Source organism: Triturus cristatus, chromosome 3_1, assembly GCF_964204655.1.
Source record: "Triturus cristatus chromosome 3_1, aTriCri1.1, whole genome shotgun sequence".
In the NCBI taxonomy this organism is placed as follows: Eukaryota; Metazoa; Chordata; class Amphibia; order Caudata; family Salamandridae; genus Triturus; species Triturus cristatus.
In genome coordinates, this window is record NC_140583.1 from 392,890,687 (window position 1) to 393,467,402 (window position 576,716).

General features: G+C 46.2%; 1 protein-coding gene across 1 annotated transcript; it reads left to right on the plus strand.

Moving 5' to 3' along the window:
- The first annotated feature begins 36,514 nt into the window (after window positions 1-36,514).
- GNB5 (G protein subunit beta 5) lies at window positions 36,515-359,324 on the plus strand. The gene is made up of 13 exons (XM_085644176.1): window positions 36,515-36,616; window positions 41,389-41,532; window positions 96,136-96,247; window positions 156,276-156,412; window positions 161,415-161,456; window positions 163,572-163,648; window positions 181,733-181,865; window positions 202,481-202,624; window positions 207,750-207,841; window positions 208,156-208,204; window positions 289,911-290,007; window positions 315,918-316,084; window positions 358,756-359,324. Exons 2-13 carry the CDS (start codon window positions 41,407-41,409, stop codon window positions 358,765-358,767), a joined length of 1,188 nt encoding a protein of 395 aa, XP_085500302.1. The 5' UTR covers window positions 36,515-36,616; window positions 41,389-41,406; the 3' UTR covers window positions 358,768-359,324.
- The last annotated feature ends 217,392 nt before the right edge of the window (window positions 359,325-576,716 follow it).

Sequence of the window (576,716 nt, forward strand, 5' to 3'; positions counted from 1 at the left end):
TGGATGACATCAATCTCCTTGATCCCCATCAATCGGGCTTTAGAAAAGGCTGCAGTACCGAATCCGCAATCCTCAATTACATAGACGATCTACTCAAATCCCTTGATTCGGATCAATGCTGCCTTCTCATCCTCCTAGATCTATCGGCCGCATTTGACACAGTTGACCACAAACTGCTTATCAAGGCTCTTCAAGAAAGAGCCGGTCTTCAGGAGACGGTCCTCCACTGGTTCACTTCCTTTCTCCACAACCGCTCACAAAGAATTAAAATTAAAAAACTTCGAGTCTGACCTCCACCCTGTCATCAGGGGAGTTCCTCAGGGGTCAGTGCTCTCCCCACAGCTTTTCAACATTCACATTGAACCCCTCACCACTCTACTCAGGAAATGCAACATCCCCTTTCACTTATATGCAGACGACACGCAGCTTTATCTGGAAACCACTTCAATTGACGAAATCCAAAGACTTAACACAACGCTCATGGAGGTTCAACACTGGCTCACAAGTAATCACCTGAAACTCAATCAAGAGAAAACGGAAATACTCCTCATCTCCAACAAAGACGAAAACCCCCAAATCGAAGATAGGCTCAAAGCAATTGACGCCCTCAATGGTAACCTCACCTTAGCGGATTCAGTAAAATCCCTTGGGATCACCCTTGACCGAAAGTGGACATGAAGAGACGCATTTCAAGAACCGCTAAAAGTGCCTTTCTCAACCTGAAACTAATATATAAAATAAAACTCTTCCTCCCACCCAAGGACCTTCAACAAGCCACACAAGCACTAGTGCTCTTCAGAATAGACTATGGGATTGCGACCCTGACAGGGACAGCAAAATCTCTCCTCACCCCCAAGGACAACCTTCAATGCAGCTGCCAGAATGGTCACGGGTACTAAGAAATTCGAACACATCTCTCCCGCTCTCCAAGAATTTAAATGGCTCCCAGTTGAGTTGCGAGCCAGCTTTAGAACAGCCTGCATCACGCACAAAGCGCTACACACAGGCAAACCGGAATACCTGGCCGCCAAACTTAAAATTGCCGGCCAGGCCAGAAACCTCAGGAGCTCCAACTCCTTACTACTCATCCCGCCAAAAACTCACAAGCAGAAAACCGCAACCAAATCATTTGCTGGAAACGCACCTAAAATCTGGAACTCCACCCCCCCCCCACATCAGAACAACCCCCTTTTTTCCAAAATTCAAGTCACTACTCAAAGCCCTCTTCCTTGACCGCTCTCGAACGAACCGATAGAGCATAGGATGTTCCTCAGCCAACTCCCCACCCTACCTTAATGTGGGACCGATGTCACTGTCAAGGATCATGAAAACTTTCTTTGTACGTACCAATTGAACAATGAATACGCTATGATGATCGTCTGGTTTATATTGCATCCCCCTCCCCTTTGCTTATGTACCTGTTCCCCACCCTGCGCATTCCCTCTTGCTCTACCTATTACCTGTACCATCTATTCGCTCGTTAGTGTATATGCTGTAAAGCGCTCTGATACCCCCGGGTCCAGCCAGCGCTATATAAAACTCCTAAATAATAAATAATAATAATAATCACCCCAAAACTTTCCATGCGTAAACTAGTCAAAAAGTAACACCTTTTTTGCCATGTTTCATGGAGATTTGTCGAACGGGGCCAAAGTTATTAGCAACACAAAAAATGCTTTTCCTATGGAACAGCTGACCTAACTATAACCACCCAGTGGTGACCACCACAGGGTAATATTTATATATATCTATATAGGTTTTACTCTCCTTTCATACACCGACACACTCAGATTGTTGTCTCCCTCTCATCTCAGGAAAATCGTAGTGGAGAGGCCCTGATTAGCTGCCTTACACAATTATCTTCCTGGATAAATGCTAATTCCCTTAAACTGAAAGGCAACAAGACAGAGGTTACCGTTGTGGGCAACCTCCCCTACCTTTGGTGCTCCTCATCTTTATTAAATGATATAGCAACCGCAGATCCGCTCGTAAACACGCCCCGATAACAACGATCTCATCCTAACTAACAAGCTTGATATCATTATCCTCACGGAATCCTGGCTAAATTGCTCTTCCACTCCTATCCTTGATCTACTAGTCCTGCCTAGCCATGACATAATTCAACTGGACAGAACTATGAAACAGGGTGGAGGAATAACATGTATACATCGAAATAAACTCACAGTATCTCAATCAGAAACCTTCACCTTGCCCTCCAGTGAATAGCTCTGCATCAACATCTCAAGCAATAACTTCTCTGTCTGCAAACTACATACATTCTACCACCCACCCCCGGCAACAATCTGTCCTTCATTGAATAGTTAATGGAAATCATCTCTTTCAAAGTGACCCTCTAGTGACCCAAATCTTCCGTGGAGCTTCAACCTCCACTGGTCTAACCAAAATGATAACTCAGTGAACTGTCTAAAAACCTTCCTATCAGATCATAATCTGACCCAATTCAGCAACAATCCAACTCACAAGGGTGAAACATTGGACCTCATCATATCTAAAAGAAACACCATCACACTGGATTCCATTATCTCATGTGACTCGTTTGACCACTACAGCATCCTCTCCTTTATTAACAGGGAGGTGTCCCCAAACAGAGACCAACCCAAGAAAACAAAGCAATGGAAAAGGAACCTCAGAAAGATAAATACTGAAAAACTGCAACCAAATGTAACACTGCCTTGACTACCCAAGCAAGCATGAATGATGGTCATGTCCTCACAGACTTCTATAATTCCTTTATCTCTGGTATCCGGATTCAATGGCCCCTTTACAACAAAAAAATGCTTCCACCAAAATCTCTAAACCTTGGGTCAACGAAAACCTCAACTCTGTACGCCTCAATCTAAGGGCAGCGGAAAGATCTTGAAGATCCACACCCTCCACCGAACATCTAAAACACCTTACAGATCTGTTAGGAACTCTTACAACAGACAAATCAAGGTTGCAAAGGCCGACTTCTTTATAACTCAACTTAACCAAGCCAAAAACCGCCCCAGAAAACTTTTTGAAATCATTAAGCAACAATCGGTCAGCGCATCCAACCATCCAGACTTTTGTTGACAGCAGTCCAACATGCAGCGAATTGGCCGTATTAATCGTGGAGAAAACGGAAAGCATCGATAGAATCAAAGGTGGCTCTTCTTCCAATTTCAGGGATCGCTTCTCCACTCGCTCCCCTGGAGCGGTTCGGTCCCCATAGTGATGTCCCCAAGAACAATGCCTCCTGGCACACCTTCACTACCCCCAGCAAAAGTGACATCTACAACTTTCAAGTAACAAGTAAAAGCTGCATTCTCCCCTTATTGTCAAAGATTGTTAACACCTCACTATTGCAAGGCATTATCCCCGACTGCCTAAAAGCAGTGCAAGTTACCCGCATTCTAAAAAAAACCTAATGCAGACAGCTCTGATCGTAATACCTTTCGCCCTATCTCCAACATCCCCACTCTGTCGAAACTTCTAGAAAAGTGCGTGCAAACTCAACCCTGCTTACTCATTGAGAAATTCCAACTCTTGGATCAACATCAATCTGATTTTCGACAAGGTAACAGCAATGAATCTGCACTCATTCACATCATGGGTGACATTTTAAAAATGCTAGACCAAACTAAAACATGTATCCTGATTCTTCTTGACCTATCCTCTGCCTTCGACACTGTTAAACACGACAGATTACTGTCTATTCTAGAACAGAGGATAGGCCTTTCAGGGCCAGTATTGCAATGGTTTACTTCTTTCCTCCACAACAGATCCCAAAGAGTCAAGGTGAATCAATCCCTCTCTCAGCCCTCCACAGTCAATATGAGGGTTCCTCAGGGGCCTGCTCTTTCACCCATACTCTTCAACCTATTCTTGGAACCACTTACAAATGCACTGAACTCCGCAAACATTCTTTATCATATGTATGCTAATGACACTTACCTATATTTGAAAATCTCCTACCCAGAAGACTTCATTTCACTGAATTCTTCCTTGATGACCACTCAAAACTGGCTCACCGATAACCACCTCATGCTTAACACCTCCAAAACAGATTTGCTCCTCATCGCTCCCCGTAATCACATTCCCAAAATCTACCTCTGGATGAAGCATCTAACAGCCTTCAACTGTTCTCCCTACATTTATCAGTCCGCTAAATCCCTTGGAATTACACTAGACAAGCACTTGAACATGCAGAATCATATGAACAATGCAACCAAGGGAGCTAAATACCAGATGGGTATTCTAAGCAAACTCAAACCATTACTTCTACAGGGTGACTTTAAGCTGGCGGTCCAAGCCCTTGTATTGCCGAGGTTAGACTATGGAAGCTCCACGCTTAGTGGTTTTCCCAAACATAGCTTGCCCCCCAAGGGCGTCCATTGATGCCGCGGCCAGAATAATTACTGGTACAAAAGAAACGATCACATATCGCCAGCCCTAAAAACCCTAAACTGAATGCCGTACAAAGCAATGAATACAGCTAAAGATTGCGTGCATGACTCAAAAAGCCCTACATTTCAAGACCCCTATATATCTGGCACAAAAGCTAGAATTATCAGGGGGTTGCAGACCTTCACGAAGTGCAAGTTCACTGCTTCTGAAACCACTGATTTTCTACAAAAAGAGAATGAGTTACAGAGCCTTCTCGGGCATTGCCCCGAAGATTTTGGAACTCTCTTCCACCGGAAATCCGTAGAATCTCATCTAGCACTTCATTCAAAAAGGAAGTGAAAACGATCCTAATTAACAGGTTTTTGCCCTAAAAGACCTTCGCTCCATTGTCTACATACCTGCCCGCTATTCTGATGCCTGATTGATTACTACATGTTTGTTCATATGTGAAATCCAGCTTTACTATGCTTTTCACAGATATGTAACAAATGTTATTTTCCTACAAATGTATCCTACCTACCATATAAATGAAGTGCTCTGATACCCTCTAGGGTCATGTTCGCGCTATACAAAACTTGATATAAATAAACAAAATCACTAAGGTGGCTTGCACTTGTTTTGGTATTTTAAGATTGCTCAAAAAAATTCTGTTTCTCCTTGTTGTCTCTGGCCAAAGATCGTTATCCAAGCCTTGGCCATTTCCAGATTGGATTTGGAAACATTCTTTACCTAGGTGGCTCTGATATCTACCAGCAGATATGTTTCTCCCGTAGCCCCTCTCCCTTGGTGTCCCAGTGGTATTTCCCCCTGCCAACCCCTCTTAGGTAATGATGCTGCATTTTGGAATGTTCGCCCTCTGAGAGTTCTAACCTGAGCTTCAAGGGTTCCAGCTCTATGAGGAAGGAGTGACAACATCTGTGGCTGAGGTGTATGTGTGATACCTAATAAAGCTCTTGGCATACTCTATTTAGCGCGCTCACTGTGTCTTCTTAAAGGTTGCACTATAGAAATGCAACACTGGGGACAGAGGATGAGATGCCTTGCATGCTGGTAGAGACACACCTCAACATGCGCAGATGAGCTAGAGTGAAGGGGACCAAGGTGTTGAGTCTGTTTGTCCTGACAGTGACGTGGAAGTGAGGCACCACTTAATTGGAGGGAAACTGTATGAGCATGCAAGCTTCCTCCTAGGTTGCCGGTACGCTTAGCCAAGCCGTTCCTCAGATTCCATCTCTGTGGCCTTGTCAGTAGACCAGTCAATATAGTGTGGGTGGGAGAGCAGTTCAAAATGCTCCTTGCAGGCATGCAAATTCGCTGATGGCAGGGGAAAAATTTGCCGCGTACCAATGTTTCACTACAGACCGCTCCCTGCGTGGAGGCCTACGAGTCCTCTCGTAAGGGTGACTATGTTGTAAGCCGAGGGAAGCCTTGCAGGGTGTAAGTGAATGACTCACAACTCTTCCAATGGCTACTTATCGCTGCTGACAAAACAGCCGAATAACACAAAATGCTTCCTTTGACACACTGCGTCTAGCAAGCAGAGCGGCCGCTTCAATAACTTCTATACTCGGCCCCACACAGCAAAACGTTTCTGAAGAGAACTATTTCTACCATGCCACACACATGCCAGGGCGTATTGCACTTCTTATCACCATGCGTTGATTAACATGCAGGTCGTACGGGTTCTAACAGAACCGTAGAGTCACACTCGTACCTGAAGACTCACAGATTGTAGGACCCATCAAGAAAACTTCAGAGTTGTCCTTTGGGAACTTTCTGTGAAATTAGCCTAAATGGCTTTATCAGCGCCATCAACCTTATTTCAATCACAAAGGATCATAAAAGTCCACAGCACATAATTGATACCTTAAGAATAATTTAATAGACATGCTCAGATAAGATCATCACCATAAATAATAAATATAAAACCACAAGGGTTTATAAACTATGTACATCATTAAGTGCATTTGGTGCACTTAATCCAAAGTGCATGTCAATTTTTAAACAGATTGAAGATCATCACCATACAAATAGATTTAGAATCACAAAGATTTTAAAAATTAGGTGCGTCATAAAGTTCATTTAGTGCGCTTAATCCACAGTGCGTGCCAATATCTAGACAGGCCAAAGACCACAACTCGGAATGTGTCAGTCCTTAGAGTTCTTAACACCTCAAGGTAGTGGCCTGGGCCAGAGGCGTAGCAAGAGCTTGTGGCGCCCGGGGCTATCCCTCGGATTGCCGCCCCTGGGGGGAGGGGTGCTGGGGAAAAAGGACGGCAAGCACTTGAAAGAGGTCCGAGAGACGCGTAGTAATCGCTGCTAATAGTTACCTCGATCATGCAAGTTACATGCACATACATGACACAGTCCAAAGCTACACAGTTGAAAACACCAGTGACCGGCAGTACAAAGGAGAACACACACACTGCTTGATTTATCTGGGGACTCAGAAAAGCTACATGCGACATCCATCAGAGAGCTGCGTGAACAATTACAACACAAAAGGACTGCATACCCCATATCACCTCTACATGAAGTTAGAATTTTTAAAATCCTGTTTTATGCTGCTAAAGTTTTGAGAAATTTCAATTTTATGCTGTCTGAAAAATTTTCCAAGGTAAGTTTGTCTTTACCTTCCTTACGAGTTTTCATTAAATTCTGCTATGTGCGGAAACTCCTGGAACCACACTTATTGGACTTATGAGTTTTGGAATGAGAATCATGTTCCCTTGATAAATGCTTTCAGGCCAAATCTACTGATATCTATCAGGAGAAAAGCAGAAGATGGCATTTAGGTGCAGTAAGCAGCAAGATCTGAATGTTAGTCCTTATTACTGGGGGAATAGCCACTCGTAATGAAGGGTATAGCAACAACAAAACAACAAAAAATTCAAAATCCTTCCCTTCTATCCCTCCACTACACTTTTTCAATCCAAATAACAGACTAACATGTCCACTACTCAAATAAATGTCCTATTTCACTATACTAATTCGCCACTAATCCTTTATGGGTTTCGGAGTAGCGTGCTACTCGCCGAAAAAGCACATTAACACCTCAACAGGGGTAGCAAGCGCTATATAAATGCAAACCTTTTTACCTCTTCTACCCCTTCGGTATCCTTCTTAATCCAAATAATTGACTAACATACCTACCACTCAAATTATTAAAAATGACTTGCATATTTCACTATACTACTTCACCACTAACACTGTACGGGTTCCAGAGTAGTGTGCTACTCGCCGAAAAACGCTTCAACCCCCCCATCAGAGGTAGCAAGTTCTAGATAAATCCAAACCTTTTTTCCCTTCTCCATATCTCCACTATCCTTCTCAATCCACATAATCTGACTAACATATCCACCACTCAAATTACTTTCAAATTTTCACTATACTAATTCACCACTAATCATTTATGGGTTCCGGAGTAGCGTGCCACTCGCTGAAAAAGCGCTTCGATGCCTCCTTATGGGTAGTGAGTGCTATATAAATGCAATTACAATTCAATACAAAAAATAATTGCAAAAGTGCCATCAACACCCTCAAGCAATCAGGCAAAGGGAAACTATGCAACCAAATTTAAACCCATTCTTCCAAACTCCCGACCTCCACAAAGAACGTTGGTCCATATCAGTGTGTCAAAGGCAATATTGAAGCTACATGAAATCAACCACATCTGGCCCAAATTCTGGGTTAAGCTAGACTTTAGGTTAAAGTTGTTAGATATATGAGGTGCTGCACCTCGGCCTCCTCTTAGATATGTTGCAGCTTTGTTCCAAACCACAGAGAGCAAATGCTGATTATGCCAGAAAACAGAAGCCAAGGGGTTCACAGGAGGAGCCCGAAAAAATTGAAAGGATACTAGCAAATAAAAGCAAAAATCCTCATGTGTGCATGGGAAGCAGTTAGAAACACACGGGAAAATGACTTAAACCCCATTATTAATCACAGAACAATATGGACCTCACAGACCTCCCCAGTGCCCAGTTGGCAATGTCCTTCTGTGTTGTAGTGTGACGTATCTCAGGCTGAGGCGGGCTAGACTAAGGTAAGAAGCCATGGCAGGAGTAGAGTTTTGGCTTCTCGTGGGGGCTGGGCTTCTCAGTAAGACTGGGTGGGGGCCCAATTCGGTTAAAACTGAGTAGAGACCAATGCCCCTATGCCCAGACCTAGGCTAAACCTTTTTTTCCTTGAATTGTTCTTGAAATCACTGCAGAGATGCAGGCTTCAAAACCGGTGACGGATCATACTACTTACTAGTGGTACAGTTTAAGAGCAACAAAGCATTATGGGGAAGGAGGGACGCAGTACTTCACATCTTCAAGTGACCCTTTGACATCAGTGACACCTTCATCAAGTCCTGCTTTTGTGACAAACAGAACTTTGCTTTCTGCTGTTCTAGGATCCACAGAAGCAAAATGGTCTTGGCTAAAAAGCCAAGAATGGATGAAGGTGTCACTTATGACAATGGGCGGTTAACACGCTTACTACTTTCATAGGATTAGCAAGATAGGGTACCATCTTACAGATTCTTCCACTGATAGCAGGCACCTGATCACATAAAAAGATCCCGAGACGGAAGCACCGTTTCTGCTCCACTGCACCACTTCCCACAGACTTAATTAAGATCATTGCGAATTCATGATGTGATTGTGAACCCAGACCAAAGGGTACCCCCCCCCCCACCCAAGCGCTCTTCAAACGGAATACAACTGCATGGGCAAGTTCTCTGGCTGGGATTTGTAACTTTTTTTAATCTTGAAATACGCCATTGGCTTTTCTAACTGGGATATTTTTTTAGCCTAAAATGCAATGTCATTCTTGCACAGCTTTTTAAATTTTGTAAATATGTTAGATGCGCGCTTTTTACATGTTTATGCTTTTAATTAACTAATAAACTATTACTAGTCACTTGAACTGTTCATAGATATGACTGGATAACATGGATGCGCTGTCCTTGGGCTCTGGAAAAAAACACACATATACACACACGCACACCACACATACACACAGACACACACACACCACACAGACAGCACACACACACCACACACACATAGACACACACCACACACAGACACGCACAAAACAGACACACACACACATACACACAAACACACACCGAGGTTAGTAGCCCTATTGTGCAGGGTTTCTAATAACATTGCACTGAACTAATGTTATACATGAGTAAGACATCTTAGAAAGATGATTTCGCGTTTCCTGCTGCAATCATTTGAAGGGAGGAGACAGCACAATGCTACACCATCCAGAACGACAGTAGACATCACCCCCGAAGCAAAATGTCACACAACAAACATGCACAGAAATATTCTTGCCACACATTAACACCTCCAGAATCATGCTTTCGTGATACAGTGGAAAAAGTCTTTGCATCAAGAATTGCTTTAAGTTCCCCCAAGGACATACGGCCAGTCAAAAATGTTCTGTGATGCAACCCCTGGGGCCTTGTCACTTGAAGGGAGCTCTAGGACTGGATCAGTAAACATTATTATCTGGCATTATTCGTGTGCCCGGTGGTAAGTTAATGCAGTGCTTAATATGAGCAACTGTTTTCATCGTAATATCTATGAAAGTGGATTTGTGGCGGAGCCTAGGTGATGATTCCACCCCTCTGAAAACGTTCAGCTAGCTCCTGCTGCTCTCCTCTTTCTTACCTCACTCACTTCAGGGTCTCACACTATGGCAGGCAGGGATTGGTTCGAACTTCTTTCACTTCTGCTGCACTGCAGCAGCCAGCAAAGCAAAATCGCCCAGCAGCAGCACTGCCACTGCCCCAGGCCAGAATTGACTCCTCACGAGAGCGCGTAGTGGTGAAGCGTGTGACGTGTCACTGCTACGTTCTCATAGCAAGGGCTGGCCAAAATGTAGCCCAGGGCCCTCATTGGTAGCGCTCGCGCACTACCAATGACGGCCCTGGGACGGACCAACAGTCAAGCAAGTTTTCGCACAAACAACGCGGGACGTCGCGGCGGCAATTTTGGCAACACTGCAGGCGCACTGACTGACTGGCGCAGCAGTTACAACAAAAGCAAGCAGGTCAGGACAGGTGCGCGCTGCTTGCACTTTCAAACTTTAACAGCCTGGGCCGTGCGCGCGGCACTGGTGGTCCGTCGCGGCTGCCTTTAAAATTTATTTGGGGACACTGACGCTACAATGACTGATAGTAGTGTCAGTGAGTAGTGTCAGTGAGTGTCCCCAAATAAAGTATAAAGGCCGCCGCAACAGGCCACCTATGCCGCGCGTCTGCCCCCAAAATAGTGCCGCCTGGGGCGGACCGCCCCCCCCCCCTAGCTACGCCACTGACAATATACCCAACATCTCCTATGGAGGCCGAACGGCAACCTACACCCTTCAACCATGCTGTCTGAAAGGGCCCCAGGAAGTCGATGTGAACTAAAGATCTTCACAGCCTCATCGGCGATATAAAGCGCTATATTCATTCATCAATGCAGTACAATACAGTACCAACATACCCTTCCTAAAACTATCCCCTGAAATGTGCTCGCATTCCCTGCTCTAAGGTGCTGAATCACTAAGAATCTTGCCAAAAAAAGCATCTCTGTGCCCTCTTTCCTCTCCCCCCACCCACTGACGGTTTATTATATTCAATATTTCGATTTTTATATCCTTCAATATGTGAAGGGTACTGCACTGCCTCAGCAACTGGCATGAAGTGTAAAATGAACTATATATTCAAGCACCAGGGATAGAGAGAACCTGTTGTTTATTTGAAAAAAAACATTCCACTCGCAAGTTAGAAAGTTCTAGAGGAATCAATAGTAGATAGTGTTATGAGCTATTTCTCATTATGCTTTGTCTGGGAATGGAAAGTTCCATGCCAGCTTAGTGTGAAAACGCCCACCAAAAACGCTGTCCGCGATTAGCTGCGGTCTGTGATACATTGAGGGATGTCAGAGCCCTCTTTTTCAGACCCCACCTGCTCTAGGTCCACATACAATAGTCATATTTAAACATACAGATAATCTCAAAGAATTAATATAGTCGGACACACGCAAGCACCTGATTCTTCATATAACATAGCACACGCTGACTGGAAATGTTTGTAGGGCAATACAAAACAGAAACTACGTTTGATTTACTAAAAATACAGATTGGTAGCGAAAAGGCCACCTATGACACTTCTCTGTCCGGAAGTACCCCTCGTTGCACCAATTAATGGGTACGTACATCTTGTAATGACTATGCTTAAGTGACAAACGTGTATTCAGTGGAAAACCAATAACAATTATTCAACTAAATAAAGAAAATTATTTTTTTTAATCACCCGAAACTAATTCCTTTTCAATGGCACACTGTTTCATTGTCTACCACAACAGGCACATTTCAGTTTCCGGTATAGTCACGACCAGGCGCGCAACACCCATTGGACTCACAGGGCTTCAGCCCCCCCCCCCCCCGTCGTGTGTGGCAGCCCCGGATGAGACACCTTCCCGGGCAAAAAAGCAGCCGGACCCGAGCACTTCACAGGTCTTTAAAAGACCATTTGCATGTTAATGAGCCCTCGCTGTTGTGTCACCCCTTCTAAGAGCCCCTGCAGCTCCACTCTGCCTATTGCTTAAAGTTCAGCCCCCCCCCCCCGACATTTTTGCTCAGCCCCCCCCGAAATTTGGCTCTAGTTGCGCCTCTGGTCAGGACTCACCTGAAGTATTCTGAATCAAAAATCATCCTGATGGCTGCACCAATATCCCTGTGCTGCCTGTGCCGGAAAAGAGGCGAGCGCGTGGTGGTGGAGCGTGTGACGTCACTGCCGCGCTACTTTTTTTTACCGCAACGCAAGGGTTGACTAAACATTATGCCCAGGGCCGTCATTGGTAGCGCTTTCGCGCGCTACCAGATTGACGGCCCTGGGATGGGACCCACCACATATAAGGTACGTCACGCACGCATGCTGCACTGCAGGCAGCACAATTTAAAATCAGGTGTGCTTGCTCTTCCGCGCGAGGGCCCCAGTGGCGGCGACCTTTATAATTTATTTGGGGACACTGACACTACTGTGAGTGTCCCCAAATAAATTATAAAGGCCGCCGCCCCCAAAATAGTGCCGCCTGGGGCGGACCGCCCCCACCGCCCCCCCCTAGCTACGCCAGTGGCCTGGGCCAACTAATTCACAGAGTGGTATTATCCATCTTTTCCTTAACAATTTGTAGTAAGGACAAAAAAATAACAAGAGCACAATAGATTCAGGACTAACATTACAAGCAGGACAAAGGGCATCAATAAAAACATAATTACACCACTTTTTGCTAAACAGTTTCATAGGTATGGTCTTATAGCGAAACTGGAAAAATAATTTAAAAGCCAACGGGGGGACAATTTCATCTATTGTATCCTCAAAACAGGGGACAGATTTAAAGTTTAAAAATTCAGCAGTCAAGAGGACTTCTGTTTTTACCAAGGCTTGTTACTTTCCAAAAACTTTCTTTCAAACTCGATCTCGATATAGTGGCCAGGCTATCTGGATCAGACCAAAACCCCTCCATCCCAGCCTCCCCAGTAGCTCACTTAATGTTCTAAACCAGGGGATCGAGGTTATGTGCTAGCTGACTTTGCACAAGATCTAGGCATAGGGGCACCAACGGGGTACTAGCTGGTAGATATAGCAAGGTTCTAAGAAAATGATTCTCAGTTGTGGACAAACAATTTATCATTCCAGTGCCCCACAATTCGGCTCCACAAAGGGCCCTACCTAATATCTTTGTGTTATAATTTTCCAGAGCGGTGCAAGCTGTCTTAACAATGTATTCCTATGTATTTTGGTAATATGGTCAGTCTGATGTATAAGTTGCATTTTGACTTTTTTAATGTGTGCTGTGCAATTAATTGATGGTGTCAGGCGAATTCTTAAGTAATCAAAAGCGTCAACTCGCTCCAGTCTAGTGTTGCCAACAAACACAGGTCTTTTGGTGGGATTAGCCGCTCCTTTTCTAAAAATCATATATTTGGTTTTGGATTAATTTAGCACCAACCCTCGCTCGTCACAGAACTTAATAAAATTATTTAAAAGCTGCTGTAATCCATTCGGCAATTTTGAAATTAAAAGTGTATCGTCCGCAAAAAGAAGAGAGGGCACTCTTTTTTAACCAATTTATGGGGCATCACACCCATCTCTGTCTAAAAACTCGACAACGCCATTAATAAAAAAGGGGGCTAGAACACATCTCTGCCTCACTCCACACTGGACTGAGAAGGGATCTGTAACTTGGTTGTTCTCCCACCACCTCACCTGTGTTTGATGAGTGTAATACAATTAAAATATCTAAGAGATTCATTGGTATACCGTGCTCCTTTAAAACCCTCCAAAGACTTGCACGCGGAACTAGGTCAAAGGCAGACCGTAAATCAACAAAGGCCACGTAAAGCTTTCCTCCCTTAACATGGACTTCCTTCCAGTAGATACACAATAGATGGAAGGTTTGGTCCAAGGTGCATGTTTTCGCTTTAAACCCTGCTTGGAGATCACTCAGGACACTGGACGGCAGGATCCAGTCCTGTATCCGACCTAGTATTTCCTTGCAAATGATCTTCTGCAGGGAATTAATAAGGCTAATGGGCCTATGGTTGACTGGCTTTGCTCTGTTCCCTTTTTTATAAATGGGGACAACCTCTGAGCTTTTCCACGAGGGAGGGATGGGGGTGCCTCTTAGAATTGAGTTGGTCAAAAGGTTTATATAGGATTCCCAGAGTACTGTGTCCTCTTTGTATAAGTCAAAGATATATATTTTCCTCAGACTGTGTTTTTCTTATGTCAGTGTTTAAACACAGGAATTGCAGAGGGCATAACTTTCATTGGTACAGAGTGCTATTTGTTGAAAGTAATATTGTTCTCTAACCCATTGTTTCCTTTTCAGGTATTTTGGGGACTATGCTCACACAGGGTACACTGTACACTTTTGTGAGTGAGGGTATTAACTTCACTATTCTTCTGCCTTTAAGATTTAGTAGCCATAGTAGAAATACAGAGTGTAACGCAGCCACGTTTTTTTAATGTTGGTACCAGGAGACCCACCACTAAAATGGAACAAATGGAAGAAAGTATTTCACAACTGTGCAGTGGTATGTGGCCCCAATTTAGGATTAGAAAGAAATGTAGCATTACTAAGGTAAAGAAATATTGGAACATCTTCCAGATCTCAGCATTAATGATTCCAGAGGGCCTTAATGAGTATGAGATTAGCGTTGCGAAGCTAGATAATATGTTTTTTACCAAAAGTCAGTAGCATAATGGAGTGCTACCATTTTGTAAAAAGAGGTCAAAAAGATGGTGAAATGGTTGAGGAACTTATATAAGTACTATAAGTACTAAGAAAACTAGCTGCAACCTGAAAGTTTGGAGCAACCTGTGAGGAACGGATAAGAGATTAGCATGAAAAATAGAGATAATACGTGAGGAGCGGTGGTTAAAAGATGATCCTCCATTAGCGGAAGTCTTAATTGGAGCCAAACAAATTGAACTTATGATGCAATGTGTAAAATAACTTAAACAAGATAGCAGTGGCGGCTGGTGACATTTGAAAGTGGTGAGGTGTAAAAGTATTGGCATACTGCACCGCAGCGAGCGAGCGGAGCGAGCGAGCCCGAACAACCTGAGGAGGGTTCGGGGGGATTACCCCCCCCCCCCCCCCCGAGAAAATTTTGAAAAATGAGTGGACAAATGGTGCATTTTCAAGCAAATTTGAGAAAGCAGGAAGGTTAATAAAGCAATTGTGAAAGTGCAGTTATTACATTAATAAAGAGATGTCAAATAACATAGGTAGCTGCTTATTCAAGCTTTCTTTCACCCCATAGTCCAGCAGGGTCTTGATACAAGACAGATAAGATAAAAAGCAGTGTGGTCCTCGACCAGGAAGACACTCATATTTCGGTGGTAAGAAGTAAAAAGATTTGTCAAATTGAAAACCTGAACTGCAATACGCAATCCAACAATTATTTTCAAGTACATCTCATCTATGTTCAACAAGCCATGTTTTACCCATGATTGGAATTGTGAATCACCAAATAAACTGAGCCACTGCAATCAAAATCAACCAAAACTGTGGCTCAATATGTAGGCAGAAACAGTATAAAACAGAAACACAGTCTAAATAACTATGAAAGTGACACACAAATATTGACCATGCAACTCAAACTCAGAAATTCCAGATCCAATTCACTGCCAAAGCAGGCCTCCCATGTGTCATTTCATGTGTGTTAAGTGCAGTCTACAATGCATGACTTGCCAAAGCAAATTAACATTCTCTCATATTTAAAAATTCCTGTAGCAGACAAAATTTTAAGTTACCCCAAAGCGGGACAAGATTTTACATTCCAACATTCAATGGTCTGTTTCAGTGTCTGATTATAGTAGAGATAACTGTGTACGTATGCTCATACCTATATCTGTCTTACTTCCTATGTCCCTCTTTTTCTCTCTCTAGCTCAACATATCCGTTATGCCCCTCTCTCTTTCTGCCACACTCTCTCATTCTGGCTCTGCTTAGCTCCATCTCTCTCTGTTCCTCTCTTTGTAAAAAGTGCAAAATAAAGTGACAAAGGTAAAGCAAAGCCATTGTGATCAGGAAGTCAAGCTTTGGCCCCACACAGAAGGTAATAGAAAGTAGAGTAGCCAGCAACTCACTCCCCCTTGCACAACCGCCATATTAACAAATAAAGCGCGTGTGACACTAGAACTAAAGTAAAACATCGCGCACAGGACATTTTCCATATCTAGTGCCCACAAAACAAGAATGAACGTTAAACATCAAGCGTTGCGAAAGGTGCGGCCGCCATAATTACAGTTAAAAAGCCACATGGCGCACAGGACATTTTTCATATCCAGTGCAGATAAAAGGAACACTAACTTGGTGAAACCCCCACGATTATAAACTATGCCAAGCAGAAATGTATGGTTAATAGAATGCAATCGACCCAAGGCAACGTAAAACAAACTCCAAGACAGAAAACCTTTGGGTATACAGAGCACGTGCCAACAAACCCCCTTCCCCTGAGCCCCCTGCCTCCTCAGCGCATCCCAAGAATGTTTCTGTAATGGAAACGATGCAGCCCCCTGCTCCTCGGCCCGGGGACCCCATTAGTGCAGATCAGCCCTGCTCTGGCTGATTCCGAGTCTTGGGGCCCCTCCTGAAACTAAGGTGCTGCACCCCACCTGCTAAAGCAGAGCGGAAAGGAAGCAAGAAACCCTTGCATGAAAACAGGCTGCTGCCCAAAAGCAGCCCTGAGAGGTAACAACCTGTCAAACTGTATGTGGAGTGGGTGGAGGGTCCTTCTGTTGCAATAAGAGGGCCCTTATTATGGAACATGGAGTAGCACAGCTGTCTCTCTTCAGGGTGAGACTCAACTTCATTAAGTAAGGCTCAGAGTGAGGAAGGCCTGGACTCGGAGTAAAGAAGGTTACAGGTAAATAACGCTGCCACTCGCTGGTCTTAATTCGCGAAGTATTCAAGTGTGGACCATATTAAAATACAACTTCTTCTTCCACTATAAGGAAGGGCTAAAGAACGCCTGTTCCAGAGGAGCCGCAACACAATTTAAAGTTCCTCTCCTCGCTGTTTTTTGTTTGGCGTGCGCATGCGCGCTCCCATGGAAACTGTAAGACAAAATGTACATTTCCTGTACATGAACAACAACACAAGAGGTGTGTCACATTTCACAGAAAGTGCAGGGCACCAATCCGAATACCTGAAAAGGACCCCTTCCAATCCTCCCTGGTGACATCACTTTAGTGCGAATGCTAACAGACTGCACATCAATAAAACCAACACAGCTTCATGCTTTCAGAGAGTACTTGTGCATCATGACTTTGAATTACATGTTCTTTTTTCATTTGACTTTGCCAGTCTTTCATCCATTTCGTGCACCGACCTTTATTGCAATTCTTTTACCGATTGAAAGCGATATTTTGTATGCACTTTTAGCAATATTTCATAGAAAAAAAAGTGGGCGGACTAAATAAGTTGTATTTCTCAAGTTACCCTTGTCATACAGAGCAACATCCATGCATGCCCAGGAAGGTAGATTCCAAACAGTACACAAGAGATTCACTTGCAAACGCTTCCAAAACATGACTTAGTTAGCATTAACAATGCAGCAGTAACACCTGTGAGAGCTTACTATTACCGATCCAACCTAATTACTATAGTTGGATTGTTTACGTCTGAATCTGGGGCGTAAGTACCAGTGTTGCAGCAGGAGCAGTGGCACCGGGGCCCAGAGCCCTGAGGGCCTATTGCATTCTGATAAATGTTGTATTTTGCAGTCAAAGTGGCTTGCGCCAGTGCCCATGCCATCCTTGCTATGCTACTGATTTGGATGCATACGTGCTTCACCACATAATTCATCTACCTGCATGTTCGTATTTCTCTTATATAATCGCTTAGCATCGCGTCTGAAACTTCTCGCTTGCAAATAGCAGCAGCTTGGCCTCAAACGTCTACAGTCCGAACATTCTAACACATATGATGTTCGTCCGAGGTGTCGCGCGGGGGAGGGGGCCGGGAGTTTTAAAATAAAATCAATCCGATTCCTACCTTACCAGGTCCGCGCCGCCGGCCTCGGGTCCGCTCCGTTCTGGCGCCAACAGCCGCATCACTGCTGGGAAGTACTAGCAAACCCCTCTCAGCCAATCCTGGCGCTGTAGAGCAGGCCAGGGCAGTGTCACGCTTTGCCCGCCTGCCCATTAGGAGACCGAGGTTCGCTCTCCTAATGGGCATGCGCCAGCCTGAGCAGGCACCAGTGCGCATGACTGGGCACGGTGCAAAAATTGCCTACCATCCCCACTCATGCGCACTTGTGCTTGTGCTTGTGCTGCTGCCTGCCCCGACAATCATGACTGTCATTCAACATGACGCCAGACCGCCCACCCCCTTCAGACTCTGAAGGGGGTGGGCGGTCCGACGTCATGCTGACTGACAGTCATGATTGTCAGTTCTCCCTCGGAGCCGCTGCGGCTGAACTCAACTTAAATAAACCAAGAGTTTACGGTGCGGGCGCGGGCGGGGGTGGGGGGGCAACGCCCCAACGCCCCCAGTGGACGCACCGCCACTGCAAGATAGTGATGATAAAAAAAAGGTAAATGTGGTAACAGAAGATGAAAATGATGTATTGTTGATTAAAGGGACAAAAGAATAGACTAGAGAAACAAGAAATGTGGTGACATTCAAGGGCACTTGTTATAGAAGCGGAAAAACAGTACATATGGCCAACAGAAAAGAGTGCCCTGCATTAAAATATAAATATCTTTTTTGTTTGATCTGTATATTGACATTTTTTATTTATACATACCATACTCGTGTAGTACAACAGTGATGTTTACCATATACATTGTCCAATTAGTCACAATGTAATTGGTTACATCCTTGTTACATATCATAGCCTACTGGTTAGTACTTCAGCAACCATAAAATATTTAGCATTAAGTAGTAAAAGACTATTTCACTAGTTCCACCCTATTAGGGCAACATTACCATGCCCTCAGTTATTCTTTTTCCTTTTACATTTTACCATACTGTCATTACATTTCTTCAAATATAACTCGTAATGTTAATGTTAATGTTGATAAAGATTTATAGAGCGCACATACGCCGGTTGGCTTTATGGCGCTAAGGCTCGGAAAGCTGTCAGAAGAGACATAGAAGCTAACCCTGTGCAAATAGCCACGTTTTCAGTGATTTCCTGAATTGCAGAAGGTCTGTGCACAACCGTATTTCTAGCGGAAAGGAGTTCCACAATTTAGGAGCAAGGGTGGCAAATCTGCGGCCTCCTTGACGTACCCGTTTGAACCCCGGGATAGAGAGGAGTGAGAGATGGGCAGACCTTAAGTTGCAAGTGGGGGTATGCCCAAGTATCATACTGTTAATAAACTCAGGACTGATGCCGTGCAAGGATTTAAAAATGAGGCACCCCGTTTTAAAGGCACAGCGCTGAGAAATGGGGAGCCAATGTAGTTTCTTCAACAGAGGGGTTGCTGATTGCCATTTAGGTTGTCGATGAACCAGTCGGGCTGCGTGGTTCTGGACCATCTATAGACGTTTAAGCAGGTAATGTGGCATGCCTAAATACACAGAGTGAGTGAGAAGGCGATGTATTTTCCTGATTTTGCACATTTGAAAAAAATACTTGGACACGACCGCTCCAACCTGAGTTTTCAGGGTGAGATCGCTGTCAAGTGAGACTCCTAAGGTTTTGGCCGATGTGGAAGGGAGGGTTGGAGAACCAAGCTCAGGTGGCCAATAATGAGGGCCCCAGTACTTATGGCTATCCCCGTTGAGAACTATCTCTGTCTTACCAGGGTTTAATTTGAGATGGTTGTGATCCATCCAGATTTGGATGTATAACATGGTGGCCTGGAAGTCAGTGACTGAGTTGTGCGAGCTGTCGACTCTGAGAATAAGCTGCAGATCATCTGCATAGTTGAAGACCACCACATTCCTGTCTTTAAGAGACTGGATCAGGGGCGCCATATAAAGATTAAACAGATGAGGAGAGAGGGCCGAGCCCTGTGGGAGTCTGTAGTGAAGGATGATAATTGAATCCAGGTAATTGATCAAGTATATTTATTTTAAGTAGATGGTACAGGATAAGAGTACATAAATTAAGTTTAAAGTAAAGGAAATAATAAACCCCACCAGGAGCAGGATGGTACCAGCTCAGCCCTTACTCTCAACTGACAACTAGAGCTCTCAGCATTCCATTGCATCATCATGATGTCAACATTCTTCAAGGCTAGGCAAGAGACTATGGGGAAAATATGTGAAGTACCATTACTACAGAGTCCACAGGTGGTATTGCGTGGAGGTGCTAGGAACTGTCCCTGCCGAACAGCCTGGGAGCGGTCCTCCAAAAAACACCTGCCTGTCTGACACGGTCAGCCAGGATAGTATGGTCAATCGTGTCAAAGGCTGCAGAGAGATCCAGCATGACTAGAGCCTGGGGGAGCTTCTATCAGCGTTGTCCCGGAGGGTGTCCATGACCGCTAGGATCATGGATTCGGTAGAATGGGCTGGCCGCAAACCAGCCTGATAAGGGTCCAAATATTTCGATGCTCCTAAAAAATTAGATAGGCATTTAGCTACATGGCCCTCTAGAACCTTAGCCAGGAAAGGTAGCAGGGAGATCGGGCGATAGTTGGATAGGAGTGCGGGGTCAACACCAGATGAAATAGATTCATTCAATAAGGCAAGTGCAGGGCCATAATGGATTGCGAGGCAGTCTTTCAGTATATGAGGGGGGCAGCAGTCAGACGGGGCGCCTGATTTGATTTTCACTAGCAGGTCTTGAAAAATCTCATTACTGATAATGGGAAAGCAGCTAAGGGTGCTGTTGTTTTGATGTACCACAGAGGAGTCGGGTGAAGAAAGGTGGTCAGGGATGCTGGCCTTTATAGTGATAATTTTATCAATTAAATATTCATTTAGTGAGTTACATAATGCTTGGGAAGGCATAGCCTTCAAAAGAATTCGCTCAGGATTGGATAGTTCGTCAATTATGGCAAAGATTTCTTTCGAATTTTTATTAGATTTAAGAATACGTGTAGAGAAATGAGCAGCTTTGGCGACGAGGATGCTTTTCTTGTAGTCTTACCGGGCAGAAGTATATAATAGTTTTTTTTTCCGGGGAGTACTTCAGACGCCACTGCCTCCCTAATTCGCGTAAGGCCAGTTTCAGGATCTTGAGGTCATTGGAAAACCATCTTTGTGCATCCGCGCGACGTGCTAATTTAACTTTTTTTAATGGTGCATGCTTATTACTAGCATCCAATAACCATTTGGATACGTTCCTTTCCATGGTATTAACATCATTACCAGGAGGTGGGACTGTATTAGATAGTGTATCAATAAAGTCTTCTTTATTGATGGAGTTCCATCTCCTGGCGGGACCTCCTTCAGCCACATTGATTTTCCTGATGGATAGTCGTTCCAGAGTAGATCAGCATATTAGTTTAAACAAAAACTAGAACTTTCACAGATTACATCAATATTCAAAGGCATCCCCATATATACCCAGTATGAGTACACAAAAGAAAATACACATTATTTCTCACTGGTTATAGCCTTATTACATATCAATGATTACAATCATATATAATAAATGTGGAACAAAAGGCTATTATAGGACTCACTGAAGGAGTAGTTTCATGCCCAGAAAATCTCCACAAAGTGGGATGTCCCAAGTTTGTGAGGAAATTGTATTGCAAGTTTCGGATGTTGGTTCTAATAACCCAAAAGATATTATCCAGATTGAAGACCAAGAGGTAGAAGCCATGTTTGACTCCTGTTCTAAATTAACGATCATTTCTGAACGGATGTTTTGAAAAGATGTTTGGAGGGAAAAAGAAACTATGCAAAATGAAAATCAGTCTGGGTGGATATGGTGGCCAGCCATTACAGATGGGGAGGTGTTGCATACAAAGATAGATACACTGTTAGTAAGGTATATGTCTCACACAAACAAGGAAACATTTTTAGGAGGTTGTATGACTAAACAACTACCTTCGAAATCACGAGTGCCTGAACCACGAAGGCTTGACAATGACCAAAGCCAAACCACTTACTATTTTACCACAAGCTTCACAATCAACCACTACATTCAGATCAACCTCACCCCACCCCCTACAAATGACCCTTTAATTCTACCCCTTAAACCTACACCAAATTCCCCTACTCCCTAAAAACTACCCTGAACCCCCACCCCCTGAAAACTAACTCGAACCTCTCCCATCCCCTAAATACTAACCCGCATCCCCCAACCCCTAAAAATGAGCTCAAACTCCTCCCACCCCCTAAAAACTTACACAAACCCTCCCACCCCCTTAAAACTTACACAAACCCTCCCAGCCCCAAAAAACTAACTCAAACCCCCCCACTCCCTAAAAACTAACCCAAACCCTCCCACCCCCTAAAAACGAACTTGATCCCCTCCCACCCCCAAAAACGAACACAGCCCCTCCACCCCCTTAAAACTAACCCACACCCCCACCCCCTTAAAACTAACCTGAATCCCCCTCCACCCACGAACCCCTCTTACCTTTTCCTGTACGACGCTTCTCTGAACTCCACCCTGTACGAACACTAGACCGTCTTAGCCTGTACCACGCACATGCGTGGGTCAGGCTAAGTCGTTGTTCGTGCAAGTCGTTGTTCGGCTTGCATGACTCCAGAACTTGTTGTTCCGGAGTCATTGTTGAGGATGTTTCCCATTTTAGGATGGTCGGCTCAAAAAGTTCTTGGTGTGTATCTTAATCTCAACAAGGAACCACATATATTAATTCAAAATGTCTCTAAAACAGTGAATAAATCATCTGACTTGAAAGAAGAGGGCCCTGAGGTTTTCACTAGTTATCTAGGGTGTCTAAAATGTTATGTTCATAGAATAAAGCTAAAGGAAAATGTTCAACCAGTGTCAGCTAGAGTAAGAAGTCTCCTATTGTCAGGGCATGAAGCAGTGAGGGAAGAGTTAGATAGACTCTGCAGTCTGGGAGTGATAGAGCCGGTGGAAGCCACATAATGAATTGACCCCATTGTGGTTGCTAAGAAGACAGATGGCTCGATAAGACTATGCATCGACCAGAGAGCCCTGAATAACGAGGTAGTTGTAGATAAGTACCCCCTGCCCAATATCACAGAAATGATGATCAAAATTGCTGGAGCTAATGTATTGTCTCCCCTAGACCTTACTTCCGCATACTATCAGGTTAGACTACATCTGGAATTACAGGAGCTCACAGCATTTATCACAACTATGGGGGTGTACAAATTCAAACGCATGCCGTTTGGACTTGTATCTGTGGCTGCAGTTTTTCAAAGATTAATAACAATCATGTTACAAGGAATCCCTGGTGTATTTTGTTACCAAGCCGATGTCTTGACCTTCGGGGTATCCCAAGACCAACATGGTGAAGAATCAAACAGGTGCTGCAGAGGTTCAAGGAACAGGGACCTGCAGTCAAAGGAGAAAAATGTAAAACAGGATGTTGCGGGATAAACTACCTAGGACATAGGAAAACTGCTGAAGAGATACTACCAATATCTCACCTAAAAGATCCCATAATGCAATTGGCCTCGCCAAAACGTAAAGATGAAGTCAAGTTATTTCTGGGAATGTTGGAGCTCTACAGTAAGTTTGTCAACAATTTTGCTGGTAGAACATCAAACCTTCGCGAATTGTTGATGAGTGGGGTACAATTGTTTGTGGAACGAGAAATGTCAAACAAAATTCGAAGATACTAAAACAGCGTTAGCTACCGCTCCTGATCTAAAAGCTTGCATACCAGGAAGGAAGACCATTATAACGACTAATGTGAGTTCGAAGGGCTTAGGTGCTTTCATGGTAAAAGAGGGTGGAAAGGGTGAAGAGACTATTTTGTTTGTATCTTGATTGTTAAGACAAGCTGAAAATAACTATTCAGTTGTCAAAAAGTAGGTTCTAGCTGTGCATTGGGCACTCAACAAGTTCAGAAACGTCATCTGGGGAAAAAGGTCCACTCTAAGGACAGGCCAAAAAAAGAGGGTATGCAGTTCCTTAAATGTGTATAGAGAGAAGTAAGAGAGAAACAGACTAAGGTGTTGTCGCTAAACGCCATCAAAGGATTTGTAGGAGAGGAATTACTCCTGTCAGAACTAAAACCCTCACATACCTAACCCATTAGGTGTCATGCTTCATCATATGGGTCTGCTCCTTGACGGGTCGGCGCTGCAATACCCGACGGGCACCCATAGAGGGGCTCTTTAACGGAGATCTTTTGTTCCTTGCCGTTAGGTGAAGTGTAGGTGAGGGGCCTAAGGAAGTATAGATGCGATGTAGTAAAAAATAGGTTAAAACAGGTTGGGGAGTCCAAGAAGTAACTTTAATCAAGATGGCTTTATGGCGACTATCTGTAGTAATGATACAAGATAAAAGCACTCTACTCTGAATGGGTCAACATGTTTCTTGCCGTGTTAGTCAGGGGGATTTGTGGCAATTCATCAGGACCTTGTGAAAAACTATCTACACAGCGTGGAAGGTGAAGAACCTACCTACAACTGGTTAAACTGTGGGTTGACTACCTACAGCTGTCGAGGATGACCTAAGTGTTTATAGGAGTAATGCCTCAGCAGTAGCCGGCAGGCATTGGGGACAATCAGAAAGTAATGTCCATGGATCCAACGTTGTAGGCGGAATGACCTACCCTCTCTGCCGGGACCGAATGGACAAACCATAAGCTACTCACAGAGGTTTTGGTGAAAAAATGGGTAGACTCCAACTCCAGCAGATTCAGCTAGTGGGTGGTTCATCTGTAGGCTTTCACTTTTCATATGGAATACATTCCTGGGGTGAGAAATTACACAGCAGATTGCCTCCCTCGGTTAGTTGATGACGCTAAGGAAGAAAAGGAGGATGATATAGAACAGGAGAAAGAGGAAGTGGAAATACAAAATGAAAAAGTATGTGTCATAACACAAGGGACTGTGGAGGAAACTTAATGGAAAGAGGAATTGAAATCTAACACACTCTTGCAAATGGTATGTACAATGATTATGGGTGGTTTGATGGGGCAAGAGAAACATGATTAATGTCTATAGCCATTCTGGATGATTTGTGAGGAGTTGTCCATAGTCGATGATTGTCTCTTTAGAGGCACCAAATCAATTCCTCTGTATTTATAAGAGACATACTCAATGACTTGGCAAATGAGGGCCATCTCAGGATCACAAAAACTAAGTAGAGGTTACACCTTGACTTCTGGTTGCCTAATTTGGGCTTGTGTATAGAGAGGAAAATACATGAGTGCATGCCATTTTCATTTAGTGATAAAGTTATGAAGTTATGCACTCCACCCCTACACTGTAGAACACTTCCAGAGGACCAATGGGTGGACAAAGCACTGTGCCTAGTGGATCTCTTGACTGGTGAAAGACAGACACCTTACAAACTTGTACTTAGGGACTTTTACTTCAGGTGGCCAGAAATACAGTTTGTTTCTGAGATCAACACAAAAACCATAATACATTTTCGAGTAGAAATATTCCTTAGAGAGGGATTGCCCAACACTATATAACTGATAATGGGGTCTAACTTTGCTCCCAAGAGATAAAGGAATTCCTTCATATTAATAGTATAAGACACAAACTGTGTGCCTTGCACCATCCAGAAACAGACAGGATGGTAGAGAGATTCAATAGGACCATCAAGGAGGGCATTCAACTATCAGATGTGAGTGGATTATGCTGGAGTGAAGAAATAACAAAATGCTTGGAAGCATACCATCTAACACCCCACCAAATCACTAGTTAAACCCTATTCAAGAAAGCCCAATTTGAGTTTAGTACCCGGGTGAAGTGGCACAAGGGATGGATAAACAACTCAGAAAGCACTCACTAGAGGCAAGGAGAATGTAAGTCCCAAACTAATCGAAAAGCAAGGCATGACAGGATAAATGGAGACAAAACACAAGACTTTAAAGTCGGTGATCTAGTGAAGGTTGAAGCTCCCACAGGGAGGGTGAAATGGTTCAAATTCATGGGGTCAATGAAGGTTATGAAGCTATTCAAAAATGCAGTAAAAACCCAAGATGGGAAAATTTGGAACATGAGAGGAGTGAAGTGCATGATCTCCAGTACAGATTCAAACAGCAAAGCAAGTAACAAAGGAGACTCTCCCGATGAGACTAACACTTCTCCTGAACCCAACAAGAAGGAGGTCAGCATCCCTTTTAGGTCTAGTGGGAGGAAGGTGATCCTCCCTAACTTCCTAAAAGATTATGTGGTTACTATTATGTGAAACATTATGAGGTTATTACTATGGTTATGCTTCATGTGTATTTTGACGAAATTGTGGCATTAATAGATTCCGTGCAAATCTCTCAATCTATGTTTTCCCGCCTTTAGTCTTCCCTTCTGTTTTCACCGTCTATGACTGCAATAACATGCAGATGGTCTTTCATTGGAAAGGAGGGGGATTTGTGGTATCTTCCAACAAATATGTTCCTCCCGTAGCCCCCCTACCTTTGGTATCCCAAACCCTCTTAGGTAATGATGCTGTATACTGGAATGTTTGCCCTCTGAGAGTTCTAACATGAGCTTCTAGGATAACAGCTCTATGAGGAAGGAGCAACGACAGCTGTGGCTGTGCTGTATATGTGATACCTAATAAAGCTCTTGGCTTACTCTACTCAGCAGCGCTCACTGTGTCTTCCTAAAGGTTGCACTACATCAATACAACAGTGTCACAAAGGGCCTGCTCAAATGGCTTAGGAGTGCAAAACGCTGCTGCAAGACTCCTACTTCACCCCCACACCTTGTTTTCCATCACTACCAGCCTGCTTCATGAACTCCACTGACTGCCAATTGAAAGTAGTTTTGAATTTAATGCATTATGCATTGTTATAAATGTCTATCTAATTCTGTCGAAACTAAAGGGAATGATGGACGGAGTGTTGAACATTGCAAGCACTCACCCCCAGTCAACTGATCTGGGTTTAATCCATCACCGTTCTTTAGCCCACTCTGCCACCCCTTTGGTTTTTGCTTTATCTAATTCTGTCCCCATCTATCTCAGATCTCAGGTGTTACCATATATACCTAGCTGGTCTTTGCGATCAAGCAATCTTGATCTTGCTGTAATTCCCAGAATTAGGAAAACCCATCAAGGAGGTGCAGCCTTTTTCTTCTTAGGCCCGAAGCTGTGGAATTCCTTACCCCCTAATTTGAGAGTATGTCGCTCTCTCTCTGTCTTCTGCAAGAAGCTAAAAACTGGTTGTTTTAACACTATTTTAATTACGTTGCTAGGAAAGGCCTGTTTTGCGGTTTCGGGTACCTTACTGTAGCATAGCGCTGATAAAGGTGCGTTATATATATATTACAGCACATATATATGTTTGTGTGTTTATAGAAGTATATATTTATCTATAGTATTAAATATTAGTGGAATATATTTAATATACATTATATTAAATGGATATATATACTGTATGTAACATGTACTACTTTAAACTGTATTTATATTTCAAAAACCAATACTTTTGTCTTTATTTGGTTGATATTAGTTTCAACAATATTTTTTTCCTGATATTCTTGCACTTACCATTATAAGTATAGGAGCACAATATGTTTGACACAATATTTTTGTCATCGATATTGTTTACCACAATATTGTTTCAGCGATCTGTAGTCCTGGGTTCATGTGAAGAAGCAGGGATCAAGCAATAGGACAGGCGTCTGAGAGTTCAAGGCAGGCTTCTGGCAGCAAAGCAGTCCTTCCAGGTGCAGAAAAGCAAAGGTGTGGAGTACATAGCAGACCATTGCAGCAGAAAGTCCTCTGAAAGTCCGTCCACAGGTCAGAACGTGAACTGAAGAGTGGGTATAAGGGCCTATTTGTATACATGGTGCCTTTTTTGAAGTAGGAGAAGTTTCTAGAGGTTTCGCTGTGAAGTGCTTGAAATGTCCTGACTCCCCTGCCCTGGTTTCATGCTGGCTGCAGGGACAATGCAGTGGTGACACGCCCTATGTGTATAAGAGTAGCACAGCCTATTCAGATACAAGTAGGGCTGTACCCAGATCCACAGCCCCATACTACCAGCAGATGGTCCATTCAGGCACACCTAATCTCTCTATTGTGTCACTGTATGGGAGGAAATCATAAAGTGTAACTGCCAACTACATCCAGCCATGTGACCTAGGACAGGCTGCAGGCACCAAATGGCAACTATCTAAAAGTGTTGTTTTTAAAATTGTAATTTAAAATAAGACTTTATAATTGGAGAGGATTTTTCATTACAATTTCGTAGATAAACATGAACTGCTTACCTGGTCTCAATTAAAAGTTAGCACTTAATAAATAAATGTAATAAGGCAACCCAATGTTATCCTATAGGACAGGTAGGTCTCACAGTAGTGAAAAACGAATTTAGGAGTTATTCACTACCAGGACATGTTAAACTTAAAAGTACATGTACAACCTTTTAATTACAATGCACCCTGCTCTATGGGCTTCCTAGAGCCTACCTTAGGGTGACATATATACAATAAAAGGGGAGTTTAAGTCTTGGCAAGAGGGTACTTCCAAGTCAAATTGGCAGGGTAAAGCTCCTTTAGGATTAAATGGCAGGTCTGGGGCACATTGTAAGGGGCTACTTAAGAAGGTGGCACAATAAGGGCTGTGGCCCACTAGTAGCATTTAATTTATAGGGCCTGGGTATATGGTATACTACTCTACAAGGGATTTATAAGGAAATTAATTATGCCAATCAGGTGTAAGCCAATTTGACAATTTTTAGGGAAGTGAGCACAAACACTTTAGCACTTTAGACCACTCTAAGGCAGACAGGTCTAACACGGATCAATTCATTTGCTTCAATATCACTGTCTAAAGTTAGAATAGGTGGGCCTTTAGTTTTGCTATTAAAATCCATGCTTGGTTCCTCTAATCAATCTCCACATCTGTGACTGTGTGCCAGCATAAGCCATGGCACTCCTCAGGTGTTTAATCAGCTCACTGTGATTACCTCCCCATCCCTTCAACAATCCTAATTGCCTATTTTAGTGACCGTAATTTGGTAAATTGCACTCACCCTCCCACAGCTCCAAACCCTTAGTGGGAAAAGTTACCTTATTCGAATGTCCTGCACAGTCGCAAATATTCCTAACTAAGCGTGCACTATCATGCATTCCAGTAAAAACTTGCAGCCGCTCACCAATGGTGTAGACAGTATGAGAGCCAGTTCTTGGTGTTTATTGATGGTGTGTTCTTTCCAAAGAGAGGTGAGGGCATCCCCCTTTCTGGCATCCTTTTTATCAGATGTATATTCATACCTATTTGTCTTAATTAAGAATGATACATTACTTTGATTTAAATCAACATTAAACATTCTATTGTGGCCACTGTTTACCTCCTAATAATGCTGAAATGGAAGACACCTTGTCAGTCCTTGCTTACTATTTGCAGAGAAGTTATTGCTTCTTTGAGGTTCTCACAATTGCAGATTGCTTCTTTGAAGTTATCACAATTGTAGGCTGCCTACAAATCCATAGTTTTACCATGGAAATCAAATTTTATTTCATATTTCTTTCACATAAACGTTTCTAAACATCATTAAACCCCTTTCTGGCCTTCCTTAGCCTCAGAGAAGAAGCAAGGTTAAATTATGTGTGCATAACTTTCGCAACATATTTACTTTGTATCAGAACGTCACCGTCTATGGCCTCATTCGACTGGGCTTCTGGTGGCCTGCCCTGGCCTTTCGATCTATGAACAATATTAACTATTCCTTCAATCATCTTCATACTGTTGGGAATATCATTTTAAGCAGGTTTCCTCTCTGATTTCATGAGTCAAGATTGCTACATATCGAAGGGGAGGAGCCTAGCGCGCATCCAAGATGGTCGCGTGAGCACAGGGCTCCCCGGACCCTCTCTGCTCCTCGGAATTTATCCTGAGAATATCCTGACGTGGCTTATGGAATCTGGGAGATAAAGACCAGCTGAGCGTATATCTCTTTTCAAAACTCAAATCGGACCTGGGAATCCTGAGTTGTCGTCGTCGGAACTTTTGGGACCCACCCGACGGAGGTGACCGGGGTGAAGGTGACCCGAGGGACCGGGCTGCAATTGAACAACAGCGGCTTCAGCGCGGTGCCAACTGCCGATCCACCACTTTCGGTTTCGGTTTTGCACTTCAGGAGACCGGCAGGGAGGTGCGCTCGGGGTGGAGAGGTGCTTCCTGGGCCTCTGCATGAGGTTTTCTTTCATCTGCCACTAGAGCGCCTATCGCCTCGGACCCCCTATACCGACATTTTGTGGTCTTCTTGCTGGTGCCTTACACCTCTTGATTGGAGGTCCCCTCGGGTGACCGTGTTCATATGGGGGGCAAAGGGGGTCCCGAGGGCCGCAAGACCAAGGCTTCCCTCCGCGGGGGGGCAGTCCAGAGCAATAACATGGACCGCTACACCCAGGGCAGGGGGCCCTCTGGCGCTGCTGGCCTCCCCTCGGATACTGCGGAAGGAGGCGCGACCGCCACTACGGAACTATCCTTGCAGGACATTATGGGCGCCATTGATGGCATCAGGGAAACCATCGCGACGCAATATGAGGCCCTGGCCCGTAAGATTGACACTGTCGCGATCGATGTCACCCTGATCCGGGCCGACCTCTCCAAAACTAACGAGAAGGTCCAGGCTCTCGACGCACGGACCTCCACCCTCGGTGCGGATGTGTCGGATCTGCGGGCCGCGCTTGGAGACATCAGGGTGGTTAACGACCATATGGCCCGGCGGCTTGAGGACTTCGAGGGACGGGCCCGACGCAACAACATCCGCGTCATAGGTGTACCGGAGTCCTCTGACGGCCGCCCGGTTGACCTCGTGGTCGAGGAACTTATCCTGAAACAGTTGTCCTCGGCTGGCCTAAGTAAGTTCTTTGCCGTGGAGCGGGCCCATCGAGTTCCGGGCGGTCGGCCACGGCCGGGGGCCCCCCCGAGGCCTATCGTGGCCAAACTGTTCTACTACAGGGACCGCGACGCTATTCTGCAGGCCTCACGGACCCACGGCCCGGTTCGTCATGAGAACTCGACCATTAATTTTTACCCGGATTTCACGCAACTGGTCCAGAAACAACGGATGGGATTCCAAGGGGTGAAGCGTCGTCTCCGTGAGCTGGGCCTAAAGTATTCGATGCTCTACCCGGCAAAACTCCGAGTGGAACATGGGGATCGGACAGCCTTTTTTGACTCTCCTGTAGCTGCAAGTGACTGGCTGGACTCTCTGCCGGACGGAGGTGGCCGTCCCGGACCCTCTGCGGGCACCGCAGGTGATGGGTCCCCTTTAGAATGACTTTTGGTCCTTGATTTTGCCTTTTTGCACTGTACAGTCGGGTCTTATTTCATTTGCATATTGTGTTTTACCAGGACCAGTGAGGGGGGCGGGCGGGGACGGGTCCCTTACCTCCTCTGGGTTCTTTTCGTAGAATGGGGTTAGTGGGGCGACAGGCACACTGCAAGTTGGGGGGGTTTTTTGGCCCGCAGGGGTGCAGGGTGGGGGGAGTTGGTTCTGGGGTGGGGTTGGGGGGGAGGAGGGTTTGTTTTGCTGTGTGTTTTTTGTTTACAGGGCGAGGTACTGATTTTTGTCCACATTTGGGAACTGTGCTGCAGGCTGGGGGACCCTTGATCTATTGGGGGGGATGGGGGGGGACGGGTTGAGGCTTATGTCATGGAACGTCAATGGGTTGGGGGACCGTATCAAGCGGGGTGTAGTACTGCAATATTTGCGTCGTTTGACTCCTGATGTGGTGTTTCTCCAGGAGACGCATCTGGTTGGCAATGTTTGTCATGCAATGAACAGGGGGGGATACCGCCTCGTGGCCCATTCTGGTTTCACAACTGGTTCCAGGGGGGTGGGCATTCTGCTGCGAACCTCACTTCCGGTGGAGATCACTAAGATAGTCTCGGATGACAGAGGGCGCTATGTGTGTTTGATTGGGAGGTGGGAGGGGCAGCCCCTTGCCCTGGTTTCAGTTTACGTCCCCCCGGGCCTCCAGAACTCCACCTTCACCGACTTGGGTCGAATGCTGCTTGACCTTCCGGACAGCCTCCTGCTCATGGGCGGGGACTTTAATTCTGTGGTTTCGGGTGAACTGGATCGTCACCCACCAAGGACCCTCCCCGCTGCCCAGGCATGGCTGGGTGGGATGCTGGAGACCTTCGGCCTGGTGGATAGTTGGAGATTAATGCATCCGACCCAATGTCAATTCACCTTTCACTCGGGGGCGCATGGGAGTCTCTCTAGGTTAGACTACTTCCTTATGCCCGCGGCGCAGACTGGTCGGATTCGAGAGGTCAGGCACCTGGCGCGGGGTATCTCCGACCATTCTCCGCTGTGGCTTGTTTTTGATACCGGGCCGCGGTCTGCAGGGCGGATCGCTCCCATTAACCCATGGTACCTGCGAGACCCTACGACTCGTGACAGCCTGGTTAAGGCTATGGACCAATACTTCCTGGATAACGAGGGGTCGGTGTCTTCTGCAATGTCCCTGTGGGAAGCCTTTAAAACCGTGATCCGCGGACACGCCCTTTCCCAGATAGTGGTGGCTAAGAGGGTCAAGAGTGAGGCAGTGGTGAGGCTGGAGACTGACATCTTGGGGCTGGAGTCGGCCTTGGAGGCGAATGTTACTCCGGACGGGCTCCATGCCCTCAGCCTGAAACAGTTTGAATATAGGTCCCTGGTCACTGACGCGGCCAAAACTATGTATAGGGAGCAGCAGGGTCGACTGTACGATGCCGGGGACAAGGCGGGAAAGTTGATCGCGTGGCTGGACAGGAAGGAGAGAGTGAATCGTGTGGTCCCGGAGTTGCGTGCTGCGGATGGTGTGTGTGTGACGGAGCCTGACGAGATTGTGGAATGTTTTGCCGACCACCTCCGGGCTGTGTACTCCCCAGTGACTGACAGGGATGAGGACGACTCTCGCCTTCTACTGAGGGATATCGCCTTGCCCTGCCTGTCCGTTGAGGACCGTGAGCGGTTGGACGCCCCCTTGTCGGTGGATGAAATAGCGACCGCGATCCGCTCCCTTCGCTCGGGCAAGGCTATGGGTCCCAACGGTCTGCCCATTGAGCTATATAAATTGCGCCCTGACAAGCTTGCGCCCTTCCTCAGTCGCATGTTCCGTGAGTCTCTGGCGGCGGGTTCCCTCCCGGCCGATCAGCGTTTGGCCACGATAGTCGTTATCCCCAAGGAGGACAAGCCGCGAGATCGCTGTACTTCTTACCGGCCTATTTCACTGCTAAATGCGGAGCCTAAGATCCTGGCGAAAGTCCTTGCCAATCGTCTGTTGAGCGTCGTGTGCGATCTGATTCATCCGGACCAATGCGGATTCATCCCGCATCGTAACACCGCTCTTAACTTGCGGCGTCTTCATGGCGCCCTTGCCAGGGCGGAGCTCCTCTCCGAACCGGCCGTGCTGGTTTCTTTGGATGCCACGATGGCTTTTGACACCATCGAGTGGCCATTCCTCTGGGCTGTCTTGGCTAAATTTGGCTTTGGGGAAGGATTTATTGGCTGGGTGAAGCTTCTGTACACGGGACCCATGGCTCAGGTGGTGGTGAACGGGCGGGTCTCTCGGCCCTTTGCCCTCGGCAGGGGCACGAGGCAGGGATGCCCGTTGTCCCCTTTGCTCTTCGCTCTCGCCCTGGAGCCACTCGCGGCTTGGCTCCGCTGGGAGCCCTCGCTTCGAGGGATCCGGTGGGCCCCGGGCTTTGAAGATCGGGTTTCGCTGTATGCGGACGATATTCTCCTATATCTCACCTCACCGCGGCAGTCGCTCAACGTCCTCTTTGACGTTCTGACTTCCTTTGGGAATAATTCGGGTCTCACGATCAATTGGTCTAAATCCTGCGTCTATCCGATCTCCGGTGGTCCTCCACTCCTACCGCCTCGGCTTCCGATCCAGGTATCACTGAGCGGCTTTAAGTACCTGGGGATATACGTTTCGCTGGACCCGGTGGCTCGCTATGAGCTGAATCTCCTGCGTCCGCTTCGGCGATTGCGAGAGGATACGGCCCGGTGGTGCAGGCTGCCCCTGTCCCCGCTGGGTCGGGCCGCGCTGTTCAAAATGATGTCCCTTCCCAGGTTCCTCTATGCACTCCAGAATTCCTTCGACGTCATCCCAGTGGCCTACTTTCGGGAGGTAGAGAGCCTGCAGAGGAGACTGGTGTGGGACGGGCGGGCGCGTATTGCTCTTGCTAAGCTTACTCTCCCCTGGTATGACGGGGGCATCGCGCTTCCCGACATTCGCAGGTATTATTGGGCCGCGCAGCTTTCGGCCATCAACCATGCCACGTATGCGCCTGGCCTGAACCCGGCGTATGAGATGGACAAGTTCCTGCTTCCCGGCGGGGACTATAACAGGGCGCTGTACTCCCGCTCGGCTGGCCGGACCCTTACGGGTCCTACTAAGATTGCTGTGCGGATCTGGAGGGCCGCCACTGCGGCCACGGGCTGGGGTGAGCGACTGACATGTGCTACTCCTTTGTTTGCCTCCGATCGCCTGGGGAGCCTCTGGACTACGAAGGGGTTTGACCAGTGGGACACGATTGGTATCAGCAAAGTGGGAGACCTGTGGCATAAGGGCGCGGTTAAGACTTTCGCGGCTCTTCAGGCCGAATATGAGCTTACGGACAGGGAGTTCTTCCGCTATGCCCAGGTTCGACACGCCCTGCTCTCGGTCTTTGGAGAGGGGACCACGATCCCGGTTTCCTCGCCCCTCGAGGACCGCATTCTTGACGGACATGTCCCGGACAGCACTATTTCTTTAATCTATAAGAAACTGATTAATCATCGGGCTGACCTCTTGGTGCGCCTTCGGGAGGCTTGGACGGGGGATGGGGTGGAATTGGACGACGAGGACTGGCAGTCTGCACTGTCGTCTCCCAAAGAGGTCGCCATTCCAGCCCGTCTCCGGTTGGTACAGCTTAAGATTCTTCACCGGGTGTATGTGACGGGTCCTCGCTTGGTCTCGATGGGATATTCCGACGATGGGCTCTGTAAGCGGGGTTGTGGGCTCAGTGCCACCTTTCTCCATATCCTGTGGGAGTGCCGCGAGGTGGCGGACTACTGGCGCCGGGTACATACGGTTATGGGTCAGGTCACTGGGGTTGTGCTGCTGCCGGAGGTGCGTCGCTGTGTCCTGAATGTGTGGGAGCCCAATGATTATAGTGCGGCTCAGACTCGGTGGGCGGCCCTGGGGAACATGATTGCCAAGAGAGATATAGCGCAGCTTTGGGGTGCCCAGCGGCCGCCCACCGTGTCAGTATGGAAGGAGAATATGGACTGGTGTATGTTCAGGGAGAAGACTGTGTATGTTGCCCGTGGTAAGCCGGGGGCATGGGGCAGAATCTGGGGGCAATGGAATGCTTATCGCGGGGGTATCTGTACGCCCCCCCTGGTGGACACCGATATCGCCATGTCCCCCTGACCCTTGACGGATCCGGGCACCTTTTGGAATGACTACATATGGACGTTCAGTTCCCTTGGCCCCCCCCCCCGCCCCCAGCCTCCCGGTACTCCTGCCTTTCGTGTGCTGCTTAATGGTCTGACCTGGAGTTCCCCGGAGGAAGCCTGACCTGCTCCGTTTGTCTTTATGCCTCGCCTTTTGTTTTTCTTTTAGTTTTCTGTGTTTGTTTGATCTAAGTCTCCTGAGCCTCTAGAACTATCCGGACTCACTACGGGGCCGACCCCCGGGAACCGACTGCAGCTTTGATAAATGTATATTTCATTCTGTACTTAGCGGCCGGCCCTGGTGGTTGTAGGCCCGTGCTTGTAATCGAATTATTGTTCAATAAAAACTTTTAAAACAAAAAAAAAAAAAAAAAAAAAAAAAAGATTGCTACATATCTGCAAAGACCTTCTGAGATCCAATAAATGCAAATGTCAGCACCTCGATCTATCTTCTGGGCTAGAGGCGCTGTATATCCACCCTCCCCTGGCAATGTGCCAGCATGCTGCCGTCGTCGCTGTTTGCAAACGAAAGGGGCACTTTATATGTATAGAAATGCCTTTTCGTTTATATCGTATACAGACATTAGCTGCATACTACTATTTAGTTGATCAATTGTCTTTACAGCACTGAAAATCACATGGTTTACTTTCTGAATGAGCAGTGCCTTGTATAATGTGTCAGGACTTAGGCACATTTATTGACAGTGATTCCTATTTCGACTAAAAAGCCCCTTTACTTTTTAGAAATTTATTATGTTGCTATTTTCCTTCTACATGCAGATGGAATAATTATTCTCTATTTTCCAGATGCACTGAGGTGCACTCCTGTACCCATCCCCATAGGAGAGTTGCCACTCTGTCTCTGGGCATCGTAAGCATGAACCTAAAAATAATAGCAGGTGTAGTGGAAGGAAATTATGGGGGGTTCCCGGGACTCCCACTCAATTTTGTTTGTTCAAATGGTTGGCTGTGTTGTTTTGATAACCAATTTAAAATGCATAATGGTATACACACGAGCTCTTTCGGTGCATAGCCGTGGATGAGCACGTCCCGCCCTTTGTTGTGTTGTATTTGTAACCCACAAGCTTCGGCACTCGCCTCCTCGCTTAGCAAGTGCCATTCTTGGCTCTAATGCCCAGCTAAGCTGATTATCAGCGCTCTGCCCTGGATGCCTATTTACACATTGATTAGTCACTGAAGCTCCACTTAATCAGCACCGAGTCTTCTGCCGCCGAGGTATGTACCATATAACATTGCCCGAACAATTTAACAATGCTTATTTTGCTTTAGTGTTTAAGTGTAAATTCACTAATGGTAAATTCTCATGTTATGTGCTAACCGTAGAGGCTGCAGTTTAAAATATGTTTGATACTATCCCGTGTCACTGCCTTGCTCCACCTTGGTTCACAGTGTTATCAAGAGTGTAAAAGGCAAAACATGGTCTAAAAAATAAATATTTTTGCCGCATGTTGTAAAACGTTATTTCCTGTAGAGGGTTTAATACGCAGCCCGGCGGCTGTTAACATGCCAAGCGTCTACGGAGGCCGCAGAGGTCATCTCTTCGGGGATCCCCCGGAGTCTGCCGAGGTTCATCTCTTCGGGGAGCCCCGGGAGTCTGCAGAGGTCATCTCTTCGGGGAGCCCCCGGAGTCTGCAGAGGTTCATCTCTTCGGGGATCCCCCAGCAGCAAGGGCTGCAGGTCATGTTTTCAGCTCTGCGTGCTTGACTCAGCTGAGCTCTGTGCCCCAAAATGCCCGGATCTGTCTGGAGCCTCGGCAGACTGGTTCACGTATAATTTAATACCTGCGCGCGCGAGGGCGCGTTTTGATTGACTGTTGTACCTCTTTGCCTGTGTATTGCTCATAGAGTTGCGTCAACTCACAATTGTATGCCAATCTACATTAATTAAGTTCAAAGAGCCCTTCTCACAAGCCACTTGAACATGATGTCACAGAAGGGGCCTGCCCATCCCTTCCCTTTTCTTGTCTTTCTTAGCTCCGGTTGCATCTACTTTCAATTTCCTCAAATACCATTATGGGAACAGCTACACTGACGCGCGCTGCTATGAGGACTGCATTCAAGGTTGTTAGGGACTCACCCTCACTTATGCTGTAGAATCCTCCATTTTGAGATTCTTCTGCTTCAAAAGATACAATCCCTTTTTTGGTTTCAAAACTAAAGGTGTCCTATTTTTCATGAACCTCGTTCAATCCAAATAATGTGAGACTATTTTTTAGGTTTCGCCTACCTGACTGTGCAAGCTGCCTGGTGGTGAGAAGACCTCATGTTAGATTACAGTGGCCTGAGAGCCCTGCCTTCGCTTCCCGTTGGCTGGCTTTACTGTCACTCTGATTTGCTTGCTTTTCATTTGCTTTGATTTGATTTCTAGGTTTTGCAGAGGGCTCTTATGCCCAGGGGCCTCTTGGTGCTAGCCTGTGAAGCAGAGCACAATAATTTACAATAAAGCCATGCTTTTACATTTTCCTGAAGGCAAGAGGCGGATTTTATATCATGGGCAGATCGTTCCATTGTATTTAAAAAATATGTATTTTATTAAAAAGCTCAGAAGAAAAACACAATCATTATATCCGCAGTACATATTCAGAGTATTACATCGTTATTGATAATATATCCACAGCCATCATCCTTTCACCGGTTCCATATTGCACTCTCAGAATGTTCTAATCTAATCTGGAACGTGCCCCCCTTTCCCCTGAGTCTTCCTGATATCCCCGATATTTCTGCCATTCGCCCCAAATGTTATCCCATTTACGTGGACAACCTCTGGCTTTGTAAATCACTTTCTCTGACCTAGAGCACCAGTCCATGTCCGATTTCCAGGCTCCCAGTTCCGGCACTTGTCTAGCCCCCCCATTTTTGGGCTATATTTCATTTAGCCACCATCACAGCCACTTTCAGCCAAGTAGTTGTGTATTTCGCCCATTTGTCTTCCCCTGTAACACAGAATCATCCAGCGTGATTCCACTGGAATTGTTATTCCTGTGACTTTTGATATACCTTTTGTCACTCCCTTCCAGTATTTATGAATGTATTTAGACTCCCACAAAATATGAAAAAATGTGCCTATTTCACCACATTCCCTAACACAGAATTCGGACAATCCATATACCAGGGTTTGTAATAATGATCTGGAGGCATAGGATTTATGTAATATGCGCAACTGTACCAGAGGGAACCTGGCTCGAATTGCCACTTTTTTGGGACTTTGTACCGCCTCTTCCCAGTTGTCATCCTCCAGTAGCCCCAAGTCCGTCTCCCATGTCGCCCGGAGAGGATCTATTGGGTTTGGAGAGTTATAGAGTAACTTTTTGCATGTCAAGCAGGTGGCCTTAGTCACCATCGGGTCCATCAACAATCTATCCTCCAGAGGGGAATAATCTGAAAGGGTGTCTCCCTCCCTTATGTGCTGGTATAATGCGTGTCCTAATTGTAAACATTTATACTGTTCCGTTCCCGCCAAGTCATACTCCCCTTGGAGCTCTGTGAATGTGAGCAGTTTCTGGCCCCTCCATATATCTTCTAGTTTCTCAATCCCAAAAATCTTCCATTTCTTTTAAGTCTCCCTAAGGGCCCTCAACTCCTTCAACTGGTCACAGTCCCAGAGTGGCGTTCTCCCAGTTAACTTGCCCTTCCACCCTATATGTTTTGTCACCTCTTCCCAGGCTCGTACAACGGATCACGTATGCATGGGCAAGTGCTTATCTGTGCATCTGCTGTACCGGGCCAGATCGTTCCATTGTGAAGCAGTGTCTCCGAAACAAAACTTCTACCCTCCCAAGAGACCAACTTATTGGGGGATGCAACTACACTTCTGGCATTACTGGATCAAAGGGAAATACATAGGGTATGCCACCTGAAATTATTTTTCAAATAGTCAAGATGTATTCCAGTTAGACCTTTGAATGCTGTGCATGGTTACATTTGTTAGTTTATGTGGGCTTACTCATTTGTTTGTCCCTACCCTGCAGCATGGCCTCATTACTTGTGTCCTTCCACTGCTTGCTTTTTAAGCACTACTTTTTTTTTTGGAATAAATACTCCATAAGAGTGCCTACATTTTCCAGTTGTCTCCCTCATGTATTTTTATCTCCTGGTCATGCTCTGTGTTGGTGCTCGTTGCCCATGTGCTGCTCCACGCCTCCTCAATGTTATACTTACCCTTATTACTTCCGCTGTGTTGCTTTCTTCTCCATGTGCTTCTCCCACACCCGCTCCATATTACCCTCTGTCGCATATTGCTTCTCCCCCAGACCCCAGCCCTCTGTGTTGTTTACATCCCCCGCCATCGCTATTGCTACCCCCACCCACAGCCTCTGCGTTGCTTCCCACGTCCTTTGAGCTGCTTCCCACACCTGTGCCCTCTTTGTTGCTCTTCCCCACCCACTCCCCATACTTTAAAGAAAAACAAAACGGTGCTATGATGCGGCGGCCACATCATTTTATAGGGGAGGCGCAACACGCATGAACACACCTACAAAATGGCATGAGGGTTTTTACTGAGTTGCATTGGTAAATTAAACAAAACAAATAGCATAAAATAATGTTTTTGAAGTGTGGGGTGTGGGTGAGAAAGAGCAACAAAGAGGGCACAGGTGTGGGAAGCATCTCAAATGACATGGGAAGGAACGCAGAGGCTGCAGGCAGGGGGAATCAATAGGGAGGGCAGCACAGCCTGTGGGGTTAATGTACAGCATGGCTAAAAACCGCTGGATAAGCCATTAAGTCCCAATGGAGATACCTTGGGGCTTATTTACAAGCCCATTGCGCCGCCAGTGCATCACTTTTATTAACGCACCGGCAGTACAATGGGCATCCCCATATTTACAAGGCCATATAACGTCACCCTGCGTGACTTTCATGGCCTGGTAAATATGTTTCCCTTTCACGCATATCTCTGTGTGAAAGGAGCATTCCATGGGTGTTGCTGTGGGTGCTCCCAACCAACATCCATGGAACTTGATGCAGTCCCAGATTTACATTTCGTAAACCTTGTAATGCGTCAGAATCCTACCCGTCCCCATGGGAGACGTAAGGAGGCGCAACCAGGAGAAATACTTTTGTTTCTCCTCGTTTTTTGCTCTTTCTATGGGTGTTGCATTCTGCAGCACACATAGAAAACGGAAAATGCCTTTAATGATTGTTTTTGTGCAGGGTGGGAAATGAAAAATGTCTCTTTCTGCACAAAAACAATCATCCCCTCAGCGCAGGCACCCTTGCAAAATGACGCAAGGGTGTCTGCACTGGCGCAGGGCTGCTGTTTGTGCGCCGGCGCAGGGGAGAAGGGCAGGAATGCGCATCCCTGCCCTTTTCTTTTAAGGTACCGCAGGGCAGCAGGAAGGCTTGCTGCGCTACCATGCATCCAACTAATGTAAATGGGGCCCCTAGTGGCTATGCCAATGCTTGTTTGCTCGGTCAAAAAACTGGCCAAAGCAATTGAATATCTCTTATGACATTAGACGTCATGCCCTATTTTTGCACCTTGCAAGATGGATTGGAGAGCTTTCATGTCCTCGTCTCGTTGTGCTCTGAAGTACAGGTCTGTGAAGTCAATGGATTAAAAGGACGGCGTGTTTACCAATCAGAAGTCTAGCAACAAAAGGCCCGTCTAGCTCCAATCTGCGCGTGGGCATGAGGTTTCAACACTCACGTGATGTCGTTAGAGCCACAATGTGCGTTAGTTTAACAGTACATGGAAAGGCGCCAAGCGATAATAATAGAGAGTGTTCAGTGATGGGAGCATGTGAACAGGGCATGCGCAAGAGGCACGAGTCGGTCGGGGTTTGTGTGTCTGCGATTCATCAATGCAGGACTCCTGTGGCAGGGACTGTGCTCCGTGCAGCGCCTGCTTATCGGGTTTAGAGATTACACACTGCCAGTGCCAGCTTACCCAGCCGCAGCTGTCTCTTTATGATCGAATCCATTCGCTGCTCTGGCGATGGAGGAGGCCCGGGATCTAATGCTCTCTTGTGTTCTCTCCCCCTCTCTCAGGGCCGTATATAAAGGAAGATGTGCGACCAGACGTTTCTAGTTGCTGTCTTCGGACCTTGCGCAAAATGTCGCAAAGAAAAGCCTCTGAGGACAGTCTACGAACGGTCTCAGCCTATCACCGTCTGCTGGCTGTGCGTGGAAATGGTATGAAGGCATTCACTGCGCATTATGCACACAAGACTGCGACGCAGTGCACATGTGAACAACAACAGAGCAGCTCAAATATGCTTCACCGCACATCTTATGTCCATATCACAAAAGGAATAAGGCCTTCTTTATCACTAGTGCTGAGTGTGCGGGGCTATTACCAGAGATGTTTTAAGGCATGGGCAAAGTGGGTAATTGCCCAGGGCCCCCACCTTGCAAGGTTCACTTCTGTGTATTTTTGTATCTTAACATTTAATGTATAATTCAATATTGTTAGAAAACATAGCGCTTGAATTCGAAAAATGGGTAATAAAATTCGAAGTTGTTTCAAATAGGGCACCACCCAAAATATTTCTTGCACAAGGCCCCCCCACATCCTTAGATGACACTGGCCATTGCCATGTGGGTCATGATGCCCCTTCCTTACATATTCGACATTACGCTTAGTTTATCTGAATTTTTTTATGCAATGTTGTATTTCATGTGCAGGAACTTTAAGCAAAGGTAAGTATCAAGAGTGAAAGGGCCTAAATCTGAACAGTGAGCTAAAATCGCATTAAATGGGGCTTGCACCCATATGCTTGTTGTTCTTCGCTGTGTAGCAATTGCTGCACGGGGTCTGCGAGGCATTAAGCAAGCCTTGTGTTACAAAGACTAGACTGTGGTAATAACTTTCTATTCGATTTTTGACTTAGTAGTAGTAAGTGCTCAAATGTATATTTTATAGTATAGTAGTTTGCAATAACATATTTATTCGGGTACAGACACAGCTATTGGTATTGTAAAAACATCAGCAGTTTCTAATCAAATCCATGACCATGGATGTCATCCCATGAAAATTTTCGTATTTTCCATAAGTCGTGAAAAAAGTATAGACTTTTCACATTTTATGGAATTTATCCAATGGAATCCCAGAGACGTCTTCTACATGTATGTAAAACAGATAATGGTTGTAATACATTGGGTTACTGGTTTGTGGGGTGAAACCCTACCTCAAGTAGCAACCACTAGCCTTGTCAGGATGAGGAACAAGCAAACAACACATTAACCTGTGCTCAACCCTCTGGTTGCTTGGCACGGAGCAGTTAGGCTTAACTTAGAGGTAATGTTAAAAGTATTTATCCAACACTTCAAACAGTAATAAAGTTAAAACACAACAAAAGAAAAAATCCAAACCAATTTAAAACAATAGAGTACATTTTAATAAAGAAATCAAGACCAAAACGACAATAATCCAATCAGTAGAAATGGAGAAATGCAAGTTTAAAGATTAAAGATTTCAGTGAAAATAGCACCAAAAAGTACAAAACACCAACTCTGGGTATTTGGTCGTCCTAGACCGGGACAAAATTCACAAGTTCAGCACTATCGCAATGGAGCGTACTGCAAGACTGCAATGTGCGAACCTCCATAGTCATTGAGGCTGCCATTTGTGGTGCGAGGGCCTGAGTCAGGGAGGCATTGTGGAGTGGCAGTTCCAATGCAAGGTCAATGCGGAGTCTTGCACTGGGAGAATCCTCACAGCAGAGACAATGCGTCAGAGCTGCTTGGTGTTGTGCCACTCAGCAGAGGAGGTGCATTGTTTCTGCTGGATCCACAGAAGGGCTGGTAGAGCATCTTCAGGCCCAGTTCCAAGGGTCCAGGACTGGGATGGCACCACTTCGCAGGGTAGTACTCACAGACAGCAGATTCCAGGTGCTGGGTTCAAGGTTGTTGAAGCCTTCTGTCCCCGAGGCTCTAGACAGGAGGGCATTCAACTAGCCGTAAGAGTCACTCTTTGGTCCTGTGTTCAACAGATGCAGGTCCAGTCCTCACCCCCGTAAGCGCGTAGCAGGTCAGCACAGCAGGTCAGTAGTACTACAAAGCAGCAGTCCAGCAGAGTGGCAGTCCTTTCAGCAGCACAGCAGTCCTCCTTCCTGGCACAGTCTCCACATGTCCAAAAGTGTACTGAAGAGTTGGTGTCTGAGGTCCAATATTTATACCCAATGCCTCCTTTGAAGTGGGAGAAGCTTCAGAGGTTTACCTTTGAAGTGCACAGGCTTCCTGCCTCCTCTACTCCAGACTACCTACAGAGGTTATGCAGCACCTTGTGTGGAGGCAGGACACAGGCTATTCAAGTGTAAGTAGGGCTGGGCCCAGCTCTGCCCTCCCATCCTGCCAGTGATGGCACATACATGCACACCAAAGCTCTTTATTGTCTGTGGCTCTCTTGGAGTAATACACAAATTCCCACCCAGTCATGTGACCCAGTAACAGGCTGCAGGCACTAAATGGCTGAGGCACGAAAATGCCATCTTTTTAAGAGTGGCATTGTCAAACCATGTAATTTAAAATCTGACTTTATCATCAGAGAAGATTTTTCATGACAATCCCAATGACACCAAATAAGAACAAATTACCTATTTTCATTTGGAAGTTACAGCTTAATAATTGAAATAAGGTAAATTCAATGTTATCCTAAGGGAGAGGTAGGCCTTGTCGTAGTGAAAGATGAATGTAAGAGTTTTTCACTACCAGGACATGCACAACTAGAAACATACATGTACAACTTTTTATTAGCTATGCACCCAGCCTCACGGGCTGTTTAGGACCTACCCTAGGGGTGACTAACATGTATTTAATAGGAAACTTTGGGCCTGATAAAAGGTTTACTTTGATAGGTCGAATATGGCAGTTTAAAATTGGATGCACAGGCTGCAATGATATACCTAAGACATGTTTAAAGGACTAGTCAAGTGGGAGGCACAATCAGTGCTGCAGGCCCACTAGTAGCATTTAATTTACAGACCCTGGGCACAGGTAGTACCCCTTTACAAGGGACGTACAAGTAAACTAAATATGGCAATTGGTTCTAAGCAAATTCTATCATGTTCAAGGACAGAGTCCAAGCACTGTAGCACTGGATAGTAGCGCTAAAGAGCGCAGACTCCTAAAAAGTCAACAAAAATAGGTCAGATAACAGGAGGATGAAGGCATAAAGTTTGGGGATGACCCTGCAGAAAGCACCAATCCCAACAATAATTAATGACTTTGAAAAATCTTTATCATACCATCCCTTTGTGGGCCCTGTACCTCTTCACATACACCAGCCCTTGCCCTCCACCCAAGTAGAGCCATAATGAACTTTTATGTCATGACTACCCTTTCAGACTACCCTTTCAGAGCCGGTGGCCTTTTAGCAGAAAAGTGCTGTAAAATGCACTATTTTACACACCTTTTCCAACATTTCCTCAGGGGGGAATCCCCAAGCTCTCCATTGAAAAATGCTTTGTTCGCTTGCTGCACTTTGATGTTGGACATTGAACATGGAGTTAGTGGGTGGAGCCAATATTGGAAGAAGATAAAGCCAATGAGAGAGCGGGTGATGCCAGTGGTGGAAGTGAGTGACAGCATCTTTTGAGGAATTTGGACACCTGTACTTAATTTGTTTTACAACTACAGCAGTTCTCCCCAAAGCTGTTAGCAGTGCATGTGTAGTTACTCTTCAATTAATATAAAGTGAGCATTACTAGGTGGCTCAGTCAAACAACACCACAGACAGATAAAGTGATGTGAAGGTTAAGAGTTTAAATCACAGTGAAGCCAACTGGCTTCCATCTTTCTGTATTTGATAATTTCAGTACCATCACTAAGGTATGAGTTTTAATTTCATAGACATCTTGTTCACTTTTCCCTAGGAGTGTAAAATATTTGTCAGATTATTGCTGTCATATCAGTATTTCATTATGTTAAATATATGCTAAAGGGTACTTGTAATATATCTTTTGAAGTGATTACAGTGTTTTATAATACCCCAGCTTGGTCTGGCCTCTGAAAGTCTTAGCTGTCTTGCAAGACTATTGTATAAAAAAAATAGAATAATGTATAATATGCTTACACATGGTGGCTTTTGGACAGCCTTCTTTCTCCATTGGTCAGTTCAGTTGTCATTCACGCCTCGCTTTTGCTCACCACAGCATACAGCATTGAGCAGTGACCCCACCCACTTGAGCCATTGGCTGCTTTCTGCGTGAGTGACAGCATTTTGCTACTGCATATTGTGCACATCCACCATAAAAGTAGTCTCCTTCAATGTTAAGGGTGGTTGGTAAATGTAGTTTGTTTTGAAACATACTTTTGAAGCCAAGTGACTGACTCTGTCAGCCATGGCACATGTGTGAGGAGCAAATCTAGAAGAGCTTCCATATGCTGAGAACGACGAAGAATGTGTTTTCTTCACACAGTATGGTTTCCACCCTGTGAAATATGTTTTTTTCTGGGCAGTATTTCATTATTTTTTTTAATTTATGCACATCATTCATGCCTTGCCTCATATTTCGTTATTAAACAAACAAAATGCCTTCGTTTTGTACTACTTTTCGGTTGGTGAATTGTTGATATGGATACTTGTAGTGCTTTATTTGTGTGGGCATGCTGTGGCATCAAATTACTTTTAGTTAATTTGGGAAATGCAAACATACATACCGTAAGACACAAGTCCATGATGGGTGCTGTCTTAATAGTCAGGCTTGACCTGAAATGCGTTCTCTTAATGGGTGGCTCGTTTCGTGCATGCTTATTGCAGTTTTTGATACCTGTTGTACTTTACGTGTTTATGAGTATTGTAGGAGCAAATCTTTTGGTCCTCTATTATATGGCTGTCAAACTATATTGTACTCATTCAGTACTTAATATACTGGGCAGAAATTCCGGCCTTCATCATCAAGATTGCAATGTATTATGATTGTTGTAGTCTAATCTCAATACATTTCAGTAGTACCATTAGAGTTGTTAGCCTGTAGGGCAGCACATACATGGATCAATGTGTGTTAGAAAGTGGATAATTGGTTAGGGTGGATAGTAGCCCACTTGTAAGGTCCAGTAAAGGTTTCAGTAGATTAAACTTAAACTCAACCCCTGGTAGCTATGGCACAGAGCAGATAGGCTTAACTTAAAAAATGTGTAAAGCATTTAGAATTACTAAAACCGAATACAAAATAAAAAATATAACTGAATATGAATCCCATTCCAATTTATGAAAAATAAGGTGTATTTTAATTAACAAGTTCACACCAGCATAACAAACTTCAAATAAGAACAGGAGAAGTGAATTTGTTAAGTTTTGAATAAAAATAGCAGCAAAAACCACAAAGCGTTAGCCGCATGCAACTGTTCTCGCTAGACTGTGTCATAGGCAAGGGTTGAACCCCAAAGCGATGGAGCACTGGTCAGATATGAGACCCTGATTGGTCCCAGTTGGAAAGTTACCTTCATACTTAGACAATTTTCAAGACAGTAAAGTCGTCAGTGGGGCAAGGCTGCATGCTGGATCTGAAGGCAGGCTCATCAAAGACAGATTAAGGAAGGATGAGGTCTCAGTGAAGCCGTCAATGAAGATTGGAAAATCTCCAAGGGTGAAAAGTCTGGAGTTTACTGCCAGGAATTCATCTACGTTTATCAAATGTTACTCAGAGTGTTGCCCGGTGAAGATTTCCATCTTCAGACTTAGACTCTTTTCTGGAACACTGATTCATTCAGAGGGACAAGGCTGCTGGCTCTAGCTGAAGAGGGTTCAACATCGTTGGAAGCCAGATGGCTTAGGCCAGCTGAATCAGATTTTCTGTTGTGGAGAAGATCGTAGTGAGAGCTATGGCAAAGTCACCCTCGGCGGATTGGCTGGCAGGTTGGTGCCGGTCTCTCAATGGTCAGTGGCGGCTCCTCCACTAAGGCGGCATATTACAATCAGAACTTTTTCAAGTGATTCTTTACATTACTAGGCCTTGACTGATGCATTTGCCTTGCCTTTCTTAAAATTCATGATTTAGATTGCTTATAACTACTTAATTATTTTATCTCTTTCGGTAAAAAATAACCTCTATCAACATCTATGGTCCTGAGGGTGGTTTCATGACTTATGACTTCAAAATGTCGACACTCTGGCTGTTTCTGCTCACTAAGGATTATTTATCAAATCCAGGAACTTAAAGAGCCTGAAAATTAGAACATCCTGATGTTTTTAGCATGTGCTCAGGGCCGTAACAAACACCCCCGCCGCCCTGCGGTGTGGGTGGGCCCCCAGTCTTCCGTATGTAAAGAGCTGTGAGAGGCTTGCTCTAAAGCAGCTGCAGTGTGAAGCCTACCCTGAGCTCCTCACGCTGACCCAGGACTGAAGAGAAACAAAGTAACAACTTACATTGTTTCTCTTCAGTCAGAGCCATGCCCGGAAAAAGGATGGGGGTGAGGGCCCTCAGAGAGAGCATTATCCACAGGGCACTGCTCCTCTGAGAAGGGAGGAGGCAGCACAGAGCTGACAGGGGCAGGAGAAGGTTTGCAGCTCCAGGAACAGGATCTGCTGGGACGCATTGGAAGGTAAACAAGCAATTGCAATGCAATTGGTCTCACATTTGTGAGAGTTAGAGCTATTGACGTGGTAAAGGGCAATGTATTTTACCTATGCGTTTTCTGTTTGGAGTCGAGTAAATGTGTGTGGTGTCAAGTGGACATATATGGTTTGGATTGCAATTGTTAGTTGTGGAATTGTGTTGTGTGGATTGGATCTGTGTAGTGAAATTATGTGGCATGGTGTGCAGTGTAATTATGTGGATAGTAATTGTGTGGTATTGAGTGTACTGGAATTATGTGTAGTGGGATTGTGTGTCATGGAGTGGGATTGGGTGTTTTGGTGTGATATTATCTCGAATGGTATTTTGTGTTGTGGAGTGGTATGTAGAGGAGTTTGCTTATGTGGTATGCCGTTAAATATTGTAGCATGATGTGGAATTTTGTGGTGTAGATTGGAAGTATGTGGTGTGTTGTGTAATTGTGATGTTGGTTTGAATTATGTAGTTTGTTGTTGAATTATGTGGTGTGGAATGGAAATGTGTAGAGTTGAATTTGTGTGACGTGGAAGTATGCGCTGTTGAGTGAAAATTGTGTTGAGTGGTATTACGAGGCATGGTGTGAAGTGTAGTTATGTGAAATGTTGCTACGTGGCATAGACTGGATTTATGTGGTGTGTATTTATGAAATATGAAGTAGAGCATAATTATGTGGAGGTAAATTATGTGGTGCTGAGTGGTATTATGTGGAGTGTAATTATGTTGTGTGATGAATTGTGTGGGGATTAATTGTGGAATTGTGTGACGTGTGGAATTATGTGGCATGGTGTGGTGTATATTTGTGCGGAGTGGAATTATGCAGCATGTTGCAGAGTTGTATTTTGTGGAGGGTAATTATGTGTTTTGGTGTTGAGTGTAAATATGTTGTGTGAAGTATAACTATATAGGTTGAAGTGGTATTAAGTTGTGTGGAATGCTATTATGTGGGATTATGTGGTATGGAGCGAAGTGGAAATATGTGTTTTTTAATTTTTAGGATTGGAATTATGTGGTATGGAATGTTGTAGGGTTAAATTTATTTATATAGTTGAATTGTGTGGCATGGAACTATGAGATGTTCAAATGTGCTGCGTGTGGTAGAATTAGCATAGCTGCCAAGGTTTCAGATTGATATGTGTGACATTTTCATAATTTCAGTGTAATTATGAGTGACATTTCAACGACTATGAGTGACACTCTCTCGTGAGCAAAATCAAGCAATGAAGAGGAGAGAAACGTATAAATATCAGAAATTACACCCATTTGAGCAACTAGAAATTGTAAGGAAGTCACTGAAGTAAAGTGCACTAACAGCAGGCTACTGAAAACTGAGCAGAGTCAGACTGCGTGAATGTCACCCATGATTACAGTTAAATTATGAAAATGTCACACTTACCAATCTGAAACCTTGGCCTCTATGAGTGAATCAGTGTGAAAATGTGCTCTAATTGAGGTGTATTCCGCTGCTCCCTCATGGTGACCAGCCTGTCAGGAGTCTTTGCAAATGTGCACGTGGCTGGCAGTTTTCCATCAGATACATGTTAATATAACTCTACAAAATAAATACCAAGAATGTTCTCTGCAGAAATCAGAGGTTTGCCTGCACAGGTTACTCTTACTCCAGCACTTTAAAAGTGGCAGTTCATTCAAGGTCCACTCAGGCCTCCCTTAATGTCTGGTTACTCTGCGTAGAAATGCTGCAAAAAAATTTTTAAATGCTAATCTGTGGTCAGATTAAACCTTCCAAAAAGAGCTGCTTTCATCTATGAGTAATAAATCCATTCTGGGATGCTAAAATCACAGTAAGACCCAATGGCCTACCCTCTAGTGCCTCCTCAATGATCTTCTGTCTGAGGTAGGGTGCAACTGGGATCTAACATGTTTTAGAACTATGTGGTCTAGACTACCCTGGGCTGAAGTGTTTTGTCCATTTAGCCAGGAGTGTGGGAGGAGGGGAGATCCGGGCCTGAAGCAGTATGTGCAGTGGTGCCTCAGATGCTCCCAGACTAGAGTTAGGCCACAGCTCCCTGCGCCACAGTAGGCACCTAGACCCTCGGCGCAATCAGCTCGTCTGCGGAGCAAGGTCTGTAGGTGCATTAATACAACACCTGCTGGACAGAGGGGGACCTGAGGCCTCTTCTGTGTGTGTATAAATTGGGCTTCACAGGCCTACGACCAGCAGGCAGAGGCCCTAACTTGAGTAACTTGAGGATGAGGCAATATAGTAGACTGTTAGAGCAGGCCTCTTGATGGACTCTAGCCAAAAGAGGAGCATTGAGGACCGCGGGAAGGTCAACAGGCGTTGGATGGCTGCGAGGTGACTGACATAGTAACAGGTGGAACTAAGAGAGATGACTGGAGACGCTAACCCTCTGAGGAGCAATAATTCATGGCAGTAAGGGTAGGGGAGGTTATGTCTATGCACTCTGAGAGTGTATTGTGTGGTATCAATACAATGTCACCTGGGTACAGTATCACTTTCGGAAACCATTGTTACGCATTTAGCAATTACTCAATGTAACACCCCTAATCAGTCCAGCCATATATCTTATCTATCTTGCATCTGAAGAAGTCAACGCTCTGACACATGTAAGAGTTACCAATACACCTAGGTCACAGGAGTTACGGGACATTCACAACTAACGTTTTTATTTTTCATTCTGGTATGTCTGCTGCTGAAAGTAGCTATTACCGCCATGTGAAAGTTTCGAAGAAAACAAATAGGAATCAGCCTGGAAACAGACTCCTGCATGTTATTCCTTTAATACTTACTCATCGTGATTTCCGTCCCCCCAACAACAAAAAAGCAATGAAATTGGCCACTTCAGCACTGTGGTGTCATCGTGTTGAAATCTTAGATTCTGGCTTCTCAATGCAGAGTGGCCATTTTTTCACATCGCTCCCCGCAGGGAGGTGGAGGTTATCCCGGGACACAACATCATCCACTCCAGAGCGCCGGTGCCCTTCACAAGCCCCTAGATCACGCCAGGAACCAGTTCTTCAAGATGTCACACTTGAAGCGGCTAACATCGTAGGGCTGCCGGTGCATGGAGCGCGCGCGCCTACAACAAATCCTCGCGAGACCTATCTTTATGGACACACTACGGAAATATGGCAAAATGTTGTGAGAATAGAAAAGGAACATTCATTACAGGACTACCACACAGGCAGCTGTATGGCATAACGAAATTTACTGCATCACGTTTAGGAGACAGGGGAAGCACCAGAAAACGGACGGCGGCCACATGGAAATTATACTACATCAGCATTGATTAGCAGCACTGGTACCCGAGGAGGCGTGATGTCTGCTAGTCTAACGCCAGATGCGTGGTACTTGGCAGGGCTGAATTAGGTGGCGTGGATTTGGACAAGCTGTGCACGCTAGGGCTTTTATGTCATGGGGTATAAAGTGGACGTTTGTCTATTTTACTTTGTAAAAATAATATGGGCTGTTTCTTTACCTTCCGGTACATTTCTGAACAATTTTTAAGCTAAATTGTATTGTTGCATTGTGTGTGCATCCAGGGAAGAACGAGTGTCAGATATGCAAAAAATCATCCTACGTCTCAGTTTTAACTTCCACACTTCTAAGTAGTAATTCCAATCCTAGAATGAGTTACCTGTTTGCTTTACAACAACAGTTAGTAAGACAAGTAAGTGTATAAGTAGCAAAGGTTTTAAAGGGACTTGTTTTCGTGCAAGAGATTGCTTTTCCCAGTTCACGGGAGGGATAAAAAACATCTCCAGATAATAATAGGGTTGACAGGATGGTGCGATTGCAGAATATTGATACATGTGGATCTGGTGAGGACTGCGGGCAGCAAGTGCTTGATACGCTATTTGCATAAGAAAATACTATATATTTTTTTCGTTATCCTCCATTAGTTATTAGTAAGGAAGGGGGAAGAAAAGCGTTCACTGACAGCATTCGGTTAGTCTTAGGGAGACAAAGAATGCTCTGGTCTGTGGTAGATGCCGCCTAGAAGTCATGGGTATATTTATCAGGAGATGCCATTGAAAGGAAGTAGAAATGTGCTTTAGATGTTGCCAGTATTGATGGCTACTGTGCCGTTGCAGATTTCTCTGGGCTGACAGTGGGTGATGAAATGCTACGTTGTCACAGGTTTATTTACATGAATCGCGCATTCTCTCCGGTGTTTGCCCTTGGGGTACTTGGTGACTGGTGCTACACATGGGATCAAGTTTGCCTTTGACAGGATGTATGGTTTAGTGGGGTACGTAGTTTAAATTAATGTTGGCGTGAGGAAACAAAAATCTGACCCTTTGGACATTTAATATTATTGTGTGCATCATTCAGAGGATGAAAAGTAGCAGGAACGGCTTTGATACGGTAGAGGCTAGCAGGAAGAACTGTTTTTGGGTGGTCAGTTGAAGAGATTGTTTAACATGTTTTAAACTACTACAGTGCATTGGGGAGGGCAGCAGCTGAAAGGCTCTGACTTTACTGGTAGGCAGTGGTTAGATGGGGACCCGCCATCAGTCTTTCTGTCTGTGGTGGATAGGGGAGCAGTGGGCGGCGGTTACAGGTTCACAGTGACATCTGAGGGGTGGTTTTAAAAGGCAGGCGGAAAAGCATAACTTCAGGTCTCGTAGGTGTGAGAGTAGAGTTAATGGATGCGTTAGTAGCAGGCACGAAGGCAGTGGTCTGTGTTTGGAGGTTTATCAACTGAGCTGGCTTCGCTTGAAGGTGGGTCATCAAGTAGGAGGATGTGTTTGGTGGGCCGGCTGGAGGCAGTATTATGTAACTTTGCTGGTGGGCGCAGCAGCAGTATTTATTGATGTATGTAAATTGCCGATAAAAGCGCGGATGTAACCAATGGAGGAACCAGAATCCTTTTTTTATGGCTGGGGTGAACCCCTGCAGTATGGCGGGTCACTGGCCTTAGAGCTCTTGACTGTTGCGGACAATGGGGGGCCTCCTCCATGTACTTTGCAGGGGGTGTCCCCTCAAATTTCGTTACTCCACTGCATGTGCTATTTGTCCGGTGTGATATTTATGGCATAGCACACATTTGCCACCCATTTAGCCTTTAATACATGCCGTGATTACTGGTTCCACGGTACACAGTAACTAATAATCAGTGTTTTTTAACACACATATTATATAGCGAACTCTGCAGAATCGGTATTTACCCATGTGAAAGATTTGTGGTTTTTATAAGTTTGATGGTGATCAAGGTCCTCAAGTTTTGCATTTGCTTACTGCTTAATTAGGGAGCCATCAAGTCACCTGGAAACATCCAATTGATTAGTTTTCTTTGAAGGGCTTAGGTCCTATCAATAGAGTTTGCTTTGTTACTATCAAGGCTCAGCTGTTTGTGAGACTTACGCTGACATATGGTTGATTTGTGACTGTTGTGAGTGTCAGAAAGTGTTTTCTAAAAAAAATGTGTTCCATTTATGTATGTTCTAGAAGATGATGGCGATCAAGAAGGGGCTTTCATTCATGCAGAAAGGTGAAAGGTAAAGTTCCATATCTTAAAAAACTGTAAAATTAGAGGTTGTGTTTAGTGAGTTCAGTTCCCATGTGATGAATACACTGTGTCTGTTTGCTAGGAAGAGGATGAGATGCATTTTTAATTCTGGCCAGCAGGGTCTGGAAACTGATGCAACTGAAAGCAGAATATAGATTGTGATTGATAGTTAAAGGATTTTCCCAGTGAATATGAATTATTGCCCAGTTGTTTGTGCCCACTAGTGATCTTTCAGAAGGGGTGTGTCCAAAGCCTGTTTTACAAAAGAAGGCTGCATTCTGCAAAGAGTTGGATTAATATCATTGGTTATATTTGGTTAGAGCAGTGATCAAAGAGGCCACCTAAGTAATTAAAATGGTCACTGCAACCGATGGTCAGTATTTTTTCTTTTATGTTATACTCAGTAATCTACACATAGATATTCGATCATGTATTAATCTTAACCCGAAAAGATATCTCGGGGTGCATTTTTCGAATTTAGTCTCCGACTTGTACCATCTGAATTATGTGCCATTAATTCGGAAAACTCAGGCTCTGCTGTCGCGCTGGAGCTCTCTTCCCATTTCTATCTTAGGGAGAGTTGCACTTATTAAAATGTCAGTCTTACCTCTTTTTAATTTCTTATTTTCCACTATTCCATGCACTTTATCAAGTTTGTTTTTTACTAAAATAGAGTCAATGTTTACCACCTTTCTATGGGCAAAGAAATCTTCATGCATTGCACTAAGCACTTTATACGAGAAGGAGGAACAGGGAGGACTAGCGCTTCCAAATCTCAGGGATTACTATTAAGCATATTTTGCACAGTATTTATCAAGGTTTAAGCCCCCTCCACAAGTACATTTTTTTATCAATAGTTTTATGGATCTAATGCTCAAAGAAAATCAGATCCAATCACCGCTTGCAATCTTTAAATCCCCTAAACTGGTTAGGTATAAGTGCCTTCATTGGGTATTTAAAAAACGACAAGCATTGTTTAAGAGATATTCTATCCCTGTCATTAATTCAGGTATTCTTCTGGCTGGGATATTCCCTTTAGTAGGGATTGTATCCTCTATTGAACTTACGCTAAAATGGACTATGATAGGATTCCGCAAAGTAGGTGATTTTTTGCAAAATGGTCAATGGTTATCTAAGCAGGAAATGTCACAACGAGCTTCGAATGATTTTATTCTATTGAGATCTTATAATATTTTATACAAATTCTTTTCAAATTTAGACATTTCCCAATTGAATAGGTCAAGCCAGTTAGTTAATGATTTACTATTAGTAGCATCCGACAGGAAACCTGGTGAATGGAAACAATGCTTAACCTCGGTTAAAAGTTTGGATCTTGCACAGAAAGTAATCAAAAAATGGTTTGATCAGGAGGATGTGGAAATTTCTATGAATACTTGGATGACGATTAATAGACAAAATTTTAACACACCTAGAGGTGCAAATTGGTGCAGGATGCTTTTTTTCAGTAAATGGCTAGTATATCGTACACCTTCTGTTTTACAGAGGATGTACCCTAATTATTTAGCTCATTGTTTCAGATGTAAAAGTCACCCGCTGGCTAACTGGACTCATACTATGTTACAGTGCTCAAAAATTCAAACATTTTGGGAAGATGTCTTCTGTTTTCTTGCAATTGAATGTGATTTACAATGCTCAAGATATGATAAATTGATCCTTATTGGTTATGACCCAGACCTTCTACTTCCAGACCAGATGGTCAAACTTGTATACATCGCAATGGCAGTAGCTAGATCCCTTTTACTACAGAAATGGCGAACAGATTTAGTTCCCTTACAAATGGAATGGGTCAATAAGATGCGGGCGGTTAAGCGAAGTGAACGCATATACGCTATGAGAATAGGGGGTCTCAAAAAAATTACAAAAATATGGTCTTCCTATTTTGACAAAAAAAGTTTGGGATCCATCATTATTATTAGCCTTATAAAATTGGTGACTCAAGGACCAGTGAGTTTGGAGGTAGGATTGGATCTAGTTTTAGGGACATGGTCATATATATAAGGGGGATTTTATTGGTGGCTGAGCCCTGTATCGGATGTTTAGGTAATTTGCTTTTGGACTTAATAAAAAAAAAAAAAATGTTATACTCGGTGAAGAAGAATTATTTTATAGAGATGCTTGGTGAGTTTGAAGCATTTTAGGGTTACGTAGAGTCTACAGTGCATGAGATTTCCTGGGCAGGGAATGGTTTGCAATACTTAATCCGATATCCAGTATGTTTTTTAGGGAGGTTGTGAATTGTGGTGTAGCAAACTGAGGGAGTGAAGGCATTCTTGGAGGAAATTGTACATCTTTGAAAAGCTTAAGTTATTTTGTAAATATTTCGTTTGTTTAGAATTGCTTTTTTTTGTTTGCAGAATTGCTACACCATGTTGTTTGTGCCGGCTCTTAAGGAAGAGTCTGTCTTAGTGTGTTTATGATTTTGCCCTGTGCTTTCTAGCTTTCTGAGTTGACATACTTCAATGTCAGGAGTGAACCATTTTTTGCTGTAGGCTGCAGCTCTTTTTTCTGGAAGTGATTGAGAGTTTGAAAGGTGGCAAGGTACTGGTAACAGGTGAGAGGGTGCTGTTACAGACTTATGTGAAATCGTCTGTACCAAATGATTCATTCTAAGAATAGATGAGGCTTGCGTCCTTAGGACTACCCTTGAGACCATGCTGTCCATATGCATCCTCTTGAACCTAGTGACAATTGTAGTCGCATACAGAGATGTATTATGTCTGGTCAGGTTGGGGATGAGAATTTTGAAATGTATTAGATGGTAATGGACAGATAACAGATAGATAGATTCTTTATTGTGCGCGTAATGAAAACCATTGCAATAGTAGAACACATTCTCAAAGCCTCCATATAAAAAACGTATCAGTCTATAATCCGTACATACATATATGTTAAAAAGGCTTATTAAAAAATGTTTATCCTTGTGCAAGCAGGTCCCAATGTCATTAAAATGCAATGCATGACGTATTGCGGTGTAATACGCGGACCTTCTATGGCAGACCAATAAAGTGCTGCATGCATCCACACTGGCCTGCTTTGAAGGGTTCAATCTGTAAGGTAATTAAGGGGCTATATTTGGCCTCTAGCCACGTGTATTAGAAAGTCTATCTATGTAAGTCCGATAAATTGATGAATGTATAACAAGGTAATAGGAAAAACATTACCCATTTCTATACTATAAGTAAGGCCTGTCTAATGCAGCATCATTATTTGTCATCCTATGGAGTTCTGGTCGTTTGTAGAAGTGATAATGTAAATTTTACAGGATTGTATGGCGTCATGGCAAGACCAGATATTTAATACTAAAGTGATGGACGCAACCAGAAATTTCTATGCAAAATTAGCAATTCACCGATTCAGAGAATGTGAGACAAGGATTCAAGTCCCTGGCGCAGAGTGTGCATTGCCTGTCAGCACTGTGCTCCTTCGGGCCGAACCAATAAGCTTTTGAGGGAATCAGTCCATAGCTTGATTTCATCAGATGTTCTTTCAGCTCCTTGCCAAGCTGACAACAAAGATAGACCTGGTTAATGAAGCATCACCGCCCCGATGTCACGTGCCTTTTCCTTCAGTACCGCACATCCCACTCCATGGATATTAGTTTGCCTGTTTTAACAGTAGCTTCGATCTCATGCTATTTATCCACATCCAGAATTTCCTCTGGTCTTTTTACTTAATTATCTCGTGGGCTTGAATCCTCTTATGTGCTTCCTCATCCTTTTTTCTAGCACACAGAGCTTTCTTATAACTTGATCTTATGCAGGAGAAGCTGTTCCTTAGCCATGAATTTCCATCGTTGTCCCGGCTTTGAGCTATGAGTGCTTAGTTTAATTTTAATTTTAATCTGGATATTTACCCCTTCCTGCCTGATTCATCCTGGCGCCATCCTTCTCCAATAAAACAGAAATTAGAGACCCCCATAGATCTATATTCAATTTTTTTGCGGCGGTTGTTCTGAGAAGTTCTTCTAAGATCTGCTCTGCTCGTGCTCCAAGCCCTGCTTCAACGTCCGTGTTCCATTGTATTATTTTGATGGGTCCAAAGAACCCCTGCCTCCCAATGTTATTTACCTTGTTTCAGCGAGTTCTCAGGGTCAGAACTTCGCATATTTACATGGCATGGTCACTTGTCAGGGTTGGAAGTACTTCGAATTTGCTTATATACTGGAAATGGACTAGAGAAACCAGATGTAGTCAAGGGTAGCCATCCTGAAGCTCGAGAAGTCGGTGTAGGCCGGCTGGTCTTTCCGTTTTGAACCTGCCTGTAATATGGAAATCCGACACAACTCTACTCAAGGTGAGGCATAAACCCTTTTTTATTAGCTTTTAGGGAGTCTCAGCTATTAGGTTTCAATAGTGGTACCAGCCAAAACAAAATTATAACACCATTGGGAGAAGGTTAAAATAATAAAAGAATGGTCCAGAGTTATATGTTCAACTTGTTGTGAACGCATCCCATCACCGTCACCAAAGTGAACATAACGACGCTGTGCCTTATCATGTAAAGTTGTGCTTTCACCCTCCAGTGGCCCAACAACAACAATAATTAGCATAGAAAATGGGAGAAGTGCCTACAGACTACCCACGCTGGGGACACCGACTTCCCAACTTCTCCCAGTCCTCTACCAACCCGTAAGGCGTACAAGTATAGGCGAGGTCAGTACTAGCCGCAAGCCACGGCTCTGAGGACTAGCCGCAGCTGCAAGGACATTACCACTCTTTACCCGGGTGGTTATTGCGTCTCCGTGGTGGTCTCCTCCCAGGATGTATGTAACTCTTTCGCACCGCCACATGCCTTTAACCTTCCACTTGCTTTGGCTCTTGCTCCTGCTAACGTGCGGGCTCGTGCTACTTCTTAGCTTAAGCACATTTAGGGTTTGATCAAGCTCCCCCATTCCAGTGGGATGTTAGCTTTCATACCCGCCCCAGAGTTGATTCTGCCCATGCTCTTTAATTTATTTTGCACTTATCACTTTTTTACTTTCAGTTCCGGGTTTAAAGATAGAAGTTGGAAGACTTATTGATCCCAATAAGGTGACCATTCACTGGTGCCGGGACCGCTTAGTGCAGACGCTCCCTGGTCGCCTAAATTACTATATAAGATCTAGGGGATGGGGATGCTGTTTGTATCCCCACTGCATGTTTTCTTTCTCTTTTTAGGTCGAGCATTCGAGACCTCTTGTATATACTTTAGTATATACTTATATGTTTTAGTATATACTTATATATTTTAGAATATACTTATATGTGCATGCACTTTGTGGGCTCTGGAGATCAGCCTTAGGACTTGTCGGCTTCCGCTTAGGGACTTTTTTTTCTGTTCAACTGCCTCTATTTAACTGGCTTGATAGAAAACGACCAGCAGAGGGCAGTAAAATACCAGAATTGCTTTCAGCTGAGGGACTTTTTATTTTTATTTTTCTGGCAACTGTCTCTATTTAACTTTCTTGATAGAAAACGACCAGCAGAGGTCAGCAAAATACCAGAGTGACTTTAGCATTCTCTAGATTCCAGTCCATAGAAAATTGTCTTCCACGAGCACCCGAAGACAATAATATTTTTTTCAAATCTTGTATTTTCAGTGATATGAGCACCAAAGGCCCTGATTTTATATTAAAAACAGCGCTTGGACTATACCATTTGCTGCTGAAAGGCAATATTTCTCTCCATGTGTTCCCATACCAAGCGTGTCACACAATTTGGTGCTTACTTTCCCTCCATGTTAAAGAACAGTAGATGTTTCAGCACCCAGGCTAACGTGCTGCATAGCTAAATATATATAAGGTCCCAAAGGCGAGACTGATAGCATTGCAAATGCTTGTTATATTTATGTTTCCTCCTAAACATTCAGTCAGTACAAACGTTTTCTTTTCGGGGGAAGTTCAGGGCCTTTCTCAATGCCTCTATTATGATCTCCATTTAAGACCAGGCTTTCACCTTCGGTGGGAAGAGCATATGCTCTTCGATGGATTGTATTAATAGTCTTTCGGGGGCTCTGCTGTGTTAGTCTGCTTTTATTCCATTTTTTAAGTCGCTTTCCATTTTCCCTAAAAAGGGATACCCCGGTGCCTCAATTGCACAGACATCCCCTTTACATGGGAGGTTTCAAATTATCCTTGTGACGAACACTGCTATCAAGTGTTGCAGATTGCCCCTCTGGATACATGCCTCCCAAATGAAGAGAGTGAGACAAGCCATTGAAGAAGTGGTGGCAACAACCACTGATTTGCATAGTCAATCTGAAACGCAGGACATAGGTTCAGAGGGAGTTCATAGGCAAGAGTCTCAAGGTCAAGTTGTGACAAGAGCGCAGCCTGTAGTGAATGAGCCGAGAACAACTACAACAGTAAATCAAGCAGCTGAGAACGAGAGTTTGCACCACGAACTGGGAGAAAGTACAAGCACTTCGACGGTAGACTGCATAGAGCAGAGAAATGGCCGAAAAGTGGTGAGAGACTGAAAAATGTTGTATCAGAAGAACGAATTCCATAAATGATCATGGTCAACTAAAGTTAATTGAACAGAGTGCTATTGACAGTGACCATGCAGACGTCATAAGAGCAATGAGACAAAGAGTGCCAAACCAAAGATATTCAGCTCCTCAGTGGACCTACTTCCCTAGATGAGATCCTGATCGGAGAGCTTAGGAAACTGAGATTCATCAAAGTGTTTTTGAAATAACCCCCTGAACTATACTACCACAGCTAAAGATTGAGCAACGGATTCAAGTGACACATGTTTAGATGTTGAAAATTAATATTTTGATCCTTAGGTGTCCAGACAGAGATATTAGGTTCCCATAGGTAGCTAGCTGAGGAGTAGAATTGTCTTTTAGGCATCAAGTCGAAGATTTAGATTCCTTAATCATAACGTCTAACATAAATTGACCTTTTACATTACTAAAATTGCTTCCTAAAGGCTCTCAGGCCTCACATTGAGCTGTCCCAAAGAATCGAGACTTAACTATTTGTGAGATTTTATTTAAACTTGACTGCTATTATTGTGGCATGTGTTCTGGATTAAACTAGAAAATGCTTTTAATCGTTTGGTAATACGAGATTGCATGTCCATAGATCATGCCCAACTTATCGCATGGCTGGTATATATTGCCTCTCCTGTAAGAATCTGGCAAATCCTGAATTCTACAGTGACCCTAAATCATTGATATAGGGTCCTAAAAAAGTAATTTACCAATTATGTATTCAGATGGTTGAAGATAGGAGCTTGAGGTAGGAATCATCTAGGGCAACTGTAGTGGCACATTCCTCACTTCTATAGAGGGCATGTAGTCATAACACTTTTTAATTATGTTAAATGTTGTTTGAAGCCCAAGTCACTCAAGGCCCTCCAAATAATACCCATATTAGACTTTTTTTGTATAGATTGTGGAGAAAAACGTAACACTCAAGTGAGGGTTGGCCCAACAACACCTCTAATTAATTCAAAATGTCAACCAAGATGACAAAGACCTTTTTTCGAAAAAAAGAATCACTCAAAAGGTTCTCTAATTTCCAGAGGACGCACTCATCTTGGTTGACACTTTTCAATTATGAACTTGAATCACAGATATCTTTTGATCCATGTTGTTTAAATCTCATTCATTTTCAAGTTGTTTTTCCCAAGATGGTCAAATGTGTCAAAATGGTGTCCCCCTGCCCTTGTGCCAGCTTAGCACCTCAAAGCATATTGCACTTTTGTTCTTTTTTGTAATTTTGTAATTTTCAAGCAGTCTAGATCTATGTGGCTTGTTCCACTTATAAGGAGAAATGCTTTCGGAACTTGTAAACCAGCCATTTCTTTTTGCAGAAGTTGCCGGAGATTTCACCTTGCTCAAGTAGGATCGCCTTTTTTTAAATTTCACTGAGACCGAGAAAATGTGTCTTTTTTTAAGTGACTTATACATCAGCTTTTTTATGGGTTGGGATTTTAAACCTACAGGTTGTATCGAATATATTTCAGTTTATAATGGAATGTTATGTATTCAACTTTGTGTCTTCTTCTTGTCGTTATGTATCTTTTATTGTTGCAAAAACCTAATAAGAAAGATTGAATAATTGACTGTTTACACTGAAAATAACTGAAGGTTTTGCTGACTTGAGCAGTATTGTTGACAAGTAGTGTTTTTTTAATAGGACTGGAGAGAAACCTTGTCGCTCAGCTCACAGAAAGGTTGTACAATTATTTTCATAATCGTGGTATTAGCCATGGGTGTATTAACGATTTGCTTATAGAGGGTCTTAACCCTTCTGCCGACTATGCTTCAACAAATATTAGATCTAACAAGGCCTATTTAGATGAGCAATGTAGATGATTCTACAGGAAATTTTCAGGCAATGTTAGAATGTTAAATGAGCATTCTAAAGTCAGAGGTGGCCACAACTGCTATATTTGGATGCATTTCTCTATTTCCATGGCAGTTGGTGTAACCTATCACAATTTTCCTCTTACTTTTCACTTACCTGAAGTATAATCATTCATTTGTTTTATCGTCGAGATCGTTTTGAGTATTATTTTTATGATTTTGATATGCCATCAGGTGCTTTGCCCATGTTTAAGCCTTTTTTTTTTTAAGTTTGAGTTTATTGAAGAAATAAAGAAGGGAAGGAGAAGGGAGGGGAATGGGGTATAGTCATCATGATAAACATATACAAAAAATAAGCAATTCAATGGAAACTCTCATTGAAAGCAAATATAACAGCATGAAGCTTACATAACAGAGCCTACGTATAGGAATAAAAAATATCATATAGTATAGTAGAACGTAATATCATAAAAATAAAAAAAAAAGGCATTAAAGAAACAAGAAAATCATGGTGGTTTACGCACCTCAACTGTGTTAGGGTCTGGAGAGGCGTGTGCTGGAGCAAAGGAGGAGAGATAGGATACCAAAGGGAGCCAAATCAGGTCCCGTTTAATTTCTAGGGAAACGGGAGATACGTAGTTAGTATCTAAGCGATGATGGAAGGAAACTGCATTCCACCAAGTTTGGTAGGAGACATTTGCAGCCTGCTTCCAATTAGAAGTAATGGTATGGAAAGCCACAGCAACTAGAAGGTCAAGTAATAGATCATGGGAAGGAGATTGCGGGAGTGTCGGTGATAGGGAACCTAGAAAAACTTGCGAAGGGGAAAAAGGAATTTGAAGTTAGAATATCTTTTGTATTTGCGTCCAAACTAGGTGCCAGAACTTGGAGATAGGAGGGCATTCAAAAAACATGTGTTTGAGATCTGCAATGGGACAGGAACAGGACCAACAAATAGGGGATGTGTCAGGTGAAAAACGGGATAAAGCATGTGGAGTACATAAAGTTCTGTTATAAATGAAATATAAGGTTTGGGTAGTATTAGCAGCTCTAGAGGCTTTATGAAGCTTAGCCCATATTTTGTCTCAAAAAGGTATTGGCCAATCCTGAGAAAGATCCAATTCCCATGCAATCTCGATTTTAGATTTGAGTCTGTCAGTGGAGTACCGGAAAAAGTTATAAACAGCAGAGGCTGAGGGAGACGTCTCCAATAATAAAGAAGTAGCTTTGCGGTCCAAAGGAATATCGGTAGATGGCGCCAAATAGCGATGATATAAGATCAGGACCGGGAGAAGGGCATTGTATTGCGATCGAGCAGAAGAGGGCAGTGAGAAAGAGGATTGAAGTTCCTGGAATGAGAGAGGGGTATCTTGGGAAATTAACTGAGAGATCCAACACAAACCTCGAGAATGCCATGTCCTCCAAAAGATCGTGCGGTTACGAATTTTGAAAAGAGAGTTGTGCCATATCGGTTGTTCGTGAATGGAAAGGAAGGAAGGGTAAGATGATATTATGTAAGGGAGAAGGAGAGCACGGGAATGAGAAATAACAGGCGTACGAAAGCGAACTAAAGAAGACGTGAAGGATAAGAACTCGCGAAAGGTAAAGGGGGATAGAAAGGAAGATTCCATACTTAACCAGACGGGCGGATAGTGCGGGTCGATTGTTTCAAAGAGAAAGCTCGATGATATTCTCTGAAATCCAGAAAGCGCACACCAGACTGAGCCTTATCCTTGCGCAATGAAGCTAAAGCTATCCGAGACCGCTTGCCATTCCATAAGAATTTCAGCAACAAGGAATCAATCCGTTTAAAGAAGGAAACTGGAATGTGTACTGGAAGCATGGAAATGGTATAAAGAAGAAGAGGGGATAACATCATTTTTATAGAATTGAGCCGGCCCCACCAAGACAGAAAGAGCGGGTTCCAACGTTGAATAGCCGTGTCCATTTTCTTGAAGACATAATCAAAATTAAATTTGAGCGTGTCAGACAAGAGAGGAGCGAACCAAACACCCAGATATTTGATCTTAGATGATTGTCAGGAGAAACCCGTTTGAGAAAAAAGATGCTTTTGACAAATAGGGTTTAAAGGTAGAATCTCGCACTTATCAGCATTTAGGCGATAACCAGAGACCGCGGAGAAAGAAGACACCTGTTGGAGAAAAGAGGGAATAGAGGAAACAGGATCAGAGCAATAAAAAAGAATATCATCAGCATAGACCGAGAGTTTAACCTGACGCGAACCAAATTTAAAACCAGAAATACTGTTGTCCAGACGAATTTTGGTAAGAAAGGGTTCCAAGGCTAAAACAAAAAGTAGGGGGGATAGAGGACAGCCCTGTCGCACTCCCCTGTGTAACGAGAAATAATCCGAGGTCATCCCGTTGACAAAAATGGAAGCCTGGGGATTAGAATAGAGTAAAGAAATAATAGAAATGAATTTGGAAGAAAAGCCGATCCAGCGCAAGGCCTGAAACATAAAATCCCATCCAATCCTGTCATAGGCCTTCTCCGCATCTAAAGAAATAGCCGCGAGGGGCAGTGACAAAGAGGAAGCCTTACTAAGTATATTAAGAAATACACGGGAATTGTCAGAGGAGAGACAGCCCTTGACAAAGCCGGATTGTTCAGGACCAATGAGATCGGGTAAAAGGGGATCCATGCGCAATGCCAAAATTTTAGCCAGAATTTTATAATCCGTATTGACCAGGGAAATTGGTCTATAATTTTTGCATAACGAGTGGTCCTTATCTTCTTTGGGAATTAAACAGATTAAAGCCTGTTGGAAGGAGCCGCTGGAAGAACCCGCTGCAAGGAAGGATTGGAATAATAGTAATAGTTTAGTGAGAAGTAGAGAGGCGAAGTGGCTCTAAAATTCAATAGTGAAACCATCAGGGCCTGGAGACTTACCGTGCCGCAATTTAGAAACAGCATGGGAGATTTCAGAAAGCGAAATGTCCCGATCTAGGGCAGTAAAATCAACGTGAGAAGCCGGGGGGGAGGGAAGCGAAAGAAAATATGAAAGAAGATCCGTAGTCTCCGGGATGTGTTCGGGGGTATAAAGATTGTCATAAAATTTAACAAACTCAGAAAGAATGTCTTTATCTTTAAAGCAAGAGTTCCCAGTGGAAGTCTTAATGGATTCAATCTTTGTACGCTCCTTTCTTATCTTTAAGTAATTGGCCAAAAGTTTTCCCATTTTGTTCTTACCCCCATAATACCTGGAATTACATTTTAGCAAAAGGTTAGAGGCAGCATCAGTTGTAACCCTATTGAAGGAAATTTTCGCATCAATAAGCTTTTTAAGAGAAATCTCAGATTTAGAAGCATGATAATCAAGCTCTAAAGTCTTAATATTAGCTAAAATGCGTTCAGATTTGGCTTCTCGAAGTTTCTTTCGTCGGGCTACAAAATTAATGATAAAACCCCTAGAGGCTGCTTTAAAAGAATTCCAAACAATAACAAAAGAGGAATCAGGGGTATGATTGAGAAGGAAAAATTCAGTGGCAAAGGCAGTAAATTCGGAACAAAAAGTATGTTCCAAAAGCAAAGCATTGTTGAAACGCCATCTGCCAGAGTGAGAGGAAAAAGGAAGTAGGTCAAGGTCCACATGAACCGGAGCATGGTCCGAGATTAGGATGGAACCAATGTCAGAGCGTATAGCGTGCTGGGATAGAGATTTACTAAGGAAGATATGGTCAATGCGGGATTGTGATTGATGTGGAGGGGAGTAAAAACTGTATTCTCTAAGATCAGGATTACACAATCTCCAGATATCCACCAAGGCATTAGTTTGAAAGGTGTTAACGAATTGAGAGTGCATCCTAGAGGGGACAAATTTAACATTGGAATGACGATCGAGGAAGGGATCAACAACTTGGTTACAATCTCCCCCGAGAAGTATGTAATCTCCAGAAAGGGAGGACAACTTAGTTGAAATAGAGGGCCAAAATAATTTGTCAATCCCAGTTGGGGCATACACATTAAAAAGAGTAATAGGAATATTATCTATAAGCAGTGTAACATCAACCCATCGACCATCAACATCACATTCGTGAGAAATTGAGGAATCATTTAACTTTTTATGTAATAAAATCACAACACCATTTTTCTTGGAAACTGAGGGGGAGCAAAAAACATGACCCACCCAACAACGCTTGAGTTTCAGAGCCTCCGTTTCAGGGAGATGGGTCTCCTGAAGGAGAGCAACATCAGACTTAAGTCTCGCTAATTGTGATAAAACCCTTTGCCTTTTAATGGGATTGTTTAAACCCTTAACGTTCCACGATGTAACACGGAATGGAACAGCAAAGAAAAATAGCTAACAGCAACATGCTTATTACTGCAGAAAAAATAACTTGAGAAAACTGAGAGAATTGTAACGATTGATGAAGGAGAGAGGGCAGAAGGAGAGAAAGCAAAGAAAAAGGAAAGGAAAAGAAAGAAGGAACCACTATGAATATAATACTGAATCCAAGGAAAGGAAGGAGCAAGAAGGGGAGAAAGGAGGTGAAAGAAAGTGAAAAGAGAGAGGAAAGAGCAAAAGGTAAGAGATCAAGTGTAGAAAAAAGGACAGAAACAAAAACCAACAAGAAGACAGTACACGTTCGAAACGAACGACTGAAAAACATACTTACGGAACGAAAAACTCAAGAACGAGGATGGGGCGGTGGCGCCGGGAGACAACGACGACGACAACATCCAGAGCAGATATCAAACCTCAACTAACATGGATCCAGAAACGCAGCAGATAGAAAGTAGCATATCACATCAGGGTAGGAGGGAGGAAAGAGATGTCTGTAGAAACAAGAGAGATATACAATTGAAGGGAAAGACGTGTCACAGGGGAACAGGAAAAAACAAACTACAATTGAACTACATAGGGGACACATGAGAAGGAAACAGCCATCAGAAGAAGAGACAGTAGGGGATTCACAACATCAGCGATAATGGAGAGACAACAGAATCATAACACAACGAGTTCCAAGAAGAAGTAACAGGTCTTGTCAACCAGGTCTGGATACATCCATAACATCTGGGCCTTGCCGCTGAAGTAACGCCTGCAAGGCTGCAGGGTCTTCATATGTGGTTGTTCTATCTTTATATGTGACCTTGAAGAGACAAGGATGTAGTAGACCATATCTAGCATTCAGGGCCTGTAGTTGAGGTCGCATGTCCAAGAACTTCTTCCTTCGATCTGCAGTGGCCTTGGAGACATCTTGTGAAAGATAGAGGCGATGACCTTCCCACATAATTTGCTTCTTGAGCTTGGCAGCTGAAAGGACCTGTAGAAAGTCAGTGAATTGCAGGAATAACATAATGACACCTCTAAGCTTACTAGCAACCTTCGGTCCCAGGCGATGAGCCCTTTGGATGTTAACGGAAGTTAAGGCCGGAGCATCTAAGATCTTGGCAAGAAAGGATTGGAATAAGACGGTGGGGTTTGACCCCTCTGTAAGTTCTGGAAGGCCATATAGGCGTAGATTGTTCCTACGGTTCCTGTTTTCCAAATCCTCCGTCTGACGTTTAAGTAGAAGTATCTCCGCCTCCATTGACGGAATATGGGACAAGAGGATTGGAAAGAGTCTGTGGACGTCTCCAAAGTTTGAACACGGGACTCCAGAGACGACCATTTTTCCTGCATAGCCTGCATGTTCTTTGTGGTAGCTTCCATAAAGGGTTTGAACGCACGAAGTTCTTCCAAAATGAGATCCATGGAAGAGGATGAGGAATTACTCTCTGGGGATGGTGGATCCTTCTTCAGGTAATTAGAGGAAGCCAGAGAGGATGCCAGCTTTCCTTTGTTGCGCGCTTTTGGGATGGCTCCTCGTATTAAATCTGATTTTGGTGCCGTGGCGTCTTCCATGTCCTGAGGAGGAGACTCCGAATCTGAGTCCACAGGTAATTGAGAAGAAGTAGCCAGCTTTAAATTCCGGAGTTTTCCCATGAGGAGTCTAAGAGTCAGTTGAGCGAAAGCAATAGGTCAATGATGAAAATACAGGAAACCTGAGTCCAAGGAAGACAGGTAAACACGAAAGACAGGCTGAGTTCATCACAAGGCGAAGCAATGCTGAGCCGAAGCGAAAGCAAGCATGGTCGTACAGAAGTAGAATGAAATAACAAAATGTGTGAGAGGAAATATCCACCTGATGTGCGTAGTACTGTGAATAAAGAATGAGCAGCCAGGTATGATGATGTATCCTGTGAGAACTATCAAGCAGTCATTATCTTAACGGAAAAAATCACTGCAACCACTGTTGTACATGTAATATACTCCGTCAGAGCAACTGAATCTTTTTTCTTCTTTAAACTGCTTCATAAGAGCCAACATTTAGAGCCAATGAATGAAGAAATCGAAAATAAGCAGCAATTGAAATTGTGGCATAGATGAAAAAATTAGAAATGAGTTGAGTTGCTGGTTACTCGAGTGCTGAAAAGATCATTGCGCATGGGTTATGAGAGGAAAAATCAAAATGGCTGACAAATCAAAATCCCCTTAACAGCTGCGAAATTTTGAAGCAATATGAGACGGCTTCACCATTGCCGGCCATGCCAATGCTTGTTTTTAATTGCCAACAGAGTAATTCTCATATTAACATCCCAAAAATAGCTGAATTTGGTAAAATGAGGAGAGACCCCCAAGATCTCATCCAAGAAACAGTGTCATATGACAGCCCAGCCGCATAACCATCAACAGTTCATGTGAGGAAAGCGCAGAGTGGAAGATATTTATACTGTCAGCCTTCAAAGCCTGTGCTCCAAAGAATGTTTCAAACAAAAAAAAAAAACATTGCCATTAATCACTTGCTTAATAGATTAGAGGTTGTCCCCTCGTTGTGACATAATTTCCTCAAGGTGACAGGTAAACCTCCCCCGGCGAGGAAATATCCGAAGCGCTCCTCAAAAACAACATAGGTATCCATAAAATTGTTTCTGCACATAAAACAATTAGGCACAAACAGTTTTGACGTTTAAATGGAAACCATAACCAAATTTAGAAGGTGAAGACAGCTGGCAGCGCACTGAGGTGAAATACTCCGTGAATCGCGTATTTAAGATGGCGGGCATTCTGGTTGCGGAACCGCTCCATAGGAAAGATAAATCAAAATGCTGCTTACATGCCCACAAACATTTCAAAAAGCAGCTCTTCGAGCACCGGCTCGTCAGAGGAAGTCAGGCCATCATCCCGAGGCTCCTGCAAGCGGTGAGTGCCACATTAGGCTCGCCGTCATCGCCGCTGCCGCGGAGAGTCAAGGATTAGCCGCCATTACCCTCGGGCGCTGGCCACGCCCCCCCCCCCATGTTTAAGCCTTTAAATCCAAATGAAAGAGCAAACTCGTTGGAGAACATGTTTCACTATATGGGCCTTCTCACACAAATTAATGTTACTAACCCAATTAATTGTATGGTTTCATGTAAGCTGAATAGGGCTTTGAAAGACTATATGGAAGTTTTGAGTGAAAAATTAATGAAGACTGCAAAAGAGTTGAAAAAAGCCTTTGACTGATTTTTTTTATCTGTAAAACAGTAACCAATTACTTATGGACAACGGCTGGCCACTCACACTGCCTACATTTGGCTTTTATGTCATTTGTGCCTTCCCCCTGCTGATTACTGGCTCGCTTCCCTTGCTGTTACCTGTCACTCAGACAATGGGAAAATCCACAACTTTAAAACAGAAGCTGACCATTATATATTCAATTAATACATTTAAAAAAATAAGAGATCAAAAATCACACCTTGGCAGGTGTCAGCTCAAGAAGCGCATCTAGAAGTCAGGTAAACGTCGATGGGAGGGAGGGGTAATGTTACTTCTACAAGTAGATTTTGTAAATTTCTAAGGGATGTAAACTAGCTACATGTTTTCTACTGTTTTGTCATGTTGATACATTTTGTTTGCAGTGTTCGTTTTTATGTCTCTTTAGATACATGAACCAAAATAGGTGAGGTGCTTGGGCTGGAAGTCTTGAAGCTTGTTCATGCGCCAAGGAGGGTACATTTTGATGCAGCTGATGATCTAAGGGTAGGATGCTGTGGTGCTGGTACGGTTCCTGGGAAGAAATGACCATTGCCTGCTAATGTGCCTGAGATGGGATTGGATGGTCTGTGGATGGAGAGAGCCTTGGATTTTACACTTTGACGTAGATGATGGGCCTGGGATGTGATACTGTGAGGCATATTAGATGCTTTGGATGGGCTGCAATGCAGTGGCGTAACGTAAAATGATGGAGCCCCCCTGCAGAACACGAAGATGGGCCCCTGAGTCTAGTATATCACAGATAGATATTCCTGGGCGGAATGGAGACCCCTTTGAAGGGCTTGGGGCCCCATGTGCTACTAGGACTGCAGGGGCCTGCGTTACACCCCTGGCTGTGAACAAGTACTGCTTCAGAAGGGAGGTGTGGACCAGTGCTTCATTTGAGATGTGGTTTCCAGTGCTCAGCACCAGCACTTAATAGTCAACATCGGCCCTTCTGAGTCTGCCACATGGTGGTGTTGTCTGTCTAATTCAGAGATGAGTACAAGAGCAAGTCCTTTGTAATTCAGTATATTAATAGCCATTCTTATAGCTTTGGGGTCCTAGAATTGTCTGATTGTCTCACTTGTTGGAGTGTGGTGGTTAGCAGTTGTGTTGGTACTTTCATTGGCAGTGCTGGCGGGGGCAATGACTGGTGCAATCTGCAGTGGCTACCAGAGTAGGGCCCTGCACTTTTTTTTTTTACTTTTTACAAATTAACCACTGGTGTGGACAGACTGTTGTTACATCCCAGCTTCTTGCAGCTGCTTCCGGGATGCTCAGCACCATCTTTTTGTATACCAGGCCTTGTTTAGGCTCTCAGGGTACCCTAGTAAAATGGACTAATAACACAAAGGTAATTTCCACTGCCGAAGGGTTTGGTCTCCCAGGTGCAGTGTTACCGCCTCACTGCAGGTTCTACAAGTCGAAACAAAGGATAACACTCAAAGAATAAATGCTGTTTGGGACTGCGCTCTGCTGTATGGAGACTTGTAAGCAAGCATTGCAAATTAGACAGGATACTTCCGACTCTGTGCGCACTGGCCTGCTGTTAAAAATCTATGCCTGCTTGTGTTCGACCAGTGGCATGGCTTCCATTTGTGTAGCAGGTGCAGTATCACCGGGCCGATAGGCCCACTAAACCCTGATTATTTCTGTATTTCAGAGTTCAAATATCAGCCAGGGTTCTTTTATCTTCCTTGCTCTGAGGCCCATGATAAACTGGCTACGCCACATTGTTCGACTGGGTTTCCTGGCAACACCTTAGCTTGGTTGAAAGTTGTCTTTTGACTACAAAGCTGCCAATTCTCTGTAGAGGTTCAAGCAGAGCGGTGCAGCTGCTTATGTTTGTGTCTGGCTTCTCCAGCTAGCAGATTTCACCAGCAGCATTTTACTCTGATGCTAGCATTTGTCAGTCTGAAAGTCAGTTGTCACTTCCGTTAATGCTTTGTGTCTAATGTCAGGACCTGACTCTATTTGGCAGAACAGAACTGCAGCAATTTTTAGAATCGACCCCATGTGTTGAGCAGCATGTGTTACCGCATGCGTTGTCACTTGCGAGACACCATTGCTTACAAAAAGGTCTTGGCGCGCGCCCATTGCTTACCATTTTTTAGCTTTAGTGTCACTCTTCTGTGCTGCCTCCTAATTGGATAGTGTAGGTCAGGCGTTACACCCTGTTTCTTCATGGTGCATAGATCAAGCACAGATTGATTCTTTGTCATTCATGGCATTCTCGATATGGCTCTTACATTGGCACTGCACAATTATTAAAGAGCAAATTCTGGCTACTGGTTTCAACCCACTAAAATCAAAAAACATAGCGTCAGCGAGGCCCTGGTTTGTCAGGGGCTGGAAGTGCTGACCCATGTACCTTTGGGATGGGGAAGGGGTTGTTCACTTCATAATAAGGATCTCGACACGAGATGTGCAGGTGTCGAATGAATGCCAAAGTGCCCCCTTGGGCTGCCAAGGCACAGACAGCGCATTTTGCTGACTGCACTGTATGGAAATCACCCACCCTTGCATGTTCTGGGAGTCCGGTCCAGGGGTCCCCTGCAGCTCGAGGGCCCCCCGCACTGCGGGGGCTGCGGGGACCTGTGTTACGCCACTGCTGCAATGGAAAGCTGCGGTCCAAGGGATGAGATGTTTTAGACTGGTGAGAGACCTGAGTGCAATCTGTTAGGCAGGTGATGTGCCTGGAAAGTTTTGCAATCATGCTGCTGAAGAGATTTTATTGGGATACTCTGAGATTGTTATGCATGCGGTATGCATGCAGACGTTCTAGGATAGGATACTTTGGAGGTGGACCGCTGCTTGGGATCGGATTTTGAAGTTTATGACATATCTTGGATGGGATTAGATACTTTGAGGCAGGGTGGGCCCTGGAATGTGATACCTTGAGAGAGTTAAAATGCTGGGAAGGTCTTGACCTTGTGCCCCATGGGAACAGTCCAGCCCGAACTGCCAGTCTAGGTCCTCCCTGGACTGGAAACAAGCATCCTAGGACCGGTTTCGGGGGTCCTAGGATGCTTGTTTCCGGTCCAGGGAGGACCTGGCTTGGCAGTTCGGGCTGGACTGTTCCCATGAGGCACAGGGTCAAGACTGATTTGCATATGGCTGGGTCCAAACTGTAATGGCATGGTGAGTAAAAAACGATGGATTTAGGCCCAGATCTCTGTACTGGGGTGAATGTATGACATTGTTCTGCATTCTGTCCATCAATTGTTCTTATTGCATTTGTCACCCGAGTGAGACGGGTATGCTCAGACGTGAGTTCCGTGCTCTCCATGCCACTGGAATCAAGCTATCCTGGCTGAAGAGGGGTGAAACCCGGAAACCGGTCCTAGGATGCTTGTTTCCAGTCCAGGGAGGACCTAGCCTGGCAGTTCGGGCTGGACTGTTCCCATTAGGCACAGGGTCAAGACTGATTTGCATATGGCTGGGTCCAAACTGGAATGGCATGGTGAGGAAAAAATGATGGATTTAGGCCCAGATCTCTTTACTGGGGTGAATGTATGACATTGTTCTGCATTCTGTCCATCAGTTGTTCTTTTTGCTGTTGTAGGCGGTATGTCTTTATCGTAGAAGTTTGAGGGTGGCAGGAGATGAAGTATGTCTCCATTTTCTTTCTGCAAGCCTTAGGTATCGGCGTTCTTCGATAAGATCACAATTGAACCGAGGGATAGATATTTTGGACAGGATTCTTTTTAGTTGTTTGGGGGCAAGGGAGTCCATGATATTTGCCATGGAATTGATGGAGTGCTCGGTGAGGTCATGAACGTCATACATGAAGGAGAATGGGGGAGTCATGGATCCAAGGTTTGGTTTTCACAGGTTGGCCTTTAGCTTTCCTTTCTGAAATGAGGAAGGGGATGCAGTGGTGGTCAGTCCAGTCGCAAGGATGGATAGATTCAATGTGTATGACGTATTCTTTTACAAGGATTAAATCTAAGGTGGTCCCTTTGTTATGGGTCGTGTTGTTGCAGGCTTGGGTAAGGTTGAGATCCTTAAGGAAGGATTTAAAGCTGTTCATGAGAGGGTGACTGGAACTGTTCCAGTGAATGTTGAAGTCGAGAAGAAAGATCAAGGCATTATGTTTCCCATTAATAGTGGAGATAATCTCCATGAACTGTTCAATGAATGCGTGGTTATTTCCTGGAGAGTGGTAAAACTTGTGACGAGAGCAGGTTGAGCTGTTATTGGTGATGATGTTGATCCTAAGGTATTCGCAGGAAGGGAGTGAAAGTGACTGTATTTGTTTCTGGGATAGTGTGGACTGATATATACAAGCTAGGCCACCCCTGAGTGTCCTGAACGGTCTAATCTGATGCAATTGTGTCTGCGGGGGGACTAGTATGTCAAAGATTGGTGATGAGGATTCATTCAGCCAAGGTTTAATGAGTATAAGAATGTCAAGTTCACAGCTAAGTATAAGATTGGCTATGTCTGCTGCGTGTTTCACAGCTGAACGACAGTTGAGTAATCAGGATTTAAGAGATGAACTGGAGGTGTTTGTGGGCGTATGTGAGATGGGTACTTGTTTGAGGTTCACTTTATTTTTTTACCTAGTGCAGCGGAGGGAGTTTCTGAGACGGTGAGTGATAATAGTCTCAATTGATTTTTGTGGTAGGTATAGGGTGGTCGGTGGGATCATGGTTGTAAGTATCTAGTAAGAAAGTATATTGCTATTCGATAACTGTCTAACTAGCTTATTGGATCGGGAGGAGTGGTTATGATTCAGTATAGATCCCCAGCAAGGATGTGTGATCCAGGTGTAGGCAGGAATAAGAGCAAAGTGGCATTTGGGGGTTAGTGTATTGTTAATCTGGGGTGAGTCATATGTGAGGACCACTTGTGTTCAAGGTTTGAGGCAATATGGACTAATTTAAGGATATCAGCCCAAATCATCTGCAGTTTAGATTTTATAGTATCAAGGGTAGAGTAGGTGAAGTGACTTCTAGAGGGCATCTAGCTGGGAGAAGCACTATAATGTCGAGAAATAGCCGAATCCTAGCTGTCCAGGGGGTAATGTTGGTAGGGTCAGCGATCGGAGCAGTGGAAATGCTTGCTTGCGAGGGGGCCATACAATGAATGGGATTCTCTGAGATTGGTGAAGCAATTGGGATCTAATGTTGTTCGGCAATTTTGTGCTTAGTAAAGTAGCTAGGATGGAATGTTGTGTGGTTTGTGTGGTGATTGGAATGGAATGTTTGGAGGCTTTTCAGATACCTAGGGATGAGGTGCAATGGTACATTTGAGGTAATTTAATATGATGGGCTGGTGTTTGTAAGATACTGAGACAGTATGCTCTGAAGTTAGTGAAATACATGGTTTACTTATAAGAAGATGGGATAGTGACAGTATCCTACTGTGATGCTGTGAAACGCAAAAATTGCTATGTCAGATGAAGTGTCTGGTATAGAATGCTCGGTTGATGGTGAGATGCGTTGCATTAGTAGTGTACCTGTTAAGGGATCCTTTAAGATTGGTGGTGTAGCTGTGATGGGTTGTCCAAAGATAGATGTGGTACTGGGAGTGCAATCAATGGGGTATTGGGGTGTTTGCTAGGCTCTGAGAATGAAGGATTAATTGACAGGACACTGGGATTTAATACAATACTCTGAGAATGCTCATTTGCTTAGGAAGCACCGTGGACTGGTAAAGTGGTGAGGTGGGATGGACTTATGCTGTTGAGATGCTTATGATGTGAAACACCAAGACTGGTTAATGAGTAGGTTATAGGAATTCCTGGGGATAGTGAGGTGCAAAGCATGCAAATCGTTTTGAGGTGCCTGGAAGGCTTTGAATCTGGTGCCATGCCTGGAATGCCTAGGTGTTTAGTAATGTATTTGCAATCCCAGGGGTAACTGAGGTCTCCAGGATGTTCTGGAGGCTCAAGGGGTGCATGGGATGCAGGGTGTGAACTTGGGCAGGTAGCATGTCATAAATGTTGTTTGATGAGGGATGCTCTGAGGCTTTCAATATGTCTAGTATGTTCTGGAATTGGTATTGTGCCTCGGATAGGATGCTTTGAAGCAAGTCAACAATTTGGGATGCGCTGATTTTGAATTGTTGAGGTGCTGGTGGAGGGGTGTTTTGAGGTTGTTGAGGTGCCAGGGGTGTTCTCCGGTGTGTGAATGGTAAAACTCCAGTCAATAGATCTGGAGATGGGCAATTTCAAAGTCTTAAGTAAAAGTTGTGCCAAAAAGCATTAAGCACCAACTGTGGTCATCTGGTATTGCCAGAAAGGGACAAAGTCACAGGTTTTGGCTGACCCTGATGGAGTGTGAGCTGGGTATAAGGCTGAGTTCAGCCTGCTGGATAGTGTACCTGATTGAGGTCATGCATTATGCTGCATTGAGTTGCATCGGTTACCATGGGGTTACTGATCAGGAGCTGTGAGGTGCTGCATCAAGATTCGTTACTCTGCATCGGTCCTGATGAGGCTTCCAATCAGGAACTGCGAGGTGCTGCATCGAATTTCATTGCTCTGCGTTGGTTCTGATGAAACCATTGATCAGGAGCTGTAAGGTGCTGCAATTCGAGGTCCTGCATCGAGTTGCATAGCGCTGCATTGGTTTCTGGGGAACCCTCAGTTGGGCAAAGTGGGGTACACTCTGATGCCAGCTAAGGGTCCAGGACCTAAGGGACACCTCTTGGGGATCATGACTCACTCCAACGAAGGCCAGCAGCAGGGCACAAGCAGGGACAGTTGGGTCTGGTCAGCTGGGCAGGTGCAGGACATGTCTCAGAAGCTTGTGATGTCCCTCTATCTCAAACAGGAGGTCAGTCAGCCAACCCATGCAGTCACTGTGGTGCTCCTGGGTTTAAGGAGCAGGTCCAGTCTTCCTTCCTCAGCAGGGCAGCAGGACAGTCCTTCCGGCAGCAGGGCAGCAGAAAAGTATTTCTTCTGAGTCTTGCACAGGTCCAGAAGTGATCTGATCAGTGGCTCAGGCAGTCCAATACTTATATCTGGTGCCAGCCTTAGAAGTGGGGGTAGATACACCCTATACTAACCCCTCCTCTGGTTCTGGAAAGTTCTTCCTTTCCCTTGTCAAGGTTTTAAAAAGTCTAGGGTGACAAAAGACTAATGTCACGTTCCTTTGTGCATGTGCTGGAGCCAGCCCTTTGAAATGTAATTGGGGCAGGGAACGGCTTTGCCCCAACCATCCAGGCAGTATGGCCATCCTGACAACATCTAGTCCCCCTTTGTCTCACTCTCTGGGAGGAATACACAAAGGCCAATAGCTAAAATGAACCCAGTCATGTGACTCATGATACTGACAGAAGACACCAATGGTTATGACAAGAAAATGCCAACTTTCTAAAAGTGGTATTTTTAGAAATATGACATAAAAGAGGATTTTAAATTACAATTAATTTGAGAATAAACATAATTTTGCTATTTGCTCCCAAACTTCAGTTATCACTTTTTAAGTGTGATAAGGTAATCCACAGTTATCCTATGGGAGAAGTAGGCCTTGCAATAGCGAAAAAGACTTTAGGAGTTTTTCACTACCAAGATATGTAAAAACTTAAACCCACATGTCCTTCTTTTTAAATACAATGCACCCTGCCCTATATGCCTTTAGAGCCTACATTAGGGGTGACTTATATGTATTAAAAATGAAGGTTGGGGGTGTGGCCACTACCGCCACCAAGATGGCCTCACTCTTGTGAGGCTCCGGCAGCTCTCCTTCGACGGTAACTGCTGCAAAAACACCTACAGATAACAATATGAAGCTAGTGGTAATTGTGGGGGACATGGTGGACCTGGGGACCCATCGAGCAGTGAGGTAGGAGCTCTCCCACGGGAGAGTGAGGGTGACGAGCCTGTGCGACTGACTCAGCCTCAAAGGCCCCGCAGTGACATGGACCGCGGCAAGCCTGAGGCCGGGATCGCCTGATCCCGACAGTCAGGATCCCCTCTTAACTCACACAACACCAGAGCAGAGGTGTGGCCCCTTCAAGGGAGCGACCTGCTTGCTGACCCCCTAGGCATGAGCAATGGATGGCCACCAATATTTTGAGAGGCCTGTGGGCTGGGAGCTGCTGATGCCCAGCCTGGGCCTGGACATTGCCACATGTCTGCCCGTGCTGCGGCTTTAATGGGGGCCGTCTCATCAGCGCCGGGCTTGCACTTGGAAGAGGCGTGACCACAACTACAGGTCCATCACTAGACTAGGGCTGAGGCAGTGAGTGTTGCCCCCCCATTTGAGTCCCTAGCACTGGGCCTCCGCTTCACATACCTATCTGCCCTGCGCCGTTGGGAGTGGGGCGTATCCGTCGCCTGCTGTGGCCTCCTCAACATCAGAGGGCTGTTGTAGCCAAGCGAGTGACCTGCTGGACCGCTGGGAGACACCTCTTGGAGGTTCCCTCACCTCTGAACTGCCATGCGGCGCCATACATTGCACAGCCTGCACCTACTATAATTGTGCAACATACCCCTCCTCCCCTGGGGTCTGTGAGTTCTGGTACACTGGCCGGTGGATCTGTTATTCCAGCTGCGGTGTGCCACTGGGCTATCAGACTTTAGGAGTGCTATAGTTTGACCGGTCCTAACCTTTCCATGTATGCCAGCATGTGGTAAGCCCCAGGATAGGACACCGACGCCTCTGCTGCTGAGCCCTCGACCCCCTGAGACTGTGACCTGGGCAGCTCTGACCCTAAGCAATGAAGGCTCACGTTTGACCGTGCCAACCCAGCAAGGGGCTGTGGCCCCCATTTAGATACATAGAAGCTTGCAGGCCACGTCCTTGACAAGGCCGCTTCTTGTAGTGCTTCAACCATAATGGCTGAGCTCAAGGCGGGCTTTGGCCCTAGGGAGGCACAGTTCGACACCATTGCATGCCACATAGACAAACTGGGGGAGCGGCTGGACCGACACAGGACCAGGATTGAAAGTGCAGAGGAAAGGATCTCTGGACTAGAAGACACCACTACTACAATGCAGAACTGGAGCATATGCTAAAAAAGGTAGTCATTAAGAACAAGGACCTCAAGGCACTTTCCCGCAGGAATAACATCCGCATTTCTGGAATTGCGGAGACCACCAACATTGGCCCGCCCAAGGTCTTTGTGGAGCAACTTCTGACAGATCCCTTTAAATGCTCCAGCTTCTCTGTCACCTTCGCGGTGGAGTGAGCACATCGCTCTCTAGGTCAGCGTCCTCCAGTGGAAGTTCGACTGCGATATCTCATAGCCCGCATCCTCAACTATAGGGACAGAGATGTCGCTCTCCGCTTGGCCCGCAGTAAAGGTCCCCTGCAGCACCAAAGTGCAAATATCTCAATGTTCCCGGACTTTACTGCAAATTCAAAGATGTTAAAAATGCCCTCCGCAGCTGGGAATTTGCGATGCCATGTTCTATGTAGGAGAGGTGTGGCTCACTAGTTAGAGGCGGCAGACCCGTAAGCAGAGAATTGGCCAGGGACCAGGGTTCAATTCCCGACGCGGTAGGGTCGTGGACCAGGGTCAAAACGGACTTGATAATTCTCGCCTCGGTACCTACTCTAACCAGGAACACACTCGGCAACTCTGGGCATAAAGCTTGCCTCATCTCTACAACGGCCCCCTACAGACGCCGGGGATGCCTGGTTTCACCTTGGAGATACCCAGAAAGGGACCATCTCACAGGGATAGCCAGGACGGGTTCCCCAGCGGTCTACAGCGCCGGGACGCCCCGTTGCTGGGGTAGCTGTGCGCTTTACAAGTCTACAACATTTACATTTACATTTATTCAGCTCACTTGTGGGTGGAACACAACAGCACATGCTAAGAGCTTGGATAACTCTGCAGACTTGGAAACCTTTAGTAAAAGCGTTTTTGCAGGATGCTCTCCATCTAGTCACTCCTCACCCACTCACCATGGGCCAGGGGATCCTAGGGGTCACCCGCGATAAGTCCATGTGAAGATGCCTGCTTCGATACTGGTGGGCCCTGCGTTGATGGGACCAAGCCCCCTTCTGTTGGACACTGATATTCACAGTATCACATTTAGTCTATGTCACTGTTTAGGTCTCGCTGAGCCCAGCGCATGCGCTGGCTCGAAGAGACATTTTGTATGTGGGCTCCAAAAAGTGCTACCAGGCCAGCCTAAAGCTACAGTGCATGTGCGCGGGCACGCGCGCCGCGCTTACTTTCACTTTCGCGGCCGCACCGCCGCTTTGATCGCGATCACTTTCAATTTTGCGCAGACCCAGCCTCCTCTGCCGGCACACCCACAACTGGCAACATTACTAGCGCTTGTTTTTATTGCCACAAAACGAAGTCTGGGATATTGGAGGGAGTGTCATCTAAAGTTACACTGTGCATCAAGGACTACAGTAACACCCCAACACGCTGCTGTCACTACTAACCACGAGGCACAGGCACAGGCAAATAAATATCTTCCTATCCAAGTGCAAGACGAACACAGACACCCGCAGGAAGCGACACTCTAACCCACGCAAGTTGGCTATCCGAGGCTCCCACTCACATTCATTATGTTGGTTTCATTTTCTAACTCCGTTTCATTGTGTTCATTGCTGAGTTAGAATTAAGCCCTATAGCCCCTTAACCGACAAGTCGTCGGGGATACACTCACCAAAAGCAGCAGAAAGCGCGAAGTCCAGAAGGTTGCGTTTCTCATGATGCCAGTGTAACCGGGTCCTGTACTCTGCAAGGGATGGGAGACCTGCAGTAGTCCCAACTACCCGGCCTCCAGGAAGCGGGTGAGAGAGTCAGAGACATAGAAACAAGACTAGTTCCGTAGGTGTCGTCTCGCCTGGCAACCATTTTGGGATGGGAACATTTCACTTTCACTACAACTGACACTTAAAGAAGACCCCCTCTCCACTGAAAGCGAGTGTCCCTTAAGCAACACAGTTAGATTTACAGAAGCCATTTATCAAATAATACATTTTTTATGTATAACAAAACCTGCAACGTGATGTGTGCTACGGCTCATCTTGCTACAGTGTTAAATTAATCATACACCAATATCGCCTTTCATTTTTTCTCCGATTTATTTTTACTCAAAATGTCTACGTGTCTTTTTCAAGACTGCTTCTCCACTGCCTTAGGAGTCAGGACTGTTACGTTGATAGTTTTCTCCTTTCCCTTCGAATTACATGGGGTGGGTGAGTGGATTGTGTATTTCTTCCGAGGTGCTTGAGTTTATCACACTGGTCTCTCTAGAAGCTGCAAATTCTTTGGCTTTATTCTACTGCTTTTGTGGCCTACACTCGTACGTCAAACGAAAATGCTGCAGTATCGATCACCGGCGTTTCTATGCCAGCTGTAATCAGTTCGTCCTTGCTTTTTTTTGCAATATTTTTCTTGTAGTTATTGTTCTTCCCTGAAAATTGTCTGTCTTTCTTCAAAAATAACAAGCATTGGTAAATGTATTCGGTTTTGCCTATGTGGTTAGAAATTTTTGTTGTAATTCGTGGTTTTGTGAGTAGTTGTGCAATATAAGTTACTGAAACTCTGATACAAGTGTTATGACTTCTTTATTGACCAAGACAATATATTGCGCTGTATGTTCTCAAGGCAAGTCTCAAACTCTCCACTGGGCTCCGTATACACAAGATCACACACTGTGTCAACTTCATTATGAGATTGTTTTATTGGTGGCTGTGCACGTGTAACTTTTGGTGCTAATCCTTTCTTTTAAGACACCAATTTAAGACACCAATAAGGCCTTGACCTATGTTAATCTTAATGTTACTTATTGAGCGCACGAATACCCGGAGTTGTCTTGGCGCTAAAGAACTAAAGTAAGCCCAAAAGATCATGCATTAATTCTGGAATAACAAAGTACTAAGACTCTTTCTAAATTAGACTAATGAACTTGCAGACTTGATATGCATTGGAAGAATTTTATTCTCACTATACACAAATGGAGTTGAGTCAGCAGTGAGTTCTGAGGTGATTGATGTACCTATGGTAAAAGAGAACAAGCATTGGCATAGCCAATAGGTCTCGCTTTTGGGACCTTCTAAGTATTTAGTTTTGCAGCACAATATTCTTGGTGCAACAACAACTGTTGCATGGCTAAACACTTAAAAGGTCCCAAAGGCGAGACCTATTGGCTATGCCAATGCTTGTTTTATGGTAGCGGTTATATCTTACCAGCTCCTCATAATTGTTCTTCTGCTGGGCTGCCGAATTGTTGTCATGCCCTCATATTGATCTCACACCTTCACATATTGGGGGTGTTTTCTTGCCCTACTTGTTTACTTGGGACTCGCTGGATGTCTTCTAATATGGTGTGGGGAGGGGGTCTAGCGGGGTTGTTTTTTCTTGTAGATGGATTGTCTCTAGTGGGTGTATGCCACACTACACTTCATCATGTGCAGGTCACCACATATCGCTTGTGTTCTAGTATTGAAATGAAATTCAATGAAAAATAGACTTATATAGCGCAAAACATTCACCCAAAGGTATCATGGCACCAGTGACGTAACACAGGCCCCCGCAGTGCGGGGGCCCTCGAGCCGCAGGGGGCCCCCTGAATGGACTCCCAGAACATGCAAGGGTGGGTGATTTCCATACAGTGCAGTCAGCAAAATGCGCTGTCTGTGCCTTGGCAGCCCAAGGGGGCACTTTGGCATTCATTCGACACCTGCACATCTCGCGTCGAGATCCCTATTATGAAGCGAACAACCCCTCCCCATCCCAAAGGTACCTGGGTCAGCACTTCCAGCCCCTGACAAACCAGGGCCTCACTAACGCTATGTTTTTTGATTTTAGTGGGTTGAAACCAGTAGCCAGAATTTGCTCTTTAATAATTGTGCAGCGCCAATGTAAGAGCCATATTGAGAATGACATTTCTGCTGAGGTAACATTCTAGAACGCTCCCTCGATGAACACTTACAATTTATATCGCAAAATACACCCAATGGTTTTAAAGTCATGGGTATGCTAGAGCTGAGAAGGTATTTGGTATGACGTCTTTTCCTTTAGCACCAGAGTACTTTTTATATACTACTGGACCTGCCTTTTGCCCTAATAGTTTTAGGATCTTTTTTTTGCACCGTCATTCATCCATCATTTAATTATAGCGTTGGGAAATACAGTAAGGGCGGGCGCTGAGTTCATGTAATAAATTTGCTCTTCTGTAAGAACCTCTATGTTAGCTAAGTGAAAACCTGAAACTTCCTTGCGGATGTCGGACCTGTCAACAGGTATTCATTCAGAAACCTAACTGAGAGCCAATATCGAAGTTAGACAGTTAGAGACACTGACAGACACACACACACACACACAAAACACACACACTTACTTTACCAGCCCATTAATAAGTCCAATCCAAACAGCACTACTTTCAAACACAGGCATCTCACTGTATCCTTTTACTGTGTGAAGTGTGGCTTCAGTCTTTTTCATGTTACAAATTTTGGGGGAAGCAGCTGTCTGAGCCATAGAGTACAGGTGGTGGAAAGCACAAGGATAATACTCACCAAATCAGGCAGGTGTTACCAATCAGGGACAGAAGATATCACAAGCAAAGACGGTGGGGAGGGGTGAGGGGCATGGGAGGCAGCAACACAGAGAAGTGGTGGGTGGGAGGGGAAAGAAGCAACACGGCAAAAAAGTTTTGAAAGTACCTCAATCACAGCACAAGCAGCAGAGAGACAGTAAATAAGAAGAATCAATCTGTGCTTGATCTATGCACCAGGAAGAAACAGGGTGTAACGCCTGACCTACGCTATCCAATTAGGAGGCAGCACAGAAGAGTGACACTAAAGCTAACAAATGGTAAGCAATGGGTGAGCTCCAAGACCTTTTTGTAAGCAATGGTGTCTCGCAAGTGACAGCGCATGCGGTAACACATGCTGCTCACCACATGGGGTCAATTCTAAAAATGTCTGCAGTTCTGCTCTGCCAAATAGAGTCGGGTCCTGACATCAGACACAAGGCATTAACGATGACTAACTTTCAGACTGACAAATGCTAGCATCAGAGTAAGACACTGCTGGTGAAATCTGCTAGCTGGAGAAGCCAGACACAAACATAAGCAGCTGCACCATTCTGCTTAAACCTCTACAGAGAATTGGCAGCTTTGTAGTCAAAAGATAACTTTCAACCAAGCTAAGGTGTTGCCAGGAAACCCTGGGGAACAATGTGGCTTAGCCAGTTTATCATGGGCCTCAGAGCAAGGAAGGAAATAGGACCCCGGCTGATGTTTGAACTGTGAAATACAGTAATAATCAGGTTTCAGTGGGCCTATCGGCCCCGGTGATACTGCACCTGCTACACAAATGGAAGCCATGCCACTGGTCGAACACAAGCAGGCATACATTTTTAACAGCAGGCCAGTGTGCACAGAGTCAGAAGTATCCTGTCTAATTTGCAATACTTGCTTACAAGTCTCCATTCAGCAGAGCGCAGTCCCAAACTGCCTTTATTCTTTGAGTGTTATCCTTTGTTTCGACTTGTAGAACCTGCAGTGAGGCGGTAACACTGCACCTGGGAGACCAAACCCTTCGGCAGTGGAAATTACCTTTGTGTTATTAGTCCATTTTACTAGGGTACCCTGAGAGCCTAAACAAGGCCTGGTATATAAAGCAAGAAGCTGGGGTGTAACAACAGTCTGTCCACACCAGTGCTTAATTTGTAAAAAGTAAAAAAAAAAAGTGACGGACCCTACTCAGTAGCCACTGCAGCTTGCACCAGTCATTGCCCCCGCCAGCACTGCCAATGAAAGTACCAACACAACTGCTAACCACTACACTCCAACAAGTGAGACAATCAGACAATTCCAGGACCCCAAAGCTATAAGAATGGCTAATAATTATTTTTTATGTATTCTGAATTACAAAGGATATGCTGTTGTACTCATCTCTGAATTAGACAGACAACACCACCATGTGGCAGACTCACAACGGCCGGTGTTGACTATTAAGTGCTGGTGCTGAGCACCGAAAATCACATCTCAAATGAAGCACTGGTCCACACCTCCCTTCTGAAGCAGTACTTGTTCACAGCCAGAGGTGTAACGAAGGCCCCTGCAGCCCTTGTAGCACATGGGGCCCCCAAGCCCTTCAGAGGGGTCTCCATTCCACCCAGGAATATCTATCTGTGATATACTAGACTCAGGAGCCCCTCTTCGCATTCTGCAGGGGGGCCCCATCATTTTACGTTACGTCACTGCATGGCGCTAGCTCTGCACAAAAGAGATAAGAGCGATGGAGACAGCTCAAAGATTAAAAAGCCACGTCTTTAAAGCCTTCCTAAATGGCAACAGGTGATTTTCTTTCTTAATCTGTAACGGAAGTGTGTTCCAAGGTCGGGTCGTACTGACCAGAAAGCTCCTTCCCCCCAAAGCACACTTTTTAAACCTAGGAACTACCAGGTTGTGAGAGTGTGCTGAACGGAGCTGGAGGGCAGAAACATAAGGCTGTAAATTCTTTTTTAAAAATACTGTCCCGCATCGTGAGTAGCCTTAAACCCAATGCCGAGAGCCTTAAATTCTATCCGCCTTTTCACTGGCAACCAGTGCAGCTCTTTGAGCGCCATAGAGATTGATTTATATTTTGGGATGTTTAGCAATAGACGCGCTGCGGCGTTTTGCACAATCTGCAACTTGTTGAGGCAGTTTTTGCGGAGGTTCATAAAAAGCCCATTACAATAATCTGCTCTGGACAATACAAGCGCCGAAACCACTAGTTTCCTCAAGTCAACTGGAATGAATGGAAGAATCCTTCTTAATATTTTCAAGGTATAGAAGGAGACGGAAGTGACCTGAGTGACATGACCTTCAAAGGAGAGCATAGAGTCAAATGTCACCCCCAAGTTTTTACCTTATCTTTTGGATTGGGAAGTGGGCCAAATTCAGGGGGCCAGAGCGCGGGTGCCCAAAAGTTGGTGTTTTTGCCAAAAAGTAAGACCTCAGTCTTACTAGCATTTAGCTTCAGACAGTTAGTGGACATCCAGTCCCCCACCTGGCGAAGACATGTATGGAACTGAACCGCTGTTTCATCAGGAGAGCCAGTCACTAAAACCACAATCTGGGTATCATCTGCGTATGAAATAGCAGAGATACCTAAAGATCTAATTAGCCTTGCCAGTGTGGCAACATGGACGTTAAAAAGGGTAGGGCTCAACGACGAGCCCTGTGGTACCCCACATGGCAGCGTGAAATTCAGCGACTTGTGCTCAGCAAGAGCCTCAAACTGTTCTCGACCTGACAGGAATGATTTTAAGAGAGCAAGCGCTTTTCCTCTGATATCAATACCCTCCAAAACCTTCAATAATTGCTGATGGTTAACCGTATCAAATGCTGCAGAGAGGTCAAGCAGCACAAGTGCTGCATTGCCTCCTGCATCAACGGTCTGCATAATCATTTCAGAAGCAGAAATCAGCGCGTGTTCCGTACTGTGTTGCTTTCTAAATCCAAACTGGGAAATGTCTAGGCAGGCATGCTTTTCCAGATTTTCCGAGATAACCATATTCATAGCTTTCTACATCATCTTTGCGGGCAATGGGAGCCTGGAAATTGGTCGATAATTATTATGTTCAGCTCCATCCAGATTAGCTTTCTTTAGGAGGGGGAGAACGGATGCCAATTTCCAATTTGTCGGAAATATCCCGTAAAGAAAGATTTGATTAAAAATGAGCGTCAATTGTGGGGCAAGAACCTCTGGCAGCAGATGAAAAATTTTGGGTGGACAGGGATCAAGGGGGGACCCGGATTTGGTGGACATCATGAGATTAATGACTTCCTCCATGGTTAATAGGGGAAAGAAAAGAAGTTCATGCGGATCAATCCTATCCGCGGATACCGACGAGGTTTCCATTTCCACCATAACGGTACCAGGAGTCCCTATAAGTAACGACTTCCCTGGGGCAGCACTCTGCAAGAACCCACTATAGACCACTTTCACTTTGTCTTGGCTAGGGAGCTACAGGATGTTTCGTTAAATGGTAAAATGGTCTCCTCTGGCATTTACCTAGCTTTTTCACTGTGGAAAAAAGTTCCTTCGATGAATATTTTGCAGTTAGTATGGCTTTGGTAAGGTAAGAAGCTTTCTCCTTATGTACTAAATTTTTATAGTCAAGTAAGGCTTGTTTATAGACCAACTTGATGTTAGTGTCGTTGGACAGTCTCCACTTCCTTTTCAAACAGCGACACTTTTGGCTTTCCAGTCTAAGTTGTTCTGAAAACCATGGTTCAGAGTGCCTTGATCTGTGACAGATGGAGGATTTGACCGGAAGCACCTGATCTATGGCGCTCTTTAGCCAGATTTCAAAAGTGGCAGCTGCCTCACACGGATTCTCAGAGAAAACCGGGGGGTTCTGTGCCAGAGAGCTCTTGAGATCCTCAGTAGCAAGCCTGTTTCAGGGTCAAACCCTTTTCAGCTGTTTGTGTTTACCAATCCCTGACCGAGGGTTTGGAACAAGAAGTGCGAACATTACTGCCTTGTGACCTTCACAACCAACAGTTGTCACTATGGCTAGAGTAGTTGATCTAGCTGTCATCTTGTGGAATATACGCAGCATTAACAACCCGCGGAAAGGAAAGCAGGCACTGTCTTACCTAAATAGGCATTCCATCAAGTTTGCTTTACTGCAGGAGACACACCTACCCCTGTGCACTGACTATAGTTTCACCAAGAGCTTGGGCCAGCACGGTTATTTTCGTTCTATAGCTTGTACTCTTGTGGCACTTGTATCCTTATTGATAGAGCTGTCCCATTTCTTTGTTGTTCATGTCACTTGGACCCAGACAGCTGGTATCTGCTCTTACATGGCACCCACATGGGCACAAATGTCCTGCTAGTGAACATATACGCCTCAAACGTAGTTGACCCTGACTTTTTCTGCGACCTATATTCTTGCCTGGACGGCTTCAAAGCGGACCACCTAATACTGGGTGGCGATCTTAATCTGCTGCATTGCTTGCAACTAGATTCCAGTAACATGCAGCCTGCTGATAAACCCCGTGCTCGGGAAATATTTTGCCACATCACTGACACATATTCACTGCTCGATGTGTCGCGGACTCACCATCTGTCCGCTCCTGGCTTTACCTTCTATTCGGTGTCCCACTCTGTCTGGATGCAGCTGGAGTACTGCTTTCTTTCAGCCACAGTCCACTTGTGGACCCCGGAACTTGCTGTTCTCCCCCAGACACTCTCGGACCATAGTCCAGTCCTATTGAAACTGCAGATTCCGTATGGCTGCGGCTTTGAACGTAGCTGGTGATTTCACAGTGATGAGCCAAGTATTTCGTAGCGAACTACACGGCTCCATTATCGAGTATTTCACATTAAATACAGGAACAGTCTCTACGCAGGCCCCCCTGTGGAAGGCCTTCAAGGCATACATCTGGGGGGTGTGCATCTCCATGCATGTGGGCATCCATCGCAACATCCGTACCCAACGACAGCGAGCCGAGAGTGAACTGCAGGATTTGGAGCAGGCAGTGCAGGTGGATGGAGATGCCAGATTACATCGGCGATCTGTACTATTGGCGGAATCTCGGGAACTCATGGAAGGGAGATTGCCTATATGGGTAAACACACAAAGGCACGCCACTGTGGAGAGGGAGAGTGACCGGGCCACGCCCTTGCACGCTTATTGCACTCAAACAGGTTGTACAATAATGTGGCTGAACTCCAAACATACTGGAGTGACTGTTACAGAAGGGGAGCGCATCCTGGACAAATTTCTGAACTAAAACCAGGGGCTTTATGCCTCTCATGTTTCTGATGCCCCTTGTATCATATCCTCGTATCTTGAAGACATTGCAGTGGCATGGCTTACCGATGGCCAGCAATGGTTTCTGAGAGAATCGTTAACCTTGGAGGAGGTAACACAAGCCATTAACGCCCGGGACAAAGCTAATTCGCCAGGTCTGGATAGATTAACCATCTCGCCCGCATCTCCTGGCACTGTATAATGAATCAATGACTACACTGTGTGAAGCGGTTCTGCAGTGGCGGCTGCGCTAAGGCGGAAGAGCGTCGCCACACTGCTCTGTGAGCAGTGTAAAAAGGCAAACTAAAATGATAATAACTAATGTTGTTATCGTCTCCTTTCCCTTCCCGCTCGGTTGTGGGGCAACTTTTTAGTTGCAAGTTACTAGTATTTTTGTGAATAGATATGAAACCCATGTAATTAGAGCCTTTGTGATACCTGTATTATTATGATAAATTGTTTTAAATTATTTTATTAAACTGATATGTACAAAGTCTTTTACCATATTTGCGTATTGGCACACTATTTTTGAGTTGATGATCATACTCCCTCTTCTGTGTTTGTTGTGCATTGAGTGGCATGTTAGATGAATGTAAGCAGTAAACAATACACGGTTTGCCAAAGGATGAACTGTTTTCTTTGATTTGACAACAGAACCCTATTCCTTTGGTGTGGAAAGGGGTCCCAAAGGGGTCCCTCTCATCTTTTTCATAGAGCAAACCTAGCAAAACCCCAAATCTACAGTTAACAATTTACAGTTAACAAATGATTACAGAGGAAGCTGGGTTCTGGCAGCAGATGTGAACTGTTCTTATGCCGTGTTCAGTTTCTCTTTAAACAAGTACAGCTTCAGCTCTTTTCTAATTTGAATCAGGGTTGGGTGGCCTTGATGGATACTGGGATACATAGATGGAGAAGGGCTGCTTTTTTTTTTCTTTTACACTTTTTGCCCTAGTCTCCCTGGCACTGAATGTACTGAGAGCCACTGTATGTAGTTGAGATGCATGTGGTTAGATGCTTTAAGGGCTGTGTGGTCTTTGGAAAGCTCTAATGCTCTAGGATAGACAAGGTGCCTGGAATGGGTCGCCTTGCAGTAGTCTGAATGCTTTAGATGAGATGCTCTGTGTTTGGTAGTATGCCTGGTGTGGGATGATTTGAGGCTGATTCCATTGATGCAATGCAATACTTTGTGGTTTGTCAGGTGACTAGAATAGCACAATTTCGGAGCAAGCAGCCCAGGGGTGCGCATGCGTGATCCGTGATCCCGGTGCTGAGTTCCTGAACGCGGCGGTCGGGCGGTCACGGGAGCCTTTACGATCCTCGAGAGTGCTGAGCGATAAACTGACTTGGCACCCCGACCCGTCCTGCAGCACGCCCTGGTCTACACGTCCTCTGGAGGGGGTAAGGAAGAATCTGCTCCCCGCTCCTGATTTGAGAGGCAGGAACTACCCAGTGCGCTGTATGCGATCTCCCTGAGGCACGTCTGCGGGAGTGTGGATCGGGAAGCCCCCCCGTGACTCGCTGTGCCTGCAACAGCTACTATTCACGCATGGATCCTTGGCCCGGCGGGCGGGACCGGGATTGCTTCTCCCCATCTGGGTGCCTTTTCCATTGTGCAACTGACTGTGCACTTTTAAGGATCCCCCTCCCCTCCCCCCCGGAGCGGCGAATATCTTCCTACGCTGTGCGGGGCTGCCAGTAACTGCCACATGGGGTCTGTAGTGTGAGGGCTGTACATTCAAGGCGCAGAGCGGAACGGAGGGAGACGGAAGCTAAGGCAGGAATTGCGCAGCTGAGAATCTGCACCTTTCCCCTCTACTCTGTGCCTACTCCTGCGCCAGTGGGCCTCATATTAGTTACATTGACTGGGCTACCTTTCCTTTTGACCTCCCATCATTTTCATGAACTTAGAGAGGATGAATTTGCGTGAGGGCAAGGGAAGATCTGCACAGCCCTCTGGCAGCATGGTGGGGACTTTGGATCAGTTTTTAATTAGAGCCAGTTCTGTCCTTGCTCACGAGATAGCACTGACAGAGCGTCGTGTCTCTCTTGATTTACAAACAGCTAAACGATCGTCTCTGGGTGCCCTGGCTTGTGCTCGTACTCCTGATCACTCATTGATTGCAGTTCCTGATTCTCCCGTTATAGAAAGTGACTCTGGTTTGTCTCAAAATGAACCATCGGAAAAACAAGACGGACAGGGAACACATAATACTACGCCATCTGCTGAACTGGTTGAACTGGTTGAGACGGTTATCGTACATACCCAGAGCAGTCCACCCCCACGTATTGCCACAAGATCTGGACCTCATGGTAAAACCAACTCCTCTGCCATACCCCCAGATTCTTCACAAAAGAGGAAGAGGGGAGGAGGCTTACAGAGACAGAAACCGGCAAAAATTAAAAAGATGAATAAAAATGGAGAAACTGTAGCATCGCCATCTTTAATAAAGGTGTCTTCACAGCCAAGTTTGCCCCGGGACCCGTTTCTAGATTTTCTGGGTGATTCCTCTGACAAAGTTAATGATGTTTTGTGGTCCAAATTGGGTAATTTAATTGCATCATCTCTGTCTCCAATAATGCATAGGTTGTCTAAAATTGAGGAAAGACTAACCGATTTTGAACTGAAGGTCATGAATAATCTTTCCAACCTAGAGGGTCTTTTAGCCTTCAGAAATAGGTTAATGGTTAGTACATCTAATGAGCAGAGCAACGTGGTAATTGGAAAGTCCATTCCTCCTAAATCCCTCGTAGTGAGGGAAACACCATCAACATCGTTGGAACCTGGGAGAAATGTGGATGTAGCGGACAATCATGATGTTGGTTTAGTGCATGTGGGTTTTAAAAGGGCTGAGCAAGGGTTTAACCCCAGTGGTCACATTCAGGCTATTTTTGTAGCCAAGGAGGGGAGGAAAGTGGCCCGCATGTTGGGACTGTGGGTGGCGAAGCACCAAGCTTGATACCGGGGCCTCAGCGCCGAAAACCGCAAACGACGTTTAAAAGGGTGTGGATAATAGTCTAGCCTTGGAGGGCTCTCAGGTCTTGCATCTTCCCCCAGCCGCTGCCCCGTTGGTAGTGATTCTGCAGAATGTCCCGGTTTTACAGGAAGGACAGGTAGAAACTACCGATCAGTTGATGGCCAAAACTATGTCCTGGCTTACAACTAAATTGAAGGATGTTGGGGTTTAGGATCAGGACATCTGTAATCAGATGATCATCTCTAGACGTTCTGCTTGGATAGGACATTCTAGGAAGGACGTGAGAGGGGACTGCATAGTTGCTAACTTCTATAATGAGCAGGTTGTGAGATTTCTGCTGGATCGTATAGGGAGTACTAATTTAGAGGATCATTCCAGTAAAATCTGTCTTATGCCATTAGGGTTCTTTTATAGGCCCCATTTTATTTGGAAAGGGTGGTCAACACCTCGCGTTTTAAATTACTGGAGAGCACCGCAGGGTCCTACTCAGAGACCACCCTATCTAAATTTAGTTAACAGATTTGCCCCATTGTCTGGTTTAGATGGTTGTGACTGACTACAACCTTTGAGTCCCCCACTGTTGGAGAATATCATCGTTCGGTCTTCCCCTTCTCCTGAGATTAACTTGCATACCAAGCTTGATACATTAATCTATGCAGGGAGGAGTATGAGCCAATTAACTAATGCCAGGGAGGCTAGTACTGTCAGATGCAAGAAAGGATCTGCTATGGTAGCTGAAACGGATCCTTCTAGCTATCCTCAGTACGAATGCCTTCATTTAATGACATGGAATGTTGCTGGGGTTAGGTATAAACTGCAGGATGTAAATTGGCTTACAAGAATCCAACCCTGTGACGTGGTTTTATTACAAGAGACTTGGCTCACAGATAATTTCTTCGTAAACGGGTTGAAGACAATTTCTACAAACGCTATCCCCTTAAAGGCAGGTAGGGCTAGTGGGGGTTTAGTAGCACTTATATCTTTGTCTTCTAGGCTGACTTTAAAAAAATCTTACACAAAGGCGCTAAATTTCCAATTTTTGTTTTTTACAGCAGGTGGATTACAGGACATTATAGTGATGAATGTTTATAATAATATATTTAATGCTTCGAGACATGAGGTCAACATATCTTTGGATAAGGAGCTGACGGACTTCATGAAGATTGTAGGTCCGGATTGTTCCCTAATTTGGGCGGGAGACTTTAACATAGAACCATGTAATCTTTTAGCGGGGATTCAATGTGGCTATGAAGAGGAATCAGGCAGTGTCTCTGCACACTTTCCACATAACAATTATGGCGAAAATATTAACCTTGTTATGTCCAAGTATTACCTGGAAATGACAGAGAAGGTCATAAAAGGGAGTGGACGTGAGGATAGCGGTAATATTTACACCTTTGAAGGAGTAAGATCATCCTCATGTATTGATCATTTCATTACTTCAATAAGTCTTAGGTCCCTAATAGCTGAATGCTCTGTCTCCCCAATTTTATTGAGTGATCATCATCCTGTGCTGATAACTTTATGATCTCCCCTTTTAAAACTTTCGGAAGTAAGTACCCGCGTTATGGATATAAAAACACAGGGTGAGAATGGGATCTCAATTAAATGGGTTGGCGTTGACCCAGAAGCTTTTACAAACTGGATCCTATTACAAATTAATGATCATGTTATAACCTGCCTTGATAATTCCTCAAATAGCTTGGACATAGTTAAGGCTCTTTAAAGTATTTCTACGGCAATTTCTGATGATTTGCGAAAGAACCCTAAATCAAATGTTTCGCATTCCCCAAGATGGTTTGATAATCAATGCTCTAGTTTAAATAGAGATTTAAAGTCTGCACTAAAAACCATCCCGCGCAATAGGGAGGAGGTCAGCATTCTACAGAAGTCATATAAAGAAGCTCTTATCCGTAGAAAATCTGAAATTAGGGATAATGCGTGGGAGAATCTGATCAAAGCTGCCGATCTTAGAGATTCAGCCCTTTTTTGGAAAACATTGGACCAACCTTTCTTTAAAGATGTCCAATCAGTAAAAATTGACACGGTAGTGACCCCAGTGGAATGATTAAACCACTTTGAAGCAATTTTTAATGAAACGGAACTGGGTTTTTTAAATAAAGAGGATAAGTCTGTTATAATATTAGAAAACACCAAAATAAGGAGTATCAGTCAAGACGAAATTAGAACAGTCCTTAAGAATAGGGCTAGTGGCAAAGCGGCTGGCCCCGATGGAGTCCCAATTGATATATTTAAATACAATATTGGTTTTTGGGTACCCGTTTTGTACAAATTTTTTAATGCAACAATTGAGGGGGTGGTACTTGCCACTTTATCAGAGAGTCTGATAGTCCCCCTCTTTAAAAAGGGGGATAGGAGTAGTGCCAATTGCTATCCCCCAATATCTTTGCTTGACTCTACTTCTAACGTCATGGGCAGAATGCTGTTGGCCAGGCTAGAGCAATGGGTAGAATTAAAAAATATCTTATCAGTAGCTCAGTATGGCTTCAGACGAGGTGTTGGGACGGTTGAACAGTGTCTGAATTTAGAACTAATAATAGGAAAATACACCTTCGCTAGGGAAGGATCCTTGCACCTTTGCTTTGTAGATTTGTCAAGTGCTTTTGACTTGGTGAATCATTCAAAGTTATGGGAGATGTTGGGAAGGATGGGAGCCCCGGAGGATATTATTAGTTTCTTATCCCAAATCTATGCTCGTCTGTCCGCAAAGGTATGCTATGGTATACATGGGGAATGCACGAAGCACTTTAATATTACTCGTGGAATAAGACAGGGCTGTACTCTGGCACCTCTTCTGTTTTCACTTTATATAAATGGTGTTGACATTCTACTACAGAATTTGGGGGTAGACGTCCCAAAGATTGGTAAGCGGGCAACACCTCTATTATTGTACGCCGATGATGCTGTCCTAATTTCAAGGACAGCGAACGGCTTACAGACCCTGATGGATAATTTTACTAGTTTTATGACGGAAAAACATCTAAAAATCAACCTGAGTAAGACTCTGGTTATGTCCTGTGGTTAAAGGAAATTTAAAACAAAATCACATTATATTAACGGGACATTATTAGAGAGAACGTTTACATTTTCTTACTTAGGGATTCTTTTTAACAGCAAGGGTACTTGGAATACACATATAACTCTCGGCAAGTTGAAATTTACGAAATTGGTGGAGGCTATTTTTAGATTCTCCCAAAAAATTGGTAAAAAACCTGTACGGGAGATTTTCAAGCTATACGGAGCAAAGTGCATCACCGGGAGTTGTTACGGGGGAACACTATGGGGCCAGACAGATACCTCGCCATTATAAATTCTTGAAAACAATTTTTTAAGACGTTTGTTAGCCGTATCGGCCTCTACCCCTTCCATTATTGTGCATAGAGAAACAGGAACACCATATATACACGATGTGATTAGCATGGACGCTTTAAATCTATGGCACCGTATCTGGACTAGGGAAGAAACTCATTTTACGAGGGATATCATTTTAGACTGTTTGTCCCAAGACCGGTGCAAGAAAATACCTTGGTTAAGTTATATTAGTGGTCTCTTAGATGAATGCAATTTGCCCCTGAACGGAAATTAACCTGAAGACATACAACATACTAGTAAGGTTGATTTGAAAAGGAGACTCCTGAATGTTAGGACAGCCTTAAGAGATAAGGTTTCCGGTTCTAAGAAAATCGCTATAACTTATCTTAAGGGACCAAACGCCATGGGTTTGCAGCCATACTTCATTTTTATTACTAATGTACAGCATAGATTCCACCTAGCCAGACTACAAATGAACACATTACACCATCTTTTTGCCTTTCCTAAAAGGGGCAAGTGGTGTGCTAATCTTCCAAACTGCCCGTGTGATGGTAGATCCAAACAAAGTACCCTTCACTTTTTACTTTTATGCAATTTTTATATTGAAATTAGAAAAATGTATCTCCGTCCAATTTTTAAAGATAATTGCCTGTACTCCTATAAAACTGCTTTTAATTATTTACGGAACTTGGAAAGAATACTAGTCTGCAATGCAATAATTTGTTATATAATGTCAGCAATAAAACAAAGGAATGACCTCGTTCACGTAGAAAAATTGAACTATGAATTACTATAGGTTTATATGTACAATGACTGTGCCTATTTTTAAGATGTTGTCCTTTTGGATATTTTTTGGGTTATAAATGGATTTTACTGTATTTTATAGAATGCTTTTATGGACATTTTGTATGATCCGAATAAAGCTTGATTTGATTTGATTTGATTTGATTTGATTGACTAGAATAGAATGCTGCTTTGGGGCACTAGGGTGCCTGGGATGACAAGGCATCTACAGCACTGTGATATCTGGGATGGGCCTTTCAGACAGTTGACGGGCCGCCTTTAAGTCAGGTGACGTGCTAGCGATTTGATGCTTTTTGAATGTTGACATGCTTAGGAAGGAATACTTTGTGAATGGTGGGATGTCTGGAGTGGTCTACACTGGGACATGCCATGTGTCTCTGATGTTCTTAGGCTAATGACACACCTTGGACATGGTTGACTGCTGGCTTTCATGAAGCAGGTGAAGTGCTTCAGATGGTATGCCATGCATTTGCATTGAGGCTGGTGAGGTACCGGGCTTGAGATGGACGGAGTACTTTGTGTATGATGAAGGCTAAGATCGGCTCTTGTGACAGGGTAAGTGCACTATATGGATCATTTAAAGCAGGTGAGAATCTTGAAATGAGATACATTCAGCTTATAGGAGTACCCGGAATTACTTGAGATGTGGCACTTTGATGCTTGCAATTTACATATGATTGAATGCTGTCGGGCAATTCCTGTGCATCTTTGAGGCGAGTGATGTGCTTGGACTGCTCTGAGGCACGTGAGATAGCTGTGATGTTCTAGGGGCGGATTCCGCTTGTGCAGTTGTTACAGAAATTGCTTGCAGCGCTTACAAAGAACGCGCATCTTGTGGCACACTTTGGGATTGCTGTAATGTCCCCTAGTTGGTGAATTTCCATGGATGCTCTTAGAGATGCTCCTCTGTGCCCTGCAGCTGCACGCCGCCTGTCATTCTCTGCCCATGACGTCACCCAGGGGCGGGCGGGAGGAGCCGTCACTCCCATCCTTCAGCCGAGTTGGGGTGGCTGCATCACCATCCCCGGTAAAGCGCGGCGGCGCTGCACTGCTCCCCCGGAGTCCTGTTCACCCCTTCTCTCTCCATCTCTCTCTCCTTCTCTGCAAAGATGGCGACCGAGGGGCTGCACGAGAACGAGACCCTGGCCTCGCTGAAGACCGAGGCCGACAGCCTGAAGGGCAAGCTGGAGGAGGAGAGGGCCAAGCTGCATGACGTGGAGCGTGAGTACACGGGGAAGGGGCTGGAGGGGGAATGGCAGAGCTGCATACAGCAGCAAGGGGGAGGGGGGGCTGAAGAGTGCGTGCCCTCCCTGTGTCACCTGTGACAAGCAGCGGTCGGGGTGTGTTGGGGATGTAGTAGGAAAAGCTGGACCAAAGAGGGGCGGGGTATGGAAAATGCAGGAGGGACCACAATCCAGTAATGATTGAGATGCCCAGAAACTGACAGAAGGGAGACGAGAGGCCAGGGGTTTAGCAGACAGAACGGAGGGGTGTGACCGCTGCCAGGGGCCAGGATGCAGCAGCAATGGGGAATGGGGTACGGACAGGTTGGGAACAGCTTTGGGGTCTATTCAAGTGACGGCGAGGCAGGAGAAAAACAAATGCATCGCTGTGGTTGATGCAGTTACTACTGCAGTTCAAATACTTTGAAGGAGCACAGAAGCATGGCCAGGAAAAACAACCAACAGTGTTCATGCACCTACGTCTGCAAGAAACGACTGCTCGTTTTCTGTATCACGCCTCCCACCCAGCAAAGAATAATTTTCCCTTCCACAACTTTGGTAAACCTGAAAGACAGAGACCTAAAACGCAGGTGACAAAGACTCCCTAATCAGAGTGTATGATTTTAGACCAACTTCCAAGATACCCGAGAACACAATCGGTGTGCTTCGTGATAATGGTAGTTGCATTGGGGTCACTGAGCCCAGACCATTGAAGCAGTCCGGCTGGTTGACCCTGCCCAGTGATGCCTGTGGTCAGCCGCAGAGGGATGTGCATCAGTTTCCGATGTTGGGGCATCACCTGCCGAAATACATTTTTCAAGTCAAGTCGAGTTTATTCAAATGTTCGGTCTTTTAAAACCATTACACCGTATAATTTCATTTAAATTACTTAAAGCGTCCGATGAAAAACGTTAGTAACAAGTATAAAAATCTTTGTTCATTGTTCTACACTTAATAAAATCAAGACCAGATTATATTGTCCATAAAGTGCTGCAACCCAAACAATCATCCTCATCATAAAATCCATCTTCGTCATAAAAACTGTGTATTAGATTATTTGATTTTCTTCTGGAACTTGACCAAATTCCTGGGCATACTTACTTCTTATACATCTTACCCCCCTGCAGATCAATGGAATCAAATAGCCACCTAACCACGTGGTTACAGCTTCTCTGCATGTTTGTATGTTCACATTAATGAATATTTCTGTCTAAAGTATCTTTCTTTCTTTTAATAACTTCGGACATGCACAGAGAGTATGTGACAGGGATTCGTGTTTGTAGTTGCACAATCTGCAGTCTTGAGTTTGGTGCTGGTCTTCCCAGGAAGGGGTCAGATCCTTTGTTTCCCACATACCAAAGTGTAAATTCATGAATCGATTTTTTAAAATGGTTGAGAAATTAAGTGATTAATAGTCCTGAGGTTTCCTGGTACCATATGACTTAATCACCGTCCAGGCATATTACGTCTTTGTAATAAGCTCTTTTCATCTGTTATGTTAGCCAGGAGTTTTGTTGACAGGTTAAATGTTTTGTTGAGGGCCAGCTTCCCCATGCCTGAGTTACACATTTCTTGAGTGGAAAGATCCTCTATAACCTGTGCTAAACAGCAGCCCCATGAACTTTGTATTTGATTCTCTCTTTGAGCTTCTATTTCTTTCCAGCAATGGTGCTCGATGGAGTCGGTTGTGGATGCTCTGAGCCTCCCACATAGTTTAATAAAAGCACTTTTACTCTGGAATATTTGATTGGTCAAACCAAACTCGAGTCGGTCTTGAGCCGGAGGTGCTGAAATACATTGAATTATTGGTTCCTCTTCTGTGGGTCTTTGTAAATCGCAACTTTCCCTTTGTTGTGATGTATGTGCTCCAGTTCGACCTCTGTGTCCGCCTTGTTGCACGTGCAAGCCTTGTCATTAGGGTTCAAGCTCTAATAAGTTCATGTTTAAGCAGTAAAGTGATTGGAATAGCTACTGGAAATTGAATATAAAGGCAAGGAGAGTTTACAAGCAGATGGAGCTCTCATTTCAATTAAAAAATATGCACCCATGAGTACTTTGGCACAGAGATAAGCAACGATGTGTGAAACATTTTCACGCACTGTTCTATTGCAATGTGTGCAGCTAGTCATTCGCTCTGTCACTGAGTTGACATGCTTCTCATCCTGTTCTATTAAATAGCTGCTGGCAGTACTATAGTTTACCACCGGATAAAATATACCACCAATTTCTTTGGAAATGTAACGGAATTAGCAGCAAATTTCAGTTTTGAAAATCAATGAATCAATGGGGTAGGTCCGGGTGATGTCAGCCTGAAACTCTCTAAGATGATGCATCAATGTAGAGTATGCATCAGCATCCGTGCACCTTGTCTGCGAAGGACAGATGCACCTGTACACGAGAGGGCACAGTCAATCCCACCATTCAGCTATACATGTCATACCCTGAGGGTACCCCCATAGGCTCAGTGTTTTAGAGTTCAGCTGCAAACATCATGTGGTTTAGTCAATTGCAAATTAAATGCTACGGTAATGTTGAGGAACTCAGGAAAATACATCAGTGTTGGAATATTTTATGATCAATATGTTAAGCACTTTCAGTAAGTATTTCCCATCCTTTCCTCTTATGGCCAGGCCCTTTGTCTGACATTAGGTCAAGGTGCTGAGGTAGGGTGTTGCATCTATTACAAGTGCCCTGTCCCAATTACCTTGTATAGAATTTAAATGACCTTAGTTTGTTCTATGTTGAGTCCTTTTAGACATTGTACTCTTAGTGTTTAAAGCTTTTAGTATTTATATGAAGACCAGAGCATTAGCTCTGCTATTTTGTTTTGGAAAAACTGGCCACCCCTTAAAAGTACAATGCAATGTCCACATGTGAGCAGTAAACGAGATCAGCCATATAATGCCTGCATCGATATACCTATCTATGTCTTAGAAGACATGTTTTGAAAACCACTGGGCGCATGCACACACTCCTATTCATAGGAAATTGTTCACGTAGAAGAGTTCTATTTTACAGGCATTATACACTTTTTCTCCGGTTTGGGATATATAGGCATGTCCCTATCAGCACACATTATGAACGCAGAGTTCTTTCTAGACCGTGTTCGATGTCCTCATGCCATCAGTTCCTCAGAAAATTACAAGAAGATGTACAGAAAGAGTCTGCACTGTTTTAGTCCCTTTCAGTCATTGACTTTCATGTGCTTTTCGTGGTTTGCCATTGCTTGGATGTGCTACCTATCAATGCCATGGCAAATTCCAAAGATTCTCTAATGTCTTCCCCTTAAATAGATGTGAACTTTCCAGAATAGTTGTTATTGCTACTCTCTTGGGCCTATGGAGTTTACAATGCCGCACATTTTGGGTGATATGGAGTATGCATCACAATGCACTAACCTTATGTGCAGCACTCTGACTCGTCCCTTCTGTTGGTCAAGGATGTCTGCAGGGTGTAATTGTAAATCTATTACACAAAGAGAAATCTTACGTAACTTGTCATTAAGGTATTTATATTTAACAGTAATAGTGAATTGATATACTTTAGCAATTCCTGAAATTTAAATATATGAAGAATGAATACCTCAATATATACATAAATACACAAGCATATATCCTTATGATTTAGATAACTACCTCAAGATTCGTCACTAAACACTCTCGGGTAGAAGATGATGTATTGTTTCTACTTGGCTTCACCCCCCCCCCCCGCACTCTCTCATTCTCTCTCTCCCCTACCTCACCTTTCTCTCACTACCCCACCACTTTTCAGTCTTAGCTTTGTAAAAAGCACTGGCAAAGGGAATAGAGGCTGCCTACTGTCTTAAAAGTGTATGTTTTACACATTCAAGATGGCAACCCCATTGCATGAAGCAATGTGATGCAATAAGCCATGACTTAAAGTGGTGGCCTCTACATTACATTACTTTGATGCTTGAACATGAATTACTGTGAAAAAACAAGAGACAAGAGGCATTTGGCAAAACAGGAACAGTTCATTTAATTAAACAATGCAGCCGTGTGCACAGTCACAGGCATAATGTCTTAGGAACTGTCTCAATTTACAATCTGTCTAAAAAAAACGTTTATACAGGTCATTGAATGGAATCAAATAGTTCAGGCAATCCTTTTTTGGTAGGGAATGTGAACCTCTGTCTGTGGAGCCAAAATTATGGTATTGGATGAGGAATCCAGGTGGGCCTCAACCTAGCGTGTACACAAGGCGGCCAGTGGGTAACGTGTCCAGATGTCTGGCATGGGGAGCACATGATCACTACATGTACTGTTTGTGCTGTGTCCTGATTGGCTATGTGTTCCTAACTTCATGTGGCATCTGACCTTATGATGTTTTGGGAACACGCGCACCCCTCTGGCCATGTGTGCTTTATTGGTGCCAATTTCCATGGACTATTTTTGTGTCGCTATGCCTATCTGTGGGATTGATCTGGAATTGCCTGTTTGCACATTTGTCTGCTGCTACATGCCACTCCACCTGTGATCTGTCAATCAGTGACCTCGGGCCTGGGTCTCAGGGCCTGCCTGATTATGTATTTCTGAGATGGGGTTCACAATGGGCAAATTCGTCAATAAAGATGCGATTTTGGTTTTATACATGAATGCATCATTATTCATATTGACATCGACTTATTTAATATTAACATTTCCCCCTCTAGTTGAATTTTTTAACTACACAATCTGACCCATACTTCATGACAGTTACTTTAATGGGGACTGCTGTTCTTCAGTTTTGACAGTTACTACTTTCCTAGTTACTTGCATTCTTCTGAATTTGAGGACTGCGTTTTTACAGCAGGAAATTCCCTAATGCATGGCGCCACACACACACACACAAGAACATGATGAAAACCGGCAACAATGACATGCACAATCCAGAAAGCCACCAGGGGAGCCAGAAGAACCATTTCGAGAACCACTCCTGCTTAGGGACACCTTCTGCCTCATGCATGTCTCTATGTAAACAGTGCAGTGCTTGGATGGCAAGAGTCCCATTATCCAGGTAATTCCCTGGGATAAAAGTGCAGCAGGACGCACTAATTGTGGCACACACCTCTCCCTCCCATAACGGTCATCAAGTCTAACACATACCGATGCTGCATTACCATGAGGCGGATTGCTCTCAGTTCTCCCTTGATTGAATAAGGCCGAGCTAAGTGCTGTCCTCGATTTTCAGCATTGCCCATCTGGTGATTTAGAGCCACCGGGCATTAGCTTTTGTATATACGGTGATGAAGGGTATGGACACTCCCACTGTTAATTGTGAGTCCGAGAGCAGTCTAAATTCTTCTGAAATGTCCTTGTACTGAACCCAGCCACAATAATCTGCAGTTCTTTATTCACAAGTCTGATACAGCAAGGTTGTCTTCTTCCTTAGCGGGTGCTGTTACAAGACCAATAGTTCTTTTTGGGAAAGACCCAGGTAGGGGTGCATATGGCTACCACAGAACCGAGTCCGCATCATCCAGGGATGAGCAGAGTGTAAGCAAACTTGCCACACTGCCAGTATATATCGATCAGAGTGAAGGTGCCCCATTGCAAATCTGGAATGTGCAGGATTATGCCACAGTTTTCATTTGTGCCCAGTGGAAGCGTTCCTTTACCTCTGAAACAAAAGAATACAGTGTAAGTTTCCATACTATTAGGGGTTGCCCCTTCCCTACTAGCCAAGTGTAACCACCCACCTCTTGACATGGGGTGTCTATGCTTTCACTCAACCCTCCCCTACTAGAACCATTTACCTTCGTATCATTGAGCTGAATGGCCCAACACAGGAACTCCATGTCGGAAGTCCACCTGCTGTTAAAGAAGCCTGACCCAGATACGCTAAGGGCCACTTTTAGACCACAAATGAAGTTAGGAGCGAATGTGTTTGTGCATTGAGTTAGGGGTTTTGTGACCTCCAAACAGTATCCTTCCCTATGGTGCACTTGCTGCGGATCCTGTCTAGCTCAGTTTGAATATCGCTAGTCTCGGTGAAAAGGGATAGAGCAGTTTGGTTAGTCTTGTAATGGGTCAGATTCACAACTACTCTGTCGGGTTCTACTTTGTTGAGTTGGAATTTGGCCCTAATCCTGCATAGGTATAAGTGGAGAAGGCACTTTGCTTTTTCAGGGGTTACCTCTTGGGACAGTAAAGTTTATCTGCGCCCACTGCATGCAGTATAAGTGAACAGACGTAACACGACCTGGCTGATGTCTAAGAGCTCACGGTCGTCATGTGCTGATACCATGTGTCGTGCAAAAGGGTGCTGTGTAGTACATGTGGAATGCTAGTGTTTGGGTTGGTGTAATTTTAAGTGACAAGGGGGAGATCCCTACGCAAGCACTGTGATTGCTTCTGTACAGACTCCATTTGACCAGGTGGTTCTTTAGCAGTGAATAGGTGCGGCAGCACCCAAACTAGACAGAGGGTACATAGAAGTTCAAAAATACATAACTTGTAATTCAACATTGCAGGTCTTTGATATGGATCCAGGGGAGATGTCTGTGGTCCTCTGTTTATCAGGTATTTCTGTTCAACAGTTTGATCAAAAAGTTCACAGTGCAGATTGTAAATTTGATTCACACACTTGGCAGCTGAAAACATGGAGGTTCGATTGTAGACCTTTTAGATAAGACCATGGTTCATCTGTTAATTCAGAAAAACATTGCATGTGTGCCATTGCTAATGATCTTTTCTTCGAGGTTCCTGTATTTCCCTCAGGGGTGTGGTCTCCACACTCCATTTAAGCAATTTTTGGTGAGGCACTGGAAGGTGGCCCCGATTGTGGTATCCTTTTTAATGGTTAAAGCTTAAAGGTGGCTTATGGGTAATCAGGCAAATTAATCTATTTTATGAGTCTTCGTACTTAGCTGGGTGCTTGGATTAGTGTTTTATGGAGTGTTATTGTGATCATAGGGAGGCCTCATATCAGTTTTTATCTAGGATTTTATGGGCGCTGCTAGTTTTACAATACACTGTTTCTCCTGTTGTGTGTATGGGGGCGCCATTGGATGCTTTTAACTGACACGTGAGCAGGACTGTTAAGAGGAGGGGGCTTGTCACTTTTAAGTGTTGGTGGTTGCAACATGCGTTGAGATCACATGTGTCTTGGGATGTGGCATGCAACATGCCTCTCCCTTGTGGCACCAGATATCTTGGTTCTACCCTTTCTCTATAGACTTCTTTTTAGGCTACTTTTGTTGTTTTTGGGTGTTTCCCTAGATCTGCTATTTCAATTATCATGAGGCGTAGAGGGTTAGACGGTTGTGACGTCTTGTGGTGTCCAAGGTCGGGGTTTACTGCTTTCTCTGGATGGTGTATGTGTGGCCTGGTACATTGGTTAATTGCTAATCCTGATACAGGGTTGAGCACATTCCGCGTTCTACTCTCACCTGGAGCTGTGATGGACTTTGCGGCCTCCCCTCTCCCAGGCACGCTCCACCCCCTCAGACCAGGTCTTCTCAGTTGTGTTTAGATCAATGGTTTCTGGCTTGTGACTTTGGACTTCTAACTAGCGGGCATGCTCCTGTCGCTATTTTGAAGGGGTATAGCATGTTGACCAAACTTATGAGATTTGAAAAACCTGAAGAAAAGAAAAGAAAACATCGGCAAGATCATAGGAATGTGGGGAGCCCAGGGCCAAGGCCAAGAACCCATGCCAAACTATGCCTAGGGATGGACTGGGACTGCCCCGCAACTCCAGGACATCTGGCTAACCTGACAAACCTCTCGATCCAACTTGGCACCATGCAACTTATTGGCTCTTGTGTATGTGCTGTGAAGGTTATGGAATCATCACTATCCCGGGCGTACTGGAATCCTGGATTCCGTCACTTGAGGAAAGCTTTGTTTTAGAACTGAAAGGGGGCCTCCCTTTGATCAGAGTCTTCTAGTGTTTGTGGGCACTGTTGGAACTTCACGGCATGAAGGAAACCTTGGTCCTGGCCCAAATGGCCAAAAATGGGGACCTTTTGATTTGGTAATTGGAACCCAACCCTATTGATTTTGGATGCGGAAACCTGGGGGCCTGCTTTTAAGTGCTTGGTCTGGAAACCACCTGCCTCCTCATCAGATTGCCCTCCCCCTGGGGTGTGGCCATCCAGCCCGCCCTGGCAGATTAGCAGCAAAGTGGGGCCTTGGCTCCCGCAGGCAACCTTAATGGCGAACACATATACCAGCCCTGAAACCCCAGATGCGAGTAAAAGTTTGTATTCCCAATGTTGTCTCATTGGTCCTTCTTTTGACTTTGGTACACTTCATTTTGGTACGTGGGCGAATGGGTGGTATTTTACTCTGGGGTTTTATCTTACTGCGCATTTTGACTCTGTGTTTGTGTGAAGGCATTATCTCCCCAGACAGTTACCCCTCCCTGCCCAGCCTGTGAGTCTAGCCTCTGTTGGGCTGGGTTCCCTGTCTGTGGTTGCTGTTGCCATGTGTTTGTCCAACTACCTGATCCCTGTTGTGGGGGTGCGACGGTGACTGGCCTCCTTGCGGCTGAATGTAAGGTGTCTTCGGGTTTCCCTGGGCTTGGTTCTGTTGATGAGGACTTTGTGGTGGCTGACCCTAGTCCATTGATCTCTGTTCGTGGTTTGCTTTTAACTGGCATCTGTCTTCCATGTGGCCCATCCTGTGGCAATAGTAGCATTCCCCAGGGTCTATTTGGTGGCAACCTCCCTGGCCTCTGCGGCTATAGCTAGGTTGAAACCCTCTGGGGTTTTGCGGTGGAGCCCCCTTTAAGATTGGTGCCATTTGCATGGTCACGGCCAGCTGGGCCCCCTCGTGGGCAGTTTTTTTCAATTTGTGTTGGACCAATTTAGCAGTTTCATCCTGAGCTTGCTCCTGTTTTTCTCTATCCTTCTCTTGCTTCTTTTTGTGGTAATGCAATATATGGGTTTCTTTCTCCTGCCAGGGCTTGGTATCTAACACAACCACACTACCTTGGTTTCTTACTGCCCGGTCAGCCTCTCTTCTCCGTTGAAAATTTGTTGAGGCTCGGGTCCCAACCAGAAACCTCTCATCTAGCTCTAACTCCAACTCTTCCCCAATCAGTGCCTAGCCCTGTTCTCCTCATGTGTGGGGGGGGTGCGCTGCTCTCTTTTCTTGCTGTGCTTCCTGGGTGCGAGATCTTTCTCTTTCCCTCTTTCCCTCCTTATCTCTTGCCATTCTTCCACATCCTGTCTAGGCTGCCTCCTTCACTCTGAGCTAGGTGCTGTTCTTTTCGGTCAGGCTTTGCCCTCAAATTCACTCTCCGTTGTTTCATCGGCTACATGAGCAAGTCCTGTAGCTCCACCCTCGTCATCGGATCCCGGGAGACTGGGGGCCCCTTCCTCATTCCCACTAGCTCTATCACTGTCTAGAACCACCACAAATCTCCCTGTCACTCGTGTGTGTCCACTGAAATCAGTGAGGGTGCGTGTTCTCCGCGCCACTGGGGTTCTTTGTGTTGGGTGCAAAAGATAGGGGGTGAACTTCTGGGAGCCCTTGCACCGGACTGGGGTTGCTCTGTGACTGGGCCTGCTGCGCCTGTCGGTCTATCATGTATCTGCCTAACCACTTGCTGTTCGGTGGGGGGCCCGCTGACTTCTTCAACTGACAAACTCGAGTATCCTAGTGTAGGGAGAGTGGACAAGAGCACCTCCATACCTGCATATGGTGGGGGAGGTGCTGACGCCTTGTTTACCATCTGTAGTGCAGGACTGTCGATCTGGACTTCCTTGAAGATGGCCCATAGTTCTAATAATGCCTCTCATTTATCTTTCTTTTGACCTGTGGATTTGGTTTGTATGTCTGTTCTCATGTGTTCAAGTATGTTGGTGTGGAAAGTTCCCTCCTTTGGCCAGGTAAATGTAGGTGCCTTTGTGTGTGTGTGCTATTCTGGGCAGACCTTCTTAAGTTTTTATTCTTGTGTGGGGAACTTGGCTTGCATGTGATTTAATTGTGTCTCCATGATAAGTTTGGTAGTTTTAGAGGATAAGATACTTTAGCTTCTGGGTTTTTTGGGACTCTGGGTTCGATCTAAATTGTGGGGAAAATATACACAGGGTATTACTGCTTCTAATGACATAACTACAAGATCAGCGCTATGTACAGAAGCAACAACAATTGAGCATGAACATTTCATAAACACAAATAACAATGCATATGAAGGGTTGCAACATAGAAAAAGTGCAATTTGTCAGTATAAACAGTATCTGAACGATATTGATTCCTGGCATCAAATACGGTTTGTGAAAAATAGCAGCATCTTCATGTGAAACATTTGGTCATCGGCAAAAACACAATACTTAAGATGAAACATTGTAGCAGTTAACAGCACCATAACATCACACATATATACCTTAATCAATAATTGCACTCTCCATCAAACCCAGGGGCCAAGAGTACCATCTGTGTCACGCCCAGCGGTCTAAGCGACCAACACCAAAAAAGTGACTCTCTCAAAAATCCCTTAGTCTGTTCCTAGCGCGTGCTATCCTGTGACCAGGAGAAGGTCTGCGTGATAAACGGGACTAAGTGAGCTTGATAATCTGACAATTTTGGCTCCAGGGCAAAGATAATAACAATAGTTCACTGAAAAAAGAGAATAACTCGAGAACCACAAGCCTCTCTTGCCCAATACAAGTTACACCTAATCTCCCAGGTCCAAATCTTTTTTCCTAAATGTCCGAATCACACCCTGTATCACACCCAGGGGCCAAGCGTACCATCCGTGTCATGCCTAGCGGTCCAAGCACACCGGTTGTGTCACGCCCAGCGGAAAAAGCGTATCATCTGTGTTACGCCCAGCGGTCCAAGCGACCAACACCTCTTACTTCTTTCAGATATCAACGGCATTGAGAAACCTGTGGCACTGAGAAACCCTTTTAGATTAAAATAAGAGATTGAGGTGTCAACATTGACTATAAATACAATAAATATTCACCTTTCCTAGTGTGCTGACTATCGAAAAAAGGTGACTTCCACTGAATCACCTCTGAGATCCCCTTGCGACTAATCAGCTAGGACATAAAAAAAGGGAAATATGTCAGATTTCTGTCTGTGGCAGGGTGCTCAGGTTATGTTTTTATGCTTCCCCTTAGTTTGCCATACGCCACATTCTTTACTATGGTTCTGATGTAGTCTCATACCTCCGCCCCGTGGATTCAGCAGAACTTTCTATCAATTGCGGTGTCTGCTCACCTTCCTTTTTGCGCAAATGTGATATGTCCTCGTAGGTTCCCCTTCCTTTGGCTGCAGTCGGGTTTGAGATACCAATCAGCTCCCATGGTGGCTGGCCAAAATGTTGCTTTAATATGAAATACCTTGAACAAACAAGAGACAGGAGGCATTTGGCAAAACAGGAACAGTTCATTTAATTAAACAATGTGGCCAGGAGCACAGTCACAGGCATCAGGTCTGATGATTGTCCCAATTTATAATCTGTCTAACAGAGACCTTTTTACAGTTCATTGATTGCAATTAAATAATTCAGGTGATCCTTTTTTGGTAAGGAATGTGAACCTCTGTCTTTGGAGCCATAAATTAATGTATTAGATGAGGAATCCAGGCGGGCCTCTACCTTTCGTGGACACAATGCGACCAGCGGGTAATATGTCCAGATGTCCGGCATGAGGAGCCCATGATCACTGCGTGTACTATGTGTGCTGTGTCCTGATTGGCTAAGTGTTCCTGACTTCATATGGCATCTGACTTTACACGTGCACCCCTCTGGCCATGTGCACTTTATTGGACCACTTTCCCTGGACCTTTACGGTGTCGCTGCGCCTACCTGTGGGATTGATCTGGGATTACCTGTTCACATGTTTGTCTGCTGGCTGTGTGCCACCCCACCTGTAATCTATCAATCAGCGACCTCGAGCCTGGGTCTCTGGTCCTGCCTAACTACGTATTTCTGAGCCGGGGTTGACGTGAAGTTCACAACAAGCAAATTCGTCAACAAAAGATTTGATTTGTTTTTTTTAAATTAATTTATCGTTATTCATAGTGACATCAACGTTTTCAATATTAACAATTTGACCTGGCATGATTCAATGCCGTAACCAACACGGAAGTTCACTTTTTTATACTTCCAAGTTGGCCACCATGTTGTGAGATGCAATGTGGTGATAGAAGTAGCTGGTTATTAGATTGTTACTGCTATTTGGTGTAGTGTTTTTTTTTAAAGAGCTTTATTATCAGTTTATTGTTTTATCAGTGATTTTCTACATTGGAGCAGTGTTGGGGTAGTCCTTATGAGTATGGCAATGTTGTTCCAGATCCTAAGTGCATAGATGGAAAAGACCTGCTACCTTGTTTTTATTTTTTACACTTCTTTCTCTTGTTGGTCTTCCTCTGGGTGTGCCGAGAACCATCAGAGTTCATGAGTTTGTCCGCAAGATAAGCAGTAGTGGCTAGCATGATGGCTTTGTAAGACTTTTGAAGATGGTGCGGGCCGGCTGATATGAGAGTTTGAGAGCATGAACACCAGTTTTTAAGTTGCTTTCTGGAAGAAATTGGTTCACTATCTTTAGAACAGAGAGCTGGTACTAGACCATCTTTGTGTTTTTTAGCAATGTGTTTCTTGAGGGTGAGATTGGTGTCCAAGGTGAATCCATGTTAGTTGTCATTTTATGAAAGGGATGAAAAACATTGTAGCCATATTGGAAGTATAAGAAATACACTTTCTGGAGGACCACCAATTTGTGTCACATTACGTTGTGTCATGGAATGTGGAAGCCATCTTGGAAGTTTAAAACATATGCTTCCAAGATGACTGAAATGCCACTATTGACTTTGCCAATGCTGGCTCAATTAAAAAACCATTAGCAAAGCGAGACTGTTTGGCTTTGCCAATGCTTGTTTCATTTTGGATGAATAAGCTGGAAGAAAAAACTGAAAATGATTCTCAGACAATGATTGGCAGGCTATGGTTCAAAACAACCTAATAGCAACTGAATAACTGGGAGTTTTTTACAGGCAAGAACACCCCAGTCAAGCCAACCTATCGGTTTATTTCAGTTTAGAATCTTTATTGGAAGGTAAGAAACTAAAGGAATAAAGCAATCATTGGCAAAGCCAGCGGGTCAGGCTCTTAATTACGGGAGTGTTTGTTAAAACATAGGTGGCTTTGTATATATTGTGTACATTGCTCCCGAGCTGTTAAGAAGAGTGTTACGAAAATACTTAGTAAATAGTGAATGTAAAACCCTTGCACAGCAAAATATTGCATAGTAGATAGTTTTGGTTTAACTGTTTTAACTTAAGTGTGGTCTTTACACATACGTTTGACAAATGGCAGCATTTTTTATTGCCGCTTTCGGAAAGTCTACTTGTGAACATGTAGTTTTTAATATAAAAGGCACACGTTTCATGTTATAATGACAGCAAAATAAAACAAATGAACACGCTAGGTTATTCGTGAATAGCACTGTGTCTTTATGACCAGGCTAAATTCATCAAAGCTCAAAATGTTCCCACAGGCGAAGTTCAGTGCTATCGTAGCCATTGTTCACCAACATTTCTTTCGCTGCATCTATTAATAGTAACTTTTGAAATAATCATAAACATGATTTAAACATAGATTAATACTGTTCACGAAAAAGACATATCTTTAGAAATATATATGTTCTGCTTTTTGCAAACACTTAATCTAACAAAATGTATCATGTTTCCTCACCAAAACTGAAATATCACTTCACACTCATAGAATCCAGTCTGACAATTTCTAATAATTACAAGAAGCAAAATATTTAAATTCTACTATTTTTAATTGCTTTTAAAGGCAATACTTAAAAGGTTGTCTTGAATTTCGACAAATATTTTCTAAAGGTTCAGAAATATTTTGAATGCTAATTTTTGCAATTATTTTAATTTCAGACCTCTAATAAATAGATCTCTGATGGCACGTTTTGTTCCCTGACAGTGATTCACAAGCCTTTTTAAGATAATGATCCAAGGACTGAAGGTGGTACTTCAAACTAAAAGTGTTTTAGTTGCTATACTCTAAACAGTGATTTGCTGTTTCAAACTGAAATGAACTCGGCACAGCGCCTGCACTGAAGTAGTCGAAATGACTGCACATAGTGGACAGCCGCGGTCGGTAGTAGGAGTAACTGCAGGGCGGGGCGGTGACGTGGGGAGGGGGAGGGGCAAGGTGGGGGGTAGTAAACTATGGATTACGGAGGTTTACAGGTAAATTATCATATAAATTAATAAAAACAAATTTGTTGCGTGCACTGCATCCCCAAATGCGATGCAGTGCGCGCAACAAAATTCGTTGTATTAATTTATATGATAACTTACCTGTAAACCTCCGTAATCCATAGTTTACTACCCCCCACCCTGCCCCGCCCCCTCCCCACGTCACCGCCCTGCAGTTACTCCTACTACCGACCACGGCTGATAGTGGAGTGCTTCAGTATTCTTCAATGGTTAACTTTCTTCCCATTGTCTTCCAACAATAGTACATTTCCCTACCCACAGGTGTCTTGTGTTTCACACTTCAGCGTCACTATGCATTCTGTACAGCTATCATCTTTGTCAAACACTGTCTTTCCTTGTTACCTTTCCTTGTCCACCCATTTGGTATCTCGTTCCTTGGTGCAACATGCATTTGACACCGTTGTTAGAACACAGTGAATTTTCTTGCAGTGAAAGGGAAGGTGCATCACTCTGATTTACCTCTCTGAACTTTCCAGTTCTGTTCTAACAGTGACAAAGAATGCTCAACTAAATCTTCCTGACCTGTGAAGAAGATGGTGAAATTAACTAGAAGCTATCATCCTTTTCCAGACACTAAAGAGGAAAATATTTTCAATTTATATCAGAGTATCAGTTGGGCTTCATGTCAAAATAATACAGCATTGCCTTATTTATCTAAACTGGCCAATTCTGTTTTAAGCCAGGAACTCCTACGGGTTCAAATTGGGTAAACCATATGTATCAAGGGGCGGGATGGCTAAGAGACTAAAGACAAATGTGACTGTGGAATATGAAATCTAACAATGGACATTTGCTATTGGACTGAATGTTTTTTAGAAGGGAGCATAGGACATTTTTAAAACCAGTTTTAAGTAAATATGGAATATCCAACTGATGGGAAACTCCAAAAGGTCTTTTACATATGGTATTTTTAGATGTACTTGTGAAATTCTGGTTTTTTTACTAGCAAGTAGGAAGGTATGGGAAGCCTTTTAATGGGTTGAAGGGATTTATAGATAGTGGGAACATTGTGTATGATACAAGCGCTATCAGGAGTTCTATGATGATTAATAGTTATTGTAATCCATTTTAATCTGTTCCTTTTAATGGGTATTATTTGAGAATTTATGTAATATTTTATGTCATTAATGCTAATGCATTTTATGATGGATTTTAAGTGCAGAGTGTGTTATGAATTATGTTTTAAGGACCATGAACTAAAATAAACATATTTATGACAATGAGTATTATAATTGAAGTTGGTTTCAGTCAAACTCCTGATGCTCATTTATGGATTCAGAGCACCATGGACCTGGTGTGCTGTTCCCATTCACAATCCAGGAGTGTGCAATTAGCACACCGTCGGAAAATGGGCTATTAGTAAGGCAGGTTGTGAATTTTTTCCAGGTAATAAATGAAACCTCTTTGTTGTATTCCGCTTTAGGTGTCCGTATATAGGTTTTTCTGATACATGTCCCTATATAGGCACAATTCGCATTGCCCTTATATAGCCATAGGATCCCAGTCCTTATTTAGGCATTGGCCATGCTATCCAAATACAGGCATGGTCACCTACATCTGTCCACCCCAACCTCACTACGAGTTCTTAAAAAACAGATCATTAAGCTGTTGGGAGTTTCCCTAGCCCAGGATTATTGATTTCTCCAAGAACTCATTTTTATGAATGAACCGCTATACCCTAAGGGTTCATTCATGACGTCTTCCTCTGCCCGACTTTACGTCAATGCAAACATTCCTAAACATCTTCCAGGTATAAATATACCTTCCCGTACCATGGCAAGCCAGGGCTTGGCTGCAAGACTTGATACTGCTCGCAACGGCAGCAAGCAAGGAAAAGACCTCGATTTAGAGGAGCCTGTGTCCCGGCCTGACGCACTGACAAGACGCTGTCATCCCTGCTCGCAGAGAATCCAGCTTCCAGTGTTCTGACTCCGCGGGGTGTTAGAGTTTGAGAACCGGATAGCGATTCCAACCTCTCTCATTCTTAAGGTATGGAGCTGACTAGAACCTAGAGGGATTCTTGGCATACAAACTTGGCATACAAACTATAGCATACCATACAATAGAATACAGCACCTACTTCTTACCTTGTCCTACACATAAGTACACTGGGGTAGAGCTAGTTAGAGAATGCATCATATGAGTACTCGCATTTTTAGCCTATGTTATATGTATATATGAATATATGTGTCATAGCTAAAAGATAATGCTAGCGCAGTATTATTTCTTTCTACTGTTTACGCTGTACATAATATATCTTGCATACTGTCTTATGATTGTAACAGCACATATCTCTTACACGAGACATAAGACTGTTCAATAAATTCATTTATTGAAACGCCCATCTACTCTTTCTGTGTAAACTCTGCAGAAGCTAAGCATGCACAGTTAGCTGAGTGAAACTGTTATCTATTGTTTCCACGATTCTGAGAGAGTTCCGATTCTAAAGGGAAACAAAGTCGTCATGTTTATGCGGTTGCCAGAAACTACTCCCTTCTTGTTTCACAAGGAGTTTCTAGTGGCCTCTAAGTTAGCTGGCACACATAGTGATTAAGTTTAATATACTCGATAGGGGCATACTGACCTCAGTCCTATGCCAAAACTATAGTGTATATTATTCCAATGCGTAGAGGCTATTAGGGAACTAGGAACTACACTTCATCTTGTCACATCCAACACACAAGTCTATAAAAAAAGCCAGGCCAACAACCTCTTGTAAATGTGGTACAGAGCAGGTGGGCTTGACTTAAGGAAAAATACATAAAGTGTTTAGAAGTACAATTTAATTAAAAAGTCAAAATACAATAAAAGTTTACACAACCAACTTCTATAAAAAGAGAAATATTTATTAAGGAAAATGACACCAGAATTACTAAAATCCAATAAGGGGAGTTGATGATATCAATTTTTAAACTTGTAGGGAAAAATGTGCGTAGAAAAAGTAAAGCAGCAATCAGAATTCACAGTTTGTGGATGACCAGGCCCTAGGCACAATTTCAGGTACACAGCAAGAGAGCAGAGTCAGATACACCACTCAAGATTTTATTTCCTGACTCGGTCTCTGAAATGGAAGTTGAATTCTTCCAAAAGGGCAAAGTTGCTGTATCAAATGTAGTCCTTTCTAACTTGGTAGAAATTTGCTGAGGTCCCACAGAAGCTATTCATTCTGGCTTGAAAAGCTCACAGTAGGAAAAATTCACATTTTGTACCCAGCAAAGTCCTCTCGTTAGTCGGATAATTTTCATGCCTGCACCTGGTCAAGATTTCTGCCTTTGGGCGTATCTTTTTTTTGGAGCTCAAAATCTTCCAGTTGGTCCAGTTTGAAATATATATCCTATTCACTTGTTTCGAAGTCAGATACCTTTGCCATGAGGTCCTTCTGAAGCTTTGGAGGCCTTTGGAGGCCTTTGAAACCCAAAATGTTTACAGTTTCTAAACACAAAACGCTTCTACTTTTCTGTAGCAGTTCTTCCTGATCTCTTCTGAGGCTTCCATGGCACAGAAGCAGCCCTTAGAGGCCACAACTCATTCCAGAATGGGCAACCAACAGGCTCAGTCCAGGTCCAATTGCTACTGGTCTTCTGGTCCCTCCAGGAAAAAGGCCTCTTGCAGCTGCTTGTATGCCTGTAGCCATACAGGAGATCAGTCAACTGACCCTTGAGTACACTGTTCAGTCCCAGGTACAAGTGGGAGCAGGTTCAGTCTCTCAGGTCTCCACACAGGTCACACCCAACTAGTCAAGTATTCTTCTGTTCTACCACGGGTCCAGGTGTGTACTGCTGACCTAGGGGTGAGGTGTCACTTTTGTAGGATTTGCTAGCCAGTGGGTGAACATTATTCCTGGATACTCCCTCACCAATTAAAAAAAAAGTTCCCAAGCACAAACCTTTCTACTTTTGCAGCACATCCTTACTGCCATACTTCAAACTATCTATCCCACAATGCACTAATCTGAGTGGAGATCAATATGACAGAACCCGTCTTCCATTGAAGGTGACTAGTGTCCGGCAGAGAGCAGCGTTGGAGCGACAGCCTCTCCAGCTCCCCAACACATCTGGCTGCCAACCCTGTCAGGTGAGGTGAGCTGACGTTGGGCGACGCCTTGGCGAGGACAGGGTTGGAGCGTGGTGTGTGGGCTCTGCTAGATAGAGTACGACTCCGAGGGTGTGGACGGAAACATTATGCCCGCTGTCTCAGGAGGAGGATCATAATGAGCACTGCCTGTTTGCTCTGAATCCCCCACCACTCTAAATTATGCTCTGGCTTATGGGCTTGCCCTGAGGCCTTGCCTACTCACAGGAAGCTATCCAATGTCATCCATACCTGAAAACAGGATTGGGAAGGCAAGCCCTACAGAATGTACTGAGGACCAGGCTCCTAACATTACCAATACAGGATTACAGGGCACAGTGGAAAAACACACCATCAAGAAGCAGTGGATGTCGTTTGTGCCAATATCATACAGAATCTTCAGAGCACGTTATCTGCTGCTGTCCAGTTTTGTTAAACCCAAGGCACCTATATCTAAGAACTATGCTCATCCAAAATGGCGTAAGATCCTGCAAAGAGGCTCTAATGTTCATCTACTCCACCACAGTGCCGATGAAGCTCGCACAAATTTGGAAGTTCTATGCGGTAGCTGGAATGACTCTGCGATCAACGCAAGAACAGAAGATGACAGCAAAATAATATACGAGCCACATATCACCAGCTGTGGCAGCAACCTAGGCATCATGACTCTGTACCTTGCCCATTTGCAGTATTACTCATCATTTAACACTGTACAGTTCGCTTTGGGAGGTGCACTGTCCCTCAATTTATCCCACATGCCTACGCATATAAAAATCACATGCATGCTAATATAATACTCTTCAGCATGCTCACGCTCTTTTGCCTTTCGGCCCTATTCGGTGACGTCGCTCCGTCTTCTGTCACGTCCTTTCATTGTGCTCTTATGGCTCACATATGGTCCATACCATCCTCTTGCCTGGGCATAATAATAACACTTATGCCTGCATGACATAGCATTGCACGTTTGCACACCTACGCTCCCATGCCTTTCAGTCTCGCTCCTCTTTCATGCTGTATCTTTTCTTCCTTTTTCGATGTTCTTATAATTTTTTAGACCTTTTAACCAAACCGGTGTGGTGAGCTGACGTTGGCCGATGCCTGGGGGAGGGCAGGGTTGGAGCTGCAGCCCACCGGGCCGCCTTTCCCCTTCCCCCCTTTACCCTTGCCCAGCGATGTAGACTTGTATTGTAGTTCTGCACAGCCATGCAGGAGGCCTGCTAGTCACCGGATCAACATGGTGTGTGGGCTCTGCTAGAGACGAATGACAGAGTACATCTCCGAGGGTGTGGACGGGAACATTATGCCCGCTGCCTCGGGAGGAGGATGTTTGGAGATCATAATGAGCACTGCCTGTTTGCTCTGAATCCCGCACCACTCTAAATTATGCTCTGGCTTATGGGCTCGCCCCCTCTCATTCACATTCATGCCAGGCAACGGAGTGCACAGAAGGGTGAGGCAAAGTATGGAACGAACTGCATGATTATGGGCTGTGCTTGGCCCGATCACTGTTATTGATTCTCTGTAGAGGGGTGCGGAGGATTCACATTGCAGGACTTCCTGTAGGCCCATTATTCTAGCTCCAACAGCCCACCCGGTGACAGGGTAGCTGTCCCACCAGATTGCTCTACATAGAAAAATGACTACTGTCGATGCCCAAGAAAGTCACTAAAATTAAAGGAGGGCTGTGGCCCATCTGAATTTTCGTGAAAGAAAGGTAGGACTTTAGCCCAAGGAAGTCATAGAGGTCAAAGGAGGACGCTGAGCCATTTGACGTGCATGAAGGTAAAGTAGGACTTAGGTCCAGCTGTGTTTGGGAGTGGCCATCTTAGAAGTGTGTCTCTATAATTCTTAGCCGGACTTATTCAGATCTCACTTCACACTTTCCTTTCGCGCTCGTGTTCACTTATCACCATTTATTCACTTCTAATTTTACCTACTATTTGTCATTATAAATTCAAGGGTTGGTGCCAAGCTGGCTACAGTTGACCCAGGAAACAAAGGCTTCTCTTCTCCAGGTCTCCTGTTACACTTAATTTTGAATGGGTAAGCCTTACCCTAGTTCGTTTCCAATTAACTAAGTTACTGAACCCTCCCCAGTTACCATTCCTGAGCTGCAAGGAGTCATATACCTCAAACCTAGGTCTTTCTTCCAAAAGGTCTAAGCCTTTGTTTCTGTTCGGGCAGCAGTTTTTAGATTTCATTCAGGGGAAGCGCCGAGAGAGATCAGCTGCTGGCTGACTAATGCTAATTAGCCTGCTGGAGCTTCAGGCAGGCAAAGTCTAACTCTTTAAAAGTTACATTTCCTGAATATTAATCAACATTCAACATCTAAATTGAATTGGAGTTTTAATAAATATGAAAAATATTGGTTGAATCATCTCAGTAGCTTATACCAAAGCAGAGTTAGCAAAAATAATATTTTAATTGCTCATTCATTTTCATGAAAGGATCAGCTACAGTTGCGACAATGAAAATAGCTAGGGGTAGGAAGCTGCCAACACTAAATTCTTGCATGTATACCACTTTTAAGAACTAGGCACCCTACCTTGTGAGCTACAAGGCCTATGTAGGGGTGGTGTATTTAATAGTAGGGTTTTTTTCCGGTTAAATGGGGTTATAGTGACAGTCTCACCTGGAGGTTGAAAAGCTGCAGCAGGCAGGCTATACAGGTAGGCCTGAAGCCATGTTTTCCTTGTGAGCCTAGTGAACGGCTCAACATGTGCTACAGTCTGCAGGTAACATTTAGTTTTTTATGCCATTGTTGGAATTTTCTGTTTCATATACTATGGCCTTGCAGGAAAGTTAAATATGCCAATTAGGAGTTAGTTCATTCTGTCAGGCTTTAGGGGTCAGAGTGCATACACTGGGCAATGAGCACAAAATGGGGATGGCCACGCAAATAGAGGCACTTTCTAACACATGCTGACTGGTGTGCGAATGGAAATGCATTTTGTGATGCGACCTAATAAGCTCCATCATAAATTTCCATTCCGAGGGTGTCACAAAATGACATGCCTAAGGAATGTTAATCACACAATTTGCATGAACATGCCTGACCCTTTTGTTGTCCTGCTCACATTTCAAGGCAGAATTTCATTTCACAAGCTATTGATACCATATACTTCATTAAACCTCTTCCTCAACCTTTCAGTGCAATTTAGTAAATTGTTTGATGAGGGGTATTACCTGTAACCACGAATACCACTGGGGAATAAACCTCTTCAGCACAGCCATGGAGACTGTTAAATATCCTGAGATAATTATTTAGCATATTTAATTAAATCAGTATACTACCCACTTTACCAGTGACTCTATGGATAGACCCTTGCAAAAATTAATCTTTGTTCTTGTGCCACAAAGATGAATCTATTTTGAACCCAATCTGCATTGCTCTTTTCTTATTTCATATCTACTCCCTTGATTCATATTACAGAGGACTAGGCAGCTTATACTCGTATTTTCCTGCATCAGCAACTGCAGTTCTAAGACCCATTCACAGTTCACCGTGTAACACTCATATATGCACTAGATAACTTACTCCTTAGCTTGTTTCTTATGGATCATTTCAGACCACACATTTGCCATTCTTAAAGCATTGTATAAAACAGATGTTACTATTACCAAATGTATTCATTGTCATACACTCTTATCAGACTACTCGCTGATTCATTCACCTTTTACTTAATACCAATTGCTCTGATGTAGTCAGTGCTGATGCTGCGTCATTGGTAGGTCATTCTGGCCCATTCACGAGTCACTCTGTCACACGTCAAATATGATTTTGCACCTCAACCTGATTGTTTTTACTCTGAAATACAGTTTGTGGTCGAAAATGTGTTTCCACCGATGTTGCTCCGATGTCAGTTTTGCAATTGCAGGTGTTTTGTGTGGTTTTCCTCCAAACTGTGATGCCACTGTCCTCTTTAATATGCATAAGGTGGAGATTTGCACCCAAAAGCGCTTTTGCATTTAAATATGATCTTGTTATGTTATGTTATGTTATGTTAACTGGGATTTGTAGAGTTCATAATCACCGGCAGGTCTCTTTGCGCTTTGAGAGAGTGGCCAAAACCCAACAGCAGTCACAGATACAACACTTGGAGGGGCTTTATGCTGTGTCCAGAGCCTCCCTAAACAGAATAGTCATGAGTCGTTTCCTGATGGGAGGAGTGCGGGTTCCTTGCGTTAATGCTCGGACAGTCAATTCCATAATTGAGGAATTAAAACTGAGAATGTTCTGCTGCCTTTAGATGTAGTTTTGAACCGTGAATAGGCCAAAAGGCCTGCCTCGGACGACCGAAGTGTACGTCCCGGCACATAGTTCCCTAGGCGCTCCTTGATATAAACTGGGGCCTGGCCGTAGACGGCTTAATGGGCCATGCAGAGTCCTTTGAACTTTGCTCTCTGTTTAATGGGGAGCCAGTGCAGCTGCTGCAACAGGGGGGTAGCGTGACCACATCTGGGAAGCTGAAGATCAGCCTAGCTGCATCGTTCATGGTCATCTGCAGCTTACTGATAAGTTTCTTGGGGATACTAATATATAAGGCATTACCATAATCTAGTCTAGACACGATCATAGCTGACACGACCATCTGTAGTGTAGCAGATGATAGGAGAGGGGCAAGTCTCCGCAGCTGTCTCATTAAGCCCACACAGGTTCTGACCACGGCAGAGACTTGATTTGTCATGGAGAGATTGGTGTCGATCTTGATGCCTAAGCTTTTTACAACCAGAACTGGCGTTGGGGTACTGCCAAGCTCTTGTGGCCAGAAAAGGTCATTCATGGGATTGTTTTTAGAGGAAATGACGAGGACCTCAGTTTTATCGGGGTTGATTTTTAGCTTTCATCCAGTTGACCGTGTGTCTAAGTATGTTTTGCATGCGGGCATGGGCTTGAGAAAAGTTATCAATCAGGAGGATTAATTCAGTGTCGTCCGCGTAGTTAAATACTTGGCAATCCATGCGGACCAGTGTGGCCACTAGTGGCTGGAGGTAGATGTTGGAAAGGAGAGGGGACAGAGCTGATCCCTGGGGGACACCACAGGTGAGTGCGCCAATGTTCGACACCTGCAGTTGGACCCTTTGGGACCGACCTGACAGGAAGGACTCAAGCCATTGGTGTGCCAACCCACGGATGCCCAAGTCGGAGATCCGGGCCAGGAGCTGTGCGTGATTGACTGTATCGAATGCCACTGACAGATCTAACAGGACCAGAGCGCTCAGCTTTCTGTTGTCAGCCATGAGCCTAAGTTCGTCCAGCACTGACAACATCACCAGTTCTGTGCTGTGGTAGGCCCTAAAGCCCGCCTGTTGCACCTGGAGTAGCTGTTATTCCTCAATAAATAGCTAAAGTATTTTGAGAACATGTTGTTCCACTACTTTCGCCAGGAAAGGGAGCTGGGAGATGGGCCTATAGTTCTTGAGATTAGCTACATCTGTCCCTGGTTTTTTCAGTAGGGGTATGACCCTGGCTTCCTTCAGGCTGGCGGGCATACAGCCAGATTCTAGAGAGTGGTTAAGTAGATCCAGGATCTCCCTCTCTTTCACGGTAAGGGCCATTCGAAATACCATTGGATGACAGGGGTCCGCTGGTAAGCCTGATTTGACACGGTTCATCAGGAGTGACAGGGAGGCTAGGTCTAAACTATTGATAGAAGTGAGTTGCTTGCCGGGGAAGCGGGGGCTAGATCCTGCTCTAGGGGGAACAGGTTAGTCCTAGAATGTCCCTGACTTTATGAAGGAAGAAGGCCTGAAACTTGTACCGTCTGCCGGCTTGGGTGTAGATTTCTGCTCTGATTTCTGGCAGAGTTCTTTCAGGATTCTGAAAGTTTCTTTTTGTTTATTTGCAGCGTCTGTAATTCTTGCCTCATAGTATTCAGCCTTCCTGGTCACAATGGCTTTATTCTATGTGGCTAGCATGGTTTTGTATTTTGCGAGCGCAGCTGGGTCGTATGATTTGCACCAAAGCCTCTCACATTGGCGGAGGGTTTGCTTCCTTCCCCTCAGGTCCTCATTAAACTAGGGGGCCCCTTGGCCCTTGTTCCTAACTCTTTCCCTCCGGGCAGGTGCCACCTGATCTATAGCCTCTCTCAAGATGTCGGTAAGAGCCTCACTCTCCTGGTAGAGGTTTCCTTCCAAGTAGTTTTTAGGGGGGATACTAAGCAAAGTACCCACTAGTTTGCCTGCCTCGATTTTATTCCAGCCTCGCACCACTCTCCACTCCGGGGGTGGGTGCGCCGGTTGACTGGCCAGCGAAACCCAGCAGTTGATTAGTGAGTGGTCTAACGAGGGGCATGGGCTAATGTCTGTTAAGCTGGCCAATGGCTGAGTGGTCCAAATGAGGTCATAGATGTGTCCCTTGACGTGGGTTGGGGAGTCAACCAGCTGATGGAGACCCATCAAGCTTGTGGCTTCCTCAAATTGACTGGCAAACAACTCTCTCTGTGCTTTGTCCCAGTGGTAATTAAAGTCTCCCACTACCAGGAGTCATTGGTACCGTGAGCAGAGATCACTGGCAATTTCCAGTAATAGCTCATTGAACCTGTGGGTTGATCGTGGGGGGGGGGGGGCGATACGCCACCAGGAGTGTCAAGCAGGAAGATTTGGACACGATTTTTACCCCCAAAATGTCTGCACTTTCAAGGCTCTCTGCCACTATCTTATCTACAGCTAGCCGTTTATAATAAAATATATCTACTCCCCCCTCCTCTAGTCTTTTCTTGTCTGTTGTGCCATAGGACATCTAAATCTCTGGAATAGAGGTGTCCCCAAGCCAAGTTTCAGTAACCGCCAGGATGTCTGTAGCCCCATCCTGGAAGAGCGAGAAGATTTCAAGGCTGTTCTTCTGCAGTGAACATGTATTTAGAACTGCCACCTTAAGACCCAGCGGATTACCAAGCTCTGTATTTTTGTGGGGAGGTGATCATGGGATCGTGCACCCGCCACCCCCTTTGTTTCCCAGTATGTTCTCTGACCTCAGTATGTCTTCTACCCTTTTGTCCATAGCGTTGATACCGAAGGCTAACGCCCGTAGGTCTTCCGCTGAGTAGGTCAGCAACTGACCAGGGGTCCTGGACCCGGTCGGTCACGAACGGGTGCAGACGGGCTCGCCTTTGGCATGCCAGTGGCGCTCCAGCGGCTAGCCCGCTGCGGGCGTCCGCTCCAGCGCGGCAGTTATGGCATTCCCTTCCGCCCACCCACCCACTAATCAGTCCTGCTGTGCAGCAGCTGACCTCCCCCTTGAGCACTAGACAGCGTTTGCAAAGCGGAAGTGCCAGTGCTGGTGACCTGGGAGTGTGCAATCAGGTAGGAGAGGCTGTGAAGTGGTGTAAGCCGATTAAATGAAAAGTGCTACAGGGAACAAACCAGATTCAGTTTTAACATTTTAAAACCAGATACATAAATAAGATATGTCTTCCTAAACATTCACACACTCATGTTGATGTTGCATCTAGGGGGATTGTTGCTCTTAAGTGTTTTTGCACACGTGTTTCCATACTCCTTCTGATGTTGCTCCTAAATTTAATTTGGTACCGAAATGTGATTGTTAAACCTGAAAGTAATGGTGCACCTGAATGTGTTTTGTATTTTTGCTACTACAACTATTTTCACATTCTTGCACTAGCATAAATTTTGCTCTTTAATGTAATTTGTGCTCCTGACATTTTTTCCACAATCCTGCTGATTTTGCCTCAAGGGTGATCCTGCACCTAAATTATATTTGGCATCTAAGTTTGATTTTCGCACCTGAATCTTTTTTCCACATAAATGTGATATAAGCTTCGAAATGTTTTCCACGCCCATGGGTGATTTAGCAGCCCAGCGCACTGTTAGCCAATTGTTATGTCACACAGAAGCACTCATTTGCACCTAAAGTGATGTCTTACTACCAAAGTTTCTGTCTGTAGTGATCGATACCTCATGGCTCCATACTGTGGCTGACCCACACAGAATCTGCTTCTCAACATCACTAGCCTACACATTTTTGTATTAATTTATTATAGCCACCTAACCTAAAACCAACATAGCTTTATAACAGATGCAGGTAACAACACCGCTGAAATTGTATTGATCCCTGACCTGTCCAAAACTGCCTTGAAACAACCAATCCAAAATAATTATTCAGTGACGAATTTCTTAAACTCAAACTCGGTTTCATTAAAACTGACCTACCCTCTTTTACAAAGCACATGCCCTTCTGGAGGACCACACTCAATGTAATCTTAGTATCAAGGAAACACAAAATCTCTTGCTCGAAAAAAAACAGCCTCAGCAACATATGAATTAAATTGTTTGTAAATGGGAAGGTTATGATTCCGTCTTCAGATATCGTTCCCTATTTTTTTAATACATAGCTTGCTACCATTAAAACGTTAAAAGCATCTACCACAAGCAGGACTATCATCTCTCCTACCTACGAAACCTGTAGCCCACTCTCCTTCACTCCACAGTCTTTACATTTTAACTTAAACGTCATCAGGAATGAAAACAGACAGCATATTGTTAGCATAATTGGAAATTGTCTTGAACAACCCTAGCATAAAACTACTCCTCAATGAACACAAACTGAAGTGCTGCTAAGGACCAAACCCATATCCCTCTAGGTAGCCACCATCATACCATACAATCTCCAACAATACAATCTCCCTCTAGCCCTCTATTAGACAACCTCTCATACCGCTGCAGCTGTCACAGAACAACAGCAAACAAACTGATTCTCCACAGAAGGACTTAATCACACATAGGCATCATTCACATGAAAGATGTGAGTAGTGCCGTAAGCGTCATCACAGCCTCTCATGACTGAACAGAGCACAGACCTTTTATCCGCTTCCCAAAACGAATTGCTTGACATTAGATTGAAGCTGGATCACTTGCATGAGATAATACAAAGGTTGATGACCACACTTGATCACTTTATCCACAGGCATTCACTCTCCTCAGGGCCTTGTGTGCTGCTGCCCGCTTATACGGCGCACCTACTCTTGGAGAGCTCAACAGCAAATTCAGCAGTTCAGACCATCCATGCATATGCATTGCTTCAATGACACGTCATTCACTTAAATAATCTGTGATTTCAGAACCAATACCGCATACTATTCCCACAATCTCCAGAGCTAGACGTCCTAAACACAATCAAAGCTTAATTTACCTAACCAATCTCAAAAGAACCATCTCCTCTTAAGCCAGTGACCCATCTCCCTAGAAATCAAATTGAAGCTACCATACTGAATTGTAAGTCTGCATTCCCTAATGTAACTTCCATATCTGCTTTTGCCCAACACAGTGAACTGTATGCTGTGGCACTCACACAAACCGGGTTCTGCTTAACTACAATATTACAATTTTATATTCTGCTGCCATTAGGATACAGCTACAACCTCAACAGAGGAGAAAACACTTGTGGGGTAATGACTGCCTCAATCCACAAAGAATTCCCTAATTGCATACTGATCAACTCACTAAAGTGCTCCTCAAATGCTTCAACATGGAGACTACAAACAGAACACCTAAGACACTAAGCCAGCCAACAGGATTGTATTGATGGCATCTCTGACCATAACACTGATCAACTTGGCTCAACTTGTGATTAGGTTTTCTTGGGAGATTTTGACCTCTACTGGAAAAAAGAAAAATATACCCATATATATATCCTTCTTATTGGACAAGGTCCACCTTCCTATCTACATAAAAGGATCTACCCTGATTTTTACAAAGACACAGCACAAAAATGTATAACTGTTTTAAAATGGATTGTTAAGACAACTTCTTGATTCATTCTAAAATATTCACCCACCTCGAGCTAAACGGGAGTCACAAACGGTAAAATCTAGAAACCTCACACATACTGACAATAGCGGCCCTAGACTCCTTGATCTGTTCTAGAATACTACAAAGTCAAGTAATGTTAATTAATTCAAACAGACAGACTAGCTCCTACCATCCAAACTGAAACGATCAAATTGGTTCAATGATGACATAACATTACATGTATTTGTTAAAGCGCACATTCACCCAAGGGTCTCTTGGTGCTGAATAACAGGTGTTTATTGTTACCCAACTCAATAGTACTCATTTAATCGACCTCAGAAGGCTGAAAGGCTAAGCGACTAAGCCACCAGACCCGGCTTTAACATGACATAAACAAGATGTGAAAAAAATGTATGATCTCCTGAGTTGTGTTGGTGAAAATCTACCAGATTTGCTCACCTCCTTACACTCAAAGTTTCCAGAAAATCATACAAGCAAATACTTTGGCTTTAGATCATAGAAAAAAAAAGATTCACCCTCACCTGTCCTCACTGTATCCATACATAACAACTTAGCCTCCAACCAATCATGGCTGGCAGAGAAGATGTAGCCAAACTCACATCCGTTGCTGAATACAGAAATGAGCAATTTCCCAAATAAAAAACCATCAGTATCTTGGAGTGCCTTCACCTCCAACAGCTTCAATACATTAAAGAAAGTGATTGCTAAAACTAAGGACCATATTTAGAGTTTGGATGATGCAGATGCCAAAAAGGGACAGATATCCCATCCACAGTATTGAGAGCATCATTGACATTATCGGAAAGCACTAACCCTGCAGACTGAATCCAACGGAAGTGATCTATGTTTCCACACCTCCCTGAATCCACTGCCAACCATATACAGATTAATCAGTTGGTTTAGAAGCAGACCCGGGGAAAGGGCAATGGGATGAGAGAGAGAACAAGGTCACTAGATAACACCACTCTGATTTGTCATTTTCCTGGGCACTGTCTTCCACTCGAGGAGTGTTGATATGTAAAGATAAAAAGGGCCTTTAGTGACGTATCAGTCTTGCTGCAGCCTCTCGTTTCTAATATTTGCATATGGTATGCCTTCAAAAATTCTCGGTGTTTCCGATTCCCTTTGTTCGGTGAAACTCTAGGTCTTCCTAGAGCTGGAACACAATTGTCATCTTTGTAAAGGATTTCACAAGTATTCAGAAATAATATTCTTTTCACACCACAGGCAACTAGCTTCTTTGTTATCAGAATAAAATATGTGATTTCAAATTATGTTAAAAGTGGAATGTTCATAAACTGCAAAATAGTAAATATGTATTTAGATTATAAAGTTCACTAGACAACGATCACTGCCTTAACCTATATCAATACTATAATACAGTATGAGTTTCAGGAAATAAAAATTAGTCTGTGAAGTCAAGTGAAGACTTACTCATCGTGTTGCAACGCTTTGAGTACCCCAGTGCTGCTATTTTTCCAGTTTTGGGTGTTTTTCTGTCCAGATTTTCTCCCTGTTTTTGTCTGAATCCTGGGTCACCTGTTTACTCCCCAGCGGTTCCTGCAGTCTCCTTCTCCAGCAGTTTTGGCCTCTCTCTTCATCCTGACTGAGTCCATGTCATAAAGGAGGCTTTTTGCCATAGGGCTTTTTTTTCTCCTACCTCTGGGGGCCTTTTCTGGAAGGCACTTTCCACTTAGGCGCTATCCGGTGTCAGCAGCAATGTGACTACTGGCAAACAAGAACTGTGAAGACTTGGAAGTTTGTATCCAGAAATACTCGGAAACTGCAGCTAGGCATCAAGATGGTGATAGTGACATGGAGATCTCCACACACATAGGTATAAGTTGTGGTAGTAAATATGGGAGGGACCTTGGGGAATGGCAAATACTCATTCTTAAATGGGTGGTTGTTAGAAATGGGGTCTCTTGTTGCAGAGGTAGGTACGTTTGACCAAGTAGGGACCCTTCTTCCTAGTCAGGGTAAGGGAGATATACTTATAAAATAACCTCTGCTCACCCCCTTGGTAGCTTGGCACGAGCAGACAGGCTTAGCTCAGAGGCAGTGTGTAAAGCTTTTGTGAACACATGCAGTAATACAGTGAAAACACCAGTTTAGAAAAATAAGCAAAACTTTATCTAAACTAAACAAGACCAAAAACGACAAAAATCCCACATGCAATACTGTGCAAAATAACATTTAAATTGCAGAAATAAAGTGAAAACACAGTTCCTCTGACTCGGTAGCTCCTTTGGAGGCTACTGTGATACTGAACACAACAGAGTCTAACAAATCCAGCCAACCGCGTTGGTACGGGTTAGCTAAAGCGTAGATAGACTCCGAGACAGTACCTTTCTTGTTGCAGCCGACACAATAGTATGAGCCGGTCAGGGGCAACCGTCGCAGTTGCGATGTGAAATGGAAGTGCTGCATTGCGGTGTCCTCGCAGGTCGGTGCAGGCAGCGGTTTGATGACTGAGTCAGTGAGACTAAGTCTTTGCCTTGCAGGGTGAGGTGGTGCTCGATGCGGTGCTGGCAGGGTACAGTGCGGCGACGGAGCTAGTTCTTTTCTTGAGCCGGGCAGCAACGGAGTCGCTGACATGTGTGCAGCGTGTAGCAAAGTGGTGCGGAGTGCGGTGCGCACAGGACGCGGTGCAAGCAACGGATCGTTGATGGAGTCGGTGAGACCAGGGTTACGCTGCGAAGCGAGGCAGTGCTCTCTGCGGTGCCTTGAGGAGACAAAGTCTGCAAAAGACTCGGTGATGGAGTCGGTTGCCCTTTTCTTCTGTGGCGACTGGAAACAGCGGAACCAGAGACGGTGCCCAGAAGGATGGTGAGGTCTTTGCTGTTCCTGAGACCGCCTGAACAGGGGGTAAGCTCCACTTCAAGCCCTTGGAGATACTTTCACAAGCAGGATACACACACAGTTCCTCTCTTTGGCAGAAACAGCCACTGCAGGCCAACCCAGACACCACACAGCAAAGGGGCAGTACTCCTCCTCCAGTTTTCTCCTTGGCAGAGGTTCCTCTTAAAGTCCCAAAATTATCTAAAGTTCTGGGGTCTGGGCCCCAATATTTATACAGCAAAATCCTTTGTTCTCTGGTGGCAGAAATACCCTGTGTTCAGTCAAAACCACTCCTGTCCTCTTTGGCGCAGCTTCCTGGCAGGGGGTGGAGACAGTATTGTGCAAGGCAGATCAGGCCAATTCAGGTGAAAAGAAATCTTCTCCTTCTACTCTAAATGTAGCCCAGGTCTATTCAGCCCAGCCCTGACTCATCCAGACTCTCTGGATCCACTGCCCATCCCCAGCCCCTGTCACACCAAAGCCAGACAGTCAATACAAATCCTAGCAGAGGCACACTGGATGGCTAAGCAAGACAATACCTACTTTCTAAGTGGTATTTTTCAAACACAGAATGTAAAATTCACTCATACTAAACTTTATTTTCCTACCTTGTTCCCAGGGGTAGTTATGATCATAAGTTGTTATGAGCAAACTCCCCATTCTATCCTATTGTAATAGGTAGCCTTTCAATAGTATTTCACTATCAGGACATGTCACAAACACCAGGGCATGTCCTACCTTTTACATACACTGCACCCTGTCCATAGGGATACCTTGGGCCTACCTTAGGTGTGACTAACATGTAAGAAAAGGGACGTTTAGGGCCTGGCAAGTGGGTGCACTTGCGAGGTCGACATGGCAGTACCAGACTGCACACAGGCTCTGCAATAGCAGGCCTGAGTTACATTTACAGGCTGCTTATGTGGGTGGCACACATCAGAGCTGAAGCTCACTAGCAGCATTTGATTTCCAGGCCCTGGGCACACACAGTGCACTGTACTAGGCACTGACTAGTAAATCAAATGTGCCAATCATGGAATCGCCAATCCATAGCAATAATTTACAAAGGGTGCACTTGCACTTTTGCACTGAACAGCAATGTTAAAGTGTCCAAAGCATCTAGGTTAGGAAGGGTTTAGAAAGGAACATTTCAATACAATCACCTACCACAAAAGAATAATCCCATTGCCATAAATTACATTTCTAAAGTGACTACAATCAAAAACGTCCAGCAGAGTGGTTATTGTACTCCAGCTCAGCCTTGCAGTAAGCAAAGCACCACAGATGGCTAATCAGTGATATAGCAACTCACTCTTATAGACAATAACGAAGTCAGGGAATTAATATAACATCCCATGAGAAATAATATAACATTATTTTGACTTTTAAATTAAATATACGTCTAGATGAAATAAAAAAATATATTTGATCATTTAAAAAGATTTATAATTAACTTATTTAAAAAAACAAAATCACATTAATAAAAAAACTTAAACTAATAATAGCATGCAAAAACATGAATAAAATATTAAAATCCTGGTGACTGTGTTTTTTAAATTTTTATTTAAAAACAATATATATGAACTAAAGTAATATATTTTGATTATTTAATAGACATTCAATTTGACGAGGTGATGTGTGGTTAGTTCTAGGTTAATAAAACATTTTAAAATTAATTTACAAGTTCGTTTTCCATTGAAAATGTCTTATTATTATTAAAGAATGCGCTATCCTCTATACTGGATGAATCCGTATCTGAACCGGTAAAATGTTTTCACTCATCCCTTTATCAGGGATTTTAGCCAGGTAGGGAAAGACCCTTTCGTTACTCAGAGCATCTAAGTAGTTCATGATGCTTATCCTCAGGGCTAGATACCTTCTATCCTGCCTAAACTTGGTGCGCAAACTCCATTGCTTACTATCCTCTTTAAAATGGCCATGGAGAGGTTTTCTTCCAATACATTAATTCCAATGCCAAGCAAGGGATATAGCATAAAATTATGAATAGGGGTTAACTATAGCCTAAACAGTCTTCCATTTCTTGCAACAACTAGGTTGAAGGTTTATTGCTGCAGGGTGCCCTTCTGAGGGAGAATAGGAAGCGTTTGGCACATGAATGAGCTATAAAGTCCCAAGAATATAAACCCATTTTGATTCTTAGTGCCTATATCATAGAATTAATGGGGACATTGAATTCTGCTTTAAGACCATGCTCTTGAGCTTCAACCACCACATCCTACTGTCCATAGATAGCAGTATGGCTCCATTTAGTGCCTGAGGGATTAATTTACCCTGCACTGCCTTCTTTAAAGGTTCAATAGATAAAACCCGAAATCATGAGTCAAACCTTTTAAGTGCCTTGGTTGTGGCCATTAGGAAGGTTTATAAAATCTCTACATTTTCATCTCATTTTAAGTTATCGGCAAAATATAATCCTAAATATTTATAGAGGCAGTAATTTTAAGCTTTGGTTTGAAACCCTTTAGTGTATAGTCCATTAGGACTAAATCATATGCATACATTAAGAAACAGCGTGGCTTTGAAGCCAGGCATGGTGGACGCATCTTTGTAGAGCTCCGCTAGCCTGCGCCTCTCGGAGCCCTAATCCTGCTGTGATCCTGACCCTAACTGCTGCTGCAGCTGCTGACCTCTACCTGCGGAGCATGCCGTGACCCCCTGGGTGCAGTCTGGTGCTGGTGGCGTGCTGGTGGGGCTCAGATCCGGTGTCGAAATGGCTGTGGCTGAGTGAGGAGGCCGCGCAGGGCCGCTTTGTGTGGACTGGGCCGCTGCCGTTGATTGCTGCAGGCTGATTGCAGGGACCTCGCTGCAGCGGCTGCCCCCGCCCCGTGGGGCCACAGATTGGTGCCAGAGACCAGAGCTTGGGGGCCTGCCGCCGTGAGACCTTGGCCATTGCTGCGATGCCCTTGCTGCAAGCCCATTCCCCCGCTCCCTGGGCAGCGACGAGTGAAGTGCGGAGACCCCGGCAGCCGGCGCAGCTCCTGGCGCGTCCCGGGCTGTGTGGACGCCACATCGTTCTGGCCTGCTAAGCTGCGGGGGATCGGGCCGCCCTACCTCTGACATCGGCATCTCCGTGGACTGGGTCGAGTGGAGGAAGTGCTGAGCGGCCTGCGCTGTGACGGTGGTGGGCAGCAGACTGTTGGCGGGACCGCCCCAATCCTCCGTGAGGTCTGAGGCGGAGAAGGTGGTGGCCTGTGGCAGGTGGGTTTGCTGGCCCATATACTCTGCCGGAGACCTGATTTTTCGGCCTGGTGACTCCGCTGTGGACCCTCTCGCCAGGCTTCCGGGGGGTGCGGTGTGGAGACCCCGCAGGCTTGTGGTCCTTCTGCCAGCTACACTTGGACCTCGTCACTCCTGTGACTGCCCCGTGGAGGCCGGGATTGCCGGCTGGTGCCCTGGGCTCTGTGATTGTCCACAAATTGTGAACACAGCAGATACGCTGGATGGGCCGGGTTGGTACATCCGGGGTCAATTGTGATGTTGCCAGGGCTTGCACTTGGTGAGTCGTGGTCGCCCATACTTCCAGACGGGGACCCCTTCTGTGGTGGCCGCTGATGCCCGAGAGACCGCCCCTTCCTGAATTGCCTGGCACCGCTGTGAAATACATCCTGCGCCTCTGCCTTAGATCGGCGGCTTTCCTGGTGGTACCTGGTGCAAGTAGTCGGCGTTGTCCTTAGTGGTGCATTGTGGAGTGTGGGTGCCTGGCCTGGTTACGGCCCAGACCACGCTGAGTCTATCTGGGGGCAGAGGGTGCCCTCCAGAGCCAGATCTGGTGCTGTGTGGCATTCCATCATCTGCCTAACTTCGTCCTCATCACTTGGAGGCCCACTCTTCCACGCTTACCTGCGGTGGCTGTGGACCGGGGGCGGGCCCCTCGGTTAGCAATTCCGTTCCACAATGGGCAAGGATAAACACGGTGCGGCGGCCCCAAAGCAGCCTACCATGGATCAATATACCACCGCTCTGGTGGGGAAGGAGGTCACTGAGGGCCTGTCCTCAGACACTGCGATGCTGCTAGCGGCGATCAATCAATCCAGGACTGCACTCGAGGCCCAGATCGGGGCTGTTGGTTTCTTAGGTGTCATTTCTCCGTCAAGACTTTTGGAAGGCGGTGGACCGGATCACTGAGGCGGAGACCAGGGTCTATACGGTGGAGGACACCATATCCACCCTCCAGAAGAAGGTGGACAAACTTACCACGGTCTCAAGGGTGGCGTCGCGGGTCGAGGATGCAGAGGAGAGGGCTTGGCGCAACAATATCGGCCTGGTGGGCTTTTCGGAGGGCTGCAGAGAGTGCCCGAGGCCTGTGATCGCCCAGCTCCTCAACTACGCCGACTGTGATGCGATCCTCCGCTAAGCCCGGCTCCACAAGGACCAAATGTCTTTTGAGTCCCATCCTATCATGGTCTTCCCGGACTACACCAGGCTGGTGCAGCAGCAGCGTCAGTCATTTGCGGCAGCCAAGCAACGCCTTCGGGAGCTGAACTTATCCTACGCGCTGCTGTTCCCTGCCAGGATGAAGGTGATATATAATGCCAAGACTTTATTCTTTGATCCCCGAGGAGGTTTTGGCTTGGACTGATGAGAAACGTACTCTTAAGCCACACTCGCCGCCGCCGCTAGACTCAGACTCTTCCCAGGGATCCCATCGAATCGGTCGGCAAGACAGAGACACTATGGCACGGCGCCACAGATCCCGCTCTAATTGGCACTCCCAGGGTCAATCAGGGAATGCAGACTGAGACCGCCCTGACTGAGGGCATATTCTAGCCTTCCTCATCTACAGAGCACTGTATAGAAGCTGCGGTTCCTCGATGGGTAGCGTCAGATCCTAGTGTGCTGGGGTCATCTTCACCTACTCTGGGAGGCGCCGGTCAATGACTGCCCTGGACGTTTTGGGTAATGTTGGGTGATGTTGGATGGGGGGGAGATCCATTGGGGGACTTGCCTGGGTCATCATGTTGGGGGCCTGGGACAGGATTCCACCGCGACAGATACTCCTTGTTTTTGGATGTATGGGGGGAGGGGAGCGGAGGGGCCATGTTGGGTTTCAGGTTTTTTTTCTTGTTTTGCGCACCAGACACATGTCTCCAAACCACGTCATTAATGCACCCTAGGTCATTACACACTTTAGAGAGTAGGGGTGACTCAGGCCGCACGTAAATCTCTGCTGCGAGAACTCAATATTTTGGCATGGAATGTTCGGGGACTGTTAGACAAGGTTAAACGTGGGGCTGTGCTTCACTTAGCAAAGTGCTACTTAGCTGACATCCTACTATTGCAGGAGACTCACCTCTTGGGCAATAAAGCCCCCTGTCTATCCCGATATGGGTTCACTACAGTGTACCACTCTGGCTTTACAAGGGGACCACGCGGCACGGCGATACTCATCCACCGCCGAGTACCGCTTCAGGTTACACAACACTGGCTAGATCCCCAGGAGCATTTCACTATTATCTCTGGCACCATAGCCAGTGAACAGATTACACTTGGGAGTATATATGCCCCTCCACCGTTAGGTCAGACGTTCATAGATACACTTACACAGCTCTGGGGGGATCTCCCCTGTGACTTGACGATTCTGGGTGGGGATTGGAATTACAACATGGGTCCCCTCGACAGATGGCGGGCTCGTCCGCCAGATACAACCCCCCCCAGGTCCAAACTGCACGTATTGGCACATACACTGGGCTGGACAGATTCTTGGCAGGTGCTTCATCCCTCTGAGGCAGGGTTCACATATGCATCCTCGGTTCATCCCACCCTCTCACGCCTGGATTACATATTCCTCCCACATAGCTACTTATACAGAGTGGCACACGCATCCATCATGCCGAGGGGCCTCTCCGACCACTCGCCCATTCAACTCAAGCTCCGCCTGCAGACTAATCGAGCCCCATATCGGTGGTGCATGCCCCCATGGCTTCTTCGCGATGCTGACTATCAAGAGATGCTGCACAGTGCTATTGTGGAATATCTCAGCCTCAACGTGGCAATTCCTCATCCCTGGTCATTCTCTGGGAGGCCCTTAAAGCTACGATTAGAGTGGCGGACATCAGTTATCGGTCCGGGGATAAACGGCGACATTTGGTGCAGGGGCAGGAGCTGGAGGACTGCCAGGTACTCTTACAGTCCCAACTGGTGGAGAGCGCTGACTCCGTCGGAACCTCTTACACGTTCAGCAGCGGCTCCATCAGTTGCATACGGACAGTGATAAAGAGGCGTGGTTGGCGACCCAATACCGGATCTATCAGTGGGGTGACAAGTCGAGTCAGATGCTCCATAGGTTATGTCAGATTCGGACATCCCCGACTCAGGTCCCCCTCCTGAGGTCTCCAGACAGCACTCTCCCGAGGCGGTGGTCCAGGCGTTTGCCAGCTTCTACGCAACCCTGTATGAGGAGCGTGAGGTAATTGCTGAGTCCCTCATTGATGACTTTTTCTCCGATATCGCTCCCTGCCGTTTGCCCGATGATATATGAGACGAAGTAGATAAGCCAATCACTCTGGACGAATTGCAGATGGCACTGTCCAATACACACCCAGGCCGTGCACCGGGCCCGAACGGGTTCCCACATATGGCGACCCTGGGGCCTCACATGCTTGGGGCATTGAACGACGCATTGGAGCAGCGTATTCTGCCTCTGGACTGGCGGTATGCCGAAATTGTGTTTTTTCTTAAACCCGGTCGCCCTCTTGAAGATCAGGGTTCGTACCGCCCCATCTCCCTGCTGAATTTTGAGCATAAACTGTTGGGGAAGGTCCTAGCCGACCACCTCCGCACCTGCATTCAAGACCTGGTACATCCGGATCAGTCAGGCTTTATGCTGCAGCGCTCCACAAGGCATAATATTAGGCGGGTTCACAACGCCGTCGCGGAGGCCCCTCGTTTGGCCACCCCGCAGTGATCTTGCTGGCAGACATCAACAAGGCATTCAACTCTCCGAGTTGGACCTACCACTTTAACCTCCTGGAAGCCGTAATCCTAGGACCAAGGTTCCTGGCATATGTGAAACTACTGTATACGGACCTCACCGCCTAGGTTCGTGCAGCCGGTTGCTTCCCCCCTTCCCGATCCACAGGGTTACGCGGCAGGGGTGCCCCCTATCCCCGCTTTTATTTGCCTTAGCGATCGAGCCCATATCTGTGTGGGTGCACCTTGCTGTGTCCAAAATAATTATTCCAAGGGCCACACTTACCATTGGCCCGCAATATTAGGTAAGAAGGAGCAGTTGGCAACGTGGAAGGTTCAAACGTTTATTAGCCACCACAGAACTCTATATAGAGGAGCCTCGTCGATCCTCACCCATCAGGTGCGCCGAGGAAGACTGCTGGCTCCTTGACAGTAACACACTTTTATACATTATCAGTACAGCATACAAAACCATATATGTGGAAAAGTACCAGTTAGTCCTGGCGCCCCTAATGAGCTCATGCCCATTTCTAGTTTCGGTTACACATACAAAGGGTTACTATCTTTACAGAGAAGGTCGAAAGGGTGACTCCCTTCTCGTCCCAGGCCTAGAGGAATTTGCCTGATACTCCCTTTTAGCAGATGTGACCTTGCTTCTCAGCAACTCAGCCTGTCTCCTAATTAAATGCAAGGAAAGGGGAAAGCAGAGGGTGTGCGGAAAAGACCACGTGACTCCCAAGTGAGAGAGAGAGCCGCAATCCAAGATGGAGGCGGTTCGGTTTCTCGGCCCTTTTTGTCGTACTAAACATAATCGGGGATCTCGAGCCGTTTAATACACCATAACGAGGTAAACTATCATTAGATATACTGCGCTAATCATATCGTAATATCTTGAATACCTCAGAACGGCCCTTTTAGCGCAGCATAGCTAATAACGGGGTCAGTCTTCGAAAATACCCTCATCAATCTGCATTAAGTCGTGCGTCTCCTTCTGAGCCCGCTGAGTATCTATTCTGGTTTGGACGGGCTCGGGCCTAGGGATGAATCGGCGAACTTGAGCAGCACAATATGCACAGCAAGCAGGCCCGCACTGTAGACAAAGGCAGCAGGTGAAAATGAACCCCACTATTCCTAAAAGAATCATAAATAACTTCCATCCCCAGGTGGTCACCAAATCCCAAAACCACCCGGACAAGGACCAAGTACCAGTCTCGGTGTGAATTTCTGAAGCTAGCCGATGTAGTTTCTGAATGGCTAAATGGACAGAAGGGGCGGAGTCAGGTATATATACACAACAGGAGCTGCCGATGACTCTACAAGCTCCTCCGCGATCAGCTAGGATAACATCTAAAACAAGACGATTTTGGAGGGTCACAAGCCGGGTCGCCTGGAGCGCCACTGTAATATTAGTTAATATTCCTGCAGTAGTATTGACCACCCCTTCCACTACTCTAGATAGCCTCCTAACTTCTTTACTGTTGAGGATGGGTCCCCATATGGGCAACGCCCCTTTTATGATATCAACGAAGTGTTGGGCTGGAGTGTCAGTCTGGTCAGTGGCATCATTACTGGCGGCTTCAGCTTTTAGGCTCCGCCGATTTAAGGAATGAGATTTGTGATAATCGGAAGGAGCTATGTAGACCGGTGGGTAAAGAAAAGATAAGTAACATCGGCCCGCCCATCCCCTGGGTAGCCAAGTGTATGCATTTTCACCGCACACGAAATAAACATTGGGAGGGGTGAGTGTTGGGGGACTACTGAAAGTCTGTAGTTTATAAGTGTAATTACATCTACTATAACCTACGGATAGATGTCCAGTACCCTGCACACAGAAGGAGGAGGACGTATTCAATACCGGGACCGGAATTATTTTCTCATCTGAGACATTTCGCTCCTGGAAATACTTGAAATACTCAGTAAAATTAAAGGTCATGAAATCCAACACTTCATCCCTCAACCAGGTATCATTCTCATGATCAGTGTATACGTTCATACAGGCGGTAGGATCAAGGGTACCATCCGTCCCCTCAGCATTAGGAGTAAAACCTTGGTGTGTCTCTATATAGGCTAAAATCAAGGCGTAATCCTTCTCTGAGAATCGACGTTCATCTATAGCGTAGTGTTCATATAGCATGGATAACATTTTAAACCAGGCTTCGCAACTACCTAAATAAGACAAGGGCATTGATATGAACAAATCTTGCTTATGCATCACTGACGGGAGAAGACCACAGACCCAACAATCAGTAACATTTGTGGAACTATGAGTCTGGTGCAGCATCTCAATGAAAGCATTATGTACATATGTCTGTCGGTGTCTCTCCTTATGGGGGGCAAAAGTCTGGAAATGATGTTCCTTAGGAGCAGGGGTAGACACTATCAAGGTGTGCACAGGATGGCGAAACTCCAGATATATAAACAGACCTAAGCATAGCACAAAGGATACAACCAATATAGAAATGAAAACAATTTTAACACGCAAACTCCATGAGGAGAACATTGGCAAATGCGGGGGAATGGTACGGGGTACTATGGGCCGCCCTTCTTCAGGGACAAAACGAGCAAAAGGGTACATTTTCTCACTAGAAGTCCAATATAATCTCGGGAAAAAGGGCTACGAGCAGTCCGACCTGCCGGAGGGTGCTTCTTTCCTTTGTCCGTATAGAGCCTCACAGGCAGACTCCTATTGTTCAGAAAAAGAAAAAAGAAAAACTTCTCGCGTTGGGGTCGCACTTGACGCAACCCTTGTTGAAAGGAAACTCCACCTGGGCCCCCACCAGTCCAACCAATGTCTCTACCTTCGTTCTGAACAGAGCTTTACTGAAAGTTCCATGCTCTCAACGAGTTCAGTCCAGTGTTCTACCAATCCTCAGGTCTTTGCCGAGGCTTCCAACTTCACTTGCCAAGGCTAGACCTGGGATTCCCTATTTCCGGGGCCGCAGGTGATATCGATCCCGACCAGGGGTGTCAGGATTCACAAACAAAGCAGGCACAATGGGATCAGACGAGGAGCTGGGCTCCTGACCAGACGCCTCACTCGGAGCAATTGAGTGGTCGCAAAAAGGGTCTTGCAGGCTCACAGCACTCTCCCCTCGCCCGTCAACTTCTCTGCGGGTGTCCAGGGAAAGTCGTTTCCTAGTGCTGGGTTTGCCCTGGTTTGGCAGGCCTTCCTCCTGGTCAAGCTGCTCCCTTGGCAATGGGAGAGGAACTCGCTTAAGATGGGAGATATGGATCCAGCGCTGCTTACCCTCAACTTTCACCGCCGTTCGCGTTGCCAGGAGCACCTGGTACGGTCGGGACCAGCGCGGATCCAAACTCGATTTTCGTTGATAGTTCCGAACCAAGACCCACTATCCAGGTTCCACGCTGTGTCCGGGTCCCTCCGGCAGGGGCTGCAGTAGGGCAGATATCTGTTGATGAATAGAATGGAGATCTTTAGTCAAAGTATACAAATAATCAGTCAACATAGGATGGTCGATGTCCCTGAAGGATTTGGGCCGAGGTACTCCCCACACGTTGGCAGGTCTGCCAAAGATTACCTCATAAGGGGAGATACCGCTCCGGGAATGAGGAGTAGTTCTTACGGACAACAGGGCCAGGGGCAGGAGATCAGGCCATTTTAATCCTGTCGTGTCCTGAAGTTTAGCCAGTTTCAATTTCAGAATCCCATTATATTTCTCAACTAGGCCCGCTGATTGAGGATGTCGAGCTGCGTGAAACTTCTGCTGAATGGACAGACCCTTGTATACATGCCTAACTAAGTCAGCATTAAAATGTGTCCCGTTGTCACTCCAAATCACCCGTGGCAACCCATATCGAGGGAAAAACTCCTTTACCAGAGCTTTCGCGGTTGCCAGGGCAGTATTTTCCTTTGTGGGATACGCCTCCACCCATTTACTAAAAGTACAGATCACCACCAGCACGTATTTCAGATTGTTAACTCGTTCTAGCTGTATGTAATCCATTTGAAGTACTTCAAAAGGCAGGGTGGGCGGCGCAAAACTACCCTCCAAGACGGGAATGCTAACCCCAGGATTATGCTGGAGACAGATCATGCAATGCTGAACCAGGTTCCTAGCTGTCTTATGAATATTAACATTGTACCAGACAGGATCCAATGTGGCACAGATGCCCTGGACCCCTACATGTGAAGGTCCATGTGCCATAGCTACTACTGCATTTACAAATGCGTTTGGCAGTAACCATCTACACCTCTCTGACAAGTCAGTCCAACATCCATTCTCATCAAGCCTCCCCACCTGTTCTTGCCAGTATGTCAGTTCTTCTGGGGTCACCTCCTTTTGTAGCTCTTTCACACTGTCTATGGTGTTGTTAAAAACCCCTGCCTCTATAATTTTTGTCACTACAAACATGGAAGTGGTGTCAGACTGGGCTGTTTCCTTGGCGATCCTATCCGCAAAGGAATTTCCCCTCCCCACATCATCCACTACAACCTTGTGTGCGCTACATTTCACTATGGCCAGGGTTTTAGGCAACGTTAATGCAGCCAGCAATCGGTCAACTAATGGCCCATTCTTTATCTTTTCGCCATGAGATGTCAAGAATCCTCTTTCCGCCCATAACCTCCCGAAGCTATGCGCTACACCGAACGCATATTGGCTATCGGTGTAGACATTTAGCTTCAAGCCTTTCCCCAACTCGCAGGCCCTGAATAATGCAACCAATTCGGCTGCCTGGGCCGACCGGTATGGTATCTTGGCTGCCTCGACTACCGTTTGCAGGGTAGTAATCGCATAAGCCGCAGCTGTCGTACCATCCGGTAATCTAAAGCAGGACCCATCAACATACAATTCTCCTTGGGCATCAGATAGTGGTGTGTCAGTTAGATCTATCCGGCCCTTGGTTTCTTCTTCAGTTCGAAAAATACAATCATGTATGTCTTATCCACCATCCCCTGAAGGGAGGGGCAACAGCGTGGCAGGGTTCAAGTTAACACATCGTTTGATCGTTATATGAGGTGCAAACAGGGTCAATTCGTACCCTGTAAGACGCGCACTAGTTAAGTGCTGCGTCTGTGTCCTGTTTAATAATACGTCCACAGCATGAGGCACCATTACTGTCAGATCCGTATTCAGGACTAGCCCTTCCGATTGTCTGATCGCTACAGCCACTGCCGCTGCAGCCCTCAGACAACTGGGAAGTGCTCTGGCGACGTTATCCAAAACCGCAGAGAAATATGCACAAGGCCTTTGCTTACCACCAAAGTCCTGTGTCAACACTGAAAGAGAACAACCGTCCACCTCATGCACATAGAGCACAAAAGGTTTCCGGTAGTCAGGGGTGCCAAGCACAGGAGCAGAGCAAAGAGCAGTTTTCAGAGCAGAAAAGGCAGTCTGGCATTCATCAGTCCAAGGTAAGGGTTCATGCACATCCTTCGTAGTTAGATACAAGAAAGGTTTAGTCAAGAGAGAATAGTTAGCAATCCATTGGCGACAGTAGGAGGTTATACCAAGCAAAGCGCGGACATCACGTTGCGTGCGAGGAACAGGCATGTTAGTTATGGTTGCGATGCGCTCAGAAGTCAACCGTCTTCCCTCCTTCGACAGGAGATGACCGATATAGGTCACCTCCGGTCGACAATATTGAAATTTAGAGAGCGACACCTTGTTACCATGAGTGGCCAAGTGCCGTAGCAGGGTAACCGTAGCATTGCGGCAACCCTGTTCTGTATCAGAGGCCACAAGGAGGTCGTCAACATACTGCAATAGGACATTACCTGGCGGCAATTGTAAGGAATCCAATACTCTTTTTAGGGCTTGGCTGTAGATACTAGGGCTTTCGGTATACCCCTGGGGGGCGCGACAGAATCTAAAGCTGCGGCCCTCCAATGAGAAACCGAACAAATGTCTGCTATCCGGATGTATGGGAATGCTAAAGAAGGCATTCTTCAAATCAATCACCGAGAAAAATGTGGCAGTGGGAGGAATCATGGTCAAAATGGAATTAATGTCTGGTACCACCGGATATTGGGGTACCACAATCTTGTTAATTTCTCGCAAATCAATCACAAATCGGTAGGTATCAGCATAATCAGGGGATTGGGGTACGGGGGCTCGTTTAAGAATCGGAAGAATGGGACTGTTACAGACGTTAGAAGCCGTTTCCTCCACCACCCCTGTTCTAATCAAGTCATAAATAATGGCCAATAAAGCGCGTTCCCCTGCGGGGGCTATTTTATACTGTGGGATCCTCGGCAATTTGGCATTCTGTTTCAGGGTGATGGACACCGGGGGAATTTGGAGGAATCCTACGTCAGTGTCCCCCAGGGCCCAGAGATCCTTCGGGAGTTGTGCAAGCTCAGGAGGTAGTGAGTCCGTTTTCGAAAAACATTGAACGGAGGGGATAGAGGTATTCCGAATGGTCAGATAAACTCCATCGGGGGAGCAATAGATGTGGGCATGCAATCTTTTTAAAATATACATACCCAGGAGATTCTCCCCACACTGGGAGGTGAGGAGGAAAGGTGATTCTATCGTAACCGGTCCCAGAGTGAGGGAAAGTGGCTTAGAAATGGGGCTCACCACCGGAGTTCCAGAGAACCCCACGGACACGTTAGTCTGGCCAGACAGAGCGGCCCCCGGGACCAGGGCACGTGAAACAGAACTGTTCATAGCCCCTGTGTCAACCAAAAACTTACCTGATGCATCCAACAATCGTGCATGGACATAAGGTCCAGCTTGATCTATCGGAATTGACACATGCCCCTTACTCTGCCCTTGGCTGTCCTATGCTTGAGTATACCCGGTGACTTCGTCCGTTACACGTCCATCATTATAGTACTGTTTACCCTGGTTTTGGTCGAAATAATTCTGACTGTTCTCACCTCGGGCTGCCTGTTCTTGTCTCGTGTGTCCACCACGATGCCCACTCATCCTTCCCCGTCCGCGACCCCTTGAAGCCGTATTCTGTTCATATAGTAACGGACACTGCGCTCTCAAATGCCCCTCCTCTTTACAGAAAGCACATTGATTTATGCCCAAATCTGTTCGCCCAGCTGTTTGCGTCGGTCCCGCCCCTCTTGGAGCGAAATTCTGCAACCCTCGTCCTCTTCCTCTACCCCTCTCCACTTGCTGTAGTAACACTCGTGTTTTCAATTCTTTCGACTTTCTTTCTGTCTTATCCTTGCTCTCATTCTCCCGATGCTCATAATACTGAGCCATGCTCAGTATCGTGGAGGGCGTGGTGGTCGTCCAGGTACTCTCGGCTGCCTGTAACCGAGCCGATACCTCGGGTAGCAAATTTGTTACAAATCTATTAACAAATAAACGTACACCCCCTTCCGTTGCCAAGTCCTGTCCGCTGAAGTCAATGAACACTCCCTCAAACCTCGTGAAAAAATTAGAGACACTCTCGTCCTTCTTTTGCTTACAGGCCGTCAGCTTGTCCCAATCTACTTTCCTGGGTGGGATCAGCGAATGCATATAAGTTATTATTCTCTCAGGCAAGGCCAGTATCTCAGGTCGGGGCTTGTTCCCTGGTTTACGATCTCTATCCCAGTTTCTCAGTTGATCCCATGTCCCACCAAATTCCGTAACATGGTCCTCGTCATGTACCTGGCGCCAAATGTCCACCGGTACTAATAAGGCAAAGAATAATTCAATATCTGCCAACGTCATTACCGCTGACGAGGCGGCCTCGGTCAGTTCCTTGTAATATGCGGTGGGGTTCTTTCTAGGATCTGGCAACTGGCTTTTTAGGGATAGTACCTCACTCCGCTTCCAGGGGGTATAGACCCATTGTTCCTGGAACCGGGCGTCTACCCCGGGACGGGTAACGACGCCGTGGGCATCTACTACTGCGGCAACTTCTGGATGGAAGATAGGGTGCACTTCCCGCATAGGGAACTGGGAGAATCCGGCAGGAGTGGTAGACTGCAAACGGGCTCTATAAGAGACCAAAGTCTGTACCTTCCCATACACCTCTTCCGGTGTCAACTGAGATTTATGGACCTGATCAAGAATATCATATAGTATAGCCGGAGCCTTCCCTTCCTGATGTACCTGTTCCCACACAGAAATAAGACGGTTGGCCATATGCTCCAGAGCATGCTGTTGCATCACCGGTTCATAGTCTCTCATAGTACTCCAAATATCAGCAAGCGTATAAATGGGATGTCGCATCCACTGGGATGCTTGTGTAGCTATAGTTTCCCTTTCTTCCGTTCCCAAGGCCGAACGAGTGAACAACTTCCTACCTTCAGTGAGACTGGCCGGACGTAGTGGAGTAGTTGCAGCTGTTACCGGCGTGGTACTGGCGGAGGAGGAGGGTAGAACAGGAGGGGAAGGCATTGACCCCAGCGACAGCTGAGGGTTCCCGGCTGCAGCTGTCGTCAATAAATTAGGCAGTATGGCCATAACTTCAGACACAGATGTCGGTAACCGGGAGAGGTTCGGCAGGGAGGGAGGGGTAGTGGTGGCCGGGGGAGCCGAAGCCGAGGCCCCCCAGGGACATATTTGGAGCCGGGGCCGAGGCCCCTGATACCTCCGGATATATCCTCTGTGGCACATAAGGGGGTGGTGGTCTGGTGTCCAGTAAATCCTCTATCTCATCTTCTGCTTTTGGGCGGGTCACATAGCTCTTATCCACCTTTAGTCGAAATTCACGATTCATGCAATCCAATCCCCTTTCTACTCTGTCTCGGTCATAGGCCATAGCTTTCTGAGTAACATTCTGTCCTGCCTTGGCTCTGGCTATTTTCTCTTCCCTTATTCGCCGTTGTTTGGCCTCCTTCTGCCATGCAATTAGAGCATCAAACATGGCCTGCCTACTTCGCCTAGAAAACAGCTGTTCCTGTAGGAACGCAATTTTCTTCTCATCAAACGAACCCGTTTTGGGCCATCGTAACTCCTCATTGCCCTTGGTATACTTATGCCACAGAGTGCAGAACAACAACGGAGAGATCCCATGTTTGACATACATAAAATGGCTAGGACTACCCTCCGGCGGGGCGGGTTGGCTCTCCGCTAGTCTAGAGTCACTTGTTCGACAGCAGCAGCCAAAACAATTCAATTTACTAAAACAGGACATTTTGGTTAGTTTTCAGACATGTATACACAAACAACAATCAACACGAATCATACACAACGTACAATCAGTATCAGAGAACCAAGCCCGTCGACTCTGGTTCACAGTCCAAACACCAAACTACACGCGGGATTCCGGCCACCCTCCTGGCTCACCACTAAGACCAGCCCCCAACGAGGACTTGCCCCGTCAGGAGTATGCCCTGTGGCTACCCAGTCTAGGTCGCGGGTCCTTCCACGTGCAGTCCGTTTGTAATCCTTCGGCGCGCCGTTTTTACTCAAATCAAATACAACCTGTACGTACTTCGAGTCAAACCACGGTAATGCTAACCTCGATCAAGCAAGACACCACCCTCCGGTGCGTGTCTTCAAATCAATGCACCGCTGTCCAGCGCGAGCTTCAAACAAATGCAATCCGTGTTCAAAATCAAAAACGCATCGTTCTCAACGAATGCTCTCAAATCAATCAAATAGCACACCGTCTTCAACGCGTGCCTTAACCAATAATGCACCGTTTACAACGCGTGCGTCAAAATCAAATCAATACTCACCGGGTGCACCCAGATACGAATGTTCGTTCTCCGCTGCCAACTCCTCCCGACCAAATCGATCCAGTTTCTGGGTTAAGCCCGTAGGACCCCGGTGAAGGGTAACTAGCAGCAGGGGACGTACCGAAAAGTCGTGCAGGGTGGGAGAAATCCTCAGGCTCCTCTCCCGCCAACCGGTCAGGACGCCCCCAACCCCACCACCCGAATACGGGGGGGGGAAGACCCTTTCACGGGGTCCCTTCGTGGTCGCCAACTGTTGTGTCCAAAATAATTATTCCAAGGGCCACACTTACCATTGGCCCGCAATATTAGGTAAGAAGGAGCAGTTGGCAACGTGGAAGGTTCAAACGTTTATTAGCCACCACAGAACTCTATATAGAGGAGCCTCGTCGATCCTCACCCATCAGGTGCGCCGAGGAAGACTGCTGGCTCCTTGACAGTAACACACTTTTATACATTACAGCATACAAAACCATATATGTGGAAAAGTACCAGTTAGTCCTGGCGCCCCTAATGAGCTCATGCCCATTTCTAGTTTCGGTTACACATACAAAGGGTTACTATCTTTACAGAGAAGGTCGAAAGGGTGACTCCCTTCTCGTCCCAGGCCTAGAGGAATTTGCCTGATACTCCCTTTTAGCAGATGTGACCTTGCTTCTCAGCAACTCAGCCTGTCTCCTAATTAAATGCAAGGAAAGGGGAAAGCGGAGGGTGTGCGGAAAAGACCACGTGACTCCCAAGTGAGAGAGAGAGCCGCAATCCAAGATGGAGGCGGTTCGGTTTCTCGGCCCTTTTTGTCGTACTAAACATAATCGGGGATCTCGAGCCGTTTAATACACCATAACGAGGTAAACTATCATTAGATATACTGCGCTAATCATATCGTAATATCTTGAATACCTCAACCTGGACTCTGTCCTTAGGGGACTAGACTGGACACCAGAGTACTAAGACAGGATCGTGCTTTACGCCAACGACGTTCTGTTCTTCATGTTGGCCCCTTGGGCCTCCGGGCCTCGTATCCTCCCAATCCTTCGAGTCTTCGGGGAGACCCCCGGCCTCTGCGCCAATCCGTCCAAATCTACGCTGTTCCCTATTTTTGGTGAACAACTAATTCAGGCCTGGACGTCATCACTGATCATTGCGGGTGAGGGCCTGAAGTACCTAGGGGTCTATATAACGCGGACACCCGGCGACGCCTGGGCACACAACATAGCACCGCTGCTTCCCGCCGTCCTGGATGAGATGACGATCTGGTCTCAGCTGCTTCTATCTTTATACGGCAGGACTGCAGTCTTTAAGATGGTGACTTTGCCTCACCTTTTATACATGCTCCAGAACTACCCCCCGTCGTGGTTCCGTCAACTTAACGCACTCCTCAATAGATTCCTATGGCAGGGGGGCGCGATTCGTGTCGCTCTTGCGACATGCACTCAGTCCACATACTGTGATGGAATTGTGGCAGCAGATGTCCGAGCATACTATTGGGCTTCGCACCTCCTGGTGATCAATGAGTGGTGGTATGGCTCTCAGATGGACCTGGCCTATGCCGTGGAGCGGTCGTCCATGGCAGATACCCCATTGCTCTGTCTCCTGTACAGTAACTCCCCCCTGAAGGTGCTTCCCCCGGCTTGCCGGGTAGGTATTCAGGCATAGAGACAGGTGGTCAGGTCCACGGGTTAGTGGGGTAGGTTTACGCACGCCACTCCCCTCTGGCAGGGAACGTATCTTCAACCTGTCTCGTCGCTGGTGCGTTTTCTAGATGGGATGATATCGGCATATCCACACTCAGAGATATCATGCAGGGGAGCATCCTCAAATCCTTTCAAAGGCGGCAGGCGGATTTTGACCTTCATAAATCACAGTTCCATCGCTATCTGCAGCTCTGTCACGCACTGACCCCCCTGGTTCGGCGACTAGAGTCGCTACCGGAGTTCCACCTACTAGAAGGTCGCTTACTGATGGGAGACTTGGAAGCCCACAAGATTCGACAAATTTACCAAACCCTCACTACACACTCCCAAGACAACTATTCACTGTACCCGGATGGCTTGGGAGGCTGACCTGCCAGCTCTGATGGACGATGACTGAGCGGAGGTGCTGGCTAGCCCTCAGTATGCGGCCGTTTCCACCAGATACAGACTAATTCAATTTAAGTCCTACTATTGCAGGAGACTCACCTCTTGGGTGAGTCTCCTGCAATACTCATCCACCGCCGAGTACCGCTTCAGGTTACACAACACTGGCTAGATCCTCAGGGGCATTTCACTATTATCTCTGGCACCATAGCCAGTGAACAGATTACACTTGGGAGTATATATGCCCCTCCACCGTTAGGTCAGACGTTCATAGATAAACTTACACAGCTCTGGGGGGATCTCCCCTGTGACTTGACGATTCTGGGTGGGGATTGGAATTACATCATGGGTCCCCTCGACAGATGGCGGGCTCGGCCGCCAGATACAAGCCCCCCAGGTCCAAACTGCACGTATTGGCACATACACTGGGCTGGACAGATTCTTGGCAGGTGCTTCATCCCTCTGAGGCAGGGTTCACATATGCATCCTCGGTTCATCCCACCCTCTCACGCCTGGACTACATATTCCTCCCACATAGCTACTTATACAGAGTGGCACACGCCTCCATCATGCCGAGGGGCCTCTCCGACCACTCGCCCATTCAACTCAAGCTCCGCCTGCAGACTGATCTAGCCCCATATCGGTGGTGCATGCCCCCATGGCTTCTTCGCGATGCTGACTATCAAGAGATGCTGCACAGTGCTATTGTGGAATATCTCAGCCTCAACGTGGCAATTCCTCATCCCTGGTCATTCTCTGGGAGGCCCTTAAGGCTACGATTAGAGTGGCGGACATCAGTTATCGGTCCGGTGAAAAACTGCGACATTTGGCGCAGGGGCAGGAGTTGGAGGACCGCCAGGTACTCTTACAGTCCCAACTGGTGGAGAGCGCTGACTCCGTCGGAACCTCTTACACGTTCAGCAGCGGCTCCATCAGTTGCATACGGACAGTGATAAAGAGGCGTGGTTGGCGACCCAATACCGGATCTATCAGTGGGGTGACAAGTCGAGTCAGATGCTCCATAGGTTATGTCAGATTCGGACATCCCCGACTCAGGTCCCCCTCCTGAGGTCTCCAGACAGCACTCTCCCAAGGCGGTGGTCCAGGCGTTTGCCAGCTTCTACGCAACCCTGTATGAGGAGCGTGAGGTAATTGCTGAGTCCCACATTGACGACTTTTTCTCCGATATCGCTCCCTGACGTTTGCCCGATGATATATGAGACGAAGTAGATAAGCCGATCACTCTGGACGAATTGCAGATGGCACTGTCCAATACACACCCAGGCTGTGCACCGGGCCCGAACGGGTTTCCCGGTGAGTTTTTGCACCCAGATATGGCGACCCTGGGGCCTCACATGCTTGGGGCATTGAACGACGCATTGGAGCAGCGTATTCTGCCTCTGGACTGGCGGTATGCCGAAATTGTGTTTTTTCTTAAACCCGGTCGCCCTCTGGAAGATCAGGGTTCGTACCGCCCCATCTCCCTGCTGAATTTTGAGCCTAGACTGTTGGGGAAGGTCCTAGCCGACCACCTCTGCACCTGCATTCAAGACCTGGTACATCCGGATCAGTCAGGCTTTATGCTGCAGCGCTCCACAAGGCATAATATTAGGCGGGTTCACAACGCCGTCGCGGAGACCCCTCGTTTGGCCACCCCGCAGTGATCTTGCTGGCAGACATCAACAAGGCGTTCAACTCTCCGAGTTGGACCTACCTCTTTAACCTCCTGGAAGCCGTAATCCTAGGACCAAGGTTCCTGGCATATGTGAACCTACTGTATACGGACCTCACCGCCTCGGTTCGTGCAGCCGGTTGCTTCCTCCCTTCCCGATCCACAGGGTTACGCGGCAGGGGTGCCCCCTATCCCCGCTTTTATTTGCCTTAGCGATCGAGCCCTTATCTGTGTGGGTGCACCTGGACTCTGTCCTTAGGGGACTAGACTGGACACCAGAGTACTGAGACAGGATCGTGCTTTACGCCAACGACGTTCTGTTCTTCATGTTGGCCCCTTGGGCCTCCGGGCCTCGTATCCTCCCAATCCTTCGAGTCTTCGGGGAGACCCCCGGCCTCTGCGCCAATCCGTCCAAATCTACGCTGTTCCCTATTTTTGGTGAACAACGAATTCAGGCCTGGACGTCATCACTGATCATTGCGGGTGAGGGCCTGAAGTACCTAGGGGTCTACATAACGCGGACACCCGGCGACGCCTGGGCACACAACATAGCACCGCTGCTTCCCGCCGTCCTGGATGAGACGACGATCTGGTCTCAGCTGCTTCTATCGTTATACGGCAGGACTGCAGTCTTTAAGATGGTGACTTTGCCTCACCTTTTATACATGCTCCAGAACTACCCCCCGTCGTGGTTCCGTCAACTTAACGCACTCCTCAATAGATTTCTATGGCAGGGGGGCGCGATTCGTGTCGCTCTTGCGACATGCACTCAGTCCACATACTGTGATGGAATTGTGGCAGCAGATGTCCGAGCATACTATTGGGCTTCGCACCTCCTGGTGATCAATGAGTGGTGGTATGGCTCTCAGATGGACCCGGCCTATGCCGTGGAGCGGTCGGCCATGGCAGATACCCCATTGCTCTGTCTCCTGTACAGTAACTCCCCCCTGAAGGTGCTTCCCCCGGCTTGCCGGGTAGGTATTCAGGCATGGAGACAGGTTGTCAGGTCCACGGGTTAGTGGGGTAGGTTTACGCACGCCACTCCCCTCTGGCAGGGAACGTATCTTCGACCTGTCTCGTCGCTGGTGGGTTTTCTAGATGGGATGATATCGGCATATCCACGCTCAGAGATATCATGCAGGGGAGCATCCTCAAATCCTTTCAAAGGCAGCAGGCGGATTTTGACTTTCATAAATCACAGTTCCATCGCTATCTGCAGCTCTGTCACGCACTGACCCCCCTGGTTCGGCGACTAGAGTCGCTACCGGAGTTCCACCTACTAGAAGGTCGCTTACTGATGGGAGACTTGGGGATCCACAAGATTCGACAAATTTACCAAACCCTCACTACACACTCCCAAGACAACTATTCACTGTACCCGGATGGCTTGAGAGGCTGACCTGCCAGCTCTGATGGACGATGACTGAGCAGAGGTGCTGGCTAGCCCTCAGTATGCGGCCGTTTCCACCAGATACAGCCTAATTCAATTTAAGTACCTTCACAGGGTATATTACACGCGTCTTCGCCTTTGGAAAATGGGGGCAATTCCATCCCCTACTTGTCTCCGATGTGGCGCTGACAAGGGGTTGTTCCTGCACACGGTGTGGAGCTGCGGGCACTGAAGCACTTTTGGTCCGGTGTGTTTTCTTGCATGGGGCGGGTACATGCGTGGGATTTCCCGACATACCCTAGATTGGCGCTCCTACACAGTACAGAAAATATCAGGGGGAACAGGTATAAATGACACCTATTGTTTTCGGGGCTCACTCTGGCTAAACGGGACATAGCACAACACTGGAAGGATTCGTCCCTGCCCTGTATAACCAATTGGAAAAATGCCCTGGATAGGTGCATGTCAGCGGAGGTTGCTGTGTTCCAGGCGAGGGGGTGTCCCCAGAAGCATGGGAAGATATGGTCTAGAGGTATTGATTTGTCCTTAATGTCTCCGACAGTTGCCAGGGACCCTATTGAACGACTCATGGTGAATAACTTACCTGTGTAAAGTTTCGGTACTAAGAAGACGTGGACGATGGGAATTCCTTAGGTTTTTGTATACAATGGGAGGCGGGTGTGTGTGTGTGTGTGTGTGCATGTGTGTGTGTGTGTGCGTGTGTAAAAAAAATATATATAACCACAAAATCCTTCCCTGTCAAAGGAAAAGACTGCACTCTGGGATAGAAGGAATTCACAACCGTTTATTCCATTGGTTCACCTCGGGTAAGACGTGTTTCGGCTGTGCAACAGACTTTATCACCTGGTGAGCGCCATTTTAAAATCCTTATTTACACACTTGTTTTTGCCATAAACATAGACAAAAGACTTCCCGACTCGTCGCAATCAACCACATTGCGGGTTTCAAGCTTGCATAGCAAACTCCCAATATGCATAAAAATGCCATTAATTATCCTGAGGACAGAAGATTGAACCAATTTCTTTCATACTTTTACTGCACAAACTTAAATTTAAAATAGCATTACACAGCCCAAGCCAATATCGTGAAAGCACACTCAGAAAAATAAAGCCACAAAGGCAAAAATGCTTCTTAGTGAATCATGAACGACTCCCAATCACAAAAACATTTCAGTGCTCTTACTTTTTGGCTACGTTATCCAACAATCATAAACTCTAATAGTAAAAGCTAAAAGAATCATGCAGTTTGTGGTAGAAATGAAATGAAACTTAAAACGGCAAAGCCAGTCATTTTCAGTCCATTATTTCTGCACAAGTCTGAGATTGTAATTACTGTTCATGATAACATGACGGCTTCAATAAACAATAAATGCGACTTTAGCACTTTTCCTAGCGGGATCTTCTTATTTGTAACCAAAGTCATTCACGTTTCACGATTCGTTTTTACCTCCGTGGTGGCGGCACGAGTCGTCCTGAATACAATGCAATACAATACAATATTGTGAATAATTACCAAGACAAAATCCCTTTCTTTCCTCCAATGTTATTAGGCTGCATGCTCATTCGCTCTTCATTTCCGATGTGTCCAATCTCCCAAAACATGTATTTTGAAGTCATATCCCTCCCCGATTGGCAGATGCCGCGGTGAAGAGCGAACGAGCATGCAGCCTGATAACATTGGAGGAAAGAAAGAGATTTCGTCTTGGTAACCATTAACAATATTCAGGACTACTCATGCCACCACCATGGAGGTAACAAGCATTTCCAATGCATTAGGACTTGCATTTATGCAAGACCTATTGCATTGCATCACGGACAACGGGAGGGGGGAGCACGGACAATGGGAGTGCGGGCGGGGGAGGGGGGAGAAGGGGCGAGAAGGCACAGACAAAGTAGTGCTCACAGTCTAAATAACACGTGCCATACCGTATAACACTTGCAGTAAAGGGGCCAGTTGCCATGGGTGGAAACAAATGACGACATGGCCTTAATAAGGAAAGACTAACAAGCCTCATAATCAAACAGAAGGCAGCATTTACGAAAGACAATGACAAGAGCCAATTAAAAACATGGACGGAGAGTGGGCGGACCTTCCACTCCATACTCCATTACTGCATGCCTCGCAGAGCGAGCAGCGCATGCGGGCTGCCGCTATAGGCTCAACCTAAAAAGCATATTTGCTCACCAGAGAGGATTTGCCTTAAACAACACTGCCGATAATCCATCTGGCCACGTATCCCGGGACTTTTTCAGGTTACCTATGACTTCAGCAATTAGACCAGGTTTCAGTGGTACTTCTAACTTGGAAGTCTCTTCTGGACATGTGTTCCCTACTAGTGTAATACTCTGTGGGGGACAACGGTATAGTTCCAAAATAAAATGAGCCCATTGAGCCTTGCTCATCTGGGCTTCAAGGTGATCCGGAGAGATAATTAACTCCGAATTCACCAAGTGTCAGAATTTCTGCAAGTGGCCATCACTGATGGCATCATACATTTCAACCCAAATTAATTCAAAATATTCTCTTTTTTTATGTTGCATCAGTTAGACTTTGAATTCTATTTAATTTATGGCAAATCTAATTTATAAACCTTACTGTTCCACAATTAGCATTGAACCAACCGGACCCGCTCAGCGCTTTAACTTGTACATTTGAAGGTCTGGGATTGAGCGGTAATTTAAAAACCTTTACCACTGATTTTTATCAAAAGAGCATACCACTTTAAATGACACAAACCCGTCATGCTTGGCAGGAGCTCTTCCATTCTTATCCTAAATAGTGCTTTAAGATTCTCATCATAAAACGCGACTCTGTTGTATTGTTACCCACATTATGCACTTTAGACAACGATTTCTTAACTTGTGCCAGAGTATTAAAGATTAATACCAAAGCCAAATGGTCACTTGGTCACAAGTCCGCCACAGCTTTAGAATGCTCAGGAAGGCAAAGGGATATTCAAGTGCAGGTTGAGGAGTGCGCAATCTGAAGTTGTCGCTAGCAGGACTGTCATGAGATATCCAGCCAGGCTGACGAAATTATGTTGCCATAGGTAAAATAGAACATGTGCAGCTTTCCCAAAGCTTTTCCCTAGCTAATACAGCTACTGGAATGTCATGTAAAGTTAATATTTCTGAATACTCGCTATCTGACTGCGAAAACAGCATTTTCAAATTAAAATCCCCTCCTTCAATAAATAATGCATCGGCAAAGGACAGAAGGAGCTTACACCAATCTTTGTCAACATTCTTTAACTCTTGGGTAAAAGATGTGACTCTAGGTAGAATAAATACATTAATAGAAATCAAAGACTTTAAAAATCTGTCATGGAGTCATGGTACAATATGACAAGCTAAGACACCCAGCTTCATGTCATTACTAAAATATCTCCCTTCCTAGCACGTAGAAAATCAATTGACCCCCTGCAAAATGACCATGCTTTTTTAGTAAAGCATTTTTGGTGCAAGTCACAAACCTCTCGCAAGATGAGCCATCCCACAACCATGTTTCCTGCAGAAGTAAATTAGCAAATTTCGCCACATTTGATTATACGGTACTCTTGACAGGTTCTTATAACCATGGATATTTCAGATCACTACTTTTTGTGGTGTAGGTTGCCCAATAACGTATGGGCGCAATTACCTTGTGCCTTCTGTCTCAGTGATATCAAAGGGCAAGGAGGGTGACGTTGGGGTGTGATGTGGTAATTCCAGTTGTCATACAGTTCATTTGAGATTGACACTGGTATTATTCGGTATTGGTCATGGAAGACCTCGTGGTTGCCATTATTGTCCCTCCAAGACATGGGACGAGCCAGATGAGGAAGTTCAACTTGAGTTGCCGCCAGCCCTCTGTGCCTTGTTAGGCATGGCGACCAAGAGTAGACATCATTGGCCCCTTCTATGTGCTTGTAAATTTCAGTACTGTGGTTCTTTAGCTCAGCAGACGCTTTTTGAATTATTGAGGCGGCTAGCTTAGACTAAAGTTTTACCCGAGTGACTACTACCCCGGTAATCTCAACAATGCTCACCAAGGCCATATCGGAGGTGTCAAGCTCTTATAAAGACAGGACACCGGAAAAAAATTGCTAAATGTTGGCCTCGGATTAGAGGCTGTATTTTCGAATTCCCCTAGTTTTCTAGCTGGTTCTCTGCACTCTGTCACTCTACCAGGTACTTTTGCACTTAGCTGTGTGTTTGTACGATGTACTAAGTCCTTTGGTGTAAAATGACACTTGGAAACGTTGAATAGCGAAAAAGCGGTATATTTACATTTAAGAGCAAGAGTACATATAAATGTGATTAAATATACATGCGTAAATTGAGATTTGTGAATAAGGATCATAATTTTTGTTAAAAATAAATGTAATATTAAAAAACCGAGTCACTGCAGTCTATTATTTATATCTTTCGTGGTCAAGACGTAAAAGTGTAGATGACCATGTAATAGGGAGCAAAGATGTAAAGACAGAGGCGAAGGTAAGTAGGTAAAAAGGGGTAGGAGGTTGGTGTGGGGGAGCGTGGCTTGCGTGGGGGTCGCTTGGAACGTGAACCGCGGGTATACAGTAGATGGGGAAGGAAGAACTGGGCAGGAGGAGATCAAAGGGGTCCTCTGTAAAAATAGAAGCAAACAGAGGGTAAAAAAAGGAGGGCAAGAATGAGAGGTCAGGGGTATGAGGGATTACCCCCTAAAACAAGACAGAGGAGAACGGGTTAGTTAAAGTGGAGGCAAATACAAAAAAATTAAAAAAACAATTCCAAACTGAATATTAAAGTTTTTACTCAAGAAGGGCATTCACAAATACTGCAATTTAGAGAACTGAGAAAGGAATATCAACTCGCTCAGGGAGAGGTATTTCGCTATCTCCAGATTCGTCATGCTCTCACAACAGCTCTCCAGCGAGCCGAGGAACTGCCAGAGTCATCTCCCCTCGAGTATCATCTCCTCTCTGAACCACTGCCAAAAAAGGGGTGTCGCTCACATACCGACATACCGGAAGCTCTGTAATAATCTGCCAGACCCGTTTCAATCCCTCAGAGGTAAATGGCAAGCAGATCTTGGACAACTCGAGGATGACGACTGGCAAACAGCGCTGATGTCCCCTAGGGAAGCGGCTATCACTCTCAGGCTCCGACTTGTCCAACTAAAAGTCCTACTTAGAACATACCTCACAGGTATCACCCTTGTAAAGATCGGGAGCCGACAAGACTCTCTGTGTCTCCGTCGTTGCAATGGGGAGGCAACCTTCTATCACATCATATGGGAGTGTTCACCTATACAGGCCCTATGGGAGAGAGCCACACAGCACATGCAATGAGCACTACAGACAGACATTACACTGACACCACAGTTGGGGCTCCTCAACATTTGGGAGGCGACAGATCTCAGTGAGGTGGAGCAGCAGTGGGTCGCCCTGGGACACACATTGGTAAAACTGAACATAGCAACAAAGTGGGGAGCAGCTGACACTCCATCTTCCGGAAACTGGGCAAGAGACCTAGATAAATGTATGGTCGCAGAAAAAGAGGTTTTCAAGTCTAGAGGCTGCCCCAAGAAGTGGGATAGGAAATGGGGAAAGTGGAATGTTTACAGGGGGGACCTATGAGTCTCGCCGACCATGGAAATGGACATGATGGAGCGCTGTTGGGACAGAATAAGTGCGGAGGGCTGAGTGAAACCAAGATTCTGAGTGGTAAAGTTTATAGACAATATATGTTGGATTATGTATTGATCACTGCTATTTATGTGACTGGTATTACTTTAATTCCAATAAAAAAAACTGTTAAAAACAAACAGAAATGCATTCACTAGATTGGTTTTGTCATCCTGGTGAAACTCATTTCCTGAAGAAAAATTTGTCAAAATAGGATTGATATAAAAACAAGAAAAATGTCAGAACCACTTTTTTCGGGTTGTTTTTTCATCAAATACTAATAGAACCATATGGGTAGTCAGGCAATGGTGACCATATGTGCAATCAGGCAACATATATCCCTTAATTAGGTAGGCTAACTTCTGTTAGTCCAGAACTGGTAACAAAGACCTTTATTTGAGTGGTAGCTTACGGAGGGAGAGGTAACTGGCTTGTTGTGATCTGTGGCTGAGCTCACACAGAAACCAAATAAGCTGATCCAAAAAAGTAGGCTGGTTTCTTTAAGGATTCCCTTGCTCACGCTTGGCAGTCTGGCTCATGTAGCAAAGACTTCCATGGGAATATATAAAAAAACTACTCAAACATACATAACTAATAAACTGAAAAACTCTAAATTAAGTTGATTAATATACAAAATGTAATAGCATAAATGGCACAAAAATGAATGGAAGTGGATTTGGGATCTAAAGATATATATAGAAATGAAAACCGCCACTAAGAAAAGGTTTGTTAATGGTTATTCAGTGTTGTACACAGGGTAACTAAAGGGTGGGGAAATATGCAAAGTATCTTCCATGCAGTTGATTGGGACCTAGCTACCCTGTGTAGCCAGCTGCTGAGGAGTGTACATGGTCATAGGGAAGTTGCTGGGTGGTCCTTTATACTTACCGTCTTTTCTGGAGATGTTTTGAGGGCACAGCTCCCTTGTGCAAAAGTTCTTTAATCTCCAGGACCGGTTATTCACTCATCAATCTACTTTCCAAGTTGCTTGAGAGTTTCTACAACCTGGCTTTACCCTGTTCCAAATGGTCCATTGTAAATGTTCAATGCAGGTAATGAATCCCTGTATCCCTGCGCCTTCTTTACCTGCAACCCTGAGGAAAGTTCCCGGAGGCAACCCGGATTCAGGGCCATCCCTCTGCCACCCGCTTCCCTACGACCGCCCCCCCCCCCTCCTTTACCTGGTAAATGATCATTGGCCTTAAAATGACCCCATGTTTCATGCACCGGAATCCCGGAATGGTGACTTACTGCTCAGCTGTTTCTATCCATGTACAGTATGAAGAGGTCCTGTTAACTTTGTCAAGAGTGTCTGCTGGGTTTCTCAGGGATTCGAAAAATACTAGCGTTTTTTAGACTGCCCTAAGCCTGTGACAGTGCTGACGGGGTCTGTAGGACGGGGGTAAGTGCTGAAATCGGTGGAAATAGCATTCACAGACATCTAAGCACTTGTTCCCATTGGAGGCTGAGTATCAGATATGCTTGACAGACTTATTGAACAGGCAGATGCAACCAGCTTCCAGCCGGGCAATGCAGTGCGCAAGGGGCAGTGACAGATGAAATGTGTGCAAAACGGTTTGTCCAGGCTATAACCCCTGTGCGTATTGTCAATGTAAAAACCAGGTGCACGAGCCCACCCAGTGCCTCATGTGTCATTGTATTTGCTCGATGGCTTTTCCACCTGTTTTTGTCATTGTGCCTAAATGACGCCGCTAAATAACAGAGAAAAGTGCGCCTCTGGACTGAGTCCCTTCTGTACCTTGGATCCGGTGTATTGATCTTGTGATGGTGTTTGTTGTTATTGTGTTTCAGTTCATCAGGTGGCAGACCGAGTGGAGTCTCTGGGCCAGTTTGTGATGAAGACAAGAAGAACGCTGAAAGGGCATGGCAATAAGGTTCTCTGCATGGACTGGTGTAAAGATAAAAGAAGAATCGTCAGCTCCTCCCAGGTGAAGGGTTTACTTTATAATTCTATGTCCTGTTCACACTTCTTCGTGCATTTTAAAAGAAAAGAAAGTTTATTTTTCATTGATCACTTTTACCTGTCCCTAGCAAACCAATATTAATAGTGAGAAAATTACAGTCGGATTATCTCTTATCTTTGATTGACCTAAAAAGAAGATGAGGTTTACTGCGGCCCATATTATATATGGTGCAGGTCTGTGTTATCACTGCTAACCTGTAATTTACACCCCCAGCTTCCCATCTCAGCAGTGATTACACCACAGCTTTCTTTGGGTCGATTGAAAGAGCAGCCTAGAGCGGTTGCAAATAGCCCTATGTGAGGTGTGGACCTGTTCCTTAAGTGGAAGCAAGAGCAGATTTCCATGAGCCGGACACCACATTGTCTACACTGCAGCTGCAGTCAGTAAGAATTGATCAGCACCATGGGAGAATAGGCCACAGGGCCTGTTTTTCTGTGGTGGAGGGAGTGGAATGGAGGAGATTCCTGCTGTGATCCATATCCACCCTTTCTAGTTTTATTAATTCTGGTTTGTTTTGCTTTCCAATATAAAACCTTACAATTCTCAAAATATACATACATGATGAAAATACTTGGTGTTCCAGAGTGTAAAGGGCCAATTCTGGATCTCACCTGATAAAAGATTTAACCCATTTCTGTGCAATTTTGATTGATGATGCCACTGAGGCACACAAACTGAAAATGGTTTGTCCATAACAACAAAACCTGAAGAAATATAGAAGGCTGGGCTAGAACTCACAATTCCTCCTAACACAGTAAGACAACTGGGGAAACTAGAACACGAGTTACCAAGTCCTTTCAGTTGCCTTTGATCTTTAATTGAAACTTTGCATTTATCTTGAGTGCTCCTGTGAACAATATTTTAATTGGAGCCAAAGCCTTAGGGGACGAGTAAAAATAAAATGATTCCATTCAGCATCCCTATGCCTGTTCTGTGCGGTGCCCTTGAGGCCTGGCATCTTTTTATACACTTATTTTGAGTGATTTAGAATTTTACCAGCAATTACATTAGTTATTGGGCTTCTGAAGTAAATCCATTTGTATTTGATAACGAATGTAATAGTTTTTTGTATCTTTAAAAAGTTGTGTTTAACAGAAGCAAATGATAAATCCAGTTGAGTTTCCAGAGCATTATTCAAGAAAGTGGATTGTTAGTTGGGTTGGATGGGATTCCACTACAACTAGTAAGGTCACAAACCTGTTAAGGTCAAAACACAACAAAATAAAGATCCCACAACCAAATTGCAAACCAAGAGAAAAATGCACTGATTAACGTTTCACCAAATCGTTAAGAATCCAATAAAGGGAACCAGAGATATGTATTCCTAAAATGTAAGGCAAAGAGCGCCCTGAAAATATATAGCGCTAATTAGGAGTCCCTTTTCGAGGTTGACCACGACCTAGGCACTTTTTTAGGCCAACGGCGATTGAGTGCGGGTTAAATACACCAAGTGGTTCATCAAGTTAAAACTTTTACCTTCTGACTTAGGGCCTAATTTAGAGTTTGCCAGATGAGTACTGTCACAAACATGACGCATGTCTTGTCCACCTTACTACAAGTGGCAAAGCATATAATACACTTAGGCGCACAGATTAGCCATCCAATTTGTGACAGAGTAACCCATTTGCAAAAGTGTATACCAATCTTTAGTCTCTGAAATGGATGTCGAAATCCTTCAGCTGGGCAAGGTTGCAGGTTGTATCTGCTTGGACCCAGATGCCACTGGACGAGGTCCTGCTGAAGCTGTCGATTTTGCTGAGGAAAATCCATGAGTGGGAGAAATCAAAATTTTTCAGTTGACGAAGTCCTCACTTTGGATTGATACTTTTTGACCTTTCACCCTGTCAATGTTTCTGCTTTCTGACTTGGGTCCCGATTTGGAACTTGGCAGACAGAAATAAGTCCATCGGGATGGCAGCGAACTTCACCCTGGCCACCCTTAGAGACCCCTACCTGCCACATTTTTAGTTGCCCGCCAGTCAACTCTGCACATTGATAGGAACTGTCATCATGAAACATGATGGCCGACTGTCAAAGTTTTCTTACATTTTTTATTTTTCAAAAACAAACTTCCACAGCGGGAGTTTATTTTTGAAAAATAAAAAACGGCCACACCATAGAAGTATTCTCCCACCGTGTGGGTATCCGTTTTTATTTTCAACTGTCTTTCACCACCAGGATATTCCTAGCGGTGATGGATAGTTAAAAGAAAAGCCCACTCTAAATAGGATGGACGGTCAAATGACATACCTCTGACGGCCTTTCCTCCCTCTGGTCATCAAAGGAATGTTTACGCCATCAGAGTAAATTTTACTTCATTGGCGCAAACCTTGCAGGTGCAACAGGGTAGGAGGGCAGAGAGTTTGTAGGGCAGGGCACTACATCCCTGTTATGACAGTATAACCTGTCCGCCAAGCTCTAAAATGGGGCCATAGTCTTTTTTTATGGAGCTCAAAATCCTTTAGAGGGCCAAGCCTGAAGCTGTATCTTCGAAATTAGATTGAAATTGCACACTTTTACAACGAGTCCCCACTGACGCTTTGGAGGTCTAGGACATTTTGTAAGTCCCAACTTTCAGTGTTTCTAGAGTAGCTTCTCTTTGGTTGCTTCTAAGGCTCCCACATCCCTTAGGGTCCAGGACTCACTCAAGCAAGGCCCAGTCCAGTTCCAGTTGCTACTGTTCATCTGGTCCTTCATGAAATAGGGCTCTTGTAGCTTGTTGTGTTCCCGTAGCCACAAAGGAGGTTACACAGCAGGCACTTGGTGTCTACATCTTATTTCTGGGTACAGGTGGGAGCAGGTCCAGCCCTTCAGGTCCCCACACAGGTCTCAACAGCAAGTCCAGTCCACGTATGTTCTTCCTCAGGTCCAGCTAGTGTTGTGATGAGCTGTGGGTGAGGTGCTTGCGTTTTAGGTTTTATTAACCAATGAGAAAAAAGTTTCCAGGGGCAACCCATCCCGCTGTCCCACCACCTCCGGTTTGCCTTACTGCACACTATTCCACAGTGCACTATTCTGAAGAAAATTCAACATGACATAATCTTTCCACCCCTGAAGGGAGCTTGTGTGCCAGCCAGTGGTGTGTGTAGGGAAATTAGCAGTCCCCTCCTCTTCAGCTACACAAAAATGGTTTTACGATCAGCTACTTCTCAAACTGGGCTGGTTCCAAACTGGCTTCCAAGTGCCTACAGATAAAAAGGTTTCCTTTAAACTTAACTATGAATGAACAGGCATCACCTTTGTTCCTTTTAAGTTATTGAAGTTCCTGGACCCTCCCCAGCTGTCCTTTCTGAGTTGATATATTTTACGAAAACTCCTTAGCCATTTTTCCTGGTCCAGATTCAAGTTTCACACATCATTAAAGGGAAACACTGGTAGAGCCACCTCACAGCAGGTTAATACTAATTAGCCCAGTAGACCCAGGCAGGTAAAATATAACTTTGACAATTCGATATATAGTGATTGGAATTGTTTTATATACTTACACTGTTATGAGCTGTGATTCGTATTTTTTAAGTTTGTATGTATCTATAATGTTTTTACACTGTGCACTTTTCTGGTTCGTTGATGATGAAGACTTCCTAAAAGTTACTTTTTTAAACATTTATTAAAAATCTGAATTTGCCATAAAATAGGATTTTAAATAAACATGTAAAATAGTGTTTGAATTATTCTGCTAGCATGTCACTAACTGAAGACCTCAGGGTTATGATTTGTTTGCGAACTCCCTTTTTTCTCATAGGACAGCAACAGCCCTTTCCTTTGAAAATAGGTTTTGGGAGTTAGTCACCGTAGACATGCCAACATTAAATTCTTGCATGTGCCACATTAAACACTAACCCCCCTGCCTTGTGAGTAACAAAGCCAACTTACAGGTGACTTATTTAATATTCAAAAGTTGTGTTATTTCATGTAAAAAGGGTTTATTTTGACAGGGTTGCTTGCAAGTTTATAAGCTGCAAGTGCCATGCTACACATGTAGGCCTTAAGCCGTGTTTATCTTGTTTGCATTATGGATGACACGATGTGTGCTACAGTCCTCTGATGACATTTAACTGTCCCATGCCATTGTGTATTTCCTGCAATTTGGGCTTAGTCAATTTTACCATGCTGTGGGGTTCAGAGCACATATACTGGAGACTGGTGTACAGAGTTAAAAACACACAGCAGTATCTGTCCAAATAAATGGGGGTGACAAAGCAAAAAGGGACACTTTGTCACACCTTACGTTGGCAAGAATAGATTTACAGAACGCCATTGTAATCATTTACCGGATGTAGGCAAAAGCTGAGCACAAGCACATTTTATATGTATTAATTATCTTGGGAGTATAATTGTTTTTCGTTTTTTAGGCTGCTTCTGTATTTTAGGTGAAGATTTTAAATACTGAATAGTAATATATTCCAATGGAAACTATATTTTATGAACACTTTGATGTGGAGATGCATATGAAGGATCTAGCTGTGAAACTTATGTTACATTAACTTTTGATGCTTACTCCAGGATTAGATGTGAGTTACACCTGTATTTCAGGAATGATTCTGGAAGTAGTTTCATGAGGAGTTGTGTCTTGCCTCAGGATTAGGTGTGACTTCATTTATTTGTAGGGGTAACATTTGTTTACTCATAACTAATCAATTGTTTTCTGTGAGTAAACATGTGTTACTTCTTATAACTCATGAATACGACTCACCTGTTTCTGGGGTAGGGAAATATAAACTTGGATTAACACATTCACTATCAAAGAAAATGCGTCGTGAGTCAGGTGTGGCTATTCGATAGTCATTTCCTGGATCAAGTCTACTCTGATCAGTAGGCACATTTTTAATCATTAGGACAAAAAAAATGACAATTATAAAAATCAGTTGATAGTAGCGTGGTGTTTGTACAGTATTCATTTGGTGTCCTACATGGTAAATACAAGTTCTAAATTCAATATTTTGCATTTGTTTCTTTTGATATTCAGGATGGAAAGGTGATTGTGTGGGATGCCTTTACTACCAACAAGGTATGTGAATCTTGTTCTTTTTAACTTGACGTAGAAGGCACACGAATAGCAGTTTAAAATGTGCAAATATGAGAAAAGGAAAATAATTTGACGAAAGAGACACAGACAATATATCCAGAATTCATTAAAAAGATAGGAGCGAGGAAGCCAAATTATGATACTGATTAATACATGTTAAGGGTCCTTGTGGTTAATTAGAGTGAAAATGAAGTCGCATGATGGAATCAATTTTAAAACCTAATTAAAATAAAACATATTATCTCAGGAATGCTATGTCTATCGCTTTTAATGGGAAATGAGCAGTGGCAGCCTTAATTCTGACACACTAAGATGGCTGCTGCGGGGTCTGGGGTGTCTCCTCAGAGCTTCAGTGACTGAATTTCAGTCTGATGGCTTGTGCCACTGTCCACCGCCCCCAAAACCAGAGGATCGCAAATGTCAAGGTTGCTTGTAGAGCGCGAAGATGCATGCTATGCAGCTGAATAGGCAAAAGGCAGCCTTTGAAACACTTCCTTCCAATCCCAACAGCTGACCATAGCTCCTTCACCAGTGTGCCACAGGCATACAGTAATCCCTGTAGGTTTATGCTGCATCCCTGGTGATGTAACAGGGTGCTCAACGACTGAGCTGGAAGCAGGCCACCATGAATTCATGATAACCAGGAGGGCCACCATGTCATATTCATGAGGCAGTTAGTATCTAGACCAACCACTCTGCAAATGATGATTAGTATATTCAGATTTCGAGGTAACTGTAGGGAATAGAGCAACACTCTGCTAGCAGTTTACAATGTGAATTTAAACTTGCATGCAATCCATACATCTTTTTAACCATAGTTGTAAGCAAACACAAGGAGATGATGGACCGAGTGCTTAAACTTTTCAGACACTCACCCCCAGTCACAGTTCTGGATTTAATCTATCATCGTTCTTCTTCTCACCAAGCCACCCTAGTTCAGACCCAGCCATATGTAAATCAGTCTTGACCCTGTTCCTCATGAGAACAGTCCAGCCTGGACTGCCAAGCTAGGTCTTCCTTGGTCCGGTAACAAGCATCCTGGGACCGTTTTTAGGGTTTCATCCCTCATCAGCCAGGCTAGCTTGAATCCAGTGGCAAAGTAAGCAAAGCCAACATATCTTTAGTATGGAGATTTTGTACGTAGTGAATCTCGTTAATTGACCAATACAATGAATATAACTATGTATTAACTTTCAGGACCACATATGGTGTTTCCCTCTTCCGGTGTTAAATGTGAAGAAGGAACCTGCTTAATGCAGGATGTCTACATAGTACCTGTTCTGTCACCAATCCCAGGTCTCACAATATATCAAATATTTTTTGGCATTACACCATGACAGACAACCTATTTTATAATGGTAGTAGGGTATTCTTTGTGTCTGAACGTTGTCCATTAATCTTTACATTTCTAGGATAAATTATTCATGTCATCGTATAAGTCAATACCTAATCAATGAAACTGGATCACTCTTTATGGGAAATTGGAGATAACGCAGTATTACAAATAATTTATTCCAGACCGCTCTGCTATTCCTTTATTTGTGGGCAGATCAATTTCTGAAATTTATTCAAGATTTCATAGTGTGTCCTAATTCACATACTTACTGCACGTTTATGCGCCCCTCAGGAGACAGCTGTTAATAAATATATTCATTCAAAAACAATACTCTTACATAATTCTAGTTTTTATATTTGAACTGTCTCAAATGTGGAAGGCCAGACAATGTAGAGTGGTAGGGAAACTATCCCATACACTTTCCTATCAACCCTTTCGCATTAATACCCTCAGTTTACATAAGGAAAAAGGGATGAACTATAGTGCTTCGTATATTTAATTATTTCCTCCACCTTCATGCAATTAAGTGTGACATTTTATAAAGAGTAAGTAAGATCTCTGTAATGATCTTTGAGGGTATTAAAGAACAACCCACAGTTTGGTAGGTATTTACCACTGCTTTAACAACAAGCCATTATGATGAGCTATAAAAAGAAGGCCCGTCATTTTTTTATATTTAGCAATTTTCCATAGCCACATAAATGTTCTGGTTTTGAAGTAAACCCCATTGCATGTGATATAAAGAGAATGTTTCATTGCAGGAACACGCAGTTACTATGCCCTGCACGTGGGTGATGGCATGTGCATATGCACCGTCTGGATGCGCCATTGCATGTGGGTAAGTATTGACTGAAGGTATGAAAAACAATGTTGAAATATTATTTTTGTTCTCCTGGAAAGTAACATGGATTATTGAGCACAGTTGTAGTAATGAAGGTCCACCCAGGTAGGATGTAGATTTATTGAGGTCGGTTACAGGTAGATAAGTTCTTGTGAAGCAGCCCCACCAGGAGCAGCCTGCCTCCTGCTCAGCCCATTCCCAACTGTTCGCTTCACCTCACAGGCACCCAACATTCCAATACGCATCATCACTTCAACATTCCATGCAGCACACAGCACATTCACACTGGCTGAGTCGGTGGTGATATAATGGCTGGATATTAACATGAACAGGATACTACAACAGTGGGCTACAATTGAGTCCAGAGTCTTCCAGATCTATGTACATTTTAAATCTCATTTGTACAGCGTGATCCTAACTAGGGAGCAGTAGAGCACTGTGCATTCAAGTGGGGATAACATATTTTATTTACACAATTACATATCAAATATTAACACTTTTAGGTACAGAAAGATTACATGATTTGCTGAAAATGTCACAATTTTCAGTCAAGTGCAGAAGCAGTAATTAGTTACCAGGTTCCTAAGTAGAAAAATTGGCAGCTCAGTCACTAGACCCCATTTCAGTTGGCCTGTGAAGCATAGATCATTTGGACACCTAAGATAAAATGCATAGTAAGAGAGACTGAGTGGCAAATTTATGGAATAATGGCACAGTGCAGCGCAGCAAGTCACCATGCTGTGCTACACTGCCTTACTAGGAAAGGGCAGGACTGTGCCGTATTTAAGCCACACAGCGCATTCCTGACTTTTCCCCCTGCTGTGGCACCCTTTAAGCAGCCAAGCACCAATGCAGGCACTCTTGAACTGTGGTGTCAGGATGCCTGCGTTGCATGCAGGATTGTTTTTGTGCAGGAAGGAACACCTTCCTGCACAAAAACAAACCTGAGAGGCATTTTCCATTTTCTATGTGTGTAGCAGAATGCAGCACTCATAGAAAGAGGCTGTAATGAGGAGAAATTAAGATATTTCTTCTCGTTACACCTCTCCTGGGAGGCATATCTTTTTTGCACATACCCAGGTTTACAAGGTCTTGGAAATCTGGGAATGCGTTAAAAACCATGGAAGTTGCATGGGAACACCCACGCAACGCCCATGGAATGCCTACCCAGCGCAGAGTAATTATATGCAGCAATTTGCGCTTCGTTGCATTACTCCTGATTTTTGGAGGCACGCTAAGTCACGCAAAGAGGCTATGCATGGCTTTAAAAATTAAACTTAAGGTTTGCGTCGCTCTTGCACCACATTGTGTGGTACAGGAGCGACACAAACTGGGTCATAAATATGGCACTGAGTAACTGAAGAAAATTGGGTTTTTATTTGTGTGGCCTGCCAAGTAATACGTCCACAATCCCCTTACTGGAGAGTACACTACCCAGTACCCTCACTCATCTGAGTCACACAAGCCCCTTTAACGTCCTGCTGACCCTCACCCACAGTAGTTACTCTGGGGTCTACGCTGCCAACCCACCTTCTCGGGATGACTGTGTCTCCTAAGGGGTCCCCAGCCCAATCAGGGAGTGCTCCTGGATAAGAGTTACTCCCAGGTGGTTCCCACCACAAGAGCCCCTCATCTGTGGGCTCCCTGCAGCCCCACTGGCTCAACAGAAGCGCTGCAGGACACTGAGTTGGACATGCCTGACTCAGGCCCTGCTGAAGCCACTTCCCAACCTACATTCCACAATCATTAGACCCAAACAGAGACCATAAAGATCCCCCAGTGAGAGGTTTAACAGGTCACCTTGAAGTCCACACCGCCTCCTTTCACCACACTCAGTAGAGAGCTTGATCCTCCTACTGAGTCCTTGCCTGGGGAACCATGACTTTCAAGGGGTCTAGGGCAGCACCCTAGACTGGCACACCTGACGTGCACCAAGCTGGAGTCTGCTGGATTCAGTCCTCGACAGCTGGCTGTTGAGCTGAAAAGCAACCTTCCTGACAGAAATGGCTAACATAATCCCAGCCGCAAGCACAGGGTTCCCTCCCTTGGGACAGGGCCCACCTAGCCACCTGGTACTACCATTGCAGGCACACCTACCTTCCGCACATATTCACCAGGAGCATCCACCCTCCAGTACACCCTAAAGTGTGGCCACTAGAAGTCTGCCAGCCAAAGTCCTCTACAGACTGCCTCACTGGTAACTCACAGTAACAGTCCTAGACAGAAGTGACTACACAAACCCAGCCTGAACCACAGGGTCCCTTTACTTAAGATAGGCCTCACCTGGCCTCCTGGTTGGGTCACTGTGGGCAGAACATCCTTTTGCAACTTGTTTGGATCTGCACCCACCAGCTAAGTCAACGCCTGGCAATCAAGGACTGCAGGGCCTCAGGCCCAGCAATGCACCAGGGAGGGTTCTGCTTAGGACAGCTCCTCCTGCACACCCTCACAGCATGCTGGGGCCACACCTATACGCTACAGAGCCTCCATTTTCAGTCCTGGGATCTGACCCCACAGGACCTACCCAATTGGACAACGAACTGGACATCACCCCAGCTGCCACCTCCGGTACAGAGAAAAAAACAGACCTAGGATGCCATCCTACACTGTTCTCAGGCAGTCAACTATCCAACCCTGACATCTCAGGACCCACCACTAACCCATCTATCTAGGCAGTCCTACCCCCCCTCTCTTATTTTCTCTGGGCCAGCTACTACACCTTTTACATTGGGGGTCATCCCTCCTCCTGGGACACCTTGGGCTAGTTCCACTCCCCAGCAGGTAACCAATGGGGATCATGGGAACCACAACTTTCTTGCACCCCCATCGTTAGAACATTTCTTGGGAACCTCCCACCCTTCTGGCCAAAATCCCTAGGAGGTGTCAACTACTCCTTGGTACCCTCCCGCCCCACCCTTCCAGTGGTTTCTGGCCTGTGCCAATGGCGGGAAAAACTATAAAAAGAATGGCTCATAGTGCGCTTCCTCACAGGAAATCTGCACTGCCCATAGCAAGCGTGAGAATTTCCTAGAGCCTCCAATCACCTCCTACACCCCAAGAAGCACGGCTTACCCCTACACCCAGATCTATGGTGTGGGTACCTGTTGTGGCACCTAAGCCCATAGGAAAAAACTGTCCTCATACAGGCCTAATGTGTAGTGCTGGGGTTCAATGGACACTCTAGGCTGGAACACTTTAATGAGAACACTGTGCATGTGATAGCCCACACCTCCATCACATCATTTAAAAAAAAATGCAAACTGGTTGTAACAAATATAGTACATACATTAACCAACAATCAGTGGATTCACATGACAAGTGTGCGGAGGCTTTCCCTCCCTTTTCAGAGTATACCCAAACAAACCTTCGAACCCCTCTCAGAGCCTTGTGCTCTGATATGTGTGCATTAATGCATAGCTAATGTGTGGCAAAACCGAACTCATCAACTGTCAACAGTACGTACCGTAACTGGATCCTATTATCCCAGTGCTGAGCACCAATGCAGGAAAGTGGGTTATTAGTTGTGTGGCCTGCACAAGTAACTAACTGGGAACCAAGCGCCCCATTGTAGCTCTTGACTCTCTCAGGGTAGCGATGCATAGCATGCCAAGGCCTACTCAGGAGTGTTAGTGTGGGCTAGTAATCACCATTCACTGGCACGCATTAATAACACTCAAAAAATGATTGTCCAGTCAGTACTTGTTCTTTAGAAAAATTAGAAGTATATTTATAAAACACACACTACTAAATACTATACAATAATTTACAAATATGTAAATTGACAGATGGAAAATACAATATATGACATTGTATAAGCACCTTTGACCCCCAAAAGGTATCACACAAACATATCAAGTGAGCCTATTGGTTTTGTCAAGGTTCAAGAGCAGCCAACCACGTTAGTACCATCAGCTTGTATAAAACTGCAACTATCAAAAATAATAATGCTGCATGAGTGCACTTATTAAAGCTCATAATATATATATATATATATATATATATATATATATATATATTCACTGAAAAAACCATAGGTTTCAGGGGTGTTATAGTTAGCTGGACTTTTCACTTGTACAAAACCATTGAAATTCCCCCGTTATAGTTAGTTCAGCTAACTATAACTCGCGCGCCCGCAATGCACTGCTGATGACGTCACATATTACATCACTCATGACATGGTCAGTGACATCACTCATGACATCACTGATGACATCTCAAATGACATCACTGATGACATCACTGATGACATCATCCAGTGAATGTGTGTTATTCTGAAAATTAAATATGTTTTATATATGTATATCTCATGGTCGATGGAAGAATAAATGGGTATATAAGTGTCTAAATGGATGATTTGTTTTTGAAAAATTGATTGTGTAACTGACTGATTAAGTGTATCATAGTGAATACATGGCTTAGTGAGTAATGTTTAAATATGTAAATATCTGTATCAGTCTCTCACTTTGTGTATAAGTGGCTGCATGGGTTGGTGAGTAGCTACATGGGTGTCTATATAGGTTATTAGTTGGTTTTTTGAGTATCAGTCTGAGTGTCTGCATGGTTCGGTGGGGGTATTACGTAGTGCATAGGTGCATGAATGAGTGACTCACTGTTTGTATGTGTTGAACACAGTATGTGTGCAGGACTGTATGGGTGGATGAGTGTGTGTATGGGTGTGTTAGTGAGTGAATGACTGTCTCAATAGTGTCTTTATGAGTAACTACATATGTTTTAAACTAGTATATGTGACTATTGGTGTATATATGTGAGTATATGTGAGAGTGAGAGATTGAAAGAGTTCCTGTATGAATAAGTATGTGTTTCTATAAGTGATTGTTTAAAAGACTAAGTATGTGTAAGTTTCCGTAGAAGTAAGTGTGGTGGTGTGTGTATAACTGTATATGCAAGTAAATGTATGTTTGATTCTTTATTAGCATGAGTGACTATGTGTGTGAGTAACTCTATGGATGAGTGGCATTGTGTAACAGGATGTATAGGTGTATGAGTACATATGATGAGTGAGTACATGTATGAGTGACTGTATTGGACTGTTGGTGAATGAGTGGATGTGTATGTGGATCTTAGAATTACTGAAGAGGTTGTTGTAACTGGTATTGGTATGTCCATTGTTTTGAAAATTTTAGTCTCTATTTTTGAATGTGTGTATCAAAGGTTATATTAGGGTGAGAGGAGGTCTGCCACTCTATCACAAGGATGATGTCATCAGTGATGTCATCAGTGATGTCATTTGAGATGTCATCAGTGATGTCATGAGTGATGTCACTGACCATGTCATGAGTGATGTAATATGTGACGTCATCAGCAGTGCATTGCGGGCGCGCGAGTTATAGTTAGCTGAACTAACTATAACGGGGGAATTTCAATGGTTTTGTACAAGTGAAAAGTCCAGCTAACTATAACACCCCTGAAACCTATGGTTTTTTCAGTTAATTTCTGAGGTTTTTTAAATGCTAATTCCTAACTATAACGTGCCTGAAACCTATGGTTTTTTCTGTTAATTTCAAAGGTTTTTTAAATGCTAATTTCTAACTATGCCTACAGAGATAGGACATGTGAAGAAAGAAGAAAAAATGCACAGAAAGAAACAAAAGAAGTGCAGAAAGAAGCAACAGAAGTCCTCAAATACGAAGATAAGTGCAGGAAGAAGGATAACGTGCAGAAAGAACAAAAAGAAGAGCAGAAAGAAGCCTTGTTGCAAAATCATCCTGTACCCTCAACTTTTTCAGACCGATACTGGTGGTAACTGAGTCTGACTAACCAGTCCTAGAGCCAGTGCTATGTTAAAAGACACTTAGAATACAGTGAAAACACCTACATACACTAGGGAACATTATGCGTTGGGGTCCCCCTGTGATTAGCCTTACCTCCTCTATAAGCCCCTAGTATATAATAGGGCATGGGGATTAAAACTACCTCTTAAAACAGGCCACAGGGCGTTTTTGCACACGTTAACTCAGGCCCCGTCCCCTCCTTTCACCATTGTGTAAACACGCCCTGTGTCCGTTTTTAGTTGGGAGATTAAGTTCATTTGAGTCCTGAGGGTCCCTAGGGTCCAACTAGCCCACTAGGTACCTCCAGTAAGTGCCACAGAGCTGCGTTGCAGAGAGGTGTAAAAAGTGGCACGGCCTGGACCACCTCTCTGCAATGCAGCTCAGTGGCGCTTACTGGAAGCACTTGGTGGGCTAGTTAGCCCCCAGGGGCCCTCAGTATTGAAGGGAAATTATATCCCCAATTTAAAACGTGCCATGGTGCGTGTTTGCACACGTCACCTCAGGCCCCGTCCCCTCCCTTCACCACTGTGTAAACGCGCCCTGTGGCTGTTCTAAGTTGAGAGATTAAGTCCCCTTGAATCCTAAGGGTCCCTAGGGTCACACTAGACCACTAGGTACCTCCAGTAAGCGCCACAGAGCTGCGTTGCAGAGAGGTGTAAAAAGGGGCTTGGCCTCAGAACACCTGTCTGCAGCGCAGCTCCCTGGCGCATACTGGAGATGCCTGTTGGGGGCGTGTTTGCAGAGTGCTGCATGGAGGGGGCATGGCCTCCGGCACGATGCCAGTCTTTTATTTATTTTATTTTTTTAAGAAGGGGGGCTGTGTGGTTCCCCTTCTTATTCTAATTTATTGGCCCTGATGACCCCATCCCCCAGGGCCTGTCTCCTAATTATATTTTTTTGACCCCAATCCCCAGGGCCGGCCACTGTTTTTTATTATTTTTAAAAAATATATATTTATAGACACACCTAGGACATGCTGGACAAACCGTACGTACCTATCACCATGACGATTTGCGTGATATTCATTAAAAGGCGACTATGCATGCAATTAATCCACGTGGAATGTATTTACACCACTAGTGAAGCTCTGACATGTCTGATGCTCTACCGTGCCTAATCCCGGTAGACACCCTTGTCGTTTATTTATACAAACATGGGTAGCTATTGACGGGCACATTTAATACACATGCACACCAAGCCATTCAAAGGGGATTCGACAAAAATTCGACCAAAACTATGCAAGAAACCCCCCTCACAGTTAATAAAACACACATCCACTGCCGGATGTGTAATACTTTTTATTTTACTCTCTGGAAAGGGGACGAACATCACTTGCGAGTCACAGCGCGCTCCTGACAGAGCCCAATGCTGTGTTACACCCACCATTGCCTGCCGAGTGCCACACACCTCTGTATTGTATTCCACTAGCTAGTGCATATGCTATGACACTCTCTAGCCCATGTGCACTGTAACACCACCCCGTGAAAATGTCATGCCACACTTGTCTTCGCACGGGTTATATTGCCCCATCTAACGTGCCTTCCTCGATGCCTATGTTATAACGCACAGTGCTATGCCATACATATTACAATTTGGGATCCATATCTTTGTCACAGTGCATATGCAACGTTAAACTCCCCAGCACATATTTTATATTACAACTTTAGAGACTAGTTAGGTTACACAACACTGCCCTGTGCATATTACACTCCAAGGCGCATATCGCATAGCACGCGCTAGTGCCTGTGCTATCTCGCGCTCTCCAATGAATCTGTCATTGCGCACAATGTATTGCATATTATATTTCACGCCTGGTTCATCTTATATCACACTTTTTGGTGCATAGTTTATACCATACACTATATCTAGTTTTCATTTTCAATCGTGCTCTCAGGACTATGTTCTATATAACACTGTGTTCACCTACCCTTTTCACGGGCATTACATTTTGCGATAGGGGGTGGAGGGTCAGGGGGTGTTTTTGCCAAGTGAGCCCGGAGTCACAGTCACTAACGTCTTCTTCTTCCTGAATAAAAGTGAGATTATGCTGCATACTTGTTCATATTTTAAGTAGTTTGCACAGACAAAATGTTTTAAAAACAATAAAGTTTCTAATACCCGCCTTCTCTGAACAGTTAGCTTGCTGCCCCATCCCCCTCCTCCCTATCCTCTGTTGTGTGAATCCATGGACTAGCCTCCTCCCTCCTGCCATGCATGGTCTGATGTGCTGCCACTGCCCTCAATTTAGTATGATGTACCAGTCCACTCCTCCTGCCCTCCATTGCCCAATTCTATGCCCCATCATTGACCTCCTGCTTAAACTCTGTGCTTAGCTTGCTGCCCCTATTCTCCTTCCCCCTGCCCTCCGATGTCTTTGTGCATGCCCCTGCTCCATCCTTTTTTCCCACCATGTCCCATGGACCTGCCACTCCTATCTACTCTGAGTGTTCTGTTGAGCTGCCACTCCCCTCCCACCTGCCTAGCATTGTCAGATGACTGTAACCTGTCCCTGCCACCTCCACCCTGCCTGTCCACATGCCATGCCTCTATCCTCTTCCTCCTGTCCTACATGGTCCATTGTACTGCCACACCCTTCTGCCCTCCCTGGTCTGTTGTGCTGCAACTGCTCCTCCTGCCTGCCCCGTGTGGTCTGTTGTGAGGCCCCTTCCCCTGAACTTTCTTGTCTGTGCACAGGTCCTGACCCTCCCTTCTATCCTCCATCGTCCTTTGTGCATGCCCCTGCACCCTCCTTCTTGCCCATCATAGCCATTGTGCTGCCACTAACCCTCCCACTTGCCATGCATGGTCTTCTGTGCTGCCATGGCCCCTCCCACCTTCCCTGTGTGGTCAGTTAGCTGCCCCTGACCCCCTCCCACCTTCCCTCCATGGTCTGTGTGTATGCCATCACAGTCTCACTGTTGCTCTTCATGTTGTGTCTTGCTTCTAGTGCCCATCCTGCCTGACCTCCATGGCTATCTTGCTGCTCCTGCCCTGCCCCCTTGCCCCCAGCCCTCTGTTTACATGTGCAGACCCCTACTCCCTCCCTCCTGGCTTGTCTGTTCCATTGTAATGCCCCTGATCCGTCCCTCCTGCCCTTTATGGTCTGTTATGCTGCAGCCTTCTCTCCTGTCTGTCCATTATGGTCAGCTAGCTACCATTGCCTCTTGCCCCTCTGTTCTCTGTTGTCCATGTGCATGGTCCTGTCCCCTCCCTCTTGCTTTCTATGGATTGTTGTGCTGCACTCCCGTCCTGCATGCCCTGTGTGGTGTATTGTGCTGCTGCAAACCCTGATGCCTGCCCTGCAGGGTCAGTTTGGTGCACCTCTCCATGTCTCTCCTGTCCTCTGTTATCCAAGTCCATGTCCCTATCCCATTTCCTTCCATGATCCAATGTACCATACTTGCGAACATTTTGAACTTGGTAAGAGGGAGATTTTGAAAAAAAACTGGGGTATTGATTTTCCCCTTTGAGTTACATTGAAAAAGAGGATATTGTAGACAGGAGACAGATCAAATAAAGCCCATTTGAGCTTAAAAACATTGGACGTTTCCTGGCTGAATCGGGTCTGTTGGCATGTATGGTTGTACTACCATTGCCTCTTCCTTCTGCCCACAATGGTCTATTACATTGCCACAGCCTTGAAGGAGGGTAGATTTTGTATCACAGGGGGCCCCTGGCCCGTTCTGTCCACACCTGAAGTATGAGACCCTTGTCCTTGCCCTGCCAGCCGCATTTGTAGGCCGTATTAAATTGACCAGCGGGTCCTGTGTTGCTATATAATTCTCCTGAGACATCCTTACCGCTCAGCCAGCATAAAACCCCTGTGTAGGCCCTTCTGTTCAATATGTAGGCCTCTTTGTTAAATTGACCATAGCTCTGCAATGTTAGTGTATAGCAGTCTGAAGGCAGGTCTGCGAGGCCTTCTGCTCCAAACTAGTAGCCCCCACCCTACCCGAGTGCTCCGTGCTCGGTATCAAAGTTCAACATCCCCCTGAAGCTGTCGACATACAGTAGGCTGCATCCTGGACTGGTACTTGCTTCCTGGGCAGATTTCCCGCTTTTAAGGAAGTGGCAACCGCAGAGCGTCAAGTTAGGAGAACTGAGGAGATTTTATACATGAATATATTGAATTCCTGTACAATACCCATTATTTTCTGCTTGCTCTATGGAACTTACGATAAGCGATTGGCCTGAGAGACTGACCTTTTCACCCAGTCAATTGTCAGCATTAAGTGGGTAAATGACGAAATGTCTGGTAAAATCTGCAGACGAAGCTTTTGGGTAGCATACGTAGGTAGATGTAGCGTGCAAAGGAGCCCACAAAATGATATAAAAAGGGAGCACCCACAGATATCGACGGACAACCTCGCCGTCTGTATGTAGGTTAACAGGCTGTGCAGGTTTTCCCCAAGAACTGGGAGCTCTTGTCTTCCTTTGCTTAAAATGTCTTGCTCTGCTTTGCTTGAAGTATCTTATTCTATTTTACCTATATGAAATGTCATGTTATGTTTAACCATTGTTCTCTTTACTTTTGCATTTAAAAGATGTTGTATTGTAATTGCAGGAATGCTTGCTCTAAGAGTAAATGTGAGTGTCCCTAGGTAACATTTTCCTTGGTGTAACTTGTTTCTCATGATGCATTTATAGATGTGTTTTCTCTCTCTCTCTGTCAGTCCATTAATTGAGATACAGAGAATATCATGACAGCTGTATGATTATCTGGATTCTGTATTTTGTACTTTGTCTCTATTCTGCGGTTTCTTTGAAGTTGCATCTTCTCATTAAACTGCCATTGTATTCTGCCTCCAATTCCATGTCTCATATGTCTGTTTTCTTCATTTTTGGAGCAAGCGTTCCTAGGCACCCCGGCTCAAATTAAGGTGCCCCTTTTGTCCCTGACTCACTCTCCTGCTCAGTTCTGTGGTGGCTCCCGGGGCTCTGGGGACCGCCCCTAGCTTCCTTGACCCGTAATAGATCTTCCCTCCAACAGCCTCTCTTGCAAGTCCTGTATTGTTGGTTTGTTGCCCCTGCCCCCCTTTCCACTGCCCTCCATAGTCTGTTGTGCTTCCACGGCCCTTCCTGCCTGCTCAGTGTGGTTAAATTGTTGCCTTTGCACCCTCCTACCTGCCTTCAATTTTCAGAGTCCGTGCCCCTGGCCTCTGCCTCTCAACAGTATCCTAATGAACAACTAGATTGCTAACATTCTATATTTATTACAAAAGTGTGGAACGCCTGACATCATCTTGATGTAATCAAAACTGTAATACCTAGAGCATTCCTTTAGAAATTACATATATGAGAGGGTCTTATTGGCATCAAAATTATGGTTAGTGCTCTAAAAGACTAAAATAAGGACATATTTTCTGAGTTTTCAAATAGCGACAAAGCACATTTAAATTATTTGTTATCTTTATGTTTTTTTATCTAGTTGACAACTTGATTAAATGTTGCACTTAGGGGAGAGGATGTGGTGTTACTTCCAGAACTGCAGACTTTGCAACTGGGGAACCAGGTTGAAGTTTCTGCTTCAGCTCGACATTCTGTGATTCTGGTCAAATCACTTAGTCTCCCCATGTCTACAACCAAAATGAATTTGTTCTTGTGTGATGTAACCAATGCTCATGTAAAGCACTCCAATACCTGACAAGTCTGCACTATATAACACTGCAAAAACACAAAATAATAAGTGTTTTCCACACTTCTGTCATTGGGCTATATTTGGGCTATATCTGGGTGATTTTGGGCTACATTTGGGCTCTTTTGTCTCCGGTGGCCATCTTGGGAGATTTATTTGTTATGAAGTTTCCTAATTTCCTCATGTACTGCAGTCTCCTCAGTCGGAAATGCTTTCAGTTTTTTACTTTGATTCCATCATGAAGGTATTCAGATATGTCACACATTTGCCATGAATTCTGAATGTTAGCACTCTAGTTGCTCATTAGATCACTGTAGTAAAACTACTGTTCACCATGGAAGTCTGCTCCTGGTATTAAAAGTGCATGTTTCAGTCTGCATGTCAGAATTTTTTAATGAAATAGAAGAGGATTTGAGAAGTCACTCAAAATGTGCCCTCATTTTCTTTCTTCAGCATTAATCATAATTTCTATGGCAAAATGAACCCCCTCATTGTGTTCCTTTTTAAATTAAATGTTTTAAGTGTTACCAGTTTATTCCAATCAAGATGGCTTCAGGTGTGCCATACTTTTGTCATAATGAAGACAGTAAGTGCTCTAGTTGTTTTTAAGAACATTCTTGGACATTCTGTCATTGGGCTATACTTGGGCTACATCTGGGTGATATTTGGGCTACATTTGGGCTCTTTTGTCTCTGGTGGCCATCTTGGGAGACTTATTTGTTATGAAGTTTCCTAATTTCCTCATTTACTGCAGTCTCCTCAGTAGGAAATACTTTCAGTTTTTTACTTTGATTCCATCAAGAAGGCATTCAAATGTGTCACACATTTGCCATAAAATCAGAATGTTAGCACTCTTTTTGCTCATTAGATCACTGTAGTAAAGCTACTGCTCACCAGGGAAAACTGCTGCTGGTATTGAAAGTGCATGTTTCAGTCTGCATGTCAGGATTTGAGAAGTCACTCAAAATGTGCCCTAATTTTTCTTTCTGCAGCACTAATCATACTTTTTATGGAAAAATGAACCCCCTCATTTTGTTCCTTTTTAAATTAAATGTTTTAAGAGTTACCACTTTAATCCAAGCAAGATGGCTTCAGGTGTGCCATACATTTATCATAAGTAGGACGGTTAGCGCTCTAGTAGTTCTTTGGAACACTCTGGAAAGCTGCAGTAGAACACAAAGGAATCAACTGACAGTCTCTGCCCTTGTTGGATGTACATGTTTTACTGAGAATGTCAGACTTCATTCTCACATGACTGAGAAAGATAATGTGAATTTACAGAAAATAAGCTCTCAGTTTAGCTTATAGATCACCTTCCAAACCTCTGTGGTAAAAGCATGAGAAAATATTTTTCTCTCAATCATGATATCCCAGCAGAAGGCTTTTTCACATGGTGAAATCACCTTAGAACATACCACAATTCCTAAAATGAGTATGGTACCATCAACAAATGATTTATAATGTAACTAAAGTCTTAAAATCTTCTATTAACTGCAATGCTTTTTAATGAGGTGCTATCATGTATATTGGTCCCAAGATGGCTGCCAACACTTCTTGGATGAAGTGCTGACAGCCAATCAGATCTCAGGATGAGATGTGTGGTTAGGCTCCGCCCACATATATATATTGATTTAAATGCTATTTTCTCAGGAACTACTGAACAGATTTACACCAGACCTACAAAAGGCACTTCCTTGACCTGAGGACTACCTCTCTGCCAAATTTCAAGTAACTCTGTTCAGCCGTTCGGGCTGTAGCTGTGTCTAAAGGTCCTATGGAAAAATGCATGGGAAAAACGCGTTTTGGGACCCCCCTTTTTTCTCAGCCCCCGCTTGACGAATCCCCCCGAGACTTTCAGGGTAGGAGCGGAGCGTAGCGCCCCACCTATTTTGAAAATTTCGCGAGGATTCATCGACCGGCGCCAAAGTTATTCCAAATAGAATGTTGCGGATTTCCTATGGAAACAGGGTCCTAACTATAACTATCTACTGGCGACCGCCAGTAGATAATATATATATATATATATATATATATATATATATATATGTTGTGAGCAGTAATCATTTTTATCCTTATGGGGAACCAATCAAGCATCTCTAATGAGAAAACCTGTGTTTTTGTATTTTAATACATTTTCAACTATCAAGCAGCAAATATAAAAGCAGGCCCTAGAGGGCATCATATTGTAATGACATTGCATTGCAACCATACACGTGGCCCCTAGAGAGCTCTTCATAGCATATATTTTCTTTAACCACATTCAGGCCATATTGACTTTAACCATATATATAACCTCTAGAGGGTATATCACTCCCAGCTGTAGAGCAAACTATATATTGGAAATCATGGGGAGGTTAGTGGTTCTGAGGCCCACCCAACTTATGGTGGGGACTTCTCAAGTTTAATTTGGGGTAAGGCAGTGCACTTCCTAAGTTGGTTTGTGGTGTCCCCGCCATCCTGGGGCCACCACAATGGAAGAAACATCTAAATTAGTGCTAAAACAGTGTACAGTGATCGGGCCCAGCAGGGCATTATGAGGTGCTCCTTCGGAAGCAGTGAATATTTTAGCAGTGACTCTCGCTGAGCTTCGTAGCTTTTCTTTTGTCTTTGCTTCTTTTTTGGGGAGTGCCTGGTCCCACTTGGGCACCCCTATGTCTCCATTTCATTGGGGGCAGCTCAAGAAGCTCAGCCCTGGCTGCACCACTGGCTCCCACACAGCCCACACTTCCTTGTGCGGCCGCTGGAGTAGACAGGGCAGGATGCTGCCTCCTGCGGTGAGCCGGGGTGAGGCCACTGCCATGGGGCGGGGGGGTGATGGCACTCCCCCATCCGCTCTTGCTTTGGAGGGCCCGGGTGGGGTCCCGGCCCCCATTTTTAGTAAAAACAGCCTATGAGATGGGGTCCCCGCACACTTTCCCCCAGAGGATTAAACCTTGCGCCTACCTCATGCCCTAGCCCACCCCAGGGATAAAGTTAAAGGCGGCAGAAGAGCTGCATGCACTTTGTTGCTGATAAAAGGTCAGTGGACACCAGACTTAAAAAATACCCTAAATCTGACTCCGTTGGTTCCTGCTCTGTAAATATGTAATATATACATGTCTACGCCTAATCGCTGTTAAAATGTAATCCTGAGTGAATTTGCTATTTGTATTTATATATAACTCTAACCACTAGTATATGTAGTAGACCTTTGTTCTTACTACCATTCCTATGTGATTTTAGAGTTTATCTGTTTGTATCTCTTCCTTGAGTGACTTTACAACTTGTACATTTGCAATTTTTCCCTCCTTTCACTCCACTTGTATATATAACTCTAACCACTAGTATATGTAGTAGGCCTTTGTACTTACTACCTCTCCTACGTGATTTTAGAGGTTATCTGTTTGTATCTCTTCCTTGAGTGACTTTACAACTTGTACATTTGCAATTTTTCCCTCCTTTCACTCCACTTGTATATTTGCAATTTGTTTTCTGTTTGTATCTCTTATGTAACTTATGTTATCCAAAGTCCTTATGTAACGCAACTGGCTCTTTTGTATAGTGCTCTGACACCTTTGGGTAATGTTCGCGGGCCAGCAGAGCAGCAACCCTCCTCACCTCCACAACGGTACAGTTCTCACGGAACTGGTTCTCCTGGCTTCTCCCACCAGCTGTCCATCTGATTTTGGTTTTTGGGCGCAAAAGTCCAGGGCTTTCCCCCAACTGGTCCTCAGGGGATGTAAGGTTACCAGCCTCACTGGCCTTTGGGGAGATCCACTGGTCCTTGGGCAGAGTCCTCAGTCCTTTGTGGGAGATCGGGGGTTCTTCCTTCCAGTTCTCCTAGGGCGGTCCCAGGATCCAGAAGTGAAGTGATGAAAAATACAAAGGCAAGATAGAGGCTCTCCCAAGAGTTTTTATAGGGGAGGAGGAAAGTTCTAGAAGTCAGGCACCCCTGGCCAATCCTAGGGTGCTACTTCACCTCTCCACCCAATTCCAACCCTCCTGCACAGCATGCTGGGACAGTCAAAAATGGCATCATACAGGAGTCACTTGTCACAACTTCTCCTGGGGTCTCAGTTCTGCCCGCTCGCTGACGTCACTGCCAGGGCCAGCACAGCAAAAGTGCTTTCCATATTAGTGCAACACTAACATTATAAGGCCTATCTCAGGTGAATATCTAATCCTGCAGAGTCCCCATTGTGCCAGGTTACACGTGCGCAGTTACCAGGCTGCGCACAACAGGAGTCTCCCACGCGTAGCTCACATACATGTGCACAGGCATGTGAACATGGGTTCATGTGTAACCAGCCAGGTGTCCCTTACCCTTGCTGTGCCGCAGTGGCCCCATCATAAAAATGCAGACAATGGTGGTAAACATGCGCAGTCTGTTTGCTATATGATTACTGTGGGTGAGACACATGTAGTGGGACTCACAGTAAATAGTCCATAATAGGGTGATCGAAAAGTAAAAAATCCAGGTGCACTAAATGGGCAGAGCCCCATTGCAACGGTAACAATAGCATAGCCTACAAAAATTGTTGAAGAATGTTCAAAACTCATGAAAGTAGCATTGGACATTACATAATGAGTAACTGATTGTAAACAAGCAGCAATAAGTCCCTCGGTTTGACAACTCTATTAGCAGAGTTACGCTGTACTCTCAAAGAACAGTGTTATGAAAAGGTGTCCTAAGGAGAAGCTTTATTGTAAGTGCAGAACTTAAAAGCCATGATTAAATTAATACTTTTGGCAAAGAGACAGTATTTTCATTACTTCTTCAAGAAAGCTGGTGTCTATGCACACCTGTGGTTTGTGAACAAAAAAGATGCAAATACAATAGCATGTTCTCATAACATCACAATGAAACAATAGAATGCACAAGGGTGATCTTTGCATAGGACTGTATCTATACAATAGGTTAAAAGCATCCAGACTGCATGCACTTCCTAAATAAAAAACACAAACATAAATAAGCAATTGAAATATTGTTGCAGCAGTAAAGTAAATTCATCAAAGAACACACTTTGGGTCTCACTTACCAACTACATGTCACAATTTCAATCTAACAAAAGGACTACTTGAGGTCCCATCACCAAACCCAAATGGGAACATGTAACCATCCTCGAAATACCATGGCCTTGATGGACTTCCCATCTAGGTGGTGACAAACCTGACAAACCACACAAAAACATTAAATCAAATTAATTGAAGCGGGACCACCCAAAGTCCAACCTCTCACTCGATGAGCTACCATAGTACTTTTTTGAAGAATTGATAACATGCAGTCTTACAATAAGCTATGGTTGTCCGTAGCCAAACTCAAAAGTGAGCGACATTCCCAGAAGTATTTTTTTTATTTCTGTGCACCACATGGAGTGTTGTTAAAAAGAAAATGGCTATTGCCAAAGGGGAAATTTTCATTAAGATAATGTCTCCCATATAGAACAAACATAGGCAGACAGGAGAAACAGTAATCTCTACACTAAAGGGAAAGATCTGGCATTGGGGACCAGGATAGCTAAATTGCATCAGATACCAGCCAAAAGTGGGGCTGACCATGTCAAAAAGGGGCACTTTTCTACAAGTCCTATATTGTCATCACCAGAAACAAAATAGGAAGTAATGGTCCTGAGCATTTTCTCGCCAAGGGAATCACCGAGATTCCCCATTTGCTAGGGGTGTCGGTACATCCTGGTGAAGGGAGTTCTTGGAATTAGCTGAGTGCCTCTGAAGCCCCTCGGTTCTGGACAATCCACTGTGATTCCCTTGCCTATACCAAGGGCATGTTCAGTTCATGCTTGGAAGCCCCTATGTATTCTCCAGGATCATGATGCCTCCCTGAGGCACTATTGTGGCCTAGCAGGGCATGCAGATGTGTCAGTATGAACAGAGACATCAGTGTGATGTTAGTTTCACCACCATGGTGTAGTGTGCCCTTCCTCCCCTGTGCCATCCTTTGCCATGGCACGACCAGCTGTGTATTATTTAGCAAATAATGATGTCACACATTGGGGTGAGAAAATTGTGGGGTGGTGGCAGTATGAAGGCCTGGATGTAGCATGGTACCTCTGCCTTTGTTTTACAAAGGGCAGTAATTTCCAGGACATGGACTTTCCAAAGGGCACTAACTGGAAATAGAAGTGTGTTAATGTTGGACTCCACTAAAGGAAATATATACCAAGTGCACCAATCGCTACTAGAGGTAATAATCTGCAGCAGTAGCTTGGGCACATGAAGATGCACATTGACATTGCTCCATCATACCCTTTTTGTAAAAGTGCCCTGCCCTGACTGTTAAGTTTTTGTTCGTTTTTCACTTTTCTTTTCTCCTTGCATTACACGTATTGCATTTGCTTTTTTGCCTTAACTGGGGTGACATGGTGAGCAAAAGAATGATGGATTTAACCCAGATCCCTTGACTGGGGGTGAATGTTTCGATTTGTTCTGCATTCCGTCCATCAATTGTGTGTCTTTTACTTAATGCCACATTGGGGCAAACCTGAGATCCTAATAAAATGAAAAAAATACGAGGGACACTCAACAGAAAGAGCAAATAAATCGGTGGAAATTTTAATAAGGGATATTTTTGAATGTTTAGATTATATTCTCCTTAATAGCTTGCTCATAAACTACATTCTTGCATTGACTATCCTATTCTTGTGTCTACTTGTTTAGGGGCCTGGACAATAAGTGCTCCGTTTATCCATTGACATTTGACAAAAATGAAAATATGGCGTCCAAGAAGAAATCAGTTGCAATGCACACAAACTACTTATCTGCTTGTAGTTTCACTAATTCGGATATGCAGGTAAAGGCACTTTTATATTTTTCTGTGTGAGGCAAAAAGATAACATCAATAAGTGGAAAACAACTAGCCAGTGCACAAGTTTGTGTAGAAATATTTGTCTATTTTCTAAATTCGTCATAAACGCTGTGGTCTGTGATATGATTGTATTTGTTGGTTAAATTGTACGTTTGCTATTTTGTTTCAGAATGGCATGTTGAGGTTGCTGGTTTTGTATAGTGATGCCTCAGTTTAAACATTCCCAGGATGTGTTACAACGTGTAGGGATGGACGTGATTCGGTCTAAACCTTCTTTGATGGACAGAGCGTGCTCTATATCCTCAGAGTGAGATGATAAAGTGGACACAAAGTCATTGTAACAGCAAATGGGTTTCTGTCAACAAATTGATGCTGAATTAAGTTCTTCCAGTTCATAAGCCGGTCGGGTGGAAGCATGTTTTTTGCCTGAATGCAGGTTTGTTTTCTCGAGAGGTGATTTTGGACGCAAGAGAGTTTGCCAATAACCTGAAAGCCATTTGTTTTTTAGCAAAGTACTTTAGTTTCCTGTCACTGTGAGTGATCTTTGTTTTCACAAACATTCCGATATGGAGCAAAAGTGCTAATCTTATTTTAGGGATCTGTAAATGTTTACAAAGTCCTAAAATGGGACTGTGACCCCATTCTGATTTGGTTTCTGGAAGTTAGGTGCCATATGCATCCCTTGCAAATAATGATTCTACATGCAGTATTTCAATGTTTTCAATCAAAATAACTTTATTTCGGCCGCTCGAGCCATAAAAGTGCCTTAACAGATAAAAGACCACAAGTATTTACACAAACTGATCAATATTTGTAACCCTTACATTCATATAGGGGCGGACATCTACGCGACGATTTAAAATTCATAAAAGCAAACATTAAAACACATATGCCAAATTTTAGAAAAGTTGTTAAAACTTAATTTAAAAAGCACACAGAAAGTTACTTATAGTGATTTTAGTCATGTGATCCTCCCCTGTAATCACTTAAAAAACCCTCTGCTTATATGCCACATGGCATTTAAAAAATGCGAAACGGCAAATACAATTGGAAGATCAGTATCATATTTAAGCACTCTGTGGGCCTCTTGACAACGAACAAACCCAAGGTTTTTACATATTTGAATAATCCAACATTTACGGGGCAGAACATATGCAGGGCAGAAAAACAGAACATGGGTTTCAATCTCGGCCGTTGATTTACATACAGGACACACACTCGAGTTCTCAGGGGCCCATAGGCTGGTGTGCACTGCCAGTGGTAAATTCCCAAATCTAAACTGTAAATACAGTTTCCTAGCCAAAGGAGGGTAGATTACATCCAAAAAGGATTCTTTTTAATATACCTCTTTGATTTGTAAAAACTCCATTGTCAGCCTGCCCTCTTTGGCACTTTCTTATTGGGAAAAAAGGTTGGATTGCCTGTATAGATTTACGATATCCAGCCTAGATGTCAAGGCACAAGAGAGCTCTGGTGATAACCATAGCTCAGGCCTACCAAGTCTAGCAGAAAGATTCCTGATGTGGGCCAGCCACAGCAATTTACTGGAATTTAATCTTGGCAAAAGCTCCTTTAGCTCGGCTCTAAAGGATGAGAACTCTGGGGTTACCCATACCCGGTGCCAAAATATCAGAGGCCTAAGGGCAATCTCTTCGTCAATTGGCCTCATGCCCAAATCCAGACGAAGGGGAACTAGTGGTGTACTACGTGGAAGGCCTATAAACTGTCTCATGAAATTGTTTTCCAGCTTGACGAGATCAGAGGTAGAACAGTGCCCCCAAAGCTCTGCCTCATATAGTGTAGCCCCCCTAACTTGGGCCTTTTATATCTCCACCACAGGTGCTGCCGGCTTGTATTCAGATGTTCTAAATAGTTTCATAATCCCAATGTTTTACAACCGAGACCCAATTGCAAATCATTGCAAAGTTACCATCTACCGAATCGGAGTGGTAGCCCATTCGCCAATTGCTAACTCTGAAACAAACATAAACGTAAACCTTTCTTTTAATGTAGCGCTGTTTCCTTTATGAAAAACAGGCCGCATGTTTGAAAATAAGAAGTTTACTTTATTGAGAAGCAAACACGGACATGGTGGTTTGTCGAACCTAGTGCTGCCATACCTGCCATGACCTCCAACAAAGTAAGTTGTAATTTGCAACTTATCTCATTAATATTCATGAGGCAGGTCGGATTATAACCAGAGCCGGACTGGCCGTAGCGGGCACCGGGTCTTTTCCCCGGTGGGCCGCCAGGGTGGGGGCCAGTTTTGGGCCCCTGGGGGCCGTTTTTGATACCAGGGGCCCTCAATATCAGCCCCCTGTAAAAAAAAAGCGACATAAGCCGGCCCGAGCAAACAGCTCCGCCGCACCCCCTGCCTTCCAGGGGGCCTGTCTGAGCAGTTTGCCAGGGCCGGTTTCGGTGCCCAATCCGGCCCTGATTACAACACACTTCGAACAGGAATTTTACAAACTGACCTGTTAGTACTTTGATTGTTCGTGCATTTTTTACTGGTTTACAAAAACACTGCACGCAAATTGCGACCAGTTTTTTGCGATCAGTAAATAGTACATCTTGCTCTTTAATGAAAATTCCTTTAAAAAGTGTAGGAACAACGGCTCTACTATGCTAAATGTATTATAAGCTTTAGACCAGTGATGCACAACATGAAGTTTACATACTAGATTTTTATTCGTTTTCAGCTCATTACTAACCCACAGTCTATTTTTTAAATTTCTTTGAATTCAACCTTGCCATTTTGATGACTTTCTCCACTTCCTACTCCACTGTCTCCAATTCATACAAATGATCCTTGCCTCCTCTGACACAATTTAAAGCGTTGAATCGCAGAGGCCCCAATTTCGTTGATTCCATAGCAGTTATGGCAATAGGATGTTAGTGATCTATTCATGTTAAGAAGTGAAGTATCAGTATTTATTGAATTTTGAAATTATTGTTGAATTTTCTGTGAATGTGCCAATCTGAGGCAGCGCATTGGAGGAAGTCCACCACAATACAGTGCTATTTAATTGTTTTGCAGTAGTTTTAGTGTTCAGATCTGTTTTCTGTAAATTTGTTGTAAATTTGAAAAATTGTTCTGAAAGCCTCCGAATTCAGAAAATTAATTGCGTACACGCACTACTGGCAAACAGGTGTTTGAGAGCAGAAAGGGCAGCTTGAAAGTAAACTGCTATCCATATTGTGACATAAAATTATGTGAGAGCCAGATAGGTAGTTAAAGGAAGAAGCAAGGGTTGAACGGGAAGGCCAGAGGAACACAACCCCATGTTTAATGTCCTAATAAACGGCAGAATTAAAAAAATGGAATCCCTCTAGAAACTTTGACATTGTGTGCCAAAATATAATGTACAAAGCAGAATTAATAATTGTAAAGAGAGAAATGTTGAAATTCATTGGGCGGCAAAAAGTGCCAGGATCAAGGCAAATAACTCATGAATGGAGACAAAGGGGCAAAGAACAGTAATGAAAGCCTGCTCCATCCTTAAGGAGAACCAGTATCAAAGGAAGAGCAGAGATGTGGTGAACCCGCTCCGAAGATATATGTATAACGTTTGAACAATAAAGGAAGACTAAGGTTCTGCTGGGCTCCATCTTCTAGCGAACGACTGCCGTGCGAGCTGCATCTTTCAGGCACTTCCCAGTAAGACCGACTTGATTCTGTCTGCCATGTTCTTCAGCTGATCCATCTTGCAGCTTGGTGCAAACCTCCACATTCAATTTCATAGAAAGAGGTTCAAAGACATGTGTGGTCTTCTCCTCTGTGGCCCCCCTTGCAACTCTACCTTATACTCCTTGTTGAGCTGTCATCGCGCTCTCTCTGGCCGATTGCCGAACACAGTGACCAGCATTCTTCTTCCCACCCAAACACAAGAGTACAGAGCTCCTGCTTTCCCCAGCTCATCGTGGGACTCACCACTGTTTTGCCTCCATTCCCTGATGCCTGCTGTGTTTTACTGCACTCATTTTTTAACACACTCACCTATGCTGCGCCATGTAAGCGCCTTTGTACACCAAGGATCAGGCTTCAGGACAGTCTGAGCACTGAACTGAAAGAGAACCCACCGTTGATGGCAGGGACAACAGATAGAGTCAGGTACAGAAAGGTATACAAATACTTAAAGACAGTGTACTCCATGCAGGGATAACAAGATATGTGCAATTAAAAGGCAAACTTCTGGGCCTCTGATCTTTCCAAAGGCAGACTGTGCCAACTGGACATCTCTGGTCAAAGCACAGCGGGCGAGTAAGCAAAGGTCTGTTTCAGGAATTCACGCGCAGTGTGAAGTGTACTCCGGACTATTCATCGCAACTCATTTGTTTTGCTTTAAGGAAATCTTACTTAACGCCTGTGCAAAGGCAGTATGCAGCTTAAACAAGTCCTGAAGCTACAGATGAATTGTCCAGCATGATCCATCCCACAGCTCAAACTGACGTCATATTCCTAAGGTAACTCTTCCCATGGACTAATGAAAGGATAATGAGTAAATAATAAAACAATAATCAAAACTAAGCAACTACTATTGATTCAACTTTAAAGTTATCTTAAGCCCTTCCCAATGCTGTGGAAAGGCAACAGGGTTTCCTGCTCAGGGCTAGGATCATGTGTATCTATTTTCCTGGTGGTATGGTGTAAGTTAGGAGAATGTCCTTACCTTGCAGAACAATTGAAAGATTTTGAACTGCGACTCTCAAATTTGTTTTAGTGTTTTTCTATAGCCTTTACTAATGTGTTTTTCACATTCTGTAGGAAAGAATCCTATTAGTAGAAAACATGTCGTCCAAAAAACTAAAATAAACCTCAGATAGTTATATTCCACCAGTTTGCCTCGATTACAATGATACAGTTCTGCTTTGTGACTCTCACTTCAGTGTATTATCTGAAGAAGGAGCTGCATTTCTGCATTTCCGTATACAAAGAAGATGGGTGTGTTTCCAAAACTCCTCACTCTTAGTGCACCAAACAGCAGAGAATAAACCTCCGTGCAAGCTCACTTTGAAAGAGAAGGCAAACCACTTCCTGGATGAATGCAAGCTTGTCCACCCTGCTGGGGTAAATAAAGTGTTTGGAATGATGGGAAGCAGGTATCCCAGGGAACCGAGAGATTATGGCAAAATGTGCAGAAGCCTGCAGTCATCTTCCTTTCCCAAAGATAAGCAGTTTAAGGACTTGTGTGTGGGGGCCTCTGTAGTGCACTACACCTTTCCAAATGCTGCATTCTGGGAGATGGCTTGTTGTCCACGCTTAGGTTACTTCTAAAACCCTCATTAAAATTTTGTGTGAGCCTCTAATGTTTGGGAGGGTCAGAGAGAAGAATGATGATCTAATAGCCTCTACACATGTGAGTTGAGTATAGGAATGTGAAGAGAAAGTTGTTTGAAGCAGTCTGCCCCTCTGAGCAGGCTGAGATTTTCCAAGGTGGCAACACAGATATTCCTGAATTCAGGATATGTGACAATGGCTGCTTCTTTACTTGGCTGACAAAGACAGAAAATCCAGTATTGAAAACTGTCATTAAATTGACTGACTCAACAGGACAGCACTGCAAATGTGAGAAATCATGTTGAATCAGTGTTTAGGGAATATTGCATGTTGGCCTCAGTCGTTACAATGATTAAACACGTGGATGAAGTCAAGTATAACGGGGGCACTCATTTCTGTACCTCCTCGCCTGATGATCTTGAAACTTGATCATAATTTTGTTCTGAATCTGTGGTAGGCCAGTAATAACAAGCAGAATAATTTTCCTCTTTTTCCCCAGTCCCTGGTTCTCTAGTGGAGGGAAATCCCCACCCTTTAGATTGCTGTGAGATATACTTGAAAACATTGTCTCACTTTCACGATGTTGCTTCCCTCTAGGGCAACTCTAAAAGGACTGCTTCGCTGTCACCTCCCTCAGTTGATGGACAAGGAACACGCTTGAATCAGGCTATGTAGGTGTGAGCAAGTGATTGCCTAAGAGAAGGTCCTGTTAGAAGCGTTTGTGGGGCTCAGAAGAAAAAGAAAATTGCTGATCCCAATGCAGACGTTTATCTTTTAGGCAGGACAAAAAGTTCTCTGTGAAAGAGAAACAATGGCACTAGTCGCCCCCTAGTCGGAGACTGTATTCGCTGCCCCACCATTAATGATCAGGCCTGTGGGACTGGCTGAAGGACCTGAAACACAGAGAGCAGACTGGAAACCATCAGAGAGAAGACCGCAGAAGCCGCAATACACCAAAGTGGCTGAGAGGAAAGACGCAGGTGTGGTTTGATGAGAAACAGATTGAGCCCCCAGGCTGAAGTACAGTAGGGTGGCCAACCAGATGCCCTGGGGGAGGAATCGGCAGTGGGAACACCTGTACGCACTATAGACGCATTGTACCTGTAGATCTATTGAGGGGAGCTACAGGGAGATATAAACTACACTCCTCACAGCAAGGGGCAACCACTGATGGTTTCAGAGAGTGGACAGTACATATCCTCGCCCCTTCAGGACAGGGTGCACTCTTCTAGTGAGATAGGGACACCGGGGAGTTCTGCTATCTGCTGCAGGGGAGAGCTTTGTCCCGTTGGTCAGACGGTGCACTGGTACTCTACACTTTTCTGGTGTGAGATTCTTAGCACAGGTTTAGGATTGTGATTGCTACAGTAGGTTGCAGTTGAACTGATAGTTTAGTTACTGGAGGGAAGTGGCCAATTGGCTGCATGTTCATGGGGAAACATCGTTTCGTTTGGGGTGGACATGTTTACCCAGTGGGGGAGGCAACAGGCGCGCAACACCCATTGGGCTCACCGGGCTTCAGTTCCCCCCGTCATGTGTGTCAGCCGGGCTGAGACAGCCTCGCGGGCTGGCGTCCGTCTAATTGCAGCCGCACCTGAGTACTTCACGGGTCTTTAAAAGACCATTTACACGTTAATGAGGCTTTTGTTGCGTTTTCGCCCCTTCTTACAGACACTCTGCCTATGGCTGGAAGACTTAGGGCCCCCCCCCGAAATCTTTTTCAGCCCCCCCCGAAATTTGGCTCTAGTTGCCCGCCTGGGAGGCAAGGGGGTTGGGAGGGGGCCAGCATAGGGAAAGTTGCATTGTTCTGTGTTAGCTGGTAAAGCTCTGCATAGTTTCTAAGGGGGATTGGGGGTAGGGCGGACTAGGGTGTTACACCCCCCTAATAAATGTAATCTATAGTAAATAGTCGGGCGCAGGTGCTTTAAGTCGGGTAATGTGAGGTGTTAGTTGGATTTTGCTTGGGATTTTTCAGTAGCGGCTGGCATGAATATGGGTTGGCGGGGCGGGAGGCCATAAAGATAAAAACCAGAAAACTTACCTCCTTGCCTATCTCCACGACTTCCTCATCCCTCCGCTCCTGCTGGTAGAGGAAGCAGCCAGGGTCCCCTTACCGATTACAACATTGCAATGCAGCTTTGTGACTGATAAGCAGCCAGGCTCCCCTGACCAATCACAACGCTGCAATGTAGCATTGTGATTGGTCTGAGCGCCGTGGTTTGGCGCTCAGATGGAGAATGGGGGCCTGGGCATGTTCTTTATGCAGGCTGTAAGTGTGCATGACTGTTTTGGTTGGCCCGAGAGGGCCGGTCAAATATTCACGCGCACTTTACAAAGTGCCACCACTCCTTCCCCTGCTGAGAGTAGAGCAGCCCCGCCCCGCAAAAACGCAGAAACAAATAAAATGATAATAATTTCTAGTTATTTTAATTTTATAGTTCCTACAATTCCCCTGCTAAAAGCAGTGGGACAAAGCTCCTCCACCTCAGCGGAGGACGGCCACTTGAATTTGTACATACAAACATACACTTGTCTCTGTTTTAAAGGTCTTAAAAATAATTTATTTTAAAAATATTGAGTTTTAATTCCCCCTTTAAACTGCTCTCCTCTCCCTTTCGACATCTGATGCTCTACCCACCCCATCCCTCCCAGAACCTTACTGCCCAAGCAACGCCCCTACGTATTCCCTCGTTACAGCTAAAGTATGCTCCGTACAATTGTTGTACAAATAGATCCCGAGCTTAGCCACTAGATGGCAGACAGTGATCTCGGAAGGGAAACGTCCTTTTAAAAGTTTCACTGTGAGGTCAACTACAAATGTCAGAGGCAGTGCAAAAGTATCGTTTTTTTTCATCTCCAAGATGTAATTTTCTTCTGTCAAGGTGCTCTGCAACCCCCACAAAAAGACCAATTGACTTTTGCTCTACATGCTAATTTGTGTTAAATAATGTAAGTGGGGCAGTGGTAGGCACGTGTGTGGGCGCTGAACGGAGCCGTGCACCACTCAGAAGAAAATGCATTCTGTTCAGTGCTAAACTGAGCGAGTAAGTGGATCAGCGGAGAAAACTCTAGAGTAGTGTGCCCTAGGCCCCCATAGTAAGTAAAATAATGACACAGACGCAAGTGTAATGGGTGCATAAGTGGCCCAGGGCAATTGCGACCGGCCTCTTTTGTTAGAAGGGCCACTAACTAGGGACACCTGTGTTGTGGGGTAGCTGTTAGCCCTGCCCCTAGGGAGGGTCTGCTGCATGACGTGTCCAGCACTACAACCCTCCTAAAATCCAATAGAAAGTTCAACAAGTCCAACCTGCATGGACAAACTGGGAACAGAATCCAGACCTGCCAATTCCACTCAACCGAGTGGGGGTGGGTGGTGGGGGGGGGAGGTGATACTGAGAAGTGTCAAGCTCCGCTGCCGCTTGTGTTACAGTGAGCCGATATTGCTGCACTGCTGCAAAAACCAGCCCCCAGTAACAAAACTACCACCCACCCCCAAGGGTCAAAAAATGGCTCCCACCCTTCCGGCCCACTGGGAAAACGACTGGTGCCTGCTACGACGAGTGGAAGCAAAAACAAAACAAGCTGGATACCACATAGTCCATCTGTCTCTAGAGTCACTCAGCAGGACAGCATTAGATACATGGACGATTAAGCTGGCTGCAACAGGACATCTCTACTCTCATTCATACTTTAACCTGTGTGACACTGGACGCAAACACTGGTCCAAAGACATCCAAAACATTCAGGCTGCAGGCTGAACTGCAGTCATGTCTGTGGCATCCTCCCGAGCCTGGGCACATGCCAATGATTACGCAATACACGGAGCTTGGTATTACATGTATTTATTCCTCATAGTGTAACCATTAACTGAACACTACATCATGAATTCTATTACCCACACCCGAACACTTACGTCACTGTTCTACGGAGTCCGTCAGGAACCAAAAGGCTGACCTCATCGCTAACTCACAAGACACTACATCTCCCCCTTTCTTAAATAAAAAGTAGCAATAATTCATATATACATCAGAACTCTTCAATAAGTATTTTCAGTGCTTGAATCAATGTCCCAGATCTGGTAATGTGAGGTTGCGGCGATACAAGTGAAGTGTCCATCACTGGCACTGGTGACAGAGACACTGGTACAGTCATTGGGGTCTCTGAATTTTCAGGTGGATAAGACTCATTTCCGACATCTGGTGTTGGCGAAGGTTGAGGCAGTTGCAGGAAATGCGAAGAATCTTGCGTAATGGACTTCCCAGGACGGTGAGCAGTCACCATGTGTCCTTTAATAGTCATAACCCTCAGTGGGTCAGCATCGAAAGGAGCATCAGACTTGCGTTTCCGTTTCTGCTTGATAATAACTTGGTCTCCTCTTTTAAACACAGCGCTTCAAGCACAGCGGCGTCTATCCGCATAGGTCTTCACTTTGAGTTTGTGAGACGAGTCAGAAGTGCGCAGTTTACCAGTGTCAATAGACCTTTCATTGGTCAATTGTGGCAGTTTGGTTCTTCTGGCTCTCCAAAACATTAAGGTGGCAGGGTTATCACCTGTGGTAGAATGGGGAGTTGACCTGTATGTACGAAGCGTAGACTGAAGAACTGATTTGAGTCTAAGCTTTTCCAGTGCAGCACGCTGAACAGTCTCGAGGTTGCTCATAAATCTCTCAACCACACCATTCACCTGTGGCCATAGATGTGTGCTTTTCTGATGCTTGACATTTAGATGAGTAAAATATCTTTAAGTTCTCAACTATTGAAAGGTGGGCTATTGTCAGATTTAAAATCGAAGCAACACACCATGTTGCAAAAATACTTTCTAATCTCTCAATGACTCTGTCATGACTAGTTGACAACAGATCTTCCACAAGGGGAAATGGGAATATTCATCAACAATTACTAGTAGATGATGTCCGTTGTCGAGGGGTCCAAAGAAATCAATAGCAATCTTCTCCCATGCATGCTTTGGAAGATCCAACATGTTTATCGGATTCAGGTTTGTCTTGGATAACAAGCAGTTGCACAAATGGCATACCTCTAACACTTTTTCAACTCTTTCATCTAGATAAGGGAACCTCACTCTGTCCCGTAGAGCTCATTTAGTAGCAACAACTCCACGATGTCCCTCATGACACGGTTCAATAATTTGTTGTCTCAGACTCTTAGGTTTGACAATCCTCGATCCTCGTAAGATGATGCCTTCTGGGGTAACTGAAAGTTCTTCCTGCAAGTCTTTGAATTTCTGGTATTCAAGGTCCTCATGAAGAGGGCGAGTGTGTTTTCACCACATTTGTTGTGCAATGTCTTTGAGTATTAGCAAATCTCTGTCAGTGCTTGTGGCAGCAATGATTTGTTCCACTGATATTGCAGCAGGGGCACTGGATTTCACGATGAAGTTAACATAAACATCAGCCGCTTTAGAAGTAGTGCCATGACATAGTATTGGTACACTTGAGAAATAGTCAGCAGGGTTTTGATCTTTTCCTGAATGATGCACAATCGTATAATCATACTCCTGCAGTCACAACTCCCACGAGGAGGCACTATAGCTTTAGTATTGCCGATAATGGTGAGCAATGTTAGGTGATCGGTGCCAACTGTAAAATGCTTTCCATACAGAAACATATGAAAATGCTCTCAAGCCCACACTACAGTGAGGCTTCCTTTTTCAGGATGTGAATAGGCACGTTCCGTCTATGACAAACTTCGGCTAGCATAAGCTACAATATGTCTTGGAGCAGTGGGATTTTCTGGGCAAGGATGGCATCTAACGCCACTGGGCTTGCAACAACCTTGACTTCCACCTGTAATTTGGGATCAAAGTATGTGTTCTCATGCTTTATTCTCTTGAAGCTTGGCTCACATTCACTTGACTATTGAAATGGAACATTTCATTGTTAAGTTTCTAAATGGGGTTCTTAAACTGGTAAAGTCACGTACATACCTTAAACAGTAACTGGTTATACCAAGGAAGGATCTCAGCATAGTTACATCTTGTGGAGGACAAGTGGATGACAATGCTTGTACTTTAGTTGGATCTGAAGTTATTCCCCCATCAGAAAAAATATAACCAAAGAACTTGAATCTGGTGTGATGAAACTCATACTTTGCTGCATTTAAAGTGAGATGTGCATTGGAAAGTATACAGAGCTTTATCATTTTCCTTTTGTGTGGTCCCAAAAACTAGTTTGTCATCACTGTAATTTAAGGCATTTGTGACTGGCTGTATTATGCGACGAATGACACCCTGAAAAAGTTCTGCAGCTGATGACACTCCGTAACTTAGAGCCATTTATATCTAAATAAACGAACATGAGTCGAAAAGTTAGTAATTTACCTGCAATTTTCTTCCAGCTTGAGCTGGTGATACCCTTTGTTCAAATCAAGGTGGGAAAAGACTTTAGCTCCATTCACCTGCATAATCATGTTAGCTAAGTGTGGACTTAGTTGTCGCTCTCTTTCAGTCGCCTTGTTCGCTTAGCAACGCAGATGTGCACAGCTCGTCCACTATGCTTTTTCTTTACAACCGCTATGAGTGATGCCCATGGCTTCAAACCAGTGGTTGCTCAATGATGTCATGTTTTAGGAGTGTCTCAAGTTCTTTCTCAGCAGCCTCTTGTAAAAGAAATACAATTCGACGATGTTGTTGAGCAATAGGACTAATGTCCTTATTTATGTACAGTTGCACTATCATACCTTCCTAGTCCATGAAACAAGGATGGAAACTGATTCACTATCTCATGATAGGCATCAAAACTGTAGTTTATAGAAATCAGCCCCATGTCAGCAGCTGTACTGAAATTAAGTAAACATGCACTCGATGAACTGTCTGGAAAAACATGAATTGATGATTGTACTTTCGTCCTTTTATGCTTTCAGACTCTATGAATGAACCTTGATTTTGCAGTGGCATCAAAGCAGCCCACGTATACACTTTGTTTTTCAACAGGGTCAAACGGGGCACTGGAGACAGCTCATTGTACTTTTCCTCTGGCATAATGTTCATCGATGCCCCACTGTCTATGATAAAAGGTATGGGGCAGCCATTCACTTTCAGTGTGATCATGGGCAGTGACCTAGCTTTGACTTGTCACAAGCTAATTCTACATGCGCACATCGTCCAGCAATCAACATTAACATCGTACATCCATCTTACTTACATGACAATGACAAACTTTTAGATGAGGAATTTGATGACAATCGACCTTGTTCAGTTTCTACTTGCCTCAACTGATATGGTCGCTTGGCTTTGTGCTTGCCTGTAGAGCGATGCGTCTGGAACGTTCTAGCATCCATTTCTTTTTCTTGGCATGATACACTTGGTCTTTCCTCCCTTTTGTTTTCTAACGTGATGCACTTGGGTAGAGATTTACAAAAAGGTCTCGCAGCGCAGCCCCCTGCGAGACTGCTCTGCGTTGCACGACAGGGATGGAGCAGGAGAGCACCAGATCTTCAGAGATATGGTTCTCTCCTCCCCTTTGCCTTGCGCTGGCACTGATTTTGGCGGCCATGCACCATGCACACACCTTAGCGCAATAGCACTAGGGTATGTGCATAAGTCTATCATAGGTTTTGTACAGGAAGGGTACCCTTCTTGTACAAAATACTCTGCCTAGACACGATGGAATGCTTTTCCCACTTTGTATGCATGCTGCACAGTGCAGCACGCATGCAAAGTCAGAAAAGCACAGAGAAATGAGAGCATTTCTGTTGTTAGCGCCTCCTTTGAAGGGGCGTTAACTTTTGGCGCAAAACCATGTCCACAAATCTTTGTAAATATGGTTTTGCATCAAAAGGCATGGGTGGTTGCCGGGTCATGCCCATGTTCAACCCATGTAATACCCCTTTGGCGTTAAGTAATGCAAAGTAGTGCTTTGCGCTACTTTGCACTACTTTGAGGGTGCTTTCCAGTGCCAAACAAGTTTGGCGCTGGAAAGTAAATAGCAAAAACAAAATTGCGCTGGTTTGTGTCACTTTTGTGACGCTAACCCAGTGCAAAATGTTTGTTATTCTCCCTCTTTGGTCTTTCCATCGGTTTGCAAACCATTACAAAATGGTTCTCTTTTCTGCAGCCATTGCATATCTGTCTAATGGCGGGACATTTACCTTCATGTGGAAAGGAAAATCCACATAGATAACACAACTTCTTTTTCTTTGGAGACATTACTGTATGGCCTTCTACCTTGTATTTTGACTTACTTTTTACACACACTGATTAATTTTGGGTCATTCAGGCCTCCATGTTAGCTGCTTGTCGATTAGCTCTTCCACTGTGGCAGCCATGAGTGCTCGCTCCAACTAGAGTGTCTCTTTCAGCATTCGTCATCCAATGGAATCAGAGAGATAACTATCTATTAATCTAAGACGCATGGCCTCTTCATCATTGAACCCATTAAACTTGCAATGTTTGATGAGCGAATAAAGTCTTTTTACATGCTCATCCATTGTTTCACAAGCTCTCTTCCTTTCATGACTGAAAATGTACCTTTCACAGGCGACATTCTGCATTGCATTGAACTTGGTGTCTAATGCCTCTTTGATTTGATTGTACGTCACTATCACCTTGTGGTATTTTCTTTGACACTTCTTTAAGGTCTTCTTCACCCGCTAAATTCTTTAGATATTCAATAATATTTTTTTCATTTGCTTTCTCCAGCACATCAATAAAATCATCAAAGGTTTCAATCCCTGCAGTCCATCAGTCACCAATATTTAGCTTTTTGGCATTATCAAAGAGAGGCATAGTTTTAGGAATGAGGCAGCATCATAACTTGTGGAACTTTCTGCTGTCGTTGGCGAAGCTCGCTCTAGCAGCATCTGCTGCCTGCTTGTACCGACACGTTTGTCGAGCACTAGCCGTGTGCTACCATTTGGGTCGCCACGCCCGGTCTCTGGTGATGAGGCGCTGTTGAAATAAACTTTTTGGTAACTTGTGTCCCTTTACTCTTTTGAACTTTACTCTCTTACCAGCCAGAAGCCAGTACAATTTATTAAACTTCTAGTTTATATTGAATCATGAAATACTTTGAAAACAAAACAAAAAGATCGACCTTTTACATATCCAACTAAATTGTTGAATTTCTGCTAGACAGTGACATCAGTGACATTATTTTTTTTTAAAAAGTCCTGATAAAGAATGACAAACTGAGATTAGAGGTAAAAACATTTAAACTCTTGCTAATTTATACTTTGAGTATTACTATAGAGATAGTAGTCCTCTAAAAGTGAGCTATTTTGTGTTCTGCTGTATAATTTGATTAATATAATATTATTTAATATCAGTGTAGCTTTGGACTCTATATCCTAAACATAGCATCGTTTGCTGGTATTCTGCAATATAAAATGTCTTGATATACTTGAATCAATTTCTTGCCATTATAAACAGCTGAATGTTTTTGATTATTTGGTTTAAGGGTGAATGCCAGGGTGGCATTAAGGACCTCTTTAAATGAGGTTAACTTAAACATGGGCGAGATACTTGTCTGAGAGACTAGACTCATAACTATTTAGCAGCCCACATCGGACCGATGTGATTGGTTAATTATAAGTTACAGCAGGGTGCGAAGTGGGTCGCACCCCGCTCGTCATACTAGCAAATAGCCCCATAGGATTCTGGAGAATGTAGTGACAGCGGCGGGTACACCTATGTCACGAGTAAAAAGTTACAGCAGGGCTTTAAGTGGTATGTAAAAACTTGGGATCTCTCGGGCGTGGCTGATGAATTTAAGGGCGTGGCTTAAAAACACCTAACCTAAAAGTCTGTGCTCAGCATAGTGTGCCGCCCGTCTGGTATTTTGCTGCTTCTGTCATTGCATCCATATATATAATACAACAAGGAACATAACACCTTCAACAAGCCAGGACTGTTGGCTTTGCCAACGGTTGTTTGTTGCATGAGATAAATAAGCAACAACTATGACTTTGTTCTTTGTATATAATATTGAAAAATGCTTCAGTGCTGAAATGATGAGACTGTGAAAGAACTGTAACAAGGCTGGTACAGTAGACATGTCCATAACGTTACCCCAGAAAGGCAAAGTTCCGGACTAGCCGATCGGTCTGCACATTAGCACACTGCATGTAGAGTAGTCCTTTACTGCCCGTGATCACTCCAACTCAGCCCAGATTAGGTGTTTACCCCCAGACTGCTGTCTTCAATGACCATTCAGGACACAAGCTGTGCAATCCAAGGGCAAAATATTGAAAACTGTTAGCGGCACGTGCAAATCTGTAATTGACAGATCGCGCGGCTCGCGGAGAGGTTAGCGGCAGGAACAACCTTAAGAGCCTCATTAGTGTGGAGAGAGGAAAGGGGGGCAAACGGGATCAGGGACAGACGCAGACTGCATACGGTAGGGCTTGTCCCCGAAGTGGCTTAGGGGTGCTAACCGGAGCTCGAGTGCCTCTCTCGCCCCCACGCACAAGCACGGGCTCTCATTGGTATGCGACATTTATTAGCTGCTATAAGCAGCTTCCGAGTACACATCAGCACCGGAAGATCCTGTATACTAATGCTGCACGCGCAAGCGGTGGGCTGAGAGTACACTGTTTGTGTGTGCGTTTGTGTGCGTGCGCTTAATGAGCATGACGAGGAAAGCCATATGGCACCTCTGCTCGTAAGCGCGCACCCGCGCACATGCACACAAGCTGTAGGCCGGCCTGGTAGCATTTTTTCAGCCCTCACTAAAAGTCTTGCCATACCAGCGTATGCGCTGGGTCAGGCGAGACAGCATACAGGACTTAGGGTGATAGGGGTCCACAGAACCAGTAGCAGTTAGTCTTTACCTGCCCTGGAGTCTCCAGGTGCATAGGTGCTGGGTGGGTTGGTAGCTTTGCGCTCTACACCAAAAGAGGGGGGGACCTAGAAACAGGCTACAGAGGGAGACTTGGGGGATAAGTCTGGGAGCTCCCAATGGGGGGATCAGTTTGTGAGTGCCCTGGGGGCAAGAAAGCATAGCCAGTTCTCTGGAATCTGGGCTGCTGCGCTCAGGTGCAGAGTTGTTAGGTGGGCTGGGCTTGTGCGTCACGGGTGCTCATGGTTGTCAGTCTCGCGGGTGAGGGGACAAAAACAGGACAGCTGGTCCACTCTCGTAGTGGTTCTCTGTAGTGCTGATGTCCCTCAATGGATCTTGGAGTCGATCTTGGAGTCATTGGAGTCTGGACTGGACTCAAACAGGCTTTGGTTGATGCAAGGGGTCCAGTGCCCCGGGTATTGATGCTGTCTGGTTGGTCCTGGCATCTTTTCACTTGGTGTGGAGATGGATCTGACCTTCTGGAGCACTGAGACCTCTTCCTGGATGGCTACTGCATCGGTGGAACCCGGGCGGCAGAACGGTCGACTGGACTTTGCTGTTTGGTGCCAGAAATCTGCAGGGTAGTAGCTCCTCTACTCCAAGGGAGATTGCTGGCAGTTTGTGAAGTGCTGGCAGCCCACCGGGGTTCTTGGCAGATGCATAACGGCAGGATGAGTTGGTTTGTTACAATTGTCGGGACAGGTGCGGGTAGGCAGGTTTTGGCACCAAAAAGTCTGCAGCCGGTCCTCAGTTCTCGTTTCTTCACTCTTCTTTGTCCTCTTCTTCTTGTGTCTGCTGAATCTGAGATCCTGGTGTCACGGATGCCACCTATATACTCAATTTAGGGGCGTTCAGGGGAGTGTAAGGTAGTAGCCAATGGGCTACTCACCTTTGGGGTGCCTACACCTCCTAGATTGATACTTTGGGGAGTGGGAAAACCCCTGACCCATTGTATCTTATTTCACCAAAAACCAAGACAATGGGATTCTACTTTTAGGGTTCACTTCAGGTAGCCCACCTTAGGGGTATGTACCTAGACTGACAGTGAACACGTTTCCCGAATAGCTAATTTTCCAGCCTGTCCTAGTTCTGAATGGGCCCGTGGCAAGGGGTAGGATTTCCCCTATATGGGTTGGAGAAGCCGAGGTCACAGCTCAAAGGCAGCTGAGACCTTTGAAGCCTCTTGCCTTGATGTGCTGATTACTAGCCATCCTGCTTGGAGGAGGTGACAACACTTCCAGCCAGAGCAGACATTGTTTCTGACCTCAGGGAGCACAGGCTCTCACCTCCAGGCGGTCAGGAATGTGTCCGTGGTGGCAGGCTAGTTACGACCAGTCAGCCAGCACACTAGAGGTTGGTAGTTTTCAGGGCCCATCTCTAAGGTGCCCGCTGTGTGCATGTCTTAATAAATCCACTACTGGCACCTGTATGGATTTATTAAGAAAAGGTGTGTGATACCAAACTTCATAGGTTTCAGTGAAGCCAACATGTAGCTGGGGATCTCGTAATGATCACTGCCCAGTACATTTACTTAAGATGGCTTCCCTGTTTGCTTGAACTACTTATTAATTGAACTAGACACTCGGGGACATATCTGCTCATCAGATATGATCACACAGATAATATAATGTACCCTGCCTTAGGACTGGAAGGCCTGCGGCAGGGGTGACTTACATATAATATGCAGTGTCTGGGGACATGGCACACCATGTCGTGTTTTCACTTTTGTCTGCACCATTTCACGCAGCCTGCAATGGCAATCTGCATGAGTGTGGTGGTAGGTCCCTTAGGGTGACACAATACATGCTGCAGCTCTTAGGCACCCCTTCCCATGCCCTAGGTACCGGGGGTACCATTTACTTGCGACTTACAAGGTTGCTAAATGTCTTGCCAATTGTGGATCAATTGCTGTTTTTCTTGTTTTTGGGAAAGGATGCTGTTACTGGGGACCTGGTTTGCAGGAACCCAGTGGATTTCAGTCAATGATGCATTAAGTACCAGGCAAAAAATGGGGGTGACCATGTCAAAAAGAGGGTACTTTCCTACACAATTCTCTTTATGGGAGACTAGATTTTACAAAATTTTCCTTTGAGGTGGCTTTATGAAAGTTTGTCTTATAGGACTTTGATTGGCTTAAACTTCATACTAACTAATGCATTTGTTTATTGATTGGCACAAAGTTGATGATTTTACCTTGCTGTGAACTTAACTATTTAATCTTTATGGTTTGAAACATAAGCACTCGCGGAATTCTTTGTCTACCCTAATGTACTGATTTGATGACCTGCCTTATTTGCAAACTTTGATTCATCAGATAGCTCTTAATGTGCTCCAAAATTCCAGAAAGAATAGCGATAACACCAGTGTATGAGCTACCTGTGCAGTAACTAAGGTGCTCTAATTCTGTTTACTCTCGTCTATTATAATACACTCTCTTTGTCGTCAGTTTAGCTTGGTAAGGGTTTACAGACTGGCTAGCAGATGAAGTGAATGATTCACATATGCTGGCCAAGCCTGGGTGACGTTGAGGACAGTAACATACAGTGCCAACAGACCTGATTTAGATGGGAGAATCCCAATTTTGCAATTAGTGGAGAAAATTAATCTCCCATGACTACTTTTTCAGAAGCTCTCTGTTTCCAAATGTTGACATAAAATGTATATTTTACACTGCACGTCTGATTTAAGAATACCAGGGTCCAGTATACAGGAAGAGGCGGTTCTGAACTGGTGTATATGGTGAGGTTATGTGGACTGTGAGAGTACTGGAAATATAATCGATAGGTAGTCTGAGTGTTCTTCTGATCCATATATTGTAAGAAACCCACTGCCTTCCATACACCAGGGCAGGGCCGGTGTCAGGGCCATTCAGCCCTTTCAAAATGTGCCTGTTGCCTGTTGCCTGTGGGCTCTGTTCTGGGGAAACATGCTGCCTGCATCCCCAGCTCCAGGCAGGCCAACAGGACTGCCACCACACGCCCCTGCTCACACTGAGTGTGATAATAACGTTTCGATATCATGGCTACTACTATCTTAATTTGTTATATGACAGTTTTGGAATGCTGTCTCGGGTGTAGGCAGAAAGGCCCCCATTTACTGACTTGAAGTGGCCACCTCTTTATCTGCAGCTGGTCCTATCCTGGGAACTGACCTCCAGCGCAGGGGCGGCCGGTACGTTTTGGAGGGAGGGGGGCGGACGGGACACACACACATGCACACATACACATACCACTCACAATCATGCATTCACACATGCGTGCACACACACACAAACACATTCATTCACAACACTCTTTCCCAAACATTCATACATGCACGCACACACGGCCAAACAATTTGAAAAGAAAAGAAAACACACTTACCTGCAGCAAGCTCTGCACTGCCTCAGCGGTTCTAGAAGGCTTGGGATTGCTGCCTTTGAGGGAAGGCAGAAGTACCAACGTCATCACAGAGTGGTATAGGGTCAGTGAGACTGTTGACCCCACCCCACTCTGTAATGATGTGTCACTTATTGACACTCGACCCTAGGCGCTTCAGGGCTTAAAACTGAAGCGCCAAGATGCGAGGCAATCAGTGACGCTACCCCTCGTCACTGAGGGGAGGGTCTCATGGACCTTTGCTAAGCTGAGGATGTCACGCCCACAGGAGCTGTGAATTTCTCAACCCATCAAAGTTCAGTTCAGGCAGGCAAGAGCCTGCGCTAAATGCGCATGTCTGGCTGCTTGAACTGAAAGTGAATAGTGTCTGTCAGGCTGACCTTTGTTCAGCCTGACAGACACTGTTCCTCTGGGGCAAAAGGTGGAGGGGCGTGGCCCCTCCGCCTAAATGGACCGGCCGCACCTACTCCAGCGCCATTACATGTTAGCTGACTAGTCGTTACTAAATTCAACATGAAGAGAAGGAAGATTTTATGGATTCAGATTCAAATTTGTATTTGTACTTATTTAAAACCATTGCAGTACAATCCTAAAACATGGATGTCCCCGGCAGTGCAGAATCTAAAACCATGGGTGCAGCGCTTCTTACAAACTAAAGGAATCAATTATTCATCTAATAATTTTAAAACAATATAATAAACTGTTCATAGCATTATGTCCTGGTTTAACAATAATCCAGTCTATTTCATTTTACAATATTTAATGGCCTCCTTGCACATTGGAAGTACTTAGGCAGACTTGAGATCAGGAGTCCGCTGGGCTCATTCAAATAGAGCAGCACCGCAGCATTGGCCTTCGCAGGCCTGCAGCCTTGGACATCAGTTTCAAATGCATCAGTAAATAAGCAACCTTTATGGCTTTTAGGTTTCTGGTGCTTATCTTAGATTACACATAGGGATTACGGAACTCTTCAAGAAGAAACCATGGTATGTATTGGCTAAGAAGTCAGACTTCCATGAAGGTAATCATTCTATGCAAATACATGTGCGCCTCATCATTGAACAAAATGTTTTCTTGTAAGTGTGTGTTTGTGTCTTCATGGAAGAGTTCACAGGTGTAATCCCGCTTGTCCTGTTCATCCTTGGTTTCGCAGATCCTGACGGCCAGCGGGGATGGGACATGTGCTCTCTGGGATGTCGAGAGCGGGCAGCTTCTTCAGAGTTTCCATGGTCATGGAGCAGACGTCTTATGCCTTGACCTGGCTCCATCGGAAACAGGAAACACCTTTGTGTCTGGGGTAAGCCGAGCTGATGGTCTTGCATGAAGCGTGATCTTGTGTTTAACTGAGTTTTCCCTCTTTTGCTTTACTCATCCAGTTTCATCAGAGTTGTGGACTAGCAGCCGCTATTTTCCACATTATTCGATTGGTTTTGACTAATAATAGTTTTTTCGGCCCTGAATGGGGACTCATTACAACCTCTTGCTGCCCCTCTTGTCTCCATGGGGCTCCTTACCCAAGTCTGGACCTTTACTCTATAGGGGGTGTTAGACCTAGCATTTCTTGGCGTGATTACCCTTGACTTTTTGCCTCTACCTCCTCTATTTTTGATGCTGTGATGGATTTCGTGTTACTGGTTTAGATTCTTTGGGCTCATTGCCACTGCTGATCAGTGTCAAAGTGCAAGTGCTCCCTGTGTAAAGTGTAATGGTAATTGGTTGTCCATAATTGGTATGTTTGCCTTACTAGTAAAGTCCCTGCGCACAGTTTGTTAAACTGCCTTTGTTGTCCTGACAAGTGCACCCACTTGCCAGACCTTAACCTTCTCTTTTTTATGCACATCAGACACCCCTATGGTAGGCCCAAGGTGCCCCTGGACAGGGTGCAGTGTATGCGAAAGGTAGGACATGGTGTGTACCATGTCCTGACAGTGAAATACTCTCCATTTCGTTTTTCACTGTTGAAAGGCCATCTTGCCCATAGGACAGAATAGGGAGGCTGTGTAATATGTTTCCAGTCTATCTTCCCATAGGCTGAAGATGGAGAGGTGTAGGTTAGTGTGCCTGAACTCACAATTTAATAACACATCTTTTTGTGAAGGTGGTTTTTGCATTGTGTGTTTAGAATCCACACTTTTAGAAGTGGCTGGTTTTTTGTGTTCTAACAATTCTGCGTGTCACTGCGTGGTTGTGGATTGACTGTCTGGATTTGAAAGCGGTAGGATCTGGTGAATGTCTTGACCCAGGGGAGGAGGTGAGACAGCAAAAGGCTGACCTGCATCTGGAGTGTAGGGGGGAGGAGTAGCCCCTGGAGGTGAAGAGGCCTGGGCTGCTGCCATAAAACAATGGCTCCATCCCCTGCTGAGTGATTAAAGATCCAGACCCCCACTATCGAAGGAAGAAGATGTCACTGGCAGGGAGATACCCAGAACTGGTTTTGACAGGGGTCAGTGCCCCCCTGAACACAAAGACTTCAAAGACATTTAGGGGTATAACTATGAGAGCTGAAGCCCCTGAATGTTGGAACTGATCAAGACTGAAAAGGATTGAAACTACTTCGTGGTCAAGAGGAACCTCTGCCAAGGAAGAAACAGCTGAAGAGACCGAAGGAAAGGACTGACTCTTGCTGTGTGTTCTGGGGCTGGTCTGTGGTTTGCTGATTTAACCAAGGAGAGGCTAAGCGACTTTGCTGTGTGCTGTGTCCACCTGCTTGAAAGGACTTTGCTGTGTCCTGAAGTAACTTGTCCCCAAGGGCCCGAGGAGAGCTGGCTCCCTGTTGTGGAAACTCAGGAACATGAACGTTTCCAGAGTGTCTCAGCGACGCTGTGTGCATGTGCTTCGTGCAGCCTGAGACCTTCGTGAGGAGTGCCCTGTGATTGTGTGCACCGGGAATCCAAGTGAGTCTCAGCGACGCTGTGTGCGTGTGCTTCATGCAGCGTGAGACCTTCGTGAGGATTGTCCTGTGATTGTGTGCACCCGGAATCCAAGTGAGTCTCAGCGGCGCTGTGTGCGTGTGCTTCATGCAGCCTGAGACCTTCGTGAGGATTGTCCTGTGATCGTGTGCACCCGGAATCCAAGTGAGTCTCAGCGGCGCTGTGTGCGTGTGCTTCGTTTAGCCTGAGACCTTTGTGAGGATTCTTCTGTGATCGTGTTCACCCGGAGTCCAAGTAAGTCGCAGCGATGCAGTGTGCGTGTGCTTCGTGCAGCCTGAGACCTTCGTGAGGATTGCCCTGTGATCGTGTGCACCCGGAGCTTAAGTGAGTCTCAGCGACACTGTGTGCGTGTGCTCTGTTGCAGCCTGAGACCTTCGTGGGAACATTGCCCCGTGACTGTGTGTCCCGGAGCAGTTGTGTTCTCTGAGTTGATCCAACAGTGTGTGTGACCAGAAGTGCTGCGATCATCATTGCCATCGGCCCGGACCGGCCTTCCCAGAGTAGCTCTGGGAATTCACCGCCACCGGCCTGAGCCTGCCGTTGCCAAAGAGAGACCTCGAGGAGAGGGGAGAAGAGCGAGATCGCACCCCCCAGGTAACGCTCAGCGAGCGTGCGTTTGTCGCCACCTGGGGCGGGGTGCGGTCTCCAAGGGAAATGCTCTCGGCCTTTCCCATCTTTGCAGCGTGAGCCTCCGCTCAAGTTAGAATCGCGGCCCGTACTTGCCGAGGAGTGGCAGTACCAGGGCCGGAGTGTGGAGCGGCACTTTGTTTTACACCAGATCCGTGTTGGGGGCATATTTTGGCAGTAGCTGACCGTGAGTCAGGATGAGTGGCATAGAGTCCATCCACAGCACCGTGAATGGTGCGGGAGTACATTATTGTTGGCATTACGAACTACCTGATTGTTGCATTACGCTTTGCATTATTTTTGCATTACGAAGTGCCTTATTGTTGCATTACTCATTCCATTATTTTTGCATGACGAACTGCCGGATTGTTGCATTACGAATTGCATTATTTTGGCATTATGAACTGCCTGATTGTTGCATAACGAACTGCATTATTTTTACATTACGAAGTGCCTGATTCTTGCATTACGAACTGCATAACATTGCATTAGGACTGTATTGGATCATTGACAGTTTCTCCTTAATACTGCAAGAACCTACCAGGGCTTGCTGGCCTAATAACCAGTAGGGTGAAATATTACAAATATGCATATGTTGGATTGTTATCGTGTGGTCTCATCGTATATCTTTTTATATAAACATATAATTGTTTTATGAAACTTGTGGGGAGTCCATGTGTGGTGTTACCATTGGGTTACTGAGAGCGTGATTGCAAATACTTTACACATTTGCCTTGGAGATATGCCTGGCTGCTCGTGCCAAGCTACTGAGGGGGTGAGCAGGGGCTATCTGAGAAGGTGTCCTTCCTTTCCCTGACTTAGAAGCGAGGGTCTCTATTTGGACTAAGGTACCTACCTCAGACAACTAGAGACTCCCAGTTCTAACAGGGGGGAACACTTGATTCATTGCTGATTGATGTGAAAAACACAAAATAAGAATAGTGAATTAGCAGCTGAAAATAAGGTTAAATCAAGTGCAAATGAAGAGGCAGATTTTCAAAAAAAGTCACGCAGCACAGCAAAAAAAGAGGCTGCGATGCTTTGCTTGACAGGAAGGGAGCAGGAGAGCTCCATATCTACAGATTTATGACAATCTCCTCCCCTCTCCCTAGTGCTGGCGCTGATTTCAGCTGCAGTGCACTACGCACACACCTTAACGCGATAGTGCTAGAGTACATGCCTGAGTCTAGCATAGGTTTTGTGCAGGAGAGGTACCCTTCATGTACTAAATACTATGCCTAGACAAGTTTAAACACTTCCCACTTAGTATGTGTGCTGCACAGTGCAGCATGCATGCAAAGTAGGAAAAGAAAGGAGAAATGAAAACATTTCTCCTCTTAACACCTCTTTTCAGATACTGTAAACTTTTGGTGCTAAACACTATTTTACAATTGTTTGTAGATAGGGTTTTGCGTCAAAAGGTATGCCCATGTACCACCCATGTAACGCTCCCTTGGCTCTAAGTACACAAAGCAATGTTTCGAACCACTTTGCCTTACTTCTAGGGTGACTTTCCAAAGCAAAACAAATTTAACGCTGAAAAGTACCTAACAAAAAAATGAATGTGTGTCCTCATGTAACGTAACTGGTGCTATGTAAAGCGCTCTGATACCTGATTGGATTCGGGTCAAGTTCGCGCTATATAAAAGTCTGCAAAAAAAAAAAAAAAAGTACATTGGTAAAAGAACATTTTGTGCTGGTTAACATCAGTTTTGTGACGATAACCCAGCACAAAATGTGTGCAAATCTACCCCCTAGTTTTTTGCCATTTTAGCACTAGAGTCTGCCAGGAGCGAAGTACGCTTTGCACTAGCTCTGGTTTTAGATGTGGCATTTACCACCAAGTTTGATGCTTTTGTGAGTGCCAATGCTTTATTTAAAAACACAGGCTTATAATCAGTAGCGGCCAATGCATATTAACAGTGGTAGGGCGGGAGGGGCTGTGGGGGAAGCGGGGGAATAATAAAAAATAAAAATAAAGCTTACCCGATGCTGCTTCTGCCGCCTCACTCCTCGGACCTCCTCTGCTTCCTGGTCCCAGCAGCCCCTGGGACAGAATCAGACACTCACTGTGCAATCTCGTGCTGCTCTCATTCAGCACGAGAGCTGCGCGGGATTGGCCTGGGCGGGCTAGATGAAAGCTCACTCAGGCACAGGTAGTCTAGGCTTTTTCTCCAACTCAGCTGTGTGATACAGCTGGGTTGGAGAAACCTAACTGCGCATGTCTGTTTGGTCAGCCTAAGACAGCCGGCCAAACAGACATGCACAGTTAGCAGTGCACATCACTCGGCCCACCTCCCCAGGGCCCGGGCCCAGTCCGCCCATCTCACACACGCTGGCTCGGCCAGCAGCTGAAAAATAAAATGATATACTTTTAGTTTTCAGCTGCTGGCTGAGCCAGTGGGGTGACGCGCCATTAAGAAGGAGTTGCTGCTGCTAATAATGTGATCAGCAGACTCTTATAAGCCTAATTACACATCCAATTTTAGTGCACAATCTTGACCAGGTGCAAAAACACATCACATGCTCGACATAAATGCTATGTGCACCTGAGTGTGTTTGCAACCACAGAAAACACTACCATGGTCGAAATGCTCCCAATGGACGGTCGGATGCTTTACTTGATATAAAGAGGACACACATCTGTAAGGATCCGAGCTGCACTTTTTGTGTGATGCATTGAAATACGATCCAAGCAGTCTACAAAATACTGTTGTATTGTAAACAATGAGCCATGTACTATCGAACAAAGAGATGTTTAGTTGAGCAAAGGAGGAGTTAATAAATTGAGCATTTCTATAGTACCTCTGCAAAACGACCTACCTCTAGGCGCTTACCGTTTAACAATTTGTTTTTGTATTACAGGGATGTGACAAGAAGGCGATGGTGTGGGATATGCGATCCGGCCAGTGCGTGCAGTCCTTTGAAACGCATGAATCTGACATCAATAGTGTCAGGTGAGCATCTGCCTCGGACGCGCGTAAGGAGTTCTGGCGCCTCTAATAGGAAGACGCTGCCAATAAAGTTGGGGATCCTCTTGTTTAATCAGTTAACCTGTAAATTATAATATTCTTGCAACCACTGTATAAGCACCTCATCTCAGAAATAATGATTTAATCAGTCGGCCCACAATCTAGAGATATCAATGAATTACCTATGTGAGACCCTTGCCTACGTCATGACTTCTAAGCATGCTGCAACGCGGTGAATATATTTGCTTAAGACATGAGAAAACAAAGCAGAAAGTGACGTGCACTTTATTTTTCTCTAGATACTACCCCAGCGGCGATGCATTCGCGTCTGGCTCGGATGATGCCACGGTAGGTTTCCTTTACTCTGGGTTCATTTGACGGCTCATGGTATCACCTGCGTTAAGGACCGCCTGAAGCAGGCTTTTAAGTGCTGTTGTGGCCCTCATCTCAGGAAATACACTTTTATGTTAAACCTCATGCCTGAGCTCTGGTATGCCTCTATATCATATCGGACATACAACTCGTTACATAACTTTTAGAAGGAACTGCACTAGAGAAACTGGAAAATTTGAAAATAGCCCGCCCACACCGACTGGCTTTTTACGTGGTTTTCTGCCTTTAAATTTCCATGCCTGGTTGAATCACTAAATCATCTCATGAGACTGGAAAACATGTTGACAGCCACCTGGGGTTTGGGGCTTGTCTGCTGATAGAGTGTGGTGACATGTGAAACATCTGGACATGTGCCATGTGACAATTTTGCTTTCAGCAGTTCCTATTTTACCATCCACATTGCATCAAAGATGTGTAGTGTGGGGTGCTGTGTTACTTTCAATACCCACGCCTCTCCAAGGCTGCATGACTTGTACCAAAACATGATGCATTCTCAGCGACCATAATAAGGGGAACTCTCACTGTAACACGGACACACCACAGTTCACTGCTGCCAACCTTCCTTATTCTATGAAGGACTTCTGAGAGGGCTTCTATCAGTCTCTAACCTGCACATTGAAGTGATATTAAGGATCTAACGTATCTGATATAATGTCAATGCGCCTAGAAGTAGTGACAGCACTCCACGCTGTGAGATCCCCACTCTGGTCCAGAGATTGCTGACACCCGATTCATTATCAGTGTCTCCTCTCTTCGAAAGCTGACACTGTGGCTGCTGTGGCTGACTGAATGTGACTCTTGCACTGCCGCTCCCAGGGTAGCCATTGGTGCTGCCATGTGGCATGGACAGTCACGGTGCCTGAATGACCCATCAATCACTGCCAGTAACACCAGACTCCCACCAAACACTCTACGCTCGCTGGCGAGGATCTACAGTCACCTCACCTACACCACACACCGATCTGGCTCCTGGAGTCACCACACCTTGCAACAGCACCTAGTTACTGCGGTTGTCAAAACACTGTCTGCAGCGGCAAAGAAATACAGCGCTCATGGCACGGCATCGAGGCTGCTTCTCATAACATACGGAGTCATACTCTGTTGTTTTTGCTAGTGCTAGTCATGCTTGCTTACCATGAGCCAACACGCCCCTATCCTGGAAGCAGGGCTTAAGTTGTAAAGAAATGAAGTGCCAGGGCTCATCAGGAGCCCACTGCAGCCTACACCAACCACTACCCCTGCCAGCGCTGCCAATGATAGTACCAAACCAGCTACTGACCATCACACCCCTAAAAGTGTGCCAATTCACACTATTTCAAGCCCCCAAAGCTATAGGATTAGCATGGGCAGCAGGTAATCGTAATTTTAACCTAATATTGAATTAGTAAACAACTGTTGTGATTACTCTAATGCAGATCAACAGCCCACCATGTGGCAGACGGTCATAAGCCGGTGCTGCCAATTAAGTGCCGGTGCCGAGAACCGGAAACCACGGGTTCAAATTAAGCACTGCCTAAAAGTATTAGGAAAAGGGCAGGGGATAATTCCTGAGAGGTCTCTTCGAGGCAGCCATTTGCGCCGAAGCGGCAACATTTACACTTTCACATTTGGTGGGGCTGCTTCGGGTAGGCTGCTAGCGCTGCTGCTCCACTGCCTCCAGCCTTTCTACAGAGATGGCTGCCTTAACCAGCCTATTGTACTCTGGATACCCATAACTCACCAAGGGCATCGTGTGCAACCACAGTATTTGGGGAATCCCTAATTCCACCTGTCTCAGAATATTTTATTTCCGTATCTATGTTATTCAGTCAGCCACTGTTTTTGTGCCAGTGATGGGAAACCCTGCTCTTTCTCTAGTTCAGTCTCTTTGCCCTCCTTTTTTAGTTGTCTCCAAGACTATTTGCTTGTGTTTACTCTGGGCTAATTTGATTGTTTCCTTTCAGTTTACCTTCTGTTTTTGGCCAGGATGTTCACCCATCAAACATAGTTTCTGCACCGTTTGAAACATCATCCTTGAATCCATGACTTTCTTAATTGACAACCTTCTCGCTGCCACTTACAAAGCTATGCCAATCCTAAATATCCATTATATATTACACAGGTCCCTAACGAAATGTATGCACTGCTGGTTTCATAGCCCTTCTGCTGATAAATATTATCAAATGGAACCTCTCAACATGTCTACAAGTACCAAGTGAAGAGTTACTGTAAAACCTCTCTGGCTCTGCAAATCGTAAATTACTGACTGCCTACCCTTGGGGCATCAGCCCAGGAAGAAATCTGCTAGTCTTTGGCTAGTAGTAATTCACAAAAAACACATACCACAAGTCTTCACTGGGGCTCCTGTATCACAGTCTGTTCTAGTTTCTGCTCTGTACCACTTCAGTCCCAAGAACACCTTGCCCACAGGCCTCTCGGAAACTTTGCACACATGCCCTATTCTCTCAATTTTTGTCTTCTTCTAAAGTGCACTTTTTCCTACCGACGCAGTGCACCCTAGTCTGATGTGCACCGCACCTAAAAAACACAGCATGGATATGCACGTGGGTTGGGAAGCATGCAACATGGTGTTGCACAAACTTCGTCACAATAGTGACACGTTGCATCAGTGAGTTGTTGACAGGTGGCATCGTTTTGTGCCGACTGATGATACCTTGGCTGGGTTAAGCCATGATAAAGGGTGTCCTTCGTTTGTGTCAATTCCCCCCAGCAACACACCTAAGCAATATCCTCCCTGGTCGTAAACCTACACATAGGAAGGAGATACATTGTCTGGAAAGAGAGTGGCTTCGAAAGAGCAGCAACAGAAGCATCAATGGTCTAGTACACAACACAATCATGAACATGTTTGGTGACCTGCTACTTGTGTGGTCTGACTGTTAAGGGAAACCCTTTATTTCCTCTCTTACATTAAGAGAGAGATTGCCATAGAAGACGAGGTCTGCTTTCATTATTTCATGAGACGTCGCTCCATGGTACCCATCTTAGACATTTTTCTGCTGAGCCCAAGGTGATATAGGTACTATCAGATAGTGCCTCAAGAAAGAACCGTACATTTGTAGCCTGTGAGAACATATTTTTTTTCAAAATATATTTTGTAGAAAAAACTTTTCAAAAACATATTTAACAATACCCACCGAGAACAAAAATAAGAGTAACTATGAGATAGATAGATAGATAGATACATAGATAGATAGATAGATAGATAGATAGATAGATAGATAGATAGATAGATAGATAGATAGATAGATAGTTAGATAGATAAATTGTGTGTGTGCGTGTCAAGAGAAATAGATCAGTTATTAGAAACAGATTTTATACAAAAAAAATAATAAGTGAAAGTCGACAATTATGAAAATATTTTTTTTCAGGGTAATATGCCGAATTGAAAACTATGTTATTTTAAAAGATGCTTACGAAAAATATATATATATTTTAAAGATTTAAAGATGCGTCTGCTTAATGTGTCTGCTTTAAAAATGGTGCTTCTTTCTTTGAGTGGAAAGAACAGCTTATCTAGGGCATTAATAGAAATGAAAAGTGGTCTCTATCAATGTGTGAGTGGATGTAATCAGTTGGGTTTTTTCTTCAAAGGGCAGTCAGGTGTCATAGTGGGCAGAACCAGTTGTGTTTGTATCAATCAATCAATCATTTGTAAAGCACACTACATACCCGCGAGGGTCTCAAGGCGCTGGGGGGTGGAGGGGCTGCTACTGATCAAACAGCCAGGTCTTGAGTAACCTCCTGAAGGTCCGCAGGTCTTGGGTCTGTCGTAGGCTCAGTGGCAGGGTGTTCCATGTCTTGGCGGCGAGGTGGGAGAAGTATCTCCCGCCAGTGGTTGTTCTTCGGATGCGCATGCCGGTGGTGAGTGAGAGGTCGGCGGAGCGTAGCTGGCGGTTGGGGACGTAGAAGGAGAGCCGTCTGTTGAGGTAAGTTGGGCCGGTCTTGTGGAGTGCTTTATGTGCGTGGATGAGGAGCTTGAAGGATATCCTCTTGTTGACGGGGAGCCAGTGCAGGTTTCTCCAGTGGTGGGTGATGTGACCGTGTCGTGGTACGCCGAGGATCAGTCATGCTGAGGCGTTTTGGATGCGTTGTAGTCGTTTGATGAGCTTGGTCGGGGCTCCCACGTAGAGGGCGTTTCCATAGTCGAGTCTACTGCTGACAAGGGCCTGGGTGACTGTCTTTCTTGTATCTGTCGGGATTCATCTGTAGATCTTGCGGTGCATGCGGAGGGTGTTGAAGCAGGAGGAGGAGACGGCGTTGACTTGCTTGGTCATTGAGAGCGTTGAGTCGAGGATGATTCCCAGGTTGCGTGCGTGGTCGGTGCGTGGTCGGTGGGTGTCGGGGCTGCCCCCAGTGCCGTCGGCCACCAGGAGTCATCCCAGGCTGAATGGTTGGGGCTGAGGATGAGGACCTCCGTCTTGTCCGAGTTCAGCTTCAGACGGCTGATCTTCATCCAGTCGGTGACGGCCTTCATTCCTTCGTGGAGGTTGGCTTTGGCGGTGATGGGGCCCTTGGTGAGTTGAGAGGATCAGTTGAGTGTCGTCGGCGTAGGAGATTATGTTGAGGTCGTGCTGTCTGGCGACGTCTGCGAGCGGGGCCATGTAAATGTTGAACAGTGTCAGACTGAGGGAGGATCCCTGGGGTACGCCGTAGATGATCTCGGAGGCTTTGGAACGGAATGGGGGGAGGTGGACGCTCTGGGTTCTGCCGGAGAGGAAGGAGGTGGTCCATTCCAGAGCCTTGTCTCGGATCCCTGCGGCGTGCGCGTAGTGTGTGGTGGCAGATGGTGTCGAAGGCGGCAGAGAGGTCTAGGAGGATGAGTGCTGTGGTCTCACCGTTGTCCAGCAGGGTCCTGATGTCGTCGGTGGCGGCGATGAGGACAGTCTCGGTGCTGTGCTTGCTGCGGAACCCTGACTGGGAATGGTCCAGGATTCTGTTTTCTTTGAGGTATCGGGTTAGCTGTCTGTTGACGATTTTCTCGATGACCTTGAAGAGGAGCAGAGAGATGGGCCGGAAGTTCTTGAGGTCTCTTGGGTCTGCCTTAGGTTTTTTGAGTAGGGCGTTTATCTCGGCGTGTCTCCAGCTCTCTGGGAAGGTCGCGGTCTCGAGTGAGAGGTTTATGACATTGCGCAGGTGGGGTGCGATGGAGCTGCTTGCTTTGTTGAAGACATGGTGCGGGAATGGGTCTGACGGAGAGCCGGAGTGGATTGTGCTCATGGTCTTGATGGTGTCATCGATGCTCACGCTGGCCCAGGCTAGCAGGGGGTCGTGGTCGATGGTGTGCGGAGGGTCTGTTGTGTTGCTGTCTGTTGGGGCTGTCTGGGTGTTGAAGCTGTCGTGGATGTCTGCTATCTTGCGGTGGAAGAAGGTCGCAAGGGAGTCGCACAGGGCTTGCGACGGCGGGATGACGTTGGTGTTGGAGCTAGGGTTGGAGAGTTCCTGCACGATGTTGAAGAGCTCCTTGCTATTGTGTGCGTTGTTGTTGAGGCGGTCTTTGAGGTGGTGGTGGTTGCGGATGGCGTCCTTGTGTGCTGCGTGGCTGTCCGGAGTTGGTTCACTGAGCCATTCCTTCTCTAGTTTCCGGCTGGCTGGCTTGGAGGCAATGAGTTCTGGGGTGAACCAGCTGGCCCTCTTGCTGGTGTCTCTGTCGGGGGGTTTCTTCAGCGGGGCGAGGGTGTTGGCGCAGTCCTCGATCCAGCGTTTGAGGCTGTGGGCAGCGTCGTCAGAGGGTTCGGTGGGTGGGCTGAGAGCGAGGTTTGCATGTAGTTGGTCTCCGGTGATTTTGCTCCAGCAGCGGCGGGGGATCTGTTGGGTGCGGTGGTGTGTGGTGGGTTTCTGGAAGGCGAAGTGGATGCAGCGGTGGTCGGTCCAGAGGAGTTCGGTGGTGTGACTGACGGAGACGTGCAGGCTTGAGGAGAAGACGGGGTCAAGCGTGTGGCCGGCGTTGTGACGAATTGCTTCAGTCCGAGGTTGGCGAGGTTATAGATCAGGGTTGTGGAGTTGTTGTCGTTGTTGTTCTCAAGGTGAAAGTTCAGGTCTCCGAGGAGGATGTAGTCGGTGGAGGTCAAGGCGTGCGTGCTGATGAAGTCGGCGATGGAGTCGTTGAACTGGGGACGGGGTCCGGGGTGTCGGTAGACGAGGGTGCCTCTGAGGGTGGAGTTAGGGTCTGTGTTGATCTGGAAGTGCATGTGTTCGGCGGTGCTGAGCGCGTCGTCGGTGCTAGTCGAGACCCTGATGCTGTTCTTGTGGACGATGGCGATTCCTCCTCCGACTGGTGCGGTCTCTGCGGGTGATCTTGTAGCCGACTGGGATGGCTATGGCGATGTCGGGTGCGGAGGAGTCGTTCAGCCAGGTCTCTGTCAGGAAGGCGCCGTCTGGGGATGTTGTGTTCAGCAGTATGCATCGGAGGTGGTTGGGGTCTTTCTTGGCAGGTGGTTCGTCGGCTCTGAGGCTGGTGTAGCTGCAGTTCTGGCAGGTGAAGGGACCCTGTGTGCGTTTCAGGGCAGCCTTGAAGCAGGTGTGGGTCCGTCCGGAGTTGAGAGCGCGCAGAGTGCTGGAGTCGTAGTGGCGGCGGTCATCGTGGCGGGTGCGGGGGCCAGGGGTTCTGGTGCTGGGCACGGTCCAGGCACAGATGGGCGCAGACGGGCTTGCTTTAGGCGCGCCTGCGGCGCGCCAGCGGCATAACCGCTAGCAGCCGCAACGCGGCCAGCATATATGGAAAGGTGGGAGGGAGGAGCAGCTGGGAGGCGGGAGGCGGGGGCAGCGAATGGGCAGTGGGCAGTCAGGGAGGGGCGGGGCCGCAGGGGACGCAGAGGCGGGGCAGTGAGGGACGATGAAGGGAACAGAAGGCAAAAGGGCACAAAAAACGAGGGAAATCAAGTGGCACAGAAGGCAAAAAGGGCACAGAAATACAGGAAAAACGAGTGTCACAGAAGGCAAGAGGGCACAGAAATACAGGGAAAAAACGAGTGGCACAGAAGGTAAAAAGGGCACAGAAATACAGGAAAAATGAGTGTCACAGAAGGCAAACAGGGCACAAGAATACCAGGGCAGCTGAGAAACAGAAGGCAAAAACGGACGGAGAGGCACGGGGGCAACGAGGGGTACAGAAGGAAAAACCGGGTAGAGACACGGGCGCAGCGAGGGGTACAGAAGGAAAAACCGGGCAGCGATGCGTACAGAAGGAAAAACCGGGCTGAGAGAAACGGGGACAGCGAGGGGAACAGAGGGAAGAAAACCGGCACAGGCCACGAACTGGCAGCGGGGGAAGACATAACAACAGCAGTCACAGACACAACAATGAAATACAGGCAATACAATAAAACAATAGAGCGGAAGATGAACAAACCTACGGCCTATCTCTGGCCACCAGGGATGAGGCGCAGGTGGTAGCCTGTGGGTGGTGGAGGGCCTCGAACTTCCTCAGCAGCAGTGGCAGCTGGGGCAGGGACACACAGGCGGTGCTGTGCGGAGGGGGAGCGACCTACCTGGAGGGGTCAAGGGTCGCTCTCCTCACCGTGCAGCGGCCGGCATATATGGGGAGGTGGGAGGGAGGAGCAGCTGGGCAGTGGGCAGTCAGGGGCGTGGGGCAGAAGGGGACGCAGCGGCAGGGGCAGTGAGGGACGATGAAGGGAACAGAAGGCAAAAGGGCACAAAAAACGAGGGAAAACGAGTGTCACAGAAGGCAAAAAGGGAACAGAAATACAGGAAAAACGAGTATCACAGAAGGGAAGAGGGCACAGAAATACAGGGAAACAAGCATTGGCATAGCCAATAGGTCTCGCCTTTGGGACCTTATAAGTGTTTAGCCATGCAACAGTTGCATAACTAAATACTTATAAGGTCACAAAAGCGAGACCTATTGGCTATGCCAATGCTTGTTTAGTTCTACAATACTGCCAGGGCTTCATTTGTAAATAATCGTGTGTCGGTTCTCACTAACCCGCAACCGGTGCAATAAAATAAAATGACAGTGCGCCGAATATCAAAGCTGTGTAGTAGTCTCGGACCTTTTTAATTAAACACCAGACACTCTCTCACTCTTTCTGGTTTCTGCTTTTCCCCTTTACCGTCTTTCTGTTCCTCTGTCTTTCTGCATTGTGTATTTTCCTCACCTACTATCGGCAAATGAAATGTGATGTGGTAAAAAGAAGTGCCTGTGGCCTCCACCGGCAAGCAACTACCGGCTCAAATTAAGCATTGGCTGCAACTGATTTGTTTTTTGTTATGTAGTAGATTTGGTCTTGTTTCCCTGTCTGCGCCCATGTCCGTTCACCCCCGGATTTGTTCCAACATTCTTTCTGCTTCGATCTCCCCTTGTTTACTTCATATCTGTCCCCTTCTCTTCATCTCTATTTCACCCCCTAGTCTAAGTGTCGTCGCCTGCTACATCATGTCTTTCCTGCCTCTATAAAACATCGATAGGAAATAAATGCATGGAAATAAATGCATAAGAGACTGGAAAATCCGATAGGAGAACAGTAACTTTTCAAATGCGAACTAAAAGATGGAGTGTGAAATCGTTGTATATCGGTGCAACCACGATGGCTCAGATCAAAGCTTACTTAAAGAGTGTAAAGGATTTTAAGCGTAATCAGCATTTACAACCTTCCAACAAATATTCACAGTAAAATTGAATACTTTTACCGTGACTCCATTAGATTTGTGTCCCAAGTCATAGATGTATTCCAACAGTTATTGAACGTGTGCAATCCCCAATGCAGCTGAAAGAGTAAGGACATTTAGCTGAACCCAACCATTTTACTGAGCATCTAAATTGCAGGTCTTTTTCCTACTGGGAGAGCAATGCAGTTTCATGCAAGCAACTGAAAAAACACTCGCCCCCCCAACTGCGCACATTTAAAACACAATAACTTAAACTGACTTAAATAGGCACTGGCTGTTCAATATAGAGACAATTTCGTTAAAAGGATCTCTCCCTCCGCCCCATAAAACGCACATGTACTATATGTGCTGCTTTTAAATCTGTCCACTTCGCCTCCGTTATCTAGAGCGCAAGGCCAGGGGACGCAAGGAACGTAAGGTCAGGGGTCGCAGGGAACGCAAGGTCAGGGGACGCAGGGAACGCAAGGTCAGGGGACACGAAAGACTACGACCCCTACATATACCCATATTTGTGAAATACGTTACAGACGAGAAAAAATCCACCAGACAATCACCAGTGCCTCTATGCTCAGTGGAACCTTTTTATTCAGCAGACGTTAGCAAAAAAATCTAGACAACTGTCGGAGGAGCCAGCTTCAAGTCCAGCACTCTCTCTTGAGAAGAGAGTGATATAGAAAGCAAACAACTACAACGAAGGTAAGGATTAATCAATGAATATCTGCAAAAAGCTTTTGTGCTGAAGTTCAGTGTTTCTCAATTTGTGGTGCTCTTAGAGACAGGGGCCATAAAGAAGGTAATCCACAAATATTTGTCGGGGTCCCCAAACGTTCACTACACAATGTGTCTGTTTAGATAGCTTCAACAATGACTCATTAATTCTCACCATGGAAATATATTCATAACACCATATATTTTTCTGTGATCCTTCCTAAATGTAGCAGAGGGCGAATTTGCAGTGACAAACTTCATACATTTGTCATTGTGCTTAGGAAAGCTCCGCCAAAGGGAATCTTTCAGAGAAAAAGTTTGCCTGCATTTTTCATCTTGGCTGAGTTTCAGCAGAGTGAAAATCGTTTCTCGGGGCTATGAAAAATGTTTTGCACGGCACAGAAACAGATTGCACGGGCAAAGGTAAAGTTAAACAAGCGTTGTCCGCGCGCCAGCTGCCGGAGACGCGATATGTGGTGGGGGAGGGGGAGAAGCAGGAGGTGTGTGCGCGCGTGCGTCATCGCGATCGCTCTGAAAGCGAAAGTGATCGCGATGATGCACAAGTTTTCAAAGTGCTGCTGAAGGCTAGCGGTTTGCGCGTGCACGGTCGCATGAACGCAAGCGCTAGGCCAGCCAGCAGCACTTTGAAAACTCACATACAAAATGTCTCTCCGAGCCAGCGCATGCGCTGGGCTCAGCGAGACCTAAAAATGAGTGGCACAGAAGGCGAGAGGGCACAGAAATACAGGGAAAAACGAGTGGCACTGAAGGCAAAAAGGGCATAGAAATACAGGGAAAAAACGAGTGGCATAGAAGGCAAAAAGGGCACAGAAATACAGGAGAAACGAGTGTCACAGAAGGCAAACAGGGCACAAGAATACAGGGGCAGCTGAGAAACAGAAGGCAAAAACGGGCGGAGAGGCACGGGGGCAGCGAGGGGTACAGAAGGAAAAACGGGCAGAGACACGAGCGCAGCGAGGGGTACAGAAGGAAAAACCGGGCAGAGTCACGGGGGCAGCGAGGGGTACAGAAGGAAAAACCGGGCTGAGAAACACAGGGACAGCGAGGGGAACAGAGGGAAGAAAACGGGCACGGTCCACGAACTGGAAGCGGGGGAAGACAGAACAACAGCAGTCACAGACACAACAATGAAATACAGGCAATACAATAAAACAATAGAGCGGAAGATGAACAAACCTACGGCCTATCTCTGGCCACCAGGGATGAGGCGCAGGTGGTAGCCTGTGGGTGGTGGAGGGCCTCGAACTTCCTCAGCAGCAGTGGCAGCTGGGGCAGGGACACACAGGCGGTGCTGTGCGGAGGGGGAGCGACCTACCTGGAGGGGTCAAGGGTCGCTCTCCTCACCGTGCAGCGGCCGGCATATATGGGGAGGTGGGAGGGAGGAGCAGCTGGGCAGTGGGCAGTCAGGGGCGCGGGGCAGAAGGGGACGCAGCGGCAGGGGCAGTGAGGGACGATGAAGGGAACAGAAGGCAAAAGGGCACAAAAAACGAGGGAAAACGAGTGTCACAGAAGGCAAAAAGGGAACAGAAATACAGGAAAAACGAGTATCACAGAAGGGAAGAGGGCACAGAAATACAGGGAAACAAGCATTGGCATAGCCAATAGGTCTCGCCTTTGGGACCTTATAAGTGTTTAGCCATGCAACAGTTGCATAACTAAATACTTATAAGGTCCCAAAAGCGAGACCTATTGGCTATGCCAATGCTTGTTTAGTTCTACAATACTGCCAGGGCTTCATTTGTAAATAATCGTGTGTCGGTTCTCACTAACCCGCAACCGGTGCAATAAAATAAAATGACAGTGCGCCGAATATCAAAGCTGTGTAGTAGTCTCGGACCTTTTTAATTAAACACCAGACACTCTCTCACTCTTTCTGGTTTCTGCTTTTCCCCTTTACCGTCTTTCTGTTCCTCTGTCTTTCTGCATTGTGTATTTTCCTCACCTACTATCGGCAAATGAAATGTGATGTGGTAAAAAGAAGTGCCTGTGGCCTCCACCGGCAAGCAACTACCGGCTCAAATTAAGCATTGGCTGCAACTGATTTGTTTTTTGTTATGTAGTAGATTTGGTCTTGTTTCCCTGTCTGCGCCCATGTCCGTTCACCCCCGGATTTGTTCCAACATTCTTTCTGCTTCGATCTCCCCTTGTTTACTTCATATCTGTCCCCTTCTCTTCATCTCTATTTCACCCCCTAGTCTAAGTGTCGTCGCCTGCTACATCATGTCTTTCCTGCCTCTATAAAACATCGATAGGAAATAAATGCATGGAAATAAATGCATAAGAGACTGGAAAATCCGATAGGAGAACAGTAACTTTTCAAATGCGAACTAAAAGATGGAGTGTGAAATCGTTGTATATCGGTGCAACCACGATGGCTCAGATCAAAGCTTACTTAAAGAGTGTAAAGGATTTTAAGCGTAATCAGCATTTACAACCTTCCAACAAATATTCACAGTAAAATTGAATACTTTTACCGTGACTCCATTAGATTTGTGTCCCAAGTCATAGATGTATTCCAACAGTTATTGAACGTGTGCAATCCCCAATACAGCTGAAAGAGTAAGGACATTTAGCTGAACCCAACCATTTTACTGAGCATCTAAATTGCAGGTCTTTTTCCTACTGGGAGAGCAATGCAGTTTCATGCAAGCAACTGAAAAAACACTCGCCCCCCCAACTGCGCACATTTAAAACACAATAACTTAAACTGACTTAAATAGGCACTGGCTGTTCAATATAGAGACAATTTCGTTAAAAGGATCTCTCCCTCCGCCCCATAAAACGCACATGTACTATATGTGCTGCTTTTAAATCTGTCCACTTCGCCTCCGTTATCTAGAGCGCAAGGCCAGGGGACGCAAGGAACGTAAGGTCAGGGGTCGCAGGGAACGCAAGGTCAGGGGACGCAGGGAACGCAAGGTCAGGGGACACGAAAGACTACGACCCCTACATATACCCATATTTGTGAAATACGTTACAGACGAGAAAAAATCCACCAGACAATCACCAGTGCCTCTATGCTCAGTGGAACCTTTTTATTCAGCAGACGTTAGCAAAAAAATCTAGACAACTGTCGGAGGAGCCAGCTTCAAGTCCAGCACTCTCTCTTGAGAAGAGAGTGATATAGAAAGCAAACAACTACAACGAAGGTAAGGATTAATCAATGAATATCTGCAAAAAGCTTTTGTGCTGAAGTTCAGTGTTTCTCAATTTGTGGTGCTCTTAGAGACAGGGGCCATAAAGAAGGTAATCCACAAATATTTGTCGGGGTCCCCAAACGTTCACTACACAATGTGTCTGTTTAGATAGCTTCAACAATGACTCATTAATTCTCACCATGGAAATATATTCATAACACCATATATTTTTCTGTGATCCTTCCTAAATGTAGCAGAGGGCGAATTTGCAGTGACAAACTTCATACATTTGTCATTGTGCTTAGGAAAGCTCCGCCAAAGGGAATCTTTCAGAGAAAAAGTTTGCCTGCATTTTTCATCTTGGCTGAGTTTCAGCAGAGTGAAAATCGTTTCTCGGGGCTATGAAAAATGTTTTGCACGGCACAGAAACAGATTGCACGGGCAAAGGTAAAGTTAAACAAGCGTTGGCCGCGCGCCAGCTGCCGGAGACGCGATATGTGGTGGGGGAGGGGGAGAAGCAGGAGGTGTGTGCGCGCGTGCGTCATCGCGATCGCTCTGAAAGCGAAAGTGATCGCGATGATGCACAAGTTTTCAAAGTGCTGCTGAAGGCTAGCGGTTTGCGCGTGCACGGTCGCATGAACGCAAGCGCTAGGCCAGCCAGCAGCACTTTGAAAACTCACATACAAAATGTCTCTCCGAGCCAGCGCATGCGCTGGGCTCAGCGAGACCTAAAAATGAGTGGCACAGAAGGCGAGAGGGCACAGAAATACAGGGAAAAACGAGTGGCACAGAAGGCAAAAAGGGCATAGAAATACAGGGAAAAAACGAGTGGCATAGAAGGCAAAAAGGGCACAGAAATACAGGAGAAACGAGTGTCACAGAAGGCAAACAGGGCACAAGAATACAGGGGCAGCTGAGAAACAGAAGGCAAAAACGGGCGGAGAGGCACGGGGGCAGCGAGGGGTACAGAAGGAAAAACGGGCAGAGACACGAGCGCAGCGAGGGGTACAGAAGGAAAAACCGGGCAGAGTCACGGGGGCAGCGAGGGGTACAGAAGGAAAAACCGGGCTGAGAAACACAGGGACAGCGAGGGGAACAGAGGGAAGAAAACGGGCACGGTCCACGAACTGGAAGCGGGGGGAGACAGAACAACAGCAGTCACAGACACAACAATGAAATACAGGCAATACAATAAAACAATAGAGCGGAAGATGAACAAACCTACGGCCTATCACTGGCCACCAGGGATGAGGCGCAGGTGGTAGCCTGTGGGTGGTGGAGGGCCTCGAACTTCCTCAGAAGCAGTGGCAGCTGGGGCAGGGACACACATGCGGTGCTGTGCGGAGGGGGAGCGACCTACCTGGAGGGGTCAAGGGTCACTCTCCTCACCGCGCAGCAGCCGGCATATATGGGGAGGTGGGAGGGAGGAGCAGCTGGGAGGTGGGAGGCGGGGGCAGCGAATGGGCAGTGGGCAGTCAGGGGGCCTGGCAGCAGGGGACACAGCGGCGGGGGTCGTGAGGGATGATGAAGGGAACAGAAGGCAAAAGGGCTCAAAAAACGAGGGAAAACGAGTGTCACAGAAGGCATAAAGGGCACAGAAATACAGGAAAAACAAGTGTCACAGAAAGCAAGAGGGCACAGAAATACAGGGAAAAAACGAGTGGCACAGAAGGCAAGAGGGCACAGAAATACTGGGGAAAAACGAGTGGCACAGAAGGCCAAAAGGGCACAGAAATACAGGGAAAAAACGAGTGGCACAGAAGGCAAAAAGGGCACAGAAATACAGGAAAAACGAGTGTCACAGAAAACAGGGCACAAGAATACAGGGGCAGCTGAGAAACAGAAGGCAAAAACGGGCGGAGAGGCACGGGGCAGCGAGGGGTACAGAAGGAAAAACCAGGCAGAGACACGGGGCAGCGAGGGGTACAGAAGGAAAAACCGGGCTGAGAGACACAGGGATATCGAGAGGAACAGAGGGACGAAAATGGGCACGGACCACGAACTGGCAGCGGGGAAGACAGAACAACAGCAGTCACAGACACAACAATGAAATACAGGCAATACAATAAAACAATAGAGAGGAAGATGAACAAACCTATGGCCTATCACTGGCCACCAGGGATGAGGCGCAGGTGGTAGCCTGCGGGTGGTGGCGGGCCACGAACTTCCTCAGCAGCAGCAGCTGGGGCAGGGACACACAGGCGGTGCTGTGCAAAGGGGGAGCGACCTACCTGGAGGGGTCAAGGGTTGCTCTCCTCACTGCGCAGAGACCGGCATTTATGGGGAGGTGGGAGGGAGGAGCAGCTAGGAGGTGGGAGGCGGGGGCAGCGAATGGGCAGTGGGCAGTCAGGGGGGCGGGGCAGTAGGGGACGCAGCGGCGGGGGTGGTGAGGGACGATGAAGGGAACAGAAGGCAAAGGGGCACAAAAAACAAGGGAAAACGAGTGGCACAGAAGGCAAAAAGGGCACAGAAATACAGGAAAAACTAGTGTCACAGAAGGCAAAAAGGGCACAGAAATACAGGGAAAACGAGTGTCAAAAAAGGCAAGAGGGCACAGAAATACAGGGGGAAAATGAGTGACACAGAAGGCAAGAGGGCACGTAAATACAGGGAAAAAACGAGTGGCACAGAAGGCAAAGAGGGCACAGAAATACAGGGAAAAAACGAGTGGCACAGAAGGCAAAAAGGGCACAGAAATACAGGAAAAACGAGTGTCACAGAAGGCAAACAGGGCACAAGAATACAGGGGCATCTGAGAAACAGAAGGCAAAAACGGGCGGAGAGGCACGGGGGCAGCAAGGGGTACAGAAGGATAAACCGGGCAGAGACCCGGGGGCAGCGAGGGGTACAGAAGGAAAAACCGGGCTGAGAGACACGGGGACAGCGAGGGGAACAGAGGGAAGAAAACGGGCACGGACCACGAACAGGCAGTGGGGGAAGACAGAACAACAGCAGTCACAGACACAACAATGAAATACAGGCAATACAATAAAACAATAGAGCGGAAGATGAACAAACCTACGGCCTATCACTGGCCACCAGGGATGAGGCGCAGGTGGTAGCCTGTGGGTGGTGGAGGGCCTCGAACTTCCTCAGCAGCAGCGGCAGGTGGGGCAGGGACACACAGGCGGTGCTGTGCATAGGGGGAGCGACCTACCTGTATCCCTCCAACTAAATGCTATGCACTGCCCAGTGGTGTACAGTGAAGTACACCACTGACAGTGTTAGTAACATCTTCTTCTGAAGGACGTCAGGTGTACCAGGTCAGAGTAGCATAAGCGAGCTACTCTCTCATGGTGTTGTTAAGAGATAGCATTATCTTTTACGCTATCATTTTCTCCTTACATGGCTGTCAAGTGCACCAGTGGACCTTGTCATACTTGCTGAGAGGCACCAACTGAGAATGTATTATCGTGCTTTCAGAAAAGTGCCCCTTTCTGTATTGTCACACCCACTTTTTGATCAAAATGCGGATGGTTATGACTCTGAGAGTGCACCGGAGTCTGCTGCCCAGACCCCAGTGCCTGTGGTCTCTCCTAAAACTGTTATGTTTGACTTGGTAATCCCAAATTGGCAAACTCTTTACCCTTTATAAGTGCCTAGTATATGGTACCAGGAGTCCCAGGGCATTGATGGTAAAGGGGTCACCAGGGCTCTAGCTTGAGTTTGTGCCACCCTGGGTGACCCATGCAACCCACTGACAGCAGGCCTACCATTACAGTCTGCAAGAGCAGTGCAAAGTGCTTGAACCCGACTGTGCTTCATGTGTGGCACATACACTTCCTTTAATGTATCTAAGGCTCCCCTAAGGAAGACCTCCTCAGTCCAGGAGACAGGGTGCATTATATTTAAGTTGTGTGCAAGCCTATATGTCTCTATAGTGGCTTTCCCCATTGGAAACCACGATATGTGTTAGTGAGCCAAAGGATAACGTGGGCTGTCAACCCGGCACCTTCGAGATTGGCAGCTCCATTATGGTACCTCTAAAATAAGTCTTATTTGGTGTCAAACAACCTGCCTTCTCACCCCTGACATGATACTCATGCCCTGGGTGACAATGCAGGAACCCAGAGAGCACTTTAGAGTTTACTCTCTGATTGCTCCCAGCTGTACTGTGTTCTGGCTGACCAGCCCACACATTTCCACACCTGCTGCTGCCAAGACAAGATTCTGACCTCCCGCCAGGCAGTGTGATCACTCCCCGGAATCAGAGACAAAGGCTGGGCAGGAAGAAGGTCACAGCTCCTTCCTTTCCAGATAGCTAGTGAATTGCCACATCAGAGCGGTGAGCTTCAAAGGCTACACCGCCTCTGATATGCATCTGGGCTGTCTCTCTGAGGAGGACACAGCCTTCTCCTTGCCCCAGGCTCTCTTGCACCCCAGCAAGGTGGGAAATCAGCTATGCAGGAGGTGTAAACCCCCAGGAAGACTGTTCACACCTCTAAGGTGGGCAGACTGGTCTGTACACCTAAAATTGAATTCTGCCATCTTTAGGAGAGCAGAAATAGTGGGTTCTGAGTAGAAAAGGTGACCTATACCTACATGTGGTCACCTCAGGGGTGGACTAGTTGCAAGGACTAGTTACCCATTGGTTACTAGCTCCCACATCCCTAACTCCCCTAAATCTAGGATTTAAGGGACATCCTTGACACCAGAACCTCAGATCTAAACAACTTACTTCAAGGAAGCACCAAGAGGAGACCTGTGTCACTGGCAACAGGACTTTTCCCACCTGCACAAAGCAAAAGAGGGATACTTTGTCCCTGAGGTGACAGACTTGGAACCGAGTGAATAACCCTCACCTTTGGCCCAAACTCGATATGCCCGAAGAGAGGGACCCTTGTGGAAGCCAGAAGCACCCTTAGTCTCCTCTGGACTAGTGGCAGTCATCCCCTGAAAACTACATGCTCTCTGGATCTAAAGAATCGCTGGCCCATTGGGCCCTCTGAGAGATTTCCCAAATCAAGGTGGCCCAGCGCATTGTGGGAGCTGAAGTCTCGCCTGCCCTGAAGTCCTAGGCTGCTACGTTACTCCCCCGTACCCAGTGAAGTTTCCAAAGCTTTAATTTGTGCTTACCACTGCCAAGGCTTCTTTGTCACCAGTCCGGTAACCGAATCCCAAAATCAACACTGCAGCTACAGAGAACATTGTGCAACCATCATCCAATGTCAGCAGCTGTGTACCTGTTGTGTTTTTGCATTTTCCTTCCAGCAGCACTGTGTAAGCGGTAAAAACAGCCCCACCCATGGCAAAAACAGCACCACCCGCAGATCTCTTTCAGCACCAAGGACAACCATAATAACTCTGCACCCTGACTCCACGGGCTAGATAAAAAGGATCTGTGTGTTGTGGTTTGCTCCTGGGGTTCGCATGACCTTACCCCAATGAGTATTCCAAGTAATTCGACCTGCAATTGACCGATTGTCACTGGTGGATTTTGCCACTGGCCACAATATTATTTTGTGTATCTATTTTACTGCACTGATTTAATATTGCTTCAAAAATCTATAACTCTGGTTATGTGTATGATATACCATTCATTTTGGTTTATAAAATAAGATAAAAATACACTTTATTTTTTATAAATTGGTGTTGGATTTCTCTTGAGTCATGTCATATACTTATCATCCATGTTGGTACACTGAAATACTTAACACATCCTTTAATAAAGCCTGACTGATTTTTGCCACTCTACCAGGACTAAGAAAGGATTTATTAGTGTGAATCCAAGGACCATCTTTGGGGTATACCACATAATATTTCACTTTCCTATTAAGCTCACCCCATACGAACTGCTGAGTGCATCCGAGAACACTATGGTAGTGCTCTGCCCTCACTTGAATGTCAAAAACTCTCAACCTTTCCAGATTTTAATGAAGATCCACTGAGTGTAAAATACTGCTCCAAAATGCTAACATACCCTTAACAAGTGGTACTGAGTCTGCTTAAAGCACCCTTTGATGAGCGCATAACATGCCTGCAACTCTATGCTCCTTTGATCAGCGGCATGGTAGGCATCTTTCTGCATTCCCTTACCGAATGCAGAGGATTATGGCAGAGTGAAAACTTGTTCAGTGGCACTATCAGCAAGTAAACTTTTCTTCAATCCAGCATCTCCAACTGTTAGTGTGTGATGCCTTGTGAGTACCTACATGTGTCTATGAAAGCATAGTGGTGTGTGCATTACAGGCAATGTGAGTGTTCCAGTGCATCATTTTGTGTGTGCTCCTATATAGGTGGAGGCATCAATGCATGGTCATGAACCTATGTATAAGTGTGTTCATTTGTGTGTATTCCTATTTGATTCAGTGTGTGAATATGCATGGATGTGAATATGTATGCATATGAGAATATGTGTGAGTATGAATGTGTGTGTGTGTTTGTGAGTGTGTTTGTGTGTGTGCACTTATATACTGCACTGTAGTAGTGTCTACTAACAGACCGGTGAAGTTCATTGGTAGAGCACTTCTCAAAATGATGGTAGGAGTACAAGTGCACAGTACAGTAGTCTAAAGTAAGCACAGTCAGTGATATGCCCTAGTGGGCAGAGCTGTAGCCCTCAATTCTGAGGCAGCTGTGAAGTAGACCAGTGGGCAATGTAGTTCCACTCTTTACCTATAGGTCCAATAGATGACCCTATGAGAAATTGGTTACTGGATGAAGGGGGGTGAAAGCCTACTTAAGCAGGAACCACTATCATTCACAGGGTGAGAGACAAGCAAACCCCAGATTAACGTGTGCTTGATCCACTGGTAGCTTTGCACAGACAGTCAGGCTTAACTTAGAGGCAATGTGTAACGTATTTATGCATCACTTCAAATAGCAATAAAGTGAGAACACAACACAAGAAAAATCCCACACCAATTAAAAAACATAGAGCAAAAGTTAATAAATAAATCAAAACCAAAATGACAAAAATCCAACCAGTAGAACTGGAAGTATGCAATTTTAAAGATTTAAGTGAAAATAGCGCCAAAAAGCCCAAATCAGCACTTGCAGTTACCTGATTGTGCGAGACCGGGAAAAAGTCACAAGTTCAGGCTGAGCGCGATGGAGCTCAGGTCGGATACAGGGACCAGCTTAGTCCCCCTGAAAAGTTACCTTCTTAGTCCAGCGCAGGGAGTCCAGTCCATGGTGGAGGGGGACGCGAGGAGTAGGGAAGTGTTGTGGATGGTCATTGTTGCAGCGCGAAGAGCAGGTCAGGTGTTGTAGATGGTCGTCGCTGTAGCGCAAAGATCCTGTTGTCATCACGAGCGGTCTAGTCGGGCCAGAGGTTCACGTTGGCGATCCCCACAAGCGGTCAATGCTGTAGCATGAATGGTCTGGCTGACAAAACTTCGCGTTGATGGTCAGAGCGAGCAATAAAGTGTTGGCAACAGCGGGCCTGTTTGCAGTCGTGAAGAGTCCAAAACCTTCAATTTAGCTCCACTGAGGCAACACAATGGGTCCAGGACCTGAGGGGCACCACTTTGGGGTCAGGTGCTTGCTCCAGAAGAACCTGGGTGCTAAATCAGGTGGGTGGGGTGCTGTTATGTCCCTGTGGCTCTGAACAAGAGGCCACCAGACTAGCTTTTGGAGTCACTCTGAGAGTCCTAGGTTCAGGTGAAGGTGCAATCCCTCTGACTCGGGCAGGAGGGCTGCAGAGCAGCAAGCCTGCAAAGCAGCAGTCCAGCAAGGCTTAGTCCATCAGGGCAGCAGTCCAGCACAGTGGCAGTCTTTTCAACAGAACAGCAGTTCTTCTTCTCACCTCCACAGGTCCAGAAATGCATTGAAGAGATGGTGTCTGAGGTCCAATATTTATACCAGGTGCCTACTTTGAAGTGGGAGAAACTTCTAGAGTGTTCCCCGTTGGAGGTACAGGAATGTCCCTGGCTCCAGACTAACTACAGGGGGTATGGAACCCTTTATGTGGATGCAGGACATAGCCTCTTCAAGTATACGTAGGGCTGTGCCCAGCTCCGCCCTCCCATCCTGCCAGTGATGGCGCATCCAGGCACACCTAAGCTCTCTTGTGTGTGGCTGTCTAGGAGGAATACACAAAACTGAACTGTCAGCTACACCCAGTCATGTAATCAATAGACATGCTGCAGGCACTAAATGGCTAAGGCATGAAAATGCCAACTTTTTAAATGTAGCATTTACAAAATTGTAATTTAAAATCCAGTGTTTCCGTAAGAGTGGATTTTTCATAACAATTCCAAAGACACTAAACATGCACTTGTTACCTGTTCCTATTTGGAAGTTACTGGTTATTAAATGTAGCAAGGTAACTCCAAAGTTATGCTGTGGCAGAGGTAGACCTTTCAGTAGTGATAAAACTAATTTAAAGTTTTATTACTACGAGGGCTGACATAATCTTCAACTTGTACTCTGCATAGCATTTTCGCTGTTGCCTGCTATATTTCGTGATTTAGTGTATGCTACTTTATAAAGCTTTTAAAACTTTTAAACTGCCTTATTTGCACATGCTTTTAGAATAACTGAATCTGGGGCACTTTAACTTTATCTTTTCGCTGCAGTGAGAGCTTTCCTCACTTCCCGCGGCACAGAGCTAGGCGCAATTTTGTTTTGTAGGCGCTCTAGTCTCCGGCCCACCGGCACTATTTAAATGCACGCTGCGCGTTCGCAGGTGCTCGAGGGCTGACATAATCTTCAACTTGTACTCTGCATAGCATTTTCGCTGTTTGCTGCTATATTTCGTGATTTAGTGTATGCTACTTTATAAAACTTTTAAAACTTTTAAACTGCCTTATTTGCACATGCTTTTAGAATAACTGAATCTGGGGCACTTTAACTTTATCTTTTCGCTGCAGTGAGAGCTTTTCCTCACTTCCGGCGGCACAGAGCTAGGCGCCATTTTGTTTTGTAGGCGCTCTAGTCTCCGGCCCACCGGCACTATTTAAATGCACGCTGCGCGTTCGCAGGTGCTCGAGGGCTGACATAATCTTCAACTTGTACTCTGCATAGCATTTTCGCTGTTTGCTGCTATATTTCCTGATTTAGTGTATGCTACTTTATAAAACTTTTAAAACTTTTAAACTGCCTTATTTGCACATGCTTTTAGAATAATTGAATCTGGGGCACTTTAACTTTATCTTTTCGCTGCAGTGAGAGCTTTTCCTCACTTCCGGTGGCACAGAGCTAGGCGCCATTTTGTTTTGTAGGCGCTCTAGTCTCCGGCCCACCGGCACTATTTAAATGCACGCTGCGCTTTCGCGCAGCGGGCGCGCCGATGCCGCGCCGAAGGCAAGCCTGTCTGCGCCCATCAGCAGCTCGTCGGGAGCCGGGGCCAGTCATGCTGCCCAATTCAGGGTCGATGGTCCTTGCCTCCGTTCTTACACACGTGAGTGTATTAATCAGCTGCGGGGTCCATGCTGTAACTCTCCATCCTTCCCCAATCTCTTGGGGGCTCGAGATTTTGTGTGTGGGGCTTGCGGCTTTCGCCTTGAGTTGGGTCCTACTGCTGTCATTAAAACGCCTAATGCCCCTGTCATTGCGGCGGCGCTGCTTAACGTGCGCTCTTTGAAAAAGCATCACCTAGAAGTGTTTGAGCTACTTGATTACAAATCTCTGGACTTTCTATTTGTCACCGAGACTTGGCTTGACAACTCCTCCGACCCGATCGTCTCCATGGCTATCCCGCCGGGGTATAAAATCAGTAGATTAGATCGGACGACAGGGAGAGGGGGGGGGTTGGCTGTCATTTTTAAAGAGATGTGGGCGCTGGATAAATGTTCTCTCAGCACGTGGGACAGCTGTGAAGTTTTGGATTTTAGCATCCGCTGTTCTGCCCATTTTTCTCTTGGTGGCTCTTTGATTTATCGCCCACCGGGAGTGGCTCATTCCTTCCTCCAGGCCTGTGTGGAGGCGGTCTCTACGAGAGCTCTACAGTTTACCCATTATGTGATTCTAGGCGATATCAATATCCATCTCGACCAAAAGAACTCAAGGGATACACGTGAGTTTCTAGATATTTGCCAATCTGCACAGCTCTCTCAATGGGTTGATCAGGCTACTCATCTTGGGGGCCATACTCTGGATCCTATCCTTTCTAACTTTCCTATTGCTATCAAAGCTCCGCTTCCGGTCTCTTGGTCCGATCATTATCTAATTGGCTTTTCATGGGTAGTGTTCTCACCCAGTGCTAGACCTATGGTCGGTCATAAACCAGCATTCAAGAAGGTTGACCCTCAATGCCAGGGCGCTGGTGGCTAACAGGCCGTTCTTGCCACAAGACCTGGATCAGTGTCTTGTTGCCTTCTCCAATTGGCTCCTGGGCTCTTTGGCGGCAATTGCCATACCGACTTCGGCTAGACAGACAAGGGATTCTCCCTCCAAACCGTGGTTTACAGAGAATTTGCGTCATCTCAAGCAGGGCTGCAAGAAGTTGGAGCGCTCTTGGCGCCTCAGCAACTACTGCCCGGCAGCTAAGGCTCAGCTCAGGCAGGGTCAGAAAACCTACTATAAAGCTATCTCCTCCGCTAAACGGGTGTTCTTTGCCACCCGGATTGATCAGGCCCAGAACAACTCTAAGGAGATGTTCTCTATTGTCCAAAGCTTTATGTCCCCTGTGGCGCAGAGCCGCATTCTACCGGCGACAGTCGATTGGTGCGAGACGCTTTCTACATTCTTCCGGGATAAGATTCTAAAGATACAAGGCAGCTTCTCTGGCCGGGATTTCACTGATGGGCTCTGGGGTCCTCTGGACTCACCAGCTAACATTCCTGTTGTTTGCCCTCCAATCACTCCCTGTCTAACTTCTCCCCGGTGGACTTGTCGTGCACTCTGAGAATCCTTCAAGGTCTCAAGTCCGGCTCTCCGTACGACCCTTGCTCGGCAAGACTTCTGGCTTCTGTGGCAGAGACGGTGAATGTGGAAGTCAACTACATCATTAACTTGTCCTTGCAGGAAGCCAGGGTTCCTAGTTGTTGAAAGCAGGCCAAAATCCTCCCCCTACTGAAGAAACCTACTCTCGATCCTTCAGCTCCGGAGAACTACAGACCTATTTCTCTCCTCCCTAGCTTGTCTAAGGTCTGTGAGAAAATTGTGAACAGACAGCTGTCGGAGTTTGTCGAGAGTTCGGGTCTTCTTCACCCTGCCCAATCTGGATTTCGCCCCTCCTTTAGCACGGAAAGTGCTCTCTTGGAAGTCTCTGAAGCTATTCGGGAGTGTCTTGACGCCGGCGGGAAGGCAGCCCTTGTGCTGCTCGACTTGTCGGCGGCCTTTGACACTGTCGCCCACTCATTGCTGCTTGACAGACTTTCGAAGATAGGGGTGGCGGGCTTTGCCTGGGGCTGGATTAAATCCTTCTTGGATGACCGGCTCCAGCAAGTCTGGATACCCCCGGTGGCCTCGTCACCTCTCCAAGTGGGCACGGGGGTTCCTCAGGGTTCCTCCCTTAGCCCCCTCCTGTTCAATTTCTACCTCAGTCCTCTGGTTGTCCTAGCGGAAAAGTTGGGGGCTAAGGTCATTGCCTATGCCGACGACACACAACTTCTGTTTACCTGGGATAAGCAGGGGACCTCGATGGCCCTTGTGCAGAGGTGCCTCTCCTCGGTTTTTGAGTGGCTGGCGTCGGCACATCTAAAATGCAACGAGGATAAATCCGAGGTTTTGCTGTTCGGCGATTTTCTTTCAGGGTTTAGAGAGTCAATCTGGCCTCCCAAGTTCCCTCCACCTGTTTCCAACAGTCAGACTGCGAAGAACCTGGGTGTCTATTTTGACAGTAATCTCTCCTTTTCCAGTCAAGTTAAGCGTTTGACAGGTTGCTGTTTTGGCCTTCTCAGAATTCTGAGAAGATTCCTTCCGCTTCTCCCTCAAGCGGCTAGGGAATCGGTGGTTCGGGCTCTCATTCTGTCCCGTTCGGACTATGCCAATGCTCTCTACGCTGGGATCCCAGCTTATGCTCTCAATAAGCTTCAAGTGACACAGAATGCGGCTGTCCGCATTTTGGGCGGGCTGGGCTCCAGGCAGAGCGCTCAAGACTACCGTCGCTCCCTTCATTGGCTCCCGGTCAAGGCTCGTGTAACTTTCAAATCTCTTACCATAGCCCATCGCGCTTTGCATGGGCAAGGTCCCGGCTACCTGCAGAAACGCTTCTCGTTTTATGTGCCGGGGAGACACTTGAGGTCCTCCTCCCTTAGGCTGATGAAGATGCCTGGTTTCCAGCGTCATCGGTTAGGGGGCGCTTCCCTGGTCGTGCATGCGGCCCGCGCTTGGAATGCGCTCCCCCTCTCACTCCGTATTGTCGACGACATTGGGGTCTTTAAAAAACTGCTAAAAACGCACCTTTTCTCGTAGGGCTTGGTTTTAGTTTGTCTTCCCTTGGGCCGTGCCGGGACACTCCTTCGAGTATCTGCGCGCGTAATAAATGTAGATAACATAACATAACATAACTTAAAAGTACATGTCCAACTCTTTAATTACACTACATCACGTCCTCTGGGCTGTCCAGTGTCTCCCCTAATTGTGCCATATGTATTTAGGTAGATTTGGGCCTGGTCAAGGTTTCTTTTGCCAGTTCGAAATGGCAATTTTAAATCTGCACATACAGGGTGCAATGGCAGACCTGAGACATGTTTAAAGGGCTACTTAAGTAGGCAGCACAATCAGTGCTGCAGGACCACTAGTACCATTTAATTTACAGGCCCCTTTGCTAGGGACTTATAAGTAAATTAAATATACGGATTGGGTACGCCTACTCTGCCATGTTTTAAGGAGCGAGCAGAAGCACTTTAGCATTGGCTAGCAGTGGTAAAGTGTGCTAAAAGCTAACGAAAAAGGGTTCGGAAAACAGGAGGATGAAGGTAAAAAGTTTGGGGATGACCCTGTAAAAAGGGTCAACTCCAACACACCCCTTAACAGTGAATTACAAATCTCTATACGCATGGCTGTAGCAGCAACATTGGCAGTATAGCAATGTTTGCAGTCCTTGTGCACACGTGTGGTGCAATTTCAGTCTTTCCTCAAAGGAGGGTTGCTTAGCTCTTGATCTCAAAGTTTAAGTCCACTGATCGTAAAATGCAATTCTAACTTGACATTTCTATTCACATGCATTGGACTGAAGCAATCAGCGGGAAAATCAAAATACGACAAGGGTATTTTTTATATTAATACTTAGTATAAAATACATGTAATTATGTGAGTGAAAGTGTGGAAAAGTGCTTAACTGTGTGAGTCCTTGCTTTGCTTTATGTAAGCGTGCAAGAATGTTAGTGCATGTGAGTGTATGTCTGGGTAGGGTTGGAGAATTGGAATTATCATTGCTGTGCCCATCTGTATCATTAATGTTTTGCATATGGTGTGAACATGGAGATGTCATTTTGATACTTGGATTATCAGTTGAGTATCTGGTCATATGATGACAAAGCATGATCTCTGATAACCCTCATGTAAAGCGCTCTGATACCCGCTTGGGTCATGTTCGCGCTATACAAAACTTTAAATAAAAAAATAAATGTCAATGCCAGGAGAACATGGCAATATTTGGCATGTAAGTGAAGCACCTGATCATATACTGGACTACTTTGTCTTATCGTGGTATTCCTCCACGTCACCCCTGACACACTCCTTTATGCAGCGTGAGGTGTGCTAATGTGTGCACAAGATGGCAATCGCTGGGATGTGGTGGGAGTACATGGTCGTATGAGGGCAAAAAATCTATGTTACAAATATGAAGAGTATATGAGAGTATTATGCAATTATTTGTCATGTGAGTGGTGGAACTAGCTGCATGCTGTAAATGCCTTGGAATATGTTACTATTCCTGCACTGCGACACTAACGTGTGTAAACAACATACGTCAAACCATTGACATGTCAATGCATATACAGCAGCCTAAACATATACAAGCATTGGCACACACAAGATCCCCATCCATTCAGTCCAAACCACAACAAATGCTGTTAATTCCATCCTGGGGTAAATCCACTGCCACACCTTGCACTACTGCCCCAGTCACACGATAGGCATTAGATTGCTAACACGCATGTCCTCCGATCGTCACGTGGTGATGAGTGATGAACAATTGGAATCTATATTTCACAGTGAAAGTGCGTTTTCAGATTCCTCTTAGTTTGCTGTTGCAGTGGTTTCAGGAGGCAAATTAAAAAGATAATGTACGGACTCGTCGCACACCTATACTACAAAAAAAAAGTTTGTGTTGTCCCCAGAGAATCTTCCTTGAAGATGTCGATCACTCTTTACTGCACCTGACATATCCAACCTTTTGTATTGAAACTCATAAGGACCTTCTTGGATATTGCCTAAATCTTTTCAGTGTTAGTATTTGCTGCTGGCACAAGCTTCAAGTCGTGTATCATGGGTGGGTGTGAGGACGCGACAGAGGGACAGACATGCGAAGAGTGGTGTGGCGAAGGGATTGGGGTGAGTTGCAAGGTAGGTTTGCATGTGATAGGCCACTCTCAGCTGGTGGATCCATGGCTACTGTGTGAATTAATAGCCCTCTTGCATAAGTGAATCTAAGATGGAGATAGGGTGAGGATAGAAGGACACTGTGATGAAGAAAATGTCAGGATATTGAATGTGTGTGGAGAGGTCAACAATGTCTGTGCCCATCTGTGGCCTGAGCGTGTGTTGAGTTGCACGAGTGAAAGGAGTGTCATTGTGACAGCTGGATGTGGGTGGTTAGTGTATTGTTTGGTGTGTGTGGGGTGGATGGTGGGAGTTGGGGGAGGAGTGGTCTGAGGCACATGGTGGATTCTCTGAATGCAAGATGAGGATGGGGACAGTTCCTTCAGATGCCAAAAAGCATAACTCACTCAGTTGCATGAAAGACAGTTCCCGAGAATAAGACAGGTTACAGTTCACCTAGTAGTCAGTGAATGGGTGCAGTGAACTCAGTTTCAAAGTTGCATGGTTCACCGTGACTGGAGGACACACGTCACTCAGTTCCAAGGGGCGCCGCTCACTAGGATGGGACAGTGTACAGTATAAAGAGTTACGAAAAGGAATATTTCTCTCATTTGCAAATGGCATGTTTAACTAGTTTGAGGCAGGTTACAGTTCTCACGATTGCATAGCAGCCAGTGGGACGCTGTGCACAGCTGCCATCGGGCAAAATTCTCTAAGTAAGTTGAAAAACAAGCATTGGCAAAGCCAATAGGTCTCGCCTATGCAAGATCTGTTCTGTTGGCTTTGTCAGTGTGTTTTTTTAGCCCCAAACAAAAAGAACACAATACAACTACAGGCGAAAAAAATTAAAGGGAGATTATCATTTAAGGAAAAGAGACAAAGAAACATTCCTTCCGATAAAGAGGAACAGACATGAGAGTCAGAGCTCCTCAGTAGGAGGCCAAATATATTCCTATTGGCTATTGAAGCAAAACTACGCTTGTTTATATTTGCTTAATTTGTAGGACTTCCTATGAAAGATGCACCCTTAGAACGAACAACCCTACTTTGGCGGATTTTTCTATCGGATATGATGGTAAATAGTTTTAAAGGTCACACAACAAATGTTAAGTTTGATATGACCATCCAGATTCAAGAGATGCTGAAGTAGCACTTCATGCATGCCAGTCTAGGAAGACTTTTCCAGTTTCCAGAATATGGCATTTCATGCATTGATGTCGGCCAGGACCAACAACAAGACTACTGATTAAAGTCTTCTTGCGGTCTCAGTGATTCTAATTGTTGAGTAATGGTGATAGGGTGACCAACTGGCATTGGTGCAAATTCAGGACGGTGAGTGTAAAAATTCAGGACAAAGGGTCCAAATTCAGGACACAAATTCAGGACAGGAGGTCAAAATTCAGGACAAAACTTCAGTACAATAGGTAAGTTTTACAGACACATCAGAGGAGGTCGTGCAATAGTATACAAGTACACCCAGCCATATCCAAACATATTCAACAATTTGCAAACCTATCCATCATGTATCCTTCCATCTATCATTTCACTCATCCATCCCTTCATCCATCCTTTCACTCATCCATCCATTATCCATCCATCCACCCTTTCACCCTATCCATCTGTACACTCATCCATCCACTCTTCTGCCCATCCATCCATTCACTCATCCATCCAGCCATTTACCCTTTCACCCATCCAGCCATCCTTTCATTTACTCATCCATCCACCCAGTCACTCATCCTTCCACCCATCCACCCTTTCAGTCATCCATCCATCCTCCCTTTCTCTCTCCATCGACCCATTCACTTAGCCCAAGCACTTAAGATCATTATGGCCGCACTTGTGATATCGAAACTGGACTACGCTAACGCTCTTTACCACGGTATCCCCGCATACAGTCTGCGTAGACTCCAGACCGTCCAGAACCAAGCAGCCCGGCTGGTGTACGGTCTCCCTCGGTATCACCACTCCACCCCTCTTCTCAGGGAGCTTCACTGGCTCCCTATAAAGGAACGGGCCCTATTCAAGATCGGCTGCATGGTCTTCCAGGCCCGCCAGGGCACTGCCCCCGCCTTCATTTCCTCACTAATCAAGTCTTATGTACCCGTAAGAGAACTTCGGTCTTCCTCCAAGTCCCTCCTCCAGATTCCTCGCTTCACTCGCAAAAAGTGGGGCGGGGCTAATTTCTCCACCCGGGCTCCAACTTTCTGGAATTCACTCCCTGACCATCTCCGCTCTGCCACTCAGTATCTCCCCTTTCGTAGAGATCTGAAAACGTTCCTCTTCAGCCAGGCTTTCCTCACTTAAACTCCCTCATAATTCCCTTCACCTCTCCCGGGTCTTTCCCCCTCAGTTGCCGATCCCCCCAGCGCCAAGAAACCGCAAGGTGTATGCTGCGCTCTAGAAGTATTTTAAATTAGAAATTAAATTAAATTAAATTAAATTAGCCATCCTTCCTTCCATCCATCCACCCATCCATCTACTCATGAATCCATCCATTGACCCTATCACTCATTCATCCTTTCTCTCATCTATTTATCCATTCACTCCTTCACTCATCTATTCATCCTTTTGTCCACCTACCCTCCCTTTCACTCACTCATCCATCCTTACATCCACCCTTTCACTCATCCGTCCATCCATTCACCCTTGCACTTATCAATTCATCAATCCATCCATCATTTCACTTATCCATCCACCCACCCACCCACTCACTCACTCACTCATTCATCATCCACCTTTTCACTCATCCATCCTTCCACTCATCCATCCACCCTTTAACCCATTCAGCTACTCTTCGACCCATACATCCAGCTATTTACCTTTTCTCTCATCCATCCTTCCACTCACTCATCAATCCATCCATCCTCTCTCATTATCCATCTATTCAATCTTTCATTCATCCATTCACCCTTTCACTAATTCATCCAGCCATCCACCCATCCCTTCACTTACTCACTCGCTCACCTTTTCAAAAATAATTTTGAGCCGAGCCTTTTTGAGAAGAGGCCCATCAAGAACTTCACCCTTGCTGCAAGAGCCATTCCAGGACTGGGACAGAAACCACCCAGCGCGGAGACAGGATCCACCACAGGGGGGGGGGGACAGGTGCCATCACAGGTGGGGGGGGGGAGACAGTAGCCACCACATGGGGGGACAGGAGCCATCAGAGGAGGGGGAACAGGATCCACTAGGGTGGGCATAGGGGTGAGCATGCAGTATTCTAGTATCATCTTGGTCTCTTCCAGGGTGAGGTAGGGCTCCTCACCCCCTCCTGGACAAGGCAACGAGACGACAGGCTCCCTTTCTAAAATGTTCGTTTTGCCATCCCACACTGTGATGTACAGTACTTAAAGGAGATACTCCAAGAGAACTGATTTAACTGATTGTCCTCCATACTTTGTTAATCAGTGTGGGTGCAATTGTGCCATTTCTTTATTTTATTACATTATAAACTGCATGTTTGAGGTTTGCTTACAATTTAGTAACAGTAATTAAGCTCTGTGAAGAGAACCACGTGCTGCCTCGGGGTAATCAAGGCCGTTCTACGATTTTTGGGGCCCTGGGCAGAAAGGGAATGTGTGAGGCCCCTCTAAATTGCAGAGACATGATACACGTGGAGAAGTGTGGCTCAATGGTTAGAGTGGCAGACCTCGATGCAGAGCACTGGTCCGGGACCAGGGTTCGATTCCCGACGCGGCAGGGTCTCGGGCTATAAATTCCTCGGACCTGATATTCTCGCATCAGTGCCTATCCTAATCATGGGTCCCACGCTGCAACTCTGGGCAATAGCTTGCTTAGTCTCCACAACGGCCCCAACAACGCTGGGATGCCTGGCTTCACCATGGGGGTGCCCAGGAGTGGACACTTCACACGGATAGCCAGGAAGGGTTCCTACAGCGGTATGAGTACAGCGCGGAGATACCCCCAGGGGTGATTCGGCGCTATATAAGCACATACACACACACACACACACATTAAGGGCTGTTTGCATCTGAATAGATGCCCCTGCTCCTCAAGCTGCAGCCCCTCCCTCTCAGTCACCTTCAAGCACCTCTTAACAGCTCATCAAGGGCTGAAGGTGTGAGGGTTGCCGTCCCGCTGTGCCTCTCCAATGCTGCCGGGTATCTGAGCTTTGGTACTGCATCGGAGTCTGTTACACCCGACCTCATCAGCATCGGAGTCAAGCAGGGAGGTGGGTGGAAGCTGTGCCTGCTTTAGGGTGGTGCGATTGGTGCCCGGTTAAAATTACAGACAAATGGCGTCCGTTAAAGAATCCTTCACGGACAACGGACAGACTGCCGAAATTACGGACTGCCCGTGAAATTTACGGACGGTTGGTCACCCTAAATGGTGAACGTCCAGCTGACAGTAGGAAGAAATCATTTTTTTCGGGTGGCGTTGTATGGACATTGAGGCCATGCACTGCTCAAGAGTAAAGCTTCAAGTAAAGCTTTCACTCTAGATCAAATGAGTAGCAATTTTGATCACAAAATAATATAATATCAGTAGTACTATAGTAATAATATTATCGTTCTCGTTATTTTCATTATTATTACTCACACCAGGGGCAGTATTACAGAAGTGCCCCGGGGGTGCAACGGGTGTTTGCACCTGCTGTGCGCAGACGGGGCCGCAGACGCTTGTGCGTCCCCTTCTGCAATACCGATAGCGCTGGTGCACATAAAACGCCAGCGCTATCATCAGAGGTTGTTCCCTCATTTGCATGGGGGCGTGGCCCCATGCAAATGAGGGAATCCCTTTGCTTCTGCACCCGCGCAGTATTACAGACAGGGGTGCAGAGGCAAAAAAGCTGTCAGGAGATGCAAGCACTGTCAGTTCACCACCCAAAAGTTGGTGCACTGTCAGTGCGCCCCCTGATGGCAGCTCTCTGGAGGGGGATGAAGGGGGTCCCATAGACCCCCCAAACATCCCCTTTGCAGGCAGGTTCAGTCGCTTACTACACCCACCTGCAAGGGAATCTCTAATCCCTCTTAAAAGTGCAGGCGGGTTGCCGCCGCCACTGTGAAAACACATAGCAGCTTGAAAGCAGCCGCGCCATTTCTTCACATGAACGCGCTGTCCCCATGGCAGCGTGAGTTCGCTGTGCAGTGCATTCATCCTAATAAGCCATATTTTCCTTGTTTGCGCCAGACGCACCATTTAAAAGGGAAATGTGCCATAGTTTCCAACGCACAACAGGCGTGATGGCCGAAAATAATTCCATTAAAAAACCTTCATCTTTAGCGAGTGTCTAAGAACATGTTTCAGTTGTCTTTTGCCACCCTTGGGCTTCTTACATTCACAGGTTTAACAACAAACACGAATAGCAAAGCTGCTATTCCAAAATACATAACCAAGTCACCTGGAAAGCTTGCTGGCATTGTTCTTAGTTTAGGTGTGCCCGCCGCGTGCTCAGTATTATGTGCTCGTGCCTGCTCATTAAAAACGAGGCTGCGTGAGTTTCCAAACACACGTGCTCCAAATGCCAGGCGATGATGACTCGGGAACAGCTGCAGTGAGTATCCCGGAAGTGCACGTGTGTTATTGAGTGTTCCGGCAGTGCACGTGTGTGTGTGTGTGGCCGCCCTAGTCTAACGTCTGCCGCATGCTACTCGGACTACAGAGTAAACCATCCACATATCTTCGTGTTTTGCTGCTAATTTCCTCGCACGTGCCAGGCACGCCTAATGGCAACTCTTACAGTGAGCCCTTGTTAGTGGTTCTAATGAGTACCTTCAAATGCATTCATAGCGCCTACTACCCCTTACGAGGCGTTGCTTCGAGAATAATTGTAGAACCAGTGTTTGTCGTCGGTATGAGCTGCATGGCGTGTAGAAGTGATGAAGCCGATTTTACATCTAGCACACGAAAATAATATCTCTCCATTTTTAAAGAAACACAGCTGCTAGCGTAGAAATGTGGGTTCCGCTCTTAGACAGATAGTGCTGCAAATAATACATTTATTCGACGTCCCAGCTGACAGGTCAAGAGACGAAAACATATTTTACAAGGGAATTTCAATACTGCCAAAAAAGTCAATATATTGAAAGGATTAACTCTTTTTCCTTCAAATAGATTCCGCATTCCCAAGAAATATCAAGGTTTTTCGGGTACCAGCATCGAGCATTCATGTAGTTTCTCCCATCCGACTGTGGAGGTCCTGCGTGGCTGGTTCCTTCTAATAGTTATGGATTGGTTGGTGGCTCTGAGCCCAGCAGACAAAGCACTGGAAAAGGAGGGCATCTTTGCCTAGCATCCCTGCGTCTGGCGCAGTAATCTGAAGGGTGCTCTCTGGATTTCATATAGCTGAAGTGTTATGGAACAACATCTTATGTCCTGTATCTAATAACGTCCAGCCTGAAGTAACCCAGAGTTAATTACAGTAAATGCACTGCTACTAGCAAAACTATCCATATGCTGCATTCCTGTAGACCTAATGTAACCTAATTATGGCATAGACTGGAGCTGCTGACGGATCTTTGGATATTTACAGGCTGCAGATCAGTTTTGGATGAAGCCAGTAGTTGTTGGTTTGTACCACCTTGTTGATTTATTTTATGACAACCTCTGAGCCTTTCCTCCTGATCAACCGCAGTGGTCTGTGTGCCCAATAACGCCAGCCACGGGAAAGCCTGAAGGCCTAACTATGGGGACCTCAGTCTAAGAAGCTTTAACAGCAAGCAGTTTGTATCGTGTTCATTATGGCTTATCTTCTGGGTGGGTGTGGATAGCCTGGTTTTCTACCATCTCCCTAGAAGGTGAGCCACAATTCCCTAATCCAAGAGCACCGCTGACCTGCTGTTATTGGTATACATCTGATGGAGTACCTCATGGTAGCCAATCGTTAAATCAGGGTTAGCAGATGTAGATGTTAAATGGGGAAGGGAGTTGTCTCCTGTTGAGCTCTGAATGACAGTTTCACACAGTGGGAGAGAACGGTGTTTTACGTTGAACCCATATTCCAAAGCTACAATGAAAGGGCAGCATTACTAATACCTATTGATTTGTAATTTTCTCTAAGAGCTCATAATGGACCACAACATCAAAAGGTGTTTAGTGGTGTATTAGGATCAGGATTACCACGCTCCTCACAAACTGAGCGCATGCGGTCCCATATATCCTTAAGTGTCGGAGCTGGTCTAAACTGGCTGTAAATCCATCGCATGTTGTGACATCAAACCAGAATAAGTTTGATCTCACTTACGAGTTGCTGCACATTTCAACATTTTAAACAGTTCAACAATATAGGTACTTGCCTCTGTATTGCTTTTTAGAGCTATACATAAAACATTCTCAAATTTAGTGGTGTTCCTATCCAATTTGCATTGCCTATGATGGGTGCTCTGATAAATTATTCTCTGCGAGTGAGCTTAGCACCCCCCATCTCCTTAGAGGCATTATGTTACAGATGCACCAGTTGACCATCACAATTTTGATAAAATTTGATTTGTAACTAAGCTTCCCTCTGTAGATTGCCGAAAGTCAATTCTGTGTGAGCTTTTCAAAGCATTTGTCCAGTGGTGGGTTTGGTTTCTGTCTCTTGTGACCCAGCAAGTACTTGCACTGTCTTGTGATTTTAGGCAAATAAAAGTCATCTGCCAGTTAGAGGGTGCTGACTCACTGACCCAGATTCCATCAATGTACATTCTTCCATAGCCTCATGGCTCCCCATTCCCCAGGCTTCCTACCATGTTCATGCCTGTATTTATTTTGCTATTTTATATAAACAGTGGTCCCTAACAGCAAAATTTGAAGTAGGGATTAATATAGAAATGCAATGAGATCTAAATATGTTTGTCCATCCGGACAAGAAATCTTTCATATATTTGTCTTAAGGTAAAGCAAAACAACCAAGATTCAAGTAGGGACACAAACGTCGTGAAAAAAAAGAGAGGAGAAAGAAGGACCAGGCATTTACATGGGCTTGGATTTAAATATGCAGTATTCCAAGCAAGTAAAGAAAACAACACCATAGCACATTACAATGAATAATTATGATGGTGTCAAAGTGTACAAAGTCAACGATGTTTCGATCCCATAGAACTCGGTACCTGGATCATCATCAGGACATAAGAATATATGCCAGAGACTAATGCCTGTTGAATAATCACGCCAGTAGACCCATGTCCTAGAAGGGACTGGGGGCAACTGACAAGGCAAGCGCGTGGGCGCGCGCCGTAAGAAACCCCTCTACGAGGTCTGGTGGGTCCTATAATGATGTCGTTTTCAGTATCTGGAGCTCCTCCCAATGTTCCGGTGCACAACCTCACGGCTGGGCTTAATCAGGGCCCGGATCGGATCCTGCAGCACGGCCACGCAGATCGTTTTTGTTTCCTGGACCCCCGGGAACCGATCACGGACATTGTCACTCTTGGGCCCACTAAAGCTCATAAGTGGATTGCTACTATTTAATATTGTTTCCTGCACCATGGATACTGGAAAATACATCATTATAGGACCCACCGGACCTCGTAAAGGGGTTTCTTATGGCGTGTGCCCATGCTCTTGCTGTGTCAGTTGCCCCAAGTCCCGTCCAGGACATGGGTCTACCGGCTTGATTGTTCAACAGACATTCATTAGTCTCGGGCTTATATTCTTATGCCCTGATGATGATCCCAGTACCGAGTTCTATGGGATCGAAACGTCTTCAACTTTGTACACCTTGACACCATCATAATTATTCATTGTAGTGTGCTATGGTGTTGTTTTCTGTACTTGCTTGGAATACTGCATATTTAAATCCAAGCCCATGCAAATGCCTCAGCCTTCTTTCTCCTCTCTTATTTTTCACGACGTATGTGTCCCCACTTGACTGTTGGTTGTTTTCTTTTACCTTAAGACAAATATATTAAAGATTCCTTGTCCGGATGGACAAATGTAAATAGATCTCATTGCATTTCTATATTAATCCCTACTTCCATTTCTGCTGTTAGGGACCACTGTATATATAAAATAGCTCCACCTAAATGTCCCTGGCCAATCTGATTTGGGCCCCCTTGATTGTATATAACGTGTATTTATTGTGCATCAAGTAGCTGTTACAAGGGAGCCTGCACACGGCAATTTTTGCAAAGTTACAAGTCGCTGGGTTCTATGCAGTTTATTCGGCTCTCTTTGAGTTACTGCTTGCTATCATTTCAAACGCTCATGATCAAGACTATTTTGTTATTGATCAATAAACTACTTTCCCCACAAAACTTAATTGGCTCTGAAAAGGCCTCAGATTCACTAAAAACAAAGAAGGTGGAGACTCAAACATGCTCTAATCAAATGACGTTGCAACAGACTTGGTGGGACTAACTGTGCTGCGGCTGGATAGCGGGCTCTGGCCAGCCACACCGCTCTATTGGGATTGCAGCTGGAGAACGTAGTTTCAATACCCAGCTTTAAAAGTCGTTTGCGATGGCATTTATTATGTAAATGTATTATGAACGAGGGCATCATGGGTTTTCTTGCATGTATATCCCCTTCCTAACATACTATTTCATTTACTATGACCAGTGTGCACAACCCACCTTGTATTGTGCAAGGCTGTTTCCTTACATGTACTGTCAGATTATGTTTTCCTTCATGTGTTTTGATAGTGCCATGGAGCTAGATACTTTCTTGTCATTGTTGTGCAATATACATTGAATAAATATTATAAAAATTGGCATGCATGGTTTCCGGAGGCTTAAAGGGGAGAGAGGGACACTAGAGGCAGGTCTTGGATTTCCTAATACTTTCTCAATATCAGCAATGTCAGCTCTAAGGCATGGACTGTCCCAGTTTAACAGTGTACATTTTATTTTAACTTCGCTGTTATTCTCTTCCCCTGTTACTCTCTGATTGTCTAGGAATAACAGGACACCTTGTTCCTTTATTGTAAATCTTTGTTGACAGAGATTGTCCTCGCCCCCTTCACATTTGCTAGATTTTTCGTGTGTAGTCAGGGAATCATATTTTGTGTTTTCCTTATGTGCACTTCTGTACTCACTCACATATATTTTTGGATCTCCTATTTTCCTCAAAGCTGTCAGAACCTCTTTCACTTCGAGAGACATGGCCGTTCTCAGTGATTACATCTCTTCCTGGCTAAAAATGGCGCCTCTAAACAGCCTGATAGGCTCTCAGATTACTACGGGAGGAGCAGGCATCACTCCTCCTCCTTCTAGTGGATTGTTGAACTTAAGTAAACTAGCCATGCGTGCTGCAGGAGACGCCTGATCTCTCTACACACAGCAGCTATTCGACCCTACCTCAGTACCTCCCCCCAAGACTGCACCTCCAGCATTAGGCCGGCGACCCTCCTGCACACAGCATTAGGTGTACTTCCGGTATGGCTAGTGGGAAGCGGGGTGGGGTGATCTTTTTGCGGAAACCTTTTTGGGTTTGCCTCTCTTTTCCTAATCAGTGATGTTTGTTCTTTGGCCTAGGCGGCGCCTGAGTGTTGGCAGCTGCGGAGGGAGCAGGTTCTCTTTTGTAATAAAAATAAGGCTCTAGTGATGCTGTTGGCAGTACATGTTGGAGGCGCTGCCGCCTCCTGTGTCCTAAAGTGCGTAGATATGGTGATGCATGAACTGTTTGTAGCACGGGTTGGTCCCACTTCCCCGCATTAGGTTAAGGATTTATATAGGACCGTGAATGAACACTAAGGATTAAAGAAAAATACTAAATAGTTTTCTATAAGAGATAACAGCATAATATATTTATCTCAAAATATTTTATGCTTCCTTTATTCTCCTTCAGTCACAATGTCACAGAAGGAATGTCCATACATTTTGCAGTTTTTAGGTACATGTGGTTCGAACTTCTCAACTAATAGACGTTTCACCTTTTGCACCGCACAAGTATGGGAAAAAAACATCACAAAAAAGACCTGCAACAAGTCGCAGTGTAAAATCAGTACAAGGACTAGATCAAATACTGTCTGTGTATTGAGTGTGACAAGTGGATAACAAGATGTGAGTATGTCTTTCAAAGACAGGTCTTGAAATTACAATTAGGTGCCATACTAGGAGGTAGGTAAGAAGTCGGGCATAATCTGCTAGTAAAGGAGCACTCGGGCCTGAGGGAGGCTGTACGATAGAGAAGTGTCATACAGAAAAGGTTATGGTACGTGTGGTACACTTACCTATATGTCTCGGTTACTCGCTAAACTGTAAATAAGCAGAGTAAAGAGTTACCAATGAATGATGACAGAAGTAAGAAACAGGAGGTGAAAAGAATGGCATGTGCTCAGACCTGCTCTCATGAGAGGCGCTGCACCGCAGTCTGGTATGTTGACACCCAGAGTTCTAGGAAAGGTTCTTGGTGAAGTTAGCAATTGTGGTGTAATCTACCTACCGTAATTTCTGGACTGACTTGTGATCTCACAACTAGATTGTAATAAGAAAGTTAGAGACAGGTTTTTATACATATATTACAAGATTCCATATTTGATTACCAGTAATAGTGGGAAAGCTCCCCTGGTCGTAGCCACAGGGAGTCGAGCAATGTCAGGCCATATTTTGGGCTTCCCCGCCCAAACAAAGACCAGATATTTTTCACTCCCATATTTCAGATTGTATTTAACTTTCAGTCCACAGACAGGTCTGTGTGAATGTCCACCAGATGTGTGGCCCCAGTAATGCCGGTCTATTCTGAATCTGTGATTAACTGTGTCTGTCTCCAGCGCTGCCCAGTCATGTTTGGAAACGGCCCAGACATGTAGGCCAGACTGGAGGTGCCAATCAAGGGCAGACTGAATGATGCCCTATGAATCACGACGAGTGCCTGGGGCAGGAAACACGAACTTGAGGTGTGACCGTTCCTGCACATAGATGGCACTGCACGTGGAGAGGCCGCATGTGTGAAGCGCTGTCTCTCTCCTTAATTATCTTTGCAGCATGTAACTACTGACTGTACAGATTCAGAATACAGCTGATTCATGCAGCATCCCTCATGAAGTGACTAGGAAGGTGCAGCTGTTGTGTCCTTCTCCCAGCAACAGCACAGATTCAGAATACAGCTGATTCATGCAGCATCCCTCAGGAAGTGACAGGAAGGTGCAGCTGCGGTGTCCTTCTCCCAGCAACTGTACAGATTCAGAATACAGCTGATTCATGCAGCATCCCTCATGAAGTGACTAGGAAGGTGCAGCTGCTGTGTCCTTCTCCCAGCAACTGCACAGATTCAGAATACAGCTGATTCATGCAGCATCCCTCAGGATGTGACTAGGAAGGTGCAGCTGATGTGTCCTTCTTCCAGCAACTGCACAGATTCAAAATACAGCTGATTCATGCAGCATCCCCCAGGAAGTGACTAGGAAGGTGCAGCTGCTGTGTCCTTCTCCCAGCAACTGCACAGATTCAGAATACAGCTGATTCATGCAGCATCCCCCAGGAAGTGACTAGGAAGGTGCAGCTGCTGTGTCCTTCTCCCAGCAAGGCGCCTTGACGCCTGATTTCCATCCCACACTCAAACTATTCACCACAGCGTTGGCTCCTTTGCACCATGGTGACTGATCACGAGCATCACCATCACGTCACAGGATCCATTCCCATGCCGGCAGCTGCCTGCATGTCCCCGTGACTGCAACGATAGTCTGAACCGACATTCAGCAAACATGAGTGAACCAGCCTCCAGTCCTCAGAATCATTTAAACTACTGCCTGATTGGTACCCTTTCCCCTGCTACCTTTGCCCTGTCTTGTGTTTCTTGGGTGCTATGGCCTATTTTATGCCCTCACTCCACCTCAACCTGCAATTTTCGGAATCTTTCGGCTAGTATGCGTTATTGCAAGCCTCCTAATCCATAGAGTCGAGTCCCACTGTTCGTGCCTCTCAGAAGGACCAGTGTTCTTGAAAGGGCAAAACCACCTTGACAGAGAAGGCCCTCTCCCAGAGGAATACTGGATGAGCTGGAAGGCCTCCAACAAAGGTGCCCAGCCTTGTGTGTGTAGGTTGAGGATTTAACCCATTCTTGGTTATACTGCTGCTCTTGTCGTTGATAGCATTTAATCTGTCCCAGGGTACCGCATACACGTCAGCTCTCAAGCTTCCCAGTTCCATGTGTGAGTTGCTAATTCATGGCCAGGTCTTTTATTTGCATTGTGTACTTGCGTTCCAGTTTAATCCATTATAAATGTGGGACTACATTTCCCAGAATGCATGGAAAAAACTAAAATGAGCAGGAAACAGGGAACCTTGTGAGCACTGATATTTAGTAAAACAATTGGGAGTGCCCCTCCCGCAGCAACTCTGCAAAGGCAAATCGGTAATGATGCAAGACATTTGGTTCCATCATTAAGATTCCATAAACATTAGCTATTCAGAAAAGGCTCATGTTTGGTAGAATTATTTTTGAGTTAAAATAAGACAAAGAAGACATTGAATGGCAGTAGTTAGTACAACAGTGTTTTCAACTAGCTGGCATGCATTGTGTATCTTGTAAGTGTTTCTATTGGGTACACATTTGTTCAAATAGGCACCTACATGATGTAGTTTGGTAGTTAAGTTTTTGTATTCTTAGTGCTAACCACATTTGTATGGCATTGTAGTGCATTGGTTTTCTGGTCACTCATTCGTACCTATGTGGGAAGGGCATCAATTGCCCTAGAGGAGCTATCATTCGATAGTGTCTGTTGATTTGTTGGTGTTTAACTGTGTGTGGTTAATCGTTCTTTCTGCAGGTCCTGATGTGTTCTGTGAAGCTGAGGATGAGGTGTTGTTTTTGTACAGTGCACCTGCCAGTTGGTGGAGATGTCTTCCTAATAGCTAAAAAGTTCCCAACTGCACCAGCGCACCTTCCACTTTTTTAGGTTTCGCCTGCACAGCGCTTGCGCTCTGCTTGAGAAATCTATTGTTTTTAATGTAAACTTAAAAGGGATTTACCTCCCGCCTCCTCTCTTTCCTGGCTTCTAATTGGTTCCTGTGCGTGCCACTTACCTTTCCCTCCATTACTATTGGCTGTAGCATATTTTCCTGCATTTACCAATGCTTGTTCCTCATCTGCTTCTCTTATCAGTTTCCTGCCGACTAAATACTGTTAAAATACACTTTGTTGGACCTATATTTTCATAAAGATTTGCCTTTTACTCTTGCAGCACATTTATATAACAATTTATGACCCTGAGAGATTAACTGAGTTGCATAGCAACACAGGATGTTGCGCAGCGCCACCGTGACTCGAACCTGGATCCCCAACTCTTGAGTCAGCAGCTCTGTCCACTGTGCCACCTCATCTCCACTCCCCTGTTATCGGTCAGGGAGCTCTTTCCTTCTTCCCAACGATGATTGATGAAAACAACTCTTTATTCATTACATATGCGAATCCGATGCATTACCAATTCTTGTTAACATATCCTTTTTGCCTTGATTATCACACAGCGCATCATTCTTGAGCAAAATCAACATGGTTGAAACTTTCTGGCCGTGGCAGCAGCTTTTGATCCACACAGGGGTGTGTCTCGGGCAGGGGTCTCCATCCTTTTCTGATATAACTGCTACTTATGTAACATGAAAATTATCTGGAGCTGCTAATATTATGAATGTTGTAACAGTACCCATATAAGACATGCTTACATTAGTGGGCACCGCATGCAAGATTGTTTACTGTGATCACCTCAGTGCATCAGCAACGTAAAAAAGACTTTATCAATCTGGAATGCCTGTACATAACAGCAATAGCTGCAATACCCCTGGCACTAACGTAATAATATGAGTAATAACTCTCCCCGATACCACATGATTTATCACTCATATATCAGCTTTAAATACATTTTGTAATTACGACCATTTTTCCTAAACATCAGCTTCTGAAAAAATCAGAAAATACCCACATTTTGGCCTCAAATACATGCTTTTCAGTTATGGTATACTTATATTAATTGAACCAAAAAAAACCACCCAATTTAGTATGCTTGGCTGCACACAGTTGAGCTACTTAAATGTACTTGGAAAACTACCAGTAAATCACAAGCTACTGGTTGGAGAAGTCTGGTTTAGGGCAATGAGCTGCCCCCCTACCTACCCATGCCAAACTGGATCTGAAGCCAACTTTCCCACCCTGTGGGTGGAATCAGGATGGCTTGCTAGAGTGTACCCTGAGATCAAAAAGCCCTACTTCCCCAGGTCTCACTTTACATTAAACTATGAATGGGCAGGGCTCACGCTGGTCCCTTTCACGTTAATGAAGTCCTGGACCCTCCCAAACATCCCTTTCTGTGAAAATCTGAACAGACATACCTTATGCCCCGGACATCCTGTCAAAAGGTGCACGCCTTTGTCTGTGCTTTGGGAGCAGTTTTACACCTCCTCAGAGGGTGAAGCACCGGCAGGAAAAATACCGACAGGGATGCTAATGTTGAGTAGCCTAGTGGAGCTACAGGCACTAAAAGAAGAACCCTCTTGCCACGCACCCATGATGCAAGTTACAAAGATGCAGGCCAATAAACCAAAATTTACAGTGCCAATGAGTAAATTACTGTAGACATTTATGAGGACTGTAACTTTAATGACATGGGGGTCTACAATTCTTTCGTCCTGATGAATGCCTAAAACCAGTGGTAGGGTATCTACCATAGGGCAGAAACATATTGGCTTTATAATACAGACCATCTAGGGTCCTAATGTCCCAGTATAGATCTACTTTGTGTTTTGCAATCATGTTATAAGAAGGTAAAATGATAAAATAAAATATGCTCTCTTCTACCATGCAATTTTAATTGGCGACCAGTGTGGATTAATTGTACACATGTAACCAGCTCCAAAACAAGATTGAAGAGCTTCCCTGGGACAAGTGTATCTTTGGCAAGGAGCAGACTCGAGGATGAAGCATGACACATAATATTGGATAAAAGTGCAGCATCCTATAAAAGAAGAGACTGCTTTAAAGAGAAGATTATGTATGAATAGAATGCAACAATGACTTAATCCTAAATTGGAGATAATCTCAGTGTATATTTACTGGACATGTGTGCCTTTTTCTCCATGCCTTTCATGAAGGATGATTCCCTAATGGGTTGTCCTTATGAAAAGTGAGTGAGGACATTTCCTCACTCCCTGTAAATAGAAGCACACTTGGAGCCCTACCAGCCTGGAAATTTATGAAAACTAGGGATTTATGGTAATCCAGGGTAGTTTGCTTTATGTGAATACCAGCAATGGCTTCTTACTCAGAATGCCATGCAAATGTCAAGCTAAAGGTCACAAAACACAATTTCCCCAACATTTATGTGATACAAATCTCAGCACTTCCAGTCAACGGCAGAATTTTACCATCTTGCATTCCCATGTGTCTCTTGGGTAAAATGTGTGTGGGCCTAATAAATGTGACAGCCACTGACCAAAATTGTAACCATGCTAGAAGACAACACTGACTTCACCAGGCCCATGTTTTGATTTGTTTTGGTCCAGTACAACAGGCCCATCTGCAAATATGGGATACTGTTTGCATTGAGAGAATTGTGGGAATGCAGGAACGTACATCTGCTGCTGTTAAATCCAAGTTCATAATCTTCTGTCACACAATAATATAAATGTATTTTTTTTTGCCCGTACTTTTACATATAGTGCGAAACAAAGTGGTGAGATTCACACAAACCTCACTTCCTGGATTACCCCGGTTGTCCATTTTTTTAACAGTGTTTAGTTTGAAGGTTTTCCCAAGTGCTGGCTAACCCAGACCCTGAATGATGATTAAAATTCAAATCTTGATGTTTCCATGTTGCATTTTGTGGACTTGACTACTGTCATGAATGATAGGCTCAACCACAGAAGCGGGGTACCAGCTTATTGGGAGAAGTGTGATAATGCTGGGTGGTAGTACTTTTGTTGATCCTTACATATTCTGAGCTTTCCCTCACAGAAACATTAGGCAAATCAGTGAGGTTAGGTATTTGCTAGGCATTGTGGATAAGACAAATATAGCTGGAGCTGTGCAAGCCACACCTTCTGGGATTCCTTCGACTGTCTAGTTTAAAACAAATCTGGGGTTGGTAGCTTACCTTGGAAACCGGCCAATGCCAGACTCAATTACTGCAGCTACCCTCATTCATCCCAAGAATCGGATGTAATTCAAATAAAAGGATCTCGATGTTGCCATAGTGGGTATCTTTCCTGTCTCATACAACAGACCCACACACATGCTGCTTTTATCAAGGGAAGTCTGGAAATGAAGAATTTAGAAAACGTGTTTTATCTATTGCATTTATCTCTGTTTCTGAAATCCAAATGTTAGTGTGCAAAAAAGAAAACATTTTGTAAAATGCACTCTGAATCAAAGGACATTACGGGTAACCCCAAATTCAGAGACATATGAATAAACCCTATTTCTCTCTACCCTGAATTCTCACTTGCCATAACAGAGGCTATGTTCCTGAAGTATTTACTCATGGCAAATTGCATAGCCGTCCTTCATACCCATTCGTTTTATCTTATGAATTGACGCATGGGCGAAATACAATGAAAAACCATTAGCAGGTTGGTTGATGGTTCTGGGTGTCATGTGTTTTTGGACAACTGACAAACTATTCATATCTTCGAACGTAAGAGTATAACAGATGTATGATATATTAATTTTGGAGATCAGCCATCGCAAAAATTAGAGAACTAAACATTGTCACCTATATCTGTTTTTTCCTACTTACTTTTTTTAATTTTGATTTCAACAATTAGTTTCTCTATGAAAACCATGAGTGTACTACACACATGACCTGATGCTGAATTCAGAATTATGTCTACCTTTCACAAAGGTACAGCTATTTAGGTTCATTCATGTTTCTTCTACTTTTTTTCCCAACAAACTGCAAATAAGAAGAAATCTAAAAATTAGGAAATAATAACCGCCACTTAAACAATTACAGTTACAAAAAACTGTGTTGTAAATATTGCCTGTTCTTAAGTGGAAAGAGGGTCATTTTAGCACAGCAACCGCTTTTTTGTTAGAAACAAAACATACACTTTTTTGCACCGCACTTTTCTATTTTATTTTAAAGCAATTTCCCACATTTTGTGGCTTCAAACCACTAATTATGGATTCCTTTACAATCCTCCACATGTGGTAAAAAAAAGGACATGAACTTGCCCTACACAAATTGTCACAGCTTAGCCATTCGGACATAAATGGCGCTGGTTGCTAACCAGATGACATGTGCTATTTTATGAGCCACTTGTGAACCATCATCCTTCCTCAGCATGCTTTTGCAAACTCTTTTGAAATGTTGACATTTACTTCATGGGTGTAGTGGGCATTAGTTCTAGCAATGCATTTGCAAGTGCTCCTGAATTGTGGGCAAACTCCTCCTTATGCTATTCGAGGAACAGAAAGGAGTGTGAGGACCATTTGCAGGTTTAACTTTTGAAATCTGAGAGAAAGGGGGCTTTCAGGGTAGGACTCTCAAGCCGGTAAGGTCCATGGAATTCCCGCTCGATAGAATACCGTGAATCCTGAACAATGCATTGACCAAAAAATGTCCGTCACTGAATTTGATGCTCCTCAACAGGTATTCAATTAATATCTAACTCCTTCTGTCTGGAGCTTACCTACAGCAGTATTCTTCTGCTTTCAAGAATGATGAAGGTGCTCCTTGTTTTTTACGTGAGGCAACCAGCCCGTCAGTTTAAGCTCTCTGTGCGTTTGCGCTTTTTCTTCTCTGACCTACCATCGTATCTTGGATCGTACAACTACTTCTGTTATTGCTAGTCCTTCCATGTAGTCTCCTATTTTGTGTTCTGTTCTACGGTTTGTGTTCTTCAGTTCCCAGACGTTTCTCTTTTGCTCGGTTGCTTAATGTACCACTGTTTTGAGTTTCAAAGCATTACATGAATTAATTGTATAGTTCAGCCCTTGGATTACTGTTAAAGTCTCCTTCGATTGCAGTTTAGTGCCTCAATAAACAGAGCCTTCATCCCAATTTCTTGTATTTCTGCCCTAATCCCCCTTCCTGTGTATCCTCTACCTATCTACCCCCCTTTATGTCTATCCACCCTGTCTATGCTCTATTCTAATCTTGATCCTGTGTTTACTTAAGCCTTTCTTGTTGACACAGGTGTGACTGTGTTTGTTTTGCATTGTATTATGCCAAAATTTATACGAAAGTCCATTTTTTCAAATTGTGGTTTTATTATGCCTGAACCGTTCCAGGTCAAGTGGTCTTAATAACATTTTTGTTATAAAAGGGAGAACATAAATGTCTGTAAAGTGCCTTAGGCGTTACAAATTTTATGCAAGTGCCTTATTTCATTCCATCATTTTATTGTCTACTGCGCCACCCCGACAGGGAGCAATCATGTATAAATCAGGCTTTGTCCTACTCGAACTGCCATGACATGCTGCCTATGAATGGGAACTCAAGCTGCCCCAGACCGGTTCAGCCTCATGAGTGAGGTGCCCTCAAGATTAAATTGCACATAAAACACACAAGTTTTATTGCATCCCTGGACAATGCCATTAAGTATCCATCACTTCGCCGATATCACAGGAATGTACCGCATGATTTCCTATTTAACTACTCTGTACAAAAATCCGTTCTTCTCAAATGTGTACTCCTTTGATCACTTCTTCAGTGCTGGAGAGACCTTAGCTGCTGAGGTGTTATCTCTCTCCTCTCAAGCTTTCACCTGTGGTATATTGCAAAAGTGTCCTTTCTTCCCACTGTTGGGCTGTCTAACATTGTACTCCTTGAGTTTTTCAAAAATGTCCGATTCCTGATTTGATCCCAGTCTGAGTTATAACCAAAATACAAATTCCAAATTTAAGGGCATTTGAAAATATGAAGTCAGGCTTCGCTTTCCTGCTGACCTGTGAGTCGCTTTCCTTTCTTCATGACCCCGCGCACCTTCCAACGGAATGTTTACTTTTCTGAATGAGTTGCTGGCTGAGGCTTCATCCTATCCACACCACTATTTCCTATCAACACGCTGGTATAATTAGGGGGCTCTCAAGCTGAACTGGTACCATCACTTAAAACCAAATTGGTTCACAGAAGCCTGGGTTTACTTCATGATACATACCACTTTCCAGTCTGGTGAGAATCTGTGCCTGCCAGGCTTTACCCATGGACACCTATATCATCACAATGTCGAAGAGTTTTTGAATAGACCTGCATCTAAGCATAAGTTCCTTTAATCCTGCTTTTCTTAAAGGTCTAGTGAGAAACTAACTGATTACTTAATGCTTTTGAGACTCTTCTTGAATTATCTGCTATATGAGAAAATACTGCAGCCTATTGTCTATAAGTAGACAATAGTCTTTGTTATGCACCTGTTTAAGATTACTACTTACGAAGTCTCACAATAGGCACATCAGTAAACCTGCCAGGAGTCTGGTGCGTTGTGCCCTTGGTAGCTAGCATGGCATACCTCTGCAAGTTTATGATGATAAAACATATATCTGACAAGTTAGGGGCTAACATACTGAATGAGAAGATATATAACTTATCTTGGCATATCACTCCTACCTCACGCTTGAAACCCACAAACCACTAAATCTGACATATTCACACACTCAGTATCAACCTTTTTTATTATGTTTAGCAGAAAATAGTATCACTAATGTCAAGTCATTGCCTCAATTTAACTAGCCTGTAATAAATGTAATTTCCGAATGAGAACATATAACTGATTCAAGCTTGGTGTCTTTAGAATCCTAATATAAAATCCTAATTTATGGTGAAGTCAGATTTTAAATGACAATTCTGAAAATGGCACTTTTAGAAAGTTGACATTTTCTCGCCTTAGCAATTTGGTGCTTTCAGCCTGTTTCTGATCACCTGATGGGTGTTACTGGCAGTTGGGCTTTGTGTATTCCTGTCAAACATAGAAATCCTAGGGTCTACAGTAACCGTGAACAAAAAACTACCTCCAAGTAATTGTATAAATAGATGGGGTAGACATCAAACTTTTAATTGATAATTAATAGTTAAAGATTACATATAAGGGCAGATCCCTTTATAGGACATAATCCCCACTCACCAAAGGTGATATGCTCCATCATAGGGATTCTCCTCCCATAGGAAAATCCTGGTTCCTTTGAGGGCTACAACCCCCTCACTGAGAGGGAGGAGCTCCTCCATATTTAGGATATGGAGGATTTACTAAATCCACATATGGTGAGCAGAAATGTATGAGTGAGGTCGCAGTGCAAAACAAGCATTTGCAATGCAATAGGTCTCGCATTTGCGAGAGTTTGAGCTATTGGCAATGTAAATACCAATGCCTTTTCTTTATGCATTTGAAAACCTGCAGGCTGTGAGTAAACAAGCACTTTGTACTTATAGTCCTTGCTTTTGAGAAGCAAAGCTGGCAGTCTCTTTTACTGACAGCCTTGCTTCTCGTAATTAAGAATTATAGGTACAAAGTGCATGTTTATGCACCACTTGCAGGTTTTCAAAACAAATTAATAAAAGGCATTGTCATTTACAATGCTGATAGCTCCAACTCTCGCAAATGCGAGACCTATTGCATTGCAAATGCTTGTTCATTATCCATGCACCACAAAAATAACACTTAGCACCAAACATTTGTAGTTTGTCCAGGACATTAAGAACACCCATAGCTCGGTGCCTGGAAGAGGGAGAAATAAACAGGAGGGGGAGGGAGTGGGAGATGTAGAAAGAAAGAAAATCAGGGACAGAAATTAGGAATTCCAGATGGACAGAGAGAGAGATAATGAGAGACAGGCAGAGCAGGACAAAAGTCAAAGATAGGGAGAAAATAGAAAGTCAGAGACAAGGATACACAAAGATACAGAGAGAGGGAAAAATAAGACAGACAGGAAGTGGCAGAGAAAGGCAGGCGGAGAGACAAGGAGAGAGCGTCAGAATGACAGATGGCTAGAGAAAGACGAGGAGAGAAAGGGAGACCAGAGAGGCATAGAAAGAGGGAAAGCAAAAGAAAGACAGAGACTAAGAAAGACAGAGCCAGGACGGGAGAAAAAATTGAGAAAGAGACAGGGAGAGACATACTGGGAGCCAACAAGAGAGCACACACAAAGCAAGCAGGCGGCCAAGGGAGGGGGATGGGAGGGGAGCAGAACAAGCCTTTATGTATACACAGATATCAACGCTGCCGCCCACGAGCTCACTGAAAGCAAGAAATCGGGATAAAATAGAACAGTGCAAAATGTTTTACCTAGAGGAGGCAACCCCTTGTTTAGCAAATGAGAACTTCCCATTGAGGTGTATGTCCAGACTCCCTACAGTTAAGAACTTGAGGGAAATGTTTAAAAAATCCTAAGCATATGGTGGCCACTTCAGTTTTTCCCTGAAGTAACACACGAGCGCACACGCACCAAAGCCCCTGCGCTGCTGTCTCTGAAAGTGGGAGAGGTTTAGGCAGGCGGGGCTTGGCTCCGGCCGGATTGATCTTCTGTTTAGCAGGCTACAAAAAGAGCACTAAAAGATGAGGAGGGAGGTGTAAAAAGAAAAATGAAAACAATTCTCCATCCGCTTGATCTGCAAAATGGGGACCGTGCAGTTGTTCTGCTGGGTGTGGTCAGATGCGTAACAACAGCTTACAATGTCGCTGCTTTGCTGTTAGTGCAGGTAATCTATACACAGTGACAGCTAACATTTTATTAAAAAATATATATAACCGTAGCAGGACAACAGAGCAAGCCAGTTTAAACAAGCAGGAAGGGGGTGGCAAATGGTGTTCACGGGCGCTTTGATGTCCTCAGTGGCCGCGCGGCTCACTGAAAACATCAAAGCGCCCGCGAAATGTAAGTGATCGCAATCGCGATCACACTTCAAAGGCTGTGTGACAGGCGAAAGTGAAAGAAAACGGGTGCTTTCAGGCCTCCAAATGGTGCGCGCGCCCGGCACACATGCACTGTATTTGGAGGCCTGAAAGCACTCGTTTGCACTTCCAAAACTCGCTTACTATAAGTCTCGCCAGAGCAGCGCTAAAGCGCTGTCTCAGGCGAGACCTAAAAAGGAGGAATTGTGAGAGAAAAGTGAAAAAATTTGAAAATTTAAACTGGCTAGGAGGCATCAAAGCAACACTTTAATAAAGATATGCCTACTGTCAGAGTTAAAATAGCAGTGCACCAGCAGTATGGATTTGAACCGCTGTAGTGTGATGATTAGTGGTCAACATGTTTCAGCCCTAAATATCCAAATTGGATCAGGCTTTCGTCAGGACCTTGCAGAAAGATGCTGCTACTTACAATAAAGTGGAATAAACAAAAAAGGATATCAGACCAATACAAAGTCATGGGTCCGTCACTTATAAAAATGTGCTGATACCTGTAACAAAAGAAATATAGCAAATGTCAGGTACATATAACATATCACAAGTGTGATCATGCTGAAAGGGATCCACAAAAATTATAATTTGAAAATAAACACCTTACCTGCCACAGCTGGGTACAGGACCTCACCTCTACCTGGCAACCGCTCAGGAAGGGGGCACTGCTTTACAAAGGAATGTTTTAAACTTGTAAAGTACGAGTCTAAATGTATAAAAAAACTCGTTAGCACCTATTCGTCTAATAGTAAAGATAACCTTGTTCGTAGACGTTTTGGTGAACCTACTTGGTTAGTGTAGTTTCAATTGAGAAAGAAAAGGGATTCAATACGAGAGACTAAGTGAAGGTAGGCATATGTTCCAATACTGCATATCTGTCTCAAAACAGAGAGAGTTGTGTAACAAAAGTGATAACAAACCAACGTCCCTCTTTTTATTAAGACAAAGGAAAGTAAAGCAATTTATGCCCAAGCATGTCAGAACTATCAAATCAGCGAACACCACGCTAGCCACCACTAGAACATTGTAACGTCACTATGGCGACCCAACGAACAAGCGCTACAAACGCTTCAGTCTGTAGAATGCGTTTAATAAATCTAGCCACAACAGACTAAAAACCTTTTTGATGATAAACAACAAAACACGTCCACATTTGTTAAAGTTTACGTGGTGTTGGTGACTCAAAGGAAGTTTTTACAAGTCAAAGAAACAACCCTCAGCCCACGTTATCACACCAACTACGTGATATAGTCTGGGACACGAAACTAATCATGAGAGCCACATCCGGTGTTCAATAAACCATATGGACAATAAAGTGAATGCGCTCCAAACCACGCCCGCACTCACCTATCCGTCGGTACCTCTAGTCCGATAGAGCCTGCTGCCGGAGGTGAGTGCTGGGTGAAAAGGTGGTCTTATATACCCTTTATCAATCTCGGATAATTGGCAACCGGTGAGGCTACGCACCGCATTGCCGTGCATGCTCAATTATAATACTAGCAAAGCGTCTGTGTAGAAAAAGTGTTCTGTATTTAGCGCATGCGCCTCGCGTATCCTGTTCGAGTCAACAGCTCTAAATCAGACAGAGGCACACATCGTAACCACCCATTGTCAACCAGGCTGTTCAAAAAACCATATGTCCACAATAATATAGAAATCCACTGTATGGAAGACATACGAAGTACTACATATATTTCTATGAGTCAGATTGTGATACTACTGTACATACCAGCACAATGACTATAAGTCAATGAATGGATACTATCTCACAGTGAAACCCAAGGAATATCATCATTCAGACCGGTTAAATGACTGTTGAGTTTATAAACCCAACGCTGCTCTTTTCTGAATAGAAAAGTGGAAATGTCGGTAATGTGTTTAGAGATAAGAGGCTGTTCCAGCACTGTCCATTTCAGTTCTTGAGGTGAATGTCGTGCTGTGACAAAATGTTTAGTCAGTTTAGTGGAAGTCTTCCTACAACGAACTGTAGTTTTGTGTTCTAGAATTCGTGTTTTAACTCTTCTTGTCGTCATTCCAACATAACGAAGCGAACACGGGCAAGTAATCAGATAGATTAAATTACTGCTGTTACAGTTAGTGTGGTTCGTCAAAATCCAAGGTTTCAATGTAACAATATCAATTTCAGTGGTGTGTTCAGTGTGTGCACATACAGCACAACTACCACAGGGAAAATGACCTCTTACGGCCGGTAAGCTCCACAAGGTGTCTTGTTGAATTGTAGTGGTTTCACGTGGACGAGAATGTATCAGTCTGTCTCTGATATTGGTACTACGTTTAAAGGCAAAAAGGGGACGTGGAAGTGGTGTTGGCCCAATGCTCAATATCTTCCAATTAGACAAGATACTTTTTTAAATCTGATTGGAGAAACTACAGAAAGTGTTGACACAAGTCAATCTATTCACAGTCTCCTTGGGGCTTTTAGGTTCAAGCAGGGGCGCCCTATTGTTATTCGCTGCTCGTTTTAAGGACTGTTTAACCAGTTTCTTTGGATAATGTCTTGTTATGAGTTGGTTCATTAACTCTTTCGCATGTTCCTGATATTTCACCATCGTTGAACAATTCCTTTTAATACATAAGAATTGCCCGATTGTGTATTCCTCCCAGACAACCACACACAATGGGAGGTTAAGTGTGTCTCAATGGGCCATCACTGACAGGTGGAGGGGAGGGGGGGGGGCGGATGGGGTCACAAATATGGCGGAGGAGTGTCGTCCCACAGAAAAAATTAAATGATAATAACAATGTTAGTATCATTTTATTTTTCATTATTGGCTATGTAAAGGTGCAGGATGTGCTTTCTGCAGAACAGGGGGAGGAGTGGTGGCACTCTCTTAAGTGCGCATGGCGGTTTGGCCAGCCGTTTTGGGCCGGCCAAACCATCATGCGAACTTGCCATGTTCTCCACTGGGCTGTGCTGTACAGCCTGGGTGGAGAACATGCCCAACCTCCCAGTCCTTCTCTGAGGGCCGAACCACAGCACCCAGAACAATCACAATGCTTCTGTAAGGCAGCGTCGTAATTGGCTACAGGAGTTGGGAGCCTGGATGCTTCATGCTTTGTCGGCCAAAGAGGACGGAGGAGAGGTGGCCGCTGAGTAGGTAAGTGCATTTTTTTGTCTTTTCCCCTTTTCTTTTTTTTTAAACCCCCCTCCCCTCCCCTCCCATCGCACCACTACTGCCTGGTAGCAGCCGCTACTGACCTCACACCTGAATAGGCTGCATCCTGGCCCCACACAAAGGGCTGCATACTCCCTGTAGTTAACTTGGAGCAAGGGCAGTAGAGGCAGAACCTCTGTACACTTCAAAGGCATGTCTTTTGAAATCTCCTCCACTTCAAGGACGCCACTAGGTAAAAATACTGGACCTGAGACAACACCACCTCAGTACACTTCTAGACCATGGACACTCTGCCAGGATAAAGGATTGCTGTGCTGCTGAAGGACTCTGCCAACTTTAAGTCTACCCTGCTAAGTTGTGCCACCCTAGTCCTGGTACCTTGGCAATGGGTCTAAGGTGCTTGACAGCGGAACAGGAGCATCTTCTCTGCTGAGCGACGCATCCCCGAGCAGAACCAATGCATCTTGTCGGCTGAGCGGTGCATCCTCTAGCAGAAAATAAGCATCGCCGCTGCTGCGTGGATTGGGCTCATTGCAGAAGACTTGTATCGCAGTCACAACCAGCATCTTGGGACTGAAGCACTGCCTTCAAAATGCCACTGCACAATGCTTTCCCCGGTACAGGCCCTTTCATCTCTCACTGACGGCAGCCTTGATGACGAATGCGAAACTCCGCATCACAGCTCATCCTTTGACATCGAACTTCACATCTCAAGCCCCATCAACATGATCCTTAACGTCGGCGCAACAGGACCATGCACTGCAGCCTTGCCGCATCGCGGAACCGACACATCGCCTCAGCTGTATAACGCGGATTCACGCAGCGCTCCACATCCAGGATTTAGGATACTCTATTCGGCGGGCCTAACTCAGTTCCAGTAGTCAGCTTGTGCTCCATCGCAGTTGCTCTCAACTTGTGACTTTGTCATGGTCTGGTGCGATCAGATATCCCCAATGCTGCTTTGTGCTTTTTGGCGCTATCTATCACAATTCATTTTAAACTTCGATAGTAGCTCCAGTTTTACTCATTGGCTGTTTGTAGTTTTGAATTTGTTTTATTTATTAAACTAAGTTCTATTTTTCTAACCTGGTGTGGGATCCTTTTTGTGTTGTGTTTTCACTGTTTTACTATTTAAAGTGTTACACAAATACTTTTCCACATTGCCTCTAAAGTTAAGCCTGGTCTGTGGGAAGCTACCAGAGGGTGAGCAGAGGCTAATTTAGGGTTTGCCTGTACCTTACCCTGTCTAGGACTGTGGTCACTAGTTGACCAGGGCTCACACCCCAGTCAACCAGTAACCCAATTTCTAACAGGTGCTAGTATGGCCTTTAATACCTTAAATTGATTGCGCACCACTATCAGCTAGGAAAAATATTTCAGAAGAATTCTGTTTAATTTTTTTAGATTGATTTCTGAACAATGACAAATAATTAGAATAAGGTATTACAACTTCGTTATAACATGATCCACAAATGTGCAAGTATACATGCTGAAAAGATTTCCAAAAGGGTCAATTTCCTATTGAAGATCTCACAGCGCATCCATAAAAGCAAGTAAAAAGCTGAGAGGGGAGGAGGAGCCTAGCGCGCATCCAAGATGGTCGCGTGAGCACAGGGCTCCCCGGACCCTTGCTGCTCCTCGGAATTTATCCTGAGAATATCCTGATGTGGTTTATGGAATCTGGCAGATGAAGACCGGCTGAGCACGTATCTCTTTTCAGAACTCGATTCGGACCTGGGAATCCTGAGTTGTCGTTGTTCGAACTTTTGGGACCCACCCGACGGAGGTGCCCGGGGCGAAGGTGAACCGTGGAGCCGTGTCGTAATTGAATAACAGCGGCTGCAGTGCGGTGCCAGTGGCCGCTCTACCACTTTCGGTTTCACTTTCGGACTTCAGGGGGCTGGCCTGCGAACGCACTTGATGTGGCGGGGTGTTTCCTTGGCCTCTGCACGAGGCCTTGTCTCCACCTGCCACTAGTGTGCCCATCGCCTTGGGTCCCCCCGCACCGCTATATTGTGGTCCCTGGTGAGGCGCTGGTCTGCGGTGCCGGTGCCCCTACGACTCTTGATCGGCGGTCCCCTTCGGTGTCCGTGACCACATGGGGGGCAAGGGGGGCCCCGAGGGGCGTAAGACTAAGGCCTCCCTCCGCGGGGGACCGGTCCAGGCCAACAACATGGACCGCTACACTCAGGGCAGAGGGTCCCCTGGAGCGACCGCCCCCCCCCCCCGGATGCCGCCGGCGGTGGCACGACCGTCTCTCCGGAGCTTTCCCTGCAGGACATCATGGGCGCCATTGATGGCATCAGGGAAACCATCGCCAAGCAATACGAGGCCCTGGCCCGTAAAATCGACACGGTGGCAATCGATGTCACCTTAATTCGGGCAGATCTCTCCAAAACTAACGAGAGGGTTCAGGCTCTCGATGCGCGGACCTCCACCCTTGGTGCGGATGTGTCGGACCTGCAGGCCGCGCTTGGTGACATTAAGGCGGTCAACGATCAGATGGCTCGGCGGCTGGAGGACTTCGAGGGACGGGCCCGACGCAACAACATCCGTGTCATAGGCGTACCGGAGTCCTCCGACAACCGCCCGGTTGACCTCCTGGTCGAGGAACTCATCCTCCAACAGTTGGCCCCTGCAGGCCTAAGTAAGTTCTTTGCCGTGGAGCGGGCCCATCGAGTTCCGGGCGGTCGGCCACGGCCGGGGGCCCCCCCGAGGCCTATCGTGGCCAAACTGTTCCACTATAGAGACCGAGATGCGATTCTGCAGGCCTCACGGGTCCACGGCCCGGTTCGTCATGAGAACTCATCCATTAACTTTTATCCGGACTTTACCCAACTTGTCCAGAAACAGCGGATGGGATTCCAGGGGGTGAAGCGTCGTCTCCGTGAACTGGGCCTAAAGTACTCTATGCTCTACCCTGCAAAACTCCGAGTGGAACATGAGGATCGGACTGCCTTTTTTGACTCTCCAGTGGCCGTGAGTGACTGGCTGGACTCGCTGCCGGACAGAGGTGGCCGTCCCGGGCCCTCTGCAGGCGCAGGAGGTGACGGGTCCCCTTTGGAGTGACTTTTGGTCCTTGATTTTGCCATTTTGCACTGTTCAGCTGGGTTTTACTTCTTTTGTTCATTTTGTCTCACTAGGACCTGTGTGGGGGGCGGGCGGGGACGGGTCCCTTTCCTCCTCCGGGGTCTTTTCGTAGAATGGGGTTAGTAGGGCGACAGGCACACTGCAAGTTGGGGGGGTTTTCTGGCCCGCAGGGGTGCAGGGTGGGGGGAGTTGGATTTGGGGGGGGGGTTGGGGGGAGGGAGGGGTTGTTTTGCTGTGTGTTTTTTGTTTGCAGGGCGAGGTACTGATTTTTGTCCAGATTCGGGAACTGTGCTGCTGACTGGGGGGCCTTTGATCTATTGGAGGGGATGGGGGGGGACGGGTTGAGGCTGGTGTCATGGAACGTCAATGGGTTGGGGGACCGTATCAAACGGGGTGTAGTACTGCAGTATTTGCGTCGTCTGACTCCTGATGTGGTGTTTATCTAGGAGACGCATCTGGTTGGTAATGTTTGTCATGCAATGAACAGGGGGGGATACCGCCTCGTTGCCCATTCTGGTTTCACAACTGGTTCCAGGGGGTGGGCATTCTCCTGCGATCCTCACTTCCGTTGGATATCACTAGGGTAATCTCGGATGACAGAGGGCGCTATGTGTGTCTGAATGGGAGGTGGGAGGGGCAGCCCCTTTCCCTGGTCTCAGTTTACGTCCCCCCGGGCCTCCAGAACTCCACCTTCGCGGACTTGGGTCGAATGCTGCTTGAACTTCCGGATAGTCTTTTGCTTATGGGCGGGGACTTTAATTCGGTGGTTTCGGGTGACCTGGATCGTCACCCACCCAGGGCCCTCCCCGCTGCCCAGGCATGGCTTGGTGGACTGCTGGAGACCTTCGGTCTGGTAGATAGTTGGAGATTAATGCATCCGACCCAATGTCAGTACACCTTTCACTCTGGGGCGCACGGGAGTCTTTCTAGGTTAGACTATTTCCTTATGCCCGCGGCACAGACTGGTCGGATACGAGAGGTTAGGCACCTGGCGCGGGGTATCTCCGATCATTCCCCGCTGTGGCTGCTCTTTGACACCGAGTCGCGGTCTGCAGGGCGGATCGCTCCCATCAACCCGTGGTACCTGCGAGACCCTACGACTCGCGACAGCCTGGTTAAGGCTATGGACCAATACTTCCTTGAAAACGAGGGGTCGGTGTCGTCCGCAATGTCCCTGTGGGAAGCCTTTAAAACCGTAATCCGCGGACACGCCCTCTCCCAGATAGTGGTGGCTAAGAAGCTCAAGAGTGAGGCAGTGGTGAAGCTGGAGACTGACATCTCGGGGCTGGAGTCGGCCTTGGAGACGGGTGTCACTCCGGACGGGCTCCATGCCCTCAGCCTGAAACAGTTTGAATACAGGTCTCTTGTCACTGACGCTGCCAAAACGATGTATAGGGAGCAGCAGGGTCGATTGTATGATGCCGGGGACAAGGCGGGAAAGTTGATTGCGTGGCTGGATAAGAAGGAGAGAGTGAATCGTGTGGTCCCGGAGCTGCGTGTCTCGGATGGAGTGTGTGTGACTGAGCCTGGTGAGATTGTGGAATGTTTCGCTGACCACCTCCGGGCCGTGTACTCCCCGGTGACTGATAGGGATGAGGAAGACTCTTGCCTTCTGCTGAGGGATATTGCTTTGCCCTGCCTGTCCGTCGAAGACCGTGAGCAGCTGGACGCCCCCTTGTCTGTAGATGAAATTGCAACTGCGATTCGGTCCCTTCGTTCGGGCAAGGCGATGGGTCCCAACGGTCTGCCTATTGAATTATATAAGTTGCGCCCGGATAAACTCGCGCCCTTCCTCCGTCGTATGTTTCAGGAGTCCCTTGCGGCAGGCTCCCTTCCTGACGACCAGCGTCTGGCTACGATAGTCGTGATCCCCAAGGACGGTAAGCCACGAGACCGCTGTGCCTCCTATAGGCCTATTTCACTGCTAAACGCAGAGCCTAAAATCCTGGCTAAAGTCCTTGCCAATCGTTTGTTGAGCGTCATCTGCGATCTGATTCATCCTGATCAATGCGGCTTCATCCCTCACCGTAACACCGCTCTTAACTTGCGGCGTCTTCACGGCGCCCTCGCCAGGGCGGAGTACCTCTCCGAACCAGCCGTGCTGGTTTCTTTAGACGCCACGATGGCCTTTGACACCATCGAGTGGCCATTCCTCTGGGCTGTCTTGACCAAATTCGGCTTTGGGGACGGATTTCTTGGCTGGGTGAAGCTTCTTTACACGGGACCCATGGCTCAGGTGGTGGTTAATGGGCGGGTCTCTCGGCCCTTCGCTCTCGGTAGGGGTACGAGGCAGGGGTGCCCGTTGTCCCCTCTGCTCTTTGCTCTTGCCCTGGAGCCGCTCGCTGCTTGGCTCCGCTGGGAGCCCTCGATCAGAGGGATCCGGTGGGCCCCGGGCTTCGAGGATCGGGTCTCGTTGTATGCGGACGATATTCTCCTGTATCTCACCTCGCCGCGGCAGTCGCTTAATGTTCTCTTTGATGTTCTGACTTCCTTTGGGAGAAATTCGGGTCTAACGATCAACTGGTCTAAATCCTGTGTCTATCCTATCTCCGGCGACCCTCCTCTCTTGCCGCCTCGGCTTCCGATCCAATTATCTCTGTCCGGCTTTAAATACCTGGGAATATACGTCTCGATGGACCCGGTGGCTCGCTATGAGCAGAATCTCCTGCTTCCACTTCGGCGTTTGAGGGAGGACACGGCTCGGTGGTGTAAGCTGCCCTTGTCCCCGCTGGGTCGGGCAGCACTGTTTAAAATGATGTCCCTTCCCAGATTCCTCTATGCACTTCAGAACTCCTTCGATGTCATTCCTGTGTCCTACTTTCGGGAGGTGGAGAGCCTGCAGAGGAGACTGGTGTGGGACGGACAGGCGCGTATCGCTCTGGCAAAGCTTACTCTCCCCTGGTACGACGGGGGCATCGCGCTTCCCGACATTCGCAGGTATTATTGGGCCTCACAGCTATCGGCCATTAACCATGCCACGTATGCGCCTGGCTTGAATCCGGCGTATGAGATGGATAAATTCCTGCTTCCCGGCGGAAACTATAATAGGGCACTTTACTCCAGCTCGGCTGGACGGACCCTTACGGGCCCTACTAAGATTGCGGTACGGATCTGGAAGGCGGCCAATGTAGCCATGGGCTGGAGTGAGCGATTAACATGTGCTACTCCCCTGTTTGCCTCCGACCGACTGGGAAGCCTCTGGACAACGAAGGGGTTTGAACGTTGGGACACGATTGGTATTAGTAGAGTGGGAGACTTATGGATTAAGGGTGCGGTTAAAACATTCGCGGCGCTCCAGAGCGAATACGAACTTACGGAAAGGGAGTTCTTCCGCTACGCCCAGGTTCGGCATGCCCTGCTCTCTGTTTTTGGGGAGGGGACCAAGATCCCGGCTTCTTCGCCCCTCGAGGACCGCATACTCGATGGTCATGTCCCCGACAGTACTATCTCTTTAATTTATAAAAAACTTATCAATAATCGGGCTGACCTCTTGGTGCGCCTCCGGGAGGCGTGGACGGGGGATGGGGTGGAACTGGACGACGAGGACTGGCAGTCCGCACTGTCGTCCCCCAAGGAAGTCGCCATTCCAGCCCGTCTCCGCCTGGTCCAGCTTAAGATTCTCCACCGGGTGTATGTGACGGGTCCCCGTTTGGTCTCGATGGTATTTTCTGAAGACGGGCTCTGTAAGCGGGGATGTGGGCTCAGTGCCACCTTTCTCCATATCCTTTGGGAGTGCCGCGAGGTGGCTGAATACTGGCGCCGGGTTCATGTGGTCATGGGACAAGTCACCGGGGTTGCGCTGTTGCCGGAGGTGCGTCGCTGTGTCCTGAATGTGTGGGAGCCCAATGATTATAACGCGGCTCAGACTCGGTGGGCGGCCCTGGGGAACATGATTGCCAAGAGAGATATAGCGCAGCTTTGGGGTTCCCAGCGGCCTCCCACCGTGTCCGTATGGAAGGAGAACATGGACTGGTGCATGTTCAGGGAGAAGACTGTGTATGTGGCTCGTGGTAAACCGGGGGCATGGGGTAGAATCTGGGGGCAATGGAACGCGTATCGTGGGGGTATCTGTACTCCCCCCCTAGTGGACACCGATATTGCTTTGTCCCCCTGACCCTTGATGGTTCCTTGCGACTTTTGGAATAACCGAATATAGACGTTCCTCTCCCGTGACCCCCCCCCCCCGACCTATCAGTACTCCTTCCTCTTGATAGCTATTTGAAGGTCTTAAGTAGAGTCCCCCGGAGGTAGCCGGACCCACACTTTTTGCCCTTATGCCTCGCCTTTTGTTTTTATTTGTTATTTATGTTAAACCTATGTATCCTGCTTCCCTAGGACTATCCGGAGCCATGTACGGGGCTGGGCCCCGGGAGTCGACTACTGCCTTAATAACTGTATGATCCTTTCTGAATCTAGCGGCCGGCCCTGGTGGTTGTAGGCCCATGCTTGTAATTGATTTATTGTTCAATAAAATTTTCAAAAAAAAATAAAAAAAAAAGCTGAGAGGGCGACCAAGAGGGAGGAGGGGATGAAAATAGGAATGGAAATGGAAGGGAGATAAGGGGATTGAGGACATACACAGCACTCATTACAGTGATCATTCTTAAAGTGAATGCGTACTTAAAGTTATAAGTATAATACCATCTGGCGTTTTTCAATTAATTGCAAAGAGATTAACCAAACAATACAATCATACAACACATCCCTCTTAATCATATATAGCATGATCTACAAAAATATAACCAGCTACGGTAATTCTACTGTATCCAACTGAAACAGGAGGGAACAAAGGGGATAATCTCAAACCCCCCAAGTCTGTCTAAGGCAGCAACATCTGGGCCCTTTCCGAAAGACCATGCCTGGAGCTGCAGTGGTGGTTCTCCCTGCGAGTGAAGGCGCAGGTTTCAGGGGGCCTCCCATCATCCTTTTTTGGCAGACTCAGCATTAGTATGTCCAGTTGTGTGGAGTAGGAAGAGCCATGGCATAGCCTCTGCAGGTCTTCTGTTGCACAACCCTCAAATTCTGCCTATGTAACCAGTTCCCTATTCCACTTCCACTGTTATCATGCAGATAGGTCTAGTCCCTCGTACCCCATGGCTTGCAGTCTCTTGTCTAGTATAAGGGACTAAGTCAATAAACTTGGTTTCATATTTCAACTTACTAGGCTGGGGCATCAATCATGGTACAACCACCTGTAATGCTAATGATGACCCTAACATGTTCCCAAAATGACTGTATTTTGCTGCAAGACCAAAAGATTTGCAACAGGTCTTCTTTATTAGCATGGATTGTTAGTCAGCAGTCTAAGACTGTGGGAAATATTCTTTGTAGTTGACGGGTGTCAGGTATGTGTGGTGAATTACATTATGAGGTCTCACTTTAAAGCAAACATGCAAAAGGGATTTCCTGAAATTGCCCTTGATTGAATATAGATGGACTTACTGGATATTTCTTGCCCACAATGCTCTGCTGCTGTTTGGTGGCTGGCTAGGGTGGGACTTGGTTCCCCAGCTTCCGCATCAGCAGAGGTGGAGGAGGGGCTTAAATCCCAATGCACTAAAGCCCCAGGAGACTTCTGCAGCACAGGACTGATCTACCGGGCGTTTCTTGCCCCTGACGGGTGTGTCGTATGTGTGGTGAATTACATTATGCGGTATCACTTTAAAGCGAACATGCGAGAAGGATTTCATGAAATTGCCCTTGATTGAATATAGATGGACTTACCAGGTATTTCTTGCCCCTGACGCTCTGCTGTTTGGTGTCCGGCTGGGGTGGGACTTGGTCCCTCAGCTTCCGTGTCAGTGGAGGAGGAGGAGGGGCTTACCTCCTGGCACACGAAAGCGCCAGGACACTCCCGCAGCGCGGGACAGACCTACTGGGCGTTTCTTGACTGCAACACTCTGCTGTTCAGTGTCTGTCTGGATGGGACTCAGTCTCCCAGCTTCCGCGTCAGCAGAAGAGGAGGAGGGGCTTACCTCCTAACACACTAAAGCGCCAGGAGACTCCTGCAGCACGAAATGCACGCGGGCATGCCTGAGTAAAGCCAGGGCCAACGGCAGGCCCATCTATGCCCATCTGAGACCAGACTTCTTTCTCATGAGTGAGTGCCCTAGTGTTTTATTCTCTCTGTTATAGAAACCACCACTCTCGTTTGACTGCCTCAAAATGGACAAAAAGAAAGTCACTTTGTCCAAGCCCCTTCCCCCCCTCCAAAACCACAAGTATATGCAAAATGCTCCAAAGAGCTATGGGGATCATTTCAACCGAAATTGAACTAACAGAGAGGAGATTGTCCCTGGCAATCCTGTAGATCAGCCTGGCGGGGCTACGCTGCTGCTAGATCCCCCAAGGGAGGACAGGACAGGAGGGTGACTATTTAGTGGCCAATGCGGGAATAGGTAATGATGTGTCTTTATCTCTGACCTGCGCCCGGCTGGGGGCCAGGAAGATGCAAAATACTAGACAGCCCCTGGCTGCCAAACTTTCCAGACATAGTGCTACCTCACTATCTCGCCTGGAGTCTGTTAGGCCTGTAATCGAGCCAACCAGAGTCTCAGTTCAGATACCTGCAAGGGCTACCATTCTGCCTTGTATGTAGGAACAAGCTAGCCCGCTAACCTGGGAGACTGGCCTTATGTAATCATTACTTGGGAAAAGAATAAAAGAATAAAGATCTATTGGTCAAAGAGATTGCCCTGCTCCATGATAAGTTAATGTTAATTGAAAAAGCCCTGGGTAATATTTCAACACGCCATGTATAAGTGAACACTCCTGTGCTCGATGTGGCTGCCGTTGCCCATATATCAACTACTCATGATTGCCACAACACACAGCCTAGTAAGCTAAGCAACCACGATCAGGTTCTCAAAGGGGATGTGACTGGAGCCATTACATCTCCTTGTGTTATAAAACCTGTAGACAAACATTTTGGAGGGTCGGAGCCTCGGTGCATTGGGGTTGGTTTACCTGCTGCTTCCTTCCATCATGGTGCGGTCAAGAATGATTCAATAGCCTGTAAATTTTCAACCACCACTAAAGGTCTACCGGTGCTAGACCTCCCTCCAGCCTCCTGTCCTTATGTGCTTGTGCTAATTGGTGTTCCAGAACTGTGTGCTATCACATATCAAGAGGAGACTGAAATGTGTGCAGATAAATGGGGCACTATTAAGAATTCATAATAAATCGCCATATTAACCAATTTTGCCAGCTATGCAGATTTACAAGGCGCAGACATTGGGCACTGTAATGTATCGTTGGGAACTCTGAAGTCCCAAAAATTTAATGAATTTACAAGTTCCAGAGAATAATTTTTACACCAATTAACAGGTCTCCCTATGAGTACGCCACCAGTTGCCCTGCGACTTGATCTGGGTTTGTGGTCTATCTCTGAGGAAGTGTGTTTATAGCCCATTATATACTTGCGACGGATTTGGTCTACACCTGCACTTTTATCTTATCTAGACAGCCTTAGAGATTTGCTGAGGTTTCCAGGCACCAGAAACATTCAGACACGTGAAAGAAACCCTCACAAAGATTGGGCTTAATGAACTATGGGAAGCACGTGAGATCCCTCCAGTCCAGTCCTTAATAAATGTATGATTAAAGAACGTTATCACCAATACAAGTTGGGTTGTATATTGTCAGATTCTACCATTGTTATTATAACGGGATGATTCCTTCAATTTAAAGTATTTTATAGTCCAGAATAATTTCTTGACGTAATTAAGCCCGCGTTGGCTCGCAAGTTGTATTTGCAACTTAGGTATTGAACTCTACCAAGAATCTCATATACCAGCAAATGGTAACAGAAGCGTGGCCCTATAGTGTGTTCTTGCCCTACATGTGGGGCCGACAGGGAATCCCTAGAGCATGTTTTTTTCTTCTGCCCCACATATCTTTTACCCTGGAAAAAGTGGCTTTTTCCGTTATGCCGGGGTTTGGGCACTAGATCTTAAAAGGATGCTCTTCGAATATTGGGGTCCATTGTGAGACAATTAATCATTTTTGTTGTATCCTGGATTTTACTGGCAATGTGGAGACATAGGCTGCTGGTAGTACGGGGCAGGACAAGCCCAGTTCCCCATGTATGGTAATTTTGATCTTATGCTGATGTTATTTATAAGTCTTAAATATATATACCAGCTGCTGAGCCTATGTCCCTCCAGGTTCCTTGTAAATGGCCAAATGATTTAATCGGCCTGATTTAAAATGAATGAATTAATTGTTTTTTTTAACGTCTAATTTAATGATGACATTGAATTTTATTGTGCTACTATGTATACTATTTTATATTGGTTTTATTCTGTACTTTTATGCATCTTTTTTTGCCGAAACTTTATTTGAAGAAAAAAAGATTATAGACACCAATGATAATTTCTATCTCCCAGATATATAAAGGAGGTACACTCCTATTTCAGTGGCAATCCAAGTGGGCTATCAATATCTCTGCTGGTGATCATCTTCAATGGGAAGAGGGAGCATACTGATCTTAGCACAGTTAATATGCAACCCAGACATTGCACCACATTCCATAAGTAGCTGAAGAGTACGAGGGAGGTGGGAAACCGAATCTCAAAGGAAAGCACCCCCTGTAGACAGTGTTCCGAATTATACCACCAGCTGCTTCATTGACACAGAAAACGACAACGTTTCAACCCTACTTTGCCTATCAGAAAACACAATGACAGCCTCTAATCCAAGTGAATACATGATCGGAGCTTTGGCCGCCGGTCACCTACTTCCTACCATTCAAGTAACCCTGATACTTATCCCTCCCCAGACTACGCCTACCTTGTTCGACACCCCTTGACGAGCTGCCTTTGAAAACATACGAAAATGGTGAGTACAATGGTACAGTACCCGAGCACCTGGCGGCTGTAGGTATTTTATCATTTTTGACCTCCTTTCTTCATTATATCTGGGCATCACGATCAACATGGGTTGCCCAACTAAGAAGGTATTTCTGTACACCTATGGGCGCTCTTTCCATGAATATGAAACTGATAAACATTTGCACCACATGGTGAGTTTCCATAATTATTAATTCACCACGCACAATTTATTAGTTTGTGGTCTGGTCTATTAAAACTCCCTCCTCCTCCCCTTTCCCAGGTATCTGACATTTAGGATATAAGAAGAAATAATCCAGCATCCAAATCTGTGCTTACCACCTGGAGCTTAGGTCCTCCATAGGCAAACATATTTAAGCTCACTAAGAGTAGCCCTCACATATCGCTCAACTGACACTACTATTATTAATTGAATTAACCTATTAAATCAATGCCTTTGCAGTCCACAAGATTCTCCTGTCCTGAAGAGACCCTCCCATTTCAAGTAGGGGCGAAACATCATCAGCAACTCCTAAGGATGGTCTAAATAAAGCACCAGAGAAGAATCTAGTTCTTGGTCTCGATTATTGAAACAGAACCACACAGACATCCTAAAACACTCCAATAACCAGTTGTTTGATTTTAAGTCACTATATGTCCCTTTCAATATAGGGTTGGTTATGGTCACTTCACTGGGGTCACAATTGTCACTGTTTTTCTCCTTTTTACAAACAACAAACCTACAAACCACTTCTTTTTTGCATTGTATTTATAATAAGCTTGTGTGATATGATATGTCTGAAACTAATGAATAAGTGTATTACTCATTTCAGCTAATTGAGTACAAAATTATGATATCCCTAGGGCTACTTTCTTCTCATGATAAATAATCGAAATGTATTGCTGCAACTGATTACTGGTAGATGGACTCTACCTTATTGTTAATTCAATACCTTTTCTTGTCTGTGACTAAGCTAACTCAAAGTAAGAGTGTAAAAAAGAATTTATTTTAAAAATGAGTTCCATGTGAACAATTGCTGCTAGGTATTAGCAGAACAGGCAGCACCCAATAGTGCTTTTGTGGGGGCAATGAAGATAGGCAAAGCCATACTGCATGCAGGGCACCACAGCAACCCCCGCATCCTAGCACAGCCTCTGAAATGGGGAGGGGAACAGGCACAGCCCCCCGCGCCATCTCACCAGGTCCCTGTTTAATAGTGCTGGAGGCCCATGACTCCCTGGATCATTCACACTATCCTGAATCTTTGTTGATATGGGCGGGCCACCTTCTTCACACTGTTACAGCCCTTTATTTCAGAGCTAAAACCCCTTCAATAGGCCTGTCAATCCCTCTTTGCCCCAATCAGGATCACACACAGCTGCATTGTTAAAAGCTTCTGCAGCCTCCCTCCGTGCCTGATCCAAGTGCTAACACATCCGCCTCTTGGGCAATGCTGACCACCAGGCCATTTTACAGTGGTTCAGGAACCCCAAGAGGCCAGTTCAGGGACTCCTGCATGCCAGCCGTGTGTGCGGCCTGCTCTGGCAGTCAATTCTACCATGCCGCCCAACCGGCAACAAAACAACAGTCTCAAGCCACACCACAGTCCCAAGGCGGGTCTAATCAGGGCCGGACTGGCTGTAGAGGCATCAGGCATTTTTCTGGGAGTTTGGATAGGTGGGGGCTGAATTTGAAGCGGCGGGGGCCGTTTTTGTTGCTGGGGCCAGTTTTGCAGCATGCTGCTATATCATCCCGTAACAAATGCAGCAGGGGGGCTGGTCCATCAAAATTGCCAGGCTGCTTTGGGTTTCCAATTCGGCCATGGGTCTAAGCCAACCAGGGATACATTAGCCCTTCCTTGCACTCCAATATAAGTAATTCCAAAGTGAAATTATTGAAGGATTATGACTGGCAGTTCATGAGCTCACAGAGATCCCTGGCACTTCACTATGTTTCCAAGCCACACCCCCTGACGGCTAGCAGGGTTCTGGTTGACAGGCATGTTACTGCATTGGAGCAGCCTGGGTGAATGACTAGTTAAATCACTCCTTCATCTGTCACCAGTAACATGGTCATGTTTGCCGTGTCATGGTAGGGTTTCAATCTATTGACAAGCAGGACCCTATGAGGGTTCCTGGCGGTATTAAGGTCAACCAGGTGGGTAAACTCACCCTTTTGTCTCAGTGATTGCATAGGGCCCAGTCCACTTGTCATATAGAGCTCCAACAACCACTCCAACTGTCCTGGAGTATACTCAGGCATTTCAGCCTTCCAATCATACCAGTACTTCATGAGCTTCTTGCTGGCCTCCAGCTCCCTGCCTGCCTGCCTTGTACATGTACTCTGCCATTCAAGATCTCAGGCCTAGCACATAGTCCAGCACATTGTCCTTTGCTTCCTTGAGAGTCTTCTCCAAAGACTCTCAGCAGGCACAATGGCCCCCTCACAGGGTGTCCAAACAACAGGTCAAAGGGACTTAAACCAACCCTTCGTTTTGGAACATCCCTGTAGGCAAACAGTAGGCATGGGAGGAGAACATCCCGGCTCCTGCTGAGTTTGTCAGACAACTCATTGATCATGCCCTTCAGGGTCTTTTTGAACCTCTCCATCAGACCATTAATCTTTTAGATGCTTTTATAGTTTTTATGACTTTTAGATGCTATTATAGTTTTTATGGACTCCTTAGATCTTTCAACAAATTTTAAGAAATCGCACACTATGTCCATTGGCCCTGGTGAGTCCCCAAAAAAGACCACATTTTATTGTAAAGAGACAGAACTAACAAAGGTTCCAACTTTCCCTTACTTGGGGGTACTTTTTGACGAGCACGCCTCATGGTGCCCACAAATTATGCAAAAAAAGAATACTCTCGCTAGAGCTTTAGGGGCATCACTACATTTTGATAAAAGATTAGGGTCAAAACCCAATTCGGCCCTGATGAAGATATATAAGGAAAAATGTATCCCCATGGTAACCTACGGCAGTGACATCTGGGGATATAAGGAAGCAAAGGACATTTAGCATGAAGAAGACAAGTTCTTACGCAAGATTTTGGCAGTTCCGCATTCCACCCCTGATCGAGTTTGCCCTATTGCACTTTGCACTTTATAAAATGTTTTTGCACTGTATGTATAGCGGGTCCTCTGACTGATACCAGGAATGTCATAAACGGGGACTATTTTATATAAATTGAGTTTGTTCTTTTCTGCACCCTGCGCTTTACAAAATGTCCCTGTACTATATGCATCCCAGGGCTCGATTTTCAGGTTGATTACAAGAACATCATAAGCGTAGTCTATTTGTACTTGATCATGTTTGCCCATTTGCTCTTTGTATTTTATACAGTGTTTCTGTTTTGTACGTATTTTAAGCCTTGATTTCCTGGTTAATATTAGGAATTCTTTTTTTTTAAATCTGAATTTTTAAAAATGTGTTATTGAAATGCACTGCTTTATGATATATTCACTTTTATGATATTAAGTTGTCGAATAAAGCATTCTTGACTTGACTGTCTGGGGGTGATATGGGGTGGTGAACTTGTAGGTAACACCAGATTCATCCCACATTGCTTTCAGATAGCTAGACATGAAATTTGTACCCCTATCTGAATCAACCTCCTTTGGGAATCCAAGTAGGGCCCTGGCAACTACAGGAGCAGTGACTGTTCTGTGGGGTATTGCCTCAGGGTATCTTGTGTCTCAACCGGTAACCATTAATAAAGACAGTTACAGTAAGTTTATAAATCACTTTAGGAAGGGAAAAAAAGGGGAGGGAGACCAAGGGTAGTTTTTGAAAAAAGTATTATTTGTTAGGAGTTATAACAGCACTACAATACAATTTAATTTAAAGTAACCATAACAACCAAGTGTGCACTGAACGTGCTGGTGTAGAGAGAACGGCGATTTATACACTTACTGTAACTGTCTTTATTAATGGTTGCCAGTTGAGACAGTGTTGTTTTTCCCATAAACTTTACTCGGTCTCAACTGGGTTAACGGATTTACTCCTGTACATTGTATCCTTCAGGGTATCTTGTGGCATGGCCCACTACCACCAACATATTCTAATTCCCTGATGAAATTGGAAGTTCTAGGGGACCCACAATGTCCTCCACCACCCTCTAAAAAGGAATCCTAACCACTGGCAGTGGTACAGAATGAGCCTTTGACTTGCTCCCTACCTTGCCACTAGCCTGACAGTTACAGAACTCCTTTACCTTCTTAGACATATGGGGGCAATAGAAATGGTTCACCAACCAGTTCCAAGTCTTTCTCTGCCACAAATGACCTGCCAAGGGGATATCATGACTCAAAGTCAGTATGAACACTCTGTACTTCTGGGGCACCACCAACATCCTGGTGGCCCCCTCCTTGAGGTTTCTGGGCTCAGTATAGAGCAGTCCATCTTCCAAGTAGATTCTGTGGAACCCACTGTCATCGCCTTCCTCTTGCTTCAAGGCGATCCGCCTCAAGCTCTCAAGGGTGGGACAGTCTCTCTGTCCCTGACAAAACTCCACTCTGGAGGGTCCACGGGCTCCTGTCAGTTCTGCCAAGTCTGACAGCTCTGGAAGGGATAGAGTTCCATTCTCAGAGGCCAGATCCTTCCCCTCTGGGTGAGATTCCTTCTGCACCTCTGGAGTTCCCTGTGCTGGCTCACCAGACTCCGTGCCCTTGTCCATGGATGCTTGGCCCATTGTTCAAGGGTCCAAGTGTCAAGCATTTCCCTTCTGGATAGTCTGTGACCTAGTCACAGAACATACCCACTCAAGGAGCTCCAATATTCTCATACGGAGCCCTCTCTTCACCTCTGACCACTCAGATGCTTCGAGATCATTACCCAGTAAACACTGGACTGGGAGTACAGGGGACACAGCTACCTTCATAGGGCCTGTCACACCTCCCTATTCCGAATCCGCCTCAGCCATGAGATGGAGTTTGTTGCTACTGTCTGCATAGGTCACCTGGTGAAACCCACCATGTAGGATTCTCTCCTGAGGCACCAGGGTGTCTAGGACCATAGTCACACTAGCCCCTGTGTCTCTTAGAGCCTCAACCTCTCTCCCATTGACTTTAGGCCTCTGCTTATACTTATCAATCAATCAATCAATCAATCAGGGAATTGTAAGCGCGCCACTCACCCGTGAGGGTCTGAAGGCGCTGTGGGGGCGGGGGATCCGCAGATCTGTTTAGCCGAAGAGCCAGGTCTTGAGGGTCTTCCTGAAGGTGTTCAGGGTGGGGTCGTGTCTGATGTCTGCAGGTAGAACGTACCAGGTCTTGGCTGCAATGTGAGAGAAGGATCTTCCGCCTGCTCTGGCTCTGTGGATGCGTGGAGTTTCGGCCAGTGCGAGGTTGGAAGATCGGAGGTTTCTTTTGGGTACGTGGAAGTTGATTCTGTCATTGAGGTATTTGGGTCCGTTGTTGTGTAGGCATGAGTGAGGATTTTGAAAGAGACTCTTTAATCCACGTGGAGCCAGTGGAGACTTCGTAGGTGTTGGCTGATGTGTTTGTGTTGGGGGATGCCGAGGACGAGTCTGGCGGCGGTGTTCTGTATTGTCTGGAGTTTGCGGAGTAGGGACTTGTTGATGCCGGTGTAGAGTGCATATCCATAGTCCAGTCTGCTTGTGATGAGTGCGTGGGTGACTACCTTCCTTGACTCAGGGGGGATCCACTTGAAGGTCTTGCGAAGGATGCGGAGGGTGTTGAAGCAGCTGGATGTGATGGCGTTGACCTGTCTGTTCATGGTGAGTGATTAGTCGAGTATGATGCCGAGGTTCTTGGCGTGGTCTGAGGGGGTAGGTGGGCTTCCGAGGGCAGTCGGCCACCAGGTGCTGTCCCATGCAGAAGGGGTGGTACCGAGGATGAGGACTTCTGTCTTCTCGGCATTGAGCTTCAGGCAGCTGTTGGTGATCCAGACTGCGACGTTTTGCATTCCTTTCTGGAAGTTGAGTTTGGCAGTTTGGTGAGGTAGAGGATGAGCTGGGTGTCGTTGGCGTAGGATACAATGTTGAGGCCGTGTTGTCAGACGATGGCTGCAAGGGGGGCCATATAGATGTTGAAGAGGGTGGGGCTCAGTGATAAACCCTGTGGGACTCCGCAGGTGATTTTCGTGGGGTCGGAGAGGAAGGGTGTGAGTCTGATCCTTTGGCTTCTTCCGGTGAGGAATGATCGGATCCAGTCCAGGGCTGTTCCCTGTAGGCCTGCGTTGTGTAGTCTGGTGACTAGTGTGCGGTGGGAGACTGTGTCGAAGGCCGTTGATAGGTCGAGTAGGATGAGGGCTGTGGAGTGGCCTTGGTCCAGGAGGGTGCGGATGTCGTTTGTGGCGGCGAGTAGGGCGGTCTCTGTGCTGTGGTTGCTTCGGAATCCGGATTGGAACGGGTCAAGAACGGCGTTCTCTTCAATAAATCGTGTCAGTTTCCTGTTGATTGTTTTTTCTGCAACTTTGGCTGCGAAGGGAAGGAGCGAGATGGGACGATAGTTCTTTAGGTTGGTGGGGTCAGCTGTGGGCTACTTGAGCATAGGCCTGACTTCTGCGTGCTTCCAGTCGTCTGGGAGGGTGCCTGTTTTGAAGGTGGTGTTGATGGTGACTTATCCATGTTTGGAAGTAAGGTAGCCAAGGTTGCAATATTCACCCCACCCAGTGACACTAAGGTTGCCTCTGCTACTTCCATACCCCTCTCTGAGTCACTCAACACACTCACACTTACACTGGCAACCCCTGGGGATGGCCCACTAGTGGGGGGCTTCTTTGTGCACACTGCATCCCCTTTCTTGTGCCCTGGCTGATTTCAGTCAAAGCCAGTGGCATAGCTAGACCAACTGCCACACGGGCAGCCCCTAAATTTGCGCCTGGTGCAGGTAAGAGCAGGGGGGGTTAAGGGAGTGGTGGCCGACATACGACTTGTTCAGGGGGGATGGATGGGGAAAGTTGGTAGACGATGGACGACTTGTTCTCGGGGGCAGGGGGATGGTAGTAGTCGACAGACACATCTTGCTCACCTCTGCCACCCCCAAAAGCAGTGCCACTTGAGGTGGGTGCCCCCGCCTTTCCCAGCTACACCATTGGTCAAAGCCCTTTCCCACCTCTGAGGGATAAATGAACCTACCATTCTTTCCTTGATACCCCCTCCATTTGAATTTGAGTTGGCTTGTGACCCCCCTCCATGTTCAGGTTTTGTGGGTCTTTGGAGGACTCCTGTTTCTGACCTTCTTTCCCCTGGGCTTTCTCCTGTGGGGGACCTGTCCTCCTTTCTTCGGATCACCCCCCTGGTGCTGACTGGAAATCCAGGTTCTTATCCACTCATCAGCTGCTTCCCTCAGCTCTCTGAGGTCTGCCAGCTTAGAGTCCACTAGGTACTGGAATAACTTCTCTTCAGCATAATGAGTCAAAATGTGTTCTTTCAAAAACAAACTATATAATCCTTCATATGTGTCTACTGCGCTACCAACAATCCAGCCTTCTAGTGCCTTCACTGAAGCGTCCACAAAGTCCACCCAGGACTGTGTGCTCACTTTCTGGATGACTCTGAACTTCACCCTCTGATTCTCTGGAGTCAGCTTGCTGAATGTGAGAGTAGGATTTTGCATTTTTCCTCAGTAGGGTCAGGAGCCTATCCCTCCCTGCAACTGGGACAATTTCCCACAAGAGTGAACTCCAGTGCTTTGGGCGGAACCCCCACATTTCAAGAAGGACCCTTTCAAATCCAGTCAGCCATTTGTCAATATCATCCCCCTCTGTGTATATGAATACTATACCCTTGGGAAGCTTGTGGTCAAACCCACAACCCCTAGATAACTCGCCTCTTCATCACTGCTACCATTTGTTTTCTCCTGCTCCTTTTCCCACTTGTTCTCTGCCAATTTAATTTTCCTCACGCTGCCTCTCTGCTAGGGACAGTGGTGGTTCCTGAGTAGGGGCCCCTGCCCTCCTCCCATCATCTGGAATTACAGAACTGACACTGGAAACAATAGAGGAGGCATCATCCCCACCCTCCTCCGGGGTGACATTAGTGGGGTCAGATCGCCCCCGCCCTTCATTCTCTGGGTCTGGCCTGGCCCATGCCTTCAGGGCCCTAACCCATTCTGCCTTCCTAATCTTGTTATTAGCAGGTAGCCCCCTAGCCTTACATAAAACCCTAAGCTTAGCCAGTTTAGTCAGGTTAGCCAGATCTAGCTCCATGCTATCCCTAGTTTTGGGTTTCAACAACTGTCAATCAGACTTTGAACAAATTTGGAAAAATCAAATCGAAGCAGCGCAGTGCATCAGTCGCAAATGCTGCACTGTGCTACGTGGAAAGGAGAGAGCAGGAGAGCACCAAATTTACTGAAGTCTGGCACTCTCCTCCCCTCTCCCTAGCGTCGGCAATGAAGACAACATATAAAAGACTTTTGGGAAGGAGGTTAAGGCGGTGCAATACAACCAAAAACAAAATTGCTGGGAAACAAAAGGGTCGCTTGAATTTGTTTTTTAACGCTTGCAGACTGTCTATTCACCGATGTATACATCCATTTTCCAGTCTGTAGAAAATACTTGGTACTGGAATTCTGCAGTTACAAGCATTTAGGATTAAAATTTCATAATTTTGCCGCATTTACTCAATACCTGAGAACCCCCGGTTGCAAGATAAAACGAAAATATACTTTGAACAAGCCTTGAAAAAGTTACTCAAAGTAACGAAACACGTGTCGGCTGCTTCCATTCGCCACTACTTAGAAGACTTCAGAAATAGGACCGTGCTATTTCACAACTGCACCTATGTCTTTTGTTCAAAATCATTGTTATAAGTGCACAAGACTCCCATGTACTCTTTATTACTTGATTATGTGCTGCTTTGTTTAAACAACTATATGCTTCTTTGAAAATTTTGGATTAAAAATACAAATCCATTTACTATCTATGATTATTTTACCTATTTTTCCCTGTGAGTTAATACTTAGAACTATTGGAAAAATTGTGATTTCTATAATTAGCAATACTATTGAAGATAAAAGAACAGACTGTATACAATAACTATTAGAGTGCCGAGGTACAATTGTCTAACAAAAGATTACAATAACGAGCTTCTCATGAATACTCGTTAATTTCACATCCTTGGTAGTGGGATGTTTTCAGTACTTTAAGGGGCTCCGCAATTTTGAAGATAACTGTGAAGACATATACTATTGAGAGACTGGTGTGCGATTAGTTAAACCACCACTACCGTGTTGGGATATTGTATACCCCTTAAGATCTCCAGAAAATGTATCCCGAAATGGAAGATTGTTATTTTCGCTGTAATCAGCTAGGGGGAGGAGACTTTCTGCATACGTTTTTTATGTGCTCATACATAGCTGGGTTCTGGGAAGAAGGGTTTGATGCCCTAGGTAGGGGATTGCACAGATGGATCGAACTTGAGGTAGGGGCGCACTTTATGGACTATCTAGACAGAGGCAAGATCGAGCATCAATAAAGGGGGTCGATGTATTTACCACTATTGGTTCTTTGGTCTCTCAATTTTTGATTTTGCAAAATTAGAAGACAAATAGAGTGCCAAGATATTTGGAATGGTATAATAAGAAGTGCCGAATGAAGAAGATCGAGGAGGCACATGCTAAAAGGGTTGAGGACGTAAAAAATTCTAATGCCTCTTGGACATTTATAGAAAGTATTTATAATAACACAGGGTAAGATTTTGGCCAAATCTATTCTGGAAGCTGATTGGAATAAATGAGGATACCTAGTATACAGATGTATAAGTGTATGGCTACATTAAATTATTGATACTAGAGTTAATAGGATACATGGAGAAAAATATTTTAAAGAAAAATATCGTACAAATCGTATTACATGGTAGGTTTATTATTATTTTTTTAATTATTTGCCTAGAATAGTTGTAGTTTTTGAAAGCCAATGTAAGTACTTCTTCAATAGTGGAAATTTAATCTTGAATAGAAATGGTGGACTATTTAAATCTATCTCTGTTGCACTTTATTGAAAGTAAATCGGACACTGATGCTTATAGTATTGATGAAATGAAATGTAGGACCGCAAGATGTAGTAATATAAGGAATGTCTATTTTTAACATTAATTGGAAAAAGACTAAGTGGTCTATTATGATGTAGGGCAGATCCATCCTACATCATACCCCGCCCGCCACCCACCCATTTACCCCCGCCATATTAGTATGGCATGGGGGACCCCGGCAGACGGAAAGACCATCCGCCGGTTTTCTGCAGGTCACACAGGTGACTGGGCGTAAAACGGGCCTGATTTGATGGCGGTGTCTGCTAGACACCGCCATCCATGTTAGGAAGGTAGCGGGAAACAGCCGTTCCGTGGCGGCGTTGATGCCAAGGAAAGGCATGCGGTTTCCTGAGTTAGGGGCCCTTTGCAGGCCCCCAGGATGTTGGGGCAGTTGGGGGGGCCACATGGGGGGTACCTATGGTACCCCCCTGCATTTGCATGGACGACGTGGCAGGCACCAAGCGGTGCCTGCCACGTTGGGCATGCAAATGCGCACATGCCTTTTTTGTATTGTGGCGGGTGCTGCTGACATCACCACCCGCCACAATACAAAAAATGCAGGATGCGCCCGCCAGTGTGGCAGGCGCATCCTAATTGTCCATGCGGGACCGCCGCAGCCCTAGCGGGCGGTCCCATTTCCTGGGGAGCGCCATCATAATAGACCCCTAAGACTGAGAGTCGATGAAATGAACTTTGAGGTAGCTGCGGAGGACTAAAGGTTGTACTGGTGCACTTCATTGAAAGTATAAATGACTATTTCACTATTTATGTAAAATCATGATCTATTTGCTTCACCATTATTTGTATTTTGTGGATATAATTAGAATTGTATGTATGTATGTACAATATTTATAAATGTGCTGTCTCCTATGGATCTGCTCTACAAAAACAATTACATGACCCCCACCCCTGGAACACCTAGGGGAGACCCTAGGTGTACCTAATATGTACAAACTATGTAGATTGTCACTTTTTAAGAGCTCCTAACACCAAAGTTGCGTTTGCAACTAATTTACTTTTTAAAACAGTACTGCAATACAGGGCTGCTTTTAAAATGACCTCAGGCGCTCAGCAGTGCACACATGCAAGTGCAAAATGGCTGCTGCCATCTAAACGGCCATACCCTCTTATAAACTAGTGACTTAAAGGTGGTTTTAATCCCCATTTCCTTATTATCTTCTAGGGGCTCAAAGGGTAGGTCATGCCAATTATAGGTGTACCCTAACACATAGCGTACCCTAATGCATGTGTGTTTTTTCACTTGTGTTTTTAACATAGCACTGGTCCTGGGCCTGACTAGTAGAGCCCAGGATGCGGTCAGAGTCAGCTACCACCAGTTCCAGTCAGCAAATAATGGGAGTGCACAGGGCACACAGGATAACTTTGCAGCGCCATCCTAACTATAACTTCTGTGTTATTTCAGTTTTAATTTTGCACTGTGTTTTTAAGTGAATATCTTAGGTGCTGCATCTGTGGGAAGGAAAACATTGGGAGAGCTAAATGTTGAAACCCAGGGGACACAACATATTGGCTTTGCCAATGCTTCGTTTAATTATTTTGCTCTACTGCAGGCATTCTTTATTGCTATTGTGAGTGCTTGGGTGGGTGCTTTGCAATACTTATTCTATCCGTAAGTATAATTTCTACTGCTTAATGTATGTGGTCCCTTAAATACACTAGATGTGGAAATAACTCAGGTTTCTCACTAAAAAATGCCTTTTTGTGTTCCCAAGAATCTTTTTTGTGCGTGGAACCATAATTGTGTATTTATAAATCAGGCACAAGATCACAAGGCAGCTGCACTGCAAAAATATAACTCCCACGCATGAAATATTTCTGGCTGAAATGGCATGTGAGCTATCCATTTTCGAATCAAAAATACATGTGCAATGGAAACGAATTATGCTTTGGCTCAAAAACGAAAGTGTCAGGAAATCAAGAACCCGAGGGATTCGTACGTCTGTGAAAAATGCAGCTTTCATAAACCCTCTCTACAAGTAAACGGTCTGCAAAGATGTATCTATTAAAGATGTTAAGAAAACAATCCCTATTGTTTCACATCAATAAATATTGTTAGTTGGGTTCCAACGTGTATGTATAGGATCACTCTACATAAAAGGGGGGGTTATTTTCTCTGGATGAGCTGTTAAAAACACCTATTTTCTCCCAGCTAACAGTTTGGACTGTATTTTTAGGCATTTGATGTATCAAAATCCAAACGCATCGCAAGCAGGAAATGGCTTCTTTTTCCTTTGTTACATTCCGTTTGTATTTAGTAAACCGATTGTCGGCAATTGTTCGCAGGGAACCGGAGAAAAAGTGGTCCTAGGGCCCTAAGGCTGTCATCCCAGCAGTTTACGGCTTGTCCCTTTCACATTCCAGTGTCTCTGTCCTCACCCCTTGCCCTCCCGGACGGTCCCTCTTTAACCCCCGGCTAGTAACTCCACTACTACCTAGACACCTAGTTTGTTTTTGGTCTCTCCAGACCTTCTCACTTGAAGCTGCTCAGAAGGTCTTCTGCCTTTGAGCGGAAGTGGAGGACGAAAGGGACGGATTGGTGAAGCAAAAGCAGCCCTGGCAAAAATGCTCAAACCAAACCTTCATCTCCTTGCACAATCTCTCTCTTTGCATCCATCCATTCTCTTTCTTTCCTTCTCTCCACTCTCTCTTCTCCCTCTCTGATCACTTTCTCCCTACTTTTCCCCCTCCCCTTCTCTCTCTCTCTCTCTTGAAGCCTCCCCACATTTGCTTCAATTAACCTGGGTGATTTAGGGAAAGTGACAGAGGCACGAGGAGCGGCCCAGGCTCCAAGGCTGCTGCCCACCATGGAGATGCCCGGTGGAATAGAAGGCCTGTCCAGCGCTGAGGACAAATCCTTGCTCCTTCCATTTCTGTCTGCACGTGGCACCATCGTGAACTATTCGTTTATTGTTGGGTACTTCCTCTTCACTGCCATGACTACGTATGTGAAGGTTTGGAAAATGTGGTGTGGTGAACTTCCGCTTCTGATGTGTGATAGTCCGGGCATGTCCGTACTCCATCACAGTACTGTCAGAGCAATCAAGAGTAAGGAGGCAGAAGTAAGGGCGCCTGCAGAGCTGGTGGCGGCAGAGCCTGCACGGTCTGATCCTACATGCATTAGTGTTGCCTGAGGCAGTAAAATCAAAGTGGTAAAGTGGTTCAGAAAAGTGTTACCTGTGGAGAGTGCAAGGCGGCTCATGAGAAGCCTAGGGTAGTAAGGCATACAGAACACAAATAAGACCAGAGTCTAATTGTCTTAATGTGGGATTGGAGTCCGCCCAATAGTGAAACATCCTGGCAGACCATCCATGGCTGGCGATGGACCCGGGGGAGCAGCAGCTCCTCTACCCAGACAATGTTCATAGATATTTTGGCCCAAGTGCTGGCAAACATTTACCTTCCTAAAACACAGGAGGTCTAGATGATTCTACACAGACCTTCTTTTTGGGCTCTCATACTCACCTGTTGTAACTATGTACCCTTTGAAGCTTGAAATTATGAAGTAACTCCGTCAAGGTTTCCACACCTTACCCTGGAGTGCCCCAAGGCTGCCTAATTATTGGTTATTTCCTTTTGGTCTGTCTTGGAGATAGTTTCAGGAGGGGCTCTCAGCAGTACCCTGTTATGGTGTTTCTTGGGTGCTTTCTAAGTGAGAGAAGCTACAAGATGAAATATAATGACCCGCCTCCAGGCATCAGAGCTACAGGCGTCGGGGATCACATAGAGGCTACTGCCCTCTGCACAAGGCATGCTTTAGATCACATGTAAGCAGTAAATCATGAGCAAAGAAATTCAGAGGAGGATGCTGCATCAGTTTAAAGTATTTTAGTTGACATAAAAGAAACCTTGTGAATGGTCATGGCTGTAGAAAATGCAAGAGGCATCACTTTTGTTGTAGAAAACAGACTGAAAAGGGCGGGGCTTGAATGCAAGGCTGGACTGCGCTCAGCTTCTGGATCGTTGGCACTACTATTACAAGTAATATAACTAACTGGATGGGGGCTGCGGAAGACACATTAGTCTACATCGTATCATCATATTGACTGTTAGATTTGGGGGTCTCTAGTTGGCACAGGTAGGTACTTGTGACAAATAGGGACCCTTGCCTCTAGTCAGGGTAAGGGGGTACACTCCTAAAATAACCCATGCTCATCCCCTTGGTAGCTTGGGCCGAGCAGACAGGCTTATCTCAGATGCGACACTGTGAGTCAATGTACCTTAAGATGCGACACGCAGGGCAACGAAAGTGTTGCAGCGATGGCGATGCGATGAAAGTTTGGTGCAAAGAAATAAAGATTTCGTCTTCTTCTTGATGTGGCATGCTTCTCCAATGTTGCGAGAAGTCTCGACTCGATGCGACAGCTGCAGCGGAGACACCCTTGTTCAGTGACGCAGCTTCGACGGTGGCACGCTTCTCCGTGGATGCGAGGCGCTTCTACGGTGCAATGCGACAGCTGCACCGGCGACACCCTTGTAGCGGGATATGACGGCATCGGCTGCAACGGCGACACGCTTCTTCTTCGTTGCGAGACTCTTCTTGTGATGCGGTGCAATGCGACAGCTACAGTGGCGACATCCGTGATGCAGCGGCTGCGATGGCAACACGCTTCTTCGGTGTTGCGGGACGCTTCTCGTGATGCGGTGCAATGGGACAGCTACAGCGGCGACATCTGTGATGCGACGGCAGCGGCTGCAATGGCAACACGCTTCTTCTTCTTGAGTCACGCTTCCAGCTCCTTGTGACACGCAGTCCCTCAGAAGGCCCAGATACAGCTACAGGCACTTCCAGAGAACTCTTTGGGAGCTGGTGGTTGAAGTCTGTTGTCCCTGAGACTTCAGCAGGAGGCAAGCTCTTTTCCAAGCCCTTGGAGATCCTTCACAAGTTGAATGAAAATGCACACAAAAGTCCTTTCTCCTTTCTTTGGCAGTCAGGCAACCACTGCAGGCCAATCCCCCAAGCAGCACTTCAGCTTAGGGATAGTCTCTCCTCAGTTTCTTCTGGTTCCACTCTTCAGCAAAGGTTTCTTCTTGTTCCCAAAGTGATCTAAAGTTCTTAGGTTTGGGTCCCAATATTTATATCCAGTTTATTTTTGTTCTCTGAAGGCAGAGAGGCCTTTGCCTAGTCCAAGCCAGTTCTGGTCAGTCCTGGAGCACTTTGTTTACATGACTCCTTCTTTCCTTTCAGAGTGCAGGGCAGAGACATCAGACGCACCACAGGAGGTGGAGCCAGCATTGTGGAGGGAAGGCACATCCCTATTCAGGTCGCAGGTGCAACTCCTCCCTCGCATCTAGATGCAGATCTCTCTATTCGAATTTCTACCATGTTCCCTGAGTCAGTTTGGATTATAAGATGTAATAATCAAACTGCCCATTCTGGCCTATGGAGAACAGGTAGCCTTGCAATAGTGAAAAACAAAAATGTCTGTAATGTCTGTAATTCACTATTAGAACATGCCACACACACCAGGGCATGTCCTACCTTATACTTACAATGCACTCTGTCCTTGGGGCTACCATAGGGGTGTCTGATATGAAGAAAAGGGAAGTGTTAGGGCCTGGCAAGTGGATGCACTTGCCCAGTCAGCATGACAGTACCAGACTGCACGCAGGCTCTGCAATGGCAGGCCATAGACACACTTTTACTGGCTGCTTCTGTGGGTGGCACAACCAGTGCTGCAAGCCCACCAGCAGTGTTTGGTTTACCAGCCCTGGGCCCTCCTGGTGCACTGTACTAGGGTCTGACAGGTAAACCAAACCAACCAATCATGGAATCACTAATTCATACATCAATTTAGAATAGGGAGCACTTGCACTGTGGCACTGGACAGCAGTGGCACAGTGCCCAAAGCATCTAACACCAGCAAAAACACATGAGGCAACAGCAAAATTGGAAGGGAGACCCATGCCAAGGTACCAGGTCTAACATTGACCATATTGACATTTTCATTTAAACCATCGCTGAGTGTGAAAGTAAAGTGAAACCTGTAAAGAACACTCACAAATGAGCTGCTACCTCTATTCTGACCTTTTTGTGGGTGAATGACAAGGGCTAATATCCCATAAATGTTAAACAGTAACTCTACTCCCGAACTATACTGGGATCAGTCCTTGAAAATAGCATGTTTACATAGGTTTTAGGAGATTATACCCTTGCATGTGAACAACAATCCGAAAAACCTGCACGGTTACACATCACACCATTGGTAATGTGAAGGTAGTTTAATGCCCTTCCTAATAGTGAATTCACATGTTGGACTATTGGAAAACACAGTATATCTAACAAGACTAATATAAGTTCATTCTTTAATTTTACATTCTTCCATACTTTCAGACCCTTCAGTGCCCTTTCTTGGTCAGGCGGTCAGAGTGCCCGTCACAGTCTCTGTGTCCCTACTTTGTAGGACTATTCATTACTTTATATGTGACTAGATGAAGTCAGTTTTTCTGTTGCATTGTAGACATCCCTTCCTCCCTTGTTCAACAGCATTGCTTTGCTGTTTTGCAGACTTAATAGAAGAATCTGCAAATCTGTCAAGGTAGCACTATTGACTGATGTGGGCCAGTCATTCACATCCCCAAACACTCCCCGCCCACACACACAACTTTACAGCCACAGTGGGGTAGAAGCTTAAATGCCCTTAACATATAAACCCAGTGACTGCTTTTAAAGGCGATGTCGCTTCAGAGCTGAGGTTTGGAAGCTGGAGGCAGTGGGCGGCGGATGTTGTATCAATGAATTTACAGTGGAGCTGGGTGGTTGATTTAAAGGATCTATATGAACCAGAAGCAGCAGTATTTTAATGATAATTCTAGTCCCATGCCCCAGTACTCAATCATTTGAATCATACTGATAATGTTAACTCACAGCTGTTTTTCAATATGTCCTGTGCTTTGTAGACCTACACGTAGAGAAATTTCAGTGGAGAATATATGTGTCTTTATTATTTAGGAGCTGCAGTCAGTGGAGAAACCAGAAATGTTTACTTGCCTTTTTTATCTTTCCTCTAGTGTCGTTTATTTGACCTTCGAGCAGACCGAGAAGTAGCCATTTATACCAAAGAAAGCATTATTTTTGGAGCATCTAGCGTTGACTTTTCTCTCAGTGGTGAGTGTACAGTGTATTTGCATCTCAGTTTATGAATCTGTTTGTTTTCTGGAAGATATTTGTCACCAAAAAAGGTGCATTCGTTTTCACTGTAGGCGTGAATGGTATGTTATCAAGGGGTATGTGTTCCACTGCTGCGAACACTTGGATTGTAGTAGGGTGTTTGTAGGTGTCCCTCATCTGCGCCTACTAACACAGTGTGGGATATTGGCTGAAGCCACTTAACCTGGTTGTTTGAAAGTTAGCGTGGATTAACTGGCCCTGATTGCCAGTGGCCTGCTCCTCACCTGCCAAGGATGATGTACAGAAGTTGGCTCTATAATCCTGCTGTGGGAGCATCAACACTGAGTCAGACCCATTTGAACCCTGCCGTGGTCCTTCCTGAACATGGAGCTGCACCCAGTCGATTTTCTGATGGAAAATGCCAGTGTGATGCCCTCTGAAGCAGCTGCCCCGCTACCAATTTTCGCATTTGTTCCTTTGTGGATTTAAGTGAGACCCTCGGCCACTACTTCCTTTCCCAGTACCAACTAATAACCACTCGATGTGGAGTGATCCCAGCCCCAGTTCCAACATAAACTGGCCTGGGTGCAGAAAGAAGTATCCCAGAGCCACACTTCTCTGTGCAAGTACTTAGGCCTGCATACTAGTGAGAGCAAGAAAGAATGAAGAGGCCCTACATGCATGTGCTCTCATTTCTCCGGGGTAACATGCTGAGTGGGCCTCTGGGTCAACCAGCCTTCTGCCCCTATCGATAACGAGATACCTGCGGAGCCATTGTACTGGAGCCACTAGGATTTCTCCCCCCTCCCCCTGGTCATGATAGCCCTGAGCCGAGAGATACTAGTCCTGAGATACTTGATTCTGTGGGTAGATGGTCCCATTGTCTTTCATTACTGATTGCACCAATTGTATCGCGTGTTTTCATTGTGTTTCTGATCTTTGGGATCGGTTAGCAATGCACCTGTAAAAAGTGTTTAAATGGTTACTGTGAATTTGGTGGGAGGATTGCAGTTCTCAAGGCACTCTTTGCTGACAAACCACATGGAATTTGTAGTCACTATATATTTTGTTAACCTTGGGGGCCCGGAGTTACAACTCAACTTTGTTCTTTTTAGGACGAGCCTAGCGCAGTGCGCATGCGCTACTTTAGGAGAGGACCTCTAGGAATCACTCCAAACATTAAGAAAGCTTTCAGAAAGCTTGTGCGTGTGGTTGTTAGATTCTATTGGCCTTTACATATGCTTTCAAAAAATGAAAGCACGCAATTGGCCTAAAGGCATGTCTTTGTCCCATCTTTTGTCTAAATGTTCCCTCCCATAGCATTTTGGAGTCGGGAGCGAGCAGCGGCACGCATTGTGGCATCTGCATTCTTCCCTTTCCCTTGGATTATGTTACTAATGACAGTGCGGTCGCTTTCACTTTCGCGGCCGCATTTTTTTTTGTTCTTAGTTGCGTTTTTTTTTTTGTTTCTAAGTTTCAAGCTGCATTCCTAGTGGGCTATTTAAATCATTTGCTTGTGTGGCGCAATGCTTAGAATGGCGCAGCTCCCTTCTGGTTTTTTTTTTACAGCTCTCATGCCTGGCCTCCCTTCTCTATCCCTTCTCGGCTCTCAGCCCAAAGCTGGTCATCAGCAACAAGGACTCAAGCCCTGCGCGCCCTCCCTTCCCTATCCTGTGTCATCTCTCCGGATCACCAGAGGCTGCATTAGGCTACAATCCACCCCCACTCACGATTGTAGGAGAACACTTTTTTTGTTTTAATTGATGCTTTCTGCCGCCGCACACTGTGCCATCTCAGCCCACTGCAGGAGGCGCGCGCCCTGTTTTGTTTAATAAACACGGAGCCCGGCGCGTTTCTTTTCTTTTTTTTTTTTAACATGAACACAGGTCTTAACAACTCTCCTGCCTGGCCCTCCTTCCCTTTCCCATCGCGGCTCTCAGCCCAAACCTGGTCGTCGGCAACAAGGACTCTGGCCCTGAACACCCTCCCCTCCCTATCCCATGTGATCATCCCAGATCACCAACTGCTGCATTAGGCTACAACCCAGCCCTACTCACGATTTATGGATGACATGCTAGCAGCAAATCTCTGCCCGGATTTGCGTTCCAACTGCAATCATTTTGGTTTAAATTGGGAGTGTCGAGGTGTATTTACAGTGAACATGGAGGAGCGACCGAATGAAGAAAACACTACGCAGAGGGGTGAACTTTCTTTCCATGGCACCAGCAGCACTTCCTCCTAGGCAATAATCTGGCAGAGGCTCATCTCTTTGTCATTTCGGGGAAGGTTGCAGACTGAATCTGATTAATGGTGTATAAGAATCATGCTCCTGAACTTTTGTCATGGAGAGACAACTCTATCTGCAACTATTAGCTGCAACATACACATAAATAACGTGGCATTCACTGAGTCTTCCTCGATGGCAGAGCTGACCAGTAAAGTATGTGTGGTCTTGGGGGAGGTGCATCATTGGGGGCACTTTGGACCATTAAGCATTTGAAAGCAGATTTTTAGGTCTCGCCTGAGACAGCGCTTTAGCGCTGCTCTGGCGAGACTTATAGTAAGCGAGTTTTGGAAGTGCAAACGAGTGCTTTCAGGCCTCCAAATACAGTGCATGTGCGCCGGGCGCGCGCACCATTTGGCAGCCTGAAAGCACTCGTTTTCTTTCACTTTCGCTTTGATGTTTGATCGCGTCGCGATCACTTTCACTTTCGCGGCCTCACGAAAATACCTTAGCCACAGCCAAAAGGTTAGACAATGCCATTAAAAGGCAAGACATATTTTCAGATCACTCTGTCTCTCCCATTTCGTATTTGCACTTTATTCATCTTTTTAAATATAGATCATTCGTCTCTCTCGCTAGCTGTTTATCAGCGTAATTACATGCCTTTGCCTGTTTCCCGCTTCCCGAAGTGTGTATCTTTTTGTTTTGTGCTTGTGTCTCTCTTCGTCTCCCCCTCCTCCACTGCAGGCTCAGCATAAGATAAAGCGCCGCACTGCCGGGCTGCGCTGTGCCAGTTCCAGCTCCCCCCCAACACCCCCTCCACCGCACCCGCCCCCTTACAGCAGCCGCTCTCACTGACGCGGTGCAAGCTGTGCTGGTATTCTTGATCTCGCGCTCCTCTCATTAGCACCCTTAAAATGGCGGACAACCCTCTGTGAATAGCAAAATCACAGTTCTGAACAGTTTCCTCTCCCGTACTATGGAAACTGCAGTTTAATGGTAAATAGCAGGGATGTATGTGTGCCCTAGTTCACAAGCACACAGCTGCAGGTCACTCGGCGCAATGTGCAACTAGGTGCCCACTTTTTTTATTAATGTATCCTGCAGTGTATTCTAATTTTTTATGTACTCTCTGTCGATAGAAATGACCTGAAACTACACTGAAAAGAGGGCGCTGGGGTGGGAATAATGCTCGCGAGTGTCCCGTTGCCTTAACAATGGCATGCCATCCTCTTCTGGTCACATAAACGAATTCCAATGTTACCACTTCTAAGCGGATATGAAGTCTAAGTCTGCACTAGGAGATATATTGTCAACAAGCATTTGCAATGCAATAGGTTCTCGCAGTTAAATGAGTATAAGCTATTGGCATTGTAAATGACAATGCCTTTTATTTATGTTTTTAAAACGAAAACAAAAATAAAAGGCATAGTTATTTGCAATGTCAATAGCTCAAACTCACGTAAATGCGAGACCTATTGCATTGCAAATGCTTGTTTTTAAATGACTCGACGTGCAGCTAAAACGAGTACCGATTAACAGTACTGCGGAGGAGCAGGTACGGTAATCGCCTGTCAGTGTTAGTTACTTACACGGGTCATCCGTAAATTAACCTTGGATCAGGTTCGTCTTCTGTTGTTGCTCATTTAAAGGATGTCATTTGTCAATAATATTAGCGCTTCCGGATCGCATTTGTATCGTAGGCCGCGCGCATTTCTTTTCTCTGCACGGCATCTTAAAACTGAATATCTGTCTCTGTCCCCGCTGCAAAACCCCCTGCAAGGGGGGGGGGGCACAAAGGAGCAGGCTGCCTAAAATGGCTTTCACTCACATCCATAGTTTTAATTTCATCAGGAAGACCCCTTTATGTAAACTCCCCCCTTCCCTTTCCTTTTGTTTTTTACACATTGGTTTCATGCACTTTATTGTGCATGCTTTATTATGGGCAGCAGCCATGCTTTAGCACACAGCATGGCGGCCACTTGGGGAGGCGGCACGCATTTCTTTTTTCTGCACTACACACCTCGGAGCTGAAGGGAACCAGTCTGCCCCTGTCGCCACTGCGAAACCCACTGGACGTATCTGCTGCATGGCTAAACTTATAAGGTCCCAAAGGTGAGACCTATTGACTATGCCAATGCTTGTTGTTATTTGCTCCTCTAATGCACCTTTTATTGTGTTCTTTTACTTTACACTTGTATACATAGATATTTTTGAGGTTTTATTAAAATCGTGTATTTTTCCATAAAATAACAACTTTGACTGGACTTTCTCATCTTTATTACAGTTGTAGTAATTATGCACCTCGACTCTACCTGCGCACTTCCTCCTTTGACATAATACCATGACTGCTTGTACAAACTTCCTGGGGATTTAGGGAGTCTTGTGAGGCCAACTTTTCAGTGCACACTTGGGCACTCAGTGTCCTTGTTAGTTAGGAACACCTGCAATCTCACCTTGGATATGGTCAGGATGTCGCTTCTGTTCCAAGAAACAATAAACAACCTGACAGTTCAGAATACCGTAAAACTAGCAGTATTGTGCGCACATAGAATGCTCTACCCTTTACTATAGAAAAAGTGTATAATGACAGTAACACATAAGTATCTCTGTAACTCATGTTTGACTCTTATTTATCGTAATCCGTGCTAAATACATTTAGTTTTTTATTACTATGAGCTTCATCGTTACAAGGAAACGGAAGGGAATTATTAAAGGTTTTTCACTATGTGTGTATTTATAGTTTAAAGATAACAATCACAAAGTAAATTTCCTCTCTAGACAAGTGGCTTTATTTACCTTCATTTCTGTTCCTGGAGTTGCTGGCAGTTTGCAACTGTAAGATTACTATTGGATGTGTGCAACTTTTCTTCAACTGTATGATGCACAAATGGAACTCAAACCAACCTACATGTCCCCGTATTGATAAAACAGATATCATATGTGTACCAAATGTGTTAATTCCTGGACGAGCCTATATCCTTCAATTGTTCCTTCAGAGTAAAGAATCTTGGAGACCCTTATAATCACACCAGGCTTTGCAAAGAGGAGCTGGATAAGGTGCTGAGTGCACGATGTTCCAAAACAGATTACAAGAAAGGAGCCAACCTATTGAGTACTAAAGAGAACAAGCATTGCCAAAGCCAATAGTTCTCGGTAATGTAAATGCCAATGTCTTTTAGTCACGTTGTATAGCAGCACAGTTGCCGTTCAGCATGGCGAAGGTCCTTGCAAAAAGCGCTGTGATGTGGCCAGCGCTGGCCGTGTCATAGCACAGTTTTGTCTGGCAGCAGGGGTGGGGCAAGCGGGTCAAGCAACAAAACACGTGAGGGGGTGGATGGCGGGTGTTGAGAATGTAAATAAAAGAACATTTAGGTGAACCAGAAGAAAGACAGTGGAACCCTCACAGTGTCAGCACCTAACCATTAATTAACTCCTAAATCTTTAACCCCTATAAATTTGATCAAGGGTGTGTGTGCACACAGAAGCAGTACCGACTGTTACAGTACTAATTCCAACGGAACTATGACAAATAAACCCAAAGCAATGGTGCACCACTCCGTATCATACAGATCAATTAAGAACATTAGTATAGTCCAGATCCAATCAGTGAGTAAGCCAAAAGTTTCATTAACACATCTTTTTATTCAATTTACATGCTAAAAAGCACATCACAGCCGACGCGTTTCGTCCTATTGCAGGACTTCTTCAGGGCTGTTAAAAAATACATATATATACATTTTAAAAAACACATACAATGAGGGTACATCAAACACAGAGACATGAGAATCACACTTTGTATTACATCAAGTTATAGGTTTTTTTGGACGTACATGAAACACGTCCTACATCTTATCAAAAATGGACGACTGTACAAATTTGATTTCCTATCTGATATTATACTACCCATAGGCCCGCATTAGCAGGCAAAAAGATAGCCGCTTCTTGCTACTCGGTGTTAGGATCATATGACAACATCCATGTCGAACAAGGTTAAAACTTCGAGGTCTTTAGACAACGTTAGAAGAAGTTTTTATATTCGAGTAAAAAGAAAAAAAAATTGGAATGGACAACCAGGAGGCAAAAGAAAAAACAAAAAGAAAAGGAAAAACATGAAGAAGGAGACGAAAGAAGATATAAAGGAACCTTGTACAGAGATATAGGGGAGGGCTAATGTATTGATTTAAGCTTATCCACAAACGAAATGTAATGTGTAGAATAGCAGGAGATGCCAGATCTTACCATTGGAATGATAGTAGGGTCATTAAGTTTCCAACAGTAGAGCGATAAGTCATGAAAGGAAGATCCTTACGATCAGTTCCCCATCCTTGAATATCTGGTGTATAAGCAGAAACATATATTAAGTACTAATTCAGTGAGGTATATGTAGCTGCACTATGAGCCTAGATGGATATTATAATTAATGGAATTAAGGTGTCCCGAATTTACGCTAATGGATCCATTTATTAGTGCAATCCGTCTCTGAAAACCTTTGGGGGTGCTCACCTGAGAGATAGTTCCAACCACTAGAGAAATAAAGTGGTGGGCTCCTTTAAGGCTAATTTCATAGGCCTTCCATTGATTCAGCAAAATGTCATTAAGGGAAAGTCCTTAGGATCGTTTCCCCATCCAAATGTATCTGGTACATAAGCAGAAACATATAATTAGTGCCCCCACAATATAGGGGTCCATTAAACATATATATGATGTTTACAATTAAGCCCCTATTGGTCATTAAAGATAAAACATTAAATTTTTTTTGAAGTCAAGCCAATAGACCCATTCCTATATACCAATGGTCAATTGATAGATTTCACTATCGCTTACCTATAAATCTCTCCTGCTAATATATGGAGTATATAAGCAGTCTTTCTTTATGGAAAGGGAGGGTATAGATACAAGCTCCCCGCGTATAAAGCAGAATCAATCTGTATGGAGAAAAACGAATATATGTGTATACAAGGGGAGAAAGGCAGAGAGAGATACTAACATAGTTATGTCCATGGAACCTCCCTGCTCCTTTAGCTGTAAGTTGCCTTTTAATTTTTCTATTATAGAAAAACTTCCGTAGATGGTCGGGGTCATCATAATTATAACCTACTCTGATTAAGATGTCATGTCTGAATAAGGTAAAAACTGTCCCATATTATGTATAGGGGTCAATAACCCATAATTCATTTCCATTGTAAATATCACGGGCTAAATCTAATACTGACGTAAGAGTCCCCGCTGTTATCATGATCAACTCCTGAAATTTGCGAACGACTTTAAGCGTGGGTAAACAGCTTATCCTCGGCTGAGTCAAAGAGATAATATAGATTGTAACTTTAAAAAGTCAAAAAAAGTAATTCCTCCTAAACTGAAAGCTAGGGGAGTTCATGCACTCGTTTCTCCACTGCCCAGCGTCCTTACCGCAATTTAATAGTCACGGTCCAGCCAGTCTCGACAGCGTCACGTACTCCTCCGGTCAGGATACAATCGTAGAACGGTCATCTCAATTTTATAGAGCACGAACAGCTCATAAGTCAAAGCACCTGTGTGATCTGCATTAGTTCTTTAAGAGTAAGGTCACATGACAACCCAAGTAAGCTTGGCGGGCATCTTTCAATGTTCAAAATCTATGCGAGTAATCGTCTCAAGACTCCATTTAAGCGTTGTTAAAATGTCTATTTATGAATTGCGATCCCCATTGTGCCCTGCACAGAGCGTTTCTCCCAATTTTATAGAGCCCGGACTGCTCATGAGTCAAAGTACCTGTGTAATCTGAATTAGTTCCTTAAAAGTAAGGTCACATGACAACCCAAGTAAAATTGACGGCCATCTTTGAATATTCCGATCCTAGGCGGATATTTGTCTCAAGACTCATTTGGAACGTTGTTAATATATACATTTCTGAATTACGAATCCCGTCGTGCCCTGTGCAGTAATTCATGTCGAGGACAAGAAATGGTGGATGTAATATTATAAATCGAATTCAAGAGATTACATATCCCCATCCAGTTCAAGGTGCGAAACACGCATCTATAAAGTAATAATAAGCATGCATATGCATCTCTACAATTAAGGCTGTGGATGATTCATACCATTCTTTCACCGTAACAATTGCGGTCATAAGATATTAAGGGGAATCAGATTCACAACAAAACCTGTTATTTCAAAGCTAAGGTCGAGGCTCCATCATATTGGGTGTCAGCCATAGTGTAGTATAACACGAGAAAATATACAGGGTCTGAACCATAAAATGTAATAGATAATAGGTATTGGTAAAAAAGAGGAGATAGAGTCCTGGTATTGCAAGCGACCACACCTTATGACCTGAGCCCAGTATGTCCAATAGGTTCCTATGTTGAGGCTAGTCTTCTGAAACAAACTATCCGAGTGTCGTGACAGGACTATAATTTTTAAGGGATCTAAAATAATAATCCAAGAGTGGATAACCCTACATCCACTAGGTTCCAAAATAATATATCCAAAGAGAAAGGTAGTGATACAAGGAATCACTAGAGCATCAATTAAGCTCCAAGAGGATATAACCAAAGAGAGAACTGGAGACACAAGGAATCACCAGAGCAAAAAAATGAAAGCAATACAAACATTGTAATAATCAACCCTATTCTGTACATAAAGGGAGGGAAGTACAAGGAATCAAAAATGAAAGCAATCCAAACATTGTAATAATCAACCCTAATCTGTACATAAAGGGAGGGAAAAAAAGGTACCATTATGGGAGAAAAGGGAGTATAACACGTCGTAGGCATGATCCCATGCCTACCATTGATGATATGAGATATAATTTTTCATAACTCTTCATAGAAAGGTGGAGGGAATAGCATATCTTAAACAAACATGTATAAACATATACAATCCCATTTGTGTGTTATCTAAACAGGACATGAAGTATTCCAGAAATCCTTGAGGTGTAATCTAGTTATCTACAGAAAATAATGCATCTCATCATCGCTGTTGTGGCCCATTTCCACACTTGAGTTTACATATCCAGCCTGCTTCTCTTTTTCTTAGGGCTAGTTCTCTGTCCCCCCCTCTCGGGTGGGCTGGAACATGCTCTATTCCTATAAACCAAAGTTCCTCTTCGTTTGTATGTTTTTCTTGCATATGGAACGTAAGGGGGTATCTAAGGTCACCATTGCGGAGTGCTGGTACATGTTCCTGTATCCTTATTTTTAACAGTCTCTTGGTGCTGCTTCATAGATTTTATTGCAGGGGCATCCTAGGACATATACTATGTACTTAGAGTTACAGTTAATAAGATGTTCTATATTGTACTTGCGCTTGGTGTTAACCTCTTCAATGCCCGTGACGAGCTGGTCTCGTCATGGGCCGCGGTAGCGCTGTGCCCATGACGAGACCAGCTCGTCACAAACCCCGCCCGCTAATGAAACGGCCGGCACAGGGCGGGGAAAGGGGCGGGCACTGAAGGGGCTAAAGCTAAACTTCTTGGTCTTATTTTTGCCTATTTTGCAGACATTGCAGTCTTTACAAGTAAAAAACCCGGTTACAGTAGGAGTAAGCCAAGATGTTATTTTTGATGTTTGAATGTAACTAGGACACAACAAGCCTCTCACATTCTGACCTCTTCTATAGGTTACCTTAGGTTTATTATCTAAGATCCCTTGGAAACTTGGTATGTTTGTGAGTAAGTGCCAATGCTTCCTGAGGATATTGTACACTTTACTGCTTTGATCGTTGAATTGTGTGTTAAATGACATCAGAGTTTTTATGTTTCTCATACGAGGTTTTACTGTAAGTGTATCTGCTCTTGATACCTTCAGCACTTTTTTGTGTGCGTTATTCAGTATTTTTCTAGAATATCCTCTTTCCAGGAAACGCTCTTCTGTCTCCCTAAGATTCAAGGAGAACGTCTCTTCTATGCTGCAGTTCCTTCTCATACGTATCATTTTCCCGTAGGGGATATTGGAAATTACATGTTGTGGATGTGAACTCTGAAAATGCAGCATAGAGTTACAGGATGTGACTTTTCTATGTGTGCGGCTCTGAATGTAATTTTCCTTTATGAAAAGGATCACATCCAAAAAATCGATTTCCTCTGAACTGTGATTTATGGTGAATCTTACATTAAATGGATTGTCATTAAGATATTCATAATATAACATAAGTTCTGGGACAGCTCCATCCCAAAGCATGATAACATCGTTGATGTACCTGCCCCAGAAAATTATGTGTTCCATCCATGTAGCCGCATGCCGACCCCAGGCATGCTCCCGCTCAAACCAGCCCATAAAGAGAACATTTAGGGGCCGATTCCAATCCGGGTCGGAAAGCACTCCGACCAAGCCGGATCCGGAGTTTTTTCCGACCGAGCCGGAGTCCTGCAGTCCGTCCGAGCGAGTACGATGCGGCCGTATGCTGCCGGACTCGGTTCGGTCGGACTTCCATAGAAGTCAATGGGAGCCGGTCGTACGACGCGTACATGGGCTTCCATTGACTGAATGGGTACATCGCGGACCAGTGCGCCCCCTACAGTGGATACACGTCGGTGCCATCCGCACCATACATGCCTGTGTTGGGGAGACCCATGGGTCTCCCACTGTGTCCGAGTCGTAGGGTTGCGGGTGACAGGGGGTCCGACGCAGACCCCCAAAGGCAACCACCCGGACAATTTGCGAGCCGGACACTCCGGCTCGTACAGGCTGTCCGACGCGTGCATCGTACTGGCTCGGTCGTGAATCGCATCCATTGCACGCCATGGTTAGCTTACGACCGAGACGTACGGAGCAGTTCGGACCCGGAAACGACTCGGTCGGTGAATTTCCTGTAGCTTGCATCGTACTTGCTCGCTCGTACAGCTGTACGAGTCGGCCGGAAAACACGCATACGGCTCGTAGTTTTTCCTGCCGTATCGCATTCGGTGCCCTTCCGACCCGGATCGGAATTGACCCCTTAGTGTTTGCCAAAACATTCCCCACACTTTGCATACATTTTACCAGCCTTGTAGTTAGTTGTGTCACATTACACAAACTATACTTCTTGGCCTCTGGAGTTAACTAACACCACATGCACTTCCAAAATTGTATCTCATGTTTTGTGGGTGGCTTAGGTGATAGCCTACCTCAGCTCCTTTACAACAGATTGCCCATATAGATTCAAGGGCGAATGTCTTTCGACAGAGTATAGGCCTGTTCTGCCTTTGACCAGTAGCCTTGCATATTTGAATGGGTTGGCTTTGGGATCACCAAGAAAACAGCCAACATGAACGAAGGCCGGTGGGGGGGCATAAAATAGAGATTGGGCCATAAATGAAAAAGTGCCATACTGTTGCAAATTAAAAACAATATAATGAGAATGATTTTGTAATGCAACAAAAAAAATTATACAGGGGAAGGCAAGTTTAAAATTGAGCACTTTGCTAGCTTTGTGAATGGCAAAAATTGGGAACTTCCAAAACTTATAATGAAAACTTCATACACCTCTACCTGTGACACATATAAATAATGGTCCATTGTCCCTAACCCAGCAGCCCCGAAGTTAATAATTACTGAAGTAATCTGCCACCAAGCTAAGCTAGAACAGTGGTTGGATTGGGCAGACAAGATGGTGTAGGTTCCAATCTGTATACACAGTAGAAGAACTGAGAGTCCAAAGAATGTTTAGCAACAATAGTGTAACCACTCTACAAATATCGAACAAGGTGTTTGCTGGTGTCAACAAAGTACACAATGTGTCCATGAGTGTATGTACACGTAAACAAAGTTCCCATCACCCACGACAAGTGGCTTGCTTCATCATTTGGGAACCGGGGAACTTGACCAAGGAACCATCTTCTACCAGATTGATGTAGATATTGGTTCGATGGATGTCCCAAATGTGTAACTGGATCAAAGGGGCCACAAGCGTAATGATAGTGGGTGATGTATGCAGTGCAAGTGATAAAGAAAAAGTGATTTAAAATTGGTTGTCAAGATACAATTATGTGTTTATTCTAGTGCTACCTTGATACCAAGTTAAAACTAAACAGTGCTATACAGTTCAAACAAATAACTGTGTTCTTAAAGACTGGTCTACATGTTTCAGCTCTTGGATATACTCTATCCCAGCTTTCGTCAGGACCAGAAAGCTACTGCATATTAACGGTGTAGTGAATACAAAAAAACTCAAAGACATACAACCTGGACCATGATCTTGGTACAGGTAAATACCTGTAAAAGCAACAACAGTGGTCAATGCAAACAGAGTGGTGACATGTTACAAAAACCGCATCCACAATGAAATGTCGATTTTAGTTCAGAATTACCAAATAGTGTAATAAATAATTCTACGTCCATCACCGCAAGTGAAACGTTAGAATTGTAACTCACCCGAATTACACTGGGTATGTGCCTCACCCCACCCGGCAACTGCTCAGGTATAGGAGGCACCGCTCTAAGGAAAAAGTACTAGCGTAAAACATTACATAACAAATGCTAGTAAAACATTTAAAACATTAGTACATTGCGCGCAACCCTTAAAAACAGACAAGGCAGGAAATTCACGGTCGACTGAGCGTCGAAAGACGGTTGTCAGCAAACATGTCTCTGTTATAAACAGACGAAGTGCCCATGCAGTTGGTTAAAGCACTATCATTTCTCTACCCCAAAGTCTACTGCTATACTGCGTTATTTAAAAGCCAGTGACTGATGTGTGTGGTACCGGAGAGTGAACAGTGAAAAATCCACAATACGGCATTTCCTTAGTCAAAGGTTTCCTGTTCGGTATTCTAAGGAAGACCCCAGAACTAAGCCAAGAAATTAACCAGGGACTCAAGGCACCGTAATCATATTAACAGATGTTGATTAATAAAGTTACGGGTACTGCACCAGACCTAGTCAGTTTATATCTGTCCACCTACCTCTCCGTCGGTACCTCTCGCGGTGTATGAGCGAGAAGGGGAGGTGTACTACAGCAGTAGGGAATCCCATTTGAAGAGTCGCCGCGCGTCACTACTGACATGCGCGGTCGGCGGCTCCAAGCTGTCCCTTGCTGATGACGGCGAGGCATTGTGGCATAGACGCAATGCGCATCGGGAAATGTAGTTTATTATGATTTATAAGGAGATTGCTTCCCGAAACAATGATAACTTAGTGCCATATGCTCATAGATGATTGTGCTTTTTGATCTATGTGCAAAGGCTACGTGGTTAGCGTGTATTATATCTAACTTAAATGTGGTGGATGTTATCGTATTCCACAAATAAACCACGTAGTCAAATTACAAATAGGCATTCTAAAAGTGTAACTCATGATCTCAACCCGGGTGTTTAAGCAAATTCTTATTAACGACCCGTCAGTTTAAAGCGAGGTCCATGGTATTTGGTCATTCAGACCTACACAGTCGCTATGCATTTTGAACACCCATTTCTGTTCCCTTATGAAGAGGAACTTGTGGATATCTGTAACGTGAGGTGGAATAAAGGGTTGTTCTAAGATTACCCAGCGCAGATCTTCTGGTCTGTGATTGTGGGACAAAAAATGGCTAGTTAATCTGGTCGCTTGTTTTTTACACCTGATGGTACTTTTATGTTCGCTGATACGGACCTTTATCTTACGTGTGGTCATCCCTATGTATCTAAGTGAACAGGGGCACGTGATTTGGTAAATTACCCGATCAGAGTTACAATTGGTGTGCCGTCGTAGGATCCAGGGTTTCTCTAACCCTAAATCAACAGATTTGGTTAACTGTGTCTGTGGGCAGGCTGTGCAAGAGCCACATGGATAGTGGCCTTGTACTGGTGGTAAGTCCCATAAGGTAGATGTTGTCCCTTTGTCTTTGGCCCTCGGTCTTGTGTGTACCAAATTGTCGCGCAGATTCGTACCTCTCTTGAAAGAGAACAAAGGTAGTGGTATCTCTGTGTTTCCCACATTGAGGATGCGCCAGTGTTTCCGCACCGACTTCTGGACACTATTTGATAGTGTACTAAAGGTGGTGACAAAAGTCATTCTTGTAAGTGGTGCCTTAACTGCCGGGGGCTCTAAGAGAGCGTCCCTGTTATTGTTTGACGCCCGTTTCCAGGCTTGTTTGACTAAATGTGTAGGGTATTTCCTGACTTGCAGTTGCCTTGAGAGTGCCTCAGCATGATGCTGGAAATTACCCAAATCTGAACAGTTCCTACGGATCCGCAGGAACTGCCCTACTGGAAGATTGTGTCGTAGGGACTTGGGATGATGACTTTGGAAACTAAGCAATGAGTTTTTTGTCTGAGGTTTTTTGTATAGTTCACTTCCCAGCACTCCTAATGTCGGATAGATCATGATATCCAAAAAGGGGAGTCTTGCTTTGTCATGGGTTACTGTGAATCTCAAAAAATTGTTTTGAGCATTAAGCCAAGAGTGGAAATCTAGCAAAGTGGCTACTGACCCATGCCATACCACTAGGATATCGTCTATGTATCTCTTCCAGCATGCAATCTGTGCCTGAAAGGGATTCTGGCTGGTTAGCACACAATCCCTTTCAGGCACAGATTGCATGCTGGAAGAGATACATAGACGCTGGGAAGTGAACTATACAAAAAACCTCAGACAAAAAACTCATTGCTTAGTTTCCAAAGTCATCATCCCAAGTCCCTACGACACAATCTTCCAGTAGGGCAGTTCCTGCGGATCCGTAGGAACTGTTCAGATTTGGGTAATTTCCAGCATCATGCTGAGGCACTCTCAAGGCAACTGCAAGTCAGGAAATACCCTACACATTTAGTCAAACAAGCCTGGAAACGGGCGTCAAACAATAACAGGGACGCTCTCTTAGAGCCCCCGGCAGTTAAGGCACCACTTACAAGAATGACTTTTGTCACCACCTTTAGTACACTATCAAATAGTGTCCAGAAGTCGGTGCGGAAACACTGGCGCATCCTCAATGTGGGAAACACAGAGATACCACTACCTTTGTTCTCTTTCAAGAGAGGTACGAATCTGCGCGACAATTTGGTACACACAAGACCGAGGGCCAAAGACAAAGGGACAACATCTACCTTATGGGACTTACCACCAGTACAAGGCCACTATCCATGTGGCTCTTGCACAGCCTGCCCACAGACACAGTTAACCAAATCTGTTGATTTAGGGTTAGAGAAACCCTGGATCCTACGACGGCACACCAATTGTAACTCTGATCGGGTAATTTACCAAATCACGTGCCCCTGTTCACTTAGATACATAGGGATGACCACACGTAAGATAAAGGTCCGTATCAGCGAACATAAAAGTACCATCAGGTGTAAAAAACAAGCGACCAGATTAACTAGCCATTTTTTGTCCCACAATCACAGACCAGAAGATCTGCGCTGGGTAATCTTAGAACAACCCTTTATTCCACCTCACGTTACAGATATCCACAAGTTCCTCTTCATAAGGGAACAGAAATGGGTGTTCAAAATGCATAGCGACTGTGTAGGTCTGAATGACCAAATACCATGGACCTCGCTTTAAACTGACGGGTCGTTAATAAGAATTTGCTTAAACACCCGGGTTGAGATCATGAGTTACACTTTTAGAATGCCTATTTGTAATTTGACTACGTGGTTTATTTGTGGAATACGATAACATCCACCACATTTAAGTTAGATATAATACACGCTAACCACGTAGCCTTTGCACATAGATCAAAAAGCACAATCATCTATGAGCATATGGCACTAAGTTATCATTGTTTCGGGAAGCAATCTCCTTATAAATCATAATAAACTACATTTCCCGATGCGCATTGCGTCTATGCCACAATGCCGCGCCGTCATCAGCAAGGGACAGCTTGGAGCCGCCGACCGCGCATGTCAGTAGTGACGCGCGGCGACTCTTCAAATGGGATTCCCTACTGCTGTAGTACACCTCCCCTTCTCGCTCATACACCGCGAGAGGTACCGACGGAGAGGTAGGTGGACAGATATAAACTGACTAGGTCTGGTGCAGTACCCGTAACTTTATTAATCAACATCTGTTAATATGATAACGGTGCCTTGAGTCCCTGGTTAATTTCTTGGCTTAGTTCTGGGGTCTTCCTTAGAATACCGAACAGGAAACCTTTGACTAAGGAAATGCCGTATTGTGGATTTTTCACTGTTCACTCTCCGGTACCACACACATCAGTCACTGGCTTTTAAATAACGCAGTATAGCAGTAGACTTTGGGGTAGAGAAATGATAGTGCTTTAACCAACTGCATGGGCACTTCGTCTGTTTATAACAGAGACATGTTTGCTGACAACCGTCTTTCGACGCTCAGTCGACCGTGAATTTCCTGCCTTGTCTGTTTTTAAGGGTTGCGCGCAATGTACTAATGTTTTAAATGTTTTACTAGCATTTGTTATGTAATGTTTTACGCTAGTACTTTTTCCTTAGAGCGGTGCCTCCTATACCTGAGCAGTTGCCGGGTGGGGTGAGGCACATACCCAGTGTAATTCGGGTGAGTTACAATTCTAACGTTTCACTTGCGGTGATGGACGTAGAATTATTTATTACACTATTTGGTAATTCTGAACTAAAATCGACATTTCATTGTGGATGCGGTTTTTGTAACATGTCACCACTCTGTTTGCATTGACCACTGTTGTTGCTTTTACAGGTATTTACCTGTACCAAGATCATGGTCCAGGTTGTATGTCTTTGAGTTTTTTTGTATTCACTACACCGTTAATATGCAGTAGCTTTCTGGTCCTGACGAAAGCTGGGATAGAGTATATCCAAGAGCTGAAACATGTAGACCAGTCTTTAAGAACACAGTTATTTGTTTGAACTGTATAGCACTGTTTAGTTTTAACTTGGTATGAAGGTAGCACTAGAATAAACACATAATTGTATCTTGACAACCAATTTTAAATCACTTTTTCTTTATCACTTGCACTGCATACATCACCCACTATCATTACGCTTGTGGCCCCTTTGATCCAGTTACACATTTGGGACATCCATCGAACCAATATCTACATCAATCTGGTAGAAGATGGTTCCTTGGTCAAGTTCCCCGGTTCCCAAATGATGAAGCAAGCCACTTGTCGTGGGTGATGGGAACTTTGTTTACGTGTACATACACTCATGGACACATTGTGTACTTTGTTGACACCAGCAAACACCTTGTTCGATATTTGTAGAGTGGTTACACTATTGTTGCTAAACATTCTTTGGACTCTCAGTTCTTCTACTGTGTATACATGTGCTGGATTAGGGATTGAGAACTGTTTGAGTCGCTAAACTACATCCCTTGGACCCCCACTCTTTTTTAGAGATAATTTACTATAGTAGGTTCCAATCTGCCATCTTTGGAAGGAAAAAGGCAACACCTGCCCATAACTGAGATTTGTTTTTATTATTGTCCAGTGTACAGCACAGTCTTGAATGGCCCCAAAAGATGCACCGCGTGGCCTCTTGAATGTGGTTTGTCCTGTGGCACCGGATTTCATGTACCGCTGCTGCTAGCCTGAAGCTCATCCTGTGATTCGTGTCCTGGACTGTATACCCCATGGGGTGTACTAACAAATCCAGATCGAGAAATGCCGTGCAGAAGAGAGAATGAAACACCTTGGCTAAAGTAGTGGAAAGATAGAATATGAGCATGGTAGACAAAGAAGCATCTCCAAAAGCAGAGCGGATCATAGAGTCACAGAAAGCAAACGGACAAGAACACAAAGGACCTAATTACGATGTCAGGCTGATTTAAGTCTGCAACTGATTGACCTCCGGTCGGCAGTCCCAACTGCCTAATTAGTATACGAGCGAACACTGTTCCGTCACATTCCTACATTTCCCTATGGGATAGGGGATAGGGAAATGGGAGGTGCTGTTCATCCCTGCACCCCATGGCAGGCACCTTAGGCAGAGGCCGCACATATAAGGAGGCCCTGCTAGGGGCCCCCAAACATGCTGTCCGACATGGAAACCGTGCATCGTAATCCCAAAGGTGGAAAGGCCTGCCCTTTGGGATTACAAGCCAGTTCCAACTGGCCGACAAGCTTCTTGAGTCAGTCAGAATCAAGCCAGAATGGCCGGCCAGCTTCAATTCTGACCGGATGATACATAATCAGCCGGTCGGAATTTAAACCGATGATGGTGATCCTCCATCTTAATCGGCCCCCTTATATGTGAAATCAGTGTTGAACATGTATGTGCTTCACAGGTTACACTACACTGCCAATGCATCAAAAAGAAAAGTCACCGTGCACTGATATGATAGGTCTCAAAAACCTCTTATTCCACCTGATACCTAGAGTGGTGGAGGATGACTCCAAGGATGTCAAGGAAAAGGAGTTCGATTTGAAATACACTGTAAATCCAAGAAGACAAGCAGAATCAAATTGCCAAAGTATTTGAAAGAGCAGTATTGCCAAATTTACAATAAACTGTTGACTGAATTTCCTGGGAAGTGTACGTGCTGGGAGAAAAGTTTGACAAAAGTTTTACATAAGCCCGTACATTATACGAAAGGGCAGGACTTCTCTTAGAATTGACCAAGGCTTGCATACATTCTTTAGAAGCACACGTATTTTTGTGTATTTTTGTCAATTCACACTTACTTTTTATCAAACATTGAAGAACACGTTAGCAGCAAAAGGCAAATACAAATTACCGTAGATCACTAGTAGAAGGATCCGAGTGTTATAGCTACACTGGGCACATTTTCCAAAGCCCACAATTGAAGGCACATCCCAGTCCACCACATTCAGCTTTTGCAGTGGGTGGGTATTTGCAACCACACTATTCCTACAAATTCAGCCTTTGTGAATGCTCGCTCAAGAAGGGAGCAAATACTGTAGTAGTCCAAAATGCCAACTAAGCATTGAGCCCTTGGCCAGCAATCGGAGCTCCACCCGCTATCTTCACTTCTTCCCTCACTGGAGCTTCGCCAGGCTCTCTTCCCCTCCCCACTTAATGAAGCTCGGCTTCCTCCCCATCTATCCACTCCCTTCACCTGAGTCCCCTCCAACTTCCCCTACTGCCTCCTCTACACTCCTCACTGGAGCTCTTCGCCCTCCACCTCAGTTCTATCGACTGTCCTTGCCCCTCTTGGGAATCCGTAGCTCCCCTTTATCCACCTCTGCAGCTACCTCTGTTCCCTCAAACTCTTCAGTCTAGGTCTGCTTTGTATCATTTTCTCGAAGTCTTCTCCCAGTCTTACGGCTGTCGCTGCCTGCAAACCTCATTCTTGGTGTTGCATCCCAACATTTTGGACAGTGATAATTTGCACAAAAAAAATAAGTGCTGGGGCTCTCATCAGAAGGCACTTTGCACCAGCTGACTCCTGTCAGCACCCCAAAAACAGAGCCAAGTACTAACCATGAAAGTGGGGAGAGGATGTGGCGTAATGACCAGAGCTGCCGACTTCGGAGTTGGTGAACCAGGTTTGAGTCTTGCTGTCGGCTCAACATCCTGTGATTCTGGGCAAATCACTTTTAATTGCCCCATAATTAATAAATAAATGGGTCCTTAACTGGTGCTCAAGAAAAGTTTTGGTGTTGATGATTAAGTGCCGGTGCTGAGCACTGGAAACCACCAGCTCAAACTAAGCATTGATTTTGGAGAGTGCACACTTTTGATCAGTCCAGCTCTCAAGGAAAGCCTTTTTGGTCTTTGCCCTGAAAAAACCCTATTTTAGACAGATAGGGTATTCTTTACCTTTGCTGTACGTACAGAGTGCATACGCTTTTGCATAAGCCCCATCAATGTCAGAATGAGTGTGTTATGCACTGAGGGTGTGCACCTACTGTGCATCTAGGTATTGATCTCTATGCATGATGCATGCATACCCACTGTTCTTTGCAACTCACTCCTATAGTCTTGTGGAATATGAAAAAGTACCTGCACTTTGTATGCATAGCAAGATAAATAGCACAGCTGTAGAAAGTGGGTGTGACTAGGTAAATCAAATAAGTCTGTTTTTAATGCATTACCACCTGCAAGCATCAGTGGTGTATGTCTGTCGTTGTATGTGCTTCCGCCTTGAAGCCAGACCGGCTAGCAATCGTTGTTTATCTTGAGATCATTATTCAAATCTTCAAATGTGTTTACATTGTACAAGTTCTGATGTAATGCAGTAGCCTTTCAATTAATGTAAAAATGCCTCTTTCGGGACCCAAATATCGGCACCATTTTATTGTGCAGCCAAAATGCATCTTTCACCAAGTCGATATAGGTGCCAGCAAAACACTTTAAACTCGAGCTTAAAGTACCAGAGAGACCCTTCAGCCACCAATCGCATCTTTGACCTAGATCCTTATATACCATTTTGTTAATATTAAAAAAATTGTGATTCTGTGCATTTTCTATATTTCCTACACAGGTACCTCACGTCTTACACAGGTAGCTTACGCCATCCTGTGTTGAGCTCAGTATGTAAAAGTGAGGTATTGATCCCACAACTTTTTAACAGCAGCTGGCTGGCATCTGGGTTGTAAGGTTTATCTTTCCAGGGTTCATTAATGCAACAAAGTTCTTCCCAATATCCTGAGATCAGTGAACTGTCTTGATTTGCAATACAATATTCTCCATCAGCAAAAACATACGAAGTATGCGTACCAGTCTCTTCTCTGTATGCACTAAATGTCATAATGGAATCTACTCCCTGTACGGCATAAGCTCTGAGATAAAGTTTATGGATTGGCTTATCACCGCATTCGATCTTGATTGGGCCACCCTCCATATTTGCATAGTAGGCAGGCCCAGAGTATGTGTGCCGTCATGTCATCATGTCTAGCAATGTAGAGCGACATAGACCCATCTAGATTAACTTGAGAGTGGCCATTTACTCATTTTGGAGAATTCTAAACTGTCCGTTTCTGAGATTCTGTGAAACATCCTAAATTATGTCCCAGTACGCCAGGTAGTTGTTGGGGTCAAGGTGTGTCCATCAGACACCATGGAGTAGACATTCTTGAAATTGTGCGAAATTGGCTATGATCGTGAACATGTAAAGCAGTTTTATTTTGAGGTGGAGGTCGTCATGCCTGTGCCATGCACTGGCTGGGAAGGAGGTATTTGTAGGGTTAACAGTAGGAAGAGGTACCAGAGCCGTGGAGGCAACCCACAGGGACCCCGTGGTTCCAGAGGAGTCCTGGTTCCTGGAGACCAGTGAGCGCTGAGCGGGAAGGTCTTGTTTTGGCATACTCCCAGTGCCTCACTCCATATTCCCCGTGACCTCTGCTGTCCCCTGAAGAGGGTGAGTCACAACCCCTCTCTGAAGAAATCAGAGAACAGCTTTGGGAGTAGAATTTGGACCAGCCCCTGCATTCCTCCATGCAAAGCAGATGAGAATCCCTCCAGTACTTGGAAGCCACGCGTATGCAGACTGCATCACCAGCACAGTAACGAGCAGGAGTCGATTGACGATGCCCTGTTTTATACTCTCTAGACACTACTTCCCAGAGAGCGCTTGATGTACTCACTCCTGGATGGCCAAACACTTCCAGGTGCATCATATACATTTTGCTAAAAGAGGAAGTCAAGCACAGTGAGATCCTGAATGATGTCCAGTCTAGGTGGCGGCCTGCTGGCCATGATGGGGCCGCTCCAGCGCTCGCGACGCCTGCGCGTTCATGGGGACGGGTAGCCTGCTAGGAGAGGAGCAGAACATATGTCAGGGAGTGCAATATTTCCAGAGAGGCCACGTGGAGGCGCCTCATGGTAAATATCAAGAGCCCAACTCAAACCACTGGTAAAGGGGGCAGAAGCCTGATTCTTCGCTTCGGAGGGTGTGAGGAGTCCCTCGCTTTTACTTTTACACCACCCCAGGCAGAAGAAATCCAAGTAACAGCGTTAACAACCCTCAACTGTCTTTCGCTGCGTGCCAGTCCGGCAATGAGGCAGGAGGCAGCCAGGGACAGTCTCACACAGGAGCCATGCTTACCGTGGCCTGGATATACCCTCCCACTGGGAAAGAACTTGCAAGTTGTGTAGAAGTAAAAGGTGTCTACTGGGGTCGGGCCACCCTTATTTTTAGCACTATGACAAGGAAGAGAAATACAGTGATAATGGTGCACCAAGGGAGAATATGACATAGAACAGCTTGGCCTAAAAATAATGTTTTTTTAAAACACACACACACCTTTTTTTGCCATACGAAGGAATTCAGTAGTTACTATGCGGCAAAACTCTCCTAGAACTTTCCACACAATTACCGCCGAAATTCGAGTTGAAATCCATGACTATTTTTGACAGAGAAATTAAGTAAATAGCAGGTTGCAGAGAAGAAAATAAATGTCAGTTGATAGCTTCACATCGCCAGCTTGTAGGAGAAATCTAATTTAATTAATTTTTTTGAATCCCAAATAAATGAGAACACGTGTGTTTTTGGCACATAGAGCCTGGGTATATTCCCTGCCTTATCCTTCCACCCCTTGAGTGATGAGAAATATTTGCATATTCTGACTACACCTGTCTTCAGAAAATGAAACTATAATACAGAAGAAGCAAGGGTTATTAGAGGCTCCTAGGTGTAAAATTAACATGAGCCGGTGCCAAATGGTGAGCTGCGGCTTCTTCCTTGCTAACAGTTTTGGCAAGTAAAGATATGGATAAATACAGCGACGTATTCACACAAAGAACCCAAACAGCCACGCGTTTAGGATGTTGAAGGAGGATATTTTGAGTGCATTTTTTTTATTTATTATCTTGCCCTATGTGTATTTAACTGAAATTAACGGAACGCACGTATCTATATAGTTCATTCGTGTATTGAATGATGTGGTACCAAACACACAAAAGGTGGTGGGAGGATGCTTGCAATAAGTCTAACCACTAGCAATCGCTCGGGAGGCATCCCATCCCATCATTCTTTTGGTCCCCATGCCACCTCAGTTTCGACCCAGACTTTTGTGTACTTGATTTAACAATCTGGTACTCAGAAGTAACTTGCTAGTCCTCAAAATAGTTCATAAAATGTTCACATACAAGATTACAACTGGGAACCTAGTAGTTTGTAACAACAAATGTGTACGGGGGTATCCATAACAAGACTGTTAGTTACTCTTTCAAAATAGAATTGGTGAAAATATTAAGACATCTGAAATGAGGTTGATTCCATCAGCTAGTAAACTTCAAGAGAACTGAAAAATCTGTGAAACTTAAGGGGTTAACAGCCTCACTTAACTGTTAAAAACAGCTGTTTCCCCAAGGTCAGTGCCTCCAACCTTCAAGAAATGGCCTATGAAGGCCTGGCCATTTTGAGAGGGCCTTCTGATCACTTGTCTGCTGCTTATTTACATGGAGGGAAAAAACAGAAAATGTTCCCCTAAGTCTGCATTTCAAAGGCATTTACTTTTAATTTTCCCAAAACATACCCTTCTTTGGGAGTGGAGACATTTTTCTAAGAAATCAAAATACATGCCACCTGGTCCACAATGGTGCATGTCATGGTGGGCTGGGTGGCATTGAGCAGGCAAAAGTTGACAGAAGTAGTTTTGGTGAATATTTCCTATCCATTTGGCAGGGAACTCTAGACTTTGGTTGGTGGGCTGGGTGTTGGCGGTGAGGCTATGCCACGCCAACAGCTTGGCGGATTGACAACTAAAATATAACAGAGGCCTTCTCTCTGTCAAGAATGTCCAGTACAGCCTGAGAAGTATATTCAAATCATTGAAATACTTTACATTGACGTCTAACACAAAGACTATTAAAATTAAAACAGCACTCATCATAATCCATTTTCACTTATCCATCCTATATTGCTTTAAAAAAAACTATGTCATTTACATGAAACCAAGACTTATATTCATCATTTTTATGAGTGATCACAAGCTGCGTGGAAAACACGGGTGAAATGAGAACATGGCTATGTGCTGAAGGAACCTGAAAAATATACTTCTAGACCTTGTATAACCACAAGGAAGTTCCCAATAGTGCAAGCTTCACTTCACGGCCAGACCAAGTCTTTATGGTGCAGAAAGAAAGAAATAAGAAATTCACAATGACTTGTAGCATTATTGATCTGTTACCTTGGGGTTAGCAGAGGGCAGAAGCCACAGCCCTACCAGCGCAGATCAGTGAACTGCATTGATGAAAACAAACCGAAAGCACAGGTACTGATTCAATTATTATGAACACATTTTTCAAAATGTTCCATTTATTTTTTCTATCAGCATGCTGGGTGCTTTACAGTGCCGGAATAAACCATGTGGAGGCCCCTAGGCAGTCGAAATGTTCAAACCATCTACTAATACCCAATGCACCGGATTTTTTACAAACTGACTCTGATGTCTCTGGTTTATCTTCTTTAAATTTTTAATGGGTAATACGTAGGCCTGGGCAAAAATTTCGTTCCGTTCGCGGAAATTGCGATAATTTGACATTTTTGCGTTCCGCGGAGAGCGCGAAAATGTCAAAAATTCCGGTTTCCGCAGCTTGGCGATAATTTGTTTCTTGCTCGCGCTGTAAAATGATACATTCTCGCGCGCGCGCGATCGCCTTACCTGAATCCCTGCGTTCGCCGACGAGTTTTCTTGATCCGGTCGCGTTCTCCATGAGATGTTGTATTGTTTTTAGCCATTTGCGCTGTCTCGCGACAGTTCGCGCCCGCAGTGACGTCATGCGTCGCGCGATCACGTCTTTCTTCTCGCGATCATGCACCGCGAGAACAACTCAAAACAAGATGGCCGCGCCCGCAAGCAACCACATGGGTAAGTTGGCGACCCGCAACCATGCAGAAAATCTCGCGAACATGCCGGAAAAAAACTTCCGCATCTTCGCGATATTTCTGCTTGTTTGCGATAATTTTAAACATTCTCGCGATAATTTGCGAAGGTTAATTCCGCAAATTCCGCCCACCCCTAGTAATACGGTATTTTCTCTATAGTCTTTTGTGTAAAGTTTTCGTTTCTTTGAGTTGATTCATGGTTTTCTATCTTTTGTAAACAATATTTATGAAAGGTTGATTGTAATTTTCTTTCAATTTCAAATCAATATTATTTTGATCCCTTGTCACGGGACCCCTAAAAGGAGTGGGGCCCGTAGGCTGGTGCCTACTTTGCCTAGTTGGTAATCCGGAACTGGTACTTTATCGTTTTCAGTGAAGGTGTGCAGTACATGTTTTTCAAGAAACAAAAAAGAAGGCTAAAACTTTGGTTTTGTTGGCAGACTTTGAGTGGGGGTGAAGAAATATATGAACTAAACATAACTTGATCCATCACATATAAAAATAATGTGTGATGTGCACATTTCAGCTTAAACTGTGTCATGCCTTACAGACACCATTGATGTCTATTCCTTATAGCGAAACACTTTCACACTAAAACCTGACAGCATTATTTGAGTTTCTTGTATAGCACAGCTGCCTTACTGGGTAGGGCTGCCTGACTTGGATGTGGTTAGACATCATTCAGTGGCAGGTGGAGGCAACAATTAGAGGAAACTTAAATCCAGCTAAATGTTGGTTTACGAGTCTTTATGACTGTGGAGAAGTTACCCTAAGTACAGTTATTCACATTCTACAAATAAACTCAGGTCGATTTAACCTTGGAAGACAAAGAGAATAGGATACCAGCTCCTACAGATTGCTAGACATAGAACCAAATTCATAGCAGAAAGCGAGTAAGGATGCGAGATGAAGGGTAAGTGCTTCACATCATAAATATGTTTCAGTATCTTGCAGAAGTGTAATCTCCATTGTACCAAAACCTTCATTCTGATTGCAAATATGTTTCCTTAAAGGACAGAGGCATGAAGACTTTTCACATCCTGTTTCTCCATTTTACACTCTAGGTCGCCTACTTTTCGCTGGCTACAATGACTACACTATCAATGTTTGGGACGTCCTAAAGGGAACTCGAGTGTCGATACTATTCGGCCATGAAAACCGCGTCAGTACCTTACGAGTCTCTCCGGATGGAACAGCGTTCTCTTCAGGTTCATGGGATCACACCTTAAGAGTAAGTTCTCTTTCTTCTGCAGACTTACAGTGCATGAGATGTGTAGGCAGCTTCTGTGTTATTTCTTACGCTTGAAACCCCTGAGTACCACAGTCCGCTCAACACCTACTCATTTTCTTTGCCCATGGCCAAAGAACAGATATACTAATACAAAGTTTACTGCAAAATAACTGATGTTTCTTTAGCACGGATTCCAAGCCCTGTTACTATTAGTTTACTATTACCTAATTTAATGGATAGATGGCTGTGATTAGCCAGTTCACTCATGCTAACTGCTGGCTGGTCCAATTGCACCAAAATGTTTCTTCACTGTGCAGTGACTTAGGGCATCTTGTTCTCGGCACCGGTGTTTATGCTATTTTTAGCCTAAAATGGGAGCGATCAATACCCTCTGCCGGTCTTTTTATTGAACGTGGTACTTCTGAATGTAGTTATAATTAATAATTATAATAGTTCCTATTTGTAAAGCGCGAACATGTCACCCTTAAGTGTTTCAAGGCGCTGGGGACTGTCGGGGAGATTAAGTAAGCTATTGCCCAGAGTCACATAATGCTGAGCTGCTGCCGGGGATGGAACCGTGACCCCGCGCTCTGAAGTCAGCCGCTCTGGCCCCTACACCACACCACACCTCTCCCGCGCCAGTGCCCCTCATCTCCCCCCATCACCCCCCATCACCTCCTCCAGGAGGGCTGAGCCTGTGTGTTTCACGAGCACCAGGACACAAAGCCTCAGGGAAGTCTTCCTCTTCCTCCCTGGCAACGCCTCTCACTTCCTCTCTGCTCATTCGAGCTTCTGTGTACATAATACTCTTCAGTGTACTTTCTATGCAAATTCATTTGACTTTTTGTATAGCGGACCTCCAGCTGTTAGTCCTCGTGACACAGCCCAACCCGACCACACCCATCTTCCTGTATCACCCTCGCCTCCCGGGGCATTAGCACAGCTCTCTGTGTTTTAATGCATTGTAACCTGTCAGCCGCATGTTCCTAAAGGTTCATTGCGTGTCATTTCGTATGTTTGCATCTTACTGAGTAACCCAGTATTTCAAAATGTGTCTAACTTGAAAGCCCTATACACTTAAAAGAAAAGCTTATATTATATCATTTGTGTTCCTCGTTCACCTGTATAAAACCTCTTTATACTGCTGCCATGACTAGATTGTATTAAGCTAGTAAACCCTAATAGAGTTTACAAAGCTCTTCGAACACACTAAAATCATGTTTTCATATATCTGTGACACTTTCTAACTCCAGATATCGATGGGTTTCAAGAGTCACTTCTTGAATTTTGTTCCCCCAGTAGTTTTGTGTGCTGCTGGGATCTTGTGAGGGATACATGTTTATTCCAAAGAATGCTTCTCACCAGTAATGATGCACTATGGAAAACTCCATTGTTCAGCAACCAAACTTGACGCTTGATTGATTCAAAGACCATTGCTAATAATAGTATCCGGTTTCAGCAAGTGCCTTTGGGCTCACAGCTGGCAAATCAAAATTCTTAATTTCGTTTCTACTTCTTCCACTCATGTCAATCGCTCTCTGAAGCTCCACATTCCTAGTATGCATTAGAGTCTCACTTTACAATGTGGTAATGAGTAATTATATGGACTTGTTTCAACAATCCGTAGCAATATAAATAGGATGTGACTATTGGAAGATGCAGAGAATGTTACATGCGAATTCCTTCCACTATACATCTGTCTCTCCTAATGCAGAATGTTCATCCTTCTGCAGCTCTCCAGGTACCCACCTGACCGATTTACACGCTTTATTTCTAATTCAGATCAGTGCACACCTGTGTGAGTAAGAGTTAAACTTAGGTTGGCGTCACAAAGAGTCGGTCATTTTGCACAGAGACTGCTTTGTAACCAGCTTCAGTAGCTATTGTCCAATAATATTAATTTTTAGGCCTGGCTTTACAGCGCATCTATCGGCCGACCTTACGTGATCAACAGAAAAAGAACTTCAAAAAGCTGTACTGAGAGGACGGCTTTGGCTCTTCCCAAATGTTGAGATTGGGCACAGGTCCTGTGCTTTCACAGAACAGAATGCTTGCTGTACTCCTATTGGCTTGTGGAGGGTTCCCCTCCCCTGTTATAGCTACTGAATTGAAACTCAATGACAAGGCTGCTTGAGCTGCAGTACTTTTGGTCCCCCTTACCCAACATGGCGACCTCGTTCAAACTTGATGATGTGGTGGTGAAGCTGGTTTGTCAACAGTCGCAAGAAAATGCTATTTCTATTGTCGATACTGACTTGCATGACAGCCATTCTAATGGGTGGATTTATTCTAGGAGTCATCAGGAAGTGATAGGGGTCTATTTTGCATGTAATATTACCTAGAATTAGAGCGTTAACATCATCTCAGTTAATCGCAGTGCATTGCACAGAATTCCAAGTAATGCATTCGCTGTTACGCCCACACATGCCTCTGCAGCTTTAAAAAACGTCTATTTGTCATAGGCCAGTTAGCCGGATTTCCTTGAGGTGCGTCACATTTGGTTTTCCGGCAGAGGTCCAAAGGGTAGGCAGTCAACAAGGTGGTTACAGTCACTCTGATATAAATAAAGTACATCAGTCCTCAACCCCGCGCTCCCTTCTGCAAGCGCCAAGTTAGTCCCATCATGCTGCTTCCTCATCTACTCTTTCTCCACATGGCAACTCTTCTCTGTTAACACCCTGTGGATCCTGTCATTCTGTCATCCTGCCCGTTGTTCCCCTACTGGGTTGCTCTACTATCGGAATTTACTACTAGTCCCATCATGCTGCCCTTTGGCATCTTTCTTACCCCACTTGGCTATTCTTCTGACTGTAAACACCTGACAAGACCCCTTATGCTGCCTGGCTGTCCTTCCTGCCTCCACTAGGCTTCTCTTTTATCTGTAAGAACCAGTCTTAACAGTTCTTGCGGCCCTTCTGCACTGCTCTTAACCAGCCAATCTGCTCTTCCAAATGGCTCTCTTGAGCGAATTGTTATGGAGTTTGTAAGGGTATCCCTTTTCATTTAGTATGTCAAGGAGAATGGCACCATGATGAAAATAGTCATTTATCAATGGAAAGTTTGGCCAAATCCTTAGAAATTGTCCATAGGGTAGACTTTCCTTGAGACAGTGTGGATGAAAACTTGTGTCATGAAACGCATTGTTTTAATCTGTCGGTTTTCGATACAGTGTTGTTATGAACTGGTCATCACATCCACCTCCAGAAACTGGACCTTCACTTCTACATCCAAAAACGTTATGACTTTGTTGTTCTTGCTCATGCTGAACTAGATATAAACGAAACACCCCATGTGAGGGCTTTCAAACATTACCAGCATGCTGATCGCACAACTTGAGCAACATATTTTGCTACACGAATTGAGTCAGTAAAAGGCTTATGAAAGAGCTTTCACTATTGTGAAAAGATTTAGTAATCCAGATGTCTGTGGCAACAACATTCCCCTTTCCCAGGATCTCTACAATTACTTAGCTTCCTCCCTTCAGGAAAAATATGCAACATACATGCTATTTTTCCTCCACTTAACTCAGTAGAACAACCTTCAGTTGTATTCTTTCCAGCATGGAAGAACTAAAGCAAAGCCTACCCACTTTTATTTCAATATTTGCAAATGAGATACAACTCCTTCTAACACTGGTTACATTTGTCTCACCTTTCAACATGTGTCATCCTGCTATCATAACCTCAGTGATGACTGTGTGACTAATCTATGTAACCTTTTGCTGAATACAAACTGTGCCTGCCTGCTGGAAGCATGCGTCCATTACTCCCCTTCTCAAAAACATACCCGCAGAAGACCTCGAAATATTGGCTACCTGTAGACCCATTTCCTTTCTACCTTTCCAGACTAACTTATAGGGGAAAACATGAACACTCAATCGGCTAATTATATGTAGACTAATAAACTTCTAAACAAAACTGTGTCTGATTTTAAGGCTCAGTGCAGTACAGACACCTTGTTCATAGCCAGGAAGGTGCATCAGCACTGGTCCCCTGAGATCTTTCCCCTGTATTTGCCGATATTGGAATGTTCAATTTAGTTCTGAACGGGCTTAAGTCTTTTCTCTCAGACAGAACCCAATGTGTCTCATTGCAATCATTCCAGTTTCATACCATTGCATTCACCCGTGGAATGCCCCAGGGCTCATCACAGTGTCCAACACTTTTTTCATATGTATATTGCCCACGCTCTGCACCTATGATGCCCTTTGGCTATTGTATCACATCCTATGCCAACAATACACAGGTTGTGACATTATTCTCTGACAGTATCAGTTTTACTCAGTAACGCTTCCCTGCCTGTATGTCAGTGGTAGTGTCTTAAATGAGCAGTCAGTGGCGGTTCCTCCTTCAGGGCAGAGGAGCATCACCCTGCCTGCTGCGAGTGCAGCAGCTGCAGCAATCGTAAATTTGATTGATTAACGAGCACTCACTGTGTCTCATCTCGGAGCAGGGCCATTCCTGCTGCTGATTGGCAGCAGGAATGACTTGCCGAAAACCTAAAGCGCGCATGTCGATTGGCCGGCCGTGTTTCGACAGCCAGCCCAACATGCGCACTTCAGCCCACACCAATACCAGCTGTGTAACAGCCGAACAGGCTGCAGGCACCGGCTCCTACTTGGAAAACGAGTGTTGTTTGATCCTGCACCGGCCAATCATGGTGCTGCTCTCATTCTGAAAATGGCAAGAGAGCAGCTCAAGGATTGGTTAGGTTCATTTGCTCGTCACTTCAGGCTCTGTGGGTTTCTTCTGGGAATAGAACAGTGGACTGGCGAAGACAACTGGATGAACTGATGTCAATTAGTACTTTTGTTTTTTATTTATTTAAGGTACATGACTTCCCGGTTCGCAGGGAGGTGTGCACAGCCTTGTGCAGGGGCGTTACAGAGGGCCCCACAGTACGGGGGGAGACCCCGAGCAGCAGGGGGCCCCCTCAGCACAGTACTCTGGCATGAGAACTCCAGATTTAATCCAGAGGGGGCCACTCTGTGTACCTTGCAGGGGGGCCCCTTCACCTCTCGTTACGCCACTGGCCTCGTGCTGCACGAGGCCACGGCTCTGCACCTCATGACAAGGCACAGTGGAACCGGAATCTGTATCCATTTCCTCAGGCTGTTTGTTTATTTCCTTGCCTTATCTCCTACTTCATTCCATCCTTCCCTGTTCCTCTGCCTCCTAATCCCTCTCTCCTTCCTCCCTCTCTTTCCTTACTTCCCACCTTTCTTCTATTCCTTCCTCCATGCTTTCCTACCTCCCACCCTCCCCTTCTCCCTTCCCCCCCTGATCCAGGTAGATACATTTAAAAAGGTTGCTTCCCTTATTCACAGGTTTGAGATAGAGACCCTGCATTTATTTGTTTTCAAATTAATATCTGTGCCCGAAGCAGTCCACTAATCAATGGCATGATCAATTCTGTCAATCTATTGGCATTAAATAGTCGAAAAATGCTTTTAAGGTAGAAAACCAGAGTGGGATAAAAAAAATAGAGCGCTGGTGAAGAGGTAGGGTGTATTTCGTACTATACCTTTGATTTGATAGACACTAATATGTTGGACACACTCATGGACTATTACACTCTAACAGGTCTAACATTTTGGCTATTCAACTCAATTCAATTTCATTAAAAACACTTTGCGGCCTTTCGCATCAATACATTTAATATTTTATTTAATAAGCACAGTTCAATAACAGATCGTTGAGAGCATTTGCAAGCATTAATCATGTTATTAAAGTTTTAAAATCCGTAGAAGAGGCTGGATGGAGCCTGTCCCGGAGCCCACCCACACGTGCCTTCTGCTAGTGCAGTAGTCGGTACCTAAGATGAGAGCCCCAGTTGTTCCTGCAGGACTGTGCATTGGCCCCTCTTTCTTTAGGCCACGCCTCTTTAAGGTATTCAGACAGCCTTGCTGTCATTTAAAAATCTTGTCTCCCAAAAGGAGAAACAACATTATGATTTAATCTGCCTTATCCTTACGTTGTCCGCGTATAGTTGCTTTACCTGCCTCTTTTGTTATTTGTCATAATTCAGGCTAGTCAAAATAAAGTATTTGAGCGCTATCCTTGCTGGCATTGAGCAAAAACCTCTTCATCCAATGAGGCTCCTCACTTTCATTAACAGGGCCTTGATTCACAGATTTTTGTATATTTTGCTGCCACGGGGGATGATAGCGCATCACGCCAACCCTCTTCCTCCAATTCCCCAAATCTTCCTGTCAGAGCGTATATAGTGTTTGCAACGGGTCTGGTAAATTGTTAATTATTTTCCGGTAGGTGAGTGAAATAGCTTTGCTATCCATGGGATCTGCTACCAGTCTGTCCTCAAGCGGGTTGGCTTCCGGGATCACGACTGTTTCTCTGGTTGCCTCCAGTAAGGCATATCGGATTTGTGAGTAGCAGAATGTTTCCCCTATGGACAATTTATATTCTTTTTGTAAGTCCGCAAACGTCACTATTTTACCCTTCTTAACCAAGTCTTTGACTTACGATATACCAATGATATCCCATTTGTCGAATACTCTGTAATTACTTAAATTGCCCAGTACTGCAGTTTTAGACCTGGCACCATTGCCGTGGGTCTCCCTTCCATTTTTTGCTTTTGCCTCCTATGTTTTTGCTGTGTGTTGGACTCTGTTTTGCTGGTCTAGATGCTTTGGGCACTTTGCCACTGCTGTTCAGTGCCAAAGTGCAAGTGCTCCCTTTGTAAAATGATGTTATGGATTATTGATTCCATGATTGGCTTATTTGATTTACTTGTTAGACCCTAGTACAGTGCACTATGTGTGCCTGTAAATCAAATGCTGCTGGTGGGCTCGCAGCACTATTGTGCCACCCACAGAAGCAGCTTGTAAAATGTGACTCAGGCCTCCCATTGCAGAGTCTATGTGCAGCCTGGGACTGCCATGTCGACTTGGCAAGTTCACACACTTGCCAGTCCCTAAACCTTTCCTTTTCTACATATTAGTCACCCCTAAGATAGGCCCAAGGTACCCCTGCGGGCAGGGTGCATTGTATGTTTAAGGTAGGACATGCCCTGATGTGCGTGGCATGTCCTGATAGTGAATTACTGCCGATTTCGTTTTTCACTATTGCAAGGCTACTGTTCCCATAGGACAGAATGGGGAGTTTGTTTATAACACCTTATATACATAACTGGCCCAAGGAACTAGGTAGAAAACTGAAGTTTAGTATGCCTGAACTCAGAATGTTAAAGTGCATCTTTTAGTGAGGGTGACTTTTTCATTCTGTGTTTGAAAATACCACTTTTAGAAAATAGGTATTTTCTTGCCTAAGCATTCAGTGTGCCTCTGCTAGGTTTGTGTATTGCATGTCTGGCTTTTGGATGACAGGGGCTAGAGAGGAGCTCTGGCTCCAGAAGTCTGATGAGTCAGGATGGGCTTAATGGACCTGGGCTGCATTTAGTGTAGGGGGAGGAGATTTCCTTTTCACCAGAAGGGGCCTGGTCTAGATTCAACAATGCTGTCTCCACCTTCTGCCAGGAAGCTGCACCAGTGAGGACAGAACTGGTTTTGGCTGGGTACAGACTCTCTCTACCTTCAGAGAACAAATGATTGGTGTGTATAAAAAGTGGGGCCCAGACCCCAGACTCTTAGATCACTTCTGGGTAATCAAGAGGAGCCTTCGCCAAGGAGAAGAGCCAGAGAAGCTGAGGAGGAATACTGCCCTTGTGCTGTTTGCTGTCTGGGTTGGCCTGCAGTGGCTGCTTGCTACCAAGAAAAGGAGAAAAGGACTTTCCTGTTTGCTTTCTCATCTTGAGGAAGATATCCAAGGGCTTGAAACTGAGCTTGCCTCCTGTTCTGAAGTCTCAGGGACACAAAGACTTCATCCCTTCTGTCTCGCTGCATCTGTAACTGCTGTTTCAGCTGCTACAGAAGGAAACTGCAACACCGACGCCGGTGAGCGACGCTGTAACCAGCACCGAAGCCGTGGGAATCACTCGTGAAGAGCACGACGTACCGCCCCGACTTCCACCGTAGGCCCTACGCCTGCTGACGCCGTGCTGCATCGACTCCGAAGCCATCATCGAGGCCGCTGCCTGCACTGGAGCCGAGGACACCGCTCATGATGTCCATGAGGCACCTTCCCGACTCGCACCGCAGTCCCGACCTCAGCAACGCCGGTGCTTCATCAACACAGAGCCGATCCTCGACGTGGGTGACTCCCAAATCCATTGACATCGTGATGTCACCTCCCCGACACAGTAAGGAACCGACATCTCACCTCCCCTGTGCTGCAGTAAGGAACAGAGGCATCACCTCCCCTGGGGTTGTAAGGAGCCAACGCCGAAGGCACCAACGTAGCATCACCATCCCAACGCTGTGCACCGTCATTGCTTTAATCAATTCCAAGGTACATTTCTTTGTGGGTCTGCTTGACTCTAGGCCTGACGCTGCACACCTCGTGGCCGGCGCCGTTCTTTGGGGTTCTCATCTGTCAAGACGTCGTAATAACTCCAGGTGGAGTTATTTGTTGCTACAAGCTTCATTTGAGTGAATAACCTATTTTTGAGGATATCTTGATACCTGTATTGTGGATTTTTGTTTTTTGGTCTTGTTTTGGTTTAGATCAAGATTACTTAATTTTCTAAACTGGTGTGGTTTCCATTTGTAGCGTTTTCACTGTATAACTGTATGTGTTCACAAATGCTTTACACACTGCCTCTGAGATAAGCCTATCTGCTCGTGCCAAGCTACCAAGGGGGTGAGCAGGGGTTATTTTAGGAGTGTATCCCCCTTACCCTGACTAGAAGCAAGGGCCTGTAGAGTCTTCACTTTGGCTTTCACCTTTGGTTGTTGCTAGGAAGAGTTGTGGTCAACTCAGAGTTTGTGTTGACTTGAGATCCCTAAATAAAGAGATCTGGGGTGACTCACACCCTCTTCCGAAAATCAATGATCTGTTTGCGTCAACTAAAGGTGCAAAGTTTTTCACCAAACTTGATTAGGCGAGCGTGTATCACCAGGTCGAGTTGCATCCTGAGTCACGTCATCTCACGGCGTTCGTCTCTCCTTTAGGTACGTTTCAATATCGACGCATGCCCTTTGGCTTAGCTTCAGCTGCGTCGGTATTCCAAAGAGTCATGAGTAACATCCTTAGAGGGGTTGATGGAGTGTTGGTTTTCCAAGATGACGTGCTCATCTTTGCAAAGGATTCCTCTTCCCATGAACTCATATTACACAAAGTATTAGGTTTGTTTCAAGAGCATGGTGTTGTTCTAAAATTAGAAAAGTGTAAGTTCTTTTGTACAGAAGTCGAATACTTGGGTCATATTCTCAACCAAGTTGGTGTCAAACCCAGACCTGGGATACTGGAAGCCATTTCCAATGCTGCTGTCCCCACTGATAAAACAGGAGTTAAATCACTTCTGGGGCTTTGTGAATATTATTCGAGGTTTATTCCTCACTATGCTACGATTGTCCTTCCCATCGGTAATCATCTTAAAAAGGGGACTAAGTTTGTGTGGAGCGACAAATGTGTGGTGGCTTTCCAAGAGGTTAAGAACCTTTTAGAGAAGAGCTCTGTCCTTAAACCTTTTGACCCAAGCCTACCATGTTGCTTGACAGTTGACGCCAGTCAAGTAGGTTTAGGTGCTACTGTGACACAGGTGGTGGATGGAGTTGAAAGAACTATTGGGTCCGCTTCTAGAGTACTAAGGTCACCTGAATTGCAATACTCAGTTATCGAAAGGAAGTTACTGGCTTGCGCATGGGCCATTGAGAAGTTTAGGTCTTATGTGTGGGGAAGACGGTTTATGCTTCAGACAGATCATAAACCACTGGTCAATATTTTGGGAGGTAGCCTCACTAAATGTTGTACTCCCAGAATCATGAGAAAGGTTATCAAATTGCTTCAATATCAGTTCGATATCAGACACATCTCTGGAGGGAAAAATGGGAGAGCGGATTTTCTTTCTCATTTTCCTTGTGCAAATCTCCATGATGATGATGATGTTTTCTTTTCTGAACTTATTGATGAGGATTGTGAAGGTTGCCTTGTGGCTGGGGTGGATATTCCGGAATTGAAATTCTGTTCTGAGGATGAATGGAGGGAATCTTTTGTTCATGATTGTGTTCTCCAGGATGTTTGTAAGTTCGTAAGAAGTAGGTGGCCTAGCGAGAAGGTCCTATCACCTTCCCTTCAACCATTTGCTAAAGTTGAAGACGAAATTTCCTTGGAGGATGGCATTTTGTTGCGGAATGACAAATTAATTCCGCCACATTCATTTAGGAAAGGCATTCTTATTATGGATCATGAAGGACATTTGGGATCTTCTTTTACTAAGCATCGCATTCGCGACACATTTTGGTGGCCAGTGATGGACTCAGAAATTGAGGAATTTGTGATGGATTGTTGTGTATGTAAGTCATCTGATAAGTCCCTTAATGCTTTTGTTCCTCCCCTCATTCCTGTTGAGTGTCCTGACCGTCCCTGGGCGAAGCTTGGTGTAGATGTCATGGGACCTTATTTGACTCTCAGTGGTAATTCTAGATTTATTTTGGTTTTGGTAGACTATGCATCAAAATGGCCTGAATACAAGTTAGTTAAGGGAAGCTGATACTAAAACTATCATTTGTTTTTTAAGTGAAGTCTGGTCTAGAGAAGGGTTCCCTGATATACTCGTTTCGGACAATGGGAAACAGTTTATCAGTAAGGAGTTTGAATCGTTTTTGTCCACCTCTGGTGTAAAACACATGAAGAGTTCGCTTTATCACCCTCAAGGAAATGGACTTGTGGAGAGGATGAAACGGGTGGTTTGGGACTGTGTGAATTGCGCTAAAATGTTAATGTTATGTTAATGTTAAGCCGCACTTTTTGAGCGCACGGCTACCCCAGAAGGGTGTCCCGGCGCTTTGGCAAAGTGGCCCAGAGAAACAAGAACCAAAGGCAAAAACCTACTACAGTCACACTAGGTTACTTAGTAAAAAGCAGAGTTTTCAGCTCCTTCCTGAAAGCCAGGAGGTTGTTCGCTTTCCGAAGGGAGAGTGGGAGCTCGTTCCACAAGCAGGCTGTCACGTATTGGAACCAGCAATCAAGATGTTGTCAAATCACTTAACAGCATGATATGGTTTTATAGAACCACCCCACATTCTTCCACTAAAGTGTCTCCTTTCGAGTTAATGAGGGGAAGGAAGCCAAATACTTCCTTTCGTCCAGGGTGGATGTCCAAGTGGATCAATAGTGAGTCAGATGTACGTAAATTGATGTCGTTTGTAAAAGATAATGTTTCCCTTACTCAAGCTAAACAGAAAGTTAACTTTGACACAAAAAGGGGATCAAAGATGTCTATTCTGAAGGTCGGTGACACTGTTAAGATTAAGAAATCAATTCATGTTAACAAAGGTGAAAGTAAATTTGGTCCACCTGTTAAGGTGGTCAAGATTGTCGGAAATGCTATTCAAATTGAAGGTGGTTGTTGGTGGAACTTGAGCAAGGTAGCTAAAGTCCAATGTTCTACCCGGCACCTGCCCTCCAATTCTGATAGTAAATTACCTCCAAGTAAGGAATTTGTCTCCGGTAATGCCAGGAGAAGTTCCCGGAATATCATTAAACTAGCAAGGTTTAGGGAATTAATTTTTTTTTTCTCTTTGTTTCTTTTGTTGTTAGAAGAAGGGAAGGTAAATGTAGTAATCTGTTTTAGCCTGTTCTGTTTAGCTTGCTATATCTACTTAGGTTTTATTATTATGTTTCTTTAAAGAGGTTCTATTGCTGCTTAGATACAGTAGAATGTGTATCTGGCATTCTTGAGTTGGTGTCTGTTGGAGTTGGCTGCTTTTAAGCTGGCTCCTCATCCATGTAACCAATAAACAATCTACTCAAGACAACTACTGTATCCTGCTTTATTACTACACCCCTATTTGGATAAAGGTACCTACCTCTGCCAACTAGAGACCCCATTTCTAACACGCAGCATGCCAAAGGGGAGTCACTTGTGTCAATTTATTACTCCAACCAAGTTTCGTGGTGGTAGTGTGCCATATGGCAACCGTGAGAGCGGTGGGACCAGTAAGTTGTTGTCTACGCAGTTTTGTGTACAGTGCTTCTCTGTACCCTCCCCGACCCATCAGCCATCTGTCCATCCAACATGCCGGGTCCTGCTGCTCACCATACACCCATTTATTAATAATTGAAAGGTGGGTAGCCCAGTAATAGCCACAGATATCTGGCAGGGTAATGCCACCGTCACACCACCCACGGACTAACTTGGGTCTTGCAATACGAGGTGGTTTCCTGTCCCAAAGTAGATTCTTAACTTCCCTGTTGATTTATTTAAAATACGTCTCGGGGTATTTTGCAGCACATACAGAAGCCGCGGCAGAGCCATAATTTTAAATAATGCAGCTTGACCCAGCAGTGACACAGGCAACGTTCACCAATGGCGGACATAACTCCACAGTCGTGTCAAGGGGCCCAGTAGGTTCCGGTCATGGAAAAGTGATGGGTCAGCCTTGCCTATATACCTAAATATCGAAACCTATCTCTCACAATTGTGGCCTCACAATTAGCCGGGAGGGTCGGTGCTGGCCCATGAAGTAAATAGACAACTGATTTGGACCAGTTTATTGTGTACCCCGAGTACTTGCCGTGATTTGAGCAAATCTGGAGAATACTATTGAATGATGCACTCGAGGAGGCGACATATAATAAAATGTGATCCGCGTAAAGCGATATTCTATCTTCCCATTCATTTGTCTATTTAAGTCCCTGTATCAATTGGTCGTAGGGGAACAAGCATGTAAGGGGCTCCAGCACTAGAGCGAATATGAGGGACGACAGCGGACAGCCCTGTCACGTTCCTCGGCGCAGAGTGAATACGGTGGATACATGTCTATTGACAAACACTTGAGCACGTGGCTCCACATATAGGAGCTTAATCCATTCGAAATAGGTCGTCCCCTCTCCCATACGCTCAAGGACCGCTATCATATATGGCCATTCAACTGTATCAAAAGCCATGCGTGTGTCTAACGAAAGAATGGTCGCGTTTTCACTGAAGGTGTGTTTCCAGGCGAGTACACCGTTCAGACGGCGTAGATTCATAGCCGTATTGCGGCCAGGCATGAACCCAGACTGGTGTGTGTGGACTAATTTTGTAATTAAAGGTATCAGCCTATTGGCGAGAACTTTGGCAAGTATTTTTACTTCGACATTTATTTGGGATATTGGTCAGTACAAAGTGAATTCCTCCTCCGGTTTCCCAGGCTTACGAATTATGACAATAGAGGCCAGTCTTTGGTCTCTGGGTACCATCCAGACGGATTTGCTTTCATCGTACATTTCAAGGAGGTGGGGTGCCACCTTGGATGCCGTTATTTTGATGAGTTCAATTGGGAGGCCATTTGGTCTGCCGGCTTTTCCCGATTGTGTACTGCGTATGGCTGTAGTGATTTCCTCGACAGTAATATCTTCTTCCAGCAATTGCTGGTCATCAGAGGTCAGTGTCGGAATTTGTATGTCAGCTATCATATCCCTCACCTCTGTCACGGTAGCTGTCGCGACCGGTGAGTATAGTCGCTTATAGTATTCGGCAAACCCATCTGCTATGTGTTGCGGGTCACGCAGATAAGTCCCGTCCTGCCCTTGTATGACTCTGATCCAGTGGTCTGTCTTTTCTTTCCTCTCCAACCATGCTAATAACTTACTAGCCCTATCTCCCTCTTCGTAGATCCTGTATATTTTGGCCCGGTGTTTACCCCTGGCTAGTTCATGTGCAAGGTCCTTGTATTCTTTCCTCCTGAGTTTCAAAACGTGGATTTCATTCTCATCCTAGATATCACTTGGTGTCTGCTCTCTTGTGAGAATGTCTCGCTCAAATTCAACTAGTTTCCTGTGACCCACTGTGGGGGATAATGCTCGATCCTTGATTACAGCGTTGTAAGCCTCCCACAATATTTGTGCAGACTGGACCACCCCCACGCTTTCCTTAAAGTAATAGTCTGTGTCCTCGATTAAATTGTCCTTAATATGTGGAACTTGGAGATGCCAAGGACTAATCGTAAGTGTCTTACGGGTGAGGGCAGTGCTTCTTGTGTATCGCGCCTGTATGGAAGCATGATCAGAGATGCCTTGTGCTAAGTGTTGAACTTCGGTGAATTGGTGTACAGAATCCGCAAATGATAATATATATCATTCGGGAGTGGCTTTTATGATCAGCGGAGTAATACGTGTATTGGCGTGTTTGTGGATGGGCCGCCCGCCATATATCCGTCAGCCCCAGTGCCGCAACAAAATCGGCCATAACATTATTGGAGCGCGTTCCGCCTCTTGGGGGGAATCTATCCACTCGTTCACAAAGCGTCATATTATGGTCCCCACCCAGTACTATTTTGCCTTCTGGTAAGGCGAGAAGTTGTGCTGCCAGAATAGTTTTATTCCAGGGAGGCAACTCACTTTGATTGGTCATATTTCGCCCTTTAATGTTCGAGAAGAACAAGGTGCCTGAGAGCCGATCATTTAAAAGGTGTTCGTTCATTAATTATACTACAGATAGGGAAGAGATGCAAACACAACCCACATGGATTGGGAGTGAGGCAGAAAGTCGAGCCGCACCAGATAAGTAAAGCACAAAATGTGTGTGCAGTGCACTGTGAGTTTACAACCAACGCTGTAAATGGGGAAAAAAAGCCACACAGCATATGCTGAAAGCCAGAGAGCGTGTCAATTGTACAAGTGGGATATAAGTCAGCGTTTCAGCCCTCTGTTCATGTCACCAAACTTGAGCCCCCCTATGGCCCTCTGCTCCTCAAGTGCACGGTCATAGGTGAAGTGAAGGCTCGGACATCCATGACTGACGCTGTATAAACCACAGTTTGTCCATACAAGCGGGCCCTGTGAAGGGGTTGCTGTCTGTCTTTCCCACCACTGCCCTTTACTTTTACACCCATGACCACGAAGCCTCTTTTGTGCTTCTTACAGTCGCGGCTCTCTTCTCAGATTTAATAATACCAAGCCCCCCCACCCTTTCATGAGAAACTCAAGAGCTGCCAGACAATTTTAGCACATTCCTTGAACTAAATTGTCCTGTGGCAAGAGGGCTAAATTGGGGAAACAGCCACTACATTGCGGAAGTTTCCCCACATACTGATATATCGCAAGCGTTACCACGCATGCGTAGTAACAACGCGTAGTCATTACTATGCATTTTTTTACATTGCATGTGCCATTACCACGCATGCCTTTACAACGACTTTCGTTGTAAAGGCATGTGTGGTAAAAGCACATGTGATGTAAAAAAATATAGGCGATCCACCTCATTGTGAGGAAACTGAGGTTCTTTTGTTTCCTCACAACGACGTGCACCGCCCCTCAGACCCGACGTGCAGCCGCAACCAGGAGAGAGAGAACCACAAGGAGAGAGAGGTAAGGGGTATTGGGCCTGGGGATGAGGGTTACTTTTTCAGGGTAAAAGGGGGTCAGGTGGGGTGTGTGTGTAGTGCAGGGTACTGTTTTAGGGTAGGGTCGGGGGTTGTGCAGGGTATTGTCTTAGGGTAGGGAGGGGACTGGGATCGGGGGAGAGTTGTGCAGGGGTAGTGTTTTAGGGTTTAGGGTAGTGTCAGAGGGGTCGTGCAGGGAACTGTTTTAGTGTAGGGAGAGGACTGGGTGTCGGGGGAGGGTCATGCAGGGGTAGTGTTTTAGGGTTTAGGGTAGTGTCTGTGGGGTCGTGCAGGGTAGTGTTTTAGTGTAGGGAGAGGACTGGGGGTCGGGGCAAGGTCGTGCAGGGGTAGTGTTTTAGGGTTTAGGGTAGTGTTGATGGGGTTGTGCAGGGTAGTGTTTTAGTGTAGGGAGAAGACTGGGGATCGGGGAAGGGTCGTGCAGAGGGTAGTGGTTTAGGGTAGTGTCAGGCGGTTGTCCAGGGTAGTGTTTTAGGGTAGGGAGAGGACTGGGGGTTGGGAGATGGTCGTGCAGGCGTAGTGTTTTAGGGTTTAGGGTAGGGTTGGAGGTCGTGCAGGGTAGTGTTTTAGGGTAGGGAGAGGACTGGGGGCTAAGGTGAGGGTCGTGCAGCGATACTAAATTAGGGTTTAGTGTAGAGCAGGGTAGTGTAACTTACCTTAGATACTTTTACCAAGAGTATATCTTTACCACGCATGCCTTTGCGTTGTAATGGCATGCGAGGTAAAGACATATTCATGGTAAAAGTATGCAATGTAATGGTAGGACGTAGTAAATGACAACGCATAGTTATGTCCACGTTGTAATGACACGCATGGTATTAGTACGCGTTGTAACATGTCATATTCACTAAATGGGAGTTGGCGGAAGCACAACAGCACTGTTGAGTGCACTAATGAAAAAAAGTGCTTCTTACACTGGGTACTGAATGCTCACCCTAGCTCCTTCATATTAAGATCACATTTACTCTGTATGATATGGCATGCTTTATGTCTTAGATGTATAGAGCCTGATAAGGCAGGAGGTTGTGTCAATAACCATGGAGGTGAACTGTGGTTATACTGAATAAGCAGCTATGATGTCATTATAATATGAAATCTCTTTATTGATGCCATAGATACAATTTCACAATTGCCTTATTAACATTTTTGCTTTCTCAAATGTACTTGTAAATGTACCATTTGCTCACTCTTTTTTCAAAATTTCTTCCGGGGGGGAAGGGAAACCCCACCGAACTCCCTTATAAAGGTCGGGCTCACTTGTTACGCCTGCTTGCCATAGCGCCCTCATCAGGAAATCTTACGCCTCACCAACCGCCTCTGTGAGCAGTAAGTCTTAAACCCAACCCCAACAAAAGGGACATTCTTCTATTTGGCATATACACCTCAATATGTCCTCTGCCTGTTGGCTGGCATAACTTGGCGATATTTATACCCCCTCATCTTCAACAAGAAATCTGAACATCCTTTTTGATCGAATATCACAAAGAGAAGAGGGTTAAAGACAAAATTACGTGAAAGACCATAAGTGTGTGGGAGATACACCAATTTTGTTAAACTGCCCTCACACACAGCAAGCTGTGTCATGCTTCATCATAGGGCTGCTACTACACCTCCGCGCCAGCCAAACGCTGGAGGTGGAGCAATAGGGGAGGGGAAGAAAAGAAGACAATACAAAACACAATATAAGTGGAACCAAAGGTGAGCTGAAAGTGCAGAACCAGTGATAGTCAGTGATATAAAACCGATACCGGGAAATCCTTATTCCAAATTTAATATTAGGTGCCCAGAACGGATTTAAAAACCAAAAAACGTGGGTGGTAGGTTGGAGAGCTTATAATGAGGTTCCAACCCCCCCCCCCCCACTCTGCATAAATGTCGACATGTTTCAGCCAGCTCTAAATAATAACCCCGCTTTCCTCAGGACTTCTCACCACACAAGTTCTTAGGTGTAGAACCTTCCTCCTCCCAATTTGGAAGATAAAGGAAAAAACACCTCAAGGGCCTTATGTAGGTAAATTACATTTACCGATTCTTAAATACCGAATTTTACCGATTCGGTATTTATGAATCGGTAAATGTAATGTAGGTAAAAAAATACCGATTCGGTAAGTGTCGGTATTTTAGAATCGGTATTTACCGATTCGGTAATGGTAACCTGTATCTCATTGATTCCTATGGGCCAGGAGGCCCATAGGAATCAATGGGAAGCCAGTTACCATTACCGAATCGGTAAATACCGAATCGGTAATGGGGGGAGCTCAATCAAGGGTGGCAGGGTGTCACATTGACACCCTGTTGCACCCCTGATTCCTGCATGTGTGCACATGTGGCACACATACATGCCCTGAGGGCATGTGTGTCTGCCACATTGCACACATCTAAGGGCCAAAAAATGCATTTACTGAGTCATTCGTCATTTACCACCAACTTTCAGTTGGTGGTAAATAACGAATCCCCACACCCACCACACACTCCCCCTACATCTCATTTATGTATTCGGTATTTACCGAATCGGTAAAATTACCGATTCGGTAATTTTACCGATTCGGTAAATTACCGAATACAGAAATGATCCCCCTACATATCAAAAGCCTAAATACCGGTCGGTAACGGTATAATTACCGAAAATCGGCCGTTACCGACCGGTATTGGGCTTCCTACATATGGCCCCAAGTGAAGTCTCGCGCCTTTCGAGAGGAACTGAGTTTATTGAATTAGTAAACTCGAAATGGCGGGGGAGTGAGGACAGCCGTCCACACGCACTCTTGCTTTCTAGGACAGCTATCCGCCACCATATTGCGTTTCTCCTTCTCCGCCGTGTATCCTTTTTGATCACCGACTATCCTTCACTCCTCAAATCACTCCGGTATCTTCTATTTGTTTCTTGATAATTAGAACTCTGCACAGTACTTCCAATCATTCCTCTCTCTTCATGAAAAACTGTGATCCAGGTGCTGATAATCAGGCATCCTTCATTGGCTTCACATTAGTAAGAGATGCATCTTTAAAGCATTATGCATCAGGCATAGAACCTTTTCTAGGACCGTCCCTTCCTATAAGAGGATTAGACTTTCCCTTGTTTACCTACCTGGTCCCTGTGATCTGTCATTGTCCAACTTGTTCGAATTCTTCATATTCGACGCAGTCACCTGGTAGGTCAATCCTTCTTCTTCACTGCAAAAAGCATGGCATTTTTGTTCTAGTTATATGACAAGTATAACATATCTTCCTTTATTTAGGAGACATCTCTAAACGTTGCTCTTTGGCTCCAATGAGAGCCTTTTTTCACCTTAGAACCAAGATGTCCAGTCATGAATATTAGTGCGCTTTACAAATATTTCATTCATTCTTTCTGGGTGAGTGGAGCCTGTGTGAGTGCAGGGTGGACTGTGAGTGCAGGGTGAACTTTGTGTCTGTGTGAGTGCAGGGTGAGCTGTGCCTTTGAGAGTGTACCTGTGTGAGTGTTGAGTGAGCTGTGACTATGTGAGTGCAGGAAGAGTAGTGTCCTTTCTGAGTGCAGGGATGAGTAGGGTGCCAGAGTGAGTGCAACCTAATCAGTGGTTCTGTGAGTGCAGTGTGAGAATAGTGCAAACAGCATATCTTTGTAAATATAGTGTGAGTGGTCCCTGTGTGAATTCTCTGTGAGCAGTGTTTGTGCTGAGTGAACAGTGTATCTGTGTGAGTGTTTGGTGATCAATGTATCTGTGAGTGGTGTGCCGGCCACGAGCTGGGTAGTTGGTGCTTGTGTGAGTGCAGGCTTAGTGCTGTCTGCGTGAATTCAGAATTTGTTGTGCCTGTGTGAATGCAGCCTGAGTTGTGCCTGTGTGCGTGCTGTGTGAGTACTAGTAGTACAGTAGAGGGAGAGTGGTGAATAAGTGAAAACAGGAGCAATGTCTATTGGAAAATGGATTGAGCTGTGTGCACGTGGGGAGTCTTTCTATGAGTAAGGAGTTGGTTGTGTTTGTGTAAGTACAAAGTGAGCAACTTGCTTTTATGGATGTCGGTGTGTAGGGTTAAATGTGTGCCTGTGTGAGAGCAGGGGAAGAAGTATGTCTGTCCCTGTGTGAGTGCAGCATGCACTACATTGACTAAAGCCAGACAAAGTGACATTGTCAATGCTTGTTGCAGCCGGGAGCAGTCATGGCAGGAAACCTTATCGTCCTTAAAAATAAAACTCTCGGGTGGGATCCGGGAGTTGGTGGGGGGGGGGGCATCGGGGGTCAGTTTTCATCTGAAGTGCATCTTCAAGTATTCTACTACTGTAAAATGTCAATGATATCATGGTTGTAATGCTTCGGCAGGTACCTCTGGGATTTCAGGGGCCTGCAATTTATGTGTTTATTGACGAATAAAAACTCACAGAAACAATGCAAGATAAGCTAGATGGGAAAGCATACGTCATTCTGCGGCCCGATAAAATGTATCATGGGCAACAAAGGCAGCAAACCAGTTTCCTTGCATCCGTACGTCAAAGCTAGCATTATTAGAGGATGCTGACAGCATCTAAATGATTTTTGCTTATTCCTTCAGGTAGTGAATTCCAACAACGGTCAAAGATTTCATGATGCACCTACATTAACATCAATACATGCAAAATTGGAAATATATTCTTTCCTTTTTTTTTTAAATATTTTTATTTTCATCATCATAGTAGACACAAAGATACAATAAAACAAAAGCATATAGAAATATACATCAACCATATGATAAATTCAGAAAGAAGGGAAGAGAATTTTTTTTTTTTTTGCATGAATAAATAAAATATGGAGGAGGAAAGCAGCAGTCATAAAGTAAATAGATAATCATGAAGGACCATATAAGCACAAATTTAAATAATCACCAAATAATATAGAGTTATATGATCACGAGGGCACTAAAAAACCTGAAGACTCAAATTTACATAGTCACAAAGACAATATAAAGTTATATAATCAAAAGGACATTGGCCCAAAGTGCTTCTAATTTGACCAGGGAACGAAGTCCCCTTGTATTTGCCAGGGCAGCCTCTAAGCCATAAGTTTCTTTAATTATAACCCAAAAATCCTCAACCAGAGGAGGTGTGGGGGAAATCCAAGCCCTAGCAATAGCTAATCTAGCAGCCGCCATTAAGATTGAAAAAAGACGTGCTATACCTGAGTTATTCTCTTTGCATCCCAACATAATTTCAAGATCAGTCAATGGTTGATCCAATCCAAGTTTTGACTGGAGTAACTGTTCGATTTTCTGCCAAAAAACCGTCAGTAATGGGCACGAAATAAACATATGTAACAGATCAGCAGCGTACAATCCGCATTTAGGGCAGTATTTTTTATCCCCCACCATATTTCCTTGATCCCATTTAGCAATTCTAGCCGGCGTGTAATATAGCATACAAGTAATACGTAGTTGCTGGAGTTGCAAATTGACAGAATGCACCGAGTCCTTTACATTAGCTAGTGCTTGTTTGATCAAACTAGGAGAGACCACTATACCCAGAGTTTGACTCCAGCGTTCGGCTAATTTTACACTACCATCTAATTTAAAGCTAAATAAATGTATGTACATCATACCTATTAAAGACTTGGTCTTTCCTCCATATATACAATCCCAGACATTTGACTGAATGAACTCATTTGCGACAAAACTTGTAGTCAAATAGTCTCTTATTTGCAAATATTTGAAAAAAAAGTTTATCGGTAGCTCATAAATTATGCGCAAGTTTTCAAATGATTTAATTCCTCTCTCATCATAAATTTCGCCCAAACATGAGATCCCATACTGACTCCAAGATTTGCCAGCCTGATCCTGAAAGATCTCAGGGAGCGATGGATTCCCCCACAATGGAAATTTGGCATGGATTTTTGGTAGTTTACACTTGAGAGACATGTCTCTCCAGATAGCCACAATATCCCTCAGAGTCTTAAACTTGACTCTCTTAAAATAATTTGGATCGTTTATTCCATACAAAAACATGTCCCTCTGATTACCTAAAATAAGCTTAAATAATGGATCAGACTGGTCCAGACCCAACAAGCAGCGAAAACGACCAGTAAATGAAGCCCAAAAATATATTTTAAAATCCGGGAAGCCTAATCCTCCTTGTTCATATGAAGATTTAAGTAACTCAATTGCTCTCCTAGGTTTTTTATAACCCCATAGAAAGCTACTACAAATGCCCTCAAGTTTTTTGAACAATATATTAGGGATTTTCAAAGGGATTGACCGAAACAAGTATAAGAATTTGGGGAGTATTTTCATTTTGATTAAGTTAGACCTACCCAGTAATCCCAGAGGAAGCCTATGCCAAAATTTAAACAACTTAGTAGTTGCCTGTAAAAGTGGTACATAATTAATATCTATAATCTGTTTAACGTTAGCAGTTATTTTTACCCCCAGATAGGTTACAGTTGTACACGCCCCAGACGTAACATTTTGGATCCCGACTGTAGTAAGCACTTGAGTTTTATTCACATTCAGCTTATACCCTGAGACATTGCCATATTTCTCAGCTTCGTCTGTGATCCTAATCACGGCCACTCTTGGGTTAGTAGCATAAACCGCTATGTCATCAGCGTATGCTGTGAGTTTAAGTTGAAAAGTACCAGATACCAACGGATCAATATATGCACAAGATTGGAGAATGCGTAAGAATGGCTCTATGTATAAAGCAAAGAGTAGTGGAGACAAAGGACAACCTTGCCTGGTCCCACATAAAATCCTAAATGATACTGATCTAGAACCCATATAAGAAAGATTAGCTTGTGGGTTACAATATAAAGCTTTTACACAGGACTGAAACTGCTTACCTATACCTATCTTTGATAGAAGAGCCCATAAGAATTCCCATCTGACACGATCAAATGCTTTTTCAGCATCTAATAAGATCATACCAAAATCTATTTTCTTTTGCTCTGCATAATCGAATGAACTAATAGCCATGTTGACGTGAGCAGTAGTATCCCTCCCTAATATAAATCCGTGTTGACTTTTGGAAACTAAATCCGGCATAAGCGGAGCTAAGCGGATTGCAAGATCTTAGAAAATATCTTTGCATCCGCATTGATAAGAGAAATTGGCCGGTATGAACCACATTCAGTTGGTGGTTTGCCCTTTTTTAAAAAGAACACAATCTGTGTCCTATTCCATGATGCCGGCACCTCTCCACTAATAGCTACATATTGAATCACACTAGTAAGAGGTAAGAGTATAATCTGTTTGAAAGATTTATAAAACTCTAGTGGTATCGAATCGATACCAGCCGCTTTCCCATTAGGCAGTGATGATAATGCAGATTCAACCTCTTCTAACAAAACCGTTTCTTCTAATGTGATAATTTTCTCATTATCTGCAGCTTGAAGGCCACAATTATTAATATACCCTAGTATCTCGTCTTGATTAGAGGGCCATGTCAAAGAATATAGCTGTTGATAAAACTGCAAGAATTGGTCTAAAATATCCGACGGTTCCGTATATAATATCCCATTTGTTCCCTTAATAGAATCAATCTTAGTTTTAGCTTTTGTCTCTGCAGTCTGATATACCAATACATGTCCTATATGCTCCCCATACTCATACTTTTCTAACCGATACTTACAGTAATTTGCAGCCATTTTTTCTCTTAAATTTTTTTTTACTGCAACTCTTGCATCAATTAAAGAAGAAAACATACTGTCCTGAGCCTTTAAATCCTTATTCTTGACCACCTTCACATGTTGTCTTTCAATGTTACGCAGATTAAGTAGTAAATTTCCCATTTCACTTTTTCGTTTTCTATTCTGTAAGAAAATATATTTCTGTGTAATGCCGCGAACAAACGCTTTCATAGTATCCCATACAATTATTGGGGATGCGGAGCCAGTATTTATTTTAAAAAATTCCTCCAATTGCTGTGTGGTACTCGACAGGTATTCATTATCTGTCAGCAAGTACCTGGGAAAGGAAAATGGCTTAATCTCCTTATCTTCGATTTTAACCTGAAAAGAAAAAATAATAGGATTATGGTCGGAGGTCACCCGGGGGCATATTTCCATTTTTGATGCTGTGAGTACGCTATCAGACACCAGGGCCATGTCAATCCTAGAATATAACTTGTGCGGGGCCGAATAGTAAGTATAGCCCGGTATTAAAGGATATATATGTCTCCAAGCATCCTTAATGGACTGAAGCCTCATCATTTGTAGAATTGCTCTGCGTGTTTTACACATTCTTAGGTTGCGCCTATTCCCTGTAGAATCTATATGATAATCTATAACGCAGTTGAAATCCCCCATAATTAATTTTTCCCCCTCCCAATTTAATAATTCCAAATTGAGGAATTCGAAAATAGCAGGGTCATCCACATTAGGGCCGTATATGGCACAGATCACATACTTCTTATGCCCTATATCCAGCTGAGCTATTGCCCATCGCCCCCATTGATCAGCCTGTTTTTTAATGACTTTGCAATCAAACTTTTTATCTTTTAAGATAGCTACCCCTTTAATAGATACAGTTTGAGTAGTACTAATGATTATATCTAACCCCAAATCCACCAATAAATTTCGGTCCTTGTAAGACAAATGTGTTTCTGTTAAAACCACTAATTGAGACTGATACATTCGTAGCTCCTCTCGGACTAGCCTTCGTTTAACTGTACTATTAAGGCCGGCAACATTACAAACCAGACATTTGATCCAATTCATAATTAATTTTTATCTTTTCAGTTAATCCTCCTCCTGTAATAATAATTATCAAAAAAATTAAATGAGTTATAGCATATGGTTTATTAATTATACCACGCAAGACTAAGAAAAATCTTCCCCGTTCTTTAAAACCACAGTGTCCCAGTGATGACGATTTTCTCCCCCCCTTCAACCTCATACTCCCTCCCTGACCCTCACCGAACATAATTCAGATCTGAGAGTGACACCGCACCCCGTCTCTTAGAAGAACCCCCCCCTTATTAACAGCTGCCGCTGGAAATGGCAGCGCTACAGAGCCACAGCCCAATAGGTCAACCCAACCCTCCCTTGTTTCTAATCATAAATCATAATTCACAATTTCTACAAGTTCTGCACTTCTTTTTGGCTTTCAAAAAAAGAGGTAAGAAAGAGAGAAAAGAAGAACCAGGGCCACAGACACAATAAAGCAGACCCCCCTTCTATCCCTGTTCGGCAGCTTCTGCCCGCCACTTAGCGACTGCCGCACTTGTTTCCTTTTCTTCCAAGAAAATATAAGTATGACTACCCTTAAGAACTTTCAAACGTGCAGGCTCTTGTAGAAAGGCCTGAGCGCCAAGAGCTTTTATAGGATCAATAAATTGGCGCAGTCTCCAACGTCTATCCATTGTAGCCTTACTCAGATCTGATCTGACGAAAAAAGAAAAAGAGTCTACTAAGACCGGGGCATTAGGTCGTGCTTTTGTTGACACTGCTTGTCTTAGTAAGAAGTTCCCAAAATAAATCAAAAAAGGGCGAGGATATTGCCCTCCCTTGTTCCTCTGGGTTAACGGCAGTCTATGGACCCTTTGAAGTTGGGAGTCCCAGTCCCAATCAGAAAGATCAGGGAAGGCTTTTTGAAATAATTTGACCAAGAACCCCCTCGGGTCTGACCCCTCCACTCCTTCTGAAATACCAAAGAGTCTGAGATTCTGTCGTCGCTGGCGATTTTCAATATCCTCCAATTTAATTTGTATGCCCGAGATCTGTCCCTCATGTTTTCTGGCAGAAACATCTGTAAGTGCTGATAGTTCTTCGGTTGCGGAAACTCTCTGCTGCAATTCAGTTATATCTTGTGTAAGGCCGCTGATTTTATCAGTCATTTCCCGCAGGGATTGTTGAATTTTGTTATTATCCTCTCTAACCTGCGAGTAATGTAGCTTCGCCTCTTGTCTTTGCTCAGCTAAAGACTGTAAGATCAGAGAAAGTGATGGTACCGCCCCCTCTTGAAAACCAGCAGTTCCTACCTCAGATAAAACCGTCTCCCGAGTGGCTTGGTTTTCCTTTGAGGAATACACATCACTGTGACTTGAAGATATAGGCTGTGCTCCTCCTGGAGCACCCTGCACAGAACTAGCTTCTGATATCACACCACCAGAACGAGGTATCATTGAGTTATCCTCAATACAGCTAGCACCTGAGAGTCTTAATGCCATGTTTCGCACGCCACCTTTTGCTTGCACCCACTTCCTAAGGGGGCTGTTATCGGAAATAGCTTTCCCTGTTAAAGGCACAGTATGTAGATGAAGTGTACTTTTCTTAGATTTATTTTTAACTTTCCCTTTGCCCTTTCTGGTGGTCGATGACTTACTCCCCGTCTGCTCTGGATACTCAGCTGGTTCTTCTATATCATCAAATGAAGCAGAATCGTTAGCTTCGCTGTTGCCTTCTCCTTCTTGTGTGACACCGCCTTCTGAAAAAAGAGTCTGAGCCCCACCAGCTAACACAGCCACATTATGCTCCCCAGTGGGGCGGGATTAGAGTGATAGAGCAGTACACAATCATGTGGGAGAAGAGAGAAAGGGGCGCAACTGTTTGTTCATTTTCCGAGTCTAACTGAAGTGCTGTAATGGCGAGTGTAGGGTCAGTCATGCTTGGTCTGTTGTTCCGTTGTTGTTTCCTGGCCGGCGGTTGTCAGGCGTTAGATTGTGAAGGTGAGTGGATCTGTGCTGCTTGCTTTGTGTAGACAGCGATGCACTCTGAAGTACCCCTTACACATTGACAATCCCTCATCGCGATCACTCTAAAAGCGAAAGTGATCGCGATCGTGATGACGCACGCTAGGGATGCGTGCGCAGCAGCGGGGGGGGGTATGGTGCTGAAGGCTGGCGCAGGAAAGGCAGATGGCTGGGCGAGAAGGACGGGGGAGTGCGGGGAGCAGCTGTGCGCGTGCACGCCATCGTGCACTGTAGCTTGTCGCCAGCACAAAAATGTGGGTAGCACTTTCTAAACCCACCTACTAAATGTCTCGCCAGAGCAGGCATGCGCTGGGTCAGGCGAGACCTAAAAAATAGTGATGAATTCTCTCAATGTCACAAAAACTGAATTTCTCCTTATAACTCCCAGTCAAAAGTCTAACACTTTCCACACCTGGACTTATGCCCTGAAAGATGTAAATATCACTTGCATAACAGCTAGTACTATTTTCTGCGCTTTGCACTGTTTTTACAGTTCGACAGTATCTTTGGGGGTCCTTGAGTCCCTCCTTTGGCCTCTAGTATAAAAGAGGCTGTGTTTCTTGGGCACCTTAACTTCTACTGAAGTTCTCCCTGTTTCTTTGGTGTCCACTTCGAACATTACTGTCACTCTTGGACAGATCCTTCCAGCTCAAACCGTCTACTTATTGATCTTAAATTCCATCTGGCCCGCCAATGAGGAAGATTCTTCAGGATATAAGCAGCGAGGCAGTGAAATATCATAAATTCATAAGGCGATAATGGCATTCAATCTCTGAGCGGCCGTAGATCTCTCCCTTCCTTCCCTTTCCCCTACTATGCTACCCTGTAGAGTAAGTATGTTTTACGAAACCAATTACAGTAACATACCATGTTGGAGTGGCCTTTATGTAAAATGGGTGATGCCTTTTGGCATTTAAAACACAGTGGCATTGACACATTTTAGATCATGTTTTTGGTGTCCTTTTAGAAGGTACAAGGAGGCGGACAGTTCTGGTTGCCTTGCGGAACATGCATAGCCACTTTTGTTATATGAACATCAAAAATAAAGTAAAGCCCCTAAGATTTTGAAAATGCTGGACAGCCTGTGGGTGAATTCCGTGTGTCACAGGTATGCAGTGCATTGACGTTCTAGCAGCTGAGACATGTTGACTTGTTCTCAGGTTGGAGATCAGCTATGCTGCTGGGTACTGAGTCCCTGGCCATCAGTGGATGAAGGCTGTAGAGTGCAGCATAGCCACAGCCACCCAGCCTTAGGGATTAACTGTGTTTACTGTGCAATGGCTACAGCTCAGCAGCCCCTGGCTGGGCCGAGCACTGTGTATGATTCAGCCAAAAGCCTGTATTTTGCTTTGTTTGGGGCAATGGAGAGCAGTTGCTGTCAGAGAGCTCTGGAAAGCGGCGGCAGAGGAAGGCTACTAATGTCACCTCTTCCTCTCCTTTAAACCACAAAGCCTGTTTCTGTACCGCTACTGCCCGGCTGGGTTGCATTAAGGACTGGGAAGTGTAAAGAGTTGTATATATGCGGAAAGGAATGGGTTCCCGTGCAGGGGTGGTGGCAAGCAAGAACCCCGAGGAACAGACGCGAGCAGTCGAGAGAACTCGACATTTCTTGCGGACTCCACAGTAATGAGATATTTGGCTGCAGCTTCCGTCTGGGATCTGCGCTGTCAGCTGTTTAACACAATCAGCAGCACATCGAGTTGGCTTTCGGAAGCGGTCAGGGTACAATTTTAACCACAGCAATCTCAAAAATGTTATTTTTCTCTCCAAGACAGCAAAAGCATATAATTGACCCAAAGCTGAATATCCCTGCCAGATCTCAAGCTTGTTGTTTTGTTCCTTTTATAGCCAGTGTCAGATATGGCTGTGCCGGTTTAATACAAACTCAGCATGGGTGGTATCGATGTCACACAATTAGAATCCTGCTGGTGACACTCCAACCTCTTTATGCCACTCGGATTGATCACCTACCAGTGAAGTGAAACAAAAATGTAATCGTAGTCTGTTGGAGAATGATAACCAGTCATACACCTTGGATTTTACAAAATTCCCAAATTACCTGATTGGCATTGTTACTAGTTACAATAAGCCTGTGTTAAAATGAATGAATGTTAACAAGAGATAGACTGTTGTTTGAGGTTTTAGGTCTGCTATGATGACATCACATCACTCAGAAAGGCGTAATGCTACCAGTTTTGTACCATGGACATTAATTGGGCGTTGGTCCACTTTTTTCTCACCTCACACAAAAGGGACTATTTTACATCTGAAAAGTACATTCAGTCATAATGTTGTGTGTCACATTCAAGCCTTATGTCCTGTGTCCACTCTATACAGAAATCTATCCTGTCCGAAACATTTCTTTGCCTATGCTTTTTACCCAAGCATTGGCAAAGCAATAGGGCAGGCTTTAATGTGATATAAAGCATTTGTGCATTTACCAAATGCAAACAGCATTTTAAAAGCGGTACATTAGCACATTAAAGTCAGACCTATTGGCTTTGCCAGTGCTTGGTCAAATTAGAAACTTGCTTATACAGCTGAACCACTGCTGGAGGGCTTCAGAAGACAGCTGGTTTCCTTAGCTAGTCATGTTCTTCCAGAATACGGACAGTACATGTCCTGATCTATCTGAAGTTAACACCTGGATAGTGCAACTGAAATCAAAGGTTCTGTTTGGCGCAAGCCCCCTAACAGGAGTAGATAAATTCTCACACCAGAGGCAGACGTCCTGCCAAGTTTCCCAGGTCTATGCATAAACAGCTTCTCCAGTCCAGGTTTCTTTCCAGTCTGGGACATTTAGGTCTTTTTTTGGGGATAAACAAAACTATAAGTGGCAGAATGCAAAGGAAACACTGGTCTGCAGCATGCAAACGGGTGTCATGACACATTTGCATGCATGACTGGCCATGCTGGAATGGGTTTGCTATTGAAGGAAAACCACTCCAAGATGGCCACCAATGTGCACACATGTATGAATCCATTCCAAGATGGGTACAGAAGGGTATGTATTCAAATATGTGCATCATATGGCACACTGTTAAACTGCCTATAATCTACAAGCCCTGCTATAATTCTCAAACATGGACAAGCGCATTCCATGAGAGTTCTCGTCCGGCACCATGCGCCATCCGGGTTAGTGCTATTCAGGTGCGAAGGTTTGATTACATTTGGGGAGGAGATAGCAAATAGAGATGTAGCCTGGCAAAGGCCAAACAAGAACTCCTCCACTTCATTTGTCACCCCAAAAGGTCAGAAATCATTTTCACAAAGATTCTAGGTTAGAATATTTATTGCGTAAGTAGCAGATTTTGCTTGCAACGTTTGAAGCAAAAACATCAGTTGTTTAGTGTTAGATTTGGGGGTCTCTAGTTGGCACAGGTAGGTACTTGTGACAAATAGGGACCCTTGCCTCTAGTCAGGGTAAGGGGGTACACTCCTAAAATAACCCCTGCTCACCCGCTTGGTAGCTTGGCACGAGCAGACAGGCTTGTCTCAGAGGCAGTGTGTAAAGCATTTGTGAACACATACAGTAATCAAGTGACAACACTACAGATGGACACCACACAGGTTTTATATAAAAAATAAGTATTATTTATATAGATTTAACACAAGACCATAAACGACAAAAATCCACAATACTGTTACTTGAAAATGATAGTTTTAGCTTAGTTCTCTTTTAGATCTTAAATGCGACACTTTGAGTCAATGTACCTTTAGATGCGACACGCAGGGCAACAAAAGTGTTGCAACGATGATGATGTGATGAAAGTTTGGTGCAAAGAAATAAAGACGTGAAGATCTTCCTGATGCGGCACGCTTTTCCGATGTTGCGAGAAGACTCGACTCGATGCGTCAGCTGCAGCGGCAACACCCTTGTCCAGTGATGCGACGACGGCGGCTTTGGCTGCGAATCTCTTCTCCAACGATGCGAGACGCTTCCGCTCGTTGTGACAGCTGCAGCGGCGACACCCTTGTTCAGTGATGCGACGTCAGCAGCTCTGACGGTGGCACGCTTCTCCGTGGATGCGAGGCGCTTTTCTTGATGCGGTGCAATGCGACAGCTACAGCGGCGACATCCACGATGTGACGGCAGCGGCTGCGACGGCAACACGCTTCTTCCTAGATGCGAGACTATTCTCGTGATGCGGTGCAATGCGACAGCTACAGCGGCGACACCCTTGTTCAGTGATGCGATGGCAGCGGCTGCGACACGTTTCTTCTCCGTGAGTCGCGCTTCCAGCTCCTTGCGACACGCAGTCCCTCATAAGGCCCAAAACAAAGAAGGCACTTCCAAAGAACTCTGGGGAGCTGGTGGTTGAAGTCTGTTGTCCCTGAGACTTCAGCAGGAGGCAAGCTCTTTTCCAAGCCCTTGGAGATCCTTACACAAGTTGAATGAAAATGCACACAAAGTCCTTTCTCCTTTCTTTGGCAGTCAGGCAACCACTGCAGGCCAATCCCCCAAGCAGCACTTCAGCTTAGGATAGTCTCTCCTCAGTTTCTTCTGGTTCCACTCCTCAGCAAAGGTTTCTTCTTGTTTCCCAAAGTGATCTAAAGTTCTTGCGTTGGGGTCCCAATACTTATACTAAGTTTTCCTTTGTTCTCTGAAGGCAGAGAGGCCTTTGCCTAGTCCAAACCAGTTCTGGTCAGTCCTGGAGCACTTTGTTTACATGACTCCTTCTTTCCTTTCAGAGTGCAGGGCAGAGACATCAGACGCACCACAGGAGGTGGAGCCTGCATTGTGGAGGGAAGGCACAGCCCTATTCAGGTCCCAGGTGCAACTCCTCCCTTCCATCTAGATGCAGATCTCTCTATTCACCACTGCGCAGACTCATCCTGTCTCTTGGAACTCCCCAGCATTGTCACTCAAACTCCAGACAAGGAATACACAGCCTAGCAGAGGCAGGTTTGAATGGTTAGACAAGAAAATACCTACTTTCTAAAAGTGGTATTTTCAAACACAGAATGTTAAAACCAACTTCACTTAAAGATGTATTTTATCATTCTGATTTCAGGCATAATAAATTTGAATTTCTACCATGTTTCCTGAGTCAGTTAGAATTATAAGATGTAATAATCAAACTGCCCATTCTGGCCTACGGAGAACAGATAGCCTTGCAATAGTGAAAAACGAAAATGGCTGTAATTCACTATTAGAACATGCCACACACACCAGGGCATGTCCTACCTTATACTTACAATGCACCCTGCCCTTGGGCCTACCATAGGGAAGGTTTAGGGACTGGCAAGTGGGTGCACTTGCCCAGTCAGCATGACAGTACAAGACTGCACGCAGGCTCTGCAATGGCAGGCCATAGACACACTTTTACAGGCTGCTTCTGTGGGAAGTACAACCAGTGCTGCAAGCCCACCAGCAGCATTTGGACTACCAGCCCTGGGCACTCCTGGTGCACTGTACTAGGTTCTGACAGGTAAACCAAACCAACCAATCATGGAATCACTAATTCATACATCAATTTACAATAGGGAGCACTTGCACTGTGGCACTGGACAGCAGTGACATAGTTCCCAAAGCATCTAACACCAGCAAAAACACATGAGGCAACAGCAAAAAATGGAAGGGAGACCAACGCCAAGGTGTAAGGTCTAACACGTGTCCCCTCCAGCTGAAATGTGGGGAGAACTACCCTACCTCCTCATCACTAAGGTGGAAAAATCTGGACAGACCATCAGCGTTGGCGTGTTCTGTAACAGGGCGGTGTTCTACCATGAAATCCATCCCCTGTAGGGAAATGGACCACCTCAATAACTTTGGATTCTCAGCCCTCATCTGCATCAACCATCTGAGGGGCCTGTGGTCAGAACCCGGAAGTGAGTCCCAAACAGGTATGGTCTCAGCTTCTTCAGTGCCCAGACCACAGCAAATGCTTCACGCTCAATGGCACTCCACCTCTGTTCCAGTGGAAGTAACCTCCTACTGATGAAGGCTACGAGTTGATCTAGGCCTTCCTCATTTATCTGTGCCAGAACAGCCCCCACACCATGCTCTGAAGCATCTGTTTGAACTATGAACTCTCTGGAAAAGTTGGCTGCCAAGAGCACGGGCGCCGTGCACATAGCCGTTTTTAGGGCCTCAAAAGCTTTCTGACAGGTGTCAGTCCAAATCACTCTCTTAGGCTGCTTCCTGGAAGTCAGCGCGGTCAAGGGTGCAACAATGTTGCCATTCCCCTTGACAAACCTCCTGTAGTAACCCGTGAGTCCTAAAAAGGCTCTCACCCCTGTCTGGGTTTTGGGTGACTCCCAAGCCAGGATGGTTTCAATCTTGGGCTGTAGGGTGCCACCTGGCCGCTCCCCACCTGGTGTCCCAAGTACACCACGGAACCCTGCCCGAGCTGGCACTTACTCGCCTTTATCGTGAGGCCTGCCCTTCGCAGTGCCATCAACACTTCCCAGAGGTGGCGCAGATGTTCTTCCCAACTAGCGCTGAACACTGCGATGTCATCCAGGTAGGTAGCACTGAACTCGTCCAGTCAACACCTGGTTGACCAACCTCTGAAAGGTGGCAGGGGCATTCTTCATCCCAAAGGGCATAACCCGAAACTGGTAGTGAGTGCCCATCTGGTGTGGAGAATGCTGACCTCTCTCTTGCCCCATAAGTCAAGGCGATCTGTCAGTACCCAGACATTAGGTCAAATATACTGAGGTACCGTGCAGTCCCTAGCCGATATATGAGCTCATCAGCTCTCGGGATGGGGTGCGCGTCAGTCCTGGTGACTGAATTGAGCCCTCGGTAGTCCACACAGAACAGGAGTTCTGGTGTAGCACCCGGTGCGGCAGCCTTTGGCATCAAGACAACTGGGCTGTCCCAAGGACTGTTAGAGGACTCAATCACCCCTAACGCAAACATCTTGGAGACCTCTTCCTTGATGCAAGCTCTCACCCTGTCAGTCACCCTGTAGGTTTTGTGCCTCACAGGTGTACTATCCCCAGTGTCAACATCATGGACGCACCAATCAGTGACAATGGGAATCAGGGAGAACAGATCAGAAAACTGTCCCAGCAACTGGCGGCAGTCATTCTGTTGCTCAGGGGTCAGGGTGGAAGAGAGGTTGACACCGTCCACTGACCCATCTTGCTCTGTCGCCGACAGGAGGTCTGGAAGAGGCTTGGTCTCCTCCTCCATTCCACCATCTGTCGCTAAGAGCATGCCCACTTGGGACCTCTCCAAGTGGGGCTTCAGGCGGTTGACATGCAGGACCCTCAAGGGGTTCCTGGGAGACCGCAAGTCCACCAAGTAGGTAACCGGACTTTTGTGCTCCACAACCTCAAATGGTCCGGTCCACTTATCCTGGTGCGCGCAGGGCTCCACTGGGGCCATGACCCACACTTTCTGACCAGGCTGAAGATCTACCAGAGTGGCATTCTGGTCGTACCACCGCTACATTTCCTTCTGGCTAGCTTCCAGATTCGCCTCAGCGAGTTGCCTGAAACACCTAGTTTGGTTCCTAAAGGCCAGCATGTAGCTATATACATCCTGGGGAGGTTTCCTGGGAGATTGCTCCCAGCCTTCTTTAACCAAACTCAGAGGTCCTCTCACTAGGTGTCCATAGAGAAGCTCAAAGTGGCTGAACCCTAGAGATTTCTGTGGCACCTCACGGTAAGCAAAGAGCAGGCATGGTAAGAGGACATCCCACTTACGCCTCATAGGTTCCTCATGACCCATAATCATGCCTTTTAGGGTTCGGTTGAACCTTTCAACCAACCCATTTCCTTGGTGGTGGTAAGGAGTGGTAAACCTGTAGGTTACCCCACACTCCTGCCACAGGGACTTCATATACTTGGAAATGAAGGTAGTATCTCGGTCAGACACTACCTCGCGAGGGAATCCCACTCTGGAGAAAATTCCCACCAGTGCTCGTCCCACCACGGGGGCCGTCACTGTCCTCAGAGGTATGGATTCCGGGTACCGGGTGGCATGGTCCACCAAGACCAGGATGAACCTGTTGCCCATGGCTGTCTTGGGGTCCAGTGGCCCCACAATGTCAATACCCACCCGTTCAAAGGGGTGCTGACTACAGGGAATGGCTGGTGGGGAGCCGTGCGATTCCTCCCACTCTTTCCACTTGCCTGGCAAGTCTGACATGTCCTGCAGTGAGTGTCTGAACTCCTGCGCATTTGGGGCCAATAAGAGGTCTTGTCCTGCCCCAAATGTCCTGCCAATGGCATATCATGAGCCAGCCCCAGTAGGAAGGCTCTGAAGCGCTGGGGTACCACTAGCACACGGGCTGACCCAGGCTCAGCAACCTTAGGCTCAGAATACAGGAGATCATTCTCCCAGTAGACCCAATGTGACCCAGACTGATCCCCTGCTACCTGGTCTGCAGCCTGCTGCCGCAGACCCACGAGAGAAGGGCACTTGTTCTGCTCCTCACAGACTCCTCCCTGGAGGGTCCTCCTTTTTGGTGCCAATGGGTCAGCTCAGGCTGGTCCCCCAGTTAAGCTACCTGCTCCCCTGTAGGCTCCAGGGCATCCCCCTCAGGGTCTGCTCCCTCCTGGACCGTGGGAACTTTGGGGGCCGGCTTCCTGCGCCCCCTGCCTCCTCTCTCTAAGACAGGTACCTGGGCCCCCCTCTCAGGCTCCAGGTCCTCTTGAAACCCCCTCCTGGCTGCCATGGACCGTGTGGTGACACATGCCCAGTCAGGCAGACCCAACATTTCCAAATGAGCACTCCGCTCCACTTTCGCCCAAGGTGAGCTCTCCAGATCGTTCCCTAAACAAACGGTCAACAGGCATGGCGGGCCTCACAGCTACCTGAAGAGTTCCAGAGACCCCCCCCTCTCAAAGGGAACCTGAGCCACCTAGCAGTGGCTCTCTGTGTTGTCAGCGGCAACAACTGGATTGAATGCATTGGGGACAACCTGCTCTTGAAAAACCAGGTGATACTTGACAGCTGTCACACTGGCTCCTGTATCTCTAAGAGCCTCCACCCTATGGCCATTGATTGTCACCCACTGCCTGTATTTCTTAGTGTTATCAGGCATTTGGGTCCTGGGGACCACCTCACAGTCTCCTAAAGAGACAAGGGTCCTCTCTGCTGGCCCCCGCCCACCTTGGGCACCCATCTCCTCACCCAGGGCTACACTAGCCATCTGCCGGTGGGCTGCACCAGGGGGTGCTGTTTTCACAAACCGGCGTCACCTGGGATCATTCGCTTTATGACCCAGGTCCCCACATTTTTAGCATTTCAGGGGTCCATCTTGAACAGGTGGACCTGTCGGGCCCCTGACGGTTTCTGTTGGAGAGGCTGGGAACTTTTCCCTTGGTTCCCTTGGGGATTACTTTGGGGCCTTCTCTGGAACTCCCTCTGTTTACCCTTGTCCCCCCCACTCTTCTGCTGGGGACCCTGCCCACCTTTGGCTGAGTCTCCCACATGACCCTTGTGGACCCTGGTACTGACCCAGCGGTCCGCCTCTTCAGCAAGCTTTCTAGGATAAGTCAGCCTACTATAAATCAGGTGCTGGCGCAGCTCTGGAAAACAATTACTTGACAAGTGCTCCCATGCAATCAAATCAAAGAGCCCCTGAAAATCATCAACTTTGCTACCGTTCACCCAACCATCCAATGCTCTGCAGAAAAAAGTGACATATTCCACCCAGGTACTATTCTCTATCTTCTTGCAACCCCTGAACCTCTGTCTGTACAATTCAGGAGTTAAACCATACCTGGACATTAATGCATCTTTCGTGTGGGGATATGAATTATAGACTTCAGAAGGCAAGTCTAACAGTGTGTCCCGCCCTTCACTAAGGAACCACCCCCACAACCCCGCTCCCCAATCCTTCTCAGGGACCCGGTGGGAAGACATGGCTACCTCATGGGCCTTGAATCACTGTCCAATATCATCATTCTTAAAAAATTATTTCACCACATCTTTGGGAATATACACCCTGGATTCAACAGGCAATGATGGTGTGCTGCCACCAGAGGGAGCAATCTCTAAGCTCCTGGCTTTCAATTCCAACTCCCTCAATCTTTACTCATGATCCAACTGCATTTTCTTTTCCTCTACGGCCAATTTCCTATTTTCTAATTCCAGTTACCCACCCAACTTGAGCTTGGCCAGCTCCATATCATGCCTCCTGCATCTCTCTCTGTCCTCCAGCTCCTCTGGAGACAGACTCTTGGCAGAAACACTGCTACCTGCGGGGGAAAGTGCTCTCCTTCCTCCTGGATCCAATAACCCACCCAGCTGCCTATCTGCATTCTCATTTCCTTCCTCATTCTCAGGGGCATTCCTACCTTCAACCCATGCCCTCAGCGCCTTGTAGAACTCTTCCTTCCCGGAGAGCCCAATAATGGAAACATTGAATTTCTTGCAGAAGTACTTCAGCTGCTTTACTTTGTAGCTTTCTAGTTTCTCCTCTTCCCATTCCAAATCAACAGAGGCGATGGACGCTGTGTCCTCCATGATGGTTAAACTTGGCAAAAATAGAAAATCCCAAAAAGAAATCTACAAAAAGTATGTGGTTGCGCTTTGGTCTGCACTCACTAGTAGTGTTCACCAATCACTGTACATGAGTCACAAATGCAAGTCCAGAATCCTCACTGCTGACCAGCAATGTTAGATTTGGGAGTCTCTAGTTGGCACAGGTAGGTACTTGTGACAAATAGGGACCCTTGCCTCTTGTTAGGGTAAGGGGGTACACTCCTAAATTAACCTCTGCTCACCCCCTTGGTAGCTTGGGACAAGCAGACAGGCTTATCTCAGAGGCAGTGTGTAAAGCATTTGTGAACACATATAGTAATCAAGTGACAACACTACAGATGAACACCACACAGGTTTTATATCAAACATAGGTATTCTTTATATAGATTTAACACAAGACCATAAACGACAAAAATCCACAATACTGTTACTTTAAAAATGGTAGTTTTAGCTTAGTTCTCTTTTAGATCTTAAATGCGACACTTTGAGTCAATGTACCTTTCGATGCGACACGCAGGACAACAAAAGTGTTGCAATGATGGTGATGCGATGAAAGTTTGGTGCAAAGAAATAAAGACGTGAAGATCTTCCTGATGCGCCATGCTTCTCCGATGTTGCGAGAAGACTCGACGCGTCAGCTGCAGCGGCGACACCCTTGTCCAGTGATGCGACGACAGCGGCTTTGGCAGCGACACTCTTCTCCGACGATGCGAGACGCTTCCGCTCGATGCGACAGCTGCAGCGGCGACACCCTTGTTCAGTGATGCCACGGCAGCAGCTCCGATGGCGGCACGCTTCTCCGTGGATGCGAGGTGCTTTTCTTGATGCGGTGCAATGCGACAGCTACAGCGGCGGCATCCACGATGTGACGGCAGCGGCTGCGACGGCGACACGCTTCTTCCTCGATGCGAGACTCTTCTTGTAATGCTGTGCAATGCGACAGCTACAGCGGTGACACCCTTGTTCAGTGATGCGACGGCAACGGCTCTGACAGCGACACACTTCTTCGGTGTTGCGGGACACTTCTCGTGGTGCGGTGCAATGCGACAGCTACAGCGGCAACACCCTTGTTCAGTGATGCGACGGCAGCGGCTGCGACGGCGACACACTTCTTCTCCGTGTGTCGAGCTTCCAGCTCCTTGCGACACGCAGTCCCTCAGAAGGCCCAAAATAGCAGGAGGCACTTCCAAAGAACTCTGGGGAGCTGGTGGTTGAAGTCTGTTGTCCATGAGACTTCAGCAGGAGGCAAACCAGTTCTGGTCAGTCCTGGAGCACTTTGTTTACATTACTCCTTCTTTTCTTTCAGAGTGCAAGGCAGAGACCTCAGACGCACCACAGGAGGTGGAGCCAGCATTGTGGAGGGAAGGCACAGCCCTATTCAGGTCCCAGGTGCAACTCCTCCCTCCCATCTAGATGCAGATCTCTCTATTCACCATTGGGTTGACTCACCCTGTCTCCTGGAATCCCCCAGCCCTGTCACTCAAACTCCAGACAAGGAATACACAGCCTAGCAGAGGCAGGTTTGAATGGTTAGACAAGAAAATACCTACTTTCTAAAAGTGGTATTTTCAAACACAGAATGTTAAAACCAACTTCACTAAAAGATGTATTTTTATCATTCTGTGTTCAGGCATACTTAATTCGAATTTCTACCATGTTCCCTGAGTCAGTTAGGATTATAAGATGTAATAATCAAACTGCCCATTCTGGCCTATGGAGAACAGGTAGCCTTGCAATAGTGAAAAACGAAAATGGCTGTAATTCACTATTAGAACATGCCACACACACCAGGGCATGTCCTACCTTATACTTACAATGCACCCTGCCCTTGGGCCTAACATAGGGGTGTCTGATATGAAGAAAAGGGAAGCTTTAGGGACTGGCCAGTGTGTGCACTTGCCCAATCAGCATGACAGTACCAGACTGCACGCAGGCTCTGCATTGGCAAGCCTTAGACACACTTTTACAGGCTGCGTCTGTGGGTGGCACAACCAGTGCTGCAAGCCCACCAGCAGCATTTGGACTACCAGCCCTGGGCAATCCTGGTGCCCTGGACTAGGGTCTGACAGGTAAACCAAACCAACCAATCATGGAATCACTAATTCATACATCAATTTACAATAGGGAGCACTTGCACTGTGGCACTGGACAGCAGTGGCACAGTGCCCAAAGCATCTAACACCAGCAAAAACACATGAGGCAACAGCAAAAAAAATGGAAGGGAGACCCACGTCAAGGTGCCAGGTCTAACATTTAGTATTAAATTAAATACCCACACCTACTTATTTTAGTTTGAAATAGGAGTGAAGAACTTTGCGGAAGGCCACATTTAGTGTTTCTTTTTTTCAAAGATTGTCCCGCTTATTATATGCAGATGATGATGTTATTTTGGCCATAACACAGAATACAATGCATCAATTGATCAGTGGATTATAAACTATTGCAAAAAAAAAGGCTTGAGTCTCAATGTCACTAACAGCCTTTTGAATACCTTCCACATCAATAGTCAACAAGTAGAAAGAGCAAAATACTTTAATTATCTGGAAGTGCGCTATGATCGTTCTTCATGTGTTAAGCAAACAGACAAAGCTCTCCTTAAAACTACAACAAGCTACAGCTGCTGGTTTGAGATGAAAGGCAAGATTAGGAGGGTGAGCAATTAGTACTTTCTTGCCCATTTGCAAGACGAAACCTGAACCAGCTGCTGCATAAGGTGCAGAATTATGGGACTATAGTTCAATTTACAGCTTTTAAAAAAAGAAAGAAAATGAAGATCATTACTTGTTTTTTTTGGGAGCTTGGCCTACATTTGATCTCGGTTAAAATTGCACTTTGCCCTCTACTTAAGTGTTTAAGATTTCACAAAAACACTCACAATTAGGCCGAAATAATGGCAGAGGTAGTCTCATTTTTGAGAGCCAGTGACTTGGCTTCGTTGCAGCATGTTATATCTCAACTAAAGGAGATTGGTCTGGAGGCACATTAGAAGGATCCCACTTCAGCGTACTTGTACTCTGCTGATACAATTAACAAGCATTTGCAATGCAATAGGTCACGCATTTGCGAAATTTTAAGCTATTGGCATTGCAAATGACAATGCCTTTTATTTATCTGTTTTCAAAACCAACACATAGATAAAAGGTTTGTTATTTTACAATGCCAGTAGCTCAAATACTCGCAAATGCAAGACCTATTGCATTGCAAATGCTTGTTTAAAGGGGGCCTCGAAACAGGTTTCTATCGGGCTCTGTTGTGTGCCCTGACACAGGCGGACCGTTTCTTTCCAGACTGCGGTGTCAGCAGGTACATGGATGTGCACTGCTCACACTGCACACTTCTCACTAGTGGAGAAGTTATGGCATGAGGTCATGCAAGGTGAGGTTGTAGGGGGAAGGGAAATCCTTTAAAGAGAGTCATTTTCTCTCTGAATTTCCCTTGTCTTTTTGAAACTCAGGAGCAGCAACATTGCCGTGGTGTCACCAGCGCTTGAAGTGGGAGCTTTTTCAATATTATATACAAGCCATAATTGCTGCTTATTTATCTTACGCAAGTAGCAACCATTGACAAAGCCAATAGTTCTGACTTGTTGTAGGTATGATGTTACTTGTTATATCTTATATCTGGATACAATGATTAACAGCAAAATACAAGTCGGGTGGCACACTATGCTAAGCACAGATTTTTAGCTTAAGTGTTTTAAGCCACACCCTTAATTACATTGGCCACGCCCCTTTGAGAGACCCTCCAGTTTTTCAACCCACTTAAAGCCCTGAGTATAACTGTGATTGCGAGCTGAGAGTTCCCTGTAGCAAAGGAGTACGTTAATCAGTGTGAGCATATACTGTAGGAGAGAAGTACGTTAATGAGCGTGAGCATATCCTGTAGGAAAGGACAAACTGCATGTGCTACTGCTGTGTACAGGATAGCGAGCTTGGGCAGTAAATATGTTGTGGGAGAAACCACAACGAGCTGACATGGCAATTATCACTTTGTTAAATCTGCGCATATAAACAGCGCAGGGACGTTATAAACAAAGAGGGGAGAAAGTGGTGTAACGGCCAGAGCTACCTTAGTTGGAACCAGATTCGAGCCTCTGCAACATCCTGCGTTTTTGGGCAAATCACTTAATCTCCCTGCGCCTACCAATAAAATAACTTGCCCATGTGTAATGTAACTGTTGATAATTTAAAGCGCGCTTCAATACCTTTAGGTCGAGTTCGCACTATAAAAACAGCAAACTTAAATAAACAGACGGTCAGCAACACACCCACACCCTTGTAAACCTGGCACACGTGCTTTGAGTGAAAGGACACAGCCAGGGTTCTGTGTGACACCCACAGGCGTGTAACAGATTGGTAAATCACACAAGAACCAATGGAGCACAGGAGGAGCCAGGCCCAGTCACAAACTTAATAGATGGAAGTGACACGCCCCCAGCCAAGAAAACACAAGCTGAGCACACCTACCCCTCACAATATACAAGATACAGAACTCGGAGCCGCCTACAGTTCCCGGACAGAAATCACACCCGGGATCTTCGACACCCCAACAGGTGAACACAAGCACACGCAGATCTACAGGGGGCGACACTCCTGCTCGGGTGTCACACCCACAAACAGACACGGACTCTCAGAGAGGCGCACACAGATCGAGGTCTCCGGACAGAAATCACATCAAGGGATCCTCGACACCCTAACAGGTGAACACAGGCACACGCAGATCTACAGGGGGTGACACCCCTGCTTGGGTGTCACTCCCACAAACAGACACGGATCCTTAGAGAGGCGCACACAGACCGCTAGCTGCCAGAGAGGTGTGACGCGCCCACCTATGTGTGTGTATAAGTAAACACACAAGGACACAACCGAAACAAGAACAGCAGTGCACAACACCGGCTGCTCTACTGGGGTCATTCGAAGACAGGCGCAGAAGCACAGGGTGAGCAGGCGCCATGGATCTGTGCACTCATGGATAATCCAGATCTTACGGTATTATTTTTCTTATGTGCCCGCCCCCTCTTTGGAGACCTGGCTCACCAGCCCAGCCACTTCTGGAAGGTTCTCCGCAATATTGCAGGTTTTCGCCCCCTATCCCTCCCACACACACACAGATGAGCAGCAGATGAGAAGGTTCAAAACGGCCGCTCAGTCTTGGAGGCCATGTCTGTGTCCAGGGGAAAGCGAAAGCACGCCATGCGCACGTTCAGGGAGCAGAGCTGTATGCGTGCACATCTCCTGTCCTGCAAGCGTTGAGGGAGCCGAGCCCGCGCACATCTGCTGTCCCTTGTGCTAACGCTGCCAGCCGTGCGCGTGCACATGTCCTGTCCCCCTTCGCCCACCAAACCAACAACAATAGGTCTCGCCAAGGCGTGCTACGCATGCACTGCATCGCTAGGCGAGACCTAACAAACCGTATTGGGACATTAAATATGAGCCCTATACAGGGGGCTTATATATTTAAAACAAACTAATAATCCCAGCCCCAATGCTGGAAATATTTAATGTTCGGGAACTGAGTTTATTTCACTGAATCATATTTTAAAGATATAATCGTTTGCTTTACATTATAATAATAAACACAGATGCAAGTAGTAGGCATCTTTTTTTTGTTTCACAATTCCTTGAGTGAAACCATTCCATCACACCCCTTTGCTAGTAGGAACTAACCATCTTTAATTCTTTAATGATTAAGCTAAGTGCCTGTTTCTCTACATAAAATCTATCACGGCTGATCAATAACATTACTTGAAATATGGTTAAATCCTATAACTATTCAGGCTAGCATGTTGCTCTTTTATAGGCTATGTTTGCAGAGTATATAATTATCAAGCAGTTTTAGTTAAGGCCTGATTTAGAGTTTGAGATACTGGTACTCTCTCACAAATGTGACAGATAACCTGTCCGCTTTATTACAACTGCCATAGGATATAATGCGCTTGTAATGAGATGGACAGCATATCTGTCACATTTGTGACGGAGTAACCCAACCTCCATACTCTCAATGAAGCCCTAAGTCTACTTCTTCAAATTTACCAATTATTTCCTAAATATTTCCATTTCATTGATTAAAGCAACAGTATTTCCCTACCGCTTAATATGGAATGCTTTTTCATGAAGTAACTAAGCAGTCAACACTGGTAGCTAATTCTAGTTATACATCAATGCTCATCATTTTTGTTTACTTTGCAGATATGGGCCTGAGCACCAAGTTCCACGTCTCTGTGCAGATTAAGAAGGATCCCTCTGTGTGTGAAACAGATTCCAGACTGTGTAGCTGTAGTATATGTTTTAGAAAGATGTAAAGCTTTTTATTGAAGTTTATTCTACAATTCACTGAAAGCATGATAGTAGAAAATGTTTTAACTGCTTTTGCTATCACATCTTGTTGGAGTTAGAAAAAGTGTATGATGAAGAATGTTAACTACCGTTGGAAGCACAGTAGAAACATCTAAATTGTAGAATAAGATATAGTAAACATTTTTATCCGGAATCTAAATACACCTTATGTGATTTGAACAAAAATGTACAAAATAAACAAAAAAAACTCTGAATTCATATTAATATCCTAGAAATTAAGTATTTTGAGACACACATTTATCCTTTGCATGGTCTGGATTACTTTTTATTGTAAATTATACATGTACAGCAAGCACTGAAAAATTCTTGAAGGAGTTCAACGTTTTTGAAACAATATCACTTGTATAACATATTCACTTTTAATATTAAAGATAAACGTGTTCTCTGAATTGTGCTTTCTACTTAAGCGTTGAACTAGTATTATTTTATTCCATTAAATATCAGTGTGAGAATATGAATTGAAAGCAGTTCTGTTAATGTAACCTCTGTAGCAGTGAATGTTCTTGCTTGAATTTTAATTTATGTTTCTATTTTGTAGACAAAATCATTTCAATGCTTAATCTGTTGTTTTTCCTTAGAATTTGGCATAACATGAAGCTGATATATCTGCCTAAAATTGTGGTATATATTTTTTAAAACAAGCCCCTATTCGATAAGCAGTTATCCTATCGGTACAAAGGGTCAGAATGGCCAAGTTCCTATATATTAAGCAAGGAGCTAGACAATCAGCTGATAATAATCTCTTGTACTTCACTGCTTATCATTTCTATAAGTGATTCTTGAATAAATCAGTTGCAAACGTACTAAAGAAACTATAAATGATTTACAAATCAGAAAACAAATGATTGTCCAAATTCAAAATATTAAACAACAAAATGTAGGAGTTAAACAACAAGTGAACAGTCCGAATTCTAAATGATAAATTGGTGCACATGGTAACATCAAAGTCAATTCACACATAAAAGGGCCCTATACTGATGTACTGTGGCAGGGAACTTAAAGCATTGTAGACAGCTGGCAGTGCCAGACATTAATTATACAGTAAATAATAATGTGCAAATAATGTTCCTTATTATTGAGAAGTGTCCATTGAGTAAAAAACATATGAGGATGCCAGCAAAGAATAGGAACAACTGGTGCAAACACAGGGGGAGCATTTTACATAGTATTTGTGTTCCTTTTATATTCTAGTTCGCCTATGAATAGTAGGGATAAGACCAGTGAGCAGAAGGGTCAGTCCTCTTAGCCTTTCTCCCTACACCTAGCCAACATAGTAGATTTGAGGTAGCAGTTGAGTGGTATCAGGTGAGAGTAGACAGGTGGTTATAGGTAGAGTTTGTTCTTGCGGTAAAGTTTGGTTTAGCAGTTGGTAGGCAGCAGGCTTGTTTCTAAACATGTCAAAGCAGCAATCACAGAATCACTGTGGTCCAGGAAGATCTGTCGTCTCCTGGGATTTCAGAGGAGGCACGAGTGCTAGTTGAACAACAGCTCTTTGGGTAGGTGACTAGGGGATGCTGGTCGCATTGAGAGGGGATGCAGGGGTGGAAATCAAGTGGGAGGGAAGTGGGGATTGCTACTCTAGAGTTGAGCTCCCTTGCAAAGTGCCCTGACCATGAGGCAGTGGGTCCATGGAGCAGTGGGAACAGTCAGAGGCAGTAGAGAAGAGAGCTGAGGTTAGAGAAAGCAAGGCTCAGTGAGGATAGGCGCACACCAGCATGCCTGAGGCCAGGGAGGCAGGTGCTGGAGAAGGTGAAGTTTAGGTTGGCCTGGACAATCAGAAAAGAGCTGTGGCAGGCACCACAGTAGTGAAATGTGTAGTGTCCCATTTCGGGGGGGTGGGTGCAGGAAAGAATTATTTGGGGAAGGGTCTTGTGAGCCCAAGGTTGAGAATTGCAATTAAAACCATATGACCCCCATGCTCCAATACTGGGAGGCCATGGGAGGCGAAGACCAATGATTCTGGCATTTGAGGCCAGTTAGAATATCTAACCACTGGTAGAGTCCGGCGACTCCAGGACTAAAACCCAAAGGGAGGATATACTTCCTATGGAACCTGCCTGATGTCGTGCATCAGGAAATACTATGTGGAGTAATCAGATGGGGGTGTTGATGATGGGTGAAGTCCTGAGAACTGGTAGGGATGGTTTGACAGTTGTTGAGGTGTAGGGTAGATGACAGATATGGGGAGGTGTTGGATTACGATGCAGCAAGGCCTCAAAGAGGGAGAAATTGGCAAGGAGCATTACAATGGGCAGGAGCACTGTGAGGGTCAGTTAGAAAAGAGAAGTCAATGCTTTTAGGATTTGAGATGGGGTAAAGGTAACAAAAGGAAGCGATTTGTATTTTTTACACAGTGTTAGCAGGAGACCAGTGAAAGTGATGGTGAAGATGAAGCACAGAAGCTAAACACGTAGAGGCCTATTCACAGGTCATAAACATATGTGTTCGAGGCATATGAGCTGCAGATTACACACTTTTGCATAGATCGCCATCTGGTGTTGGGCCCGGATGTTTGCAGTTTGTTTTTCCTCTTGGAAAGTCTTTGGAAGTCATGAGGTCGGTGACTCCTCCTTTGGATCGTATTGCGCATGAGCTTCGGCTCCATCCTCAGATTCTTTTTTTCCGCCATCGGGCTCGGATGTAATCTTCGCGCTCCGGTTCCGAACATTTCCAGTTCGACGATCGAAGCGGAATCCTCACCTCACATCGCGGTATTGTTTAGATCGCGATCCTGTAGGGGTGGGATCTTGGGGCACATCCCCTGGATCCTTAGTAAGAGTTTTTTGTAAGGAATCCGTTGTAAATAGTTTCTGTGACAAAAAACTCTTACTAAGGATCCAAAAACTGGACATTTGGCACTCTCTTCCAAAAAGAGACATTTGGACAAACCGGCTCCGCCTCCACCTCCAAAGAGGAAGGACTCTGCTACCTCCCCTTTCAGAATACCTTCCCCACCTCCTCCACCCTCTCCACCTCCGCCCCTCTGCCTTCTCCACCCCCACCTCATCGCTCTCCGACCCCGTCTCCAGACGATGATGATAAGGGGGGACCCATATCACGATCCAGGGGATGTGCCCCAAGATCCCACCCCTACAGGATCCCCAGACCCATGGGACAACTACAATAACACAGATATTCCAAACGTCCCACAAGATGACCTTTACCCTTCCAGGCCATCTCCACCGGAAGACTCATTAGGTTTCCACCACCTACTTCAGAGGGTGGCCCATTATCACGGGTTAGAGTTACACACTGACCCAGTGGAGGAGGATTTCCTCCTCGACACATTTGATACCGCACATAGGTCTACTTCCATACTATGCTCAAGGGGGTGGTAAAACATGCGCCAGAGGTTTTTAAGGACCCAGTCAGGGCCAGGGTCATTAACCCACGCATAGAGAAAAAGTACAAAGCTGCCCCCACAGATCCTGCCTATATCAAAGGACCAGCGTCACTAGATTCCCTAGTGGTTTCCACTGCACAAAAGAGGTCAAATTCCCAGGCGTCAGGAAAAGCACCACCACCTGACAAAGAGTCAAAGCTACTGGATGCGTCAGGAAAGCGCACTGCGTCACAGGCAGCCAATATATGGCGTATCGCCAACACCCAAGCGCTATTGGCCAGATACGATAGGGCACATTATGATGAATTAGAAACCATAATGCACCACCTCCCGGAAAGATACAAAAATAGGGCCAATTAATTAATTCAAGAGGGTAAGACAATAACTAACACCTCCATACGCTGTGCCTTATATGCAGCAGACACAGCCTCCAGGGCCATTAATACTAGCGTCCTCCTCCGTCACCATGCTTGGCTGAGAATATCAGGTTTCAAACCAGAGGTACAGGCCTCCATCCTAAATCATCCCTTTGACCAAGAACACCTATTTGGCCCAAAGGTAGATGAGGCCCTCGAAAAAATGAAGAAGGACACTGATACGGCGAAATCCATGGGAGCCCTGCAGTCACACCCTCCTAGGCGCTCTTTTCGACGCTCTTCCTTTCGGAGTACATCTAGAGGCTACTCCTCAGATAGCGTGTCCACTTCCTACAAATCCCCCACTCAGTCCACCTTCACAAGGGGTTATCAAAGAGGCGGCTATAGGGGAAATAATAATAAAGGCAGAGGCAAAACAAATACCGCCCGCTCTGCCACACCGCCTACCCAATGACTTCCCCCCGCTCCCTCCAGACCATCCCACTCCGGTCGGGGGCAGACTACAAAATTTCCATGTCTGGGAGACCATCACCTCAGACAAATGGGTGACCCAAATTGTTTGGTCAGGATACTGCCTGGAATTAACATCTACCCCCCCCAAACATTCCACCCAGGCAACGCCCAATGTCACAAGAACATTCCACATTACTAAAACAGGAGGTAATCTCCCTCCTACAAAAACAGGCAATAGAACAAGTTCCCGCCAATCAGCAAAATTTAGGGGTCTACTCCCTATATTTTCTAATACCAAAAAGGGACGCGACTCTATGACCTATTCTAGATCTCCGGCCCCTAAACACATACATACATTCAGACCATTTTCACATGGTAACGCTTCAGCAGGTGCTTCCGCTCCTCTCTCAGAATGACTTCCTCACCACACTGGACTTGAAAGACGCATACTTCCACATTCCGGTACACCATGCTCACAGAAAGTACCTCAGATTTGTAGTGGACGGGCAACACTATGAGTTCAAGGTGCTCCCATTCGGAGTCACAACAGCACCAAGGGTATTCACCAAGTGCCTAGCGGTAGTGGCGGCACACCTCAGAAGACAGCACATTCACGTCTTCCCATATTTGGAAGACTGGCTGATAAAAGCCACGTCCTACAACCAATGTGTACACCACACCGCCACTACAATCCAACTACTTCACCAACTAGGCTTCACGGTGAACCACCAAAAGTCCCAGTTAACACCATCCCACATAAAGCAATACCTCGGTGCCACCATAGACACCTCAAAAGCAATAGCCTACCACAATCCGGCCAGGATTGCAAGCATTCAGGCTTTGCGTCAAAGATTCATACTTCAACACTCCCTTCCAGCAAGAGTGTTTATGCAACTGATAGGGATGAAGGCCTCTTGCATTTTCATAGTGCCCCACGCAAGACTCCAGATGCGTCCACTCCAAGAGTGCTTAGCGCGCCAATGGAACCAGGTCCAGGGGCAACTGACAGATCTCGTGTTGGTAGACGGTCGCACCCATCACTCTCTGCAGTGGTGGAACACCACAAACCTTTCCAAAGGTCGACCGTTCCTGGACCCGGTTCCACAAATAATACTAACAACAGACGCATCGCTCTCCGGCTGGGGAGCTCATCTATTACACCTCACAGTGCAGGGCACATGGACGCCACAACAAAAGTTACTCCATATCAACCATCTGGAGTTACTAGCAATCGCTCTAGCCCTAAAATCCTTTCAGAGACAGATTTTAGGCAAGGCAGTCCTCATTCGCACAGACAACATGACGGCCATGTATTACATTCAAAAACAAGGTGGCACACACTCTCCACAGCTCTCTCAACTAGCACAGAGCATATGGAGATGGGAAATTCCACACAAAATCTTTCTCCTAGCCCAACATGTCCCAGGAGTCCAAAACACCATGGCAGATCTGCTCAGCAGACAGACGCAGCAGATCCACGAGTGGGAACTTCACCCGCATGTTCTTCACCCGTTCTTTCAAATGTGGGGGCATCCGCAGAGAGACCTCTTCACCACCCACGAAAACAAAAAATGCCCAAGCGTCGCTGCCAGATACCCACACCCATTGTCCAAAGGCAATGCAATATGGATGAACTGGTCAGACAAATTTGCGTACGCTTTTCCACCTCTCCCACTAATTCCATTAGTGATGCGAAAACTACAACAGCATTCCCTCACACTGATCCTAGTAGCTCCAACATGGGCCAGACAACCGTGGTACACCACGGTGCTGGAACTCTCGGTAGTACCACACCAAAAGCTACACCTCTCACCATGCCTCCTAACCCAGAACCTTGGAGAGATCAGGCACCCGGACCAAGCTCAGCTCAACCTTGCGATCTGGCTCCTGAAATCCTAGAATTCTGATACCTAAACCTTCCCCCTGACTGTATGATCGTCATCAGAGAAGCTAGACGCCCTACCACTAGAGCCTGCTACGCTGCCAAGTGGAAAAGATTTGTTGTTTATTGCCATAACAACACAATCAATCCTCTAGACGTGTCTATACAACACATCATATGCTACTTACTCCATCTACAAAGGTGTAATCTAGCATATACCTCCATTCGGCTACACCTCGCAGCAATTGCAGCTTACCTACAAAACAGGCAGCACCTCTCACTTTTCAGAGTACCTGCCATTAAAGCCTTCATGGAAGGCCTAAAACGAATAATTCCCCCCAGAGTACCACCCTCACCTGTATGGAACTTAAATATCGTTCTCACAAGGCTAATGGGGCCGCCCTTTGAACCTTTGCATAAATGCGAACTGCAATTTCTCACATGGAAAACAGCTTTTCTTGTAGCCATTACTTCCCTTAGAAGGGTCAGTGAGATACAAGCACCTACCATACAAGAACCTTTTCTTCAAATGCACCAAAACAAGGTTGTTCTCCGTACCAACCCAAAATTCCTACCTAAAGTCATTTCCCCTTTTCACCTAAACCAATCTGTAGAATTACCAGTATTTTTCTTGCAACCTCAAACTGTTGCAGAAAGGGCTCTACTCAGGCTAGATGTCAAACGAGCCTTACTTTACTATATCCAAAGAACACAACCTTTCAGAAAGACCAAACAACTGTTTGTCTCTTTCTCTCCACCACAAAAGGGCAACCCCATCTCAAAATCAGGGATAGCTAGGTGGATTGTAAAATGCATCCAGATTTGCTACCACAAAGCAAAACGAACGCTATCCGTTCCCCCTAAAGTCCATTCTACACGAAAGATAGGGGCTTCTATGGCTTTTCTAGGGAACATCCCATTAGATGATATCTGCAAAGCAGCTACATGTTCAACACCGCACACTTTCACTAAACATTACTGTGTAGATGTGCAAACCAAGCAACAAGCTAGTGTGGGCCAGGCTGTACTAAAAACACTATTTCAAACCACTGCAACAGATACCGGTGGTCGCCGCTAAGGTTGGGAACTGCTATATAGTCTATGCAAAAGTGTGTAATCTGCAGCTCATATGCCTCGAACGGAATATGCTACTTACCAGTATGCATCTGTTCTTGGCATGTAGAGCTGCAGATCTACACACGCCCACCCGCGTCCCCGGCTACCTGCATCTGTTCCAGTCTATCTTATTTAGATACAACACACATGGGTTTCTTCACTGTTATTACTACGCTACATCTTTCCCTGTTGGCGAAAAACAATCTGAGGATGGAGCCGAAGCCCATGCGCAATACGATCCAAAGGAGGAGTCACCGACCTCGTGACTTCCAAAGACTTTCCAAGAGGAAAAACAAACTGCAAACATCCGGGCCCAACACCAGATGGCGATCTATGCAAAAGTGTGTAGATCTGTAGCTCTACATGCCTAGAACAGATGCATACTGGTAAGTAGCATAATCCTTAAGATGGATATCTTTTTTACACCTACCAGGATCCCACAAAGGTAGTAATGACAGTCATTAATGCATTTTAAACTGCCAGTGCAGAGAAATATGTAGTACTAAATTCTACTCAAGAGGCATTAAGTGGGAGTTCCAAAATGTAGATTGCCTTGAAAGTTTTGGAAAGGCCACAAATATGTATGTTTGACGCACCTTTCTAGCTGTATTACTAGGAGGAACATATGTGAATAGCATAAAAAAAGTAAAAATACATTCAGGTAAAGAAGCAGTTTCCACCCATACGTTTATGCTTTTGTCCCTCAACAGGGTCCCCAGAGAGGAATGAGTGCAGGAGAGATTAGAAATTGTGAGGCCGGACAGTGAGGGCTAGTGGGCTTGTTGTGAGGTTAGTACAAAGGGAGAAAAGAGGTGTAAGCAGGGATGAGGTCTTTTATAGTGGGGGAGGCAATTGTGAGTGTTTAAGTTGGTAAGCCACAACCCAGAACAGGGCGTGGACAAAGGAGCTGCAACAGAAGCAGAACATATTAAGAGTGGGGAAGATATGTAGGTGGTGGGAAAAGAAAATTTAAGAACAACGGTAAAAATAATATTGAAGGGGGGCGTGGCTTGCTGCCAAGCAAGATGGCCGCAGCTTAAGCGAGCTCCAAGGGTGAGGCCGACTCCCCACGCATCCGCTTATTTATCCGTGACTCTCTTCAGTCCTAAGGTCGAGAAACGGGGAACGGAGGCGAAGCGACCTCGCCTGCTCCCGCTCCTGAATTCCTCCACCCTCCATGTCTTGAAACGCAATTGGCGAGCTCCGGAAGGTTACAGCCTACCAGACCGGGACCTCGGTTTGGTAGAGTGTCCCAGGTGCGGCGCAGACGATCCGGACCGCTCTGTGCAGGCTGCTGGCTCGGGGCTGACCGGGCGCTGTCGCGCGCTGCTTGCGCCCTGATCGGCTTTCCCCCAGCACACAGAGCATCGGTGGACCCGGGGAGGACGAGATCTAGGCAGCGGTGGGGCGGACGGCCCCGTAGTCACTTTCCGACCGGGCTAAGGGACCCGCCTGGCGGGTGGGACCGGAGACGTGCTCTGATGTGCCCCGGTCCCCGGCGCTGCTGCTGACCCTGAGAATTGGCTGATGGTGCTGCCGGCGATCGTTGATGGAGCCACGTGAAGTGACCCCCCTTCTGTTGAGCCGGGGGGATAGGCTGCTGACTGAGGATCTGCCTGGTGTTGGGCCCTGAGCTGCTGGGGGAGTTGGCCCTGGACTACCAAGTTACACCCGATGGTGTGCCCCGTGGTGGTGATCGGCTCCACTGCTGGCCTGGTGATATTGGCGCCCGGACGGGGCCCCCCGCTGCGACAGCTGACTGGTGGTGGACGGAGCGTAAGTCTGGCGACGCGGCCCGACGCGGCCATGAGCGGGAAGGGGGCCCGGGGAGGCCAACAGAGCAAGCTGGACAAGTTCGCCTACAGCAAGGACCCCTCCTCGCTGCCAGACCGCGCGGGACGCACTGAGCGGACGGCGACGGAGCCAGAGACGCCGAAAGCGACACTGGAGGACATCATGGCTGCTCTGACGCAAGTGCAGTCCACTGTGGGCTCAATCTCGTCGGATGTGTCCCTTCTCCATGCGGACTTTCAAAAAATGTCAGCCAGGGTCACAGATGTGGAGCAAGTGACGGCCACCCTAACAAAAGACTCCTGCAGAAGGTATCGCAGCTGGAAGCGGAGAACAAACGTATGGCGGCCAGGTTGGACGACCAAGAAGGGCGCTCTCGACGTAATAATGTGCGCATAACTGGGATTCCCGAAAGTAAGGGGCACCCTGCCATGGACCTATACGTGGAGGAGCTGGTAAAGTCCAAATTACAGCCCAGGGGTCTCTCTGCCTTTTTTTCGGTGGAGCGCGCCCATAGGGTACCCGGTGGCCGGCCGAAGGTGGGTGCGCCTCCGAGACCGGTGCTGGCTCGCCTGTTTAACTTTCGCGACCGAGACGTCATTCTCCAGGCGGCGCAGGTGGCGCCGCCCATCCGTCTCCAGAACTCCACAGTGTCTTTCTTCCCGGATTACACAGCGGCGGTGGCGGCGCAGCGGAGGAGTTCCTGGAAGTCAAAAAGAAGCTTCGTGCACGTGAGCTCCCCTATGCCATGCTTTTCCCGGCGCGGCTCCGAGTGGTGGCGGATGGGACTACGAGATTCTTTGACACGCCGGAGGAGGTGCATGACTGGCTGGAGGGATGGCAGCGCGTCAAGGGTAACGGACGTTCGGACAGGCGAAGAGGACAGTCTGGGGGCTCTGAGGATCCTGATGGTCGACAGCGGCGGACGGGTGAGATGGAGGAGGGATCTGCCGGATGAGGTCCTGGCTGAGGCCTTCCCCGGCCTACCAAACTGTAACGTACTCAGAGACCCACCGGCGCTGGAGTGGCCTATCTCACGTTGTTTGACTGTATAACCTATGGGACCTTGGGACAGGGGAGGTACTGGTCTTCCTCGGACCTCCCGCTCCTTTACACGCAAGTACTGTTCGGGGTTATGGGGTTCAAGCACTCTGCTGAGTTGGGGTGGCGGGCAGTTCCAGGTCCGTATGGCAGGGAGGCAGGGAGGGGGGGGTGGAGGTTGGGGATTGTTTTCCTGTTTTCCTTATAAGTTTTGGTTTTTGGTGGCGATGACACTTGAGACACGCAATGCACGTTTTTACTGTAATGCACATGCCCCACAGCAGTACATTCGCGAGGCTCACGGCTTCTCACCCCAACCGCCGTAATGTCCGGGGTGGAGTGCGACACGCAGTCTGAGACCAATCTGACCCCAGTACGGCCTCTCTCAATGCTCATGTGGAATGTGCGGGGCTTAGGCGGCAAAATCAAGCGGGGCCTGGTACTGCATGGTCTTAAGAGGTGCGCCCCGACGGTGGTCCTGCTCCAGGAAACCCACCTGGTTGGCACCGCTAGCAAAGCACTAGACAGATGGGGGTACAAGATGGTGGCACATTCTGAGTTTACATCCGGATCGCGGGGGGTGGGCATACTGGTGCGCCGACAGTCCCATCTAATTGTGCACAGCGTTCACACGGAGGGGTCGGGGCGATTTGCAGCGATCCATACCCAATGGGATGGGCGCCCCCTTAACATTGTGTCTGTTCATATTCCACCTGCACTGCAGGCTGTGGCGTTCCCGGCGCTTAGTGGCTTCCTGCTGGCCCTACCGGAGGGGGAGGTGATACTAGGTGGTGACTTTAATACGGTTATGAACGACCTCAATGATCGCTGTCCCCCACGGCCAAGGGGCGGGGGCGTATCACGCCTTGAGAGCTTTGTGGAGGCGATCGGGCTGACGGATTTGTGGCGGTTGCATCACCCGACGGCACAGCAATTCACGTACCATTCTGGGGTGCACAATAGTTTGACTCGTATAGACTATTTCTTGGGATCGACTGGCTGTGTTCAAAACATTGACAGTGTAGAAATCAGACCGCAAGGCTTATCAGATCATTCCCCGATACTCCTTCACTACACAACTTACCACTTGATGCGTTGTCGCATTTATCCGTTGCGTCCCGGTTACCTACGGCTCCCCCCGAGATTAATAAGTCCATAAAGAAGGCGACGAGCCTTTATTTTCAAGAAAATACCGCCTCGGTGGCTTCCCCTACTGTCCTTTGGGAGGCATACAAAACGGTGGTTCGAGGGCAGGCTATGGTTTCCATCGCGGAGCACAAACGTGGGCAGCAGTCCGAGCTGGAGTCGCTGGAGTGTGAGCTTCATGCGGCGGAGGCTCGCCAGGCCCGCGACCCGTCCCCCGCGGCCTCCCATGACCTGCGACTGGTGCAGATTAAGTACAGAGAGCACCTCGCGGAGCGCACCAGACAACGCTTGGAGGCCTCACGGCATACAGTTTATGACGTGGGGGATAAAACGGGGAGGTTGCTGGCCTGGCTTGACCGTCGCGACAGTGGCGCCCCGTGGATTGCGCAGCTTGATACTGCTGAGGGCCGGACGACGCCCGACCCACGCGCCATAGTGCGTGCCCTAGCGGAGCATTATCGGGGGGTTTATACCTCCGCTTCCTCCATGACGATGGAGGAGGCATTAACATACATCAAAGACCTTCAGATGCCCACACTCTCCCCGGTGGCTCGGGAGGCCTTGGAGGCTGAGCCCACGGTGGAGGAACTCCAGGCGGCTATTGGGGCATTGCAGCCCGGTAAGGCTTTGGGGCCCAACGGCCTCCCGATTGAGCTATACCAAAGGCTGTCCGAGACGTTGGCCCCACACTTACTAAATATGTTTACTCACAGCCTGCGCGCGGGCGAACTTCCATTAGATCAGCGCACGGCCACCATTGTGGTGATTCCAAAACCAGGTAAACCCGCTGCTCAATGTACCTCTTACCGTCCCATATCACTAATCAATGTAGAGGCCAAGATCCTTGCTAAGCTACTGGCTATCAGGCTGCCGCCACATCTGTCTGAAATTGTGCACCCAGATCAGTCCAGCTTTATGCCTGGCAGAAGTACATCCCACAATCTAAGACGCCTACACGGGGTACTGGCCCGGGCGGGACGCGTGCGGGAGCCGGCGGTACTTCTCTCTCTGGATGCGCGTATGGCGTTCGACATGGTTGAGTGGCCCTTTCTTTTTGCGGTATTATCACATCTGGGCTTCGGGCCCAAATTTTGTGCCTGGGTCAGACTCCTATATACTAACCCACTAGCTCATGTCACGGCCAATGGGCATATGTCGGAGGACTTCCCCCTGACGCGAGGGACACGGCAGGGCTGCCCCCTGTCGCCACTGCTCTTCGCCCTGGTGCTCGAGCCGCTCGCGGCGTGGATACGCTGGGAGCCCATGATACAGGGCCTCCGGTGGTCGGATGGCTGGGAGGACCGCGTCTCCCTATACGCGGATGACGTGCTATTGTATCTGTCCTCCCCTAGCCGCTCTATAGTGGCGTTACTTAATATCTGCGAGATTTTCGTCCGGGCGTCCGGATATACGATAAATTGGTCTAAATCGGTCCTATTTGTGTTGCATGGCAATCCCCCACGCTTGCCGACGGGTTATCCGATCCAGGTGGCGGACGGCTCGTTTAAATATCTCGGGGTGCATATTACGTTGGATCCGGCGGAGTTTTTTCGGCGCAATTTAAGCCCTCCGATGGATCGCCTCAAGCGAGATGTGCTTCACTGGGGAGCGCTGCCGCTGACTCTGCTGGGGAGAGCGTCGCTCTTCAAAATGATGGCTCTGCTACGTTTCCTATACGTACTAGAAAACACGCCGTATCCGGTGCCTCCGGCCTACTTCCGCGCGATAGCAACGCAAGTCTCCAGCCTGTTGTGGGGTAACAAGCCGGCACGCATTGCGCAATCCAAACTAGTTCGCGGGTGGTATGACGGGGGAATTGCGCCCCCGGATATCTAGCTCTATTATTGGGCAGCGCAGCTGAAGGTTATTGACCAATGGCTCCATGCGCCGCAGTCCGATCCGGCATTTAAGGCGGACAGAGACATACTGGGTGAGAGGGGTATGCTGTCCTCTTTATATGATGGACGATTGGCCCCGAAGTTGATCGGCCCTTTGCGACAGACGGTGTCTATCTGGCACGCAGCACAGGCTAAACTCGGGTGGCGGGGGGTCCTGACTCAACTCACACCTCTTTGGGATGCTAAGCAATTGGGGCGGTTGAGGGGCAGTAAAGGATTCGATGCCTGGGACTCCATTGGCATTTCGGTAATAGGTGACATGTGGCACAAGGGGGCAATCGTCCAGTTCACGCGACTGCAACAGCAATATGAGCTCGCTCCTTCGGAGTGGTTCAGATACACTCAGATTAAACACGCCCTGATGACGCACCTGACACCCGGACAGGAGGTTCCGGAGTCATCCCCGTTGGAAGATAGGTTGCTGACGGAATACATGCCCAAGAAGGCTACGTCCCTCACATAACGCAAGCTTATTAATAACCTGACGGACCCCATGGGGCCCCTGCGGGAGCGGTGGGCAGAGGAGGTCGGTGAATTTGATGACCCGGAATGGCGTGAGGTGCTGGCATCGCCGCGAGAGGCGGGTATCCCTTCAAGGCTGCGACTGGTGCAGCTTCGGATCCTGCACCGCTCGTACTACACCAGACAGTTATTGCACAAGATGGGTAGAGCAATGCACCCCTTCTGCTTGCGTGGTTGTGGGGAGGTGGGGACCTTTTACCACACTATTTGGGACTGTCCGGTCATCCAAGACTTCTGGTGATGAGGACGATGTCGCAAGTGTGCGGAGTGTCGTTGGTGCCTGAACCCCGGCGATGTTTGCTAAATGTGTGGGAGCCCAATGATCTCAATCGGCAGGCGCAGAGCTGGGTGATATTGGGGATAATAACGACTAAAAGGAACATAGCCCAAAAGTGGGGGGGCGGAGAGGGGACCAACACTGACCGCATGGGGAAGGGACATGGATGCAGCAATGTTTGCGGAACGCTCACTGTTTATCAGGCAGGGGTGCCCCCGCAAGTGGGACAAGGTTTGGGGGGCTTGGAACAAATTCAGAGGAGAAATATGTAACCCTCCACCACTGTCACAAGATGAATCCTCGGACTCGGACTAATGGGGCGGTTCCAGGGGTAGAGGGGTCAGAGATTACTACCGGCTGTGCGGCAATGTGCTGGTTTGGGATCTGCTTATGTATTTCCAAGTGGTGTATGCTGTTAGCACATATGATGGGCAACATGAAGTTTCAAGTGTCTTGTTGGTTTGCTTACGAGAAAATTAATAAAAATGTTTTAAAAACAAAAAAAATATTGAAAAATAGATACAGGCATTGATCCCTCTATCGTCCATTTTTTAGCTGCAATGCATCAGGGTGTCACAGGTAGAGCTACGGAGCAACTGGAGAGCTTACCCGACCCATAAAGATGGATTGTGGGGTCCGACAGGGATCCGCACTTGCTCCTTTCCTTTTCTGTTTATATATAAATGACGTAGAAAGCCACATCAGAATTGGAAACGTAGATGCACCAACAATAGGCCGCAGGACTTTACCAGCCCTGTTATATGCGGATGATTGCGTCCTAATGTCGAGAACCGGGGTGGGTTTACAAAGGCTTTTAATTAGTTTTAATGAATTCATGAGCAATCTTGGGTTAAAAACAAATGTTGCCAAGTCACACGTCTTGGTAGCAAGAAAAGTTCCTTCTAAGATGAAAACTTTCTACATAAAGAATGAAATATTATGTCAGGTGCCAACTTTCTCTTATTTGGGCATTCTTTTTAACGAAAAAAACTCTTGGTCCCACCTAGTTAATGCCAGGATTGGGGGCTTCAATAAAAACATGGAGGCCATTTTTAGATTCACAAATAAATTAGGTTCTCACCCCATAAAATTAATTATTGATATTTATAAAGCACGAACATGCGCCGTTACATTATACGGCGCTGGAGTCTGGGGTTGCTCAATACATTGGGCCCTCGAAAGAGCCGGGAAACTTAATGTTAAAACGTGTGCTGACATTACCTAAAAGCACCCCTGCCATTATGTTTTAAAATTAATTAGGTGTTACACCACTATCCTTTCGTATGCAATTAGCACCATTGATGCTTTGGTGTAGCATCTGGGTAAAAGAGGAACCCGTCCTGAATCGTGACATAATTTTAGATTGTTTAAAATTGGATTATGTAAAAAAAAATTCCACGTCTCTCTTACTTGCAAGAACAATTGGAGAAGTTGGGATTGCAGGATTGTTTTAACAGTCCCGGAAATATATCTGTAATCCCTAAAACCAAGCTTAAAAGTTCTTTTACTTCTGAAGCATGAAAGAGATGGTAAAAAAAAGGGTCGTTGAGCACTCACTGTTAATTAGCTCCCCCCGAATTGAATCCTATCTTTCTTTTTATTTTAATCAAGTAAAGATGTTTTAACTGATTAGGTTCAGGATGGGTATTGCTCATTTACTGGTATCGTACCCACGTGATGCATATTGTGATGCCAAATTTGAATTATGTCCATGTAATTAAATTTCTGCACAAAGCACTTTATGTTTTTTTATAAATTGTATCTTAAACCCAAATGAACTTTTTTAAAACCCTTATTAAGATTTTTAAATATTAGAAAGTGTCAACCTGCATTTTGTCATCCACTTCTTTTAAATAATAAATTTACCTGTCTTATGGTCTATCAGTATATCTCTGCTGCACTTCGACTTCGTAATGTTGTTGGAAAATGAATTCCTGGGTATTATTTAAATTGGTTAAAATCTTAATATGTGTATTATTGTTAAAATAATGTTTTATTTGTTCTTTTATTGCTGAAAATAAGCCGAATAAAGATTTTTGACTGAGATACAGGCAATTGGGACATGAAGAAAAAGGAGAAAAGGGGTACACCTTGGATTAGGAGATATCAAATGGGGTTGAAAAAAATCACCTTACATGGATATAACTAAACAACTAAACAACGAAATATTTAGAAAAAGAAATACATAGATGTGTATAAAGTGTTTCATAGGGAGGTTCATGCTAAAGTGGGTTAAAAGGAGGAAGAATAGGAATTAGCAGGGAGGCCTAAGCTACCAACCACCACTGACATTTTGACAATGGACTTTTTTAACAAATCTTTTTACTGAGTTTTATAAAGTACAACATGTAGAAATGCAGAACATCAAAATCATATGTCCCCAGAGGAGCAATATATCAATGGAGCAATCATGAATCATCTTTAGATTGGAAAAGAGTAACATAGTGGTAAACAATCAATCAATCAATCAATCAATCAAAGACATTTATAGAGCGCACTACATACCCGTAGGGTCTCAAGGCGCTGGGGGTGGGGGGGGGTGCCGCTACTGCTCGAACAGCCAGGTCTTCAGCTTCTTCCTGAAGGAGAGGTGGTCTTGGGTCAGGCGCAGGTCGGTCGGGAGGGAGTTCCAGGTCTTGGCGGCCAGGTAGGAGAAGGACCTTCCTCCTGTAGTCGCTCTTCGGATGCGGGGGACGGCGGCGAGGGCGTGGTTGGCTGATCGGAGGTGGCGTTTGGGAGCGTAGAAGTTGATTCGGCTGTTGAGGTAGCTCGGGCCTTGGTCGTGTAGTGCTTTGTGTGTGTGGGTGAGGAGGCGGAAGGTGATTCTTTTGTTGACGGGGAGCCAGTGTAGGTCTCTCAGATGTCCGGAGATGTGGCTGGTTCGTGGGATGTCGAGGATGAGTCTGGCTGAGACGTTCTGGATCCGCTGGAGTCTCTTCTGGAGCTTGGCGGTGGTACCGGCATAGAGGGCGTTGCCGTAGTCCAGTCGACTGGTGACGAGGGCCTGGGTGACGGTCTTCCTGGTCTCGGTGGGGATCCACCAGAAGATCTTCCGTAGCATGCGTAGGATGTTGAAGCACGCCGAGGAGACGTTGTTGACTTGCCTGGTCATGGAGAGGGAGGAGTCCAGGATGAAGCCCAGGTTGCGTGCATGGTCTGTCGGTTTGGGTGCGGTGCCCAGGGCGGGAGGCCACCAGGAGTCGTCCCAGGCGGAGGGTGAAGAGCCCAGGATGAGGACCTCCGTCTTGTCTGAGTTCAGTTTCAGGCGGCTGGTCGTCATCCACTCGGCTACCTCTTTCATCCCTTCGTGCAGGTTGGCTCTGGCGGCGGCGGGGTCGTTGGTCAGGGAGAGGATCAGCTGGGTGTCTTCGGCGTAGGAGATTATGCTGAGGTTGTGTTGGCGTGCGATGGCCGCGAGGGGGCTCATGTAGACGTTGAAGAGAGTAGGGCTCAGCGAGGATCCTTGAGGGACGCCGCAGATGACTTCGGTGGCCTCTGACTTGTACGGAGGTAGGCGGGCTCTCTGTGTTCTTCCGTCGAGGAAGGAGATGATCCATTCCAGCGCCTTGTCCTGGATTCCGATGTTGCTGAGGCGCTGTACTAGGGTGCGGTGGCAGACAGTGTCGAATGCCGCGGAGAGGTCTAGGAGGATGAGGGCCGCTGTTTCTCCGTTGTCCATCAGGGCTCGGATGTCATCGGTGGCGGCGATGAGGGCGGTCTCGGTGCTGTGGTTGGCTCGGAAGCCAGACTGTGAGGGGTCGAGGGATCCATTCGTCTCGAGAAAGGCGGCCATCTGCTTGTTGACGGTCTTTTCGATGACTTTGGCTGGAAACGGGAGGAGCGAGATGGGGCGGTAATTCTTGAGTTCGGTGGGGTCCGCTGTGGGTTTCTTGAGTAGAGCGCTGAGTTCGGCGTGCTTCCAGCTCTCAGGGAAGGTGGCGGTGTCGAAGGATGTGTTGATGATGTCTCGTAGGTGGGGTGCGATGACAGCGTCGGCCTTGTTGAAGACGTGGTGAGGGCAGGGGTCGGTCGGCGATCCGGAGTGGATGGAGTTCATCGTGCGGATGGTGTCTTCGGTGCTGATCGGGGTCCAGGCGTGGAGGGTGGTGGTGGGGGATGGTTGTTCGGTCGTGGTGTGCGTTGGTTGGTTGTTGAAGCTGTTGTGTATGTCCGCGATCTTGTTGTGGAAGTATGAGGCGAGGGAGTTGCAGAGGTCTTGCGATGGGGTGATGTCGTTGTTTCCTGCGCTGGGGTTGGATAGCTCTTTCACGATGTTGAAGAGTTCCTTGCAGTTGTGTGCGTTGTTGTCCAGCCGGTCCTTGAATGCAGTTTTCTTGGCGGCGCGGATCAGCTGGTGGTGCTTCCGGGTGGCCAGCTTGAAGGTGGTCCTGTTGTCCGGTGTAGGTTCCCTTCTCCAGACTTTCTCGAGGGCTCGGCAGTTCTTCTTGGAGCTCCTGAGTTCGTCGGTGAACCATGGGGCTTTCTTGCTGCCGGGTCTGCTGGGCGGGGTCCTCAGCGGGGCGAGCTCGTCCGCGCAGTTGCTGATCCACTTCGTGAGGTTGTCGGCGGCCTGGTTGGGGTTCGCTGAGCTGGCAGGAGGGTGCTGGCTCAAGGAGGTGGCAAGCTGGTCTGCTGTGATCTTGTTCCAGCTTCTGCGGGCAGCCTGTTGTTGGTGGTGGTGGGTCGTCGTTCTTTTGAAGGTGAAGTGGACGCAGCTGTGGTCCGTCCATTGAAGCTCTGTGGCGTGGCTGAAGTCGATGTCTGTGCTGGATGAGAAGACTGCGTCGAGTGTGTGTCCGGCGAGGTGGGTGGGGGTGGACACCAGTTGCTTGAGTCCAAGGTTGGCGAGGTTGTCGAGCAGGGTGCTGGTGTTGCGGTCGTTGTTGTTCTCCAGGTGGAAGTTGAGGTCCCCCAAGAGGATGTAGTCGGCGGAGGGGAGGGCATGCGGGCTGACGAAGTCGGCGATGTCCTCGCTGAATTGTGTGCGTGGTCCCGGGGGTCGGTAGATCAGGGTGCCTCTGAGGGTGGTGTTCGGGTCGGTGTGGATCTGGAAATGCAGGTGTTCGGCGGTGGTCAGGGTGTTGTCGGTGCTGGTCGTGAGACGGATGGTGTTCCTGTGGACGATGGCGATGCCTCCTCCCATCTGGTTGGCGGTGCGATCCCTCCGGGTGATCTTGTAGCCCTCTGGGATGGCGATGGCGATGTCGGGAGCTGAAGAGGCGTTCATCCAGGTCTCTGTGAGGAAGCCAACGTCAGGGTCTGTGGCGTCTAGGAGGTTCCAGAGTTCGATGGCGTGTCTGTGGACGGAGCGGGTGTTGAGCAGGATGCACTTGAGGTGGTTGCTGCTGGTGTTCGGCTTGGCGGGTGCTGGTGCGGGGCAGGTCCAGATGCAGGTGAACTTGCAGGCGAGGCAGCTGAAGGGTCCGTGGGTGCGTCGTGGTGTGGCTTGGTGGCATCCTGGGAGTCGGCCGGTGTTGAGTGCGATGAGGGTGGCGGCGGAGTACGTCAGGCGGGTCGGTCGGGGTCTTCGTGGGCCAGGGGTCCTGGCGCTGGTCGCGATCCGGTCGCGGACGGGCGCAGACGGGCTTACCTTTGGCGCGCCTTCGGCGCACAATCGGCGCGCCCGCTGCGCGTGACCGCTGCGCGTTCGCACGGTCGCCATATAAGGCGAAGTGCGCGGGTGGGCGGAGCAGCTGGGAGGCGGGAGCGGGGAGGGAACAGAAGGAAAAAAGGGGCGGGGTCTGCGGTGGAGGCGGGAAGCGGGGAGCGGGGAGGGCGTCAACAGGCGGGAAAAAAGACAGTCGATACGGCGGAACAACAACAATGATCACAAAAAACACAAAAAAACAGGTCAACAGGCAATACGGCGGACAAACAATTATAAGCACAGAAGAGCACTAGAACGAGTCTGCACAGTGCCCCGGGGGCACAGGGAGAGGAGCGCTGAGCACGGACCACGCCGCTCGAAGGAGGGGGCGTGGTCACGAGCCGGCAGTCGGGCAGCGAGGCACAAGGAAGGAAGGGGGCACACGCAGCAGCTGGTGGCCTTGCGGCGCGTGGGTGTCCCAAAACTAGGGCACACTCACCTGCGTCGCACGGTCGCCATATAAGGCGACCAAAACAGACCAAAAACAATTCCCCAACATAGTTAAGAAGTGTCTGTATTGTGGACTTGGGAACTCTCCATGGATTCCTCCTCCAGCCCTCGGAATGAGCGCCATGGGGGACCAGATTTTTCCCCATTTTCGTGGGCACCCTCTACCCAGGTATATTGTTTTTTCTGCCAACATGCACCAGTCCATGTCGTTTTCCCACCCTGGCACGCTTGGTGTATCCCATGCACCACACATATGAGCTATATTTCTTTTGCTCACTGACTAATCTAATGATAACCAGAGTATATGATATCTTGATGGTGGGTCATACCCCCATATGTGCAGGAGGCAGGTCTGAGCCAAATCCGGTATCCCCACTACCAAGACTTTCCCAGTCAGTTTCTGTATTGCCAGCCAGTAGGGCTTTATTGCAGGATAGTACCATGGGATATGGAAGAATGTGCCTATCTCCCCGCATCCCCAGAGGCAGAGGTCAGTTGGGTTGTGGCCCATGGCATGGATGGTGGTGCGAGAATAGAAGGGGGGGTGCACTAAATGTAGTTGAATGAGGTGAAAGCCAGCTTTGATAGCCACCCCCTAAAGGCCCCTGTGACTTCCTACTAATCACCCTCCTCCAAATCTCCAACATCGGCCTCCCATTTAGACCTCAGAGTGGTAAGAGTGTCCCGAGAGTTACTGATAAGTTTCTTGTATATGAGTGAGATGGTCTTTTTTGGTAATGGTTCTGTAAGAACACTGTCCTCCAGGGGCAAGGAATCTACAATCAGAGTATGACTGGGAATATGTGTCAGCAGCGCATGGCATAACTGGATGGAAATATTTGAAAGACTTTGTGGGTACCAAGTCATACTGAAATCCCCTTTCAATACATCTCCCAATGTGGATATGCCAATAAGTTCCATTTTGGGAACCCTCATAGTTTCCCCTCCTCTTTCAGGACATCACTGAATAACTGGGGGGGTCATTACTGTGTGTTTCCCTTACCATCCCAAAAGGGCCATTGCCGCCCTCCAGACTCCTGCCATGGTTAGGGTCTGAGGCAGGAGCACAATAGAAGTGGTTGATTTTTAGAGTACGCCTCGGTAGCCTGCATGTCCCCATGAGAACCTCTCCTATCTGAATGCTGGGTCATCCAGGGCAGCGATCACACAGTCATTAACCACCACCAGTTGAGTGGCCAAGAAATATTTCCTAATGTCCGGGAGGCCAATTCCACCATTGTATACCCCATGTGTGAATTTTTGAAAGGGCTATGCAGGGTGGGCTCGTGTTCCATAGGAGAAGACAGAGCAGAGACTCTGTCTCTCGACAACATTTGTTAGGTATACGTTATGGAGTGTTTTGGGGGGCATATAGCATTCAAGGCAGCGCCATCATCTTGAACATCGCCGGCCTTCCCAATAGGGAGAGCGTCAATCCACTCCAATGTTGTACGTCTGCTGTGGAGTGGTCCGGTATGGGGACTACATTTTTTGGGTAAAAGAGGTCAGGGTCTTTCATGACCTAGTTAACGTATTGTGCAGTGGTATTTGTAATAGATAATAGGCGCATATGGTGAGTACACCTGGTATCTGTAAGATTCTTAAATCAGTGACGGTGCTAAAGGGTAGGGGAGAACCACCAGCCTCCCTAATAATTGCGGTAAGACCACATAGAATCAAAATGAGGGTACCCAAGCACACGTAAAAATCAAGGTCATAACAGTTAGAATGTAAATAAACATGTAACACAAGTGAATCTTCGTCTCTTTCTTTTGAGTTTCTTCGATTTAATATTCTTTTCTCAGAATGTATTTCACAGTCTTCACAGTGGTTCCCAAGCCAACACGTGTTTCGTCGCCTCTAGTAGTATTTTACATGCGACTTGTTCACGGCTAGGTACAAATTGATATGATAATTCACATTAGTTTAGATGTTATTACAAGATGCAAACATTTGTAAACGACGTAAACAAATGTGCTCCCAGGGTAGGTGTGAACATTATGGGTTGATTTATCAAGAGGTGGTATCACAAGGCTATAGTGTACTATCAAGCACCGTGAAATCAGGTGAGTACTAGCCTTATCATATTAGTTGGTGACTGTCAGATCTTCTACAGAACTTGCGTGTGAGTGACATACGTGAGACAATCATATATGTGCTGGAAGTTAATTCCAGTCAATGTTAATCAGGTATCGCATGCGGTATGTACAGTCTATAAAGTCAGAAAACACAATATGTGCGCTGGCTATTATCGTAAAGAAAGGGCTATGAATAAGAATAGCTCGTGTGCCACAAAGAAAGAACAGGTGAGGCAAATACAACAACTGACCTGAACACTGTTTTATATGCATAATCTGTAATAAACGTAATCAAGATGAGAAAAAATGTCGCTATTAGTAACTATTTAAAAGGACACATTGTAAAAATGCTGGAGTAGTGGACGAATTTTATGTCCAAATTTATATACATACGTCCAGTATGACGATAATTCCAGGTCATACAGTCATACGACGGGGGAGGGGGGGGGGTTTAGAATTTCTTCAGAGTAAATGCTTTCGAATCTCAGCTGTGCTCGGAATTCAAGCACCCCGTCTAGAACAAAGAGATAGATTGTATCAATATCGCCATAGGGCAAAAGGACTAATCTATCTGTCAGAATTATCATTTTTACGGAAGAAACGAGGTGAGCTATACAAATATATGTGCCCCGTTAGAATACTATGATAACTATTTGTTTTTAATGGGGTGTTTTTACTGAGCATAGCTAATATTGGAATGAGGCGCATTAAGACTTTCAGTTTTCCTTTTGTCCCCCTTTGAGAGCAAATGATTGCATAGGCAGACCGATAACATACTCTTGAATGCTGAGACTATATTCTGTATTCCCGTTAATAGCAAGTGATATTATGGGCAGACCAGCAATATACTGTTTTAATGTAGAGCTCATATTCTGCATCTCTCTGGTTTTAAGACTAGATGTTTAAATACTGAGCACAGACGATATTCTAACGGGGCACATATATTTGTATAGCTCACCTCGTTTCTTCCGTAAAAACGATAATTCTGACAGATAGATTAGTCCTTTTGCCCTATGGCGATATTGATACAATCTATCTCTTTGTTCTAGACGGGGTGCTTGAATTCCGAGCACAGCTGAGATTCGAAAGCATTTACTCTGAAGAAATTCTAAAACCCCCCCCTCCCCCGTCGTATGACTGTATGACCTGGAATTATCGTCATACTGGACGTATGTATATAAATTTGGACATAAAATTCGTCCACTACTCCAGCATTTTTACAATGTGTCCTTTTAAATAGTTACTAATAGCGACATTTTTTCTCATCTTGATTACGTTTATTACAGATTATGCATATAAAACAGTGTTCAGGTCAGTTGTCGTATTTGCCTCACCTGTTCTTTCTTTGTGGCACACGAGCTATTCTTATTCATAGCCCTTTCTTTACGATAATAGCCAGCGCACATATTGTGTTTTCTGACTTTATAGACTGTACATACCGCATGCGATACCTGATTAACATTGACTGGAATTAACTTCCAGCACATATATGATTGTCTCACGTATGTCACTCACACGCAAGTTCTGTAGAAGATCTGACAGTCACCAACTGATATGATAAGGCTAGTACTCACCTGATTTCACGGTGCTTGATAGTACACTATAGCCTTGTGATACCACCTCTTGATAAATCAACCCATAATGTTCACACCTACCCTGGGAGCACATTTGTTTACGTCGTTTACAAATGTTTGCATCTTGTAATAACATCTAAACTAATGTGAATTATCATATCAATTTGTACCTAGCCGTGAACAAGTCGCATGTAAAATACTACTAGAGGCGACGAAACACGTGTTGGCTTGGGAACCACTGTGAAGACTGTGAAATACATTCTGAGAAAAGAATATTAAATCGAAGAAACTCAAAAGAAAGAGACGAAGATTCACTTGTGTTACATGTTTATTTACATTCTAACTGTTATGACCTTGATTTTTACGTGTGCTTGGGTACCCTCATTTCTTTCATGACCTATATCTCTAATATTTTAAGCTCTCACTGGACATAGGCATTAGGATGTCACTGGGTAGGATGGGCATAGGGCCCGTAATCAGATGCATGAGGGGCTTGTCCCTGTTGATAGTATATCTAGAGTGCTACTCTGGAGAATCTGGATCAACCTAGAACTCATCATGGGGTGGTCGGTAAAGTAAATGAGGACATCTTTGGCATATAGGGAAATACATCCTTTCCAGGGTTACCCCCCAGTGTATACCTCGTAGCAATGGGTTCTGCTGGACCCAGGCAGCCAGGGTTTCCAAGGCCAGGGCACCAATCAGTGGGGAGAACGGGCAACCCTGCCTCGTTCCCCTGCACAGGACAAAGTTACGGGAGATTGTCCCGTTCACCTTAACGTGGGCCTTAGCATACACCACAAATATATAATTCCACTCTAGTGTGTCAAATGCCATGGAGGCGTCCATTGATAGCATCATTTTGGACACAGTCTCGTCCCTAGATCCCGCCATAACCCCAAAGAGTCTCTGGAGGTTCAGTCTTCTCTCTCTGTTTGGCATAAAACTGGATTGGTTCGGATGTACTAGGGATGTTATTACCTGGCAAAGACGATTAGCCAGGAGCTTGGTCAGAATTTTTATCTCCATGTTGAGGAGGGAGATGGGCTGGTAAGAATTGCATCTGTATCTGTCCGGGGGCTTCCCTGCCTTGTGGAGTACCACTATTGTTGCCTGCCTTTGGTCCTCTCAGAGGTGACCCACGGGCTGTGCCTCAGACCACAACTTTAATATATGGGGCTCAAATTTTTGGCAAGTCATTTATAGAGCTCGATGGGTAGACTCCTTGGGCCCATCGTTTTAACGGAGTTGATGGTGCGCAGTGCCTGGCCTATTTCAAGTCAGTGTATGTCTGCTTTGAGGAGTTGCTTATGGTCTTCTGTGAGTTGGGGGAGCCTTATGTCATCCTAAAAGGCCTAAATATCAGTGTGTTTTGACAGAGTAGAGATTTTCGTAATAGTCTGAGAATGTCTCGGCTATTCTCTCTGGGTTCGATCTAATCTCTCCTCTCTCTGTGGTGAATTGCAAGACCCAACCGCGTGCCTGATCGTGTTTTTCCAGCCAGACCAACAGCTTTCCCACTTTATTGCCTACATCGTAAAGGCGTCTTTGGGTCACTATGTGGCATGCCTTCGCACTATCTTCAGCTACCTTTCTATATTCTTTTTGTTTAAGTCTGAGGGAATGTTCTCTCTCCGCATCTTTCCCCTGCCTTTCCAGCAGTTCTAGGGCCTTTATGTCAGCTTGTAGGGCGTGGAGTTGCTCTTGTCATTCCCCCACTCCACCCCCACAATTAGGGAGAATGCCTGTCCCCGGATCACTGGTTTGTTCACTTCCCAAAGCATCAATTGTGACTTTTTGTCACCTCAAAATAGGAAAGAGTGGCTAATTCCAGTTTGTGCATTAGTGTATTATCTGTAAAGTGCCAGGCGTCAATGGCTCTTGATCCCTGAGGCCTGTTGGATTGTCCACATAGCTCTAACGACACCAGAGAGTGATCCGATATTACCCCAGCTAAATTACATATATCAGTGATTTGAGTCATATTGGCGGTCTGAGTGAATATGTAATCTAGCCTGGAGAAGCTATGGTGTGCTCCGGAATGTGCATTGGCACTCCAGTGAGTAGCGGAGACGCCATGCATCAGCTAGTCCCAGCACTGAGACAAAGGTGGCCAGTGTGGGGTCTCAGCTGGTAGACTGGGCCTGAGAGTGTCTGTCCATGTCTTCAGACAGAGTGGCATTAAAGTCCCCACCCATGACTAGTACCCCGTCAGGTAGTCGTAGTAAGAGGTCACCCAAACCAGGCAGCGTGAGACGTCAGTGGTGAGGTGAAACATACGTCGAGCATAGGTTAATGGTGATCCCTCGCATGTGCCCGACTGGGCTACCTATTTCCCTTGGGGGGTCAGTCCAGATCTTGTGTGGGATAAATGGGAATGAGTTTTGAGTAGGATCCCCACCCCTCTGGAGTCAGTGGTGTACCCCACATGCGCAATCACCGTATAACCACATCTCGTCATGGCTTTGCAGGAATTGCCCAGGAGATGGGTCTCTTGTAGTAGTACAATATTGGAGCTGTGTGACAATAGACTTTTGATATATGCCAGTGTCTATTTTGAACGCCATCCGGAGAGGAATGTTGCAGTGTTTAAGATCATGATATCATTTGCAAAACTTAGATACATTTTGGGGATATAGTGGGTAAGATATGATGAGGAGTTTCAGATGCGATTGGCAGTGCATGTTGGAAGTTAATGGAGTGATGTCGGTAATGAAGGTGGTTACAGTTAACAGCGCTAAAAAGGCAAGAGCCACTATTGCCTACTTCGGTTCAATGTCGGCTCTTTCTTGGACATCCCTCCCAATTTGGGGTACGAGGTTCACCAGGAGATAGGCATAGATTGGTCATATAACAGAGGTTTCTGTAGAACATTTTTCTAAATTCAGGCATGAGTATGCAAAATCGGGGGCCATACATCCAGTTACACTATGTACTGGGCTCTAAAGGTCTGGACCACGAAGGAAGGGGTAAAGGTCCCTGAGGGTATGTGGGAAAATTATTTTATGTCAGTTAATGTAGAGCAGTTGTATGTATGGTTGGCCTAACAGAAAAGTTTCGGTGCATGTGAAAATCATGTTTACAGATGGTTTTAGGCAAGAGCATTAGAGAACTAGGGAAAGAAGAAGAATGGGAAATTTGAATTGGGCAAGAGAAAGACAATAAGTGGTGAGTAGAATAGTTGTGGAAAAAAATGGATGAAAGGAGGATTGTCAGCCTGTTCGAGGACTAGTCAGTATGAGATTTGATTGTACACCCCCTTGGGTATAATACCAAAAAAAGCAGAAGGGGGATTTAGGTAAATACACCATCGTTCTTGGCCAGAGAGCCGGTGAACTGCTTCACTCCAGAGGAGGACATTCAGTACACTATGTTTGATGGCGCCACTGCACATGTGAGGAGTTGTGGTCAGGGTGCGGAAATAGCAAAAAGTGACAAAAACATTAAGTGTTAGGCTGCTGAGTGTGCATCTGCATGATTTTCCCGACTACTATTTAATAGCTCTATATTTGTTGACAAGGTATTGCCTATTGGGTGTTCCATCTATGTCTTCTGCTTTGTTGGGGTTAGTTAGTTTCTTTTTACAGTTGATTTTACACCAGCATCAGCCAAGAAAACAGGGACTCGTTATTTGAACATACTTTTATGAAATAGGCAACAAAGCAGGCAGAAAGAAGGCATTGGGCAAGCGATTGAGATTGTATGGAAGTTGGACATGAGGTAGGACAGTTGCTTCTAATGCTATTTGAGCAATTCCGTTGGCGAGGTTCCCTGGACTTGCTTGTTATCAAACTGGGAGAGAACGACCTGATGCAGCTACAGGCAATGCTGCTGAAGGCAATCATAAAAAAGTTTGGGGCTGGTGAATACTACGTGATCTGGAAACATATGATATAGGCAGAGTTGGTGCAGAGAGCTGTGAAAATGGCACTAAGAAAACTGAATAGAGAAAAGAGAGTTTTTGATGCAGAGGAAGTCACTGGAGGGAAACAACATACACACATCACAGAAGATGGGAGCAGACAGGGTTCATGTGGCTTTTCTACCCAATTGTATTATTTAGTGTCATTAAAGGATGTTGTGGCACACACTATGAGGGAGTTTTTTATGGACATGGAGGCTAGTGGTGGGGTCATTAGATAGGTAGGAAAAGAGGAACTAAAAGAAGGGGCATGAAAATGTCTTAGAGAGTTTCTTTCCTGCTTGGTAGGATTGGGACAACTTACAAGAGTATTTACGGAGTTGGCTACGCCACAAATCAGATGAACCAGCTCGGGCTGTTGGGGTTGGTGTGAGCAGTGAGCTATGAATCTCTGTCAAGGATGAAAATGAATGGCAAAGGAGCAGGAATATGGGATGCAAAGGTGGAAGACATGGAAACCTTTGGCTGGGTAGAGGCATTTAGGCAAAAGCAATAACAAACAGAGGGGCATATCTACAACGCGGCGTTAGAAAATTATCGCCGCTTTTGTGGCCGTTTTCGGCCGAAAAGCGGCTATAATTTTATCGCCTAATTAGCACACTCACGCTAACGCGTGAAAACTTGCGTTAGAGCAGGAATTCCTAACGCCCAGCTTTGCATCTCTAATGAGATGCAAAGTGGGCGTTCCTGACCTGACATTACAGGAGAAATGTCGCTAAGCGACATTTCTCCTATCATCAAGCTCCACGCCATGAAGCATAGCGGCAAGAAAAGTAGCGATAACCCCTGTTATCGCTGCTTTCCTTACGTCTGCTTCAGGACTGACTTAGCCATGATATCAATAGAAGGTGGATATCATGGCTAAGTTTGTGAGGCCCTATCAACAAGCAAACACCACATTTCGTGATATTATCGCTGGGTTTCCAGCGATAATCTCACGTTAAGCAGTTAGCGCTAGGATTTTATCGCTTTTGAGATAAGCGTTGCTAATAGCACGCTATCGCAGCGATAAAAATCCACGCTAGCCGGCGATAATTATCCTAGTGCTAAGTGCGCTTAGCGATAATTATCGCCGGTTGTTGCTGATGTGCCCCAGAGATTTAGTTACATTGAGGTTATAGTCAGTAGCGGGAGGTTTAGGGATATCTGCTGATAATGATGGTGATTGTATCAATACGGTGGAGTTATTATTTGTAGGCTAGAAGGTCCTGCTATGGTTTCTTTTCCTATGCACTGAACTGTTCCATTAAAACAGCCTTTTGCACCAGTCAAGAGTCTGCTATGCCTCAACCCACCTGTAGGAGCATACTACTTCTCCCAAACAAATTAGGTCTGTAGAATATTTGGCTAAAAATGTATAGAGCTTATTTTTCTTTCTCCATCTTGGTTTATAGCAGATACTCTCTTTCTTTTAGTTTTTAACTCTATTCATTGCTTCATCTCAACCTTCATGAAGTACTCTCTCTCTAGGATTTTTTCTTTCAACCATATTATCTCTTGTTCAATTTGCTCATTGCTTGAGGTGATCCTTTTGATTTGAAACAGATATGAGTAAGGTTAATATGTTTCAGTGGTATGGGGGAAAGCTCTTTTAGTGTAACATATTGTTCTTATCTGTTGGTTTCCTGGTTGGAAATGTGCCCTTCTGCAGAGTGACCCAGGATTTGTCAAAATTATTTTTATTATTCAGCATCATGAGCAAGTGTAACTACATGCATACAGTAGAGTGTGTAGGACCCTCGGTCCAGACATTCAGCTAATTATAGTACAGATTCACGTGTCACAAGGTCTATTACAACCCCCCTGCAGCCAAAGGAGAAGATGCCTGTTTTTGAACATTCAACTTTAAGGGTAACCCTTTAAACAGAAAAAGAAAAGAGAGACGGAATCATAACCCCAACCACCCACCCAACCCTCCCTCCTCCCCTCCCCTGGTGGTGGTGCATTTGTATGAGAAAGAGCGGATATCGCGGGTGTGTCTATGAAATGAGGCAATAGCTGTTGGGCTACGGTTCTGAAGAGACTGATGAGGGTGTCAGCCAACCCTCATTGGAGAGATTAAAATTGAAAAAGATGCATTGTCCTTAAAGAGGGTGGGCACACTGCTGAGGGCAAACCACGGGACAGATAAGTGACCAATGGGCCCCATTTATATTCAAAGTTCTTGTAGTCGTCCCGGAAGATATCAGTGAGGCGTTCCATAGATAGAATTCTCCACAGGCGGGCATGCCATAATGATATCGCCGGAGCGTCTTTCTTTTTCCATGCGGCTGATATCGTGAGTTTTGCTGCCCCCAGACAGGCACACATTATGGCCTTGTCGGTTTTCGTTTGGTGTTCCACGGCAGGGTCCCTAATGCCCAGTAGTGTGCCATCTATAGTTGTCGGAATTGGATACCCCAGGATATCCTTGATATGTGAAAGGATTTCCTCCCAAAACAGCCTGATACCAGGGTAGTCCAACCAAATATGGCGGAAATCCCCATGCACACCGCAGCCCTTCCAGCAGAGATCTGAGGTGTCAGGGAAGATCTGTTTGAGTTTAGGAGTGTCTTGAAATGTGCCTCCCACAAAGCAACTGAATGGTTGTTCTTAGTAATATCGCCCCAGACGTGTTTCCATTCCTCATCAGAGACAACCCTTTCCAGCACCTTTTCCCAAAAGGACATGTAGCGCGCCCGTGGAGTGTGTAGGGTGGCCAATAGCATGGCTTATAGTGAGGAGATAGCTCCTTTCATGGTACCCGCTTTTAGAAGCAGTCTCTCTATGGTCCTAAGTTCCCTGGTGGCTGCTTCTCTTATGTGTGGTAGTGAGACCCAATGCTTAAGCTGGAAGTAGTGATAGTACTCGCTGTGCGCCACCTGAAAATCTCTTTTGCAGATCTCAAAGGTCAACACATCAAAGTTGTGGAATAGGTCCGAAAGTTTAAAGCAACCCCCCTCCCTCCAACAGTCAAAGGGCCCCTTGCGCAGTGTTGGCGGGAATACCGGGTTGAAGTGGATTGGGGTATATGGGGAGGGAAAAGATGCCGTCCCTCCCTCTTCGTGACTTGGTCCCAAACCGTGAGTGTGGTACGTGTGGGCGTGCTTAGGTATGCATTTGTCGGCCTGTTTGCCTTCGACTTCCACAGGACATCCCATATCGTTCGCCCAACGATTACCCTGTCCATGTGAAGCCAGTGCTTATCGGATTCTCTAGCAGTCCATTTCATGCCGCCTGAAAATATAACTGAAAGTCTGGCAATGCCACCCCCGTCTTTATTTGGGTGTCGCAGGACATGAAATGGAAGTCGCGCCCTCCCCCCCTTGGTGACGAGCGAGAGCAGCCGTGGTAGAAAACCCCGGTCAAGTTCAATTGGGAGAGCCTGAAATAAATATAGGAGTTTTAGCAAGACCGTCATTTTGACGGCGATGATCCGCCCAAGCCAGGAGATATAGAGAGGTTTCCATCTCCTAACATCCTGTTGAAGCTGTGCCTCTAGAGGAGGGTTATTAGCCTTGTCTAGATCCCCGAGTTTAGGGGTGAGATGTACGCCAAGATATAAAAGGGAGTGTTTTGCCCAGTGGAAGGGCGTTTGACCCTGCAGTCTCATCGCCTCAGCTTCGGAGAGTGTGAGGTTTAGTATGGAGGATTTGGATAAATTAACTTTAAAACCGGCCACTAGCTCAAAGTTCCTCAATTCCTCCTGTACCGCCCGGAGGGAGGAGGCCGGCTCCGTGAGTGTGAGCAAGAGGTCGTTCGCAAAGAGGGAGGCTTTATGTTCTGTTCCTCCAAAGCATATACCCCGGATCTCCCCATTGGTTCGAAATTTCACAAGGGCTCAAAACTGAGGGCAAATAAAAGGGGGGAGAGCGGGCAGCGAAGGGGAGCGACGAGGAACCGTTGACCAATACCCGGGATTGTGGAAAATGATAGTTGGCCCTGACCATGTTAAGGAACCCTTCTCCGAAGCCGTATTTCCGCATCGTGAGGGAAAGAAACGACCAATCCACCCTGTCAAAGGCCTTTTCGGCATCGAGGCCCACTAAGATTGCAGGGAGTCTGAATTTGGACACTGTCTCAATAAAGTGTATAGTGCGGCAAATGTTGTTATGTGTTTGCCGCCCCTTTATAAAGCCAGATTGATCAGGGTGGATTAGTGTGGGCACCAAGTCCTCAAGTCTAGCGGCCAGAATCGCGGAGTACAGCTTCGCATCTAATTTAAGGAGGGATATGGGCCTATAAGAAGTGTAAATCTGGGGATTTTTCCCAGGTTTTGGAATGTCAGATATCACTGCCTCGGCCATGGAATCTGAGACCTTGGCATCCATTGCTATGGCATTGAACAGCTCGGTGAGGTGCAGGATTAGCCCCGGAGCCTTGTGTAATTTAAGTTTAGTAATGGCCTGTCCAACCTCCTCTGGTGTAATGGGAGCATCCAGAGGCTCCGCAGTTGCCATGAAGATGTGGGGAAGTTCCACTGAATCTAGATATTGCTATTGTAGGGGTGCATTGGGGGAATGCCACGGTAGAGTTCCCCATAGAATTTGCCAAATATGTTGGCTTTAATGTCGTCCGCGTGAGTGAGTCATCAAGGATACCCACAATAAATTCTCGCTCCCTTTTCTCCCGTAGCTGTCATGCTAAGTGGGACCCCACTTTATCACCTTGGGTATATGATGTCTGTCGCAATTTCAGCATTGTGTATTCGGCTCTGTTATTGTAGATGGCGCGTAATTTACCCCTTAACATGTGAGCTGTCGCTGTGGTGCTCAAGTAGGTGTTTCCTTATGTGCTTTATTTACTACCTCGAGTTCCCCTTCGAGAGTTAAGCATTCCTTCGTCCTTTGCTTTTTCAGGACTGCATTAAGTTGGATGCATTTACCCCTCAGTACCGCCTTGAGAGCGTCCCAATTGTTCTGTGGAGTAGTGGCCTGGGGAGTGTTAAGTGTAAAGTATTCGGTGATAGAGGTCCTCAATTCATCCCGTAGGGTCTTATCTCGGGTGATTGACACCGGGAAGTACCACCTAGAAGTGCCCAGCTTATTCCCTTCCCATGCTAGGCTGATGGATATGAGGCTATGATCTGATATTGATATTGGCAAGATCTGGGCCGCTTGCAGGGGCCCAGGAGTGTCTGACTAATGTAAATGTAGTCAATCCTGGAGTAGGTATGGTGGACATGGGAGAAAGATTTCTATTCTCCCTTCTAATCCGCACTTGGAGCCATGTTCTGGTCCGGCCTGAAGCCCAGTTTCACAACCCACGACGGCTGCTTTGTCTCCCCTCAAGATTTTATCTTGGAATGTCGCGGGCCTAGCCACCAAATGGATCAACCCGGCCTGGAGCTCCTTTATTGGGGGCAAAGATATTTGCCTCCTTCAGGAGACCTGGGCAAGGGAAGATGTTTTCCATACTGGCTTCGCCACATTCTCAGTACATGCGACATGGGGGGGAAAAGGTCGCCCGTCCGGAGGATTAGCCATATGGGTGGCTATTGACTTGGGGTGCAAGGCCTCTATTTTTCCAACTGACTCAGAAGATATTTTAGCTGTATTGTTGGAATGGCCCAACCTTCATAATCTCCTTCTGGTCAATATCTATGCACGGCCAGTGAACACAGCACTGGAATCGTCCACCATCGCGAAGCTAGTGACGGTCCTGGAAGCAATTCCCGAGGACACCCCATTTATTATCGGTGGCGATCTAAATTGCCAGTATGAGCCCCTCCCAGGCATACTGGAGTGGCTGACCTCGGACGAAGATCTCCTGTGGTCCATTCCCCCCCCACACGCCCCGGCCGTTAGAGCATGCTCCCCCCTAGTTTTACAAATCACCTCCTTGTCCTTGAAATTTGGTCTTAGAGCCTGTAACGGAAGGCTAAAGTCAGACATCAAAACACTAATACAACCTGGGTCAGTGATTGAGCCAAAGAAATACACCAATACGTCTAAGTAAACCCCATTCTCAGCATGACAACTCTATGAGAGAGCTCCATTCAACAGGACCCATCAATCACTTAAGGTGGTTAATTGTTATTATCATCTGGGTCTGTGTACTCCATCCAGCAGGACCAGTTCATGAAACAGTGACCAGGTCGCTAGCATAGAAGGAGCAACAAAGGAGGATTGTCACCTGATCTGTCACGAATATTGTCTTGGATGAGGTACTACCCATAGATCAAGGTGAGAAATCCTAAAAATCAGCAGTAAAATCATAATAGTGTAAGTTAAAAATGACTACGGGTGCCCAAAAGTTTTTTAATAGTAGAGAACCCCTGTCATATTTAAAAAGCAAGATGGCAATATTGCATAAATTAAATTGACATTATGCTATTGTCCAAAGCAAGTATGGTCAACATGTTTCTGCCCTCAATCGATCAATAGTATCTGGGCTTTCGTCAGGACCTAAATTACTGCTGTGGTTTTCTGTGAGAAAAACGTGTGTGTAAATTATACAAAAGTGGGGTGCAGATAAAAATTCCTACCGCACCGGTCAAGTTTTGTCAGCAATCAAAACCGGATACCCATGAACAGTGGGTACAGCCCTCACCTCAACCTGGTCTCGACTCAGGGAAAGGGGCCCCGCTCTGTCCGTCGGTACCCCAGGGCGGTCATTGAGGTCAGACATCCCCTCTAGGTGCACATTTAATCGAAAGGGCAGCGAATCCCGTATAGACTATGTCATGGTTCCTTTGTCTTCATGGATATGTCTAAGGGATTTTAGTGTTATTGCCAGGGAGGACAGTGATCATAACGCCCTTGAACTAGTTTATGACCATCCTGGGCTGGAGGCCAGAGGTACTGCAGGGACTCCTGTGGAGAACTATTTGGACATTGCTAATAATAGGCGCAGACTAAAATGGGAACACTTAGCCTCACACCAAGAGAAGCTCCCCTTACTGTACGCACAGGTCATTCCTATTTTTGAAAAGCTTGAGGCACTTAAAATAGAGGAAGCTTCCCAGAATACTTTCATGCAATTGGGTCAGATCCATGAAGACCTGGTTAAACACCTTTTTGAATGCCTAACTCAAAAATCAAATAGGCTAGGCAGGAAAAGTCCCCTTCCCCTATGGTATAATAACACTTGCCGGAAGGCAAAAACCGAACTCTTGCTTTCTATTAAAGAGGGAAAGGACAAAGATGAAATCAGAGCAAGAAGAGCAGCCTACAAAATTCTGATTACTAATGCCAAGGGGGAATGGGAGCACGATAAGTGGGAAAGACTGACTACTTTTCTGGCCAGTGGAGACTCTCGCAAATTTTGGTGTTGTGTCAACTCCGGCCTAGAGGAGCTGGCTCCGGCCACGCTTTCAAACATATCACCAAAGGTCTGGCAAGACCATTTCCAGTCCCTTTATAAATCTCTACAGGACGCCCACAATAGTACGACTCCCACTTTTCACCAAGGGGGGACGATGGAACTTTTTAAGGTCGGCGAGGTGCGTGCGGTTGTAGTTGGCCTGGCATCTGGGAAGGCTCCGGGGCTGGATGGCATCCCCGGTGACCTACTTAAACAGGAGCCGGATGTTTGGGCGCCCTATCTCACGATCCTTTTTAATGCTATCCTTGAAGGCATGGCTGTTCCTGGTAGTTGGCTGGGCGCAGAGATTGTCCCAATCTTTAAGAAGGGCTCCCCTCTGCTCCCGGCCAACTACAGACCTATTAGCCTTATTGATGTCCCCCAAAAGATCTTTGGTAGACTCATATGAAACCGCCTCCAGGATTGGGTCGAAGACAACGAGATTATGAGCCCGTACCAGGCAGGGTTCCAAAGGGGGATTTCGACTACTGACCAAATTTTTCGCCTGCACCTCATTTACTGGAAAACGGTTCTTTTCGAGGGCGGCAGTCTTTACACGATTTTCGTGGATCTGCGGGCCGCCTTCGATCTGGTCCCAAGAGACAAACTGTGGGCAGTCCTAGCGGACCTGGGGGTCCCGCCTGACATATTAACAACTCTGAAGAGACTGCACCAGGGGAATTTTGCCAGGGTAAGGTGTGGCAGGGACGGCTCCCTGTCTGAGGCCTTCCCCGTTGACAGGGGGGTACGCCAGGGGTGCGTTCTCGCACCTACCCTCTTTTGCCTCTTTGTCAACGGGGTTATAAGCTTCCTAAATGAGCTGAACAACACCGATGCCCCTAAGCTAGATGGCAGCAGGGTTCCAGCAATTATGTTTGCGGATGATACCCTGCTGCTTTCTAAATCTCCCATGGGTCTGCAGAGAGTTCTAGATGGGTTTTTGTGTTTCTGTGCGGACCGTGGATTGGAGATCAATGCCGCAAAAACGAAATACATGATCTTCAATCCACCCCCCAGGACCCGAGCACCGCCCTTTATAGGGACAGTTAGGCTAGAACGGGTATATACCTTCGAATACCTGGGGGTGGTATTAAATCAGTCCATGTCATGGGACCCCCACTTAACCAAGATGAACATGAAACTTTCCCAGCTTGTGGGGGGCATTGCAAGAATGGCGAAGGGACTAACGTACAGGCCGTTTGCGCCTCGCTTGTAAATTTACAAAACACAAGCAAGAGCATCAGTGACATACGGAGCTGAGCTATGGGGCCATACCATGGGCCAGAAACTCCAAATCACGAAGAATGACTTTCTCAGACGTCTGACTGCTTTACCGAATAGCACCCCACTCATGCCGCTTAGATTGGATTTGGGCCTAAGACCAATTTCAGAGGTCCTCGGTCTTAAACCCTTGACCTTCTGGTGCAAACTTTGGTCGTCCTAGGATCTCCTGAAATACAGAGCTGAGCTGATGGAGATCTTACGGTTGTGCAAAAGTACTCAAATTCCATGGCTCAGCTATATCAAACGAATTTGTGAGGCACTCGGCAGACCGGAGCTATGGTCTGATCCGGCAACGGCCTGTCTCAAAGTTACCCGCAGGTCTATCTCCAAAGATTACTATGACTACCACCTGAGTGTTGCCACTACAAGTGCCCGAGTGGGCTCTCAAACAGCATATTTCCTAGGCTTTAAAGACTTTTTCCAACTAGAGCTTATTTACGACGATATGGGCCCGCCCTTAACGAGGAAACTCTTTATGCAATGGCGTTACAACACACTGCCATTAAGGGCCTACACAATCCGGTGGGCACATTCAAACCACACTGCTCATTGCCCCATGTGTTTACTCCCTGAGGAAACGGATCTCCATATCATATTTTTCTGTCCGACCTATCGCAGAGCAAGGAGTTACTGGCTCAGGCCCCTTCTCAGCAATATGGGTTTTAGACAGTATGCCCCCGCTTTCAGAATATTAAAAACAGACCTTTCCCCCCCAATAGTACTTGTGGTGGCAAAAATTTTAACTTCCATGTGGTTTACTCGCATGCGCTATATCAAGTCTTTGCAAACGAGCTAATTGCCTGATGCTTTTAAAAATTTGCTGTTCATGGAATTTTATTGTTTTTTTATTGTATTGTATTGTAATGTTGTACTTTGTTATCTTTTATGGCCCTGGTGGCCGAAATAAAGATTTGATGATGATGATGATGAAATATGTGTAATCTTTGGTGGTTGGATGCAGTGACTGCCAAGCATCGCAGAGTCCCAGCGTGTGCATTTTTTACATTTAATCCCCTTGGTAATGCAGTTCAGGGTTGCCCTATGGGAGTGGGAACTATCTAGGGAATCGTGCCATGTCAAGTGAAAGTCCCCCAAGAGGATCACTGGGCCCTTCACGAAGCCTCCAATTAAATCTGTTGGAGAGGAACGCCATCTGTCCCGAGTTGGGTGCATAGAGGGAAACAAATGTGCAAAGGTTACTCCGTAGTCTTCCCTTCACCATTATGACTCTCCCCTCCCAGTCGGTCTTTACTGCCTCGGGCTGGAATTTGGCTGTGGACCTAAAGAATAGAGCCACTCCTTGTGTTTGGTGCTTGCCAATGATTTATAAATTAAGAGATATGATTTGTGGTGTAGCCGTGTTTCCTCTGACTTTTTAAGGTGTGTTTCTTTTAGGGCCACAACCTCAAACTGACGGTCCTTGAGGTATTTCCAGACTTTTTGGTGCTTTTGGGGTGAGTTCAGGCCCTTAACGTTCCAGGACGCTATGGAAACCATGGGACAGACTGTACAATCCCTCCTGGTCATTGATACCCCCACACGAGCTGCCCTCATCATGTCGTATCTCTCCCCCCCATAGCCCCGTACTGCAAAGTAGACCCCCACCACGTGTTGCCGGTCTTACGAACACTGTAAGCTAACAAAGCCCCGTCACCACCACCAGGAACCCTCCCCCCCCTGAAAACAAATGCCCAACATCCCCTGGAAAAATTGCGCTGAGCGGCCAACAGGCCCTCAGCTGGGTTCTTCTCAAAGAAGAATAAGGTAATCCTGGGCGGTACGGAGAAGGCCCGCACCCCCTGGTTACCACACAGAAAAGACACAAAAGGCATGTAAAGAAAGGACAGTAATGTCTGAGACAAATGGGTGCTAGCACCCAGGATTCAAGTGTGGAGCCGTTATCAGTCCACTGCATTGGGTCCACGGCAGCCAGTGGCGCAACGGTGGAGCTCCGTGAAAGAGAAACCATGAGCTCCATAGTGTCTGCGGTCAACACCCCCCTGGAAGCATTCATAGCAGGCAGGGGTGTGCTTGCTTTTCGTGATTGTTTGCCAGGACCAGGTCTCCCTCCGGGGTCTTGCTGTGTCCTTTGAGAGTCCTGCATCGGTTTACGCCTCTGGTGCTGGTAGGCCCAAAATACGCAAACCTTCGCTCAGATCTGTAACATGATTTGACTTATTCTTGTAATCGAAGGCGAGACCAAAGGGAAATGTCCAGCGGTAACGAAGGTTGTCTTCTCGGAGTTTGGTGGTAATAGGGCAGAACAACTGCCTACATGCCAGAGTGGAAGGCGCCAAGTCCTGAAAGAGCGCACACTTGTATCCTTGAAAGGAGATCTCCACTTTCTTCCTTGCGGCGCTTAGGATAGCTTCTTTGACTTTAAATGAGTGCATCATTACCAGAACGTCTCGAGTCTGTCTTCGCTCCCTACTTTGCGGTGACCCCACTCGATGAACCTGGTCTGTCTTGAGTTTCATCTGACGAGGCGCCAGGAGTTCCAAGATGAGACCCGTCACAAACGCCTCCAAGTCTGGGCCTTCAGCGCCCTCGTCCGGGTCCTGAATGCGTATGTTCTCCCTCCAGGATCTGTTCTCCAAATCCTCCACCTTCAGGAGAATCTGTTGCAGCTGGTATTGGAGACTTTGTTGGGTGTCGTGTAGTTTCGCAGAGCAAGTTTTGAGGTCCTGCATCTGTTCTTCCACCTTTAACACCCTAGTGCCCACTGCATCTACATCTTGCTGGAGTGTCGCCATCTTCTCTGTGAGGTCGGCCTTGAGTTGATCCATCGAGGCGTGGAAGTCTTGCTTAATTTCCTGGCATAGTTCAGATTTTAAATTCCGAAGGGAAGCTATCAAGTCTTCTCTGGTGAGGGCCATAGCCGTCGCCGGATCCCTCTAAGCGGGGAAAGCGGTTTTATCCAGAAGTGCGAAATATTGTGAGACTTTATTTGCAGCCTTCTTTGGTGGCATAAGGGCAGAGCGGTGCAGAGTATCAAGATCAGCAGTAAGAGGCCCCCTTGTGTGATGTCGCCTCAGTTCTGGTCCTGCATGAGCGCCTCGTACAGGTGTGGGGGAGGATGACTGCTAAGGGTCAGGTCCCGGGAGCCATCTTAAGGTCAGGCAGCCCTGGGAGAAGTGCAGCCGCAGCAAAGGGAAAGCATCAATGATCTCCGCTCTTGGCAGGGTGGACATCCCAAGGGGAAGATTCCATGCTCACTGCTTCCTCTCCTGCCACCAGTGGTGCAAAGCCAGAGCCGAGCCCCGGAGTTCTCTACTGTGCGGGCACCATCTTAGGGTCAGACAGACCCTCTCCACACAGGCCTCCCCCGTATTCACTGTTTGCTTTAATTTTAATAACTAGCGGAGAATAACCCGACTGGAGGGCCTCCTCGCCATCGACCTGCACATTCCCGCATAAGCTGTGTTGCTCAGCTCCTTCTTGATGTCTCAGACGTCTCGCGGCTCTGCTCCGCCGCCAACACACGTGATATTACCCCCATCAGATCGGTGTAGCAGTCTGCCAATGTCGGTAGGACAATCCGGAGCTCCCCTGTGGCGTCGCTAATGCAGGGGGTACATACCACAGGTAAGACTGTGAGCTGGCAGCGACAGACGGCGCTCAAATGCATGTAGACGCTCCGCACTGCGCCAACCCCCGCACCATTTTAAGGCCGATCCGGACCCTCCGATCCACCTATCTTCTTGCTTGTTTCCAAGCCCGGAAGCCAATTTTAAAGCCCAGTGCTGTACTCTTGATTAGCACGGGCCGGCGACTAACCAATTTATAGCCCTCTGTGGGCGCCGAAATCGCTTGTGGCAACCAAGGGGGTCCGGAGCTGAAACTAATCACGACCGTTCAGCCATCCTGCTTGGCCCCAGGATTATTTTTGCCTGTTTAATCAACACTATGTTTTTTAAGTAGCTATCTTGCTGGCACAATTGGGAAGTAAACACCCCAACTTTAATGGCAAGGACAGTTTCATACAGGCCCGCACTTTAACTTTTGTGGAGAGATTCCTGATTTTTCTTGTTGAATGAGGATACCAGGGCAAGGGAAGGAGTACCTGTAATGTCTCCCCCTGGGTTTTCGGGTGACTTGCACAGACGAGCAGCAGGACAGATAACGTTTTTTGGTGTCACGGGGTCTTAGGTGTAGGTAGTAATAGCAATGTTCTGCTTCCAACCTCAGTTTCCAAAGAGTGATGTAGAGTGGGAAGCTTTTGAAGTGTATAGAACACATGAACGGAAAGGAATTGTATTTTTGAGGTTTCAGTACTGTTTTTATGGTGCTGAGAAAGGAAAATTTTTTTTGATATCATAAAAGTGATGAGTCACTTTATTATGGGGTTTCAGTTTTTAGGCTGTGTTTTCCAGCATAGCTGGTGTAGGACATGCTGCAGTGGAAACATAGAGGGCTGATATACTGATCAGCAATGGATGAGGCATTGCACAGTGCTGCTTGCAGCTACAAAAAGGTTAAAAAGGCAGGGTGCAGTCAGTGACAAAGTAAAAAATTGGTCTTTCTGGGGGCAGAGGTGTGCAACCTTTCCAAACAGGAACCACAATCCGAGTCAGGGTAGGTCAAAACACAACCTAATATATCCTATGCTCACCCTCTGGTAGCTTGTCACAGAGCAGTTAGACTTAACTTAAGCGGCAATGTGTATAGTATTTGTGCAACACAATGCGACAATACAATGAAAACACCACAAAGCCACTCCACACCAGGATAGATAAATAGATTATGATTTTATAAATATAACAAGACGAAAGCAACAAAAATCCATCTAGTAGAAGTAGAGATATGATTTTTTAAAGATTAAATGCAACATATTACGCTCAGAAGCAAGTTGTGTTTAATTAATTTAATTGGTAACGCTGCGGCAGGAAAAAAATCAAGAGTTCAGACCAACTGCGATGGAGCATGGGCTGGATAAAGGATCCACAGAGGCCCCGGAACAAAAGTACTGTGATCCTGGTCGCAAGTAATTCCCATGCAGTTGAGGTGTTGCCCCAAATTTTCTCCACATGACTGCATCGATGTGTCAGGTCCCTGAGCGAAGCATCGGTTCCGAAATAATGCAGTTCCGAATGTAATGTGCCGGATCCCTCCACGCGGTAGAGGTGATGTGTCTATCTTCTACAGGCAGAGGCAGTGACGCACCAGTTCCGAAGCGGAGGTTCCAAGTATGATGCGACTGTTCCAAATGCGATGCACCAGTCTGGTTCCCACAACAGCGGCAATGTGTTGATTCTGCTCTCACAGCAGAGAATGTGTCAGTTCCACTGGAGCAAACCTCTAGATGCACTTCCAAGGGTCCAGGAGTTGGTTGACACCACATGGCAGGAAAGCCTCATAAGCGGATGAGCCCAAGGGTTGGAACAGGGGGGTTCTAAATCTTTCATGTCCCTGAGACTTAGGCAACAGGAGGCAGGCCAGCAAGTCCTTGGAGTCACTCTGGGTTCAAGTGATGCAGGTCCAGTCCTACTCACTCAGGCATAGAGAAAGAGCAGCAGGACATCACAGCAAGGCAAGAGTTCAGCAAACAGCAGTTCAAGCAGAGTGGCAGTCTTTGAGCAGCACAGGAGATCCTCATCTTCCTAGCAGAGTGGTCACAGGTCCAGATGTGTCCTACTGTGGTAGTGTCAGGGGTTCATTACGTATACCCAGAGAGCTTTGAAGTGAACCAAGACGCTCCATTCCTGCACTGGCTCCAGACAGCCTACAGGGGGTAATTAATCCTTTTTATGGGGACAGGACACATCCCTTTCAGGTGTAAGTGTCACCTCCTACCTGCCATCCTGCTCAGGATGGCCCATCTGCATGCAGATGACCACTCAGGCACACCTACCCTTCCTTTGTGTGTGACTGTCTAGAAGTAATACAGTAGGCCAGCTGTCACCCACCCCAGACGTATATTCTAGAGACAGACAGAAGGCACCAAATGGCTAAAGTAAGTAAATGCCAACTTTCTAGGAGTGGCATTTGCTAAACTGGAATTTAAAATCCAACTGCACCTTGAGTTGTGATTTTAAATTGTGAGTTCAGTGATGCTAAACTTGAAACGTCTATCTCTTCACAATTAGGAGTTTCACTTAAAAGATTTAATAAGGTAATCCCAATGTTATCCTATGGGAGAGATAGGCATTGCAGTAGTGAAAAGCGGAATTGGGAGTCCTTCACTACCAAGACATGTAATGTTTAAGACGACATGTCCTGCCTTTAAAATACACTGCACCTTGCCCTGTGGGTTGTGCAGGGCCTACCTTAGGGGTGGTGACTTATATGTCAGTCAGTCAGTCAGTCAAAGGCTTTATTTCGATAAAATTTATCATAAAAGCATTACAATTAAAAAATAATTTTATTACAATTTCCCCTAAAAACATACTTTTTCAGTAAAAAAATTATACATCATAAATATTTAAGAAACAGATTAAACATTTCCTTTTAGCCTTTTGCTTGTAATGGACCAAGCCCATGATAAAAATTTTGAGAGAACACAGGCATACAAAGGGCGAGAATCAGACATTAAAATACGTAACGCTTCAGTGTGGTGCCTGGTTCCCAGCGAGCGACACAATTGCTTTAGCCATCTACTTCTTGGGTGGGCATACTCCTTGCATTCAAACAAAAAGTGTGCCACAGACTCTTCTCTAAGTGTGCAAAAAGGACAAAATTCTGAAGTCTGTGCTTGAGTTTTCCACCGAGAAGTAAAAGCACGGAGTGGAAGAGACCCGGTTTTGAATTTAAAATAGAGGGTCCTGTCGAAAGGTCTTTCAATAATATCCAAATATGGTTCCCAGAGTGGCAGGTCCTTGAATTTCAAGAAGTCCTCCATAAGACTGCCCAAGGCACAGTTGGAATTCCGTTGGGTCGCGATCCAATTCCAGTATAAGTTCTTGAGTGTTGCTTTAGGAGGGGAAGACCTATTTTCCCAGGCTTCGCTTAGACCCAGATTACATAGGAGGGCTTTCATATCACTCAGCCATTTTATCTTGTACCACCCGGGAAGTGACATTACTTCGGAGAGACCCTTGGCATATTTTGCTAGCTCCGGCACTCTCCACAACCTAGCCCATAAAAGAAGGGGGCGAAGCTTTGCTAGGTCACTGATGGGGCGACAGCCTAAGTCCAGCAATAGTGGGATCATTGGAGTGCCTTGGGGGAGTGACATGATCGCTCTATAGAACTTCCTCTCAGATCTTGTTAGTTCACTTGTGTTGTATGAGCCCCACAGTTCGGCCCCCTAAAGAGCAGAACTGACTCCCCTGGCAGCATAAATTTCAATAACAGGGGCAATAGGTCTAAATGCACAGGAGCGCTGCTCCTTCAAAAGGGCCCCTGTTACCCTCTTGTGGGCTAACAGCATTTTGCTTAGATGGGGAGCCCACTGCATATTATGTGACAAACGGATGCCTAAACAGTCGAATGCGTCCACCCTCCCCAGGGGTGCGGCATTCAACTTTAGGGAGCGCACAGATTTTTTGGGGGGGTTCATCACAAGGTACTTGGTTTTCTCTGTGTTAATTACCAGGCCCCTTTCTGCACAAAAATGCTGGAAGTTGTTGAGTAGTTTTTGGAGGCCCATCGGGGATTTGGACAATAAGAGCGTATCATCCGCAAAGAGGAGGGTGGGAATACGCTCCCCCGCCAGGGATGGTTCATCTGAAGGTTCTTTCAGCAGATGCTTAACCACACCGTTGACATATAATGAAAAAAGGGTGGGAGCTAGAACACATCCCTGGCGGACCCCTCTTTCAGCCGGGATTCTACTAGTCTTCTCGCCATCTGTACCCCATCTAATCTGAGCAAAGGTGTTTTCGTGGAGCCTCACAATTAGCAGCAAAATGTAATGGGGTAACCCCATATCAGCAAGAACTCTCCAAAGGGTATCCCTGGGAACAAGGTCAAAGGCAGTCTTTAGATCAATAAACGCAAGGTAAAGACTGCCTTTGCCTATGATCACCACCTTCCAGTATACTAGCAATAGGTATACTAGCAATAGTCTGAAGACTTGCTGTATTGTGCCAGTGCCTGCTCTGAAACCTGCCTGGTAGTCGGAAAGGATGTTGTTATCGCTAATCCATTGTGATATTCTGACCAACAACACCTTACCGACGACCTTTTGGGTTAAATCCAGCAGGCTTATAGGTCTGTAGTTTCCTGGGTCGTCCCTAGCCCCTTTTTTAAAGATGGGTACAACCTCCGCCCCTTTCCAGGATGAAGGAATCGGAGCACCCCTACAGATTGCAACAAGCAAACAATGGATAAGTTTAGCCCAATTCGGTATATCAGAGCGTAACAAGTCCCTGGGGATGCCATCTGGCCCAGCCGCCTTTTGGGGCGTAATGGTACTGATGGCATACTCTATTTCTATTACAGAGAAGTCGGGATCTGCTAAATTAACCTCCCAGTCCTTTTGTAGCACAATAGCAGCAGTTGTGCCAGTATCGTGCTCTACACTTCTCATTGTGAGGTCGCGGTTTACTGGGATCGCCTCCCTTTCCTGTTCGTCCATGGGGATATCAGTAGTGGTATTACCAGACGGGCGAGTGTATAATTTAGCAAAATGGTTAACCCACACTTGACTGGTGATGTTGCAAGTTATAAGGTCGCTATCTGGTCTTTTTTTGGCTCTAATTGTGTCCCAGAAGCGCCTTGGGTCTTTCCCATGGCTTGCCTCTTTTAAGGAACGCCAAAAGTCCTCTTCCCATTCTTTTCTTGCGTTTGACAGTGAATGTTTATAGTTATTCCTGGCTCCCTGTATGGCTACTTGGGATTTACTTTTTATAGCCCCGATCAGGAGGGTTTTTGCATGCCTGCAAGCCGATGTATACCATTCGTTTTTGCCCCTTGGTTTCCGAGTTACCATATTCTTTCCCGTGCACTCCTTTTTCAGAAATACATTCCCAATTGCCGTGAGTGTTCCTTCAAAGATAGATGTAACCTTTCCAGAAGTCGACAGAACCAAGTCAATACTATCCAACTTCATCTGTGAGGCTGTAAGGACAGCATTGATAGTATTAAGTTTAGTTTCATCGACTGAGACTATACTCCACTTCAAGCGCCTCCCACATGAGGAGACGGACATTTTTTGGGTTAGCTTGGAGGGAGTTTTAATCGATTTATTATTCCAAGGATTATTGAGGGATAGGGAAAGCGAGTTATGGTCGCTTTCAACAATAGGTAAAACTACCATATCCTGTACCAGACCCCAAAGTGTGAGATCTAGCAAAATATAATCGATCCTTGAAGTGTGATTGGCTCTGTTAAATGTAACGGCACCCATGGAGTCTGAGCTTGTACGGCCATTTGTGGCTCTTAGGCCAAACTCCAACGAAAGAGCATTGAGCTGGATCGCACATTGGGACCATTTTTTAATCGGGGGTATAGTTAAGGCTGGGTTCCCCCATCTGGCATCTTCCTCGCCCAGATCTGAGATGTCGTCAGTCAATAGCGGCTCATAGGTGCAATTAAAGTCGCCGGCAACCAGGACTTGGGCACCAGCTAAATTTTCTCTAAGCTCCGTTTCGAGAATTGACACTATCGGAGACATAGACCCATATTTAGTGCCTCTAACATATATGTTGTACAAGTCGAGGATTAAGCCTCTGCAAGGACCTCTTAAAGAGATTCCTAGAATGTCAGGGCTATTAATTTGCTTAAGTTTTATATTGCAATTTAACTCAATGCTTACCCAAATGAGAAGGCCTCCCGAAGGACGACCCTTCCTATTTCTGGGGGGTACTGCTGGAACAAAATGTGTAGCATATCCAACTCGATGTATGGGATTCAGACACCAAGTCTCTTGGAACAAACAGATCTTGTGCATCTCCACTAAGGCATTCCACTCTGGTATGCACAGCTTCCTGTGGATACCTGCTAGATTCCAACTTAGGATCTTCAGGGTGCCCGCAGGATCAAAAGCAATACTATTATGAGGACCCGAGTAATCAGTAGAGGGCGGGAGTGCAACAGGAGGAATAAGGTCGGTGGAAGGGATAGGCTGGGCAACAATAAGCCCTGGTTCGAAAGTAGGGCGAGGGCATGGAGCTATGGTTTGTAGAATTTTTTGATGGATTGTCTGCAAAACCGGAGATATATAGCAAGTATCAGTATTTTTTTTGGTCATTGGGCTAGCAAGGGCTTGTGAGAGTTTGGGATTGTAATATTCAATGCCCTCAGGTCCATAACCTGATCGCAATGGTAGTCAATCCACTGCTTCCAAGCAACTGAACCTGTTAGCAACTGATACGCCTCTCCAGCCTACAGAGGGAGCTATATCTCTAACTTCGTGGACAGACCAATCATCCCACTCCCTTCTTCTGCCGCGGGTTCTTATTTGTGACCAACTACTAACCGGGTTGTCAATGTATCGATTTGTGGGGGGGTAGAAGAAAGAAAGCCTTTTCGTTTCTATTCCATCAATCCTATCCCACAAGCCCCTGCGGCAGATATAATCAGCAGTACGGGGATCGTCAAAATTTACTATGACACAATCCCCCCGAGTCGATTTCCTCTCGTTGCCTAGCCAGGGCACCCTACGCCCCATTAGAATCTTACTACCACAATGAGCTGGGAGCGGTCTGTTGGTAGCAAGCCAATGTAGTACCTTATTTTTTAGGGACCATGTCGGTTCCTCTGTATTCGGATTTAACACGGGAACCCCGGTCATAACTACAACATATGGGCCTGCTTCCGGTGGTAGATGAATAGTGTGCCCGCTCGCACCCGTATTCTTGTTATTGGGAGGCAGTGAGCCTACTAGTTTAGGTAGCGCAGCTTCCATATTATTGAAGGGGACAGGGGATTCAGGTAGCTTATACCCTTCTTCAGTGCGGCTGGGGGTGGCATTATACTTGTGTTTGGGCCATTCGGAGCTGCATTTGTCGCTTCCAGCCCCACCATTAGTTTTGAGTTGTTTGTTTTAGACTGCCCTAATTTGGCCAACCCAGGACCCGACCGGATCTTAAGAGATGCATTCAAAGAAACTATCTGTTTTTCAATGACGGAAAGGGATAATTCTAAGGGCTGCAAATGAATTTTGATAAGTTCTCCCAGTCCATGTAGTAGTTGGTTATTTGCCTCACAAACTTTGCAGCCTTCACCTAGACTATCAGACCCACTAGGATAAGTTGGGCTCAAAGAAGGAGGTATCGTAACCGCTACTGAATTGGTAGAGGCGCTCTGAGGGAGTGCACTCTTACTTGGCATATGGATAATGAGGGTTTTTTTAGTATATTTACATTTATTTGCTGCCTTGGGCTTCTTCCGTTTAGGGACAGCACCCTCCCTCTTCCCACTTGGATGCTCAATAATGTGGGCCTCCTGCCTCGGGCTCCCAACGAGTTGCGGCGTCTTCACGGGCATCTCGCTTAATTGCGTGTCCGAAAGTGCCAAAGATACTGAAAGATCGACCATGTTTGGCACGCCGTGTAATTCCACTGGAACTTCAATTAGGGGCCTAATCCTCCCTTGGTTAGTAGGTGTTTTAGCTAATGCCAAGGGGCCAATAGAAGATCGCCTAGCTAAGGCTAAATCCTGGGACACCCTACGTTCCAAAAGAGAGATGCCTTGATTTATCGCCTCATTGGCCCTGGTGATGAATTGATCGATTGGGCCAATTGCATGCACAACCCCTTGAACAGTTTTACTCTTCCTGCCTCTAGTCATCATACCATTACTAATATAATGAAATCTACCCGAAAATGAATTACAGTTGTATCAATTAAACAGCACTAGTACAATGTAGGTCATAGGGTAACACGGCAGTCCATAAAGCAAAATCAAGAGGGGGAGCCCAGTCCAGTCTTACCCGGTCTTTAATGGGCTTAAACGGGCCCGCCCTTGGCCTGGGCTTTGCCCGGCGCGTCCCGCGACGCGGAGGAAGCTTCAGCGTTTTAAGCGCCTCCGGGCGCGAATGCGGCAGTAGGTTGGCCGCTATGCAGCCTGGGAGCTGTAGTCTCCCCCCGTCACAACCGCGATGCCAGGAAGCGGCGTCGGGGGAGACCCGCAGCGTCAGGGACCCAGGAGCGGCAAGAGCACCAACAAGGAAGCCAGCGGGACCGCAGGTAAGTGCAAACTCCTCAATCCTCAAGGTTCACCACTTATATGTATAAAAAGGGGAGGTTTAGGGCTGGCAAGAAGGTTTACTTGCCAGGTCGACATGGCATTGTGAAACTGCCCACACAGGCTCTGCAGTGGCAGGCCTGAGACATGTTTAAGGGGCTACTTATATGGCTTTCACAATCAGTGCTGCAAGCCCTCTAGTAAAACATTTAATTTACAGGCCCTGGGCATATGTAGTGCACTTTACTAGGAATTTATAAGTCAATTATATATGCTAATTGTGGATGAACCAATATTACCATGTGTAGGGGAGAGAGCACAAGCACTTTGTGCACTTTACCACAGTTAACCAGTGCTAGAGTCATAAAGCCAGCAAAAACAAGGTTAGAAAAATGGTGGGAGCCAGGCTAAAAGTTATGGGACACACCAACCCTGAGGCTGTGAGGTCTAACATGACAATAAAAGGGAGGCCTAGAGTTCTTTAAGAAGGAGGAGTGGTGCAGGAAGACAACATGTTGACCATGTTTTACATGGTGGATTGGTGAGGCGTGTGTTGTAATTGAAGGGGTGCTGTTTTATTTCACAGAGGGATAATACGATGTAAAAGTGCAGCAGGCCTACCAATTTTAATTTGTAATGTTTGTCAGAAACTAGCTTCAGACCTGGCCTGATGAAGCAGCCATTTTATGTCTAATGGTTGTCCCGGCATTTCCTGCATCCTCTCACCCAAAATGTGGATATTTGAGCGTTCTCACCTTTAAAATTGCCAATTCTAAATAAGGAAAATTAACCCCACTGATTTTTTTTCCCTCTAAATCGCATTCTCATCTAGAATGCTTCGTGGGGTGGGGGAGACGTGGCAAACCACCTACAATGGCGGACACAGGGTGATTGTCGTAATCCACACTTATTCCTGCTCTGCTCAATCTCTCCTGGACAGCGTGCCTGACCCAGCCCCCGAACCCGACAGTGGAGCAGTGTCAGGCCCCATGTCAGGCGAATACTTGGGATGTGGAGTCCCATGAACCAGAAGGTGGTAGGCTATGGGGCTGGCCAAAAGGATTGTGGGGTGGAAGCGATTGAGGGCAGACAGCCACGCAGTGAGGTGTCTGGGCTCTGGGTTGGTTGCCCCCCCACTCCTGGTCACTGGATAGAGGAATTGAGAGAGTAATTGAGGGATGGAGGTGACAGCCCTCAGTGGAGCATGTACAGACAAGACCCCTCACCGACAGACGACCGCAGAAGAGAGGTAGGACACGAGGGAGTCCCCTGTGACTCCCCACGAGAAGCCCCAGGGATGCTGTGCTGGTCTGGGGGCATGCTGGGAGAGTCTCCCCCACTCTGTTCCTCCCTCTCTCGGGCAGTGAGATAGAGCCCCATGATGCAAAAAAAATAGATCACAAAAAATACCATCCCGCAACGAGTCCACCTCAATGAGCGCAGCGGTCGGATATAGATGAATCCACACCTGCACTGCATCCTGGCGATATGCCGGCACACTCCAGTGAAACAGCACAAATCCTGATGGCAATTGGTGAGTTTCGAGTTGTTGTGGAGGCCAAAGTGGACACGTTGATTATCAACCTCAACATAAGAAAATGAGTAATAAGACTATGCCAACCTGAAACGACTCTGACAGAACTCAAACCCCAGTCAAAAACCACCTCCAAGGAGCTCCAATCCCTTACAGAGCAAGTGCAGATACTAGAACACCGAGCAGAGAATGTCTATGGGAAGGTTAAGGCGTAACAATCTCCCTATATTGGGCCTACCTGAAAACTTTAAAGATCAACAACTCCACCCTCTTTATTGAACAATGGCTCTAAAACAAGTGTGCCTTCTGAGCCTCTACCCTATGTTCACAGCAGAGAGGGCACATTGTGTGCCGATCTGGCCCCACTGCCCAGAGCCAGAGCATCCTCGAGGCTGATGGAAGCATAAATCCTGAACTTCAGAGACAAAGATCTCTTCCTCAGTGACACCCAAAAAAGGGACCACGTTTGGTGGATAATTCCACAGCATGGATATTCCGGGACTATATATTGGCGATACTGCGCCAGAAGGCTTCTTTCCTACCAGTCAAGAAGTGTCTGCAGGAACTGGGCCTAACATATGCTTTACTCCTCCCGGCAAAGTTAAAATAATTCTGAACAAAAAAGCCCACTTTTTCATGTCGCCAACAGAAGTCTGGTCATGGATCAATCAACTGCCTGCTTCACCGGGGAGCCGGAAAAACTCCCAAAATAGTCCCTGGCACAAGCGTCGACGAGCACGGCACACACTCAAGAAGCAGGAGAGTCAGAGCCCATATTGCGACCCCAACCCCACAGCAGATCCAGGATCTCGATTCTAAGAGTCAATCCTGAGGAATCGCACTCATGCAGAATGTGGTGCAGAAATCTAATCTATTTGGAGCCCACAGCTTACACTAGGCCACTACGATGTTCAGAGCCCATACTGACCTATTCGACGGTAATTTGAAAAGGGCCACGAGAGCCTTGTAGGTCCAGTTGGTCTTCTGGATCTCTTTGCAGCTCACAATTCTGGGTGCCATAACAACGCCAAGATGGTGATGGTCCCAAGACAACTCTATTATTATGCAAACCTTCACCTCGTGGTACTGAAGTAGTACTTCAGACAGCTGGACTCCCTGCTGATAACCCTCATATTGGGATCAGGGAGGTGAAGAATACAACTCTGATGAAGCTGAGATTCCCGCTAGCTGACCGGTGGGAAACAGGGGCACTGAACAAGCTTCTATTCCCCAGCAGGAGAAACACACAAGAAACCTTCCAGTTGATGTCCAGTGCTATATCCCTCTGTAAATAGGGTTTCCCATATATAGGCACCATTTGCACCGGCGCTTCTCCTTTATAGATTCCCAATAGAATCAGCCCCCCTTATTACCCGGGAACTGGACAAATGGGAGGAAGCTGGCCTCCACACTCTGAGAGATCAATACCAGGAGGGAGAGCTAATGGACTTCCCCACACTACATGTCTCAGTTCACCCTCCCGTAAGGTAGGTTCTCTGATATGGGTGGATTAGAGGATCCCTTAGAAGGCGCTGGGAAGAGACCCCCAGCATACCCCCACTGATGCGTTATTACAAGCACTACATACTATTGGGAATGGCCGGAGATAGGTAACTTGGCTGTGAAGAGCAACGCGAGATCACACCAAAATTTCCCTTCAACCCCTCATGGAGGCATGATAGGAACTATCAATGAGAGCATTACCCAACAAGGAATGGTAGAGGGCCTTGGAATGCCCTCACAAGGTCTCCATTAGCACGAGATTCCACTTCATACATGTAAATGTCCTGAATAGGAATTTTTTAACCCACAGAAAATTGGCCACCTGGGGGCATGTGCTGACTGCATCCGTTGCCGCCACTCTCCCACAGTCTTCAAACATGTCCTTAGGGATTGTCACTGAAACGCCACTGGGAGTCAGTCCAGAACGCAGTAGCGGCTGTCACAAAGCAGACCAAAGTTAACATCAGTGGAGGCCTGCCTAATAGGCATACCCTGAGAAACCTCAGGCATAACATCACTACAAGGTTTGCAGATCTCCTACCCCTACCAGCCAAATGATGCATTACAATGCGGTAGAGGTCTGCTCACCCCCGACTAGGGTGTCCTATCTAACAGACACCATATTCTGGGCCGAGGTGGATACAAAAGCACTTCGCACGGAGAAAAATAGAGATCTGCGGCGCCATTCTATCGCGGACCAATGGGATGCATTAGTGCAAGACCTCAAGCATTATGGGGAATAAGACAACCATCCCCCATAGCAGTGCTGAATTTGTTAAAAAACATAAGTGCCAGGGCTTTCGTTAGAAGGCCACTGCACCTTGCACCACACATTCCCCCTGCCATGCTGCCAATGATAGTAACAACACAAGTACTAACTATCACGTTCCTACAAGTGTGAAATTAGGTCTATTTCAGGCCTCCACAGCAACAAGAATGGCTTGGGCGGCAGGTAATAGCCATTTTCTATGAATACTGAATTAATAATTACCTGTTGTTGTGCTCATCCCTAAATTAGCCAGACAGACTGTCAGAAGCACAAGTGTAGACAATTAAGTGCAGGTGCTGAGCACTGAAAACCACCGGTTCATATTAAGCACTACTCCACAGCGGGTGTTATGGGTCTGGGTTCGTCTGGGTCCGCAAGGGTGTGGCCTAATAGAAATCCCTAATACTTTGTGGAGGTGAGCGGCCTTCCTATAGGAGAGCCCCCACCTGCTGAGAGTAACCTTAGGCTTGAAGTGAGGTAGGGGCTCGTGACCAGGAGACCCACCAATACAGAGTGGGACTCATCTCCTGTTGGCGAGGGTGCAGCACATCCACCCTACACAAAGGCAGTGCGATTGAGGGCCCCACGACCAACTTGGACTTCAAACAAGGTTCCGCGTGGGTCTTTAGCTGTAGTTAATCGAAATGTTCGAATTGCACTGAAAAAGTTGTAGCTAAATGGATAAAATACATATGCCTTTAGAATGTCATGGAGGGAACATTGGCACCTGACCTTACCTCAAACTAGCCACGATAAAGGATGCATCCTTCCTACTCATTTGTACCACTTGTATGCTGGCCTGTTTCAAGTTGTATCCCCGCCAAGAGCCGTGTTTTTGAAAAACCCAGTAAAGCTTGTTGAAAAAGAAATCTAGGATGCTCCAACATGTGGGTATGTAAGCATGTCGAAAGAAGGCCCTCAAATCAGAGGAGTACTTGTAAAGGACCTTTTTGTTAATGGGTAACATACTTGTATAGCCATGCCTGTGTGCACAAGCGACTTGTAGGTAACAGGGAGGGTTGGGAGGTGGTGTAGGAGGCTTTTCCAGAGGCTTGGCCTTCTGCTGTTCCTTCATCCCTGCTTCGCTCTGCATGAAGGAACAAAACAGGTGTTAGCTCAGATGACCCCACTATACCTGGGCAAAGAGAACTAGAACAAGGACAAAATGGCGACTGATTATGTATGAAGCTGCAAATCTATCACAGTAAACACACCGAATAATCACTGGTCAAAATAGTTTCTATTACAAAATGATTTTTTTTATTACTACGACAAGGACAAGCCCAATAACTGGTGCTCTCGGCAGGGGCGGCTGGTGCATAGGGGCGAATGGGGCGTTGCCCTACCAGCCTCCGGACACGTTGCCCCACCAGCCTCCGGACGAGGATCGGGGTCGGAGGAAGACAAGAGAGACACCTTGAAACTGAAAGGAGACTGGTGGTCTGAGGCTGCGTCACTCTAGTAGCAGTGCAGCACGGCCGTGTACAAACACACACCCTGCACATGACGTGTGGTGGACGTCGTTCGACTTCAATATCGCCCAAGTCACGCATGTGCAGAGTGTGTCTGTGAGGCAGTGGTGAGGGCAAGCAGGCGCTACCTGAAGCAGCTGGTTTTCCAGGACTTCGGTCGGATTTTCGGCTCGCCCGGATCTCTGACGTAGTCACGTAGCTCAGAACATTCTTCTAGTTCTAGGATCCTGCCTCCTCCCCTGACTGGATGACGTTGATACAGAGTCACCCTATGACAAGAGGCGGGATTTCAAGTACTGCTTCCTGCGCTGAGTTCGCGTTTCCCTCCTTCCTTGAACCAGCTTCAACCCGGTCCGAGAGAAACCCCGTGATCAAGCTGAAAACAGTGAGTACTTGATTGAAACCTCAGTGCTGTGCTGGTTCTAGTTCTGGCTTCTGTTATTGTGTGTGGCTTGCCAATAGTTCCGATATAGTGAAGGACATGCTGAAATTTGTAATGCAGAGGTGATCGGGGGACAGTCTATATGTACGTTTTACATCTATAGAATGTGCACCGATCAACCCTGCAATACAAATTAAATGTATCACTAATAGAGCTCCCTACTGTATGACCGGAGAAGCAGGTTCCAGTCTCGGCGTCGACTCAACATCCTGTGATTCTGGGCAAATCACTTAATCTCCCTGTGCCTAAAAAATGAATGTGGCCTTGTGCAATGTGACTGGTGCTCATGTAACGCCTCCAATACCTTCGGGTCGAGTTCACACTATATCATTTTTGTTTCCTGCCCCCATCGGAGGGTGGCTGATGAGATAAGTGACCCTGGCTCTCCTCTTCACCCCCTGCCTTTGTTCCCCGCTGCCCTCGGCTCATTCCCGGCACCCGACTCTGAGGGTAGGTTTGTGCTGTTTATATTTTCATTCTGGATGTGAGGAAACTCGATTATTACTTTCCGGAAAGGTGTAAAAAATCATTGAGAATACTGCTTATGAGAAGAATTTATTATTGCATTCTCGCACAGCTTGAAATGTGGAATGTTTGGAAATATTTGCGGTTTTGTGGCCATATCATATAATGTCATTTTGGATCGTATGAAGCAGGGATGTCCCGAGTTTCTCTTCACAAGAGCTTGAATTTAGCCATAATTTCAGGATAACCAAAGAATATGTAAATGATACAATTTAGATAACTTTATGCATGATTGTCATATGTGTATTTAATAAAATCTGATATGAACCCAGCCTTCATGGACCAACATTGGACATCAGTGCCAGAAAGGGAACTGTGGTGGAGCTAGTCTGGTAACATTGGCCCCTTTTAATATACATTGGCTATGAGCATGTGCGTTGTCGGACTCTCTCTCGTCGTGGTGATGCCTGGGGATGCCATTGGGCCACGTACAGGCCTTCAGACTCTATGTTAACTAGATTTTCATTTCTGTGAGGAGGTTGTTTTCGATGCTATGAATGAATTCACATATGTCCAGAAAGCAACCAGCAGCTACTTGTAAAGTGTTCATTAGCTTTCACACTCATTTGTTTTTCGGTATATAGGTCTCTGATGAAACAGTGTGCATCTTTGAGTACAGTGCAGCGAAGGGTGAGTGATGTCTGCGTGCGTGCAGGTTGAGCAGTGTGCCTGTGTGAGTCCAGAGTGAGTTTGAGTTATGTGGATGGGTGAATGAAGCCTTAGTGAACCCCCGGTAGGTTGTTCTGGCTCGCAGTATTTACGGCTCACCACTTTCAAATGTCACCAGCCGCTACTGACTCTCGGTACTCATATCTGAAGACAATACACAGAGTGACCCATTCACGTATATATACAGTGACACATACAGGACGTCACATTTTTAACAACTATCATAAACACAAACAATAATCTTTATTGTACGCCTATGAACAGGCAATTTCACATCTGAACTTTAGACTTCAGTCTTCCATTTGTTTGGGATCAATGTATGTGGCAGTCTGCAGTCCACATATAAGTCTTTATGGGGTCAACATTCATTGAGGGCCGACTATCCCCAAACTTTTAGAATGTGCCCAGGCAAAAGTCACAGAAAATGTCACTTTTCAGAAACTCCTCCAATAAAGCATGAATGGCATGAAAGTCTCCCCAAGTGCCCGCTCCCAGATACAAGGCCCTGGTAATTACAGCTTCTGAGCCCAATATAGCCGTACCGCTGCAGCATGCCGATTCAGGTAATGACCAATCAAAAACCGCGACACTGGAAGCGAGGCCACCTGGCGGTAAATCATCTTCATCATGGCCGTTCATGCGAGCCCTTAAGCCCACACTGCGATGCCACGACACCCACCGTCGCAGCGCATTATCACGACATGTTGGCCACCTGTATATTTATGTCTTGCTCTCAGTCCCTTTGTGTACACACATGCAGCCTGGACAACTGTTTGCACCGTTGCAGCGATTGGCAAGCCCTGGTTGCGCTGCCATAGGGCCCTCACCTTCTTGCAGCTATTGGGAATACCAATGCATGTACCAGTGCCCTGCAGAAGGATAGCACAGGCCAGGGGTCTCCAACCTTTTCTATGATAGGAGCTACTCATGTTGAATGACAACCATCCGCAGCTACTGATATAATTAGCCTTATAATGGGGTCCACATCAGATGAAATGACATTAGTGGCCACCATATGTAAGATTACCAGCAGTGATCGCCAGGAGAGATGATAATACCAAACAGCCATCGTTGCAGTGCCTCTGGTGACAAGGCCATATTATTAATAATCAATCTCCCCAACGCCACGATTTATCACTGAGATATCAGCTTCACATATATTTAAATTGAAATCCAACCATTTTTCTCCAAACATCTGTTTATGAATTCTGTGAATGCATACATTTTCACCTCAACTATATGCTTTTCCATTTTGGTACACATATGTATTAATTGAATCACATAAAAGCTTCTGAATCCGTCGGCTGGGCTCGGGTAACTGGAGAGCCGCCGGTGGCTCATGAGCTGCTCCTTGGAGAGGCCTGGCAGGGGCCTCGCCTTGGTGCTGCTTGCAGGTCAAGCACCGACTCAGGCTTCACAGACTTTGGATGCCACTTTGCACTGTCTGTGTGACTTGGATAGACACATAGAAGCTTCAAACACCATCACTGCGAGTGTTTGCGCATGGCAGAAGAGATGCCCGCTTGTGAGGAGTGCTGAAGGCGGTCTCTTTTGCTGCGGTGTTGTCCCTGCACACTGCATCGCTGCCTGCACACTTGTGACAGCTGTGGGAGCTGCAGGGGCTGCAGGGGCTGTTTGTGCTTTTCACTGAGTCATTTCCTTGGTAAGAGCATCCAGGGCGGGGCACTGTCTGTAAATTATACACCATCACCGAAATGTCAGCACCATAAAATGACTCAGCTTTGCTCATCAAGCCCTAAATACCTGCACTGGCAGAAATAAGCCCAGAGCCTGCGCTTGAGAGACAGGATGCAGCGACCACAGACCCACAGCTCGGCAGACCGAGGTCTGAGGGGAAACGACACGCAGCGGACACAGACGAAGTTAAACAAGCAGGAGGCTGGTCAATAAACACGTTCAACCGAAACTCAGCAAAGGAAAGAAGAACAGCACCCCTGCAGAAGGGCAAAGCCAACGGGTCTGACTTGAATGTGTAGAAAAGGCAAACAGTGTTTGTTCCTCCCTGTGCAGCCTTTACATCTGCTCTACCTCGAGCGTCATTTCTCTTCGTCTCGAATGAAGTCAGAAGAAACACATAAGTAACGTGATTTAAAGCCCTGAACTCGTGAGCGTCATTGCCTCATAGCTCTGGGCCGGATTTATATTGTGGCGGTGGTAAGCACACTCGGGCGACGCTGTGGAGTAAGGTCTACATCCTCCCCCCCTCCCCCCCCCCCCTCCAGATTAAATCGGCCCCTCTTTCTTTAGCGTGTACAAAATGCAAAGTGTATGTGTGCACGGCAGTGCTGTCATGGAAACTGCACTGCTTCAAGCACTCATTTTCAAGATTTAAATTCGTTACAAAAAATCGGCCTCTTGCGATTTGAGGCTCCAAACATCTGATTATCATTGTTAAGATGAATCGTTAAGGCGCTGGAAACGCTAATTTATGATAAAGGCGTTGCTGCTCATTCGGAGGGTGTCAGCTTCCTTCCTCACCTTGGACCTCCAGACAAACCCAGTGCCTCTCATGGGCTTCATTGGGACCACCTTCCCTAACAAAACCCTTCCTCACCCTCCAAAATATCCTTCGTCTCCATTGATTGCAGCGGGTTCAGCCTCCAGACCCACTCAGTCTCACTCCCGTGGGTACTGAACACATTTAAGATGAGGCTGAACTGCTGCTGTTGAAACATCACAAGGGCATTATGGTTTTGTTTGTTAAGTCGGGTGGATGGGGGAATTCACCTGTTCCACATGTGTGCAAGCCCACTGTCCCATACACAGCTCCTCCCATGCATCATGGCTTTGGAAACCACTTGCCCGGGGTGGTGGCAGCACAGTTACAGATAGATGCTCTGTCAGCCTTATTGCAAGCCCTGCTGTGTGTCTGAAACGTGCATTGCAAGTACACAGGCCCCTGCGTGTCTGCAATGAAGGGAAGCAGCAATCTGCCCTCTCCAGGGTGGAATAGAAATAGCTGGAGTCATTACCTTCGTTTGCCCTGGGGCTTCTAAAATACTGGCTACACGAGCTCCAGCGTGGCCTGTAGGGCAGTGGGCACAGCAGGAGAGCAAGGCTTTCAGCGTGGAAATGAATCCATGTTGTAAAAGGCAGTCTGAGGCTCTTTCTTTTGCTGATCTGCTGTGGTTGAGATCAGATGGCAGTGAGCACAGCAGCCGAGGGCATTTCATTGCATTCAACAGTGACCCACAAAAGGGTAGACAGGCCCGCTCTACTGAGTGTCTGTTGCTTTTATTTATTTAGTTACAGCAATAACACAAATAGATCAGAAAGGTTGTACATAACCTCTGTGATGTTACTCAGGCCAAAGAAGAGTAGATTGTTTGCAGATAAACCGAATTTAAATTGTTTGCAGATAAACCGAATTTGAAAGATTGGTCATGATCAAAAAATGCCATTGTTATTTGAAAAGCAATCACAGACCTAGTGGTCTGCTGGCCCCAGCAGACCACCATCCCTGTGAGTACCGGCTATTTCTAATAAGCCGCAAATTGTGACCTGCCTCATGAATATTAATGAGGCAGGTCCTCTGCGACCCATTGGGAATCGCAAACAGTGTAAATCACACTGTTGTATATAGCTGTTTGTGATTTCCTAATAGCGAGTCGCTATTATGAAACTGCAAACGGAAGTCTATGTACATCTGGCCCACTTTCTAATAAATTTGTGTAAAATCTGCAAGTGTGATGTGGAGGCTCCCCCTTTTGTGTGCAGCTTGGAGCAGGCTTTGAGGCAGCAGGTAACAGCCCCCAGCATGCATGAATGGTCTATGCTTCAGTGCATATCTGCTACCATCTGAGTTATGGCCTGTAGCCTGAAGACAACTTATCTAGTGAATAAAAATATTAATGATGGCCCTGCATATTGGCCACCACAAATGAGTGGTTCTGAGGCACTGGGGTACCTGCAAGTCAATCAAGATCAGTAGTTATCCATTGGTTGGTGTGAGAAAGTTAATTATTTTGGGCGGATGGCAGTCCACCACAAGGAATAATCGCACTGTTCTTGTTAGGTCCAGTTGAGGTTGCAGTAATTTAAATCTGAGCTCAACCCCTGGCAGCTATGTACAGAGCATACATGCTTAACTTAAGAAAATGCAAGGCATCCCGAAGTAACAGAACAATGAAAAAGTCAAAAACACAACACAATCAAAATTAAAAACCTCTCAAATTTATAAAAATAGAAATATTTTCATGAACAAAATGGCACCAAAATTTAGTAAGGGGAACCGAAAATATGAATGCTTAAAATTTTAAATAAAAACAGCGCCAAAAAGGATAAAGTGACAATCACAAGCAAATGGTCCCTCTAGAACAAACTAAAGGAACATTTTAAGCCGTCAACATGGATGAAATGCTGCTCGTATTGGGTCTGGTGAAGATTTCTACTTTCAGACTCTAGGCCTCATTTATGGAGGTTTGGCATTGGGCAACGCAGCAAAGCAACTTGCTTTGCGCTGCCCTACACCAAAGTGAAAGGGCAGGAATGCACCGTATTTATGCAATATAGTGCATTCCTGTCCTTTCTCTCTTCGGTGGTGCCGTTCCGGCAGCCTAGTGCCAATGCAGACACCCTTGCACCATGGTGCAACGGTGCTTCCATTGCATGCAGGATTGTTTTTGTGTAGGACGGGGCAACTTCCTGCACAAAAACAATCCAAAGAGGTGTTTTCCTCTTTCTGTGTGCTGCAGAATGCAGCACACATATTTCTATAGCACACATAGAAAGAGGAAAAATAAGGAGAAATAAACCCATTTGTCCTCGTTATGCCTCACTTCAGGAGGCATAAGGATTTGGCACTTCCCCAGGCTCACATGACTTGTATATCTGGGGCAGCATCAAATTCCATGACTGTTTCGTGGGAAAACCCACCACAATGCCCATGGCACAGGGTAAGGTGATGCAGCGATTTGCGCTGCACTGCCTTACTCATGGTCTATGATACCACTCAAAGCCACGCTGGGTGCTTTTGCGATGCTTCATAAATCGGATTGAGAGCCATGCGTCACACATGTACCTCTTTACATATGCAAAAGTGCCACAGGGCTCTCATAAATAGGCCCCTCAGACTCTTTTCTGGAAGTCGGGTTCCTTCAGTGGGGCATGACTTCAGTCTGTAGCCAGAGATGGTATGATGTTGTTGGAGCCAGTCGGTGTCAGGCCAGCATACTTGGATTTGCTACTGCTGGGAACAACATAAAAGGAACTATGGCAAAATAAAGCCCACCGGCGATGCACCCTCAGCACATCGGCTTGGCAGGTTGGTCCAGGTCTTTTGTCGGTTCTCCAGGCAAAAAACCTTGAAAAAGTCGTAGGTTTAAGGTTTTGGCAGGAGTAGTACACTCTGACACCATCAAAGGGTTTCAGAGCCTTAGGGACAGCATTTGGGGGTCAGGATTCACTCCAATAGAAGCCATCAACAGGGTCCAGGGCAGGACCAGTTGAAACTTGTCAACTCTGCTTTGCAGGAAAATGGGCTTCTTGCAGCTTTTGTGTCCGTCTAGCTTAACCTGAGGTCAGTTAATTAACCCTTGGAGTCTATTTCTACGTCTTGTATACAAGTGGGAGTAGGTTTAGCCCACGATATTCTCGTCACAGGTCTAAATAGCAGGTGAAATCCTTTTTCTGTCTTCAACATGTCCAGGAGTGGTTTGAAGAAGATGCTGGTGGATTCCACTCAATAACGTCAATTCACTAAAATGTCTGGGGTAGCAGAAGTGACATAACAATTCATTTGACATTTACTGTCACTCACACACATGCCTGCATGTACACACACAAACACACACTTTCTCACATAAACACGCTCTCAACCAAAGCATGTACACATCATAAATTTAAAAGCATTTTTTACCTAACTTAGCTGCCAAGGCGGATTATATTCCAGCTAATTGTACTTGTTATCATAATAATAGTGCATAATATAATATTCACACTTATTGTAATACAAACATTTGACTGAAAACAGAGAAAATGGTGCCCCAACTGACATCCAAAGGGCAAGCAGCACCTTTGTTCCTGACACTGATTTTGCCACCTCTAAGGCCTTGGGTCGCAAAGGGGTCACAAGAGGCAAGCCAGGGGTCGCAGCTATGACCCCTGTCGACCACTAAATGAAGTCCATAGTGCCAGTTCTGTGCCTATCAATAGCCTATGGGTGGGCGTGACTCCTGCCCCCTCCCTGCCCAATAGGGAAGAAGTTCCCTGGGGTAACCCTACCGACTTTTGCAGATGTTACTGTGTGCACTACTGCAAACAATCTCACAGCGCCCCTATCCACCTAAAACCAAGGTGGCAGAAACTTTCCTTGCTTGTGCAAAGTTCCTGTGCCCACACTACCGGTGTAGCTAGAAAATGAGCAAAACCTCCGATGCGGTCACTCAAAACAGGATCTGATTGCAGCTCCTCAACCACTGAGATTAAATCTTTCAACATTGAGAGACTTTCTTACACAAATCTCTAGTTTAGGTGTGCCTTGAGAGGTCTGATTTTCATCATCTACACGAGCAGTTTTATTTTCACCAAATAATTGTTTATGAGTTAAAATATTTTTCTTTTTAAAAGTATTTGCAGTGACTGGGCATTGAATTGTTATATCTGATTGTGTGCGTTGCACATTCTGAGTTTTTGAGCCAGACCATCTCACTGAGTAAGCCGAAGACTGCTGTGCCTGGCTACCTTGTGGGTCGAGTGTTAAGCGGGGGTACTTGTAGCTCAGTTTGTGTCCAATACTGAAGCAGCCCCCAAATTTTGACTCTGACTCATGCAGAAGTTGTGTTAACCCGCCTAGGCGATACTTGTTTGGGCAATAGTTGTGTTATCTCCCCAAAGAAGTAGTTTTGTTGCTCAGAACTTTAAAGAGACATTGTTAAGGTAGACCCCATGACAAACACAGAACTACAATACTTCCCATGGTATTACTCCACTGTACCTAGAGCAGAAAGTCTCTGACAAATGCATTAATAAGTGGTGTTAGATTCTGAAATTTGGGGAAAATAAAAAAGGAAGGTGGTTTCCCATTGTGCAATCTGTGACAAACACTGCACAAAGGAGATTTACTTAGTTTAACACAGAGAGACCTACTTAATTAAATCTCTAGTTCTGGAGTGGCTGGAGAAGTCTGGTTTTCATTGTTTTATGTGTTTATTTTTATTGTTATGTATGCCTCTCATAAAGTGCCTCAATCATTTATTTCAGTTTCTTCAACTCATAAGCCACTGATGTGACATAGCAACAGTTGATTACAAAACTGGTTACCCACTGTGGTGACATCACAAACTCCTCCCAGGCCGGGCTGACAGGCCTCTCTGAGAGCCTGTCAGTGCAGCGCTGCTTATCTGCGTTGACTGAAAACAGAAAGCACACCTGCAGGATGGGGAAGGAAAGCAGGAAAGGTGGTGGAAGTTGGTCAGGGATGACAGGTACGTTTTTGTTTAACCTTTGGGACAGTGATACATAACAGAGGCCATGTCATGGATGGCCCCCTCATCACTCATTTGCTACTACGTAGCAGGTGAAAGTAGGGGCAGCTGATTTTGGGGGCTATTTATAATATACAATTATAGATGGGTTAAAAGTAAATTACGGGGATGTTTTTCACCCTGGAGGTCTGAGTGACATCACAGACAACTCGAGCTTCACTGTTGTTATCTATTTGATGTCACTCAGAACCCCTCACTGAAAAACATCCACGCAATTCACTGTTATCCATCTATAATTCTAAATATTTTATGGTTAGGATTTAGTAATGAGTGAGTTGTAAAATATTGTCCTTTTTAGAAAGAAAAAACACTGGCTAGCAATTTATTTGTTAAGGGTCATTGGGTACTTTGTGGAGTTCTGAGTTTCTAACACATGGCACATCTTGTTGTGTATAGATTTTCACTATGCATCTATGGCTTTGGCCCCCAGCCATTGGCTGTTTTTATAACATGCATTTACATATAAAAATATATCAGTGTCTAGCAAATATCTTTTATATATTATGATGGTGTGCTTTTTATTCATGTATCCATATATAATAATGTAGCATAGTTTTTTACATAGGCTTATTATTCTTTTCATATATTCATGTTTACAGGTTTGTAAGAATTCCCATGAGATGGCCCAGCATCACGCAGACACTTTTTCACAAAGCTCCCTCAGAAACACTACATATAGTATGCCACGATCTGCCTGAGACATAGAGGAGCATTCTTTTTGTTAATTTTGTTTTTTATAATCCTATTGATTTTGTCATACAACCTTAGTAAACACCCCCCACCCCCACACAACACTGTAGGGTGAAATGTGCTACTTATCATTGGTACCAAACAGAGACTGTTAGTACAGGTAGACACCGTGTGGCTTGAGCAACAGATACGAAGTACCATTAGATATAATTTCTTTGAGCCTAGTCCTATTGTCCCTTATCTTTGCATGTTCTTTGGGCATCTGCTAGCCCTATAACCAATTTATTCAGTGACTGCACAGTCAGTGGAATAACAAATTGAGGGGGTCCCATGCAAGATATGCTGATGGGGCCTCCACCACATGTCTCACCACAGCAATAAAGCCAGTATATATATATATATATATATATATATATATATATATATATATATATATATATATAGTAACACAAAGGAGATTCCACCGCACTCCCAGAGATGTAAAGACGTCTTTATTATTTGATTATCTTTCCAAAAAGCAGTTCCATTCACCACAACGCGTTTCAACTACCGTCTTCCTCAGGTGGTGTGTGATTGCCTGCTAGCATTTCGCCACGCCTATAGTTCAGTACCAGGCATTATGGGATTTATAGTTCCTTTCTTGAGGCATGATGGGAGTTCCACTTTAAGTAAGTCTATTACATTGCTAAGTGCAAATTTATCAGTCCCATGTGCAATTTCTTTCAATAATTTTCATTTATACATCTCTGCGCCTAAACTCCGTTTTTAAAAAGGCCACATCGACGTTGGTACTTACAAAGGACACTTCCTCACCTTTTTGAGCACAGACGAGGCAGTCCTAATATCAGGAACATGCACGGTGGTTTTTCTGAAGTTACGTTTCCTTGCAGTCTTCAGAGGCTGAGTGCATACCGCAAGAGATATCGTATCTCTCCATGTTTCCTTAGGTATCCATTACCATCGGGCGCCACCGCCTTACAATGTATTTTAGAGCAAATTGTGGTCCAAAGGCGGCGCGCTCTGCTGCTGGTGCGGTGTTAACACCGCACCAGCAGCAGAGCGCGCCGCCTGTGGACCACAATTTGCTCTAAAATATATATATATATATATATATATATATATATTTGTGGTATAAATTATAGTCTAGGTGTTGCAAAGTCATCCTGTGCCCTGGGCACCCCTCAAAGTTTTGCTGACTGATGCTGGTGGTAACTGACTGTGACTGACTCTGGGCTCTGTCTAACCAGGCCCACGGCCAGTGCTATGCTGAAAGAAACACATTAGAATACAGTTAAAACACCAACATACACTAGGGTACACAATGGTATGGTGGGGTACCCCCGTGATTGGCATGACCTACCCTATAAGCCCCTAGTATATAATAGGGTAGAGGGATTGAAACTACCTAGAAGTCTCTAGTACCCTGGGGCATGACAGTTTAAAGGCCAGCAGCTCTTTTTGCACTTGCATGTGTGCACTGCTGAAGCCTGAGGTCAGTTTAAAAGCAGCACTGGGTTCCAGGACTGCTTTTAAAAAGTAAATTGTGCCCAAACTCGACATTGGTGTTTGGGGCACTTAAAAATGGATAACCTACAATGTTTTGGCATATTAGGGACCCCCAGGGTTTCCCCTAGGTATCCCAGGGTTTGGGGGTCTGATATTTATAAGGTACACCCTTATAAAATGAGTTTTTATATGCCTGGGTAAAGTGAAATCTCACATTTCACTCCCCACATTGTGGTACAGTGCTACTCAAATTCTTTGATGCTAGGAACACTGACGAGGGAGGATCTGCACTATCTCTACAGATTCAGAACCCCTAAAGTCTCCCCTAGTTGCACATGGGGTGAGGTTCCTGTAGATGTAAGGAAAGTACTTATAAAATATGTGTTTGTAAGTCCAGGTGCTGGAACAATGGCCCAAGTCATTTTTCCCATTGCAAATTCCCTGTTACATAGGTTAACATGGTAAGAAGTTATTGATTAATAACTCTTGATAGGAGAGGGATAGAAAAGCCATCCAAAGACTTCCCCAGAATGGTATTAATAAATCCAACAATATCATATTGTTGAATTTTTCCTAAAGTGTACATACAAGAAGTTATAAGACTTTCTTGTTTGTAAGTCCAAATTCAGCCTTCCAGTGGTCTGCCCTGATTGTGGATTAGCCAGGCTGCTTGTAGAGGTGATAAAGAGCCCCTGGGGTTGACCAGCTCTGCTGGGAGGGAAGTGTGCTGTTCCACAGGAATGCCAGGCCAGGGGGAGGAGTTGTAAACCATGGTCTTCAAAGAGGAGAGCAGAGGCCATTGTCATTTACAGCTCTGAGCTTACCACCTCGGGCAGATGGTAGGATTAAGGAAAGTATGAGCAGATGCAGGGAGGAGAGTCTAAATAAATGAGCCATCTTAGCGGTGTGTTTAGCCAGCTCTTACCTCCTTGCTGGAAAATCAGCCATTATGGATTTGGAAGATTTGATGCACTCTGGGACAAAATAATGCCACACTCTACAGGATGTGGTCATAACTTTGTGGAGTTACTCTGCTCTCATTGGTCAGAAGTGACCTCCTGCATGACCCAGAGATCTGCTGCTTGAAACTTACTGAAGCAAGAAGTGCCCTGCTGAGACGTTTTGCTGTGCAAAGATTTCTAAGGCCTGACCTCTGAAAACTGCACCATCTGAAACTGCAACCCTGTGGATTATTTTGATGAAAATGAACTAAAGAGTAGACTCCCTGAAAGCTACAGGTTAAAAGAGCTCAACTGGAACATCACCATCTAAATTTACACCTTGGAGAACCATCAGTGGATTTGTAAGAGTTTCGCACCAGTGGATTGTGGGAACTGACATCCTCAATTTTCAAGGACCATCTTGAAGCTTCCAGACCCTTGCAGTGAGCTTGAGACACGTTGGGACCCCTTGAGGTGCTTCAGGAAGAAGTTCAAGAAGTTTGGAGAACTTTGGAGCAACTTTGGAAAAAAAGCTCCAGAGAGGGACCGACTCAACCTGGTCAGCCAGGCCGCCTACCTTCAACCGCGAGCCGGCCAAGCCATCCAGGTTTGTCCCTCTAAAAGCTCCATGGGCCCAACTTCTAGAGTTGGACCGGGACTAGAAGAAAATTGAAGCCGGCTAACCCTCACCGGATCCGGCTACATGAACAGCATCGAGAGACCCGGCGAAAAAAAGCTCCAGGAAAGTTTTTAAGTCCGCTCTTAGAAAAGGTGACCGGGAGCAACTGCGAGAGCCTTTCATCACTTGTCGGCCTGGATTCCTAGGTTGTCCTGCTGAAGCAATCTTGAAATATTTTCTGAGTCAGCTTCAGGGAAGTTGACTGGGACCTCATCACAAGTCAAACGGGGAACCCTCACCGGATCCGGACTGGCTGGGAGCTTTGAGGACCCTCGGGAAGAAAAGCTCCAGAAAAGTTTCTAGGTGTGCAGGTAGAAACTGAGACCGGCACCTGCCGGGAGCTGTTGCCGCTCAAGGCTCCATCGCGCCCGGCCTGAAACTTTGACTTTGGTCCGGTCTATCGCGAGCAGGTATCACAATATGGTGCTATAATCTTCTAAGTGCTGTATTTTATTAAATCTTTGAAAATTCATATCTCCATTTCCCTACATTGGATGTTTGTCGTTGTGGTGTCATTTAAAAGATAAAAATATGTCCTATTTTTATAAATTGGTGTTGGATTTTTATTAAGTGTTGTGTCTTGATTATTTACTGAAATTGTGTTTTTAAATGCTTTACATACCTGTCTTTGAAGTTAAGCCTGTCTGCTCGCAGCCACGTTACCAAGGGTTGAGCATAGGAATACTTTTCTAAGACCAATGCTGAGTCCTACCATGTGTTAGTGGCCTTATTGCCAGTGGCAGACCTACATTTGCTGATACTGGTGCATCCCCATGCACGTGGGGTATGTCCCCCGGGCACAGATAGTAAGTCCTCGATAGGACCTTCTCACAGACCTACATTTGCCCCTACCAATAACCCACTTTCCAACATTAGGTATGGGACTTTCCATAGTGAAACTAGCAGACCTAACTTCTATTCATTATATTTGTATTTTGTTTTAAGGTACACAGAACAGAAAAGTAAATATTTTACTAAAACCGATAAAAAAATTACAATTTAAAACACATTACATCTTTAATGGCAACATACCACTTGAATATAAATTCATTATTTACTTCACATAGAGCACAAAATCCTTTGACTTCCCAGTCCCTGTGATTCACAAAGTCATAGGGTTTACAGCCACAAAATGGCGTTTTAGTATGCACTACACCCATTATGCAATTCAGTAAAGCCTTTCTGGATTGCAAAATGGCTTCACCAACTCTTTCCAAATCACAAAAAGAGGGGGTGTGACAGGAGCATCCCCACCTATTTGAGTATTCCAACGGTATGTGTCAGTAGTTTTTGCCCGCAATTATGGTAGCAAATTATTGATAGAAACAAGGTGGTAACCCAATTGCAAAGGGGAAGCTGTCCCCAATGCTAGTTTGCCCTTTGGGAATTGTGTCAGGCAGCTTGAGGGAGGAACACCAGATATCTCCAAGATGTCTTCCAAAATGGAAAAAATTCTCTTTTGAAGACAACTGTTCCTTTAAGGACCAGTAGTTTAAAAAACAATCTCTTTTAGGAATGTAAATGGGGGGTGCTGGTCTGCTGTTCCTTGTAACCTACCATGCCTGTTCTCGTAGCCAATCACAGGGGGTCACATGTAGTAAACTGCCTAATTTGCTACCCCTGCAGCAGTAACACTCGTGTAAGTGGTGTACAACCTTAAGAGGAGCCTGTGCTCAGCAGGGTACACACATATCTCCCTAGCAGGGGCTTATTCACGTGCACACTTATTCAACCCCACTCTTGCTCCAACCTTAACAGCCATTCAGAGGCACATGGTCTCACAGCATGGTTAATAATCTCCTTGAATGGGGGCTTCTAAGAAGAATCAGGACCAGTAGGGAATCTTACTGTGATTTCACGATGTTGTTCTGTAGCACGTTAACCTATTAAGTCGAAAACATGAGTTCACATACTGCATCACAAAAGCATGCAGATTTTTAGACCATGATGATAAGAAAATGTAAAAAAATGAGAAAAAAACCAAAACTTCCTGCTGATGCATTTACGTGTTATAAGAGAGATGAAAAATAAAAATAATATAGAGTTTTCGTGAATAACTATATTCAAATGTGCATTCAAATGAACGCATATATGCCTAGTGGTACTAGAGAAATTTAGAATATGATTTCTAAAAAGAAAACTGACTTAGAATGAAGATGGGCTTTTTGTAACGCATATGAAAAATAATACATGCACTGAAAGTGTCACGTTGAAAATTATGCCCGCATGGTAATGTGTTAATAATGACTAGAGAAGAATTTTTTTTGTAGTTCTTAGTACTGACATGTATTTTATGAAGACAATCATAACTGAATTAATGAGGAAAATTAAATGCAATTGCAAATGCATGATCTTCAATAATATTAACACAACAATGATTCAGATAATTTTTCATGTAGGCCTCAAAGGCTTCTTTTCCTTTTCGCTAATGTAAACTTATGTGAGGTAGTCACCTAAGCCCTATGAGAACTTTCTGTAAAGTTTCACTTCTGTTCTGCGTAACAATGGACTCACTTCTCACCAGAACCGTATTCGATAGAACTGTAGCAAATATTGTTGCAAACCCAGGGAAAGGCACCTGGGAACGGATTGACTATGGACAACTACAAGTACCTCCTACTTCCGTGGAATTGACGAACTGCTAACTGAATAAAGCATAATGAATTTTAATGAGACTTGCAAAAAAGGATTATTTAATTCATTCGGAATTGTATGATTTACTGATCACCCCATGAAAGCCCACAGTGAGTGACCAATTAAACCCCATGGACTGATGAAATGGATACGTTAAGGGCTGTAAACCTGGAACATTTGGAGTATAATTGCCGCATCTGGGGAGGAAACATGCTGTCAGATTGAATCTATTATTCGCTCTATGTCCCTTTTCTACTCACTCTTGTGGAATATACTCTAATGAACTGAACATTAATCAAATAGCGACTCAAAATCCTGTACTTTGCCGGCTGGCAAAGGTGTGCGAGAAATAACCTTCCGGCTGAGAAGTCATTTGATTCGTGCTGTGGCATGTGGTGCTGTATCTTGGACTTGAACTGAATCACCTGAAGACAGACCTGCAGCGAACTGCCTTGCTTGGATTGTATGATTACTAACTGAATCTGTATTTTTCCCATGCTCTCTATAGGCTGAATCTTGCTGCTGAAATGATCTATGCTAGACTGTGTGATTACTTGAATTAACACATTGTCATTAAATCTGCTCTTCAAATATATGCCTAATCATTCTATGCAATTTGAGACATTAGATAAATGCTGTTCCTGAATTATCTTTATCGATTCTGTCTCATTCTTTTAGTTGTGTCTATTATCTCAAGGAGTCTATATATGTGGCTAAGGAAGGTTTTGTTTTAGATTTGAGAATATTATGGACATGTTAACAATGGTCTATTCCAGGTCCTCATAGGATAATTGTTTACATCCTCTGAGTATTCTAGTCCCTATCAGCTAAAAAAAAAGATCAGTCAAAGGATCTAAGTCATGGTGATGGGGGTTAGTGATATTGATTTATTGTGAGTGGTAAGAAACATTTGGTAAGCTTTACACTACATCAGCTGACAGGAAAGAGACTGAGTATGGGCATTACAGTTCTGGGGTGGCTTCCAATGAGGAGAGAATGTGGGTAGGCAAAGATTGGCAAAGGACAGACAGATCTTTTGGAGGCAATATGGATGAAAGACAGAGAGGAAAGATATATCTGAGCAACAGAGAAAGGGAGAGTCACATAAGTAACTTTCAAGTAAAGAGGAAAACTGGCCATTTAGATAAAAGAGAGAGGAGAAGGGACCTACTCAATGGAAAGTGGAGAGCCCACAGGAAAAACGACCACTTTGCTGTGAGAGCAGTGTGTTCCTAGAGGAAAGGGAGACATCTGGAAGAAGCAAGCTAAATGGTGCAACATCAATATAATTAGGTTTTGGTTATAGATATAGGGCTCTGAGAGTTATTAATTGCAATTTCTCACTGCATTGCAGCTGGATTAAAACACACATTTTAAAGTCCACCCTAACCCTGCCACCCCACCCACCACACCTAGGGCCTCATTCATGAGCACTTTTGTGCAGCCAGAACGTCACTTTTTTGACGTTCCCGTGCAACACCCATGGAATCTGAAGCATTCCCAGATTTAAGCGAAGTGGTAAACCAGAGAATGCGTCAGAATCTAACACCACCCCAAGGTTGGCGTTAGGGAGGCGCAACGAGGGGAAATCTTTTTGTTTCTCCTAGTTTTTTACGTTTTCTATGTGTGCTGCATTCTGCACAAGATTCCTTGCGGTGCAGCTCTATGCCAAAACCTCATCAATGAGTCACCTAGTGTAGCAAGGACAGAGTGCACCCCTCAATGCAACCAAGTAGCAAAGTAACTCCACAATTGGTTTGCAGTGGGCCAGTCACACCCCATCGGTACTGGTGCCACTGCATCTGCTGCACAAATTGCAATGCTCCCAACCCTCCTTATCCTGAAGGGTTTTTGTTACACCTGTGTTGCACCTGCCACAAACTTACCCCCAACCTTGTCATAATCTAAAAATGCAAATTTATGTCTCCTCTCAGCTGTTATTACTTCTGCTTCCATTGCTAGAGTTGCACATTTTCCCGGTTCCAGTGATAGCTATTTTCTACATTCCCTCTTTCTCTCTCGCTTGCTCCATTGATAGTAATCTCTTTATGAGGGGCCCCAGCCCTCTCTCAAAGGCCTTCTCCCAACCGCACAGCCAGACTCTGCTTGAAAGAGAAAGTAAAAGTTATTTTGTTTCTCTCCAGCATGTGTGATCGCGGTAGCAGTTCCAAGCATGCTGCACAGCCATATACATGCAGCTGGACCATTAATACTTTTATTCACAGCACAGGCAATCCGAGGGGGGCCCCCACACCATGGGGTCAGCAGGGGATGTGTTACACCCCTACACAAATTGTAATCAGAGTGACCCAGTAGGGAAAACTTTGTCTTTGACTCAAGCAGATACCTTTTACAGACACCTAGCAGGAATTTTCCCTGAGGCCCGTTCAGGGACCCTCTGGGGGTAGGTTACTGTGTCAGGAATTGTAACTAGCAATACAAATTGACTACATTAGGACTCTCCCAATATCATTACTCCCCCTTCAGCAATAATTCCATTGCAGCTGCCTGGCATTATCATCATCTGCCCAATAAAATCATCTGGATGGGCCTCTTCCCCGCAGGTCCATAGACAATGCTCTGGTATCACGGACTCCATTACTATACACCAGAGACGGATTTTAGCTTGGAAACTCAAATTGCAATGCTGATGAACATTCCAGTTATCCCAGCATGAAAACACAAAAGCACTTTGTGGAAACAATGAAGAAAAAGTCTTTAATGCTATGTGTGTGTACAAGAAATCATCCATTAGACCCTACACAGTGACCTCACATTTTTCCATTTAAGGTATGAGTACTTGATACATTGCCTACTGGTACTTGCAGTTCTGTCGATAATGGGAACAGCAATGCAATAAGAACCAGGTAGCAAAAAAGGATACATCTGAGAAGAGAGAGGTTGAGATCTCTGCTTAATAATACTGCAACTTAAAATGGTTCTTTAAATATTGAATTCATTTAGTCTATTTATGTAACACAAAGGCAATCTGCTTTGTAGACTACTTTGGTTTAAAAAAAATACACTAAGTGCTTGTGAAGATTTAAGAATCGCTAGTCACTTCTGTTTTTCAATGTTCTGCTTTTATCAGTATATATTTGTCAATTATTTTTAAACTATATGTATTGTATGTTGCTTTTAACTTTTGCATGACACCTTATTCAAAGCATGCCCAATGAAAACAAGAACTCTGTGGTTCTATCCAGATCCTTTAATACAAATATTTGGAAATCATTTGCAATGACTAACATTTAGGGCCTTATCACGAGTTCAGCGGTCCATGGACCCCATCCCGGCGGTGGCGGTCTGACGGTGGTGAGCCGTCTGCTGTATTATGAGGTGGCCATATTGGCTGTGCGAAGACTGCAGCTGGACTGCCGGCACTGCCAGCACACCGCCAACTGCCGGTGTCACAGTCAGGGGAAGGCAGTTTCCATTGGGCAGTATAGAGGTGTAACACTGCCGTCCGTATTATAAGTTGACTTCCTGATGAGCGGACCCCGGCTGTGGGACTGCCGCCTAAAGGTCAGTGGGAACGAAAGATTTGAGGTGCATACTCACTCCTTTCCACTTCTTCCCAGCAGATTTCAACGTGGATTGCTTTCTCCAAGTCACCCCTACACAGTAGCATCTCTGCCCGAGGAATACGACTGTGTCTTCGGCGAAATACAGGTAAGTGCTTTTGGTACCATGTACCCATTACCGGGACTACCCACATATGGGTCGAACTTTGGCATGGGTAGGTGGTCATTTTCCACAAATATCATGCATGTATGTGCATTCAATACTTTGCAGTCAGAATGTACACACAGGCATCGCTATATATGGAAATACATTGTGCACAGCCGCAAAACCACTGCAGCCACACCACTGGCCCCTCTGGAAACTTGTAATACGTCAGTCTGAAGGCCACAGGTGCAGCGGTCTCTTAGCGGTCGCAGACCCGGTCCTTTGGCAGTTGGACCGCTAAACTCATAATAAGGCCTAAAATGTCATGGCTGGTATTTATTTCCTTTATCAAAATATACCTTTAACAGTTAATGTAAGAAGAAAACACTTTAAAATGTGTTTTCAGTGGCCCTAATGGCTCCTGACTGATAACTTAAGTAAATAAAGACAGAAAGTCAATGTTAAAATGAATTCATATTATTTCTTATTTCATATAAAGTTCTACTTAAGAATCATGTGCAGGCCTTTGCAGAATTTTAAAGCATGAAGAGAGAGAGCTGGCATTTTTTTCTGTGAAAGGCAGCAACCCTACCTCTGCTCCAGTTATTTCTGTGCGGCCTCTTCGCCTCTGAGAGGAGCCGTGCTCTGTCGAGGGTGCTGTCCTTCAGGAGGCACCACCCACTCATGTAAGGGGCCTGGCAGGCTCGGACTTAAGAGAAACAAATAGGTTATTTTGTTTCCTTTCAGTCCTGAGTCTGCGCGGTGTCAGCTCAGAGTATGTTGCACACTGCAGCTTCTTTAGAGAGACCCGCTACACAAACATGCTGAGGGGGGGGGCCTTCATGTAGAGAAGACTGGGGGCCCTACCGCACCACAGGGTTGCGCTGGTGTCCGTTTTGCTCCTCTGCACAGTGGTCCATCCCCGTAATCAGTCTGGCAATTTGGAGGATATCCAGGGAACACCAGTACTTTGGGATATCGCTTTTGGCTAACATTTTGCCCAGGCCTACAAACAGTTTATCTTGTCAGGTGCTGTTTCACCCTTCATGAATTCCCAGTATTAATAATACCTGGTCTATAAGGAACGTCATACCCATGGCATTGATCTCATCCATTTGCTTCTAGAAGGTGAAGTCTTCGTGTGGAAATTTAGCTTGCAAACTGAACATTATCTGCGCCATCTTGCCTCTCCCCAGTGCCACGCACAGCGAATGCACGGCCGCCATTTTAGGCACCCCACTCTCTCCCCGCTCATTCTCGATCACCAGCGCTTCCCCCTGGCGCTGCGAACATCCCCCCGCGCGCCGGCCACCCCCGCTCTCTCATACACGGGCCATAAACCCTCTCCTTCAGCGCGACCCTGCTACGGAACCACATCCGACCGACATCCCATACATGGTCATGCCGCACCTTTGATAACCCCCTTCCTCTGCGCCCCATTGTCCGAACTGGTCCCAGGCCATCACCTAGCCCTGCGGATGCAGTTTATTGCCCCTACTGTAAGGGAAACACCCCACATCAAAGGGATTACAGTGGATCAAAGCCCCTACCCCCTGAGACCCGGCCGGCCGCACACACCCCCGGGAATTGGCGGAATTCCCTGCTGCGCGATAGCCATCTCCCACTGCGGGTAGGGTGGGAACCTCTACTGTAACTATGTGTGGGATCGGATCTGAGCCGGGGCTTCAGGGGATGTTCTTTCATGCATCAAGAGAATCTCAAGAATGTACTATGTGTAATAAAGCAATAAACCGGTGTATAAGAGACCAGGTCTCAGAGATGCGGTTAGAGCACCTCGTGACGATACCTTGCTGTCTGATCTGATGTGTTCTGCTCCGACGGAATAAAACTTTGTTTCCTGCCTTCCAGTCTCCGGCGCCTGCCTCTTTCATTGGTAAATTATCGAGTGGTATGAGAGGCGATTACCGCCGGGCAATACTTGAAAGGTTATCGACTGAAACTGCCGCTACCATTTAACAATTGGCGTCCCAAACGTGGGGCCCATCAGCGACACGTGGATCCAGTGGGAGAGGTCCCGACGACAGAGTGAACGACTGCAACGATCGGGAGAGCTCCTGCCCAATAGACCCTTGTCTGGCAGCCGATCATCCGAACTTCACTGGTTCCGAGCAGACCTCTCTCGAGTGATCTACGGTCCTGACTGGGAACCATCAGGAGTGCCGCGGCAATAACGGAGAGTAGAGGACGATCGGGCGCTGGAGGCGGAAGACGAGAAACTGTCCACGCGGTCCGGGTAAGGTCGTGATACACGACAAATTGCGAAATAATTGATTGATTGTCCGAAACTTTTTGAATACTAGTATTGCTCATTGATTGTGCTCATTGATTGTTCTCTTTGAGATATTCGCTGTCTACAAACGGGGAGGAGTAGAAATACTCTCTCTCTCTCTCCCATTGCAGATAGTGAAGGGTAGGTAACGCAGACTTTTGTCCCCGTTGAAACCCGTCGTGCCTATCTTTATCTCCCCACTGATTGATTGTCCGAACATTGATTGTTTTGAAGAATAGTGCTCTTTGAGATATTCTCTGTTTGCAAATAACGTAGAATAGGAATATTCTGTCTAGTCTTTGCAAATAGTGAAGGGTAGGTAATGCTGACTTTTGTCCCCGTTGAAACCCGTCATGCCTATCTTTATCTCCCATTGATTGATTGATTGATTGATTGTCCGAACACTAGTTGTTCGATATTGGTTCTTTGGAGGTATTCTCTGCTTACAAATAACGAAGAATAGAGATATTCTGTCTAGTCTTTGCAAGCAGTGAAAAGATAGGTAGTGCTGACTTTTGTCCCCGTTGAAACCCGTCATGCCTATCTTCTCCCCACTGATTGGTAGTTGGTTCTGCCCGGACCGCTTATTAGAGGTGAACCATCCGGCTCCACTGGAGGGCACCCCTAATAAGGACATGTTCACTAAATATGGACTAGTCGCCGTAGCTTATACCAAGCTATGGCATAAATATACAAAGAAGGACCCCGAGAGTCAGTGGCCACTGATGGGATCCTTCGACGACCATAAGATAGAAGTGCTAGAAATAGCCCTGCGTAGCAATAAGACCACGCCTACTATGCTTGACAGTATTGGCATGTGGCGCAAAGAAGCAACGCAACGGAAAAAGAGGGAAGAAGTAAAAGCAGAAAAGGAATTACGAAAGGCAGCTCACCTTGCCGCTAGAAAGTTAGAAGAAGAAATGAAGGAGAGAAGGGAAACTAAACTAAGACAGGAGCCCGAAACATCAGGACAGTACGCTGTTAGGACCCCTTCTTTGCTCTACCCTGAGTTGTCCTCCAAGCAGCGAACGAATGACGAAGTACTGTTAGGTCCCCCGATCATTTATATGCCCCCTCCATATGCACCCTCCCAGTCAGTAGTGCAACACCCACAACCCCCGAACACGAGCGAAAGCAGCACAGGGGCCTCGGTCCTCACGGCCTCCGCGCCGGCCGAGCCTCCTGTGCTGAACACAACATCGGCAATAACGCTAGATGACCATGAGATGGGAAAGAAAGATTCCACCAGAATGAATCGATTAACGAAGGATGAACGAACAGGAATCGACAAAATAGTAAAGGCACTGGTGGGATCCTTTTTGGCCTTACAAAAACTAAAGTAACGCTAGGAGTTAGCCCTTTGTGGGACATATGAAACCAAGGGAAGGAGTCAAGCTCACGGTCGAGACGGCCACGAGGTAGCCCGACTCCATTACTCTCGCTACCTAAACCTGTCTGCCCTACTGCCCACCCCGCCCAATAAGCATGACAAAATCCCGCACAAACGGAAGCCTGCTGACACCCACCATCGACGTCACCAAACTAGGGCTAGATCGCGCGCAATTGGTCTATGTTATTTTTCCGATTGCACAGTAACCTCCCTGTGCTCGTCATCAAATTGCAAATAGGTACAAACACTCCAACGAAGTAGTATAGTTATAACATTTTAATAACTTATAAGATATAACGAACACACCAACAGGGTAACCAGGTTAAAACACGTTTTAAAACAACTATTTACATGACAGTCTGCTGCAACCTCCATCCCAAAGCCTTAACGTCCACGTGACACCGTCCTCGCCTCTCCTTCCTCGAAATTGCAACATTGGCCTGTTTTGGGCGGTTCTTTTAGTCGGCTTTGGGCTATAAAAGCCATGCAAAAATCCATTGACATCAGTGGCGGACGACTGTGCGAATAGGCCGGAGGCTATACGAAGCGCCGAAGTTCTGGCAACCCCAAGGCGGAGCCCGCCACGCTGTGCGGGCCTTTCCGTTTTCTCTTCTTCTTTCTTTAATGAGGGCTGATGCCCTGACGGGGGGGGAGGCGACGCAGACGGGCCTCCCCCACCTCCCCAGGTGGAGGCTCACCAGCAGATGCGGACGCCCCAGCCATCTTTTTCATCGGCCTGCTGAATTTCACCCTGGCACGCTGTGCGGATCTTCCCGCTTTCTTTCTTCTTTCTTCAATAAGGGCTGATGCCCTGGCGGGGGGAAGCGACGCGGACGGGCCTCCCCCGCCTCCCCAGGTGGAGGCTCGCCAGCAGATGAGGGCACCCCAACCGCATCTTTCACACGTCAGCCAGCTGAGTTGCGCCCTGCCACTTCATTCGCCGTTCGGCTGAGCCGGCGCCCCTGCACGCGGCCGCCAGGCAACCACCCAAGCACAGGGTTCACCAGGACTGCCGCTAGCACCCGACGCGAGGAGTGGGCCCCCGCAGCCAGGTAATCGGGGACCCACCCCGGTGGTGATACCATCCAAACTGCTGTCGTCGCTGCTACTGGAATCACCCCGGTGGCAGTACCATCCGAACTGCCGTTGTTAGTACTGCTGTTGGCTCCTCTCCGGTGGCTGTACCGAAGAGCTGCTGCTACTGCTGCCCTTGAACTCCGGCGGTCGGCTCCTCCGGATCCAGGCCTAAAGCCCACCGTGAGACAATTCTGGACTCGAAAGCTTGTCTGCTTGGGCATGGGCCCCACCCTTGACAAGATGCTCCCCTCAGCCTTGCAGAATCGGCTGGAATCATTTGACACTCGACTCCCGCGGACTTCCGGTAAGGACAAACCGCTGCCACTGCTCTTTGCCCCGGACAGCAGCCACCTTGCCTCCTCTTGGTGCAGTGAGAAAGTAAAGCGTCGGCGGAGGAACCCGCCTGCCGCCCCGCCCCAAGAACGAACCATGGCATTGCTACAAGGTTGCAGTGACGCCATGCTGACGCAAAGTTGACGCTAACGAAAGTTCTCGAACTACCGGAAGGAATTCTGGTTCAACAGCTAATTCATGGAAAGACTTAGACTGTACACTGGCCCGACCCCACCCCAAAATAGCGCCGACGAAGGAAAGGCCTACCACTCCTTGTGGCGTTCCAGTCACGTGACATTTGTGTTAAAAAGAAATATACATATATATATATGCGATGCTTGCACACATGATGGGGGGGAGGGGGAACCGATTTTTATGTTAATATAGTGTTGCTCATGTTGCTCGACGCCTCTCACACCGTGGCCGGCCTATAGCGGCTGTAGGCCCGTATTTCTACACTGACATTGTTTTAAATAAAGGGCTTCTTAAAAAGGAATTACGGAATCAGTGTCATGACTAATCATCTAGGTTGTTGAAAGTTTTTCTTTTCGAATAAATGATTGTTGCTCCCAAGCGAAAGAATACAGATATTACAGACTCAATTTGCCTAAGATCTTTTTGTTTAACGGAATTTGTACCCATCACACCTGTCCTTTTTCCAAGAATTGTCAAATCAATACTCAACTATAACTTAAGGTATATGCCGCACGCAAGGTATGGTATCTTGCACCATAATACACGACCGATTGAAAAATGTATGTACGACCAGGGAACCCGAATTTAGGAGATGAATGAACTAGAACATCTTTGCCTCGAACAAAAAGAATAATAGGTCTGTGGTATTACCCACTCCTGCGGCTAGCCTGGTACATGGTAGGTAGAACCTTTTCGTGTCTGCACGCGCTAGGGTATTTTGAATACTGCACCTCCCCTCCCCTCTTTTTCCCCTCTACAGGTCACAACGAAGTTCCGACTGAAGAGTGGAGTGGACATGGACCGCACCGAGTTCAATATCAGGGAAAACATAGACAAACGTTGTGAGATAGTGCGTAAAATTACAGACCACCATTGGGAACATGAAAAACTGTATGATATGATTGTGCGTGTGTACTACGATTATACGGCATGAATGTGTATGCATTTCATGTTTGGGTCACTTGAAGAGAGCGTCACTGTATGATTGAAGTGCTCGTCCACCGATCAAAGGGAGGAGAATAAAGGGTCAGACACCCCCTAAGATAAACTACAAAATACTAAAGGTACGCAGCATGCATAGGAATAGAGGACAGGAAAGGAGAGGTCCCCATGCTCAACGCAGCCCTGAGTCTCCGTCTTAAGTCTCCGTCTTGATGCATGTACTGTCACACCCTATCCGGCATTTGTGTTCACGTGATCACCGAATTTATGTCTTTTCCCCGCTTGTGTTTTTTTTTACATAGAACAGACCCATGCTACTCCATGTTGTGTGTGCACCAAGTGGCCTATTATCTTACCCATGTCTCTCTCTCTCGTTTTGTGTCGTATATACGCCAAATAGCCTACTTGATGCACACGTCTCTCTCTCTCTCTCTCTCTCTCTCTCTCTCTCTCTCTCTCTCTCTCTCTCTCTCTCTCACTCTCCCCCCCTCCCTCACAAAAGGCTCTTTCTTGCCCTCTTTTCTGTTTGAATAAATTAACGACACCTACCTCCTCGGTAAGTGTATAATTGGCCTGGAGCACGGTGGTGTTCGAACAAATTGACTGAAACAAAACGACCGTACTTTGCCACGTTACTACCTCTCCTTTCTACAAATCTTGGGCTTAATTGGCTGAGAAAAGAAGGGACAGGTAAGACGACTCCCAATTTGGCCCTCATCACGGGGACTATATGTCAGTGGTTTCCGTTTTCTCAGAGCTTTAACAACGCCATCCCCACCGCCCAGAATTACCCCCGCCCAATTATCCCGGAATAGAATGTCTAAAACACCCCGTTCTCCCAAGATAACCCCAGCCCTATACTAGCCGCCTCAGAGTATTTCGTACGAAACAGCTGATGACCTTATTCACTAATAATACTTCGCCTAAACTGATAAAGGGCTATCTATTGTCGCCAGCAAAATTAACGCTTAGCTTATGTTCCTCCCCGAAATAGATACTCGTGAACACGTGACAGTAGCACCTCGCACTTTCTTTTTATAAACTTAGCAGTCCTCGGAAGGAAATATGTAATAACAAAACTTGTGTTGAGATGAACGAGCCTCTGCCGGAGAAGCCGGTTCGAATTTTTAATAGACTAAAAGGTTGACAGATGTCAGGCTTCCTGCAACCAGTATCGGGCACAGGAATCGGCACCTAGGGGGCCAGACGATGGACAGGGACACCCACAGAAACTTGCACAACAACAATAATTAATAGATTAGTAACGCACACACTAACATCAGAGTTAAAAGACACCAATCATGCAGCAACCGATAAAAACATGTCCGCAACTACTCGGTGGTTGGGAGAGAGGATGAAGTATGTAAATGCCTTCCCTGCCAACTCTCTAAGACTTTTGTTTCTTGTACCCATTTAAAGATAACGTGCTGCCATCGGAAGGGAGGGGTCGGATGTGACGCACAGCCTGGCTGCAGACCACGGAACATCTATGACATCGACCAAGGGGGAGGCTACGAAGCAAAAAGGGCGTGAGACGAGACACCATTTTCAGGATGATAAGCGCGAAGGGCTACATCGAGGCCCCCTGCTCACCGACCAGCGTGCCTGAAGTCTCAACCCGTCGGGCCCGATTGACGGGCCCAGTGCTGGAAGATTCTGCTCCCCTTTGGTCCACATTTTTTTATCTGATCCCACTCCACCCCCTCTTCCCTCGGCGTCCCGAAGCACGTCACACCCTTCTCTCTCTCACCATCTTTTATATGGATTATGAATCTGACCTACCCACAGAAGAACAAAAAGCAGGTACCCTGTCTCAAAGTACCTATGGTGAACTGTGTTAAGGAACAGGGCTGTGATCGGAGAGCAGTGAATGATCCCACCCTGCAACGTGAGAAATTGGATTTGAGCTGGACCTTAGCTCCACCGCCGGTGCTCAACAGTGCCAACGAAAGAAGAACAACAATGAGAGCTTACCAGTGATGGCTCTTTATAAAAAAGGACACTGGAAAGAAGAACCCATGTCAAAGTTGAAAATCCTCTCCCAACCACCTTTTTATATTAGCTATCTTCTTATCAAGTTTTCATGATGTTGCATCAATCACTTCCGACTGTACACTGAGAAGTTAAGAAAATGTAACTTTGTATAGTAACATCCATACAACACCGGCCATGTACACGACTATACTGTAACTCTGTATGTACTACCTCCTCGCCTACTTTATCACCTGTAAGTAACTATAAGCAAATGTGTCAGATTACTCCTGCATGCCCTAAAAACTCTGTATCTTTAAGGAATGTACGAAAGACATTAACGATATTATAGCTGAAGGTTAACGAATATAAATGACGGCCAGGCAAGCTGGCGAGATATGTTAAAAGGGAGGACTGTGGAAATTTAGCTTGCAAACTGAACATTATCTGCGCCATCTTGCCTCTCCCCAGTGCCACGCACAGCGAATGCACGGCCGCCATTTTAGGCACCCCACTCTCTCCCCGCTCATTCTCGATCACCAGCGCTTCCCCCTGGCGCTGCGAACATCCCCCCGCGCGCCGGCCACCCCCGCTCTCTCATACACGGGCCATAAACCCTCTCCTTCAGCGCGACCCTGCTACGGAACCACATCCGACCGACATCCCATACATGGTCATGCCGCACCTTTGATAACCCCCTTCCTCTGCGCCCCATTGTCCGAACTGGTCCCAGGCCATCACCTAGCCCTGCGGATGCAGTTTATTGCCCCTACTGTAAGGGAAACACCCCACATCAAAGGGATTACAGTGGATCAAAGCCCCTACCCCCTGAGACCCGGCCGGCCGCACACATCCCCGGGAATTGGCGGAATTCCCTGCTGCGCGATAGCCATCTCCCACAGCGGGTAGGGTGGGAACCTCTACTGTAACTATGTGTGGGATCGGATCTGAGCCGGGGCTTCAGGGGATGTTCTTTCATGCATCAAGAGAATCTCAAGAATGTACTATGTGTAATAAAGCAATAAACCGGTGTATAAGAGACCAGGTCTCAGAGATGCGGTTAGAGCACCTCGTGACGATACCTTGCTGTCTGATCTGATGTGTTCTGCTCCGACGGAATAAAACTTTGTTTCCTGCCTTCCAGTCTCCGGCGCCTGCCTCTTTCATTGGTAAATTATCGAGTGGTATGAGAGGCGATTACCGCCGGGCAATACTTGAAAGGTTATCGACTGAAACTGCCGCTACCATTTAACATTCGGACATGCCCAAATTACATTCTAAAAGGAAGCCTTTGGCTCGTTGCATCTAGCACATTGAGGGTGTGTACGTTTACCCATTTTGCAGAACCTTTCGGGATTATAATGAAACCAATGGAAATATTTGAATTGCACCAGGAATAGGCAGAAGGAAATTGCTAGCGTTCGAGCTGACACCTTTACCTCCACCCAGTCCTCACCGTCCTGCTGACCACATCTGTCTCTCATTTTTGCCTCAGGGCCATTAGTGGATCTGGGGAATTATCCAGTAGTGAGTGGTTTAACTGTTACATTCCCTTCGCTCCTAATTCTTCTACAACCAATATTCCCTTGTGTGGGTTATAATCCAGGGTATCCTGTAGCTTCCCCCCATAGTGTTCCAGGGCATGTTGCACCTGCAGGTAACATTTGTGGTGCCAATAAAGTCCCACCCACGAACCCATCTGATTTGGCTGTGTGTTCCAGTAATGTACCCTTTCATGGGGGTGAGGGAGAGGGGGGATTTTGTCAACCTGTTGCACCATTTTATATGTTTTAAGGCATTATGCCAGCTCAAAAGCTGCGGTTTTGAGACTCTGCCAGTCCAAATGGGGTGCCTTGCAGTAGACAATAAATCACAGTTTCCTAGAATAGCAAGTTCTAGCTTGTAGGTGGGATCTTGCCACGGTTCATAAAGCCAGTCATTAATAATATTAAACTGTGTGGCCCAGTAGCATAGCCTTATGCCTGCTCATTGTAAGCCTGCATCATACATCTCCTGGCTACATCTGGCAAACGCGATCCTGGGGATCTTAAAGTCCTATAGGAATATCTGCAACTGAAGGTTTCTGTATAAGGTAGGCAGGAGAGGATAATTCTGAAAGACGTATAGGAATCAAGGAAGTGCAGTTGTTTTAAATTGTTCTCCTCTCCCTATCATGGTTATCGGCAGGGAAGTCCATGCCTTTATGTCCATCGTCAGATTCGTAAGTGAAGGAATTCTATTTAGTTCCAAACCTCCATCAGGAGATTGTGTGATTTACATTCCCAAATGTTGGAAGTTGTCTCCCGGCTATTGCATACCCGCCACCTCCCAGCCTCTAGGGTGTTCTTCCTCTATGTGTAACATCAGTGGTTCTTTCCCAGTTCACCTCATACCAGATGACTCTGTAAATTCTCAGTCTATTCATGATGTTCCTCATGGACCTATTTAGGTCTTGGATGTAGAGAAGCATATCTTCCTCCTTAAAGGCTACTCGGTCCTCGTGGTCATCGAGCCAACCAAACCCTTGTATTTCAGGATCCACTCTAAGCCTCTCGGCCAATGGATCAATCACTAGTGCAAAGAGCAGAGGTGACAGTTACTCGTGCCTCTGTGGATTGGGAATAGGGCTGACAGTGCACCGTTCACCTTGACCTGGGCCCATGGATCCGGGTACAAGGATTGTACATAACATTGAAATTGAGGGCAGAAATTCATACATTCAAGTATTCGAAGAGGAAAGACACATTAACAGTATTGAAAGCTTACTCAATATCCAAGAGAATGAGTCCCCTAGTAGTTGTCTCTTGTTAGCCAATATCACATTGAGGTGCAGTGGGCAGTGCCTGGTGCTTCTCATGGGAATTAAACCATTTTGATCCTCTCTTACTAACAAATGAATTACTTTGACAGCCTGATGGAGAGGACCTAAGCCATTATATTCGTTTGGATATTGATCAAAGAAATAGGGCAGTAAACACTAGGGGCCTATGGGGTTTGGCCAAAGGGCAGCACCGCAGGCCTCCCTGCCACGCTGCCCTACGGCAAAAGGAGAGGGCAGGAATGCGCTGTATTTATACGATACGGCGCATTCCTGTCCTTTTCCCCTGCGCCGGCACACAATAAGCTGCTGTAAGCCAACGCAGGCACCTTTGCACCATGGTGCAAGGGTACCTTCGTTGTGGGGATGATTGATTGTGTGCAGGAAGGGACCCTTCCTGCACAAAATCACTCCATTCAGGCGCTTTACTTTTTCTATGTGTGCTGCACACACATAGAAAAATAAAAGCACAAGGAGAAATGTTTTCATTTCTCTCCGTTGCGCCTCCCTAACGCCACCCTCGGGGTGGCGTTAGGTTCGGACGCATTCCCATGTTTACAATATGTCTTAAATCTGGGAATGTGTCAGGTTCCATGGGTGTTGCGTGGGAACACCCACAGCAACACCCATGGAACGCCCCTTTCACACAGTATTCTGCGTGAAAGGGGCACATATTTAAAAGGTCATGAAAAGCCACATAAAGTGGCTTTACGTGGCCTTATTAATATACTGTGGCACATTGTGCCACCAGAACGCCAAAAAAGTAAATGAGGCCCTAGAGCCTTCCAAGGATTTGTTCAGTTTTAGTCTCACAGAAATTGTGGCGCCACTTGCGTTGAGGGGAGCATTCTTCAGTCCTGGGAAGTATGGCTCCTAAGACACCTTGGTCAACCAGCCAGCCTCCCATAGACTGGACTGTGTGAACTGAGGGAGCCACGTCACTGGCAAACAGGTATGTGATTGTTGTTTTCAACCTCTTATAATTGTAGACATTTTAGGTGCTCATTTTTAATGGCACAGCCCTGGGACACAAAAAGTGGTTTAACGTGGAGGTACCTCACGTTATAAAATAATTTAGAATGAGAACATTGAACCTTTAATGTGAGACGTGGCCAATGTTAGTGAAATATACACAACACCCACAACAAGACAAGTTAAAAGTAGATCAGTTGAAAGTCATTATTTAAACAAAAACACTTGCAAACCATATAAATAGTCCATCAGTTTTTCCACTTGGGCTTTTCCAAGAGTATGACTTTTGACTGACCCGTTGACACAATGTGACTCATACATGACTTTAACCCAGTCTTCAGTTTGTATTGATGGTGACGGTTTACCTCTTTTCATCAGTCATGAGATGTTGGTGAAGCGTTACGTCTTCTTTATTAGATAATGTATTAATGATGCAAATATATTGATTTCAGCCACGAGGAGGTCACAGGGTTATATGTCCATTTGAAAAACCATGTTTTGGCCAGAAGAACTTAAATGAAAAATGCATGAAGACATTGCTACCAAAAATGGATTTGGAACGGAACATAGCAAGGAACTGGTGGTCTGCACTCTTCCCCCCCTAACCCTCCCCCCCTCCTTCACCCCCCTACCCCCACCGCAGGTCTCAGATTGGGAAAAAACCTTGACTGGTGTAGTGCTGCTGAGAAAGTGGTTTACCAAAGCCGGGGATGGCCTGCAAAATGGGGGAAAGTCTGAGACAGGTGGGTGGAACCCAGAGGGATTTGAAGAACTGTAATGCGGGACATGATCTATGAAGAGTGGGATATTTAGAGGGACAGGAACTACCCAATACTTCATTTACTACCCGAACGACCTGAAACTAATGAGAAGTACCTAAAGAAAGTAGACAGTAGATGAAACCTTAATGATTATATACGGTACTTTGATTGTCATAAAACTGTGATGCTTTGCTATACATCTTTTAATAAAAATAAATAAATAAATGGATTTGGATTGGAGTTTAGACCTGTATAAGTCTCATGGAAATACACAAGAGGACTAAACTATGGACTTTTGATATTATGTGCAAACATATTCTTTTCATTTGTGCAGAAGGGCACGTTAGTGCTCATCTTTTAGAGGCCCAGGATCACTGGTCATTATTTGTGCTGGGCTCCCATAACAACATGCCCACTAGCATCTAATATGCTAGTTGGCATATTGTTTATAATGTGCATTGTTGACTTTTGTCATCCATACAATGTGTATTTATAGTTGAAAGCCATGTCAATAGAACTGACAGTTGTATACAGACAGCTTAGTTGGTAAATAAAACATACTGTGGGGGCAAATGTAAATAAAAGATGTGATAGTAAAATAAATACTAAATACATCTGATGACTATTAATGAGGTAATGGGAAAATACCCACTAAGCAGAAAAAGGTGCCATTCTGGATTTCTCACACAAACAATTGGAAGCTAAAAGAATGATTTAGATCTCCCCGTACGGGTTACTCCATCACAACAGTGACCGATATCCAGTCCGCCGAAATATAAATCCCATAAGATATAATGGGACTTATATTTCGTCAGACTGGATATCCTTCTCCATTTTGACATAGTAACCATCTGCCGAGATCTAATTCAGGTTCTAAGTGACACAGTGGGGTATCACAGGCCCCGACAACCCCGCGGTGCTGGGGGGCCCGCGAGCTGCAGGAGGCCCCCTCAGCACAGTACTCAGGCCTGAGAGCTCTGGATTGAATCAGGAGCGGGGGCCCCTCCATGTACCTCGCAGGGGAGCCCCTCAACTTTTGTTATACCACTGAACTCATAAGGTATTCAGCCTAGTTGATGTGTTCTCCAATGGGGAAGCAGATAATACTGCAGCTATGTCGTTACCAAATACTGAATCACTGCCAGTGAACCATGCCCCCTCTGATGTATGTCAAGAGGAACCGCTACCTGATGAAGTAAGGGTCACCTTTCTTCCTCCGTTCCTCCGTTCCAGGTGTAGGGAAACTTTAGCACAGGTGGGGCCATGTGCACCAATTTTTTCGGTGTTCCACAATCAACTCTTTCTCCACTGATTTCCTCGCTACCACCCTTCAGCAGTGCATCTAATCTCTCCATAGCCCCTCTCTCACATGCATTTCATTTGTTTTATAGCGCCACTCATACCAGAGTAGGGTGTCAGAGCACTTTACATCACACGCACATTATTGAGAGACAATGAATCACCAGGGGTCCTCGCTTAGTCCCACCCTGTTTAATGTGTACATGGCCCCGTTAGAGGATGTGGTTACCCCCTATGGGATAAAAATAGTCAATTATGCTGACGACACCCAACTCGTCGTCTCTCTTTCCCAGCTGGACAATAACCCTAAAATCCTTCTTAACTGCCTTCAAGACATACACACCTGGATGTGTGAATCATCGCTGAAGTTGAACGGGACAAAAACAGAAATCATGCTTCTGGGCAACAAATGGTCCTCCGTCCCTCCTTCAGTCTGGCCGGATTCCTTCGGGGACATCCCCACTCCTAAGACAGAAATTAAAACACTGGGCTTCTGGCTGGAGCAGGACCTCTCCTTGAAGACCCAGGCAGTCAAGACCGCGGGGATCTGCTTTGGCCTTCTCCGCTCAATTCGTAAAATCCTCCCCCTCCTACCACCCCTGTCTAGGAAACTTCTAGTTCAAGGGCTCATCCTAGCACGTCTGGACTACGGGAACGCCGCCTACCTCGGCGCTCCTGACTCCACCCTGGCCAAACTCCAGCGTGCACAAAACGCCGCGGCGAGACTTATTCTCAACCTCCCTCCCAGAGCCCCGACTACACTGGCCCTCAAATCTCTGCACTGGCTTCCGGTCCGACAGCGAGTTGAGTTTAAGGCCATGTGCATCACGCACAAACTCATCAATGGGGCCGGACCTGCCGCCCTCAAAGATATGATTACACCTTATAAAGCTCACAGAAACCTTCGCTCGGACAACGAACATCTGGCCACAGTCCCAAGATTCAAAAAGTCGCGTACCGGTGGCCGCCGCTTCTCGGTTAAGGCCGCCTCTAACTGGAACGCTCTCCCTCGCCTGCTGCGCCTGGAATCTAGTCACGCACTTTTCCGCAAAAAACTCAAAACCCTCCTCTTCCCCAAATAGTTCCTGGTTTCCGCCCGTCCTGGATCTTACACGCATATAGCGCGGGGATGCCCTCGGGTCACCAGGCGCTCTATAAATCTCAAAATAAATAAATAAATAAATCAGTCTACAGGAAATGTTATATAAGACACTGAGGGTTACAAGTATCATCCATACTAGTAGGCAGTACGGTTTAAGAATTTTGGTCTAGAGAAGCACAAACTCAGGATTTAAAATGTGCCACAGTGGTTAGGGGTTGACTTTACTAATATGAATGTATTTACACCCAAACAAACCCTTTTTAATAATTATTAAAGAATGGGGTGAAAAATAACATTCTTACTTATTCCATGGAGCTCTTTGATGACAGTTCATAGGTCACTGCACTATATTACAATTAGAACATATGAACTGAAAGGAACAAAAGGATACATGTGACAAAAGCAGGAACCCAATGACGTATCCACAACAAATACAACTCTGTGATCTGCATGGTACACATTCTTTGCAGCAGGTATATTAACCCTCTGCGCTACTTTATAGTGAGACAAACATGCCACTTCAAAAAATCCCATCTCTCTCCAGCAAAAACATTATTCATCAAGGTTTTCTTGACATTTTATTGTTGCCTTAAACTTCCGTCGGAGCTGTGGTGGGTACATCTGCACAACATGGTCTTATTTCTGAGCTTCAATTACTGGAATGTAATTCCTTTTGTTTATTATTTTACTGTAACAATGGTGTTTCTGCAAGATCTTCCAGATGGGGGGACGGGGGAAGCAGGTATTAAAAAAGAAGAAAAAGAAAAAAACGTATTTTCTCGCCGCTACCTCGCCGCGTCCCTCGTCTGTAGTTCCTTGCTGAAGCCGGTCTCTCCTCCGTGGACGCTGTTCCAGACAGAATAGGAAGCACACCCAGGCTCCCCTTGGCCAATCACAATGCTGCAATGCAGCGTTGTGATTGGTCTGAGCGCCGTGGTTTGGTGCTCAGACAGACAGTAGGAGCCTGGGCATGTTCTCCACCCAGGCTGACAATACAGCCTGGGTGGAGAACATCAAAGTCCGCATGAATGTTTGGCCGGCCCAAGACAGTCGGCCAAACATTCATGGGCACTTATAGAGGGATGGCCAACGCGACTTTGATTTTGCTTAATACTCTGGCAGAGGCGCATTCGCTGATGCTGACTTCATGGACCACAATGCTTTGGGGTCACACGCTGGTAGGACGAGCAGTGTGCGACCGATTGGATTTGTGTTTATATTCAGGCTCCCTTGAGCCGGTGGGGCTGACGAGCTCATGGTTACGCACCTGCGTGCCACGAGCGGGACCGGACCTGAGAAAATTTTTTGCCAGCCTACGCAGCAACCCTACACACATGCCTATTCCCTGCTGACTAGAGGTAATAACCTCGAAACATGTGTCCAGGGATGGCCAACACGACTTTGATTTTGCTTAATACTCTGGCAGAGGCGCACTCGCTGATGCTGACTTCATGGACCACAATGCTTTGGGGTAACACGCTGGTAGGATGAGCAGTGTGTGACTGATTGGATTTGTGTTTATTTTTCAGGCTCCCTTGAGCCGGTGGGGCTGACGAGCTCATGGTTACGCACCTGCGTGCCACGAGCGGAACCGGACCTGGGAACAATTTTTGGCAGCCTACGCAGCAACCCTACACACATGCCTATTCCCTGCTGACGAGAGGTAATAACCTCGAAACACGTGTCCAGGGATGGCCAACGCGACTTTGATTTTGCTTAATACTCTGGCAGAGGCGCACTCGCTGATGCTGACTTCATGGACCACAATGCTTCGGGGTAACACGCTGGTAGGACGAGCAGTGTGCGACCAATTGGATTTGCACTTATAGAGTGTGCCTACCACTCTTCCCCTTGCTCTGAGAGCAGAGACGCTTTAGCAGGAACAAATAAATTTATAACCTCGAGTTAATATCATTTTAATTTTCCTTTACTTCACTGCTAAAAAGCACTGGGGCAACACTCTGCCTTAGCGGAGGAGCTGCCACTGCTCTTGTGTGTGCACAAGCTGCAGCCATATTTATCTTCTCACTGCATGTCCTGGAGTTTTCACTCAGTTAACATTACTAATGTTACTAATTACATCGTTTGGGATAAATTTCATTTGAAATTTTGCGATCAACTGGGAGGGTTCAAATATCACATTTCCTGAATATTTCATTCTATGATATTATCACACCTGTCCATTTGCCAGACTTTAGGACACTAACACAGAAAATCAGCTCTTGTATGGTCTCAAGCCTTGTGCCTCACCCAGCAAAGGCAACCGTTATCTTGATGCTGATAATTATCAGAAAAGGCACTGTTTCTGTCGTTAGAGTCAACATTCAATTCATCACTCCAGTGGGACATTGTGAACTCTATAATTTCTTGCAATGGAGCATTGCATTACAACATTTCCTGAAAGCTAAAAGGCTTTTCAAGAAAAAAAAGTATTTTTATATTCATCATAGATAAGATTATCGTGCATAAATAAAGTCACAGGATCATGTGACTGCTGACAGTGTTGGTGACACCTTACTTTAATTGTAATTGTATTTAAATAGTTCTTACTACCGCTGACAAGGCATCGAAGTGCTTTTCAGCGAGTAGCACGCTACTCCAGCACCCAAAAAGGATTAGTGGTGGATTAGTAAAGGGAATATGTGTTAATTTGAGCAGTGGATATAAGAGTGTGTTAGTTGGATAGAATAGGATAATGGAGGGATAGAAGAGGGAAGAGTCTAGAAAGTGTTATTCAGGAGATCGTAGTAGTAAGATGAGGCTTGGGATGAGTAAAAGGAGAAATGGAGGAGGGAAGAGTCTATAGAAAAGTATTATGGAAATCATAGTAGTAAAATGAGGTTTGGCATGATTCAAAGGAGGGACACATGAGAGAAGAATTCAGAAAGAGTTGCTTGGACAATTACTTGGTATATCATAGTAGTAAAATAAGGTTTTGGTAAGCTAAGGAGTCTAGAAAGGTTTATTTTGGAGATCATAGTAGTAGAATGAGGTTTGGGATGAGTCAGTAAGTGGAGGTAGAGAATATATTGTGAAAGGTATAGGGTGAGGCAGAGTAGTGCATTGTAGAGAGTCAAAGGTGTTTTTCTTTTACACTAGCAGTAAAGTAATAAATATATAGATACATAACTACATAGAAAGGGTATACATGTATAAGGAAGATAATATAACTAGTTCTAAAGTTGTATTGTACAACTCAGACTTCCAAGTGTTGCTGTACTTGAAGCTAATGTATTTATTATTTTGTCGTTATATTTGAATAACTATTTTTTAAAATGTTAGCTTTTTCTCAATATTTCAATAGTGAACCACATTTAGATAAAATCGTTACGATAATAGTCACATATTGTGATAGATGAATAAAACAGGGACCCATAAGCTCTAATCAAACTACTTATAAGAAAACTATGCAGTGACCTATAAAAATGTTAAGCATTAGATAATGTATATATCTATATCTATTTCTATATATTTCTATATATCTATATCTATCTATCTATCTATCTATCTATCTATCTATCTATCTATCTATCTATCTATCTATCTATCTATCTATCTATCTATCTATCTATCTATCTATCTCTCTCTCTCTCTCTCTATATATATATATATATATATATATATATATATATAGAGAGAGAGAGAGAGAGAGAGAGATAGATAGATAGATAGATAGATAGATAGATAGATAGATAGATAGATAGATAGATAGATAGATAGATGGATGGATGGATAGATAGATAGATAGATAGATAGATAGATAGATAGATAGATAGATAGATAGATAGATAGATAGATAGATAGATAGATAGATAGATAGATCATACATATTTATACAAAGGAATACACATATCTAGATACATGCATATAATGTGATGTACGTTAAGTTTGAGTAGAGTGGTTATGTAGGAAAGATCCATTTTTTCCAAGGGTAGGATAGTTATCTGTGGATCTTATGTTGAATGAATTCTATAGTTTGGCTGCTTGAACAGAGAAAGATGAGCCACCTTTGTTTTTATTCTTGTATGGTGGTGTTTTTTGAGGCGCGGTGCCAAACTTGAGCAGAGGCTCCTTTGCTGAATGTATGTGGTGTTTTTATTCCTGATGAAAAACGGTCCATTTATTGATTTGCTTTGTAGGTGATACAACGTAGCTTGATGGTGGATCTTCTGGCAAACGATAATCAAAGTGGGGCCCTAAAGGCATGGGAGATCTGGGCTTGTGGCTTTATTTGTAGGAGTAGTCTGACTGCAGAATTCTGAATCTGTCTTTTCATAGTTGATAAAGATGAACCGTTGTAGAGTCCACTGGCGTAATCAAGTTTAGACTGTATGAAAGAAATAGTAGCCTGGACCTTGTGTGGAAATCCCAGGTGGGGGAAGATGCGCCTTCAGAGTTTTCATGGTAATGAAGCTTGATCTTGCTAATTTTACCACTTGGGCATTCATTGATAACTTGGAGTCCATGGTAATTCTAAGGTGTCTTACTTCCTTAGATACTTTAAGAGGTGGTACCAGATTGTCAGGCCAGGTGCAGAGTGGGTCATTGTCGGGCCGGGAGCCGAGTGGGTTATAATTTTTCCGTTCACCACATGTGAGTATTTCAGTTTTGGGAGCATTCAATTTGAGATGGTTCCATGTCATTCATTGATCAAAGGCTCTGAGGCAACTGAAGATTTGTATGTTTCCAATGACATTGGTGCTTTCCAATTTAAGGAGTATTTGTGTGTCATCTGCATAGTTATAGCATGTGCGCTGAAATTCATTGGTCATTGCTGGTAATGACTTCATGTAGATGTTGAAAAGCATGGGTGAAATGGTTTTGAAATGATAGAGCCTTGAGGGACCCCTGCTTTTGTGAAGTACGGTTTGGATGAGAAAGGGGAGAATGGATGATATTTGTTCTATTTTGAAGGTAGGTTGTGATCAAGTCGGAAGCAGTCCCATCTATGGTAGCTCCGTAGAATCTTTCTATTAGTGTGTCATGGTCAACTGTGTCGAAGGCAGCTGAGAGGTCCAAGACTAGTAGCGCAGCAACCCCATTTTGGTCTACTGTGTTTTTAAGGTCATCCCACATGGCGATGAGGCACATTCTGTGCCTCTTTCTGGTCAGAATCTTGTTCGGTAATCTGAAAGCATATAGTCACCTTCAATAAATTGTGACATCTGAGCAAATGCTACTCTTTCTATATGCCCAGAAAAGGTCTATTTGTAACTGGTCTGTAGTTGTTGGGGTCATGCGGGTCCAGGTTAGTTTTCTTTAATAATGGGCGTATGTATGCTTCTGGAAAGGTTCCTATAGTTATAGAATTATTGAAGATTTGTTTTACTGGCCTGGCAGCATAGGTAATTAAAAGAATGTTCTTGAAGATTTGTGGTGGGTAAGGGTCAGAAGGGCAGTGCTTGCTTTGACCAGATCCATAAATTTACTTTTTGATATCTGTTTGAAGGAGTGCAGAGGCTGGGTTAGCCTACTTTTAGAGAAGATTTTTGGAAATGGGTTGGTGCTGGTCATTTTCCTTTGTTTTAAATAGGAGTCCAACGTGTCTGCTTTAGTTGTGTAATGATTTGCCAGTTTGTCAGTGAATTCTTGAGTAATTGGATGAGTTCCTTCTGTGCATTTAGGTTTACGAAATTAATTGATAATTCTTTTTAATTCTATATTTGCCCATTGAGCATTTAGAATTTTTGTCTGAATAGTAAAAATGTTAGTGTTTTTGATTGTTGACTTGTATATGCTGTTAGGTTTGTCCTGATTGCTGCTTGTTTTAAGCCAGGTGCTTCGCAGCTTTCTAATTTGTTGATTTATCTTTTTTTATTCTGTACTTCTCCAAAGTGCTTGTTTTCTTTTGTACTGTTTTGTTGTTCTTAGTGGTATTTGGATACCAAAAGGTTCCTATAGCCATTCAAAGTTTTTTAACTGAATTTATTGTGTCTAGATCTGTGCTGGATATTAGTTGTGTTTCTAAGTATTCAAAATTGAGTTCATTCCATGGTCGATAGGTAGATGCATGTAAGGTGGTCTTAGGTGTGTTGATTTGTGGTGTTATATGTTGAAAAGCTACCAAATGGTGGTCTGTTCATGTGACTGCAGTAATCGTTTGAAAGGTAACTATTTCTGGATTTGCACAAATTCCATCAAGGATGTGTCCATCGATATTTGTGGGTTTGAGTACGATCTGATGCAGGTTTAGTGTGACTAAACCAGTGATGATAGGTTTTAGATGGGGCATATTGGGCATGTCAAATAAAATGTTAGGTTACCAAGAATGCATATGTTGGATTGTAGTGTTATAAAGTTTGTAACAGTGTCTAGAAATATGTCTGGAAATGTTGCATTGCTAGGTGGTGGTCTGTAAAGGCGGAGGATGTTACAGGAGGAAGTTGGTGTAGGGTTGCATCTGGTGATGAGGGCCTCACAACCTGGAATGGAAATGTCGACAGCTTTGGTGAGATTTATTGATTGCTTGAATATAACAGTTAGTCCACCTCCTATATGCCTATATGATTATGTTTGACAGTTTGATACCCTGGAAGGACAGCTTCATGCAACACTGCAGCCATGTCATCTCCAAACCGTAATTCAGTTATGAAGAGTAAGTCAGGTTGGGTGTCAATGAGTGGTTGTAGATGTGATGCTTGTTTTTAGAGAATGATCGAGCATTTATTAGTAAGCAGTTTAGAGATTGTGTTTTTGGTGATGGTGTGACTTTGTGTCTAGAAGAGTGAGCAGTAGTTTTTGAACTTCTAGCAGGTGTGTCATTAGTGCTGTTATTAACTGTATGAGGATAGCAATCTGGTTGTTTTTCTATATCATATTCCTTGACCAGCAGACTTAAAAGGCACTTTGTTGGGGTTGCATGTGTAGGTGGTTGAGAATGAGTTGGTGAGCTGTGTTGTTTTGTAGACTAGCCTTGTTGTGTAACAGACATTGACATGCAAAGTTGTGAAGAGTGGTAGTTTGATTATTTTGTTTGTGTCTGGTTAGGGTGGAAGGTGTATGGGTTGGGATGGTGATGGTGATGGTACAAGTGGGTCGTGTTTTAACACTTTGAGTGTTGAGGGTGAGATGGTCTCATCTTCAACACCATTGGGGTTGGCTACCCTGTGGACAAGACCATCTCGACCTTAGCCCTTAACTGGTTAATGCTTTAAATTGTGCAATGGATGGGAGGCGGGTGATTGAGAGTTGTTGTTAAAGTATTTGTTATAGGTGTTGGTGAAGATAGAGAATTTGTCATGAGGGTGAGTGTATGCTTCTAACTTGTTACAGAATGTATTAAATATGAAACTGTGTGCGCATGAGATTTTGTTGTGCTTTTGTGTGTGTTATGTTTTGTTTTTGTGAAGTAGTGAGAGGAGATATTGATGTAGTAGTTTTCCGAGAAGGATTTGTATGTAAAGTACTGTTGGTGAGTGGAAGTTGAATGGTAAAGGGGGTGGTGCTGTGTTTTGGGAAAGAGTGGAAGTGGTGTGTGAGAGGGAATGGACAAGAGTTATGAGTGTTTGTGTTAGATTAGATAGCTAGAAGAGGTCATATTTGTGCTGGAGTGGAGTGAAAGGATTGTTTGGTTATGTGTGTTAAGCTAGTAAGATGAGGAGGGTCTTGGTGGATGATATGAAGGAAGGCTGAGTATAGGTTTGGTCGTGACAGAAAGGTCTGTTAGGAGCAAGTCGAGGGTAGAGCTGGTGTTTTGTATGAAAAGGGTGTGTGTGTCTGGATGGATGAAAGTTATGTATAGTGTGGCTTTGTGTTGTGTTGGTGATGTGTGGATTTGTTAGTGGTATAGGACAGAGGGGTGTGTTTGAGTGATGGTGCCATTGTGTGGTAATTGGGGTAAAAGGGTGTACAGGTGTAGTTTGTGTGGTTCTTTTGTGGTTGTTGAGACACTGAAATAAGGATATGGTTTGTTTGTGGTAGGTGAGTAGTGTGCATTTGCTGAAAGTGTGTTACTATGTTTGTGGGTGTGGCTGGTCTAAGCTGATAGTTGGCAAATGAAAATAAAGGGTATAAAATGCAGCATTTTCGCCCCTAAGTCCGATCCAACCTGAACAGACCCAAACAGGCAACTGTCCTTGTCTTCTCCGCCATTAGCCTCTCCTGCCAGGCTGAGACACCTTGAGCCCTAAGTTTAAATAGCCCTAGGTCAGATGACCTTTGTCCAATAAAACCTTAGCCCTAACCCTAACCCGTCAGATCTCTAGCCCTAGGACCAATAAGAGACAAGTAACTTTTAACAAATCATAGCACTAATCCTCCCAACCAATCAAAAGCTAAACCCTAAATCCCAAAAAAATCCCTAGCACTAGAAGCAACTCAGACCCCCAGACCTATTAGCCAATCAGAACTCTAACCCTAAGACCAAAAGAAACCCTTGCCCTAGAAGTCAATCAGAACCCTAGACCTATCGGCCAGTCAGAAATCTAACCCTAAGTCCTTAGTCTAGTAGAAACCATAGACATTGGAACCAGTCAGAACTCCGGACCCGTCATCCACTCAGAAGTCTAATCCTAAGCCCTAAGCCCAATACAAACTCTAGACATAAACTAGAGTCTTGAATTATTTCTAGAATGGGGTTACACGTACTGGGATGCTAAGATTCTAGTGTAAAGTTCAATTGGGAACTTAAGCATGGCAAATTAAGAGTTCTGACACATTGTGTCCTCCATGTCTTTGCCTCAGAGAGTTAATGTTCCTTAACAACTCGATTAAACAGAAGACGGGTTTGAAGCTGCTATCTTAAAGATCTACAGAACTTTTTAGTCTCTTAAATCAAGTAGGCACACTTCTCAGGTTAGGAATGGGGAGAGGTATTGACTACTATATATGTCATTCCGTTTGCCAAAAATGGCCTGCTTAAACCATCTTTATATGCGATGTAGTGTTGAGTAATGAGCGTTTCTTTTAATTATTATTTAAGAGTCTTGGGCCACTCGCCAGTAAACATGGTTGAAGTTATGCTTCTATGAACCTTATTACTTGCAGTGCAACTAAAATGTGTCACTCAATCTGCACATTCAAATGTTACCTCTGTGCTGAGAATTAACTTGAGAGCATAACAGAGGTCCTGTGCAGACCAACGAGGAAGAAGCATTGATCGTGTTGTCAGGGGGTGCGTTCTGAAATGCCACACTCAGCTCTTGGCTGAGCTTCCATGCTACCAGAACCGAACGGGTGTCTTTATACTCACGATTGCCAGGAGTGGTGTTCTGCGAGCTTTTTCGAGGTCAGGAGACAAATGGTGGCAGCAGTATGGTGGAATGCAGCACTGGAAGAAGGATATCAAACCTATGCCTCTTCTTCACTCCCAAGTGAACACCATGATTTCCACAATTAGGACTTAGTCAAACCGTATAACAGGTTATTTCCACTATGGTGGGCAGGTCATTGGAAGTTGTCTAAAGCTCCGAACCCAAGATGAAGTAAGGTATGTTTCCTGTGAAATCAGTTCCTGTTAGACCATGCCATGTTTTAAGAGCCATTACAAGCGAAGGATGATTTGTAACACATTTGCTTCCTAATTTATTATCACATTTTTGTCCTCTTGTTTCCATTTTTGGTCCTTGGAGTGCCTTTACTTACACAGTTGCACCTTGGTAAAATGAACAAGTGTGTATCTTTTCTAACACAGAAAGAAGTGCTTTTAACTTTAGCAGCTCAATTTGTTCAGCTCTAAACAGGACACTGTAGCCAAGAATGCAGGCCTTAGATACATTTTTATTACGTTTTTGAATAACAGCAAGTGCAAAGAAAACATTTCCAACTTCACTTCTCCCTCCATTTTGCTCCAATCCAGTGACCCCTACCACATAGGGTGAACATCTTCTAATGCTCACAAGTGTCCATCAGATAGTTGCATTCTCCTAACCAATGGGTGTCCCACACATTGGCTCCAGAGTGCTTTTTTGTGTTGATAATAGCAGTCAAGCTTGGATTCTTCCAATGTATTCAGTGGATAGGAGCACTGTCTGTCAAAAATCTGTTACCTGTATTGGGCAAGTCCAAAAGAAGTGGATCAGACAACCAACGTTTGCTCAACCTCTTCAACAAAGTGCTCAGCCTAAATGACTCATGTGCCCAGTTTAGTGGGTATAGAGTACCATTGGTATAGTATAATGAGTAATGTTTCCTCCCTTCCTGCGTGGTCTGCAACTTCCTTGGCCGTAGTCAAGAGATTGTTCCATTAGTTTGTCTTAATGCTACCTTGAGTTCTCACTTCCAGGATTTTTGGAATGGGAAGCTTTCACTCAGATGTAGTTTATTGAAGAGTCGATATAACCTAGATATTTTCGCCATAGTTACAGAGAAACCTTTCAGAGGGAGTCATACATCTAGTGGCGCCTATTATTACGTGAGGTTGCAGATTCCAGAGTCGCACTTTACAGTAGTGAAACCTTCCCTCTCCTGTAATCTATGCTGTTCTCTAAGCTGTCAGAGGATTTTATTTCACTGTGTCTATCAAATACCACGACATACACAATTCCCATTCTCGCACCAAGACTGCCCAAACATATCTATCATGCTTGTGAATATAACCCAACAGCCTCATCCAAATACCACTCAGTGTAATATAAACATCACCCACATCACATAATCTTCAAGTCATGATCATAAAGCAATGTCACGCCCCCAGCATCACTGACATCACCACAGCCTGAAGTTTTTTTATGACAGAAACCTGGTTCACACCTTCCTCTATACACATTCCTGCTGTCCTCCTTCCTCTAAATGCAGCTTCCAAAATGCTGGACATGCAAAACTGGAGGGGCACTCTCAGTCAGACACAAGTCAGCGGGACCGAGCAACGGGGCAAATTATCAACGGCCAGCGATAATTATCACTGGCCGTGCTTAGCGATAATTTTGTTATCGCAGGCTATCTCCGGAATTTATCGCCCTGGTAGCGCGTTATTAACAACGCGTTTCTCCAGAGCGATAAAAATTCCAGAGATAGCGAGGTTATCGCCGTTTTGCAGGGAACATCGCTGGTTTTCCAGCGATGTTCCCTGTAAAACGGCGATAACCTTGCTGATACGACCCGCAGGGTCGTATCAGCATAATCCACTCCAATGTTAGGGATAGGTAAGTCTGCATTTTACGTTAGTTTTTGGAGAAAACTGTGGTTTTCTCCACAAACGAACGTGTGCTAAAATGCTGGGGCAGCCTTGTAAATATCGCGATGTGAACATCAGCGATATTTACAAGGTTGTCCTGCCCAGTGACGCCCACTTTGCACCTCATTAGAGATGCAAAGGGAGGCGTTGGGTAAAAGGGTGCTAACATGCGCTAATGCATGTTAGCACCCTCTTGTTAATAGGGCGATAGTTTTATCTCCGCTTTTTTGGCTTTAAAAGCCAAAAAAGCGGAGATAACGCCCTTGTAAATATGCCCCAACATCTTTAACATGGCCACAGCTAAGTCTTTTAAGCTCCTCTCCCATCACTTCCCTCTCTCATCCTGCAAACCAATCTTGTTTGATTACATATATAGACCACTTACAACCCACAAGTACTTCATAGAACAAATATCAGACCTTATCACTTGGTCTCCATCCAACATTTTACCCAACTTACCTCAGAGACATCAATATCACCTGCGATGTTAGCACTAAAATAATGATGCAAGGCTACAATTCTCTGCTGAAGACTCTAGAAATAAAACACACCATCACCAACCCAACTCACTCCAAAGGCAAGGAACTGGACTTTATCCTCTCTGTATCCCCCTACATCCATTGCCAGCCCTCCATTCTCCTGTGCTGTCCTCCCCTTCACCATTACTTATGGCAGTCTTTCAAGGACATCCATCTAGAAGAGCCCCAAAAGGAATGAATCAATCTACCCACACACTTCCAACCCTCAACAGATAACACCCTTTTCAACATCAACAACAAAACTTTGAAGAATAACATAGAACAATATGTTCCTTTGAAAACGTGTGTCTCCAAGTTTGTCGTCAGCATCCTGGTACACCAAAGAACGTACTGAAAACAAGTATGCAATATGAAGAAAAAGAAAGGTAGAAGATCAAAATGCAGGGAAAGCATTGTGGTCCAACAATACTACAGCTAAAGCCACTTACTAATAGACCACGATCAATGGGGCAATAGGCAGAAACAAAATACCCCATGCAATGGTGCAATAGACAGAAACAAAGCACTAATGAAGTCAGTATACCATTCTCATCCTGAAACTTGCTATCCAACCTTAAGCTCTCAAATGTAACACTATCAGACTCTTCTTCATGGAGGAAATCAACAAAATCAAATCTGCCTTAACTAATTCGTCATAGTTATCCATACCATCACCTATTCCCAGCTGCCACAGCACTAACTGGTAATCGTTCAAGACTGTCTTCCATTTAGGTATCCCCACCATCGTAAACTCGACAAATCCACCTTGTACATAGGTAACATGCTCCCCTCCTCTCTCATCAAGTCTGTGCAGGGAAAAGCCCTTGTGCTCCTTCTCCACATTATCATGACACCTTCTGGACATCCTCAAGACGGGACAGTCCCTCCCTATGCTGAAAAAGCCTACAATAAATCCAGTTTACCTTACAAACTTCTGTCCTATAACTAGGGCTCCCGGTTTTATGGTATTAATTTTTATGACATTTCCGTCTGTATTCATCCATATTTATTTTTTGTCAACTTTATCTGTATTTATCCATATTTATTATGGGTTTTGTGAAATAAATAAAGCTGAAAAAGGTATATTTTCACATGTATTGAACCAATAAATATGCAGTCATGCTTTAATGCCTGTCAGGTTTCAGTGATATGAACATCCGCAGGTGAAAAATCAATGCACTTATATGAAAATATGCACATTTCAGTATCAGATTTATGCATATCTTCTGCTGTTTAAGGCTCTTTACTAGAATTCTTTTTTTTAACCCCCTTACCTATCAATCCACACAGTTACTGGTCTGGCAGTCATGGCAAAGTGTATTTAGAATCACTCAAAAGGTATCCTTTCCCGATTGCTGATGACTTTGATTTGGGCCCTTTTGCCCATCCTCGCTACCACCAAGGAGGATTCCAGTTCAGAGAAACAGGGGTGTTTTTGCAAAGCGCCTCTATCTAGGGTGCTCCGGTACTTTAAATGGGCCGGTACTGTCCCATATCTGGAACTGAGTACCGGCACTATTTTATTTTGAAAGGGAGAGTACCTGCACTTCTCAAGAAAAACGTAATACTTTAAATTGGAGAGTACCGGAACGTCTCAGAAACAAGCAGGTACTCTGGTACAAAGTACCTGCACTTATATTTCTCCATTTCAAGCACTGGCCGGTGCAATGTCCATATTTTCAGAACCAACGAGCAATGGAAAAGCCAATATATCTAGCACTGGCTGCCGACTATTTGACTTTGAGATGGGGCATTGTTGTAGCGCCAAGGCTGGCGTAGACTCGCTGGACTCACCTGAGTGGGACCGCTGACTGGGGTGCCTGTGCTGTGTGTCTCCCTCGCCGCTCCCTCGCCGCTGGACAACGCTGCCGCGAGGGGAGACTACAACTCCCGTGAGCCCCTGCTCCTCACTCTACTCCCGCCACCAGCGCGCCCGGAGGCGCTTGAAAAGCAGAAGTTCCATCAGCGTCGAGGGACGCGCGCGCGGGCGGCGCCGGGCTGAGCCCGGGCAGAGGGCGGGCCATCTGTGGCCGTCAGGGGCCGGAGGAGGCCGGGTCGGGCAATCCCCCTTACATCCGTAACCCGTGCTAACATCCCATATTCCAGCGGACGCTATTGTAAGGTACTGTGATGCAACTGTTGGGACATTAACAATTTATACATATGTCTAAGGATCTGGTTCTCGCTGTTTAGTGACTGTGACTGTGTCGTTCAGGCCTGCGCCCCCTGCTTGTCACTTGCTCTACAACTTTGGAGTATATTTGGGCACCAATATTCTGCGGTTTCAAGAACTTTGGCTTACCCCCGGACTAAAATAATAATTTGGCCCACTATAAATTAGTTGTCAATCAAGGGGTTTGTTATTGGGTGCTGCATTTTGTATATTTTATATTTGTGTTTTGTTTTGTTGTTGGAGTCATTTCATAGTAAGTGCTATCCTTATCAGGCAGTATTTCGTGCTTGTTATTTTTATCTTTGCTTGAGGCAACATGTCTAAGTCAGCCGGGACTTCTCGCCCTATCATCTCTACACTTGATAACTACTTAGTTAAAGTAGTAGATAAAATCAATAAGAAACGAAGACAATCCCTGGGTCTGGCCAGCGGCAGTGTCCCTGACTCTACGAGTCAGCTAGTCTCTGCGGAGATCCCTACTACTGATGATAGTTATGTAGCGGCCTCTACAGATTCTCCAACGAGGGAGGGCACCAACGAAATAGAGCTATTTCAGGTTCTCCCTGCAGACGAGGACCCCCACAAGGTATCTGATATCAAAAAGTCCCCTAACGACCCTGACGTCTTGGGCCCTGTGGCCCACAAATCTCACAGAGTGTTAAGGTCAGGGACACATCTAAATAGACCTGTTTTGTCTACAAAAGGGGGTCGCAAAAGTAAGAAGAACACTGTTTCTGTTCTAAATGGGGGCCCTACTGAGCTAAACTGTCTACATAACGACGTTAATCCCACTCATATGAAACTGGCCCCAGATCAGCTTGAGCTGCTTATTGGTATGATCGATACCAAGTTAGACAAAATTGTCCTTCCACTCTTGGACAAACTCGAGGCCATCTCTAGAGAAGTGATCAGATTGGGTGTGTTGGTGCAATCTGGCTTACATTTAAACAATAGTCCACAACCAACTGCCATGGTCGATGTGGCTGGGGGCAGGACGAGTAAGCCTGTGCAATCCACCATAGACACATCCAGTGCTGGTCTGACTTGCGTAGGCTCGAGCATCCCTACACAGCCAACTAGTAGGCCCATAACAGCTATCGAGCGGCAGGGTGTTACCAGCAAACCAAAATTACCATTTACAGGGGACACCTCTAGTGTCATTCCAGTAACACCTCCTTGCCCTAGTGATACCTCTTTAAACCCCACTACCTGTGCCCTGGGGAATGTGTTAAAGATTTCTGGGGGGGGGGGGAAGTTTAACAACCGTGGCCTCTCCCAACCAGACCTCCCACCGGACTGTGCACCATACGTAGCAGTCCTGACTAATGTTACACCTATTAAGGAGGATGGGTTTTCTATGGAATCACATGACTCCCTTAAAAACAAAACTGTGGCATGGCTTAATCGGGAGTGTGGCTTTCCAGTGGCTATGGCGGACCAAATTTTGGCTACCACCAGAACCAACTGTATCGGAACGTCCCCAAAAAATATTCCTGGGGATTGCGTTATTATTAATTTTAGTAACCCTCACCTTGCCACGACAGCTCTGATTCGAGCCACCTCTCGCCCCAGTAATGATCAGGGCATCTCACTCCGTCCTCTGGGCTTTTTCTATAGTCAACACATTAACCATTTTCCAAGGAATTGTGGGGGGGGAGAATGAGGAGAGAAGCAGTACATAGCTTAGTAAACAGTTTCCAGGTGAATACTGTTAACCGTTTCCAATGCTTGAGTGGGTTGGATCAAAATGACTGACTGGAGTTGGGTAACACCTCAGGGATAACTGTAGACTGTATACCTACGGGCAAGGAGGGCGACCCAGTTGGCTGCTCGGAATTACGAATGGAGTTGGGTATGGTACCCCCTGAAACTTCGGAGAGTCAAGTTCTGTTGGGTACGGGCCAAAGTGTGTGTATTCCTGGGCCAACCGTAGACTGTATGCCTCTGGCCAAGGAGGGAGATCCAGCAGGTTGCACTGAGTTAGTTACGGAGACCTCCAATACTGCCATTTTCCCACAGGGTAGTAATTGTCTTCACACGGGGTCAGGTGCCCGTGGTTTTCCCGGCTGTTATATTGCCAGTTGGAATATTGCGGGTATCAGATCCAAATCAGATTGTCTGGGCTGGTCGGAATTTTTAGCCCTCTTTGATATTATTTGTTTACAGGAAACTTGGTGTAGGGACTTTAAAGGATACAATGGTTTCGTCTCATACCAGTTACCTGCTACTGGTTCAGTATCGGGAAGAGCTAAGGGGGGCCTTTTGATCTTGATTTCAGTACAAACTCCTTTGTTGGTCAAAAAATATGTACAAGTTGGGGCTCACTCCCAGATTTTATGGCTGTACAAAACAGGAGGTAGGAATATTCTTTTAATAAATTTTTATAACAATCTTTTTAATGATTCCAGGGATTTGGCGGTTAAAGCACTATCAAGGGCACTGGATGACATTCTTAAGGATTCCAATGAAATCTTTGATCTGTTCATGGCAGGGGATTTTAATGCCACCACCTGTTCACTCTCAGATGTTAATGTATGCGGGTTGGTGGACTGTTATGGGGATGGGATCCTTCATTTCCAACATAACTACTACGGAGATGCCTTAAATAGTCTCCTTGCCTCACATAATATGTATATTATGGTTAATGAGAAAAATGAACAGGAGGAGATCTGCCCTACCTTTACAGGCCGGGGAGCAAATTCAGTCATCGATTTTATTTGTATCTCCTCGAGTCTTGAGGCCTGGACTACGGCACCTAAAGTAATAGATATCCAACTCAGTGACCATAACTGCCTGGTAGTAGAGGCTATGTTATGGGAAAGCAATGGGACCCGTATTCCGGGCTATATTGTCAATAGCATTGAGGCTGTGCGCCCTAATGGTACCAGACTCAGATGGAAGGGGGACAAGGCTGATATCACGTCTGACTCAATCATCACCAGCTGCCTAGCAGGTATTACTGCGGTTTTAGAAGATAATCAAGGCACCAATGGCTCTATTGAGCATTTTATTAGCATTAATGCGGTCATCGACTCTAAGCTTACCAGTACATACAAGTATAAGGAGGATCGACCGCGGGGATGGTTTAATTCAGCCTGCACTTCGGCCTTAAAGGAACTGAAATCAGCTCTATCTGTAACACCAAGAGACAAGGGTTTGGTTGTAGACTTAAGAGCTAGATATAAAGAAACCCTTAAACGTAGGAAATCGGAACTCAAGCAGGAGGCATGGGATAATTTGACCATGGCTGCTGAACTGAATGATTGTACCCTGTTCTGGAAAACTGTTAATTCCTCATTCCTCAAAGACGACAAAATCCCGGAATTAACCTCCAACGTTATGCAGGAAGAGTGGGTTTCTCATTTTTCTAAAATCTTTGATTCAGATAGTGCATCTAGGGATTTAGGGGACAGGTGGCCGCATACGCCACTGAATATTACCGTCCTAGAGGTTTTAGATAGCATAAGGGTCAGCAAAGGGGGAAAAGCACAGGGCCCAGACGGGGTACCAATTGATGTTTATAAATTGGTCCCTGAAATATGGGGGCCTCTGTTAACTAATATTTTTAATGCAGCTGTCCATAATGAGGTGCCCCCCACTTGGGAAGAATCAATTCTAATCCCAATTTTTAGGAAAGGAAATCGTGGGGACGTTAGGAACTATCGCCCAATTTCCTTGTTGGATTCTTCCGTAAAACTAATGAGTCGAGTCCTCTTAGTGAGGTTGGAAGAATGGGTGGAGGATAATGGTATTCTAGCTGAGAGCCAGTTTGGGTTCAGGAAGGGTCGTGGCACGATTGAGCAGTGTCTAAATTTAGACCTACTCATCGGTAAATATACCTTGGCAAAGACCGGCACTATTTACCTCTGCTTTGCGGATTTATGTAGCTCCTTCGACCTGGTGGACCATGGTATTCTCTGGGCAAAACTAATCGAAATGGGGGCTCCCGAGGGCATTGTGTTCTTTTTAGCTCGTCTTTATACTAAACTACGAGCATGTGTCCGTTACGGACCTAAAGGGGAATGCACAATTATGTTCAAGATTGGGCGTGGAATTCGTCAGGGATGTGTGTAGGCCCCACTGCTTTTTACACTTTTTATTAATGAGATTGATTCTTTTCTCAAATCTCTGGCAGTGGATGCTCCCAAAATTAACAATGATTATGCCCCTGTGTTACTTTACGCGGACGACGCGGTTTTAATTTTGCGCACCCCAAACGGCCTTCAACAGCTGATGGATGGCTTTCTGCAATTTATTAAAAGCAGAAAGTTAGTGTTAAATAAATCCAAAACTTATGTTATGGAATGTGGGCGCAGGTACGGAAAGAAACAGTTTTCATTTTTTATAGAGGGACAAAAGGTCCAGGCTGTTGACAACTTTTCGTACTTGGGGGTCACTTTTTCAAATAAAAATGCTTGGGCCAATGAATATAAAAATGTCCGGGCTAAGATGGCAAGGAGTGCTCACGGAATTTTTACAATGGCTACAAAACTGGGAGACAGGCGGGTCAACGACATGCTGAAAATGTTTCAGTCTCGTTGTGTATCACTCGCCCTGTACGGAGCTGGCATCTGGGGCTACGCCCCGGCCGGGTCTCTTCAGGTTGAAGAGAATGTATTCCTGAAGAGACTTTTGTGCCTGCCAAGCTCTGTTTCTAACACTTTAGTGCACAGCGAATTGGGTATTTATCATCTTGCCGATTTGATTCTCCTTAGGCCATTGATCCTATGGCGCTCCATTTGGATAAAAGAAGAGACATCTTTGTGCAGAGCTATTATTTCTGATTGTCTTTCTTTGGACCATTACTTAAAGACCCCATGGTTAAAGTATATTGAGGATAATTTTCGGGAGATCTTTAACATTAACATCATTGCGGATCAATATGGGGCTACTGAGCTGTCCAAAATCGATCTTAGGCAGTGTTTTTTACAACAGCTTTCCATCAAAAGGCATCAAAAAAGCTCTGTCCTCTCATCTTATGTTTTTTATTACGATTTAAATGAATTTGTGGGTTTCCAGCCGTATTTGTCACAAGTAACTTGGAAGGCACATCGGTTTGTGTTGACTAGACTTAGAATGGGAGTAGTCCACAACCTTGTTGCCTTCCCTTCTCTGCACCTACATCCTGCTGGCCCCTGTCTATGTGACAACACTTCCTCCCAAAGCACTGTGCATTTTCTTTTGCTTTGTCGACTGTATAAATATCTGCGAATTGCATATTTGAAACCCCTGTTTGCCAAATTTGGAGTCAGGTCGATACGTGACTGCATGAGTTTGATTTTTAATTTACATCACCCTGATGTGTGTTTTTATACGGCTACCTTTCTCCTTAAATCAATTAATGCAAGGAAAAGTATGCTTTTTTAACTGTTTTAAACTGATGTATTTCCTGTTTTTGACTGCTGTTTTATATTGTTGTCTTTTTAATGCTGTGCTTTTATGAACTTGTTTTTTGTTCGAATAAAGCCTTATGAAATGAAATGACACTCAAAAGCACCCAATTTCCGTTTTTATCCACATGTAAAAATAAATACCGACAAGAAAATAAATGGTTTTCTGTCTGCATTTATCCGTAAAAATCTGTAAAAATGGAAAACAGGGAGCTAGACCTATAACCCACCTCTCATAATTGAGAAGACAGTCACCACCCAGCTACAGGAGCACATCAGAAAGAACAACCTTTTTTAATGCTATCAATCAGGGGTTCAGGTCATGCTGCAGTATTGAAACAACCAAGTTCCAAGTAGTTGACCATGCCCACTTGCTCAATGAAAAAAAAACCCTTGCCTCCTGGACATGCTCGATTTCTCTGCAGCTTTTTGTAACATCGACAATTCACCATTTACCCACACCAATAAAACTCACCCTGGTTTACTGGTACAATCTTACAATAGTTTACATCCAACTCGACCAGAAAGGAACCACCAGATCCCAGATTCTCCCCGTCACCTGCAAAGTCCCACAGAGCTCCATCATGTCACCCATCGCATTTTCAACCTTAATGTGGAACCGTTGGAAGACATCCTTATAGACAGCAACATCAAGATCCACCAGTATGCTGATGACACCCAACTCTTTCTCAAAATCTCCTCAACCAGTGACACGCAGATGCTCAAAGCCTATCTCTAACTCATGCAAATCTTGATGTCAATGAACTACCTGATACTAAAACTAGATTAAATTCCTCCTTTTACCAACAACTCCAAACATTCTCTAATTCAATCTTGGCTCTCCAACTTAAACCTAATGTGCTTGACACCCCAACTGACAGAACAGGCCAAATCCCTCGGAGTCTCCCTTGATGAGAGCCTCTAACTCAAAGGACACATGCCAAGAAGGCCAAAACACCCTAGTTCCAACTGTCTTTCTTGGAAATTTGAAACCTTTTTTCTCTGGAGAAGACCTCAGAACAACTGTTTAAGCCTTGGTCCTCTCTAATATATATGAAGACAATGCCCTGTTTAACGGCATCGCACAGAACACTCTCACTCACCTGACAGGCATCCCTTACACAGAGCATGACTCGCCATGGGGTTGAAAAATCCCGACCACATCAACCTTGTGCTAAAGAATCTACTGTGCTCCCCCTGCAAGCCTGGATCACCTTCAAGATGAGCTGTATCAATTACAAGGCCGTTTACATCACAACTCCTGTCTACCTAGCTAACAAATAGTAACTGGAGCCAATGCCAGATGAGGTGCTCCAACATCACCAAATTACAGACTAAACACTGCAGAAAGAAGAAAACAAGAAAACATGCCTTCTCCGCCAATGTCACCAGGGTCTGAAACAGCATTCCCTCCAACATCGAAACGGCTGCAACCTTTCTACAATTTAGAAAAAACTAAAACTCACCTCTTCAAGGAATACTACTATCGATAGACTGACTTCTCATACATTCCAGTAGCTCTGCCTCTTCCATTTGTCTCCTTTCCACATATGTATTCTCAAAAGGGCTTGCACTCTGTAAAGTGCTTCATTGTTTGCCAGCTAGGTTCATGCTTTAGAAATACCAAAACATCCATACATACCAACCATACAGATGTTGGCAACTATAAGCTGATTGAAGGTTAGGACAAAGTGCACAAACCATACCACATATGCTCTGAAAGCATCAAGAGCTGCAGTAAATCCAGCCGCGGTCAGTAGTAGGAGTAACTGCAGGGCTGTGACGTGGGGAGGGGGAGGGGCAAGGCGGGGGGTAGTAAACTATGGATTACGGAGGTTTACAGGTAAGTTAACATATAAATTAATAAAATGAATTTTGTTGCGTGCACTGCATCGCATTTGGGGATTGTAACGGAGACTCCCTACCTCGGATCTGGCCCCCCTTACTTACCCTGTCCGGGGCGTCCGTTCCGCTCAATCCTCCCTGCCCGGACAGTCCATCCAGGGTTTCAACCACAACCTCGGTGACCCCAGGAATCCCGCCCCTCTTTTTCTTACAGGAGCCAATCCCGAACAGCGACCCACCGGAAGGACAACCCCTGATTCCCGGAAGTCCCTCCTACCCGTTCCCCGCCGGAGACAGAAAAGCCGGAAGACAGGAAGCAGAAGTCGTCGAAGGATCGTGGCAGGAGAGTTCGGCAGGAGATACGGCGACAGGAGAGGACGAGAGCGGCGAACCAGAAGAGTGGTCGGAAGACTGGTGGAGTCCCCCGGAGGAGGCTGAAGAGCGGCCGTAACTCGGATGAGAGTTACGGCGGAGCCCGTGAGTACCAGCTTTTCCTTCCGTATAGTACTCTACAGTACCCGTGTGTACCCTAGACTCTCTGTAGATAGATGTATATAGCCTCTCTCCTGTTAGCACCCCTGCACACTGATAGGATCTCTCCGTATCCATTGTACAGCACCTCACGCTTTGTAAATAGTACCCCACTCAACCCCTTTTCCGAACACATATCTTTCTTCGACTTATCCCTCTTTTTCCCCGTCCCTTCTCCTCACACTCCCCTCCACTTTTACCACTCCCGGTGAAGGTTACGGCAGCGACATAGAGTGTCCGCAGGACTAACGGCTCCTTCTGTGTTTTGTCTCACTGCCCTCCGAGGTGTCCGTCCTTCCCCCTTCCTGGGACCAACGTCGGCGACTTGGACAGCAGAAGACCTTCGGTGACGACGACCGCAACCGACGGGGCCCCACATCGTTTCTACCCCTCCTCCTGCAGAAGACCTGTATTCTATCCTGTTGCACACCGTACCTTGGACACAATAAAGTAGACTATTGCACACTATATACGGCCTCCTTGCCTGCTTTTCCAGCCCGCCGAATCCCGAAGATCACAGGTGGTGTCAGAAGTGGGATTAGCTGGAAGCATGGAGGCCGTAATAAAGAAAATGGCGGAGAATCAGGAGCAGTTGGGGATAATGATGGAACGGTTCTTGAAGACGGCCGAGGACGATCGCGGCCAACTACACGATGTGTTACGGGGTCAGGGGACCACCCATGAACAAGCTATGGGGAAACTGACCACTGTGTTGGAGCACCAGAGACCAGCCACCTCCCTACCATCAGTGGTACTGCAAAAATATGTGCCCGGGGAGGATCCCGACTTTTTCTTTACCAATTTTGAGAGATTGGCACAGGCTGCAGCATGGCCTGCCGACTGCTGGGGTCACTACCTGGGTCCCTTATTGACCGGCGAATTACAGGCGGCGTACCAACAGGCGAACTTACAGGGTACCACACCTTATGGGGACATAAAGAAGTGCATCCTTGAACGGTTGGGCATCGACGATGAAACCTATCGCAGGAAACTACGGCAAATCAAGGAGGGACCCCAGGAAACCCCGAGAGCTCTATCCTTTAGGATTAAGGACCTGGCTAATAGGTGGTTGAGACCGGAATCCTCCACCATGGACGACGTGTTACAAAAAATCTACCTGGAACAATTTCTGATGTCATTGTTGCCCGGCACCCAAAGGTGGGTACGACAACATGCCCACCTTACCCTAGACACGGCGGTGGAAATCGCAAGTGCCTACAGTCGGGCACAAGAGACCCAACGAAGCAAGGAAGATCCGCCCCACAAACCACATCCCTCCATAAACCTCCGACCTCCCCGTCCTTCTTTCCAGAGGCGACCGGAACCAATCCCCCTGCTCCCATACCCCGTAGTTCCCCGACCTAATAACCCCGGACCCCAGTGTTACCATTGCGGGGGTTTTGGTCATATTGCTCGGTTGTGCCCCAGAAGGAGGAACCCATGGAGGTGGGACTCGCCAGGAATTATGTGTGTTCGGTCCCAGGCAGGTCACCTCCGTCGTTCCACTGCCCTGTAAGCATTGATGGACAACCACTTATGGCCTTGGCTGACTCGGGGTGTCGACAGAGCGTTGTCCGGCCCCAGCTCTTGCCTCAACCTGTGGGGCCGACGTCCGGTACGGTCGCCATTCAATGTGTCCATGGAGACACCAAACAATACCCCACTACCCAAGTTCGGGTCCAACACCCCAAGGATCCTGGAACCACCCTCTCTGTTGGTCTTGTCCCCACTCTACCGGAACAGGCTATTCTGGGAAGTGACTATATGGGACTACCAGGACTTCTGCAAGAAACAACTGATTCCCTGACCCGTTGGTGGGGAGAAGCCCCGTTCCCTCAAGGACCTGTTTCCCCTAGGACTGAACCCAAACCACCGAAACCCAAAGCCCAGAAAAAGAAGGAGAGACGTGAATACACCGGTGTATTCCCAGTGACACTCGAAGAACACCCGTGGCAGACCGACAGAGAATTCAGGGCAGCCCAGCGAGAGGATCCGGTGCTGCAGGAAGCATGGGCCAAGGCAGTAGACCACGAGGATCCTCTTATAGTAGGTCCCTACTTCTTTAAGAAACATGGGTTGCTATATCGGAAGGGAGGGACCCACCAAAAACCTCAATTACTCATACCTGGTCCCTTCCGGGAGAAGGTGCTCTTTCTGGCCCACAGCCACCTTCTGGGGGGACATTTCGGAGACGAGAAAACTAGCCAAGCGATCCTAGACAGGTTCTATTGGCCAGGGGTACACCAGACCATCAAAACATACTGCAGAGAGTGCCCGGTCTGTCAAAAACACAGTAGATACCAACCTCCAAGGGTACCCCTACAACCCCTTCCCCTCATTGACGTCCCTTTCAGCAGGATAGGTATGGACATCATAGGACCCTTACTACCTTCCCGAAGTGGCTGCCGATACGCCCTCGTCATCGTGGACTACGCCACCCGCTTTCCCGAAGCCCTTCCCCTGCGACAACCCACCACCCAAAACGTTGCGAAAGCTCTCATCGCTGTGTTCTCAAGGGTAGGATTTCCCCGGGAGATCCTGACGGATCAGGGCACTCCCTTCGTCTCCTCCCTTATGAAACAGGTCTGCTCCCAACTAGGGATTAAACAGATACGCACCTCGGCGTATCATCCACAAACCGATGGGTTAGTGGAACGATACAATGCCACATTAAAACAAACCCTAAAGAAACTATTAGGGCTGGAGGCGAGGAGGTGGGAGGATATGTTACCCCTTGCCTTATTTGCAATACGTTGCAAGACGCAGAGCAGCACAGGATATTCACCCTACGAACTGTTGTATGGCCGACCCCCTCGTTCTCTATTGGACATGGCTCAAGAAGCCTGGGAGGCGGAACCAGATCGCACCCGTCCCCTCCCGGAATATATGGAGAACCTCAAAACCCACTTGTCTCTGATAAGGGACATTGTACATCAGAATCTTACACAGGCACAAGAGAAACAGAAGGGTCAGTATGACAGAGGCACAAAACACCGGGTCTTCTCAGTGGGAGATCTAGTTCTCTTAATGATGCCCTCCTCCGACCAAAAGCTCCTTGGACAATGGCAAGGTCCCTATACCATACTCCGACAAATAACCCCTGTCACCTACGAAGTACAACTAGACCCCACACGGGGTACCACCCAGATTTATCACGTCAACTTACTAAAAAAATGGGAAGGTCCTCGTCCCGTCCTAGTCAGGCTCTATTGGTCTGGAACCCCTTTCTTTCTCCCCTTGCATAGACCCCGCCCTACCTCCGTCCCTGAGTGCAGCCCTCCAGCATCGTCTCTCCCCTTTACAACAGGTGTTCTCCTCTTTGCCGGGTCATACCTCCATCACTGAGCACGCCATACAGACGAGTCCGGGGAAGGTGGTCCGGCAAAGGCCTTATAGGGTCCCTGAAGCCCGTAGAGCGATCATACACCAAGAAATAGAACAGATGTTAAAGCTGGGCATTATAGAACCCTCTGTAAGTGACTGGAATTCTCCAATAGTGCTTGTACCCAAACCTGATGGGTCTGTGAGATTTTGTATTGATTTCCGCGAAGTCAATAAGATATCATCCTTTGACACATACCCGTTACCCCGAGTAGACGAGATGGTCGAGCGTATAGGGAAAGCCCAGTACATATCCACTCTGGACCTTTGTAAGGGGTACTGGCAGATACCTCTTAGAAAAGAAGACCGAAAGAAAACGGCATTTTCGACCCCTGAAGGTTTATATCAGTTCCTCGTCCTCCCCTTTGGCCTCCATGGCGCGCCCGCCACATTCCAACGGGCCATGAATCATATCTTACGACCCCACACTCAGTATGCAGGGGCCTACCTCGACGATATAGTTATCTACAGCGACACCTGGTCACAACACTTGGAGCATCTCCACAACGTCATTTCCTCTTTGGGCTCCTATGGGTTCCCGATTAATCCAGCCAAAACCACCCTGGCAGCCCAAACCGTTAAATATCTGGGATACCTCCTGGGTGAGGGCCTCATACGGCCCCAGAGAAGCAAAACAGAAGCCATCCATTCCCTCCCCTTCCCCCAGACCAGAAAAGACTTGCGGGCCTTTCTGGGCCTTCTGGGATACTATCGCAGGTTTGTGCCCAATTTCTCCCAAAGGGCCGCCCCGCTCACTGACCTATTGAAGAAAGCCACGAAAACAGAGGCCATCCTGAAAAACCCGACTCCCCTATTGTGGCATGCATTTACCGATCTGAAGAACGCCTTGACCTCCGATCCCGTGCTAGTTAGTCCGGATTATACACAGCCCTTCCTACTTCAGACAGATGCTTCAGAACAGGGTTTAGGGGCAGTACTGTCACAGAAGGACCACGAGGGGAACGAAAGACCCATTCTTTACCTCAGCAGGAAACTGTTTCCTCGAGAACGGAATTATGCCGTCGTGGAGAAAGAAGCTTTGGCAATTAAATGGGCAGTGGACAGTCTCCGTTACTACCTAGAAGGGCGTGACTTTACCATCTTCACCGATCACGCCCCCCCTTGAGTGGATGGCCCGGAACAAGGGGCACAATGACCGTGTCCTGCGGTGGTTCCTGGCCCTCCAACCGTACCGCTTCAAAACAGTACATCGAAAAGGCATAGAACAGGGTAACGCGGACTTCCTCTCTCGCTATCCACTGTCCACACCGGATACAAGAAAGACAGCTAGGGAAAGGGAATGTAACGGAGACTCCCTACCTCGGATCTGGCCCCCCTTACTTACCCTGTCCAGGGCGTCTGTTCCGCTCAATCCTCCCTGCCCGGACAGTCCATCCAGGGTTTCAACCACAACCTCGGTGACCCCAGGAATCCCGCCCCTCTTTTTCTTACAGGAGCCAATCCCGAACAGCGACCCACCGGAAGGACAACCCCTGATTCCCGGAAGTCCCTCCTACCCGTTCCCCGCCGGAGACAGAAAAGCCGGAAGACAGGAAGCAGAAGTCGTCGAAGGATCGTGGCAGGAGAGTTCGGCAGGAGATACGGCGACAGGAGAGGACGAGAGCGGCGAACCAGAAGAGTGGTCGGAAGACTGGTGGAGTCCCCCGGAGGAGGCTGAAGAGCGGCCGTAACTCGGATGAGAGTTACGGCGGAGCCCGTGAGTACCAGCTTTTCCTTCCGTATAGTACTCTACAGTACCCGTGTGTACCCTAGACTCTCTGTAGATAGATGTATATAGCCTCTCTCCTGTTAGCACCCCTGCACACTGATAGGATCTCTCCGTATCCATTGTACAGCACCTCACGCTTTGTAAATAGTACCCCACTCAACCCCTTTTCCGAACACCTATCTTTCTTCGACTTATCCCTCTTTTTCCCCGTCCCTTCTCCTCACACTCCCCTCCACTTTTACCACTCCCGGTGAAGGTTACGGCAGCGACATAGAGTGTCCGCAGGACTAACGGCTCCTTCTGTGTTTTGTCTCACTGCCCTCCGAGGTGTCCGTCCTTCCCCCTTCCTGGGACCAACGTCGGCGACTTGGACAGCAGAAGACCTTCGGTGACGACGACCGCAACCGACGGGGCCCCACATCGTTTCTACCCCTCCTCCTGCAGAAGACCTGTATTCTATCCTGTTGCACACCGTACCTTGGACACAATAAAGTAGACTATTGCACACTATATACGGCCTCCTTGCCTGCTTTTCCAGCCCGCCGAATCCCGAAGATCACAGGGATGCAGTGCACGCAACGAAACTTGTTTTAATAATTTATATGTTGACTTACCTGTAAACCTCCGTAATCCATAGTTAACTACCCCACACCCTGCCCCTCCCCCTCCCCACGTCACCGCCCTGCAGTTACTCCTACTACCGACCGCGGCTGAGTAAATCATTGTAGCTAGAGTGAAAATGAAACCTTGTTACAGCTAGGTGGGGGGGGATAAAACTAAGATTAATATATTTACGTGTGGAACATACATTTGCCGGGTTACTTAATTCCATTAAACACTATACACTATATCATGAACTAATTTATTTCAAAAGTAAAATTCTTATGCATCAACTTCAGATGGTTAAAAGGACCCAGTACAATTTCATGATCAGTGAGTTTCACTGAATATAAACAGTGAGCTTTGAACTCACAAGCAAATTATGCCAGATTGTGACAAGGGGTGATTTATGAAGTAATCTACTCAAATACTATCGATACTACCTAAAATATGAGAATTCAGGTGTGCAGTGTAGGAATGTAGAATCTGCTTCTTATGGTTACCGCCACTTTTTGCTTCATACTGTTTTTGACTAGTCTGGCTGGGATCCTGCTAATCTGGACCCCATTCTACTTGCTCTCTCTCTAAATTGTTATGTCATGTACTTAGGTACACTCCAGATTGGATACTGGGGTACCCTTGTCAGTCCCTATTATATGGTACCCATGTACCCAGGGCACAGGTACCCCAGAGGCCTCCCATGGGCTGAAGCATGTATTATGCCATGAGAGGCCATGCAACATGGAACTACAGGCCTGCCATTGCAGCCTGTGTACGTTGGTGCATGCACCACTTACTTAAGATATAGGATTACTATATCTAAGGGTCACTACACTTAAAATCTATAAGTCACCCCTATAGCAGGCCTTAACAATCCTGAAGGCAGGGTGTTTGGTTCTAAGTGAGAGGGTGCCACTGTATGAGTAGGACACCCCTGCAGCCTACGGAGTCTATTCTCCCCGGTTGGAAGTGAAGCAGCCATTTACGACATATAGAATGGCATCATGCGACCATGTGATGACCAACTCTAAAACGGCTGAAAGTAACCCTTTCATGTTTGGTGTCAAACATAATGGAATTATACCCACACAGCGGTAACCAGTGTGGGAAGTATGATTCCACCCCTCAGAAGCGAGCTTCGTTGGGTCCCTGGGATTCCCGGTACTAGCCTTATAGTCCTGGGCAGCACAAAATGGTTGCTGCTGACCAGAGACATGTTTATGCCCTCCTGCTGCTGAGCCAAGCTCAAGCAGAGGAAGGAGGAACAATAGGCATCCTGTCACAGGGAGGTGTGACCACCTCCCAGACAGGATTTAGTGTATTAGGGCTGGGTGGGTGGGCTTGCCAGCAACCGAAAGTCTGCACATTTGGAGTCCCTGTGCATAGTCCAGTTCAAACCAGTCCTGGGAGCTGTTGGCTCCTGCTCTGGCGCGAAACTGGACAAAGGACATGGGAGTAACCTCCACACTGTCGAGACCCTCCACTGGGATGGTCCCCAGAATCTGTCCAACCCTCTCCGGTGGGTACAAAAGGGCTTACCTGGCTGTAGGACCCTGGATTCGACGTGGGCAAGATTCTGAACCAGAAACCACTGAACTTCGACCGTCTGGACACTCTGGACTTCGCTGGACTTTGTTTGGGCCCGACTACACCTCTCTCTCAGTCTGAAGCATCGTCCGTGCACCATACAGGCTTCATGCAGGACCTGTGGAGCATCAAGGACAACCAAAGATATCTCCCTTGGAGTGAAGGAGTCACTCCCCTTCACCCTCAGGCACAGAATCTCAACTGACTGGTCTGCTGCTCCTGAGCTCCTACAGAGTCTGAAGGCTCTAGCAACACAGGAGGTGGGTTTCTATGTCTCTCCAGGTCTGAGCTGCCCTCTCACCAAGTTGGAGGTCAGAATCCCTTGTGGGGGCTGCAATACCCGTACCCCTATGTACCGCGTTCATTTGTAAGTGCATATGCTTGTTGGCGTTTACCGAACAAGTGCACTGGGCTCCAAATAGCCCCAACCTCTGGCATCATTTCCTACAAAGAACTCCAGCCTCCTAGCACTGAGTGCTCTGTGGGCTGCTGCTTTGTGAAATGGATTGAGGTCCCCTTGCAACTCCTGTGCTTCTGGCCTGTGGGTCCACTTGAGGGTCAACTCTGCTTTTCTTGGGCTCCCCTAGTTACTCCAGGCTTGCCTGGACTCCCCTGTGTTTGGTGAGTCTCCTGGACCTTCCTGGTCCAAATCGTAACCTTTGTGTGGGTTGACGTTGCCTAGGCTTGTTGGTGCCCCAACCGGACACCGACCCCTCAGCGCTCGAATTCCTTTGTGGAACAGCTCGCATCCGGCTCCTGGTCATCCTCAACATCTCCTGGTCCCTGTGGCTGCAGAGTTAAGAACGCACCAGAAGCACCCAACATCCATGGGCATTCGTCTACCAAGCCCCTGGTCACTCCTGAGTGACCCAGACTCTGTCCCCTCGGCTTTCAGGTACTCTTCAACAAGAATCCACTTTTGGATTCCAACGGACACTTTTCCTCCTTCTAGCAGCGGCTCTTCTTTGAAGTCCTCCATTGGGTTCGCCGGCAGTTTCCAATGCCGCTTCAGACCTATGTACCCGGCTTCCCTGGGATAGGTAACTCTGGTACTACGGTATCCAAGGGTCCACGGTTGGGTGGCTCTCCAACCTCCTAAGTTCCACAGGGTTTCTTTGAAGTCCACTGAGAAGGGTTCTTAAACTTTAAAACTTCAACCACAACTTTCCCATAGAATTGTACCGAGCATGCGGTCCTGTTATCACACTGTACCCGTCCTCTGTGGGCTCCCTACTTACTCACTTTGGGTGGTTCCTTGGGGTCCCAGCGATTCTACATCTCTAGACACTGTCTTGACTCGAGTCGTGGTTCTTATAACACTATTTTAGTATATGGTTTGGTCTCCCCCTGGAGCTCACTGTGTATTAGTGCTATTCACTACTGTTTCTGTGCTACTGTATTGTGTGCTTTGTGATTATCTTTGTCTAGAAGATGCTGTGTCGTACTAGAGAGGGTTATATTAATAAATACATATTATTATAACTACTGTGTCGTTCTCCTTTCATTTAACCCCTTCAGCGCTCATGACGGAGCCACTCCATCATGAGCCACGGGTGCCGTGTGCTCATGACGGAGTGGTTCCGTCATGCTGCGGCCGTTGGCCGCCGCTCCTCCCACGCTGTGCTGATTCCGCGCCTGTGCGAGCGATTAGCGCAGTGGGCGGAGTCATGACAGAACCACTCCGTCATGAGCACAGCTCAACCGTGGCTCATGACGGAGTGGCTCCGTCATGAGCACAGCGCCACCGCGCTGCCCCCAAACCCCCCCAGCGCTGCGGCGGAATTCCTGCCGCAGCCAAGGGGTTAACCAAGACTATAAGGTTGCATTTTGGTAAAACAAGCTGCTTAACATTCTTTCAAGACTAAGCCTGAAGGGTGCTCTCCACAGCTACCACTTGGCTAGCTTTCTAAGGTTATCTTTGACCTCTTAAATCACCATTAGCGGTGTTAGGGCTGGATGAAAGGTGCCCACTTTAATTAGTAGACAGCATATACACCATTTCACATGCAGAATGCAGAAATTAGAAATCAAGATCTTCAGTATTCTGTACTCCTCCCAGACAACCCAGTGCAGTGGATGTCTCTGTGCTGGTAACATTCAGAAACACTTCAAATGTCTGTGTATGGCAGCCAGAATCCTTACACTCTTATTCTGTAACAGAAACTTGGGAAATACTTTTGAAGGCATGGTGAGTAAAAAAAAGAGACATGCATTATGTAATTTATATATGCATATTTGATGTCATGGCGAGTAAAACAAAGACATGCATTATATTGTGCAATAGGACTAGGGGTGGGCGGAATTTGCGAAATTCACTTCCGCACACTATCGCGAAAATGTTAAAAATCTCTGCAAACACGTGGAAATATCGCGAAGACGCGGAAGTTTTTTTCCCGCCCGTTTGCCTTATTTTCTGCGTGATCGCGGCTCGCCAACTTACCCATGCGGTTGCTCATGGGCGCGAGATCTCAATCATCTCATACTCTCGCGGTGCATGATCGCGAGAAGAAAGACGTGATCGCGCGACGAATAACATGATCGCATGACAAATGACGTTAAAGCGTTCGTGAACTGTCGCGAGACAGCGCAAATGGCTACCAACAATCCAACATCTCGTGGAGAACGCGACCGGATCGGGAAAACTTGTCGGCGAACGCGGGGATTCAGGTAAGGCGATCGCGCGCACGCGAGAATGTATTTTTTTACAGCGCAAGCAAGAAAAAAAATTCCAGTAAGATGCTGATTGCGGAAATTTTTAAATTTTCGCGCTCTCCGCGGAACGCGATTATGTCAAATTATCGAAATTTCCGCGAGCAGAACGGAATTTTAGCCCAGGCCTAAATAGGACTAGGCCTGGGTAAAATTTTAATTATGGTTAGGAAATCTACCAAATTCCCACATTTTCATTGCTAGTCCTGGTGCCATGGCATATTAAAAGCCCCCGCAGCCCCCGCGGTGCGGGGGGGCGGACCTCAGGGGCCCCCCTCTAGCACTGGCAGGGCCATGGCCTGAGAGCTGCGAACTGGGTCCAGAACGTTGGGGACCCCCTGCTTGTACTTTGCAGGGGGGCCCCCTCAAGTTTGTTACGCCACTGCTTTGGCATGGTCTTCCCCCAAACCTTTTGTCTTCTTCCCTCTTGTTTTCTAAATTTTGTTTTCGTTGGTATTATGACTCTAAGCACTTTACCACTGCTAACAAGTGCTAAAGTGCTTGTGCTCTCTCCTTTAAACATGGTAAAATTGGCTTACACCCAATTGGCCCATTGAATTTTCTTATAAGTGCCTAGTAAAGTGGTACTACATATACCCAAGGCCTATAAATTAAATGCTACTAGTGGACCTGCCGCACTCGTGCCACCCACTGAAGTAGCTTTTCAAATATGTCCCAGGCTTGCCACCTTCCGTTTTAATACATATAAATCACCCCTAAGATAGGCCCTAAACAGTCCACAGGGAGAGTGCATTGTATTTAGAGGCTAGGACATGGGTTTTTAAGTTTTATATGTCCTAGAAGTGAAAACCTCCCACATTTGTTTTTTACTGCTATGAGGCCCACGTCTCTCCTAGGATAACATCGGAGAAGCTTATTACATTTAATAAGTGTTAACGTTTGATTGGAAACAGGTAGAAATGTCATGTTTTGTCTCAAAAGAATTGTAATTTAAAATCCCATTTAATGGTAAAGTTGGATTTTAAGCCATAATTCTGAAAATGCCACTTTTAGAAAGTTCCAACAAAGGGAAATTAACCTTTGGTGACATTCATTAACAACACATTTGATTCATTGTAGTGGATACGAAACTTAATTATCGTGGCTGCATTTTTATTCTCTTATATTTATCTCAGATTTATAACAATTACATAATCAACATGTCATAGACTTTGGAACACAATACCAGTTGTGAAATTCAGGTAGCTTTTTTAGAACCACCACAACATTGAACACACTTGTATAAACATTAACTTCTTCTAACAATCAAATCATTCATTCAAATCATAACCAAATAATAACACAATACATACAAATTATTCTTTTTTAGAATAAAACGTCTCATGATTAATGAAAATGTTTGTGTTGTCCTAGTTATCAATTCTAATATTCAAAGAGTAATCTTTTATTACTTTTCTCTATTCTTCTGCACAAAAAGGTAGGGGTTGGAAAAACTGCCTTTATGTGGGATTTCAAGCGGGGACCCAGGTTTTCTATCTATTTTCATCAGGTTCCCTTTGTCCTATAGTCCTTTTGTCAACTCAATGATATATAAAGTCTATTAATAGTTATAAATCTGAGAAAAATATAAGAGAATAAAAATGTGGCTATGCTATTTAAGTTTCGTGGCCACCACAAAGAATCCAATGTGTTGTTAATTAATGTCGTTAAAGGTAAATTTCTCTTGGTTGGAATGTGTTGTAAAACTAACCCTACTGACAAAAATATAGGCCTAACCCTTTAATAATCACAACTTTAGAAGGTTGCCATTTTCTAGTAATAACCATTTGTTGCCTGCAGGCTGTCACCTGGGTCACATTGACTGTGAATAGTAGGAAGTCAGCCTTTGTGTATTCCTCCCAGACAATGAGACAAAGGGGGCTAGATGTTGGCAGGATGGGGGAGTGGTGCTGTCTCTGTTCCACATACATTTCAAAGGACTGCCTCCAGCAAACTCACAGAGGAACTGACACCAGTCTTTTTTCATCCTAGTCCACTTGCAGCCTGGGTAGGGGAAGGAAGTACATTTTGGAGAACCAGGTGGGAGGTAGCACAGACATTTCCCCCACTTCAAAGGTTGGCACCAGGTATAAATATTGCGTCCACAGACCAACTCTCCAGTACACTCCTGGACCTGTAGAAGACTCCCGAAATACTGCCTCATTCCACAGAGGACTGCACCGCTGCTAGAGGCTTGCATAGACCCGCAGTAGACTGCCCTGCTGCTACCACCAGAGGACTGTCCTGCTGCTTGAGGACTCCCTTGCTGAAGGAGAGCTGAACTATCTCCTTGTTCCCTGGAAGACCTGAGTGAGTCCAAGGGTGAGTTGGCTGACACCCTGTTCTTAGCTATAGGAACACAACAAGCTCCAGAGGACTCCCTGCAACTGCCCAACTGATCTGCTGCACCTGAACCTACCTAAACCTGCAACTGGACATGCCTGAGCCCTGCTGGCCTTTGCTAAAGTGAGTCCATGATCCCCAAGAGGTGCCTCCATGGTTCCTGCACCCTCAGGTGGCACGAGAATGCACTCCTCTGCAACGAAAGGTGAAATATAGATGTTTAGGCCTCTTTTATGCCGAGACCATTCCGCCTACGATGACCACCAACACAAAGCACTGGCGAACCCGACTCTTCATGCTACAGTGTGCATCAGCAATGACTGGCACCGCAAGAGTTGCAGTTCGCGCTACAGCAATGACAGCCCACGGTGACTGCCAACACGAAGCGCCAACAACGACCATCTGCAACACACATAGTGACAACCGTACAAGACACCCAGCCTGCTCTTTACACTATTGCGATGACCATGTTAGATGTCCTTCACATCTAACATGGGCTTCAGTTGGAATTCCATAGAGCATATTATCAAGCCCATTATCGCCATTTTAGCAGCAGTTTTCTGCTGCTAAAGCGGCGATAATTTTATCGCCTGTCTTGATAATATGCCCCTATATTTGCTGGAACCAAACTAGGCAACTTTAACTCCTAATACATGTGTGTTTCATCTTGATCCAAGATGGTGGCTACCCTGAACATTCAGGTCTACACTCTGATCTAAGATGGTTATTGGTGACCCATTTAGGAACGCACCTGTCAGATGAGATGGTTCTGGATAAAGGTCCTACGATTTGTACAGCAAGTCACCTGGCAGCTGTACGTCTTGATGAGTATTCTGCATCGACTCCAGTTCCTCACCCAGCATTTCCAGTGACAACACACTTTCTTATTATGTCACCTCCCTCAGGATATATCTTTACAGTACTTTATTCAAAGTCGATTACGGCTCCTTCTAGACCCTTTCCTTTAGTGACAACACTGCCTAGATTTCATTGTGGCTCATGGTGAGTGTTAAGCCTCCCTAAAGCAGTGTTTCCCAGACGAAGGTTCACGACTCACTGGTGCGACACGAGCTGATGTTTGGTCGGTCGCCAAAGTCCAGGCAACACTTAAATTCTGGTGCAAATGTATCATTACTGACGCAACGGTGCATTGTGTAGCGTTGCGTCAGATTGGTTTGGGCTGTATTGCCGCATTATTCTGCACCATGGATATTTATCATATAGCACACCATGGTGCAGGGACTCGAGATGTGCCAAGCATTGTGACTGAAGTTGTTTATAATTACGCAAAGTACCTACGTGACGCAAAGTAGATTTGCATGTTGTGAAACAATTTTATGTACCACAAATCGGCATGCGTCACGCAGGACTGCATTGCATCGAGGGATCGCTTGCAAAAGCAATGTACACTACCAATGTTAACCAATGAATAGAAGCATGGAAAGAGGCTCAAGAAGCCAGGAGTCCAACAACCCTTACCCTAAAGACCTGCCAACATCAATGACAAAAAAGAAGGGGGGGCGTGGCTTCGCGCCCGAGTGAATGGCGGCACCCGGGTGAAGCTCCGCGGTCCACTGAGAAGACTCGGCGCTTCAACACTTGCTGCCGCTCGGACGGAGACTCATACGGTCCCCTGAAGCCCTGGTGCTTGCTCTGGGACCCCTACGGACCTCTAATGCGGATTTTAAATGCCTCTCCCATCAAAGTGAGTTCTCTAGCGGCTCCGCTTTCACTGCGACCGCCATTTTGAATTCCAGCGCGCACGAGAGCATCCTCACAACAATGCTGAAATATCTGTTTTGCTCACCAATGCTCATCTGTATGCTGACACTACATCAAAAACGCTGACTGGCAGTATTTTGAGGGGAAACTGTGGCTCTTTACTGCTGTATACTTATTTTTTGGACATTGTCTCAATCTCTTCACCCAAGTGTGTGCAGTAATTATTATGGGTGCCTTTCCATTTTCTTTCAGCCTGCCTTCAGATTGCAGTGCTTTTCTCTTTTAATACCACTGCTCTTCTTCTCTCTCAGCATACTTAGCAAGAGGGAGTATCCTTGACAAGCTCAACACTGATGGTATAAGTCGCAGTACATTCATTTGGAGTTCTCATTTGCTTTTTGGCTTTGTACTTTTATCTCTAACACACCAGTACTTTGAGGATGGCATGATGACTGACTGCGAACGGCTGTCTTGACTCGAAGAGTCTCCCCTGTTATTCTCAGAAGGTACTTTTTTGCGCTCCACGCATTTTTTATTGTGCCTGATTCTTAGTACATTAGCACTGACTCGGAGTACGATATCGGTGTTTTATGGGTAGAACAAAAGTACCCCATCCTTCTCTCTCCAAATCCAAACACATTTTTTTTTTTTTGTTTAAGAGTTTTTATTGAGTTTTCAGAAATAAACAAAGCATAGAAATACATATAGAATACAATCAATCAGGAAATCTAAAATATACTTACAAAGTATAAAAAATCAAATAATAAGTCAATAGCACAAGCAATAACGAAAAAGGAGAAAAGAGAAGAAAAGAAAAGGAAGGAAGAGGAAATCGAAAAGAAAAGAACAAGGATAATAGAGAAGAAATAAAATAGAAATCAAGGAATTGAGAAAAATAGCACTGTCCTACGACTATGTATGCTTACCAAAGAAAAGAAGAAAATTCCAAGTTAGGGAAGAGAAGTATGTGAGGAAAGATAAGACGTGAAAGGTAACCAAAGTAGATCAGATTTAATTTTTTGCGAGAGTACAGAAGAGGATACAGTGGCAATTCGATGTTCATCACAGATAAAATTCCACCACATTAGTAAAGAAATTTTCGAATGATCTTTCCATGAAGATAAAATAACTTTAAATGCCATTGCAATAAAAAGATCAAACAATAATGAAATAGAAGTGGAGTCATCTAAATCAGGTGATGAGGAACCTAAGAAAACATTATGAAATGATAAACTCAAATCGCAATTAAAAACTTTCATACACTTTGACCAAACCGACTTCCAAAAAGGCACAACATTCGGACAATCATAAAGGAGATGTCTCAGGGTGCCAGTATATTTAGAACAAGACCAACATAATGGTGAGGAGGAAGGGGAGAATTTGGAAATACAAACAGGAGTAATAACAGCTCTATTGTAAATAAAATACAAGGATTGAGTAATTCGAGAAGCGGCAGAAATCTTAAATAACTTAGACCAAAGTTTATCCCATACAATAATGGAAAATGAAAGGGATAAGTCTAATTCCCAAGCAAGCTCAATGGGAGATTTAGGTCTCTCTGTTAAGTGCACTAACAATAATTTATAAACAAGGGCTGCTTTAGGTACATGGATAGGAAATATACGATATAAAGGTGTAGGGGGAGTAAGAGAGGGAAGTGTTACAGGTAAGTCAAAGGAGGATAAGTGTGAGTGTAAAGCGGCTGATAATAAAAGGTATTCAGCATGAAATGTATCAGGTAATTGAAATCGTGTTTGCAACTCAAGGAAGGGGATTATTGAATGCTGGAGGAGTAATTGGTGAACGAAGATAATACCCTTCTCCTTCCAGTGTTTATAATAGAATGATTTACCCTTGTATCTGAGAAATTTATTATACCAGATAGTGGAGGAGAGAAAGCATTGAAATGGAGTTAAACCCTTAGTAAACGTATTATATAATAAACTTTGGGAATGTTTTATAATCGGGTTATTAGAAATGAAAGTACAATTGGACATATAAAGCACATTCTGAAAAGAAAAATTCTTTAGACAGGAGCGTTCAAAAGTAATCCATCTCGGGATAGGGGTGTCCACAAAATCAAAAGATAAGGCAAAGGATTGTTTAATGAGAAAGGCTGAGTGGTAAGCCTTAAAATCGGGAAAGCGTACTCCACCCTCAGACTTCGGACATTGGAGCTTAGAAAGGGCAATACGCGCGTGTTTCTTGTTCCATAAAAATTTTACACAAATAGAATTGACTTGCGAAAAATATGAAAGGGGAATGCGAATGGGCAACATGGACAATATATACAGGACATGGGGAACAATCATCATTTTTATAGTGTCTAATCTGCCCCACCAAGACAGAAATAACGGGGACCATATAAGAAGCAATGCTTGAATTTTAGTAAGTAATGCCGCAAATGTGTACTTGATTTTGGCATGTATGGACGTAGAGAACCAAATCCCTAGGTATTTGATTTTTGTGGGGCACCATGCAAAATTAGTATCCTGAAACATAAATTGATAACATAATGAGTTCAGGGGCAGAACCTCTGTTTTAGAGAGATTTAACTTATATCCAGAAATGCTAGAGTAAAGTCGAACCTCATCCAAAAAGGGAGGAAGGGATGTGAGAGGGTTGGACATATAAATCAATATATCATCAGCATAGGCTGATAATTTAATTTCTACTGAATTAAGTGAGAAACCAGAAACCTGAGCATTAACTCGAATACGCTCAAGGAAGGGTTCAAGGCAAAGAACAAATAACAAAGGGGAAAGAGGACAGCCCTGACGAGTCCCACGAGATAAAGGAAAAAACTTGGAAAAATGATTATTTACAAAAATACTAGTCCGGGGACAGGAGTATAATAATTTGATAAAAGAAATAAAAGTTGAACCAAAACCAAACCAACTAAGGGTACGAAACATAAATTGCCAATTAATATGGTCAAAGGCTTTTTCAGCATCAAGAGATAGCGCTGCAAGAGGGGATTTGAATTTCTTTGCGTGCGCAATAATATTTGCAAACATTCGTGCATTATCTGCTGCCAATCTACCCTTAATGAAACCAACCTGATCAGTCTTGACCAATACTGGGAGAAGACGCTCAAGACAAATAGCAAGAATCTTTGCAAATATTTTACAATCATAATTAATCAATGAGATAGGGCGATAGTTTTTACATAATGAGTGATCCTTATCCGGTTTGGGAATGATGATTATTAAAGCATCCATAAAGGATCCAGAGGCCTTGGCATCCCTAATAAAGGAATTAAACAATTGCAGAAGTTTAGGGACAAAAATTGATGCAAATGTGGAGTAAAATTCGACCGAAAAGCCATCCGGTCCTGGGGCCTTTGATTTTTTTAGGGATTTGATAGCATTAAGAATTTCTTGGGCGGTAATAGCACCTTCCAAGGCTTCAAATTCTTGTGGCAAAGATGGAGGGGAAGGAAGGCCAGAAAAGAAAATATCTAAGTTTTGACTAGACGGGTTCGTGTCATCAGAATAAAGGGCCTCATAGTAATTATGAAAGATATTTGCAATATCATCGTCAGAGGACACCAGGCGTTTGGTGGATTCATTTAAAATGGGACCAATATTTTTACGTTCCGATTTAATTTTCAAATAATTAGCCAACATCTTACCAGCTTTGTTTTGGCCGCCATGGTATTTGGATTTAATTTTGAGAAGAATATTACAAGCTACAACTGTCGCAAGTTTGTTAAGCTCAGATTTGGCCTTAGTGAGGTCGTGTAAAGCCGAGGGCAATTTAGACGTGAAATAATTATGCTCCAGTAGTTTAAGCTGTTGTAATAAAGTTAAGTATTTATTTCGAGCATTCTTCTTTTTCCTAGAGACATAAGAAATAGCAAATGCCCGAAATGCGGCCTTAAAAGCATCCCAATTATTGGGAACAGAGGTTGATGAGGGATTATTAAACATGAAAAATTCATTAACAAAGGAAGTAGTTTCTTGTATGAAAGTAGGATCCGATAATAAAACAGTATTTAGTTTCCAGCGACTACATTTTTGGGAGGTTAACGAGAGATCCAAAACAGAAAGTACTGGTGCATGATCTGAAATGAAAATTGACCCAATCTCCGAAGATTGGATAGATGGAAGCAGGGATTTACTAACCAGAATATAATCAATCCTAGAACGAGTGTGGTGTACATTGGAAAAAAACGTAAACTCAAGACAATCTGGATTACATGTCTTCCAAACATCAAATAGAGGACGAGAGGTGATGGCCGATTGAAAAGCTTTATGGGATTTTTCAGGATAAAATCTGGACTGAGATTGTCTATCAGAAAATGGGTCTAGCCATTGGTTAAAATCACCTGCAATAATAACATTAGGACAATCAAGGGAGGATAGTAGGACCTTTATGTCATGCCAGAACTTGGGGTCAGGCTTGACCGGGCCATATATATTCACTAAAACCAAATCCTTACCATGTATAACAACCCTGGCCATCACCCATCGTCCATCTGCATCATTTTGCGTAGAAACAATTTGCACAGATAAAGATTTATGGAACAGTATAGCTACACCCCCTTTTTTACTAGAAGCAGGGGAATACACAACTTGGCCTACCCATTGTCTTTTAAGCTTAAGTGATTCTGCCTCAGTACAATGTGTTTCTTGAATGAAAGACACCTGAGAGTTTAATTTAGATAGATGAGAAAGTACCTTTTGCCTTTTGACGGGGTGTCCCAAACCGTGAACATTCCATGTAACAAAATTACACATAATGGGGGAACGGAGGGGAACAATACGGAAGAAGGTGAAAAACTTCAAGGAAACATCTAAAAAAAAAGAGACACCAAGATTGATCAACATATGATTAAAAATAAAAATATACAATGAAACAATGGACAATTCCAAAAGACAACTGTAATAAACAACACCGTATCAAATACATAATAGGACAAACTAGCGGGAAAAATAACAGAACAAAAAGATGAAAAGAGAATAGAAAAAGAAATAAAAAAAGATAGACCAAGGAGAAATATCCAGATCTAAAGAGAAACAACAATACAAACAAATGCATGGGGCGTAACAGCACCATCAAGAGATGACGTGACAGAGAAAAAGGTACAAATAGAAAATCAAGAAACAGCCGAATTAAAGGGGAAAACAAAAAGACACAAGAATATTAAGTAGAAGGAGAACAACCAGCCGCAGCACGGGAAGACAGGTCATGGAGAAACAACTTCAATTTGAGAGGGTCATCAAAAGACCGAGTGGAGCCATCGTGAGTGACTTTACACAGACATGGATGAAGAATACCATATCGAACATTCAACTGTCTCATTTGCGGGCGAAGCGCCAGAAATTCCTTCCTTCGCATGTTGGTAGCATTAGATGCGTCTTGTGAAATAAAGATGGTATGGCCAGACCAAATAAGATGACGCTTCAACTTTGCAGCTGATAGGACTCGCATTAAATCAGTAAATTCCAAAAACAACATGATAATGCCTCTAGGTTTAGAAGTATTAGGTTGAAGACGACCAAGTCTATGTGCACGCTGAATGTTCAAAGCAGGTTCCGGGGGAATGTTTAAAAGTTCAGTCAGAAATTTCCTCAGAAAAAGGAGTAAATCAGAACCCTCCAAATTTTCTGGTAGGCCATAAAGGCGTAAGTTGTTACGTCGATTCCGATTTTCAAGATCCTCTGTGTGTAGTTTAAGACGTTGAATTTCCTGTTCCAAAATTGGAATTTTAGTAGATATATCCTGCACGTCGCTAATACGTTGCTCCATATCAAACACCTTAGCTTCCATAGTGATCCACCGATCCTCAATTAGCTGAAGCTTCTCATTGGTAGTGGCCATAAAAGGTTTAAGGCCCCTCACCCCATCCAAAATAGTATCCAGGACAGGATGTTGAGAAGAAAGAATGGGAGAGGGAGGGTCATTCTTGGCTCTCTTAGGCTTGGTACCAGAGGAAACTGCTCTAGCCGAAGTAGAGGCCTCACTAGCCATCGTGAAACGGAAAGGCGGTCGAGACGTGATCTTCAATAAAGATTTGCGTCTGCCCATCCGTCAAAAAGAGACACCTCACTCCACAAAAAGCCTTCAGTAGCCAGAGAGCAGAGAGACAAAAGAAGAAATTCACAAGAGAAAGACACCTTCCGTCAGCCCTCTAGTAAATAGTTGACACTTGTGGGCAACGCAGCGTCGTTGTTAAACAGGACAAGTCACCAAGAGGCTAGGAAGTATTCCAACAATATGTCAAAAAAGAGAAAAAAAAAAAAAGTTAAGGTGAACACATAGTTGTTAGGAATCTACGAGCCATATTTAGAATAAAAGATTGCAGCTGGCGCCATCCCCCAAATGGCTCTAAAAATAAATAAATAAATAAATAACCTGCTGCGACTGAGGAGAAGATAAATATACGTCGTGCCTTCATCTGGGCATGATAGCGTGCTGATAGACAGTTTTTACGGCAATATATACTTGACTGTTGAGGAGGAAGATGCAAAAGGAAAAAAAAAACGAAAAAAAACCGTTGCCGCACGCTAATTAGTAAAGCGCCGGATTACCTCAGACTGAACTGAAACTTCGGAGGCAGCCATCGCAAAATGGCGGCCGTTATCGGCGCTGCACTGAGGGGAGATCACCGCCGCATCCACCAGGCTCGTAGACGGATATTCCAGGAGCGGAATTATGTCATTCCTCGCCCCGACCCTTCAACATCCGTATTCCATCCTCGAAGTGCGGCGCACCTCGCTAGAACCGGCTGTAGCTTACAAAGTTTCTCCGCGTACGAGCGGAGCTCAAATCACAGCCGCCATCTGGATGCGGTGCGAGACCACGCCCCCCACATTTTTCTTTTTTTTAAGTCAAAGATTTTTTCTGAATTCTCTAAATTAGAAGATTCTCTGGCTTCTTCTCCTCATAGTCATAATACAATAATGGAGCCCTTGCCTGCAACTTCAGGAAAATCCAACACCAAACACTTAAAAAAAGGATCCTCCGTCACCGCCTAAAACGGCTTCACCGGTGTCAATGGAGTTATTATTGGTCGAAATTAGAGCCCTTCGGCCATTCATGGAAGAGACGAATACTAAATTACAAGTCTTAACGGACAATAGGTCTCAACTTGAAGCTAGAGTCTCGTCAGTTGAACACAATGTCGCCTCCTTTAAAGAACCTGTGTTACTGTTTCTCATCTTCACTCTCAAGTTTCTATGCTTCAGAAACAAGTTGAAGACTTGGAAAATCGCAGTAGACACAACAACCTGCGCATTTTTGGCCTGGGAGAAGGACTTGAGGGTACAGACTCTCTTACATTCTTCAAATCATTCCTCTCTAAGTTGCTCCATATGCCAGAGGGGACGGTCCTTAACATTCAGCGAGCACATCGGCTAGGTCGTCTTCCACTACACACTACGTCTCCACCAAGGCCCAGAGGAGTCATCTTATACCTTCTTGAGTATACAGATTTGTTGAAGGTCTTCTCAGCGGTCAGAGCATCTCCTAAAGTCACATGGTCTGGCTCCTCCTTGTATTTTGCGCAGGATTATGCTGAAGCTACCGCCAACAGACGCAAAGCTTTTTTGAACATGCGAGCTGACTTATGCTCAATAGGAGCCAGATATGGACTTTTTCATCCTTGCCTCTTTAACGTCACATATAATAACAAAACCACTACATATGAGGATCCTGTGCGTTTACAAAGCTTTATCAATTTGTGTAAACCGAATGTCATGGAATCCTCTGGTCCTGCCTCCTCTCTTTGACTGTTTATTACGGTTATTTCATTGAACTGCTGACCGAGTTCTCTTTTTCCTCTTCTTGATGTTTGGCAGTTTGAATGTTGTTCTTCTTTTCCCTGTCAATAGCACACATGGAGATGTCTTCGCTATGTTTTTCTCTTTGAGACTTTGTTTATTAGTGTTCCTAAATTTTGCTGTTAATGTTCCTTTTTACAGAGTACTCTAACATTTATTCTGCTTTCTCGCCATAGATTCCCTACCTTTGTTTTATGATGTCTTCCCGGTCTTCCGCTTTGCTGACCCCTGGATGCATCGTCTATTCCATGTGGTTCCACCCCCTCCCCTGTTCTCTTCTCTGATCCGTTTGTTCTTTCTTCTGAGGTGGCTATTTTTCCGCTTTCACTGTTATTTATTTTCCTCATTTCATATTCATTTTCTTATCCTTTTCCTCTGAATCACAGCTCCGGCTATAATTCCTTCTGCTCCCTGACGTTTTTCATATAGAAGTGTTTATCTTCCTTCTCTACTTTCTGTTTGTCCTCTCTCCTACACTTGGGTTTTGGTAAGCATATTTCTGATCTTTATTCCCTTGTATGTCTTTTCTGACTATTTCATTGGATCGATCAGTTGTTGTTCCTTCTTCTCGTTTATTTTTACTCTTGAATTACTATACCGTTGAGATTAGTATCATGGAATATTAGAGGGCTGAATTCCCCCATCAAACAGCAAAGAGTTATGACCCATTTAGCCAATTTGAATGCTGATATTGTAATCTTACAGGAGACCCACCTGACGGAGAATGAGTCATCAAAACTAAAACGAGGTTGGGTAGGGGAATTATTTTATTCCAATGGTGATGGCAAACGCAATGGGGTTATGATGCTTTGTTGTAAATCACTTGACTGTAAATTCATATCAAAGGAATCTGATGTAGAGGGCCGTTGGCTCCATGTTAAATTGATGCTGAAGGATGCTCCAGTCTCCTTTTTCAATGTATACGGTCCTACTGGTGGTGACTCCTCCTTTTGGTCTTCAATTGCCCAGCAGATTGCCCTTTGCAAGTAAGATAATTTTATTCTAGCAGGGGATTGCAATCAGATTTTTGATCCCTTTGTTGGTCGAAATTCCAAAGTTCCATTTGTTCCTAACAAACCACATAAATCCTTCATTCATGCTATCACTCAGTACAAACTTTTGGATGCTTGGAGGTTGTGTAACCCCACCACCAGAGAGTATACTTTTTATTCTCCTATGCATCATTCCCAAACACGCATTGATTATTTATTTGTCTCCCATAACATTTCACAAGCACTTTTGAATGCTGAAATAGGGCCCGTTTCGATTGATTTGGATATTTTACCAAAAGTAAATGCACCCAGAAGATGGAGATTTAAGAACTCCCTTCTTTTAGATCCTGCATTCTCTTCCTCATTTTTTACTTTTTTTGACGACTATTTTTCCTTCAATGACACTACTTCCTTACCCTTTTCAACTATTTGGGACGCCTTTAAGGCCTCAGCGAGAGATTTTATTATCAGTTATGTGGCCAAGAAGCGTAACATTGCTCGCAAACGCTTGAGATCCCTACTTCAAGATATTAAGAGGCTGGAGGATTCTTTTTACACATCCAATTCAAAAGATATTCTTGATGCCCTTATAAAAGCGAAACTGCAATTCAATAAGGAATCTCCTAACAGTGCCTCATTTTACCTCCTGAAGTCCAGCGCAAAATATTGTGGTGGGAAAAATAAGGCAAGTAAAATTTTAGCCAACTATTTGAAAACCAAACACAACAAACTAAATATCGATTCTATTTTTGATGAGAATTCTAACTTAAAATTTAATGACACAGAAATTTTGAATGAATTCGCACTTTTTTACAAATCATTATATGCTCCCGAAACGAATCCCACAAGCCATATGCTTTCACAATTCTTCTCAACCATACATAAACCTCAGCAAACTTTTCCCGATTTGTCGTCCTTAGAAATAGACATAACACAACAAGAACTCTTAGAAGCACTTCAACACTTAAAAAAAGATAGAGCACCTGGACCAGACGGATTTGCTGTCGCATTTTACCTCCATTTCTCTAAATTATTATTACCTAAATTACACCTTCTGATTAATTCCTTTAACTCTTTGGGGGAATCAGCAGGCTCTTTTTCAGAGGCTCATGTATGTCTAATCCCTAAAGAGGGCAAATATTTGAAACACTGTAACAATTACAGGCCCATCTCACTGGTCAATATATATTATAAAATCTTTTCTAAGGCACTGGCCTTACGTTTGGACCCTATTTTACCAAATTTTAGGCAGGGAGCAATACGGCTTCGTGAAAGGGCAAGTCATTAATGATTGTTTTTTAATATTTTATCTAAAGCTCCGCATTTAAAATACTCTCTCGCTGCTATAGCGCTTGACACAGAGAAAGCATTTGATAGAGTTGAATGGGAATATTTATTTTATACCCTTCAATGGTTTGGCTTTGGTCCTAAGTTTACAGCCCTGATCTCACTTTTGTATTCTAGTCCGCGCGCAGCGGTATGTGCTAATGGTCTCATCTCACCTTTTTTTGACCTTGGTAGGGGTGTGCGCCAAGGCTGCCCTCTCTCTCCTTTTCTTTTTAATTTAGCCATAGAACCCTTCCTCTCAAAGATTCGTCAAAACACACAAATACACGGTTTTCAGACCCCAAACACTAATGTCAAACTAGCAGCGTACGCTGATGATATTTTGCTTTTTCTTTCCAACCCCAGTGAATCAGTCCCTGCCTTTCTCAAGGAAGTTCAATCCTTTTCACTGGTTTCAGGGTATAAACTGAACAGCGACAAGTGTGAAGTCTTACCCCTGACTAAATTCACTTTTAAAGATGATTTCGCCCCAACGAACTTTTACTTGGAAACCCTTTCATATCAAATACCTGGGATTGAGTTTCACGCCCACAATTAAAGACACAGTTACTTTATGTTTGAATAATTGTATTTCCGATCTTACTACTAAATGGCATCCCCTATACCTTTCCTGGTGTGGCCACTTAGACACCATAAAAATGATGTTATCCCCTTTAGTTTTATATACCATTTCCAACATTCCATTCCCCATTTCTCCAAAATTATTCAAATTGATTAACTCAATTTTGTCTTCCTTTTTATGGAACAATAAAAAAGCATGTATGTCTATTTCTAAGTTAATACACCCTAAAATTGAGGGAGGGGTTTATTTTCCCAACTATCCTGTTTATCAGAAAGCTTTTTTATTACGGCAAGCCTCTTATTGGTTGCTCGACCCCACGGATGATTGCCCCTTATGGGCATCAGTTGAACGATCGTTTTTGTCTCCCTTTTCCTTTCAAGAATTTCTCTTTTTCCTGTAAACCCCAAACGTTATCTACTCCCCTATTTAAATTTACTTCCAAACTTCTCTCCCCTTTACTCCCTTTAACTCCTGACATTCCTGAGTCCTTTCTGACATCGACCATTTGGCATAATACGACTTTATTAATAAACAATAAACCCTTTTATTGGAAGTCATGGAGGCAACATGGTTTGATCTGGGTCCATCAACTATTTTCGAACAATGAATTTATTTCTTTTCCTTTACTTCGACAGACTTATAACTTACATGCTGCTCTGATTTCTAAATACCATATTCTCCGACGTTCGGTACTTGACGTATACACCAGGCTTATTAATGATTCTAGTAATTCTTAGATCGCTGTTGTCCCCACTGACTTGTCCACTCTTTTACGTACTAAACCTAAAGCTTCCACTTTATACGCTCTTCTCCAATCCAAGGGTATACCTAGACAAAAATCTATGACTCAACTCGCTTGGGAGAGAGATTTTAGTGTAGTATGGTCCCCGTCAATGTGGAATAAGATTTGGACTAAGATACGTAAAACCTCCAGAACAGCTAGTTTAACACAAACACTATTTTATACATACAACAGGCTTTTATTATCTCCTCAAGCTTTAAATAAAAGATTTTCCAATGTACAGGATACTTGTTGGTCTTGTGCATCTCCTGATGCTGATTTGTTCCATATGCTTTTTTCGTGTTCACTTGTAATTACGTTTTGGAAACAGGTTTGGTCTCAAAGTAACTTAATTTTTAGCATCAATGCCCCATTCTTTGTAAAGGACATTTTCTTGGGAAGCCTTTCCCCAATTTGGGATAACTACGAAAGTAATGTCAGAATTGTTGATTTACTAATAGCAGTTGCTTTTCAGCAGATAACGAGAAATTGGAAAGATTTCGCGAAGAACTCTTACAAAGCTTGGTGGTATGATGGTATGTCATAATCACAGACTGGATACATTTCTTCTGTTCCCTCTACAAATGGCCATGAAGCGAATTCAGTTATGGTTACCTGTCACAACATTTTTTGATAAATGTGCATTGAAACACTCCTTACCAATTCCATTACAGCAGGAAGTACTTAAACCCCCATGATTTCTCCTGATGTTTTTTTCTAATTTTCATCTATATATGCATTGTGTTCTCTCTGATTATCCTTTTGCTGTGTTTTAAAATTTTCTTCTTACTCGTATGTTTCCACTGGAGTATGTACATGATGTATTGTTTTTTTAAATTTTTTTTATCAGTAATATGTACTGTATGTTTCCACCTCTTTACCTTTAATAAACTTCTCTTCTGAACTAAAAAAAAAAAGACAAAAAAGAAGAGGAAGTCAAATTTCAATCATGAGGAGAACCAAATACTTATCATTGAGGTGATCAAGAATGAGCACCTACTATTTGCCACCTCCAAATTGCAATTAGCAAAGAAGGATGCTATCTGGCAATCTATAGTGGACAAGATGCATTGTGCAAACAAGGACTGTAGTGATGTGTAAGAAGTGGCATGACTACAAACCTAGGACCAAAGAAAAACTGGCCAGTAACCTAAAGGTAGCACTGAGGACCAGATGTCTAGGTGAAGTTGGACCCATTGGAGGAGCAGGTGGCATCCCTCATTTGAACAGAGTTGGTATCTGGAGTGGAAGGTCAGAACAGTGCTGATGTACAAAGATCAGCAGGAAGTACAGGGTGAGTGTAAGCAAGGGCCCTTATTTATCAAATTTTCAAGCAGCTGCGTGAAAGGGAAAGGGCATGAATTCCCCCATATTTAACATTATCCATCACATTGCTGTCCTTTCCTAGGGCAGTTGCAATATTTTCAGCCTAGTGCCAAACGCAGGCCCCCTTGCACCATTATGCAAGTGTCTATTTTGGGGCTAGCCAGGCAAAAGTGTAACGCAAAGTGGCTTTGTTTAGCGTCAACTTGTCACATGAGAGGGTATCCAGGTGCTGAGTAGGTTCTCTGCAGGTTGGATTACTTGAAGAGCCATGTGTGCAGTTTCTTGCACAAATCCATAAGTGATGCAGCTGTCCTGATGTGCTGGGAGAGGTTGTTCTGGATTTAGTCTGCCATGTAAGAGAACGCCCTACCTCTTGTCTTGCTCAATGGATACGGAGGGTGTGGGTGAGCGCAAGTGATGCAGAGCGGAGATTCCTGGTAGGTTGGTGGAAGTGTTGATGGTGGATGAGTTAGGTGTACTGGTAGTGTAGTGCCTTGTAGGCATGGGTGAGCATCTTGAACTAGCAGATTTTCTGAATGGAGATTTTCTGAGGTGAAGTGTGATGAACGTGCGGCGAAGAAGATTGAGTACTAGTCTGGAGCTGTTGTTTTGGATAGTTTGCATCTAGTATTGCAGGTGTGCGGAGATGATGTAGTAGAGGGCATTGCCATAGTCTTGTCTCCTAAATATTTGAAAGCAGGCAGAGGTGACGGCATTGATTTCATGTCTCATGGTGAATATCTGCTCTTCCGTCTTTTCAGATCGAGTGTGTGGTAGTTATTTCTCATCAAGTTGCCACATTGGTCATAAACATATCGAATTTACTTATGGTGGTGTTAGTGTCTTCTGAAAGGGATAGAATGATCTGGGTTTCATTGGCATAACAGATGATGTTGAGTCTGTGGGTCTGAATGATGCTTGCTAACGGCGTCATGTATACGTTGAAGAGAGTGGGGCTGAGTGAAAACCCTTGCGGGACTCCTTGTTATCTGAGCTGAATGGAGGAGACTAGACCTGTTGTGTTCTTCGGGTCAGGAAGGAGGCTAGTCACTTGAGAGCTGGTCCTTGAATTCTGGTACTGTGGATTCTGGAGATGACTGTTTGTGTGCTAGGAATGGACAGGATTGCCCTGCCAAATCTAAAATATGGCACATACATGCCCTTCACCTTTCATGCAGTGCAGCAAGGTGGATTGCTTTGTAGTGCTGTGTGCATGTTTGAAAAATATGACCCCTAGGATATTTTAATGCACAGACGGCTTTCAAGACAGTACAGCAAGGCAGCTTGGTGTGTTGGGGTGCGTGGAAGGTAGTGTGCATGAATTTGTGAGCTTTAACAATTTATGGTGCATGACATCTCTCAGCTAGGGTTGGGGCACACACTGATGCCTAAACAAATGCAGATTCCCTTCCAACATGGTGCAAAGGTGCCTGCGAATGTGTTAGGTAGCACATTTTGCATCAGTGCTGGTAGAATTCAGGAATGCACTGTATAATGTTGAAAGTGGCCCATTCCTGCCCTCTACCTTTCAGGCAGGGCAGCACATCAAGCTGCCTAGTTGTGTTGCGTTGAGTGACAATAAAATAAATATCCCCCTAGTGAATGATGAAGGTGTGCGATCAATGTACATGAATTGCCATGTGAAAAGTACCAATAATATAACATGGACATATTCACTTGTAGAAACATAAGTTCGACATATCCCTGTTTACTTGAAAGTTAAGGAAAATACTGTCCGAATGTAACAGAAATCACTTATGTCATATCCAATCATGGAATCTGTGTAACATATCCCTTTTTCTTTCCGGAGGGGCAAACAACATCTCCTGGAGATCAGCCTGCCTGTGATGTTCAACCTGTTGATGACACCACTCTGCCCCCCATGGATGAACACATCTTCCAATATCTCCTGGACACATTTGAAGCATCTCCTCCGGTTTTGGTAAGGGAAGGTGACGTTGTTGGGTCTCTAGATCAACCAACCCAGACTGGACATGGACCATCAATATATTATAACTGAGGACTCTGTAGACCCCCAAGTTTCATTTCAATGGCGAGTGGTAGAAGTATAGCAGTTAATGGTTGATTAAGTCTGGTTGGGTATGCAGACTATAGCAAGCACTTTTGAAGTCCATATGTTTTTCAGCCCCAATAAGGGGTTGTCAAAAGCATTTATAGACGCCTACTCTTGGCTCCATGGGATTGACGTCTCCCTAGCTCACATCACTGGTGTTATGATACAGAAGGACAAACAACACTAGCCTTGAACATCTGACACTAGTGGTGTTGTTACACAGCTGAGAGCCATGAATACATGCTTCCAGTCCTTGGAAAGAGGACTTGGCCCTTAGGTAATCATTTGGAGACCAAAATGGTTTCCTTCACGGCATCAACAGGTACCCTCAATAGCAACATCGTAGCTTTATTGTCCAACCAGGAAGCCCTTGCCAGGGACTACCATGCTGCCTTATTAGCATTCATAAATGTAATTGGGTACGTGGGAATTACATCTTCTGCCTCTGATGTTTTGAGGCACGTACCAAAACTATTCTGACTACCACTCCAACACCACAACTTCCAGTGGGAGCAGAACACTCATTAGAGGAGGAAGATGTACAGTACCCCAGTTTCTAAGCCAGAACTTCCCGATAAACATTTGTGAATTATCCTGGCCAGTTTTATGATCTGTCCTATGTAGGACATCATGCCATTCTTTGGAACCTACTTCAGTGCTCTATGTTTGTGGATTGTTTGACCTTGTCCACCTGTTCTCATCAAGTTTCATCCGTAATTGCTAATAGCAATTTGTTCCTCAACACTTCTCATGTAACGCATATCCCTATTCTTCCTACGTGATGTAATGTAAAAATCTGAACCTGGTAATAATACAAGATTAAAAAAACATTACCAGATTGGTACGATCTAATCTCAAAAGTCTTCATACATACTGTACAAAAACACCAAAAAATCACCCTGAAACCTAAAGAAGAGAGGCCTAAAGTAAATAGCACATGCTGTCTTTGAATGTGAAACTTTACAATGACATCCATTGCTATGGTAGGATGAGCAATGTATACTGCCTCTATGGAATGTCAGAGTGAATCAACAAGCAACATCATCTTGATGGACACACAGTGAGATGATTGTAAAGTACACAAATACTTACCACTTCTAAAAAAAGATGTGTGAGGTTTATGACCCCAAAACGCTGGTCCATTGATCCATATCTATGCTGCTAAGTAATTAGCCCAACGTCATTACATAATTGTATACCTCACTGCTCACACAAATGTTAATCATCAATTCATGAATCTGGATGGTTGTACCAGTACTAGCGAGATACTCATGCCCATATGCCTTATACATTTGCATTGAACTTGTGCCACACAAGGAGGCACAAGGGCAATGCAATACCTTGAATTACAGTTACTAGACCATGCAATGTCACCTTCCGTGACCCTGTGTTGATAAATGTAAATTGACGAAACCAACACCAGACACCAACACCCTCAGCAGCTACAAACCCATCTCCCTCCTACCTTTTTCAGCTAAAGTCATGGCGAACGCCATCATTACCTAACTCACAGATCACCTAGAATTCCATCAACTCCTAGACAGCTCTAAATTAGGTTTTCTCACCAACCACAGCACAGAGACAGTCATCATTCCGGCCACCAATGACATCAGAAGCATCCTCGACCATGAAGAAATGGTTGCACCCATCTCCCTCGACCTCTCCACAGCTTTCAATAATGTTTCCCCCAAATCACTTGTCAGAAAACTTCAGCACTTGTGTATCTGCGGACAGACCCTCAAGTGGATATCTTCCTTCCTCACAGACAGAACTCAATAAGTTAGACTTACCCCCTACACTTCAGAACTCATCTGTGGAGTCTCTCAAGGATCGTTGCTCAGCCCAACACTCTCTTCAATCTACATGACCCCGCTCTCAGACATCGTCAGAGCCTACGGCATCAACATAGTACCCTATGCTGATGACACACAGCTCATCCTCTCCCTTACCGACTCATCCAGCACCACCTAAGCAAATTTGACTAACTGCATGACCAACATCGCTGCTTGGATACAAAACAACTGCTTCCAGCTTAATACAGACAAAAACCAAGTCCTAATCTTTGGCAACAACCACTCCCCCTGGGGTGCCTCTTAGTGGTTCTCCGAACTTGAGCCCCCATGTAGCCCTGCAGACCATGCCAAGAATCTCTGGATCATCCTGGACACCAACCTCTCCATTAGCAGACAGATCAACACCATCTCCACATCCTGCAAATGCTATGCAAAATTTTCAAGTGGATCCCACTGAACACCACACGAATGGTAAACCAGGCTCTTATCACAAGAAGACTTGATTAAGGACATTTCCTCTTCATCGAAATTACAGTCCATGTCTTACATCAACTCCAAGCCACCCAGAACGCTGCAGCCAAGCTCATCCTGAACATCCCGCATCTCGCCTCTCCCAACCCTACAAAGTTCTCCATAACACTAGTCCAGCCCACCTCAACCACCACATCAACTTCTACCAACCCACCAGACACCTTTGTTCAGTGTCCCAGCAAGAGCACACCTCTTTCACATTAAGAAGACCAGAAGCAGAGAATGCTTATTCTCATAGCTTGCAGCCAAGAAACAGCTCAGAATTTCCGCCTCCTTCATGGACTTCCAAAGGAACCTCAAGACATTGCTCTTGCTGATGAAACAGCACCCCCTTGAACCTTCCCTACTCAGCACCTGGATAACCTCACGGGTGATTAGCCGCGCTCTACAAATTCACGTAACATAACTGTTGGAGCTGGCATGTTATGGTTGGCTGAGGTGAGGCCTTAGCCAGGCAGAACCTACAACTCCAGTCAGGGGCAGGTGTTTACACTCACTGTATAACCTGTGCTCTCCCTTGGGTAGTTTGGCACTGAGCAACCAGGCTTATCACAGAGGAAATGTGTAAAGCATTGGCACAGCACTCTGACACAATAAATAAAATGAGCATCACAAAAGAGACTTCACACGTGGCATATGTAAATACATTTTGTATTCAACACACACATTAACTAACACAACATGAACATTATGTATTTCTGGGCATAAATCACATTAGGAAATATCACTAGCTGTACTAGGCCCAACTGTGTTAAAATTACATGTCATTTTTCACACTTGGAAAAGATCCTACTTTACCCCCCAGCACCCTTATGGAGTGTGAAGCATTGTCAGACTGAAGCCTAACCCGGCATTTATTATAATTCAATACCACACAGTATCACACAGTTATAGGGTGAGGAGAGGACAGTTGGTCCGCCACAGTGAGGACATGAAAGGAAAAATTGTTGAATGCAGGAGGAAGCGGGGGAGTTTCTTGGAAGAAAGAGACATCACAGAACACAAATCCGCCTCTATTCACCTCCCTGGAAATGAGGCACAACGTCTGGTGCACATTGCTATGAGTCGTAGCAGATAATTCCGGCCATACGCATGAAGAGTTGCAAATTCCATACCTCCTTGGAAATGAGGCCCAATGTCTAGTGCGCGTAGCTCTTTTTTTTTTGATTTTTTTTTTTTTAAACTTTATTTTTTGGAATTTCCAACAATACACACCATAACACAACACAGTCGTATATGACACCATCTCGAAACTACTTAGTGTAGCGCTTCTCGTCACACATGAAACAAGTTTTGACAGAGCAGTGGCCGGGCATGAATTAACTCCATACATGTACACAGTGCGGCAGTAGCGCAGCAATAAAGAACATACTAGTGAATTGTAAGTACAGCGAACACAGTCCGGATCAGTGCCATGTGTAGCGTCGAGCAGAACCCAATGTATCATGAGACGTCTGCAATAGTGCCTCCAGGGCAAGGAGAGGAGGGGGTGAGGCCCAGGCGCGGGTCGATGAAAGAGCGCCATTACTTTGCCAGTGGGGGAGACAAAATGCCGTTCCGGAGGGAGGGAGAGTTAGCATGGTAACACAGGCAGGTGTCGTGGGTGGGAGGAGGCAGGGTAGATGATTAGCCGATACCAGCTGGGTCGGGATCACTGCACGCGACGTCTCCCGCTGGCGCGTTGAGAGAAGCAAGATATGTCCTGTATGGGCCCCAAATGTCTCGCGGCTTGGAGGTGGATGAGATGTCCTGAATGTAGGTGTCACAGTTCGTGTTGCAATGTGCTAAGCTGTGTAGCCAGGCAGACACGGAGGGTTTGGCCCGTGTGCCCCAGTGTAGCGCTATCTCCCGTTTGGCCAATAGCAGGGCCAGGGAGGTAAACCTCCTATGTGGACGTGCAATCTTTTTCGTGTATCCAAGAAGTGCAACCGCCGGGTCAGGGGCAAGGGGCGCGCCCAGCATAAGGCTAAGTGTGTGATGTACCTCGACCCAGTAAGCATGGATGTGCGTGCAGGTCCATGTCATGTGCAGGAAGTCTGCATGTGGCGCGGCGCATTTCACGCATGAGTGGGGTTTAGTGGGGTCCAGTCGATGTAGTTTCATCGGGGTGAAATAAATACGGCGCAGGAATTTGTAGTGTAGGAGTTTGTGTCTGCTATTCATGGAGATGGAGCCCGTAGAAGTGCAGCAATATAACCACATCTCATCCGACATGGCGTGTCCAATATCCTCCTCCCAAGCCATACGCGCTTTGTCAGTAGCGATGGGGATGGCCAGCGCACAACAGCGGTACATTTTAGAGATGAGGCGCGCGCCGCTGTCGCTGGTAATAACCAGGGATAGGGGAGGGAAGGAATCGGGTTCAATCGGGTATCCCACCAAAACCTCCCGAAGGGCAGACTGCAGACGACGGAAGACGAAGGTGTCCATGAATGTCAAGTCAGGGAATCGGTCAGCGTCGGCCAGGGAGAATATGTGACCCTTGGGAAATAGGTCACCCATTGTGGCGATGTTATATTTACTCAGGGTATGTTTAAGGAGCGTTTCGCCAGTGATCGGGAGCCAGCGAGGGTTGGGGAGGGGAAGTGCGGAGGAGTAAAGCAGAGGGCAACGTAATAGCCGCTGCAACTTGCCCCAGGCCCAGCAAGTGGTGGAGACTGGTTGAATGTCGATGGGGTCTCGTGCGATCCCTTTAGGGATTAGAGCCTGGAGGCCCTCCGGAAGCGCGAAGTCTTTTTCGGGTGTGAGGAAGGAAATCCTGTCATCTGGGTGAAACCATGCATGTGAATAGGAGCATTGCGCCACTAGGTAATATAGTTGTAAATTCGGGACGCCAAATCCGCCCCTAGAATATGGGAGAGTGAGTGTACGCCAGCTGATTCTGGGTTGCTTACAGGCCCAGAGCAGGCGGATGAGCAGGGTGCGTAGCTGGTCGAAGAACTTAGAGGTCAAGGGTATGGGAATGTTATGAAATAGGTATAGGAATTTGGGAAGAACTACCATTTTTATCAGCGCTGCCCGAACAGCCAGCGACAGCGGGAGACGTATCCAGCGGTCAACTTGTGAGCTAAGGTTATCAATGGCAGCGCCGTAATTCAGTCGCAAGACCGTCTCCGATGACGCGTGAAGATGTATCCCCAAATATTTCACTGAGTCAGCGCCCCACGTCAGGGGAAACTCAGAGTCCAACTGTTGGGTGCTAGAGGTGAGGGGGAAGATGACTGATTTTTGCCAATTAATTTTGAGACCGGAGTGTACACCGAAACGGACAATCTCCCTGATTAGGGGGTCAAGGTTGGAGGAAGGTTCGCGGACAAAGAGCACCGTATCGTCGGCGTAGAGGGAGAGTAACAAGGGGCCAGTGTTAAAACGTAACCCGCGGCGTGAGTGGACGCTCTGAAGGTGACGGACCAGCGGTTCCATTGCCATAATAAAGAGCAAAGGGGAGAGGGGGCAGCCCTGTCTAGTCCCACGGGAAAGGGGGAAGGGGTCAGACAGCGTACCGTTGAGCCGGAGGCGAGCCACCGGTTTGTTGTATAAGAGTGCAACGGTGGCCAGGGGGCCTGGTGGGATCCCCATACGGCGCATGACTGATAGGAAGAAGGGCCATTCCAGCGTATCAAACGCTTTCTCCGTGTCTAATAGGATAGCGGCAGCAGGCACCTCAGGATTGATGCGGTTGAGCACCGAAAAGATGGTACGAAGGTTAAAGGAGGTGGAGCGTCCAGGGACAAAGCCAGACTGTGCTGGGGCGATGAGGAAATGCATAAGTTGAGAGAGCCTGTTAGCAACTATTTTGGCCAGGATTTTGTAGTCGAGGTTGAGGAGTGATAGAGGTCTATAAGAGCCACAGAGTGAGGGGTCTCTGCCGGGCTTGGGGAGCAAAACGATCACCGCCTCGCGAAGCGTGGGAGGCAGCGTTTGTGCCTCCAGGGCCTCTGCGTACATCTCTACTAATTGGGGTGCCAGGGATTCTTGGAATGCTTTGTAGAACGGGCCGGTATAGCCGTCCTGGCCGGGGGCCGATGTGTTTTTGAGGGCAGCTATGGAGCCCCGAACCTCCTCCTCCGTGATCTGCTCAGCCATGAATTCCTGCATGCCCCGATCGAGCAGGATCAGGGCGATGTCGTCTAAGTATCACTCTGTATCCGCGTGATCAGAGCCTTTCCTGGACGTGTACAATTCGGTGTAGAAGCGCACAAATTCGCCCCGTATCTCTTCAGTGGTGCGAAGTGGTACATTGGCGTCTGAATGGAGCTCCGCAATGTAAGCACGTGAGTGGTGCGGTCGAAGCATGTGGGCTAGCGTACGCCCGGGGCGCTCGCCCTCGCCGTAGCATCGCGCAGTCTGGTACTTACTGAGGTACAGAACCTCGCGGTCAGCAGCATCTCGAAATTCCAGCAGGAGACCCTGGCGTTTTGCGGAGGTATAGGGTGTCATGTCGGCGCTTGTCGAAGCGTCGAGTGCAGCTAGTTGGTCCTCTAACTGTGAAAGCGTAGCACGCAGGGACCTCAGCACTCCAGCGCATTTTGAGAGACAGGTCCCGTGCAGAACGGCTTTAAAGCCCTCCCACAGCGTGGCATAAGTGGACACCGAGCCCGTGTTCAGGGCGAAATAGTCGTCAATCGCGGCCTGAACCTCACTGAGGAAGAGTTTGTTGCGGAGAGCCGTGTCGGGAAACCGCCATTGGCGCTCAAAGCCCGAGGGTCTGGGAAGCCAAAGGGCTAAGGTGACGGGGGAGTGGTCTGAGTAGGTGCGGGGCAGAGTAGTCACAGAGGGGCGCCAGGTTAGTACATCAGGGGTGGAGAACCAATAGTCAAGACGCGTCCAGGTGTTGTGTTGGCCAGAATAGTGCGTGAATGAGGGAAGATCGGTAGGGGAGCGCCGCGCCATGTCAATCAAGCTGTGGTGCGTGCATAATTTCTGAAGGGACCGCAGTGTGCGGGGTTTGGATTTCGGATGTGGTTTGGAGCTGTCGAGATTGGGGTCCAGCAGGATGTTGAAGTCTCCGCCTAGGAGGATGGAGTGAGAGCCATGGCGTAGAAGGAGCTCGTCCAGCTTGTGAAAGAACGCCGGGGTGTCGGTGTTAGGGGCGTATATGCTGGCCAGAGTGACCGGTCTGTCGAGGAGTGTTCCCGTGATGAGTATGTACCTACCCTCTGGGTCGGCTTGAAAGTGATGCAGCCGGAAGGGGATACGTCTGTGAATCAATATGGCTGTGCCTCTGGCATAATTACTATAATTGGCAAAGAATCTGTTAGAGCCCCAACCCGATCCGAACGTGGCTGGAGACGATGCGGCAAGGTGGGTCTCTTGAAGAAAAACTATGTCTAGGGAGTGACGGTGCAGGTATTAAACCAGATTGGTCGCACACTGCTACACCTACCAGGCGTGTTCCCCCAATGAAAATGGTCCCTGAAGGTCAGCGTCGGCGGATACACCTATGCTCGAGTGTGAATGCAAGTATGCGTGGCGTGTGCCATCCCTGGACACGTGTTTCGAGGTAGTTGCCTCTCGTCAGCAGGGAGTAGGAAAATGTGTGGGGTTGCTGTGTAAGCTGCTAAAATCGTTATCAGGTCTAGTACCTCTCGTAGCGCGCAGGTGCGTAACCATGAGTCCGTCGACTCCACCGGCTCAAGGGAGCCTGAATATAAAGTTAAACCAGATTGGTCGCACACTGCTACACCTACCAGGCGTGTTCCCCCAATGAAAATGGTCCCTGAAGGTCAGCGTCGGCGGATACACCTATGCTCGAGTGTGAATGCAAGTATGCGTGGCGTGTGCCATCCCTGGACACGTGTTTCGAGGTAGTTGCCTCTCGTCAGCAGGGAGTAGGAAAATGTGTGGGGTCGCTGTGTAAGCTGCTAAAATCGTTATCAGGTCTAGTACCTCTCGTAGCGCGCAGGTGCGTAACCATGAGTCCGTCGACTCCACCGGCTCAAGGGAGCCTGAATATAAAGTTAAACCAGATTGGTCGCACACTGCTACACCTACCAGGCGTGTTCCCCCAATGAAAATGGTCCCTGAAGGTCAGCGTCGGCGGATACACCTATGCTCGAGTGTGAATGCAAGTATGCGTGGCGTGTGCCATCCCTGGACACGTGTTTCGAGGTAGTTGCCTCTCGTCAGCAGGGAGTAGGAAAATGTGTGGGGTTGCTGTGTAAGCTGCTAAAATCGTTATCAGGTCTAGTACCTCTCGTAGCGCGCAGGTGCGTAACCATGAGTCCGTCGACTCCACCGGCTCAAGGGAGCCTGAATATAAAGTTAAACCAGATTGGTCGCACACTGCTACACCTACCAGGCGTGTTCCCCCAATGAAAATGGTCCCTGAAGGTCAGCGTCGGCGGATACACCTATGCTCGAGTGTGAATGCAAGTATGCGTGGCGTGTGCCATCCCTGGACACGTGTTTCGAGGTAGTTGCCTCTCGTCAGCAGGGAGTAGGAAAATGTGTGGGGTTGCTGTGTAAGCTGCTAAAATCGTTATCAGGTCTAGTACCTCTCGTAGCGCGCAGGTGCGTAACCATGAGTCCGTCGACTCCACCGGCTCAAGGGAGCCTGAATATAAAGTTAAACCAGATTGGTCGCACACTGCTACACCTACCAGGCGTGTTCCCCCAATGAAAATGGTCCCTGAAGGTCAGCGTCGGCGGATACACCTATGCTCGAGTGTGAATGCAAGTATGCGTGGCGTGTGCCATCCCTGGACACGTGTTTCGAGGTAGTTGCCTCTCGTCAGCAGGGAGTAGGAAAATGTGTGGGGTTGCTGTGTAAGCTGCTAAAATCGTTATCAGGTCTAGTACCTCTCGTAGCGCGCAGGTGCGTAACCATGAGTCCGTCGACTCCACCGGCTCAAGGGAGCCTGAATATAAAGTTAAACCAGATTGGTCGCACACTGCTACACCTACCAGGCGTGTTCCCCCAATGAAAATGGTCCCTGAAGGTCAGCGTCGGCGGATACACCTATGCTCGAGTGTGAATGCAAGTATGCGTGGCGTGTGCCATCCCTGGACACGTGTTTCGAGGTAGTTGCCTCTCGTCAGCAGGGAGTAGGAAAATGTGTGGGGTTGCTGTGTAAGCTGCTAAAATCGTTATCAGGTCTAGTACCTCTCGTAGCGCGCAGGTGCGTAACCATGAGTCCGTCGACTCCACCGGCTCAAGGGAGCCTGAATATAAAGTTAAACCAGATTGGTCGCACACTGCTACACCTACCAGGCGTGTTCCCCCAATGAAAATGGTCCCTGAAGGTCAGCGTCGGCGGATACACCTATGCTCGAGTGTGAATGCAAGTATGCGTGGCGTGTGCCATCCCTGGACACGTGTTTCGAGGTAGTTGCCTCTCGTCAGCAGGGAGTAGGAAAATGTGTGGGGTTGCTGTGTAAGCTGCTAAAATCGTTATCAGGTCTAGTACCTCTCGTAGCGCGCAGGTGCGTAACCATGAGTCCGTTGACTCCACCGGCTCAAGGGAGCCTGAATATAAAGTTAAACCAGATTGGTCGCACACTGCTACACCTACCAGGCGTGTTCCCCCAATGAAAATGGTCCCTGAAGGTCAGCGTCGGCGGATACACCTATGCTCGAGTGTGAATGCAAGTATGCGTGGCGTGTGCCATCCCTGGACACGTGTTTCGAGGTAGTTGCCTCTCGTCAGCAGGGAGTAGGAAAATGTGTGGGGTTGCTGTGTAAGCTGCTAAAATCGTTATCAGGTCTAGTACCTCTCGTAGCGCGCAGGTGCGTAACCATGAGTCCGTCGACTCCACCGGCTCAAGGGAGCCTGAATATAAAGTTAAACCAGATTGGTCGCACACTGCTACACCTACCAGGCGTGTTCCCCCAATGAAAATGGTCCCTGAAGGTCAGCGTCGGCGGATACACCTATGCTCGAGTGTGAATGCAAGTATGCGTGGCGTGTGCCATCCCTGGACACGTGTTTCGAGGTAGTTGCCTCTCGTCAGCAGGGAGTAGGAAAATGTGTGGGGTTGCTGTGTAAGCTGCTAAAATCGTTATCAGGTCTAGTACCTCTCGTAGCGCGCAGGTGCGTAACCATGAGTCCGTCGACTCCACCGGCTCAAGGGAGCCTGAATATAAAGTTAAACCAGATTGGTCGCACACTGCTACACCTACCAGGCGTGTTCCCCCAATGAAAATGGTCCCTGAAGGTCAGCGTCGGCGGATACACCTATGCTCGAGTGTGAATGCAAGTATGCGTGGCGTGTGCCATCCCTGGACACGTGTTTCGAGGTAGTTGCCTCTCGTCAGCAGGGAGTAGGAAAATGTGTGGGGTTGCTGTGTAAGCTGCTATAATCGTTATCAGGTCTAGTACCTCTCGTAGCGCGCAGGTGCGTAACCATGAGTCCGTCGACTCCACCGGCTCAAGGGAGCCTGAATATAAAGTTAAACCAGATTGGTCGCACACTGCTACACCTACCAGGCGTGTTCCCCCAATGAAAATGGTCCCTGAAGGTCAGCGTCGGCGGATACACCTATGCTCGAGTGTGAATGCAAGTATGCGTGGCGTGTGCCATCCCTGGACACGTGTTTCGAGGTAGTTGCCTCTCGTCAGCAGGGAGTAGGAAAATGTGTGGGGTTGCTGTGTAAGCTGCTAAAATCGTTATCAGGTCTAGTACCTCTCGTAGCGCGCAGGTGCGTAACCATGAGTCCGTCGACTCCACCGGCTCAAGGGAGCCTGAATATAAAGTTAAACCAGATTGGTCGCACACTGCTACACCTACCAGGCGTGTTCCCCCAATGAAAATGGTCCCTGAAGGTCAGCGTCGGCGGATACACCTATGCTCGAGTGTGAATGCAAGTATGCGTGGCGTGTGCCATCCCTGGACACGTGTTTCGAGGTAGTTGCCTCTCGTCAGCAGGGAGTAGGAAAATGTGTGGGGTTGCTGTGTAAGCTGCTAAAATCGTTATCAGGTCTAGTACCTCTCGTAGCGCGCAGGTGCGTAACCATGAGTCCGTCGACTCCACCGGCTCAAGGGAGCCTGAATATAAAGTTAAACCAGATTGGTCGCACACTGCTACACCTACCAGGCGTGTTCCCCCAATGAAAATGGTCCCTGAAGGTCAGCGTCGGCGGATACACCTATGCTCGAGTGTGAATGCAAGTATGCGTGGCGTGTGCCATCCCTGGACACGTGTTTCGAGGTAGTTGCCTCTCGTCAGCAGGGAGTAGGAAAATGTGTGGGGTTGCTGTGTAAGCTGCTAAAATCGTTATCAGGTCTAGTACCTCTCGTAGCGCGCAGGTGCGTAACCATGAGTCCGTCGACTCCACCGGCTCAAGGGAGCCTGAATATAAAGTTAAACCAGATTGGTCGCACACTGCTACACCTACCAGGCGTGTTCCCCCAATGAAAATGCTCCCTGAAGGTCAGCGTCGGCGGATACACCTATGCTCGAGTGTGAATGCAAGTATGCGTGGCGTGTGCCATCCCTGGACACGTGTTTCGAGGTAGTTGCCTCTCGTCAGCAGGGAGTAGGAAAATGTGTGGGGTTGCTGTGTAAGCTGCTAAAATCGTTATCAGGTCTAGTACCTCTCGTAGCGCGCAGGTGCGTAACCATGAGTCCGTCGACTCCACCGGCTCAAGGGAGCCTGAATATAAAGTTAAACCAGATTGGTCGCACACTGCTACACCTACCAGGCGTGTTCCCCCAATGAAAATGGTCCCTGAAGGTCAGCGTCGGCGGATACACCTATGCTCGAGTGTGAATGCAAGTATGCGTGGCGTGTGCCATCCCTGGACACGTGTTTCGAGGTAGTTGCCTCTCGTCAGCAGGGAGTAGGAAAATGTGTGGGGTTGCTGTGTAAGCTGCTAAAATCGTTATCAGGTCTAGTACCTCTCGTAGCGCGCAGGTGCGTAACCATGAGTCCGTCGACTCCACCGGCTCAAGGGAGCCTGAATATAAAGTTAAACCAGATTGGTCGCACACTGCTACACCTACCAGGCGTGTTCCCCCAATGAAAATGGTCCCTGAAGGTCAGCGTCGGCGGATACACCTATGCTCGAGTGTGAATGCAAGTATGCGTGGCGTGTGCCATCCCTGGACACGTGTTTCGAGGTAGTTGCCTCTCGTCAGCAGGGAGTAGGAAAATGTGTGGGGTTGCTGTGTAAGCTGCTAAAATCGTTATCAGGTCTAGTACCTCTCGTAGCGCGCAGGTGCGTAACCATGAGTCCGTCGACTCCACCGGCTCAAGGGAGCCTGAATATAAAGTTAAACCAGATTGGTCGCACACTGCTACACCTACCAGGCGTGTTCCCCCAATGAAAATGGTCCCTGAAGGTCAGCGTCGGCGGATACACCTATGCTCGAGTGTGAATGCAAGTATGCGTGGCGTGTGCCATCCCTGGACACGTGTTTCGAGGTAGTTGCCTCTCGTCAGCAGGGAGTAGGAAAATGTGTGGGGTTGCTGTGTAAGCTGCTAAAATCGTTATCAGGTCTAGTACCTCTCGTAGCGCGCAGGTGCGTAACCATGAGTCCGTCGACTCCACCGGCTCAAGGGAGCCTGAATATAAAGTTAAACCAGATTGGTCGCACACTGCTACACCTACCAGGCGTGTTCCCCCAATGAAAATGGTCCCTGAAGGTCAGCGTCGGCGGATACACCTATGCTCGAGTGTGAATGCAAGTATGCGTGGCGTGTGCCATCCCTGGACACGTGTTTCGAGGTAGTTGCCTCTCGTCAGCAGGGAGTAGGAAAATGTGTGGGGTTGCTGTGTAAGCTGCTAAAATCGTTATCAGGTCTAGTACCTCTCGTAGCGCGCAGGTGCGTAACCATGAGTCCGTCGACTCCACCGGCTCAAGGGAGCCTGAATATAAAGTTAAACCAGATTGTTCGCACACTGCTACACCTACCAGGCGTGTTCCCCCAATGAAAATGGTCCCTGAAGGTCAGCGTCGGCGGATACACCTATGCTCGAGTGTGAATGCAAGTATGCGTGGCGTGTGCCATCCCTGGACACGTGTTTCGAGGTAGTTGCCTCTCGTCAGCAGGGAGTAGGAAAATGTGTGGGGTTGCTGTGTAAGCTGCTAAAATCGTTATCAGGTCTAGTACCTCTCGTAGCGCGCAGGTGCGTAACCATGAGTCCGTCGACTCCACCGGCTCAAGGGAGCCTGAATATAAAGTTAAACCAGATTGGTCGCACACTGCTACACCTACCAGGCGTGTTCCCCCAATGAAAATGGTCCCTGAAGGTCAGCGTCGGCGGATACACCTATGCTCGAGTGTGAATGCAAGTATGCGTGGCGTGTGCCATCCCTGGACACGTGTTTCGAGGTAGTTGCCTCTCGTCAGCAGGGAGTAGGAAAATGTGTGGGGTTGCTGTGTAAGCTGCTAAAATCGTTATCAGGTCTAGTACCTCTCGTAGCGCGCAGGTGCGTAACCATGAGTCCGTCGACTCCACCGGCTCAAGGGAGCCTGAATATAAAGTTAAACCAGATTGGTCGCACACTGCTACACCTACCAGGCGTGTTCCCCCAATGAAAATGCTCCCTGAAGGTCAGCGTCGGCGGATACACCTATGCTCGAGTGTGAATGCAAGTATGCGTGGCGTGTGCCATCCCTGGACACGTGTTTCGAGGTAGTTGCCTCTCGTCAGCAGGGAGTAGGAAAATGTGTGGGGTTGCTGTGTAAGCTGCTAAAATCGTTATCAGGTCTAGTACCTCTCGTAGCGCGCAGGTGCGTAACCATGAGTCCGTCGACTCCACCGGCTCAAGGGAGCCTGAATATAAAGTTAAACCAGATTGGTCGCACACTGCTACACCTACCAGGCGTGTTCCCCCAATGAAAATGGTCCCTGAAGGTCAGCGTCGGCGGATACACCTATGCTCGAGTGTGAATGCAAGTATGCGTGGCGTGTGCCATCCCTGGACACGTGTTTCGAGGTAGTTGCCTCTCGTCAGCAGGGAGTAGGAAAATGTGTGGGGTTGCTGTGTAAGCTGCTAAAATCGTTATCAGGTCTAGTACCTCTCGTAGCGCGCAGGTGCGTAACCATGAGTCCGTCGACTCCACCGGCTCAAGGGAGCCTGAATATAAAGTTAAACCAGATTGGTCGCACACTGCTACACCTACCAGGCGTGTTCCCCCAATGAAAATGGTCCCTGAAGGTCAGCGTCGGCGGATACACCTATGCTCGAGTGTGAATGCAAGTATGCGTGGCGTGTGCCATCCCTGGACACGTGTTTCGAGGTAGTTGCCTCTCGTCAGCAGGGAGTAGGAAAATGTGTGGGGTTGCTGTGTAAGCTGCTAAAATCGTTATCAGGTCTAGTACCTCTCGTAGCGCGCAGGTGCGTAACCATGAGTCCGTCGACTCCACCGGCTCAAGGGAGCCTGAATATAAAGTTAAACCAGATTGGTCGCACACTGCTACACCTACCAGGCGTGTTCCCCCAATGAAAATGGTCCCTGAAGGTCAGCGTCGGCGGATACACCTATGCTCGAGTGTGAATGCAAGTATGCGTGGCGTGTGCCATCCCTGGACACGTGTTTCGAGGTAGTTGCCTCTCGTCAGCAGGGAGTAGGAAAATGTGTGGGGTTGCTGTGTAAGCTGCTAAAATCGTTATCAGGTCTAGTACCTCTCGTAGCGCGCAGGTGCGTAACCATGAGTCCGTCGACTCCACCGGCTCAAGGGAGCCTGAATATAAAGTTAAACCAGATTGGTCGCACACTGCTACACCTACCAGGCGTGTTCCCCCAATGAAAATGGTCCCTGAAGGTCAGCGTCGGCGGATACACCTATGCTCGAGTGTGAATGCAAGTATGCGTGGCGTGTGCCATCCCTGGACACGTGTTTCGAGGTAGTTGCCTCTCGTCAGCAGGGAGTAGGAAAATGTGTGGGGTTGCTGTGTAAGCTGCTAAAATCGTTATCAGGTCTAGTACCTCTCGTAGCGCGCAGGTGCGTAACCATGAGTCCGTCGACTCCACCGGCTCAAGGGAGCCTGAATATAAAGTTAAACCAGATTGGTCGCACACTGCTACACCTACCAGGCGTGTTCCCCCAATGAAAATGGTCCCTGAAGGTCAGCGTCGGCGGATACACCTATGCTCGAGTGTGAATGCAAGTATGCGTGGCGTGTGCCATCCCTGGACACGTGTTTCGAGGTAGTTGCCTCTCGTCAGCAGGGAGTAGGAAAATGTGTGGGGTTGCTGTGTAAGCTGCTAAAATCGTTATCAGGTCTAGTACCTCTCGTAGCGCGCAGGTGCGTAACCATGAGTCCGTCGACTCCACCGGCTCAAGGGAGCCTGAATATAAAGTTAAACCAGATTGGTCGCACACTGCTACACCTACCAGGCGTGTTCCCCCAATGAAAATGGTCCCTGAAGGTCAGCGTCGGCGGATACACCTATGCTCGAGTGTGAATGCAAGTATGCGTGGCGTGTGCCATCCCTGGACACGTGTTTCGAGGTAGTTGCCTCTCGTCAGCAGGGAGTAGGAAAATGTGTGGGGTTGCTGTGTAAGCTGCTAAAATCGTTATCAGGTCTAGTACCTCTCGTAGCGCGCAGGTGCGTAACCATGAGTCCGTCGACTCCACCGGCTCAAGGGAGCCTGAATATAAAGTTAAACCAGATTGGTCGCACACTGCTACACCTACCAGGCGTGTTCCCCCAATGAAAATGGTCCCTGAAGGTCAGCGTCGGCGGATACACCTATGCTCGAGTGTGAATGCAAGTATGCGTGGCGTGTGCCATCCCTGGACACGTGTTTCGAGGTAGTTGCCTCTCGTCAGCAGGGAGTAGGAAAATGTGTGGGGTTGCTGTGTAAGCTGCTAAAATCGTTATCAGGTCTAGTACCTCTCGTAGCGCGCAGGTGCGTAACCATGAGTCCGTCGACTCCACCGGCTCAAGGGAGCCTGAATATAAAGTTAAACCAGATTGGTCGCACACTGCTACACCTACCAGGCGTGTTCCCCCAATGAAAATGGTCCCTGAAGGTCAGCGTCGGCGGATACACCTATGCTCGAGTGTGAATGCAAGTATGCGTGGCGTGTGCCATCCCTGGACACGTGTTTCGAGGTAGTTGCCTCTCGTCAGCAGGGAGTAGGAAAATGTGTGGGGTTGCTGTGTAAGCTGCTAAAATCGTTATCAGGTCTAGTACCTCTCGTAGCGTGCAGGTGCGTAACCATGAGTCCGTCGACTCCACCGGCTCAAGGGAGCCTGAATATAAAGTTAAACCAGATTGGTCGCACACTGCTACACCTACCAGGCGTGTTCCCCCAATGAAAATGGTCCCTGAAGGTCAGCGTCGGCGGATACACCTATGCTCGAGTGTGAATGCAAGTATGCGTGGCGTGTGCCATCCCTGGACACGTGTTTCGAGGTAGTTGCCTCTCGTCAGCAGGGAGTAGGAAAATGTGTGGGGTTGCTGTGTAAGCTGCTAAAATCGTTATCAGGTCTAGTACCTCTCGTAGCGCGCAGGTGCGTAACCATGAGTCCGTCGACTCCACCGGCTCAAGGGAGCCTGAATATAAAGTTAAACCAGATTGGTCGCACACTGCTACACCTACCAGGCGTGTTCCCCCAATGAAAATGGTCCCTGAAGGTCAGCGTCGGCGGATACACCTATGCTCGAGTGTGAATGCAAGTATGCGTGGCGTGTGCCATCCCTGGACACGTGTTTCGAGGTAGTTGCCTCTCGTCAGCAGGGAGTAGGAAAATGTGTGGGGTTGCTGTGTAAGCTGCTAAAATCGTTATCAGGTCTAGTACCTCTCGTAGCGCGCAGGTGCGTAACCATGAGTCCGTCGACTCCACCGGCTCAAGGGAGCCTGAATATAAAGTTAAACCAGATTGGTCGCACACTGCTACACCTACCAGGCGTGTTCCCCCAATGAAAATGGTCCCTGAAGGTCAGCGTCGGCGGATACACCTATGCTCGAGTGTGAATGCAAGTATGCGTGGCGTGTGCCATCCCTGGACACGTGTTTCGAGGTAGTTGCCTCTCGTCAGCAGGGAGTAGGAAAATGTGTGGGGTTGCTGTGTAAGCTGCTAAAATCGTTATCAGGTCTAGTACCTCTCGTAGCGCGCAGGTGCGTAACCATGAGTCCGTCGACTCCACCGGCTCAAGGGAGCCTGAATATAAAGTTAAACCAGATTGGTCGCACACTGCTACACCTACCAGGCGTGTTCCCCCAATGAAAATGGTCCCTGAAGGTCAGCGTCGGCGGATACACCTATGCTCGAGTGTGAATGCAAGTATGCGTGGCGTGTGCCATCCCTGGACACGTGTTTCAAGGTAGTTGCCTCTCGTCAGCAGGGAGTAGGAAAATGTGTGGGGTTGCTGTGTAAGCTGCTAAAATCGTTATCAGGTCTAGTACCTCTCGTAGCGCGCAGGTGCGTAACCATGAGTCCGTCGACTCCACCGGCTCAAGGGAGCCTGAATATAAAGTTAAACCAGATTGGTCGCACACTGCTACACCTACCAGGCGTGTTCCCCCAATGAAAATGGTCCCTGAAGGTCAGCGTCGGCGGATACACCTATGCTCGAGTGTGAATGCAAGTATGCGTGGCGTGTGCCATCCCTGGACACGTGTTTCGAGGTAGTTGCCTCTCGTCAGCAGGGAGTAGGAAAATGTGTGGGGTTGCTGTGTAAGCTGCTAAAATCGTTATCAGGTCTAGTACCTCTCGTAGCGCGCAGGTGCGTAACCATGAGTCCGTCGACTCCACCGGCTCAAGGGAGCCTGAATATAAAGTTAAACCAGATTGGTCGCACACTGCTACACCTACCAGGCATGTTCCCCCAATGAAAATGGTCCCTGAAGGTCAGCGTCGGCGGATACACCTATGCTCGAGTGTGAATGCAAGTATGCGTGGCGTGTGCCATCCCTGGACACGTGTTTCGAGGTAGTTGCCTCTCGTCAGCAGGGAGTAGGAAAATGTGTGGGGTTGCTGTGTAAGCTGCTAAAATCGTTATCAGGTCTAGTACCTCTCGTAGCGCGCAACCCGATCCGAACGTGGCTGGAGACGATGCGGCAAGGTGGGTCTCTTGAAGAAAAACTATGTCTAGGGAGTGACGGTGCAGGTATTGAAGGGTGCTCTTACATTTCTGTCGATTGTTGAGCCCTCTAACATTCCAGGAGACGAAAACTAATTTGGAAGGGCCAGGGATGTTCCCGAGCTGAGGGTTGTTAGGAGCCATGCACTGGTGTGTGGGAGAATCGGTGTGGACGGAGCTGAGGAGGACGCTGCAGGGAGAAAAGGTGCCATATCGATCGCGTCACAACAAGACAGTGTCTAGAATTCTTACAAAGCAACAATAAATTCAAAAACATAATAACCCCCCCTCCACCCTCCACCCAGCCTCTTACCCTAAACAAAGAGGCATATCCCAAAACTTCCTCGCAACAAAATAGAACAACGCAATAAGCGGACAGCCAACCAGGCGGCCCGCAAGGAGTGCGAGGAAACAACGTAGAAACATAGCACTTAGCGTACGCCACGGGGGGTGGCAACGTCCCAAGACCGTCAGGAGCCCGCCCAGCTGAAGTAGGAAGTACAAGTAGGTAAGCATCCTGTTAAGACTCAGATCGACATGAGTGATCGCACCGGAGCTAGGGAGGAGTCAGAGTTTCGTCAACTGATGCTGCTGAAGAGTTCGGCGCTGGTTTGAGAGTCATTGACTGAGGGGGAGGGGAACTGGCAACGATGGGTCGTGGGGGCTTCCTGCTGTTGTTGTAGCGCTTGCAGAAATCTTGAGCTGCCGCCGGAATGTCAAAGAGATGCGATCGGCCATCAACATCCACTTTGAGGCGAGCTGGATAGAGCATACCATATTTCAATCCCAGGCTCCGGAGGGTGGCCTTCACTCCGGTAAATTTACGCCGGGCCTCCTGTACCATGGGGGTGAAGTCAGGATAAAAGGAGAGTTTAGAGCCCTGCCAGAGTACATCACCCTTTTCACGAGCCAGGCGAAACACAGTGTCCCTGTCGCGGAAATTAAGGAGGCGTATGAGGATGGGGCGAGGCGGGGCGCCGGGCACGGGACGAGGGCCCAGGGATCTATGTGCGCGCTCTACGATCAGACAGGAGCTGAAGGCGGCAGGGTCAAAGAGGTCATTGAGTAATTTTTCTATAAAGAGGTCCATCCTACCGGTTTGTGTGGATTCTGGTACGCCAATGAGGCGGATGTTGCTCCTTCGACCCCTTGCCTCCAAGTCCTCATTCTTCTGCGCCACCGTTTTGAGGATATGTTCCATCTTTTGCAGGCGTGTCCGAAGGCCCCCCAGCCCGTCCTCCGCGTCGGATATCCGAGCCTCCGCCGCGTCCAGCCTGCGGTCGTGCGCTTGAATCTTGACTCCCATGGCCTCCAGGGTGCCCGCGAGAGCGTCGAACCGACTGTCCATTGCGTGAAAGCCGGCCTTCATCTCCTGTAGGATCGTGGTTTGAGAAGTGGAAGCTGGGCCGGGGGAGCCTGGACTGATGTGTCGTGCAGGGGTTCCGAGGCTGAGTCAGAAGGCCCCCCAGTCTTCCTGCCAAAGTCCAGCGTGCCCTGGCGGGCGTTGGTGCGCCCCATCGTGGCGGCGCGGAGGGTTGTGGACACCGTTGCAGGGAGCAGCAGAGTCACCGGGGCCCAAGGGCAGCGAGCAGGCGCAGTGGACAGCCAATATCGTGTAGCCGGAGGGAGAAGCCGGCCCCCGGGGGGGGGTGAAGGTAACGGCCGGACCGAGGGGTCTGTAGGCGCCGCGGCACAGGAGCGGAGCTGACCCTATTGGCAGGTCACTGGGTGCGCTTCCACAGGGAGCAGGAGCGGCTGCCGCAATGTAGGCCGGGAATCAGGAGTGCTGGACGATGAGGGAAGAGCAATTCTCCGGGGCGAAGAGGTTCCGCCGATGCGGGCCAGCCGGGGGGGGGGTCAGCCCGGAACGGGGGGTAACGCAGGACCGCTGCGTGTCCTAGCTCGCATCCAGTTGAAGAAGGCCCCAAGCTCCGGGCTCGCCCGCCGGCCCTTTCCCGGGCGGGGTCACAGGAGCGAGGGGAGTCAGTAGCACGCACCCACTGAGAGCGGAGGGCCACGCACGGAAGCGAGGGTGAGGAGCGAGCTGGCAGCAGACGGTCCCGCCCCGCAGGCCGACCCCTACCCGGCCCGTGCGCCGCTTACCTCGCACTCCGGGTCCGCATCTGCCGGGGACATCACAGGATCGCCTCACGCCGCACCGGTTGCCATCTTGCGTCCGTCTCGGCAGCCGCTCCGGAGTTGTTGCTTGCTCCGCAGGCAGGCGGGGCGTCAGGGAGCGGTGTCGCTGGAATCAGGGGGAAATCAGGGGTAGGATGCCGGTACGGTTGCGACCCAGGATGGCATGGAAGGATGCAGAAATTGTCGGCGGGCCTCCGGTGGTCTCGGAGTTGCGAGACTACGCGGCCATCTTGTCCGCGGCTCGGCCACGCCCCCTAGTGCGCGTAGTTCTGAGTTGCACCAGACAATTCTGGTCACACACAACAAAGAGTTTCTCCCTGGAAATGAAGCACAATGTCTGGTTTGTGTTGTTCTGAGTCGTACCAGACAATTCTGGTCACACACAGGCACAATTTCAGCAGTACCACACGAGAGAGAATGAGGCACTACTACCATTGAGGTTCGCAACCTGTGAATCGGACAATGCACACAATGAGCATGCAGTCGGCATGTCACAAGAGAGCAATGCTGCACGATCAAAGAAGCGGGCCACGCTCACACCGCACTATCAACGGCAGCTGCTCTTTTAGACTAGAGGAGTGCCGCCCCCCCACTACCAGGAAATAAAACGAGAATAAAACGGGTTTAAACCAGTTTTATTCTCGTTTAATTTCTGATCCTCTGGACGCACCCCCAGGACTCTGAGGAGTCTTGTGGGCAGGTCCAGATGATGAAATTGCTGGTGTGGGAGTGGTGGGTACTCCTTTTACTGCGCATGAGGGTTTGGCCAGCTGTTCCAGGCCGGCCAAACCCTCATGCGCAGTGAAGCTCTCTCCAGCCCCAGCTGTGTTGCTGGGGCTGGAGAGAGCAGGCGCAGGCTCTCAGTTTGCCAGGGAGCACAAGTTGCCGGTGCTCAGGCCAATCCTGAAGCTGCTCTCATGAAAAAGCAGCTTAAAGATTGGCCGCAGGGCAGGCTGGGAGCTTGTGCCCACGGCAAGAAGCAGGAAGAGAGCGATGTGGCAGGAGACGGCAACTGCGCCGTTAAGGTAAGTTTATTCTTTTTTTGTCCACCTCCCTCCTATGGCCCAGCTCACCCCCCACTTTGGCAGGCGATGGGCCGCTACCGTGCACTACCAGTTGGGACCCAGCAGATAAGGTGGGCACTTAAGAGGGCACCGCTTTTCAGGTGTCACAGGTAGATGGTGTGGGTCCCTCGTGGGAGGTCTTTGATGTCCCTGAGACCTCCACCAGAGAACAAGCTTTTGGAGAGCACACTTCAGGGTGCCACACAGCAGTAGGTAGTCAGCCCAGGCCAGCCACTATTCAGAAAGGGTGCATGGTCCCTTCCAATGGCAGCAATTCTCTTTGGCAAAATAGATTTCTCTGGCAGTGTGCACCATGCAGTTTCAGGGTTTCTGGTCCCACAGCCCCACAATTGTATCTCTCCCCTGTTGAAGTATGGCACCAGTAGATATACTGTAGAGTGCCTTTGAAGTTGAGGATGGTTCAGAAGGGTTTCTCTTTGAACCACAGATATCTCCCCTAAATTTCAGTCCTGTCTGCCATGGGACCGCATAATGCAGATCTTAATCTTTAGTGGGGCAATGATCTGGCTCCCAGAGGGCAAGTGTCAAAACCTCTTCCTCCAACCTATCCAGCCAGGCCCTCAAATGGCAGAGGTCTGTCATTCCAGTTGCATGCCCAGTGTTTATTGCTGTCTCTGGGGAAAGCACAAATGTGTTCCCCCATCCTCCAATGTGGACTGGAGTAAAACTAAAAGGCACACTAAGTGTTTTAGAGCAAATAAATGCCCACCTTCTAGAAGTGCAAAAAGAACACTTGATGGACAGAATGCAGAACAATGTCTTTTACTTTCTAGAAGTGGTATTTCTAAGCTATTGATGACAAATCCCTCTTTACCCCAGGGGAGAGTTTGCCTTTGTGAATCAAAAGATAGGAAATATTATGATGCTGCTCCACAGTAAGCCACCTTTGCAGCTTGAAGTAATTTCAACCATTGTCCCATGTTAACATATGGGAAGAGCAAACCTCAGAGGTAGTGAAAACACACATGGGTATACTTCACTACCTGGGCAGGGAACACACATGCACATGCACATGCCCTGCTTTTCCCCTAATACTTGATTCAGCCCTTAAGACTTACCCCAGGGGTGCCCTAGTGGTAGTGAATGGTCCCCTCAGGATTTGCCAGTGGTTTAAAAAGGCCATTCTGTGCATAAGTGCAATTGCGCACACACATGCCTGCAGTGGCAGGCTTTGACACATGTTAAAACACCATAGGGGCAAGTGTGCACACACAGGCCTGCAATGGCAGGCTTGAAACAAGTTTAAAAACATCAGGTAAGCATCATTACCTAACACGTGTAGAAAAGGTGCGCGCACCTTAACACTGCATTTACAGTGGGAAAGTACCAGGGCCTTAAGGCCCTTAAAAGAGAATCAGCAAAACGCATACGTTGAACCCTGGGTAAAGCCAACTTCCTACATAGGGAAAACCCATGTGGGGTTCTTCACTAACTGGACAGGGAATACCCTTGTGTACCTGCCCTGCCTTTCGCCCATCACTTGCTCCACCCCTCAGGGCTTACCCTAGCGGTGTTGTTGTGGTAGTGGATGGCCCACTCAGGGTTGGCTAATAAGTTGAAAATGCTAACCTGAGCATAGGTGCGACTGTACACCCACAGGCATACAATGGAAAGGCTATTCTGGTGGGTGGCAGAATCAGTGCTGTGTCCCACCATCAACCACTGCAGTACTTGCCAGGGGTATGGGGTCTACCATTTCACAGAACACTCACAACACCAAAACCAATCAAGTAATCACCACTGCCTAGCATGTGTAGGAAGGATGTGCGTGCTTTCACATTGCATTACAGTGGGAATGCGTCCAGAGTCCTAAGGCCAAGGAAAGAGAATCAGCAAAAACCAGGAGGAGAAAAAGCAAAATGTTTTGGGGAAATCCCCTAAGAATGGCCATGTCCAACAACAACATAACAATGTGGAGTAATGCAATGCAGGGCAAAATAGCAGTCTTTTATTACTGGGTCCCAGAAAGGTGTTACATGTGTTGAGTGTGTGTATCCACACATTAAATGAAAAGCACATGCAGATTTTGCATAAGTGGTAGACCTGGGAACCTGCAACAATGCTACGAGGAGCTAATGAGGAGATATATGGTTAAAGCTTCTTGTTGTGCCATCTTTCAAAGTGAGCTGCATTCTGCTGCACACTTTGCTAGAAGTAAATGTCAATTTGAATTTGTTTTGTCCAGCAGGTGTCATTTCCTGCACAAAAATAATTCCAGGCAACAACGCATGCTCCATTCCACAATGATGCAAGGGTGTCTGCATTAGCGCTAAGCAGCGGTTTGTGTGCCAGCGCAGCCAGAAACTAGCAATCTGTTGTATCATGTCAGATCCGACATTTTCCTGTCCTCTCCCTTTCACACAGCACCCTGCAGTAAGGAGCCTACCTGTGTTGTGCTGTGTGCCAAATAGAAAACTGAGCAGCATTTCCAGTGTTTATAGTTTGATTATGGGCCCCTTCATTTTCCCAATGTGAGTAAGACCGACAGTTGTCAAGAGGAGTCTGACAATGCAACATTTTGGTACTATACACTCCGGACTATTAAAACATCATGTTTTCCTCTAACTTAATAGAAGGAACCTATAACAAAAAATACTATTCACTTAACCCCTTCGACGCGCATGACGGAACGGTTCCGTCATGCACGTCGGTTGCGCTGTGCGCATGACGGAACCGTTCCGTCATGGCCCGCCCGTGCACGGAACCTTCAGCGTGGCGCGGAAATCCACGCCGCGCTGAAGGGGTTAAAGAATAATGAATAACGTATTTAATAGAAAACATATCACCTAACCCTATCTAAACTACACTATCTATCATTAAATCTATCCTATTATACCTAATCTACCATTTAACCTATCTTAACAACTAATAACACATGACAACATAAACATCAACCCACACTCCATTAATACACATAGGTCAATACAACACAAATATTTACTACCTACACATATAAGCCTAAAAAAATATACATTTGTTTGCATTTATTTAGTTATTTTTTATCATTTCTTTTTTAAATACAAAACATTCACCCTTCACCCACTAAAAAGCTTAAACATTACAAATAACTTACACTAAAAGCTACCTTAAAATATCTTACTTAACTATTTCTAGCCTACACTATCCGTAAACCTACACTAAACACTAACTATGAACACTTAAATAACTATATGAACAGGTATAAAGAACAGGGAAGGGGCTGTACTGAGGGAGAGTCGTGGGTCATAATTGTGTTGCAATGTCCAGAAGTGCCTCGGAATTTCAACAAGATCTTGCTCTGTTTCCTCTGTCCTTTTGTCATCTTGGCCAGTTGCCTGTCCATTCTGCCCATTGTTGTTTCAAGTTTTTTGAACATTTGGTCCGCAGCACGTCATTTTTTTCGGTGGACTTTAGGTGTTGATTGCTGTACACCTGAGGGTCCAGGGATCGGCTGTGGGCAGCTTGGCATCTGAGTTGACACCCGAGCGTAGGTAGTTACCGGGGTGTCTTTTTAGCCTGTGAGCTTGTTGAGGCAGCCCATGTGTCTGCTGCTCTTTCTTTGTCGTATGTACAGACCATCTTTTTAAAGCCATGGGCTATTTTTCTGATGCGCCCATATTGTGCCATTCGCAATGCTACAGTTTTGGCCATATCTGCAGACAGGTGAGCTAGGGAGAGACAAGCACATCATATTACGTCAAGCTATGTACGTATATCTCATATTTCCATAACTAACTCAAATTATTATGAAATAAAAAAGGCCAGTAAATACATACACCGAATATTGGTATAGATAAATGTTCAATATACCTTGATTATAATGATATTTCCAATTCCAATTTGTCAATCTTTTAAGATGAACGTCGGTCTAGGTTGAAAACATTCTCTGTAGTCGCAAAATACAACCATGCATTTCACTCTTAACAGTGATCCCCAATCATACTGATGTTTGAATGGAAAAAAAAACATGGGCCGGATATATGAAGTTTTGAGTTGGCCTTGGATTGTGCAATGGGAGACAAAGCCAAGCCAAACCCTAAGTGAGATGTGTTAAGGTAAGCAGGGGCCGCCTGTGTGGCTCTGCATGTCTTGAGTAATCTATAGTAAAGCAAGGCAGCGCAAATCGCAGATTTGCTTTACTCTGCGGCAGGGAGGCATTCCATGGGTGAAGGGTGGGAGTCCCACTGCTTCGACTGATGGATTTTGACAGCTTAGCATTAGTGTAAACCTGGATACTTGTTAAAAATCATCAATTCCCAGGGTGAGCCTAAATTATGAGAAAGAATCTAATTTCTCATTCTTCTTACCTCTTTCTACCTTTCACATAAGGAAAGAGGAAAACACCTCTCAGGAGTGTGTTTCTGCAGGCATGTTTACCTTCCTCACCAAAATGTATTCTACCTACAATGCAGGTTCCCTTGCACCATGATGCAAGGTTGCCTGAACTGGCACTAGGCAGCCAAAGTACACCACCACTAGGAAAGGACAGAAATATGTTGTATAAAGGAATTACACTGCATTCCTGCCCTTTCATGCAGAGTTGCAATGTGGCTAGCCTCATAGCGATGCATGGATCATTGAGATATATGCCACATAGCTTAGAGACTGCCCATGAGGCTGGCACTGAGTTGTCAAAATATGTCAAATCTAGTGCTTATGTCCTGCTGGCCAAACGTAGGCCAATGCAATTGCTGTGAGGCCTACTGAAGCTGCATAGGTTCATCATAAATGATATAGGCACTTTGTGATCTATCAAATACATTATTAACTAAGATATGAAGGGTGCCATCTATGGAACAGCTGCACGACCACAGCACAAGTTCCCTGCCAATAGGACATATACCCTCATAATGTGCATAAGACTGACTGAGACCTTGTTTTGTAGCAGACTTTAAATCAATACGTTAGCTGCCCTACATCCACGCAGCTTCCAGAGCATCAGTCTAATGGGGCCACTGTCACTCCATTCTACATAGGTCTGACATGTACACCTCTAATGGAGGATCAGACACCCATGAGACAGGGTTTCAACAGCTATACCTCAGGTAAGTATTTCATGTAGTTCCTATAAATCTATATAGGATCTGTGCATTTAGACAACATAACTGTGGGATTAGTTCCAGACACCTCTACCGGGTATGTTCGCCTGTATACCTAGCTAGCTTATAGTGCCACTGTAAACTCCTATTACCAAGGAGAGAACAGTTTCTGGCAACTATCGAACATGACAAACCTGACCCATCAGGGATCTTGGAAACAGTACAGTACTTTTTGCTCAGGTACTCGTGCTCATTTTATCTCAGAGATATACACAGAATAAACGGTGGGGGCATTTTCAATAAGCAATTATTGAACCAGCGTGATACTAGTGTAAAATAGGTGGGCTGAACCAACCATAAGACAGAAACAGATAAAAATGATTATAAGCACCCACAGAGTAAATGGATGGTAGATTTCTACCATAGTGCTAAAATAATGAATATAGCATATAAATACATGACAGTTATAATGCGGACTCCTATGATGCAACCCTAACTAGATGTACCTAAGTAAACCTAGCATGTATGTATTGTGATTGCATTTGTATAGCGCTTACTACCCCTGAAGAGGCGTCGAAGCGCTTTTTTCGGCGAGTAGCACGCAACTCCGGGACCTATAGAGGATTAGTGTTGAATTAGTATAGTGAAACATGCAAGTAAACTTTAAGTGGTGGATAGGTTAGTCAGTTATTTGGATTCGGAAGGATAGCGAAGGATAGAAGAGGAAAAAAGGTTTGTATTTATATAGCACTTGTTACCCCTGATGGGGTGTTGAAGCACGCTACTCCGGAAACCCATAAAGGATTAGTGGTGAATTAGTATGGTGAAATATGAAAGTAATTTGAGTGGTGGATATTAGTCAGTTATTTGGAGTGAGAAGGATAGTGGAGGGATAGAAGGGGAAGGAAGGATTGCATTCATATAGCACCTGTTATCCTTGATGGGTGTTGAAGCACTTTTCTGGCGAGTAGCACGCTACTCCGGAACCCATAAAGGATTAGTGTTGAAAATTAGTATAGTGAAATATGAAGTAATTTGAGTGGTGGATATGTTATTCAGTTATTTGGATAGAGAAGGGTAGGTGTCGGGATAGAAGAGGGAAAGAGGTTTGTATTATATAGCGCTTGCTACCCCTGATGGGGTGTTGAAGCACTTTTTTGGCGGGTAGCACGCTACTCTGGAGCCCATAAGGATTAGTGTTGAATTAGTGTGGTGAAACATGAAATTAATTTGAGTGGTGGATATGTTAGTCAGTTATTTGGATTGAGAAGGGTTGGTGAGGGGTAGAAAAGGGAAAAAAGGTTTTCATTTATATAGCGCTTGTAACCCTGATGAGGTGTTGAAACGCTTTATTGCATATTACCTGAAGTGAGAAACTGTAGGACCCCATCTTGGGCTCGAAATGGACACCCCGTGAGGAATGTCAGATCACTGAGAGCTGGAGTGTCTGTGTGCAGGAACCTCAGTGTCTCGCGTCAGTGTGTCAGCACGAACGTCTTTCTCCTCTGCCTGCCCCAGCAAAGATATGGTGTATATATACCCAAAAGGGACCCTCAGTGTTTCTACCTTGCTGTGTCATATCGGCCGAGGATAACAAAAGGGATGACCCTTGGCTTACACATAGTTATTATGTAGAAGATAGTAATCCTGCTGTGATTCTGAGAATCATCATGCATAATTAATGAGGCTAGTTTTCCGGGACAACCACACAATATTTTATGCAGTACCCAACTAGGTAAAATGTCAATACCAAAAACCGTTATGTAGTACAATGGCAGGGGAAAATGTTGGTGAAAGGTTAGGTGACTACCCAGGCCTATATTGGGTTACATTACAAAACATAACACCCACTCCTTATCCGACCGGACAATATACTATTTTTTTGGCAGAGTTTTATATAGGGTGAACTTGACCCGAATCGGGTATCAGAGCGCTTACATAGCACACATTCATTTTTGTTAGGCACAGGGAGATTACGTGATTTGCCCAGAATCACAGGATGTTCAGCATCATTGCCGAGACTCGAACCCAGGTCCCCACATTCGAGGTTGACCGCCCTAGCCGTTAGGCCAACTCCCCACCCCGATATATATATCTATATATATATATAGATATAGATATCAATAAATCCACTGCGTCTCACTTTCCCAATCGTAGGACGAAAGAACGAACACTGGAGCCATGGCCACAATCAAAAAGTGTGTTTATTTCAACACTAGGTCCGACGCGTTTCGGAGTTTACTTGCACTCCTTTCTCATGGGCCTGTGAGAAAGGAGTGCAAGTAAACTCCGAAACGCGTCGGACCTAGTGTTGAAATAAACACACTTTTTGATTGTGGCCACGGCTCCAGTGTTCGTTCTTTCGTCCTACGATTGGGAAAGTGAGACGCAGTGGATTTATTGGTGTAAATTGGGGGTGGCTACCCCCGCCGTGTGCCCGCCGTCCAAGAGGCTCGGGAACAGCCAACTTATTTTGGGATATATATATATATATATATATATATATATATATATATATATATATATAATATATATATATATATCTATATATATATATATTCACTGAAAAAACCATAGGTTTCACACACGTTATAGTTAGGAAATAGCATTTAAAAAACCTTGCTAATTCACTGAAACCATAGGTTCACACATGTTATAGTTAGCTGGACATTTTTACTGTAGGCAACTATAACTCACGCGACCGCAATCCTCTGCTGATGCTAATACTGTATTTAGACACTTATTTGCCCATATCTTCTTCCATTAAATTTTAGCTATACATATATTACAAATATTTTTTTTTCATAAAGACACATATGTCATCAGCAGAGGATTACGGTCGCGTGAGTTATAGTTGCCTACAGTAACTATAACGGGGGAATTTCATTGGTTTTTTATCAGTAAAATGTCCAGCTAACTATAACATGTGTGAAACCTATGGTTTTTTCAGTGAATTAGCAAGGTTTTTTAAATGCTATTTCCTAACTATAACGTGTGTGAAACCTATGGTTTTTTCAGTGAATTTGTACGGTTTTTTAAATGCTAAGTTACTTTACGCCATTTGTGGCGTGCGCGCCCACTTAACGCAGTTCGTTCCGTGCACGGTTTTTATCAACTTTAATAAGCCCTGTACATTTGGTGGCCTTCGGCCACCAAAAGCACAGGGGGTGAGGTCAATGTGGATAGTGTTTTTTTTATTTCGATTTTATAATTTCATGTTGCCAAAATTACGTTTTTTTTCTCTATTAATAAGCCCTGCACATTTGGTGGCCTGCGGCCACCAAAAGCACAGGGGGTGGGGTAAGTGTGGATAGTGTTTTTTTTATTTTTATTTTTTTACCGTAAGCGTACGGTAAGCTTACGGTAAGCGTACGGTAAGCGTACGGTAAGCGTACCCCGCGAAATTGCCGAAAAAAAAATAAAACCGTTTTTGCTCTTGGGGGATGTTTGGGGACTCCCTCAACATGACTATGTGGGAGGGAGTTGTCAAAACAGCCCCGTAACATGTTTTTGGCCATCATGTTTGATAAACAACACTCAGTGCGAGAGACAAAATGGCGGACGCCGCTTCCTGGTTTCGGCCGATTCGAATGTTTACTAAGATCTAAGAGCCAATCAGAATCGCGCTCGCGCACGCCACCGTAAGCTTACGGTAAGCGTACGGTAAGCGTACGGTAAGCGTACCGTAAGCGGGCTCAGATATATATATTGATTTAAAGGCTATTTTCTCAGAATCTACTGAACAGATTTACACCAAACCTACAAAAGGCACTTCCTTGACCTAGGGACTACCTCTCTGCCAAATTTCTAGTAATTCTGTTCAGCCGTTCGGGCTGTAGCTCGTTCTAAAGGTCCTATGGAAAAATGCATGGGAAAAACGCGTTTTGGGACCCCCCTTTTATCTCAGCCCCCGCTTGACGAATCCCCCCGAGACTTTCAGGGTAGGAGCGGAGCGTAGCGCCCCACCTATTTTGAGAAATTCGCGAGGATTCGTCGACCGGCGCCAAAGTTATTCAAAATAGAATGTTGAGGTTTTCCTATGGAAACGTGGTCCTAACTATAACTACCTACTGGCGACCGCCAGTAGGTAATATATATATATATTCATATATATATGTATATGTATATATATATATATGGATGCAAATCGCCGCTGCCAGTGCCTTACTCAGACACAGAAACGAAGAGCGCTCCCAGAAAAATTGTGCCAATCAAGGTGCTTTATTTAGTTGCCCAGCCAGCCCGCCATATATATAGATATATATATCGGGGAGAGGAGTTGGCCTAACGGCTAGGGTGGTCAACCTTGAATGTATGTGTGTATATATATATATATATATATATATATATATATATATATATATATATATATATATATATATATATATATATATATATATTATCTACTGGCGGTCGCCAGTAGATAGTTATAGTTAGGACCACGTTTCCATAGGAAATCCGCAACATTCTATTTGGAATAACTTTGGCGCCGGTCGACGAATCCTCGCGAAATTTTCAAAATAGGTGGGGCGCTATGCTCCGCTCCTACCCTGAAAGTCTCGGGGGTATTCGTCAAGCGGGGGCTGAGAAAAAAGGGGGGTCCCAAAACGCATTTTTCCCATGCATTTTTCCATAGGACCTTTAGACACAGCTACAGACCGAACGGCTGAACAGAGTTACTTGAAATTTGGCAGAGAGGTAGTCTACAGGTCAAGGAAGTGCCTTTTGTAGGTTTGGTGTAAATCTGTTCAGTAGATCCTGAGAAAATAGCCTTTAAATCAATATATATATCTGTGGCAGCTTACGGTGCGCTTACCGTGCGCTTACGGTAAGCTTACCGTACGCGTACGGTGCCGTGCGCGAGCGCGATTCTGATTGGCTGTTAGATCTTAGTAAACATTCGAATCGGTCGAAACCAGGAAGCGGCGGCCGCCATTTTCTATCTCGCACTCTGAGGGGGAGGAGGAAAAACAAAGGCAAAAAACATGTAAAGGGGCTGTTTAGACCGCTCCCAACCACCTAGCCATGATGAAGGTGTCCCCTAAGAACCCCCAAGGCAAAAAATTCAATTTAATTTTTTTTTGAAAAATCTCCGATTATGCTTACCGTACGCGTACGGTAAAAAAACATAAAAAAAAAAAAAATTATTCACACTCTCCAGACCCCGTGTGCAAATGGTGCCCGAAGGGCACCATTTTTGAATGGCATATCAATATAATTTAAAAATCAAACATTACCTTTCACAACGAAGCGCATAATATGTCCTCCTTGTGCGCACGGTGCGCGAAGCGCATCGTGCGTACATGGCCCATCCAGCGTAACGTGGGCACGCGGTGCGCGTAGCGCACCGCGTGCCCACCGTGCGTGCACGGCACTAACTGCGTTAAGTGGGCGTGCGAAGCGCACCGTGCGCGCACGGAACAAACTGCGTTAAGTGGGCGCGCACGCCACGAATGGCGTAAAGTAACTTAGCATTTAAAAAAACGTACAAATTCACTGAAAAAACCATAGGTTTCACACACGTTATAGTTAGGAATTAGCATTTAAAAAACCTTGCAAATTCACTGAAAAAACCATAGGTTTCACACATGTTATAGTTAGCTGGACATTTTACTGATAAAAAACCAATGAAATTCCCCCGTTATAGTTAGTGCAGGCAACTATAACTCACGCGACCGCAATCCTCTGCTGATGCTAATACTGTATTTAGACACTTATTTGCCCATGTCTTCTTCCATTAAATTTTAGCTATACATATATTACAAATATTTTTTTTTCATAAAGACACATATGTCATCAGCAGAGGATTGCGGTCGCGTGAGTTATAGTTGCCTGCACTAACTATAACGGGGGAATTTCATTGGTTTTTTATCAGTAAAATGTCCAGCTAACTATAACATGTGTGAAACCTATGGTTTTTTCAGTGAATATATATATATATATATATATATATATATATATATATATATATATATATATATATATATATATATATATATTACCTACTGGCGGTCGCCAGTAGGTAGTTATAGATAGGACCACGTTTCCATAGGAAAACCTCAACATTCTATTTTGAATAACTTTGGCGCCGGTCGACGAATCCTCGCGAATTTCTCAAAATAGGTGGGGCGCTACGCTCCGCTCCTACCCTGAAAGTCTCGGGGGGATCCGTCAAGCGGGGGCTGAGATAAAAGGGGGGTCCCAAAACGTGTTTTTCCCATGCATTTTTCCATAGGACCTTTAGAACGAGCTACAGCCCGAACGGCTGAACAGAATTACTCAAAATTTGGCAGAGAGGTAGTCCCTAGGTCAAGGAAGTGCCTTTTGTAGGTTTGGTGTAAATCTGTTCAGTAGATTCTGAGAAAATAGCCTTTAAATCAATATATATATCTGAGCCCGCTTACGGTACGCTTACCGTACGCTTACGGTAAGCGTACGGTGGCGTGCGCGAGCGCGATTCTGCTTGGCTCTTAGATCTTAGTAAACATTCGAATCGGCCGAAACCAGGAAGCGGCGGCCGCCATTTTGTGTATTTCACTCTGAAAAAAAAGAGTGAAAACAAGGAAAGGGGGCAATGAGGAGAGTTACAGACCCCCTAACATTTGTAAGGGGGTCAAAGAAGGACAGAAAAGTACAAAAAAAACATTTATTGATTTTAAAAAAAATCACGGGGTACGCGTACGGTAAGCTTACGGTAAGCGTACGGTAGAAAAAAAAAAAAAAAAAATGAAAATCAGATTTAAGTGTTTAGATATTAGGGGGCTCTAAAAAGAGCCGTTGTGTTTATGAAATGATTTTTTAGTGGTACCTACAAGTAAGTACCGATGCAGAGTCTAAGGTTCAAGAGGAAGACTCTGTTCCCTTCATCATTGAAGTGCACACCATCTCCTCTATAAATGTCTTGCATGTCATAACGCAAGTTGTTGTGGTAAATGGCACCCATACCATAGTCACGGAGGAAAGCAGAAACAGATTTGTTGACGTGCTTTCTTGCTTTGTCATCGCACCGCGTGCCCACCGTGCGTGCACGGCACTAACTGCGTAAAGTGGGCGCGCGGTGCGCGAAGCGCACCGCGTGCTCACTGTGCGCGCACGGTGCGCGAAGCGCACCGTGCGCGCACGGAACGAACTGCGTTAAGTGGGCGCGCACGCCACGAATGGCGTAAAGTAACTTAGCATTTAAAAAACCGTACAAATTCACTGAAAAAACCATAGGTTTCACACACGTTATAGTTAGGAATTAGCATTTAAAAAACCTTGCAAATTCACTGAAAAAACCATAGGTTTCACACATGTTATAGTTAGCGGAAATTTTACTCATAAAAAACCAATGAAATTCCCCCGTTATAGTTAGTGCAGGCAACTATAACTCACGCGACCGCAATCTTCTGCTGATGACATATGTGTCTTTATGAAAAAAAAATATTTGTAATATATGTATAGCTAAAAATGTATGGAAGAAGACATGGGCAAATAAGTGTCTAAATACAGTATTAGCATCAGCAGAGGATTGCGGTCGCGTGTGTTATAGTTGCCTGCACTAACTATAACGGGGGAATTTCATTGGTTTTTTATCAGTAAAATTTCCGCTAACTATAACATGTGTGAAACCTATGGTTTTTTCAGTGAATATATATATATATATGTATTACCTACTGGCAGTCGCCAGTAGGTAGTTATAGTTAGGACCTATTTTTCATAGGAAATCCGCAACATTCTATTTGGAATAACGTTGGCGCTGATTGACGAATCTTCGCGAAATTTTCCAAACTTTTGGCCAGCTCCGGTCCGCTCCTATCCTGAAAATTTCACGGTGATTCGTCAAGCGGGGGCCAAGAAAAAAGGGGGGTCCCAAAACACGTTTTCCCCACGCATTTTCCCATAGGACCTGTTGACGCAGCTACAGCACAAACTGCTGAACGGAATTACATCAAATTTGGTAAAGAGGTAGTCCTCAGTTCAGACTCGTGCCTTTTGCTTAAATGGTGTAAATCCGTTCAGTAGTTCCCGAGAAAATTAGAGTTAAAAAGATAGATATATCTGGGCGAAGCCTAACCACACATCTCATCGTGAGATCTGATTGGCTGTCAGTACTTCATCCAAGAAGTGTTGGCAGCCATCTTGGGACCAATATACATGATAGCACCTCATTAAAAAGCATTGCAGTTAATAGAAGGTTTTAAGACTTTAGTTACATTATACATCATTTGTTGATGGTACCATACTCATTTCAGGAATTGTGGTGTGTTCTAAGGTGATTTTACCATGTGAAAAAGCCTTCTGCTGTGATATCATGAATCATGTTTGAGAGAAAACTATTTTCTCATGCTTTTCCCACAGAGGTTTGGAAGGTGATCTATAAGCTAAACTGAGAGCATATTTTCTGTAAATTCACATTATCTTTCTCAGTCATGTGAGAACGAAGTCTGACATTCTCAGTAAAAAATGTACATCCAACAAGGGCAGAGACTGTCAGTTGATTCCTTTGTGTTCTACTGCAGTTTCCCAGAGTGGTCTAAAGAACAACTAGAACGCTAACAGTCCTACTTATGACAAACGTATTGCACACCTGAAGCCATCTTGATTGGAATAAAGTGGTAACTCTTAAAACATTTAATTTAAAAAGGAACAAAATGAGGGGTTCATTTTGCCATAGAAAGTATGATTAGTGCTGCAGAAAGAAAAATTAGGGCACATTTTGACTTCTCAAATCCTATTCTATTTCATAAAACAATTCTGACATGCAGACTGAAACATGCACTTTGAATACCAGCAGGAGACTTCCCTGGTGAGCAGTAGCTTTACTACAGTGATCTAATGAGCAACTAGAGTGCTAATATTCAGAATTTATGGCAAATGTGTGACACATCTGAATGCCTTATTGATGGAACCAAAGTAAAAAACTGAAAGTATTTCCTACTGAGGAGACTGCAGTAAATGAGGAAATTAGGAAACTTCATAACAAATAAATCTCCCAAGATGGCCACCTGAGACAAAAGAGCCCAAATGCAGCAGAAATATCACCCAGATGTAGCCCACATGTAGCCCAATGACAGAAGTGTGCAAAACACTTATTTTTTGTGTATATGCAGTTTTATATAGTGCAGACTTGTCAGGTATTGGAGTGCTTTACATGAGCTTTGGTTACATCACACAAGATCAAATTCATTTTGGTTGTAGACATGGGGAGATTAAGTGATTTGACCAGAATCACAGAATGTTTACCTGAAGCAGAAACTCCAACCTGGTTCCCCAGTTGCAAAGTCTGCAGCTCTGGAAGTAACACCACATCCTCTCCCCTAAGTGCATCATTTAATCAAGTGGTCAACTGGATAAAACAACATAAAGATTACAAATAATTTAAAAGTTCTTTGTCGCTATTTGAAAACTCAGAAAATATGTCCTCATTTTAGTTTTCTAGAGCACTAACCATAATTTTGATGCAAATAAGACCCTCTCATATATGTAATTTCTAAAGGAAATGCTCAAAGGTATTACAGTTTTGATTACATCAAGATGACGTCAGGCGTTCCACACTTTTGTAATAAATATAGAATGTTAGCAATCTAGTTGTTCATTGGGATGCTGTTGAGAGGCAGAGGCTAGGAGCACGGACTCTGAAAATTGAAGGCAGGTAGGAGAGTGCAGAGGCAACAATTTGACCACACTGGGCAGGCAGGAAGGTCAGTGGCAGCACAACAGACTATGGAGGGCAGTGGAAAGGGGGGCAGGGGCAACAAACCAACAATACAGGACTGGCAAGAGAGGCTGTGGCAATATAATAGACCATTGTGGGCAGAATGAAGAGGCAGTGGTAGTACAACCATACATGCCAACAGACCCGTTTCAGCCAGGAAACGTCCAATGTTTTTAAGCTCAAATGGGCTTTATTTGATCTGTCTCCTGTTTACAATCTCCTCATTTTCAATGTAACTCAAAGGGGAAAATCAATACCCCAGTTTTTTTTCAAAATCTCCCTCTTACTAAGTTCAAAATGTTCGCAAGTATGGTACATTGGATCATGGTAGGCAGGACGAATTGGGGTAGGGACATGGACTCGGATAACAGAGGACAGGAGGGACATGGAGAGGTGCACCAAACTGACCCTACAAGGCAAGCATCAGGGTTTCCAGCAGCACAATACACCACACAGGGCATGCGGGACGGGAGTGCAGCACAACAATCCATAGAAAGCAATAGGGAGGGGACAGGACCATGCACATGGACAACAGAGAACAGAGGGGAAAGAGGCAATGGTAGCTAGCTGACCATAATGGACAGACAGGAGAGAAAGCTGCAGCATAACAGACCATAAAGGGCAGGAGGGACGGATCAGGGGCATTACAATGTAACAGACAAGCCAGGAGGGAGGGAATAGGGGTCTGCACATGGAAACAGAGGGCTGGAGGCAAGGGGACAGGGCAGGAACAGCAAGATGACCATGGAGGGCAGGCAGGATGGGCACTAGAAACAAGACATACCATGGAGAGCAACAGTGAGACTATGATGGCATACACACAGACCACGGAGGGAAGGTGGGAGGGGGTCAGGGGCAGCTAGCTGACCACACAGGGAAGGTGGGAGGGGCCATGGCAGCACAGAAGACCATGCATGGCAAGCGGGAGGGTTAGTGGCAGCACATTGGCTATGATGGGCAAGAAGGAGGGTGCAGGGGCATGCACAAAGGACCATGGAGGATAGAAGGGAGGGTCAGGACCTGGGCACAGACAAGAGAGTTCAGGGGAAGGGGCCTCACAACAGACCGCGTGGAGCAGGCAGGAGGAGCAGTTGCAGCACAACAGACCAGGGAGGGCAGAAGGGTGTGGCAGTAAAATGGACCATGGAGGACAGGAGGAAGGGGATAGGGGCATGGCATGTGGACAGGCAGGGTGGAGGTGGCAGGGATAGGTTACAGTCACCTGACAATGCTAGGCAGGTGGGAGGGGAGTGGCAGCTCAACAGAACACTCAGAGTAGATAGGAGTGGCAGGTCCATGGAACATGGTGGGCAAAAAGGATGGAGCAGGGGCATGCACAAAGACATCGTAGAGCAGGGGGAAGGAGAATAGGGGCAGCAAGCTAAGCACAGAGGCTAAGCAGGAGGTCAATGATGGGCCATAGAATTGGGCAATGGAGGGCAGGAGGATTGGACTAGTACATCATGCTAAATGGAGGGCAGTGGCAGCACATCAGACCATGCATGGTAGGAGGGAGGAGGCTAGTCCATGGATTCAGACAACAGAGGATAGGGAGGAGGTGGATGGGGCAGCAAGCTAACTGTTCAGAAAAGGTGGGTATTAGGAACTTTATTGTTTTTAAAATGTGTGTCTGTACGAACTACTTAAAAATGAACAAGTATGCAGCATAATCTCACTTTTATTCAGGAAGAAGAGGACGTTTGTGACTGTGACTCCGGGCTCACTTGGCAGAAACACCCCCTGACCCTCCACCCCCCCATCGCAAAATGTAATGCCCGTGAAAAGGGTAGGTGGACGCAGTGTTATATAGAACATAGTCCTGAGAGCACGATTGAAAATGAAAACTAGATATAGTATATAGTATAAACTATGCACCAAAAAGTGTGATATAAGATGAACCGGGGTATGAAATATAATATGCAATACATTGTGCGCAATGACAGATTCATTGGAGAGCGCGAGATAGCACAGGCACTAGCGTGTGCTATGCGATATGCGCCTTGGAATGTAATATGCACAGGGCAGTGTTGTGTAACCTAACTAGTCTCTAAAGTTGTAATATAAAATATGTGCTAGGGAGTGTAACGTTGCATATGCACTGTGACAAAAATATGGATCCCAGATTGTAATATGTATGGCATAGCGCTGTGCGTTATAACATAGGCATCGAGGAAGACACGTTAGATGGGGCAATATAACCCGTGCGAAGGCAAGTGTGGCATGACATATTCACGGGGTGGTGTTACAGTGCACATGGGCTAGAGAGTGTCATAGCATACTCACTAGCTGGTGGAATACAACACAGATGTGTGTGGCACTCAGCGGGCACTGGTGGGTGTAACACAGCATTGGGCTCAGCCAGGAGCACGCTGTGACTCTCAAGTGAGGTTTGTCTCCTTTCCAGAGAGTAAAATAAAAAGTATCCGGCGGTGGATGTGTGTTTTATTAACCGTGAGGGGGCTTTCATGCATAGTTTGGTCGAATTTTTGTTGAATCCCCTTTGAATGGCTTGGTGTGCGTGTGTATTAAATATGCGCATCAATAGCTACCCATGTTTGTATAAATAAACGTCTACTTGGAGAGTACCCACCGGCGGGGGCGCCGGGATTAGGCACGGTAGGGCGTCAGACATGTCAGAGCTTCACTAGCGGTGTAAATACATTCCACGTGGATTCATTGTATGCATAGTCGCCTTTTAATGAATATCACGCAAATCGTCATGGTGATAGGTACATACGGTTTGTCCAGCATGTCCTAGGTGTTTCTATAAATATATATATTTTTTAAATAATAAAAAACAAAGGCCGGCCCCGGGGGATGGTGTCCCCGGGCCCATAAGTGGCCTGAGGAGGGGGGCAACACAGCCCCCCTCCTAGAGAATTAAAAAAAAAAGGGACAATAACCCGGGGGTTGGGGTCCCTGGGGCCGATTAAGGCCTTGGGAGGGGGGCCACACGGCCGCCTTCCAAATTAATTTTTTTCAACAAAAAAAATTAGGGTGCAGGCCCTGGGGGATGGGGTCCCCAGGGCCAATGAATTAGCAAAAGAAGGGGGGCCACACAGCCCTCCTTCTTAAAAAAATAAAATAAATAAAAGACCGTCATCGCGCCGGAGGCCATGCCCCCCTCCTTGCAGCACTCTGCAAACGCGCCCCCTGGCCAGTTGTAAGTTGGGGAATTAATTACCCTTCAATACTGAGGTTTCCTGAGGGCCAACTAGCCCAACATGTATCTCCAGTATGCGCCAGGGAGCTGTGTTGCAGACAGGTGTTCTGAGGCCACGCCCCTTTTTACACCTCTATGCAACGCAGCTCTGTGGCGCTTACTGGAGGTAGCTAGTGGGCTAGTTTGACCCTAGGGACCCTTAGGATTCAAGGGGACTTAATCTCTCAACTTAGAACGGCCACAGGGCGCGTTTACACAGTGGGGAAGGGAGATGACGTGTGCAAACACGCCCTGTGGCGCGTTTTAAGTTGGGGAAATAATTCCCTTTCAATCCTGAGGGACCCTGGGGGCCAACTAGCTCACCAGGTGCTTCCAGTAAGCGCCACTGCTCTGCGTTGCAGAGAGGTGGTGCAGGCCGTGCCCCGTTTTACACCTCACTACATTGGCGCTTACTGGACGTACCTAGTGGGCTATTTTGCCCCTAGGGACCCTCAGGATTCAAGGGGACTTAATCTCCCAACTTAAAACAGCCACAGGGCGTGTTTACACAGTGGGGAAGGGAGGGGACGGGGCCTGAGGTGACGTGTGCAAACACGCCCTATGGGGCGTTTTAAGTTGGGGAAATAATTCACCTTCAATCCTGAGGGCCCCTGGGGGCTAACTAGCCCACCAGGTGCTTCCAGTAAGCGCCACTGAACTGCGTTGCAGAGAGGTGGTCCAGGCCGTGCCACTTTTTACACCTCTCTGCAACGTAGCTCTGTGGTGCTTACTGGAGGTACCTAGTGGGCTAATTGGACCCTAGGAACCCTCAGGATTCAAATGAACTTAATCTCCCAACTAAAAATGGTCACAGGGCGTGTTTACACAGTGGTGAAGGGAGGGGACGGGGCCTGACTTAACGTGTGCAAACACGCCCTGTGGCGCGTTTTAAGTTGGGGAAATAATTCCCCTTCAATCCTGAGGGACCCTGGGGGCCAACTAGCCCACCAGGTGCTTCCAGTAAGCGCCACTGCGCTGTGTTGCAGAGAGGTGGTTTAGGCCGTGCCCCTTTTTACATCTCTCTGCAACGCAGCTCTGTGGCGCTTACTGGAGGTACCTAGTGGTCTAGTTGGACCCTAGGGACCCTCAGGATTCAAGGGAACTTAATCTCCCAACTTAAAACGGCCACAGGGCGTGTTTACACAGTGGGGAAGGGAGGGGACGGGGCCTGAGGTGACGTGTGCAACCACGCCCTGTGGCGCGTTTTAAGAGGTAGTTTTAATCCCCCGCCCTATTATATACTAGGGGCTTACAGGAGAGGTCATACTAATCACAGGGGGACCCCAACGCATAGTGTTCCCTAGTGTATGTAGGTGTTTTCACTGTATTCTGAGTGTCTTTTAACATAGCACTGGCTCTAGGACTGGTTAGTCTGACTCAGTTACCACCAGTATCCGTCCTAAAAAGTTGAGGGTACAGGATGATTTTGAAGCAAGGCTTCTTTCTGCTCTTCTGTTTGTTCTTTCTGCACGTTATCCTTCTTCCTGCACTTTTCTTCGTCTTTGAGGACTTCTGTTGCTTCTTTCTGCATTTCTTTTTTTTCTTTCTGTGCGTTTTTTCTTCTTTATTCACATGTCCTATCTCTGTAGGCATAGTTAGAAATTAGCATTTAAAAAACCTTTGAAATTCACTGAAAAAACCATAGGTTTCAGGCACGTTATAGTTAGGAATTAGCATTTAAAAAACCTTAGAAATTCACAGAAAAAAATCATAGGTTTCAGGGGCGTTATAGTTAGCTGGACTTGTCACTCGTACAAAACCATTGAAATTCCCCCGTTATAGTTAGTTCAGCTAACTATAACTGGCGCGCCCGCAATGCACTGCTGATGACGTCATATATTACATCACTCATGACATGGTCAGTGACATCACTCACGCGTCTGCCCAATTGTTTCACGGACTGCAAGGACTGCGCTGTGTTTTCTCCAATAAATTCTTTGTCTGTGCCCGGAGCTGTGTCCCGCTTGCTTGATTTTCAAGGTGAGCACTTGGTGCGGAGTTATAGCCGGGTACGCTGAAACCGGCCTGGGACACGCCCTCTCGGTCTGGAGCTCCGCGCATATCAGCAAAAGTTTTGTTTCAGTACGAGGAGTACATACGCGGCGCCCCCCGAGCAAAGTCATTGCCATTTGGTGGTTATCTCAAGTGAGGGGATAGAGGAGGCAGCACGGTGCTGCCTGATAAGGGCACAGACAAAGATGAGAGTTGGATCAACTTAGCTGGGAGTTCTGAGGTGGGACACAGTCTGGCGCCAGCAAATTGGGGCATCACCTGATGTTTGGAGTCTCTCATTACTGAATGAGGCACCACGACGGACCACGTCAACCATCATGCAGTTCACCCACAGTCACAAGCGTTATTAGCACACCTGCATCAAGGAGGAGGAGTCGAGAGACTGCTTCATAGGGAGTGGTCTCCGAGTCCAGTCCAGGATAATCTCATCAACCTGTGAGACCGGCACTGATGACGGCCAATGTGGCTAGAAACGCGTCTGCCCAATTGTTTCACGGACTGCAAGGACTGCGCTGTGTTTTCTCCAATAAATTCTTTGTCTGTGCCCGGAGCTGTGTCCCGCTTGCTTGATTTTCAAGGTGAGCACTTGGTGCGGAGTTATAGCCGGGTACGCTGAAACCGGCCTGGGACATGCCCTCCCGGTCTGGAGCTCCGCGCATATCAGCAAAAGTTTTGTTTCAGTACGAGGAGTACATATGCGGCGCCCCCGAACGAAGTCATTGCCATTTGGTGGTTATCTCAAGTGAGGGGAGAGAGGAGGCAGCACGGTGCTGCCTGATAAGGGCACAGACAAAGATGAGAGTTGGATCAACTTACCTGGGAGTTCTGAGGTGGGACACAGTCTAGCGCCAGCAAATTGGGGCATCACCTGATGTTTGGAGTCTCTCATTACTGAATGAGGCACCACGACGGACTACGTCAACCATCATGCAGTTCACCCACAGTCACAAGCGTTATTAACACACCTGCATCAAGGAGGAGGAGTCGAGAGACTGCTTCCTAGGGAGTGGTCTCCGAGTCAAGTCCATGATAATCTCATCCACCTGTGAGACTGGCACTGATGACGGCCAATGTGGCCAGAAACGCATCTGCCCAATTGTTTCACGGACTGCAAGAACTGCGCTGTGTTTTCTCCAATAAATTATTTGTCTGTGCCCGGAGCTGTGTCCCGCTTGCTTGATTTTCAAGGTGAGCACTTGGGGCGGAGTTATAGCCGGGTACGCTGAAACCGGCCTGGGACACGCCATCTCGGACTGGAGCTCCGCGCATATCAGCAAAAGTTTTGTTTCAGTACGAGGAGTACATACGCGGTGCCCCCCCGAGCGAAGTCATTGCCATTTGGTGGTTATCTCAAGTGAGGGGAGAGAGGAGGCAGCACGGTGCTGCCTGATAAGGGCACAGACAAAGATGAGAGTTGGATCAACTTACCTGAGAGTTCTGAGGTGGGACACAGTCTAGCGCCAGCAAATTGGGGCATCACCTGATGTTTGGAGTCTCTCATTACTGAATGAGGCACCACGACGGACTACGCCAACCATCATGCAGTTCACCCACAGTCACAAGCGGTATTAACACACCTGCATCAAGGAGGAGGAGTCGAGAGACTGCTTCCTAGGGAGTGGTCTCCGAGTCAAGTCCAGGATAATCTCATCAACCTGTGAGACCGGCACTGATGACAGCCAATGTGGCTAGAAACGCGTCTGCCCAATTGTTTCACGGACTGCAAGGACTGCGCTGTCTTTTCTCCAATAAATTATTTGTCTGTGCCCGGAGCTCTGTCCCGCTTGCTTGATTTTCAAGGTGAGCACTTGGTGCGGAGTTATAGCCGGGTACGCTGAAACCGGCCTGGGTCACGCCATCTCGGACTGGAGCTCCGCGCATCTCAGCAAAAGTTTTGTTTCAGTACGAGGAGTACATACGCAGCGCCCCCCGAGCGAAGTAATTGCCATTTGGTGGTTATCTCAAGTGAGGGGAGAGAGGAGGCAGCACGGTGCTGCCTGATAAGGGCACAGACAAAGATGAGCGTTGGATCAACTTACCTGGGAGTTCTGAGGTGGGACACAGTCTAGCGCCAGCAAATTGGGGCATCACCTGATGTTTGGAGTCTCTCATTACTGAATGAGGCACCACGACGGACTACGTCAACCATCATGCAGTTCACCCACAGTCACAAGCGTTATTAACACACCTGCATCAAGGAGGAGGAGTCGAGAGACTGCTTCATAGGGAGTGGTCTCCGAGTCAAGTCCAGGATAATCTCATCAACCTGTGAGACCGGCACTGATGACAGCCAATGTGGCTAGAAACGCGTCTGCCCAATTGTTTCACGGACTGCAAGGACTGCGCTGTGTTTTCTCCAATAAATTATTTGTCTGTGCCCGGAGCTCTGTCCCGCTTGCTTGATTTTCAAGGTGAGCACTTGGTGCGGAGTTATAGCCGGGTACGCTGAAACCGGCCTGGGACACGCCATCTCGGACTGGAGCTCCGCGCATATCAGCAAAAGTTTTGTTTCAGTACGAGGAGTACATACGCGGTGCCCCCCCGAACGAAGTCATTGCCATTTGGTGGTTATCTCAAGTGAGGGGAGAGAGGAGGCAGCACGGTGCTGCCTGATAAGGGCACAGACAAAGATGAGAGTTGGATCAACTTACCTGGGAGTTCTGAGGTGGGACACAGTCTAGCGCCAGCAAATTGGGGCATCACCTGATGTTTGGAGTCTCTCATTACTGAATGAGGCACCACGACGGACTACGCCAACCATCATGCAGTTCACCCACAGTCACAAGCGGTATTAACACACCTGCATCAAGGAGGAGGAGTCGAGAGACTGCTTCCTAGGGAGTGGTCTCCGAGTCAAGTCCAGGATAATCTCATCAACCTGTGAGACCGGCACTGATGACAGCCAATGTGGCTAGAAACGCGTCTGCCCAATTGTTTCACGGACTGCAAGGACTGCGCTGTGTTTTCTCCAATAAATTATTTGTCTGTGCCCGGAGCTCTGTCCCGCTTGCTTGATTTTCAAGGTGAGCACTTGGTGCGGAGTTATAGCCGGGTACGCTGAAACCGGCCTGGGTCACGCCATCTCGGACTGGAGCTCCGCGCATCTCAGCAAAAGTTTTGTTTCAGTACGAGGAGTACATACGCAGCGCCCCCCGAGCGAAGTCATTGCCATTTGGTGGTTATCTCAAGTGAGGGGAGAGAGGAGGCAGCACGGTGCTGCCTGATAAGGGCACAGACAAAGATGAGCGTTGGATCAACTTACCTGGGAGTTCTGAGGTGGGACACAGTCTAGCGCCAGCAAATTGGGGCATCACCTGATGTTTGGAGTCTCTCATTACTGAATGAGGCACCACGACGGACTACGTCAACCATCATGCAGTTCACCCACAGTCACAAGCGTTATTAACACACCTGCATCAAGGAGGAGGAGTCGAGAGACTGCTTCATAGGGAGTGGTCTCCGAGTCAAGTCCAGGATAATCTCATCAACCTGTGAGACCGGCACTGATGACGGCCAATGTGGCTAGAAACGTGTCTGCCCAATTGTTTCACGGACTGCAAGGACTGCGCTGTGTTTTCTCCAATAAATTCTTTGTCTGTGCCTGGAGCTGTGTCCCGCTTGCTTGATTTTCAAGGTGAGCACTTGGTGCGGAGTTATAGCCGGGTACGCTGAAACCGGCCTGGGACACGCCCTCTCAATCTGGAGCTCCGCGCATATCAGCAAAAGTTTTGTTTCAGTACGAGGAGTACATATGCGGCGCCCCCGAACGAAGTCATTGCCATTTGGTGGTTATCTCAAGTGAGGGGAGAGAGGAGGCAGCACGGTGCTGCCTGATAAGGGCACAGACAAAGATGAGAGTTGGATCAACTTACCTGGGAGTTCTGAGGTGGGACACAGTCTAGCGCCAGCAAATTGGGGCATCACCTGATGTTTGGAGTCTCTCATTACTGAATGAGGCACCACGACGGACTACGTCAACCATCATGCAGTTCACCCACAGTCACAAGCGTTATTAACACACCTGCATCAAGGAGGAGGAGTCGAGAGACTGCTTCCTAGGGAGTGGTCTCCGAGTCAAGTCCATGATAATCTCATCCACCTGTGAGACTGGCACTGATGACGGCCAATGTGGCCAGAAACGCGTCTGCCCAGTTGTTTCACGGACTGCAAGAACTGCGCTGTGTTTTCTCCAATAAATTATTTGTCTGTGCCCGGAGCTGTGTCCCGCTTGCTTGATTTTCAAGGTGAGCACTTGGTGCGGAGTTATAGCCGGGTACGCTGAAACCGGCCTGGGACACGCCATCTCGGACTGGAGCTCCGCGCATATCAGCAAAAGTTTTGTTTCAGTACGAGGAGTACATACGCGGTGCCCCCCCGAGCGAAGTCATTGCCATTTGGTGGTTATCTCAAGTGAGGGGAGAGAGGAGGCAGCACGGTGCTGCCTGATAAGGGCACAGACAAAGATGAGAGTTGGATCAACTTACCTGGGAGTTCTGAGGTGGGACACAGTCTAGCGCCAGCAAATTGGGTCATCACCTGATGTTTGGAGTCTTTCATTACTGAATGAGGCACCACGACGGACTACGCCAACCATCATGCAGTTCACCCACAGTCACAAGCGTTATTAACACACCTGCATCAAGGAGGAGGAGTCGAGAGACTGCTTCCTAGGGAGTGGTCTCCGAGTCAAGTCCAGGATAATCTCATCAACCTGTGAGACCGGCACTGATGACAGCCAATGTGGCTAGAAATGCGTCTGCCCAATTGTTTCACGGACTGCAAGGACTGCGCTGTGTTTTCTCCAATAAATTATTTGTCTGTGCCCGGAGCTCTGTCCCGCTTGCTTGATTTTCAAGGTGAGCACTTGGTGCGGAGTTATAGCCGGGTACGCTGAAACCGGCCTGGGTCACGCCATCTCGGACTGGAGCTCCGCGCATCTCAGCAAAAGTTTTGTTTCAGTACGAGGAGTACATACGCAGCGCCCCCCGAGCGAAGTCATTGCCATTTGGTGGTTATCTCAAGTGAGGGGAGAGAGGAGGCAGCACGGTGCTGCCTGATAAGGGCACAGACAAAGATGAGCGTTGGATCAACTTACCTGGGAGTTCTGAGGTGGGACACAGTCTAGCGCCAGCAAATTGGGGCATCACCTGATGTTTGGAGTCTCTCATTACTGAATGAGGCACCACGACGGACTACGTCAACCATCATGCAGTTCACCCACAGTCACAAGCGTTATTAACACACCTGCATCAAAGAGGAGGAGTCGAGAGACTGCTTCATAGGGAGTGGTCTCCGAGTCAAGTCCAGGATAATCTCATCAACCTGTGAGACCGGCACTGATGACGGCCAATGTGGCTACAAACGTATCTGCCCAATTGTTTCACGGACTGCAAGGACTGCGCTGTGTTTTCTCCAATAAAATCTTTGTCTGTGCCTGGAGCTGTGTCCCGCTTGCTTGATTTTCAAGGTGAGCACTTGGTGCGGAGTTATAGCCGGGTACGCTGAAACCGGCCTGGGACACGCCCTCTCGGTCTGGAGCTCCGCGCATATCAGCAAAAGTTTTGTTTCAGTACGAGGAGTACATACGCGGTGCCCCCCGAGCGAAGTCATTGCCATTTGGTGGTTATCTCAAGTGAGGGGAGAGAGGAGGCAGCACGGTGCTGCCTGATAAGGGCACAGACAAAGATGAGAGTTGAATCAACTTACCTGGGAGTTCTGAGGTGGGACACAGTCTAGCGCCAGCAAATTGGGGCATCACCTGATGTTTGGAGTCTCTCATTACTGAATGAGGCACCACGACGGACTACGTCAACCATCATGCAGTTCACCCACAGTCACAAGCGTTATTAACACACCTGCATCAAGGAGGAGGAGTTGAGAGACTGTTTCATAGGGAGTGGTCTCCGAGTCAAGTCCAGAATTATCTCATCAACCTGTGAGACCGGCACTGATGACGGCCAATGTGGCTAGAAACGTGTCTGCCCAATTGTTTCACGGACTGCAAGGACTGCGCTGTGTTTTCTCCAATAAATTCTTTGTCTGTGCCTGGAGCTGTGTCCCGCTTGCTTGATTTTCAAGGTGAGCACTTGGTGCGGAGTTATAGCCGGGTACGCTGAAACCGGCCTGGGACACGCCCTCTCGGTCTGGAGCTCCGCGCATATCAGCAAAAGTTTTGTTTCAGTACGAGGAGTACATACGCGGTGCCCCCCGAGCGAAGTCATTGCCATTTGGTGGTTATCTCAAGTGAGGGGAGAGAGGAGGCAGCACGGTGCTGCCTGATAAGGGCACAGACAAAGATGAGAGTTGAATCAACTTACCTGGGAGTTCTGAGGTGGGACACAGTCTAGTGCCAGCAAATTGGGGCATCACCTGATGTTTGGAGTCTCTCATTACTGAATGAGGCACCATGACGGACTACGCCAACCATCATGCAGTTCACCCACAGTCACAAGCGTTATTAACACACCTGCATCAAGGAGGAGGAGTCGAGAGACTGTTTCATAGGGAGTGGTCTCCGAGTCAAGTCCAGAATAATCTCATCAACCTGTGAGACCGGCACTGATGACGGCCAATGTGGCTAGAAACGTGTCTGCCCAATTGTTTCACGGACTGCAAGGACTGCGCTGTGTTTTCTCCAATAAATTCTTTGTCTGTGCCTGGAGCTGTGTCCCGCTTGCTTGATTTTCAAGGTGAGCACTTGGTGCGGAGTTATAGCCGGGTACGCTGAAACCGGCCTGGGACACGCCCTCTCGGTCTGGAGCTCCGCGCATATCAGCAAAACTTTTGTTTCAGTACGAGGAGTACATACGCGGTGCCCCCCGAGCGAAGTCATTGCCATTTGGTGGTTATCTCAAGTGAGGGGAGAGAGGAGGCAGCACGGTGCTGCCTGATAAGGGCACAGACAAAGATGAGAGTTGGATCAACTTACCTGGGAGTTCTGAGGTGGGACACAGTCTAGCACCAGCAAATTGGGGCATCACCTGATGTTTGGAGTCTCTCATTACTGAATGAGGCACCACGACGGACTACGCCAACCATCATGCAGTTCACCCACAGTCACAAGCGTTATTAACACACCTGCATCAAGGAGGAGGAGTCAAGAGACTGCTTCCTAGGGAGTGGTCTCCGAGTCAAGTCCAGGATAATCTCATCAACCTGTGAGACCGGCACTGATGACAGCCAATGTGGCTAGAAACGCGTCTGCCCAATTGTTTCACGGACTGCAAGGACTGCGCTGTGTTTTCTCCAATAAATTATTTGTCTGTGCCCGGAGCTCTGTTCCGCTTGCTTGATTTTCAAGGTGAGCACTTGGTGCGGAATTATAGCCGGGTACGCTGAAACCGGCCTGGGTCACGCCATCTCGGACTGGAGCTCCGCGCATCTCAGCAAAAGTTTTGTTTCAGTACGAGGAGTACATACGCAGCGCCCCCCGAGCGAAGTCATTGCCATTTGGTGGTTATCTCAAGTGAGGGGAGAGAGGAGGCAGCACGGTGCTGCCTGATAAGGGCACAGACAAAGATGAGCGTTGGATCAACTTACCTGGGAGTTCTGAGGTGGGACACAGTCTAGCGCCAGCAAATTGGGGCATCACCTGATGTTTGGAGTCTCTCATTACTGAATGAGGCACCACGACGGACTACGTCAACCATCATGCAGTTCACCCACAGTCACAAGCGTTATTAACACACCTGCATCAAGGAGGAGGAGTCGAGAGACTGCTTCATAGGGAGTGGTCTCCGAGTCAAGTCCAGGATAATCTCATCAACCTGTGAGACCGGCACTGATGACGGCCAATGTGGCTAGAAACGTATCTGCCCAATTGTTTCACGGACTGCAAGGACTGCGCTGTGTTTTCTCCAATAAAATCTTTGTCTGTGCCTGGAGCTGTGTCCCGCTTGCTTGATTTTCAAGGTGAGCACTTGGTGCGGAGTTATAGCCGGGTACGCTGAAACTGGCCTGGGACACGCCCTCTCGGTCTGGAGCTCCGCGCATATCAGCAAAAGTTTTGTTTCAGTACGAGGAGTACATACGCGGTGCCCCCCGAGCGAAGTCATTGCCATTTGGTGGTTATCTCAAGTGAGGGGAGAGAGGAGGCAGCACGGTGCTGCCTGATAAGGGCACAGACAAAGATGAGAGTTGAATCAACTTACCTGGGAGTTCTGAGGTGGGACACAGTCTAGCGCCAGCAAATTGGGGCATCACCTGATGTTTGGAGTCTCTCATTACTGAATGAGGCACCATGACGGACTACGCCAACCATCATGCAGTTCACCCACAGTCACAAGCGTTATTAACACACCTGCATCAAGGAGGAGGAGTCGAGAGACTGCTTCCTAGGGAGTGGTCTCCGAGTCAAGTCCAGGATAATCTCATCAACCTGTGAGACCGGCACTGATGACGGCCAATGTGGCTAGAAACGCGTCTGCCCAATTGTTTCACGGACGGCAAGGACTGCGCTGTGTTTTCTCCAATAAATTCTTTGTCTGTGCCCGGAGCTGTGTCCCGCTTGCTTGATTTTCAAGGTGAGCACTTGGTGCGGAGTTATAGCCGCGTACGCTGAAACCGGCCTGGGACACACCCTCTCGGTCTGGAGCTCCGCGCATATCAGCAAAAGTTTTGTTTCAGTACGAGGAGTACATACACGGGGCCCCCCCTCGAGCGAAGTCATTGCCATTTGGTGGTTATCTCAAGTGAGGGGAGAGAGGAGGCAGCACGGTGCTGCCTGATAAGGGCACAGACAAAGATGAGCGTTGGATCAACTTACCTGGGAGTTCTGAGGTGGGACACAGTCTAGCGCCAGCAAATTGGGGCATCACCTGATGTTTGGAGTCTCTCATTACTGAATGAGGCACCACGACGGACTACGTCAACCATCATGCAGTTTACCCACAGTCACAAGCGTTATTAACACACCTGCATCAAGGAGGAGGAGTCGAGAGACTGTTTCATAGGGAGTGGTCTCCGAGTCAAGTCCAGAATAATCTCATCAACCTGTGAGACCGGCACTGATGACGGCCAATGTGGCTAGAAACGTGTCTGCCCAATTGTTTCACGGACTGCAAGGACTGCGCTGTGTTTTCTCCCATAAATTCTTTGTCTGTGCCTGGAGCTGTGTCCCGCTTGCTTGATTTTCAAGGTGAGCACTTGGTGCGGAGTTATAGCCGGGTACGCTGAAACCGGCCTGGGACACGCCCTCTCGGTCTGGAGCTCCGCGCATATCAGCAAAAGTTTTGTTTCAGTACGAGGAGTACATACGCGGTGCCCCCCGAGCGAAGTCATTGCCATTTGGTGGTTATCTCAAGTGAGGGGAGAGAGGAGGCAGCACGGTGCTGCCTGATAAGGGCACAGACAAAGATGAGAGTTGAATCAACTTACCTGGGAGTTCTGAGGTGGGACACAGTCTAGCGCCAGCAAATTGGGGCATCACCTGATGTTTGGAGTCTCTCATTACTGAATGAGGCACCATGACGGACTACGCCAACCATCATGCAGTTCACCCACAGTCACAAGCGTTATTAACACACCTGCATCAAGGAGGAGGAGTCGAGAGACTGCTTCCTAGGGAGTGGTCTCCGAGTCAAGTCCAGGATAATCTCATCAACCTGTGAGACCGGCACTGATGACGGCCAATGTGGCTAGAAACGCGTCTGCCCAATTGTTTCACGGACTGCAAGGACTGCGCTGTGTTTTCTCCAATAAATTCTTTGTCTGTGCCCGGAGCTGTGTCCCGCTTGCTTGATTTTCAAGGTGAGCACTTGGTGCAGAGTTATAGCCGCGTACGCTGAAACCGGCCTGGGACACACCCTCTCGGTCTGGAGCTCCGCGCATATCAGCAAAAGTTTTGTTTCAGTACGAGGAGTACATACACGGGGCCCCCCCTCGAGCGAAGTCATTGCCATTTGGTGGTTATCTCAAGTGAGGGGAGAGAGGAGGCAGCACGGTGCTGCCTGATAAGGGCACAGACAAAGATGAGCGTTGAATCAACTTACCTGGGAGTTTTGAGGTGGGACACAGTCTAGCGCCAGCAAATTGGGGCATCACCTGATGTTTGGAGTCTCTCATTACTGAATGAGGCACCACGACGGACTACGTCAACCATCATGCAGTTCACCCACAGTCACAAGCGTTATTAACACACCTGCATCAAGGAGGAGGAGTCGAGAGACTGTTTCATAGGAAGTGGTCTCCGAGTCAAGTCCAGAATAATCTCATCAACCTGTGAGACCGGCACTGATGACGGCCAATGTGGCTAGAAACGTGTCTGCCCAATTGTTTCACGGACTGCAAGGACTGCGCTGTGTTTTCTCCAATAAATTCTTTGTCTGTGCCTGGAGCTGTGTCCCGCTTGCTTGATTTTCAAGGTGAGCACTTGGTGCGGAGTTATAGCCGGGTACGCTGAAACCGGCCTGGGTCACGCCATCTCGGACTGGAGCTCCGCGCATCTCAGCAAAAGTTTTGTTTCAGTACGAGGAGTACATACGCAGCGCCCCCCGAGCGAAGTCATTGCCATTTGGTGGTTATCTCAAGTGAGGGGAGAGAGGAGGCAGCACGGTGCTGCCTGATAAGGGCACAGACAAAGATGAGCGTTGGATCAACTTACCTGGGAGTTCTGAGGTGGGACACAGTCTAGCGCCAGCAAATTGGGGCATCACCTGATGTTTGGAGTCTCTCATTACTGAATGAGGCACCACGACGGACTACGTCAACCATCATGCAGTTCACCCACAGTCACAAGCGTTATTAACACACCTGCATCAAAGAGGAGGAGTCGAGAGACTGCTTCATAGGGAGTGGTCTCCGAGTCAAGTCCAGGATAATCTCATCAACCTGTGAGACCGGCACTGATGACGGCCAATGTGGCTACAAACGTATCTGCCCAATTGTTTCACGGACTGCAAGGACTGCGCTGTGTTTTCTCCAATAAAATCTTTGTCTGTGCCTGGAGCTGTGTCCCGCTTGCTTGATTTTCAAGGTGAGCACTTGGTGCGGAGTTATAGCCGGGTACGCTGAAACCGGCCTGGGACACGCCCTCTCGGTCTGGAGCTCCGCGCATATCAGCAAAAGTTTTGTTTCAGTACGAGGAGTACATACGCGGTGCCCCCCGAGCGAAGTCATTGCCATTTGGTGGTTATCTCAAGTGAGGGGAGAGAGGAGGCAGCACGGTGCTGCCTGATAAGGGCACAGACAAAGATGAGAGTTGAATCAACTTACCTGGGAGTTCTGAGGTGGGACACAGTCTAGCGCCAGCAAATTGGGGCATCACCTGATGTTTGGAGTCTCTCATTACTGAATGAGGCACCACGACGGACTACGTCAACCATCATGCAGTTCACCCACAGTCACAAGCGTTATTAACACACCTGCATCAAGGAGGAGGAGTTGAGAGACTGTTTCATAGGGAGTGGTCTCCGAGTCAAGTCCAGAATTATCTCATCAACCTGTGAGACCGGCACTGATGACGGCCAATGTGGCTAGAAACGTGTCTGCCCAATTGTTTCACGGACTGCAAGGACTGCGCTGTGTTTTCTCCAATAAATTCTTTGTCTGTGCCTGGAGCTGTGTCCCGCTTGCTTGATTTTCAAGGTGAGCACTTGGTGCGGAGTTATAGCCGGGTACGCTGAAACCGGCCTGGGACACGCCCTCTCGGTCTGGAGCTCCGCGCATATCAGCAAAAGTTTTGTTTCAGTACGAGGAGTACATACGCGGTGCCCCCCGAGCGAAGTCATTGCCATTTGGTGGTTATCTCAAGTGAGGGGAGAGAGGAGGCAGCACGGTGCTGCCTGATAAGGGCACAGACAAAGATGAGAGTTGAATCAACTTACCTGGGAGTTCTGAGGTGGGACACAGTCTAGTGCCAGCAAATTGGGGCATCACCTGATGTTTGGAGTCTCTCATTACTGAATGAGGCACCATGACGGACTACGCCAACCATCATGCAGTTCACCCACAGTCACAAGCGTTATTAACACACCTGCATCAAGGAGGAGGAGTCGAGAGACTGTTTCATAGGGAGTGGTCTCCGAGTCAAGTCCAGAATAATCTCATCAACCTGTGAGACCGGCACTGATGACGGCCAATGTGGCTAGAAACGTGTCTGCCCAATTGTTTCACGGACTGCAAGGACTGCGCTGTGTTTTCTCCAATAAATTCTTTGTCTGTGCCTGGAGCTGTGTCCCGCTTGCTTGATTTTCAAGGTGAGCACTTGGTGCGGAGTTATAGCCGGGTACGCTGAAACCGGCCTGGGACACGCCCTCTCGGTCTGGAGCTCCGCGCATATCAGCAAAACTTTTGTTTCAGTACGAGGAGTACATACGCGGTGCCCCCCGAGCGAAGTCATTGCCATTTGGTGGTTATCTCAAGTGAGGGGAGAGAGGAGGCAGCACGGTGCTGCCTGATAAGGGCACAGACAAAGATGAGAGTTGGATCAACTTACCTGGGAGTTCTGAGGTGGGACACAGTCTAGCACCAGCAAATTGGGGCATCACCTGATGTTTGGAGTCTCTCATTACTGAATGAGGCACCACGACGGACTACGCCAACCATCATGCAGTTCACCCACAGTCACAAGCGTTATTAACACACCTGCATCAAGGAGGAGGAGTCAAGAGACTGCTTCCTAGGGAGTGGTCTCCGAGTCAAGTCCAGGATAATCTCATCAACCTGTGAGACCGGCACTGATGACAGCCAATGTGGCTAGAAACGCGTCTGCCCAATTGTTTCACGGACTGCAAGGACTGCGCTGTGTTTTCTCCAATAAATTATTTGTCTGTGCCCGGAGCTCTGTTCCGCTTGCTTGATTTTCAAGGTGAGCACTTGGTGCGGAATTATAGCCGGGTACGCTGAAACCGGCCTGGGTCACGCCATCTCGGACTGGAGCTCCGCGCATCTCAGCAAAAGTTTTGTTTCAGTACGAGGAGTACATACGCAGCGCCCCCCGAGCGAAGTCATTGCCATTTGGTGGTTATCTCAAGTGAGGGGAGAGAGGAGGCAGCACGGTGCTGCCTGATAAGGGCACAGACAAAGATGAGCGTTGGATCAACTTACCTGGGAGTTCTGAGGTGGGACACAGTCTAGCGCCAGCAAATTGGGGCATCACCTGATGTTTGGAGTCTCTCATTACTGAATGAGGCACCACGACGGACTACGTCAACCATCATGCAGTTCACCCACAGTCACAAGCGTTATTAACACACCTGCATCAAGGAGGAGGAGTCGAGAGACTGCTTCATAGGGAGTGGTCTCCGAGTCAAGTCCAGGATAATCTCATCAACCTGTGAGACCGGCACTGATGACGGCCAATGTGGCTAGAAACGTATCTGCCCAATTGTTTCACGGACTGCAAGGACTGCGCTGTGTTTTCTCCAATAAAATCTTTGTCTGTGCCTGGAGCTGTGTCCCGCTTGCTTGATTTTCAAGGTGAGCACTTGGTGCGGAGTTATAGCCGGGTACGCTGAAACCGGCCTGGGACACGCCCTCTCGGTCTGGAGCTCCGCGCATATCAGCAAAAGTTTTGTTTCAGTACGAGGAGTACATACGCGGTGCCCCCCGAGCGAAGTCATTGCCATTTGGTGGTTATCTCAAGTGAGGGGAGAGAGGAGGCAGCACGGTGCTGCCTGATAAGGGCACAGACAAAGATGAGAGTTGAATCAACTTACCTGGGAGTTCTGAGGTGGGACACAGTCTAGCGCCAGCAAATTGGGGCATCACCTGATGTTTGGAGTCTCTCATTACTGAATGAGGCACCATGACGGACTACGCCAACCATCATGCAGTTCACCCACAGTCACAAGCGTTATTAACACACCTGCATCAAGGAGGAGGAGTCGAGAGACTGCTTCCTAGGGAGTGGTCTCCGAGTCAAGTCCAGGATAATCTCATCAACCTGTGAGACCGGCACTGATGACGGCCAATGTGGCTAGAAACGCGTCTGCCCAATTGTTTCACGGACGGCAAGGACTGCGCTGTGTTTTCTCCAATAAATTCTTTGTCTGTGCCCGGAGCTGTGTCCCGCTTGCTTGATTTTCAAGGTGAGCACTTGGTGCGGAGTTATAGCCGCGTACGCTGAAACCGGCCTGGGACACACCCTCTCGGTCTGGAGCTCCGCGCATATCAGCAAAAGTTTTGTTTCAGTACGAGGAGTACATACACGGGGCCCCCCCTCGAGCGAAGTCATTGCCATTTGGTGGTTATCTCAAGTGAGGGGAGAGAGGAGGCAGCACGGTGCTGCCTGATAAGGGCACAGACAAAGATGAGAGTTGAATCAACTTACCTGGGAGTTCTGAGGTGGGACACAGTCTAGCGCCAGCAAATTGGGGCATCACCTGATGTTTGGAGTCTCTCATTACTGAATGAGGCACCATGACGGACTACGCCAACCATCATGCAGTTCACCCACAGTCACAAGCGTTATTAACACACCTGCATCAAGGAGGAGGAGTCGAGAGACTGCTTCCTAGGGAGTGGTCTCCGAGTCAAGTCCAGGATAATCTCATCAACCTGTGAGACCGGCACTGATGACGGCCAATGTGGCTAGAAACGCGTCTGCCCAATTGTTTCACGGACTGCAAGGACTGCGCTGTGTTTTCTCCAATAAATTCTTTGTCTGTGCCCGGAGCTGTGTCCCGCTTGCTTGATTTTCAAGGTGAGCACTTGGTGCAGAGTTATAGCCGCGTACGCTGAAACCGGCCTGGGACACACCCTCTCGGTCTGGAGCTCCGCGCATATCAGCAAAAGTTTTGTTTCAGTACGAGGAGTACATACACGGGGCCCCCCCTCGAGCGAAGTCATTGCCATTTGGTGGTTATCTCAAGTGAGGGGAGAGAGGAGGCAGCACGGTGCTGCCTGATAAGGGCACAGACAAAGATGAGCGTTGAATCAACTTACCTGGGAGTTTTGAGGTGGGACACAGTCTAGCGCCAGCAAATTGGGGCATCACCTGATGTTTGGAGTCTCTCATTACTGAATGAGGCACCACGACGGACTACGTCAACCATCATGCAGTTCACCCACAGTCACAAGCGTTATTAACACACCTGCATCAAGGAGGAGGAGTCGAGAGACTGTTTCATAGGAAGTGGTCTCCGAGTCAAGTCCAGAATAATCTCATCAACCTGTGAGACCGGCACTGATGACGGCCAATGTGGCTAGAAACGTGTCTGCCCAATTGTTTCACGGACTGCAAGGACTGCGCTGTGTTTTCTCCAATAAATTCTTTGTCTGTGCCTGGAGCTGTGTCCCGCTTGCTTGATTTTCAAGGTGAGCACTTGGTGCGGAGTTATAGCCGGGTACGCTGAAACCGGCCTGGGACACGCCCTCTCGGTCTGGAGCTCCGCGCATATCAGCAAAAGTTTTGTTTCAGTACGAGGAGTACATACGCGGTGCCCCCGAGCGAAGTCATTGCCATTTGGTGGTTATCTCAAGTGAGGGGAGAGAGGAGGCAGCACGGTGCTGCCTGATAAGGGCACAGACAAAGATGAGAGTTGGATCAACTTACCTGGGAGTTCTGAGGTGGGACACAGTCTAGCACCAGCAAATTGGGGCATCACCTGATGTTTGGAGTCTCTCATTACTGAATGAGGCACCACGACGGACTACGCCAACCATCATGCAGTTCACCCACAGTCACAAGCGTTATTAACACACCTGCATCAAGGAGGAGGAGTCAAGAGACTGCTTCCTAGGGAGTGGTCTCCGAGTCAAGTCCAGGATAATCTCATCAACCTGTGAGACCGGCACTGATGACGGCCATTGTGGCTAGAAACGCGTCTGCCCAATTGTTTCATGGACTGCAAGGACTGTGCTGTGTTTTCTCCAATAAATTCGTTGTCTGTGCCCGGAGCTGTGTCCCGCTTGCTTGATTTTCAAGGTGAGCACTTGGTGCGGAGTCATAGCCGGGTACGCTGAAACCGGCCTGGGACACACCCTCTCGGTCTGGAGCTCCGCTCATATCAGCAAAAGTTTTGTTTCAGTACGAGGAGTACATACACGGCGCCCCCCCCCGAGCGAAGTCATTGCCATTTGGTGGTTATCTCAAGTGAGGGGAGAGAGGAGGCAGCACGGTGCTGCCTGATAAGGGCACAGACAAAGATGAGAGTTAGATCAACTTACCTGGGAGTTCTGAGGTGGGACACAGTCTAGTGTCAGCAAATTGGGGCATCACCTGATGTTTGGAGTCTCTCATTACTGAATGAGGCACCACGACGGACTACGTCAACCATCATGCAGTTCACCCACAGTCACAAGCGTTATTAACACACCTGCATCAAGGAGGAGGAGTCGAGAGACTGCTTCATAGGGAGTGGTCTCCGAGTCAAGTCCAGGATAATCTCATCAACCTGTGAGATCGGCACTGATGACGGCCAATGTGGCTAGAAACGCGTCTGCCCAATTGTTTCACGGACTGCAAGGACTGCGCTGTGTTTTCTCCAATAAATTCTTTGTCTGTGCCCGGAGCTGTGTCCCGCTTGCTTGATTTTCAAGGTGAGCACTTGGTGCGGAGTTATAGCCGGGTACGCTGAAACCGGCCTGGGACACCCCCTCTCGGTCTGGAGCTCCGCGCATATCAGCAAAAGTTTTGTTTCAGTACGAGGAGTACATACGCGGTGCCCCCCCGAGCGAAGTCATTGCCATTTGGTGGTTATCTCAAGTGAGGGGAGAGAGGAGGCAGCACGGTGCTGCCTGATAAGGGCACAGACAAAGATGAGAGTTGGATCAACTTACCTGGGAGTTCTGAGGTGGGACACAGTCTAGCGCCAGCAAATTTGGGCATCACCTGATGTTTGGAGTCTCTCATTACTGAATGAGGCACCACGACGGACTACGTCAACCATCATGCAGTTCACCCACAGTCACAAGCGTTATTAACACACCTGCATCAAGGAGGAGGAGTCGAGAGACTGCTTCATAGGAAGTGGTCTCCGAGTCAAGTCCAGGATAATCTCATCAACCTGTGAGACCGGCACTGATGACGGCCAATGTGGCTAGAAACGCGTCTGCCCAATTGTTTCACGGACTGCAAGGACTGCGCTGTGTTTTCTCCAATAAATTCTTTGTCTGTGCCCGGAGCTGTGTCCCGCTTGCTTGATTTTCAAGGTGAGCACTTGGTGCAGATATATATATATATATTTACACTAAAGAAGGAATGTCCTTTCAGTCATGATATATTCTAAAAAATCTTCATAGTAAAATTTAAAAGTCCTTTACAATATGTTCGTATATATGGCCTGAGTAAATGCAAGCCTTTGAAAGCCATGCTGCCATAGTAGAAAAGATTTGTATAAAATTCCTATTTGGGTTGTTTTGGAAAAATGCAGAATGCTTCCCAGCACACGGAGAGCCAAATGTTTATGTGTCCTGTATTGAAGACGCAACATCACTGCTGCTTGCCATCGCAGACAACGGTCGCTGTAGCACCTCGCAGATCAGGTCAATTGAGCAAAGATGATCTTCCTCAGTTCCCACAGCCGATGCTGGGAAAGCATTCGAAACATCTGATGCCTGTGTGCCTGTAGTGGAGCCGGTATCCAATCCAACAGGAGCCGAAGCATCCCGTGGTGGCTCTAAGAATGCAGACATAAACATTGGAATACACTGGGGACACTGCAGTACGTGGGCCGTTAACGGGTCCAGTAATGCATCCACGTCCAGTGGTGCAACCAATAGAAGTGTTAGACAGAGGTCCTACACGCATTCTTGTCCGCATAACAAGCAGCGGAGAACAGGCAAAACATAGTCAATCTAGACTGGTTGAAATGATAGGAACCAAGACTCGCATAGCACCCGAAGTTGAGGTGTGCCAAGATGGAGTACCATGCGATCACGGTAACATTGCTCCAAGAGCGTTTTTTCCATCTCGTTGGTGACTGGGACATCCATTGCGTAGCAGAAAAATTAAAATCAGGATTACCACTACCAGTAGCAGGAATCGCAGAGGTCCTCCAAAAATGCTTCCAAATGTGGAGTGTATAAAAGCTGGAATTACTCCGAAGACTGTCTGAAAAGTGCTTAACAGTCCAGAACGTACAGTCTTAAATAAGTGTACTATACCCTTTGTATCAGACATGTTAAATATACGCTGTACCATTTCTCCGAAATGGAAAGGGGAGTTAGTTTATACCAGTGCCTGTATCTCAGCAGAGGCCTTTCAACCTGGAGATCAAAAGATGAGAGGAGTTGACCTAACGGCTAGGGCGCTCGACCTTGGACCTGGGGGAACTGGGTTTGAGTCTTGGTAACGACGCTAAAACATCCTTTGATTCTGGGCAAATCTCTTAATCTCCCTGTGCCTAACAAATGTGTGTCCTCATGTAATGTAACTGGTGCTTTGTAAGGCGCTCTGATACCTGATTGGATTCGGGCAAGTTCGCGCTATATAAAACTCTGCTAAAAAAAAAAAAAGTCTCTCGAGCTGAGATTACGGCACATCTTTCTGATAAAGCATGGCTTTCATTCAGCTCAGAGTATCAAACCGTATAAAGGAAACATTCAACAAAGGCCATAAAGGCACCTCTCTGATTGTGTGGGTCAGTGGAAACAATATTTGCATACAACAATTAATCCTGGAACTTACAGTGACAAGATATGCAAAGCCTGGATGCATCAATCAATCAATCAAACATTTGTAAAGCGTGTTACTTACCCGTGAGGGTCTCAAGGTGTTGGGGGGGGTGGAGTTGCTACTGTTCGAACAACCAGGTCTTGAGAAGTCTCCTGAAGGTCAGCAGGTCCTGGGTCTGTCGCAGGTGGATGGGGAGGGTGTTCCATGTCTTGGCGGCGAGGTGAGAGAAGGATCTGCCACCGGTGGTTGTTCAGTGGATGCGTGGAACTGTGGAGAGGATGAGGTCAGCGGAGCGGAGCTGGCGGTTGGGAGTGTAGAAGGTGAGTCGTTTTTTGAGGTAAGCTGGTCCGGCGTCATGAAGTGCCTTGTGAGCGTGGGTGAGGAGCTTGAAGGTGATCCTTTTGTTGACCGGGAGCCAGTGCAGGTCCCTTAGGTGTGCGGTGATGTGGCTGTGGCAGGGAATGTTGAGGATGAGGCATGCAGAGGTGTCCTGTATGTGTTGAAGTCTCTTCTGGAGTTTAGCCGTGGTTCCCACGTAGAGGGCGTTGCCATAGTCCAGCCTGCTGGTGACGAGGGCCTGCGTGACCGTCCTTCTGGTTCCGGTGGGGATCCATCTGTAGATCTTGCAAAGCATATGGAGGGAGTTGAAGCAGGAGGAGGAGACACCGTTGACTTGCTGGGTCATTGATAGAGATGAGTCCAGGATGAACCCCAGGTTTCGTGCGTGGTTGGGGGGTGTCCCAGGCGGAGGTGGTGGAGCCAAGGATGAGGGATGAGGACCTCCGTCTTGTCCGAGTTCAGTTTCAGGTGACTGTTCTTCATCCATTCGGTGACGGCCTTCATTCCTTCATGGTAATTGGTTTTGGCAGTGGAGGGGTCTTTGGTGAGGGAGAGGATCAGCTGGGTGTCGTCGGTGTATGAGATGATGTTGAGGTTGTGCGATCGGATGATGTTGGCGAGCGGTGCCATGTAGATGTTGAAGAGGGTCGGTGTAAGACCTGGGGTCTCCAGGCCCTATGGGGGTAACGTGACACGAGCGGCTGGGCACCCAAAGGCCTGTGTGTTAAGCGACCATACAACACACGCATCCTCTGAAGCAGTAAACGCACACAATAATGGATGCCACACAATAAGATGAATGCAAATTAATCAGATTTTATCTAATCAAAGGAGCACACACGGTAATCCTGGAGGGCAATGTATCTTAACGTGTACACATTAACAGTTGCATTACAGCTTCTCATTACCTGTACACTTTAACATGTGTATTCCAGTATCTCATTACGGTTACCTCAGCAATCCTTGCAGTATGAACTTCCCTAGTGCTGCGGGCCGGGGCCTGCACACGTGGCGCTACTGGTGTCTACGAAGAACCAAAGGCACATGAGCATAACTTGCGGTCGTATAATGTTTGCCTAGCACCCTGAGCATAAGCGTTGTGGATACAGGAAGCGCCTTGCACTTGGGACCTCCACTGGCGCATGGAGCGCTTGAGACCACAAACTGAGGTTACCCTCTAATTGGACTTAGCACGCTCTGAGCGCTTGTGAATGCAACACATGGGATTAGCGCTCCTTAGACTTAGAACGCATTGCGTACTGGTGAATACACAGGAATGATCAGCGCTACTGAGACATAGAACGCATTGAGCACTGTTGAATACAAAGGAATGATCAGCGCTACTGAGACATAGAACGCATTGAGCACTGATAAATACAATTGGACGATCAGCGCTATTCCAACATAGAACGCATTGAGCACTGTTGAGTCCTGCGAACGGCAGTCCCCAGGAGAGGGTAATCCCACGGAGGGGAGACTCACAATTACGGCGGGAAATCCCATGTGGGGGAGACTCACAATTACGGCGGGAAATCCCACGGAGGGGGGAAAGTCACAGTCCCTGCATGCGGTGTCGTTCCCACTTGGTAGGGGGCGCACCGGGCCTTCCAACGATTCCCGGGGAGCAGGGGGGGGGCGAGTCTCAGGCCGCCACACGGCCGCGCTACCTCCCAGCCCCCGGGGGTTACCTTGGTCTCGTCGCTTGGTTCCGCTCCGGGCCCTTCTTCCGATGCGCGCAACGGCGCGGGACACTCCCGGACACTCGCTCTTCCTTCTGACGCTGCGACGGCAGCGGCGGCGCCCCGGGCTTCTCCGCAGGCCCCGACTTGGCACTGACACTTCCCTGAGGCCTACGGGCCGCGGCGGTGATCGCGTTGCGGGTCCTCGCACCAGGGGGGGTCACAAATTAAGCGGGAGCTCAGCCAGCTCCCCGCTCGACAGAATATCCGCACAGGGGGTCACAGGTCAGGTCTGGCAGCGCAGGAAACACAGCGCCAGTACCTGGTCGATCCCCAGCAGTCAGGCAATCAGTCGTTTCACGAAGTTACAATATTTGCTTTGGCATGAAGTTTCAGGATGTCGCTTCTGCAGTTTCAATATTCAGTCTTTGTGGCGCAGATGATACTGGCGCCCTTGGGGTTCTGTTCCTTGGGGGTTAAGGGATGAGTTGGCGACTAGGTCTTTCCTAGTCAGGCTGGGCAGAGGTTCCCTGGGTCCTCCTACTGCTGGGCAAGATCAGTGGGTTTCACAGGATCCCTCACTCACTTAAGAGGCAGCACCTAAGCCCTGTCACTCTCAGAGGCATAAGTCCCTGGCTAGGCCCTACCGCCTACACTCCGGCATGGATTCTCCAGCTCTGCTTCACCCCAACTGGCCAACTGACTGGAAAAAGTTCCCTCCCTCACTTATGTATCCCTAGGTCAGGTGACCTCTAGCCAAGGTGGCAAAAGTAAAAATCACACCTCCCTTCTAGAAGGTTCCAGCACATTCCGGGAGCTTCCCCATTCTACCTATGGGACAAAAAAGGCGGGCTGGTGTCGCAACATTGTTGTGGGGTTCCAGCCAGCTCCTGGCAGCTAGGGTGCTACTATGAAAGACCACTCTGCAGTAGCAGGGGTCTGTGGCAGCCATCTTGGGAGAAGGGAGCACCTGCACCTTAACACTGGTTGGCAATGAAAAGGCGCCCGGAGACCTAAGTCCAACATCAAAAATGAGGGTGGAAAAATGAGGCACGATCAAAAATAGATGGGGAGACTACCCTAGGGCTGACAGGTCCAACACGTGTCCCCCCCAGCCGAAAGAGGGGAGAGCTACCCAACCTCTAGGGAGTTCTCATCGCTAAGGCGGAAAAACCTGGAGAGACCGTCAGCATTGGCGTGGTCAACTCCGGGCCGATGTTCCACCCGAAAGTCCATCCCCTGTAGGGAAATGGACCACCTCAACAACTTGGGGTTTTCGCCTCTCATCTGCATGAGCCAGCGAAGGGGGCGGTGGTCGGTCTGGATAAGGAAGTGAGTTCCAAAGAGGTATGGCCTCAACTTCTTCAGAGCCCAGACCACCGCAAAGGCTTCTCTCTAAATGGTGCTCCATCGCCGTTCCCGAGGTAGGAGTCTTCTGGATATGAAGGCCACTGGTTGATCTTGGCCCTCGGTGTTGAGTTGCGAGAGCACCGCACCTATGCCGTGCTCTGAGGTGTCGGTCTGCACAATAAATTCCTTGCTGAAATCCGGTGTTGCTAGTACTGGAGCGGTACACATCGCATGTTTCAGCGTGTCAAAGGCTTCTTGGCATGCAGCTGTCCATATGACCTTGTGAGGTTGCTTCTTTGAGGTCAATTCCGTCAAGGGGGTTACGGTGGTACCATATCCCTTGACGAACCGGCGGTAATACCCAGTGAGGCCGAGGAAAGCTCGGACCTCTGTTTGGGTCTTGGGGGGCTCCCAAGCCAAGATGGTCTCTATTTTGGCCTGGAGGGGTTGCACCTTACCTCCGCCCACCAGGTTTCCCAGGTACACGACAGATCCCTGTCCAATCTGGCACTTGCTGGCTTTAATTGTTAGGCCAGCACGTTGCAGCGCCTGCAATACCTCCTGGAGGTGTTGCAGATGGTCCTCCCAGGTGCCACTGAAGACAGCTATGTCATCCAGGTAGGCCGCTGAGAAGGACTCCAGGCCAGATAGTACCTGATTCACTAACCGCTGGAATGTGGCCGGAGCATTTTTGAGCCCAAAGGGCATCACTCGGAACTGGTAGTGGCCCTCGGGGGTGGAGAATGCTGTTTTCTCCCTTGCTCCATCGGCCATGGCAATCTGCCAATATCCGGATGTCAGATCAATGGTGCTGAGGTACCGGGCTGCTCCCAGCCGGTCCACCAGCTCGTCTGCACGTGGGATGGGGTGAGCATCTGTCTTCGTGACAGAGTTCAACCCCCGGTAGTCCACACAGAACCGAAGCTCCGGTGTCGTACCCGGTGGGGCCGCTTTCAGCACCAACAAAACTGGACTAGCCCACGGGCTGCTGGAAGGTTCTATCACCCCCAGCTCCAGCATCTTTGCCACCTCACGCTGGATGCTATCTTTCACTCGGTCAGAGAGCCGGTAAGACTTGTTCTTCAACTGGGGGCTGTCCCCTGTGTCCACATCATGGGTACACAGATGAGTGATTCCAGGCGTGAGGGAGAACAACGAGGCAAACTGTCCCAGGACATGGCGGCAGTCCCTCTGTTGCTCTGGGGTCAAGGATGGGGAGAGGATTACACCTTCCACCGAACCATCCTTCTCTTGCACCGCTAGAAGGTCAGGAAGAGCTTCACTCTCTTCCTCTTCGCTCCCATCCGTCACCATCAGGAGAGCAAGCTCTGATCGCTCATGGTGCGGCTTCAGGCGGTTGACATGGAGCACCCTGAGGGGCTGACGGGGGGTCTTCAAGTCTACTACGTATGTGGTCTGGCCTCGTCGCTCCACAATGTCGTACGGACCAGTCCACCGGTCCTGGAGGGCGCAAAGCTCCCCAGGCTCCATGACCCACACCTTCTGTCCCACGTCCAACTCGACCGTCCAAGCGTTGCGGTCATACCATTCCTTCATCACGGTCTGGCTAGCCTCCAGGTTCTCTGAGGCCGCCTTCCACAGCTTGGCCATCTGGCTGCGGAACGCCAGCATATAGCTGACAATGTCACGGGGAAGCTTCTGTGAAGTCTTCTCCCACCCCTCTTTCACTAAACTGAGGGGACCCCTAACGGGATGGCCGTAGAGCAACTCAAACGGGCTGAACCCGACTCCCTTCTGCGGTACCTCCCGGTAGGAGAATAACAAGCAGGGGAGGAGGACGTCCCATTTATGCCTCAAGCCCTCTGGCAGGCTCCGGATCATACCCTTCAATGTCTTATTGAAGCGCTCTACAAGTCCGTTAGTCTGGGGGTGGTAAGGAGTGGAGAACCAGTAGGTCACCCCACACTCCTTCTACATGGCCTGCATGTAGGCCGACATGAAATTTGTGCCCCTGTCCGACACCATGACCTTGGGGAATCCCACTCGGGTAAAAATCCCCAATAGTGCCCGCGCCACCACCGGTGCAGTGATGGTCCTCAGAGGAATAGCCTCTGGGTACCTTGTGGCGGGTCCACCAAAACCAGAATGAACCGGTGTCCCGCTGCGGTCGGAGGGTCCAATGGCCCAACAATATCAATACCGACCCTCTCAAAAGGGGTCCCGACCACGGGGAGCGGTTCCAAAGAGACCTTCAATTTAGTCCCAGTCTTGCCACTTGCCTGACAAGACTTACAGGTCTTGCAAAAGGTGTGTGAGGCAATCCTCATCCTGGGCCAATAAAAATGAGGGACCAACCATGCAAAGGTTTTGTCCTGGCCCAGGTGTCCGGCTAAGGGAATCTTGTGCGCTAACTCCAGCAGGAAGGCCCGGTAACATTGGGGGACCACTATGGCCCTCAAAGATCCATGTACCGGCACCCTGGGCTCACTGTATAGGAGACCATCCTCCCAATACACATGATATCCTCCCATCTCCTAACTGGCCACTTGGGCTTCGGCCTGTCGCCGCATGCCTTCAAGCGTGGGGCACGCCCTTTGTGCCTGAAAAAATTCCTCCCGGGTAGGGCCTCCTCCCACATGCCAGTCAGCAAGGGTCGGCAAGTCCTCCACGGGAACGACATCCACCTCCACGGACTCCGGGGGCACCTCTGCGGCCTCCCCATCCATCTCACGGGGCGTGTCCTTTACCACCTTCTTCTTTCCTCTTCTGGTGTTGGGTTGGGCCATTATTCCAGGCTCCAACCCAGGGTGAGTTTCATGCTGGGCAGCCATGGACCGCGTGACTACGCAAGTCCACCCTGGTAATCCCAGCATCTCGGTGTGAGCTCAAAACTCGACATCTTTCCACTTGGTGTGCTCCAGGTCGTTCCCTAGCAAGCACCCCACAGGCAAGGCAGGGCTCACCGCAACTCTTAGTAGGCCTTTGACTCCTTCCCACTCAAATGGAACACGAGCCACTGGATAGTGACTCACACTGCCGTCAGCCAATACGGCCGGATGGAACTCCTCAGGGACTACTTGGTCTGGGGACACCAGCCGCCTCACTACAGTGGTCATGCTGGCACCTGTGTCCCTCAGAGCCTCCACCTCCTCCCCGTTAATTCTCACCCTCTGCTGATATTTAGCAGTGTTCGGGGGCAGGGACACTACGGGGACCACCTCTCTATCCCCGAGTGAAACCAGGGTCAGGCCTGTCCACTCCCCTTCCCTATCTAAGGGCAGCTCCACCCCAAGCGCTATAATACTCACCCCGGGACTTTTCCCGCCCGTTGGGGCTGGGGGTCGCTTGCGACACTTGGGATCTCCCTTGTAGTGTCCAATCTCCCCACATTCGTAGCACCGCACAATCCTTGGCTGCTGACTCCTGTCAGGGTAAGTGGGTCTTGTGGAATTGGACGGGGGTGGGGTTCCTACTCCCTTCCCAAACTTATTTTGGGGGCCTTTAGAGAACTCCACCTTTTTATCTCCCCCCTCCTTCTTCTGGGGGAAACCCTGTCCGCCTTTCGAGCCATCTCCCCCGGGGCCCTTGTGAGACACCCGGGTGCTCACCCAAATATCTGCCTCCTTCGCAAGCTCACGGGGATCCATCAACTTGCTGTCCACCAGATGTTGGCGCAGCTCCGGAAAGCACTTATCCAAGATTTGCTTCCTTAAAAAAAGATTGTACACCCCCTGATAGTCCTGCACCTCGCTGCCACGCACCCAACCATCTAGTGCCTTTCTCGCATAATCAAAAAAATCCACCCATGTCTGTGTGGACAGCTTATGGCTGTCACGGAACTTCTGCCTGTACCTCTCGGGGTTAAGACCAAACTTTTTCAGTAAAGCCTCTTTCATGGGGGCATACCTGACCTGATCCGCCTTGGCCAAATATAGCAGGGTGTCCCTGACATTGGGAGGTATATACCTATATAAACCACCTCCCCAATTACTCTCGGGTACCCCATGGGCAGTCAAGGCTACCTCGTATGCCTCCAACCATTTAGCAATGTCGTCCCCCACTGTGTAATTGGCAATGACTTCCTTAGGTAGGTAGAATTTTGACTCGTGAGACTCTTTAGGTATGCTGCCACCATTGTCCTTATTGGACGCATTCAATTGGAGGGCACGCAGCTCCAACTCTTTCAGCTGAAGCTCGTGCGCCAGCTTCTTTTCCTCCATTGCCCATCTCTTGTTTTCTCTCTCTTGTTCCAATTTGGCCAATTCCCTTTCTCTCTCTTGTGCCAACTTGGCCAGCTCCCACTTTAACTGCCTCTCCTCCCTCCTGTCCTCATACTCCTCTGGAGACGCGCTCCTCCTAGACCCTGTCCTACTACTGGCCCCAGAACATCTCCCTTGGGGCACATTTTCAGACATATCCACATTAAGTATGTCTAGTACTTCTTGGGCGCTCTCCTCCTGAGGTGCATCTGGCGCCTCCTGTCCCTCATCCTCTCTCCCTTCTGGGTGGGCCTCTACCCATGCCCTAATGGCGGTACGGAGTTCCGGTCCTTTGGCCTTCCGCACCCCAGGCACCCCCATCCCCTGCCCGAACTCTCTCATTTGCTTTACAGTGTACCCCTCAAGGTCAGCTAACCGGAATTCCATCGTGACAGGTGGGGACCTAGATACTAAGGAAGAAATTCCTAGGATATGGGTGACAGTTACCAGCTAACCAGGATTCTTTTACACTCTCAGCCTGGACAGTGGAATCAATAAATGCAGCAAATAATGGTTGCAGAGCTTTGGAACAACAGGCGTTTAATTGTGGCGCCCTCCGCTTCACGGAAGGGTGCTGTATGGTCACAGGTCCTAATATCCCACCGCTCGCCAACAATGTAAGACGTGGGGTCTCCAAGCCCTAAGGGGGTAACGTGACACGAGCGGCTGGGCACCCAAAGGCCTGTGTGTTAAGCGACCATACAACACACGCATCCTCTGAAGCAGTAAACGCACACAATAATGGATGCCACACAATAAGATGAATGCAAATTAATCAGATTTTATCTAATCAAAGGAGCACACACGGTAATCCTGGAGGGCAATGTATCTTAACGTGTACACATTAACAGTTGCATTACAGCTTCTCATTACCTGTACACTTTAACATGTGTATTCCAGTATCTCATTACGGTTACCTCAGCAATCCCTGCAGTATGAACTTCCCTAGTGCTGCGGTCCGGGGCCTGCACCCGTGGCGCTACTGGTGTCTACGAAGAAACAAAGGCACATGAGCATAACTTGCGGTCGTATAATGTTTGCCTAGCAACCTGAGCAAAAGCGTTGTGGATACAGGAAGCGCCTTGCACTTGGGACCTCCACTGGCGCATGGAGCGCTTGAGACCACAAACTGAGTTTACCCTCTAATTGGACTTAGCACGCTCTGAGCGCTTGTGAATGCAACACATGGGATCAGCGCTCCTTAGACTTAGAACGCATTGCGTACTGGTGAATACACAGGAATGATCAGCGCTACTGAGACATAGAACGCATTGAGCACTGTTGAATACAAAGGAATGATCAGCGCTACTGAGACATAGAACGCATTGAGCACTGATAAATACAATTGGACGATCAGCGCTACTCCAACATAGAACGCATTGAGCACTGTTGAGTCCTGCAAACGGCAGTCCCGAGGAGAGGGTAATCCCACGGAGGGGAGACTCACAATTACGGCGGGAAATCCCACGGAGGGGAGACTCACAATTACGGCGGGAAATCCCACGGAGGGGGGAAAGTCACAGTCCCTGCATGCGGTGTCGTTCCCACTTGGTAGGGGGCGCACCGGGCCTTCCCACGATTCCCGGGGAGCAGGGGGGGGCGAGTCTCAGGCCGCCACACGGCCGCGCTACCTCCCAGCCCCCGGGGGTTACCTTGGTCTCGTCGCTCGGTTCCGCTCCGGGCCCTTCTTCCGATGCGCGCAACGGCACGGGACACTCCCGGACACTCGCTCTTCCTTCTGACGCTGCGACGGCAGCGGCGGGGCCCCGGGCTTCTCCGCAGGCCCCGACTTGGCACTGACACTTCCCTGAGGCCTACGGGCCGCGGCGGTGATCGCGTTGCGGGTCCTCGTACCAGAGGGGGTCACAAATTAAGCGGGAGCTCGGCCAGCTCCGCGCTCGACAGCAGATCCGCACAGGGGGTCACAGGTCAGGTCTGGCAGCGCAGGAAACACAGCGCCAGTACCTGGTCGATCCCCAGCAGTCAGGCAATCAGTCGTTTCACGAAGTTACAATATTCGCTTTGGCATGAAGTTTCTGGATGTCGCTTCTGCAGTTTCAATATTCAGTCTTTGTGGCGCAGATGATACTGGCGCCCTTGGGGTTCTGTTCCTTGGGGGGTAGGGGATGAGTTGGCGACTAGGTCCTTCCTAGTCAGGCTGGGCAGAGGTTCCCTGGGTCCTCCTACTGCTGGGCAAGATCAGTGGGTTTCACAGGATCCCTCACTCACTTAAGAGGCAGCACCTAAGCCCTGTCACTCTCAGAGGCATAAGTCCCTGGCTAGGCCCTACCGCCTACACTCCGGCATGGATTCTCCAGCTCTGCTTCACCCCAACTGGCCAACTGACTGGAAAAAGTTCCCTCACTCACTTATGTATCCCTAGGTCAGGTGACCTCTAGCCAATGTGGCAAAAGTAAAAATCACACCTCCCTTCTAGAAGGTTCCAGCACATTCCAGGAGCTTCCCCATTCTACCTATGGGACAAAAAAGGCGGGCTGGTGTCACAACATTGTTGTGGGGTTCCAGCCAGCTCCTGGCAGCTAGGGTGCTACTATGAAAGACCACTCTGCAGTAGCAGGGGTCTGTGGCAGCCATCTTGGGAGAAGGGAGCACCTGCACCTTAACACTGGTTGGCAATGAAAAGGCGCCCGGAGACCTAAGTCCAACATCAAAAATGAGGGTGGAAAAAGGAGGCACGATCAAAAGTAGATGGGGAGACTACCCTAGGGCTGACAGGTCCAACAGTCGGGCTGAGGGATGATCCTCGGGGTATGCTGCAGGTGATCTTGGTGGCTTCGGATCGGAATGGTGGGAGGCGGACTCTCTGGGTTCTGTTGGTGAGGAAGGAGGTGATCCAGTCCAGGGCTTTGCTGCGCATCCCTGCATTGTAGAGGTGTGTGCGTAGGGTGTGGTGGCAGTCGGTGTCGAAGGCGGCCGAGAGGTCCAGGAGGATGAGGGCCACGGTTTTGCCGTTGTCCAGCAGGGTTCTGATGTCGTCGGTGGTGGCAGTTTCGGTGCTGTGGTAGCTGCAGAATCCGGATTGGGACGAGTCCAAGGTGTTGTTCTCTTCGAGAAAGCGGGTCAGTTGTCTGTTGACGATCTTCTTGATGACTTTCACCGGGAACGGGAATGGGAGCAGTGAGATGGGATGGAAGTTCTTGAGGTCCTTTGGGTCTGCCTTGGGTTTTTTGAGTAGGGCGATAAAATAGGTACTCTTTGCTCTATTGAGCATTTTACTAGTATTAATGCGGCCATCAATTCAAAACTTACAAGTACTTGTAAATATAAGGAGGACCGACCACGAGGTTGGTTCAATTCAACTTGCACTCTGGCTTTGAGGGAGTTGAAATCTGCTCTATCTGTTAAACCTAGAGATAAGGGTTTGGTTACAGATCTAAGAGTCAGATATAAAGAGACCCTTAAACGCAGGAAAATAGAACTACGTCAGGAGGCATGGGACAATTTGACTAAGGCAGCCAAATTGAACAACTGTCCCCTGTTCTGGAAAACTGTCAATTCCCCATTTCTCAAAGATGACAAAATTCCGGAACTAACCTCCAACGTCATGCAGACAGAATGGGTCTCGCATTTTTCCAAAATCTTCCAGTCAGATGGTGCGTCTAGTGTTATAGAGAATAGATGGCCACATATTCCCCTACATTTTACGGTACAAGAGGTTTTAGTTAGTATACGGGATAGTAAAGGGGGAAAAGAACAAGGACCCGATGGGGTACCAATTGATGTATACAAATTGGTCCCAGAAATATGGGGGCCCCTGCTTACCAATATTTTTAATGCAGCAGTTAGTAATGAAATGCCCCCGACCTGGGAAGAATCTATCCTAGTCCCAATTTTTAAGAAGGGTAACCGTGGGGAAGCTAAGAATTACCGACCAATTTCCCTGCTGGATTCCTCGGTAAAAGTTATGAGCCGAGTGCTCCTAGTGAGATTGGAGGAATGGGCGGAGGAAAATGGTATTTTAGCTGAGAGCCAGTTTGGTTTTAGGAAGGGTCGTGGTACTATCGAGCAGTGTCTAAATTTAGAACTGCTCGTCGGTAAATACACTTTGGCTAAGACCGGCACTATCTACCTCTGCTTTGCGGACTTAAGCAGTGCCTTTGATTTGGTGGACCACGGCATCCTCTGGGCAAAGTTGTTAGAAATGGGGGCCCCGGAGGGTATCATCTTCTTCCTAGCACGCCTATATACCAAACTGAGAGCTTGCGTCTGTTATGGACCGCAAGGTGAATGTACACCCTTGTTTAGGATTGGGCGTGGAATACGCCAGGGATGTGTCCTAGCACCACTGCTTTTTATACTTTTTATCAATGAGATAGATTCCTTTCTTAAATCTCTGGCAGTGGATGCCCCCAAAATTAATAACGAATATATCCCTGTGTTACTTTATGCGGATGATGCGGTTTTAATCTCACGTACACCGTATGGTCTCCAAAAATTGCTGGATGGTTTTATGCAGTTCATTAAAAGCAGAAAGTTAGTTTTAAACAAATCCAAAACTTTCGTCATGGAATATGGCCGCAGGCTTGGAAAGAAACAGCCCGCCTTTTTTATAGAGGGGCAAAAGATTCAGGCTGTTGACAACTTTTCGTATTTGAGAGTTACTTTTTCAAATAATAACACCTGGGCCAACGAACATAAGAATGTACGGTCTAAAATGGCCAGGAGCACTTATGGAATTTTTACTATGGCAAGCAAATTGGGAGATAGGCGGGTAAATGATATGTTGAAAATGTTTCAATCTCGCTGTGTTTCTATTGCCTTGTACGGAGCTGGTATATGGGGCTACGCACCGGAAGGATCTCTACAAGTTGAGGAGAATGAATTCTTGAAGAAACTCTTGTGCCTGCCAAGCTCTGTTTCTAATGCCTTAGTGCATAATGAATTGGGTATTTACTACCTCTCCGATTTGATCTTCCTTAGACCCTTGATCGTATGGCGCTCAATCTGGACCAAAGAAGAGACGTCTTTGTGTAGAGCTATCATTTCCGATTGTCTTGCTTTGGACTATTACACAAGGATCCCATGGCTGAAGTACGTTGCCGATAATTTTTGGGAGATCTTTAATATCAATATTATCGTGGACCACCATGGGGCAGATGTGTTGTCCAAATCTGACCTTAAGCAGTGCCTCCTATATCAGATCTCCATTAAGAGACACCAGGTTAGCTCTAATCTTTCAACTTATGTTTTTTATCACGATCTAAACGAAGTCATGGGTCTTCAACCTTATTTGTCTCAAGTAACCTGGAAGGCACATTGGTTTGTGTTGATCAGATTAAGAATGGGAGTAGTCCACAACCTTGTTGCCTTCCCCACTTTGAATATACACCCAGCCGGTCCATGTCCTTGTGATAACTGTACCCCGCAAAGCACTATGCACTTTCTTCTGCTTTGTCAATTGTATAAACACCTCCGGACAGCTTACCTGAAACCCTTGTTTGTAAAATATGGGGTCAGATCACTACGTGACTGTATGTGTTTACTTTTTAATTTGCATCATCCAGATGTGTGTTTTTATACAGCTACTTTTCTTCTTAAATCTATTAATGCTAGGAAAAGTATGCTTTTTTAATCATTTTTATGCTGATGAATTTTCCTGCCTCTGATATGTTGTCTTTTTAATGTGTGCTTTTATGAACTCGTTTTGTGTTCGAATAAAGCCTTATGAAATGAAATTAAATGAGTAGGGCGTTGATCTCTGCGTGTTTCCAGCTTTCCGGGAAGGTGGCAGTCTCGAATGAGCTGTTGAAGATCTTTCGGAGTAGGGGTGCGATGATGGAGCTCGCTTTGTTGAAGATGTGGTGGGGGCTGGGGTCTGACGGAGAACCGGAGTGGATGGTGCTCATGGTTTTCATGGTGTCTTCGTCATTAATGTGGTTCCAGGAGATCAGGAGGCCGGTGTGGCTGGGGGGGCAGTGAGTCTAGAGTGTCGGCGGCTGTTGGGGGGGTCTGGATGTTGAAGCTGTCGTGGATGTCTGTGATCTTGCAATGGAAAAAGGTGGCTAGAGAGTCGCAGAGGTCTTGTTACGGCGTGATGTCGTTGGAGCTGGAGCTGGGGTTGGCAGGTTCCTTCACAATGTTGAAGAGCTCTTTGCTGTTGTGTGCGTTGTGGTCGATGCGTTCCTTTTGGCGGTTCGGATGAGTTGGTGGTGCCGGCGGCTGGCATTCTTGAGGGCTGCGTGGTTGTCCGGTGTTTACTCGTGGCGCCATTTCTTCTCTAGTCTCCGGCAGGTCTGCTTGGATGCCTGGAGGTCGGCGGTGAACCAGATGGTCCTTCTGTCAGTGTGTCTGTTTGAGGGTTTCTTGATCGGGGCGATAGTGTTGGTGCAGTCGTCGATCCATTGCCTGAGGTTGCGTGTGGCTGTGTCGGTGTCAGTGTGGTCTGTTGGTGGGTCTCGGGCAAGGGTGGTGGTTAGCTGGTCAAAGGTGACCTTGTTCCTGCTGCGGTGGGGGATTCTTTGCTGGTGGTTGTGTGCAGTGGTATTCTCGAAGGAGAAGTGGATGAAGTGGTGGTCGGTCCAATAGAGTTCAGTGGTGTGGCTGAAGGTGACGTGGCTGCTGGCGGAGAAAATGGGGTCGAGCGTGTATCTGGCGGAATGGGTGGGTGTCGTGACGAGCTGTTTGAGACCGAGGTTGGCGAGGTTGTTCAGTAGTGTGGTGGAGTTGCTGTCGTCGGTGTTCTCGTGGTGGAAGTTCAGGTCTCCGAGGAGGATGTAGTCGGTGGAGGCTAAGGCGTGCGAGCTGACGACGTCTGTGATGGAGTCGCTGAACTGTGGCCGGGGCCCGGGGGGTCTGTATACGAGGGTTCCTCTGAGGGTGGTGTTGGGATCGATGTGGATCTGGAAGTGCAGGTGTTCGGCAGTGCTGAGGGTGTCTTCGGTGTTGGTCGCAATTTTGAGGATTTCGCTGTGGACCATGGGGATTCCTCCTCCCGGTCTGTTGGTGCAGTCCCTGCAGGTGATCTTGTAGCCGTCCGTGATGGCTATGGCAACGTCGGGTGCCGATGAGGTGTTCATCCAGGTCTCCGAAAGCGATGTCCGGGGAGGATGAGTCGAGCAGATCCCAGAGTTCGATGGTGTGCCTGTGGACGGAGCGGGTGTTGAGTAGTATGCATCTGAGATGGTTGTGGCCTGCCTTGGTGGGGGGGTGGATTTGCTGGTGTACACTGGCAGGTGAAGTTGCAGTTTCGGCAGGAGAAGGGTCCGTGGGTGTGCTTCGGGGTGGCCTGGAAGCAGGTTGTCGATCGGCCGGCGTTGAGTGCGTGGAGGAGATTGGCGTCGTAGCAGCATCTGGTGCTGGGGTGCTCACGGGGGCCAGGGGTCTGGCGCTGTGCGTGGTCCAGGCGCGGACGGGCGCAGGCAGGCTTGCCTTAGGCGTGCACTGGGCACGCCAGCGGCTCGCGCGCAGCAGCCGCCATTAAGAGGGGGAGGTGGGAAGGAGGAGCAGCTGGGAGGCGGGTGCAGGGCCAAAGGGCGAGCAAGGGGGCGGGGCCGCAGGGGACGCAGCGGTGGGAAAGTGAGTGGCAGAAGAGGGTAAAGTGAGAAAGGCAGAAGAGCGGAAAACAACAGTGCAAGTGGCAACAGGAATAGAGCTAATTGAAAAACAATGCAAGTGACAAAGGAATAAAAACTACAGGCAAAGGAGGCAGAGAGATATGGCAGCAGAGGGGCAACACAGGACTCTCGAACTCGCGGCAGCGAGGGCGGGAGCACGAGCGCAGCTGGGTGGAGCTGTGCGGCGTGGAATGCGACCTGCCTGGAGCGAAGTCAAGGGTCGCTCTCTTCACTGCGCAGCGGCCACCATTAAGAGGGGGAGGTGGGAGGGAGGAGCAGCTGGGAGGCGGGTGCAGGGCCAATGGGAGGGCGAGGGGGCAGGGCCGCAAGGGATTCCACAACAACCTTGATAATTTAGCATTAACCTCTTTGCTGCGGCGCAAATTCCGCCGCAGCGCTGCCGCAGTGCTGGACATTCCGTTCGTGGGCGTGAGCAGCCTGAACACTGGATTAATCATGGCAGCTGGGGACCCTTTCAAATGACAGGACAGGTTTGCAACTGAACCACTGCAGGCCCCATGAAGCATAATATCCTGGCAAATGAGAGATCCACTAAAATAATTCTCACAGTCTGTACCTCTGAGCAACACTTCAGGTCCCAGTTCCTGTATCTAAATCTATACGGTAATTCCCAGGATTCATGGATGAATTCCCTACCTATTGCTTCATACCTGCCTGCCTGATGGTGTTCTAGGCAGTATTGAAACTGGAAAGTTGTTACTGGCAATGATATATGGCCTTGCATGAATTATTCTGTGGATGGTGACTTTGCCACGGTGAAAGGTAATTGGTCTAATTTTTCAATGCGCAGTATTGTATATTTCGCATCTCTTTGTGCCATTGTTGCCTACTTTTCAGTCAAATTATATGCAGAGAACAGAGACGTACTGTTGATATATCGCCAGGGCACATAACCAGAGCACAATGATTGTAGCATCCAGCTTATTGACACAATAGAACATAACTGTGATTGTCTGTGTTGTAAGATGGACAGATCCTGTTCCATTATATCTATTGCAGAAGATACAATGTTGCCCAGTGAATAAATCCTGGCCAAAGCCTTTCCTAAGTGAATTCTGTCAATTTCATGCAATCTCTCCGCACCTTCCTATTGAGAGATTTTCCAAATGACATTATAAACAGCGTATAAGAAGCGTTTCTGACGTGGCTTTCGGGGACCTAGCAAGAAATCCCTAAGATCCATGTTATCTGAGAGCAGGGACAAGTGTTGAGTTTCTTAGCCAATCTAGGCATAACTTCCCAACACTGTATGATGGCACCACCACCGGATGTTCTCTTTGTACATAGCGTAAGTCAGGCCTATGGATACAAAACACTTCGGTGGTACCCCTAAATCTTGACTGGCACCTATTTGTGTCTACAGGCCAAACTATCCATCCCTTCTAATTGGGGTCTGTTGAATGGTATGAAATGTTATGTACAATGTCATCAAGTATGCCTTCCGCATAGTTTTGCCATCCCTCCAAGTATGAAAGTGAGGGTATACGTGTCTGTCCAAGTCTTTAATCTTGGCTAACCCAAGACATGAAGTCTGTTGCACAGTGTAATTCAGGAAAATAATCTGTTGTGTTATGAGGCATGCTCTAAATAATGCCTCAGTTCCCTGAACCTGCCATTCCTTAGTACCCCAGACTGATTTTGTGTCTATGGTGTCTTTCCATAAGTGAAAACCCTGTTCAGACAGTTGGGCATTAAAGGTTGCAGAGTATATCTGTTTCGTGTTAGTGAACATACTTTTCTTTGCAGATATGGGTGCAAGCTTATAATAATATGAGTGTGGGTCTGATATATTAAACCCAGAAAAGTAAGTGAACGTCTGTGCAAACGTTTGTGAACTACCTTTCGGTGGTGTTGGTAAATGTTCCCATTGGTGGTATGTTAAAAACATTAACTGGTGCTCTTTTTTATGCAGAAAGTGATGACCATAATGTTCATAACTGTATATTGTGCAAAATCAGACAAGTCATCAAACATTTCATTTTTCGTGAATGCTGCAGACAGTTCTAAATCAGACAACATATTATTAATAGTTTCAAAATCCCAATCGTCAGAGTATGTTCTGGAGGTGATGATATCATTTAAAGACCTTTTGAATACATGTGGTATTTTTAAATGTTCAGTGGGACCAAATACATCATATGAAACTCTATCCCAAACTATTCTATCAGGAACTGGAACTGCTGTAATGTTCACATAGGACAGGTCTCTCTGTTCACAATGAGATGACGTATGAGGTTTCAGTACCAAGTTCACACCTGATATTGCAGAGCGTTCTGGGAGATAATGTCCATTCACGAGCAAGAAAAAGACAGTCACTAAACGTATCCAGAATAGTAGCAACAGAATTGCAGTTATTATCCAGAGCTGTAGCCATGGTGAGACTACGTATGTCTTTTTTTTTTTAATGTAGAAATCATAAAGTTTTTGGAGGGAAACTGGAGCTGGCGGTGACTCAGGTTCACTCTATCTTTTGGTAGGTCAGCAGGTTTTTTTTAACTGGCATATGTCTCCTGTAGAGGCATGTTGATGTAGATGTCGGTATTAGGATGAATTGATATCCATGTTTCATTTGTATTTTGATGTTCAATTTCAATAGGAACGAGTTCCATTTCATTGTTGGAAACTCCATTACTTTGAATTGTAGACTCTTCGAATGTTATAAGTCTTTCCTGTATGGTAGCGAGAGGAGAGCGGTGGCTACCCAGGAGCCTACACGACCTGCTATTCAGTATCGGCCACATAGTGAGGTATGATCCAATCAATTGAGACAAATCTCTTTTCTTAGTTGCCAGCAAGTGGTGGAAGAAGTGCTGTTCTTGTTCCTTCGACAGCCAGGACAAGTACAGGCTTTCTGCAGGATGGCCCAAATTCTTTCTTGTCCACAATCTTTTGTCTAACCAGATCCCCGACTTTTGGGATCCAGGCAGGTCTTGCCGTCACTGATTTTACTCCCCCAGTGGCGGTGCATTTTACTTGCACGTTGCTTTGTAGTACCCAGAATTCATTAAGATCCTGTAAAACAGCCAAATGTTTATTGATGTCAAAAGATTTTTCATCCATCATTGTGCTTTCATAATCGAGGTCAGATACCCACATTCTCGTCCCAAATAAGACTTTATAAGAGGTGATACCTCCTAGGGAACTTCTTGGCATGTTATTAAGTGCCCTCTGGACCCCATAGTGGTGACTGACCCAACTACCACCGAGCCTAATACCCTTACTTTAAGTACCGGTATTTCCTCTCCACAACCGAATTTCCTTTGGGATGGTACGGAGAGGAGTACCTCAATGCAACACCCAAACTTCCCATGGTTTCCTTGTAAGACCTAGCGCTAAACGTGGGGCCACGGTCAGAATGTAATGTGCCAAATGCGTATGCCCTATGAAGACTTGCAAATCTTTTATAACAGTACAAGCATCAGCCGAGCGCTGGGGCCAAACCCACAGGAATCTAGAGCATGAATCCACTGCCACCAAGATTTACTTGTAAGCCCCATCAGATTGTAAGGAGCCACAGTTGTCCAAATATACACAGGTGAGTGGTCTGTCTGATATTAGTAATGATATTTGTGGTGGACGTGCTATGGTCGAACCCTTCATCTGCTGACCGATGTCGCACTCAAGTACAAACACTTTCAACTGTTTAGTTAGACCTAGCCATCAATAGCGTTGTTTCAGTAATTAAACAGTTGCAGTAATCCCTGCATGTACAGAACCCAGACCATCGTGTGTAGCTAGAATTAAACCTAATCTGCGATCCATGTTTGGTATAACTCTATCCCCCACTCCTTGAATTTGAGCATATGGAATATTTTTTGCATCAAACTTGTAGGAGTACTTGAGTGAGAAGCCTTTTGGCAAGGTTGTGCTGTTTTTGGTTGAAGCAATGACAGCTACCATTGTGCTTCCATCTATTCTCGTACTAAAACAAGTGATTTCAGCTACGGCAGCAGTTCGCACTGCCGCCTTGGCGGCTTCATCAGCCAATGAATTCCCTTCAACGCGAGCTCCATCACGTTGATGACTAAGCGTGTGTATCACATGAGCTCTGGGCAAGTCTTTTTTCAACTATGCCCCTTGTTCCCAAAGCATTTTGTGCTTTATTGTGCAACCTTTTGAGTCTTTAAACCCATTCTGACCCCAGTAGTAGAAATATTCATTGTAAGACTGGACACAGTAAAACTAATTGTACACTATAAGTGCGGGGAATTCCCGATCAGTTTGCATTAGTGCC

Coding starts and splice junctions, on each gene's coding strand:
- GNB5 (XM_085644176.1), top strand. CDS start 41,407: ATGTGCGACCAGACGTTTCTAGTTGCTGTCTTCGGACCTTGCGCAAAA. Junction 202,625..207,749: donor GAAACACCTTTGTGTCTGGG/GTAAGCCGAGCT, acceptor TTTGTATTACAG/GGATGTGACAAGAAGGCGAT. Junction 290,008..315,917: donor CGTTGACTTTTCTCTCAGTG/GTGAGTGTACAG, acceptor TTTACACTCTAG/GTCGCCTACTTTTCGCTGGC.